Source organism: Folsomia candida, unplaced genomic scaffold, assembly GCF_002217175.1.
Source record: "Folsomia candida strain VU population unplaced genomic scaffold, ASM221717v1 Fcan01_Sc001, whole genome shotgun sequence".
Taxonomy (NCBI): domain Eukaryota; kingdom Metazoa; phylum Arthropoda; class Collembola; order Entomobryomorpha; family Isotomidae; genus Folsomia; species Folsomia candida.
In genome coordinates, this window is record NW_019091193.1 from 9879230 (window position 1) to 10434931 (window position 555702).

General features: G+C 36.7%; 76 protein-coding genes and 5 long non-coding RNA genes across 134 annotated transcripts in view; 37 read left to right on the forward strand and 44 right to left on the reverse strand.

Annotated features, from left to right (window-relative positions):
- Window positions 1–1497: 1497 nt before the first annotated feature.
- Window positions 1498–13049, forward strand: LOC110862138 (aquaporin AQPAn.G). Of its 10 annotated transcripts, none has more exons than XM_022111321.2 (9): window positions 5711–6056; window positions 6126–6199; window positions 7067–7124; window positions 8052–8193; window positions 9916–10059; window positions 11861–12070; window positions 12133–12152; window positions 12224–12290; window positions 12364–13049. In XM_022111321.2, exons 2-9 carry the CDS (start codon window positions 6190–6192, stop codon window positions 12517–12519), a joined length of 807 nt encoding a protein of 268 aa, XP_021967013.1. In that variant the 5' UTR covers window positions 5711–6056; window positions 6126–6189; the 3' UTR covers window positions 12520–13049. The 10 variants fall into 10 exon arrangements, with proteins under 10 accessions (XP_021967005.1, XP_035701920.1, XP_021967036.1 ...); XM_022111329.2 differs by having other exon boundaries at window positions 7070–7124; XM_022111313.2 differs by lacking the exons at window positions 5711–6056; window positions 6126–6199 and adding an exon at window positions 1498–1650.
- LOC110862193 (putative cystathionine gamma-lyase 2) lies at window positions 13035–15016 on the reverse strand. Its single transcript, XM_022111376.2, has 9 exons — window positions 14813–15016; window positions 14644–14725; window positions 14472–14550; window positions 14271–14397; window positions 14045–14179; window positions 13816–13951; window positions 13638–13711; window positions 13320–13570; window positions 13035–13240 (listed from the first exon to the last, which is right to left on the reverse strand). Exons 1-9 carry the CDS (start codon window positions 14981–14983, stop codon window positions 13099–13101), a joined length of 1197 nt encoding a protein of 398 aa, XP_021967068.1. The 5' UTR covers window positions 14984–15016; the 3' UTR covers window positions 13035–13098.
- A 9-nt stretch (window positions 15017–15025) lies between these two features.
- LOC110862233 (peptidoglycan-recognition protein LB) lies at window positions 15026–16175 on the reverse strand. Its single transcript, XM_022111418.2, has 4 exons — window positions 16028–16175; window positions 15746–15953; window positions 15499–15617; window positions 15026–15408 (listed from the first exon to the last, which is right to left on the reverse strand). Exons 1-4 carry the CDS (start codon window positions 16083–16085, stop codon window positions 15188–15190), a joined length of 606 nt encoding a protein of 201 aa, XP_021967110.1. The 5' UTR covers window positions 16086–16175; the 3' UTR covers window positions 15026–15187.
- A 134-nt stretch (window positions 16176–16309) lies between these two features.
- Window positions 16310–17639, forward strand: LOC110842113 (histidine-rich glycoprotein). The gene is made up of 4 exons (XM_022087826.2): window positions 16310–16958; window positions 17046–17091; window positions 17171–17395; window positions 17454–17639. Exons 1-4 carry the CDS (start codon window positions 16806–16808, stop codon window positions 17510–17512), a joined length of 483 nt encoding a protein of 160 aa, XP_021943518.1. The 5' UTR covers window positions 16310–16805; the 3' UTR covers window positions 17513–17639.
- A 965-nt stretch (window positions 17640–18604) lies between these two features.
- Window positions 18605–21232, reverse strand: LOC110849560 (myrosinase 1). Its single transcript, XM_022096983.2, has 12 exons — window positions 21062–21232; window positions 20945–21004; window positions 20800–20880; window positions 20650–20702; window positions 20443–20577; window positions 20335–20351; window positions 20116–20248; window positions 20016–20032; window positions 19880–19914; window positions 19062–19806; window positions 18894–18975; window positions 18605–18816 (listed from the first exon to the last, which is right to left on the reverse strand). The coding sequence occupies exons 1-12, from the start codon at window positions 21183–21185 to the stop codon at window positions 18781–18783; spliced, it is 1518 nt and encodes a 505-aa protein (XP_021952675.1). The 5' UTR covers window positions 21186–21232; the 3' UTR covers window positions 18605–18780.
- An 802-nt stretch (window positions 21233–22034) lies between these two features.
- LOC110848240 (aquaporin AQPAe.a) lies at window positions 22035–27723 on the forward strand. 3 transcript variants are annotated; one of them, XM_022095410.2, is made up of 10 exons: window positions 22035–22277; window positions 25907–26015; window positions 26099–26231; window positions 26346–26460; window positions 26546–26574; window positions 26686–26866; window positions 26924–26967; window positions 27030–27066; window positions 27163–27190; window positions 27271–27723. In XM_022095410.2, exons 2-10 carry the CDS (start codon window positions 25907–25909, stop codon window positions 27393–27395), a joined length of 801 nt encoding a protein of 266 aa, XP_021951102.1. In that variant the 5' UTR covers window positions 22035–22277; the 3' UTR covers window positions 27396–27723. The 3 variants fall into 3 exon arrangements, with proteins under 3 accessions (XP_021951102.1, XP_021951110.1, XP_035701926.1); XM_022095418.2 differs by lacking the exon at window positions 22035–22277 and adding an exon at window positions 25139–25329; XM_035846033.1 differs by lacking the exon at window positions 22035–22277 and adding an exon at window positions 25695–25806.
- Window positions 27724–27874: 151 nt separating this feature from the next.
- Window positions 27875–34409, forward strand: LOC110857019 (cleavage and polyadenylation specificity factor subunit 1). The gene is made up of 25 exons (XM_022105623.2): window positions 27875–28286; window positions 28389–28603; window positions 28674–28829; window positions 28909–29072; window positions 29173–29423; window positions 29495–29676; window positions 29779–30084; window positions 30175–30206; window positions 30281–30533; window positions 30620–30727; window positions 30799–30990; window positions 31074–31189; window positions 31294–31575; window positions 31659–31865; window positions 31945–32035; window positions 32106–32164; window positions 32246–32346; window positions 32424–32605; window positions 32661–32750; window positions 32820–32958; window positions 33029–33201; window positions 33275–33451; window positions 33528–33660; window positions 33738–34008; window positions 34078–34409. The coding sequence occupies exons 1-25, from the start codon at window positions 28130–28132 to the stop codon at window positions 34262–34264; spliced, it is 4224 nt and encodes a 1407-aa protein (XP_021961315.1). The 5' UTR covers window positions 27875–28129; the 3' UTR covers window positions 34265–34409.
- LOC110842073 (annulin) lies at window positions 34345–40035 on the reverse strand. 3 transcript variants are annotated; one of them, XM_035854805.1, is made up of 18 exons: window positions 39860–40035; window positions 37932–38153; window positions 37716–37849; window positions 37283–37415; window positions 36915–37144; window positions 36657–36831; window positions 36439–36577; window positions 36219–36343; window positions 36055–36145; window positions 35899–35958; window positions 35740–35819; window positions 35509–35656; window positions 35299–35413; window positions 35196–35226; window positions 34997–35129; window positions 34906–34933; window positions 34687–34832; window positions 34345–34601 (listed from the first exon to the last, which is right to left on the reverse strand). In XM_035854805.1, exons 1-18 carry the CDS (start codon window positions 39984–39986, stop codon window positions 34427–34429), a joined length of 2292 nt encoding a protein of 763 aa, XP_035710698.1. In that variant the 5' UTR covers window positions 39987–40035; the 3' UTR covers window positions 34345–34426. The 3 variants fall into 3 exon arrangements, with proteins under 3 accessions (XP_035710698.1, XP_035710693.1, XP_021943481.1); XM_035854800.1 differs by lacking the exon at window positions 39860–40035 and adding an exon at window positions 38526–39320; XM_022087789.2 differs by lacking the exon at window positions 39860–40035 and adding an exon at window positions 38251–38337.
- Window positions 40036–40540: 505 nt separating this feature from the next.
- LOC110859269 (carboxypeptidase B) lies at window positions 40541–43534 on the reverse strand. Its single transcript, XM_022108182.2, has 15 exons — window positions 43377–43534; window positions 43096–43305; window positions 42934–43018; window positions 42816–42860; window positions 42543–42664; window positions 42255–42462; window positions 41977–42174; window positions 41855–41896; window positions 41774–41788; window positions 41606–41702; window positions 41460–41531; window positions 41236–41397; window positions 40932–41095; window positions 40721–40852; window positions 40541–40651 (listed from the first exon to the last, which is right to left on the reverse strand). Exons 1-15 carry the CDS (start codon window positions 43481–43483, stop codon window positions 40583–40585), a joined length of 1728 nt encoding a protein of 575 aa, XP_021963874.2. The 5' UTR covers window positions 43484–43534; the 3' UTR covers window positions 40541–40582.
- Window positions 43535–43991: 457 nt separating this feature from the next.
- LOC110855941 (carboxypeptidase B) lies at window positions 43992–46856 on the reverse strand. 2 transcript variants are annotated; one of them, XM_022104376.2, is made up of 10 exons: window positions 46701–46855; window positions 46367–46579; window positions 46200–46284; window positions 45949–46112; window positions 45632–45846; window positions 45353–45576; window positions 45171–45230; window positions 44845–44869; window positions 44653–44721; window positions 43992–44585 (listed from the first exon to the last, which is right to left on the reverse strand). In XM_022104376.2, the coding sequence occupies exons 1-10, from the start codon at window positions 46823–46825 to the stop codon at window positions 44455–44457; spliced, it is 1311 nt and encodes a 436-aa protein (XP_021960068.2). In that variant the 5' UTR covers window positions 46826–46855; the 3' UTR covers window positions 43992–44454. The 2 variants fall into 2 exon arrangements, with proteins under 2 accessions (XP_021960068.2, XP_035704864.1); XM_035848971.1 differs by lacking the exon at window positions 44845–44869 and having other exon boundaries at window positions 44444–44585; window positions 46701–46856.
- A 578-nt stretch (window positions 46857–47434) lies between these two features.
- Window positions 47435–49714, forward strand: LOC110849450 (UDP-glucuronosyltransferase 1-2). Its single transcript, XM_022096862.2, has 5 exons — window positions 47435–47784; window positions 47884–48625; window positions 48715–48949; window positions 49027–49128; window positions 49238–49714. The coding sequence occupies exons 1-5, from the start codon at window positions 47693–47695 to the stop codon at window positions 49636–49638; spliced, it is 1572 nt and encodes a 523-aa protein (XP_021952554.1). The 5' UTR covers window positions 47435–47692; the 3' UTR covers window positions 49639–49714.
- LOC110849459 (uncharacterized AAA domain-containing protein C16E9.10c) lies at window positions 49709–54735 on the reverse strand. Its single transcript, XM_022096874.2, has 17 exons — window positions 54453–54735; window positions 54247–54370; window positions 54041–54156; window positions 53172–53966; window positions 52971–53073; window positions 52855–52886; window positions 52709–52769; window positions 52406–52564; window positions 51405–52310; window positions 51207–51337; window positions 51062–51140; window positions 50894–50982; window positions 50724–50802; window positions 50600–50643; window positions 50313–50519; window positions 50003–50242; window positions 49709–49934 (listed from the first exon to the last, which is right to left on the reverse strand). Exons 1-17 carry the CDS (start codon window positions 54531–54533, stop codon window positions 49875–49877), a joined length of 3306 nt encoding a protein of 1101 aa, XP_021952566.1. The 5' UTR covers window positions 54534–54735; the 3' UTR covers window positions 49709–49874.
- Window positions 54736–55044: 309 nt separating this feature from the next.
- LOC110848597 (GDP-mannose 4,6 dehydratase) lies at window positions 55045–58051 on the forward strand. Of its 2 annotated transcripts, none has more exons than XM_022095855.2 (11): window positions 55045–55280; window positions 55928–56013; window positions 56106–56348; window positions 56422–56551; window positions 56633–56695; window positions 56773–56976; window positions 57070–57098; window positions 57170–57224; window positions 57304–57464; window positions 57583–57651; window positions 57721–58051. In XM_022095855.2, the coding sequence occupies exons 2-11, from the start codon at window positions 55939–55941 to the stop codon at window positions 57781–57783; spliced, it is 1092 nt and encodes a 363-aa protein (XP_021951547.1). In that variant the 5' UTR covers window positions 55045–55280; window positions 55928–55938; the 3' UTR covers window positions 57784–58051. The 2 variants fall into 2 exon arrangements, with proteins under 2 accessions (XP_021951547.1, XP_021951539.1); XM_022095847.2 differs by lacking the exon at window positions 55045–55280 and adding an exon at window positions 55670–55827.
- Window positions 58052–59171: 1120 nt separating this feature from the next.
- LOC118433938 (fork-head transcriptional regulator 2-like) lies at window positions 59172–63131 on the forward strand. The gene is made up of 7 exons (XM_035846461.1): window positions 59172–59547; window positions 59620–59688; window positions 61912–61946; window positions 62013–62029; window positions 62090–62130; window positions 62257–62499; window positions 62672–63131. The coding sequence occupies exons 1-7, from the start codon at window positions 59250–59252 to the stop codon at window positions 63016–63018; spliced, it is 1050 nt and encodes a 349-aa protein (XP_035702354.1). The 5' UTR covers window positions 59172–59249; the 3' UTR covers window positions 63019–63131.
- Window positions 63132–69712: 6581 nt separating this feature from the next.
- LOC110863229 (forkhead box protein C1-A) lies at window positions 69713–75550 on the forward strand. Its single transcript, XM_022112483.2, has 7 exons — window positions 69713–71529; window positions 71673–71779; window positions 72286–72299; window positions 72360–72400; window positions 73425–73471; window positions 73573–73816; window positions 74324–75550. The coding sequence occupies exons 1-7, from the start codon at window positions 71313–71315 to the stop codon at window positions 75424–75426; spliced, it is 1773 nt and encodes a 590-aa protein (XP_021968175.1). The 5' UTR covers window positions 69713–71312; the 3' UTR covers window positions 75427–75550.
- A 13136-nt stretch (window positions 75551–88686) lies between these two features.
- Window positions 88687–91531, reverse strand: LOC110860057 (glucose dehydrogenase [FAD, quinone]). The gene is made up of 8 exons (XM_022109125.2): window positions 91386–91531; window positions 91085–91297; window positions 90812–91011; window positions 90533–90728; window positions 90324–90458; window positions 90133–90254; window positions 89822–89998; window positions 88687–89750 (listed from the first exon to the last, which is right to left on the reverse strand). Exons 1-8 carry the CDS (start codon window positions 91432–91434, stop codon window positions 88755–88757), a joined length of 2088 nt encoding a protein of 695 aa, XP_021964817.2. The 5' UTR covers window positions 91435–91531; the 3' UTR covers window positions 88687–88754.
- Window positions 91532–92567: 1036 nt separating this feature from the next.
- Window positions 92568–97383, forward strand: LOC110861059 (putative cystathionine gamma-lyase 2). The gene is made up of 11 exons (XM_022110174.2): window positions 92568–93071; window positions 93248–93345; window positions 93510–93591; window positions 93670–93775; window positions 93840–93939; window positions 95898–96054; window positions 96137–96291; window positions 96374–96422; window positions 96726–96788; window positions 96860–97034; window positions 97095–97383. Exons 1-11 carry the CDS (start codon window positions 92894–92896, stop codon window positions 97249–97251), a joined length of 1320 nt encoding a protein of 439 aa, XP_021965866.1. The 5' UTR covers window positions 92568–92893; the 3' UTR covers window positions 97252–97383.
- A 5147-nt stretch (window positions 97384–102530) lies between these two features.
- On the forward strand, window positions 102531–107910 carry LOC110854106 (forkhead box protein biniou). Of its 2 annotated transcripts, XM_035851040.1 has the most exons (5): window positions 102531–102812; window positions 102894–103516; window positions 103607–103628; window positions 104303–105566; window positions 107368–107910. In XM_035851040.1, coding segments are annotated over exons 2-5 (1767 nt in total). In that variant the 5' UTR covers window positions 102531–102812; window positions 102894–103036; the 3' UTR covers window positions 107369–107910. The 2 variants fall into 2 exon arrangements, with proteins under 2 accessions (XP_035706933.1, XP_021958200.2); XM_022102508.2 differs by having other exon boundaries at window positions 102531–103516.
- Window positions 107911–108020: 110 nt separating this feature from the next.
- Window positions 108021–110985, forward strand: LOC110863673 (probable 28S rRNA (cytosine-C(5))-methyltransferase). Its single transcript, XM_022113034.2, has 9 exons — window positions 108021–108324; window positions 108407–108977; window positions 109055–109219; window positions 109312–109433; window positions 109576–109800; window positions 109879–109956; window positions 110036–110388; window positions 110467–110579; window positions 110667–110985. Exons 1-9 carry the CDS (start codon window positions 108225–108227, stop codon window positions 110878–110880), a joined length of 1941 nt encoding a protein of 646 aa, XP_021968726.1. The 5' UTR covers window positions 108021–108224; the 3' UTR covers window positions 110881–110985.
- Window positions 110986–111160: 175 nt separating this feature from the next.
- Window positions 111161–118582, forward strand: LOC110842084 (adenylate cyclase type 2). 3 transcript variants are annotated; one of them, XM_022087799.2, is made up of 32 exons: window positions 111171–111887; window positions 111999–112211; window positions 112334–112510; window positions 112598–112942; window positions 113042–113208; window positions 113271–113415; window positions 113488–113534; window positions 113614–113715; window positions 113801–113860; window positions 114038–114048; window positions 114406–114458; window positions 114523–114548; window positions 114633–114789; window positions 114874–115032; window positions 115117–115253; window positions 115343–115537; window positions 115617–115689; window positions 115836–116021; window positions 116086–116121; window positions 116193–116333; window positions 116427–116534; window positions 116598–116661; window positions 116761–116820; window positions 116889–116957; window positions 117097–117206; window positions 117272–117318; window positions 117418–117501; window positions 117623–117731; window positions 117818–117872; window positions 117940–118064; window positions 118137–118194; window positions 118277–118582. In XM_022087799.2, the coding sequence occupies exons 1-32, from the start codon at window positions 111717–111719 to the stop codon at window positions 118423–118425; spliced, it is 3639 nt and encodes a 1212-aa protein (XP_021943491.1). In that variant the 5' UTR covers window positions 111171–111716; the 3' UTR covers window positions 118426–118582. The 3 variants fall into 3 exon arrangements, 2 of the variants coding, with proteins under 2 accessions (XP_021943491.1, XP_035706917.1); XM_035851024.1 differs by having other exon boundaries at window positions 116427–116438; XR_004834650.1 differs by lacking the exons at window positions 117940–118064; window positions 118137–118194; window positions 118277–118582 and having other exon boundaries at window positions 111161–111887; window positions 117418–117552; window positions 117818–117835.
- Window positions 118415–121776, reverse strand: LOC110859021 (translation initiation factor eIF-2B subunit epsilon). Its single transcript, XM_022107892.2, has 11 exons — window positions 121636–121776; window positions 121018–121295; window positions 120812–120945; window positions 120395–120749; window positions 120073–120308; window positions 119839–119967; window positions 119576–119729; window positions 119284–119500; window positions 118887–119188; window positions 118653–118802; window positions 118415–118559 (listed from the first exon to the last, which is right to left on the reverse strand). The coding sequence occupies exons 2-11, from the start codon at window positions 121264–121266 to the stop codon at window positions 118503–118505; spliced, it is 1983 nt and encodes a 660-aa protein (XP_021963584.1). The 5' UTR covers window positions 121267–121295; window positions 121636–121776; the 3' UTR covers window positions 118415–118502.
- Window positions 121777–122314: 538 nt separating this feature from the next.
- LOC110850199 (large neutral amino acids transporter small subunit 1) lies at window positions 122315–131445 on the forward strand. 3 transcript variants are annotated; one of them, XM_022097677.2, is made up of 19 exons: window positions 122315–122973; window positions 126114–126329; window positions 127318–127417; window positions 127493–127537; window positions 127672–127709; window positions 127791–127849; window positions 127908–127984; window positions 128071–128126; window positions 128200–128245; window positions 129507–129539; window positions 129597–129667; window positions 129751–129845; window positions 129924–130047; window positions 130116–130180; window positions 130248–130323; window positions 130403–130468; window positions 130546–130615; window positions 130681–130845; window positions 130940–131445. In XM_022097677.2, the coding sequence occupies exons 2-19, from the start codon at window positions 126120–126122 to the stop codon at window positions 131092–131094; spliced, it is 1551 nt and encodes a 516-aa protein (XP_021953369.1). In that variant the 5' UTR covers window positions 122315–122973; window positions 126114–126119; the 3' UTR covers window positions 131095–131445. The 3 variants fall into 3 exon arrangements, with proteins under 3 accessions (XP_021953369.1, XP_035706939.1, XP_035706937.1); XM_035851046.1 differs by lacking the exon at window positions 122315–122973 and adding an exon at window positions 123044–124029; XM_035851044.1 differs by lacking the exon at window positions 122315–122973 and adding an exon at window positions 125184–125999.
- Window positions 131444–136076, reverse strand: LOC110850177 (vacuolar protein sorting-associated protein 18 homolog). Its single transcript, XM_022097656.2, has 13 exons — window positions 135925–136076; window positions 135568–135773; window positions 135173–135486; window positions 134712–135062; window positions 134398–134607; window positions 133975–134319; window positions 133701–133877; window positions 133479–133623; window positions 133234–133403; window positions 132500–133107; window positions 132261–132429; window positions 131736–131875; window positions 131444–131654 (listed from the first exon to the last, which is right to left on the reverse strand). Exons 2-13 carry the CDS (start codon window positions 135749–135751, stop codon window positions 131591–131593), a joined length of 2877 nt encoding a protein of 958 aa, XP_021953348.1. The 5' UTR covers window positions 135752–135773; window positions 135925–136076; the 3' UTR covers window positions 131444–131590.
- A 74-nt stretch (window positions 136077–136150) lies between these two features.
- On the forward strand, window positions 136151–137607 carry LOC110850259. The gene is made up of 6 exons (XR_002547967.2): window positions 136151–136426; window positions 136505–136774; window positions 136843–136918; window positions 136993–137117; window positions 137295–137353; window positions 137420–137607. It is a non-coding gene; the product is annotated as an uncharacterized LOC110850259 (long non-coding RNA).
- LOC110850216 (retinol dehydrogenase 11) lies at window positions 137590–143118 on the reverse strand. Of its 2 annotated transcripts, XM_022097686.2 has the most exons (6): window positions 142890–143118; window positions 142328–142592; window positions 142150–142240; window positions 141819–142051; window positions 141425–141731; window positions 141035–141338 (listed from the first exon to the last, which is right to left on the reverse strand). In XM_022097686.2, exons 2-6 carry the CDS (start codon window positions 142528–142530, stop codon window positions 141126–141128), a joined length of 1047 nt encoding a protein of 348 aa, XP_021953378.1. In that variant the 5' UTR covers window positions 142531–142592; window positions 142890–143118; the 3' UTR covers window positions 141035–141125. The 2 variants fall into 2 exon arrangements, with proteins under 2 accessions (XP_021953384.1, XP_021953378.1); XM_022097692.2 differs by lacking the exons at window positions 141035–141338; window positions 141425–141731; window positions 141819–142051; window positions 142150–142240; window positions 142328–142592 and adding exons at window positions 137590–137837; window positions 137917–138211; window positions 138321–138628; window positions 138700–138915 and having other exon boundaries at window positions 142890–143028.
- On the reverse strand, window positions 139388–140904 carry LOC110850234 (retinol dehydrogenase 12). Its single transcript, XM_022097703.2, has 4 exons — window positions 140333–140904; window positions 140021–140256; window positions 139644–139941; window positions 139388–139581 (listed from the first exon to the last, which is right to left on the reverse strand). The coding sequence occupies exons 1-4, from the start codon at window positions 140606–140608 to the stop codon at window positions 139414–139416; spliced, it is 978 nt and encodes a 325-aa protein (XP_021953395.1). The 5' UTR covers window positions 140609–140904; the 3' UTR covers window positions 139388–139413.
- A 127-nt stretch (window positions 143119–143245) lies between the features above and the next one.
- LOC110850189 (pyruvate dehydrogenase phosphatase regulatory subunit, mitochondrial) lies at window positions 143246–150321 on the forward strand. Its single transcript, XM_022097661.2, has 22 exons — window positions 143246–143387; window positions 143461–143628; window positions 143710–144179; window positions 144264–144302; window positions 144377–144601; window positions 144673–144926; window positions 145073–145096; window positions 145178–145320; window positions 145385–145440; window positions 145544–145620; window positions 145689–145882; window positions 145971–146107; window positions 146185–146333; window positions 146425–146629; window positions 146704–146739; window positions 146891–147045; window positions 148701–148756; window positions 148835–148926; window positions 149052–149106; window positions 149189–149349; window positions 149500–149637; window positions 150029–150321. The coding sequence occupies exons 3-22, from the start codon at window positions 143745–143747 to the stop codon at window positions 150050–150052; spliced, it is 2655 nt and encodes an 884-aa protein (XP_021953353.1). The 5' UTR covers window positions 143246–143387; window positions 143461–143628; window positions 143710–143744; the 3' UTR covers window positions 150053–150321.
- Window positions 150322–151666, reverse strand: LOC110850247 (programmed cell death protein 6). Its single transcript, XM_022097710.1, has 5 exons — window positions 151596–151666; window positions 151275–151360; window positions 151104–151185; window positions 151007–151036; window positions 150322–150849 (listed from the first exon to the last, which is right to left on the reverse strand). Exons 1-5 carry the CDS (start codon window positions 151664–151666, stop codon window positions 150570–150572), a joined length of 549 nt encoding a protein of 182 aa, XP_021953402.1. The 3' UTR covers window positions 150322–150569.
- Window positions 151667–152793: 1127 nt separating this feature from the next.
- On the reverse strand, window positions 152794–154813 carry LOC110859515 (adenosine 3'-phospho 5'-phosphosulfate transporter 2). Its single transcript, XM_022108476.2, has 8 exons — window positions 154618–154813; window positions 154395–154548; window positions 154275–154315; window positions 154111–154191; window positions 153759–154021; window positions 153474–153664; window positions 153312–153399; window positions 152794–153196 (listed from the first exon to the last, which is right to left on the reverse strand). Exons 2-8 carry the CDS (start codon window positions 154536–154538, stop codon window positions 152949–152951), a joined length of 1056 nt encoding a protein of 351 aa, XP_021964168.1. The 5' UTR covers window positions 154539–154548; window positions 154618–154813; the 3' UTR covers window positions 152794–152948.
- A 100-nt stretch (window positions 154814–154913) lies between these two features.
- Window positions 154914–157081, forward strand: LOC110859505 (quinone oxidoreductase-like protein 2 homolog). The gene is made up of 6 exons (XM_022108464.2): window positions 154914–155545; window positions 155647–155775; window positions 155847–155886; window positions 155978–156120; window positions 156231–156421; window positions 156512–157081. The coding sequence occupies exons 1-6, from the start codon at window positions 155240–155242 to the stop codon at window positions 156807–156809; spliced, it is 1107 nt and encodes a 368-aa protein (XP_021964156.1). The 5' UTR covers window positions 154914–155239; the 3' UTR covers window positions 156810–157081.
- A 139-nt stretch (window positions 157082–157220) lies between these two features.
- On the forward strand, window positions 157221–158718 carry LOC110841609. Its single transcript, XM_022087295.2, has 4 exons — window positions 157221–157397; window positions 157468–157664; window positions 157745–158317; window positions 158385–158718. Exons 1-4 carry the CDS (start codon window positions 157268–157270, stop codon window positions 158547–158549), a joined length of 1065 nt encoding a protein of 354 aa, XP_021942987.1. The 5' UTR covers window positions 157221–157267; the 3' UTR covers window positions 158550–158718.
- On the reverse strand, window positions 158321–158673 carry LOC110841610. The gene is made up of 2 exons (XR_002547238.2): window positions 158566–158673; window positions 158321–158502 (listed from the first exon to the last, which is right to left on the reverse strand). It is a non-coding gene; the product is annotated as an uncharacterized LOC110841610 (long non-coding RNA).
- Window positions 158719–159097: 379 nt separating the features above from the next.
- On the forward strand, window positions 159098–161122 carry LOC110858850 (beta carbonic anhydrase 1). The gene is made up of 9 exons (XM_022107740.2): window positions 159098–159472; window positions 159554–159575; window positions 159679–159716; window positions 159792–159942; window positions 160021–160034; window positions 160118–160205; window positions 160294–160448; window positions 160528–160577; window positions 160665–161122. The coding sequence occupies exons 1-9, from the start codon at window positions 159374–159376 to the stop codon at window positions 160825–160827; spliced, it is 780 nt and encodes a 259-aa protein (XP_021963432.1). The 5' UTR covers window positions 159098–159373; the 3' UTR covers window positions 160828–161122.
- LOC110858839 (galactitol 2-dehydrogenase) lies at window positions 161123–162994 on the reverse strand. Its single transcript, XM_022107729.2, has 9 exons — window positions 162817–162994; window positions 162576–162743; window positions 162239–162491; window positions 161992–162104; window positions 161862–161897; window positions 161594–161720; window positions 161436–161518; window positions 161305–161358; window positions 161123–161226 (listed from the first exon to the last, which is right to left on the reverse strand). Exons 1-9 carry the CDS (start codon window positions 162836–162838, stop codon window positions 161168–161170), a joined length of 915 nt encoding a protein of 304 aa, XP_021963421.1. The 5' UTR covers window positions 162839–162994; the 3' UTR covers window positions 161123–161167.
- A 189-nt stretch (window positions 162995–163183) lies between these two features.
- LOC118437185 lies at window positions 163184–165104 on the reverse strand. Its single transcript, XM_035856058.1, has 7 exons — window positions 165036–165104; window positions 164904–164969; window positions 164636–164839; window positions 164349–164516; window positions 164025–164249; window positions 163912–163955; window positions 163184–163745 (listed from the first exon to the last, which is right to left on the reverse strand). Exons 1-7 carry the CDS (start codon window positions 165102–165104, stop codon window positions 163568–163570), a joined length of 954 nt encoding a protein of 317 aa, XP_035711951.1. The 3' UTR covers window positions 163184–163567.
- An 822-nt stretch (window positions 165105–165926) lies between these two features.
- LOC110850730 (THO complex subunit 1) lies at window positions 165927–169708 on the forward strand. The gene is made up of 11 exons (XM_022098264.2): window positions 165927–166377; window positions 166447–166541; window positions 166639–166931; window positions 167059–167450; window positions 167531–167844; window positions 167927–168056; window positions 168137–168363; window positions 168449–168628; window positions 168721–168889; window positions 168960–169238; window positions 169306–169708. Exons 1-11 carry the CDS (start codon window positions 166132–166134, stop codon window positions 169459–169461), a joined length of 2481 nt encoding a protein of 826 aa, XP_021953956.1. The 5' UTR covers window positions 165927–166131; the 3' UTR covers window positions 169462–169708.
- An 85-nt stretch (window positions 169709–169793) lies between these two features.
- LOC110853569 lies at window positions 169794–173747 on the forward strand. Its single transcript, XM_022101858.2, has 10 exons — window positions 169794–170082; window positions 170174–170310; window positions 170387–170567; window positions 170650–170753; window positions 170900–170952; window positions 171031–171221; window positions 171308–172834; window positions 172930–173155; window positions 173251–173358; window positions 173463–173747. Exons 1-10 carry the CDS (start codon window positions 169820–169822, stop codon window positions 173655–173657), a joined length of 2985 nt encoding a protein of 994 aa, XP_021957550.2. The 5' UTR covers window positions 169794–169819; the 3' UTR covers window positions 173658–173747.
- Window positions 173748–176686, reverse strand: LOC110853580 (elongation of very long chain fatty acids protein 6). The gene is made up of 6 exons (XM_022101869.2): window positions 176254–176686; window positions 174913–175430; window positions 174707–174775; window positions 174424–174599; window positions 174280–174321; window positions 173748–174186 (listed from the first exon to the last, which is right to left on the reverse strand). The coding sequence occupies exons 2-6, from the start codon at window positions 175221–175223 to the stop codon at window positions 173900–173902; spliced, it is 885 nt and encodes a 294-aa protein (XP_021957561.1). The 5' UTR covers window positions 175224–175430; window positions 176254–176686; the 3' UTR covers window positions 173748–173899.
- A 2141-nt stretch (window positions 176687–178827) lies between these two features.
- On the reverse strand, window positions 178828–181787 carry LOC110854438. Its single transcript, XM_022102876.2, has 8 exons — window positions 181469–181787; window positions 180639–180795; window positions 180414–180530; window positions 180175–180287; window positions 179905–180054; window positions 179703–179835; window positions 179484–179621; window positions 178828–179418 (listed from the first exon to the last, which is right to left on the reverse strand). The coding sequence occupies exons 2-8, from the start codon at window positions 180765–180767 to the stop codon at window positions 179062–179064; spliced, it is 1137 nt and encodes a 378-aa protein (XP_021958568.1). The 5' UTR covers window positions 180768–180795; window positions 181469–181787; the 3' UTR covers window positions 178828–179061.
- A 5043-nt stretch (window positions 181788–186830) lies between these two features.
- LOC110842093 (synaptotagmin-15) lies at window positions 186831–212502 on the reverse strand. Of its 3 annotated transcripts, none has more exons than XM_035846130.1 (8): window positions 210846–212502; window positions 196950–197146; window positions 192050–192375; window positions 190486–190620; window positions 189789–189917; window positions 189185–189274; window positions 188836–188968; window positions 186831–187025 (listed from the first exon to the last, which is right to left on the reverse strand). In XM_035846130.1, the coding sequence occupies exons 1-8, from the start codon at window positions 210938–210940 to the stop codon at window positions 186898–186900; spliced, it is 1233 nt and encodes a 410-aa protein (XP_035702023.1). In that variant the 5' UTR covers window positions 210941–212502; the 3' UTR covers window positions 186831–186897. The 3 variants fall into 3 exon arrangements, with proteins under 3 accessions (XP_035702023.1, XP_035702022.1, XP_035702021.1); XM_035846129.1 differs by lacking the exon at window positions 210846–212502 and adding an exon at window positions 199532–201109 and having other exon boundaries at window positions 188851–188968; XM_035846128.1 differs by lacking the exon at window positions 210846–212502 and adding an exon at window positions 199532–201109.
- A 3915-nt stretch (window positions 212503–216417) lies between these two features.
- Window positions 216418–220799, reverse strand: LOC110842334 (armadillo-like helical domain-containing protein 3). 2 transcript variants are annotated; one of them, XM_022088055.2, is made up of 19 exons: window positions 220548–220799; window positions 220323–220442; window positions 220155–220247; window positions 219808–219949; window positions 219568–219738; window positions 219310–219434; window positions 219093–219232; window positions 218984–219024; window positions 218754–218892; window positions 218663–218675; window positions 218487–218565; window positions 218394–218416; window positions 218063–218086; window positions 217902–217986; window positions 217757–217828; window positions 217501–217673; window positions 217262–217376; window positions 217029–217183; window positions 216418–216965 (listed from the first exon to the last, which is right to left on the reverse strand). In XM_022088055.2, the coding sequence occupies exons 1-19, from the start codon at window positions 220632–220634 to the stop codon at window positions 216768–216770; spliced, it is 1995 nt and encodes a 664-aa protein (XP_021943747.1). In that variant the 5' UTR covers window positions 220635–220799; the 3' UTR covers window positions 216418–216767. The 2 variants fall into 2 exon arrangements, with proteins under 2 accessions (XP_021943747.1, XP_035716047.1); XM_035860154.1 differs by having other exon boundaries at window positions 220323–220460; window positions 220548–220797.
- A 113-nt stretch (window positions 220800–220912) lies between these two features.
- Window positions 220913–221876, forward strand: LOC110842335 (malignant T-cell-amplified sequence 1 homolog). The gene is made up of 2 exons (XM_022088057.2): window positions 220913–221064; window positions 221198–221876. The coding sequence occupies exon 2, from the start codon at window positions 221236–221238 to the stop codon at window positions 221782–221784; it is 549 nt and encodes a 182-aa protein (XP_021943749.1). The 5' UTR covers window positions 220913–221064; window positions 221198–221235; the 3' UTR covers window positions 221785–221876.
- An 11-nt stretch (window positions 221877–221887) lies between these two features.
- Window positions 221888–230434, reverse strand: LOC110842333 (5'-3' exoribonuclease 1). The gene is made up of 20 exons (XM_022088054.2): window positions 230212–230434; window positions 229368–229503; window positions 229120–229294; window positions 228972–229009; window positions 228786–228903; window positions 228618–228704; window positions 228450–228540; window positions 228233–228325; window positions 227700–228164; window positions 227321–227630; window positions 226868–227244; window positions 226647–226782; window positions 226136–226543; window positions 225826–226060; window positions 225538–225722; window positions 224801–225443; window positions 224417–224709; window positions 224173–224290; window positions 222572–224089; window positions 221888–222433 (listed from the first exon to the last, which is right to left on the reverse strand). The coding sequence occupies exons 2-20, from the start codon at window positions 229440–229442 to the stop codon at window positions 222267–222269; spliced, it is 5532 nt and encodes a 1843-aa protein (XP_021943746.1). The 5' UTR covers window positions 229443–229503; window positions 230212–230434; the 3' UTR covers window positions 221888–222266.
- A 75-nt stretch (window positions 230435–230509) lies between these two features.
- Window positions 230510–235479, forward strand: LOC110849668 (homocysteine S-methyltransferase). Its single transcript, XM_022097104.2, has 7 exons — window positions 230510–230835; window positions 230980–231159; window positions 234075–234268; window positions 234339–234488; window positions 234563–234840; window positions 234928–235142; window positions 235211–235479. Exons 3-7 carry the CDS (start codon window positions 234103–234105, stop codon window positions 235359–235361), a joined length of 960 nt encoding a protein of 319 aa, XP_021952796.1. The 5' UTR covers window positions 230510–230835; window positions 230980–231159; window positions 234075–234102; the 3' UTR covers window positions 235362–235479.
- Window positions 231512–232357, forward strand: LOC110842104 (PRKR-interacting protein 1 homolog). Its single transcript, XM_022087820.1, has 2 exons — window positions 231512–231625; window positions 231710–232357. The coding sequence occupies exons 1-2, from the start codon at window positions 231512–231514 to the stop codon at window positions 232355–232357; spliced, it is 762 nt and encodes a 253-aa protein (XP_021943512.1).
- LOC110849678 lies at window positions 232558–233952 on the reverse strand. The gene is made up of 3 exons (XM_022097115.2): window positions 233601–233952; window positions 233201–233374; window positions 232558–233120 (listed from the first exon to the last, which is right to left on the reverse strand). Exons 1-3 carry the CDS (start codon window positions 233783–233785, stop codon window positions 232820–232822), a joined length of 660 nt encoding a protein of 219 aa, XP_021952807.1. The 5' UTR covers window positions 233786–233952; the 3' UTR covers window positions 232558–232819.
- Window positions 235377–238956, reverse strand: LOC110842114 (transmembrane protein 181). The gene is made up of 12 exons (XM_022087828.2): window positions 238586–238956; window positions 238392–238495; window positions 238132–238287; window positions 237787–238037; window positions 237644–237687; window positions 237509–237545; window positions 236911–237010; window positions 236401–236528; window positions 236180–236329; window positions 236013–236115; window positions 235714–235944; window positions 235377–235630 (listed from the first exon to the last, which is right to left on the reverse strand). Exons 1-12 carry the CDS (start codon window positions 238738–238740, stop codon window positions 235488–235490), a joined length of 1602 nt encoding a protein of 533 aa, XP_021943520.1. The 5' UTR covers window positions 238741–238956; the 3' UTR covers window positions 235377–235487.
- Window positions 238957–239053: 97 nt separating this feature from the next.
- On the reverse strand, window positions 239054–256644 carry LOC110851198 (protein HID1). 2 transcript variants are annotated; one of them, XM_035860142.1, is made up of 23 exons: window positions 255979–256644; window positions 255262–255475; window positions 255136–255186; window positions 254888–254991; window positions 254603–254656; window positions 253868–253899; window positions 253650–253786; window positions 252369–252529; window positions 252188–252262; window positions 251681–251733; window positions 251455–251573; window positions 251080–251108; window positions 250751–250841; window positions 250415–250440; window positions 250136–250287; window positions 249844–250061; window positions 249416–249766; window positions 246498–246925; window positions 246024–246148; window positions 244377–244436; window positions 244169–244267; window positions 244068–244088; window positions 239054–239305 (listed from the first exon to the last, which is right to left on the reverse strand). In XM_035860142.1, the coding sequence occupies exons 1-23, from the start codon at window positions 256042–256044 to the stop codon at window positions 239263–239265; spliced, it is 2709 nt and encodes a 902-aa protein (XP_035716035.1). In that variant the 5' UTR covers window positions 256045–256644; the 3' UTR covers window positions 239054–239262. The 2 variants fall into 2 exon arrangements, with proteins under 2 accessions (XP_035716035.1, XP_021954569.1); XM_022098877.2 differs by lacking the exon at window positions 239054–239305 and having other exon boundaries at window positions 243792–244088; window positions 255979–256643.
- Window positions 240483–243203, reverse strand: LOC118439119. Of its 2 annotated transcripts, XM_035860167.1 has the most exons (7): window positions 242944–243203; window positions 242742–242864; window positions 242499–242633; window positions 242299–242439; window positions 241763–242225; window positions 240928–241698; window positions 240483–240856 (listed from the first exon to the last, which is right to left on the reverse strand). In XM_035860167.1, the coding sequence occupies exons 3-7, from the start codon at window positions 242567–242569 to the stop codon at window positions 240599–240601; spliced, it is 1704 nt and encodes a 567-aa protein (XP_035716060.1). In that variant the 5' UTR covers window positions 242570–242633; window positions 242742–242864; window positions 242944–243203; the 3' UTR covers window positions 240483–240598. The 2 variants fall into 2 exon arrangements, with proteins under 2 accessions (XP_035716060.1, XP_035716055.1); XM_035860162.1 differs by lacking the exons at window positions 242742–242864; window positions 242944–243203 and having other exon boundaries at window positions 242499–242731.
- Window positions 243401–243810, forward strand: LOC110851213. Its single transcript, XR_002548024.2, has 2 exons — window positions 243401–243540; window positions 243625–243810. It is a non-coding gene; the product is annotated as an uncharacterized LOC110851213 (long non-coding RNA).
- On the forward strand, window positions 248104–249199 carry LOC110851204. The gene is made up of 2 exons (XM_022098892.2): window positions 248104–248733; window positions 248808–249199. The coding sequence occupies exons 1-2, from the start codon at window positions 248313–248315 to the stop codon at window positions 249149–249151; spliced, it is 765 nt and encodes a 254-aa protein (XP_021954584.2). The 5' UTR covers window positions 248104–248312; the 3' UTR covers window positions 249152–249199.
- A 1677-nt stretch (window positions 256645–258321) lies between the features above and the next one.
- On the forward strand, window positions 258322–274802 carry LOC110853753. 2 transcript variants are annotated; one of them, XM_022102076.2, is made up of 20 exons: window positions 258322–259019; window positions 267837–268350; window positions 268421–268557; window positions 268638–268679; window positions 268811–268849; window positions 270197–270361; window positions 270479–270554; window positions 270655–270735; window positions 270843–270916; window positions 271255–271405; window positions 271477–271617; window positions 271691–272282; window positions 272363–272403; window positions 272483–272608; window positions 272699–272771; window positions 272836–272929; window positions 273033–273100; window positions 273670–273708; window positions 273771–273839; window positions 273922–274802. In XM_022102076.2, the coding sequence occupies exons 2-20, from the start codon at window positions 267894–267896 to the stop codon at window positions 274364–274366; spliced, it is 2910 nt and encodes a 969-aa protein (XP_021957768.1). In that variant the 5' UTR covers window positions 258322–259019; window positions 267837–267893; the 3' UTR covers window positions 274367–274802. The 2 variants fall into 2 exon arrangements, with proteins under 2 accessions (XP_021957768.1, XP_035702495.1); XM_035846602.1 differs by lacking the exon at window positions 258322–259019 and adding an exon at window positions 263327–263565.
- LOC110853763 (proteasome subunit alpha type-7) lies at window positions 274799–276391 on the reverse strand. Its single transcript, XM_022102085.2, has 6 exons — window positions 276233–276391; window positions 275963–276097; window positions 275641–275881; window positions 275375–275538; window positions 275135–275287; window positions 274799–275048 (listed from the first exon to the last, which is right to left on the reverse strand). The coding sequence occupies exons 2-6, from the start codon at window positions 276062–276064 to the stop codon at window positions 274959–274961; spliced, it is 750 nt and encodes a 249-aa protein (XP_021957777.1). The 5' UTR covers window positions 276065–276097; window positions 276233–276391; the 3' UTR covers window positions 274799–274958.
- A 170-nt stretch (window positions 276392–276561) lies between these two features.
- LOC110857063 lies at window positions 276562–279062 on the reverse strand. The gene is made up of 6 exons (XM_035846603.1): window positions 278871–279062; window positions 278185–278272; window positions 277986–278079; window positions 277795–277913; window positions 277296–277727; window positions 276562–277179 (listed from the first exon to the last, which is right to left on the reverse strand). The coding sequence occupies exons 1-6, from the start codon at window positions 278918–278920 to the stop codon at window positions 276790–276792; spliced, it is 1173 nt and encodes a 390-aa protein (XP_035702496.1). The 5' UTR covers window positions 278921–279062; the 3' UTR covers window positions 276562–276789.
- An 87-nt stretch (window positions 279063–279149) lies between these two features.
- Window positions 279150–288581, forward strand: LOC110843485 (vacuolar protein sorting-associated protein 8 homolog). Its single transcript, XM_022089455.2, has 27 exons — window positions 279150–279302; window positions 279367–279573; window positions 279662–279820; window positions 279932–280120; window positions 280323–280573; window positions 280648–280696; window positions 283507–283619; window positions 283711–283816; window positions 283898–284077; window positions 284163–284414; window positions 284487–284570; window positions 284636–284800; window positions 284862–284995; window positions 285086–285254; window positions 285334–285514; window positions 285588–285789; window positions 285864–286014; window positions 286087–286179; window positions 286251–286390; window positions 286459–286633; window positions 286706–286845; window positions 286927–287065; window positions 287156–287269; window positions 287350–287716; window positions 287801–288005; window positions 288090–288236; window positions 288340–288581. The coding sequence occupies exons 2-27, from the start codon at window positions 279454–279456 to the stop codon at window positions 288440–288442; spliced, it is 4128 nt and encodes a 1375-aa protein (XP_021945147.1). The 5' UTR covers window positions 279150–279302; window positions 279367–279453; the 3' UTR covers window positions 288443–288581.
- Window positions 288431–298590, reverse strand: LOC110843460 (1-phosphatidylinositol 3-phosphate 5-kinase). 5 transcript variants are annotated; one of them, XM_022089428.2, is made up of 28 exons: window positions 298298–298590; window positions 298009–298196; window positions 297643–297935; window positions 297444–297563; window positions 297300–297357; window positions 296639–297042; window positions 296508–296553; window positions 294329–295368; window positions 294024–294164; window positions 293698–293952; window positions 292989–293589; window positions 292651–292903; window positions 292521–292569; window positions 292236–292430; window positions 291985–292163; window positions 291857–291913; window positions 291487–291523; window positions 291313–291415; window positions 291141–291251; window positions 290909–291045; window positions 290693–290843; window positions 290307–290602; window positions 290059–290237; window positions 289858–289974; window positions 289563–289774; window positions 289139–289468; window positions 288902–289063; window positions 288431–288812 (listed from the first exon to the last, which is right to left on the reverse strand). In XM_022089428.2, exons 2-28 carry the CDS (start codon window positions 298121–298123, stop codon window positions 288616–288618), a joined length of 5838 nt encoding a protein of 1945 aa, XP_021945120.2. In that variant the 5' UTR covers window positions 298124–298196; window positions 298298–298590; the 3' UTR covers window positions 288431–288615. The 5 variants fall into 5 exon arrangements, with proteins under 5 accessions (XP_021945120.2, XP_021945128.2, XP_035702494.1 ...); XM_022089436.2 differs by having other exon boundaries at window positions 297444–297560; window positions 298009–298201; XM_035846601.1 differs by having other exon boundaries at window positions 294329–295284; window positions 298009–298201.
- A 107-nt stretch (window positions 298591–298697) lies between these two features.
- LOC110841684 lies at window positions 298698–299823 on the reverse strand. The gene is made up of 2 exons (XM_022087374.2): window positions 299334–299823; window positions 298698–299247 (listed from the first exon to the last, which is right to left on the reverse strand). The coding sequence occupies exons 1-2, from the start codon at window positions 299540–299542 to the stop codon at window positions 298779–298781; spliced, it is 678 nt and encodes a 225-aa protein (XP_021943066.1). The 5' UTR covers window positions 299543–299823; the 3' UTR covers window positions 298698–298778.
- Window positions 299824–300257: 434 nt separating this feature from the next.
- On the reverse strand, window positions 300258–302504 carry LOC110863611. Its single transcript, XM_022112960.2, has 9 exons — window positions 302203–302504; window positions 301948–302116; window positions 301795–301870; window positions 301650–301732; window positions 301436–301574; window positions 301163–301373; window positions 300921–301077; window positions 300584–300832; window positions 300258–300516 (listed from the first exon to the last, which is right to left on the reverse strand). Exons 1-9 carry the CDS (start codon window positions 302250–302252, stop codon window positions 300352–300354), a joined length of 1299 nt encoding a protein of 432 aa, XP_021968652.1. The 5' UTR covers window positions 302253–302504; the 3' UTR covers window positions 300258–300351.
- Window positions 302505–302894: 390 nt separating this feature from the next.
- LOC110853870 (putative uncharacterized protein DDB_G0287457) lies at window positions 302895–331849 on the reverse strand. Its single transcript, XM_022102222.2, has 6 exons — window positions 331734–331849; window positions 321539–321575; window positions 306499–306698; window positions 305206–305290; window positions 305099–305121; window positions 302895–305004 (listed from the first exon to the last, which is right to left on the reverse strand). Exon 6 carries the CDS (start codon window positions 304804–304806, stop codon window positions 303616–303618), a length of 1191 nt encoding a protein of 396 aa, XP_021957914.1. The 5' UTR covers window positions 304807–305004; window positions 305099–305121; window positions 305206–305290; window positions 306499–306698; window positions 321539–321575; window positions 331734–331849; the 3' UTR covers window positions 302895–303615.
- Window positions 331850–333368: 1519 nt separating this feature from the next.
- LOC110842271 (glycine-rich RNA-binding protein 2-like) lies at window positions 333369–334733 on the forward strand. Of its 2 annotated transcripts, XM_035846751.1 has the most exons (5): window positions 333369–333700; window positions 333765–333824; window positions 333890–333919; window positions 334001–334015; window positions 334074–334733. In XM_035846751.1, the coding sequence occupies exons 1-5, from the start codon at window positions 333445–333447 to the stop codon at window positions 334124–334126; spliced, it is 414 nt and encodes a 137-aa protein (XP_035702644.1). In that variant the 5' UTR covers window positions 333369–333444; the 3' UTR covers window positions 334127–334733. The 2 variants fall into 2 exon arrangements, with proteins under 2 accessions (XP_035702644.1, XP_035702643.1); XM_035846750.1 differs by having other exon boundaries at window positions 334001–334733.
- A 112-nt stretch (window positions 334734–334845) lies between these two features.
- Window positions 334846–335080, forward strand: LOC118433801. Its single transcript, XR_004833584.1, has 2 exons — window positions 334846–334888; window positions 334953–335080. It is a non-coding gene; the product is annotated as an uncharacterized LOC118433801 (long non-coding RNA).
- A 4337-nt stretch (window positions 335081–339417) lies between these two features.
- LOC110854607 (exocyst complex component 2) lies at window positions 339418–345998 on the reverse strand. 2 transcript variants are annotated; one of them, XM_022103074.2, is made up of 18 exons: window positions 345843–345998; window positions 345497–345761; window positions 345263–345401; window positions 344993–345191; window positions 344798–344918; window positions 344490–344710; window positions 344126–344404; window positions 343905–344051; window positions 343603–343823; window positions 343413–343524; window positions 343165–343320; window positions 342838–343077; window positions 342698–342760; window positions 342505–342618; window positions 342248–342398; window positions 342128–342161; window positions 341974–342036; window positions 339418–341886 (listed from the first exon to the last, which is right to left on the reverse strand). In XM_022103074.2, the coding sequence occupies exons 2-18, from the start codon at window positions 345756–345758 to the stop codon at window positions 341808–341810; spliced, it is 2601 nt and encodes an 866-aa protein (XP_021958766.1). In that variant the 5' UTR covers window positions 345759–345761; window positions 345843–345998; the 3' UTR covers window positions 339418–341807. The 2 variants fall into 2 exon arrangements, with proteins under 2 accessions (XP_021958766.1, XP_035706744.1); XM_035850851.1 differs by having other exon boundaries at window positions 345835–345976.
- A 401-nt stretch (window positions 345999–346399) lies between these two features.
- LOC110858424 (peptidyl-prolyl cis-trans isomerase 6) lies at window positions 346400–348503 on the reverse strand. The gene is made up of 8 exons (XM_022107205.2): window positions 348199–348503; window positions 347939–348111; window positions 347747–347862; window positions 347637–347672; window positions 347516–347566; window positions 347411–347436; window positions 347162–347298; window positions 346400–346865 (listed from the first exon to the last, which is right to left on the reverse strand). The coding sequence occupies exons 1-8, from the start codon at window positions 348247–348249 to the stop codon at window positions 346832–346834; spliced, it is 624 nt and encodes a 207-aa protein (XP_021962897.2). The 5' UTR covers window positions 348250–348503; the 3' UTR covers window positions 346400–346831.
- Window positions 348504–348982: 479 nt separating this feature from the next.
- Window positions 348983–356291, reverse strand: LOC118437248 (hydrocephalus-inducing protein-like). Its single transcript, XM_035856175.1, has 22 exons — window positions 355980–356291; window positions 355706–355901; window positions 355483–355621; window positions 355277–355401; window positions 354957–355155; window positions 354673–354871; window positions 354416–354595; window positions 354071–354300; window positions 353914–353981; window positions 353588–353808; window positions 353261–353509; window positions 353009–353133; window positions 352738–352924; window positions 352371–352627; window positions 352097–352276; window positions 351938–352027; window positions 351636–351877; window positions 351312–351553; window positions 349851–351244; window positions 349485–349759; window positions 349245–349411; window positions 348983–349143 (listed from the first exon to the last, which is right to left on the reverse strand). Exons 1-22 carry the CDS (start codon window positions 356289–356291, stop codon window positions 349063–349065), a joined length of 5358 nt encoding a protein of 1785 aa, XP_035712068.1. The 3' UTR covers window positions 348983–349062.
- Window positions 356292–356679: 388 nt separating this feature from the next.
- On the reverse strand, window positions 356680–360109 carry LOC118435221. Its single transcript, XM_035850853.1, has 8 exons — window positions 359836–360109; window positions 359022–359177; window positions 358464–358923; window positions 358322–358391; window positions 357923–358193; window positions 357607–357836; window positions 357416–357543; window positions 356680–357306 (listed from the first exon to the last, which is right to left on the reverse strand). Exons 1-8 carry the CDS (start codon window positions 359987–359989, stop codon window positions 357147–357149), a joined length of 1629 nt encoding a protein of 542 aa, XP_035706746.1. The 5' UTR covers window positions 359990–360109; the 3' UTR covers window positions 356680–357146.
- Window positions 360110–360849: 740 nt separating this feature from the next.
- On the reverse strand, window positions 360850–363352 carry LOC110856188. Of its 2 annotated transcripts, none has more exons than XM_035847047.1 (4): window positions 363194–363352; window positions 362955–363115; window positions 361660–362850; window positions 360850–361579 (listed from the first exon to the last, which is right to left on the reverse strand). In XM_035847047.1, the coding sequence occupies exons 2-4, from the start codon at window positions 363103–363105 to the stop codon at window positions 361143–361145; spliced, it is 1779 nt and encodes a 592-aa protein (XP_035702940.1). In that variant the 5' UTR covers window positions 363106–363115; window positions 363194–363352; the 3' UTR covers window positions 360850–361142. The 2 variants fall into 2 exon arrangements, with proteins under 2 accessions (XP_035702940.1, XP_021960352.1); XM_022104660.2 differs by having other exon boundaries at window positions 361660–362853; window positions 363194–363351.
- A 179-nt stretch (window positions 363353–363531) lies between these two features.
- LOC110847953 (disco-interacting protein 2) lies at window positions 363532–422468 on the forward strand. 6 transcript variants are annotated; one of them, XM_022095011.2, is made up of 56 exons: window positions 363532–365071; window positions 397958–398032; window positions 398574–398634; window positions 398712–398746; window positions 398825–398932; window positions 401631–401823; window positions 401905–402158; window positions 402423–402551; window positions 402660–402818; window positions 402885–403068; window positions 403143–403246; window positions 403353–403386; window positions 413377–413429; window positions 413514–413546; window positions 413613–413706; window positions 413988–414090; window positions 414218–414242; window positions 414372–414455; window positions 414557–414642; window positions 414726–414749; window positions 414814–414856; window positions 414932–415057; window positions 415155–415263; window positions 415346–415382; window positions 415526–415603; window positions 415674–415826; window positions 415956–416045; window positions 416123–416335; window positions 416402–416530; window positions 416613–416672; window positions 416740–416895; window positions 416966–416997; window positions 417087–417229; window positions 417320–417349; window positions 417429–417470; window positions 417547–417627; window positions 417761–417819; window positions 417882–417953; window positions 418103–418197; window positions 418344–418401; window positions 418481–418548; window positions 418629–418678; window positions 418759–418962; window positions 419093–419178; window positions 419261–419333; window positions 419407–419461; window positions 419529–419595; window positions 419661–419688; window positions 419777–419845; window positions 419918–419953; window positions 420093–420178; window positions 420356–420435; window positions 420498–420525; window positions 420592–420661; window positions 420825–420926; window positions 421000–422468. In XM_022095011.2, the coding sequence occupies exons 1-56, from the start codon at window positions 364912–364914 to the stop codon at window positions 421050–421052; spliced, it is 4959 nt and encodes a 1652-aa protein (XP_021950703.1). In that variant the 5' UTR covers window positions 363532–364911; the 3' UTR covers window positions 421053–422468. The 6 variants fall into 6 exon arrangements, with proteins under 6 accessions (XP_021950703.1, XP_021950709.2, XP_035702933.1 ...); XM_022095017.2 differs by lacking the exon at window positions 363532–365071 and adding an exon at window positions 378085–383434; XM_035847040.1 differs by lacking the exon at window positions 363532–365071 and adding an exon at window positions 393175–396053.
- Window positions 404254–406444, forward strand: LOC118434180 (zinc finger protein 440-like). Of its 2 annotated transcripts, none has more exons than XM_035847048.1 (5): window positions 404254–404555; window positions 404657–404780; window positions 404837–404999; window positions 405061–405525; window positions 405592–406444. In XM_035847048.1, exons 2-5 carry the CDS (start codon window positions 404750–404752, stop codon window positions 406175–406177), a joined length of 1245 nt encoding a protein of 414 aa, XP_035702941.1. In that variant the 5' UTR covers window positions 404254–404555; window positions 404657–404749; the 3' UTR covers window positions 406178–406444. The 2 variants fall into 2 exon arrangements, with proteins under 2 accessions (XP_035702941.1, XP_035702942.1); XM_035847049.1 differs by having other exon boundaries at window positions 404254–404780; window positions 405592–405692; window positions 405760–406149.
- LOC118434182 (ATP-dependent RNA helicase DHX33-like) lies at window positions 406452–408007 on the forward strand. The gene is made up of 2 exons (XM_035847050.1): window positions 406452–407267; window positions 407338–408007. The coding sequence occupies exons 1-2, from the start codon at window positions 407030–407032 to the stop codon at window positions 407814–407816; spliced, it is 717 nt and encodes a 238-aa protein (XP_035702943.1). The 5' UTR covers window positions 406452–407029; the 3' UTR covers window positions 407817–408007.
- LOC118434179 lies at window positions 408016–412387 on the forward strand. Of its 2 annotated transcripts, XM_035847046.1 has the most exons (7): window positions 408016–408429; window positions 408507–408689; window positions 408777–409314; window positions 409412–409837; window positions 409910–410347; window positions 410426–410949; window positions 411017–412387. In XM_035847046.1, the coding sequence occupies exons 4-7, from the start codon at window positions 409416–409418 to the stop codon at window positions 411526–411528; spliced, it is 1896 nt and encodes a 631-aa protein (XP_035702939.1). In that variant the 5' UTR covers window positions 408016–408429; window positions 408507–408689; window positions 408777–409314; window positions 409412–409415; the 3' UTR covers window positions 411529–412387. The 2 variants fall into 2 exon arrangements, with proteins under 2 accessions (XP_035702939.1, XP_035702938.1); XM_035847045.1 differs by having other exon boundaries at window positions 408777–409837.
- LOC110847968 lies at window positions 422462–426146 on the reverse strand. Its single transcript, XM_022095041.2, has 7 exons — window positions 425861–426146; window positions 424244–424388; window positions 424100–424146; window positions 423933–424028; window positions 423755–423872; window positions 422961–423116; window positions 422462–422888 (listed from the first exon to the last, which is right to left on the reverse strand). Exons 1-7 carry the CDS (start codon window positions 425910–425912, stop codon window positions 422528–422530), a joined length of 975 nt encoding a protein of 324 aa, XP_021950733.1. The 5' UTR covers window positions 425913–426146; the 3' UTR covers window positions 422462–422527.
- Window positions 426147–427495: 1349 nt separating this feature from the next.
- LOC110847977 (CD109 antigen) lies at window positions 427496–447318 on the reverse strand. 2 transcript variants are annotated; one of them, XM_022095053.2, is made up of 50 exons: window positions 447137–447318; window positions 445818–446318; window positions 439238–440002; window positions 439037–439137; window positions 438820–438908; window positions 438711–438750; window positions 438622–438644; window positions 438409–438454; window positions 438289–438348; window positions 438090–438202; window positions 437839–438014; window positions 437699–437738; window positions 437585–437639; window positions 437352–437419; window positions 437045–437269; window positions 436842–436968; window positions 436708–436728; window positions 436369–436410; window positions 436094–436269; window positions 435817–435954; window positions 435631–435744; window positions 435381–435562; window positions 435199–435306; window positions 434967–435101; window positions 434812–434843; window positions 434593–434737; window positions 434404–434482; window positions 434267–434324; window positions 434137–434182; window positions 433997–434068; window positions 433666–433911; window positions 433408–433582; window positions 433308–433319; window positions 433050–433240; window positions 431320–431422; window positions 431046–431234; window positions 430831–430964; window positions 430701–430753; window positions 430507–430605; window positions 430304–430437; window positions 430103–430190; window positions 429923–429996; window positions 429723–429811; window positions 429493–429597; window positions 429387–429413; window positions 429136–429283; window positions 428962–429029; window positions 428697–428761; window positions 428527–428576; window positions 427496–428445 (listed from the first exon to the last, which is right to left on the reverse strand). In XM_022095053.2, exons 3-50 carry the CDS (start codon window positions 439990–439992, stop codon window positions 428329–428331), a joined length of 5433 nt encoding a protein of 1810 aa, XP_021950745.1. In that variant the 5' UTR covers window positions 439993–440002; window positions 445818–446318; window positions 447137–447318; the 3' UTR covers window positions 427496–428328. The 2 variants fall into 2 exon arrangements, with proteins under 2 accessions (XP_021950745.1, XP_035702945.1); XM_035847052.1 differs by lacking the exons at window positions 427496–428445; window positions 428527–428576; window positions 428697–428761; ... (12 more) ...; window positions 431320–431422; window positions 447137–447318 and adding an exon at window positions 431887–432767 and having other exon boundaries at window positions 445818–446415.
- Window positions 447319–448569: 1251 nt separating this feature from the next.
- On the forward strand, window positions 448570–449613 carry LOC110863251 (NEDD8). Its single transcript, XM_022112547.2, has 5 exons — window positions 448570–448749; window positions 448961–449039; window positions 449114–449131; window positions 449206–449318; window positions 449406–449613. The coding sequence occupies exons 2-5, from the start codon at window positions 449022–449024 to the stop codon at window positions 449500–449502; spliced, it is 246 nt and encodes an 81-aa protein (XP_021968239.1). The 5' UTR covers window positions 448570–448749; window positions 448961–449021; the 3' UTR covers window positions 449503–449613.
- LOC110863150 (obg-like ATPase 1) lies at window positions 449536–460450 on the reverse strand. The gene is made up of 16 exons (XM_022112435.2): window positions 460234–460450; window positions 460098–460152; window positions 459989–460017; window positions 459801–459861; window positions 455842–455903; window positions 455694–455759; window positions 454926–455025; window positions 454768–454843; window positions 454041–454118; window positions 453858–453955; window positions 453640–453780; window positions 450351–450384; window positions 450248–450278; window positions 450128–450159; window positions 449915–450037; window positions 449536–449813 (listed from the first exon to the last, which is right to left on the reverse strand). Exons 1-16 carry the CDS (start codon window positions 460328–460330, stop codon window positions 449703–449705), a joined length of 1194 nt encoding a protein of 397 aa, XP_021968127.1. The 5' UTR covers window positions 460331–460450; the 3' UTR covers window positions 449536–449702.
- Window positions 460451–481687: 21237 nt separating this feature from the next.
- LOC110847134 (transcription factor Sp9) lies at window positions 481688–524151 on the reverse strand. Of its 10 annotated transcripts, none has more exons than XM_035851989.1 (15): window positions 503392–504908; window positions 500724–500813; window positions 498751–498846; window positions 489807–489836; window positions 489235–489645; window positions 489069–489122; window positions 488742–488960; window positions 488045–488134; window positions 487375–487425; window positions 487203–487232; window positions 487049–487114; window positions 485286–485312; window positions 485061–485178; window positions 484963–484999; window positions 481688–484803 (listed from the first exon to the last, which is right to left on the reverse strand). In XM_035851989.1, exons 1-15 carry the CDS (start codon window positions 503467–503469, stop codon window positions 484566–484568), a joined length of 1635 nt encoding a protein of 544 aa, XP_035707882.1. In that variant the 5' UTR covers window positions 503470–504908; the 3' UTR covers window positions 481688–484565. The 10 variants fall into 10 exon arrangements, with proteins under 10 accessions (XP_035707882.1, XP_035707877.1, XP_035707894.1 ...); XM_035851984.1 differs by having other exon boundaries at window positions 487375–487428; window positions 503392–504907; XM_035852001.1 differs by having other exon boundaries at window positions 485067–485178; window positions 503392–504905.
- A 2105-nt stretch (window positions 524152–526256) lies between these two features.
- LOC110847124 (probable DNA-binding protein creA) lies at window positions 526257–530219 on the reverse strand. The gene is made up of 5 exons (XM_022093989.2): window positions 529905–530219; window positions 528957–529401; window positions 528767–528825; window positions 527753–527940; window positions 526257–527597 (listed from the first exon to the last, which is right to left on the reverse strand). Exons 1-5 carry the CDS (start codon window positions 529968–529970, stop codon window positions 526664–526666), a joined length of 1692 nt encoding a protein of 563 aa, XP_021949681.1. The 5' UTR covers window positions 529971–530219; the 3' UTR covers window positions 526257–526663.
- An 8501-nt stretch (window positions 530220–538720) lies between these two features.
- On the reverse strand, window positions 538721–540712 carry LOC110847152 (pleckstrin homology domain-containing family A member 3). The gene is made up of 6 exons (XM_022094025.2): window positions 540559–540712; window positions 540333–540486; window positions 540146–540262; window positions 539910–540071; window positions 539704–539837; window positions 538721–539613 (listed from the first exon to the last, which is right to left on the reverse strand). The coding sequence occupies exons 2-6, from the start codon at window positions 540370–540372 to the stop codon at window positions 539422–539424; spliced, it is 645 nt and encodes a 214-aa protein (XP_021949717.1). The 5' UTR covers window positions 540373–540486; window positions 540559–540712; the 3' UTR covers window positions 538721–539421.
- On the forward strand, window positions 539714–540134 carry LOC118434191. The gene is made up of 2 exons (XR_004833823.1): window positions 539714–539839; window positions 539944–540134. It is a non-coding gene; the product is annotated as an uncharacterized LOC118434191 (long non-coding RNA).
- Window positions 540713–543239: 2527 nt separating the features above from the next.
- Window positions 543240–552492, forward strand: LOC110847167. Its single transcript, XM_022094050.2, has 3 exons — window positions 543240–544312; window positions 551597–551740; window positions 551891–552492. Exons 1-3 carry the CDS (start codon window positions 544252–544254, stop codon window positions 552121–552123), a joined length of 438 nt encoding a protein of 145 aa, XP_021949742.1. The 5' UTR covers window positions 543240–544251; the 3' UTR covers window positions 552124–552492.
- Window positions 552493–552533: 41 nt separating this feature from the next.
- Window positions 552534–553921, reverse strand: LOC110847159 (protein SYS1 homolog). Its single transcript, XM_022094038.2, has 3 exons — window positions 553309–553921; window positions 553158–553225; window positions 552534–553061 (listed from the first exon to the last, which is right to left on the reverse strand). The coding sequence occupies exons 1-3, from the start codon at window positions 553468–553470 to the stop codon at window positions 552824–552826; spliced, it is 468 nt and encodes a 155-aa protein (XP_021949730.1). The 5' UTR covers window positions 553471–553921; the 3' UTR covers window positions 552534–552823.
- A 105-nt stretch (window positions 553922–554026) lies between these two features.
- Window positions 554027–555702, forward strand: part of LOC110847107 (phospholipid-transporting ATPase ABCA1) — a 13040-nt gene continuing 11364 nt past the window's right edge. The window contains exons 1-3 of one of the 3 annotated variants that reach the window (XM_022093965.2): window positions 554027–554231; window positions 555243–555467; window positions 555556–555649. In XM_022093965.2, coding sequence (XP_021949657.2) covers window positions 555399–555467; window positions 555556–555649 — 163 coding nt within the window. In that variant the 5' untranslated portion in view covers window positions 554027–554231; window positions 555243–555398. Of the gene's footprint in view, window positions 554232–554836; window positions 555139–555242; window positions 555468–555555; window positions 555650–555702 lie in introns of those variants that run through there. The other 2 variants (XM_035847071.1, XM_035847070.1) reach the window with 2 other exon arrangements.

Consider the following 555702-nt stretch of genomic DNA (forward strand, 5'->3'; position numbering starts at 1 on the left):
CCCTCGCCATCAGTTCAATAACCTATATTGAACGAGTGATTTGGCTCAGATTAAAGTATAATGAGTCAAATAAAACCCTTTAATTACACATTTGTTTTATGAATGCGACCGGCTGCACTATTGTGATCTGAATCAATTGATTGTTTTAGAGCAATTAAGCTATTTTTTGTTTTGACGACGACTTCTTCTTGCCTATACATATTCGTCTCTACATATGTCATAAACAACTGCATATAGTACGTGAAGTAATGGCGTATGTATAAAGTAATCTTGTCCCTAACCTTCCTTCAAGGAACGAAAAAAATATTGAGCGAGCATGCTAACGTCGTATTTATAAAATAAATAAAGCGTTAGTTCATTGTAATTGACATTGATTTGTGAAAATGTGGTGATGTTGAATGCAACCGACCAAGTATTTGTGCATGCTTAACCTGATTTCCTATTTTACAAAATGTCCTCTCCCTCTTTGCATTGGATGTGCTTGTCATTCCATTTACAACCTTTGTTATTAATGAGGGGATGATGTTTTCCTGATGCATTGTTGATGTGGTTTGAGTGCTTTGTGCAATTCTGCACTTGAAGCAACGTGCACTCATTGATGTTTTGAAAGCTTAAACTCGTCTGCTTAAATTTTGCAAGTTGCATTTCACTGCCAGCATGTTTTACAGCAATTTCGATATGTTGATTTTGAAGAGACTTTTGCAGAGGAGGAGTGCAAGCCAAGAATATTAGATTCATTCAAAAAAAAGTTTTTCCATTGTGATAGGGCTCATTTTTTTTATAAAAAACGTAAAACGTGGTATTTGGCAATACCTGAGCGTAGCGAGACGATGAGAATTGCTTGGACAGTAAACTGTGAGTAAGTAGATTTCCTGAGGTGTGCAAATGCGGTATTCTGCTACCTAATGAAACCTAATTCCAATTTCTCTAAAAACTCATCTCATTGTGTCAGTTTTGTTTTAACACGAAAACAAAATCAAATCTGTCATGCTACACAACTAGATTTTATAGTTTATACCTACAGACTTCGTCAACGGTCGTCTTCAGCTAATGCGAGAATTAAAAAATAACCAAGCCACACAATAACCACACTACACGAAAAAATGTTTCGTCAACAACTACAAGAACGTGGTATTGGTATCGTAGCTACATAAACAGCATTAGCTGCACAAACCATACAGCTAACGATTAGAAAAGGGGATAATTTCTACTAACGAGTGGAAGTGGATCTTCGATTCGATTTGCACTTTTGTTGAGGACGGTATTTCTTGTTGCAGTGTTGCGGTAGACGATTATTATTGTGTGATTTGTACACTGCTACTTAAATTTCTTTATTGAACTGAAACTGCAGACCTCAACTGAAACTAGAATTTACGTGATGAGAAAAGCAGGAAGGTGTAAAAGTAAAATGTGCATGTATGCTGAGGACGTTTTCCTCGACGTCTCTCAACAATCCGTCATATCTCCACCGGTTTACTCTTTAATTCGGCATTTGATATTCAGTTAGGCTCTCAGTTTTCTCTTTAGAGTCCCCCTTGCAGGAAGTCTCCTAGTTTTGATACGAAATTTCGGTCCCAAGCGTACATAATTTTGTGATTTTCTGATAAATATTTGCAATCAATATGCATCAAACCATATTGAAATATAAAGGTAAGAAATTTGTGCTATACATACGTAATATATCGATTACAACAAGGTTTTCTTGTAGGTAGTGCGGTAGTATTTCCAGTAGTTGATATATGCATGCTTCTGTATTAAGCGCTTCACCCCTATTTTTGCATGTTAATGAACCGTTAGGTAAGTACATGTGTACTTATTTCACGGTTTCTGGAACTCACTGGTATTTTCCAATTTACAAAGTACAAACGATAAATATTACATGAGACTGGTCCAACAAGTTTGATGCCATTCTAAATAATTAGTTAGTTTCTTATATTACGACATAGTCCTTTGAAAATTGTTCTATGTATAAATCCGCTACGATGAGCTGAGTATTTTGCTCTGTTTTATTTACAATATTTTTCCAGACAACTTTTGTACATAATAGCGATTCTATCATCGAATTGAAAGGGGTTCTTACAATATCAATTCCTAGTCTATAATTTAGAACTTCTAATACCCCATTATGTCTTCCGTTTGATTTTTAATGAGCACGCAAATGGACATAGCGTAAATTCTAACTATATTCTAACTATTTTTACATATATTGTGGATCAACAGTAAAATAAACTTCCTACTATTTTGTTAGTTTGAAAAGGTCGATAACTTATTCGTAGTTTTCCATGTCCATGATTGCAATATTTTATTCGCAGTACGTGCATAATTTATGTGTGTGTGTGTGGCCAGTACATATATACATACATCCATACTTATTGTATACATTTGTATAAATGTACAAAAATTTGGAAACGTTTATCTTAAGATTTGTGGATATGCTTAGTGTTGGTTATAAAAAGTTAACCTGTACTATCCATTAAAATACTGACCAGCAAAAAAATTCAAATACATACATATGATAATTAAGGTTGTTGCAAAGTAGTCATTACTTTTTTACATGTTATTCCCTCAAATAAGAAGTCCGTCCTCCTCGTAAGAATTTTTATGTGGTGTACTCGAGAAGAGTGTATCAGAGAGATACAAAATTTATGGAGCTTGCTCATATCAAAATCCGCTATTACACGGAGATAGCCGTTCCTCCGTCAATCAGCAATTTGGTTTATTGCATGGACTTGCGTTTCCAAATTTTTCGTTACGTGAAAATAGATTTGTTCCATTAGACAAGTGGACATTGATTGATCTGGCCACCAATAGACTTGGAAGGCTTGTATATAAATTAGATTGACGGCCATACCTATAGAGATAGAAGATGAAGAGGAGTGTTCATTGGAAATTTATATACGACTCTTCCAGGCGCTGCTATGTGCATAACGTACACCCTTTGCCTTGAACAAGATATATTGCCTAATTTAATGACCGAAAAAAGTAGAGCGGATGGTTGATTTCATGCTAATGTTTTTCAAACTTGTCTGATTCAGCAGCAGTTGACATTAGACCAATGAGCAGGAATAATCAGTCTGGAATTTTGTGAATAATAATATTAAGGTACAACTGTCATCCGATTTTTCTGAAATCTTGCTTTGCCTACATAAACACATTTGCATCAGCTAAACAACAGCATTAGAGAGGAACGTGCAAAATTTAGTATTTTATTTTCCAAAATTCGACCTTCACCTCTTGATGCCCTTTAACTTTGTGAGATTTTTTACTTGGAGTCGTACTTACAGCTTTACAACGTCAAACTGCTAATCTAATTAGCAAAATACTCTGATACATACAGGTACACGTTATGGGATTTTAGCATAAATGTTTGTACGTGGAGAATCTAGCGAATTTGCCCTATTTCAATTTTGTTTGCGCAAGTAGTAGAATTTCTAGTTTTTGCAACAATAAAACAATCTCATTGATGTTGAATGTAAAATATTGAATGTAGGTGAAGACGCATAGATTGTGTATATTCAACCTGACGCAAAAGACGTCTTTTGCATCAGGTTGAATACGCCGATAATGCAATTAAACTATATAGTGATCCACCCACCTTGTTAAAACAATGACTTGTGCCCCTTATTAAATTTCCTAAATGTCAGGGACACTTGTTGACTCAGCAATTATGTATGTGCGGTCAATAGATGCGTAAACAGGTTGCAAGTATTTGCATTGGCGTCGATACATGTTTATCATAACCTTCCAATGGCTGGAATCATTTAATTTGGATTGCATAGATACGTACCAATGATTTGCAACAACCTGCCAAAGTAAACGTGCAGCTCACCGACCGGTATCAATCAGAAAACGTGTTAAGCAGAATAAGAGTCAATCATTGCAAGTGGCATTCCAGAGAATCTGAGTACGACACATTGGACTTTTGTTATCTACGTAAATCTGTTGAACCGCATAAATAATACTCGTTCACGCCGAGTGCATCTTTTCGTATTATGTCACCAGTCCAATTACCAACCTGCAAACTTATTTGACAGTCCAATGCAACACCTTGGACTCGTAATTGTTTGAAATTTCTGATAAATTATTTCCAATTATTAACTTTACCTTCCACTATTTTAAAGGGGTTTTGTAATTTATATGAACTGGCTAAACTTTTCAAGTTTATTAGATTAGGAACAACTTGCAATTGTTGGCTTATCCTAATAAACTGATGTGCTAAATCAGTGATATAGTTCTTCAAAATTGTGCCAATTTCTGTTAGGATATTGAAAATATCTAGAAATTATTGGATAATTATTGGACAACGGTGAGTACAAAGTTTAGAATCACAGTCTTTTTAAATCGTTTTTACATAGCTATGCGTATCAATCGTACGTATTTGTATTCATTATGCAAACGTGACACCATGTCGGTCAAAGGTTAGACAATTACCCAACCACACAAGATACTCGTTATATTAAAGCATGGAAATTGAAGTCGTCATGATTATTAATACCAAAGACATTATTGTAAGTGTCTGGCACGTAGCAGGTTAAAAATTAGTTCAGATGCACCAATTTCTTCACCCCCATTGATACATGATCATCAGACTTCAATGAATGAAGTCAGTGGTCGTATAAACAAGTCCATATGTATCTATTCATAAGTGTGTCTAGAGTTAAAATTATTTATTTGCGAATAATTTGTATGTAAAATGTCTATGATTCTGTCTAGCAGTTAGTTGTGAATAAAAATATGTATGTATGTATCCATGTACATGCGTATACATATCGCCGGCTTATCGTTAGTAGGGTACTGTGTTTTTTTGTATATTTTGTCAATAGATTGGAAAACATACTCTACAAATCCATATAAATACGGAAAATTAATAGATGCTTCAAAGTGGATAGTGGATTAATGCTAAAAGCCTTGTTGATACATGTCCTTAACACACAAATGGCACTAACAAATTACGCCCCACAAAAGTAGTATAAAGCAATACCTTCAATAATACCCACCAAATAAAAACTTTTCCATGCGCTGGTAGAGCACAATGCATACATATTTTGCAATGCTATGCTACATATGCAGCTAAATATGTACTGCAGGGTTAGCTGGTCAGGTTTGACCATCACGGAAAGCTTTTTCCGCATGTACCACACAGAATTTCATGCACAATATCCACACTCTATCTATAATATGTGTCTAAGGTTATTTGATGGCATCAGAATGCGTCGTCGTCGTCCTCAACTAGTGTTTAGGAGTTGTTGGATAATGTTATGTTATCGTGTGAGTTCTATTCCATTTAACAAGTCGCATTCAGCAAGTTATCTCTCTGTGGTCTCACTTTCATTCAGTCTTAGGTAACCCGAGCGTGCAAATTCATTTGACTTTAGCTGCAAATTCTGATTGCCTGTACTACTAGATACCACCACTAATAATGCAATCTTAATATTGCCGTCATATTGGCGATTGGGGGATCTCTCTCACTCTGAAAGGCTCGTTCAGGGATATTTGCTATCTGTACAATATAAAGTTATTAAGTCTGCGCAGTTCCTTGCAAGAAACTCATCTTAGCTCAGCTCTCTGATTTGCATAATATACAAGACTCCCCATTCCCATAATCTCATAAATAAACCACTTCCACATGCAGTCAAAATCCGGATGAAAGAGTGTTTTGTCATAAAGTGTCTCCTCGCTCTGTTCAGTGCTGCTTGTGCTTAGGGTGAGATAAGAATAGAAAATAGTTTATAAATAAAAAGCGTACGGCAACCTCCACTATCACTGCTCAACACTCGTTACTTTGGAACACATCTCTCTCTCTCTACACAAAAAGTTCACGGCATTGATATCGTACTTACTTTGGTACGTGGATTCAACAACCTGAGAATTCAAAGAGATATACACACTTTTTTACACGCAATCTTTCCATTCCTTCCTCGCAGTGCATATTCGCTCGTCAACTTATTGAATCCTGACATTTGGTTAGAAACTGTGCCGTGAATATTTTGGTGACTTTTTCTGAATGCCACAAGTGGGTTTTTGAGGTTTTATGTAGTTTTCAGTGTGTGATACTTGTAAGTAAATCATGAAATTAGTTGGAAGATAATATTCTGAAATTTACTTCATTTTGTGGTGAACTTTAGGATAATTTGTGCGCGATAAAAAGAGTGACGCTTGACATCGTTCAGCAGATTTTTGACCATATTTATGCCTTCAGGTCAGAGGGTCAGAGTAACCATAATTTCGCACAATTAACCTATAAGCTGTCTCGTTATCATTTACTGACGCATTAAACCATATATTTCTTATTACACATGATCTAATATTTTAAATGCCAATACATTTTGGTTGTGGTTGTGGTTAATACGTACAAATACAAAATCTTTATCATGCTTTAGTGGCTTTCACCCTGTTCATAACTGAATTTATGCCAAACGCATCAAAAGCTCGGCGTTTCTCACTTCATAGTAAAAGTCCTGAGAAATCTTTACGACAAGCACGAATGAAAAATGATGCCAATTCAAACGGGGCTCATGTTTTAAAACAACCTCGACGCATTTCTTATAACGCTTTAGCACGGTCCAAAAATTCCATCGACATTTCTGCATCAAAAGGGGACGCGAGCAGTAAAGGAGTAAAAAATGGTGCAAATGTCACAGAAAAAAATGATGACAACTCTCAGAGTGTTAAAACTTTGGTCATTCCATATTCGTACAATGAACGGGAAGCAAACGTTACGAGAGGTTATCAAATCACATCGAGTTTTGCTCCAGTTCCTTCGAAAGTGCACCATCAGTTGACTGCATCTTCAGAGGCAAACAACGAGGAAGCTGCATTGAACTCATTTTATGCTTCTTCTCAACAACTAAAACATTCCATATTTTCCACTAACTTTCTTGTACATGGCTTGAACTTTGAAACGAATAAAAACAACAAAGAGTTGCTTGATTCTGAACCTGCTTCTAACAGCTTGAGAGAAAGGATGGATTCCGGATCTCGAGCTGCACATTGGTGGCAGCGTAACAGAAGTGTGTCTCAATTTATTAGTACAAATTCTTATAAAATTCACTCTCCTTATTAACAGCAGACGCATTGGCGATGGCCACCATACAGTTGAAGATGCCGAGGAAGGACATATGGAGGTAAGTGATGAAAAAAAAATTTTTTTTTGACTTGACTGGCTTGATGAATAATTTCATGCGAGGCTTGCATATGGTTGATTTAAGGTAAGTTGTTAACTAGTTCGATGCTCCAACTAATCAGCAGCAAGTTCCGTTGTGAATGGTTTGCAGGGAAGTTGAACTTTGTCATTACGCAAATGAAACTTGATTTGAGTAGTAACTGGATCTCTAAAGATGATCTGCTATTCTTGTTTCACGATTATTTACTTGCTTCTGGATACTGTAATGTGAACATAAGGGACACATGAAAAACTGGAGCATCACAGTGTGACGATCACAGGAGAAACTCGTGTGAATATATCTCATGACTAATTAATCTCAACTTCCTGAAAACAGTAACTTTGAGAGACATGCATGGATGCATAAATGCAAATTTTATCAAAGTCTTGTCATTTTCAACTTTTACAACGTCAATTTTGCTGGACACAAGCAATTTCCTTTCAATAAAATCTCACACGCTCCTGGTTCAAGCTCAAGTGCCAATGTCAGGGGAAAATTATCAAGGTGTTTTCTCATCATTGAAAAATGTGCATGTATCTATACAAATATGTGTATGTGTACAAGTACATAAATAGATAATCCTATTTCTTCATCTGCTACAGGAATAACCAAAATCACATTTTCATATTCTGATTTAAGGTTATTTTATTACCTCTACCTGCAACGCAACGTCTCATTAACTCTTCTTCGAGACCATCCACGGACTCTTTTTGACTTATCTAAAAGAATGAAATAATACGAACAAATGTCTGCTTTGCTTATATATATTTACTTCAAATTGTAATATAACTATAATGTTATGACGAGTTGTGTGTCAAGTGTGGAAATGGCTTGACACATAAACAGTCAGTATACATTCATATAATACTTTTTGTATGTCTGGCATAGGGCCCTAATTGCCGAACTTATCGGAACATGCTTGCTTATCATCATGGGCTGTGGAAGCATTCTTAGTCTCACCACCCCCAAGGCTTTGGACCTCACAGGAATCGGACTCTGCTGGGGGATGACGGTAGCAACATTAGCCCAGGTGAGGTACCAACCTGAACGGTTGTACAGTCAATCTATCGAGTATTCTGTAATTTTAAACTCATGGCAAGCAAAGTTGAAATTAATATGTATATTATTACTGGGTATTAATTTTAAGTACACACACACACATATACCGTGTTGGAAGCAATAATTTTGCAGTAATCAATCAATCAAGAATCAGTCATTGGTTGAATTTGACAAGTTTTTACGAAGCGAATATGGATGGCGTAGAGATTAGATCATGGCATTTTATGTCCATTTATGTATTAATAAAAAAAACACGGTTTCCTCGTTCTACACAATTTCTGCGAACGAACGGAACACTTGGTTTGATATGTTCCAATTTATTACCTTCCTTCCATTTCTTTCAGTTTAGACAAAAACTTATCCATGGTCATCTACATAGAGCCAGTTGTCGAGCGTTGGCGCGCATCAATTAACGAGCAGTTAACGTTTATTGCTCGATCTATGCACAAATCTTTGACATTTATGTCAGGTTAAAGTTTTATGGTGTTGTTTCCGATTCAATTTAGCATACTTTTCATTGATAAATGAGAAAGGTAAATGGATTTTATTATTTTAGTTTTTACCTTGACAAATGATTCCTTACTGGAATATTTTCAGCTTTTCCATTAATATGGACAATAATTTTTATTTTATGAATATTATCTCTCCTCCATTTAAAGTAATATGCACGCAAATAATGTGTACAAATAAATATCTTGAAGTCTGAAGTCTGAAGTCGAAGTCTGAAGGCAGACAGAAAACGCAATTAATTCCACTATTCATCAAAAAATATAAGATTGACTACTGTTATTATTCAAATCGCTTGTACTCCATTCCATGTAAATGGAGTACAAGCAAGTTCAATGCAACTTGGTAGTCATTGCTTCTCCTCATTACCAAGGCATGCAGTTGTGCATTTTAGAGAACAATTAATTTTATGGTCATTATCGATTCATTTAGAACCTGTGTGCATTAGATGAAGTGTTGATTGTGATTGTGGTGTTGTAGGTTATTCTAATAATGATTGCAAGCCGACATATTTGTTTAATTGCGTGAGCAGGTACGATGACAAACGAATTTTTAAGATACAATTCCCCAAGTAATAAATTGGACGTGAATTGTACAAAATGTTGAAAATTATGCTGGTGCCAATGTGTCTGGCGTTCATATTGAATTAATTTAAATTTACATCACTTTTCGATTTAATTAATTCAGTGCAATAGATTGAACTTGAATGAGTACTTATATGTACACAGTAAATAATTCCTTCAATTTTGATAGCCTTTATTATTGTTATTATCGCTGTGCAAATGTGTTGTATGTATTGCTATTTCGACTCTTAAACTTTTTAAAGAAGGGCAGGGTGCACATCTTAAAAACAATAAAAGGTAGCATCATCTACCACATCGGATCTTAAGACAATGGATATGAAACTGTTAAATTATTAGAGTTTAAGTGTGATACAATATCAAATCCCATAATGTAATGTACCTATGAAATGACAATTATAAATGTGCTTTCATAAGTGCACTTGTTCATATTTGGAATTATGATAATTTATAAAGGAGACATGTTATCGCGATAACCTTTCAAATTGAATTGACCGTATAAATGACTCGATTCGACATCGATATGCCATTGCACCTGAGTACATATACCCATATATACATATGTATGTCCATGCTAAAAAATTAACATACATTATATTTTTTAGACTCTTGGGCATGTCAGTGGATGTCACATGAACCCAGCCGTCAGTTTGGCGATGATGGTCACAGGCAAACTGCAGCTAATCAAAGCCGGACTTTACATTGGAGCACAGTGTATTGGAGCAATGATGGGGGCTGCGGTATTAAAGGTAATTTTTTTTTGCAAGGTTCAAACCTACCATTACATAATTATACTTAACTGTCTAAAAGTTAAGTAAAAATTGTACTGGTGTGAAAGATATACTTATGATCCAGAATTGACACGCAGAAGTACATTTATATAAATGGTTCTGCTTACATTAAGCTATCCACGAGGCAAAAATTTACCAAAATTTGTGTATTGAATAGATATATTGTCACATAGAGTGTCGGCATATTTTTAAAGGTGATCATGCAGCAGCCATTCATTCCTAAACTGTTATACATACACGTACAGACAAGAAGAGTCCGTCATCCATCAAAGGTTATTTACATTAGCTCCCTTTCTCAATATCGAAATATCACACACACCCTCCTCGCCTTCATTGTCAACTTCTGCGACGGTAATGAAGATAAAGTTTGGACTATTGTGTAACATAGAGTTTTTGCGAGTCTTTGATTTAAGACTTGGATTTGGACTTCAGGGCAGGTCAAGGTTTTGGGCTGGCAACTCATTCATTCAGTGATCAGCAGCAGCAGCAACCCACGTACATGCAGACTTTCAACATGGCATATGTACTTTTATTGTGAAGTGGTCAGAGTACCACCGAAGCCAATCTGCCTGATCCTTCTTATTGCCTTGCTTATACTTGATGCTGTCTTGATGGGCGTAAAATGCTTTATTAACAGAAATGCAAATTGAGATTGACAAGGTTTGCTGATTGTGTTAATGAAGCGCAAGTAAAATGCTTCCATATCAAAATATCAATCGACTAGAGTTATTATATTTTGTGTATGTATGTAGCTCTACGTGTGTGTGAACTTAGCTGGTTTATCTGCATGTTGAGTGACACAATGCAATTGTTTCCTTCCTTCCTAATTATAGACATTAACTAAACTCAGGATTAATTAAACGCAAGCTTATGTAAGGTATAAAATTCTGTGGCTACGCTACATGCATATTCAGTTTGAGATTTATGCTGGAAATATTACCAACTAACTTCCTATTTAGACTTTTGTTCAAAATTGCATAAAAAATACCTAGAAAAATTCAAGCTCAATTTCCTATTGCATGCAACAGGTTATGTATGTCCATTTTAATTGCTAGTTTAGCTCCAGTATTTTAATTTCTGTACAGCCTTCGCGTATTCATAAATGACAACCGTGCAAAATGCAAACTCAATCATCTGGATTAGTTTCAGACTTCAACTTGGAATCACAACGTCGATTTTGATAACCTAGAAATTCGACGACGCAATGAAAGTGAATGTACTGAGTCAACAATGGTAATGAAATGACTAATCTAAGTTTTCATGTGGTGCGTATATAGCAGCCCAACAGTGAAGTCTTTGTCAAACAAACCCTGATAATGTATGAGACGCATAACTCATTAAGCAAGTGCTTGAATTGTCAATCACCTCACCTTGTGCCTTCAGCAGCAGCTAATCCGCAGTTTACCTCCACTCCATTAAATAATTAACATTGGTCTATCTACACCCGTCAGTTGCTCGCCCTGTGTTATTAAGTTCGTTGAGCGGACACTTTGGTATTATCAATTAAGGCAGCCATAGGATTTTCATTTGTAGGATTCGTAATGGTAAATATGCGATGGAATCCGTCAAGTTTACCTACCTGTTCAATTTTCTAATTAATACTTGGAAAAATTGTCCAATGCCACTCGAGACATGGTCGTTCGAATGATGCGATGATGAATATGTACATAGAATAAAGAATAGTATATGTAAGACGTTGTAAAAATGTGGATACATAGAAGAATAGAAAAGTATTAAACGAATTTTCTTTATGATGCAGGCATTAACTCCCGACGAGATTGTGGGGGACTGGGGAATAACAAAGTTGGGTCCTGGAGTGACCCCCCTACAAGGATTTGGAATTGAGTTTGTCGCCACATTCGTTCTGCTTATGGTCATTTTTGGAGCAACTGATGAAAACAGGACGGATTTGAAGGGATCAGCTCCACTTGCCATTGGATTATGTATCACTGCACTTGTCCTGTTTTGCGTAAGTTGCAAAAATAAATATAATGTAAAATTATACTGGTGACACTGCAATTTTCTCTTCAGGGTCCCTTTACTGGTGCCAGGTGAGTAGAACAATTGGTTAGAATATTACTTATCAGGAAAGTAATTTCATTATAATTGCTGAATTATTTAGCATGAATCCCGCCCGCACATTAGGACCTTCAGTGGTTGCCTCGCATTTTGATAACCACTGGGTTTATGTAAGTGGTTAATGCAAGTCAATACATTTAAGTTAACGTACATACATAAGCTAATGAAAATGTGTTACGAAAGTGGATCGGTCCAATCTCGGGAGCTATCACTGCTGCTGTTCTTTACCACCAAATCTTCCGGGCTTTCAGTCCTGAAGAAGTTGCCACCATTCAGGCTGAAGAGGATATCAAGAAACGCGAAGGTGATGCCAAGGAAGGTGCCGTCCCAAATGTGTGAATACTACTTTGCGGACCTGTTCCTCCGCAGTGCATATGTGAATGACATTGCAATTTAGGAATGCATGTATGCATGTATATTCTAGACCATTTGTGTGCAAGTGACCTTGTTGTATCTCTAATTGTAAGGACACAAGTATTTATGTAATATTTTTTATATTTGTATGTTATATAATTCCTGCATTGTCTTATTGGTTCATAATAATTGTTTCCACATGTCGTGTATTTGCAGTTACCCACATTAATAAAATAATATATGCATGCATGTGCACATGCCCTTTCGTACAGCTATCTAAGTACACAGAACTCTGGCTTGATATTGATTTGAGCTGTTTAAATTTGAGCTTGTTTTATGCACCAACAAGAATTTTATTGGAGAAATAAATTATACGGCAGGCATATTAAATATTTATGTGTTATAAATGTATGGTAATTTTTCAAATACTAAATTTATGATTGGTTGACCAATATATTATTAAATAGGAATTTATCCAGTAATAAAATAGTACAGTGATGTAGTTGTCTTTAAAACCAATTATGATTTATTTTGTCCCAAACAAAATGTGTTCATAATGAGGGATTAACAGTTTTCTAAGGCTTGTGAAAGGTCATGAATTAAATCTTTGGCAGATTCCAGACCGACAGAAAGTCGGACAAAATTGTCAGTGATTCCTAGCCTTAATCTCTGGTCGATTGGCACCATCATATGCGTGTAAAAAGCACTGCGGGTAAAAATAAATGATATCTATTAGAATTTGTTTTATAGGAAATGCGCAGAATTTTCATATATGCAATTCTTACGGAAGTTCAGCCAATGACTCGCAACCACCAAAGCTAGCTGCATTGGCAACCATTTTCAGACTGTCCAAAAATTTGAGTGCAGATCCAGGTTCCTTGATGGTAAAAGACAGGAGACTGGAATGTCCCGATGACTGCGATAGTGCCAACTCATGCTGGGGGTGCGACTTTAGTGCTGGATGATTCACAGATTTTATTTTGGGATGGCTCTCCAAAAATTTTGCAATTTTCAAAGAGTTTTCCATCAACGCAGGCTGGAAGTTGGCAAAAAGGCAGGTGTAACTTTGGATTAATTTTGAAGTTTTTATGCCATGAGCATACCATGCGTAAGTGAAGGGTTTTTAGTCCTCTAGTGCACAAATAGGACTCAAACGGAGACGGAACAGCTCCAAACGCTATAATTTAATTATTAAAAAATGGTACAGGTTACATAAATAGGTAGACTTAATTAGAATGAAAATAACATTCATTAGACGACCACTCTGTTTCACAGTCTTACCATTTTGATAGAAATTGAGCTTCTCTTTCAGATCATCACTGTTCGTAATCAAAGCCCCCATGATGACATCGGTATGTCCATTGATATATTTTGTTAAAGAGTAATGAACAAGATCTGCTCCCAAATCGAGTGGTCTCTAAGCAGTGTAAGCAATGACAGGACAGTTAACTATAAAATATGTGACTCGTTGACTCGTTTATCTTTACTTGTTTTCATTCTGAATATAAACCTGGAAAAATGATGTAAGGACCGTGTTATCAACAGCAACTAAGATCTCCTTTGAGAAGTCATGGGCAATTTTAGCTATTAAAGCGATGTCAAACACCCTCAAAGTTGGGTTGGCTGGAGTCTCAAGAAAAACCATCTAAGACAATTTTTGTATAGCAATTATTTTTATAACCCAAATAGTATAGTTGCATATTCTCATTTGTTAAGCAATTTTGTAGCCAACGTACTTTTGTATTTGTTTTCAATGCCTTTTTGAAACCCTCAATATTTGTCAGATCCATAATGTCAACTTGCAGATTGTTTCGCTCAATGCTGTTCCTCCATAATCGATTGGCACCTCCATAAATGTCATCGCTATGATTTTAGAACTTGGCAGATTATTACCCATACCTGAAGAATTTTGGGGGAATGGTTATCATATGTATTACCTTGAGATAACGTGGTCCCCGCTTTTCAGAAGAGAAATCAGAGCCGAAATTGCCGACATTCCCGAAGAAAAGCAAACCCCTATACATACATTTCACAATTATTACACGGTTATGAACACAGAAGTAAAATGTGCTAATTGATCATGAAAAGATTAAATGGATTTTGAATTACCATGCTTTCCACCATCAAGAGCAGCCAATCTTTTCTCTAAGATATCCCGATTTGGATTTAAGGTTCTGGAGTATTCAAACCCCTTTAAACAATTGATTTATTAAGTAATCAAAAGTCATTAATTTACAAATAAGTAGTACACACTACATATTATTACTTTAAATTATACCCGGTTTTTGGCTGGAGTGTCCAGTGCATATGTCGCTGACAATGAAATTGGTGGAACAACTGATGAATTACTTTTTTCATCCGGAGTGTAACCAGCGTGAATTGCAAGAGTGGAGAATTCCTCGTTTAGAGGAAGCCACGACTCTGCATTATTTCCGTTCTTATTCGCCATTATTTTGCTCAGGGATGAATAAATTGTAACAGAACCAAATTAGTGAGACTCAGAAGATCAAATGACGAGATCTCAAAGGAGTCATTGCTTTTTAATCATTTCTTACTAATGACAGATGTATGACTTTCATAATTAAGTATTATCAATATTTTAATTAGCTATAAACTGATACATAAAGGGTCAAGGTCAATCAAATTATCTATCTTAATCTCCCATTTTCTTCGTGTACCCAAGTGGAGGTGAAGTGGTTTGTTTATGAGGCCATAAGGACAGCTCTTCGTCATAAAATAAATCTCCTGGACAGTCCGTTTGGGTCACATCTCGATGACCAAACAACGAATAGTCTGGTAGAATATGTCCGAGCTCAATGCCACATTCAATCAATGCTTTTGCAGAATCCATCTGAATCTGAGGGGGAAGTTTTGCTGCAGTAATTAGAATACGTTCAAATAAGTATTTATTATTGATAAAATTGTTTTTATTCGGTTAAGACTCATCCACCAGTTCAAACTTACTTGAATAATCCCCAATCAAACTTATACCGACACTTCGATCATTCATGCCTGGAGCATGAGCCCCAACTCTGTTCCATCCACGCCCTTGGAATATACTTCCTTCAGCCCCAATTAGAAAGCTTAATGCAGATTAAACATATATTTTAACTCTGATGCATAAAGTAATTACGTTAATAAAGTTTATGTAAGTAATTAAGTAAAAGTGTAAGAGTGATTTGACTGTACACGATGATATAATAAAAAATACCTATATCCAATATCCGACCAACCACGATCGTCCATGTGGAAGTCTTGAATTTCTTGCATTACCAAAATGCATTCTGGAACAGATGAACAATTCCCATCACCCATCACAGTGTGATGAACCACGACATTGGACAATGGCATGGTCATATTTACAATTTCTTTTGGGGGCCTGGCATTCCATTGAAATCTGTAATATATTCCTGGGCAAGCTGTACAGCCAAAGTAGGGAAATCATTAATATGAACTGTTTCAATTATTTTGTGTTAATTTGGTATGTTCCCACCTGAGGTCCACCCGCAAAGAACTACACCCAGAAACAACAAACTTAAATAATTTGTCATTTCAAATTGCAAATTGTAACACAGGACAGCGACCTATCTCTCCAAGCCAAGTATTATTATAAGGTGTGCATATATCGATTGCTATGATATCAGTTATGCAATGCAAATGTGATAGTGTAATCAATGATTAATCATGAGGTCAACATCATGCTAAACCTAATAGATATGTAAGTGATAAAAAGAATTTGTGATCAAGTTGACAGTGTGTGTCTGCCACATATCCATGCCATGATTATAAATCTATGCATTTAGGTAAGCAAGTACATAGGTACATTCAATATGTACATATTTATTGTAATGGTGTTGTCGAATGACTCTGGTATTATCTAAATTGAATTGGTGTAAATGAGAAAATGCGGTGACACTGACCACAAATCTTAAAAGATGTGCCAACGTACTCGACCATTTCCAAATTATGATTAAATTGGAGTTTTGACCATAGCACAAAATTGTCTGATAATTTGTTTATTATTAAATTATTGCATAATCATTTATATTAAAATATGTATACAGTCTCAGCTCAAAACGAGATCAAAATTGGGGTATCTGGACGATTTATTGATGTTGTGCATATGCTTCACTTCCGCTTTAATTATAATGATTTTGACACAAATCAGAAATTCCTCATAGGTATATAAATAAAGGCCCAGCAACTGAGTTATACATTTTTATTCGGCAAGGACTCAGTGCAAATCTTACGTTTCCCATTACGTTTTCGACATGTATTTGTATTCGATCTGGATTTTGTGCACACTCTTCATTGCAGCAGTTTCGTCGAAGGAAATTTCGAAAAATAAAGTAGCTGCAGTGGATACAGAAGCTCAAGCAACCGGAGAACATTTTGGTCATCACCACGGTCATCATTACCATAAGGTAATGATAAGCTAACTTCTAAAACTAGCTAAAGGAATAAATTTCATAAATGAATGCATTTAATTAGTACAAGTTTTCTGGTTTCAGTCCCCACTTGTCATAGAAGGACACCATGAATTTCATCATCATCACAGTGAGTTGGCAAACCGACTGGGCAAAAAAAATTGACCACTTAAATTAAAAATCGTATGTATGAACATGTTAACTTGCAGAAATTCCAGTACCAAAACCTGTGCCTGTTCCAATTATAAAGGAAGTTCCAGTCCCAGTGGTTAAGCATATTCCGTACCCCGTGATCAAACATGTCCCGATTTATAAGCATATTCATGTTCCAGTTGCCAAACACTTTTCCTTTTCCATCTCTAAACACTTTCCCTTCTTTAAATTTCATACTGGATTCGTCCATCATTACCAACCACCTCATTACCATGATTTTGGTAAGAATTACTGCCATGTTAAATTATTCGGAAATTTATAATGATTTTGTCATTAAAGGTCATCAAGGATATCACTTCGGACATGGTCAACGTGGTGCTTACCACGGATTACATTAAAATTAAACCCAAGTTCGTGGATTATTCACTCACTTCAGCCTCAAAGTTAACCCTTAGCTATATACATACACAATCTAATTGAAATTCAAATTTTCAAGTGTGATTAAAAGCTAGTGTAAAACTCGGAGTGAGCCATTCTTACCGTTCTAAGTTCTTCATATGAGACTTACCGTTTCTTCACCATCAACACAATTTAAATGATTCAAAGATGCACTTTTAATTCATCACAAAACGCACTGATGAAATTTTCAAGATGCAAGTTTTTCAGACCTTCCATACTCGACCAAGTTGTACGATTAACGTGGTGCATTTCACCTAATAAGTGGTACATTTCTCCGACACACTGTGGCAAAAAATATGCGATTCCTTGTGAAACGCATAACAAATGACACACTCCTCAGAGGCAGCTTGCTAAATGTGATAGTATAAATATCAATATGAACTGCATATTATAATTAGAAAAGGTAGCCGGAAGTTAGGACACAACTTTGTCTCAATATATCCATACGCACTCGGCATTAAAAATATTACCAACCTTATGTATGTATGTGCATACATCTTACATACTTATATCTCCCTTTCATGAATTTGTCATTACAACTTTGCGCTGCTCTTTTCTCCTAAAAATATCAAATGCAGCAGACTACTTCTCTTTTGCAGAAAGTCGTGAAATGTTTTAAATCATGGTTGTCAGTTATCATTTATTTTGTTAAATGTAATAAATAGCCATTCAATAATGTGGATCTGATCCAACATTTAAGTTCTTATTACTATATAATCGAACATCAAATCAATTAAGTCCTCCTGCATTCTCTACAAATAAAGACTCATCAACTTTTGTTACACTTGTCACTTGTCAATTTACTGAGTGATTGTGCAACTATTTACCAGAGTTAATCTAAAATAAATTGGTTGTGCATTAGTTTGAATTATTGTTTCGGAAGGAGTATGCAAGTGACTGTTGCAATCTCAAGAGTTTCGTTAAAATGCACCAGCAACCAGAGTAAATTTTAATTTACTACAATTAAACTCAATTGTGCTAAATGAACCAGTCTATCATAACAGATGAATGAACGAAATAAGAGTGGACCATTGTGATACGATGACAAATATTATTAAATAATTCTCTCATTGAAAATGACCGTAAATTCGTTAAATACAGAACAGAGAATTCAACTGACTAGACTTGCACATATTAAAGGAATTTATTTAATTCTAGATTTTTTTATATAGCCCATTCCGACCGTTATTATAATTTGGTTGTCTTGCTATTCCTCGACAAATCCATTATCTTCAAAAATTTTCTGCAGATAAAATTCGATTAGTACGTGAAGTGCATATATTTACTATTTAGATTAATGCCAAAATTATCATGGAGTACCTTGAGCACCACAGAGGAATCTTTGGGAATTACTTGCCTTTCCGGATCAGTAAAATCGACCCAATGTACTCCAAAACGGTCACTACACAAAAAATCATTATTTTGTAAATATAGTTTTTGGAAAGACGTGATAATTAACCAGAATTAGAACCATGCTAATTAACTCACGTGAAGCCATTCGCCCACTCAAAGTTGTCCATGAGACTCCATGCCGTATATCCCTTGATATTCACACCATCCAGCTTCACCGCTTTTAAAACATTGTTGATGTAGTCCCGATAAAACAAGCTTCTTGATGTGTCATTCGTTGGGTCCCGGCCATCATCACTCCATCCGTTCTCAGTAATGTACATTACTGGATTATCATACGTATTCTTGAGCCAGTTGAGATATTTGCGGAAGCCCCATGGCACTTTTTTTAGCCAGGCAGACGCCGAGCCTTCCCATGATGGATCTTTCCGTTTTGAAACTTGCTGGTCACCACTCCACCCTGGCAAGCCCTGGGCAGCTGCAGGTCGCACAAGCTCAGTCGTGTAATGGTTCACCCCCAAAAAATCGAAACTACCCCTCAACATGGTTTGCCACTCCTCGTCCAATGTGGGCAATCTTGAAGCGTTTCGACCTTCGGCTTCGCTCCTAGCATCCACTAATTCTCGCATGACGCTGGGATAATCTCCGAAGAATACTGGAAATGCAAACCATCCGTGTTTAAATCTGAGTGCACGTTCTGCGGCTTCCACGTGCGTAGGATCGTCTGGGTTATCCGGTTGCATAAATTCCGAGTCAATTACAATCCCAACTTCCCCGTTTTGCCATTCCTTAAATTCCCGTTCGTAGAGACGATAAGCTTTTGCATGGGACTTTAGTATGGTGTGAGCACACTTGTACGGTTCAGTAGCTTCCCCAAGAATGCCTGGTAGAAAGTTGATTAATTTTTAGTATATAACTAGCCCATTTTGTAAGTGAAATTAATTTTAAATTCTTGCCTGGAGCAGCGATAGACAATCCATATCCCAGTTCACTGGTCACGAAATAGATTTTTCATTAGAGTTACATAAATTAGGTTTCACAGGGAATATATGTAATTGTAGCAAATTAATTAGGTTATTGTAAGCGTAATACCATGTGTTGAAAGGTTCCTAAATTACCAATTATTCAAATTAACTTTTCATTAGACTCGTGTTTAAAAGTTTTGCAAAGTATATTAGGATTGTGTACGAACATTAAACGTCATCCAGTGCTTGACACGGTCACCAAATCTCTCGTAAAGTAAACGAGCATAGTTCTCAAAATGTTCAATTAAAGTTTCATTAGGCCATCCACCAAATTGAGATTGTAAATTTTGTGGCAAGTCCCTGGTAGAAATTATAAATTGGTCAATATTGACCAAGTCTGGTATATAAATAAATAGACTGATCTGATAAGAGTATGTTTATATTACCAGTGATACATTGTTACCTGAAATTAATGTAATATAGCACTTTCAGATAAGTTTGGTAATTTGTACACAATATTTGAGTACACATAAACGTATGTATTATCAATTTACCATTGGAATTATGTTATTTGATATTAATAAGTTGATCAGGTTGTTGTAATAACTTATGCCAACTTCATTTACGAGGTCATTTGTCCCCCGTGGTAGTACACGAGACCATGAGATAGAGAACCGATAAAATTGAACCTAATGGAAAATAAAAAAATTTAACTTGTGTCAAAGTAAGCAATTTAAAATGTTTGAAAATATTCATCTCACTCCCATGGACTTTAGAAGTTCAACATCTCGAGGATATTTGTGATAGGAGTCACCTAAAGATTACGTACATATTGAGTGTCATTAGCACTCTTAGGCGTAATTAATGAAATTGTATGTTTGTGACTTTGTGAGTAAATTGTGACTCATTACAGGCAATATCGCCATTGCTACCATCGATAATTGGGCTGACGAGTCTATGAGTAAATCTGTCCCAGATCGATTCTCCCTTTCCTTTACAAAAATAAGACGTTTGTCAATAATCATACATTGGTGAGTTGCAAGGTTTGTAGCTTACCATCAATATTCCATGCCCCTTCAATTTGATATGCTGCCGTCGCAAATCCCCATCGAAATCCTAAAGAATTTACGATTAGTACATCTACAATCATATATCGACTACAAGTATAACTACCTTCCGGAAAGGTATCGTATAGAAACTCATCTTCTTGCTGTAGATCTCCGTGACAAAATGTCAGAAGACTTACAATTAAAGAAAACGTTAAAACCCTCGTGGAAGTCATTGTCGAAGTCTTCATAGGCACTCGCACACACCCACTGACGAAACCCACGCTAATTGAGAACAAAGTTCCATTCCATATTCCGAACGAATCAACACTTTATCGGGATTAGATAATATGTGTCAAAATGTCATGATACTCACTCGTCATTAAGTGCTTAAGCGTGATAAATAATAAAAGATTATGTGTATTATTGTAATTGTAACGTATCCATTATTACAATAAAATTAATGTACAAATACATAGATATACGTACATACATAAGTACATAGTTCAACTCGTCATCAAATCGATATTTTTGAGACCGAGTTCGATTTCGATTTGGAAATGATTCAAGAACCTTGTATCATGTATTTGCATACATGTGTATATTCATAACAGAGTTGATAAGAACTGCATCCATCGGCCAGGGAATTCCGACCCAGGGTTTTATTCAGTTGGGTTTTATGGGGTTTGATTGGGTGCTAATTAATAAAACCCATTAGGTTTTACCATGTTGAGTGTTGTTATGTTAATGAATTTTAACTTGGTTTCGTGTAAAACTTATAAAACCCAAAAAGCATTAAAACCCATTAAAACCTATTATTTTTTATTAAAACCCTGGGTTTTTTTTCTAACCCTGCCATCCAACCACCAGTGCGACAAAATTGTTTGAATGTGATTTCAGTTCAGGAATTTCAATTTAATAAATCCGGTCCGGTTAGTGACAATGTTTTCACAGCACACAAATCGTTACGTAAAAAACCAATCAAATATTCAAGGATATGAAGTCATTTGTTGTTGCAGGGGAATGAGTGAGTAATGCAAAGATTATCATCACCACCTTTAATTTAATTTTGGCATGAAACAAGCAATCGTCCCTCTACATGTGCATATTATACGAGTGGCAAGGTGCACTCACTGTGTGTAATTTTTTGGGGGTACAAATATGGACAAATACCGCATCTATCCAACGATTCAAGTCAAATGAGAATTATTGGAGCTCAGCGTCTCAGAGAATAAAGGCACGCCAATTATTTCTCCTGTGGTTTGTGGTTTAGCTGAAAAACTGCATCAGACAACCATCACACGTTCAGATCAGACTATTCTTCTTGGTTTCATAGGATTTGAGTAAGTCGTTCGCTTCTACTTTTGGCTTCAAGTTTAGTCTAGCTTGTGTTGCACCAGATTTACATGTTGCTCAGTTTCATTTTATAAATTGACATGATTTGACAATTTTCAAAGTCTTTTGAGCACTCACATCTATATTCCTGCAGGATGAAAGGGTTGAAATACGAATGGAGTTAATGAAACTATCTGTGAAAATGTCATAAAATAATTATAGCCAATTGAATCAATTGAAATAGATTGGGTGGGTGAAGTGAGTTCATTCTATTTCTACGTGTACGTTTTAGGGTTGAATATTTTACATAATTTTACATAAAAGAAGGGGGAGGAGTAAACGCTATATTTTTCAATTAAAAGTTCAATATGATTCCTTGGAGCTTGCCCATTTATGAGGTTTTTATAGTTGGGATCCGTGGTAAATTGCTGCTAGCATTGGTACAAAATATGTAATTTTAGAATAAAGTAAAAGTTTGTAAAAGAAGCTTATGCGCAAATCAGTTAAGATTCCAAGATGTCCCATAATGTTTTGACACTTGGAGCAGTTAAGTAACACTTGGGGTTTATTGTGTCATTGAAAAAGATGGAATGTAGAGTCATTCCAGTCAAACTTTGTCATTTTTAGACATTTTACTGCTCTTTAATCTGTTTCATGTCGATTTATTCAATTTACAATCTAATTAAGATTACCAGTCGGTGTTTGAAGGATGTATTCATTTTATTTGTCTCGGCTTGTTCAAAGCCATTTAGTGACAAGCTGATAAGAGCTTGCCCATTAAATTGATAGCGGTCTGGTCGTATGAGACTTTTTAAATTGCACACATTAAAGAATAGTTTAGAACACGCTTTAAAATTAACCACATTATGAATTGTCCTCGAGACATGGAATTACGTAAAAAGTAACGTAAATCAGACCGTAAATCTGAATTGAAAAATTATATAACATGTCTAAATTTAAATATTGAAAAAATATGACCGCATGGAGAGATTTTTATATACCGATACACACGCTTGATTTAAAACTACTTCTTTTACTTCTTCTTCGTTGATCAACTCAACTCTTGCTAAAGCATAATCCATAATCCAGCATAATGCATAATGTGAAAAGTGCGTGTTTTTATTGCTCAAATGCTGTAAATATGTATCTCATAAGACATTTGCAGATATATCAGCCAGTTTCCATCATATCACGAATTTGCACTGGATTTAAGATGTTAAGCTACAAAATCTTATTTGAACAATTGACTTTTACAAACCATGTATGACTAAACAATGGACACATTACGAATATATTAGCTTCATAAATAATGTTTTTTGCCAATTTACTTCACGGGAGGTATCATCGTACCATCACTTGAACAAAGTTGGAGAATTTGATTTTGTAGTATAATTAAGTGCATGGACAGATTTTAAAACTGGTAAACTCATCGCAAATGAACTCAAATGCAAATATCTGTAGTCGTAATTTGTTGCTCCACTCCCACTCCAAGCAATGGATGCAGTCACTTCTTTTGTACTGAGGTGTTTTGCTTGGTTCACATTTGAGCATCATCATTACACCCACATTTCTCCTTAATTATATATGGTTCATATTGAAATATTCACATCTTTGTAAGAAACATAATCTGATGAGCACAAGGCACGTTGAGTCATCGTAGCACCGCGTCCTCTACGCGTCGCCTAAGCCGAAGGCGACAAGAAGAAGTGAATATAAATAATAACTATGTTTAACATGAACTAGACAAATCCGTCATTGCATTGCATAAAAATAGACAAGGAAACAATTTTACACAGCCCATATTTGGACGAGGTTTACTATTTGCATCAATCTCCTCTATGGTGTGCTGTAAATATTTCAAGTGCAGCGTACATATATCTGTACGTCTACACATACAACACTGTACATACATGAGCTTCAGTTGTATCACAAAAATTGGCCACTGGCTACGCAATATTTTGCATCCAAACAGCTTTACCCAGGGCTTTAAACGCACTGACAATGAGTTTTACTAACAACTTACTACATAAATCTGATTATTCATCGGTAATCAAACTGAGAAAGTGATTAATTGAGTTGGGTTTAAGTGGGACTGAGGGCTTTCTGCTGGACTAAAACAAACAATTGTTCTCCGGTTGGATGATGAATCGATTTATATTTTCGACAGCAATGTTGATTTTGGTTTGTCAGGTTACAATTGCTAAAGTGGAGTTTCGTCGTGACATAATGACACTTATCGTTTTTATATCAAAGATAAACACAATTTCGAGTGTTTAACCTCCAATAACACTTTGACAGAGTTTATCCCAAAATGATTACATCCTCTTAACAAACGCACCAAATATAATTGACATATTTTCCGGAGATGAAATTTTTTATATAGGAAAGGGTTAACTGGATAAATATAAACGTATACGCCCAATAGACCCATTGAAAATTTTGAACATTATACGTGTGAAATAATTCTTGCCTAAAATTTCTATGCGGTTTCGGCATATGCATATTATGTATGTAACCATCCGTTTCCGATGAGGTATGCACTAGGGATAAATCTCAATGAATAACTTGTTAAAAAATACATGACATGACTTCTCTGCCCAACACAAGCTTCCATTATTTATTTTTGCACGAATGTGCCTAAATTTTTGTCAGAAGTCACGACAGAATGTTACATACCAGTAAATAATGCTATCCTGTGTTTATAGAGTACGTAATGAAGGCCATTTTCATGCGTTTTCTCTTAAGCTTTCGAGTTTAATCCAGGCGAATCGGAATAACGAGAGGGGGAAGCAAACAGCTATTTGTGTCTACAGAGCTTCATCAATGCAAGCAACTCAATAATCGTTCCAACAGACAAAACCACAAACAAAATAATTATTTGGATCAGTTTAGAGTAGTTGCAAGTCCAAGTTAGTGTAGTGTCTCTCCATGTGTGTGTAGGTTCTGAGGGATTCAAATATTATCTGCTCGTATACATACCACGTCTCATTCTTTTTTCAAGAGCTGCATAAGCTGTCCAGTGAGTGTTAATACTGGCAAAGGACTTTGTACAGGAAAATTGTAAGTCTATTGTTGCACATTAGACAAATAGCCAACGCACAGATATTTTTTCATATCGTATAAATTTTCTTTGCACTCTATTTTCATGATGCAAATGAGAAATCGTAGGCTTGTAACGTATTCAACAAAATGCTATGAACGAATAACAATCAGTAAAATAATTTAAAGGAATACATATTTCGTGGTTTATGAGAATTTTGTGTCATTTAAAGAGGTCTTCGCATAAATAAATACTGATGAGATATTTGCTGTAGTTGCTCATCTGAAATTATTTCATTCAATTATGTAGAGACGAAAAAATCAATATTTTAAACCTGATGAGATTCTGAAAGCAGTTATTTTTTACTGTCAGCTTACACGCAATAATTTGCATCAAGTAATAATTATTTAAATTGATTTTTGGGAAAATTGAGACAGTTTTTATTATTGTGTGTTATTGACTGTCTCACCGAGGGTGGTCAACACCTCATAAAATAAGTACATGTAAAATATTGACGTATTAAATGTTCAACTTTCCGTGAAGTTTCTCTTTGCAAGTTTCCAAAAGTTTATCGTGAATTTTTTATGTGTATCCTAGATGGGATTTTTGCTTGCTGAAATGTCCGGTTTCACTGAAATAATGAAGGACCGCAAAATCTGGAAATGTTTGCTAGCTGAGTTCTTGGGGACTTTGGTACTTGTGTTTGGTAAATAAAATATAAACTACATAGCAAAGTGACTGAAATGTATAATTATGAATTGTATTTTATCAATTTAATCCCTCATGCAGTTGGCTGCGGAAGCTGTTTGAACTGGGATGGACCAAGTGGACCCGGACCTAGCATTACGCAGATCAGTCTTACTTTCGGTTTAACAGTTGCCACGATGGCTCAAGCCATTGGGCACGTTTCAGGATGTCACATGTAAAAAAAATCAAGAATCGTTAAAAATACACTGATTTTTAGCCCTAGCCAAAGCTTATGAAATCGTCATGTCCGTCCGTCTTTAACACCCTATTACTTGTACAATTATTCCAGAAATCCTGCGGTCACTACTGGGATGTTGGTTGCTAATAAGATGAAACCTATTAAAGCCGCCTTGTACGTAATCTTCCAGTGCTTAGGGGCCATCTCGGGCGCAGCGATTCTAAAGGTTTGGGTTAATATTCCTACATTCCTACTCGGCACCGGATACATATGACATAATTAATTTATGGTTTGCTTACATTTGTATGAAGGCTTTCACACCTGAGGAAATTCAAGGAAGGTATGCACACATATTTGCATAGATATGTACATAAATATGTGAATGTATTCTGCACAGATGTCTGCAAAATACTGTCTGAACTACATTTTGTTTATTTTATTTTATTTAAAGTTTGGGCATGACGGTGCCGAATAAGGAGATGGCTGTAGCCCAGGCGTTGGGTGTGGAATTTGTCATTACTTTGATATTGGTTCTTACCGTATTCGGAGTTTGTGATGGGAATCGAGACGATATCAAGGGATCGGCCCCACTTGCAATTGGATTGTCCATTACAGCCTGTCATTTAGCTGCTGTAAGTGACAAATAATACAGAGTTTCTAATATGATAAACTAAATTTAAAATATGCAGATCAAATTCACTGGGTCGTCCATGAACCCCGCTCGTACATTCGGGTAAAATAAAATAACTAAAATATTTAAAACTGTTAAAGTACTTAAGGTACCTTTTGTATTAGGCCGGCTGTCGTTACATCCATTTGGACAGAGCATTGGGTAAATTTTTTCAACGTTTTGCAACATTAAACATTAAACATTCGGCTGTGTATTGATAGTTCAATTATTAAATTTTTTGTGCATTTTAACTTGCAGCTGTATTGGATGGGGCCCTGTGGGGGTGGTAAACTCCTTACTTTAATGACCTCAAATTGTATATTTGGACCATTTAATCTCATCTTAATCATCTTAATAAATTGCCAGGTGCCGTGGCCGGATTGTTATATCGTAATGCCTTCCAAGCCGCCCCTGCTCGGCCTGACGAAGGAAATTGCGAATACGAACCCTGTGCCAAGGGGGACAAATTCCAGGAGGAGGCTGCCGTATAACTTTGTTGCTACTTTTTATGAAGTATCTAGATGATATGTATGTGTTGTCAAAAAACGTCACCTTTTAAATTAATTGTAATATTTTAGTCAAACTTTTTTGTAATTCTTATGTTTTATTTTCCTCTGCATTGTTACCATTTCAGTTCTCATGATATTATGAAAATCGTTATCATACAAAAACCAAATTTTCATGTTGTACGTGTATGTAACACTTTATCTGTCCTTGTCCATAAAGTTCTTATTACTTCAAATAGTTGAGAAGACATTGAAGCACTGCCACGTTTGTACTCTCCAGTTTTGCAGAATAAACAGTATTTTCCTTCTACCATTTTGCTACTTTTGTGCTTATTTATTTAAATGCATGCAAAACCAGATGGAAAATTCATACAAGCTGAAGACAACAAAGTTTCAGAACGTATCTGAACGAATCTCAGCGACTGCAGCCCAATGTGCGACAATATATCGCGGTAAATAGCAAGTCTAACCGGACGGAACTAAAAATACGATCAACAACATCTCATAAAATACAAAATGCTAAATCCAATATTTATAAAATAAAAAATAAAATTTATCTCTCAATTCATAATAAAAGTTTTTACTAATTAAAATCCTATTGAATCCTGACCCAAGTTTACCAATTTCCAAATAATTCTCTTTCGTTAGAGTCACACCACGACCACACACGGGTTGTTTCAGTGGTACTACTAGTTATCTTTAATTTATTGGTTTGCAAAATGTTCAGCATCAACAAGGAGCTCCACCCCCCGACGGGAGTGGAAATGTGTTCATACTGCTACTTTTTTGACCGTCGTGAGAAGAACTTGGTCGTGGCTGGAGCTGACCTTCTTCGCGTCTTTCGCTTCGTGCCTGATCTGTATGACACCAGTCAAGGTGAGTTTACTGGCTATTATTAGGATAAAGACGCTAGAATATAATAACTGTTTGTGGTAGTTTGTAGTTCGTGACATGAATGCCAAATTGTTTTATGTTTAGATGAATCCAAGCCCCCCAAGATGAAAATGGAGTGTTTGGGAGAGTATAGGTTCCAGGGGACCTTGATAGCAATGGAGACGATGCCCCTCAGTTTGGCTCGTGACGCCCTTCTGCTGGCTTTCAAAGATGCAAAGCTTGCAATTGTGGAGTATGATCCAGATACTCACGATTTGCGGACGATCTCTGTTCATTTTTTCGAAACGGAGGATTTAAAGGTTGTTTTTTTACTAATTTAATTTGAGAAATATCCAAGAGTAAAATAATATATATTTTTCTTTACTATAGTGTGGGCGAACATTGAGGACAAACAGTATGCTTAGAGTTGACCCTGATGGGAGATGTGCTGCACTGCTAGTTTATGGACGACATCTTGTAATTATTCCATTTCTTCGGAGGGATAGTGTGTTCGAAGAACATTTTAGTGATCCGACTGATATTAAGGTATTTATTTGCTAGGTATCCAAAATATTTACAGTCCCGGTCGTTTTCAAAATATTGTAATTAAATAATTTTGCTACAGCCTAATCTTGCCAGTTTGAATCGAATTCCTCAACTAAAATCTTACACAATCGACCTGTGGGAGTTGGAAGAGAAGGTGGACAATGTAAAGGATTTCAAATTTCTTCACGGCTACTATGAACCCACAATAGTTTTTATTTATGAACCAATTCAGACCTATGTTGGGTGAGTTTATGGTTCAATTATTAGAATTTTCGTTAACTTTAATCTTTCAAGTAAGTATTTCTCAAATCGTTGACTAATTGACAATTTTTAATTTTTGCAGGAGAGTGTCCGTTCGACAAGATACATGTGCTTTGGTTGCAGTGTCCTTGAATGTATCGCAGAAAGTTCATCCATGTATTTGGACCGTGAGTCATTTGCCATATGACTGTTGCAAAATCTTGGCTGTTCCCAAACCCATTGGAGGTGTACTTTTAATGGCACAAAACGCATTAATTTATCTTAACCAAAGTATCCCACCGTATGCCGCCGCCCTGAACAGTATTGCTCGCAAGGCTACGAATTTCCCAATGAGTAAGAAATATTGTGTATAATTATATGAAGATTTTTTCGTTTATCTTAACTTCATTTTCCCTATACTTTAGAGGACCAACCTGAAGTAGTCATTACATTAGATTGCGCCCAAGCGGACTTCCTATCACACGACAAAGTGATTCTATCACTCAAGGGTGGAGAATTGTACATTTTGACTTTGCTGTGTGATTCAATGACAACTGTTCGCGGATTTCACTTTTTCAAAGCAGCGTCATCTGTATTGACATCATGCGTAAGGCGACAGCTTAATTTACTCAAATTCATATGAACTAATAATCATCAAGAATTAAATATTAGTTTGCAATAATATTATTTAATCGATATTCTTTCCCAGATGCTTATTTGTGATAACGACTATGTGTTTCTTGGATCTCGTCTCGGAAATTCTTTGCTCCTTCGATTATGTGAAGAAGGAGCTATCCGGGAAGTAATAGACCAAATTGAAGATTTGAACGAAGATAAGGATAAAAATGGAGATCAGCAGGAAGTAGAACTTATACATGACTTGGATGAAGAAGATGATGATGATGATGCAGTCCTGAAAGTTAAAAAATCCAGGCTTGCTTTAGATCAAGAAGAAGTGGAAGTGTATGGAAGTGAAAAGCGTACTCATTTTGTGATTACAACCTACAAATTCGAGGTACTGCATTTTGTTATCCAGTACTATACAGTATGTACCAGTACCGAGTACACAAATATAATCATAAACGTTCAAAATGGTTGGTTTTAGTTCTGTGACAGTCTGTGGAATGTGGGCCCTTGGTACGGTATTAAAATGCAAACATTCATATATGCACGATGATTGTTGTTAATAATAAGTATTATACCTTTTTTAGCGGAAATATGACCCTTGGAGAACCTCCGTTTCTATCCGACGATTTTACTGCACTAGAAGATCCAGATTTGGAGTTGGTGACTACCAGTGGACATGGGAAAAATGGAGCTCTTTGCGTGCTACAAAGGTCTATTCGACCACAAATTGTCACCACCATTCCGATTCATGGTCTCAAAGACTTGTGGACACTATTCCTTCCAAATGGATCTACAAACCATGGCTTGATTGTGGTTTCTCAAGACTCAAAGACCATTGTAGGTTTATTGGACAGCATTTTTGGGGGTTGATGGTTATTATTTATGTTGCATTATGTACTAAATATATTTTATATACTGTGTAGGTTTTACAAGCTGGCGAGGATATTAATCAAATTCATAATAGTGGATTCAATACAGATTTACAATCAATTCATGTTTCCAACATTGGAAACTCAAAATACATGATTCAGGTGAAATTGCGTTAATAATGATTTCATGGTTTTTAAGCTGAATATTTTTTTAACCAAATTTGGCTAATTAGGTGTTCAAGGATGGAATTATTCTTTTGAATGGAACAAACGAACTTCAAAAAATTAATCTTGGTCTCAGTTGTGACATTGTGTTTGCTTTTACGGCTGACCCATATGTCGCGATACTTACTGCTGAGGGCCAAATCGTTTTAGTTGTTTTTGTTGGAGACCGATTAGTTCCAACACTGACTCAGCTTCATAAGGCAAGTGTATGGTTATTGTTGTTGACTATTCACTGATGAATACCAAGATTGTAATCAATAATCCAATTCAACTACTTTCTTAGAGTTCAAAAGTTGTTGCAGTTTCTGTGTATTGTGATGTGAGTGGGATATTCACCACTAAAGCGCCTTCCGATGATTCACCCGAAGAGCAAATTGTAAAACTTACAAAAGTAAAAAAGTAAGGGTCACATTACGACACTACATCTTGCTATGCTATTTGCTCCCGAAGCTTTAACGTTTTACATGTTTCACACATATTATATTATACTTTTTCATTATCAGGGAAATGAGAGACGAAGAAGAATTGCTGTATGGAAATCCTGATGCTGCAGATGCTGATTTTAAAAAACAGCAAGCTGCAATTTCATCAAGATGGTGGCGAAGAAATCGTCGACGCCAACAAACAGTAATGCCTTCTCACTGGCTGGTAGTTGCACGTGAAACTGGAGCATTAGAAATATTTACTTTGCCAGATCTGCAGTTACGAATGAGCGTGGTAGATTTTGCAACCACGCCGAGAATTTTAGGACATACAACTCAAAAACCAGATTTTAAACATGTCGGGTAAGTCATGTGTGCATAGATTCACAATTAAATGCGCATTAAGAATTTAAATGTTTATTTTTAATAACTAAATGAATATACAGAGTTGACGGTGAATCATTACCAGCGGTACATGAGATTCTTCTCGTTGGAATGGGCAACCTTAACAAACGCCCTATTTTATTTTCTCGTATTGGAGAAGATTTGTATGTCTACGAAGCATATCCTTATTATGAAGATTCATATGAAGATGTTTTAAAGATGCGGTTCGCAAAAGTCAGACACAATCTCATTGTTCGTGAGAAAAGATCGTAAGTTTTTCTATCTATACTGTTATTATATTTATTAAATTATAGGTAGCATATTTAATATCAACTCGAAAATTTTCAGTGCAAAGTCCAAAGGGTCGACAGAAGTGTCATTCTCAATGCAAATTAAGAATCATTTTCGACACTTTCCTTTTCTTGGCGGTTATGGAGGTGTAAGTAAATATCCGATTAAATGTGTAATTTGAAAAGTAAATAGTCATTGACCTATTAACTAATATATAGGTTTTTATATGTGGGCCATATCCTCATTGGGTGTTTATGCCCAGCACAGGCCAACTGAGGTTAGTTTAGTGATCTAACAAATATAATGCTTTAGTACATAATGCATGTCATTTGAGTTTAAAATTTTTACTTTGTTGAAGATTTCATCCCATGGGAATCGACTCCAAGATTGTTTCATTTGCGCCATTCAATAATCCAAATTGTCCACAAGGCGGATTTATTTATTGTAATGCAGATTATGGTAAGTTGGTCTTAGTGCCTTTTTAAAATATTTTTTATTGATGAAACTAATTATTCCAATATTATTTACTAATTAAGATTTCAGAATATGCATGTTACCCAAGCATTTATATTATGACGCTCCATGGCCAATCAAAAAAGTGCCACTAAAATGTACTGCGCATTTCATTATCTACCATATTGAATCGAAAACCTATGTCGTTGCATTAAGTAATTCCGAATTTTCGACAAAAATATGCAGAGTGTCTGGCGATGAGAAGGTATAGTTCTATTTTGTCTTTTTCATGATTTATTTTACGAAATGCTTGTTTTTAGGAGTTTATTGAAGAACAAAAGGATGAACGTTTTCCAATGCCAACGAGAGATAAATTCAGTATTCAACTATTTTCATCTGCTACATGGGAGGTAACACGGGATTGATCGATATGTAGTATCATGTACCTGCAACTTATTTCATCTGTTTGATGTTCATAGGTCATTCCAAACACGGCGCAAGAAATGGAGCCGTTTGAAAATATTCTTTGCTTAAAAGTTGTAGACTTGGCGTATGAAGGAGCCCGGACTGGGCTGAGAGGATATCTCGCGTGTGGGACTGGAGTCACCTTTGGAGAAGGTTTATTAAAATATAATACATAAATTTTGAAAATCAGTTACATGTTTCTACTGTTTCATGTCTGCTTCAGATACTACCAGTCGTGGAAGAATTTTAATAGTTGATGTGATTGAAGTGGAACCTGAGCCTGGGCAACCATTAACTAAGCACAAATGCAAAGTGCTGCATACAAAAGAACACAAAGGTCCTGTGACAGCATGCACAAGCGTAATGGGGTTCCTATGTGCTGCCGTAGGCCAGAAGGTATTTCTGTTACAGACGAATTTGTATCGATTTTCAGAAACAAACTTGAAATTACTTGTCTTTCGTGGTTTAGTTATATTTGTGGCAGCTGAAGGACAATGATTTGGTCGGTATTGCATTTATCGACACGCAGATCTTTATTCACCAAATGATTAGTGTCAAGAATCTAATTTATATTGCGGATGTCTACAAATCTGTGTCTCTCTTGCGCTTTCAAGAAACTCATCGCACAATAGCCGTCGTCTCAAGGGTACATTTTGCAATTTTATCATATTATCATTTCAATTGATTACAAGAATTATAATTGTTCATAATATTGTTTTTAGGATTTTAAACCCTTGGAGGTTTATGGGATTGGCTACTTGATTGACAATACACAACTGGGTTTGATTGCATCAGATAACGAAAAAAATTTCATCATCTACATGTTTCAACCCCAATCACGAGAAAGCTTTGGAGGTTTGAATTTCCTACACAAATAGATACTTGTATAATGCAAAGTCTTAATTTTGCGAATGAAATAAATTGCTTTTTAGGTCAACGGCTCATCAGAAAAGCAGACTTCCACTTGGGTCAGCATGTGACCACATTTACAAGAGTTAAATGCAAGGTTCTTGATCCAACCACTACGAAAAGAAATTCACTTGCTATTGAAAAACGACATGTATCATTTTATGGAACTCTTGATGGAGGACTTGGTTACCTGCTTCCTATAAATGAGCGGACATATCGACGTCTTTTGATGATGCAAAATGTTTTATATTCTTTCTTGCAACATAGAGCTGCTTTAAATCCAAAGTCATACAGGTATAAGTTTGATTGAATTCTTCATGTACAGTAATAACTGTTTGTTGACGATTTTTTTATAATTTTTAGGGGGATATTTTGTACGGATCGAACAGCAGGAAATCCTTCTAAAGGCATAATTGATGGAGATATGGTGTGGGAATTTTTAAACCTTCCTTGGCAAGAAAAGTTGGACGTTTGTCGTAAAATAGGTAGCAAGGTTGATGAAATTGTAGAAGATTTAATGGAAATTGATAGAATTTCGTCCCATTTCTAATTTTCGTTTTTACACTAAAGAGTATATTATGAATGTATGTTGTTGAAAAGACTGTATTATGATTTGTTTCACGTAGCACGTATTTTTGTTGTATTGTTTATTTTATACATTTAAAATGAGAACAATAAAATTTTAAAAATAAGTACATTTAAAGCAACGGACTCATACACTAGTAATTTCATTACTTATTTCATTGCTTAGACCAATAGTGATTTTGACAAACCCATCGACATCATCCAACTCACGAGAATTAAACTTTGCAGAAATAGTTTTCTCTCCGTCTAGTTGGGCCACTAGTTGGAAATCCGCAGTTGCGCTTTCTCCTGGTTCTACTTTTCTATTAAACAAATGGAAGCACAGTTAAAAATTAAAGTAAATAAATATTCACAACGGATTCATATAGATCGTTAGTGTGCACGTACTCTTTAACGTTAAGTTTTAACGGTTCTCCAAGTCCAGGGCTTTCAATTAAGAATTGACCCTTAGTTAATGGCACGGGTAAAGGATTCTTTAGTTTAACCGTCCCCTTGAATGGTTGACCCACAATGAGACCATCAACATTTCGTATCTACAGAATATTACAAAGTGTATGTAAAAACGTGATGTGCTCGGTTGAACTAGGTTTACATATGCATCCTTACGTCAAATTTGATGTCAGGTTTTCTCGCCCTAAAATAAGAGTAACAATTACGTAATGAATAATTACTTTACAATAACTTTATATCGCCTTGCCTAAAATCATCCTGCGCAAAATACTCATAGTCCGTTTCATCAACGCTAGCAAGACATGCGACATTAAATGCACACTGATTGCACAACTTGGGGGCATAGTCGTTGTAAGTAATTTCCATGCTTATTTCCTCCTCTGTTGAAATACGAAATATGCATTAAATATTTAGAGCTTTGATTTCAAATCAAAGCAAACACTAACTAGATTTTGGTGGGATGGTGAAGAGGAAAACCTAAATACAAAAATATAAAAGTAAATGCATATAATACATACTTTTATGCGTGTACCATTTAACAGTGTGTACCTCTTTTTTAACTTCTGCTTTCACTTTTCCCGTATAAAGCATTGTGTCCACCCTTAATGATGCCGTCACATCGTATTCTTTCTCTTCGTTTACATTCGTGACAATCAGCCTAACTCTGCAATGAGATTAGACATCGTTTTGGCTGTGTTTTCTAATTGCTACTGATAAATAATCATGTGGATGTACATATAAAATTAAAATGAAACGTACTTGAAGGATGACCCAATTACGATGTCATCTTGAATTTCCGGGAAATCGAATCTGACGTCATTAAAATCCTCGTTAAGGTAATATCTGCTGAACAAACTCTCACTCGTTCTCAAGGCATTTAGCATAGCTTCTCTTTCTTTTGATGATTCTGGTAATACACATTTTTAATGATTAGTGGTAAATATTATGGAATATATTTATATTGTTTGAGTTGAAGAAAGCGTCTCATACTTTCTGGATATTTGTACGTATGCGTAATGTCATCGCGATCAAATTTTCCTACCGCTTTTGTACTAATTAGCATCCCAATCCTGTGAATATAGCGTAGAAGTGTTTGAAATTAAAGTCGGTCAGTGAAATATGTATGCCCACATATAAAAATGAACTTACACATCTTGCTTCGTTCCCAGCAATTTTAATGGGCGGTTGGGCCCTCGGAAATGCCAGTATCTGAAAATATGGAGACAAGGATTTAGAGCAGTTATAAAATTTAGCCTTGTACTGAGACGTTTTTGAGTAATAAGTTACTAAGTCTTTTCGACTTACACTTTATCAGCATTGACCTCACTGAACACAAAGGTGCCATCAAATGGCCGCTTTATTTCTCCTCTTCTTACAGCTAAAACCGATGCTGGACCTAGTAGAATGACACTAAAATGAGTCAAATGTATCCAAAAATAGTGATGTCATTAAAATACTTATCTACGAACCACATTGATACATTTCATCACTTTTCTCTTGTGGCGTTGCATCGATAACTTGCCATCCGGCTGTTTCCGAGCTGTCGCCCAAATCTGTTCGCAACATCCACGCCTCATTCCACACATGAAAGTTCCTAATACCATTTCACATAATAAAATATTACATACTAAAATATGACTACGTCACACGATTGCGTGTACCGTATTATAAATATTGTATTTTCCGTACCACACAGAATCTGTATTCAATTTCTCAATTGGTTTCCCATCATCATCCAGAAAGTAGTCCACCGTTACGGAAGATTGAGTATCATGGGCAGACTGATAATTAGTAACAGGCCTGCATGGAATTCCAATCGCTCTGCAAACTACGTTGAATTTTGTTACTTAATTATTGGCATGAATTGTGTATGGTACTAGTAAATACTTCACATATAAATAGCATACTTGATGTAACAACGCCTGCAAAAACCCAGCATTGTCCAAACTTCACTGGCTTCTTGCTAGAGTAGTATTTTCGTAAAATTTTGAGGCTTCCAGTCCAATTGATTGGTGGGACGCCTCCATCAAATTTGTCAGACCAATTTCCCTCAACCACTCCGTCTTCATCTGGAGAGTTTACCTGCACATTGCGTTTTATGAATAATTTTTCATACGTAAATTGCACAAAGTGCACACTAAAAATAATCCTGAAATCGGTCATACAGCTGCTGAAATGGCTCTGACGCATTTAACAGGGTCGGCACGAGCGGTGGAGCTCAGACGACTTGGACCACTGAGAATGTACAGAGCACAATCCAAAACGTCCTTTTCAAATTGCGAGTATGCCCATGGCGTGGGGCGAAGTCGGGTGTGGCTTCCTCTCCAAATTAAACCACTGTCTTCCAAAACGCACTCGTGGCGAAGCTCATCTTCTTCCATGTAAACTTCATCATCTACGAGAGCACATTTATCAGTTCACTAATTAACTATGAATGCAATTAATTGCTCGTCTGTTTGAAGTTTTTTGTAGATATTAGCTACGCGTCTGTATGTAAATATGTGCGTTGCATTTCTAAAGTAAAATGTCTCACCTGCATTCCAGGGGTTAAAAAGAATATAAATGGGGTTATCCAAAGAGTAGCTGACTGCGGTTTGATCATCCCGTCGTTTCGTGTCTATTGCGAGTTTCCATTTTCCAACAGAACAAGTTGCAGACGTTTTGAACTGTAGTAGGTAATGTGCATACGATTATTTTGATGACCATCGCGTTTCAAGAAAGTTGAATAGATATGTTATAAATCTAGTTGGTAGACATATATGTATGCCATTTTTTACTGCTCGTTTCTCTCCAGTCAAAGACAAATGGAATGAAGAAACTTTTGGTTTGGTTACAAAATTTTTAGACAAGATGGCAATGTTCTTTGATTCGGAAATTGGGAGAGGGACTAACCAAGCTTAGGCAAATCGCGAGACATCCATATTTAGTACATTGATGTAAAAGTCGAGCTGTTTGGACATAATTACCTGAACCTTAATTGCATTCTCATCGATTTCGTCAATGTAAGCTGTCCACGTGGGAGTCTTTTCAAAGAGCAAACTCCCTTTTGACAGTAGTGGCACTAGTACTAACGTGCCATGAGATAATGAAGGCTTTCCATCTAGCATGCATACAGCAGTGTGAAAATATTGTATCCTTTGTGAAGGGTACTAGTAAAATAGTTTATTTTTAGTAAAACTCACCGACAATTGAGAAGACGAATGATATCCCGTCCGTATCTTTGCTATAGGGTCGATTAAAAAATATCTTAATCCAAAATTCTTGCCCTCGACGAATAACCAATTTGTTGGTTTGATCTGGCTTTGAGAGCATGAGATCATATTTTTCGGTTTGGTGGATTGGGCCATTCTCCTTGCAAATAAGGTCCACTTTGAACACTTTCAGAATATCAATATTACCATCATCTGTAAGGATAACATAAAATTCAAGTGAGAAAATACAAGGAGAAATCAAAACAAAATAAATATTTATTTATGCATAACCGATATTTATCTAGCTTACAGAGAGGACGATTCTTTTAGCAAACTAATCCTAAGTATGTAGGCAGAGGCAATGTGCGAGTAAAATTCTTATGTGTACTTACATATGTACGTACACGTGCAGAGTGCGTATTTATATGTACGTATACATTGCAAAGATCTACTCGAGTCAAGAAAAGAGCCAAGGTCAATAAACATTTTTGTTTCCATTGTTGTGGATAATTACGTATGTATGCATACACAAATAATATGATAAGACAATCTAAAACCTGTATTACGAAAATGTTTGAAAATTACCTAAATCTTTTGGCAGTTCAGGGAGGTGAATTATTTCTCCTTCCGGTAATTCTTTAACGCTACATCCAAAACAATCTTCCTCACAACATCCACAACAGCATTCCTTTACTGCCACTTGGAAATGTGACCAACAATTACCCATTGCGAAAACTTTAGGAACGGTAGTTAATATAAATATTAACGACAGAGAATGTAAATGCACACTTAAAACACACAAACTAACTTGACTAATCGCACACAAATGCCATACATAGTATGGTAACTCGATTGATTAGACACTTTTTAATAAATAAACTGGCCTTCGTGATGCTAAAACACAATTCTATTTAATAAACTCAATTTAAAGAATGTCTTTAGAAATGTACAAGATTCACGTTGCTCTCCAGAAATGATATTTGACACCTGTATGCAAAACCTGACTATTAAATTGCCTGTATTGAATGGACTGCATGTAGTATAATTCACAAAAAAACCTGTATAAGCAAATCTCCCCTCGTGCACCTATTGCACCTTCTACTTATTACTTTTTAACGAATCAAACTAAATCTCTTTAAACCCACACAAAGAATTCATGAACGGAGCTGATACATATATCTATGCATGCACTGAGCTTTGTAGGAATACGTGCAGCTATTTTATATGGATGTGCTATTTGCTAGTCGGATTAAATTATGTGCATTAGTGACGCATGAGTTAACGGGAAGAATGATTTGTATTATTTTAGAAGAACAGAACTGTTAAAAAACTTTCATAGTGATTAATAACCTGGTGATTGGTCATACACACTTGAAACAAACCGAAAACCTATTGTGTGAAGTATCTCCAGTGGACTCACAATTTTTTGTGGGTCCACTGGTGACGAATGTAGAGCAGTTTGCTCAAAGTCTTGAGATCACACAACATCAAATTGCGAATGACACAATGAATATGCATGAGCAATTTTAGCTAGAACCGCAGGCTGAATGAATATTATTTTTAGCTATTTTATTCTGTACATACATACATCACACATTGAGTTTATAGCCGTTTTATGAAGAATGACAACATTGTCAGTCCTGTTAATAGTTAAACAGTTCTGTCATAAGTGATGTAATCAATAGGATGTTGGCTTATTTAACCGATGGGCAAATCACATATCAATTAATATAGTTTATATTATATATACATTAGTAATAAACAACCATTTTGATTGTGAGTGACGAATTCAAGTCAATGAAAAATTAATTATAAAACTGATAATTGACACATATACGAAGTATCGGGAATCAAAATAATAATAATAATGTATAAGAATCCTATTCATTCAATCACGTTATTGAGAATCAGTTGCTTACCTCTGTAAGGGGGCCATCGATTATGTCTGTCCTGGCGTCGCCTCACGTATGTCGGTAAAGGCAACCACTTTGGGGGCTGATAGTTAAATATTGGATCTAAGACCCGGATTCTTCGATTGCGGAACATAACGATTTACCAAATTAACAAATTTTAAGCATAATTTTCCACTGATTTAATGTCAAGGGTTTTAGAAGAACTACGATAGAGTTGCCCAAATATCATTGACGATCAAGGAGATGAACCCACGCACATTAAGAAAGCGAAAGTTTGCTTCACCATCAACCTCGTTATACATGCATTATTGCACTTGTCATCAGCCATGTGAATTATATATGCAAACCAATAATTAATGGTGCAATCTCATAATTTCTACCTTGTTGTGGGAGGATCGATTATAAAACAATTAGAATATACACTGAAATTAACTTTTATTAGTAAAATTTCAAAGTAATGCATAGAAATGTTTACGAACAAAGGTGCGAACAATGTACATATGTGTGCATATGTACATTGCATATGCATGTGTAATGTGTGCATTGCATATTCATATGTACATTGCTCGTATATAACCCGCATGAAATTGCACAGCGGAACAAACAAATAAATTAGTTTGACTACATATGTCATTACGATTCATAGAAATTGTAAATAAGCAGTTAAATTTTAGAAAAATAGGCGTATAAAAATATCAACCAAGTAAATAAGTATTATTACTGAGTAATTTATAATGTGCATTGAGTTTCAGGTGGGGCGTTACAACACCTTATGTTGAAAGAGCCTGGACAGAAACCCTAGTAATTTCCAGAAGTATGCACAAATTTAGTGTCACTTTCGAAATTAGTTGCTTTATTTAATCTTACGTATGGTTTGTTTGGCCGTTTACAACTAATTAGTTGCATGCATTCACAAACTGGTTCTTTACAACAGCAACATTTATTGCATGATTCGCGTTCGCAACAATTTACTCCTCCGCTAAACTTGGTGCACTGACCCTGCACATATGTAAAATACGTCAAATTTCAAAAGTGGTATTATATTCGGATGTTAATATTGCATGCTAATTTTCCTAACCTTAGGATGATTAGGAAGAAAGCATAAATCTGAGGAAGCCCGACAGTCACATTTGCTTTCTCCAAATCGAACCCGACAATTTTCTTGGTCATCCTTGGAACAACTACTACTAATATTCGCATAAGCAGCTGGATTACTAATTATTTCAGTAGTTTTTTCAAAATCTGTAATGGCGTAACAAGAGGTTACATAAATACATGTGTATTCTGCTTCAATAAACGCATCTCAATCAGACAATCATTCAGATTTATTCGTTCACATAGTTTACAGGCAAACAAGAACAAGTACATGATGGAGATCTAACCAGTCGTATAAGTTTCAAAAATGCGATTTCCTTCAGATGGTGTTGTTGGAATTGAAATGTTGTAAAAATCAATCATGTCGTCTGCCATAGATTTCACTGCAGCAAACGTCTCCTCACCCGTGGGGACGATTTGGTTGGCAGGAAGAGTGAATCCATGTCGACCTATTTTATCGAAGTGATATTATACAATAATTTTCTACAGCATATGTACAAGCTATTAATACCTTTGTCCCTAAGTTCGTAGCAATATGCAAATTTGATATTTGCAACCGCTTTTGCCCAGTCATGGCTTCCACCTAGAATAGACGGATAGAATTTTGTGGAAATATAAATATTTATATAATATGGTTTGCAGATAAAATAAATTTACCTGCAGCAGGATATAATAGCTCTGGCGTGGCACCACCCTCATATTTCGTTCCGTGAACCTTTTCGAGAGCTTTAAGTGCTTTGTCCCCCACTCTCATCTTTTAGTAGAATAATATTCTGGAAATTTCATGACATTTCATAAAATATGTTGTTTAGATTCAAAACTTACAAGTTCATCATGATCCTGCATTGATAAAAGATTGAGTAAATTTAACTCTGCTAATTATACAAACAAGTTATTATAACTTACGTCCGTTCGAACATTGTCGTACCCCCAAGGTAATAAAAGAAGCTGAAAACGCAAGAAGTACATACATTAGTGCAAATAGTGATCAAGGAAGACTAATGAAAAGCTAGGTGGATAAGTGAGACCTGAGAATAACTGTGAAAAGTTAAAAATAGTTTAATTTGATCCTTTCTGTCCAAAATGAAATCTTGGATGGCTTTCACCTCCGGTTCGGACGCAGGGCTTGGCCCATGATAAATCTGTGAGCACTGATTTTTGGATGTACCCTTGCCACCCCATTTATGATCCCAATTCCTGTTTGGATCCGTTCCCTTGCAGCATCCCTAACATTGGTAATTAACTTAAATCTGAACATTATCAAGTTTGCAGATTGTTAGCATATCAAGTTATGAATGGTAATTACGAAAAGTCCTCCCAGAATAGGCTTTCCTCCGGATCGAGTCTTTCGCCAAAGTCTGTCAAATTGATGCGTGTATTCATATCCATCGGGATTCATCATTGGGTCGAAATACCAATCGAATGCTTCAATATATCTTGTTTGGCGTTTTCTAACAGTTTGCGTAATCAGTTCATTAGCAATGAAAGAAACTGTGGCTGGTGCAACCCATTCTCTAAACGAATTTAGAGACATATTTAAATAATTAAAACACTATTAGAACGATTTTCTTGATTCTGTTAGCGTTGTGTGCACCTAGCATGGATTCCACCGTCCAGCCAAATTGCTGGTTTCTGAGACCCAGCTCCTCCAGTCGAGATCTTCATTACTTTTAAGGGTCTATTTTCTGTACTGTTTCCCACAGTGAAAATTGTCACCTAGTGTGTTCAGTTTGTGAAATTAGTAAGACTTGAGGCAACATGAGATTTATTGTCAGCATTTCTAGTACTTATATAAACTTGGTCTCAATTGGGACAAAAACGGTGAGTCGTGCTTGTTAAATACTTTTAAAAAATAATGGAAACTCACCAAGGCAGGATACTGTTGGGCCATTGACTCCATCCAGGATTGAATCTAGGAATACGAAAAAGTCCCTTTTGTATTTAGCAAAAATGCTTCTAATATTTAAATGTTTGATTTGTCTTACGGTTTCAAAACGATGGTAAGCGTTCCATGACATGCTCGCACGCTCCTGTCTCACGATGTAATTTAATTGTTCAAAATCGACATCACTGAATTAATTGGAATTAATTATGATTAGAGAATCAAGTTATTCGTCAACGACCATTGTTATTTTAGAAAATCTTACAATTGAACGTTTTCATTGATAATCTCATACTTGGCTCCAACCAGTGAAAAAAATGCCCCAATTGAAGAAATTTGTTGAGGAGGAACTAGAATATCTGTGGGAGAAACCATGCTCGGTGGACTCCAAAAATCAAACTCTTCTTGATGGTACACATTTTTTAGGGCTTCGAATGTGGCCGTGTTGGTGGCATTTACTCTAAAGACTTTGTATCTAATTGTACGAAACATAATGTTTACCATTAAAATTTGTTCTGTAATTCAATAAATTTCTTCTTGTCTTACCCTTCATAGGATCGAATGCCGTTTCTGAAGGTAGCGAATAGACAAGCAAATGTAGGAAAAAATGCAGGACTGGTTAATCCAGCCCCCGAAATTGAGATCGGTTCCATTTTGATTACCAGACAAAAAATCGAGCGTGGAAATGTAAACTGACATCCCAATCTCTTTTGTAGCCTCGGTTAGCTAATTAATAAAGATAATTCGGCAACACTTGCAGATGGATGCAGATGTATTCATTTATGTATGGTTCTTATTTATTAGTGGTCATTGCCACTGGGCCTTGAAAAATAACAACGCATCACTATAACCTTTTAACACTGAGACAACTGAACGTATCGTATGTACCTTGAAATTGTATGCAATGCTGGATATTCATGAATCATATTAATTACGCAATTAGTTGAAAGATATTTTCCTAATAAAAGCCGTATTGCTTTATTATGCAATAATGCAGATGACAGTATGATAAGTATCTAATACTAACTTACGAGATCGTCTTATGAGATTCATTTCAGTACGGGCGTCGTGCATATGTACTAACCACAATTAACCATGCCTCTAATTTCCAGCAATATACGGATAATAAAGTATTAAGAAGATACATTTATATAAATTGTCTGGATGGCATGCAAATTAATATTTATTGAATTTTCTCGGACTCGGGTATAAAATTTTACAATTTTTCATTGCGTAATGAATCACTCTGTTCGTCATCAAAACTCGTACAGCTCCTCCTATACCAACAATTCACTATTCACATTTCACATATTTTAAAATCGATTTCACAGCTACACACATTTGTGCATAAGACGTTCAACTTCAAAGTATAATCAAGAAAAATATAGAAAACAAAATTTTACCATTTCATTATTTCACCCAGGACAAGTATAAATTTTATTACCCAAATTTACAGTAAATTTTATGTCAGCCCCACCCACATACGTTATTGTCATGAATCTCGCATTAATAAAGTAACCAATAAGCTAATAATAGAGCACATACAGATCATATATACCATCCAAAAAAACGATTTCCAAAAGAAAAAGTCCATCATATTCTCCATAAATTGACTTCGACTTGATCACTCTTCCTCACTTGCTTCTTGGACCACTTGTCTTGCAATTACGCGAACTGCTTCCCAAGTCTCTTCCGCTGTAGGAATAATTTGTTGAGGTGGCAAAATGAATTTATAATCGCCTTGATCCCTCAATTCTGCAATTAAGTATATCTAAATGTGTATATACATAATTCAGTAAATGCATGTAATCTCTTGTCTTACCTATAGTGAATGAGTATTTGATCTCAGGTACTCCTTTGGCAAAATCACGGGAGGAACCACTGTTCGAGTCTGAAAAAAGTATTAACAAATAAACGTCTTAGTTTCATTCGTCACTGGTCATGAAGCAATTTAGTAAACAACTGTTTAATGTCTGTATGTACTTATATGTCAGTTGTTCATTTTAAAACTTACAAAGTATATGAGACGGTGCTCCAACCTTACAAGAGAAATAAGTTACTTGGCCAATTTATAAGAATATTAATGACCGTAGGAAAATACAAATTTCTCACTACAAATTCCGGATTACAAATCCTGCTCATTACGAACCCAGGGTTTATAATGCCCAGGCATCATAAACAATATGAAAATATTCTGAACGCTTGATTATTTAGACAAGTCGTCAATTTCATTTCAGGTTTATATGCCCAGGGTTTGTAATGAACAGGGTTTGTAAAGATCGGTTACTGTTTTCCCCTGACCAGGTTAATGCTGTACTAGTAATTACGTTTGTATTATACCTCGTACTCTGTACCATGAACTTCTTCTAAAGCTTTAATGGCTCGTTTTCCGAGAGCTTCCTGGAAACACAGCCCAGCCAAATTAATTTGAGCCATTAATAAAACATTCTTCCATTCATATTCACGTCGGTTGATGTCGTTATGCTGCTTATGGAATAAATTCATAATTTTGTAAGTCATACCAGTTGGTCGTAATCGTCTGGCAAGTCTTCCGTGTAACCGTACGGGGTGAGCATCAACTGGGAATAAGAGTGAAATGTTATGTAAGCCCGAATTCTGTTTCGATTTGCCAACATGAACTTGGCAGTGGCGTTTGATTCAGGTTCAGAAAATGGGTAAGGCCCGTGATATGTGTTAGCACATGGATCGTCTTTTACTCCATTTTCGCCCCAGTGAAAGTCAAAATCTGTGCAATGAGAAAATAAGTAACTGAATGAGAAAGCATGTTGAGGGCAACTCACTCCTGTTCAAGTCAACTCCTATGCAATCATTCCCATTATGTATGGACCTCGACTTTCTCCAGAGCCTGTCTTCTGTGTGGGTGTATTCATAGCCATCAGCGTTCATCACGGGCAGAAAAACCCAATCGACGTTGGCCATGATTTCTCTATCCTCCGGCTCAAATGACATAAGTTTTCCGATAATGTACGTGACCACTGCCGGAGAAATCCATTCTCTGATAAACATTATTGTGCAACGTTATACGTGTGACGCATAAAAAAATATAAGAAAATCATTCCATACATAAATATATATTTCCCTTGAGTTTATTACTCACCGCGCGTGGATACCACCGTCAATGAAAATAATTGGATTATTTTTTCTGAGATTTGACGACAACTTAATGGTCTTCATGTCTCGACCTTCCGTTGTTCTACCAATTGATCCAATCTGAGCTATGTTTGGGTTGTGTGCAGCCAAAGCATCAAGCCAACTATGAATCTGAAAGATCGCGAAATTATTCTCTCTTTTAACAATTTGCAAGTATGTACATAGTCCGTATGCATGTGTATCGGTATGAGAACTAACCACGCTGAGACGTTGGTACTCTTTCCAGTTCATCTCTTGTGAATTTTGTCGCGTGGAACGTAAATCCTTTCCCTTGTCCACAGCACTAAATGTCATGCATATCGGATGAATTTATCGACCACAAAAAATAATGACAACAAATGCAACTGCTTTATGCAACTACGCACCCTTGAACATCTGAAATAGCGACTTTGTAGTCAATTCCATACTCGGCCAGATATTGCTCAACATTGTTCTGCTCGTCTGGGTAGACCATGACATCCGTGTATCGTTTTCTGCTAGGCTCACTCCAAAAGTCTACCCCTCTGACTTTTTGTAGATCTATGACCGCATTGTATTGGGTCTCATTAGCCAAACTCGTTATTGTGAAGACTTTACACCTGAGAAATTGTATTTTTTTTACTGAGCCAAGTATTTATATAAGTACAATTAATTATGTGCATGTCATATATATGTGTATATTTATTTATATGCATTTGAAGCTAAATATCTTTAACTCACCCTCTGTACTGTTTTTCGCTCAATGCAAATTGAGCTAATGAAAGTAAGGACAGGTGAAAAATAATTGAAAATTTCATTATTGTGAATCTAATCTCAATGCGACTGAGCGACTGCAGGCAACGCATATTGCGTCAAGAAAAATCCAGTTCGCCATGATGAGATCTGTTGGCATTTGCAAACAAAGAGAATTTGTTATGCTGTAATTGTCTTTATTATGATTTATCAACAATGGTGGTATCCATTCATCTAAAATTCCAGATTATTCCACATTTATTATGCCCAAAGACTGCAAACAGTTCATTGACATTAATTACTACCCGGATAGACGACTAATTATTCAAGTTTGCCTACAATTTATATGTATGCAATTCAAATAATACTCGTGGCATACTCTTTATGTTCATTTCTTAACAGCGTACAAATGTAAATTTACGTATTCCCTTATTTATTCGATTTGTAGATACAAACGAATATGATAAACGAGACTGTTTCAAGGTCTTTGGTAAGGTAGAAAAGACTCATGGTTTGGTTCTTAAACTTTCTAACATGATTTTAAAGCAGAATTTAAAGCTTGCAACATTTGTTGTCCATTTTTCCTGGTGTGTGTACATATCTATGTATTTATCTATTATTATGTTTTGGTACCGTACCGTGTGAAATAATCATATTTCAGAATCTAAAATTCAGACTAGTTCACATAGCATGTCAGATTGTCAGGTTCAACATTTCACTATTGCATGTCAAAGGAATTACTTATCTGTATGTGCATCGATATGTATGTAAGTCATACACACGCCTTATTTTTTTTAGCCTGGACACGTGAAGGGAAGAATCTTTGACTTCGACAAGTTTATAACTTTCCTGTAGAAAAAACGCATTTATGTAATTTTGTGCACGCATATTTCTTACAACGTCTGGAAAAGACTTGACGCATTCAACGTCTTCCGTCAGTTGTCTTGATACTTTCCTCCTTTCATATTCATTCGAATAATATGGCTCTAATTTTCGGGTTTATTAGTTTTTACGTATTTGTGATTTTTCAAAAAAATGTAAATGGAGCAAATATATTGTTCCTGCATTCATAGTAAGTAGCTACATGTACATATCTCTATCTTCATACTAAAATATGTACAAAACTAAATTAAATTATGTACTCGTTGATTAACCTCCAAAATTATTCTAGTGCTTCATACAGCCACCGAATTAGCATGATGCCGCTCGCCAACGCACTGATATCAAGAGGTCATAATGTAACTTACATTGCTCCCATGAGCGCAGAAACCCCAAACCCAAAGATGCTGGATATCATCCCTGAAACTTTCAAAACGTTTGTAGACAACAGTCTTAACGCACAGTTTGACGTGACCGTGAGAATAGCGAAGGAAACTCCGAACCTCTTTACCATGTTTGACCAATTATTTGCCCAAAGCTGTGAAGTTTTGCTGACCAGCCTAGAATTCCAAGCCTGGTTAAAGACATCCCCAAAAATTGACTTGGTTGTGGCAGATCTTGTACCAGATTGTGGCGTGGGAATTGCTTATAAACTTAACGCTAAAATTATTCTTTACAACACTGTTGCATTTTATGGGAAAATGGTTGAGCTGTTTAAAGTTCCGGACGAAGCATTGACGACGTACTGCGATCAACCCTACAAACCCGCAATGTCATTTTTTGAGAAAATTAAAAGCACTTTACTTCCATTGGGATGGGCATATTATGAGCATAAAAACGTTCCCTATTTGGAGTCAGTACTTCGAGAGGGCTTAAATATTACTAAACTCCCTTCAATTTATGAACTCTATCAAAATATAAGTCTTATATTTTTGACTGGAAATTATGTCACTGAGCAGCCTCGCTCACTACCACCAATGTTTGTTTCCGTTCCTGGACTGCATCTAAAGAGAAATCGTGACCCTTTGCCAGTAGTAAGTTTGCTGAGCTTTCGATTTTTGATGCACTGCGTATTGTTCTTTCGCAAGATTTTAACTTTTGCATATTTATTGTTTATAATTAGGCTATTGAGCAGTTTATCAATTCGGATGCTGATACCAATGAAGGCTTTATATACATTAGCCTGGGGACTCTAGTGGTTGCCCCTAATTTACCCATTCATACCCAAAATGTGTTCATGAACACAATCAGGAAATTTCCTAAAATTAAATTTTTATGGAGATGGGGTGGGGCATTTCCAACAAATCTACCAAAAAACTTGTACATGGCCCAGTGGTTCCCTCAGCAATCGATCTTGAGTAAGAACTTGTCTGTCATTATATAAATGTGAACATTATCAGTAAGATTAATTTGATATACTGTATTATTACTATAGGCCATGCAAAAATAAGAGCGTTTATAACGCAGGGTGGCCGACCAAGCTTGCAGGAAGCTATTTTCCATGGCGTTCCCCTTGTTGCATTACCAATACTTGGTGGTAAGTAAGGACATGCTTGCCTACATAGATTCATATTACACTGTGTAAATATTTTCTAGAGAAAATCGCACACAATTCTGTTGCAATGTTTTTCATGTAATTTTCATAGATCAAGACTTTAATGCGATGCGACTAGAAGAAATTGGCGTTGCAATTGCGCTGGAAATTTCAGAAATAACTGAGCACCAGCTTCAAAGTGCAGTGTCCCGAGTCTTGCATGGCAGTTTCAAGACTAATGTTAAAAAAATGTCCACAATTTTCAAAGATTTGCCTATGAAACCCATTGACACGGCAGTCTGGTGGACCGAGTACGTTTTACGTCACGATGACATGTCGCTCTTAAAACCAATGGGGAGAAACCTGACTTGGTATGAACGACGGAATTTGGACGTTTGGTTGACTTTATTTTTAGCTGGAGTTTTTACTGTATTCTGCATCATCGCTCTTTTAATCTCGACTTGTAAATTTGTTCAATCATGCATTACAACTTCCAAGTTAAAAACTCTATGAATTTACAATTTACACCCATTTGATTACTAATAATTTTATGAAAATAAATAATTATGAATACACATTGACATTTGTATATCTGTATGCGTGAATTTTATTTTTGGTATTTTTTATGATCATAAAAAACACAGTTGTTTACATTCATCGAAATATACAATTTTTGTATTAAAATATTATCAATGAATTCATCGATGAGTATGAAAATTAGGAACACATTAAAATATATAGCGTAATGTTTAACGTTGCCCGCTTATGCTGGAATATCGTTCTTTCATTTTTGCATACTTGTCACGTTCCTGCAATTAAATTTTAAATTTTAAAAGTACTTACACCATGTTATGCGTGTGTGATAAGATTCATTTACCTCTTTTGTTACTGACGGTTTAGTTTTCAACAGAGCGACCTCGAAATGGCGCATAGAAACTTTCAAGTCATTTAGACTGACAGCATCTTGGGACTTGTTCATAACCAAATCCTTGAATGCAGCTACAGACGCTTCCCTAACTAACGCTGCAAGATCAGCCCCAGTATAGTTATCACAACATTCTCTCCCCGATATGGCTTTCAAATCCACATCCAACGATAAAACTGGATTTGTTCCATTCTGAAATGAGATAGAATAAATAAAATGCTTTATTAAAGCGATGAGAAATAGTACAAGAAGTCACTCTTACCTTTGTGATGGCTTTCAAAATGTCGTAACGATCGTTTGTAGAAGGCAGGTCAACAAATAAAAGTTTATCGAGTCTTCCAGGACGAAGAATAGCAGGGTCCAAAATGTCTGGTCGATTGGTGGCAGCCATTATAAAAACCCCTTGACGGCCTTCAACGCCGTCCATTTCAGTAAGAAGTTGATTAACTATTCTGCTTCCCGATCCACTCTATATACAGACATCAGTATAATTTATCATCCAACCTATATACACTTAAGATTTGTAATAAAAATTGTAGTTATAATTACTTCAGGAGCGTCACTTCGTCGTGGACACAACGCATCAATTTCATCTGGAATCCATTGAACATGGTTTAAATGATCAGACAAGCACAAGAATAATGATTTAAGGATGACCCCAAAATCTACTTACCAAAGAAAATTACGCACGGGCTAGAGTTTTTTGCTCTAATAAAACATTGTCTTACAGCGCGCTCACTTTCTCCAACGTACTAAAATGTGATAAGATATTTTTATTAAATAAAAATAAACTATTACTAATGTTGTTATTAATCAAAAATGCGGATAATTTAAATTCCTTACCATATTCAGAAGTTCTGGACCTTTCACTGATATGAAATTTATTCCAGCTTCATGTGCTACAGCTTTAGCTAGCAAAGTCTTTCCACAGCCTGAACGTTAAAAATAATATTACTTCCAAGATACAGTATTTGAAAGATAAGTTGATAATAATTTAGCAAAGCCTTATACCAGGTGGACCACACAACAGGACCCCAGCCGGATTCATGAGACCAAGAGTCTCGTAAGCACGCGAATATTTAACAGGACCCTTTAAAAAAAATCGAACGATGAAAGCCATACCTATTATACTCAAAATTAAGTGAACAGTTCTTACCAAAATTGATACTTCTAATTCTTCTCGAATGTCTGCAAGGGCGCCAATGTCGTCCCATGTCGTATCAGGTACTGTCGCAAATCCTTCTCTCTTTGAGGATGGCTGGACATGTTTCAATGCTTCTTCAAAGTCTACAAAAGAACAACTCTGATGTTTACGAATTAGTCGGCTAATCATTATGGCAAATTCTTATCTGACCATCAATAAATATGTAAAGCTCATCAAGTTGTGAAGAGGAGAGAGGAGCAGTTTCTTTAATCCATCTGAGATAAGGGGCTGTTTCAGGTTCCGCTTCAGGCTCATCTTCAGGCTCCTCGTCGTCGACTTTATCTGAAACTTGTGAAGTTGCTAAAATGTCATCTTTTTGATTTTGTATCTCTCCCGAGTTTTCAACAACTTCAATTGTTGCATCAATTGATGCAGTGTCAGGTTGAGGTTTATCTACATCGACCTCCATTTTCTCTTCCGCTTCAACGTCCATAACTTTTGGGTTTTCAACAGCATTATCAGTATTTCCATTTGGTGCATCGACATTAGTGGAATCAGGAACTTCAGTGACACTACTCTCAGTAGGAGGAGGAGCATCTTGGTTCGGCGGCTCAGTTGGAGCTACAGGTTCAGTTGTTTTCTTATTTGTCACATCATTGTCGCAAATAGATTCCTCGACCACGCTGGTCTCTGTGCTTGATTCAGCAATAGGGACGGTTGTTGGATCTTCTGGTGAGATTAGCACAGACCCAAGTTGAACTTTTGCTTCAGCCTTCTGCTTATTCTTTTTTGAATCAGCTTTGGCTCTCTTTTGTGTTGTATCCATTAATGCTTTGTTAACAGCTTGAACCGCAGCTTCTCTCACGAGTAATTGCAAATCAGCGCCTACGTAGCCAGGTGTAAGTTTGGCCAATGTCCCCAAATCAAATCCAGGCGCTAAACGAAGATTTCGACAAATGACCTCCAATATCCGTTGTCTAGATTTCTCGTCTGGAATTCCTAAGCATATTTCTTTGTCAAAACGACCAGCTCTACGAAGAGCAGTGTCAATAGCTTCTATCCGATTTGTCGCACCAATAAGAAGAACTTGACCACCATTTTCCTGGTTCATTAGATCTGCCATACGGAAAATGTCATGTGATAAGCTTGTTTCCCGAGCTTGATTGAATCGGAATTTTCACAGTACAGTACAAGTAATTATGATAACTTACCATCAATGCATGATAAAAGTTGTGCCACAATTCTTCGTTCCATTTCCTTTTGTACTGTTTCTCTCTTTGGAGTAATGGAATCAATTTCGTCAATAAATATAATGCAAGGAGCAATGGAAATGGCCTGATTGAACAAGTCCCGAATATTACTTTCAGATTCTGAAAAACCATAAAAGAACCATGACATAAAAAATTACTTTAATTTTATTTGTATAGTGCCATCATAGTTTGTCACATTGAGCAGACAATGGCGCTTTTGTCTAACTGGAATATATAAATAACTTTTAAACTCATGTATATTACCACCAGAAATTCCAGACACAAATTCTGTTCCAGTGACTTTCAGCATCGGTAGCTGTAACTCCTACACGAATAATATATGTTGCTTTAATTTTAATTACTCCACAAACAGACTAAATGCGCAGTATTACTAAATTAATTTTTCTTACCCCAGAAATAGCATTTGCAAGGAGTGTTTTTCCTATTAAAAAAAGCTCAATCAAATTTTTGGCTTGAATTAAAGTTTAAATTTTACATAGTAATATTTAATATTAGATATACTAACCAACTCCAGGAGGTCCATGCAATAAAAATCCACGAGGTGCATTCACTCCTAGAGTTTTGTAAACTTCCGGATGTTTCAAATGCATGAGCAATCTACAAACTTCCTACAATAATCAACAAGAGCAATTGTGAATTATAATTATATGTTAATAAATAAGTAAAATTATATCAACTAGAATAGGTATAAAAATTGTTTAATTACCTCAACAACTTTTTCACTCCCTGCAAAATTCGCCAGTCGATATCCAGTGTCTCCAACAATTGTAACTTCCTTTTTCAACTTTTTGTTAGTCAAGTCATCTCTGATACCTTGATTCTCTGAAGATGAGTTCTTTCTTTTCATTCCACGCTGTTGTGGTATAACCGAATTGAATGAACTATTTGATTTTGTGTGATCAGCAACCTGCTTTCGCCTTTGCTCAATTGATGATGAAGATGGCAATCCATTATTACCAACCGCTCGGACAGGTCGTTGTGGTGTCGAGATTTTATCCATCTTTCCCAAAAGAATAGAGGACGATGGAGTTGATGTGCTTTTTATCGACATATTAGGCCTGTTAATGGGAGGAGCAACCGCAACATGTCGATTTCCAGCACCTCCTTCTGGTGGAACAATGGTAAGTGTTATTCCGGATGGAATAACTGAATTAGCTATTGATGATGATGATGCTGTCGATCCATCATTTTGTCCAGTTGGAGAATCTAGTTTTTTAATAACATTTCGCCCTTGAACTTCGTCTATTATTTCTAAGTCGTCGTCACTATCAGTTGCCAAATCTGAAGAAGAGTGTGTAGTAGTAACAGCTGCGACCGTTACTGTCGAATTAGTCCCACCACTCCCACCAGCCAGTTGTACAGTGCTTGTTGGGAAAGTAAGCATATTTTGAGGTTCTTGGACATTTCCCGATGTTTTTGGAAAATTTGCATTTGCAGTTGATGCTTTGTATAAATTTGATACATTTGCGTTAACAAAATCATTTTTTGGGGTGTACGCATCCTGTAATACAACAAACTCAATTAATAAACTTGCGCATCACGATGGGGAAAACGAAACATTTTAATTTCTCAAACCTCCTCAATTTCTTCAATGTCACTGTCCGAGCGATCTGTGTTTGGAACTTGTGGGGGATTACTTTCTGTCTGCGTTCCATTACCATTAGTATTGCGCCGACAGTAATCAAAGTATGCTGTTGCATGAGAAAAGAATTAATTGATGTAATCACATATACCCTTTCAGTAATAGGATAAGTGAATGAAATATAGTGACTTATTCTTACCACCCCGAACTTGGTTTGCAAAAACTTTCCTTTGCATCCTTGCAAACCGGTAATATTGGCCTTGGAAATAATCAATCATGTCGTCAATATTGATGTACGATAAATTGCTGTTATCTGCGAGGTACTGTAGGTAGACATACAAATAAATAAATAAATCTACTAATCGGTCTACTAATAAGAATGGTGATTAATTAAGTACACATTACTTTTTCGACTAGTTGTATCAAAGGAGGTTCTCTAGTCGCCAGACCACCACCTCCACTAAATCGTCCACCGCCCTTCATCATATTTTATTACTCCTCGTAGTATTGATAAGTTTAACGATGATATACGATTGATATGTTACACTTTACGAGTATGTAGCCGTTAAATGTCAAAAACAGCTTGCACGAGATCAAAAATTAGTGAAAATTGATTAAACTCGGAAATTCAGGAAATTGCGGTAGAATTCTTTCTTTCACACCGGAGAGTTTAAAACTCGAGGTTGGTGGCAGCTTGCTTGATTTGCTGTCCCGCTGGAATTTATGAAAAGTTATTATCGATTTGCCTCAATAATTACTTCTTCAGAGGTCTTTTCCTTATCTGAAAAGTGTAATTTCGGTCATCAGTGCATACATTTGCTCTCCTGCGTGTGATATGCATGCATAGTTCATGAAATTTTCATTCGTACATTCATGCTTGTACGTTTTTGGCCACATTCTGATGCATGAAGATTGAAGATTTGGAGATTTGAAGTAGAATGAGTGTTGAACGTGAGCAAAATGATACAAAGTGCATGCCGCCGGATATTTGGTTGGTGCATATTCATAATTCCACATTTCCACATGTCATAAAATACGTGTACAAATTTACAAATTACAGTCATTGAAAATTGAAGTAGTTGCTGCTAAACTGGACCAGTGGTGCTTTATTTCATAGTGAGCAAGTGGCATATGTCATGAATATTTGTATTATTTATAATTCTGTGCAGGAGTTTATCTGTCCGCCCAGCTGATCTGTTCTGTCAAGTCTCAAGTTGAGTAATAATATAATTGGTAAGTCTAATTTCTTTTACAAATTGTAAATTACAATTATAACATATTATGGAATTTATTAGACGCAAATATGGACCATGGGATCATGCAGTGGTTGCAATAAAAATTATTTGTTACCAGGATTAGTTGATTTGAAGATAAAATTAGTCCAAACTGCAAAGTTAGGACTGCATAAAACTTCAATAGTAGCAAATATGTGTTAACATGAAAGCATTTCCAGTTTTCAATAGCCCAATATGTGCCAAATCGTCGGATCTCATTCATTTCAATCTGTAACCAATTGTATGCAAATTAAATATTTGTTTTGCCGATAGCAGCACACTGTTAGCATACATAGTCGGTTAATGATGTATACTATGCTGTAATTCTCCGAGTTTTAATGGGCTATACAATTAACGTCAACAACACACGTCAGCCCATTTCTGGTTTGACATCATTCGTAAAAGTATTTAGTTACCGGCCGGAGATACGTGTTCATAGTTCAGTGACTTGAGCTTAAAATTTAATCTGTGTGAAATGTCTTCTTCAGGAATTATTTTTCCCTTTGGTAAAATATTTTAGTCGGGTTGATAAGACTAGGTTTTGATATTATTCTCCGACTTTAGATGATAAAATTCTAAGAGTAATTATTATGTTTGATATTGCAGGACCTAATAAAATGAGCGGGGATAACTCACCCAACGGCACCGATTCCAGACGGAAAGTGGCCCTCATCACTGGTATTACTGGGCAGGTAGATAGATCAATTTTCCATCATGCAGCACCTATTTCTCCATATTTCAAGAACAACATTAACTTACCCAACGTGTTTTCTTATTTGTCAAGGATGGATCATATCTTGCGGAATTATTGATCGACAAAGGATATGAGATTCACGGCATAATACGACGTTCTAGCAGTTTCAATACTGGTAGAATTGCACATTTGTACGCTGACCCAAAAGGACATCGTGAAGGGAAGATGAAGCTTCATTACGGAGATATGACTGATAGTAGTTGCTTGGTCAAGATAATTGTTCAAGTTCGACCTTCAGAGATTTATAATTTGGCTGCCCAAAGTCATGTCAAGGTGTGTTGGTTTGAAGCTAGTTATGAAGCGCTAAGTTGTGTATTGTATATACTAACTGTGTTCTAATTATTAGGTATCGTTTGACATTAGTGAATATACTGCAGAAGTAGACGCGGTTGGAACATTGCGTATCCTAGATGCCATTCGGACATGTGGAATGGAGAAAGAGATTCGATTTTATCAAGCCTCCACTTCAGAGCTGTGTATTTCAAGATAAAACTTTATAAAATCCCAAAATTTAACTGAATACATTTATTCAATTTAGCTATTTATATTTATACTAGATGGCAAAGTTCAAGAAGTGCCTCAAAGAGAAACTACACCATTTTATCCGCGTTCTCCATACGGTAAAATTTACTTTATTTTAATATACTAAACCAGGGATCACATGCAAAAATACGACATTCTTATTGTGGTTATTCAGCTTGTGCCAAGTTATATGCCTATTGGATTGTAACAAACTATCGTGAAGCATACGACATGTACGCGTGTAACGGAATCCTTTTCAATCATGAAAGTCCTAGACGAGGAGAAAATTTCGTGACGCGAAAAATAACCCGTTCTGTAGCTAAAATTGAACTTGGACAAATTCAATGCTTTGAGCTTGGAAATTTAAACGCAAAACGAGGTGAGTATAAGCATACTTACTTTGCGTGATGCATTGTATGTTAAATGTCAACCTATAATTTTGTATATTTTCCTTATATCATTCATAAACCAGATTGGGGACATGCAAAAGACTACGTGGAGGTTAGCATTAATTAAATATAATAAACCGATAAAATTCGAATGAATTATTAAGCAATTCATGAATGTTACAGGCAATGTGGTTGATGCTCCAACAGGATAAGCCCGAGGATTTTGTGATTGCTACAGGTTAGTACTAGTTTTATCAAATCACATTACATATAAAAATAGTCCATGCTAATACATAATTTTACCCTTTGATTTTCAGGAGAAGCACATAGTGTGAAAGAATTTGTCGAAGAGTCGTTTAAGGTAGTGGGGAGAGAAATATCATGGGAAGGTGAAGGAGTAAATGAAATCGGAAAAGAGAAAGGCACAGACATCATCCGAGTTAAAGTAAACCCAAAGTACTATCGTCCTACTGAAGTGGTAAGTCGACGTAATTAGCACAATTTATGGTTGAAATATAAACGGTACGCAAGTTGTACACGTGCTCTAAGTAACACATTTTGTCAACAATTGCTTTTATATTTACAATATTTTATAGGAATTCCTCTTGGGTGACCCAACTAAAGCAAAGGAAAAATTTGGATGGAAATGCAAAGTCGACTTTCTGGTATGTCTGCATATGCTTTCACGCCACCATATTTATGTTCATTTTATTTTTATACAAATTCTTTTTCAGGCCCTAGTCAAGGATATGGTTGAATCTGATTTGGAGTTGATGAAGAAGAACCCAAGTGCCTAATGTTTTTTACAATCTGATAATCGTTTTCTGCTTTAAATTTTATCAATTTGTTTTAGTTTTCCAAGACATTCCATATTTCCGCACACAGTATAATTTTATGGTTTTTAAAAATGCACCGTGAATTTCTACGTAGTGATACATGTTTTGCAAATCGTCAAATTTTTTCACTTTGTGGAATTGTCTCGAAGTATTATTATGAAAACTGTATTTAACATACGTACTGTTAAATAATAATAAAGTCAAGCCGCACATCTAATTTGTCAATGCATCACTTTCGTTAATGCAGAGATTCTCATTTTTACGGTTACAACCAAAATACACATGCCCCGCAGTACTTTGTGCGTAGTTGTCATTCTGGGGTTTGTCCTCAACTCTTTGCGTGGGGGTGGTCACAACCGTTGTGTCCTATCAGTTTGAAAAACAAACAATTCATAATAGATCGTTCCGGATGGGTGGTCTTCGTTCGAACAAATTTCAGCCCAGTGGCCTCACCAAAGTGTCAGACTCGTCGTACTTGGGATTGAATATCAACCGATGATGTAAGTAAGTATGTAAGCATATGGATGAGATTATGAGAGTCGGTGGGGAAAAATGAGACTAATCTAGAAATTAAACGCCAGAAATATTGATGCGACGGAAATATTTATGAAATTGATTTTGCCCGACCAAAATGACAGATGCTGTCAAATGTCATATTTAAACTCACTGATTTCAAAGCTTGTAAAGTAAAGCAGACTTGATTTTATTTATGGTGTTGATATCGGTCGGTTTACTAAAACTCACACAACCCCCATGGTTCAATGGTTAACTCTAATCAAAACATTTATACTTTGCGATCAGACATTTCAAAAGATTTGTTATCAAAATTTTCACAGTAAACGATGATATTTCATCACCATTATTTCTTCCTTCCGATTTTATGGATTTATGGTTTACTTTTACTCTGGCTTTCTGGTATGTTCCGGGTTAAAGCTAAACTGTGAAACTCATTGAAAGTCTCTCTCACTCTGTGTATGGTGAAAGCTAAAAGTATTATATAGACTTTCCATTTATTATGGTTAAACTGATATTTCTGTTATTATGAGATGTTTTTCTAGAGTTCCTGTTATCTTTTCACTTGTATGACTTGTCTATTTAACGAGTAAAAAACGACTCTTACTTTTTCAACTGAAGCGTCATCCACACCCTGCAAAGTTTTGGTTTATATAATCTAATGTGTGTTTTGTTTTGTGTTTCATGTATCACTAACCAAAGCAAAATTAACCATCTTTAAATAACAACAATGAAGTTAACATATCAATAATAAACCGTGCATGTATACATATGTATGTACTTATATAGAGTCAAAAACTTGAGATTTGTCGGCATGCCTTAGTCTTTCAATTCCAGTCTCTGCAGTAGAAACATCGAGTTTTGAATCGTATTTAATACGAAGGAGGACGCATTAGTTTTTCCAATTTAGAGTAATGCAACCTTACTTTGGCAATAATAGGCATTGGAATCTTATTGAGAAAACTCGTGCAGCTGAAGTTTTCTTAACCGGCGAAGGCGTGCTCCACCCACATGTTCACCCCACTCAATTTGCACTCCCCACTTTGGAGTTATCATCTCCGTCGTGCAAGAGTGAGAGTTTATTTCTGGGTAAACGTGACATGGTTGATACACCACCAACTCATCATGGATTGCTTCAGTATCTGCATTTTCGCCATTCTATTTACGGCGTGCCAAGTGTCCATCCAGAAAAGCCACCCTTCTCGTACATAGGTTGAATATTACAATACATCTTACCGACAAAGTGACAAGATCATTTCTCTATTTAAAAAATATTTCTTGTAGCTCTGATTGCAATGGCAATCCAAAGCTCGCCGTCTGGGAAATTAACGTTGAATGAAATTTATCACTTTGGTAAGAATGCATATTTTCTGCTTGGAGTAAATAGTTAGTTCTAGGGTTGCCGCGGGTAACGGGTCGGGTACCCGTTACCCGCATACCCGCACGATTCTTGCGGGTACCCGTCATCTGCGGGTAGCGAGAACTACCCGCACGGGTAACGGGTAGTTCTTTTTTTATTTAATTTTCGACATAAATTAGTTCATAAAGAAACTTAGCAGCAAGTTAGTCCATTTAGCCACAATGGGTCAATTTATTATTTATCCATTTCAAAATTTGTTATTTGCCAGCAACTAATATTTATGGCGAGCATGTCTTTTCGGAAGCCACAGAGGCCTACGGCAGCCTCAAATGCTTCTCACGTCCAGAAAATGCGGAGAAATTATTGTTAGTCAAGTATAATTTGCCTCCTCTAAAATATCAGTAATACTTTAACTTGTATTTGTGTGAATTTATTTGAGACTCACGAGATTTTAATTTGTGCTTTGAATATGAAAAACCTGAATTCGATTGAAAGCAAAAATTTTATTTGTAGACAATATTTAAATGAAAATTGCATTTAAATCAAACTAAAAATTAACCTTTTTTCAAACACACCAAGCTACACCACGATGGTCTAGGGAGTATATTAAAATGTCAAGCTAAAAATTAGGAACCGCGTGATAAAGAATATTTACTTGCCGCTGAATGTCCACTTTGAAAAAAAATATTGGCGGCAAAGTGCAATTTTTAGCCCGAGTCAGGGCTTATGTACCCGTCATGTCCGTCTGTCTGTCTGTCTGGTTTGCGATAACTGCCGTAAAACTAATCCGATCCACTTGAGATTTTGCACAAATGTAGTAAGGGTCAAAGGAGGAGTTAAGTTCGAAGATGGGCGAAATCGTTCAAGTGGTTGACCGGTGGGGGTCATCTGGGTGGGTGGGGTATTATGCATCAAAATTTCAAAATTGCTGTAGAAAGCTGAAATTTGGTGTAGAGGTTGATAATGGTTTCTAATGAAGGAATACAAAGTAAAATTGTAAAAATTTTCATCTGGAGGGACCCTAGGGGGTGACCCATACCGATTTTTAAAACTTAGCAAATAAAGCTGAAATTTGGTACATAGGTTGTTAATGACTACCAATGGAAGAATATGAATTGAAATTCGACACATTTTCACCGGGACAGACCCTATGGGGTGACCCAGGCTAATTTTTCAATTCTTCAAATCGAGCTGAAATTTGGTAGATAAGTTGGTAATAGCTCCTAATGGAATAATACGAAGAAAAATAAGAAAAATTTTCATCTAGAGGACCTTATTGGGCAACCCAATAAGATGACCAGACCAGGGAGAAAAATATGTGTGCACCAACAAATGTATATGAACCTAGTCACCCGCGTGGCTGGAATTTACATATGTTACATCGAATATTGATAATATAATATCCTGAAAGTTTTAAGAAAAAATATACACTCGTTTCAAAGTTATGGCCACAGTCGATACTGGTGACCAAGGGAAAAAAATGTGTGCACTAACAAAAATTTAGTGATAGCCGATTACATTTAGTGATGGTGGATAAATTTTGGTATATGGGTTACTAAAGGCTCTTAATTGAAGAATTCGAAGTTTTACTAATTTTAGTTTAAAAACAGATTTACGCCTGACTCGGGCTATATCAAGTCTGCACTGTAGGTTTTAAGTATTTAAATGTTCTGCATGTTTTTCCTCCACTGGACGAAAACCATGGTGGACTTTGAACTCTGCCCCCAATAGTTTTCGTTAAACCGGCTATTCAACGGAAAGATGAGTGATAATTCCTAATTTTTGGCTTGATGTTTTACACAATTCGCTAAGAAATTCTGATGTAGTTTGAAAAAGGTTCCAAAAGCCAAAAAGTCTGCTTTCAGAAACATCTAATGACATCTAGCAAATTATGGCATTGGTAACTTGCATAGCATTATCTCAAACTACTGAACAGCCCAAATAATTGATTAAATCAAATTTATTCTGAAGGTTGGCTAGCTTTAACTTAATTCTCATAACGGGTAGCGGGTAACGGGTACCCGCACGGGTACCCGTGCGGGTACGGGTAGTTGTGCGGCGGGTAGCCGGTCGGGTAACGGGTAGGATTTTCGCTACCCGCGGCAACCCTAGTTAGTTCCATGATTTATATATTAAAAATGGCATTATTTTTAATGAATTAATAATTTAAGCAACAGATGAACGAAATTACGCGGTATTATTCTGATTCGTTTCAGTGATGGAGAAATTTCCATACTACCAAGATAATAAGGTGATAATGTAATTTTATTTATTTCTTAGTTATACTTAAGTTTAATGCAAGAACTTTCTTCTACAGGTCGGATGGCAGAACAGGTAAATCATTTTGTAATTGTCTTTGGACCATAATTTATTATTCTTGGTCATTTTGAACAGCATTCGCCACAACCTTAGTTTAAACAATTGTTTTATAAAACGTAAGTATTTTCTATATTCTAAACCTCATGACACTTTCGTCAGCTTTCTCATCTTTGCCCTGAAAACAACTATTCATTTGGAGCAATTGATGTTAATTTATTTTTCTCGTCTTTGTTTTGTTAAAGTTCCCCGTGACGATAAGAAGCCTGGGAAAGGGAGCTACTGGTCACTTGACCGCGATTCTTACAATATGTTTGAGTATGGAAACTACCGTAGGAGAAAGCGAAGACCACGTCCAAGTTTGAAGAGATGTGTTGTTAATCACACTGACGATGCATGCAGGAATGGCGAAGCCGACACTTTTTCTTCCAGAAATGTCAAGAAGAGATTGGACAAACTTCCAGAAATGCTTAACTATGAGATGGCAGGTGAGGAGATCAGAGGAAAAAGTTGTTTTATTGGCAGTGAGCTACTTGAGGGTATGTCAAAACAGTGTATCCTGATTTCTCAATTATGCAAAAGTACTGAATAGTGTGCATGCATGCACGTATGTAGAATGAACAATCATATAAACACAATTTTTCATTTAATTTGGTACAGATTTCGATGATGAGGAAAAGCAGATGACGAAGAACGTCAGTTTACAAATTGAAGAAGATGACGGGAGCGGACATGATTTATCATCGAATATGACAACTCGGCCAAGCACAACTCCTACGACGGGTAAACTAGGAAAATTTGTTCTTGAAAACGGCAGAAGTGATAGCAGCACAATAGTGACACCCGATGAGTCAGAAACCACAGAAGAGCTGATTTGTTCACATTTTGTATGCATTAATGGGACAGCGAGAGGAAGAAGTGAAAGTTTAAAAATTGCATGCTCTGATAATGAAATGTCCCAAAATTGTAAAATGTTTAAAATCGAATATTTGATAGAAAACCGATAGCATGATCATTATAGTTGAAATGGTATATGCATACATATTTACAATTTATTACATTATGAAATTATAGCCAGTAATTTATAGAGAAAGGCATTAATAAATCTGTTGCCCTATTAGCTTGTCCAATTCACTCCCAATTTACCTTTGACAATGAGCACCAAACGACAACAGCCAATTGGTGTGAACAGCACACCATTTAAAAACACGTCGGGTGGAGTGAAATTGAAAGTGCTTTGGAACGACATCGGTTAAATGATACAAAATCAACAAATTAGAGTATCGCAGAGCACGCGCTATTGGTTTGGTGGCCAATGTAGAGAATAATCCTTTGAACTCGAAAAAGTCTTATTGCAGTTTTGTTAAGATGAGCGATTAGACGACTTCTCCAAGTCGACTCCCTGCATTTTCTTCATTCGTACAGAGAAAGAGACCAGACTTGAACAAAATGTTTTCAATTCAAACAAACTCTGAAAACTCACATCTATCCACTCATTGCCTATTTAACTCACCACATTAGCCCAATGTTGAACATTCCTGCCTCCGAGTATTTTATTTTATACGACTCGTACATACGCATACGTTGGTGTATGCACATAAGGACTTGGTGTCCTTATATGTTTTACGTCTACTATTATGCACACGCTGCTATGCCTGGTTTGCTTCCGTCGAATTGGAGGACTATCCAATTCGTTTCTTAGTGCCTCTGCCAGGCCTTGAAATAACAATTCCCTGGCACCAGAACCATATTAATCTTTAAAAGGTTAACTCAAAATACTTTAATGCCTCTCTATTTCCGTCAATGCCAACCCATTTTCCGGTCTTTTCGTCAAAAGAAATGTAGTCCAGATGAAAAGAGGGAGACTAAATTTTAGAAATTTTCCTCCAACATAACACTAGTAGAGAGCCATGCAAGATTAGTTGTAGAATTTGTAAATTAGAGACATACCAAATCCCACTCATCTAATAAAAATGACCAGACTTTAAATAAACCAAAATTAGATTATAGCTTCAAATCAAATGTACATAAATGTTATCATCAACAGTTTTACTTTGCGGTGTGGTCAACTTGCTATGGACTTTACAATATGGAATCCATATTATGGATCGATATTATAGGAATGTATCCAAGTCCTTTATTCCTAACGGGAGTATGATGTATGACGACGGAGGGATATGGGAATAAAGAACCGAAGAAAGAAAAGAATGCGCAGCGGTGGAAATCATGAAAAAAAGAAGGCGATAAAGTGTCAGTCTGTGAATGTGCACTAAAAAGGCACGAAAGACGATTCTCATGGGCTTTTCATAAAATAAAGATAGTGTCTAAAATAAACAACCCCCACATGGCGAAATTTGGTCGGACTTCCTACAATAAAATATGATTCCATTCCACCACCATCGTTCCCCTTTCCCTTGACGTCTTCTTCATCGCCCTTCATTTCTCTCTCTCTCAAAGTGGAATGGAGGAAAAGATAAAGCGGTCGTGTCGGTGTCGTCGTATTGTGAAGTAGTTGAAGCCTATAGAATAAGATGAGGAGAATTAGACAATCTTAACAGTTGGGTCTACCACACATGCACTTTGCTATTAAAATCTACTACTTCTGCATATACTTATTATTGACATATCCAACCGTATATTCTCATTTTTTCTACTTCTTGATGAAAACTACAGTTATTGGCATCTCATGCAAAGCGATGCGATAAAGTGTCTGTTTGTTATTTTACTCCAATGTGACATTTTAATTCAACTTATCCCAACTCAATATCCCTACAAATGGGTGGAGATTTTTTATCCAACCTTCCTCAGAGTTTTAAGTTGTATTCTTTCTTAAAGACCAGCTGAAAGAAAAACAAGATGGAAAATCTAAAACTTAAAACAATAGCTCAGAGGCTCCGGGTCAATTAAGAAGCTCTTAACTCTCGTTGGAAGAGAGAAGAGAAAGGCGTATAAGACAAAGTATATAATTTAAGAAGATAGGATTCAACAAGAAATTGCCTGATGATGAGAGAAACAGATGAGGATTACAAGAACAGAGAGATTGAGAAGAAGAAGAAGTTCTTCAACTGCCGAGTTTCTGCAAAAGTTGAAATACTACAACTTTGTTTTGTAGATCTCTTTTCAACTTTATCATTTCCAACCGAGTTGAGTGAGAGTTGAAATGCCCGAGGAAACAAATAGCGTGATTGGGATGTTAATTCATTGTTGAAACGAATAAAGTGTGGTAGCATTTATTTTGTACCACGTTGTTGATGTGGTGAGTTGTGGTGTGGCGAGGTTTTGAACTCCATGACACAACAGTCTTTTGTTGAAGAGACAACAATGGGGAGATTATCCGTGAAAGGATTAAACTCATCTTTGTCCTGTCCGTCTACGTCTACGTTGAGAGTTACAGAGTCAGGAGTAGGCTGGTTACAATGTGTTGATACACTCGTGTGTGGTTTTCCGAGATATTGCAAAGTAATTGTTCCTTGACACAAGTTGAGTTTCATTAGCATTGCATGAATATTAATGCTTTCGAGAATTTGCATGAAAATTACTTTTGAGTCGTCGTCATCGTTGTCGTCAATGTGATGATAAATCCCTTTCCCGAATATACATACGCGCAAATGCATGCATATTGAAGTTGGTGTAAGAGATTATTAAGTGGGGGGGGGTGATATTTAACGTTTTCCATTCTCTCTTGGATGGCGTGGTATGTAGGTACACAGATATATCTTCTCGTTCTTAAAATTTCTGAAAACCATATGCAAAAAAAACATTGAGACGATGGCTTGAAAAAAAGCAGAACTATGCCAGGTGAAAATTATTTTAAGATTAATAGATTGACAGTTTTCGTGACGAAAAACACACGAGTATGGATGACGTCATTTCGTCTTAAATGACAGTTGGGTGACACTCGTACAAAACTCTTCTAATGTGGCATTAAATTTTTAGTCGCAAAGAAAATGAGACGTTGGTTGGTTGTACATACATTTTGGTCATATGTGCTTATGTATAAGAATCTCATTTTTGGTATGTAACAGTAAACTTAATTTTGTACACGAGTCATTTTGGCTGTCATAAAACCGAGCACCACCAAAATGTCATCGTGACATTGATGTTATGTTCACTTTCCCAGACAGACTCAATGCCACAAGATTTTCGTTGCTGAACGGGAAGAAGAATGAAGGATCTCGAGTCCGTAGGAGGCCCACAAATATCGTCGTCGTCGTCAAGTGTTCCAACCTTAAAAGAAGGAAGTAAGGAAGGCATTAGCAACTTAATATGTTTCCTCATAACATTTAATACTTAAGTAGCTTATTGCCAGGGTTGGTGGGTACTTGTGAATTTCTATATACTTCTTTGGAATAAATATAAACATAATTTTGTCATCTGCTGTCTCTCGAGTTGGTTGGTTGCTTGTTGACACTCTTGTAGACCACTTTACTTGATTTGGTGGCACCCGTTGTGAACCATTTGACAACCGATTTCCGGATCATTTTTAAGAACTTCACTCTGGAAATATTATATCGCTGTGAATGTCTGAATTAATGACAGGGACAAGCCAGCGGCATTGGCTTAGCTGTAGAAAATTAGTTAAACAAGCAGAAAATGCATATATACATACATACGTAGTTTTTCTTATGCTTAAAAAATAGTAATAACAATTTAATGTCTACATAGTATAAATTTCAAGGAATGATTATTTTAAAATATAAACCTTGATGATTTGTTATGTATATCAAATCAAATCATTGTTTTCTGCCATAGTTGAAAGTGGGCCGTAAAGAAAATGGCATAATAATGCTATGTCGATGGATATAGGACTAAATACAAAACGTCAAAATGCAATGGTGGTGTGGTATGATTGTGGGATGTGTAGCAGCGGCAGAGCTAATAAATAGTTAACATAGAGCGCAAAAGAAAACATAATTATTCACTTTTACTCTCATCGTAAAAATATCAAATATTGATACAAGAATTATGACTATCATCAAGGGAAACCTTTCAAATTCCACTTTGTTTGCTTATTGTGAGACGAAGGAATTAACTCTGAGCGTGCACCATGGCTTTCAGGGCTTATCCGACTTACTCCTCTAATCTAATTCCCAATATTGAGAAACACAACAAACAAAGAGGTGCAATAAATGAAAACTCTTCGACTTGATGCAGAAATACAAATGTATTTGCTCACCCACGAGCTAGCTACACAGATATCTAGTTGCATATTCTTTCTTAAATGGATTTGTACATATAGCACATCATGAATGAAATATTTAAGAGCCACACGGGTATAATAACCTCTTACTCAAGTCGACCGTTTTTTCATCACAACCAAACAACCGAGGATTTCATTGCACTTTTACATACGTATGCTTTCATAATACGCCGCATGTCAAAGGGTAAAAGGTCTCCAACAAATTGTCGTTGGTGCTAATGTATTTAAGGATGGATTGAACCCATCGAGGAGAATGGGGTTCCAGGATCTTCCTGCTATTGCATTTCACAGTTGCTATAAATATGATATTGTATCCGCCTATCTATAAACTACCTCTCATAGCTGTGGAGGCAGAGTGCGAATTTGGGATTAATCCAGCTATAATCTTGTAAAGATAATTTTTCTGAATCTGCTCGCGTTATTCTCAAATTTTTAAAACATCGGATATTGATTGGGTTGGGAACTCTCAACCTCAATTCCCAAATTCTCCAACTATGCAATCCTCGCTGTGGCCAAGGTTCTTGTCCTTTGGGGATTAAAGGTGGTTACTGCAGATTGTGTGAGCTTAATTTTTCAATAATTAGGTTTAGTTTAATATTTTGTATGAAGTTTTTCATAATTTTAGACTAGTCACATAAAGCTTAAACAAAGTTTTATAAGGATGTGCATAAAAATTGAGTCCGGAATCACAGGAATCAAGGTCAATGTGGTCAGATTTCAACTTATTATTAGTTGTGGAGCAAAAACTGGGTATAATTCCACCCACATATTTATCCAACATTTAATTTTCAGTCTGGACATAACGTTAAAAATTAAGTGCTATTTCAGGCACTTTTTACCAAATCCCAATTACCCAAAGACCAGTTCCTCTTAAATTATTTTTAGTCTCATTTTTTGAATTTCAAGAAAATAAATTTCTGTTTTTAAGCAGATTAAATGGTTTCGTATATCTGACATAATCATAAATTTATAAAATAGTCAGATAATTACACTATCATGCATAATTCACACAAAATTACTTTATGAAGTTTTAAAACCTTTTGGTTTCACATTGCCTCATTCAGTCATTCTTGGTTAATAAACATTTCAATTGAAGCCAAGAGTGGACAGTGTAATATCCAAAAGTGCAGCACATGCGGGGATACGCATCATTCGAACTTATGTTCAAGTGGGTCCACGAGAGGAGAGGCAACGGCGACCCCAATGCAAGATTGAAAGCAAAGGGATTTGTGAAAGTGAAAACTTTGAAAAGGTTTCGGGAAAGCTATCGGGCACTACACGTTTGTTATTTTTTGGGGTGAGGTTTTGGCATGGGCTCCCTTTTTGTGTGCAGATATCACACCGTTCATTGAGCACTGAATAGAACAAAAGCCGAAAGAATACTTGAATTTGTTGTCTCAATTTTAAGTAGCTTTACTACTCAATTGGTCGTCTCAAAGTGGCCCATATGTAGCACATGACAAATGGCATATTCCGAGTTCATTCATTTCTAGTTCAGTTTCAGTTGTACTTTTCGAAGCGAATTGTTGTGGTTCCCGATTCCTTTCTTGATTTTATCAACTAGCAGTTTGAATTAATCCAAAGTGAAATAGGTAATTGTACAAATTTTAAAATTTTCCGATTTCGCTTTGAAATAAAAAATCAACTATTATATTTTTGTCCACCGACATGCTTACTGGGTGTGCATGTACACAAATTGTACCTTCCACGTATGGATTATTGATTGTCTGGGGGTTGGCGTGTCGGCAGGCGAGGAGAATAACATTACAAATAAGTGATTACCACTAAGCATGTAAAGATAAATTGAATGTTATCATAGTGGACGCAATATGCATATTCACTGACAGCTTGACAAGGTGACAATGACAACAGAAAAGGGAGATTTTATGGAGAGAGATATCCACCCCGACTGAATTTTGACGGGGCTAAGAAGGAATGAGTAAAGTGTGTACACTTGAAATGGGATGGGACTTTGGTGTGTAAGAGCAAGCCCGAAAAGTGAGAATGGGTTGAATGGGAATGAGAGCAATCGCAATCATAATAGAATAAATTATGGAGGTTGAATAGGATCAGCGGAATAGAATATTGTGCACCGGGGGGAAAGTGGATAAAAGAAAGCAAATAAAGCCCGATATTGGGAAGGATGACAAGCCATCCGCAGTCAACATCATCATCGAAATTCGTATCAGTCGTCGTGGTGGTGGAGCTTCAGGGCGGAATATCTTCTATCTCTCTTCTGAACAACAAAAATTGGTTTTTCGGATGGCACGGGAAAGAGAGGAAATCGATGCGAGCGATGAGGATGATGGTGTGAACGGATTGGCCGGGGGAGGTTTTCAAAGGAGGGAGTTTCCGCTTGACGGCCGGCCTATCCCCACCAACCAAACCGTTTATTTAAGGTTCATGGGTTGGCTTCATCTCTCTTTCTTCGTCATCATCGCATCTTCTCGTCTATTGAACACTTCCATTCAATGCCCAGCATAAATAAACTCCCATTCCAACCAACTCCAACAAGAGTTAAAAGCTTCAACACCATCAACTCTCTCCGTCCAAGATATTAGAACCCAACGTCTGGTACGTACGTGCAAAATAAACCAGAGCACAACTCTTTCACATACATGGATATATGAAGAGAGAAAGGTTAAGAAGTCTGCCCGACTGCGACTTTGTTGGTTGGTTGATATGTAGCAGTAAGTCATCACAGATAGGTGTGAACACATAACAGAAGAGGAATGTCTCCGTACCGAAAACCTGTCGCAAAGCAGTGCTTGTGCTGTGATGACTTGAGAAAGACGACGGAGAGCACGGAGCAGTACGCAGCAGAGACGCTCCGTTTCGAATACGCTCACTGAAATCTCAACGCCACACCGAAGATCAAATTCAGAAGGAAAAGGAAGGAAAGAGTTGTGTGTGAGACGACCGGAGGAGCATCCGACCGATAACATAACATATACACATACATACACCCACAACGAGCCTCATCCATTCATTCCCTTTTCTATATCGACACTGGACGGAGATCATCCTTCTTCGTATACCCAACAAAACGACCCCATCCATCCCACATTGTTGATTGTTGATCTTACGTTAACTTGTAATTCGGACCCGGTGTTTTCTCAGTGAGAAACTGTTTTCTTCTATATTGTAAATCGTGTGGTGAAAAGAAACAAGTCGTTGTTTTTCTATACTTTATCCACTCGCTCTAAAAACTAAAGAAAACTCATCACAATTGACTGGACGAGACGGATAAGTTACAACATTGTGGTAATAGCTCAGGTTTTCTCAACTAAGAGGATAAAGACAATCTTTCTTTTTTTAAAAAACAAAAGCCCCCGTTCGTTGGTTGGTGTGCCGTTCCCTCAAAAATAAATCGATTAAGGAAACATTGTCAATTCAACCTTATTAAGTGTTGTTTTGTAAGAGTCAAAAGTGCAAACTGACTGAGTACGTGTTGAGACAACTGAACTCTTTGAACTGATCCAGCAAAGTTTACTTTCGCAAATCTCAATAAACAGAACATATAATCATGGTCACTTGTGAATGGAACTGTGTGTCTATGTGTGTGTAATATGATGTTTGTTTATTCCCATTTCATCCACAAGGAATGTTTTCTCTGAAAACTTAACACTTTCTCCAAAAACAACACTTTCGTCTGATTGTTTGTATTTGTAATGCAACTTATCATAATAATAATATTCATCGTCATCATACCGTCATCATCACGCCCCTTTGAGTGCTAAAAGTTGTATCCTTTGGTATCAAGTGCAAGGTCGCGCACCCATAGCCATGCATACGGAAGATTATGTAATCCGCCAAACCTGGGATTGACCCTTTCGCAAAGGAAACAAAAACACAACAAGAGTTAACAAGACGACGGAGTGCAGTGAAAAAATAAACTTTGATTATGATGACAAACTGTGTTTCTCTTGGAGCCCTCTTTGCTTTTACAAGCAAGTGAGTCGCGTCCTCCTGCTGCTGTCTCAATTTGGAGTCCCATTCAGAGATTGTTGTGTGGTTTTTGGATAATTTTCAAAAAAAGAGTCAACAACCGAAAACAAGAAGACGTCATAAAAAACACCAACAACGAACATAGCCATTAAAATGCACACAATATTTGGTGATCAAAATGCTTATTACCGACACCCCAGTTCCTACTCCCCAGCATCACTTCAACCCATGCCAACAATGGGACCTACGGCTTATCCTTATGAACAGTATTCCGCAATGTCGAGATATAGTCCATATGCTGCAGCTCATTATCCTAGCCAACAATCTGGAGCGTCTAAAGACTTGGTGAAGCCCCCGTATTCATATATTGGCAAGTGTTAAATATTGTCAGCAAAGGCAGAATTACATTAAATCCTATATCTTTAATATTGGAGTATTAGAAGGGATATTGAGATATGCAATGTTCAATATTTCTGAAAATATGCCAATTTCTAAAAATATTGTAAATTACAGCTCTCATTGCAATGTCAATTCAAAATGCACCCGACAAGAAAATAACGCTTAATGGCATTTATCAATTTATCATGGAACGATTCCCGTTTTATCGAGAGAATAAACAGGTATGCATTTCGGAATTTTTTAGATTCAAAATTGTAAAATTTGCAATCGCTTTCTCTAATATATTTTTATTCGATCAAGTAAATTCATAGCTCTCATAAATTCATAACTCTTCTGTTAAATAATTTTTATTTCTTGTTCTGACCGGGGTAATATTTTTCTTATCCTAATTTCTGAGAAATTCTAGTTGTTATCGTAGAATTTCACTCTTTCATCAGTTTAATTTTCAATGAGAAATGAAGCCGAACAGACGCTCATTGTCAAGTACACAAGAATTCGACCAATTAACTATATTATAAAACCATTAAGTTTTCTATTTATTTATTATTGATCAGAATATAAGCTGTGTTCGCAGAGTTTGTACGAAAAAAATCACAAAAAGTATCGAAAAAAGCTGACTACGCAAGAGTCGCACAAGAAGGTCCCTAACTTCTGAGTTTAAGTTTTCTGAGATTTCCTCCGTGTTCCAGAGTAATAATAAATTTCATATTGTTTTTCTACTTTGCAGGGCTGGCAAAACAGGTAAATCGCTTTTTTTAATTTGTTGGACCATAATTAATTATTCTCTTTCATTTTGAACAGCATTCGCCACAACCTTAGTTTAAACGAGTGTTTTACAAAACGTAAGTATTTTCCATTATTATAAACCATAAACATGTTTCTTTGGACACTTTCCCCACTTCCCTGCAGCCTCTGGGGCTGGCATATTCCTGGCGCATGTGGGCAATATCGGGGGCATCCTTTTGTAACCCCTGTTCACATTTAACCCTCGAGATTGAGACTACTTCGGCAAAATAAGATGGGGCACCCTGGGACTATTTCGAATATAGTTTTAGAATGCGTTCGGAAATAGATAGGAGGCTCATATCTGGGGGGAAATAGCGTAATTTTAGCAAATGTGCATGTGTGTTGAGGAGACGTCAGCCACACCCAAAAAATTGTGGGAGCGTTGCTCAGCTAACATGGACTTTTCTGCCCTTTCTGCCAACAAATTTTCAGTGTCATCTCGCATATGGCTAGATTGGTCAGCATATCACAACTTTCACTTACAGCTTTCTTTTATTTGCAACTTGCTTTCACCCAGCCAAGCAGACCGATTGGGTGAATGGAGGTAGCAGCCACCTCTCCCACGCACATATCTCCCTGCCCCGTGAACAGCTACCCCCAGATAAATATTAAAAGTGTAATATGTATCACAACTTTCTCTTTCGTGTGTGTGTAAACGTATGTTAGCCACTCGCAATAATTCATTTCCTATTAGTTTTTAAATTAACCAGAGATAGGTTTTAATGTTGGCAGCATGTTTTTTGGAATTGGATCAATGCATCGGATTCATCAGAGCAAATTCAATCTTTAAATCGCATCGAGTATAATTATTTGATGATCATAATTCTAGTAATTTAAAAAAAATGGAACTTCCACTCCTCCCTATTTCCTCTTGTTCATCAATTTCTTCATCGGAATCATGGTCCAATTGTATATTATACGCATTTCTTTACCGCTACTAATAAATTTGAGCATACACATAAAGGATGGATGTACCTAAAGATTGACTTAAATATACTTAAATCCAAATTCCACTTGGATATCAGGTGTAACAAATGCCTAATTCTTATGCGTTCAATCTTTATTTTTTGTTTCTTAAAGTTCCTCGTGATGATAAGAAGCCTGGAAAAGGGTCCTACTGGTCACTTGTAAGTAACTCTCAAAGAATTGTAGTGAGACTTGTAGTAAAACCGAATCGTTTTATAAGACATCATTGCATAAGTAACAGTTTTATACCCAATTAAAACAGGACCCCGATTCCTACAACATGTTTGACAATGGGTCCTACTTGAGGAGACGGAGACGATTTAAAAAGAAGGACGCATTGAGGGACAAGGAGGAGACGATGAAGAGAATGGTTGGCGTGGTGGTGGGATCATCATCGTCTTCGGACAGAATGTGTCCTCAACAACAGTTGACCCATTCTTCGTCACAGTCGATTAGCAGCAACGATAATAGACAGACGTCGATGACCCCGAAAAATGCGAGTGCTGGTACGGTACCCCTAATTATATTGTAATTAGTTCTTCTTACATACAAGCACACATTTTGTTTCACTTTGCTGATGGTTCAATTAGCAATGGTTGAGACTCATCCCTTCTTCCAATATGTATCCAAGCATGTAAATCTTTGTGCTTCAATGCACTTTTCTCCCTCCAGGCTCATGACATGACTTAACAAGACTCATGTTGAAAGGAAAGATTGATTTAATGCAACTGCTAAAAACTTGGTCATTAGTGGGAAAGATTTGTGTCATCTCAGGTTACAGTTATGTGTTGCTGAAAATAGATAAGCAAAATTATACTTGTCACACAAACTAAAAGTTTAATTCCATTTATTTTTGTGAGGTTTCTGATCATTTCTACATTTTTGCGCATCATTGGCACTGATGCATATCAATGATTAGGGTCATAAACTGCAAAATAAATATGACACAAAGAGCCAACCGACGCAACTAACCAGCACGATTTTACAACATTATTACTTGATTTTCTTCCCAGATCACCAACAAGGAAGGTTAAACAGCAGGACGGTTGGAAGCGGCGGAAACTCGACTAATAATGGAATCATCATAAAAGGTCAACCTTCAATAAAATCAGAGCCGATAGACATGAAAATAGACGACTGTCACCAGCAGCATACTGGCCCATCTGGAAAATTTTCTTCGACAACCAAAGTGTTCATAGACCGTTTCGAGTCCCACAAGAATCAGTCGTCGGATCACGGGGTGGGTGGCGGAGGGGGCAGTGGTTGCTCATCCACCTCCAACATGTCCCCTGCGTCCATGGGAATTGCATCCCCACTGATGAGCGGTTCTCCCCACTCCACGTCCCCCTCTTCCCATTGCATCATCGGCCCCATAATGGACCATGGGCCTCACATCACCCCATTCAGTGTGGACAGTTTGGTCACTAATTCTCGCGATAGCCCACTTAATCATCACAGCAACCCACACCACCCCCTTGACGGCACTTCTTTGCATCATCACCACCATCATCATCACAACCACAATCCGCACCCACATTCCCACTCCCACCATCCCATGAGTTTCGCCAGATCTCACTCCATGTATACTGGAAATAGTGGTGGTGGAGGGGGGTCGACTTCTCCCTATTGTTCCAGCGGGGCAATTCACTACGGTCTGCAACAGGAGGAATTGATGAGTTCTTGTCTATCTGCTGGAAATTCGGCTGCTGCTGCGGCAGCAATCGCCATGACCATGACCCCAAACCCAGTTATTGCAGTTGCGGCTTCATCCGACCAGTATTCTCGATCCTGGTACAACGTGGCCAACAATAACAATAATAATGGAACTTCTTCCAACCAAAATAATAACAACAATGGTGGAGATCCCAACCAACAACACCCGCCGCCGCCGTTGCATCACGAGGGCGGCGGTGGTGGTGGTGGGGGCAGCAGCTCCATTAGTCCTGTTAACTCGTTGACAGTTTCCTCAGCAGCGTTCGAGAGACATGCAACTTCTGAGCTGTTTGTTGAAGCGGCGACCGGATCTCCATGTGCACCTCATCATATCGGTTTTCGGGGTGGTTCGTCTGCATACAGATCCTACTACGCTAACGACTGTGCAACTCAAAAATATTAATGATGAGTTCCAACTGTAATCTATCACTGTAAATATTCCTTTATTACTATGTGTATGGTTTGCATTGTGTATAAAATAGTTGTGCATCTGTATAATAAATGTACAGCTTATTATGAAAATCAAACATTCGTATGTGTGCATCATCTTTCTTTGCTTGGTTATTTAATTTCCTTTAGATGATGAAGAATCAATGATTCTCGAGTTAAAACCTTATCCGTCGTCGTACATGCATACATTTCCAACGAACTGAAGGAAGGGCGAGAATAGGAAAATGAGATTCATCTGTAGAAATGATTTTTATTAGTCATTTGCCTGTCTGTCTAGTTTTTTTCCTCAATTTTAACCAGCCTAACAGCATTAGAATGGAGTAGTCACTATACATACTTGCATATGTGTAGCTCCAGATTATTGGTGTTGGTGAATTCAGGAAGCCATTCTTCTATTGAGAAACAAAGAGAGCTTTCATCAAATGGACACGAAATGAAAAGTCTTAATGTCAACGCGTCACAATTGAAATGTCTCAACTTTGACAAGAGAAGAAGGAGAGAGTACAAAGAGAAAATGCAAATGAATTGAGCCATATAATACATTTGTATATGTATGTGCATATTATATGGATTTTGTAGGAAGTGAATATACATAAGTCGATATCCAATTATGACGATATTATGCATGTCTTCACTGAGCCAACTTTATCCAACTAGATATCCAACCACTATAAATATGTATATCCAACCAACGAAACACAATTCCAGTGTGAATTTTCGATAATTTCTCATTTCCTACTATATGCATTTATGTTCAACTGCGTACTATCTATATGTCGGAGCATCTATGTGCATATGTATTTCTAGGAGCATAATATTCTTCTTTCACTTCTTGGTTGGATTGGGGTTGGTTGGATAGTTTGGCTAACTCGGAGTGAGTTTATTTCTGTATAATGAATTTGCTCTGTTCTTTTGAAATGGTCCGTCCGTCTTTTCCACCATTTGTCTCTTTCCCACACGCCTCAACCAACCATACATACGCTGGATGAAGATTAAATAGAAGAACAACTCACTCATCTTCCACTCGCATACGTTTACACACACGAACACGATGTATAATGCATACATGTATGGTGGAGGCAGCAATTTATGGATTTTCAACATCTCAACTCTTCACTTTCCAGTTTGAAGAACAATTCTGTCGAACAAAGTCGAATTTTGTTCTGTTTAGTAAATTTGACGCGCACAAGTTGTGTGAGGTCTAGCTCCCTCCGTCCTTTTCAGAATCTTTAAACAAATCTCGAGCTTCAAATCCACCTAAAGATCCACCAGAAGGAATCCTCAAGAAGACAGGGAAATCCTTTGCGTATTCTTGCACTCGATGTATGTGCTCCATTTCTGTTTAATTTCACATTTTACAGTCATTGTCATTCTTACACCACAAAATTGATGATACACAACCAGTCACTTGCATACTCCGTTAACAAATTGTAAGCTTGTTACTACCATAATACGCTAACGATAATCTGAAATTGATACCAAGGTGGAGCAATCGATAGATATTTTTTTCCCATCTAGAGGCAAACTTTGGACAGCACATGAATATATTATGTAGGTTGGAGAGCTCCAACTTCCAAGTGTGATTTCTGTGGAAATGCGCAGAGTCTGCGACAGATTAATTGGCTTCTGGCTTTCAATATCATTTAATCTTGGGCGAATAGAAAATAGGAAAAGCGAGAAACAATTTTCTTCCATCTTAGTGCCTTTTACACACCAAACGCCTCGAGTTATTGGAAAATTTGTTTATATTGTGTGCACAAGAAGGTAAATTGTGAGCTAGAAGAGACACGCCGTGTTGTCTTTGAAAACAAACCAATTTCAATTATTCTACTCTGATGCCTTTAGCCACAGCCAACTTGGGTGGAAGAATCCTCCTCCACTAAATCAAATTGACTTGTTTTATTGCATTTTACGTTATTGCTTTACGGTGACAGACACGAGCAGTTTCACTTTCCTGCTAAATACTCTTCTCGGCCAGATCCATCAATTACTTGTTTCGCCCATTCATTAGAATTGTAATGAAAACTAAAACCTATAATTAGGTACACACACAAAGTTTGCGAATATTGTGAGGATTTTAAATGAGTTTATGAATGCTATTCATTTGCATCTCATAAAACTTGTCTGGCGTATTCGCAAGGCATATTAGTATTTTGGTTTTGATTGGTTTTTGTCAAAGCTAAGCTGAATACTCTAAATTTTGATCCAAAAAGGTCCAAATTTCCAATAGTTTTTCACGCCTTATACATTTTGGAAACATATTTTGGACGTTGAGATGACAGGTTGTTCACACAGGGAGCCTTGATTTGTTGAGATGTGTTTAATAAACCCAGAGAGAAATGAAGTGGCTAACGAGAAGGATGATGATGATGACGAGAGAATGAAAGTGCATGGATTTGTGATACTGTCCGATAACAAAGCTGCCGGTGAAAGGAGCGATTTTTCACTAAAGTGGTCTCCCTGCCAAGCCACGACGACAATCACATCACCAACAACAAATAATAAGCCTATTCGCCTGCTTTGTTGCTCCTGCTCCACATTGAGCATTACATAAGGGCTCAAAAGCCATGGATTTTGTCCTGCTCCTTTAGAATTAAATTTAGCGTGATGGCTGAACAAAGCCCACCCAGTGGGGGTTCTCTTAAACTCGAAGCAGTCCTTCATACGTCCATTGATCATTTCATTCACGGGCAGGCAGGGTCAGTAAATAGGCAATTGTACAAGTTGCATTTTCATATTGTGAAAAATGACAACGAGTGAGTGCACGACTTGTACATTTTAGAGTTTATAATCATATATGTACGGATATGGAATGCCACAGTTACACTTCAGCCAATTAGACCTATTAGCAATCTAGATTGTTTAATACATAAGTGTTAGCGGGCATTGTCTCATTCCTGGCTAAGATGCAAACCTTGAAATATGCACTCAAAATAAGTTTGGATGGTGAATTCGTGAAGGATCTCAACTCACTTGGGTATAAATACATACATATTTAACTCCCACAAAGGCAAAAGAGAGTAGATTGACTGAAGTGAGCTTAAGTTGGGAGACAGAACATGAAAAATGGAGGTGTTTTGAGGCAGTAAGCAGAGTTCGAATAAATTGTCTAAGCATTTTCGTTCGGGTAAACTGAAAAGGACAGCTGTTCACAAACAGTCAAGAGAAAAGCTTAAATATACGTATACACACGTACTTGTTTGTTGGACAAAGTAATCATCCATCTTTTTGGTGAATCTGTTACATGCATACACGTAACTACACGGTAAGGTTTGGTGGCATCCAAGATTTTTTGCATCCGTGTGCGAGGTGGTCTTCTCATGTCAAACATGATTTCGATAAAGAGTTGAGATCACAATAACTAGTTGGGAGGTTGTACATAATCCTCTGCTGCTGCTGGTTTCCGAATGCATCCATCATTTCATTCCATCGGTATTAAAAGCGATTAAAATGTAGCAATGTTGGACAATCACTTGCAAAGCAACCCTTACATCTATTCAGCTCGATTGGCTTTTTATACAGAAGCTGCAGCATGACAAGTAAAGAGTTGTGGACTAGACGGCAAAACGACGAATAAAATATAATGATTTTCAGACGAATTACATTGGATTGTGATGGTGTTGGACATTGCATCGTGCACAAGGAATCAAGGTGTACATAATCTGTTTTTCGATTTGTCTTTTAAACATACCATAAAAAAATAAGTGATGGAAAATTACAAGTACATACATGCACCTCCTACATAACACATACGTATTTTAAACAATAGGATTTTGAGTCATACACTAATGTATAGATTGTTTCACCAGGTTGTACATATGCATGCATGAATTTGGAGTGCATTTGCAAAATTTCAGGGTTTTGAATTGTTTGGTTACGTAATGTCGGCAGTTGACAAATTGAAGGATATGCTCAAGAGATTGCATTTCAGAAGATTTGGAGCTTGAATGGGGTGAAATGTTGCTCATTTTTCACACTCTTCTTTCGACTCTAATAACCAACCGGAGCACTCCCTCCCAAAAAATTCGTGACCTTAGACCCAACAGATATATTTTCGGACTTTGCAAGGTTTCCTAAGTATATAATTAGAGACCGACTGGAAATCCACTCTCCCTCTGAACCCATAATAACCGGATGTATGTATGTATCGTGCTCCTGCACCTATATTTCATACGCGTGTGTAGTTGTAAGTATGAATTTTTACCACCATCACAAAAATAATTGCATTACAGAAGAGTGCAGTTGACACCATAAATAATAACTGCGAATTTTGTATATATGCATATTTCGGAAAGCATCATTCATGTACAAAATCGAATCATCCATGTAATTTCCTTCTAATGCCAACACTTATTGCCTTCGTAATGCTCAATTTTCTTGAGCCGTGTTGATGGGAGAGCTGTACATATCTTACATGCGACGAGCGTCCTGTTCTTTTACTGTCGCATTAAGTGTGAGCAAATCGTTTCCAAGTGTCTCGCTTCCTTCCCTCTTTTTCGTAAAACTTGGCTGGCTGGCTAACTCATGGACTCGTTATTACACAGATTTGTAACTTTTCTTATGCATGCTTTATTTCAGTTTTTTGGAACATTCTTCTGCCCTGTTCAAGCTAAATCACACTCATCGTCCCTCGTACGAGCATAATTTTCAGGCAACAGGCAGGCAGACTGTAAAATTTTAGCAGTATTATGTTCCACGTAATACCACACTACATGCCACCATTATAATGCATAATATGTATTTGTATGTATGTATGTATGCAGACCAACTTGCAAATGAAAATGTTTGACACGAGGCAACTACTGTGTGCCATAAACGGCATTTTAATGGTTAGTCGTCGCTCATTACTTGTCGTAAGACACAATTTGATGAACAACTCTTCAATCTCACGAAGGGTAATGACAGCATGATTCCGTTATTTAGAAATTATGTATGTACGTATTCCTTCCTGATCAAGGTTTATATTTAAGGTTTATATTTTGTGAAATATTAATGGTTAGATGAATTAGAGGAATATTTCTCATGTCACAAATAAATAAGTATGTACATCTTCAGAAATTTTTGATAAATTCTGGTCAGAGACCTTTCTTTAATTGCATAATCCTTATTTTCTATATGCATGTCAGTGCGTCATTTTTGCATTAAACCAGCACCACACAGAGAGCGTCTCTGTGTAAGGCCCCGAACAAGTCTGAACAGAAGCCCATTAGCAAATCAGATTCAGAAACACGCTTCTTGTTGGTCCGGGTTTTGTTTAAAAAATAAATAAAGTCACGGAAAGTTGACTTGTCTAAACATCTTAAATTTCTACTTAAACACAAACGTGAAGTTATGCTTTATTTATAAAACATCATTACGGTAAGTAGTAGGAGTGATAAAGGTGATTATCGTGTCAACCAAATTCCTCTCTTAAATGGTAATCAGTAAGTATCAAGCGTGCTAATTAATTTTGAAGCGTTTTAACAGAGAATTTGCAATCTGTGTCCAGAAACCAAAGAGTGTGAGGCAACTGACAGTTGGGGTTCAGTAAAATGATGAATTTGTGGTGGCTGATCTTGTGTGATCTGAGGAGAAAAAGCTGACGGTAACGGATCCACCGAGAGAAGATGAGTGAGAGTTCTTACGGGCAAAGCCAAAAGAGGTTTCGTGTGTGATATTGCTTTCTGTCGATACTGCAAAGTTGGGCATTTCTACCCGAATATTTGGTGCGTAGCCTGGCATGGAGAGAGATGTGTCAACCCTTTCTTTCCGAGCTGCTATTTATCTTTGTCGTGTGTTTTTGTCCTTTGGTTTTTTTACCTACCTGTGTTGCGTACGATGACATGTGTTGCTTACCAGGCAGAAAGCAAATTTGTTCATGTTGCTGGATGTGAAGCTCCTTGTATCGGACGCATTTGGGTCTTTGAAAAATGTGGCCTAGCTGCCTGGAGAGTGTGTATAATATCGAATATGTTATCTAATCACCAACCAACAAAGATTAGAAGAGCATTGGGAACTCCAACCTAGTCCTTGGTGTCAGTTTTCACATTCGTCATCGGCTTCTCGTCATCATCAGAAGACAGATTTTTTTAGATCCTTAATTTGCTCTTTGCCTGTTCGTTGTTTCTTCTTGGTCTAATTAATTTTATTTGTAAACATTTATTTCATGCAATACAAAATAGCAAAAATTATTTCGTATATGATAGAAATCCTTGTATAACATGTTACAAACGTACACTAAATAAATATACATAATAAAAACTAGCGTTAGAAATTAGAAGCAATACTTTCAAATTAACACACAAGCACAAAAATACTTATGAGCAATGAGTTTTGGACACCGTGCACAGCGACGTACAATTTCATAAAAAGAAACCACTAGTAGTAATACATATGTGATTTCACAGTTGTGCCACTGTTTGACCTTTGCATGAAAAATGAAGTGCAAAGAAAATCACGACTTGTGTATTCGGTATTTGACAACACGAAAATTTCAAAACTGGACAAGGAAGAAATGTTAAGTTTTAAAGTTGACGACAAGTTCATTGCATTTTCTGTACGGTACGGACCAAGATTCCTAAACTTTTTAGCTCGTTTCCGTGGAGTGAATGTATTAGGATTTTGTAATGAGGTTGTCCAAGGATGGGCCATCTTTTAAAAATTATTAAAAATTTTCGAGTTGGGGACAGGCACGCATTTTTTGGCGTTGTCACCCGTTGTTGGGTGAGTGAGAAATTATTTTAAAAATTATTTTTGCTACATATTCTGGGGACTGCTTTTAATTTTTAACTCGATTGCATATTACATATGTGATATTGATGACCATTTTTGTCCCCGATACTTTTATATATTTGTACACGTATTTATATGCATATTTTTATAAAGAGCACAACCAGGTAGATAATTCGAGTTCCGGAGAAAAAATTTTCATTTGTCTAAAACTTGACAAAATTTTCATTATTAAATTATCACTCCCACGATAACGGTGGACCTGGAGGACGAAGAGGAGGAGGATAATTTAGTTCTGGAAGATTTTGTAATTGATGAGGTAGCAACTGCTGGTGCAGATTCAGAAACCACTCCTGCTGATACCGAAGATGAGTTGTTAACGGTATAAGTTTTTAAAATCATGAGGATGTCAATTTTTGTCAATTTTTTTTAAAGATAAATAAACATTTCTTTATCTGGAACTCCATTATCCTCCTGGTTGTGGTCGCTATCTTCATAAAAATATGTATACAAATAAGTGTAGAAATATACAAAATTATCGGGGGCAGAAGTGGTCATCAATATCACATAATATGCCACGATTGCTTGACTTTAAGTATCTAGGTAACGTTAGTCTCCCTTAACGGTTGCGACAAATGGTCGAGTTACAAATTAAAAATTCATTTTAAAATCGTTGGTTCAAAAAGGGCGTTTGAGTCTCCAACTACTTTGACCCTTAATAACTTTTGAATCGGCAGACATAGAGACTTAATTCTTGAGGATGAAACCATCGTAATTTTTTGATTGATTTGTTAAGCTAAAAATCTCGAGAGTACTATTTCGAAAATTAAACTTGAAATCTCCAGTGAGCCCGAGTCAGACTCTGTGGTTGTCGGTCAAACCAACCATTTTCCATGAAATTGTAATGTACCAAATGCATTTAAACTTGTGGAGTGACATATTTTTGAAAAATCTGTATGGATCAAGCCCTACGGTCTCACCCGTTCTGAAAATTTCAGCTAAATCGGTTCAGCCATTTTGGCTATCGTGTTCCGGAAGGACATGATGGTTCCATAAGAACTGACTTAGGCTAAAAAGGCAACAATTTTGCAGAGCCTTGTAAGATGGCATTATTCTGAGAGCAGGACTCGTAATGAACGATGTGCATATAATTTTGTGATTTATTTTTGGTATATAAACCATTACAAAACACGAACTTAATAAACTCGGAAAATTTTTCCTATTTTAATTTATATTGCTACGATTAGTTTTACGACAGTTATCGCAAGACGGACAGACGGACATAACGGGTACATAAGCCCTGATTCAGGCTAAAAACCTATATTTAGTTAAAATTTTCACCAATGCATAATACGCATTGTTTATTTGACAAAAAACAGGCGTAAAGTGCATTAGTAAAATGTATTTGGTACAATAAAATTCTATGCAAAATGGTCGGTTTGACCGATAACAGCGAGCTTGACTCGGGCTGCACACTGGAGATTTCAAGTTCAATCTTCGAAATAGTACCCTCGAAATTTTAGCTTAAAAAATCAAGCTAAAAATTACGATGATTTCATCTTTAAGAATTAAGTCTCTATGTCTGCCCGTTCAAAAGTTATTAAAGGTCAAAGTAGTTGGTGTATTTGTAAGGGACTTTTACACCAACTATTTTAAAAATAATTATTTTATTTGTAACTCGACCATTTGTCGCAACCGTTAAGGGTAACTAGGCACTAAAAGTCAAGCAATCGTGATAATATGCATTCGAGTTAGAAATGAAAAAGTCCACCGAAAAATAATTTCTCACTCACCCAACAACGGGTGACAACGCCAAAAAATGCGTGCCTGTCCCCAACTCGAAAATTTTTAATAATTTTTAAAAGATGGCCCATCCTTGGACAACCTCATTACATAATCCTAATACATTCACTCCACGGAAACGAGCTAAAAAGTTTAGGAATCTTGGGTACGGACATTACATGAAACTGAACATTCAACATTGGATGGATGTACATAAGCACCAGCAAGCAACCCAAAACCATCACATCAGTTCTTGCCTGAATCATTTCCAATTTTCAGGTCTCCCTTTCCATATCGCGACATTTGATATCTTGGTTTATTTTGAACTGTGATGAGTAGTGTTGATGCGTATCCAATATTTTAAGTTCACAGGGTTAAGGATTTTTTATGAAAAATGGGACTTTTGATGAATTGTTTCTGTTACTTTACAATGTTTTTTCATTATTTTCACTTGGTCAAGTGGTGCACTGATAGTGTGAATGCATGATCATCTTTTCATAGCTTGGTCCGACTTGACGTATGCACGTATGTAGATAAAGATTAGTGCACAAAAGTTGAAATACATAAATAGTATAACTGAATACGCAAAAAAATCTTTTCAATCACGACAATGTATTTTGTGCACCAAAAAGGCAAGAACTCGAGATGGTTGTTTGGTGCTGCTGCATGATGCGACGATATAATCCTTTGATGTAACCCATCTGTTGCAGTTACTTCTTCACAACTCATCTTTCTTCTCATCCACCCACCGACGACATTTGGAAAAAAATAAAATCATTTCTCAAGGAATACGAACTGACAATCTAATGTAAGGTTACTCGCATCTCATTCTCATCCCGTACGCACATTGCATCCAAGGCTTCTTTTTATGGACGTTGGAATCTATAGGGTTAAAATAGTTCACTAACTGTGTGTGTGTGTACATATGTGGGTAGAATTGATGAATCGCATAGAAAGTTTATGGGTGCCGAGATTTTATTTTAGGGTCGAAACCTTTAAACCTTTGCAGGAACAGGAGGTTAGAGCTGAAACCCTTGCTGTAAATTACCTTTATTGGAGTGGATTATTCTCCATTTGAGGCTTCATGTTTACCAACTTGCAATGATGTACGAGGGAAAACAAATCCTAAAAATTCTTCTCCGTAATACAAAAGAAGCCCTGACTGCCCATTAGTTTAAGAAGATGCGGTTAACATTTACCATGTTACTAATACCCGCTTTGCACAGTTGTTCGGATTTACAATCCTGGTTTAGCTTTCCCAACTAAAGATATTTCAAATCTTAGGGAGATGAGGATTAAATGCCTGACTGCACGTTTACGACAGCACTCACTCCGTCACATTTCCAAATAGGATCATCAATCCCAGAGTTTAGCTTAAGAATTTGCCCAAGAATCTTAATTCATCCGATTTTGGAAATTCCAAGCAAATTCGTTTCTCATGTTGTGGATGCTTATTCCAAAAATCCCAACCCAAATGAGTTACGCATATTCGTCAAAATGTGTATGTATATAATGGATACGGAATCAATCCGAAATGCCAATATGTCTGGCGCCCAGTTGTGTATATATAAGGCAATGAAATTATTATTACAATAATTAAGACTGTATGTGAACTTCATAAGCTGAAAATTGTGTTGAAAATGGAAAAGTAAACCTCCTACGACTAACAGACGTGACGTGTGTGCGTGTATGCACTGCATACCTCATGGGACATTTACGTTCTTGATTTGAATTGCAGAGTGTAATCCAATCGTAGCTCCTCCGCATCTTGACGAATTGTGAATGAACGTGAGCTAAAGTGTGAACGCATTCAATTACAAACTTTTTTATCCGTTGCAGGGTGCTGAGTTAAATATATGTGTAATCTCGTCATCATATTTGAGAAGAAGAGTGCAAAAAATTGTCCACGTCCAACGTAATAAAAGTAAAACTACAAAAAAAGATTCTTGCATGTACTCCCATTCATGAAAGTGAGGAAGAACAACGAAATGATTAATCAAACTTTGTGATGCATCACTACCACTCATTATTACGAGCACGCTGCCGCAGTCGTCACCATGAGGAGCGAAAAGAAAGAAAGAATGATAAAGAGCGGATCGTGGCTCAGGATCATAATGCTTCCGGTGCGGAACACAAATAGAAGAAGCCTTATAACTCGTGGATACCGTTGCGTACCAGGATAATGAATATCACAGAGACAGATAATTTCCACATTGTTTAGCTTCACACGACCATCCCTCGTTTAGTGCATTGTGCTGTGCTGAGATTTTTGAGCAGTTACAGACCGTTTATACCATCCTTAAGGAGACTTTACATTATTTTTCTCATATATGTAGCGCATATCATATGCAGCTAAATACAAATATAGTTTTTGCTGTCCTCCATTTCCTGTGTGACTGACGTACCCTTTGTCTTTGAGAACCCGACGCTTCCGAAGTAAATTGTGGAGCATATACGCAACTGGTCTGTTTGGTGCTTTAAGCGGTGGGGCTGGTCCCCAAAAATTAACCATTTCATATTATCAGATTATTAAACGTACTTGTGCTCACAAAGTTGGTAACATGTTTGAAAAATGCTAATTGTTTTAACTTGCAGTATTTTGTTTCAATGGAAGGACAAAGGTCAGCATTTACTATTTCACTTCCTCTTCCAATGTCGTCGTATTTCATTCTGGAGAGGATTTTTTGAAAAACGACCTGCCAAACAGTTCTCTGTTTCATGAATGAATACGAGTGTGGAAGGATACACATGAGACGAAGGAACATTTGGAGCCCTGTGTGTCCAACATCTCAATGACGATATGTTTGGAATGACCCATGAAAAAGGAAGTCGCCACCACGTCTGGTAATCTAAGTGAACCTAGAAGAAATCTTCCATCCACTAAATGACCAGTCATCCCCCGTTTGTGTTTCATAATGGTCATTTGTCAGTTCTTTGGATTCCTTAGGGTACTTGAACCAACGTGATGGAGTTAAGTAGAGCCCTTCCTCGCTTTAAAGGGCCACTTGACTTGACTTGCTTGGGTGGTATTTTGTTTACTTTCTTTTTCTTTCCTTCCTCTCAGCCAGTCCACACTGCGGACACCTGAGATGGACAAGAAGAGGGTGGATTTTCTTTCTCAACAACCTCATTGTTTGCAGTAGTGTGAGGTAAAAAGTGGGATCTACTTGTTCACACCAATCACATTTTTGTTAACAGCGTGACCTGGTGAATTCATTCTTATTTCACTCAATTGTGTACTAGCGTAGCATAAATCCACATATTTGAACGTGTAGATAGAGCTTTCACTCCAGACACTCTGGTGCCATAATACAATATCAGCGTATCATTATGGAAATGCATATTATGCAGGTATTAAGGCAAGAAAATCTACCATACACAACATTATCTATTGTGCATCCTGACTCACATTAATAAGACGACTCCTCTACACACGCTCCAATTATTATTGAATGTGTACATAAGTCTTAGACATCGATGAATGAGTACTTGTGATAATTTGGTTGGTGATGATGAGACTATCGATACTTTATGTGCATATATATGTAGGTGAAGACTATATGTACATAAATATGTACATATGTACAACCATTGTATGTGTTTCTTCGTTTATGTAGCTTGAAATAATGAACAACAAATCGAGACACATTTATGGTTAAAAAGAGTTGAAAAAGGGTCAATTCGAAGTGTCCATACCGGATTTCAACACGGATTTATAAGTGCGTTCTTTTAAACCGCGGACTCACGTTGAGAAATATGACAATGTCAAAGCTTGACAGAGAGACTGCATGGCTCCGTCGTCGTCGTCGTCATCACTGCTTTGCCCAACCAGGAAAGGATGAATAGGGTTCATTGAATAGGAACTACTTGAAAATATGAAATATCACTTGGGCATTATCAACCGGAACAACAACGGTCATTGAATACTCATCCATTCACCTCCTCGTCTTCCCACTCACACCAAAATGAGCTTGCACATCGCATCTTGTGGCGTGTCAAAATCTTCAGCTCGCTCAATTCAACAATGAATTTCAAGAATTGCTCAGGCTTCCAACCTAAACCAACGGACCATTTGAATCCTACACGTATCTCCACTTCACCAAAAAAGATGGATAGGAATGAATCTGCGCTTTCCATTTTCTGCTTATGTCTGCTATCCTATTGCGTGGAATGAACCAGCTTTTTATGATGATGGATTATCATTGATGGTACACAATCAGCTATAATAATGACTAACAATTTCGGCAACGATTTTATTTCCTCCCTCGGAGGACTAATAGTTTTAATGTTGCTAAAGTTTTGCAAATAAATGACTTTGCAGTTTGATTTGAAATAAACTCAACTTGACAGAAAACTTGGATTATCCTAAGCTTGGGTAGTGCCAACCATGCATAATTACGATTTCAAAATCACCTGGCTACAAATTGGCATTATCTAAGCATCCATCGACATGAAACATATATTTACATCCTACTAATTAAATAGATATTGCATAACAAAACATAGTAATGTAATGTATACCTTATTTCAGAAATGCTAGAACCTCGGAACATATAAAAGTATGTGGCGTGAAAATAAAGGAGTTTCTCTCCTCCTCCGAGATGGATTTGGTGCTCATGAGATGCCCTCTCTCTCACAGAAGAAAATACGGCGAAAAGACCATTATGTTGGCGTCGTGGGAGATGGAGCGTGTTTCATGAAAATACTTCTAGCTGATCAAGTATCGATTTTTTTTAATTTGTAACATTTATTTTGAAATGCTGTATACTTGTTAAATACAAATGGTTAATTTTAGTCAGTTTTAATAGTTGATTTTAACTGAGATGTTTGAATATCGTAGTCAATGATGATGTCTGGATATGCTTTTTTAATTAGTAGATTTTCCTCAGTCGTGGTTTCATTTTGATCCTGAGTGTGATTGGAAGCATTTGTGCTGTCCCATAATTGGAGAATCATTTCAGAGCCTTTCTCGGCAATCATGATGGTAGGCCAATTTGTGTTACCAACAGGAATTTGAGGCATGATCGACGCATCTATAACTCGTAACCTTTTAGTTCCAAAAACTCTCAGTTGATTATCAACAACGCCATCGTTTTCGTTCTGAGCCATGGCGCAAGTCCCACCAAGATGATGGAGTGAAACTGTATATTGGCGAACATAACACTCCCAATACGCATCACTTCGAAATTCTTCTTCCTGACAGCCCGGAAATCTTTCTTCAGTAAAATGTGTCCCAATTTTCTGGAATGCTGTAGAATTTTCCACCAAATTAATTGCAGTCTTTATCCCCTCCACCATAACGCGGATGTCGTGCTCGTTGTCCAAATAGCTTGGATCAATGGCTGGAGGAATTTTAGGGTTGGAACTGCGTAGCATGATTTTTCCTCTGGATTGAGGTCTTCCGTTTGACACCAGTTGCATAAACGACTCTTTACCTTTGGCATGCTCATAATATGTTTTGATAACATCGTCTCTAAAATTGAAGGCTCTTGCCAATTGAGTGTCGCAAAAAGAACATATGGAGGCTCCGAACAAGGTCAAGTGTGTGTCAGGCCAATTAGATTCTCCAGCAGATTTTGCTAAAGAGGATGCATAAAATCCCTGCGCGTTGGCCCCACTAGTTGTGAATGGACCTTTCCCGTGTACCAAAAAATTATAAAAGTCAAGCAATTTAAAGTCTCGGTCAATATCCAGTGAGTAAGTGCGATTGATGAAGAATGGGCCTAAATAAACACTGGTGTGGTCTTGCAGATTTTTTCCGACTGGAAGATCTTTGCGAGTGTCAATCTGTAGAATATTATATAAATTAGAATTTAGGAAACTAACAAATTCAGAATAACTTTTTGATTTATTTTTACTTTAACAGCGTTCAAGTTATCTTTTGGACCAATTCCTGATTGCATGAGAATTTTTGGCGAGTTTATTGCTCCAGCGGATAAAATAATTTCCTTATTGGCAAATGCCATGAGATTCTTTCCATATCTTGTGTAATGCACTCCATATGCCTCGTTTCCTTCCCCCTCCTTGAAAATTACCTAAAATTCATAGATATCTCATTATGCGACAGATATTTAAAATTCTTAATCAATTAGTCAATAGATTAAGCAGGTTGAAATATGTGAACTTCATAACGTCATGCTATAATATATTACAAATGCATAATGCATACTTTTGTGACATGAGAGTATTTCCTAATAGTCAGTCTTTTCCTGTATTTTATCGGCTTGAAGAATGCGTCGGATGAACTGACACGTTGGCCAAAATGTAACGGGTAGTACACATAGTCGAAACCTATTGTTTTTCAGTTAGCCAATTCTTTTAATAAATATATTTTAGTTTCCAAGAAAAAGTAATGACAACCTTCAGTATAACGCCCATTCAGATCTGTTCTGTTATAGCCTTGTGCTTCTGCAGCTTGGAGATAAAATTTGCCTAACCTTCCAGTATAGTCTGGAAGTTGGACATTTATTTCCCCATGTTTGCCATGAACGTCGTCTGTAATTTATTGATAAAATTCCAGCGTCAATTTCGGGAACATTTGCAACGCAATTCGTTTACATACTACTTACCTGTGCCTCCTGCGCTGTACTCTCCAATAAAGTTTTCGCTTCGTTTAAAATAGGGCAACAAGGATTCATAAGACCAATCTGAATCCCCAAGTATTTTTGCCCAATTATCGTAATCTGCTGGATTTCCCCTGTTATGCATCAAAAAATTTATACCGCTGGTCCCACCCAAACCCAATCCAGCGCTGAGTAAACATTCCTTCATTAGCAAACATATGCAAATTAAATAGCTTTGTTCGATAATTCATAAAAGATTAAATTAGAAACTGTAATGTCATGAACCTGGTGATTTTGTGCAAAAAATCCATTTTGTTGTGGCACAGTATAATACATCCAATCATTTTGGGGATAATTCACCAAAAATGTTGCAAATGCGGGTATGGACTGAAATGGGTGTGGTTCTCCTCCAGCTTCAAGTAATAAAACCGAGTAATTAGCACTCAGTCGATTTGCCACTAATGCCCCGGCAGTTCCGGCTCCCACTAGAACGTATCAAAATCATTCTTTAAGCGAGACAATAGCATGATTTTATGGGAATAAAGTTTTCTAACGTACCCACAATGAAGTCAAAGACGTCTCCTTTGTTGTCCTGAATCAATCTGTCTGTAGCTTGGTCCAAATTTTTCCACGCAACGAGATACAAGCTAAGTGATCCAACAATTCCAAACAAAACATTTTGAAATAATCCCATGTGATTCATCATTCCGTTTTCTGCCGCAAACTTTATCAACGCCATGATAATGATTACTTTGATTCGAGCAGTGTGTTCTAAGCGAAATTCAAATTAAAACTAAGAATTATTTGAATATTTGTTGGCTAGATGTGTATTCAAAGATAGTAAAACAATATCTGACACCTCGTCCATTCGTAATACCATCCCATCCTTTGAAGTTGCAGGCAAGCATTCACCCGTTTGTGCGAATATTAAAATTAACAACGACATTAGCTACGAGAGGTTGAGTGAGGTGCGTTAGGTCATGAACACCTACCTACAAGCGTTATTGCAAATAAAATGCTACGTGTTTACCGGTTTCTTCCTGTGTAATTTGCAAAACGGATCATTCATCATGCGGGTATGTGGGCTCGATTCTTTTACCCAACAAAAAAAGCACAAGTGTGAATAATAATGAGGATGGTAAACCCGGAGGGTATAAAGTTTAAAACACGATTGTTGTTTTCAAAAGTACGGCATTAATTCTTATATAACGGAGTATCTCGTCTTGTGTGGATTTTTCTCTTCACGATTTTATGCACATATGTATTTATTGCATATTTCATACATAATATTCAGACAATAACGTAGTTTGTAATGCCGAACAAGTGAGGAAATTATACAAAGACAGTTATTGATTTAAACGGTTTGTTGTCAGTTTTCATGAATGCATTCATAATAATTGTATTTATCGTCTAATTTAATAACGTTATATGTCTTGCTTAATAAACTAGTGGCAATGACAATTATAATAATGTGCCCATTCCAGGTTAGTTGTAAATGCTTGACAAAAAGTTAAACTAAATGTATTAACTGAATAGTTTTGCTTTGTTTACATGGTTTGTCAATCGGGATCTTATGTGTCTATATGTACAGCATTCTTGGTAAAAAAAGACATACATCAAACTGCATACTCCATATTTACCCCATATCATGCAAAGGTAATTTTGTGTCCGCGTTCCACCCGGATGAAACTATGCGTTAGAACTTAGATTTCCAAAGTGTTGCGGTGGCACTTTGCCAAAATTCGGGTTAAAATTATGCCAGCACAAATCTATTCCCGATTCGTAATTTGTATTACTCAGCTATGCTGGCTTATCAACAGGATGAAAACTCGTCATCACATTCCCATCAGTTTTGCCAACACTACTGGCTGCCACACTGCCACACACCATTTTGCTTATGCACTTACTTATAGGATTAGTATTATGAACTATATATACACACGTCTAGCTCTTGGTTGGTGTTAAAATTAGTAGATTTTGGATTACATGCATGTACATATGCACTTTAAAAAATATCAATTCAGCTGCGGTGAGACTTGGTGGCCTGTACTCATTTAGTCTAGAGTCGTCGAGTCGGATTGTAACATACAATCTGATGTGACCTTTATAATTCATTCATTCATAAGAGTACGAGACGTACAAGAAGTCTTATTTCTCCTCCGATGGAAAGTAGGTTGCCGATTAATAAAGTGTCAGACTTATTGGATTGAGGAAGGTTACATATCAAGTGCGTCAGGTTCCAAAACATTAATACCACTCAGAAAAGTATAATTCGTGGTGCAAAGGCGACACGTACGGTAGTTCCACTTTGTCTCTTTTTCTGTGGTGTACACATCTTTGGAGCGTTGAGCTTGGGTGCTTTCCAAAATGGAGAACGGTTACGGTGATGTTGTCGGCCCTGAAATTGACTACAATGAAATTTCTCCCCTAAAGAAAACAGGGAAAACAAACATATATAAAAAATTTCTTGAAGTCGACGAACTTCACCTTGACCAGTGGCGAAAACCTAATGTTGATTTTGAGACTATGGCCGTATCTGCAACTGGTGAGTAACATGGATTAAATGGCAATGATCAATATTTAGCCTAACAAAACAGGTAGACACCGCAGCCCAAATAAAATTTCTAAATTCAATCTTATTAATAAATGGGTGTTGCAATAGTTTATGCAGTGTCGATATTCTCAATAATATGTAAATGTATACGTCTATTTAATTTCCAGTTGACCCAGGGACATTTTCCAGAAATTCACTCGTGATGCCCATCGTCACTTCTTCAGTCTTTATTTGTCATGGGTCTCCAACAGAACCGATGAATACTGTGAGTACCATAATCCACAACAATGTCTATGATATCCTAATTTACAAAAAAAACGTATTTTCATACAGCTTTTTTACTCCTCAACTAATGCCTTTTTACGGGTGTGCTAACTAATTCTAAATTTATTGTGATACAGCCTCACATTTTCATGATGGATGGTTTAGGGATTTCACTATGGAAGATGCGGAAATCCTACACGAGACCACTTTGAATCCTGCATGGCTCAACTGGATGGGGCAGCTCATGGTAATTCGCATTGATTCCAGACAATATTTAGTACTCACAGCTATTTGGTAACACAAATATTTATTGATGCAATAATAGCACTAGCTTTCTCATCCGGTGTTGCGGGAATTGCTGCTGTCGTGCAGACGTTGAAGCAAGGAGATCATATAGTTTACATTCAATGTTCTAATGGAGACTCTGATTGGTTAGAGATCTTTTAATAAAGCTGCTGCTTAATAATAATTTTTAATATGTATTACGTATTTTAGGCTGTTTCGTAACAAGTGGAAGGATTTTGGAATTGAGGTGGACTTCATCTACAGCAATGACAGCAATGCAATTTTAGACGCCGTTCGACCCAACACAAAGGTTTGCAAATTCATGACGAATCACTTGAAAATCGAGATGGTTTATTTTATTTTGAGCATGCTTTTAAAATGTTGATGATGTGATTGTATTGCAATTCTGCTCTCTTTATTAACGAAACAGAAGCTATTTAGTACAAGTAGAAAAATATTAGAAAATATTTAGAATCTTGTCAACGAGAGATTAAATGGCGTGATACTACTTGGCAAGTTCTACGAGCAACAAGATTCGGTTACACAACTATGTGCATGTGAGTAAGAAGACACCCACACACGGTTTTTGTTTGTGCAAAAAAAAAGTATAATCTACCTAGTCTAACCATAAGAAGTGATAGTAGAGCGTAGTATTTGACCTGGTCAACATAAAATTAAAATGTATGTTGCAGTTTGTACATGCATTCAGTGGCTATCATTGTTGTTAACCTCATTTGCCTGACTTCACTAGGTCAAAAGCTAGAAGAGCTTTACCATACGCGCGCGACAATAAGTTTTCACTTTTTACGCCAGACAAAAAATTCACAATGTTAGATATAGGGTAGAAATTCAAGGACAACTACGATCTGGTTGCCCAACCCATTAAATTAACCCTAGGGACTGTGACTATTTATGACATAAAAGTTCCGGTGGTCCAAGGTCAAGGAGGACTACAGTGATGTCCGAAGCTTTGAACGCCAGAATAGCACAAAATCTCTGTCTGACGCCGAAGACTTTGGCCATACAAATGACCCTTCAACTTTAGAAATGAGATGAGCACTGAAAAATGATCTTAAGATGGAGGCCTTTTATGGTAGAAAGCGTCACACGCTACAGATTTCCTAGACCCAAGCTAAGGTCAATAAATCGACTTCCCTCTCCCAGCGGTACGGTACAAAAACAAACAAAATTTTTCATTTATCGGTGGGAATTTCTTTAAGATGGTACCATATTTCCACAAAAAAAGAAGCAGAATTTATGCTAAATATTCTTAGGGTTAGTTGTTTACGAAAAGGAGGTCGAATGTTATCTTATCGGGCTGCATTCATGGTTTTGGCGGGAATCGGCGGAATCGGACAAAAACCGCCCAATTTCCTCGATTAAGGAGAGGAGATAGTTCAAAAAAATATTTGATTAACGTCATAATGAAGATGGAACACCCCCTCGACCAGTCCATATTGGGTGGAAAGCCACCGACCTTTGTGCAGGGCCCCACAGCAAAAATGCAGCGAAATTCGTGAAAACCTGGCTGACGAAATCTATTTCTGACTTCATTTCCGACTTAAGTTTGTCCTTGGTATTTTCGAACCGAAATTGATTTCACCGCCAACTCATGATTAAAATTGAGGAAAAGGTCTGTTCTGAGCCCCATCGAAGTGTCAGGGTCACAAAAAAATTTCTGACCCGGGAATGATACACTTTTTCAATAAATTTCGTGCGTATTTTTGATGGAGGCTTCTCCTCTGGTAACCAATTTTTCATGGTCACAGGAGGAATATATTTTCAAGTCTGATACATGTTTTCTATGTGAAATTTAACTGGCTTTTCAATGGAATAAAAAGAAATTTGAAATTCCTTAAAACTAACCTAATATAGTCATCTACTCTACTATCACTTTTTAAGTTTAGACTAGGTATGTGTGTCTGTACGAGAAAAAGAGCACGGAAGCTGTAGATCCCGCATAATATTTATTATTATGCATCCCGTGCTTATCATCATAATTTTGTACCTGAATTAAAAGATTTTGTATGTTTGTATATATATTGCATGCACTGTTCTAAAATTAATTTGACCGTGAACCATTTCACAAGTGCACAAATATGCGTTCTTTTCCTCATTCTTTCTGTGATACAAACTTTCTTATACTTTCTTTGGACTTGGGAGCGTATGTATGATTACATAATTCTTGTTAACGCAAGTGAATTCATTTATAGCCCATGATTTTTATTTATCCAGATGGTATTTTATACTTAATGACATAATTTGCAGATGGTTTGGCTTGAGACTCCAATTAACCCGACGTTGAACGTGGTTGACATTGAAAAGATTTCGGGAGCTGTTCATAGCGTCGCAAATCATGTCCTAGTCGTGGTGGACAATACATTTCTTACCCCTGTTCTGCAAAGACCATTGGATCTTGGAGCTGGTATGACATGAGCTGACAACAATACTTCCATGACGTCCGTCATAAAGGGCACAAATATAATCTCAAATTATATGATTTTCAGACGTTGTAGTTTATTCATGCACCAAGTATCTTTGCGGTCATGCAGATGTGATAATGGGTGTGGTCACAACCAGCAAAAGTGACCTCTACAAAAAATTACAAGAGAATCAAATTTGTCTAGGAGCAATTCCATCTCCCTGGGATTGCTATCTAATGGTAAATTAATATTTTATACCGAATGGTGACGGCTGTAAAATTAAGCCACAATGTGCAAATATACATATGTACATATATGTAGATCAGAAGCTTGAAAACGTTACCCATTAGGATGAGGCAGCATTTTGTGAGTACGTAAGTTTTTATAATCGTTTAAAGTTGATTAATCTGATCGATCACAGGGCTGTCATATCTATTGATAATCTAACCTAAACTCTACGCATATCTATGTTCATGGAATGTTGTAGGTTTAGACTGATATAAATATGTACAAACATTAAATGTACCAGATCAATTACTCATTCAGTATATTATGTCTGTCATTACCATAATATTTATTGACATATAAATCCAAGGGTTTCAAATTAAATGTATGAAAGTAATATATACTAATTTTCAACCATTGCCATTAATTTTGTATATCCTCTTAACAGACGGACAGAAAATTGCAAATTTCCTGGAATTACATCCTTGTGTTGAGTTTGTGTCTCATCCAGGTATTCGATTAAGGATTATCGGTTATAAGGTTTTAAAGAGATTGTAAATGTAATTGTATATTGATCTCAAGGACTCAACTCCCACCCCCAACATGCACTAGCTATCAAGCAACAGTTTGGACATTCTGGGATGGTCACATTTCTGATTAGAGGGGACATACGTGAAGCTGCTACGTTTATAAATTCATTGAAAACTTTCAAAAAAGCACCCTCTCTTGGAACAGATGTCTCAATTGCTAGCATCCCGTGAGTTATTTTTCTCTCATAAAATTAAGTACGAGCTATATTGACGTCTTTATATTGCAGCTCTAAAGCAAGTCATTCATGGCTCCCGGAAGAAGAGAGGCAAAAATTGAAAATAACAGATAATATGATACGACTGTCTGTGGGGTTAGAAAATTCAGACCATTTAATACAAGATTTAGACCAAGCCTTACGCCAAGCTGTGCCCATTTGGATTTAATTGTTGGAGCTTAACAAGTGACGAGAAAATATTTTTGCTCATAGATGCTCATTAATAATTTACGAATTATGCTTGTTCTCGAATTATAAGTACCTGAGAATTAAAGGATGACAATTTATTTTCCTAGTTGAACGAGATCATTTTCCACTTTTATTATTTTTGGACAACTAAACATTTTTAGATGTATTGTAATTTCATATGCTGTTTAACCCCACATTTCGCAATTATTTTTTACAGATAAGCATAATGGGTATTCATCAGTATTTTCGATAAGTATGAATGTTAAGTTATTTTGAACACTCGTGTTGTAGTTTTCGTTTACATAAGAGTTGGAATTAAAACTAGTTCTACTACAACTGTCGTCAAAATCTAAATCAGAATAATCAGTACTATTACTATCTGTACAAAGTAAGGTTTGACCAGCATGATGAACTTGCATTATCGGAGTATTCATATTTTCTCCTTCGTTGGAAATATCTGATGAGCAATTTGCAGGTTCACATTTGAAGATTTGTTTTGGATGAAGACGTCCCCGAATGGTGGCAAAGCGATGATTGTTCACTGGCAAGACAGATACTAACGTTGGTTTTAACACTTTCTCTTGTAACAGAGTAAAAATGTAGCGAATTTGATGTTGAGTTGTTGCATATGCTTGGATTTTCTTATTGCAATGGGGACAAGGTCGGTTATATATGGAGTACAAATTAAATAGCAGCTCCTCTACCTGAATTTCGATATACACATTTTTGTAGGTTTTATAGTTTGATTTGGAAATGAAAGTATATTCTTTATATTACGATCTTTTGATTGCTCTCAATCTGGGGCGCTACTGGGTGACTTTTTCTGTTGCAGGAATATAACAAACTTGTAGAACTACTAGAAATTAGCTGCACTTTATTCTGCTTCGGCTAATAATATAGTGAATGTACGTATTAAGTAAAAGTCCACATAGGTAATGTGTATAACAAAACCAGGCTCACCTTGGAAAAACATGCACCCATGTTGAAAAGCACGGAACAAGGGTAGAATTTCACGTTTCAGATTTTTGCAGTTTCTGTTAGGTTCTCAAAGATCTCAAAGATGAGGCCTGATAAGTAACAAGATTATTTGACATCTTATCAGTCTCTAGATACTTAAGGTCAAGCAATCGTGAATAAGTAAAGTTTGGCTGGCATCAGATTTAATTGAATACCTGGACAACCACAATTGCATGACTTTTGGCAGCTAGGAACACTGGAATTGTAATATATGTAGCTACTACTAGTAGTAGTGAACTCGAGCAAGCAATTTTGCAAGTGAATTTAAGTGAATTACAAGTGAAGCAAAATTGCTAGGCATCCTGGATGGAGAATATGGGGAGGGGAGGGGGCAAGGCAAAGCTGCTTAAACAAATACCTTCGTACCCATGAACCCCTCTCCATAAGATACCTTGCTTTCTTTTCTTTCCCAAACCAAATTTTTATTTTAAAATCTCTTGAAACTTCTTTTACAAAATTTTCAAAGTATTCCAACTGGTCCTAATATTGCGTGTATTAACTCTCGAAGGCTCGATAATAAAGTGAAACGTTCGTTTTCCACTAAACCTCGTTGGTGTCGAATTATTCAATCTTGAAAGTTCGTCATTGGTGAGAAATGTATGAAAACCTATAATGCAACTTTATATAGCCCGAATTTAACGTACATACTTCTTCATGAAATCGAGTTCATTTCATCGAGTATGAAATTTTCATACTCGATTATCAACTTCTGTGTTTGTCTAAATAATCCAAATTTTATTACATTATAACAACGCCGAAGATACTTTAAACAATTTACCGAGCGCTCATTATGCAAGTATTAATTAAGTTTACGTGATTTTTAGTCATTAATTTAAAAATTTATTAAAGAGAATTTCAAGATTCAACATGCTTAGATAGGACGACGATGTTGTACGACTTAAAAATAAAGTAGCTTGAGTTGTAGTTTCCATTAAACATTACTGCCTGTGAAGAATACGAAACAAATGTTGAGGTTTGTGGGAGCAGTGACTTTTATTGATGCGCAACCAGGTACCCAAAAAATCTAGCATTCAGACAGGTCACCAATCATTATTACATTTCAAGTAAAGATGGAAAACAAGTTTGTATATTGATTTTGGAGGGAGCAGGAGAGAACAGGGCCGACGAACGGACAGAGTATTTTTGAAGCAAGGTTTTGGGAATATCTCAGAGTCTCGTGGCATATCACTTTGACAGTTATGGTGCAATTAGGAAGCTATTACTGCTAAGATTCCAATCCAACATGAACTTCAACACTTTTGTGTTTTTTCTCTTTTCGCATCTCGTTAGCTCTCAATTCATAAAATAAGAAGGCGAGAAAGGAATTTTCTCTCGAAAATAGTGAACCCATTCATACATAAATACATACATGCGCTGACTTTTAAGATAGCTTATCGTTTAATAGTAGTGTCCATACATATGCATACACCTACACACACAGGACACATACCTATGGACCAATGTTGGATACTATGTACCAAAGTCTCCGTTTAATACACTTCTCACAATCCTCCTCCCGTATTATTTTGTTTACATTAAGAGACTTGTATGAAGGGTTGTGGCTAATGTTAGTGAAGGCTTGCTTCTGCACCTCCGTTGATTCACCACCTCCAAAATTGTACAATTTTATTATTCCCTTCTCTTCGTGATCGCAAATTAACGATGCACACATCTCTTAAGTCAGTCAACACTCTTGAACCCGGTTGCATTGGACAGAACCACCCTCATATTTCATCCGATTTCAAATTTTACAGACTACTTGACAGCCACGTAACAAGATGAGTCTGTGTTCGCAGAGCTGGGTCCCTGGATCTGATCATCTTCAGCTTATCTGAATCTGAATAACTCATTCTCCTCATCATTTCAAACATTTCACTTCTCACCGATCCTCCTCCTCTGAGAAACTCTTGTGCTACCCTGTGGGTGGACTCCTCTGTCGACCCTTTCTCGACACCACCACCAAAACCTATAGCTCTACATGCATACACACGATATATGAAATAACCTATGCTGTCAGCTTTCCAAAAAATTTTATTATCAAAAAATAAAAATAACCAGCTGCGTCCAGCCACATGCATAGACTTTCCAGAATTAGCGAATGAATCCATAACTTTACATAAAATCAAGAGTCGGGGATAATGTGAGATGAGATATTTAATATGATGCGATGAAGCAGTATGTGTGTGCATACGGGGATGATTCATGACGCATCATAGAAAATCTGAGATGAGGCGACTCATCATCAAGTAGATAACTCAACATCTTCGTCAGATCGTTCATGTAATGAAATCCCTAAAAGTCTGAGCTGTTGTGAACCTCAAAAGCCTCATCCATCCATATAATTTCCACACTTTTGTTTCCGGCACAAATTGAGATCATCAGATCAGTCACACAGCCACCAACTCCAATGAGATAGACCTCTGGCACATAAATGAATATGGTGGATGAGAGCAAGAAAGGGCCCAGCTGTACCCAAATGTTGCCATATTATCAAAGTTGAGATTTTTGAGGTATGCATAAACCAGAATCAATCCCTGGCTGGACGATATAGATTTCATGCTGCTGTAAAAATTATGCATCGTATGGAAATAATAAACCCAGAAACAATATCATGCAGGGCTGCGTAAGAAGTATGAAGGATCATCCCAATTTTTCTTATACGAAATTTTCTCGTGCTATATAAATATATATGTCACGCTTATTTTTTAATATTTTAATTACTTCTTATCAATGCTCTACTGTTTTGGTGTTAAATTTTGCAAAATTTGCTTCAGGACTTCGTAGAAATACGTATAGGTACATATTATATTCAGTAAACTATTGACAAAATATCAACTTGCACTAAAGCTATGGATCGGAGATGTGTTAACTATATTGCTATGGGTTGATTGCCTCAGGGGATTGAATAGACGTTGTGGTAGTATTTTACAAAGTATTTTGTACAGTAGTTATTGGTAGTATTTTACTTTTACATGTGTTCTCTTTGAGAGGAGGGAGTTGGAGGCAGATTGAGGAGAGAAAAGTCAGGTTAAAGAGCCAGAAGCGGACCCTCCGCTATTTGATTATTTGTTTTATGAAACACATTCCGGATCTGATATCACCAACTATCGGCCGTAAAACCAATTTTTCTCAAGTTCTATGAGCTTGGCTTGGTTGAATTTAACTTCACTTGCCCCGTTGATCCATCACCTCTGGGAAACTTTATGAAAGCCGACCCGATTAGTGTGTAAAAGCAAAGGCAATTCTCGTACAAAAACATTCAACATGAAAGCTGCTCCTCAAAATACTTTTTGTTTCTTCCCGAAAGGATTTCAGAATTGTTCGACGACTTTATTATCTTGAAACATGTACGTATTTGTATTGAAAAATTGAGATCACCACGACGTTTGCATTTGCGTAGGAGACTGCGTGAGACGGACTCGTGCATTAATATTCGGAATCTTGCACATTTTTCACAACTTATTATTGCACATATATAGATATGCATGTACCTATGTAGCTATCATTCATTCCTGGTCAAAAATATTCAGAAATGCCAATGGGTTCTAATATGTGTAATTGGACACCTACATAGTGTGATGTCTGATGTGATGTCTTTGTCGGCATGATTGAATGTCCCAAAGTAATATGGGACCACCATGGAGGAGAAATGGTCAGAGAAGAAATACTATCAGATTTCTAACGCTCGATAAACAAGTACATTACGTTATCGGTGGACATAATTCTGCAAAGACAAACCGACTGTAGGTCAGCACCCAACAAAATTTACCAATAATTTCAGACACACAAGATGAATTTATATTCTTTCCATTGAATGTTGATGTTTAATTTTTGTTTTAATGTCTGGATGAATGCATAAATTAAAATTATCGTAGATACAGTGCCTTAATTAATATCAGTATTTCAATACACACAACGCAATTAATTATTGTTTACCTACTTGAATCTTGTACGCAAACGCAGCAAATATTAAATATTATACCGATACATAAGCTGAAATCCAAAATTTAAATCAAGCAAATACAAAGATATACACAGCACCCTTCGCGATCCAACTCTAATTTGATCACAATTCTACAATACTTATGAGACGTAAAAAATCATGTACATATAGATTGGGTATCCTGACACGATTTAGCTAAACGGTTGAGAAAGGATACTCTCATCTCATCATTTTCAAGTTGGACACCAGCTATAAATGCTGCATTTACTTACTCATATTATAGGCATTTACATCTCACCCTCGGCAAAAGGCAGAACAGAGAGCGTTTAACTGCAGTTTTTCACTGTTTTCAAAGAGATAATCCAGCAAAGCAAACGCATGTCGTCTCAGACTTGGTCTTTTACAACAACCGAACCACTGTCTGTCGGAGCCATCCTACATACTTTCCTAATCTATCTCACTTGCTTTGCGCCATAAGGTTCAACCAGTAATCAAGATAGAAAACTGGCTGCTGCTCCTAACTAAAACTAAATACACGTCTCAACTATTACGATCCAGTCGTCTGATCCCATTAAGTTTTGGTAGGCGTTTATAAGCAGTGAAATATTTTATAGAGTGTGCAATTTACCTGATTCATTATACAAGAAAAATTTATTTTACAGACGCACATGTATCCAAACGTTTGAATCTCGTTTATCATTAATTATGAAGCAACCTTTCATATAAAGTTCTCGATTAAGATAGACTCGTGTTGCAACTAAAAAAATAATCCGGTGAAAGTACTACACAAGTTTTTTTTATTCCAATGATCCAAACATACGAACCCATAATAATATCCACCAACGACTTTGGAATGATGCCCACGGGATTCGCAGCACATTCTGCGATGACCTCGCGACATTCTGGACAAGGGTTCTGTGATAACGATGCAGAAGAGGATGGAAACTCATCTACTGGTGAAAGTTCTTCAAATATCACAATGGGAAAGATAAATAACAACAACAAGTCTTCCAACCACAATAAGAAGGTGAAAGCAGCAAGCAGCTTGCCTCAAACCCCAGCAGCATCACAATCAAGTGCCTCCAGTCCATCAGGCATCCTCATCCCTCCAGGTGTTGGCGTTGGTGGGAGACGGCAGGAAAAACCACCCTATTCGTACATTGCGTTGATAGTTATGGCCATCAAAAGTTCACCAACAAAGCGACTAACTCTTAGTGAAATTTATCAATTTCTTCAACACCGATTCTCATTCTTCCGGGGTCAATATCAGGGATGGAAAAATAGCGTGCGTTGAATCACAAATAAACACATTTCATAAACAAACATAAACGCATAAAGGAAACTTAATAATAATTTCATAATTTCGAAATTTTAGGTTCGTCATAATTTATCACTCAGTAAGTAAATATATACATCCATAAAATACATAATTATTATTAATGTCATACTTGTTTGGTGAGGCGTTAGCAGCATCTTCACAAGAGTTTCTATTGAGCGTCCATTGTTTTCTAATGTTTGCTACACTCAAGTTTATGACAGTTTATGCAATTATGCATGAGCATTTGTCATTGCGTTTTAACGAGATATCAGTCCTAAGGTCGGGGGATGTGAAGCCCTCTTGTCATACATTTCGTTTTCAATTGGTTTGCCAAAGTAAACCTGACTTGGTGAATGAGCCCTTTGATGAAAATATTTTAAAATATATATTACAATATTTTCCGTTACCTTTCCGGGCGAGGGGAATAGTAACATTCATAATATTTAATTTAATTTATATTTTATTCGTGATCAAGAATGAAGATCTCTGCTTGTGTGCGCGTGTGTACACACACATGATGGTGTCTGATGGTGGGTCAATAATTGAATAGAATCAAGGGGTTAAATGCGAGTTTAACATTTGCATTTTTTATCACGTTATCAATTATGATAAGACCTCAGCCGCACCCACAATGTTGTGAGCGTCTTTCTCAAGGCAGGGGAACTTGTGCTCTCTACTTATGCCACCCCTGATCCCTTCAACAATTTATTGTTTTTATTAATAAAGATATGTAACTCATTGTTTGATTTTTAGATGAATGCTTTATAAAGCTGCCCAAAGGTCTCGGACGCCCAGGTAAAGGTCACTACTGGACTTTGGACCCCTCTTCGGAACACATGTTTGAAGAAGGGAGTTTTCGGAGGAGGCCAAGAGGGTTTCGTCGAAAATGTCAAACGCTGAAACCCTTCAATTACTTTTCAAATCCGCACATGCCGAACTACATGACATCGGACGGATCACCTGGAGGAGCAGTCACCCTATTCAATCACCAATCTCACCACAACCAATACGACTCCATGGGGAGTGTTCCTTTTTCTTGTGGAAACTCGACCACAGTCTCCGTTGGTGGCGTGGCTCCATGTGAACTCCCTCCTGCCACCATCTCACCTTCGTCGTCGTCGGCCATTGGAGTTGGGGTTGGCGTTATTCAGAACAACCCCTTTGCCTTCAATAATAGCAACAGTAACAATCAACAGCATCATCAGCATCACCATCAGGGCCTTATGGGACAGCAACACAACAACAATAGTGGAGGTGGAGGCAATGATAACAATAATCCTAGCTCAATTTCTCACATTTCCCAGTTCGTGTCTCCATTTGAGACTAGTCCTGTATATACAAGCCAATACAGCCCACCCCAATATCACCACCACCATGAGCATCATTACACGGGAAGTCATGTTAGTGGTTCCATAAACAATCCACACTACTCCCCCCTGGATTTTGATGAGGTGGGAGGTCCACAAGGAAATGGGGGTAACAGCACTCCAGCAAGTGGTGATGGTGAAAGTCCTCAGCATCAGCTCTCACTGAACAATACCAGCTACGGCGGATTGGGAAGCAATAATATCAGTGGGGAAGGAAGCAATTATGACTGTTCCTCAATAACAAGTAACAATAATACTGCTTCTTCTTCCCCTTCATCTTCTTCTGCTGCTGCTGTTGCGGGGAATAACAATGGGAGCCCTTCCAGTCAACCAATTCCAGTCTCATCCTCCACCATAATCTGTCCCAATATTAGTACAGGCACTGGAGGTCATGTTTGGGGTTTGGCATATGGTGTTGGGGGTGGTTCAACCGTACCACATTATTACAACAGGATTTCAGATCGCGTAATCGGGAGTGAAAGTCCCATTCAGGGCCCGAATGAGAATAACTGCGGTGAAATGGTGGGCTCCTCCGTCCACCTTCGTGGACTGCATGCATCGAATTTTGTTGGACACCTTTCCGAGTCCCAAATGACGATTGCTGCTGGAGTACATCTCAGAGCCCATTTATCCTCACCAAATTCATATTGGTAAGTCTGCATACATTATTTACTGCTGCATAGTGTTGCATCCCTCAAGGAATCAGTTCACATATAAATTCAGGGATCGTTTCAGTTATCTGTGAAATGGGATAGATACCAAAAAGTTGTTTTGTCTTCAGTTTACAATTTTAAGGAAGGGAAGGGCCTTACTTCCGACTTTGGTGGAAGCATCCAATAAATGGTTTGGCTTAACTGAACAACATTAACAAAAAGACGTTGCACATATGTATGCAATGGTTAGTTAGCTAAAAACGCAAAGTCGACAATCTTAACCTTTTAAATAATATTCTAACTTTTACGTTACACGAAAATCGTATGAGTAATGCAAGTAATATTCATACGTATGTATGCATAGCAAGTAAGTATTTAGTAGTTCTCTCTCTACCGCAACTTGAGAGTTTTATAACGCATCGTATTCTAATAAGTGTGTACATATAGATTCCAGGAGTGGTATGAATGCATGTTCAAGTCAAGAAAGGTCTCTCAAAACATCATAACTTTTAATTTCGTGTTGGTTGTCTGGTATTTTGAATGCTCTAAGAGTTGAGACTCCAGGGCATGACTTTAATGGCCTGCTGTCTATCTTGAAGATCTCGTGGAAATTTTAAAAGGCAAAGAATAAAGGACTTTAAGCCGACGGTTTTTGAGAGCACCAAGTTTACATATTTAGGAAAATAATATTAGACTCGTACAGCAGATTCACTATCAATATGTATTTAGTAAGCTAAGTGTCTGCTAGTCTTTGAAAAAATGTTAAAAAATTACACTACAAAAAATTTCACGAATTTATTATTTCGGAAATATGAAATTATATAATAATTTCAGTAAGTATTTATGTACATGAGGCATAAAAATGTGGTTTGAAAGCAGGTAACGGAAACTGTATTTTGATAGATAGGAGTCCTAAATTACTTTTCGATCTGATTGACTCAGAGCCTCACATAATTTCAATCGCCATCACGGACATAAAAATCCAGACAAATTTTAACTTTATTGTTTGAGGCAATAAAAAACTGTGCTAGAATAAAACTTCCATGTATTAACTATCATCATATAGATCATATAGTTCGTGTGATCTAAATGTCCAGCAGTAATGTTTTCTACGACCACACGCAATTAGTCATGCATCGTGTAGTCTCACATAATTAATGTATTCGTAAGTAATTATTGATAAAAACAAGGCATTGGGCAGACAGCAATTAAGTTTCACTATCAACGAACTCATTAACAACACAGACTGTCAGTTCGTATGTAACTGTGTATTTATAATCCACCAAAATACAACAGTCAGCAATATCTTACCAACGCGTACGTATGCAGTAAGTGATATGAATATTTGTTGGATTGTGATCATGGGAATGTGAGAAAGCTAAGAAAGCTAAGGAAATACGAAGGGTTGATGGTTGATCTGTCTGTGGGATGATGATTTAAAGGGGTGAAATTCGTGTTAAAATCCTTCAGATTTATGAGCCAACTGCATCAACTGCCAACTGCATCGCGAGCAAAAGGAACAAAATCTTTGTTTTCATTGTAAGATTCTGAGAACTGTCGTTTCATTTTGATCGCATCATACCAAACTCTTTCCTTAAAATAATAATATCATCATGCTCCACATTGTGAAGTGCACAATTTTAAGAGTTGCATCATACACATGGACATTTGGAAATATTTGAATATGTGCAAGTACAAACTACTAAACCAACCAAGCAATAATCGTGCCTGGGCTATCCTAGATGAGAATGTCAAATATTATTTACTGAAATCTCGATACAATATTACTTTGTTTCAGAAAACAAGCCAAGTCTCACAGTGCCTCCATCTCATCTCGCCTCCATCCCTGAGACATTTGTAGAGAAATACTACGCCAAAAACCTGATGCTGACTTTTAGATCCAACCATCAGGACACAACCGATGAAATGGAAAATGGAACCTGCTTCTCTATTATAATCATAACTAGGAAATACCAATTAGTAATTTAGCAAGAATTAAAATACCTCTAAAATAATTAGAATTAATAATATTTTATCCAGTTGTACGTACCCTTTACTAGTCAGTACAAGACATACAATAGCTTTTTAATTAATTTTATTTAGATTATGTTTTACGGTGGTATTTTTCTCACAACCCTATAATCAATAATTTATCAATGCAATTAATTTTTATTATGAATATAAGTTTCTACAGCCTTCTTGATATTTGTTTCGTCATACGTATAGTATTGTTAAGTATTACATATTGTTAAGATTCTTAATTTAAGAACCTCCTCTCACATACGTAATTTTGTGTTGATCAGCACAGTCAACAGTTAATAAAAAAAAATGTAAACTTGCATCGATTGACTTTGTTTTTCTCGGTCGTCTCTCGTCTCAAAATCCCTCTTTTTCTGTAGCAGCAGCGCAGCGCACTCCGCCCCGATCGTGCCGTGGGTTTTGAACTCGACATGCTGCCATGTGCATCCAGTGATATGTTTCATTCAGCACACACAAATATTTTGGAACCTGAGAATTGCTAGTATTTTTCTAGGCTGGTTCGATAGTTTTTGATAATTATTTGATGCAATAATAGTAATAATAATTTGACCAAGTTAGTGATAAATCTTTCAACACCGTTATATCAAAAGGGAATAAGAATAAAAATATCGTGCGATGGGAAGAAAAACAAATTGGGCCGAGAAACCAAAAACAGGACCTGGGCGTAAAGCACGAAAGCAGCCACCCCCTGCTTTTGAGAGGGATGGGAAGAAAGGTAGTGCTAACTAAGGTGTAACGTTTCAATAATTTGCTTTCGGTATTAAGGTTTTCATACTTTACTTTTTGTCTTTCCCCAGGTGGTGAACTTAGAGAGAAGAGAGAGCGTAAACGTTTAAGCAATACAGTTAGACCTGCAGAAAATGAGAGGGGAGGTGTGCGAAGGCCCCCACAGAAGCGTTTCCAGTCCAGTACCCAAAATGAGGACAGAGGAGGTGCGACAACAAGGCCACTTAGGAAACGGTTTCCGGACAAGAATGTAGGAGAGGAAGATGTGGCGAAAAAACCCAGAAAAGTGGGGGCAGCTCCTAAGGAGGAGGAGGAGGACGAGGATGAGTCGTTTGGCAACAACGATGAACCGATGACATTGGAGAGCAGACTACGGAAATTGTCCGACATGAAGCCCACTGGAAAAGGTGATGGTACAAGTGGTTCTCCTACTAGGAATAATCGGAAGGAAAAGCCAGCCCGTTTTAAGAAACAAACCGTTTACAAGTCTGATTCAGAAGAAGACGAGGAGAAAGAGGAAGAGTCAACTGCCAAGTTAGACTCGACCTTTGCCATGAGTGACGATGATGATGACGAAGAAGAAGATTTGCTGCCCTTTGAAAAAGAATCAGTTGAAACCGAAAAAGAGACTGCAATGGATATGTATGTAGTATATTGCGATTTTAAACAAAAAATTAACATGAATTACCTTCGATTATTGCAATTTTGATGATTTTCAGGGAAATGTCAGAGGCTGAGCTTAAATCTCAAATGGAAGATTCTGAAAAGTTCCAGTTTCCAGATGCTGACGAGATTGAAGGTGCTGATATGCAGCAAGTCAATGATCGCATTCGTGACGTCATCAGTACACTTTTAAATTTTAAGGATAAAAGAGAAGAAGGAAGGTAAACATGCATACAAACTGACACTTTAAGGCCGATGAAATAAGAAATTGACATTTTTGAATTTAAATGTGCATTATTTCTTTGTATTGTAGAACACGATCAGAATATACGGACCTGCTGCTTCATGACTTGTGCAAATATTACGGATATAATGAATATCTTATGGAAAGATTTATGGCAGTTTTCACTCTAGGGGAGCTGGTAGATTTGTTGGGTTAGTGAAAATATTTTGTTTTATATTAGCATTACGTTAAACTGGTATAGACTAAGCTATTTCTGCTATTTAAACTTCTACTAGAACATAGAAGGGAATATAATACTCTACTTATTAACTCTCTTTCCGTTCAATTTATTAGATGCAAATGAAAATCCAAGACCGTTGACTATTCGAACAAATACTCTAAAAACACGAAGGCGTGAAGTTGCACAAGCATTAATTTCTAGAGGTGTTAACTTGGATCCTGTTGGAAAGTGGTCAAAGGTCGGTCTCGTAATTTACTCCTCTCAAGTACCCATTGGAGCTACTCCAGAATATTTAGCTGGCCACTACATGATTCAAGGAGCTGCTTCATTCCTTCCGGGTAATTATATGTTCAAAAAAATATATATACACTTCTTAGTGTGATTACCTATTATCAATTTTTTCCTACTTTTCATAGTCATGGCGTTGGCACCTCAAGAAAATGAAAGGGTGCTCGACATGTGTGCTGCACCAGGAGGAAAATCGACTCATTTGGGTATGTACATATTCAAAATTTTGACGCAGATTTATTGCATGTTAAAACTTATTCAAAAATTGTCATATTGGTATTTCAGCTGCTCTGATGAAAAACACAGGAGTTTTGTTTGCCAATGAGTTTAACAAGGATAGAGCAAAGTCGCTAATTGGAAATTTTCATCGGATGGGAGTAAAAAATTCAGTCATATGCTCCTATGATGGCAGAAAATTTCACGAAGTTATGAAAGGATTCGATAGAGTTTTATTGGATGCCCCTTGTTCAGGAACTGGAGTTGTATCCAAAGACCCGGCTGTCAAAGCACAAAAAGACGCAAAAGACATTCAACGAAATTCTACAAAACAAAAGGATTTAATTTTAACTGCTATTGACTGTCTTGATGCAGGATCAAAGACTGGTGGTTACCTTGTTTATTCTACTTGTTCCGTTTTGGTAAATACTCGAATCATGATAAAAATCAATGCGTAAAATAACGATGTGTAAAATATGATTATTTTCTATTTACTTTAGCCTGATGAAAATGAAGCTGTTGTAAACTACGCGTTGAGTAAAAGAAATGTCAAGTTGGTTCCAACAGGCCTTGACTTTGGCACTCCTGGCTTTGCGAACTTCCAAGGAAAGAGGTAATTTATGTATTGCTGGTTTAATAATTGCAATACAAAATTAAACTTGGGATGTTATACTAAAAAATTTATTTTACTTATTCATAGGTTTCACCCCACATTGAACCTCACAAGAAGATTTTATCCTCATTCTCACAACATGGATGGGTTTTTCGTTGCAAAGTTAAAGAAGTTTAGCAATTCCATTCCTGTTAATGTCCAAGAAGTAGATGAAGAAGAAGAATCAGAGAAAGCTGGTCAAGCTGAAGAAATTGCAGAAAAATTGACCAAGAAGAGAAATAGAAAACAAAATAAAGCTTAGTTATTATTGTTTCCTAATATACAAGCTCCGTTTATCCGCGACATACTATTATTGTTTCTATCAATAAACTATAAATCCGGCTCGTTTTAAAAATCTCTTTAAAAATCATTCCATTTAATAATTATTCCTGAGACAGTTGCATGGATGATTGATGCATATGCATATTTATGTACGTCATCAGTGATATCGATAAAAGTCAATATAGAGATATGAGATTAAAGTGAAGTAATTGCAATGATACATAACTATACGTAACACAGGTGTAACGAGCAACAAGTAGTCGAGTTGCTACATAGACAGTACTGTTGTTCTCGATGATTCCGTTGATTTAAAATTGCAACGACGTCACAAAATTCATCCGTGGAGGAAGTGTGAACAGTAGTGAACAAGAAGTAGTGCATATATACATTTAGCAGTGCACAACTCAAAGTCAGATCTCCACCGTTTGTTGGAACAAGTCGTATTTTCTTTGCCATCCCATCTGAAATCCGATCGCACAGAATTCGACGAAACCGTTGTGATACATGGTTTTATGTGTTTAGATTACAACGAGTAATAAAACTCTTTCTTCTCGTACATCTGCCACGGGAGTGAGATGACTATTGCATGACTAAGGAGAACATTTCAGTTTTGTGTGTTAGATATCATGTTTGAATTTACCTAACTGTGCGAACATGTTGAGAAAATTATCCGAAAGAGTTATCCCTATCCCTATAAATCTTTTGCACTTTCAATCCTTCAATTTGATAAGGTCTTCAAATTCAGTGGAAACTATTTTCTTAAAATTCCAGACCATTTTTCTCTCATATACCCCTAAAATAATTTGTTGATTTAAAATGGAACGGCTAAGTGTGGACAATTTGTCCTTGGGGATGGGCATCTTGGCCCGGAAATCTCTGACCACGAGTGGTTCAAGAAAAGCGAGTCAAATTTCTCTACTAAATGACTCCTTTGCGGAACATTACCATCAAATTGACGATAGAAACTGGTCATGGACGCATCTCAGAGTAATTGATCATTTACACTTATTAATATTTTATTTACATGCGAGTTTTACGGTGATTCATCAATTCATCAGCATACATATTTACGATACTAACCAATAAATTCCATTTCAGGAAAGCTTTCGGCGTGACAAACTTGGTGCTTTATATGACCACTACCAGCGTCGCCTTCAAAATTCATATTTTAATGTATTCCTCTTAGTTCAAGCTGTCCTTAGCTTAGCTTATTTTGGATTTTTAATATACGTTAGCCTAGTGTATGCAACTCGCGACATTGAGTTTGAAGGATGTAATTCCACAATCACCAGCATCAGTTGCACAGCAAAAGTAATACTTGTATATATATGAATATGAGTTATATAATTTGACCTTACATGGCATGGCTTCTGCAGTACCACCCTATGAACAATCAAGAGTGTAACGAATCCATGTTCTATATTCTCTTACAGGACAATTTAGAACTTGCTGTTCCTGAAATGGTCGTTCATGTCATAATCTCAGTTCTTTGCATTGCCATATTCATGGCAGTATTCAATGAAACATTATTTCGGTCAAATCCACATTTACAAATTGTGATTTCAATAATCATCTGTCTGGTGATGTTAGTTGGTGATCTGGGGCTATCAGTAAGTGGACCAGTTAATTATGCAACAGCAGATTAAGTATTATCACCATTCTCTAATAAATAGGTTCCTCACTTTAATTTTTCTCAGGTGTATTACTTCCAAAATTACAGACTGATTAGAACAACCTTTGCGTTCCAAACAATTATTATCATATATTTTTTTCTACCCGTGCCACAAAAACGACAGGCAATTCTACTGGGAGCTGTAAGTTCCACAGCACATTTGATAATTTCTGCAGTGTTTTACACCAGCGATGATCGAGATCACGAAGTATTCCCACTGGTTTTCGCCGAAGCCATTTATTATTTTTGTGGAAATGCGGTTGGAGTATACTCACGACTCTTATCAGAGATTGCGATTCGACGAGCATTTATGGATCGGAGAGGCTACATTAAGAGTACAATTAAGAAGACGTATGAAAAAGATCAGGAGGTACATTTAGATTTACCGTTTATGTATGCAGATTTTAGAATAACACAATTTCAGTAGGGGCAAAAAGTCTCATTTTGCCTCCTTCTCCTCTTCCTTCAGGATCAACTCTTGCTCAGCATCCTACCAGAGCACATTTCTTCCAAAGTGCAACAAGAATTGCGTAATGCTATTCAACAAATTGCAGAGTCTCAATCTCAATCTTCCCATCATCGCAATAGCACCGGAAGTTCTCACAATCAGCACATACACCACAAAAAACCATTCAGGTATTCAGCTCCATTTTGTTTAAAGGACTACTGATCTGAACTGGTGATTCATGAACTTGTAGTGATTTATTTGTCGAGAGACATGATAACGTCACCATTATTTTCTCCGATATCGTCAACTTTACGCCATTGACTGTGAAAATGCCAGCCGACGAATTGGTCGAGACATTAAACGAACTTTTCGGACGGTTCGATGAGGCAGCCACCGTATGCTAAATAAATATATTTACAATTTTTAGTGAAATAATTCAATCAACATAGAATTATTGCTATGCATAGAGGAATGGGTGTGTCAGAATTAAATTGTTGGGCGACTGCTATTACTGGTTTGAACCTTACACTATATAATTTCTGAAACAAGTTATATTTAAATTTTATTTCGTATATTTTGCTAAATATGTAAAGTGTGTCTGGACTTAATGAACCGACGCCAGATCATGCAAAAAATTGTGTCAACTTGGGCTTTGAAATGATTGAAATTATTCATCAAGTAGGCATGCAATACAGGTAAAGTTATCCAAAAATTATTACTAAATAAAAATTTTTAAGTCAAAATTCTTGTGATTAATGTTTAACTGTTACGAACGTTTAGAAACAAATTAAAGGTGGATTTGGCGATGCGAATAGGCGTGCATTCAGGAAATATTATGAGGTGAGCTCTACAAATAAAGCAAGCGATAAGATGAAAAATTGTTTGAATTATTTGTAAGGTTGGGATTGGACTTTGGTAGAATAAATATTTTTAAAATATAAATATGAATATAACTTTTAGTAGAATTTTAAAGAAAACTGGAAAAGTATTTACGTATGCTCTTTTTTATTCTTGCAGCGGACTCTTGGGTAAGTTACAATTTAATAATCTGTGACCAAATATTTATGTAAATGGACATACAATTCATAAAACTGGTTTTATGTTTCCATTAAAAATAAAATTTAATCTGGACCATGTCAATTATTTTTTCCCTAATTGATACTCTGTAAATACAACCTTTTGATCAATATCAATTATTTCTGCCATTGGCAGAGATATTTTGTTTATTAAATTCTTTCAGCAGATATAATGTGTGTTAGAGGTGTAAATACTAAATTAATGAATAATAATTGCATGCAATGAAAATATTATCGACGAGTCCCCACCCCGCGCCCCATAATCAATAGTGAGCTGTTATCAGATAACTTTATATATTTTTCTTGCAGGGATTTACAAATGGCAGTTTGATATTTGGTCAAGAGACGTTACAATTGCGCAGGTATTTCAAAAATTTAGATTTATAGTGACGTAAATGTATTTTGACCATCCCTTCAATTGCATAGCATATGGAACAATCTGGAAAACCAGGGTGACTTATATATTTAACAATATGTACGCACTTATAACTGTATCATCACTAACAATAGTATCAATTTTGCTACTAAAATTATAGACGAGTCCACATAACAAAACAGACAAAAGCATTCCTCGGAGATGATCTCCCATATATATGCAAACCAGCTTATGGGAAGATGAGGGACAAATACTTGAGTGACAATGACATTGAGACGTACTTGATATCACCTCCCCGTAAACTCGAAAACAATTCTGTATGAGAAACCAGTAATTGATGTAGATTTGAATCAGATCAGCATGCATTTGAGATAAAAATAACAAAATTGATACGTGTACAGGATGCAGACCCTGATGATTTTGAGGAGGACGAAGTGGAAAATGTGGTTGAAGAACTGACAAGTCCAAATAGCACCAAGACAAAATTTAAAGTTAAAGGCTTGGGTCCTTCTGCCCGCAGAGGAAGTCAAGCTTTGGGAAAATCCGTTGATCTAATTCGAGTATGGCGAATGAATGAAAGTTGTAGTATTGTTCTCTCATTCTTTTATTCATGGTATTCATGTGCTGATGAAATTGGTTTTTAGCGAAAATCAATCAGAGCTAACCAAGATAGAAGAAATAACTTGTCTGGCAACGACGTGATGCGATATTTGACCATGTTGGACAAAGTGAACCAACAAATGGAGAAAGCCATTGATGAAATGCCCCTTCGAAAATCAGAGTGAGTATAAAAATACATAGGCACCTATACCTATTTAGAATTGGCCAAGCTTTAGTGAAGTCGTATTGAATTGCAGTTTTTGTACATAGACAATGGTGTCCCGGAGAAAGTCGCCATAAGAATAGCATCACGAACCAAGTCAATCCTTACACAATGAGTTTTAATGAAATGGACTCTGAAATTCACTTCCAATCTCAACCGGATCCGCTCTTCAAGTTCTACATTGCCTGCTCCTTGTTTGTCCTCTTGTGTATTGGAATTGTACAGTCAGTCACGGTTCCTCCGTAATCCGACTTTATTTATATAAAAAACTCACAACGCCATGTTCGGAAACGGAATCAAACTTTTTTCGTCCTTCTTTAGAGAACATCTTAGCCTGTGGCTTTCATTTGGTGGAGGTTTGAGCTGCCTCATGATTCTCATCCCTTTTGTTTGGGTGAGTTTTCATCTAGCAAAAAAAAATGCTTTCTTTTGGGGGATGCAAAATACATAAATGACTGTAGAATTGCTAGTAATTAACGCAATCAGTTGATGCATAATGCACGCGATGCTTATCGTGGATTTTAATTTCTCTGTTTTTAGGTGGGATATATTTGGAGTAGAATTAAAGATCCACATCGGGAACTGGATTACGTGCCTGAACCCGAAAACAAGCTCATTCGATTTTTCTTTAACACTTCCACACGAGTCTCTAGTAGTTGGATATGGAGAACTATTTTGTACCTTTCAATTTCTCTTTTGATTTCCGCTTTTGCCATTATCGATGTGGTAAGTGAACACAAGTCCCTAAGGATTGTATATTGTAACTTGTGTTCGTATTATGATGTTTCAGTTGGAATGTACGGCTGAGAAATGCGAATCGCCGTGGGTATGTATATTTATCATCAGTGATGATATTTACCAGTTTCTAAATGCATTGTAATTTTATTGATTCTTTAGTATTTCACATTCAGTTGCTCTTTGGCAGTATTGATAATATTCGCCTTCTTCAGGATCCATTATTTCTTGAAACTCCTCGTCAGTGTACTAAGTATGACGGGATACTTCACCATATTTAGTATTCGCCATGAAGTCTTTGCTGTATGTACACTTTATAAAAGTTTATTTCAATATTTGTTTTATACCAAAGTTATTCAAATTCATCATAGTTTTGTATACCCGTGGTCTCTTTAGCAAAACAATGGTGTAAGCCCTGCCTTGTTCGCAGTAGATCTTGAAATGTATTCTCATATCATTTACTTAATTTGGATTCTTTTACTTCTACATGTTATGGATCGCCAGGTATGTAATAGTACAAATAGGCATCGTTTTCACATGCTTTGTACATAGTGTTATATGGCGCAGATGGAGTACATTAATCGTTTGGATTTTGTGTGGAAGAGAAAATTAACAGAGGAACACAAAGAAGGTAGTTGGGCACATTTAATATTTAAATAAGTTAAGAAGTCATTCATATTTAATGCCAGTGGTGAAAGTTGAATCATTTGTTGCTTTCAACTTTTTCCAGCATCCATGACACACGCAGTTAATACAATACTCATTCACAATATTCTCCCCACTCAAATTGGTATGCCAAATGAATTGGTTGATTGGTTGACCTTTGTCCAATTTAATGTTGAGATTAAAATTCGGTAGCAAAAATATATTTGGACCCCAACCGAGCTGGAGAAGGTTATAGTAGAACCTACAACAACGTGTCCATCAGTAAGTAACGCTTAAAGACTTGAAGCTGAATTTAGCCGTATGTAATTATGCCGTATGATTATGAGTATAATATTATAACTGATAAGTCAGGCTATTGCCAACATTCTCCAGATTATTCCAGCATTTACTTTAATTTTAGTGTTTGCTAGCATCCCAGACTTTATGGATTTTTACTCCGAAAATGATCTCAACAAGCATGGGCTTGTGTGTCTCAACGTGCTGAATCAAATTATTACTGAATTTGATCAGGTTTGTATTTATGTACATGTCAATTTAAACTCCACTAACTGTAATTAATCAATTATAATTTTTAGGCACTTTTTAATCATGTGGATGTAGAGAAAATCAAAGTAATCGGATCGTAAGTTTATGTGTCAATAGGATATCGATGTAGTATGTAGTATGCGTCATGAGACGAATAAAGGTTGGGAACCTAGGATTAATAATTCCTTGGTTGCAGATGTTATATGTGTGCGTGTGGTCTCGAAGTTCATGATACTGGACGACTTTCGACCACTTCATTTGTGGGGGGTGATGACGAAGAGTAAGAATTTAATTTAAAAAGCATCGTTCAGGTCAAGCTCATTGAAACTAGGTCGTCACACATTTATCAACTAAGACATCCTGAGTAGTAACTCATATTGTGTAATTGTACAAACGTGTAGATGTGTTCCAACCTGGCGAGATTATGGACGGCACACAAACGGGATTGAAAATATTGAAAAAAGAAAAAAGACACTGTATACATTGGTCAACTTCGCGTCAGACATGATGGTGAGACTTCTCATTCTATCGTTCATTTGGTGTTGCATTCATTCTTGATTTTGTATTTTAATTATCACTACTTATTTCGTCCTTAGGTAAAACTTCAAATGATCAACAGGGAAGCATTTCAAGACTTTCAACTTCGAGTTGGTTAGTTAGTCGTCACACTTTTAAGATAGACTTTTTGCAAATTATTTAAAATGATTTGATCCTTCAGGGGTGGCAACAGGATTAGTGGTGGCCGGTGTAGTCGGTGTGCAAAAACCATTGTTTGACATCTGGTCGGATACGTGTAATTTAGCGTCTCGCCTCGACTCTCATGGTCAAACGGGGAAAGTTCATGTATAGCTTTTAAATTATAAAGCACTTCTTTAGATTCCTACATATATGGAAATCAATGATTTACTTTTGAAGGTTACCGAGTATGGTGCAGATCTTCTTGCACAGAGTGGAATAAAATGCGAATTTCGTGGTGAGTTAATAAGTTTGGGAATATAAATATGTCTCCATGCAGTCGGTGAATGATGCCCAATATTTTTTCTTGGACTTAATAGGTGTTACGAATATCAAAGGAAAAGGAAATATGAGAACGTATTTTGTCTGCATGGACGAACACTATAAAATTCAATATATCGATAATCCTGACGTTACGACTTCTGCTGCACTGGATTACAGAAATAAAGTTGATTGTACTCATTTATGAAAGTTTAATGTATATTCGTCTGTTTACTTTGTTATAAACATTAAAATTCATTGAAACACATTGTCCGAAATAGTATATTACTCATCTTCTGATTCTTCGGATGCGGTTTCGAGCCACTCAATAAATTTTTGCACCTAGATTTGTACGCAAAATTTTATATCACAAATGTTATACAAATTTTTTCAAATTGTTACTTATACATTTATGTATATATTAAATATGTATACCTTGTTGCGTATTTCTGCGCCTGCTTCATACAGGGATTCTTTTTTGTACCATTTGAATATTACGTCTTGGCTGAGTATATCTTCGTCATAATAGTAATGGAGTAATTGCATAGTCATGGGACGGAAGTAAGGACAGTCATTGGCATATTCCTATTCCAATTGATACACAATTTATTATATTGCTGCAAGTTACTTGTTATCTTGATTATAGTACAATTATGTGTTTATTGTTACCTCAATTGTTTTTAGCAAGCTCTCTTGACCGGCTAAATTTTTTACGTAAAGTTTGAGAAGTTCTGTATATTTTACAACGATAACTTTGGTTTTGTTCCATTGAATAACCAAAGAACTTTCAAGAAAGTCTGAATACAATCTAGGAGCAAGGCCTAATATCCCTTTAATGACTGCCACGGTAGCATGATCAAAATACATAAAGTTGGCAGTTCGGGATCCTTGAATTTCTACAAATAGATTATCCAGAGCGACATTGTCAGTGAATCCACGATGCAAGCTCTCCATTACTTCTTCCGAAAATCCTGTATACAATAAAGTACAAAATGCATAAGGATACCTAAGGTTTCGGATAAGTATTTATATATTGTCAATGTAGATTCTATTGTTTGTTAAATACTTGTAAAATCTGCTTCTTGGTGTCCACCATACATCATGTTGTCCTTTCCATTTGCAGCATAATCATCATCATCCTCATCAGATTCGTCGTCCTCGGTTGGGTTGTTTTGAATTTGAAATGTGCGATCACCGACAATTAAACTATTTGGAGGCATATTCCGATCAAGTGTGATACAAGCCCCGTCTAATATGACGCATCTGTCTATTTTGCACCCATCCTAATTAGAAGATATACATGTAATCAAATAATAATTTAAAACAAAAGTTGATGAGACGTAGTAAATACAACATACTTCAATAGTAACTCCATCCCCAATTTGTGCGTTTGTAATTACTGAATTTTGGCCTACAAAACATCGTCTTCCTATGGAGCTATTCTGGATGGTAACACATTTACCCACGGTAGTTTCACATCCAACAACGGCTACAGGTCCAATAATGGCATCTCTGGTGTTGTAAAGGGTAAAAAATCATAATAAATATCAGTGACTTGAGAATCTCAAGTTGAGATTATTTAAGAATCTATCATTTAAGTGACATGTTACATGTTACGTACCTGGATGCTATAACATTAGCCACTTTATAAACAAAATTAGCTCCCATATGATAAACGGGATCCCCTGGGTTGGAACCAAATGGCATATCGGGAACAAGTGGATAACTCCATCGTTCGAGCACGTCAAGACTACAAATGCGAATAAAACGACATTAGGTGCCAGATAAGTAAATACATTAGCGACTTGAAATGAGCTATCGCCTTGAGTTATGTATTTAAAACAACGGTTCTTACCTTACACCCATAAAAGAATCAAAATCCACAATACGATTTGCATAACCAGTCTTCATTTGTCGAAGATATATTGTATTTCCCATCACTTCTTCGTTCATGAGAATATTCTTTATAAAATCTTGAATACTGACAAAATCAAAATTGTCTGTGAATAATGGCAGTACGCTGGAAGAACAAACAGCGATCCCAGTATCGACAGTATTTAGAATAACCTCCATTTCTCGTTTCAGATTTTCCTTTTAGAATATAAACATTATTCTTCATTACATTTTATATTAGGAGATTAAGAAATTTTTTCACATAATGACCATACTATACTTACAGTTGGTATTTTCATTCCTTTGTCTTGAATTTTATTCGAATAAGCCAGCACCTTCCCTGTATTGTGATCAAGGAGAATGGACTGATTATCCCTCACTGATCGAGATCTGTGACCTACAGGCATTTTCCTATGGATCAGCGTCATTACAGCTCCTTTATCCAACTTCATAATTTTTCTATGATCTTCAAGCAGCGGTTTAAGTGCAATGTTTGTCAAAACTCCAGCAGCCATCAGAATAAAATCATTTCTTATCATTCCCTTTGCATCTAAATCTCTCAGGGCGTCCCCCAACGAGTCACAATCTTCGGAGGAAATTACACTAATTTTCACGTTCAGATCACTCCATTTCGAATTCCTTCAAAGTAACAAATTCTTGTATTTTGGAACATTATTTTAGCAAATTCAGACTTGGTGTACCTTATGTGATCCTTGATAGCTGTGCCTCCTTTCACACCGCTTGAGCAATAAATAAAAATGTCTTGGACCCCCGACACCGTCAGCGCTTCCAACGAATAGTCCAACAGCTTCCTATTTCCCAGTGGAATCAGGCACTGCAAAATTAGAATTGTTTCTCAATATATAAGAATTACAACAGAACTGCTTGACAAAGATTAAAAACAAACCTCTTGTGACAAATTGGGGTCAATTTCTGGTTCTTCTTGAGTAATATCCTTTTCGCCTTTTTGTTTATCGTCACCATATTCACTGTCGTCGTCATCATCATCGTCGTCATCACCAAAAATATTTCTGTTCGGATATCGCTTCTCTGCCCATTGCGGTCCAAAAATTGAGTAACCGAAATTATCCGCAAGAAGCACGGCTTGAAATATGTCCTCCTTTTCCTCTCGAAGTATATGAACTTTTGGAGCCATCTTCCTTCCTCACGGGATTAATTAAATAACTGAAATTTTGAATTATTTAAAAAAATCCGAATTTGGAAAAGTGAAAGGTTCAAAGCGAAACTAGTCTCAAAATTGTGTTCAGTTCAGCTGAATTTCGTCATTTCGTTGTGTGACCATATTGACAACCTCTACATTGAATTATTTTTAGGCCGGTTTGAAGTCCCACTCGGCTTAAAGTGAGATTTTCCTCTACATGCATTATCGAGAGGAAAGTGAGATTTTGTCTCATCCTAAATACGTTATATTTCTGGAAAAATGCAATCCTATATTCTTCTTCGAAACACTAATCATAAATTTTCAGTCAAATAAGATATAAAAATTAATAGATAAACATATTACCGGAAATAATCTGTCCTTAATTATTAAGTTGTAAATTACAAGATGTATGCATCATGTGCAGCAATTTCCTCTTGCAAAATGACAAAGAAAAGGGTCATGTATATCTGTATATCTTACACAAGACGGGACATTTTGAGCAGATGGGAAGCAGGAGTGAACCTTTGTTCTTGATGAAAAGGCTTTAGCATAATCATTTGAATCAATAATGGTGATTTCAGTATTTCCAGTGCACGAGCCAGCTAGCTCCAAGCCCTATATAAGTACTTACACGGGTACATAGTTACATATGTGCGCTTATAGTCCACAGCCATCCCACGAATTCAACCCAAAGTGTATTCTTCTTATCATCATTCAGGAGAAGCTGAAAGAAATCGTGGGTAGCAGCCTGTTGCGTGTGTTCTTTCGGTTCACGGTTTTGCCCTAACATGATGCTGGAGAAATGGATGCTGGATGCACTACTGGAATAGCAATGTACATATATCGTCATATCGTCCAACCAGTATTACAAAGGGAATCATTTTTACACGTCTATCCAGCCCATCATTTCCAAGCGTGGGATAAGTCCTGAAGACTGAAATTCAGAACTACTGTGTGTGATATGTATGTGCTTTCTGTGGAATGAATTGACTGGAGGAAAGATCGTCTTTTGCTGGAGAGAGACGAGAGAGCGAGGCAGGAAATTGGTGCAGAAGTACTTTGGCGATCGGGCAGTTCACAGTCTGTCAGTTGTACTTCTAGTTTTGTACGTAGATAGATCTGGAAGAAAGACAGGCAACAAATCTCACCATATCGCCACCACTCTTGGGTTTGGAGTGGTGAAAGCCAGCCAGCTTTTACGGGTTTTTAATGCTGGAGAAAGCGTAGGTGTTTGATTTGAGAAAGTAGAAGGAGAGGCAGGCAACGTAGACGTAGAGTAGCAAATAAATAGCAGTGGTGGGTTTTATGTCCCACTTTACCGTGGATTTGAATAAGCTTTCGTTCTGTCTTTGTACATATCAAGTGCAAGTCCAGTTTTCTTAAGAATTGCAGAAACGTGAGTTTGTGCCTGTATTCTGGATAAAAAGTATCCATTGGTGGTGACTCGGGTGTGGGGATTTCCTATATAAAATTCAGTGCGAGGTCTGAAACTATAAACAACAGATTCGGGTGTAGTGTTTACTTCCATTTATCGATGAAATGCAGCATGAACAAATATTATTTCAAAATCCAGACAACAAATTCAACGACGCCGTTTACAATTAAACATTGAGCTTACGTTTCACAATTAAACATTGAGCTTACGTTTCACAATTGTCCACATAAAGTTTCTATTGACGTTGAGATACTTGACTGTATTTGGTAAGTCGACAGTCTTATATTCATGCAACAATTTTGATTGAGATTGCACATTGTAAATAGCATAAATTTTATCACCACATTTCTTATTCGATACACGAGAAGCTTGGTGGATTGCATCTGCATACTTATTATGTACTATGTGCACTGAGAATTCTGGACTTGAGGTGATATGATAATGCACAATATTTAACTACACACCCATGCATGGATTTTATTGACATTCTGAAAATTGAGATTACCGTTCCTATCTATAAAAATAAGTACACACCGTCTAATTTGTCCATCCACGTATTTATTTGATCCTACTTTACTTATCTTAAACGTTATTAAAATTTTATTATCAGACCGACAATAAACCCAAATATTAACCAAGCATACAAGGTATGCTGAAGCCGCATTATTTAAGCCAACAATAAAATGTTGTAACCGCAGCATGTTGCTTATTTGCTTCCGGCAACCTGATGAAATTTGAAACGTGATTGCATGAAATTGGCTACTGCGGGTATGCACTTACATACATGTAAGTAGTAGGAAAATATTTAGCAGAAACCGAATTCGGGTCATGCAGCCTGGTCTAGTGTCTCCTTCGAGTTACGAGTTGCACCTGCACGTTGCATCATTTCATTCAACAACTGCACAACGAAGCATGCCGATACGAACCATGCCGGTTTGAACGCAGTATTCCCAAGATACAACATCCGCTCTTCATCAGAACTAAAAGTTATATTCTGTGAAAGCATTTACTTCGAGACCACTTAAAATTGTCACATTTAGAGTGAAAATTGAGCTTTGTTCTAGTGTTTGCAAAATCTTAAAACAGAAATGTGACACCCAAATTAATTGTAGCTCAGTACTCAGCGTATTTACCTATTGGTTCATACTTGGTCATAACAACGTGGAAAAAAATAACACCTACTCAAATTGCAAATGTGCTGCAAATAATCGAGTACCTGCAAAGTTTTCAACCAACAACACAATACCCAAGATAGAATCAGTACATTTTATTTGCTACAACATACGTGAATTGCAAAACTAAACGCGAAGATGGTTTTAAAGGTAGGTTAAATCCACCATTAACTCTCACTTTATATACATGCATACATATATTTCTTAAAACGCCTTGAGGTCGTGTCGAATAAATTTCACAGATCTCACGATCTAACAAAGTAGTATTGTGGTAATTTGGCTGAGAGGGTATGTCACGTTTTTTATTCTGGAGTATGTAATCTTACATTTTTATGTGGACAAAAACCGGTCACTCACACTATATTCAACCATTGCATAATCTCCCTTGTCTAATCGTATCTGTAGGCATAAATATCGATATTATATTTATAGAAAAGTTGCTCGTGGTACGTATGTATCAGCCAGATAGCATTTTGTGCATGTACCAGTGAGTATCACTTTCGATATGCGATATGCTAATGCTATTTAGTATTAGACTGGTTTATGTCATCTTGCTTGTCTTGTCATTTTTCTTGACATTTTATCTATTGAGCGCAACAAATCATCACTTATTTATTAAGGGGTGAAAGCCCTTTATAAGATCGTTATGTCCGTCTGTCCGTCCGTCCGTCTGTCTGTCCGTAGCTCCGATAACTTTTGAACGAAAAGACATAGACACTTGAAATTTTGAACGTAAACTCCTAACGTCAATGGACAGGACGAGTTCGAAGATGGTCACTGTGACATCGTCACCTGTGACGATGACGTCGTCACGGTGACGAAAAGTGACGAAAAAGTGTCACGTGTCAGTTTTGACATGTGACACATCATTTTTAACTATTTTTCAATGAGGAATTCGAAAATTCATGTCATTTTGTGTTTGGACGTCACCTGTGACGATGACATCGTCACGGTGACGAAAAGTGACGAAAAAGTGTCACTTGTCAGTTTTGACGTGTGACACGTCATTTTTAACTATTTTTCAATGTCAAATTCAATGGTGACCTCCATTTTGACCTCAGAGGTCATGTAAAGGTCATAGGACATATCTATTTCAATTTCAACTGAAATTTAACCCCGAATTCAATGGTGACCTCCATTTTGACCTCAGAGGTCATATAAAGGTCACATAAGGGTTATCAACTGTTAAATTTGACACAAATAAGACACAAAAGTCGAAAACACGTCAGAAGTGTCAATCTTAACAAATTTTCGAACAATTTGATATTCACATTGACGTATGACACTCCTTTCACCCCTTGGTTACATGCGTTGTAACGGTTTATTTATATTTGTTTTGTTTTCCTACACTTTCCAATTTTACAAGACTTCAGTTTTCTTAAAAATGCAATCAACTTACATACTTAATTATTATTATAAAATGCTAGAATCAAATTATAATCTTTATTACTAAACATTTATTTGGCTGCATGGACAAAATTTCTTTTGACCTTGCGGGCTTCCTGTTGCATTGCATATTATGTAAGTTGTAAGTGGGAACGGAGTTCTCTCCAGCAGATGTTCATTCCAGTTGAATCATCATGAAAATGTGTAATTAAAGAAGCTTTTTTGTACCCTCGTATTTGCGGTTGGCTAATTATTGCTATTCTTCCAATATAAATATGCTTATGTAATACCAACCTGAGATATACCGACTAAATGATCCCGAGCTTATATATATGTAACTACTCCACCGAATATATGTACATAGTCACTGGTGTAGTAGCAATATTGCATATTGTCTCAATTTTCCCTTGGCCAACTTTATTGCCCTTTTGTTTAGTATTTAGTTGAATAAAATGCGCTTTTGTGGTTGTTATAAGGCAAGATAAGAAAAGTATGAAACTTGAACCGTTTGTGGTAATTCGATTATCACTCTTCTTTAACTCGAGCAAATTAAAAGATGAAATACAGTATTTATTGTGTCTGTATCTCTCTCTGCTGTCTCTATGCTGAATGAAACCAGCTCAATTTTTTCGTCCAGACTCAATTGAATTTTGTCCTTCATATGTATGCACTATCCTCACAGCAGACAGTGTGATAACTGTTGGGGTGGCTCAAATGGATGCTTGAAGCTAGTGGTAAATTGAGTTAGTTAGTGAGTTATCTTGTCCTGACAAAAATTTGATGTGTGTGCGCATTTCGTTCTTGTTGATGTGAAAACAGGACATAATTCTATTTCGTTTGATGGGCAGGAAAAGATGAAGCAACGGAAGGGGTACGATGTGACGAGTGTCGACAAGAATGGGGGGGACACCAAAAGCTTGGAGATGGACGATCTTGGTCCTGGGAGGAAAATTCAGATGCGAGACGACGACAAAGTGGAACTAAAACGAAACGTAACCTTGGTCAACGGCGTGGCCATCATTGTTGGATCAATTATTGGGAGTGGCATCTTCTTGACGCCCACGGTATGTCCCTTCCGCAAAATGCACCCTTTCACGATGTGTGAAGAGAATACATACTTGGCATTCTTTTGCACCACTCGCACAACGCACAAAAAGGAATGAAAATCGTCGAGATGAAATGGAATTGAAAATGTCATGGGCAGATAAATGTGGATTAGATTAGGTGGAATGGGGTGGAAGTTGGAATTTCCTAGTCTTCCTCACGTTCAATGTGCTCATCTCTCACATAGGAAATGCACAGATAGTAAAAGTCATGATCTTGATGAAAGGATGAGAATGCGTACTTTATTTATTCAGGATTTGAAATTGAATTGGTCCTATCATGGCTCAAAGTATACTTTAAAAAAATCAGGCATTTTCATGAACTACATTGATATGTCGTAAATATATAAAATTTCAGTTTTAATACATTTGCATATGCATGCACTTCAAAAATTGTTCGGTATAGGCTATTCCGTACAACATTTTACACTTTTACTTTAATAATCTTTACATCCACACATATTTATTTATATATTTTCTTATGGAGTCGTCTTAATTATTGTACCCCGACTTATAACTCATCCTCAGTGAGGAGAAGGGAGTTGATGTTTAGAACTCTTGGAGGAAGAAAAGTTTGAAGGAGAAAAGAGGAAATCAAACGATGAGATAAAAGCACAAGACAGAAAGGCGAGCCTGGAGAAAATTCTGGAACGGAAGCGAGAGGAGACGAGTAAATCTAGAGAAAGTATTCTGGGCCATTTATTCGTGGTCATCGTGTACACACGTAGGAAGAAAAGTTGAGAATTTGAGATCCTAGAGGAATGAAAGATGCTCTGGATGGATGCATCTAGATAAACTGAAAACGACTCTACTTATGCTGCATTAGGGCGAGGGCATTCTAGTCTTTAAAAGTTCTAATTTTCTTCCAAATACATAGTTCCCAATTGATAAAGGGTATTGCTCGGGCCGGAAAATATTTATTTTTGTAAATCCAATCATTAAATTTCAGGGAGTGTATGTTTATGCGCAAGATGCATATGGCGCAATTGCCGTTTGGACTCTGTGTGGAGTATTTTCACTTATCGGAGCCTTGTGCTTTGCGGAACTAGGTTTGATAATTTTATAAAACAATTAGACTGCAAGTTAATTAAATCCATGTAATGTGTTTGTGTACCATGTTACAGGGACATGTATTACAAGATCCGGTGGCGACTATGCATATATTCTTGGTGAGTTCCAACATATGTATCTACATATGTACCTACATACCTGTTGAATGAATATGAAATATAAGTATGTTTTCTTGCCTAATAATGTTATCCTTAATCCTTACCAATATATTGATCAATGCTTATAATTTCAGAGGCATTTGGAAGCATTCCTGCTTTTTTATGTTTATGGGTACGTAATATCAATTTCGAACTAACCGAGTAACCCATTACCACATCATTAACTGGTTTATTAATGCTCAATTTCCTTCAGGTCACAGTTCTGGTTATTCGCCCTACAACAGCCACGGTGGTTGCACTAACATTTGCCGAGTAAGGTGTTTGTTGTCCACCATAATTCCTGAAATTGACAAAACTTTTGAATTTACAGATACGCCATCAAACCATTTTTCCCAAATTGCGATCCTCCACCTTACTCCAGAGAACTCTTGGCAGCAGGATGTCTTTGTAAGAGTTCTTTATTATTAAGAATATAATAGTTGATAGTGAAATTCGAAATCAATCAATAAGAAATTGCTTTCAATTGTGACCAGGCTTGTTGACAGCGGTAAATTGCTTAAGTGTGAAGGTGACAATGAAGATACAGGACGTGAGTGACATTACATCAAACATGTATGATCTACATTCTTCAAATAATAATAATATACTATATAATCCCATAGATATTCACCCTAGCAAAGTTACTGGCTCTTGGTTTAATCATTCTGGGTAAGTTTATACACATTAGTTGCAGGGTTGGCCAAGATATTTTGTTGCAAAGATACAAGATACAAGATACAAAATATTTTGAACGAAACCCAAGATACAAGATACTAAATACAAATAATTAGAGTTACACAAGATACAAGATACAAGATAAATTTTATCTGCTGTGATCCCAGATACAAGATACAAGATATTTATTTGAAATAATTTTTTCAAGATACAAGATAAATTATTCGGAGCTTGCAAAAAAAACATGAAATAACGAAGCACCACTTGATTTTTTGTATTGTAGCCGAGTAACTTAATAATGATAGTATACGACAATACGACTCATAACTGGCATTGTAATTTATAATGCAAGTCCTGTTTACAATTTATAAACAAAGATGAGGATTTCATCTGTGGTGACCCATACTGATTTTTTAAAATTATTCTATGGAACTGAAATTATTATTACTAGTATATTCAGTTGAAATTTGGAATAATTGCTCTAATGGTGGTACAAATTAGGAATATAATGCAAATTACAAAATTTGCCAACGTGCAAGGGTTTATTTACTGTGGATAAATAAATATTCCGACGTTATACAACAGAACTTTGCGTCCGGCTCGGCAAAGCTGTACACTGAGTTTTTTAAATCTTCATAATTCCAAGTTTTAATACTACCAAATATGCAAGTTTCCCGGTTTTTCACTAAAAAAAGTATCTTGTATCTTGACTAGTATTTCAAATAAGATATGATTGAAATAAATTCTCCAGATACAAGATACAAGATACCAAATACTTTTGCGAAACGTTCAGATACAAGATAAAAGATAAGATAAACTCCGTTACACAAGATACAAGATACAAGATATATCTTGTATCTTTTATCTGATATCTTGTATCTTGTTAAATTATCTTGGCCAACCCTGATTAGTTGTTGTAACAGTGCTACAGTAGCACCCGAACCGTAGCATACATATGTCATACGTACATACCATCTCTAAAACCGAAATGTAAGACAGAACTCATAATCTCCTTTAAAAGTTGTCGCCAGTATCTCAAAGTACTTACTGTATTATCAGCGACAATGGGGCGTTGATTTTGAGATCGTTGTTTCATGTGTAGTTATGTACTCGTATCTTATATGTCATTTTCAACTGTAGGTTATATCAAACTTTCTCAGGCTCGGCCCACAAAGTTAGATTTCCATCCATTGACTTGATCGTTGAAATGTACACTGATATTTTTTAACGTTTTCAAACTCCAACTTTATTGCAGCTGGGGTAATTCATCTCATCAGAGGATTTACTAGTAAGAACATCATTTCATAACTGCATAGGAATTGTTAATAAATATTTCTGCATGCAGTGGACAGCATAAATCTCAGCAACAATGTCTTCTCAACACCCTTCGACTTTAAAGGAAAGGAATACAACTACGTAAGCTAAATAAATTTTGAGAGAATCAGATCCTGTCAATTATCATTTTAGTCCAATCACATTGGGGTATTTTTTTGTTTTAGATGGACCTCTCTTTGTCAGTGTATAATGGTTTATTTGCATATGCGGGATGGAATTATCTTAACATGGTCACGCAAGAGCTTCAGGACCCCTACAAGTACGTTTTTTAAATACAATTTTGTGACAATTTAATGCATGCGAGCGATGCCCTGTTGAATATTAAGGCATCCTTTAGAAATCTCCCTCGAGCCATCTGGATTGGATTACCTCTAGTGACAGGAATATACGTTTTGGCCAACATTGCATATTTCATTGTCCTGACCCCACAAGAGATGATCCAGTCCCCAGCGGTCGCTGTGGTATGTGTCACTTATCACATCAGTGATTTTATTTCTAATTTAACATTATTTTTTGTTAATCCACCAAGTCATTTGGAGAGCACACCTTCCGAAAGATACATGTCGAGTGGATCATTCCAATTTTTGTGGCAATGTGCGTATTCCTTTTTAAGCTTTCTTGATATACAAATTACCACATTCAATGTATAAAATGAAATTAGGTCCACTTTTGGAGGAGTCAATGGAACCCTTTTCACATCTGCGAGATTGTTCTTTGCAGGAGCAGACGATGGACAGGTATGTAGATTTGCAATTTTCATTTTTATGTGTAATAATAAGAAGTTCCCCACGGTGTTTTTTGTTTTCCCATATTTAGATCCCCCAAATTTTCAGTTGCATACATCCAAAATACTTTACTCCGATTCCTGCTCTTCTCTTTCAGGTAATAATGCTGACATATTACTCTAAATATATATTTCGCTTGAAAATTATTATTTGTGTTTCTATTTTTCTATGTAGTGTGTCATCGCCGTGTTACTTTTGGCAGTGGGATCAATTTACGCGTTGATAAACTACGTTAGCTTTGTCCGTAAGTAAGATCTACAAATTTATGCACTTTGACAATTGTATCATGCTTTATACTACTTGATAAAGTCTGGGTGTCAACTGGCGTCGCTGTCGCAGCATTGCTTGTCCTCCGAAGAAGCAAACCCAACATCCCGAGACCAATCAAGGTGTCTCTCATACTTCCGTACGTGTACATCATCTGCACCATGTTTATCATTGCCTGCTCCGTCGTGGCTGATCCCACGAGCACAAGTACGTGATTCTCTCAGAAATAAAGTTTCTATAACCTGTTGTTACGCTTGAATTCTTAACCGTGCCAAGAACTAATTGAGCCAATTTTTTGCAGTGTACGGAACGTTGATTACGTTGACTGGAATCCCGGCGTACTTCCTTTTGCAATGGGGAAGTAAAGTGACCCCAACCGGTGCAAAACAATTCACGGTTTTTCTTCAAAAATTTATGAATGTAGTTCCACAGGAAAAAGAAGAAACACTTCTGTAAGGCGTGGTGAGTAAATATTAAAAATTGGAATCTCACCATAAAAAACTGACCAAAGTAGTTTAATTCAATTAGTAAAACATATAAAATATAGTCTGCAATGATGCTAATATTTGTTAAATTGGCTACATAAATTAAAATGTAAAATTGTTCAATGATGTTCTACACAACCATACATATAATCTGACTTAGATTATCCAAGCCTGCATAAACATGTTTATGACGTAGCTTTAACATAACGATTATAGACTTGTTAGTTTTTTATTATTTATTTTTGTTAATAACTATTATTCTGGAAATGACTGGTGAACGCGGGGCCAAAAATGTAACAATAAAATAAACTCTGACATAGTACGAGTAGATTTTGATGAATTTATTCGACTAGATATGTATTATAAACCGTTCAAGTGAAAATATAAATAAATATGTAGAATGCAATGCAGAGAATTTTATACTGAATATGTTCCAACTAAATCAGGGGGCCATTTCTCAATTTTGATCACTCCCATTCTCTCTGAACCTTTAGGTAGTCATCTTCTGATATAAATGGAACGTCAATCAATCTGAATTTAAAATTCAAAAAATTATATTTTAAATTACATTTCACAAAGAATATTTTGTATAATCACAGAGCTGCTGCTTACTTTAACATTGTATCCCCACAGTATACGCACTCCGACGCAACTATTTCATCAATGTCCGATTTTATTTGGTCCCTTTTGCTAATTACTGCTGATCCCGTTGACAATATGTCATGATTTGTATTAACTTCACTCAATTTTTTCTACAAAACAATCAATTATAAAAAATATCAGAAAACAAGAGATTCAAATGGTACATTTTTAGCCCAAGCAAGCCAAGACTTTGGAAGCTTATGTCGGTTTGCATGTGTCACGATAGCAGTCGAACGGCTTGCCCGATAAACTTGCAACTTGGGATACACTTCATAAATTCGAAATTGGGAATCAAGTTAAAAAATCCGTGTGATAAACGATGAGTAAACATTTAGGCGAACATTTAGGTGATGGGGGTTAACAGCACCAATTTGTATAAATTTCAGAGGGCCTCAAAAATGGCAACCCTCACTGATTTTATAATTAAATTAGAGGCGAGAAAAATTGCTTGCTCGGGCTAAATAAAGTCTACACTGTAGTTTTTAAATCGCTTACTTGGTGTTCTTGAAGCAATTTTTTACGAGGTTCTGTTAGTGTTGGGTAAATTTCAGACAATAGACAATCTGCATGAAACTTGTGTCCGCACGGAAACACATAAAAATTCCGAACCAGGAGTGGATTTTCGCAAACTGTACATTGATCAGTAGCTCGGATGACGGCACACCTACAAATTACATATTCATTAAGGATGATTGTCCCAGGATATGAACGGTGCAATGATATTTACTGATTACCTATTACGAACAGCATGAATTTCCTCGGTTATAATTTCCGCAGATTTTGTTGCTTCATCCATTTCGTACTTTAAATTCAAAATATGTTGATTGTATTCTTGCAGGGATGAGCAAATTGCATCCTTGAAATGGTCGATTGTAACAAATTCAGGAAAGAATGGCAAAATATCTTCGATTTTGAGAAGATCGCACTGTTGTAGAAACTCCATTGCTTGCTGGATGTCATTTCTCTCTTTCACAACGTGTTTGGCTACCATAAGCCATAGTTTTTTTCTCATGTTAAGATCGTCTTCTGGAACATTTGCAACTTTCTTTGCCAACTCTAAATCAACCTGGATTGCCATTGTAACAGCTTCTTCATACAGACCCATTAAAGTGTACAAGTGAATCGACGGGAGCTTCATATCTTTCTCTAGACACATCATCAATGCATATTTCGGATCATAACGAATTGTATGAATATTCATTCCTTGTTGTTCTAAATATTCCATTAGCTTCTCGGCTGGGTAATAATGAATGTACAAAGACACCATATAGTCATGCACGGTTGGTTCTTGGATTCGAAGGTTATTCACGCAATGTTCAAGATATCGGGTGACTTGCGTTGCCTATATATTATAATAATGCATCAATAAATGATGTCAAATTGTCTAGTAGGTCTCATATATGTACAAATGTGCATATAAATATTATATACTATTAAATAGTACTAATATAAAAGCATGTATTCTTACAATTCCTGGCTCAAGTTTTGAAGAAAATTTTGGCAACAACTTCAGAGGACTCAACATTCTACCAGCAGTAATTATAGCATCAATGGTAGATTTTGGGTCTTTGTCCAAAAGAACAGGAATAAATCGGCTATACAAGGACGAGTCCTTTTGCTTTAGTAGCGTACTGAGAGCTGAAATACCATCAATTTTTATGTTTTAGTTTGAAAATATTTTTAACGTGCATTAAATATTACAAGTTTGCAAACCTGTTTGATATTGACCGTTGTTAATATTGCTTTCTATGACTTCATCATAGTCTTTCATCACAAATGTAAAATGCACTAAATTTTCTCTGTCCCCGTGACTTGCCATGAGATCATACACAGCTTTTTTGTTTTTAGAAACACAGTCCTACATGGTAATAGATAATCGCATGATCAATTGTACTTTGAGTTGTTGTTATGTATAAGTTCTAGCAGGTACATTACTTTGACAAGAGGTTGTTTCATAAATTGTAGGAATTCCTCATCCAAATTTTTATATTCTGCTGTCGCATGTTTTCCAAAGTCTCGAAGGGAACCTAGGTCGCTCAGAAAGATCTCGATTAACCATAAAACCAGGGCAGTTGTTTTTGCTAGATCATTTGACTTCATAGTCCCCATTTTCTATAAATGCATGTAAAAATAAATGTAGCAAGTTGATGGAATAAAATGTATCAAAGACACTCGTACTTTTAAACACTAGCAAAAATATGAATCTTACCTTCATTAGAAACGTCTTTAATGGATGAGACGATTTCTCCACTTGAACAAATTTTAATGCAATTTCCTCAAACGATGCCTTTGTCATTGCATAGTATACGGCGCTTAGTTCGTAGTCTCCATTTGCAAAACAATGGTCTGCTTGTTTCATGCAGATAATTTCCATTTTTTCAGCATCGTTTTTGCCAAGCGCTTCCGCCCTCCTAAAATCTCCCTTCTCCAGGAATATTCTCCAAATATTTCGACTTTCGTCAAATACGCTGTACCTAAAAACACGGTTCTCGGTAAAGCACCAAATTGAACCTTTTATAGGATCCCGAACAATGTTGAGCAGGCGACCGTTCGTCTGTAAAATTGAGGAATGAAATTTAAACTGACAAAATCAACATATATACTATTAATAAGTCTTTAAATAAATACTCACATCCGAATACATATCCTCGAATATGACTTCGTCGTTAAGAATGCAAACTGCATTGACATGAGTTTTATACAGCAGCAGAATATGATAATCAGTGGCCACCACCGACTTGGGTAGAGTTGGACTAGCAGATTCCGCTTCTGATAGTTTTGGATACGAAACAGGTTTCAAATTAGATAAAAAGTCATCTTCTCCATTTGAAGGGCACAGTGTCTGATTAACAAAAAAATTGTCTAAGCATCACACGATACATATATAAATAAATATATACTACATTTAAAATATATGATTGGTATAATTTATATATAGTTAATTACAGCATTGTAGACCATGGCTCCAGTATCTGTGAGGTAAGAAATTGTAGTTGGAAAGCCAATTCCAACTAAATAGTGAACATGTAGGCGAGATACAGCATGGTCAGAGTACACTTTAATCCCCGTTGGAGAAGGTGGGCCAAACTCTTTGTAGTATTCCTCACTAATTTGACTTATGTATGAGGTAAATATACCACTAAACCAAGGACGTTCTTCTTTATATGAGATGCTACCCTTAAACTGATATAATCGTTTGGAAGTGGCAACCAGGATGAATATCGTCGTAGATTTTGGCTGGAAGAAGTAGCAGCAACCGGAAATCACAGCAGGATTTCCCTTCCCAATGTCATATACCTGATGAATTTTATAAGTATATTATTTTTACTTACTTTTTATATCCATATAAGCTTGGTACACTTATTAGTTACTATTAAGTACTATAGCGCTGATTATATGTAGCTTACCAGTTTCGTACTCTTGACATCGCTATTGACCACTTCTGCTTCAAAGAGCAACCCTTTTGAAGTCCCCAACAGGAATGGAGTAGAACTTGCAGGAGTAAAAGTATCAACATCTTGATTCCACGCAACTGATGTAACGATGTGTGTTTTTAATCCTGCAATTTCTTTTGGTTTATCAAACTTTGCTCCCAAATACATGACCTCAGCCGGGTTAACACTATCTTTTGGGCTGAAAGTGAGAATTAAATGTTGACCAGAAGGATCTAAAAACATATTGGACAATTTTGCATCCACATTGTGTTGTTTAAGGTCCATCTCTGTTCAAAATAGAAAAGTCACATTAGACACAAGTCAGTAATTCAACAAATGGTCTCTACAAGTTATATTTATTTCCACACCGATCGGAACATCCGGGTTCTTGAGGTCAATCTTTATTAGGATTCTATTTTGCATTGCGATCACCACCTTGTTGTTACTAGCACAAAGATGTGTGATTGGGGACGACGGAGTAAAATTGACTTTGTTTTTGCTGAAAATTGGTTGCTCCTTTGTCGGAAATGTTCCTCCCTTTGAATGAGCCATAGTTGTCCTTTTTCTCCTCAATCTGAAATCGTGGCAGCAGAGAGACTTTGATTAGTTCTATTAAATTAAAGGTTACACATCTCATGTTTTTGTCAATGATACATGATACATTACACATCTCAAGTGCGATTCGCACTTACTTTAATAAATATTAATTTAAAAAATTTACAAACCTCGAGTTCTCAACTCTAGTGACTTGAAGCTCAGATCCCACTTTCTTACGGTAAGGTTATCAATCACAGCTGTTCTTATCGTCTAGTTTAAGATTAATGTATATATGTAATGTAGGAATCTTGACGTAAAAGAGATTTGTGGATGGGAAATTGGGAAGGAGTATTATTTGTGTTGATTAATTCGAGCATCGCGCCACTTTCTTTCACCAAGTCTACTTCTGACTTCGTTCCAGTGAGTGTGGAAAGAAAATTTGCAGTGATTTTGCAGATTGCACCAATTTCTTGCCTCGACGCCAGAAATTAAAAATCCTGCAATTTCAGTACCGAAACCTACCCCTCCCCACCTCTCTCCGCCGTTAACCCCCTCGTCTTCGCCTCCCTTCATCATTCATCGCCCGATCCTGCTGCTACAGTCCTAGATTAGAAGAATGGTCCCAAACTTCCCATCATCACATTATTCTTATTAGTAACATCAAGAACGATAAGACTGATTATTAAGAAGGTAAGAAAATTATAAGTCACCATTTGTAATTTTATGCACTACACGCGATGCTAAAAAATTTGTGTTATGGACTTACAGATTTCTGCATATTTTACACATAAGTACTACTGCTTTATAGATAAAGTATAAGGTCAACCATCGAACAAACTAGCAAGAGTATTTACTATTTACAACAAGGCTGCAAAGTATACAAGTGAATTATTATAACTATTCAATTTGAGAAAAATAACGTGTGACACTGACGTGTAAAAACCTGTGAAAGCACTTTTGTAAGGACGTGTAGTGAAGCAAAGAAGATCATGTATCTATCCAGTAAACCAAATCGTCTAACCACAACGGCCAAGACAAGTAAAAAAAATTGTAAAAACATGTTGCTGTTTGACTATTTATAAACTGTCCAATTTTGTTTTTCGCAGGGCTTCATTCCCACAAGCTGGATAATATTGAACCAAGAAAACGTTCTCCTGATGGGAATTCCCAAGGGCCTCCATCGTAATTACATATTTTACGCATTTTACATTAGTTTATTAGAATAAACTTTAATTCTTCATATTTGAAACCCATAGACCGTCGGAAGTAATTGTATTTAATAATACAAATCACACTGCAAGTGGAGGACGAAATAACCAACCTGTGAGAAATGCACCTGAAGTACCACAAGTCGAAGAGATTTACCGATATTTTCGTGAATGTAAGTTAACTTGACAATTACCTGTATGTAGCCATAAGCATATTTATCACACACAGCTATAGTTTTCACATACCTAATAGTATATAAAGTATTTGGGGTTAACCTCTAGTAGTTAGTTTTCCATTACTTTGCATGTACATAAGTTATACACACTATTAAAACACTAATTTTTTTCAGCTTGGGATAGACGCATGCACGAAGTTAATACACAAAAGTTGACTTTGTTGAAAGTCTAGGTAAGTACCTTCAATCTGAATCTAAATATTTGGAGTACCATTATTATATTTCATACAAATGCGCAGATGTCACAGAAGAAGAGGCTGGTGTCACCAATTTTCACCACTGTGTCATAGTTTGTAATAAAACCCTTGAATGTCATTGACAGTTGAATAGAATTGAAATTAAAATGGTAAACATTAGATTTTGTATGATGAATTGGATTGGAAAAGACACTGAAATAAAGAATACGAAGTTTAGTCTTCACAATCATTTTATTCAACGCCCAACATGTTTATTAAAATGTGGATCAACGTTTAATTACTCCATCCTTTTTTTTGTTGATGACTTGAGAATAAGATGTTCACTAGCTTCCCATAATTTTTCTGCCATTTCTCCTGTAATTTGCGATTTTGTATTCCAGTCGGCACAGTTTTTGTATAGATTTCCAGTGCAATCTTCAGTCTTTTTTGACAATGCACAATGGAGTATAGTTTGCACCCCCTAGTTAAGATCAATTTAGTCAAATTAGTATTCTTGAACTGTAGAAACACTGCTTCATTAGTCATTGAATTTCATTTGCCTGGCCAGGACTTCGCATAAATAAAAATGCTGCAGGCACGATTAGAAAGTAATTCCACCAACGAAGTTGCATGTATCGCGCAAGATCCGTTTTGACCCATCCGGGACAAAGGGCATAAACATTCACCCCACTTCCGACAAGCCTTTCCGAAAGCTCTTTTGCAAACACGATGTTCGCGAGTTTGGAGTTGCCATATGCATGTATTTTGCTTTTATCGGGATCTTCCTTTTCCAGCAACAAGTCGTCGAAATTAATCCTTCCTTTCTCTGATAGCGTGGACGCGACAACAACAATCCTGCCAAATGCATATAATTTTATGAAAATTTCAAAATTATTCCGGATAGAGTGAGGAGTGAAAGGTCAATTAGGTCAATATGTGGCATGCATTTCAATAATGTGTGAACCTGCTAGGTGATCCCCGTTTCACCGTTTCAAGAAGCAAATTAGTTAACAGAAAGTGACCCAAGTGATTTACTCCAAAATTAAATTCAAAGCCATCCTTTGTTTTCATGCGTCGTTTCAGAGGACAATACACACCGGCATTGTTTATCAGTATGTTAATATGATCAAACTTTTTCTGAAATTCTTCAGAAAAATTGCGAATGGAGTCCAAAGAGCTGAGGTCCAAATACATAAAAGTTATATTTGCACTTGGAATTTTTGTTTGAATTTCTTGAATAACTTGAAGGCTTAATTTTGCGTCTCGAGATGCCTACATGCATGGATTGTAATTAAACTATATTTCTATTCAAAATCTCAAATAAAATGAAATACGGATATTACGATAATCACAACTGCTCCTCGCTTCGCCATTTCCGTTGCACATTCTTTTCCAAGACCACTATTGCCTCCAGTAATGAGAACAACTTTGCCATGCACATCAATCTCATCTGTGACATCGTGAACTCCGAATGATTTTTCCAAGCGTTTTCGATACCAGATGGCAAGTACCACCAGTCCAACCCCTACGGTGCCCACAGTCTCGATCCACATCTAGAACTTAAAAGGTTTTCAAATATTATTATGCCGATTTAGACAACACAATTATTAACTAAGTAAAAAATAATATATGTAAATGTGCTTGATTTGTATAATTAAGTAACACAAATGTGATGAATCTGTCTGGTTCGAACTTCGAACTGTCGAAAAAAGTCAAATAAAAAAAAACTCCTATGAGAATTTACTGGAATTAACTTTGAGCTGACTTTTGTTCAATCCAAAATATTTGCGGACATAACAAGCTTGAATTAAACCAGAAAGCAATTTATAGCAATTGAAAAACCAATAACTTGGTACAAGAATTGCATTGCATATTTGCATAGCTAGAGTTTTGTGAATTTTATGCACTGATTTTAGTTATTGGTGCAACCGTTGTAACTATTTTTTATTTACTGGGACTTACAACGATTAGACTTTTGCAAATATGCACTTTTGGCAGGTACCAAATAAATAAATAAATGAACGGCTTGTACTGCTAGAATAATTTGAAGTTATTATTTATTTCATTCCAACTAATTTTGCGCTTGCAGTCCAAAGTTCAGATGCAGCTTTATCCGTTAATTCAATTCTTGTGCTTGGGTCCCAAAACTTGCAATTATAGTACATTTGTCCGGTTTGGTGGGCAACATTTTTGCTCAAAGCACAATATAGCACTGTAGCAGCCCCCTACAAATTAATCCATAAGTATAAATCATTACCGTTTTAGCAAATGCTTTTGTTTTGCTAACCTCTGTAGGAGATCTCAATAGGTACCAAAACAATGGACGAAACAAGTGTAGGATGAATGGGACATTCAAGTTTTTTCCTATGTTTGTAAAGACCATTCCTGGACAAAGGGAATATGAATGGACGCCTGTTCCGGTCAGTCGTTTGCCTAATTCTTTGTTGAACAAAGCGTTTCCCAACTTAGAATTAGAATACAAGCCACTGACCATGAAATGATCTTTAGGAGCCGTTTTTTCAGACATGAGATCGTTTATGTTGACCGCGCCCCAAGAATGAGCCATGGAACTCAGAGTTACCACTCTATAGGAACAAAAAAACACTACGATAAGAGGAGGCGGAGAAAATAATGGTCACTTTTCAATGCATGAATAATTAAAACCTGCTCGGAGCAGCGTTCTTTAGGGGGTCTAACAATAAATTTGTTAGTAAAAAGTGGCCCAAATGATTTACTCCAAAATGCATCTCGAATCCATCCTTGGTTTTTAACCGCTTATCTGGAGAGATCATCAAGCCTGCATTGTTAACTAAGATGTCCAGTTTTTCGTATTTATTCTTGAATTCCCTTGCAAACTTTCTCACAGATTCGAGTGACGCCAAGTCGAGCTCCATTACAATCTAAAGTACAGCAATATTATATAATGATAGGGAAATTTAGTGATACACAAATATACAAATGTCAGATAAAATGTACCAACTGCCCCCGTGATGTCCTGTTCCTAATGTGTGTCACCGTGGCCTTAGCTTTAGTTATATCTCTGCAGGCCAAAATGACATTGGCGTCACGGTCAGCCATCTCCATTACGACTGCTTGGCCGATTCCGCTCGTGGCTCCAGTAATAATAACATTTTTACCTTTTGCATTGATCTCATTATGCCTGTCGATCGTTCCCCTCCATTTGGTCAACAGAACACGGATTAACTTCAAAAGACCAAAAACCGATACTCCATACCAAATCCAACGATACATATTTTCAAAACTTAAATGCAACCACTAGTATTTGAAATAGGTATGTGCTAACACTACGACTTGACTGCAGAATGGACTTTAGTACTACCTTTACTCACAATATTATGATATTAAATGTAAATGCAATACAGAACATTTGACATTTGGGTCTGAATTGCACAATTATCTGGCATCAAGCAGATAAGATTACGTGTGTACTTTCAATGAGGTTCACATATTGCTTAGAATTAGTTGGACACAGGATTAAATAAGTGCATTTAATGTTTAATTGCATTCCGTGATTGATGGATCTTATTGCTGCAACAAGTTTTTACCTACATGTACATGTTTTCTACCTGAACCTGATGCATCAACATGCACTATAAAACAAGTTCAAGGATACTGCGTATGCATTTAATAAAACAAAAATGCGCACTAGAAAAGAGATTATTTTTAAGCATAAAACAAATTTATTGGTACAACTCTAAAAAATATCAGTACATACAAATGCACGCTGTTAAGTGGTATAAGTTTCATCTCAATCAAATGTATGTCCAACAAATCTTTCACTGTCAGTCCATAACTTCTGAGCATCCTCTTTTGAGTAATTGTAAGTGGATACATTTGAAATCAAATAGTCATCTGGAAAAGAACGATCTCCTGGACACCAAGGCTTACAATGCCTGTACAAAATGCAATTAGCATCCAGCATATCATTGGAAAGACAGCAAAGTAGTGGAGTTTGAGCACCCTGTTTTTTAAATCAAAATAAATGGGTCATCTTGGTTAATTTATTGATTCCGTATAAATGATAGTATAGGAGATGTGTATGAATACCTGAGCAGGTGTTTTAAATAGAAAGTCGACAAATGGTCGAACAAAATCTGCAAACCATGGGAGATCCAAGTTCCGTGAAATTTTAGTTTTCACTACTCCTGGACAACAAGCTAGTGCCTTCACATTCGAACACCCTGAACTTGCAAGTCGCCGTCTCAATTCTTGAACAAAGAGTATATTTGCCAACTTTGACTGTTTATATAATACGTTCCCAGCCATTGAAAAATCAGTAATCTTTGTTTTTTCATAATTCAAGTCTTCAAAGTTAATAGATCCTCGGTGATTGAGCGAAGTTATCACAATTATCCTACACAAACATACAATTTCATGCAGTCATTTTAAGCAGTTTACATCGGTAAACTTTATGTGGACTTAAATATACACATATTCGCACCTGCTCTCCGTTTTCTTTAGCAGTGGCATTAACAAGTTTGTTAAAAGAAAATGTCCCAAATGATTGACAGCGAAATGAATTTCGAAGCCTTCAACCGATTTCATTCTTTTATTCACAGGCATAAGAACACCTGCATTGTTAACTAAAATGTCTAAGCGTTCAAAACGGATTTTCATGGCGTCGCAAAATTGGGTAACAGACTCCAGCGATGAAAGTTCCAATTTCATAGGTACCTAGACATTCATATGTACATTGGTCATGCTAAACCGTAAGCAAGATATGGACGGTCAATGGCCGTCGTCAGTCATTCGTTCATTTCATATGTTCTTACCAAATCTCCAAGAAACGTACGATGTCGAAGTCGAATTATAGCTTTCTTTGCAGCCTTCAATGTCCTGCCAGTCACAACCACCGTCGCCCCCCTGAATAAATTCGGAATTAAACAAATACTTATCATTTCAGTATTCAAATCTGTGAGCTATGATGATAATTCGTTCTGTTAGACAAACCTGTTTGCTAACCCGATAACTGTTTCTGAGCCTATTCCAGACCCAGCTCCAGTGACTACAGCGATTCTTCCCCTCATGTCGACATCGTCGTTCACTTTCGCCACTCCCCAATGCTCCCGCAATGCTGCCCGAATTATTCGGATAACAAGAGCCCAAACCACACAAGGGACAACACTAAACCAAAGAAGCGTCCCCCACTCCATCACTCTTAATATGTCGCGTCAAATTATTGGTTCACCGGATCTTCTGTCGTATCTCTCAAACCCTGGAATTAATTTTTCAGGGTTGAATTCAGTTGGTATTATCATACAACTTGAGTATGATGAGGCTTAAAAAGTTCAAAATTTGACAAAATTGTGAATCACACTTGTTTTGGAGTTATGCAAATATGACATTCTCGATGAAACCGAAGTCAACTTAATTGCAATGGTTGATAAATGATATACGTATTTACAATGTACATAGTATGCTACTTAAAGTCCATATTATTCAATCATTGCCATTATACGAGTCATTGCTCGTTGTTTTATTTACCTTAAAAAACAAAATTGTGTTTCTTTACCTTTTGAAATCGGCCTTTGACGGATGACGGACGAAATATTGAATTTGAAACTGCACTGGAAACTTTAATCTGGTTATTCTTTCGAAATTTGTAGTTCACGATTTTCAGCTCCAATCCGCTATTAAATTAGTCAATAATTAGAACATTCAGGAACCTGGATTTGGATTTATGCACGATAAAAATAAAAACATTTTGCGCTTTGTGATGAAATCAGAAGCCGCATCCTATTGTGAATTGTAGGCCGGGCAAAAATCAATCACAAATCAGCTGATGTCATTCTTACAATCCACTACACGCACTGGACTAATTAATTGCAGTTTGACGAGGTTATCTTACACCCGAGTGTTGTACTTCCTAGAGATTACCCATGGTTCGTCATATTGCGAGTAGCAGATTGTCAATCAAAATAAGCATACATACATGACAGAACAACACATTTCGGTATTCCTGTGGGTCTGCTCCTGGAAAGGTGTTAATTGTTAACAAGAAATTCACAAGGTATATTAATTGCGACTTATTTCTTACTCATGTTATCACATTATTAACCTTGTTAATTGTTTTGTACGTCCAGGGCTCCTGCTGAAGCAAAAAATGACGATAGAATCATCTTTATTGGGATATCATTATTAATTAATACTCTTTTGATATATGATATACGGTATATGTGCATATGTATGGTGCTTGGGCAATATTCGAGTTCATGAATCATGATTGTGATCAATTCTAGTACCCCTCCTATGTAAGTTGATTGTTATCATTTTTTTCGGCTATCAACAAATTGATTGATGAGGTGTAATATTTACAAAATTAAATTTTTCAGCTTCCTTCTGTAAACAACCGTACAAAAAGGGAAACATGAATTCCTTCCGATTATTACTAAGTCCTTTGGCAAGCCATGCTCGACTATGTCGTCGTTTTTCTCAAACTCAAATGACTGACATTCTTCCGAAAGAAGCACGAGTTGTAATATGTGGATCAGGGATTGTTGGAAATTCTGTTGCTTATCATTTAGTCCAAAAAGGATGGACTGATGTTGTAGTCATAGATCAGGAAGATGGAATAGGGAAGGGAACATCGATATATGGTTCTGGAGTTCTAGCTCTGCTTAAACCGGTTGAAGAACAACAAATTATTAATAAGAGTATCGCACTGTACAAAAAATTGCAAGCAGATGGTCACGAAATAGGTCTGCAAGAATGCGGGAGTATGTACCTGGCGCAAAACAGGGAAAGAATGGTACTGTTTCGGAGACGAGCTGCTTTAAATCAACCTCAGGGGATAGATTGCAAAGTTAGTTTCCTTCCACAATTCCTCATGACGGCAAACGATAATGACTATAATATGAATAAAGTGGTTGCTTTTGTTTCAATTTAGATAATCGGGCCAAGAGAAATTGCAGATATTCATCCGCTGGTATTTTCCTCTAAATTTTTATTGATATAGCGAACATCGTTGGTTTATTGGCATTTCATCATGCTTCTCCTTAGGTAAATACATCCGATCTTCAGGGCGGAATTTATGTTGCGGCTGATGTCGTAGCACACCCAGTTTTACTATGTCATGTCCTAGCTGAATTAGCCCATAGTGGTGGTGTTAGATTCGTCGGGAACTGTCAGTTTCTTAACTTATCCACACGCCAAGGTCGTGTGTCTGCGGTTGAGACATCTTTAGGAACTATTAAGTGCGAGTATTTTGTTAACTGTGCAGGAATGGTAAGTAAATTGTAATATTATTTATTTTTTTAAATAACATTTTACCAAGCGTATGAATTCTTTCTGCTTAGTGGTCTTGGGAGTTAGGACAAAAATGTAATCCCAAAGTTAGGATTCCAGTCCACCCAGCCGAACACTATTATTTACTGACAGAATCTCTTAACAAACCATTACCCGGAGTACTTCCAACAATCCGTGACTACGACTCTGGAATTTATATTAGAAAATTGGAGAATAATTCCTTTCTGATGGGTGGATTTGAGAAGGTAGCTAAACCGGTGTTCACTAAGGGTATTCCAAAAAACTGGAAAGATTGTCTTTCAAGGTGAGTTATGCGACACAAACAATTGTAATTTCTAACATTATAGTTAATTCAATGATTTTTAGATAGCAATTTTATTTATTTGAACAAAATTAAAATTTTAAGTAAGGAAAACTAAACAGATTAATGACCTCTATTTTCTTTTCCAGTGATTGGGATCATTTCGCACCCTTGTAAGTTGTACAGAAGCCATACCATAAAGTGCTATTGTATAAATGAATTTGATGTGATGTTTGTTTGTTGCACTAATTCAGGTTAGACCGTTGCCTTCATAGAGCTCCTGTTTTAAGAGAATGTGAACTCAAGTTTCTTCGAAATGCGCCTGATAATTTTACTCCAGACGGAAAGTGGATTTTAGGGGAAGCGCCCGAAATTGACAACTACTTCGTTGCAGCAGGTTAGCAGGAATTTGACTGGTTGCATCATAAAAACATTAATAAATCAATTAAAATCAATTGCAGGAATGAATGGAAATAGTCTGCAAGGTGCTGGTGGAATCGGACATTCATTGGCTCATGTTAGTGCGATTTACATATAAAATAAATATATACCTGCGTATATATAAAATGGAAAATTTATAATGGTATAAATCTACTTCTATTAATTTGGTCAAATTACAGTGGATAACAGAAGGCGCTGCAGATATCTGTTTATTAGATTTTGATGTCCGGAGATTTATTGATGTTCATAATAATAGGTAAATTTAAATTATTACTAAATTAGTTTTATCGCAAAATTTCGTAAATATTGTTAATAATGTTTCAGGCGATTTTTATATGAAAGAGTAAAAGAAGTTGTAGGGAGACAATATGCTATTTTGTTCCCATTTCAAACCGATTACAAAAGTGCAAGAAAAATTAGATGTTCTCCTCTATACTCAACTTTAAGAAATAAAGGAGCAGTGTTTGGCAACATTATGAGCTTTGAAAGGTCGCTGTACTTTGATCTAGAACACGAAGGCATGGAGTTCTTATAAATTCGTAATTTGAAGTTTGAAAATTAGTAAACTAACTTAAATTATTTCGAAATATGTTGGCATACATTTAGTTGGGAAAGATTCCGAAATGCCTCCAGGCACCTACTGGAAACCTCACTTTTTCGAAAACCTGAAGGAGGAATATAAAAATTGCAGAGAAGGAGTTGGTGTGATTGATATGTCTTCGTTCAGCAAATTCCAGATAACGGTACATTACATTACCAATTAATAAATTATTTTAGATTTAATCCTCACAAACGAACTAACCATTTCAATCCAATTTAGTCTCCAAAAGAAGAAGTGGTGGCTTTTCTTCAAAAGTTATGTGCTAATGACATCGACATTCCGGTTGGACATGTGAGTCCATCAGGAATGCATAATGAACAAGGAGGTTATGAAAATGACTGTATGCTTATTAGAGAACAACCTAATTGGTATAATAATTACAATTTTACTGTAAATGTCGTATTAACTTTTTCTATCTGTTGATGCTAAGCACTCTTTATTTTTGCACTGAAAATACAGCTATTTCATGGTTGCGCCTACAAAACAGCAAACGAGAATTGCAGAATGGATGGACAGACATTTGCCTCAAAATGGATATGTTCAAATTAATGATGTAACTTCAATGTACACGGTTTTGCTTATCATAGGGCCTAAATCTCGAGAAGTGCTTTCGCAGCTAGTTGACGATGATGTCGATTTGAAAATGCTGCCTTTCACTTATCAGGTACTTTGGTTTTTGACGTATTTTTTATAAAACTTGTATTATGTAGCCTAAATCAATCTATCAATCTGTTTTAGATGGTCAGTCTTGGACACTCACCTAAAACAATAAAGGTATTTGACTACTTTCCCTATCGAAACTGTTGGATATTATTGAGGTGACAGCCCCAAGGTGCACCTAAGCCGGCCCTAAGCACACGCCAATACTTGATCAACAATATTGCTATCACTTCTCATTATATTTGCTCTTGTTTTTTATCCTAAGCTGGTATCGGTTACCAATTCTGGAGAGCCTGGGTACTCACTGTATATCCCTTCGGAATATGCAGTTCATGTCTATGATCAACTGATGAAGGTCGGAAAAGATTATGGGATTAAAAATGCGGGTTATCTTACACTTCGTTTCTTAAGATTAGAAAGGTTTGTACACTGCGACTCATAAAACAAGGACACCTATCATTTTCCCCAATTTATCAAAGGGGCTTCAAAATATTTGTATGTTTCTTTCACCATTAAGTACTACGGGGCGTAGTAGTCTTGTCACAAATTTTCGTTGAAATTCGTGCAGGGACAGAGAAGTTATCTAATAATATGTCAAAATCAGGTGGCTCGTAAAACAAGGACAGGTTTGGAATTATTTTCTTTTGAACCTGTTATCTTGTACTCTATCAATTCTTTTTCACGTCAATACTTAGTATAACTACCCGTTTTATTGATAACAGAAGAAAATCGACTTTTCATTTGTTCCATGTGCTTATTGGCAACAATGATTGACATTGAATCTCATGCATCAATTATTCCTTGTTTTTGTTCGGAAACTGCTGAATACGGTCGCCTATTGGCATAAACTAGACTCGACAAATACCCTCAAATAGTTCCAATCGGATTTACCTCAATGGTCAAGGCAGCATCACGATATTGTTGGCTTGGAACCGCTTCGACGATCACCGGAGGGTGTAGTATGGGATATTAACTTGTTGAGACACCTATTTTTTTGGTTCGAATTATTGATTCAGAGGAAGTAAATGTTTAACTGAATTCCTTTTGATAGCCCTGTGAGTTCAAAGTAGCCGGAATAATACGATTTCGGAACTCATTCCATGACCAAAGAACGTCCAGATCATTATACCACCTCCCTCATCCTATATGCGGTAAAAGTGAAGTTTTCTTGCCTGTGGTCATGAAAATTGTGCTTCCTCCTATCAGGACCATCCAGTGTAAATCGTTTTCGTCGCTAAGTACGGTCTTGCTCGACTTAGAGGTTCACGGCATTCCATCTTTTGCCTACTCCAGTTGGGCATGTTTCTGCTTCAGGGGAAGTACATGCTTAATCTTTATTTTCCGCCCGCTGAGGGTGTAGGAAGCACATCCGACTATATTTATCGTTGGTCATGAAAAAATAAGCTTGTTAACCGCTTTAATTTGCTCTCCCGTCACGAAGGAGCGACCTGAGCGACTTGGAATGATGAATTTTTCGCCTTACATCATTTGAGGTTTGCTTTCTTTCATCTTTGTTCCATCGGAAGTGGTTCCTTTGGCTTGGATGTTGCTACAGAATGACCCCCGACAATTTGATGCTGAAAAATTCTTGAAATACTCCACCGATCTGAAAGTACAGTTTCTACCCTACCCCTCTGCCAGATGGCCAGGAATTAATCCCTCACCATGGCATATGGGCCGAAGAAAAAAATCAACTTACATCGACTATTTACCAAAATATCATAAATTTGCTGATGATGTAATTTCTTACCCAGATTCAAGTTATTCTGGCCCAGTTTAATAAAAAACAATCGATTTTTTGAAACCTGTCCTTGTTTTATGAGCCACCTGAATTTTATGTTTTTGTGGATTCCCAAGCTGTCTGATAATGAAGAGAGGCGAAAATGTGCGACAAGACTACTAGGCCCCGTAGTACTTAATGACGAAAGAAACATACAAATATTTTGAAGGCCCTTTGAGAAATTGGGGAAAATGATAGGTGTCCTTGTTTTATGAGTCGGAGTGTACTTATGTACTCGCTTATACATAATCTGTACTATCAAAGATAAATAAGTATGGAAGAAAATGTTTGATAGGTTTGTACCGTTTTGGGGAGAGGAATTGGACAGCAGGACGACACCAATAGAGATAGGTACATATATCATGTCAAAGTGTAGAATTCGGCAAATTCCTCCTTATTAATAATTATTATGTTACTATTTCTCCATAGGTCGATCAAACCGAATAAAATTCGACAAAGGAGACTTTATTGGAAAAGCTGCTCTCCATAAACAAAACGAGCAAGGCCACTTTCGTCGCTTGGTTAGTTCGAAAGATCTCTCCCAGCCTGACGCGAGCCGAAGGAGATCTTTATTTTATAGTCTTCATTGTTAACAAATTACTCGAAGGGTTAAATAATTGTACAACATATATTGCATATTTCATAGGTACATTTTACAATGGATGATGATCATGATGTCGAAAACGATGTTTGGATGTGGGGTGTGTGGACATATATGATGATTTTGCCTTTTTGGTCGCTCCTAGTGGCTGATTTTAATATTACAATTATTATGTATTGCAGGTGGAGAGCCCATATTTCGGAACGGAGTTTACGTTGGAGCCACCACTTCAGGGGGATACGGTTTTACATTGGAACGAATGATAGCGCTAGGTTTTATTGTGAATAAAGATTATAAAACTGGGGAGCTCTTACCAGTGACAAACGAATATGTGATGTCCAAGGTAAGGAAATAAATTAAAAATTGATAAATATGTTGACGTTCGTTTAGTTGAGAAAGATTCCGAAATGCCTCCACATACTGGAAACCTCATAACTTAGATTATCAATGAATATCGTTTTATGATTCTAAAATTTCTCTCAATTTGTTCAAGGATGCATTGTATCAAATTGATATTGCTGGACGTCGATTCACCGTTAGACAAAGCCTCCATCCACCAAGGCTCCCAGGAACGCAAGTAGTCCAATCCAAAGACTATTCACCGACTTTAAGAGACAAATCGATTCTCCAGGCAAAACAGCAATAATTAATATTTTAAATGTGGTTCATACTCATCCATTGTGCTGTGCTTTAGTAAAACGTAGTCCGTTCATAATCATCATAACCACCCCATAATCCTGTTTTGCTTATAACTAAAGTTGAGCAGGATATGTACTGTGCGGATGGAGCCTAATGGTGAAAAACCGTAGGCCTCAGGACAAGAGAGTTGGTTGGAGAGAGGAGAAATGAATGGTTTTTCACTATTAGGCTCCACCCGCACAGGACATATTCTGCTCAACTTTAGTATAATACTTAACCTTACATAATATTTCTTAAATTTTTTGATGGTATCTAAAACACTATATTAGAGTATGTCCCTGTAGAAATTAACCCAAATTAACCCATAATGCTTCTTTTTGCAGCCCCATTCGCCAGAAACTGACTGAGAAAAAATGTGATTCACCACGATGCAATAATACACCTTTCCCAACCGACTGACCTCTCACTTCTACCTACTGCTAACAAGGATTTACATTAGTCATTACTAATAAAATGATCGCAACAGACAGACTCTGTAGCCAGTAACCATACTTATCGATAGATTAACAATTCAAATTATCACGAGATTATTTTGCAAATTATCATGTAAAAATTTCTACATAGAATAGACATCTAGTCCGTCGAAAATAGTGCTCAATAAAATATATAAACAAAATTCTCTTTGTACAATGTTCATTTTAATGCATATAATTACTAAGTTGGAACATGTTTAGTTAACCACCATAGATGTAAATTTCACATCCCCTATTTATTATAACCTGACAATGTACAAACTTTGTGAATGAATATGAAATACGAAAAGTTCATAGTTGAGTAGGAAAGTTTTTTTAGCGTTATGAATGGCATAAAATGAATAGTCGCAAGGAATGACATTAACCCGTCTTGTTGGAGTTATTACACATTCTACATTTTCAATCCCAAGACCATTTGCAAAAATTGTTCGTAATGAATCTGAATTACTCCATCTTGATCTGTGTCGATTTGACGGAAGGAGGAAGTCAGCGTATGAAGAACAACACAACACTGAATAAAGTCATCAAATGCAATAGTTCCTCTCCCAATCCGATCGAATTTTTTTAGCATGATGTCGACGGTGGGGGGTTGAAGGCGGTACCCAAAGGTTGTCAGTGCGTTTTGTAGCTCCCCACGATCAATTGTACCAGAATTATCTCGATCAAAGGACCTGAAGCACCATTAATTGAAAATCTTGTTAAAATACTGCTCCATGTAATTGAGAAAAATGAACGAGTTACAAATAATATTTTCATTTTAAAAATCCTATTATCCTATTTTTTGTAACTCTTCATTTTTCGAAAGTTTTTTTTTGTATAATGGTGTACCTGAAGCACTGTTGCCAGTCTGTTACGTACCTACAAATTACATTTCAATGTGAAATCGAATCATCACGCAAGAATATGTATAAATCAACAAACTTACTTCCACAGGGCACCGAATTCATCGAAATTTATAGTTCCTGAGTTATCACGATCGAACATTCCGATCATGAGTCTGACCGTTTCTTCAATAAAAACAAAATTCGGAATTACTAGTTAGTTAGATGCAATTCATCATACTTGCAATCAGGGTTCAAGATTTTTTATTGCATACCAGGATTGAACGGGGTCCACGTTCCATTCGACAATGCTGCTTGCAATTCGACTGAATTTATGGCACCACTTTGATCTCTATCCACCCTACAAAACACATCATTACAACTTATCAGAACTGCAATTACTGTAACACATATATAGCAAATATGTTTGTCATCAGATTTCTAAAGTCGAACTTGGACCAACAGATCAGTTTGGCGTTGAATGTTGAATCACCAAACCAACCCCCAAACTTGTCTTACACCGGATTGCACATTTCTTAATATTTTGTTTTTGTATGTAAATAAACAATCGAAAATAAAAGAATTAATAGGATTACCTTTGAAATACAGAGTACAAAAAGTTTCGATCTGGGACTGGAGGAGGGGCTCCTTGGTTGTAGTACGCCATCTTGACCTTTATTGGCAATCGGCAACTTCTTTAAATTACTTAATTAAGATTAATTTTGGCCAACCAAAGAATGAAGAACTGCGAAGAACTGCGATGGACTAGGAGTTTCTGCTGTACAGCAGATCAGACCAAATCTGTGCAACTGTGAGTGAACGTAATGCAACTATGCAACGTGTTGAATGAATGACTAAATCTCACATCATGCAAAACCTGTAGACATATTACATTTCAGCATCATGATGATAATATTCTGGGCAAGTGAATTTTACCATGATTTTACCATACAAATGGTTAAAAAATAACCATAAATCAGTAGTATTATATGACATTTGTTGTTCTTCTTTGTCATAGGGTCGATGATGCATTGAACAGTTAGTACGTCATTTAGGTGCTATTTTTGGTTGACTATGAGATTTACCAACGATCAGATCGCTCATTTCGTAATATTGCATATGTATATAGTTTATTCCTTTATTCACACTAATATTAGCAAAAAAGACCGTTCATGACTCATGAGTTTAAGATTTTGAGGTTTTAACTTAAGTGTTAAATGTAGATAAGCAAACATTTCATTTGCATGCAAATTAGAAATCGTCGTAAGAAGCTGAAATTCGGCAGGGTGATAGTTAATGGGTTCTCATGAAATAATATGAAGTCAAATATGAACAAAAAGTAACCCGAGGTATTAAGGGGTGACCAACACCGATTTCTAAAAGTTTATACATTCAGCTCAAAAGTATGGAGTCGAAAAATAACGTACGATTAGAATTTAGAGGGTTGAATTTCGAAATTTTGAAATAGAAAATTCTGAGAAACATGAGTTTACTAATAAATCCTGGTTCGAGCTAAGCAAAGCTGTACTGATAGGTTTATCGGTTTTGATGTTTATAAGTTTTGGTCGGGAAATCAGTCAAACGTTATCAATAACAATTTATCTGTTTCAAATCGGTCTTTCTTTCACGATCATTGTGCTTATTTCTTTTTATTTAATTTATTTAAATATAGATATAGACTAGAAGCTCGTCGAAATTATCCCTTTTAGTCTTTTAAGGGACGAGAAATGTGGGGTGTTAAAATTGGGTAATTTAAAGGGTATACCCTTTATAAAGCATAATTTACATGACGGATCGGAATTCTAAGAAGACAAATTTATTCGTCTTACTCGAACGTATCACAGATTACAGTACCGCTTCGTTAATACATACATATAAAACAAAAGTTATAAAATTGCAAATCGTACTATTTTTTTAAAATTATTGTAGCTATCCAAATAAAAATATTTTCACACATCTTGAACAAATTTTTTGTAAGACTGTCGATGTATGAATTTTAATTTTGCTTCGTCGAGCCATTTTGTAATTGAAAAATCTGGATGACTCTTAGAATACAAATTAAGATAAATACCTCCTACTACTATCGCTCCAGAGTATACGTACTGGAAACTAAAGGGTTTTTGGAAAACTAAAAACGAAATTATTATAGTAACTGCTTTTCTACAGGTTGTAACTGTTACGGCGGCAAACGCACCACCTGAAATGTTTAATATATTACGTAATATCACAGAATTTGTAAAAAGTCAGATAGCATAAAATATTGTAATTTAGTCACAGCGACGATAATACGAATATTGTCAAGCACGCCTAACCTGTTCTGACCAATTGTAGTACGATTTGAATCCCAATATATCCCGTGAGTGAAAAAATAAAGCCATACCCATAGGTTTCCAATTTGTGCTACAATATAGATACATGATTAGTTGCTAATTTGGCATTTTACTTTCTGGTCGATGTATATTTACTGTATATACCTCAAGGCACACATTGAAAGCCGGCAGGAAATCTCCTGAACCAAGCAGATAGAGAAGAATGTAAAACACTCCAATGAAATACGAATATAAGACAATTTCTGCATTAGATGCATGGTGAGCTTTCATTGCTTTCTCTTGAACGTTTCCTATCGCTGCATCACAAAATAAGGCACTGCTTATTTGAAACAAACCTAAAAAAAATATTGTATTGTAAAATATTAGACCTATAATAGTAAAAATACTTTTAACATTTTGAATTGCAAATTAAAGTGATTGTAAATAAACCTATCATGTCGAATATTGGCGAAAGCTTAGAGTCTGCCAATATAAACCATATTAGGCCAACACACATCATCATCGCAGCAAAGTAATCTAGTGGTGCATATTTCTTTCCTTGAATTAGCACGGATCCTACTAGAACAGGAATAAGTTTGCAACATTTAAAGATGACTTGGGTAGGATAGTTTAAATGTCCAAGGGACGCGTTGCTGAAGCCCATTGTTCCAACTGTCAGAAGGGCAAGTAGTGCATACGTCTTCAACGGTATTCTAAATAATTGTATAGACAATCCTTAAAATGGGCCAACAATTGGCAGTTGAATCAATCACTAAAAAATAAAAGCTTAAAATATTTGTACTTTCTATGACGGTCATTTCGAATCTGCGTCTCAATCAGTCCAAAAATTGAGTAAAAGATGAACTGTACAAAGGTGAGATACCTGGAAGTCATACAAAATGGAAAACATGATTTTGTGATGTATTCTTAAAGAGTCTTGGAATGCAAATTAATAAGGTAACGTACCATCCATAAGGTTTGAAGTCTTGCAGGGTGAAAATAAGTTCCTATAATTGCGATGAAAAAAAAAATGTAATGTTTTACTTGTACCCAACTCCAAAGATTAGATTTGATCATCTTTATTACCTGAAAGTAGCCATATAAAATGAAGAATATGAAGACACCGATTGAGCAAATAATGAATTGTGTCGTCGTATTGAAGTAGCCAATTTCGAAACATAGTAATTTTACGTCGCCATTGCTGGACTTCGATCCAGAAGAAGACCCCATTTCATGAATGCTGTCGACAACAAATAAAATTTAGACTTGTTTTTAACTCTTACCGAACCTTATGTTAGCTTTGCCTTACTCAGTTTCTCTCTGTCACTAATCCCAAGTGTATATGTGCAGTTGTCACTCGTCAGATTGACGAAATTAAAATTTTTAAGAGAATAACCCTTAAATAATTATAGGGGAGATTTTACTACCCAATGCCCAGCATGTTGGTTAATTATTTATTAAATCTGAATGATGTGGAGATAATAATTATTAGTGGAGAGGAATTATTGAATGTGTCAAAAAGACAGAGCTGCCCCGGATGAGAGTTTATGTACATGCCGGGTGCTTCTTCTGCCGTTCCCAATTTCATAATCGCAAATCACAACACCGCACATTACATGCAAAGAAATATAATACAAAATATTTTATCGTCAGCAATGCTAATTCATTTCAATCAATCCAATAAAATTCCAACATTTACAACGCTTAAAAAATATAACAGCGCAAAATTACTTTAAATTAAGCAACATACGACTTTGTCTATCATTCTTCGCTGTTCAACATTGAACATTTAAAAGTGCACAGTAAAATAATGTTGAATTATTTTTGACATTACAATAATATGCAATACTATATGGTTAGAAACATACAATACAATTTTAACTGATTTTCTGACTGATTGAGTGCACTTTGGTTGGAGAAAAGTCGGAAATATGAATATAGCCAGAAAGTATGCCTCCGCTTTCTCCCACCTCTTATCAACCCAGGCCGCCTTAAAACAACTCCTCCCTTCTGGCGCCACTAGTCATCAGTTTGTCAGACAAGCCTCCAAGTTCAGAGCAGCCTTGCTTAAAGAATTTGGGAAACCGTTGGTTATTGAAGAGCAGAAACGTCCAAAGCTAAAAAAGGACCAAGTCCGTCTCAGAGTTTATTGCTGTGGAATAAATTCGGTAGATTTTCACAATGCGGCCGGAAGCATCGAACCTAAACCAGAGTTACCGTTTGTCCCGGGTTTTGAGGTATATTTCGGACAATGTCCTTTATTGCATGAAAATAGAATTATTGGGAGTTGTATTTACGTATTTCATTGCATTGTGTTTATTACAACTTGAATTGCAAGGTATGCGGCGAAATTTTAGAAGTTGCACCGGACGAGAAAAATAAACTTTTGCGACCTGGGGAGAGGGCCATAGCACTACACAGTCAATTTAAAGGGGGATTTGCAGAGGAGATGATTGTCTCTAATAAAGTATGTCGTTTGTGGCGTAATAATATTACTACATGACAAAATCCAATATCTATGTGTTTTTGTGTGAGCAGGACGTTTGGATAGTGGACAACTTCATGAGCTTTGAAACTGGTAATTTAAATTCAGATTTCTGAAAATATATTCATATTGATTTAAAATTAATTTTACAGTTGTAAATGGTTCAAAATAAACTTAACTCTAGGCGCTTCGCTAACTAACTCATACGCAACAGCATTACTAGCGCTGACCAGGAGAGCAGAAGTTAAGGACGGGGACACCGTTTTGATTAACGGAGCAGCAGGTCGTGTTGGTTTGGCAGCGGTCGATTTGGCTGCGAATGTTTATGTAAGTTCGCGTGGATTTGTATGAAAGTTCGTAAATGTTTTAATCATATAAATACATTTTAGATAAATTTGCAGTTAGCCTGACGTTAATTGTAAAATACTTGTTTGCAGCGCTGTAAAGTCATTGCTGTGTGTGCCAATGATGAGCGGGCTTCCATTGTTCGAGATCGTGGAGCTTTCGCAACAGTTGTAATGTCGCAACAAGATCTCATCACGGAAGTTAACAAGATCACTGATGGGAAGGGTGTCAAAATTATTATTGACACGATTGGAGGAGAGAGTTTTAAAAAAGTTGTAAAGTGGTTTGTAGCAAACGATCTTTATATTACTCTTAAAATAACACAATATTTGTATATATGAAGGCTCAATTATTATGTTATTTTGTGTTGTAGTGCCGCAGATGAAGCGAAGATCGTTGTAGCAGGATTTGCATCAAAGAAAATTCCACAAATCACTGGGGATGAATTGATGGAAAATTCATTTAGCATTATTGGAGTGTCTTTAGATCAATATAGGAAGAAGCAGTATGATGTATATAAACAGTGTGTGACTGATGTTATCGAAATGTCAAAAGAAAATTTGATCAAACCACTTAAAGCTAAACATTTTCCATTAGAGGATGTTAATGAAGCCCTCAAAACGTTAAAAGACAAAAATTCTATTGGCAAGTTCGTACTGGACATCCCTTAATTATAGAATTGATTTGGTGTAATGTACACCCTGACTTGAGCCTTGAACATTTTATTGAACTTTATTATACGCAATTGTAAAACTATTTAATCAGAGAGAGGAATATTGTTGTGTCCTATTGATCCCTTTGTTTTGGGATTTAGTCATGTGTCGATTTATAAATATTTGATTATTATAGAGTACACGTTACGTATCATTATGTGTTGTATAACTGCATTTTGAATGCAATCTCAATGACTTAATAAACGACGATTTTTAAATTCCGAAAAAAAGACTAGATTTATATTGTCAGAGTAACTATTTAAATACAGACTCAAAATTGAGAGTCCCGATTTGAAATTTTCTTTCATTACAAAAACAGTAGATAAGTTTTATTCACATTGAATGACCAAGTCCGTTTTCAGGGTCAGTTTTCGACTCGATATTTTCTTACATTTACGAGTGTAAAACATTTTTATATGGAAATGGCAAACATTGATGAGAATGATGTCTTGGATGCAGAGGCTCTGAACGACTTGTACCATTGGATTGACGCAGTTCCATTGTCTCGACCAAAAAAGAACATTGCTCGAGACTTTTCTGACGGAGGTATGACTGAAAAGCATGGTCGTTGTTGTTGGCCAGATCAGACAAACTAATATTCAATTTTCTATTTCAGTTTCTGTTGCTGAAATAATTCACCACTACCTACCTCGTTCCGTTGATTTGCATAACTATGTGGTTGTCAGCTCCACAGGACAAAAGAGAATCAATTGGAACACTCTCAATCGTAAAGTTTTCACAAAAATGGGTATAAAGTTAAGTGATTTAACCCTAACTCAACTTGTTGAAGCCAAGCCTGGAGCGATTGAACAGGTTAATTTATAATATTGGTTCATTTGACGGAATTCAGTACGCACTATTTTATAAGTTTGTTTCAAACATGTATTTAAAAGGTTTTGTGGGACCTTCGTCGCAAAATTCGAGAAAATTCTACCGCAAGCAAAACTACGATCGATACTAAACATGAATTACCTAACACAAAAAGTACTACGGGGGGACATGCAAAAATGACAAGTGCCCCATCATCGCACATGGTGAAGACCATTGTTGCCCCAAAGGGATCGTCTTTAACTATGCGGAGCTCCCATGTTCAGATAACGAGTCGGAAGTCTGCCCTGTGCACCAATTCTTTGTCTAGTTCGACTCCGCAACCACGACCTGCTGCTAACATGAACATGGGCAAGGCCTGTGGTCACACCAACAACAACAAGGCAGCCAAATCACCTTCAAGTACCAAACCTTTGCCAGCCTCTACTGAAAGGGAGACGGCCCTTGAAAAACCAACAACAGCGGAAGACAATGTATTGTCGTCTACAGTTTCACAAAAAATGAGTTTCGGTGATTTGGGCGAGGTTCCATCCCAAATTGTGTTCAGAGGTCACAAAATGGTCGCTGTTGAAATGTTGGAGAACAAAGACAAAGAGATCAAAGATTTGGAAAATTCTAAAAAACAATTGAGCATCAAGGTATAATCAGTTAGTTATTTTTATTAACTGGATAAGATAATAATATTGTATGTGAACTACATCAAAGATTGACCGGCTCCAGAAATTGGTCCACATCAAGGACACTCGAATTGAAGACCTGAGCCATCAGCTTTCGAATTTGAGGACCATGTATGAAAGTGTCACAGGCAACGCTACCTCATCGTCTGTGGAACGAGAAAAAACTGAGGACGTCAACAACAATGAAGCTTAAACTAAACTAAAATTACTTTCTCTTCTCCAAATGTAAAGACTACTGTAGTACAGTAACTGTACTAACCCCATCCAAATGACCATAGTAAGGTTTTGTTCGTAATTAGTCAAATTGTGGTCAAAACGCTGAATGATTTTTGTATCAATAAATATATGTATAATAAGCATCTCAAATCGATAATGCCTGTCTTTAGTCTAATTTTAGCAGTTATTAATTTATTGGGTTTATTACTCTAAATACATTAGTTTTCATGTTGCCCCTTTTATTTGATTCTCTGTCTGATCCTGTGGATTTAGTACATGTACAAGTACCTTGATTCACTTTTGCAGAATGTGAACAATTTTCATATTTGACTTTCAAATAATCTTTTGGCTTAATAAATTATATTATAGTGCATCAAATAACAGAGATTCTAAAGTTTAGAGTATTAATGCATACGATGTACATAGTAGCACATCAAGCAAAAAGGTTGCTCATTTCCTGCAATGTGCGAATCTCACCCAGATTCTGCACGAGTTTGCAATTTTGTGCCTCTCTCGTCTCGAGTCATATTTTTACCACCTCAAGTAATAAGAGTTTTGTGACGTTCAACATTATATATCCTTTTGGCTCCTTCTCTACCTTCTTTATTAATGCATATATAAATATAATGGGTGATATGTGTTCATCCAATAACTGGTTAACCACGATGAACCGCAGGATTGATGTTCTTTTTGGTTCTACATATATTCATATCTGCAGTAGGAAAAAATGATTAAAGTGTTATAAGAAATCAGCGGAAAATATTTCTATATTAAGTGGACAAATCCTAGTATTACTTCAAAATGGGGATGGACCGCATTTTGAAGGGGATCATGCAGTATCGGCAAACTGTTCGGTCAAATTTAGTCCAAGAATTTCAACGCGTGCGAGATCACCCTGAGGTAAAAATTTAATTTAATTTATGTTCATATATAATTAATACTTTAAAATTAAATAAAATTCATAACTTATGTGTATTACAGCCAAAGGCCGTCTTTTTCACATGTATGAAACGGGATTAATTATTTATTTTGTCAATTTTTAATTACAACTTATAATTTTATTTTAATTCTGAATTGGTCAAGTCTGATATTAACGAATCTTACAGGTATGGATTCCAGAATGCTACCTACACGATTTACGCAAGTAAAAAAGCTTATTGCAAACTATTTATGCTGATATGGTCTTCTTGTAACCTTAATTTTATTTTAAACCAACCAGACCCATGTTGGGGATATGTTCATTGTTCGAAACGCTGGTAATCTTATTCCTCATTCAAAGTTCTTTGCAACTGAGAATACCTCTACCGAACCTGCAGCCCTGGAACTAGGTTGTATTATAAATGAAATTAAGCATGTCATCGTCTGTGGACGTAAGAAATACCATAAGATTACCGTTATTGTATTTTTTCTGATTTTTGCGGTTCGCTGATTCATTTGAGTGCAATTAGATTCAGACTGCAAAGTGGGTAAAAAAACCTTAGTACTTTAGAGTGTTTTTTAAAAGAGCCGACAAAGATGCATTTTAACTATTCCATAATTCGTTAGGCAATGAACCTCTTGTACGACCTGGGAACGGATAAGGAAATGTCCACGATAGAGAATCAAGTCAAGTCACCCTTGCGAGGATGGCTATGTAATCAACAAATTTTATTCAGATTGCTAATTACAACTAGGCAAAAAATTGGACATTGAGGTTCTAATTTTAACTTTTAATTTTAAAGGTAATCATGGGTCAGATTCCTACGACAAATTCAAGCAATTAGAGACTAGAGGATTTAAAATGCCATTGCTATTCACTGCTGAAACCCCCATGAAGCAATTTGTCGCCTATATCGATCCTAAAAATAAATTCAGTGTTCAAGATAAACTTAGTCAGGTTGGTGCACTAGACTAGAGTAATAATGGTCCACTTTAATCATGCGATGCTATAATGCATTTCTGTAATTAATTTGCAGGTAAATTGCCTTCAACAACTCCAAAACATTGCCAGTTATGGATTTCTAAGGTTCGTCAATTATTTTCAGCTCACTCATTAAGATATTGAATCTATTTGACCGGTGAACATGTAATTATTAAAATTATATTTATATAGAGAAGGGCTCGCATCTGGAAAGATTTTTATTCACGCCCTGTGGTTCGACATTTACACGGGAGACATTTATTATTTTAGTAGACAAAAGAAAGAATTCGTCGATATTAATGAAACAACTTTTCCAAAATTGCTGGAAGAGGTGTCTGAATTTTATTATCACTAGTTAGCGAACGCCATAGATAAAAGTATTATTGTGTATATATGTAATTTAAACAAAATCTTAGCATTCCTATATATTTTGTCTATTATGCATATGCAAGGAAGGGTCTTCCAGTACTTAACATTGTATGTGTGCTTTCGAAAAAGATGATAACGTAGATTTTAACAAAAATGCCCATGACCTAGATAAATTCTATATAGGCCATTCGTCAAAGTATTTTGTGATAATAAGAAGAGAAGAACTATGTAGCATGCAATGAATTTATACACGTAATAAAAATCGGACATTTAACAAATTATTTATGAGTGCATGAGGAATAATTTTATTGGTATCCATAAAATTTTCACCAACATGTGAAACCACCATCGATAATCATGTCCAACCCAGTGGTATAGCTTGACACTGGAAGTAGTTAAGGGTGAGTAGAGTATAGTACAACGAATTTAATTAACTGATTTTAACAACTGTTTAAATGAATACCTGGTGAGGCCAGGTACACACATGCTCCAGTAAGGTCTTCCACATCGGCGAGCCCTAAAAATATTAGCAATATCGACAAATTAATTTAAAAGAGGTAGGTGAAACATGAAAAGTAAGTAAATATGGTTTACGCTGCATAGGAGTATCCCTTATCCACAAGGCTCGAACAGCCAGCAAACTCTCGGATCTATTTAGCTCAGTATCAACGTATCCTCTGTGTGCAGAAAAATACAAAATGTAACGATTTATTGCAACTAATTACGATTACATAATGTTTATGTCGTTGTACGGTGAAATGCAGTTTACGGTGACACCACGCTCTGCCCATTCGGCCCCCAAAGTTTTGGTCATATGAACAACGGCTGCTTTCGAGGTGTTGTATGCGACCTGTTTCTGAGGGTGGTTAACGATAGTCCCTAAATAATAATTTTTTGTTTGTAAAATTAAAGATGAAGAGCACAAACAGGCATGAAAAAATATTCTTCTAAGAAAATAAATTCTTCCACTCATTAGTTGTACCAATTTCTGACCTGTTAAAGTTAAAACAAAAAACATACCTGACATTGATGCAGTGTTAATTATTCTTCCATACCCTAGAGAAAATAAGTAGAATCGTCAGTATATAAAATTAGTATCATTATGCATTTTACATTAAAATAACGACTCTTACGTCATTTACATATGTACCTTTCTTTAGCATGTGCTGTGCTTCGGCCTGACAGCAAAAAAATACTCCATTAAGATTAACGCCAAGTGTTTTATTCCATTCGGTTTCACTTGTTTCTTCGGAGTTGGAATGGCTGAAAGAAAAGCAATATTCATTCAAGCATATATATTCATGGACATGAGATTTTGATAACGTGAATAAAGTTCGTTCGTTCGGGTGTGTCAACTTCTATCGCTCTTGTAAATTGCCATTTTCGACTTTACTTACAACACAATTCCAGCATTGTTGACTCCAATGTGCAGATCTCCAAACTTATCCAACACCTTTTTAACCATCTCCTCCACATCTTTCTTGTTTGAGACGTCCACTTTCAATGCTAGACTTGGGATACCTTTGGCTTCCAATTCAGATGCTACTTTTTCTGCACGAGACAATTCCAAGTCGGCGATAGCAACTTTGCATCCGCTTTCTCCGAGAGCATGAGCAAAAGCGCGACCAATTCCTTGGCCTCCGCCCGTAACTATAAATCATTTTAACAATAAATGTAACAGCACTTGACGGGTAAATTTACACCATGACCTTGGGTAATTCAAGTGGAATATACCTAGTGCCACTTGACCATCCAACCCAAATCTTTTCAAAATGCCACTTGAACAAACTTTCACATTCTTGACGAGTTCTTGAGCCTTGGTAAGCTTTTCAGTGACCTTGCTGTCCTTCGAAACACTTAGGGTTTCGCGTAATAAGGCTTCCAATGCCTCAATTGTAGGATCTACATATTCAGAAAGACAGCTAGTAATAGTGTAGTAATAACTTTACCAAATTTTGCATTGGCAATGTCTCACCGGTAGTACCAACGTTTGCCATCTTGGAGAAATATTGGGATTCGGAGGCAACTTGAGACGATTAACCTGATTTGTAGCAAGGACGAATAAAGTGTGACACTAATCGAATTGATCCAATCCAATAAATACTCTATGTAATTTTCAATTCATACTTGAAGATTATGGAAAGATAAGCAATTCATTAATCATTGAACTTGAAATTTTACATGATGTGTACTTTAGACAGGATCATGAATTGGTCAAATGAGCAGTAACACAGAATCAATTATAAATCGGAAAATGAAGAGGATTCTCAGATCTGCCCAATAACTGCTTATTAAATATCAACTCTGGTGTAGATCCTGATGGATAGTTAGTCAGTAATGGTAGATAAATATGTTGATAGACACGATATTTATTATTTTGGACATTTTTTTAGTAGAAGGCAATCAATCAATTCAAATTGGTGACAAGTGTTCATGTTACACAAAGAATGGAGCAGATATGGATTGATGATATCACGCCTGAAAGGTCTGGATAATATCATTAATGTGCTTGAAGCATGAGATTAAACTTTATGCTTTAAACCAGATTTTCTTAGCTTATCTTAAATAGAAAAATTTAGAGTAAATACATTCATGGACAATGTCAAAATAAGTAAGTAACACATTCAAATGTTGGTTTGGTTCCAAATAATAAATTATTAATAATAACACGACACAGCTTAAGTTATTCACACTTATGTTATTTTTAATAAATGTATATTTTTCGACTATATGGTTGAAGACCTCTTTATTTGGTAATCTTTATCTGACAGCTTGTCTGTTGCGAGTACGTCAATAGTTTGATTATAACTGAAGGGGACTTCTTCATTTCGTCCTTCTTCTTGTATAACTGAGTCTGCCATGGTCTCGGAAAGAAGTATTTCAATCGTTTGTTTCTTAAGATATCTGTCAGATTCAAATTAAACAAATTAGATAAAAAGCTGTTGAAATCGATGACAAATCTAGTTCGTATACGCATAAGCATGTACATATGTATGTATATGGAGTATGTTTACACATACTGAAATAATGATGGTACATGATTATGATTATGAAATAATTATGTGTGTACCTTAGACGGCTGTATACTTTAACCAGTGTCATCATTGTAAATGCCTATAAACATTCATTCATCACAAACATCCTTCGTAAATCAGATTAGCATATATGAAAATTACTACCCACAATGAAAAGAAACTGAAATGTGGAAATGAAGAGCGTGCCATAAGCAATTGTCATCACTGAAAATGTTTCCGACTCCAAGCAACCCCCAGACCACACTTCTTGGCGTCCGCATGGCGTCGTTTTGCTGGAATGTACACAGCAACTCGATGGGTATAAGACTTCGACCTGTCTTTGACCATGTTCTAGCCTCCAGTTTTTAAAGGAGCTGATACCACAGCACTTGAACTAAATCATTCATTAGGGCAAACAATAAGTTGTGGTTTATTCCTCTTTTATACGATATTTGTGGAAATAATTGTTGTAATAGTATATTTACGTACGTACGAATTTCTGAGAAGTCTTCCAAATTGTTGATATATTGCGGAAACTGGATTTTTGCATTTCTACAATCATAATATCTTCTAATTTGTCTTCATAGATAATATTGGATCCAAAATTGTAAACAAGTGTAAAGAACGCCCAAACTGCACACGCAATGCACGTTGTCATTACCTGCATAGAAATATAGGAAAACCAGAGAGACTGATGTAAAAATGTTTGAATATGTAAAATCAGCTAAACCTGTAATAATAATTTGTGCCACATAATTAATTTAATTGGTGAAAACATACCAACCCGAATGAATGGTGAAGAAGACGCACCACTACAATTATGCATGCAAGAGAACAGCCAAGACCAACGATTCCATTGACAATAACTGCATAATGCATGGGAAATGATTCATATGTCCCAATCCTTAACAAATACCCACTGAAACTCATCTCCTTAAGAAATTCAATCCATAAACCGTCAAAAAGTGCTGTTAACGATGATATCTACCAAATGATGCGTTTGAAAATAAAATTATTGCATTTATCCACGTTCATTGCCACAACTTACCGTGAGCACAAAAGTGAGGATAGATAATACTTTCTGATGTTCTTGAATAACTGCATCGCTTAAGACCTACATACATATAATTTTCATTAAACTTTTACTTATAGGAAGTTGAAATATTTGTTTTTCTTTTACCATGTATTTTAGCAGAGGCAGTGCGTTTTCCTCCGTGAGATAGGTTTCGGGAGGATTCGCAGAATGCATATCTTGGTAATTATTGGATAATGGTTGTGTACACATTTTATTTAGTTCTATTTATTGATAACACAGTAGAAGTTAAATTTTAAGATTAGTCTGAAAAGTGATGAGACACTAATCATGAGAGCAATAAGGAAATTAAGAGTTAAGGGAAGCGACAGCGCTATGACTACAATTGTCTTATCCTAACATAAGATAAGACACCGCCGGTATGAGATGTCATGTCTTGTCAGATATTTTTTGCGACGCAAATACTTTGATAGACCAACTCTTCTCATGAGCAATAAGTATTTGGTTCGGCACGCGTAAAATTCAGCGTATATATTTGTGTCGCATGTTAGCGAAAACGCTCGGCAAAATAAGCACGCATGTATTTTGCACATTTTTCCAAATTCTCGAATTCTCGAACTTTCATTTTATGGCGGATTTATTTATTAGCAAAAATATGTCAAAACCTTATAGCCTTATTTTTGGCAACTTTTCGAATTTTAGCGTATAGTTGAAAATTTTTATAAAAACTGGTTTTACAACGACGTCGGTAAAAGTTTGTTGAAAAATAGTTGACCAGTGTGGATCATCCTGTGGGGTCACACTGAAAAGCAAATTCCTTAATTTTTACTGTTCACTCTTTAATCGATTCTATTATATCATAAGACTTGCAAGTATTTTAACGTAAATTAAAGTGGACTCAAGTGCTAATTACAGCTCACTACTAAATTGGTGTACTAAGTTGACAGAATAAAAATTGTTTTCATTCAAAGGACGCTATAGACAGACGTCAAGCTTATTAGTGCATACAAATGGCATAAAGAGACAAGGAGCGGGTTGCAGCAAAGATGAGACTTCACATCCCGGCACACAACAAGCTTTGTCGTCTTCATTTTTACAAAAAAATATCAAAATTACTTCAAATTAAAATACACAATAGGAAATTATTTGAAAGTGCGTATAAAAATACTTATGAACGACAAAGTTTGGTAGGAAACTAATTGTAATTGCACAAGGAACTATCGGTCCCACCCAACAAAACAAGATGCCCAAACGTGGTTCATCTCTGTCTGAAGAATCGCCACGAAAGGTGACGAGGAGAACTTCGAAATCTCCGGCCAAGAGCGATCCGCCGCAACTCTCATCCACCGACGACGCCGACCTGATGAACATTAGCGACGAGGAAGATGTCGAAGTTCCTTGTCAAGAGGTCCAACCGGAGAAAAAGCCTCCACTTGCTCCTCGATTAATATCATTGGACGAATTAAGATCATTGAGGGAACGGTTCTTCGTAAGTTATTTCAAAAAATTAATCTGACAAAGAGCTATATAATGGATAAACATGTTATCTGTGATGCAGGAAAAATTTATGCAAGATGTCATCAACATTAGTGATGATTCTGAAAGTATTGATCCTGAAATGTATCGTTCTCTTGTGAGTGAAATTGTGGAAGAGTAAGTTGAAATTCAAGATTACAATTGACAGGCCTCATGAATGAAAATCCATGTGGTGGATCTAATTATCCTTTTTATAAAATAATATTTCAAACAGGGATCCTGCAGAACAACGATACTTGGTTGATCAGCATATGAGAGATTTCGTTGTAGAAAAAATGGCGACAAGACTAGAAAAGTGGGACAGATTTCTGGAGCTTAGTATTCAACTAGCCAGGAATCAAATATGTTCCGGGTCACAACCCATAGCTTTGATTTCCGATTTTATGGAGCTCAGCAATTTGAAACAATGTGAAGAAATATTTGAGTTTGTCGAGCAGAGATTGAGCGTATGGAAGGATCCATTTTTTCTCAACTCTGGAAAAAATGCTGTCTTGCGAATGTGCAACGGTATATTTTAATGCATATTTAGAATTTAAGATTTTTTTTACATATGTATGTTCTATCCAGTATGGTCATACCATACATGTTCTTTTACATATGGTTTGTTCAACGTCCAATATATTTTTGTTTGCAGATCTTTTACGAAGATTATCCAGAGCTCAAAATACCATTTTTTGCGGTCGTATTCTGCTGTTTCTGGCGAACTATTTTCCCTTTTCAGATAGATCTGGGCTAAATATAGTGTCGGAATTTAATTCTGACAATATCACATCATATAAAAGTGGAGACGGATCGGATGACCCTGAAGACAAAATGGAAATGGTAGAAGACCATGATGATAAATTGTTTGAAGGAATAGAAATTGTGATTCCAGGCTTAGACAAAATTGTGTCCATTACACAAGAAGAAAAGAAGAAAAAGGTCAAGGTTGATTACAATCTGTATGTCAAATTTTGGTCGTTACAAGACTTTTTTAGAAATCCTACCCAATGCTACAACAAGGTTTCGTGGAAGTCATTTATGCTGGTATGATTACACACAGAATAGATTACTTTACCTTTACTTTGGAAATATTACTATCAATGTTACTAATTCGTTGATTGCAGTACATACAGGATGTCTTGGCTGCATTTACATCCTTCAAAATAGATGGGAGTCAGACACAGCAATATCACAAGTTTAAGACACCAAATCCACACCCAAATGCAAATAAGGATAATAATGCAGCATCTCAACACCGAAGCCGTTCATCCATCAACGTAGTTCCTAAAGTAGGCGATGATGATTTGTACTTTCCAAAATATTTGACCAACCGAAGGTTATTAGAACTACAAATGGGGGATCCAAACTTTAGACGATACTTCATGGTCCAGCTTCTTATAATTTTGCAATATTTGACAACCCCAGTTAAATTTAAAAGGTAATTGTTTGTAATAGAAAATAGAAACTATACTTTTCTATTATTTGATAGTAACAAGTTTGAATTTAACTCGCCTTTACAGTGAGAATCAGACGCTTAGTGAAGATCAGTTGGATTTCGTCAAAAAAACGACTGCAAGAATATTTACTTTATTGAGAGATGTGAGGCCATGTGGCAAAGAATTTGTGACAGCTGTTCAGCATATATTGAAGGTAATTTTATGGTATTTTCTAAAAGTGCATTTTTGTGGGATTAATTTTTATTGACCTTAAATTTGCATTTACTTGTCCAGCGAGAAGACTTGTGGAGCAAGTGGAAAAACGATGGTTGTCAGTCTTTTAAAAAACCAATTACAAGTATCCCGATGGAATCAGATTCAATTAAAGGAGACGACAATTCGCTATCAGATCTTGGAGAGAAATCAGAAGAAACCTTGATAACATCCTCTCCCCCTAAAAAACGGCAATTGGGGGATATTTTGGAAGAAGCAGAGAAAAATAATCGATTTCTCCTTGGAAAGTATGTGTTTCTTTTAATATTTTCAATATAAATTGCAGGTATTTATATTCATGACTTTAAATTTCTTCATTTTCAAATTTTTCAGCCCCGAATTAACCAGATTATGGAATATATGTGGGGATAATTTGGAAGCATGTCGTTTAGAATCTCGTGATTTCTTGCCTACAATTGATACTTTCTTTGTGGAAGCATTTAAAGAGCTCGACCCTGAACCTCCATCCAACGTCGTGGCAGATCCTTCAAAGAGAGAAGTCAAAACTAAAACGTTCGTTTTCATATCTATGTTTAACCTTTATTTATGTCACGTTGTGAACTATCAATTGATTATACACGAATCTGATAATTTGCAAATTTCAGAATTCTTGGAAATCCTAACTTTGGTTGGCGAGCTCTTCGACTTTTGGCAAGGAATAGTCCATATTTCTTTCAGCTAGCACCATCACCTCCAATCCAACCTCTTCAAAATTACTTGGAATTCATCTTAAAAAAGATCGCAGCAGAAATGGAACTTCCCAGAGAAGAATTCGTAAGGGCAAAAATATTAGACTTGATTATTAGCAAACGCTTACATTAAGTACTACCGTTTAAATTAACAGGAGGACAATAAACTTGAAGATGGGTCAAAAGTGGGAACAGTTTCTGCAGATAATGCAAACGATGGTCCAGATGTAGACCAGGTTGTGGAAGGTGACGCTGATGACAATGACGAGCTCTTAAAATCAGACACAAATCCGGAGCGTATTGAAGAGGAAGAAGAAGGGGAGGTTGATGAGAAAGTTCGTAATTTGACCGAACACGAACAGACATTTGTTGGCAGACTGATCGGAGACGCATGGAAAAAATTGGCATTGAAATTTCAGTTTACAAATGACGAGGTGACGTACAAACAGAATGAAATCTATCGAAATCAAACGTAATATAATTTGAATATTTTGTTTTCAGATCGAGTTTTTCGAATCTGAAAAGGGGAAGGATGCTGGTTCATGGATGCTAAAAATGTGGACTGAGCAAGAAAAAGAAGACGCAACTGCGGCGGATCTTTTATATCAATTAGAGGGACTTAAACTTCGGGAATTAGTAAGGGAAGTCTTTCCCTGAGTAGAATTAGTTTATTTGACCTTGACTTAACCTAATTATTTTTGTTATTTTTTAAACAAACAAGAAAAAATTTGCCGTAGGTTTGATAAAAGATATACATATGCATACACATTAAATGTAACACGGACATTTGTATTTTAGTTTCATTTAGTTAATTTCATAACTTATATATTAACAACATGATATAATATAATAGAATTAAAAACAATATTGAATTAAAAATAAATTAAAAATAGACAACTTAAAATAATGCGACTTTGCAATTTCAACTTCACCCAATAACCTGCGCGGTAATCAGCTAAGACTAGGACTGGATACTTAATTTAATGTTAGACTGATTTTCCTCATTGGTTTCACAATGATAAATAAAGAAATGGAAGAAAGTAAGAAAAGTGACAACATTCTTGGCGATAATGTTGATAATCCTGTGCCGGAGGTTGAAGAAAGTGCAGAATTTCTCCTTTTGCGACCTCTGTGCGCGGCCATCGTGGGAGATCCGACCTTGTCAAATCTTGCCAGATTTCAAGAGGCCTTCGTCCTCGTTGACGCTCCTTCGCCTCATCTCGCCCAATTCGTCCTCCTCCCTTTCGCCATCCACTTCAAACGACTTCACACATTCAAGTAAGACTTTATTGTTCACTACACTTCCTTGCCATGTGCCATGTCACATGTTGAAAATGCTGGAAATAAACAAATGTTATATTTTCTCCAGAGACAAGACAAAAACTCAATTCATGTCGACGGCGGCCGTGGTGTTCCAAAAGTTTGAGGTTTCACTGTGGGAAATGTTCGTAGAAATTTTCCAAAGACTACATGTTGTCATATGCTTAAATGAAGATCCAACCAAAGGTAGACAAAGCTTAAATTACTTCTTGCGTGAAATAGGAATAGGACCATAATTGATGATTTATAATTTATTTTCTAGTAAATTTTGAAAGTCCTGAAGACCAAATGGAGGCCGCTGTTGCGTGTATAAATGGCTTGTGCCAAAAAAGCCTTACTTGTCACTTTAAAACTCTGTTTGACGATAGCAAAATGCAAATTGTAGCACATTCGCTAGTTGTATTGCTTCAAATTTGTTCTTGTGATGTGAAAAAAAGTATCAGGTAAGTATTAACCAAAGAGAAAAGCATACATTAATATGATTTTGGACGCATGAATTGCTGATCATAAACCATTATAATTCAGACTTGGAGCGTTGGACACAGTTCATATCTACGTTGAAAAATGCAGTAAAAGTGAAGCCGAGTCCCGAAGACTATTTCGATTCTTGCCAGGAATTATTTCAACAGGTGTCATTTATTCAACATAAAACTATTAAATCTAAAAACAAGTTACATTAATAAATTAAGACCATAACAATCTACTTATAAATGTCCTAGATAAACCTCAACCCAGTAATATTTTTTCATAATTAAGAATATTTTTTTTATTTCAGTTAGGAAAATTGTTGATGTTCGAGTTGTGAGAACGCAGCAGGATATTTTCGTGGTACTTATTTAAAACGTTATTGATGCGTACTATCTATTAAGTCGGAACTTATTAACTATGATATTTTACTTTCAATAGAAAGGGATGGAACTACTTCAAGATGTGATACTTGCAACGACTGCTTACGAAGATCAAACCGCATTAGCTGAGCCTGATAAACATTTATCCGTTGTGTTATCGCAAATTAGTACCAGCATATTACAGAATGAAATACACGACTCTCAACACTGTCTCTTGGGAGTAACGGATAAACTACTTGCGGGGATTGGGTAAATTATACTATACGCTTTCTGATTTAACTTTCCTTGAAGTACCAAAGCTTTTAATATCCATCCATTTTTTCACTAAAACATAGACAAAAAATGCCAAGTTGTCGGAAAGTCCTGCTGAATAATGTCATGGTTCTGAAAACCGTCATAAACACAAAGGAGGAGACCGTCAAGATATCTACGATGCTAAAAGAAAACATTAACTCCACTGACATTGGATTTGATGAATTGCTAGAAATGATGAAATCAGCATTGATGGACCAGCAGGCTAACAACAATACTGATTGCTTAATTTCGTTGGCAAAAATATCGTCTTATTTAACGTTGGTTCCGTTGAATTATTTGGAACTCGAGGAATTTTTAGAGTTATTATTTTCAGTGATGTGTGACGTTATTGTGACACAACGTCGTGCAGTTCAAGAGTGTTCTGTTGTTGATAACTCTGTGTTAAATATGTGTTACAAGATATGTGAAAGCTTATTCGCGTCTTCCAAGAACGTGCAAGACATTCTCGAATTATGCGAGTGCAGGTTTACAAATTTTGATGGAAATTTACAAAGTAACTTTTTAGGGTGTGTAAGGTTCACGAACGATGTTTTTAAATTACAACTCAATAATTTACAGTCATCGTCACCATTAACCAAATTACAAGTGCTGCAGTTTTCGGACCATTATATTTCAATTTTAGACGTTCAGTCAACAGAAGTTGTTTTAAATATTTTGGAAACAGAAGCCCCGAGAACTCAGTCATTGTTGGACGTGCAGAAAGCTATGCTTCTTGAAGGATTAGGACTGATGGGGAAAGTGTACCCCGAAGAACTCATTCCAGTCATTCTGTATCACATTGTTGAATGTGCTGGATTAAATTATCCCTCAATGATCAGTGAATCTGCTCAAAAAACTTTAATTTCCTTATCCGACCCTAAATCTGTTGAAACATTCCTCTCAAAACATTTGACGAGTGTAATGAGTGACTTAAATGTACGAATTCTTAATTTAGCCTTGCATCCAAATTGTCCAAATGCTTTGATATTTCTTGCACGATATTTTGACTTTTCTCAATCTGTTATGGTCAACTTGGTAGAATTGGTCTTATCTCGGTCGTGTGATCCGTTTAGCGGAGGTCATCTACAGTACTTGTACTCTAAGGTTTTTTATGCATTCGTCGTTTCTTTATGGACACACAATGGGCAACAAAATCAACAGTTCTCACCAGCTTCTGAAAATAAACCCAGTTCATTTTTGTCCCATAGAATAAAGGAGCAAAAATCTTTGTTTGAATTTATAAATGATTATCAATGTTCCCTTGGACTAAGCGTTGCAACTGAGGAAGCAATTGGTCAGAAGGCAGATCTAGATGACCCCATTGACGAAACTGCTGGCCACGATGGAAGTGAGGAAGAGATTACAGAAACTCCTCTGAAGCCACCAAGTCCTGAAGTAAACTTGGTCATAAAAATTTGCCATCGCGTACTTAACTTTTTACCCAACTCTGAGAGAAGCGTAAGATTACTGGCAATGGATTGTCTCATTAAAGGAATTCTGGTCTTGAGAAACGAAGAAGATGCATTACTCCCATTAGCACATATTATATGGCAAAATCTAGTTCCAAGGTATTCACATAAAAGTAAAACAAATCCATTCTTCTGAGTGATTGACATTTTTAAAGCTAATACGAGTATTACTTGACAATTCTTTATTTTTTAAGGATGGCGGAAAAAGACTTTGTTGTGGTTCGGAAATCCTTTGAATTACTCGTATGCCTTTGCTCATCCTGTGGGACCTTTTTAAAGAAGAGAACAATGGATGACATATTTCCCAAATTGTCCTCACTGTTAACCAACTTGGCAATGGAAAGTGAGCAGGTGGCAATGAAAAATCGTAAGGTCTACATTTACAGTCAATCGTACAAATTACAGCTCAGCGTTTTGCAGGTATGCATTACACGTTATATCTATTACATCACAATAGTTAGCGGTAATTAGCAACATTAATACGAACTGCACGTGTTTGGCTTCCAAATTTGCAGGGTTTAGCAGAAATCTGTCAGTCTATTGATATCCAAGAAGAAGAATTGCATCAAGTAGTTGAAGGATGCATTCTCTATCTCGAACCGCATCAGCATAAAAATTTACAGGTATTGGATTACCCATACATACGTATTTACAGTAACTGTAAATGTGTCAGCTCTGAATCAGCATTTTCTCTGGTCTAACTACTTGTTTGTAATATTTATCATAGGCTGAAGCTCGTAAAGTAATAGATTATCTTGGATCTGAGAATTCTACGACAAAGTATCGAAGCATTTGGATGACACTAATAGCTCTTGGACTCCGTCACCCTCCAAATTCCACACCACCATCTTCATTATTTGCCCCAATCCCTAATTCCTTATCGGAGTTTTCAGCTCAAACCAATACGTTAATACATAATTAGTTAGTAGTCAGTAGTATTTATGAATTTCTGTGCTGTGATAAGTCTGACATGACTCAATGATGAGTAAAGCAAAATATTTATTCCAACCGATTTTAAAGTCAATACTTGGCCATTTATTACTGATATACATGTATCAATCACATGATAATGTCATAAAAATTGTCGGATAATCTTATTGTCGTCAAGAGTCAAGACTAAATAATGTTAAATTAAATTAATGAATAGTTCTGGTAATGAAGTTCCTATTGAGCTTTGCTCTTAGATTTGCTGGAGGCTGCTTTTCTCAGGTACGCTTTATAGAAGAATCGAGCAAATAGGACAAAGTACGAAGAGTACATTATTAAACTCAATTGAATGTTCTGGTCGCTAACATCACACGTCTCGCCCCTCGCCTTGGCGAAATATGCGTGAACATTGACGATCACACCCACAATCATCTGAACCAGTTGTAGGCTGGTGATGGCAACAGCTATGGGTTTGGGTATGTAGACTCGAAGGGCACGCAAGAAGTAGTACGAGTACATGAACGCTGAAATTATACAAGTTTCATCTTACACATTTATCTACAGTAACATAATTTACTAAAAAAAGTGACAAAGTGAGGCATGGCGTCAGTACTTACAATGAATCACAAAGTTAGTTGTGACATACCACCTAGCTGGAGCTAAAAAAATTATGTAATACACAACAATGTAAAATTTGTTTACTGTTGACTATTCCAATTAGCAAATCATTATCTAGGAAGTTAGCAAATGATATGACATACCTATAAATTCGCTGTACGAGTACCAACTGTAGAGTAAGACTGTGACATGGTGATACCAGTGAAGGAATATTAGAGGTTGTTTTCTCAATACGATGAAAACTGTGTCACCCAATTCTAACGCTTTGCTGGTGACGAAGAGGAATGTCCACAACTGCCACGCTTGGTTCTGTCCCCAACTAAAAATTATGAGCACAATCAATTAATTAGCACTAACTTGTGCGTCAAACAGAATTAAAAATAATTATGCATATCATATTCTTGGTAACTTTCTCACTATTCTCACCTTGGATAGCACACAGTGTGGTGAAAGCCATTGGGTCTATTGAAAATGAAGAGTAATTCGGGGACGCTTCTGTGAAGAATAAATACGAACACTTCTGAAATGTGAATATTTTTTAGGTACTCATGATCTGGTCGGTTAAAGCAGCGGAGCTAATAATACGTGCAAACACGTTTCTTGTATGACGACTTAAAATTTCAAAACCATACCTGAAGGCTCCAAAAATTGAAAACGCAGCCAACGCTAGGTTCCACACGATTAGAGGTTTTTTGAGCTCAAATCTAGGTCTGTTCTGCATGTACTGCTGGCCTAGGAAGATGAAGAGGAGGTAGGCGCCCACGTAGTAGAAACTGATGGTCCAGTTTTCCTCCATCCATACTTTCGACTCGAATTTGTTGAAATCTCGCTCAAACTTGAGCATATTGGTATAATTTGGCATTGCAATCATTTCTTTGTGTTCGAGTTGAAATGGTGGGACCCTTTCACCCCCAAGACTCTGATGAGCGGTTGCAGCGTCCATTCTTGGTGAGCAGTTGTTGAACAAATGTGGCGAGCGGTGAGCAATAACTGATTGATATATATTCCAGTATTATGCAATTATTTTCAACTCAATGCCAAAGTTGAGAGTGTTCTCGATTTGTTGTGAAGAAAGGGGAATCTCAATTGAATGGAAATTCCCTAGTCGAAAATTGTGTGTATTTAACTCCGAGCGAATTCAATCACGGACCTGGACAAGTGAAAAAACCCTAATAAAATCATCATTGAACAAGTGTGTGTCATTCAATTTTAGTCATTCCGAATGTTAATAATATTATAGCACACGCCTACATACATACCAAGACCACGGTACACTCATAAGAATTATCTGTGAATGTAGAGAGTGTGATAAACTAAATATGTATGAAGCAGATTATGAAGTACTCCAGTCTCAAGTGCACCAATTTGCTACAATGTCACCCAATTTAACATGCATTATATACTACAGTGAATTCCAAAACTTCACTTTATCATTATCCATTCCATGCACAAATCTAGCATCAAAAAAACGGCTCAGCGAACTTCCAGGAGGCAACTTGAGACCCTGTTCTCACCCTCGCTCGCAGAGCTGTAAATACTCGTGTGCAATAATTGCATAGCTTGACCTTGATACATGCATGGTGCTAAATTTTCAGTCAAAGGAAGCTGACTGCATAGACTAAAGTGGATCATTCATTTGAATTTGTATTGGATGTTCTTTTAACGGAAAAAATATGAAGCAAGCATCGAAAGATGAAATTATATAAATATTGCAAACGCGGTCGAATGATTAATTAAGTTTAAGTATGAGATCATCTTTTTGAGTCAGGTCAGGGTTATGTAATCTATTTCGCTACTAATTATGAGCACAAGTAAGGAAAATTTGAACCAATCTGCACGTGGTGCATAACAATAAAAAATGAAATCCTATAAAAATAAATTATCTTCTTTTGTTTCACCAGACCGTGTCGTGCATGTCATTCTGCCAAATACACCCAGACAGATAAATGATTCAAATAAGTAATAAGACTTACCTTGGTATTTTCCTGCACGAGTCAGTCCAGCGATTACTCCGATGGGAAACTACCGTTTGCCTTCACAATCAATAACTAACTGAACTGACTGCTTAATAGTAATGCGAGTATTCTACATGCAACTACACCATGCTCGTGAAAGTAGTTGACTCGGATTTAACCATACCACAACTTACTATCAGTTAATAAATACTTAATGGTGGTGCAGTCAGATGAGGTGATGATAAGTTTGGCATTAGTCGCCAAATTGTGCTCTGGTATGGTACATTTGATAAATACAAGTCGAGTAGCCGGCCATAGACCACTTCTGTCTGCTCCTTATTACTTAAGATGTGCGGAATGAAACTTTGTTATAAAGAACCAGTGAGAAATGAAATACTGAACTTTGGAGCTGGACCGAACGACCGACCAACCAAACTAGACCTCCTCTCTGACAATGAAAGTGAGGAGATGTTTGTGTAAACTGCCAAGTAACACGACATTCATATTGTAGAAATATGCCATCCATTAATATCGTGTAGTGGTATGAGAGGGGTTGCTTGTAGTTCATGTGAAATTGCAAAGAAAATCTCTAGAACCGGTCATACAATTGATTGTTCGTTTAAAGAATCTGCACCACAATAAATGCTTAACTCAGCAGCAAGAGGTATCCTCTAAATGACAGCTTTTTTTAATGCTCAATGTGTACTCTGCCCTCTCCCTCTCTCTCCTTTTCGTGGATGATAATGAAGTTGATGATCATTGCATCCGATCCATTGTGTTTGCATATAAAGGAGAGTTGTAGTTGCAGGATCGAAAGCTTTCAATGTTAAAACATTCAGCGCAGTAGTAAGACAGCTTTCGGTGCTACTAGAATATTGTTAGAGGGTGCATGAGATGACCACGTTTCTACTATTCGATTCGTCTTTTTTATATAAGCGCCCAATGCATTTTGTATGACTTCATTGTATACATATGTGGTCATTGAAGTGGGTTAGGCATAAAATAGTCTGGTTAGTTATTACTATCAATTTCTCCTATTTACTGTGGTGTTAAATGGCTTTTCCAGGCAACTTACACTATTTTTTGCTGAATGTCCAAAGGTCAAATCCAAAATGTGCAACAACCTCATGAGACGCCATTTACAGATAGTTCTGCATTGTTGATCATACACATTTAGGGAATGAGGACTCTGATGTAAATATTCAGATAACTTTAAGCATAGGGCTTGATTACAATTGAAAGAAAGTTAGACTCGTAATGTTTGCATCAAGATTGTACAAACTTGAGTCAACTTAATGTTATCAGTTAACCTAGTAGTTCTTCATGCATCCATAATAAATGAAAAGGTTTACTATGCAGCTCTTAAATGTACAGTCCTTAGCAAAATCAGTACTTAATTCTTACGAAGTGAGATAATATATCAATTAATTATATAAGGTCATAATTGAAACCTCATTTAACCCATATTATATACTCATCAATGTATGTAGGACTTAAGTAAATTACTTGACTAATGCTTAAAAAATGGTCCATTGATTTTTTAGTATATTGTGCACATATGTATGTAGGTATGCATCTGTATATGTACATAAACAATGCAGATATATAGGTTCGTATCATTTTAATTCCGTACTACGTATTTCTTTAGTTGTGGTTTTGAATGTTTGTATTTGTGTGTCGTGTCATGCATACAATACACATACCAATTGGTTGATTTATTCGAATTGTAGGTCCTTTTAATTTAAACAGACCCTCTAATTGTTGGTTATTCATAAAAATTGCGAAATTCACTTCCATATTTCTTATTTCTCAAAGAACCTCAACTGTTGTTGTGCTATCCTTCACGTATATGAATTTACTTAGGATTAGTTAAGAGTGAACATAAGTCTACGAACATCAGTACATGCATAACATGAAATTTTGAGCTCTTCAATCCACTGGTCAAAGTATCCATGAGATGAATGAAGTAACGAACTTTGTACTCGAGTGGGTTCAGAATTCGATCAAGTAAATAAATTTGATCCTTGTCCCTCCCTACTACTTATCTAATTACTCAACCAATGTCAAGCGTGGGTTGTGGATTACATACACTTCTTTATATCCGATTACATTATATGAAATCAGAATCAAAGAAATGAAAATTCTTACACAGACAACCATTCACGACTTGAGAAAGTCAGCTCATGAGTTACCGAGTCGTCTGCTGCCCTTCCTCCAATTAACTACTTCACTTTGAGTCGTAATCAGTCCACTTTATTCAGTGACCAGTACTCTTGGAATTCAGACTCAACAAATTGCATCGGATGTTGGATTGGCGAGAGTATGGCACGCATAATCAATATTCCACACAAATAAGTAAGATTAACTGCCAAACTGTTCAGAGACTCAATATGCCATGGACTTTGGTTCACTGCTCTATTACCTTCTTGGATTAGTTATTGTTGTAGTTTTACAATGCTCGAAGGTTTTAAAAATCTAATAACAATAACGATAAAATAAAAAGCGCATGTTTTTGTGATGAGCTGTTCTATGCACTCTACAAATCCAGAAATACATATATATTCAAGGTTGGGTCGAACGAGTACCAAGTAATAAGTATTAGAATGGATATATTTTTATTACAACACATAAAAATTCCAATTTAGCATCTGGGAATCATATTCTCAAATTGTAATGCTTACATTATATAACGTCGTTAAAATCGGCTAAAAATTTTGCTTTATATCGTGGAGGATGTTGATTTAAATTATTTTTTACAAAAAAAACAAGCAATTACATTTCGCTAATTGATCGGAAAACTATAGATTTATAGCTTAGCTAGATTTTTTAACAGTGTTTCTTTAGCCAGAATGGAGCTGGTAGAGAGTACTCTGGAGGAAAATTTTCACTTGGTGGAAAAGTAAGCTCGGAAACATTTAGCTTAGCTCTTTTTGGAGGAACCCAAGATAGTGGCTCTGTACGAAGACAAGGAAAATCAACGAATCGATTTTTTAGAGGGTTGTGGATATAGGCTTTTTTATGACAACGCTTCTCAGTTGTTGGAATCATGTTCTCTTTTTCACAAGTTTTTTTCGGCTTTAACCATTTTGAGAGGTTTTCCTCATTTTGCCAACAAACAATAGTCGGCGTATCGAGTTCTTGCTGGTTATTATCTCCCTTCCCCGGCAATGGTGTGGCTGGGTCCTTCAATGATATCCAGAAATTACTTCACTGTTATCAATTTATCACTTTAAAGCTTATGTACTTACATTCCGCTTAGTTGAGTTTGAATCTTCAATTGATACAATTTCAAAATCATCAGTTTCAGAGGTTTGCAGCTTCACTCCAGACAACCACTCTTCGATGTCACGCATTTCAAATCCGCAGCCTGCGGGCACTGGGACCGTCTGTAACATTTTATAATGTGTCGAATGAGTTTCAGTTGCACATATGTACTTAATTGCATATTTACATATAGATCAACTCACCTCCGTAGTGTTCTTGGGAGTGCAGGGCAATTTGGGTTGTCTTGCAACGGTAATGACCGAATTGGACCCGGATGTTACAGGTTTGTGGCTCATAAACTCTTGGCCGCTCTTACTATCCTGGTATTCGACAAATCTATGAAACAAGAAATTATTCGCCACGTAATTAATCATGAAGATACCTCCAAAGGATAATATATTATACCTTGGGGGCAGAGAAACGGATGTTCCTACGTCAAACAATCCCTTCAGTCCCTTGGAGGATACGCTCCCCCAATCTCGAATGTTTTCATCCAACACGGCATTGTTCACCTTCAGTTCCACTGGGGACGGTTCTGACCACGTTTTACATTCTCTGAGTTACAAATTTAACCAGTCTTATTAACATTACGATTACGACAACATATTAGAACTACATGTCACTGCATTCCTCATTTAGGCGAATACTTAAATAATATTAATTATTACTACTTACGGCGTCAGATTTGGGATGTGTAGACTTCTCAGTTGGGTATGGTCAAAAGAATCCAAATTCGAAAGTGTGCTTTGAAGGCTTCCCAATGCCAAATACGTTGATTGAATCTCATCCTATAGAACAAACAGTAGTTATTACAGGAAAATCAATTCCTCATTCATTCATTATTATTATGCCCCATTTTAAATAAGTTATTATTATCCAATTACGTATGTAGTTAGTATTTTATCATCACTTACATGCAAACTACTAATCTGCTTATGACAAATAATGTCAATTTGCCTGGTTAACTCACGCTTTCGATTACTAATGAGTTGTTGGATAGATTGGACAGCTTGGTTTACTTCACCTTTGGCCTATTAGATAATCAATAACTATTATTAATTATGCTACTCACAATAAACTATATTGTACTTGCCAGCATATTTCCAATCAAATAAATACTTTTTTTGTCAGCAACATACCTTTGTCGAATTTTCTTCAACTAAAAGGACTGCACCTCGAAGGTCGCCTAGAACTTTTTGAGCATTCTGAATTTTCTTTCGAATATCAGCCTCAACATTATTCTTCAGGACTTGACGATTATCCACCATTGTGATCTGACAGAGTGTCCAATTGTCACTGAAAAAATATTTGGGCAGAAATATGTCACATCAAAAATGGCACAAATGACACTGAGGAAAAGGTGTATGTGGAACTATGTAATAAAGAAATTGGAAAGTTTATGGGACGTTTGCATTGTGTTGCTTTCAGGTATCTTGGCACACAACCTATTCTATCCGTAGTCCATAAATACCCAGACAGCGCTACATAATGAAGGGACGCCGTAACGGTCAATTGATAATACTTATACATAGATATGTACCTGCTTACATTTAGAAATAGCAGCATAAGAATGGTCAGCAATATACCTATTCATATATTTATATGTACAAATAATAACATGCACCTTATTTTGCCTGACAGACCTTTGTTTGAGCTAATGAGTTGTGTGTGTGAATATCTATTGGATACAAGTTCAGTGTAAAACTGAATATTTTAAATAATACAGAGTATGTATGTACATCCATTTCTTTTATTTGGTCATTTATCAAATAGGTATAAGGGAAAAATAAAACTTGTAGTCGTGTTTCTATTTTCGTCAACATTTTAGTGAACCTCAAATGAACTTTAACGAATACACATTAAATCTTAAGAAGGTAGACTATGTACATTGCACACACTGAATACCCAGTCCAGTCTTCTCATCTCACACCTTTCAAAGTAATTGTCAAGCAAAAGAACTTTTTGGTACCTTTTTCGATTTATTTATATCTCTGGTTAAGAGCTACTAATAATTCGAAGACTCCTTTCCTTGTTCCACCACCAAAGTGTATGACCTTTATTCGCTCTGGATGACACACTACTACTAAATACGAGATATGTCGACCATAAAGGTCTTTGGTCTTGTGTCCCCGTGTGACTCCCTCACAAACAACACGCCAGCACAGCAAATTATGTTATAACTGTATCAGATAAGGCCAGAATGTTTTGATAAGCATAACATTTAAAAAATACAATTGCTGTTGCTGTGGTCTTGAATGGGGTGAGGGCTGACTGGCTGCTTATATTGGGTTGGGCGAATGTATGTTAGTAAAAAGAATGGGATCATAATATGAGATGGGCACCCGTCGAGTATATATTGCAGAGAATCTCACCTCTCAAAGGCTGTACAAATTTACGTGATATGCATATGCACTTTTAAAAGCGTGACGCCTACTCGTGGTAAATGCTTATTCGAGGAAATGCCAAACAAAAGAGCTGTCTAACATGTTTTACCATTGGAAATTTTCACATAATACGCATTCTTCGAATTGGACGAACTTTCAATATATGGAAAGATATACATTTGTTGACACGAGGCTGGTGACGCAATGTTCGAATATCTCTTTGTTGTCGAAAGTGCAGCCGAGCACATGGATGGACGATTGAGATTTCTGTGTCTTTTAAAGTCCTAAAACCCTTCCGACCCATGCAGAATGTGTGTACGTGACTGAAAGAGTGACGCTTATGGCGATTTGTTTTCCTTTTTATTGCCAGCATGCATATACAATATACAAATCCATGTGTAATACCAATTACGAGTGGAAATTAGTGTGGTCGCTACGCTGAACTTAAACGCAATCCATGAATCCAGTAAAGTACAGATCGAGACGACCAGCACCATGGGGAGTTTATGTTCGAGATACGTGCATTTACTCGTCTCTGAGGATGAGTCGCCTCAGCACTTGACACTTGGTGGCATTATTAGCCCTTGTAATAAAGTGATGAGATAATATTATTTCTGCACAATGGTATGTGTTTGTGTAATATAGAATATGCATGCATTTGTATATATGTATGGGATGCATTTCCATGTAATGCTGTACATAGTTGAAAGTTTTTAAGCATTTTTAAGCATCCAAATTTCAATTTTTTTATAGATATTTGTGTGATTTTCTGGCCAGCCAAAGTTAATTTGTAAGTCGCATATTCACTTTTCATGATTTTAAACAGAGTGAAATTAACAGCACATAGTTTGAGACTGAAATAGATTAATTTGTAGATTAATTATTAATCGGGTTTCAAACACTTGCATTTTATGTACATGCTGCACATATACAGATAAGTAAGATATGTATCGATGGGCCAGGAAATGGTGTAAATGTAAATTGATAGTCAGTTGACTAGATGTAACCCCTGTACGCGTCGTTGCATCCTTGAGAGAAATGAGAAAGAAGTACATACATAGAGAGCCCATGGGAAATAGTGGGGATGGGGGCATCTTGGCCTACAATTGGTCAAAAATGGTTCTAGAAGTTTGAAGTTTTGGTGAAATATGCTAAATATATCTAACGTCGAACCCTGAAAATTTCATGGTTCTTCAACGGAAGATAAATTTCCTACGCAAATTCAAAGAGGGGAAAGCGGGAAATGAGTTTTTCGGAAGTACCAAAATTTGTTCGACAAAGACTCGAAGAAGGTTTAACTAAATTACAACGGAGAAGTGTCTGGCAGCGCAAAAATTAAGACTTACATAAAAAAGTGTGGAGAATCAGAAAATGTTAACCTTAAATGCGCACTACAAGAAAAAACCATCATACTGACCCCTCGAAAATAAAAAACGATTAAATTTATTTTTGTAAAGTAGCGCGCCACGTTCGTGCTTCATGCGGCCATGAAGTCGAAGATTAATCCTAACTATGCGCATCATTTTAAAGCCCGTAAGTTGTGGATCAAAGTGTATTCAAAGAAATCTGCAGCAACACATACGAAAGGTCAAGAAAAAATGATGAACGCAAGCCCTCCCAAGCTTCGCAACAAAATTACACCAAAACAGTTGGTTAGTGGCGATGAACCTTACGCCGTTCAAAACGTGCCAGAAACTCTGGGAAAGAAATTTTTTCATGGGAAATATATCTCTCAACTGAAACTCGAATAGAAACTAAAATGTTGTTAAAAATTTCTGACAAAAGTCCTGTTTTGGCCGGCGCTGGGTCAATTTGGGCATGTTTCGGACCCTTAAGTTCTAGAAGGCTGCATGGGCAAACAAGTTTATTTTCGGAAATGTGTGATAGACCGTCGGATTCAGTTCATCAAGAAGTATCAAAAAATATAGACTGTATTTTTTTGGCCCGACCTTGCGACCATCCACCATGCAATAACGGTCAATGAAAAAATTGACAAAAATGACAGTTTGGAGGTGAAAGATGAAAGTCACCCAAACATACCTCATCTTCACCCATAAAAATGATTTTGGGCTTTGTGTAAGAAGTAATACTCGTAGCTTTCTTAAACAGTCGATACTTTAAGAAAATTTCTGTTCCGGGCGGAAAAAATTATCAATGAAGTTGCAAAGTCTTCCGAAAAAGCATTAACGGCGGACGCGAAGAAAAAGGTTAAATACGGGATGGACAATGGATTTGAGTCTCTTTTGTTTGTGGATATCTGTGGTCAGATATATTTAGCATATTTGACGAAAATTTGAGGTTTCTAGAACCATATTTTGACCATAAGTAGGCCAAAATGTCCCATCCCCACTATTTCCCATGGGCTCTCTACTATGTGAAGATATATCTTCATGAGTGAAAACATGACCGTTTTTAACAAGGCCACATAGTGGTACACAACAAGTTCAGTTATGTTGTTCAGCCGTTCAGGCAATATTTGTGCCGGAGTATGTAAATCATGTCAAATCAAAAGTGCTTAAACTCCTTATCCCTTGTGACGTATGTAGATGGCTGTGAAATATGTCATGTTCAAATCTCAATTCATTTAATTAAGATCCCAAAAGTTTGGAGCGACGGAATATCCTTCACCCGATAAATGGGTCCGCTAAATTAATTGAGATTAAAAATTCTGCTGCTCTCTTCACTGCTTTCAAAGAATAGAATTTTTTCAAAATTATATGAACTGAATATTGGTCGCTGATTTGTCAAGTCTCGCTCATCCTTGTGGTTAAGGCAAAATTTTCTGTGTGGGACGACGAATTGAAAAGTGAAATAATTGATATGTTCCAACATAGGACAGTCTGATTGAAGTTTGCATCAGTGCAATTTAGAACTCTGAAAGTCTGTCACCACTTATGCGGTTTAATAATGGAATTCATGGAATGTAATCCAACAGAAGTGAAACAAATCATGATTAGTTTTTCTGTAGCAATGCACATTTGAAGTTTTAATGTATATTTAGCAAAGAAAATCAGCCATGTCAGATTTCTAATTAGTACTTGTTCCAAACCTGTGAATCTACAATTTCAGACCTAAATTTAGAAAACTTTTCTAAATGTGCTGCTTCTGATAAGACTGAAAATGGGATATATGTAATCAAGATTATTCAACAATTTTTTAAATAGACTAACAGCTTTATTTCTCATGGATATAATTTACAATTCACAATAATATCTTTTGACATTTAACACGACTTAATTAAAAATACTTGAGAATTTAGGATAAATAATACACGAGATACACCATTAGGTGAAAAAGTGGTGTTGCGGCTATTTACTTGTGTATGCAATTTATGCCCAGTAGAAGACAAATCTTTGATTTTTTTTCATTTAAAACCTGATCTTGCCACGGACACAGCACGTATATAAATTAGGGAAATTTTTAAATATCATGGTTTATATTTAACAACGTAAGACCAGTTCAGCAGGTGATACTACATAATATATAATCTTTTGAGATTTAAAGGTTTTGCATTTTAAGGAACAGCTACATATACATATTGTATGTTAGATAATTCACTAGTTTGTATAATAATTTATCCTAACACATTATAAAACGTACATTAAGACGTGGCGTATACAGTGTCAGTATACTCACGATGTTGCTCAGACGTTAACTAATAATTAAGAAATCCATGTTGCAGTTAGGTACATTTATCAGGTCGTTCATATAATTTCGTAGCCTCAATCGTAGTCTCAACGCGTACAATCTCCAGCACTATGGGCCAAAGTTAGTCTTTCAAACAGGTACATACATGCTTCAATTATCTGAGTTACAACCACATTCCTCTAACAAACCGCATACAATTTTTTAAATTACAAAGCTGTCCGCACAAAAACTAATAATATGTGTGCAAATTACCTTTAGACAATATTCAAATAGAATATATAACATTGTAAATAAACTATAACTGACTACTGGAGGAGCTAATAATCTCATTTATTTTAGCTACAATCTTTAATAAATCAATGACGAGTAGAGATATTTTATATATTTTATGCGACACTTTTAGTAACATTTGTTTTCTTTAAGCATATGCACATATGCATATATTCGTAAGTACATAACCACAATATTGTACATCAATAGCGGTCTAATCCATATTTATGTATATTTCGGGCTGTTTTGAATGACTAGATATTTTTGGTCTGGACATGACAAGTTACATGCATAGTTATATTTAGACTGAAAACTCGAATATATAAGATATTTCGAACCACATCCATCAATTAACTAACTAATTAGGATCTCACGTTATGCAAAACATGCGATTTACACAAAATTTTTCTGCTCTTGATTATGATCCTTCCGCCCACTCTGCTTAAATCTAATTAATGAGGTTCTCCAAAAATCAAATGAACGTGAAACTAACTTCATCACTGATGTAGTGCACATGTAAGCATTCTATAAATAAGACGTTCAAACTAAGTACGTTTTCCAAATGCACCCACGGAATTCTGGAAAAGTTCATATTTGCACAGTACATCTAGCACTAAGATTTGGCAAAATTAATATCCTTTAAACTTCGCTTGACGTCAACAAACCACTGAATCCAAGAAAGGGTTTGTTCTTCAAGTGAATATTAATAGCAACATATTTTATCTTAAATACATTCCATACACACATTCATATCTAAATATACACAATAAAGTGATATCAAATAAGATTCCTAAATTTCTTCGTAAGTGAGATTCAATAATTCTGTTTACTAATTGTATATGTTAGGTATTCTTAGTCATATAGTGCCATTAACCTATAATTATCATACAGGTGCATGCATAAATATCTCAACACACGTTCGAGCTAGTTTTTTTAGTTGCGCAGAAGTATGTAATCAACGAAAAAAACTGACAACAAATTGTTGTGGTTTTGGCAAAATAATAGTGAACTTCCAACAATGCAGGGGCATTGTCATTGTGCAATAACTTTGGCATTTAATGTCGGTCCATAATATAATTTCAGCGATATGGATTAACTATTCATTGATGGGATGCCAATACTGGATTTGTTCTTTCTGCTTGGACAAAACTTCGGTCCAATGATCCAAACCTCGCCCTCTTGCAAACATGAATGATCCAAGGACAATGCGCCCAGCGGATTGATCTGAAAATTAAATTGATTTTTTCCTCAATCCAATGTTTCGTAATTTAGAAATGAGAATAAGAAAGGAGTTTTGTTTGTTTAACCACTTCAACCCTAGGAGACGAGTTTTTTCATACCTTTCACCCCTAGTAACCGCGAATTTTTACCTCCCTTGAGCCCGAAATTTTTATCTACTGCATGACGTTAATTCCTGGGCCATGAATTAAAAAATGGTGTTCCCACCGGAATTATTCTGGACACTTTTTTATGAAAATTGATGTGAATAACCTTTCAAGAAGGGATTTTGAGTTATAATTTGCATTTTTGAGTTGTGGCGAACCACCAATGTTTATAGCCGAAAATAGCCGAATTTTAAAAATGATTGTAATTGCATGAAAAGTTAGACAAGCATGGAGTAATACTTGCATAATAGTACGTAAACTCGCAAATATTGATTATAGCGCCTAAAGCGCCTTAGGAGCCGATTTTGGGCGGGAAAACCAAAATCCTTACAATGACTTTAAATAGACAGCAATGGCAATGAATAATTATCCCGTGAGAGGAAATTGCTCGAAAATAGACTATGGCGCATCTGGTGAATAGAAATCAATTTAAAGCGGGAAAATTAAATTCTACTAATTCCTGCAATCTCTTAATTTTTAATTTTCCCGCCCAAAAGATATTTCAGCGGCACCCGATACGTAATCATTAATTTTGACGTAGTTTACCCTACTGGCAAGATTATTTGTGGCCTATAATTAAATCCATGCAATGATGGAATTCAACCAACTTTTAGTTTTCTCGCCCAAAACGCCCGTTTGTGCTACATGCGAGCAAAACAATTTCTCTAATCTTATCGTAAAGCGTTGTTGAAATAAATCGGTGTCGAAATTTCCGTGCAAAAAACAGTTTTCAACTCGGCGTGTTGGCTAGATATAGCCACTTGGCTATTAATTTATTTTGCATCCCTTTCTAATGTTATTTCCTAACAGAAAATTTATCTTCCCGCCTAAAGGGCGGGTTGTTGACTCATAACTCTTGCTTTGCTTTGCTTGGAGAGGCAATGACCTAATTTTTTCCGGATACGACACATAGTCGTAGACCGGTGTGAACGGAAAATACGCCACATAGTCGTATCCGTTGTCAAGGGTCAATACGACACATCGTCGTATTCCGGTGCCAAGGGAACTTACGCCACATGGTCGTACTCGGCGTAAAGGTTAAATACGCCACATAGTCGTTATAGGGGCGAAGTGGTTAAAGATCTAAGGGCAAAGCAAATAAATGAAAGTAAATATGTGCACATACTCCTGCTCTCCCCAAAACGACAAATAATCTGGGCTGAAATTGCATTTTGACATACATAAAATATAAATACAACAAGGTTTCTTTGAAACTGGTAAATTGCTGCATCAATCGTACATAGTACTTAATATCTTTACAAGTATTTAGATGGGGTTAAGACAGATTTTAATATGTGTGCGTCATAGCTGTGTATCTACTTTTCGATGTTATTCGACTAGCTGAAATGTACATATGAGAAGAGGGGAAGGAATCACATTTTTGCGAGAAGCACTCACTTGCTATTATTGGAAAGTTGTGTCTATTGTTATCGAAAAGGACAACAACGAAAAGATTTATTGTTACAAAAAAAAGAAAGGGGAAAAATTAGGAGAAAACTCGGGAAAAATTATGTTTTGATGCTAGATTTATTATTGTTAAAAGTTGTGGTTGAATTAGCTTTATTTGAAGAATAAAAGAGGGGAAAAGCATTGTGTCGTGTAGGACAGAGATTAGAGTAACGATGTAAAAAACAGAAAAGTGAGCATACCCTGACCAATTATACCTTTGTTATAACCGGGTTGAGAGTACATGAACTGTATCGTGACACTCGTCGTGTCTAGCATTTCTGGTCCCAATTTGAAATTGAAGCTCTCGTTAAAACTTGCACGACATCCCAACAACTGAAATTAATAAGATATCTCACATGTTGAACAACATGAAACAACAGGGAAAGCTCGTCCCAAGGTCGCAGATTTGGTTGAAGACACGTGGAGAAAGCACGAGACCAATTTTTTTGTTTCACTAACGACCCAACCAACTAGCCGAATATCATTATCTTCGCTACACTACATAGGCTTGGGCCATTCGTTATTTGTATAGCAATATTTCTTACACACCATCACAGTATCCGTCTTCTTGGTTTTCAGGACCTTTGTATTCTGGGATAGGCTAATCTTTGCGTACAACCCGGATGCAGATTCCTTCGACTGGAATGGAAAAGGAAACATTCACTTTATTTAATGTACATACATCCATCTACAAAACAACGAAAATGATTGAAACGAGTAAAACATTTTGATTTTGCCTTAGGGATAATGTGAAGTAGAGCATACATGTGTGCATACATATAGGTACATACACACTCGAGTTTTGAATCATCTGTGTTCCAAAATATTTTTATTCTCTATTACATGGAAACCTATCATTTTTGCTTTTAGAGATGTATGTTGTATTACCAAAGTTGAATACACCCTGAATATGTTAACTGTTCGTTAAGGCCATCAGAAGAAGCTGCCAACAACGTCTCATCCAAACAACACGGGTCAAACTTCATCTCGAAAGTTGTAATGTAATAAATGTTAATATCCCACAAAATTTCTGGTATTTCATCAAGGGTTTCCAGTATACTTGTGCAATGTTACGTTTAGTGTGTTCACCCGGAGTATATGACAACTCTAAATAGGCACATGAACTAATTTGATTAAAACTAACTAAACTTACTTTGATCCCTTTGGCTTCGAATACAATGACTGTAAGCCTGGATATGTTCCCGTTGTAGCAGAGAGACACCGAAACTTCACTGCTCGGTGAAAGTTCTCCAATCTCTCGCACCAGATCTTCTTTGAATACCTGTGAAACGGTGCAGAAATGAAATAAACCACAACATTTACAAGAACGCATATGTACAAGGCTCAATTTTCCAGCACAATTTTGTGAACTTCCTTCCAGGTAGTTTATTCTACGGGATTTGGCTGACGGATAGGAAATCATTTCACAACACACAGCAAAACTGACAAGGAAATTTCTTGCGTGAGCAACCATGCAAATCTGCAAACTGAATTCTGTCCTTCATTATTAATTATTTAGTAAGCCAAGCTCAACTCGTGCCATTGGTCCAAAAATAATGATGAACCTGAATGGATACGATACAAATGGTGCATGGCTGCGTAACGTCTCGATTTCAGGTTTACTCGGAAATATCTATTTTACTTTGAGAATGAGGGAAATGATTAAATGAGAGAAAGTTGCGACATGTCGAAGGTAGCAATAAATAATACTTCCAAAAGAAATCGTGTAATAGCTCATCTCTCAAATTATGAGATTATGAGAGCTTTTCTACTATTGCGTTCTATATTTTTGAAAAATTGTTTTGCACAGTGATTGGAAATCCCAGCTGGAATTAAATTACATCAGGTACCTGCTTGCCAAATGACCAATCTATATCCTTCAAAGGTTGAGTTATATATCCAATCATGGGATGCCGTTTGCTCCCATCGTCCGAGTCGTAGAAACATAGCTTGAGAGATCGTTCCTTCAGCGATGACAGGGATACCTGCAAAAAAGTGCGAAGAGAAATTTGAGATACATATAGGTCATTCTTTTTTAGTAAAATTTTATTATCGTTTTGTGATAATAAGAGTGATGTCCTTCGTTCAGTTTCTTTAGTTTTAGCCTATACGAAGTAAATTGAATTTCTCCTATTGGGCTATATTGAGCTTATTAAACATAAATGTTAAACACGTACGTATGTACAAGTATAAATGTCCGTATTATAATTTATAATTAATTAATGACATTCAAACGAGAAGACTCATCTAAAACTTGTGATGGCTTACACTTCCGGAAGATGACAAGTTTGATAACCTTTCACTGCTCCACGAGGAGTCATATCGATCTTTGAAACGCTATCACCACCCAAAACACAAGCAATTGAGATTCCGAAATTGTTTTGTTCGTCAGCACAATATTGTAATGTGACAGGTTTATGATGTTCAGAAAGCTCTCCCCTATCTCCAAACTTTCATCAACTTCCTGAACCGAAAACAGTGGCATGGCCATTCAGTTTCAAAGGGACTTCATCCTACGCAGTTGAAGAAACACATTCATAACGATTTCAAATCTCAATGTAGATCAATTTTCATTGTAGACATTCCTCCTCATTCACATTCTCCCTTTGACAGCCTCGTGGTGTTGTTGAACGAACTGGACTCGTGCAAAGTCCAGGCAAAGAATAAGACCTGCATATCTGCCAAGGTCTGCACAACGAATGAGAAAAACAAGGCGAAACTACCTGCTGACTTTCACTTCTATGTTTGCAAGTGAAAACAAAGACTCGACGTACCCCGTAAACCTGATCCTTTGAGGTCTTTGATATATTTGTTGGGAAAGGAAATGGGAAATTTACTTTGAGATTAGCTCTTAACTTCATCAGAGGAACGAATGCACACAAATTGTGTGAAACAACAAAAGCACAATATCTGATGTCATGTCACCAACAAGGTGACACGTGCTACGTTGAGACTTTTTTTTACCACGTTTCACGTGCCTGAATTCTTTCCTATAAAATCCTGTCAGGAGATTTGAGGTACAGTATCATTTGTATTTTTTGGCAATTTAATGAAGCAACGATTCCTGGCCTCCAAATTATTTGTAATGCTTTCACCTCATTAGATTGAATTCATTTTTTTTGCAATTCGGAGCTCTTTCAATCAATATAATCGAGTAAAACTTTAACCTTTCATCTTAAACGAGTTAAAATGCATTCATATTTAGTACCTCATTACAAAAGTATTACAATTTATCGGGGAAAATGAACCGATATTTACAAGTTCAGAAACTAGATTTGCATAATATATGTGCATAGACCTACATGTACATGTTCAACTATGTACATACGAATATCTTCCGCCTGCAAGTCAGGAGGGAAACAAACATTGCTATGCAAGTAACAGGCGAGACAGCGAGGAATAAATTGGCCTTACCTGGAAACCAAACGTTTCATTGAACTGGGGATTTCTTGTCGCCTTTTTCGGTTTCGTCTGCAGCGTTCGTCGTTCGTCTGGGAAGAGGGTGATGCGCACGAAGGGGCTGAGGGACGAGGAAGCAGCGCTGCTCCCCCCGTGACTCCGAGCCTCCGACAAATTTCTCGCCTTGATCAGCGTGACCAGCAACCTCTCGGACATCATCTCGTACTCCAGAGCATACCACACACGCCCAAAATGGTTCGCTGGGTAGTCAACCTCATCGTCCTCCGTCTCGGGCGTCGACTTGTACAGCTCTGGGTTGAGTCCGCCCAAACAACCCGCTCCTGAAATGCATCCAGATACATGGATAATTAGTTCATTTCTAAAACAGTCGACCATGTGAAGGACGAGGTCATATATCGTGCTTATGTTGCGCATGTTAATAGGGAGAGGTCTGAATGTCACTACTTTTCATTACATATTTTACGGATGTTCCATTATAAAAATTCCATGGCCATGGTTAATATGAAAAGACACGTGAAGCATCAACTGTCAGATTACGTTCATAATGGATATTAAAAGTGGATGAATAATTTTTAGTCATTTCTGAGCATATCTATGCATATTCTCATTTTCCTTTTGTATGAGGCACGTAAAATAGTAAAATCGAGAGTGGCAAACTATTTAATTAACTTTCCAATAGTACAGCATCTCATGTCATTCATATTCTCATTTTTTAAGCATATTTACTCATTCAGCTATGTATTCACAACATAGTATACATAGGCAATGACGAGGCTAAAGTCAAAAGGGAGCAGTCGTAATGAAAAATGGCATAAAGCAAAAAGGCTTCAAACACTTTCCAGCAAAGTGTTTTTTTACAACTGATGGTCAAGTCAAAAGATCACTTAATTGGAAGTTGATCTTGATCAGGCCAATATTTTGTTTATCTGAGGCAAACACGTGCCGATTGTAGTTAGTTTCAAGATTTTGTTTGATGTAGTAAATAATTAGCCTTGACCGTGACTGCTACAATCACGTAAGTTCTGAGTGATCAATATTTCATCTGCACTATGTGTGTGCTCGTAAGTGCTCACAGACAATGGCTAGATAACTGGAATAAGCTAAGCTCCGTATTTTTAACATTGGGGAATCACAACAATAAAATGCCCAGCCATGTCGAACGGTAAGTGAAGCATCAAGGTTTTATATCATTTGGCATTTTATATTAACTTCCTGGATGTGTATCTACTATACTCAATCGTTGTGTGTTCTGTAAAGGTATTGTGTCGAGGTTGTTATAACCATGTGCAAAAGTAAAGGAGGTAATATGCCAGTTATTCGCAAACTGGGCTGATTCACATTTCCGCAGTAGATTTGCTGAAACGTCCATCTGTGTCAAAGGCAATGTAACTCAATTTCTCAAAATGTTATTAAAAGTTGTTGAAGGGTGAAAAAATTACAGGAGTGGCAGCATTCAGTTATTTTTTTCCCAAACTGTCATAACCCCATTTTACGTCTTTCAAGACATAAGGGAATTCAATCAGTGAAAGTAGGAGTGAAAGTATGAGCAAATTCCATTAATACCGAGTCTAAATGCGCCTGGCTCAATTGGAACACGTGTCAAGGTTAAAAATTAATTTCAAGATTAGTTCAGTTTCTTAGGTTTGACTCTAATGATTTTTAGACTAATGAAATCCTGCATAAGAAGAAGAACTACATATGCAGTGAGTTAAAGATAATTTCAACTATGTATTTAGTTTGGTCGTACTTTGCCTCACCCAAACTTGAAGGTGAGACAACATACAGGTTTATATGCATATGCTTGTGTACTTGTTGTAAATATATGTGGATGTAATTCACAGAATTTATAAACATTCAGCCATCTGCAGCTAGATATGTATGTCAACACTTCAACATCACAATTTCCTTCGTTACTTTCAATCAACAAAATGGAACTTTCACCAAAGCGTCATTTTAAATTACACCGATTTGCACTATGCTGACGAAGGTGCTTTCCTGCTGTAAAAGTGGATGTGAGTTCTTTCAATTACTTGACACACACATACATCCATTAACGGCTTTTCCGCATCTGTCCATAATTAAATTACGGGTGAGGGAAATATAACCAAAAATTTGCATTAAAATGCCTTGCTGTGACAGATGACAAGTGCATGCGGAGTGGTTGGATTACGACGAATGTTGGCGGATGAACAAAGGACATCCTTCTCCCTTTTGTATGCAGTGTCATGTACGTAAAACCTTTCCTCGAGTTCTGCCCACATATTTCTGTCTAAATTAGGATTCATTTCTTCAAAATTCTCGCCCACGGTATTGGTCAACGATATTAGAGTTACCTATTTTTCCGCATAGAACTTCCAGAAATAGAACTTCCAGCTAGCAACAGTTCAATCCCAATGTGTGGGTGGAATATACATGTTTACAAATATATCACATAAATATCGACTAGGTGCTTATTGATGGCATTGATCAACTGCCAGACTCATCTTTATTCATAGGTGATCATCACTAACAAACAACCTCCCACGATAAATGTGAAAGCGCAATATATTTCAAACTAGCAACATTAATGTGCACACCTCATAATAAATGATGCGACTAATAAAAAAAGGAAAAGTTGCAGTAATTATGCGCATATGACGAGTTGGACATAACTCCGTTAAACCAACCTATTTAATTGTGGCATGAATAGTGTGCGAATGTTGAATCTAATAATTCTAAGTGAGCGAACTCACTACATTTGCCATACGTAAACTGTCGTTCTGGTTGAGAGAGTTTGAAAGAGGTTGGTGTAAGCTCGAGAATAATGGGCCACGTATATTTTCAAAGGGTTGCATGGCCAAGTTTGCGACGAGATTCTTTTGTGTCACTTTTGGAAGAGATCCACGCCTTGCTTACACAACCCAAAAGAACCAGCACCAGAGAGTCGCAGTCTCTGGACACACAAAACTGACACACTTATTCTTCATCCTCGTGCATTTTGCTCGCTTTCACTCTGCCATTCCAGGCAGGCAAGTCGGGAGATGAACGATTTTCTCGCCGTCATCATCCCTCTCTCTCATTCGGCCCATGCAGCAGTTTACCTTTGATTTGGTTGGGCGACCGTGGGTGCACTAACCGTGAAAACCGTGAAAAGTATGAGCACGGTGGATGTAGCAGTTCAATTCAGGCCTTGAATAAAAAACGAGTAATGGCTATAACACGTTGTGAAACGTAATGTCGATTATGATTGAACAGCAATTTGCACTCTTTGAGTTAGTGCTGATCATAAATAAAAGATATAAAAGTCTCCTGCCTGACACTTTGGGGGGCATGATTGAAAAAAGCACAAGTCTACATTTATTGACAGGAACATGAATGATGCATTATAGTGAAAATCAAATTTATCACTGTAATATATTTGCGATCAACTTTACGAGTTGAACCTTTAAAGTATTGCACAATTTTTTTAACAAAAAAGTTGCAGGAATATGAATTCATTTTAGTGCGCACGTGAAAAGCCTCATCTCATGATATCCTAGGTGCATGTGTGCGTAAGTGTATTCATTAAAATGCAAATTGATCTTGACTCAATTCATAAAGTAAAAGTATACTATTTATCCATATGTATAGGCAATGTGCTCGCTAATGATGCAAGGAGGACCCAAGAATTATAAGTTTGGTTACATAACGACATAAAAGGGCATTAATTTGTTTTACTCGCAAAGGAAGCATACACTTTGAAAGCATGCTCTTTGGTAACATAATATTAGGATATTTCTTGAATGTTAACGAGCACCTGTATTATTGACAACTTGCATGGATTATGCACCACCAATCAATACATACTTCGTTCCTTTCACAAACCATAAGAATTTTCATGCTCCTATACAGGTGGCTAAAATCATGTATGTCACATGATGTACTGAAAGCGTAATGAAATCAAAATTATCAAGGAGAAAGTAATATTTCTTACGCAGCAAAATTCACTTCAAATGAATCAGCATAAATGTGAGATTAACAGTAATAATTTGAACAATGGCTGAAATTTGCAATGACATCCTGCGTGGTTTAGTGTCAAGTTAATTAAGGCGTGGAGTTCATAGAGATGAAAGGAACATCAATTAATCACGAGGCGTTGTTCTCCATTCTTGTTCACTATGTGAAACACTAATGCCTGGCTTTGCTCAATTTTCCCGATGGCAAACGTACAACGTGTACGTAATACAGATAATGCATCGTAGTTTTTTTTTGCATCAGGAGCGAGTTCACCAACCTAACCGCATACTGATTGAAACTGTAATTTTCTTCAGGTGAAAGCGAGCTGGCTCTTGGAATGGGAATTTGGAAGAGTATTTACTTAATGATCATTCCTTATGCTCCACTTTTACTCTTTTTAAAGAGGTTTTATTTTACATGTTCGACATTTGCATTATACCGTATTCCTAATTATATGGAGGTATATATGCATATATTTATATATGTAAGTTGAGAAATTAGTGCTTGAGAGTAGGAGAATTATATGCCCTCTCTGGTTTTGCGTAACTCCAAGTAATTCAATAGAATTGTTGCGAAAATACACATCTTGTATATTCAATTTCTTCATCCTTCTTCTTCAGTTTTGTGTGTAAAAATATGTAGGCATGAGTCATTAGTGAAATAAAAATAAGCTACCAAGATATCTAAGTAAACTAACGATAAGTAATGATGACGAACAAGAAATGAATAAATAAATGAATATATTGTACGTTTAAGGAAACTAGAATCCAATTGGGTGAGCTATTACGCATTAGTATTTATCTGGATTACTGTAGGAATTGGCGTAAAATTTTTGAGGAAGTAGAAATTTGGAGGTTGAAAGCTCTAGACGGACGGAAGGTCGTTTGTGGGGGATATTAGTGAAAAAGTTGACTGTTACCCGAGCTGTCGGCGGCGGAGCTCCTGCTGAAGAAAATGGGGGATGGCGTGTTTGTTCTGGAGTTTGATGGTTCCGTCTCGGACCTTGAGCCGGAGAGGCTCCCAGGACTGGATTCTCCCGAGTTAATCCCCTTTCTGCCAAACGTTGGTGTGAGAGGGCTTAACGTTTGAGGCACATGGAACTCTATCTCCTTCGTTCTGTTCAAACAAACCAAGAGCACTTTAAATCATCTCCATCTTCAAGTACACCTCATCACAATTATCTTTGCTTCTATATGTACTTAGCAATTTGATGGCAGAGTTTACAGCACGTGACGAACTGGTAAAACTCAAAACTCGTTCATATGCATCTTTTATCTGCTATTTATAGTTCTTTCATTATCATTTTATTAGCGTAGGCCGTATTTTTTTATGGTGAAAGTCATGTTATTCTTGGTTATTTACCAACCGCACAGGCTTCAGCTAATGTATTATGATACAAAATATTTAATGACTGCATGCATATGTATTCGTGCTTGTGGTGGGTGAAGATACGAAACAAAGTAAGTCTGTTGATAAAGTTAGACTGCTAGGTAACGTTGCCGTCAGTCATATGCCATTAATTCTTGAGAGGTGTGTGCTTAGTAGAGATAAGCCCACCACTCATCGTCATTACATGATCCCGTTATTTCTAACGACCAAATATCAAATATTATTTGACTTTAGTGCCGTTCTTCTTATGGGAATAAGAAACTTGCAATTCGGAGAAGTTAATACATGGTTTTGCAATCCATTTATAATTAACTTTCTCCCAGAGACGTCATATTTTTGCTTTCAGATTGCAATTTCAATGCACTAAGACTTAATTATTTTTGAGGTTTTAGTATAATCCTTTGCATGAGATTGATTACAGTCTTGAGGTTGGCGAGTCAGCTCAGGTATCAGTCGCAATGAGCAACGCTTCTTTTACGAGCTGAGATAAAAATCGATAAAACCTGGGGAGATTGCAAAATATCAAAGCATCCACGTGGAGTAAAAACTGTTTGAATTTAATGTTTCGATTCGTATTATGTTCATAGATTCATCTTCTTGCTGTCAGCGGCAATTTGGCTGAACACTCAGCCACTTTGGCCACTTTTTTGTATATTTATAATGTACTTCAAGGGTAGCTATAGGGCTCAACAAGCACTTGTTTCAACTCTTTATCAACGTCCTCGTACCCCATTCAAAATCCTCTCAAATTGTCCGTCTTTTCAATATCTACGTACGTATGTAAGTACTTTCTGGATGCTCGGAAAAAGCTCGCATTATGTTTGCAGAGATTACGTATACAAACTTACCTTTGATCATGGTTTACATTCATGGGGCAAAAATCACGATTCTTTTGTTGATTTAAGCTACAGCCAATATCAATAGCCGTTTTTCTATGAAGTTTATATACAGGTTGAGATTCATCGTCGCTTTCTACTTAACAGTATAGTACGGATGAATAATATTATTTTATAGGATTGGAATCGACAAATTTGATACGATACATGTGTACACAACGTTTCGCCTTGAACTAAGAAATCGCAATTCAAGGTCTGCATTTGGAGAGTAGTAATAATGTAAAGAAATCATTTAGTATTTTCCATAGATGGGACTTATTAGTACCGATCCTCATTAGTTCTTCTTAACAAAGTGGCTGAATTCATAGAATTTCTTATGAACTCAAATGATTTCAGTCAAATAACGTCATCATCAGCAAAAACTTATTTGCTCAGAATAAAAGGCCCTTGCAACTGAAAATTGAAAGTCTGAACTTTGAAATTGTACGGGCATGGGGTTAAAATACATATGTACGTACATAAGTATGAATACATGTGTAATTAGTGTAATCCTGTTTGTAAACTCTACTAGAACAACAACTTTGAGTCTTGTTTGACTCATGTGTACACGTGCAGATTGATTCTGATTTGGATAGGAATTATTATGTTTATGTAAACTTTGCAATTATGGCCAACGGGAATTGAATCCACTTTATTCGCAATCCTTTATGCACTACGTACGCACAAGTCCAACTCATTCGCTAAAAGTTTAAAGTTTGCTTAATTCTACTTCATAATATCAATTTAGTAAAAAAACAATTCCGTCATGGAGGGAGTTACAGTCGCTTGTGGTGAGTATTCACTCTGGACTTTCACTCACAATATTATCTCATGATTTTTGTGGAAATTGAATAGAGAGGAGTGGATGTTACAGCGCTTGAGAATCAATATATGACTCCCTTCCCAGAAAAAAAATGAAGACGACATACAGAGGAAGTCTGTATGGATCAAAATCTCGTATGCGGAAAACAAGAAGATTGTTTTCTACATCATTTCCTACTTTTCATTTTCACATTGGAAAAATAAAGTAAATTGACCGTGACAATAACAGGTCTCAAATAAGGCCGTTCACTCGCCTTGTTTACGTTACTTACTTATGTATGACTTGTGTGGGTCCTCTGTGACGGCAACATGGAGATTGTACATGCTTCGTTACGGTGGGAGAGCATACATTAGTTCGTGTGTCAGGCTACTTAAGTAAGTGGCACTATAACGAGAGAACCAATGGGGGACTAACCTTGGTGAAAGCAGAGACGACAACAAGGACTCCCGAAGACGGTTCTGAGAGCTTTGTCGTTTTAACATAAACGAGTCGTGACTATTTGAGTGGAAGGATGATGAGACAAATTTCCTATCCCGAGGACTGTTTTCTTGGCTGCTACTGCTCTGCGAAATGGAGGTGGACGAAGCTGAAGCCGTTTCTTCAATGCTGATACTTTGACTTCCATAAAGCGTGATTTTTCGCAAGTCCAAGGGTCGGAAATTGCTTTGAAATTTTCGAACAAAGTTTGGTGTTGTTGGTAAAGAGGACGGCGCATTGTTGGTGGGAGGGACAGATGTCTGTCGAACAGCTCCTGAGTGATGATTGTTTTCATACATCATCATCATGAGTAGTATGTCGTAGATAGTTCCTTTTAAAAAATTTGTCAGAGTGGATAGTGGAGTTGCTCTTCTGAATATTAAAGGAATCCAATAAATAGGAATCCAATAAATTGCACTTTCGCTAACTTAATTGTTTTTTGTTGCAAGTAGTCTGGTGGTCGGAGTTTTATGTATGGATGAGTCGTTTACAACCTAGCATTGGATCTATATTGATCGATAAATTGTGCTATCTCGATAAATCATGTAAATGTTCTAGTGCTCGTTTATAGATATATATAGCTAATTAGTTGAAGGTCCAATTATACGCAAACGGAAGTTGTTCCTGAGTTCAATGGGTTTGTCGATTCGTCACGTTCCAAGTTGTCGGTCCAATTTCAAGCCACTCAATCTTCAAACGCCAACTTGGATTGATTCGTAATGCACTGACATGGGTAATTGGTTGACGGCATGGATGAACGTATATGTATGTGCGAAGCAGCGTGTTTATCGTACACATGTATGTACGAGTTGAGATACACGCCGAACTGGAAGAAATTTCAAGTCTTTGAGAAATGGATCAGGTAACACGATAAGGTAAAAGATTGCGTCTCTCAGTCAGAGGTGATGGTGATTGGCTTCATGTCTAGTTCAGCTTTCATAACAAGCTGTTGCTCCCACCATAAAGTTTGCTTAGTTGGTGACGTTGTTGGATATTGGGTGTCCTCGGCGACGACACACACAATGTTATCCTGACCATAAACCTTCGCTTAACCCAACCCGACGTGGCGAGACTTTCTCTCCTGATCCTTGTGATTTACGATTGACCAAGGAGGTCAGCTATGTACATTCCTTGGATTAATTAAGCCACGAATCCCTTAGTTATCAAAGTTGGTTTGACCCTCGCTGAATCCAAGTCTCAAGGTGGTGCAATCAATGCTATATGTACGTGGATAATATAGTTATATAATATGTTTCCTATTCCCCGACAAGTTTCTTGAAGCTGCCAAGAACAGTTTAAGGAGACGGTTGTCTTGATTTAATCCACACATATTTCTCCAACCAAGCACAAAAACCCTCAAAATTAAATTTGAACGTATTCAGAAATGCGATAGAGAGAGAGAGAGAGCACGTCACTTTTTATGAAGAAGTTCGTTGGTCTACCTCAAAGGAACCACAGACTGATAGTTGATCGGAGGTTGGTGGCAGACAGCATTGAGATCAGAGTGGTAGAAAGGCTTCGAGTAAAATGCGAATGTGGAGAAAGTTTGGATTGCAGGTGGATTATATACTCCTCGATTGCCCAGGACGAGAGTCGCACGGGGCAACTCGAGCCCTCGCAACTTTCTCCACTTACAACTTTCTCAACATTCTACGGATTGCTCACACACTTACGCCGCCGTCGTTTCGTACACAAGTTGAATAATTTTGCGAGCATAAACTATGTATATGCACGTCTTTGTCGGTTAACATGCAGCCTTCTTATCCAACCTCATGTTATACAAACTCTCAATAAATCTACAAAATTTGCTATATTCTTGTGGAAGATTCGAAATGCACACACGTGTGATAGTGATGGATGAGTTTCAGGTACTCAAAACTAATAAAAAGTTCAAAGACTTGTAGCAAATCCTTACAATGGAATATCAAACGAAAGAAGGCTGAGGAAAATAGTCATGCACAAGTTATGTGTACAAACGAGGTTGTAATTTTTGCTCCAGTGCGCACAGGAAAATCCACAACACAAATTCTGGTCTCAAAGAGGCTCTTGATTTTATTTGTTGAAAAAAATGAACTTCATAGTCAATTAAGTTGGAAATTTATGAGACAACATTTGTTTGCCCATGGCAAATTGGTTTATTGCTTATTGTGTTAGAAAGTACTTAATTTTGAAACAGCGTCTTGTACGTAAAATAATAAAAATGTGCATATGAGTGTGTCCTTATTATAACCAAAACTTACGGGTAGGATTTGAAGTTTGATGCAAATCAGTATCAACACGAGGACACCGTACACAGGTTTTTTGTGAACTGTATTATTTAATTAGTGTTAATGTAAGTATTCTACTCTTCTAATTTGTTTGAGATTGTCGACCATCTCTATATATCGCTACAATATAGACCTGAAATCCAATGCCAGTGTAAATTTGATATTATATCGTACATATAGTTTAATAGGTATTTAGTTATGCCGTCATCGTTTGATTTTATTAGGAACACTGTAGAATTCCGAAACAGTTATGATGGGAAGGAGGGAAATCAAGAAGTTTCATCGATTAATTCCCGTCTGTCAGTTTAGAAAGTTTCCTTATAACAATGGAACATAACAAGGATGTCTGTCATTACTGGAGACAGAAATTGACGGGAAATACGAGATCCAACCTTTTCTGAAGCAAGTGATAACAAAACAATGGGAACACAACTCAACCAGTCGAATCCGAAAGACCCTGCACAGACTATTGAGAAATAATTGTTTATTTATATAACAACATAGCACACATATATATAAACACATCAGAAACTACTTAATGACAAACCACTTGAGAATTTGTTACTTGCTTCCTACATCGTATTTCAGATTAGCAACTAACAAGTCACAAGCAGACAAATAAAACTCGAAATAACAGCGTCAATTGTGCACCTCCTTTAATAATGCGATGAGATATTTTGCAATAAGACTCGTAATTTATCTCTCAATTTTGCATTTTTTAACCTCGTTGCAGAGCAATTTATTATATGCACTAGAGACATTATAAAAATACATTGCGCAAACTAAGAATTTGTGTTGAATTTAAGTTGGTTAGAATTACTCAATTCAGCCCGGAAAATTAAAATATTAAAGAAAATATTATTATTAGCATTGGGAGCTGAGGGCAATTTTGCAATTTAACAACGTAAAGGAGGCTGAAACTCTGAGATACCATCACTTTAGGTTATATTATATTTCCTCCTTGATAAGGTTGGGATTTATTTTTGATGTAGATTGGAATCGTGATACGATTTAAAAACAGGGAAACAGAATAAGGTCGTCAGTTCTCAATATTTTTGCATTCAAAAGGTCATCCCTAAATTAACACTAAATTTATTGCTGTCAACGAGACTTTGAAGATTATGCCGACCGTGACCTATTTTATGGGCGACCGACATTCCAACAGGAGTCATTCCAACGCCAAACATGCAGCTTAATAATGTGTAGTATGTGGCAATAACAATTCTTGCAGATGTTGACGAGTTATAATATGAATGGCTGTCCATGTTAAGCAAAATTTGAAATTTGGGCAAAATATGTGTGCAATAGTTTGGGAAAATAAGGTAAGATGAATTTATAGATATGTATAAATCGATGCGGTACGAAGATATTTCTTCGCTTGTATCCACTGACCAAAATGATCAGACATCATGAGACCGTTTCCTTCCTTCCCCTTTCCTCGAAATTTGAGAAGGGTTTATTCTGAACGACAATGGAATTGGAAAGCAAATACTTTGGAATAATTCGTTCCTCTTTCCGCTGGGTGCCAACGTATTGAAAGAATTCTATATAGGACTGAGGAGTTGATATGAAGCGGTAAAAGTTATTCCGTTTGCATGAAACCTGGCATCCTTCGTTAGTCTTCTGGTGGCGTCGTAACTGGAAGTACACAACATGAGCTTAGTTGAGCAAGTCGATGTTGTAGCCGAGGTCTGGGGCGTCGGGTGTAAAGATGTATATACGTGAAAAGTTGATCTACTGAGACATCCAGGTGGTTGGAGCAGTTTCGTATATGTATCTTCCTAAGTGCCAATTTCAGGCGAACTCAGGCTCTTCTTGCTTAACACACGCAAATGAAGGAGGTTCTTGTACCGCTACATATACTTTTCTCCCTTTACCTCCACTCAAGGAGTTCTCCTTGGCTTTCTTTAATCTACGGGATCATGCAATTCCACCTCGTCCCTTCCCAAGTAAATGCAATGTCACTCACTAGTTCGTTTGGTAGAGGGAAAGTCCATATCAACCAGCAAAAACGTGAGAATGGTTATATACATAGTTGTGTTTGCCGTATTTGCTCTTCTCTTTCTCAATCAAATGAAGTACTACCTGCTGGCTCAGCTCTGTAGATAATTTCTTCCTTCTTTCTCGCTTGTTTGCAGGCGAAGAAGACGCGATGGGATGGTCGCGGATGGCTGCACTAGGCACCACACACTACTGCCGGAGTGAAAGATGAATCAATTGCTGCCACGTGCCAATTTAATGAACACTCTTCACGCTGAGATGATTAAATGTGGTTTCGAAACGCTGATAATAACAACTGCATAAATAAACGCTGCTCTTCTACTTGCACACATTGTGTGATGCGAATGTGCGACCAAAAGTTGTCAAAAATATTAGTATACGCTCATATTGAATTAAGAGGCGGATGTGAGCAGAGTGGCAAATGAATGTTGGCATATTTAATGCAATTGATCGCCGGAATTCCCATTACTCCCATCACACATTCCACCACGTTTTTTGCGCTCATATCGTCGTTAAAGGTCGGGAATGGTGTACCATAGGACATAACCTTGACGCTTTTCAAGTGACGGTGAAAGTACAATTTTGTCGACGAAAATAAAAAGGTGACATAACTAAAATTTCTGAATAACATGTACGTGGCAAGCACTTATCACTTGCATTATATATTATATCAAGGCAGTACGTAAATACATGCATATGTATGTACATACTTAGTACATCTGCTACCTATCTGGAGTTCGTAGCATACACATACGTATGTATGTAAATACATGGGTGCATGCATACGTGGAATGGCATGCATACCTATTGATTAAGAATTGATTTAGAAAGCCTGCTGCAATATTTACCTCGCAGAGAGCACAGTTCTTCCTGTAATACCAACCAAGTTCTTTTATCTCATCTATCCAATCGAATTTTTGAAAGGAAGTCGAGCAAGCAGGAAGAACAACGAAAAAAATAGCTACCACGTGCCATTATACATTATGCACTGACGTAAACCTGGCATTCACGAAAAAATTTCAATCCTTCTCAGAATCAAAAAAACATTTTCATTTATGTACTCATCCCTTGCGAAAAGAGAAGTTGTGTATGTACTTCAAACGAGTCAAATATTTATTAATGAGTAACTCGGAAATTTGTAACTTGTCTTCGTAGTTCTTACCAAATGTTTTCAAATGTTTCCAAATGTTTTCTCATTATCACATAATCTTGAATCGGATAGGGTTGAGTGAGGAATTACGTATGAGAAGGAACTTTTTTAGATGATTAGTGCATAACCAAAAAGTTGTGGATATTTGCATATCTCGTGTTGAAACCGTATTTTTCATAACCAATTATGACTTACGATTGTAGTTCAGGTCTCGTCGCGGGTTGGAAAGTTGGGTTCTGGAATACTTTTAATTAGCTCAAGATAAACGGGCATGTTCATAATTGCATTAAACTTGTCGACCTACGAGACTACGTAACACTGGGCTTAATGCATATATAATCAGCCGTGATAAAGGTAAATTTTAATCACAATGGGACAGATTTCCACGTGCAAAGTCGGTACGAAAAGTAAAAATTTTAAACGTGATGAGGAAATTGGTTATCATACAGCAGGCAATCCTGTCAAGACCAGAGCAGGAAACATCTTCCGTCGTCGTTTGTCCACACCAGATTTGCGAAACTAAAAGTTTGTTCCAACTTGTTTGTAACCCTGCAAATACGTCAAGTCTGGGAAGCGTGGAAACTTTTTCACCCTTGAATCTGGGATCCAGGAGAATTCCTCTTAAATAATGGATGTTATTGTGTAGAGAAGCAAAGTAGAAAACACAGTTGGCACTCTGGGGGGCTCAATCCTTGTCGAAAAATATACTGCTAAAAAATTGCCACTTTTGTGTTCGCCGAACTTCAAACACTGCTTCATGCTGAGGCCTAACCACCAAAATTTGTATTCACACTGAATCCTCTACCTCCAATCGGTATTTATGCACGTCTTTTTTGTTATAAACTATTCCACATATCTTCCTTTAACCTGATTTTGTTATCCTAATTTGTAACGTGCATGGATATATGCATTAGGCATAACATGAACGTGTTGTCATCATCATTGGATGTTTCCAATATATCATATTTTACCCATTGTTGTATAAAAGAATGAAAATGGATTTGGTCCCACGACAGTATTGGAATTGTACATATTTCATTTCTTTTGAGCATCTCAGTCAAATATGCATGTACATGAGCAGCAGAACAATGTCTACTTGGATAATAAGGCGAGGTCTTTGAAACCCAATCGAATTTCCCTTAGAACTAAATAGATCAATTTTTTGGGGAATGTGGATGAAGGGCGAAAACAAAGAGCAATAGATCGATAGAAATCAGCAACAAGTGATGCTCCGTAGAAGGGCCAACTTTCTCTGGTCATGTTGAAATGAAAGCCTTCCTTACATTTTCTATTCTTTCCTGGGAACGGGGAAAATTGGGAATCGTGTAACAAACATGCATTCATACACGAAGGAAAATTTGAGCCGAGTCGATTTTCATGGTCGGAGACAGGAAGCGGATCTGGGGTTGAGCCTGGGAGAATGCGGGTTTGTAGAGAACGTAACTTTCTCCACAGATTTGCGACAGATGGAGCGCTGCATATCACAATCGTTTTCAATCTTCTGTTACAATTCGGATATGACATTGACGAGGAGAAGAGCATATCAACAGGTGAAGAATGCATGTAGGCATATGTAATCCGATTGAACTAAAAAAATGTAATCCCATTCAAAATAGGATAGGTGATGGGAATATCGGTGGTTATAATATAAAGCCAGAATTTATACATTTTATGCTACATATAAATATACTCAAATTGACATACATTGACGAGCCTATTCGACAATATTTGACATATTCCAAAATGATATGTACTTTCTCCAATGTCACAAACGTTGTTATTTAGTTTATTAAATATTATGTCCTCAGAATCCATGCATTCTTCTTCAAAGTTGAGTTGAGCTATCATTTCAAGGAATGTAAAGACATGTATGATGAAGATATTTGAGTAGATTATTTCGAAAGCAATCATCTCGCATTTCCAATTACACAAATAATTTACAAACTCTCTCTCCATGTGTTTGTAAATCCTTTAAAATGTAGCATGTAGCGTATATGTACATATCTTTGATGTCTTAATTAACTTGCTTCTACAGTTTCATGATTTTGTTACGTATATTATTGATACTTCAAATAAAGATGATTAGTGCGTGATTGTTGCTTTCATCTGTGGGATGAAAACCCCACCACTGCACCAATAAGTTACGTGGTATCCTAAGCTAACGAATATATTATGAGACAATCAATAAGGCTTGTGACATCTTAGGCTTACGTATAAAAAATAAATCCTTATCATACAAATCACGTTCATGCAAGGAGGGGAAGCTCTACAACAACAGTGTGGATAAGGATATTGATTGATAATCTGTAGGACGTACCCCAGGGGCAGAATGAGTCGGTCTTGATAAGTCCGGTTTGGACTCATGGGTGACAAATTTGTGGGCGTGGCATCGTCACTTTTGATTCGACACCTCTCACTGAAGCACTCCCAATCCAGGCTGAGTGACGAGCCGGATGGCGATGGGCCTTCCATGGAGGGATTTATGACTGTCACTGTGAGCTTTGGAGGAAGCTTTCTCTGCTTCGTCGGCTCCACCCTTAGCATGAATTTTATTTGCAGTTGTATGTAAATGCACGTCGGTAAGAACAAAAGTCTATTTTCCGAAATATTTATTCATGCACCGAGAGGGGTTTAGTTAGTCTATATTTAGTTTAAATTCTTGGAACCTCACTTTGCAAGGCGACTGAAACACTCTCCGTCTGCGTGGAATCAATCAGAAATTACGACTTGTACCAGGTCCTTCGTATTTGTAATCATCTCACAATTCGGATCACATACATACATAGCTCACGCTGCTATGTTGCGCTTGAGGTTTCTAGAGAATGACTAGACTAGAAAACTAATCATCGTCAGTGGAAAACTAGAGTTGAAGCCCAAAATCAAATCTGAAGAGAGGATGCAGAGAAAGTACGTACATGGACGATGATGGCAAATCCGGATGTTTTTTCTTTTACGGTTCGTAACATAAAACAATCAACGACGAACTCTTCAATCTTGTTATTTCTTCCGCTCACTTCCAATAATGATTTGACAGTAGCTGCAGGTCCTCCGTCGAATGGATTAGTACACGATTTGCAGTTTAATTGAACTATTTTCGAGAAAGTCACGAACTTTTTAATCCCAAATCTAAACTTATTTTCTTGGGTCAAAGTTAGCGATAACGCATTCTATGCACGATGATAAACTGTGTTTTATTTTTCAGCAATTACTTTTTTAGAAGTAATTAACTTTCAACTAACCTGACATAGATTATTACTCTATAGGTGCCGAACTAAATGTCATTACCAGATTGCAGATAAAAAAAAGTAGTCTACATAGGTACGAAAAGCGTGATAAAACACAGAGGGAATCGTTTTGTAGTTCAGCCAATTCAATAAAGAAGGACACTCTTTAATTAATTGGGCAATTTCTGTGAGCATGCCACAGACTGAGGAGTCGGTACATGCGACAGCTTCCAACTCCCTGCTTTCTCTTCGTGATTATGTATAAGAGATGGAGGACGCCTGTAGCACAAGCCAACTATGCCAATTACTGTCCCCGTTTATATGAAAATGTCTCGTCCTTCACTCGATCCACTTTAAAACTGCCAAAATCTACGAGTTTATCTATGCAGAGATATTAGTTTCAAGTTCACAAACAGTAAACTCGAAAGTAATTAGAATTTAAAAGCAATCCGTTTGATTTGGAATAATGTCTGTTTTATGATATCATCAATAACGATGCTCGTCCATCTTGCACAAAATCTCAACTGAAACGAGTCTATTTCTCCCAATTTGTTCCTCTGTCAGTCAGATATTTCCAAGTTGTGCAGTGTACACTGGAGAAGCCGAGTTTTGTTTGACATGGAGAAAATATTGTCGACTGACTGGAGCAGGCTGGAGACTATTCTCATATGTTGGTACTTGTCACACCCATCATCAAACTGTATGGTTTTGAAAATGTTTTTCACTCGTCCGAGATAAAAGTTTTTGAGGGTTTGTGGTTTGGTTGGTGGTTTACTGGGATCAACTCCAGCCACACGAGAACCTGGTCCTTATTTCCTTTCAACTAAAACAAACCCAGGAGAAGATGCTACCGACAACTTTCTCGATACAATAGTAACCACTACCACTTTACTCGACAGAAGAAAGGAAGCATTTGCGGTCGGGCGGACTCCCTGCCCTCGAAATAATATGTATGTACACATCTACGTCAGAATGACACTTTTAGCAACGGAACCTCTTCCGCTAGGTAGATGCAAAGTAGTTTATTTTGGTAGAGAGAAAGAGAGAGAACCACACGGGACAAAAGCAAACAGGGCCACGGACAACATCCACCGCAACAACAACAACTTGAATTTTAATCAGGTTCGTTAAAAGAAAATTAAGCTTTAGACCAAAACTGTGCACAAATACACTCAGGCAGAGTGATTTAGTAACGACCAATTTCGGCCATAAATTCTTTGACACAAATGCGATTGGATTTGATGGCTCGAATTTACGTATGTAGGCGACCTTTGCATCCTAGAAAGATGGTGGAGAAAGGCACACCGAATAAATATTAGTACTACAAGTACTATTTGTATGACGGACACTTGTACCCAAAGCAATAATACGCGCACAGAAGATCGCAAAACGTCAAGTAGTCTGCTGTCCGGAGGGTGACTGACTCTGCAGGGACAGCTTTCTCGCCCTATTCCCACACACAAAATCCTTTCAGAGAGGACATTCAAGAAGACTAAAAATATATTTTGCCCAGATTTACACTGTGAGATGAGATGAGAGAAGACCCAGAGAGTTCCCAAATTCTAATCAGAATCAGGTGCATCTGATGTGAAGCGTATAAGGGGAGACACGACTCGCATCGGGTATTCATATTCACAATACCCCTTTTCTCCGACATGGTCTTTCTTTAGAGAAAGCCCACCGTGTGTTTCTGTCTCATTGGGCATTGACTTGTGTCGACATCACTTCCATTGAAATGGAAAGTAAACTGTGACATGGGAGGATGAACTTTCGCTAAAATATGGATCCTGTGTTCATACTAAAAAGTAGGAATATTCAGGAGCTTACTCATGAATGAATTTCAATGAATCTTAATTACATGGTGATGGTATAGTCTCAGTTGCGCAAAACTATGTACATGCATAGATATTGCATTTACATTTGTTTGAGCAGAAACCGTAATAATTTTAACCTCGGGCAATTTATTGCCACTATATTACATTTGTGCATGACAAATGTTTAAATTCCCAGACACGAACCGCTCATATACACAAGTTTTAACCGTCAGTTAGAACTTTAATAATTTGATCGAGATTAATTAACATAAAGCTTACGCCACTTACCGCTTGGTTTAATGAATTGTTTGTGTGATTACTTTTAATTAAAGCCCAAAACCAGGTCAAAGTTTAAATGCAAACTAAATAATTAAATATGAGTTGAAATTTTGAATCTGCACGGGCATGATCGATATTGCCAAAGTCAAAATAATTTTCCCACAAAGCAAGCCATTATTTTGGAGAAACCTCACGACATGGCTCCAGCGATTTTAGAGATACTGGTAAAATACACAAAAATATGGACGAATTCGCACTGCGGTTCGATATACATTGTTGTACATATGTAGTATCTCGGTACGTGTACGTGTATTCCAAGTTGGAGGGAGTTGGTAGAGTTTCGGTGGATTAGTTCAATTAAGGGAAAGGAGAAAATTGTATGTGTAACTACAAACACGATGGAAAATAGTGAGAATGGTGGAAATACAGCTAAAACATAGATACTTACATGGGCAGGTAATCTCCAACACGGGGTTACATATGGGATGCATGATTTCATGAACAGAATTGGATTACCTGGAAACATTGGATGGCTGCACCCCTCCGACAACAGGTGTTTCCGGGCTGAGACAATTATTTCTCAGCTTTGAATGCCAACGAATGCCGTCCATGTTGATAGATTGTCCACTATAAGCTGTTCCGTCACTTATTACTGTTTGTTCGTTTTTTTCGACTGCTCAATTTATTTGCATTCGAATGTCTGCTTCGCTGGACGACGTCTTATGTATCAAAATGTCAAACTTTGAAGAAAGTTTATCCAACATTGGAGAAAATATAGACTTATGTATACACAAAAGTTGGTATTATTTGTAATAGAGGATACGAAACGGTGGGCTTTACCAAGTATATACACACATAAGGTTTTCTGCTAATCTGTTGGTATTTTCGTACTGAATTATTTCGTTATGTTCGTTCGTATAGATATTCTTCAATATGACCAAATCCCAAACTCATTAGCTTTTTTAGTTTTAAAGTTTATGTCTGCTTTCTGTTTGGGCTTAGATTTTTAGTTTTATATAAATATTTGCAGGTTCTACAAAGATATTTGTAGATATCAGTTTTTATCGTTTTTTTACGAAATGAAAAATCATAAATAGAATTAACTCTCGTTAAACGAATATGGCTTTTACACAAAGGTGAACCAACTCATGGACAATGATCTTCAAAAGGAAGAAATAATCTCCGGTTGGTCTGGCTTGTCCTTGCAAACAAATTAATTTGATGTCTTTCTTTGTGGTTCGACACGAACGTGTAGCAGAAGCAGTTTCTGAAGTTGGATGGATGGATGAACGCTGGGTTAAATCTCACTTTTCGATGTACCTTTTCAAACTCACTCTAATGGACACACAAAGTCCACGTTAAACACGACCTGACTTTCCTCGACTGTTTCCTCTGAGGATGTGCACGAGTCTGTGTGCCTACCAAGTATAAAAGCTTTGTTCTTTGTGGATGGGATGACAAAATTCTGAGATTTTCCAAAGAGCCATCGCCACCCAATTAAAATCAAAGTAAACAATTAATTAGTGCCTGCTTTCTTTTGGAGATTGTTCAAGAGGAAAATGGTGAGAATTGAATCAGAGTTTACTTACTTGCATGAAAATTGCTATTTCACCACACCATTTACCCAGGCAAAGTGTCAGCAAATTTTGAAAACAGGAGGAAAACAATATCGTTAAGTGAGCACTTCACTTCTCGCTGTTGTGTACAGAACTTTTAACGGCAGCCTATTATGTATCACATCATCATGCCCTTTCCACTTCATTACAGTCTAAAAGCTAAAAATAAAAGTTTGTGAATTTGGTTAGCCAAAGGACTATAAATTGTGCACGTGCGGATACCTTTCGCTCACTATATGTAAGTATGTAGCACCTGAACAGGTCTGAGATGCCGTGCATGTGCAGGTGTTTGTGTACGTGTATCTCTTTTCTCTCTGCGAACTTTCTTACTAGAAATGTCTGCCCGTATTAGTTTAAGGTTTATGGATGAGAAATTTTGATAACGAGCCGTGACGCCACGTATGTATTTACTTCTTGCCCCCAAGACTAGCAATATCTCCACTTTCACAAAGTGTATTAGTGCACATATAATAATAATATTCAACTCGTTGGAACGAGGACTGTGTCAAATGGCGAATCTCTGGCTCATGAGTGAGGTAGTTAATTCTGCATGGAAAGTTGTGAACTGAGTTGGTTAGGATTTTATGCAGTCGTAGGAAAGGCAGTTGTGTTGCTGGTGAAAGTCTCAAATTCAGTTCTTCGTTGTGCCTGTGTTGAAATCCGTCCGTCGGTCATAAGGGCTGTGTGACTTTTAAAAGCACAAACGAGCGAACGAACGAACGAACGCACGAAATGATATTTGAAGTTTCACAATCCTTCTCCTCTCACAAGCTCGTCCTCTTGTGATGTTGGATTTGTGCCGAATTTATGTTTGCTTAGTAGTCGGATGCAAACCAACCGAGGGTAACGAAAACATGCTGTTGTAACGACAACTGCCTCATTTCTATTTGATGAAGATAGTGAGTAATGGAAGGAAGCCCTCCACGTCGGTGGCTACATAATGGAGAAAGCCAAGTGCTCCATTTGATACTGGTCATTTAAGCGAGGTGCGATTCAGAGAATGGAATATGGATGTTGTTTCAGACCTCGTGGATACGTCAGCAAGAGGGCTCGCATTCTATTGGGTGATAGGTCATTCGTTCTATGAGTTACCAACACTTTCTTTATGAGAATGGGAGAGACTATGGTTAATTGATTACAGGATAAGTATCCTGGTTCTCGAGATGAAATGGAGAGGCAACTAATAGGGAAACCATCTCAAATTAATCCAAGCAAACTCATTAGTTGTCATCAGGGGTGACAGTGTTTAGCCAATTAAGAACCCCACTCGAGTCAACGGCTCTTTCCGTCTTTATATTTACACGGTTGTACGGTATACACATATTTCAATATTCATTCCCATACATATAAATGTATTTATATATGTAGTTTGCTACATTTATACAATTGTATATACATACCTAGATATCGAATATGAGTATATTCATTATCTGTATTTGGTTTTCATTTAGTTTAGTTTGTACCAATGTTAAGCACCAGAACCACATCGTCTTTAAATATAATGTGCATTGGGATGACGATAATGAAATAATTGGACCATAGGGTGGTAGGAGATCTTTAATCAATAGGAGCATATGTACATATGTGCATACATATACTTGTACATATGATCGGCTTGTGGTTACAATGTGTGTTGCCATCTCAAATAAGCTCATTTTGTTTCGAGTGATCCACTCCTGCCTACTCAATATCTGAGACCGTCGTCAATTACGTCGCAAGTCGAAATATTTACTTTGATTATCCCACTAAAGGTCAATTTACGGCCAGGGCGGAAACATTAGAGCTTTCTCCAAGCTACAGAAAAGTGTCACGTACACAATTTTCTGTGCTGAAATTTAGAAATACTTATTCCTATAAATCATACGAAATATTTAAATTAACCAATGAGAATGCATCATTCATTCATTCTACTGTTAAAGCTCTGATATTAATCGGATCATGTGCCTGCCAGGTGTGTATTGTACATTGATGTATGACTTCAGATTTCTTGGAATTATTAAGAAGTGTAACTTTTCCAATCCCAGCAAGTTTCCAATCTCATTTATTTCTTCATCATTCATGCATAAACGTCGAGTTGAAGAAAGTCGATAATGCGTCCCTCGAACCAAGACAAGTTTCCTTATAATGAACCAAAAGTTTGAAAAGGAAAAGGTAAGCGAGCATTTAGTGAGAGGTGAGCACACGAGCAGACCAAATGTGTATCTGCATACGCTGGTATATGTACGTACATACACATTATTGTGACACTTCGTTCGTCAGAAGGGGTGCATTGACGCAAATTGGTAGCACGCGGATTTTTTTCTCACGTTACAACAACGTACGATGATACGCAGTGTGTGAGATTGGACACAATGAACGTAAGAATAAGTCGTCTTTCTTTGTTTGGCCATACAATGCTGCACAATTACTTTTTAGGTTGGGGAGAAAATAAAACTTATTGCTGACTTTCTCCGCCTCTATCTCTCTCTTTTTGGCTCTGAGAGTGTGACTTATTCGAAAAATGATGCTCCTCATACAAATCCCTTCAAGAGGAAGAATTACTAGTGCAAAGTCAGTCAGACAGGCCATCTTGAGCCGAAAATCTCATATTTTCACGGAGGTTGAGGAGGAGAAAGCAGCCAGGAAGGAGATGTGATACCGTTCTTGAGAATGCGAATACATGTCCGCAAACTTTTCCCTGCGTCTTTTTTCCCTGAGTTTCTTTCAATGCTAGATATGACTCCTTCCCCGTTGCAGAAGGGAATTCAGCCAGTCTGAGCCAGTCAATTTCCAAGATTCAATAACATAACAGTACGCACAGCATTATAGCAATCTTCCAATCTTCGTTGTACTCAAATAACCAATTTCCCTACGATTTCATCAACCTAATATAATGAAAAGTCAAAAAGTCAAATTCAGTGGTTCACTGGGTTGCCTTCATTTATACGCACACACAACAGCATGACTTGAGTGGGATGAGATGAGATTTTCATTTTTACCAGTTGAAACTGCATATTTATGTACTATATACTATATGTAGATACATACATACGTACATATGTACTATAAAGATATGCACTTATGTACCTATTTAGTAAACATGCAGTTCTTCCTGGACTGAATACTCACAATTGTGGATTAGACTGGCAGCATTTGTTAACACTTAAGCCGACAATTAATCAGAGGTGTATGCATCTATTTATATATGAAACTCGAATAATAAGTAATATGGTTAGGTTTAATTTTAGCCCTCGGCTGCATTAATATTAATTCACTCGAGTAGTATCTATTTCTATGCATATTATATACATATATAAAATTACACTTGGGGTTTTGAAACAGCAACATCAATGTAAATTGACAGGAGGATTCGTCCGTTTACACTACGGCAAGATAATTTGGCGACAAAGCGTTTGCTAAATGCAACGATGGGTTTCATCTAAAGTTAACAAACTTAGGATTCGTAATCGAATTATGTGCCTAGCATAAAGGGAAAATGGTGTCCGAAATGTATGACGGAAAGAGAGAGACGCCATTGTTGTGGTGAAAGCAGAGAACATGGACAAAAATGGACTCGTAGATTGAATAAGTAGTGAGACTTGCAACTAATTATGTAACGCGTCACAACTCACTACTTACCACATAACAATAAGGAGAAAGTAGGCATCTGCAGGTGTGCGAGTCAATGGAGCTGAATGGAAACCATGTATCGTCCATTCTTCGTATTTCTTAACTTAAAATAGACTGATCTTGTCACAATTCACCAGAACGTGTGAATATTTTTGTAACTTGCTATAATGTACAACTTGCTATTCCAGGGCGTCGTCTATTTCCTGTCTTACTAAATAGATACCCTAGTAGTACGAATTTAGCAAAGTTAAGGAACTAACTTGGGATGTCGTTCTAAGACGGCGAGAAATATAAACAAATCCTGCTTTTGACGTGAAGGAAGACAGTAAAATAATGAGAAGAGTGCACATGATAAAGCAGTTTGTGTGGAAATTGGTCCTGCTTTTAAGGCAGCAGTGTCACTTGTTGAATTGAGCAATTTTCTTTGTCACATTTGCATGCAGAAAGTCAGAAAGTCGGGTGCGGTAAAAGAGTTAGTTGGCGGAGAGTCTTTTGAAGAGGCTGCTGGTTGTTTGGTCGGAGAAAGCAAGAACTTTCCCCGTCATCCCTTTTCACATACGCATCAACTGCCAAGGCCGTCCTTCTACATATGCATACTGTATGATGGCAAATTGATCCTTGTAACTTTTCCCTCGTTCACCACTCCAAGTTCTTCTTGTTGACTTTTCCCAAACTCAGATTTCTTTCTCTCTCATCATTTTCCAATAAAAGGAAACATTTTGATATGAACAGGATGGATGTCAGGATTTGTGAGCTACGTATTGTTAATTTTAAACAAAATATGTAGTATACACAGATTAGGTGGCAACAGCGTTGAGACAAAGTAATATATTTGTAATAAGCTCATCAGCACACTTGGAATATACTTTCTTTGGTGATGGTACAATTATTATTTTCTTTATTAACGTAGTCACATAAATATGAAATGAACATATTAATAGGAATAATACAGTTTTTATTTCCTCCACTAAATACATACTGTTTATTACTAATAAAACTGGCGTGTATATATAAAAACCTAGGTTGATTCTGTAAGAAATAGTTTACATACAATACAAGTCGTTGACAAAAAGGAAAACTGAAAACAAATATTTGAAGAGGAATCCATCATTCAATTTTCTTTGGTAGTCTGGAAAGTTTGAGTTCCATTTTATATTATCTTCTATATTTACTATACACATGCTCGCAACTAGTGAATATATAAGGATATCGTTTATTCTCCAACCAAAATCGGAGTATAATCGATATTTTTGCACACAAATTTATGACGGGTGTCCTTAATTACTACTCTTATCACAGAGGTGAAGAATGAAGCATGCTTGGGGATTTCTGAGTATCTCTCGAATTGGTCAAAGCTGTCCGGAATCTTTAGTGTTAAGCTTTCATAATTGTTGCGGACGACTTCAATTATCTGTATTATTCATATTAGATATAATAAATTTCGTGGAAAATTAAATATAAATTATATATTGACCTGTTCTTCTGTTGGAGTACTTATGTTCTGACTAGTTAAAAATTCATCAATCTTGGGAGAAAAATGCGTTAATATTGCACGAACGTTGCATAACGCATACAGTAGCTTTGTTGCACTTATTTGATGTTCGCTACCATTGGTTGTAAATCGAGCAGCTTAAAATTTGATAAGTATTTTGTCAAAAACCAAGTGAAAACAGACATTGATCTATATTTAACATGAATGTCATGTACTTAGAGAATATAGTCCATCAAACGTTTGCTGGCAACGGATAATCTCGTAGTAGAGCTCGTCATAAGAGTTTGCTGTCAAGAGGAAAGTGTCTCCATACGTGATAAACAAATTGATCTGTAAGAACAATAAAAATGACGCACGTCTACAAATCTGTCCATATCCGTTTTTAGGCAAATGCCCATACAGCTGAGAAGGTCAGACTATAGTTGATTGGCTAAAATAAGAGCAAAAAACTTACCATGTTAACAATTTGCAAGGCCAAATAAAAAATGTCGAATTTCTTTATCAGAGAAACTTCGTTAGATACGACAAATTTGATCACAGTGAACCAAGCACTCCATAATTGCCTCCAATCGTAAGAAATTTTGGTTCTAGACTTTTTCTGGTAGCATAAAACCCGATGAATAATACCTGGAATACATAGTATTGCCTTATCAGAAATAGAATGACAACATAGCGATGCCATTTGTGTCATAAGGTGAAGAACATCATACCAGCACTCTGTATGTACATTTCATATGGTAATCGCTTAGTCAAATGTGTCATCAAGAATTCTACCATGAGATCTAGATCAGCACATATAATATCCTTCATTAAATTCATAGCTTCAAAAACTCAAAATTTAAAAAGATCACAAACCCATCAAAGCGCAAACTAGTGAAACTGGAGGCTTTGTATCTGCAGCGACTTTACGATGTCTCATAGGAACACGGTGCAAGTGTACCTATATGGAAAACAGTGCATATAAGATTAAAGATCCTTATTTTATTCATAAATGTTAAATAAACAATCTATCTAACCCGAAATACTAAATGTGGATCACTCTGTAAGACAAAAGTAAATTAGTACATATATATATAATATATAACTAAATAAATCTAACACGTGGGCCTAGAAAGTAGCAGAGGACCATGACAGAGCATACTCCAATATCTATATACTGTTTTATCGAAGATTACAATTGACTTCGGAGACAGAGTTAAGGAGATACACACTGTTAGAATTACAATGTGGCAAAGCAAAGATGCAGATTTGCAGCTCAGAATGATCGTTGTTCTTTTCCCATATACCAAAAAGGTCAACACCCTTCAACTCTTACGAAACATGAACTCAAAAAAGACCTAAACTCACCATTAAAGCATTCGCATACTGGTCTGGAATTGAAACAAGAAAGAATACTGAGTAAAAACTGAATAAAAATACTGAATAAAAACTATAAATTACCTTCTGCTATGCAAGTCAGAATTATGAAACAAAGTTTCACCAGATTTGAGCTGGATTCTGACTTTACATCTTGAGTCGCCTGAAAACAGTAAGTATTATTAAATAATACATGCATTACCCGAATTGCTATATAAATAAATAAATTGAGAATGGTGAATTTAAAACCAGAAACTCACCATAATTAAGGACCTAATACAAATATTTCAATATAAACAGCAATTAATTAAATAATGAATAATTTTTACATCTCGCTGGATGGTCACATACGTGTATTCCATAAATGTAACAAGAAGATTTGACGGAGGCAACTGGAGTGGTGATGTCACATTTTGCGATAGAGTGTTATTTGGGCTTGTGTCTGTTTTGGTGTTTGCAAGCGTTGTCATAAAATTGCGATTAAGGTGGGCTGAAAAATAAGAAAATGCAAATAGGCGCTGAAGAATTAAAAGGGCCAATCTTATGTATTATTTAACACTACGGTTTAATAAATACCTTACCCGCTTCGTAAAATGCGACCAACAAGCCAATCTTTGCACCACTGAAAAAGAAACTCAATTAAATGAACAAACAACATACAGCTAAACTCCGATACAATATAATACATACCAAAGGCTCTCATTTTTTGAATTTTCATCAGTTACAAACATCGAACCAACCATCGACGTAATGGAATGAAACCATCCAGAATTATTGTCGGAAGAAACAAAATTTTGCACGCAAAATTCAGAGAGACCAGCAGTGATTGACTAGATCATAAACGAGCCAATTTCAATATTTACATACAACCACTTATACATATGGCTTAATTGTTGAGCAATATTACTTGGCTGTAACCATTCAAAGTCAAATGATCATCCAACAGCGATAATCTCACAGCACAGTCATTCGGTCGGTCCTTCTCATAATTCACCAATAAGACGAGCATGACAAGGCAGTCATGTCCAAAATCTAAAATAAAGTTAAGCCACACGGTGCAAATTGAGTTTGAACGATGATAATATGTGATAACGTAATGAGAAAAGCTGCTAATATGTGACACTGATGTTAAATGATGTACATAAAAAATGTGTAATTTACTTACCAATTCGAGTGTCTGTTTGACTCAACAGTAGAAACAGACACTCTAGCAAACTGCTGTTGGTGACAACGTACTCCATCAGTTTATTCTTGGACAAAATTTCTGTCGAGGTCATCATCATTAGCAGGAAGTGCATGCATGATTCCTTTACACATTTTGGGAAATCTTGTGATCCTGGGCCAATTGAACGAAATACAAAGTTTTTTAATCTACAAAAGATACGTAGGAAACGAAATAGCATACCAGATAGAATAGCAGACGAATGGTTTAACAGTGAGTTAATAATCCTCGGTGCATTTTCAAATCCCATTAAGGCATCTAGCAGATCATATCCAAATTCTGTTTTGATGAGTTTAACGACTCCATCAATGATTCCCGTCATTGTCTTAAAATATCATAGTTAAAATCGGCACGTTTTATACATAAAGTGAACGAGTTATGTACTGTGCGGGTGGAGCTTAAACCTACGGCCTCCTGAAGTACCTTGTGCTGAGACTAGGGTTTCTCGTGAGTTTAGCTCCATTCGCACAGCACATAACTAACTCACTTCAAGTTTAGTAAAATCAGCATAATAATTCTCAATTAAATACCTGGAACGAGTTGCATATTTTGATGTGATAAGAGCTTGAAGTGGAATCACCAAGAACATTAACGCAGTTTATGAACAAAGACCGAATGACGGGCTGTAAATTTAAAGAAATTTATTACACAATTATTTACTAAATTAATTTAGATTGTTCAAATTCATGTCGCCTAACCTTGACGAATGACAACTGGTCTCGAGCTTTAGCGATCTCCTGCTCGAGAATACTAGGCTTGGGTTTCAAGAGGAAGAACTCGTCCCAAAAATTTGTATTTGAAAGTGATGGGTCCTCTCCCTAAAAAAAGCAATAATACTGCAACAAAAATAAATGATATGGTACCACATACTGCGTCTTAATAATACGCGTAAACAAACTTGACAAAAACAAATGATTGTTCACCTGCAGAAGCTGTTCATAGATTTGAACGATTTTTTCCTTGAGTTGTTTCTTGCCCAGAGTATGCGTGGACGTCTTTCGAAGGGACATTTTATCTTACGCCTAATTCGCCAATCAATTAGTATATGTGTCGAAAAAGCCGTTGCCTTCACGTACCAAGTTATGTTATAAATTAGCAATAACTTATTACAAAGAACAATTGAATAATTGGTGGTCACATTCAAGATTCTGTTCTCCTTTTCTTGTATACTACAGATGACAGACAGAATTATCAAACATCAACAAGCCGAGAAATTAATATGTTGTCATTTGAGTTTATTTGAAGAAACCGCAGTTTGCGTTTCTCGTATCGTGCAACTTGTCTTGGTCCCCGCTTGCTCATTTTTGTATTCCATTCAATTATTCCGGTGGTTTAATTAGTTTACTATATTTTGAACTACTATTATATTATAAATATTCACATAATATACAATTGGTGAAATCATTCATTGCATTCTATTCAAAATAATTGAAAATAAGGGTAAGTTTCATTAATTGAAATGATTGGAACTTCCAATTTGGAATACTTCGGTATTCCATAATATTCCATATTATCAATGCAAGTTTTATGCAAGCTGTTTGTCAAAGAATAACTGGATTATTCACAATTGCAGGTTTGGAAAGTACTGAATAGAGTCCCACACATTTTGAAATGTTTAAAAAGTTTGACGACAAGGAGAACGTGTCTGGGGTGCAGCAGCTCAAGTCTTCCGTACAGAAAGGAATCCGAAACAAAGTGGTCGAGTTGTACCCAGAAGTTGAACCCTACATTGATCAGATTTTGCCGAAAAAGGAAAATTTTCGAATCGTCAAATGTCACGACCACATTGAAGTCTTGGTTCCTTCGTCTGGAGAACCCCTATTTTTTAAACAGAGAGAAGGATGCTGGTTCCCCACTTTGCGACTTTTGCACAAATACCCCTCCATGTTGGCCCAGGAGCAAGTAGACAAGGGGGCTATTAAATTTGTCCTGAGTGGGGCCAATATTATGTGTCCAGGACTCACATCCCCGGGTGCAAGAATGTCAGATGTACCCAAGAACACGATAGTTGCGGTCATGGCGGAAGGGAAGAAACATGCTTTGGCGGTGGGAATTACAGTCATGTCGACAGATGATATTTCTAAGGTTAACAAGGGCATAGGAATTGAAACTGTTCATTATTTAAACGATGGTTTGTGGACGATGAAACCAGTTAAATAACCGCCCATAATAATATAAATGGTTAAATTAAGCATCTTGTATAAAAACTTCAAGTTTGTATGTTGAATAATATTTGCCATTTCAGAACTGCATGCGTTCAAAACATGTTTTGAGATTATTTTATTTTAACATAAAATCAGTATCTATTACGAAATCACGTTCCATTGCCCATTTTACAAAATGGTACCATTCAAAATAATTTAGAGTACCAACTAAAAAAGACTACGAGTGAGTTTTATATTTATAGTTTTATAGAAATCTATTGTGTAATTGTGTAATATAATAATTATTATTGAATTGGGTCGTCCGATTTTGTGTCATCATGCATACAAATGCATGAATCATACCTGCATTAATTATTATGGACTATTATAAAATTCGGAATATGTGTACGTAAAGTCGCAAAGTTGAGTAGATAATCTTTCCATTTCTAACAACATGTTATACCAAACTTCTTGCAATTATTCCTAATCCAAAATATTTTAACAATTATTTCCAAAGTTGGCTGCCAAACGAGATTTTCGACCTTGTGGTTTCGATGTTTCGGCAGATGATGTGGTCGGAGCAGACTCCTGGGGTTCAACTGGTGCCAGCTTTAGTACGGGTTCCTTTTTACTCACCGTTTCTGTCGATGTTTTACTACTTGATCCTATAATTTAAGTCATTCAGTAAGTTATTTAATAGTTAATTATTATTTCTTCTTTTGGTACATATTTATGTATGTAGAAGAACAATCTAAATACATATATACATACGAAATCAGATTAATGGTTAAGTAAGTTATTACCAGGTTGCGAAATAGAATCTCCTGCTAATTGTTTCTCCGGCAATTGTTCAGCTCTATTATTGGACGGGGTTTGTGGGATACGAGGGTTAGGTTGGCGTTTACTAGAAGCAGTAGAAGCATTCCGAGACACTTGCAGTGGCACAAAGAACCTTTGAGAAACAAATTGTCTAGAATGAAAGTTGTGTTGTCTTTGTTCCCTCTGAGGATGATTCGTGGAATTTGTAGGTACGATTGGAGCAGCATATCTATGTTGAGTCCAATTTGAGGGGGGACTTGGGACGGGTGGTCGACATGCTGAAAATGGCAAGTTGACGGGCGGAGCTGAAGGACCTGGTCCTTTTCCTTTCCTACTTTGCTGTTGCTGCTGAGATCGAGGCTTTTTAGAATTATAGTGACGGGTTGTAGCCTTGTTCAACATTTCCAAAATTTGATTAGGTTCCTGACTTCCGTGTGCTGCTGTAGGCTGTACCACGGGAATTGATTCAGGATGTACAGAAGGTGGGTGATAAGCTGTTGCTGCAGAAAAAATCTCTGAACATCCCTTTGGCGGATTCGATTGATTGACTTGTTTCGGACGGACATTAATGGCTGGCATCAGTGGTTTAGGAACGGCATGCATGTATTCTGGCAGAGGTGGTTCTTTTATTGCTGTTTCAACTGGAGGATGGGCAGGAGGGGGCTGTTGTTTATTATGAACTTCTTTTTGCTTATTTATTGGCGCAGCATTAAATTGTTGCTGAAGAAAAGCGGCTACAGAGAACGATTCGTTAATCGGCACTTCAACTTTTACCAGAGGTTGTGGTGGCCAGGGCAAAGCCTTAGCTGTTTTGTCTAAGGTTCCATTGTTACTCACTCTACCCATTATCTGTATTTGAGCCTTGTTGAGTTGCTCTGGTTTAGATGGTTTATTAGTGTAATCCTGGGGTACAGGTGCCAGTTGTTGCTTTTGTTTAGAAGCTTGGACTCGTTTGCTTTCGAATGGGACAAAGTCCTTATTGTTTTTTGCAGAGGAAGACTGGCCTGGAGCCGAAGACCGTGACTGAATAGTTCCCACTGATTGAGACATTAGAGGAACAATTCTGTTTTGTGTCAATTCTTGCAACTTTTGGGGCTGCTTTACATGTCCATTCATATGAAAGCCAGTGATAGTCTGCAATTGTTTTGAATCCTTGTGGCTTTGACGCAGAGTAACTGGGCCTTCTGTGAGGTTAAGGAGTTGGTATGGATAAAGTTTTATTAAACGGGGTTTCAAATCTGAAGATACACTTCTTTTACTAGCTTTGGGCATCTCAAAACCAACTGTTTCTTGACCAGGATCAGTTATCCGTAATAGTGATGCTAGGGTTCCACTTAATTCTTTCCGTTCGCTGTTGCTGAGCTCAACATTTTCTGGGTTATCAAAAACATCCGCGGCTGGATCGCAAAGAATGATTAATGTCATTAGTGTGGCTGCTCCAGTAGACTTGAAAGATTCTTCAATTTGTTCCGGTTCAGAAGCTTGTGGAGTTTGAATTCCAACTATAAAGTTAATCGGTATCTTATTAAGTCACAGAAACTCTTGAAATATTAAATGTTAATAATAAGAATGCTAAGTTAATCACCAATGGTCCCACGCCGGCCCACAGGAATAGGCGCTCCTCGGTCAACACAAATCACTCGGTCCAATATGGTATAAGAACAATGAGGAATTGGTGGAACACAACCTCGATCGAGTCCAGGCTGCATCATAGAAAGTAAAGGCCTCATTAATTATTAATCAATGGCCTATATATTTACTTGAAAATGTCAACACTATTACATATATACGAAATTATGCTATATTACAATGCGTCAAAAAATGCAAACCTTTAATAGAAAATTCGGCTGGACGGTCCATTTTTTTATAGTTGTCTTTTTAGATGGGCTCTTATGTTTCAAGATATACTTCCAAACAGAGTCAATGTCTTCATCATCAAGTAATTTGGTGTTGGTTGGAATTCTTGGTAAATCTCGAACTCCTTTTTCTTCCAGCCATTCTACCATCTCATTTATTCTTTCTAATGGTTTATCAGGGAAAAATTCTCCAGCATCAAATACATCTCGTCCCTTTTCAACTCGACTTAAAAAACTTATAAAGTCAGAAAATTCCATCACAAATTCTGCAATTCGAATTCAAAATATAGAACTTATTGATTAAACTTTTGTTTTTCACATAAAATTAAGATAGCAATTAGTGAGCAATAATCATACCATTAACGAGTTGAACGGCTTTCCCTGAATAAAACCAAGCACCGTCTCGCTTGGACGTGTAGCCACGAACTTCGAGGTTTTTCTTGTTGAACTTCAAGTCGAGACCTACATTAATCTTCCTCATTTCTAAAGCTGGAAAGTCATCATCTGACGATGAGTTGCTTGCATCGGTGGGGGAAACATCGGTTCCAGATCCCCGTTTAGCCAGTGCTGCTGCTTTCTTTGCCAACATTTTATTATTGGCTTTGGTTTCTTTTTCAACAGAAACAAAAACGGTGCCAGTAATTCTGGAGAGAACGTAGGAACTGATTTGACACTTTCCGGCTGCTGCATATGAACTGAAGTAATCGTGACTTTTTAAGATGTTGTGACCGACACAACTTTTTAAATTGACTTCACTATTATTGTTGTTGCTACCTGGGACAACCTTAAAGTCTACTAACACAGATTTCTTTGGCACATCATAACCTACTACTGTTCCAAGAGCCCCAAACAATTTATCCCCCAAATAAAACACATCGTCTCCAATTTTAAATAGTTCAGTATATGACTTGGCCAGTTGCCTGTCCAGATAGAATATTTCTGTGATATTTTCTTCGTACATGCAAGTTTTCAGTGCAAAAGGTTGTTGAAGTTTTGACCACTAAAAAATATTAATTATAAAAAATAATTCAACTACGTACGAATAAGCAAAAATGTTAAACACATGAAAAAACTGTAAGCAGCGTGAGACTTACAAGGGTTTCAAATTCTACATCACCAGAATTGTTGCAGCGTACTTTCCGACCTTCCATCATTTTTGCATACACAATCACTTTGATTTCTCCGAGTTTGATTCCTTTGCATTTTAAATGTCGCTGAGAAAGTCCCTTTGCAATTGCGTTAAACTCTTTTTCCACCCTGCTTCCAATTAACTCGTTATCTAAAAATAAACAACAACTTTCACGAATCATGATTTAAAATCTATTAATCCATTAAACATTAATCAAACCACGCTTTTGATAAAAAATACTATAATTGCTAACCAAGCATTATTTTCCCAGCATAATCTTGGAAATATTTTCCTTTGTAAGTTAAAATCCCAGTTACATATGCGAATGTCAAATGGGGCCAATTAACCCAAACAGTACGCCCAATAAGTTTCCTCGACAAGGCTGCAATATCTGCAGGGTCATCCTTCACGTCTTCAAGGCTCAGAATCATAGACTCCTCCCGAGTTACAAAATCAAAGACTTTGATGTCAGCTTTATCAATGATAGCCTAAAAGGTATAATAATTAAAATATTATTTTTAATCTCAATGATGACAGAATTGTCAGTTAAACTTATAACTTACATTGATCGGTTTAGACTTCAAAGTGGGAAAACCTTGATAGATTGTGTCCTTTTTCGTTTTGGGGTGAATTCCTTTTGGTAGAGTTAGAGGGTCGTATGTAACATCATTCATAGTTTCGATTTTTACATGTGATGACTCCAAAACTGGAAACAAATTGCTAGCAGATTTTATAGGACCAGTTTCCTCTGGTGTATAGCTGCACAACATCATTGTTCCTTTAGAATTGCGGTGCAACTCTTCTCGGTTTAAATTGATTTCTTCAATTTTCATAACATCCAATAACTTTTGCTCGTCTATGAAAGGAATGAGGACGACTGCTTCCCAATCTTGTTTCTTCCCATTCAGATCTTGCTCAAATTTTTCAGGGTAAAAGTCAACAATTGGAGATTTTGTATCAGTCATTAGCCACTAAAGATGCAAATACAAGGGATTAATTAATCATCAAACAAAGTTTAGTTTGTCACATAATACGGTTTATAAATGTATACATTATATTTATATTAATCCGAACCTGATAACAATTTGGAAGCAACTTCTTGCTTTGAGCGGGCAGGACAGCGAGCAACTGTTCAAATGGGCGAAACGGATTTCCAATGTCAAATTCAATTGAAAAGTTTGCAAAATTTTTCAAGTCGGAACAAAATGGACTGTAAAAAAAATTATAAATCGTAATGAGTAACTAAATTTAAACCCAATTATTCTAAATAACTAACAATTTAATTCTTCACTTACGCATAGTGGTATGGATAAAACCAACCCCAGGAGCTAACACCTTTGTAATAATACAAAAGCACCCACTGGATAGCTCGAATGTACTCTTTACAAAAAATTTGTAAAAACTCTGGAGTAATTTCATCAAAGTGAAGTTTTGAAATGTAGTAATTTCTTTTATGTTGAAGAAATTCGAGCCTCAATTCCGGTGAATCGCCAGAGTTGAAATATTTATCATCAATACCAAACACATCCGTGCATAATTTCCCTGGACCGTCCTTTGTCTCACCAAACACTTCCTCTTCGGTCCTTTCCGCCAATGCTTTAAGCTCTGGAGACATTGTGGGTTCCAGAGGCTCTTCCGTAAAGTTATCTCCGTCAAAGTCGAAGCCTTCAAACTGTTGATTAAGACAAATTAAATAGTAATATTATTAATACATAAGTAGCATTGTGAACAAATAGAATTTTTTGTACCATTTTCTCTCCAAGAACGATATTCTTGCCCGTCTTCGATTCCATGTACTTCATATCGTCATATGTGTCACGGAACGTTTCAATGTCAAATTGACTTAATTTATTAATAAAAATTTCAAATCGGCGTAAATTTAATAAACCATTTTCATTAATGTAACCGTCGAGAGTAGGCAGAACTTGAGAATATAGTTGATACAGCATGGGAAGAGCTCCCTTCACAATATGTACGTGAGGAAGATGAGGGACAAAATCGTTGCCGACCAAAATATTCATTAAAATCCAATCATCAATAACGCTCTCAAGGTCGTACCTGGTAAGGAAGTACAAAATTAATAATCATTGTGCTACACAAAAATAGTAATATTAATAATTCGCTCACTGTATGTTTGGATGATTGGCCAAGTTTTTCTTTAAATCTTGAAATTCAAAGTCAATATAGTCTCGCATTAATGATAGATGTAGTAAAAGAAATGTTGTTTTCTCGGGTAGGGGAGCTTTAAAAAATCCTTTTGCTCCTGATTCTTCAGGGGGTGGGGGTGGCGCGCTATCATCCTTGTTGCTTGTATGTGCAGAAGCAGGAGGAGCCTCAGAACGCAATGACAATTGTTCTAATGGTTTATCAATTGCATCAGAAAATGACTGTCCTTCTTTCAGCAATGCACTTTCAACAATCTCTGCAGATTCAGATGATGTTGGCAAACTACCAGGGACACCATTTTGGTCATATTTGAATATCGACACATTCGTCAAGTCATAATTGGCAGTGTCGTTATTTGGCTTTGGAGGAATTGCTTGTTTTACACCTTTTTTTGGTTTTCTAGGTCTTGAAAATTTAACTTCCTCTCTGGAATAAAAAACGGCAATACTTAGATAAATACTTAATGAAAGTCATACGATTTATATATAAAAAACCTTAAAAGTGAAAACTGTAGTTCGTGAGTTGATAATCCAAGCATGACAAGATCAGCATCTAACCCGTAAAGACAATGACGAACGGGTTCATAACTAAAGTGTAAGACAGAGAAAATAATTAGTTCAGTTTGTAAGATTTTCTTTCCTTTCAGGTCCAGATCTGCTTAAAATTATGTATACGATTAAGAAGATTAAATTTTTAAAAAATCATACTTACTCTGCTCTAGAACGCTCATGTCGGATAAAATCCATAATTTTATGTTCCCCTTCCCCGGGTACATCATGACCACTCAAATAGATCACAAGTCCTGACAAAAATTAGTAATTACTAAAAACATCAAACTAATAATTAATAAAAATGCCTAACAAAAATCATGAAGCACACCTGATCTTTGCCATAGAGGGTCCGTAGAAACTTTGACTTGAACAAAATACTTTAACTGCTCGTGTAATCTTGCCATAAACTCGGTTCCTGTAAATCATAGTTAGTTGCAAAAAGACATTTGGACTTCTATAATTACTTGCAATCAATATAAGAGTAGAGTAATATTACCTGGCGTAATACAATTAGAATCAAATCGTTCCTGCGATGGCAAGGTTTCTCCTTGCCGGATCGCCTCTGCTTCTTGATCTTCCGCAAGTCGAGCCGACCTAAACCGTCGACCCCGTTGCTGTAATTGGATTATGTATATGGCATATGGGTGAAATTAATATCATTATTTGTGATATTACTTCATACCTGATTCATCTTGGCACGAGGAGCAACTCCATCGACAGCTGAAGGATAAAAATACTATTCTGAGACAACGCCATTTTATACAATTATAACATCACCGTTTTCATGCCTTATGGACTAACTCATGTTTTATTGCAATATTTTTACTCACCCATGAAAAACACTTTGCAGGGCTTGATCATCTTAAATAAAAAATCAATATAGTGGAAAATATCCTTAAATATTTGCTGCTCAGGGATTCGCAAATGGATATCTTCATCGTTTGGATGCGAGCAATTGTGAATAATTCCATTCATATCCAAGTACAAATTGTCAAATTCTGGAATCTGTAAAAGTTTGAAGTTAATAAATATTGAACTGTGATTAGTTGTGCCATTAGAGAATTTTAGATAACATTACTTGATATTCCTTGATTCTTTCCGAAAGACAAGGGTATCTTTCCGACGTCCAGCGATAGAACTTTGGTATACCCATTTTGCAAGGTGTACTAGATTTAGGTTGAGGTTTTACACACGTCTAAGCCTGTCCGATGCCCCTGTTAACAAATAATTTACAAAGTTGTAATAAATGCAAATTAAATCATCATAAATTCAAATCATGTGGATTTTTAGGCGGAGTCAGGGCTTATGGGACCCTCATGTTCGTCAATCTGTCTGCATGCGACACACTAACCGACGAACCAGTGAACCTGATTTTTATCAACTGTCTTAAAATGAGCATTTTAAACACAAGACTTGGATAGTTCCAGTTTGATAAATTTGGCATGAGGGTGCAAGTACATATACACCAAAGGGTATGAAGGAAATTTTATTATGAGGTGTATGGTAACTTGTGACTAGGAAAGAAGTATAAGAGATATAATCGACGTCGTTGAATTTTGTGTTACAAATTGGTAATACGTCTATCTTATAGTCGTTGGATCATCGGACAAAAATTTAAAATAGGACTCTGACCCTGATTCGGATTAAATTAAGCCTACACAGTTTTTAACTTACTAACTTACTTTCTTTAATTTAATAATAAATTGTAAATTGAGCTTGATTTCACTTTGAGAATCTGAAGCTTGTTCATATACTATACATAAATACATACATGTTACATAATCTCTTATCTATCTTATCTCAACTTACGAGATATGAAAACGTTAAATTAATCTGCGAACTGAAACAATGGATTACCTGATTATCTACAACTGTAACTAAGTAGCTATTTATTTTAAGCGATTGTCAAAATCAGAACTTACTTTCTTTTTTCAAAAATCACAACAGTGACACTTAACAGATTGTCAGCTTGTTGCTGCTGTAATGTTGGGGAATTTGGCAAAAAAACGAGCAAATTCCACTCTGTACTCACTCCGTCAGCTTATCGGAGACCGGGTAGGACGAAAACCTGATTTTGATAGTATTTATCACACCGTCTCTACGTCTGAGGTGTTTTGGCGTGCTTGAAATACATATATGCGCGACGCCTGCTAACATAAATTTGCAACAATCGGGAGAAAGTGAAAGCCGCAGTGAAATTGTTTGTCGTGTTCTAACTTACCGCGCGGTGACGACGTGAGACTTTTGGCAACAGCAATTTATACGATGAGACGAAGTCTTGTCTTTCACTATGATTTGGTTTTTCTCCGTGCGCATAATAAAAACAAAACAAGCAAACAGGATTTTTTTTAGCTAAAAGTAGGGACAAATCAATTTAATTAATACGAGTTTTATTGGAGGACGAGATTTCTGCATCCATTTATTTTTGTCCTCAGAGAAAGCTTTTTTGAAGGAGCAAATCGATGTGGTGAAGTGCAGAACCACTTGACTTTCACTCACTCGCTCGCTCGCTCGCTTTCTTTCTGCTACTGTTGTCCCACAAATTTGTGAGTTATAATTTGGTTGCCCGTCTTTCTTCTTCTCTTCTAAATCCCTTTCACTTCACCACCAACCAACCACATTGCACACCTCTGCCACTTTCTCTCCTCATCACCTCCGCCTTGTAGAAAGTACAGTTCTTCTTGGTTTAGTTTGCTCAGTTCACCTCCTGTTCCGTTTATGGCAACTGTTTTGTTAATTGATACGAGAGACCGACCGATATTGGACCTTGTTCCTGTGAAAGGGAAATAATAATTGAACACTGACAACGAAGACTGGACCAGGCCCACCAATTCCACATCTACTAACTCTATACAAACTTCAATAATAAGGTAATAATAGTTGTAACTAATTCGTGTTATATGATAAAATGATAAGTATCGCTGAAAATTCGTAAACCCCATTCGGGTATCGCTATTACGTCGTATGAATACGTCGCAATACCAAGTATGACGAGTTACGAAACAAGGAATTTAATTACTCTCAGATATTAGAATTGTTAGAGCAATTCTTTACATCAGTTTATTTTGTAAATTTCTTTCTTCCATCGTATCAGACTATAAGAACTGCAAACAAATAGAATAAGGTATCTTGCATTTAATAAAATTTAACAAAGCCAACACGGTCAAGTTAATTAATAATTTTTTAATTGTTTGCTGTTTATAGATTTTACATCCCAACAACATGGCAAATGTGCAAGTCAACATTCCATCTGCAGATCAAAAGTCGGAAAAGAAGAAAAAGAAACGGCCAGATCTTCCTGTTGTTTCAATAAAAAATACAGCCGATTATCAGAGGGTAATTGACACATGTACTTGTATTAAAATTCATGATAATATCTGAATCGAAAACTAAATCACTTGTTGTACTTTTTAATTTTAGATGAAGTTGGAAAGACTTTTTGCGAACCCAGAGAAACCAGTGGTAATTCCGATAACAAAACCAAGAGATAAGAACCTTCCTCCACCTCCAGAATTTGTCCGGAACGTGATGGGTTCTAGTGCTGGGGCTGGAAGTGGAGAATTTCACGTGTACCGGCATTTAAGAAGGAAAGAATATGCTCGACAAAAGGGAATTGTGGAAAAATCGAGGGTTGAACAACTTGATGAAGATTTTTTAAAGAAGATTGAAGAAAACAAGAAAATTGCTGAATTGAAAACTGCGAAAAAGAGAGCAAAGCGCCTTAAGCTTAAACAAAAGCTGAAAAATAAAAACAAAAAAGCACGAACCCAGCAAACCCCTGGTGAAAACAAAGGAAATGATGAAGATAGCAATTCTTCGAGCGATAATGATGATGATAGCAATAATTCAGACTCTACTGAAGATGACACAACAAGTGGTGATAGCAAACCTCCTTCAAATAATAATGGAAATAGCTCTCATTCTGCTGGACAGAAAACAAATGGTCACCACAACACAACTATTTCGTCTAGCAATAATAAACCTAAGCTTGTAGTTCCAACTTATTCTTCTCTCATGTCACAAGTACAAGCTTATCCTGACGTTGCCACCAGTTCCGATTCAGATTAGGCTATAGTTACATGTTTGGCGTTTAGCAAAGTTATGATAATGTTAATAATTAGCAATGTGTAATTGAGTCCATTAAGCATTAAGTTATAGGTTGAATTATAACCAAATAAGTGCTAGACAACTTTCCACTTTTAATGTACAAATGATAGATAAATTCAACCTACTTAGTTAGCTGTATAGAAATGCTAGGAATAGTAATATGTGTTATTTTCTGAAAAGACGCACTTTTATGATGTACTTTAATTTCATTGCAAGTTTTATAAAACTAGACATTTTACTGATAAGTACTTGTATTAATGTGAAAATATGCAACGAGCGATCATCTATGCAAAAGTATACATAATAAGTACTTTCAACAGCAATAATTTGTTGGATCCAAATAAAGTAAATACTTCCTTAAATTATTATGACAATTCTTCATTCTCAATTTTCATATACACATTCCTTTTAACGTACTTGAATCTAATTATTTTTTTTAAGACGCTTTACATTTTTTGCACTACTTCGGTGTTCCCGTTGTTGCTGTAACTTGTCTTTAATTACTTGATTTTTAGGTTTCTGAATTTTGTTAAACTTTGCTGTGATTTTGAATCCACAAAGCGGTCCATTTTTCACTTTTTTGAGAGCTTCATATGCATCTGGGATGTCGTTAAACGAAACATAACATCTCCCAGCATTAAATCGCACAATATCTTTGCAGGCTGGAAATTCCTTCTTGATCGTCTCCGTCTCTAAAGTTTTGGGAATGGCTTCCAAAACAAGACTAGAAATATAAAATATGTGTAACGCTTTGTTCTGTGAACTTTCCTTGCTTGCAAATAGGTATACATATCTAAATCTTACGTTAAGGGGTCAACATTTTTCATCTCTCCAAAGTTTACTGGCTCGTTCAACTTGAATTCTTTATTTTGGACCTTCTTCGGAAAGAGTGGTCCCAATTCGGCAATATTCACGGTACGGATAGCCTTGTCCACGGCATCCTTGGTGTTCCCTTCTTTGCAAAGGACGAAGAAGAATCTACGATAAACAATCCAATGTATTAATACAACGTGAGTTTTTTTTTATCACGAGAGAAATAAAAGCTAGAAAGGTTTGTGACAGAAAGAAAGCGTATACTTCTATAATAATGATTCGCTCTCTTTTCACTTTTTATAAAATTATTGGTGTAAACTATTAATCTCTAAAATTAGATAGTGCGTTATCTAATATTTGAGCATGTATCGGTATATGCGTAATCTCTGACCTGGGCACCCTTTGTCTAGGGAAGAAGACGCGTTCAATCCCAGAATGAACGCCCTTCACTAATTCCTCCATCACGGCCTTATCCATATCGACACGCTTTTTCATCATCACGCACAAGGACCTGTCTTTTCGTTCTGCAAATCGACGCATTTTAGCGAATGCCACAGAAGGGCCCTTAGCCACCATTTTGTGTAATTAAATGAGTCGAAAATTTAACAAAATAATAAACAACAAAATGTGTTGTAAGAGTTTTGTAATAAACAATAACAAAAACAAAACGGTAGAAAGTTCACTTGTCACTTGTAGAGAAAGCACCAATTTGAGTACAACGTGGTGATCCAACATGCGCCTTTTTGCTACAACAAAGTTCCAAGAGTGTGAGACAGAAAATTGAGACTTTTCTGTCATGTAAATACTCGTCTCAAATCTCAAATTGATTGATTTTGTAACAAAATTTTTGTTTGGCTTATTTCAGAATTCGCATTAATTTCACTACAAAAAAGATGTCTCTTTTGAATGATACGAAAGTCTTTCTTCTGGATGGAGGTTTGTCTAACGATTTAAATAATCGGGTTCCCTTTGATTTGCATAAGGAGCCCCTTTGGACCGCGAAAGCTCTCATCACAGACCCTGACGCGGTGGTTGCAACACATTTGGAATATCTTCAAGGTTCTTTATTAATTGTATGATAAAAAATCAATAGCTAGATATTTATATGCATGCGGTGAACAAATTATAGCTGGAGCAGATATTATTGAAACATCATCTTACCAAGCGACACTGGAGGGCTTTAAGGACTTCATGAAAGTCGATTCTGATAGTGGCAAAAAGTATATTAGAGATTCAGTGACTTTGGCTAAAGTAGCAGTGGATAAATTCAAAGCCTTGGGTAGTTAATTTTGATAAGATTAATATATGTATGGTATGACAGCTTACTATAAACTTGAACTGTCTTTTCAACAGATGAAAGTTGCAGTAGATTCCCTTTGGTTGCTGGTTCTATAGGGCCTTACGGTGTTTTACGATGCGATGGCTCCGAATACTCTGGTTCTTATATGACCACTGTGACAAAATCTGAAATTGAAGACATGCATTTGCCACGTATAATGTCACTCGTTGATGGAGGCGCTGATATCTTGGCAATTGAAACAATGCCTTCCCTGGAGGAAGTAAAGATTATTCTGGATTTGGTGAAACTCCACTCACCCAACACAAATGTCTGGGTTTCTTTTTCAATTAAGGTATTGAAGACAATTTTCAATAGTTCTGAAAAATTGTTTAGTATTATATCATTGTTCATTGTCAAGAGATTTGCATTTCTTGCACAGGAAGGCAAACCGTGTCAAACAGCATTTGGAGACCCTATGGAAGATGCGTTCAAAACAGTTGCAACTTATGCACAGGTTGTAGCATGTGGAATAAATTGTTGCATGCCTAAGGACGTGGAAACTTTCTTAAAAAATGTAAAAGTCTACAAAGCAATTAGACCTTTGGAGATTATAGTATATCCAAATTCTGGACAGGATTGGGTACCTGGTCAAGGGTATGCATCTGCTGACGATTAAACCCACATGTGTGTGTGTACTTCATGTAACTGAATTCTTAATTTAGGTGGATCAAAAGCCCAGTACCAACCCTGGACACTTATTTGTCATCTTGGATATCTTTGGGGGCTAATATTGTTGGTGGATGCTGCCAAGTTGGACCTGATCAAATTAAAACAATGCGGTCCATCGTTGACAAGCACAACAACGAAAATTAATGTTATAGCGAATAATGATGATATATTTGATGCTCTCAAGCATTGAATTGTTATTAGAATATAATTTCAGGATTAAATGGAATCGTATAATTTAATAAATATTAATTCATGATAACGACTTGCTTTTTAATCACTGTCGTCGTTATGATTTGTTGACGCGTGCTTGTTTAAAGGTGCTTTTGTGTCTTCCTCGTCTGAACCATATAGAACATCATCGTCGCTATCATTGACCATTGAAAATGAGGGATTGTCCTTTGTTATTTGCGATGCTACAAAGAAAATCAATTACAACATGTATATTAATAGAATCAGTATATCCAATAAATTGAAATAATTAATTATGCAACCATACATGAGTTTAAGACAGCAGAGCTAGAAGGCGAGTATACATAGGCCATCGTAAATATGTAAAAATTCAGTGTTCCATAAAATGCCATAAATTCTGCGGACGAATTGTATTTGGTAGAAAGGTCCGCAACAAAATGATCCTCCAATATATCCATACCAAAACGCAAATACGTGATGGTTAAGATCATTTTTACTACAATCAGTAGTAATCCCGTGAGAAATTTTAGCCGCAGATCTATGCATAGATTTTATGTATACATTTTGGAGAGGAAAACTAATAAACATGTCGAATATGTACTTTACCAAAATATGGCATTGATCTCAACTCGCTGTAAGCCTTCAATATTAAGAATAGGAGGTAAACCAGGTAAATCACTCCACTCACGATAAAAACATTCTTCAAATTCTGTAAATATCAAGCATCGACATAATGTCACCATGTTTTAGCATAATGTATTTTTATAACAAACGTTAAAATTATCAGTGTCCAAAATGTAACTGAACGTCGGGTCTTTCGCTGTATTAAGCTTTTGCCATGAAGCCAGAATGATGGCCGATAACCAAAGACTCCCAACCAAGATCACTTTTGGTAAATAAAACGTGAGCATTCTCCTCTCAACCTAAAAACCATGATTATATAATAAGTCAAATTAATAATTAAAGCATTTTGGAGAACAGCTTATCCCACCACCTGCCGCAATCCATGATAAGTTGAGAGCCAAAAAAAGCATAGTCCTGACAGAAACGTTACTTGGAACAAGGCGTCCATCATGGATGTAAACGTCGAGTTGACAAGAAACATGAGAGGAAATACAGGATCTATAAAAAAAACAGTGAAATAGTTAATTCCTCTTTCCAAGTAGTGAGTGATTGCATTTATTCGATATCGCTCCTCCATACAAAAATATGTACAAATTGTACTCATCGTGCATACAAAGGGGTTAATTAAAATGTAAACTTATTGTATTTCTTTTTTATTGATCGTGGGCGTCACATTCTTATGACACTGCGATTTCGGGCGGATTGTGATTTATTTGCATTTATTATCAAAGTGTGAAAGCACATTATTAGTAAATTATTACACCTCCTCCTCCTCGCCACGCACCATGCAATAATTCAACCCATTACCACTTTGCATCATGTGCCAAATGATGCCTCATACTTATGTATGTGTAATATCATAGCTCAAGAAATGACTTACTGTTATAGAGAAAGAGTAGAGGAAGCAGCACAGAAATCCATCTTTGCTCAATGGACCAATCGGTCATGATAAAGCGTCGTAGTGAGTACATGAACCAGCACTGCAGAAGAACCAAGACAAATTTTTTCAAAGATTAATTTGTGTAACCTCAAAAACTCATTTATTTCCCCCACACAATAGATAGACCACCACCGTCATCCCTTTCAACCAATCTCACTTTTTTACTCCTTAATATAAGATTGTCAGTAGAGAATTAAAGTAAAGAATGTGCTGTTGTAATATCAAATTCTGTATACGAAAACGTGAAGATGATATTTTCTACTTCTTCATTCACATTAAAAATTAGTGTCTGGATGGCCACGACACGAAAACGAAATAAAATGATATATTAGGTTGAGACATGGAAAATAAAAACTGCAAGTGAACAATATTGGATAATTAGAAACCATTGTACGTAGGGCTATGTGACATTATAGGAATATCTGCAGGATGAGCTTTTTGTATTGCAAAGCAAAGTGACTGTTGCAATTCGGTATTATCTCAAATGGATCTATAAAGTAATGTTACTTTGATTACAAATTGAAATGTGTGTACTTACAGTGATTGAAAAACAGGCAACGGCATAGATGAATCGGCTGTAAAAAAAACAGTTCAGTTTGCTCTGAATATTGAGTAATACATACATAACTAACTAATGCATATGAAAGATGCTACTTTTTAAATTAGTACTCACAACGACATTTCTAATTGGGTGAAGGACGGGCTATAGGTCTTAAACTGTAATCCGATATCACCGATATAAAAAAACGTTATTTATTAGTCATTCTTAATTATCCCTGGTCATTCGTTTGATTTCATTCGTAAAATTGGACTTACATGGAAGCGAACGTTCTTTATGTGGTAGCGCTGGTTAATATTTTCTAAATCTGAGAACCTCACAACAATAAAATATTTCGCAAAGTCAATGAAAGTCAGATGGAGAACAGTGAAAGGTTCACACGCTCCCCCGCCACGACATTCCAACCTTCGAAACCTCCTCGTCGAATGGTTCAATATCTTTACAACCTTGCCGTTCTCAATGCCAAATAAGTCTATGAAAATCTCAAAAGTCTTCTCGAACGCTTCATCTAAAGGATTCAAATATGAAGAATATGGCTTCAGTTTTATCATGTATTAAATATTTCGTATAAATATACGAAACACCCAAAAATATTCACGCACCGTCTTGGTTCTGAGTCTCAATTCCTGCAATAATCCACAATTGTTGATGGTAAGTTGTAAGGAGTGGAGATTTCAAACCGAATGGACCTTTAGCCAATTCACTTTCGTTGACTAAGGTCATTCCTTGAATTTCTGTTTCCCATGTGATGGGTGGACCTAGACATTATTTTTTAGGTAATTAATCGATTGGCTCTACCAAACCATCGTGTATTAAGCATATAGCTTGCTACATACATAAATAAGAATATGATATTACTAACCCACAAGGCCAATAAAAGTGACAAGAGCTATTGCCACAAAAAATCCTAGAATTATGATCACGAATTCTCTTTTGTGTAAAGTGTAAAGCTTCATTTTTACAGATCTGTAACTCAACGAAATGAGATTTTACAATGGAGATACAAATCTAGGCTAGCAATATTCTTTTGTGTACTCAAAAGAAGTCGCTTATTACCTCTCACACCGATCATGATGATACGCAGGGGCCAAATATCGGTTAAACACTCCAAAAAGCTCACAACAATTAAAATCAAACATTTTTTTCAGCCTGTTTGGAATACCACCTTGAGGCATGTAATACGAGTAGCCAAGCGTGTTACCAGACTCCATAATAATTTACTTATTTTCTGTTTCTTTCCGAAATTTTTTTTAAACACTGCTGCAAAAGACTGATTTATATTTTTGTAAAATTTTCTCAAGCTGTTTTTACCCACTTTCACCACCTGTGAAATACCCAACTTTCACAACGCGTGGACTGACTTTTACTCTGCCCTCCTTAATGCTATACGTAGCTTGGAGTTGTGCTCGAATCGATCGTGCGAACTTTCTCTCCAACATGGCCAGATCGCATATGGAGAGAAATTGAATTACTCGGAGAGCAAGTAGATTTTGCGTATTTATTTAAAGAAAAAGTATCAACATGTAGATGATGCTCAACAATTTCGTAAATTTATTTTTATCATGAACTATCGATAACTGCATGCGTTTTCGATATAAAATACAATACACATAGTTGCATATACATATTTATAATAATGGCAAAGAGGTGTTATAATAATATATTTCAGTCAAAAGTATGGAATGAATGGGTGAAGAATATTTTGAGGATATTTATCATTTAGAAATGAGTAATTAGACTTTTTGAATTTCAAATAGCTTGACTTCGGTGTCGTACCAAATTGGAGGATCCGTGTTTACCCTCCACTAATAATAATCCACTCTATAATCCACTCCACTAATCCTCCATAATTACGGGATGTATGCTTGTGAATCATGGAACCTTCCAGTATACGATCCTTATGAGAAGAGTGGATAGCACTCTAATTTTGTTGTCATATTGGAATTGATCTTGACCCAAAACGTGTGATTTATGTACAAGTTGAAGTTCATTACATGTCATGTCCAGTCATGTCCCATTTCCATACACGTGTGTGTTACATCTTTTTTATTAATAAAATTTGCAAAATTCATTTCCATTACTCTACTTCTTTTCCAGACCATCACGAATTTCCAACATTCGCAAATTCAATTTCATGCATAATATATTTAAATAAGCGTGCATACATTTAAGACGCAGTAATCAACTAAACTGTCAATACGAAATTACCTTCATTAATAATAACTGCGCTCCATGAATGCATGACATGGCCCATACGGATATCTTTTTTTAATATTTAAATTTTATAAATGCCCAATACATACATACAACATTCAGGGGGAGGAGATTAATGTTGGCAACTTCAAAAATAAGATGACTAAATTTATTTCTATAATAAATTCAACTTTAAGTGGTTAATAATTTTCATTTTTTTAGAAAATCTGGACAAACTATTACCAGCAGCACAATTCATTTCTAGCTCACTTCTCCTCATGCTTCGGATTTATTAACAAGTCTCAAATTGAATTACTTGGTTACAAAAATATAAAGACCATAACTAATTAAGTAATGCCTTATTCACTCCCATCAGGAATACTGGTTTACCGTTTCGGTGAAAGGGGAAGTGGTTTCAAATCAAAAACTGGGAAAGTATTGGATTATTATGAAATCAAAAAGGGTACTTACTTTTGACAATCCGCATAAATTTCCTGCATAAATTCCATTGAATAAATTGTTATTAGAAAGTGTAATGAAATTTCACAGAAGCTCGTGGCCCATCAGGCAACAAATTATTTACCGACATGAATTTTCCATGCGAGGATTCCTCCATTTTCCCAAAGTCGCCCGTCCATCCTCCCGTTGAGTGGAAACGACCGTCGGAAATCGTCTCAAATCCAGCCTTCTTCTCACAAATGTCCGGCCGCATTCTCAACTTTTACAACAATTTTACACTTTTACAACACCCGCAAATGTACATAGTTTTACAACTAAATAAAGTATTTATTCCAACAAAAATCGGTGCGCGAGAACAAAAAACCAATAACAAAGGTTAATAAATAATTCATTTTGTACTTATAGAAGAATAACAAGTTAGTTGACATCAATTTTCTCTACTTTTCCGACCAGCACCTGGCGACACAAATTTACAGGATACTCTCCGTGTTCAAATTTGCAGTCTTCCGAAAGTTCCTCAAATACCACTGGTGGAATGCCCAGCCACGCCAACCGGATGCACCGTTTGATCTCCTCTTCGGAGCACAAGGCAAGCCACTGCCACTCCATACGCTGATTGATTATGTCAAAGTTGATCCCGTTTGCTCTAAACCTCATGTGAAGGAAGCTGTGGAGCTATAAAATACCAAACACAAATTTGTATTAATGTAATTAATATTTCTGGTAAATATAAAATTAAATATTACCAAACGAAGTGCTTCCGCCTTTCTCGCCAGGACCCTGGTTGCAAAGTTCTGTGTCGCGATGCGGATGCCCGTTCGGTTGTTGTTGATGGATGTGTTCAAACTGCTACGTGGATTATTCGAATGATATTCGGCCTCCTTTTCTGTGCTGTTTACCCCCGTATAGTCTCCAATGTGCAGATCTTCCTTCTGTCTGGTGATGACCTGTTTGCATATTTCGGGTGCACTCTTCGATGGATCAAAATCGTTGTTGTCCGTTGTGATTACAGTATAGACCGTGTGGGAGGGGTCAAAGCTGGCCACTTTCTCTTTAAATTCTTTGAATCGACGATCCACCTCCACCTCGATGTCCTGTGGGTTCATGGGGCGAGGGAGTTTGACAGTAACGGCGCCAGGTTCTGGTTGACTATCAATCCAGTCATCGTTATCAGAGTCGCTCGTCTCCATTTCGTCACCGGTTCCAGGTTCTGGCTCATCAACCTCCATTTGTTCCTCCGTGGAGTCATCTTCCTCCTCGGCGGATCGTCGACGTTTTGACATATCGACTTTCAAGTCAGCCTTCCAGTCAGGGTGTATATAGGCGAAACACTTTGGATCATCACATTCTTCTTTAAGACACAGAAAAGTCACTCCTCTAACACTGTGCTTGATCTCCTTCCGGATCTTCCCATCGGGTAAATCCATCATCTCATGGCGCTCTCTTCTTTGATTCAAAATCTTGTATTGGGGGATGCCAGGGGCTGGTTCAAACTCTGCATCGTTTAAAGCCAATTCCTGAAAAAGAAAAGCATGCATTTTACTTACATAAATATTGTACCTAAATTAAATTAAGACGTACAATGTATCTCGCTTCTATTTGACGAAATAGATTTGTTCGTTCTTCAAAAGTTCCTTCTACAAATTTGCGTCCAAATAAAACAACTTCCAGGAACCGGCCAGGGCAGGTGGGGTCGGGTTGGAAAAGGGGGGAGTCAAGAATTCGATGGTAAGGATTGATATCCGGAGAAGAGGCGCCCGAACTCCTGCCAAAATAGAGACTTAGCTGGTCCGGGTTTTCCTTAATGAATGTCAAAACATCCAGACCCTGGTGATATTTAGGACCCAGCACCCCGACAATGTACACGTAGGACCCTCGCGCAGCATGGTTTTTGACTACTTGCCCCATTCGAGCAGTTAACCACTCGAATATCCATTTTTGTTCTGCTTCGAATTTCGAATGCGCCAGGTTTCTGGGAAGAAGTTCTCTCAACGTAAAACTATGCCCAGAGATTAGTGGAGAGCGTCGTGTCTTGAAACTCTTTCTGTGTCAAACAAATTGTTGAAACAATTATAGTTAGATTAAACAAATTTGGAAATATGCTTTGAACAACTTACCCCAGAGGAGTAAGCAGTGGTACCAAGGCATGACTTATGTTGTGATGTTTGTTTAGTTTGCTGGAGCTGGAGAAACTTTTGTCGCAATTCTCATAGTCACAAAAGTACTTTATTGTGCCATCCTCCTGCAGCTCCCCAGTCCTGTAAAATTAAGAAACATGGTTATCCAGGTCCTGGTTTATTAGATGCTCGCCGTATACCTATGTATTTTCTTCTGGAAGGCTTCAAAATTTGAATTAGCGCCATGGAGTGACATATGATATCTAAGCATTTGTGCATCACAAAAGAATACGTCACAGCTGTCACATTTCCACGTGTTGGGTTGCTCACCGTTTCTACATAAAGGCATAAAAGGTCATAAACATTTAATGTCTCCCAGGTCCTGGATGAAAACTACACTCGCATTATAAACTGCATGCTACATCTACTTTAATATTAAGCACCTTATTGACGTCGTGTGATCACGTTTATAATGAAGGGTTCGCTCGTCAGACGTGGTGAACACTTGTGGACAATCCTTTACTATACATGGATAACTTGACACACCATCGACCGTTACAGCTGGACTGTTGATTTAAAATTATATTCTCAATTGCGCATCAAAATACAATTAAAATGTATGATTGATGAAATTATTGTGCTTACTCGAAGCGAGGACACTTTCCGTTTTTCCGTCGTCGTAAATGGCGTGTCAAACTGCTTTGCTGACTAAAGGTTCTCTTACATTGAGGACAAATGAACCCCCTGAAACAATTAAGTTAAAGCATTAATTAAAAGTACAAGTCAGGACCTGGAACCAATTGAGTAATTTGCTTACCCTGCCATGATGATAATCGTTAAAACTAAATATGTACACTAAATATCGTATGAACTATAAAAAACTTGATAAAACTATTCGCTGGAGTTCAAATGTCCTCAACAGCAGAAAAATATAAATTTAAAACGGTTTGGAACAAAGTTTTATAATATTTTGAGAGGAGCAATGATCGAGGAGAACAGAGCAAAAAGTGGTGGTACTTGCAGTGATTGCTTGGTTGATGTGTTTGTCAGCCATCTCTGTCCACCACCACCGCCCCGCGAAAATCTCGTCCAGTTGAGCAGAGCAGAAAATATCACAAAAGTCAACAAAATTCTCTCCCGAATATAATAACATAATAATATAATATAACACACAATTTGAAAATGAGTATTCATGGTGGTAAAAATATCGGATTGAGTACCCATTTCCCTTCCGAAAGTTGGGTAAGTGTGATTGTCATTAATAGCCAGGACCTGGAGTTATGTTTTTTAATTAATTAATTATTTAATTAGGTACTTTTCTTTCAGGTTACGTTCTTTGGAACTTGAAGCTTTTTTTAAGGAAAATACTCTCTCCCTTTCGTCGATTCTCTCTCCAACGACGAATTCGACCCCAGAAATTTCCTCCCTCAATATATTTCCATAAAAAAATATTTCCACCACGAAATAATTACTCTAGAAAAAAGAATAAAATCTCAATTTTCCACCACTTAACAATTTATTGAATGGATTAAACTGTGCCACGCCAGACATGATCATCCTCTTACACAACTATCGACAACTGCATGCGTTTTCGATATAAAATACAATGTACAATAATTGCATATATAGTAATGGCAAAAGAGGTATCATAATATGTTTCAGTCAAAAGTATGGAATGAATGGGTGAAGAATATTTTGAGGATATTTATCATTTAGAAATCAGTAGTTAGACTTTTTGAATTTCAAATAGCTTGACTTCGGTGTCGTACCAAATAGGAGGATCGATATTCCTGAAAGTTCATAAAAAGTCTTTGTTTACAGTAAAAAATCGTGTAAACTACAATTTACTTTAGTGATTAAAAAATAATACCTTAAAAATATTACACCCCACAAATAGGTCCGGAACCACATCGTAGTTCCACTGTTAGCTTGGTATTTTCTGATGAGGATTGGATGCGGCACAGGTAGCCTATGTAAACATAAGATAAGAAAATATTTGAATGCTTGAGAAGTTCTTTTACAGAGATCTATTTACAATCCACTACTAAATAGATTTATATGGCTTAAAATAAACTTACAATCCCACAAGAGTCCCGTGTTGCAGAAACTTGAGAATCTCACTTTCATCCGTGATACCTCTGCATAATACATATTAGAAAATCATGAAGAGTTATTAACAAGTTATTAATCCTAAATTCCACAATTAAGCTTATTCAGTATCGGATATCTGTGGCATAAAGTGATATTGCATAAAATTCTATTTCACAAGCACGACAAAAGTAAAGATGGATGAAGCGTCACTTTCTAAATACGTTCCAAGACTGATGGACTTGCCATTTCCCACTTTTCCAGTCGCTTATCTGTCTTATTAGCTCACCCTGCGTAGCATGAGAGCTATTGAATTCCTCCTGTCCGTCCGTCTGTCTGTCCGTCTGTCTGTCCGTCTGTCTGTTAACGACCTTTTTGCATCAATTTATGCTAATTAAAATGTCCCTGGTCCATTTTTTCATAAATTAATAGCACCGTTGGTATCTGACAATCAGAAACACCAAATGATGCGAAAGAATTGGGGGCCTTGATGCATAACGCACCAATAATGCATACTACTCGGCGGATTTTATTACACAATTTTGACATAAATTTTTCAAAATTATCGTTGATGGTTGGTAGGTAATTCTGCACCAGTGATGCACAATTTTTGGACTTTCCTCGATGCATAGTAATTATTGATCGATTTTGTTTAATTTTTCTGCACCATTGGTGCATAATTGCAAAAAAATTATGTATCTATTTTGTTGCTTTTTTCTGCACCTTTGGAGCAAGTTATAACCAAATCATTATTACAGGGTGAGCTACTTCTAACGTTACTACGGTTTATTGCTATTCAACTTATCCAGTGTCTTTCCACAAACAATTTTATTATTTTGGTACACAGATAAGAAAATTAAATGTTTTGAAAATTAAATCATTTGATTTCTTAAATTTTTCTCTATAAGGAGAAAAGAAAAGTGCCAACGTAAATCATTTACATAAACATGTACGTGTACATTTACCCTGCACGACAAAAGTTCCCTCATTAATTTGCATAACATATATTTATGTAGTACGCGTGAAGGAGAAGTAAGTGGTCAGAAGGATGTGAATATAAAGTATTTACTATTGTGAGATGTCCGACTTGTCTCTTTTTTCTCATCCTTCGTGAAATCATCTCATCCTTTTCAATTGTAAAGTAACCACCATCCTCTCAAACCAACATCAACATGGCCATTGAATAATCAATCAATCATTCAGAGTGATGAACCTTTCAACTAAATTAACTCAACGACGACGGCGGCGGCGGTGGCCTACCTAATACATGCCTACACAGCTAAGCTAATAAGTGGTTGGCATTTCAACTCATACATTCTTACTGTTGCAGTGTTGTAATGTAATGCAATTAGTAATCACAGTATGTAATTGCTATATGGGAAAACATAAGCAAACACAATAAAGAGAGTGAAACAATTACATGTCTGAATAACAAATTAACTATGTGCAAGTTTTATTTTAGAATGCAACACTGACTAATTTAATATTTACAGCACGATGGGAGTCAATCGAATTATGTATTGGCTGTTGTGTTGTGGAACTAATGAGCAGAATAATGATGGATGCAGCAATATCAGAAATAAATGATAATAAATAACGAAGGAGAGGAATAGCATTTATTAAAAAATTGGACTCACTTGTCGATGCAGATCTTCTCAACTTGCGGAACCAACACTTGCAACAATCGCATTACAGTTTGTAAAGGAAGTTTAGTTTTCCAACCCTGCACCCAATCCTGACTCGGAATCCACTTACTTTCACTCTGTATAAAAACCACACAAAAACGCATTGTTGTCAATCCCCACGTTACTTAGATCCATCAAAGCATTTGTTGGCTGTCAGCCTACACGACCACAAGGCAAACAATAATATCTATGTAAATGCTCTCAACAATGCAATACAGTCAGAGATTATGTTTTCGATATGGAAATCTGCATGGGTCTGACCAACATTACGGCTGTGGACTTGGATGTTATTGTACAATTATGCAATCATAAGAAATTATGTTGGGATTCTTAATGGAACGAATTAATAAACAGGTAATAATTGTTGCGGTAAATATTTTAGGAAAGAAAAGGTGTTATCGAAAACTACAAAACGTATCAACTCACCCCAGCCGATAAAACTGAGAAGGATCGCTGCATTTGACTATGGTTGCTTCCCCGAGACGAAGATGCAACGGAAGACCTGTGTTTCGCATTGGGAGACGACGTTTGAGAAAGTGGCATACTTTTAGATCGAGACATTGTCGAAGAGGAACTTTCGGTTTCGTCAGGCTGACTTTTGTTAGATAAGCTAATTCCACTATTAGATATATCCTCGTCTTTGCTGACGTTTGTCACCGTCGTGCCGGATGTCTCATTGTTATGAAAGGTCATCGCCTCATGCCCATCGTCATCATCCGTAATGATAAGATTGTCCTCCAGCGTTGACGTCGGGGTGCTCATCCCGTTACCATTTCCTCGGGAAGAAATATACAATTGACTCAATTGTTGTGGGGATGGATGTGCAGATTCTCGCTCAGTCATTTTTTCTATGCCTGGGATCAAAGTAATGCAGTAGTATTAGTATTTCTAAATATCCTGTCATTGTAATAAATCAAATGAAATCAAAATCTAAGTTTTTGGCATAAATTTGAAAAGTCATTGTATGAGTGAATGTATTGTAATAAAAATTAATGATAAAGAAATAAAGGGTTGCAATTCCCTAAATTCATTAGAACAAGAAATTAACTAATTAATTAAAAAATTAATTAATAATTTTTTGCGGGCCAGTCTCGAAAATATATGTATCATAATCAAAACTTGTCAAAATCATTCTCATATTAGAAAATGTGTCCCGTACACAAAAAGTTAAGAAATTGTTGATTTCCATCAAACAAATGTAAGCCAAGCCAAGCTGCGTTGGCGTGGAGGTTTGGAAAAATAGGAAATGATAAGAAATCGTGTTGCTTGTGTGCTCCGTTTGTACTGCCCTGTCGTAGCCAGCACTCACTCAGTCAACACGGTTTGATTTACGCTCATGAGGTTAACAAGCTTCCGAATTATTTGTTTCGCCATATCACAAAATTTTGACCTAGTGTTACGGTTATCATGTCGTCGAGCAGTGACAAACAGCCTACATCGTCTGCGACTACTACTCCCCCAATGAAGAGGAAGAAGTTGAACATTAACCAGACTGTTTTAGCTCCGGACGAAAGTTCAAAAATTGAACAATTGTACGTTAAGAGAGATGACGGAACGTTCGAGCCACTTGAGCGTAAGTTTATTCTGAGGAACTAATTATTGCACCTAATAATAGAATGAAATGTTATAACTAATTAATTATTTATCTTCAGGGTGTTCCCCTATTCAGGAAGAAAATGTGTCAACCAGATTTGACTGGGACACTTCCGTAGACATTGACGATGAAAAGTGGACGCCACCAACACCAAGGTCTCAAGTGGCATTTGTTTTTGACGCCTTGAAAACTCATCTTAAATGGACCGGAGTGGACAAAGACATGAAAAGCTCATCAGAAATGAAGAAGTAAGTTTAAATTAATAAGTTTTTGTAACATTTCTCCATCTCATAAATAGATTTATCTGAGCAAGACAAAATTTCAAACGTTTGAATAGGTTGTTGCGATCTGGGAAAACATTGATGATCAATCCACCTAGCAAAAATAAAATTCAAGTAACTGTAAAAAATGGATTTATAACTTATGGTACAACAGGGATTTGCAAGGACGACTATTGTTGGAAAGTTAGAAGTCTTGGGTTTTTCTGTGATGAACATGGGGATTGGAGCAAGACACATTTTTTCTTAAGGGACACAAGCAATGTCACACCCACTTTTGCACTTTTGACGACTCGCTCAACCCACTCCCCAAATAAGAAAATCACGTTGCAGCACATTTTGAATTCCACGAAGGATGCTACTAAGTTTATGGCGTTCAAAAATTATGAAGCCCAACAAGTCAGACCCAATGATGATGGACAGAATCATCCCTCACCTTGGGTCTTAGTCACTCCCCGTCCATGGGTCACTACTGGTCAGAAACAGTCGACCGAATTCCAAGATAGTGTCCGAATAGCTATTTCGATCCTGTTCTCTCTTGTCAACTCACGACAACCGGACCCTGAGAAGCATTACGTGTTGATCGCTGACCAAGTCTTTGTTCGGAATGCAAACTGGCCTTTGGTCAAAAAAGTACTCGAGCATTTCGGTGTTGCACCAGAGTTCACTGGGCACTCAGATCTTGGGGTGGGCACTGAATCACCGCTCATGAAAGGGACTGTTTTGGATCGAGGTGTGGGAAAGTCTTGGATTTACATGAAGATGGGAACAATTGGTCGTATTTATGTGGGTAAGTAACTATCAGAAGTATGATCAAAGTGCACCATAATTTAAACTTAATCTAGAAATGAAATATTTATGTAGGCATCAGAACTCAGAAAAAAAATTCAAGTATCAAAACCATTGCAGAATATCACAAGACCGATAAGGATGGACCAGATCTGTTTCAATGTCAAGACGATACGTTGGACCAGAAGAACGAGAACGAAATGATGGAAGCCGTGGGTCAAGTTGCAATCTGTCTCTGCGAGATGCTTGGTGGGGAAATCGACGGGGCTCCCATTAGATGTGATTTTCAGAAGATTGAGAACAAGTCAGGATGGAAGACGCGATATATTGAAATGTTAATTAAATTAGTTGGATTTTTCAGTAGCCGTTTGATTAAGATTGATATTCCAGACAGCATTGATTTCAGTGTTGTTGATTAGCAGCCTGTGAGAGATTATCTCCAACCCCCGTTTTTCAAGTAGTTTGATATTTTTGGAGTTGTTTGTTTGTAATAATTGGATTGAATATGAATTGACAAATAAATAATTATTAAATTGACATATATATTCGTAGACACAATTTCTTTTGATAATCATTGTTGAATTCCTCCACATGTTTTATCGACGAAACTTCAGTCTGATTTTGACAAATAGTTAGAACTGATACTTAAATTTAGCATTTAAAACGTTACATTATCGTCTCACCCGGGATCGTCGCCAAACTAACTTTGAGCGTCCCAGGTTCTGCGGGTAAAGCAGGTTGAGAGCCTTCCATGGAGGGCGATTCCAACTGACTGGATTGTGAAGTCGTGCTCTCTGCTAATGACGGCTTTCTCTCCTTTTTTATCGCCGGCAATGAAGATGATGCCGATGGGTTGATGGTCGGAGAACTACTTTTGTCTTTAATTAGGTCAAACTTGCCTTTCGAAGGTCGCTTTATCAAGGGCGACTTCTTCATTAACGATCTATTTATACTGCTCGAGTCTGTGGCAAGACTCGCAAGTGCATGAAACACGTGACGTTTGCGAATAATTGTGTAAATCAGGTTGGAATTTCCTGAAATGAACACGGCATTCATTTTAGGCATATAAAAATAAAACGCATTGTTTACACTATTAAATATGTACACTAACCATCGAATTGGTACTGAATAATGTTGTTGAATATTTCCAATAAGAAGAAAACGAGATGATGGTTGTTGGGAGATGAAAACAAAAACCACGGTGTACTAAACGCTTCAAGAAAGTGGAGCAGCTTGGTGGCAGAAACCATTGACAGCGTTTTCAGGTAAGGTGATACATTGACCAAAATGGTCAAAAGGCAATCAAATAATGGTTGCAAGCGTTGATGACTGTAATTTATATTACAAAATATTTGTTAGTTTATAAAATATATATTATTTTTATTTCCCTATCAAAAAATTACCCGGTGGTGATAATTTTGTGGAACACAATGACGAGAAGGTCGGCATGAGTTCCGGAGAAAACGGGTATATCAATTGGTACGGTGGTCGTGTAGGGTTTATTGAGACGAACTCCAAAATTCCTTTCCCCACTCAACAGTAGTAGAATAAATACCTAAAAGGTGTTAATTAAGTACAGTTTTTAGTTTTTTTCCCATGAGGAAGTACAATTTGTGTTGTGTTATCATTGTTGCAGTCACGCAGCATAAAAGGATCCATTTTTTTAAATTAAGAAAACTTACACCAATGTGCATCAGACCAACTCGGGCTACAAAAATCATAAACAATTATCATTATTTTCATTCTCATTCTCATTCTCATTCTCATTCTTATTATATATATTATTTATAAGCTACACTAAAGTTGCAATAAAGTAGGATAAATCAGTCTAAAAAAATCATCCGCAATTTAGGTATATAAATAGCCAGCAAGAACACGGTTACAAATGTGCATCTTATTTATATACGTTTTCAACCTGCCTTAATTTTTTAATCACGATTCAATACGGAATTATACATCTACACCCAAACCATCGTATACAAATCTGTCAAAATGTTGGTAAAAAAACATGATCTTACATTGGTCAGCTCTCGCCTCGTTCAAGAAAAAAAGAATCGGCACCAAAATCTGCAATGTCTCACTGCTCTTCAAAACAAAGTACAGGAATTTCTGAAAGACAGAGAACAAGAAGCAACCTTAACTTTAATTTTTCATCGAGGAGTAAAATCAGGCACAAGTAAATTAAGTTGCATTCATTTCATTATGATCCATTAAGATGGGCATTTCATATTTATCCCTTGATGAGCTTTCAATGCATGAAGATGTATACACATGCATGCATATTATGTACACCTACATATCTCACCTACTAGAACTAACTACTCTACAAACAACATATTTAACTCACCTTGTTGAAGTCGCAGAACTTCCAAAACGCTGTGATAAATTAAAGTTAGTTTAGTTAAAGCATGACTTGTATTCACACCAAACTTTTAAAACATTTTCATTAATTGAGAATTATCGTGATTAGGCTTATCATTTACTATCATCTTTCGTGGTAACTTTGTACATGGATCTGTATGATGTTGCATTGTTAATAATGTTTTACGTTGTATGAGTCAGTTTTGAGCGTCCTAGTTCTTTGTTTCATACATATTTATATCATATTGACGTACGCATGAAGTATATATTTTTATGAATGAAATACTTGGTTTTCTTTTTGGTAATTCTGCCATGATCAACAATATCACCAAATTAATTCCAAAAAAGTAAATGTTCTCACCAACGAGCAGCTCTTGGTGAAACTGAATCTTTTTTGTAGAGTTTGGAAGATATGTCTGTGTCAAAGGATTGTTTAGAAGGCGTGTGAAGCCTTTAAGAATGAAATAAAAATCCTCCTCTCTGAAAATATAATTAATCAATTATACGAATTTATGCATATACCACAAATTTCATTTTTGACTGCCTAGATCAATATTTTATTCTTTACTTTAGGTACGAAGACTCACCGGTGAATTCTTGAGATATAGTTGATGAATAGATTGTCCATATTGGGTGCAGTCTACAGCAAACAAAAGGAAAATGCATTAAACGTTTATTCCTGAGCTCTAAGCGTTGACATGAGAGGACGGAAGCGCTTCTTTGGTTTGGGTTTGCATGACGAGATAATGCGCTTATCTCACGTTTTATTAACCATCGCTCATCGTGATGTGATCAAGGAGTGCATTTAATTGTATAAGAGAAAATCTCGACTGACAATAATTATTATTGTGAGCAAAGACGCAGCAGCTATCAGATTAATCGTGTCATCGTAATTGTTGTCATCAACAAAAAAGTGTTGAAATCGTTGAAACAGTTATTTTAACCATCCACTGCCAACATGCAATTTGAGCTCGGTTTAGAATTAGACAAGGAGTAGCGAATGCGAAGCCTTCTTGTCATAAATAAAATTTCAACAAAAGTGGGTTGAAATTGCTTTCCAAATAATACGAAAAGTAAATCTCAGAAATTCTTACATCTTCCTCACACGAATTGTTACTGTCATGATCCAAAACTACGATGAGGACTTGCAATGCTGCTTCCACCAAGGGCTAAAAAATAGAAAATAGTAGTAGAGCACCGAGTATTATTATTACATATTTGCAACTTATCTCGAAATCTGAGAACGACACATGACATTAAATATACTTTGCATACCTCTCGACTATCTGCAAAAATGAGATGATTATAAGGCATTCCAATTCCGATGGGGTCATATGAAGCCACAACATTAAGCAAAGAGGTGAATAAGGGAAGAGCATGTCGATTGTCTCCAGACGAGAAAAACTCTATCCATCTGTTCGGGACGAGGGCATCTCCTGACGGATTAGGTAATTCAATTAAGGATTCAATTAGAATATGTCAGATGTAATTATCACATAATCCTGGTCTTTATAAGATAACGTCACCAGCACCAAAGGCAGCATGTTGGGTCTCTAGCCATACATACATACGTATACATACACATGATGCAACTCTACTTCTTATTAAATGATGTTCACTAATTAACATTCACCGCACCAAAAGGAAGGAGGAAGATTTTGCAGATCAGGTCACCCATCATGGTGGTTGCACAACGATAATTACAATAATAAAATAGTCATCGATCAAGCTTGATGTGACAGTTTCATGGCATGTGAATTGACTGGCCTCGTATCCACACACATCCACTTGGTTTGGTGGCAGTAGTGCACAACACCACCGAATTTTCTCATGTTGCATCAAACAAAATGTGAGATGTAATCACAATCTTATGAATGTGCATGCATATGTATTATCATTATGCATGTATCTGTGTGTGACACTATTATGTTACATGCATAGATCTTAAGGAGAAGTAGTGTGCTATGCGCTCCCTTGGTGTCCTGCCGCAGGTATCTCTAAACCCATGATAAATTAAGACTTTTACTTTTCTTGCGGCAAGAAAAAGACAATAAGAACATGGGGACATCGAAGAGTGAATAAAGTCTTGCAAATCGCTGCTTTTAACGTTCACTATATTTGCAGAGATGAGATCAAGAGGAATTGAGATATTTCACTAGATAGGTTTAGAATGGAGCGACATACATTTATACTTGAATATAGATTACAGATTGCATATTTATCGGCTCAGCTCTGTGAGTAAAAAAGGAGAGGACCAACATTTTAATTTTCAATGATGAATGTGCTAGACAATCTCTGAACCGTGCAAAAAGAAGATACCTCAAAGGTAAACGGATTCCATGTGTCTGTCGTATCTCATCCCTTCAGGAAATACTTTTAATTATGTACGATGGACACTAGGATTACAGGAATGATGGATGAGACGAGATGAAATTAATATTAAAGTTGGGGAGATTGAGACAGAGAGAGAAAGTTAGGGGGCAAGTTGAGAGAAATTATAAAATCCAGTTTGCCTATACGCACAACTATTTATGTACAAAGTAGATAAAAACTTACCCACAGGTTGGATGTAAATCGTCTCACTGAAGCAAGTCAGGAGTAATTTCAAAATTTCTGTTCTCGAGCTGTCGTGTTGAGGGACATGATTTGGATGATTGGCGAACCCGACACCTGCTTCCCATATGTACTCGCAGCTAATATCCATTAAAAACAATTAAATTTGTTGCATTTAAAGAAAGTTTACGATTAATATAAAGAAATGTAGATCATATTACCTATCAACTGATTGCAAATCTTCAGCTCGATCCTATGCAGAAACATATAGTCAAAATTCTTCAACTTCAAATACATTTGGAAACTCGTAAGTAAAAATGTCCCACAAATACATACATGCAACTAAATAATAAATATGCATAATTGATGAATTTATAAAGTGGAGTCCAAATCTTCACTACACTCAATCAGACCATCAGCTTAAAAGCGTTTTCAGTAATCAAGAGCTAAATAAGTCGAAGATCGTCCAATTTAGAATCAAATTAAGGAATCGTTGACGTTTTGGAAAATGAGATAAGTGGATTGGCTTGACATTTCAATCACTAGTAGTTGATTGGTGCAAGTAGATGCATACACAATTTGAAAAATTAATACTAGATTTGGAAATGCAAACATTTATGCAAACGTTTCGAAATTTTACACTTATTCACCTTCTGTGTTGTGCAACATAATAAATTGAATTTGAGTTTCTCATAATTTGATCAAACAAGCCGATTATCTAATTGTAATAAGTGATTCAATTATCACTTTCTTCAGTAAAAGGTTATGTCCACTAGAGATCTGAATAATATAATTGATTCGAATTGCTGTTTTTTCTCACAATCAACAATCAGATACGAATAATGGAGTGTACTTTAAAATCTTAGAGTAATCATGCATATTAAATTTGGTCAGTGGGGCAAGAGTCAATAATTACGTTGCATGTAAATATGTAAGTCGTAAAGTTTCTTCCTTACCGGACCAGTCTTCTTGTTTGCCGATACTGTAAAATCAGGACAAAACAGCAAGTCCTGAAATAAAAAAGTTGGTGCTAATATTTTTCAAGGTATCGTCATGTCTCAACTATTTGGAATGCTGTCATTAATATTGCGTCACATTCACACACTCTTCAAGGGACATAATAACCTGACGCTGTGCATACTCGGACAAACAATGTTGTAATCATCGCCATGAATAGAAGTTCCCTTAAAATAATTGTGTCCATGTCATGATAAAAACTTTTTATAGATTGATTCACGTACGCAAAGAGCGCTGATAAGTGCCTTGGCAAGTGGCATTGTATCGTCATCATCGCGGGGCTGATCACTGGGTAGGCTTGACCAAAAGAAGGATCGCCAGTCTGGATCTTTAAAAATACATAAATTAAATGGGCATCATTTTCTCCTGTGCAGCTCTAATTTCAAACCCAACCAATTTTTTACTAATCCCGTCAACCATCTCGTGTCATATATTTCATGTGCATGAATAATATGTATTTGCAGTTGCAAACCTTCAAACATGTACGGAATTATGTGGGTCAGGAGACGAATACAGTTGAGAGCTATTGGCAAAAATATGTATAAATATTTGAACTTCAATATTTGTTGTATCATCAATACTTCTGTTTGACAGGGACCTGTTTGCTGATCTTGCTGCGTCCTACAACTTGTATCCACGGCTTTGACTAATTTTTCTACGGCTTTGTAGCACAGCGTGGCCAAGTTATTCGGAGACTCATCTCGTAATTGTCGAATTTCATTGCCAGGGATAAGTGTAAATACGTCGTGGGGACCTGCTACCGAGTCCGACCAGAATTTGTCCCAAAAATCATCATCATTTGGATCCACTGGCTACAATATAAATCACAGCACAATTTAATTACATATATCATTGATTCATGATGCTAATATTACTGCACAGTTATATTAAACCAGTTATTTGGCAGATGCATTGACACCCCACACCTTCTGTGGAATGCTTAATACATAGTTTATTCTACTATCAACTGTACAGATCTGCCCACCAGTTCTGGCATTGGAGTGGAGGCAGAGACCACTATTAGAGATCAAATTCAAACTTATTGATTAATGCTCAGTACTTGACCTGATTTAAAAATGCATCTATCATAGGACCAACATCTAAACTGGGTTTCATTAGTCATTGATAAATAATTAATCTTCTACAATACTGAAGAAATGCATCAGTCCCCACCCATTAAATTCAACTATTGTTCAATAATATAATATTCTCATTTGACCACTTTGACTGTTTAAAACCGAAACCCCACTTTGCGACATTTTATTGAATACCCAAAAATAATAAAGTAATTGAAAATGCATAATTTGTCACATACCCTGGTTTTCGTAGCCAACTCCACAAATGCTTTTCTGAAATAAAGCTTGGTGTCCGCATTCCCCATGATGGGTTGTCTTTTCTTGGAGACTTGTGCTTGCAGGTAGTTATTTCACAGATCGCATGTGTATAAATATGTTTGATTTTTATGTATACTTTGCATGAAAAATTGAAAACTATTCATGAAACGTTTAAACAATTTTATATTATTTTTTATAATGTATTCTCAACTAAATTGATTTCTAGCTTATTAATAATAATTATTATTACTAATAATAATCAGAGAATGTTTGTTATCAGTTATCAATGTTACTATAGTCCGGGAGTCCCAGGGGCTAACTGCAGAGAAAAAAAATCGTCAGGAAGAGAATGGAAGAGTGAAATTTTACAAGAAAAAACGAGCAATATGTTTGAGACGTGTCAAAATGTAGCTGGACGGAGTTCAATTATAGTTAGTGGCGAATGCGAGCAACAATAATGACAACGTTACCATACGACAACTAAATAAGTAAGCTACTCAAATCCTGCGGTTTGTGTTAATCCGTGGTGTGGCTTATTTTATTTAACTCTTCTCTTAATGCGTATTAATATGTAAATGTGGTCGCAAGGAAGGGGACAATATGTGTAATGCATCAATAGTGGTGGAAGAACAAATACCAACATATTGAACGTGTGGGCTGAAAGTTGAGGAAAACCTGGTCGTATTCTATGGCACTTCACGCAAGCGTTGTTCAAGATATCGATCCGATAAATAATTCTGGAGTACAAGTAGCTAGCTAAACTATGAGCTTTTTCACTTTCATGCATAGCTGCATGCTGATATTCCAAGTTCTAATTGACTCATCACAAATAATTAAAGATGATGAAAAAATTGATTGGACAATTATGTAAACATCCACTTCTACCGATAATTGTAATTCAACTAGCAAAGAACATGCAGAAACATACATGGAATATTACTTCATCTTCCCAGATTCATAAATATATAGTGCAGGTATGAACAGAGTATGCTTCTAGTAATTTTGAATAGGTACAGTTCACCAGTGTGACAAATTTCTTGACATCAAACTAGCAAAATTGCACTGATGCAATGCTTTATTAACACCAGTGCCACTTGGAAATGAGACATTCGTGCAATCGGGCCTAAATTTTTAAAACGAAAACACTTTTTTCTATTCAACCGTTACATAATTTTGCAAACTAAAAAAAAGAATTGGGCTTCAAATTGACAAATGAAGAATGAAGGTGCTCAAAAAGTTAAAGAAAGATAGCTGCTAGGGCTGTACATATGTAATTCAGCAATATTTTTTGCGAATGTGAATGTTGATTGGGTTGCAGAGAGGAAAAAGCGAAGCAATGAACTACCAAAATTAAATTGAGTGAGTCTGCCACATTATCATCAAAATCGTAACGCATTGTTTCGCACCTGTCGATAATATTCCTCTTCTGCAATTACCTCCAATCTTCCACCTGTCTCTATCAATGCTATTGAGCATAAATTAACTGCTCTAAAGCATTGTACATTGTGCACGCCAAATGAACATCTTCTCTGCGAGATAAGATGTTGCAGTCAGACTGTCACTCGTAAGCATTTATTTGATCTCAATCTCATCGCAAATAAATCATGTTTCCGTTATCTCAATTTTGCCAATTTCTCTTCTGCATAAAGTGTGTGCAATACTTTTTAAGCACAGTAATTTAATTACAAACAATTAAAAAAAGTTCTTTCAATCTTGGGCTTTATCGTGGTTGTTTACCGATGTATGCATGCATGTATTATGTAAGGTTTAAACATGTATTAATGTGTAACATGCATACATATCTGGTCATAAATGACCTGAACGGTTGAGAGTAGGACTATTGCCTAATTTGCTGTTTTGTCGCTCTAAAAGCAAGCGCATAACTGGAAAGCAAATCATCAAAGAAAACAATGAAATGGACTACAAGCTCTCAAAAACTCATAACAAAGTTAGGTAACAGCTTACTTACATATTTCACAGTTTTTATTATTTTGTATTTTAATTTGCTGCGGCGTACATAGCATAATATGTACACCTGTTGCATACCTGCAAGTGTGTATGGGAACTTTGGCCCCATACTATAACTATGTAATAACTAGCATCTAGTACACTCTTGATTGACAATAATCTCAAAATGCAAGTACGATAAACAAATTCTGCAAATGTAAGGATACAGCATCACAATTTCTACTCTCAGACCAACGTAAGTATGTAAGGTGTATCCCCGTAGGCAAAATTTTCTACAACTGCAATTACTTCCCCTCCACCTCAAAGGCTTTTAAGAAGTACACACAACATCTCGCCATTACTAAACATCATCTACACCTCTATGCAGCCACATTTTAAGCCAGTTTCAATTCCACACGGTGCAGTCATTCATCGAGTCTCACAAGAAGAACACCTTACAAAGTGGATCTACGAAAGAACTACCTTGAAGAAGTCAAAGTTTTTACCATAAAGCATTCATAAAAAGCTTTTGAAATTTCAGGAAAAAATGTGTAGTGTTTTAAAATAAGAAAAGTGATTCTGCGCTTATTTATACACGTATTCATCCGAAGAAATTCATCTCATTTGTGGTACAAGCCGACACTTTAAAACTGACAGCGAAAATTGTTCTGACGTTTATGTTGAGTATTTTGAGGTACTGAAAATATTGCGATAAGAAGTGAATAAGCAGAAGCGCAAGGGTGAGGTGCAAAGGAAAATTGGCCGACGTTGTGCTGTTTGGCACCATTTCTTATTTTCTTGAATCAATTGAATTGAATGAAATGTGTGTTTGATAAGTGATCCGTAGCAGATCCTTTGAACCATTTCACTTTTGAAAGTTGCAGAAACTTATTACAATAACATTATACGACACACTAGCGAAGCAAAAGTTTTACGACGTGAATTTGTCACCTCCTACATACGTACTTACATACGTGCATAATTATTTGTTTTTTGTGTTCTGTATCAGTGACCATCTCATGAATATGGGTTCACTGGACTACTGACCATATCGTAATATTGGATCGTTGCACATGTAAGTTTCCATTTATTTTATTCGTGGCAATATGTTACACAAAGTTATCAAATCGTATTTTATACATAAGGATATGCAATAACGAAATGGTATTGGTTCTTATGTACAAGTCCATGGTACCTATACACATATAAAAAAAATTGTCTTTATGATTTGTCATTAATGATCTCACATCCTGCTGGTGATTTAGTTTCATAACGGTTCGGTACTTAAGAGACAAGTTCATTTAAGGGGTACTTGTACAACTCTGTATCTTGGCATTTCCTACATGGTTTCTTCTGGGGATCCCAACCGTTAATCAGCAAACCCAAACCCAAGTAAGCTCTTTTGTCCCTCAAGTGAACCCTCGACCATGGTGAACACCTCTTAGCTACAGTGTCAAATGAGTCAAATGTATGTAGCTGTAAACGTATGGCTTGGGAATTCCAGAGAAGATGAGCTTCACTTTCACATTCTATGTACTTCTGGGTTATTCCATACGGGACATGACTCTCTGTTCAAAGAAGTTTCGTATGTTTATTATGTGCACTGTTAATCGATGATTGCATGTGTGCAATAGACAAACAGAAAAGGTTGACCGTGTCAACGGACACGATCCATGTCTTGGAAAAGGATATTTGAGATAAACTCTCTGAATTATTTATACTCTATTTATACAGATGATTGGATATGTTTTGTGGCAGTTTGTGTTATCCTTTTCAAGTAAATTATTTTCACAAAGTTCAACAACTCAGACACAGCATTAAAATTTAAGTAAAAAATTGTAACTGAGAATATAAACATAAAAATAATTCATAGCTCCGTGTACCTGAGACTAACCAGAATTTTTAATAATCCTTACAACACCGACACTTCCTTATGGGTTTGACATTGACGTTAAACTAAAGATCATGAACAATCTTGGTAAATGCATTCGGCTGGATTGAATGGGCACCGAAAAGCCATAAATTCTAGAATTTTATTGCAAAACCAGTAAATTAGAGTGGTAATAGACATGGATTTTTTGGTATTGCAATATATTGCAATAGCATTTCCTTAATTTCATACAGAGCTCGGCGGATATAGAAGGCAAACTTCTAAATATCCGTATTGCCGAAATATCACCATTCAATATCCAGATATCCAAACTCCATGGGTGACACGAGCTATGGTTTCATACAATCATACTGTTGAAACACGTTTCATGTATTTTTTTCAAGGAACATTTGCACATTAGCTTAATCGAGACAGAAACACGTATGTGAGACAATCTCCCACTGGTTTAATTCAACTTGCAACGAAAATTACGGCAAATTTACGGATTAGTTCAATACTGCGTGGGAGATTGATTGTCGTCACTTTTGCTATTTGTGGTTCTACTCTGTAAGCACTAAATACTTAATTCTTGTTTAGTTGTGGACATTGATTCTTTTTGTTTGCCATTTGCCATGCCCATTTAGCTGCACTTCAGATATTTTTAACCTTCACCAAATACATATACACGTTCTGGTGGGTTCGTGTGAGTAGAGCTAACAACAATGTTGTGGTGGTTCGGTTGAAAAGATAACGAGATCGAAAACCAAATTAATATAATACAGTTTGCTCGTTGAGTGTGTATCGTTACTCTCGATTGTTCAACTTTCTTCCTTTAAAACCATTGTAGCGGAATTGTGGTTTAGTTTAATGAAATTTCGATCAGGGTTAAAACAACTAATCGTAAATCTTCGTTCTTGATTTAACTAGATCATGTAAAATTTTGACGTATCCTTTATTTTACTCGCCGGTCTTTCAATCTAATCGTGCTTAACTAAAATCATAAATAATAACTATTATTGGTTTGTTCTATTAAGTTGATTGGCTGTGTATGACATGGTACCAAGGCATTAAGCAATTCTGTAATTGTGTTTCACAAAGCAAAATTCTACCATAATTCATAAGTACAATCGACTACAAAGAAATGTTTAAAAGTCGGCTAAATTGATAGAAAACACTCCAACACATACACCTCTTTCAAACCAATCCAGTAGCTGTCATAAAACGACGTAACGACGTCTAAATTGCACGTCATTCTTAGAAAAAGCAAGTTGCACATTCCCAGTTTCCGACTGATGATTAAAAGTCACTAAAGCTAACGTTGAAAAGATAATAAGGAATCTCGTGAATATATTGTTGTAGTATCTGTGTCGGTCATGTTGTAAAAATATTGCGATATTACTATTATAATCCTTGTAATTTTTGCAGCTTTTCTGATAATCTTGTGCACGTGATTTTTAAATGGAATTATGCAGGCATGACCTGTGATGCAAACACGTTATAGACATAAAGTTCTCCGTATGTTGTCTTTTGGTAATTCGCTAAATTATTCCCTCTGATAAACATAGTAAAACACACATGTAATATGAAATCCAAAATTTTGAGATATCACGCCCCATTTCTGTTTTCTGTCGTTGTTGGCTCAATTATAAGTAACAAGAAGTTGTACTTCTTTGCTCTTCTGGGGTATAAAATAAACGAACAAGAACGCAAGCATTTGCATACATAAATACAAAATCTGTAAAAAATAGCTAATTTATAACACTCTGAAGGATTGAGAAGGTGATACGGATTTTTCCTTGTATCCGGTAACATTGTTTTCAGAAATAGTTTATCGAGTAATGGAAATCTAATTCAAACAGTATACTTTTTATACGTGAATGAAAACTGAGTGTATTATTAATAAAGATTTTTATCTCTTCAACATGACACGAATATATGTACATGTACATACATTGCAACCCGTATTTAATTATGGGTACTCAAATTGACTTTTCTTTATAGATTGTCCAATGATGCGCTTAATCTGTGTGTATCTTTTCAACATAATCCACCTTGTTTTACATATATATATATTTTTTGACAGCTTAGCAATTTCTGTGTTGATCCCACCTCCAAACAAAATATGGTTTTGGGTGGTTCTTGCAAGTAAACAAGGTCTACTATGCTGAACGAAATAACCAACTTTTTTTTTGGAATAGAAAACCTACAGCATGCATCGAATCAAATCTACCCTAAATAAGAACAAACCGTGACATTGCAAATTAAAGAAACTAACATTGATCACATGAACTTTTGCAATGTTTTAAGGGATGATTTTTATGGTCGACTGTTTATTATTCTATCATCCCAGTTTTAATAATTTGTCAAATAGAACGTGGAGTTCGCTTATAGATTTTTCTCAATTTTCAATAAAAGTTTACTGGAAAATGCTTATTGTTCCATTTATAGACATCTCCGCCAAGCTGATCTTTAGCAATTCTCCAATTTTGTCATCATCTCAGCAAATTATAAATAAATATCTAATAATTTATTTACTTTAGCAGAAAGTAATCATTAAATATTATTTCTGTTTACTACCGGATGTTAATGTTCTAAATTGGTTCGTGGTAGATAACCTATTAACCACATATAGTTACAAGCTCAATATTTTTTGCAATGTCAAAACCAGTACTGAAAGTAGCAAAATCCAATGATTTACATTGCTCGACTGACTACCAGTTCCACCTTTCCATTGTTTTTCATTTCCGCACGCGTTGCTCTTGTTGTTATGTGCATATGATGCCACATTAGACTACATTGAAATTGTGACAGACCACACAATTAAGGTATACTAACCGACATTCCACAACTTATTGCTTTTACCCATGAGGAATAACCTGCTTTATACTTGGATGCATATGCACAGAAAGAAACAGTAGAATCCTCCTGAAAAAGTGAACAATATCTTTATTACCATTATTACATGGCATTACGTTTTCCTTTGCAATATCACCTATATAAAATTCCTCACAAAATTTAAAATTCAGAAACCGGTTTTAGTTAGAACTGTCTTACGTGGACACACATGCACGTAACTATTTATACTAGGACAAGACACAAACGTACACTTATTCGACGAAAATGTATAACATTTGGAATTGCAAAGTGGTCGAACGTTTTGTAACTGACGACTTTTAATAATTCAATATTCAGCGATCTTAGTTCGCAAGTGTGAAACAATGGAAGGAAGTGCATATGTGTATGCATGGATGGTGCATGGGGAATAAGATGTGGAAATGAGTCACTCCTGCTAATCAGAATTGCAAATACTAGGACTTGTGCAGTTCACATCATCTTCCTTCTTCACAATTGATGAGGAATGCAAAAATAAGAATATGAACTATTGGGAGTTATTGCAGGTACTATAGGCAGATGTGCATCTGCACTCTCCAACTGCTTGATGGTATGTTTATATAGTAAAGTAATTCAGTAAATGGTCATGCTCAACTTCATTGTCCTGTTGTCAATAAAGACGTGAGGAAGAGAAAGTGAGTGAGTGAAGTGATTCAAATCAGGCAGTGTGTACAGATATAAATTTGAATTCGATTTTGTGAATAAAAGTGTGATTGCTTTGCTAAATAATAAATATGTGTCGTATCAACTCATCTTCCGAAAATAACTAGCAAAACAGAAAGGGACCACTGCTGAGAATTTCAGCTTCTCGCTACATAGCATTTTTTGCCTCTTCAGCAAACACGTGAAATTATAGCAGGTCTGTTCATCATTTAAAGCTGCTTAGAATTAGTCAAAAGCATCAACAATAAATTAAGGATAATGAACGCTTCATCATATATGTAAAAGTAACCAACATTTGTAAACTACGCTTAAATTGCGTGGGCCCAGTGTGAAATTTCGGTGAATGTTAAATTACTGTAATAATCATTCCAAAACTCTCACTCTTTAAACTAACGGTGAACAGTAAGTAAAATCACAGGCGAGTGGTTACTCGTACGACTGGGGTGTTTGTAAAAAATATCGTATCATTTAATTTAGGATTCGTAGATTTAACAGTAAAACAATAAATACGTGAAAAAGAACTCACAGAATCGTGAGCAATTTGTTGACATATTTATTCACTGAGATTTAGCTAAATGCTGGATTATATTATTATAAGATTATGCACAGATAGTGTTAAACTACTATACGCAAAAAAAATTTGACTCTCACAAATCTCATTGTCAGTTTGATATTTATTTTTCTAATTCCCTTCATTAAAACATGGGCATTTAAACGCTTCACCTGCCACTCTGTCTGCACTCGTGTCATTATACTGTCGCTAAAAAATATATGTTTTAATATTCTTGTGAAATTCTCCACAATTATGGGCACCAACCAGTGAGGGATTTTAGCTCGAAGCTAGAGGTAGCAAATTTTTTGAAGCATTTTGTGACTTTACAAAAGGGCCAACAGGGACGAGTGAAATTGGAAACATTTCTTGAAAGGATTTCAACAGTGAAACAAGACAATTTGTAATTCAACTGCGAATGAAATGAGACTCACTGGGCTTAAGGTTGTGTAATTTGTGTTGTCAACAATTATATCAGCAGCAGCAGCAGCGGTCTCTGAATATAACCAGGCGAGAGATTGCTGATTTTGAGGACCAATTCAATAGAGATGGTCACAATGTAATGAAATTGATGTGCTTGCATTTTTGAATAATTCGGAATGGTTGCAATACCATTATTCTGTTTTCTTTTTTCTGCTGACTCCCCCCGAGTGTTCAAGGTGCCAAAATTTAATAAGTTAAAATGTTACTAAAATAGAATAAAACTACTTTTATTAGCTATTCCAAGTACGTAAGAAATTCACAATCAATTCGTTGCATGGCTTGAAACAAATTTTAGATTTTTTTTGTTGCTGCTAAATTTTCAGTGAATGAACAAACAATAAATTGCACGTGCAAGAAGGCTGTCTTTCTAAAAATAAATTATTTTGGATATGTATTGACTGGACTTTGTTCGATATGGTATCGCACACGTACATATCTATTAAAAACGTGGCATCCTATAATATAGTTACTTAACTGCATGAGGAGCATTAATTAAAAAATATATACAATGAATTTTTGTATGGATTGCGTTTCCTCCTTTTTGGTCTTTTCATGTATGCTTAACTTGGAAGCATGACAGATTCAAACACATTCAGTCAGTCACACATGATTAAATTCATGTGCAATGAATGAAATCGCAATATCTTTGGAACTTCTTTATGAGACGTAAATGGAAGAATAAAAGGAATGAAAAATCATTCCTCTGCGGTCCGTGCATTTGCTTGTGAGCTGTAAACTGAGCCTCCACACCCTTTGAAAATCAGCATAATTAGTTTCTGTCCATTGTTTTAAACGGTCTAATGTCTGACTAATCCCACCGTTCGAATCTATTGTACAGACGTCTGGTGTAAAAGACCATTGTTTGTGTAATGCATTTCAATATCGTATTTAAAATAGGTGGTGGCATTTACAATGTGTTTTCTCATTTTTGTAATGTGAAAGATTTCAACATTTGTGGAATTGCAACAATAATGAATTATTTAAGGCCAAAGGTCAATATGGTTCAATTTGATATTTATATGATCGTGAATTGATAAGGATGAGTAAAATTGCAAGTTCAAATTGTTTTCATAACTAAATTGACATTGGTTGTGTGCATTTACTACTTTGACTGACGTATGTACGTTGGTCGGTCGTGTCGAGCATTTCTTCAGAGCACTCAAGCGACAAGAAAACCTGAGAACGAGCGATGCTTATCTTTTGTATACGCACTACACGGTCACCACCACAAAGTTCATTTGTTATATGGCTTTCTTTTTCCTCACATACCCTTCACGACCAATTATTAGTAAAACCGTATATTATATGCATGTTTCTGTCTATAATAAGGCCTTGGCACATTATTTATGCCTGTTTACTGTTTACTCTGAAATTAAAATTTACTGTGTAGCTATAAAATAGGCGAAAATAAATACACATTGCAGCTACAGGTTCCAAAGTCTAAAAAATCTATCTGTCCCTCTAACAATCGGACATTAGCTTCTTGTGTAAATGAAGATTCCAGATAATTAGTGACATTTTTATAACAAGATACCCATAATCGATTTAATATTTCGGTTATATAGCATCAACGATACTTATGCACATACGTATGTTTAAACAAGAGAAAATCTTGTTATCTCACATGATTTCAACTGAAATGAGCCAATGTTCTTGATGATATCAGAAAATTTAACCATATCCATATATTTACATGTATGTTATGGGAATCACATAATAAGTAACTTATGGTCTACGTGCTATAAGTTACGCATATGTAAACAAATTAAAATTTCTTATATAATTCACACAAACCATCTTCGTCCAACAATGATCTGAAACAACAGAAACATGGCTTGATACATATAATGAGGTACGAATGTTTATCAGCATAAATAATCAACCATTTATTTAGTCTCCACCCTCTTCTGATTTTATAAGTTAATCAATATTTTGAGGCATTTACATATTCGTTCTGAAGAGCTAAATAACTTTTCAATATCAAAACTGATTAACGAAGAGTTTCACAATATTACAGGACATGTGTAACTGTGTTGCAGGCTTTTTGCTCATCATTATTATGCATTATCTAGGTTTCATGAGAAATATAATTCATAATTTCTTTGGTCGACGGAAACAATAGGAAAGGCGTGAATAAGCAGCCTTGACCCGCACTGCTGTCTGTGTGTCAAAGTACTCTGTCTGTAATGTTAAGATGGAGTTTAACCATTAATGGGAAATCTTTTTCTCGACGTAAATTATTATTATCCTCATAACCATCTTCTTAAGCAGTAATACTGCATGAGGAGTGCATTACGAATGCAACGCAACAATGTGGGAATTCTTTATCGTTGGTTCGTCAGGTTGTCTATTCCTTAATTGTTTATCTTGTTGGTAGATATTAGCATCTCATAAATCACTTCAGCTACTGCATCACTTTTTTTATTTCGTAATTAATATTGAATCGATATACCTGCGTACACATGTAAACGTTGAGGCACAACGTTTCATTTCACTCGCAGCTTCATTTCTGTAGCAAATGCTTATTTATGCAAGAATAAGTAGTTGACATCGGCGCTTTTCTGTTTTCTTTGTCTACATATAATCGAAAGCAATTTTGCGTACATCCGTTTTGTAACTGCCTGTGCGATAACTACATGGCAGCATCAATCATTATGAATAAATAAATAAGCATCCACTGAATAAACATGCTTCTTGCGAGTTCACGATACATGCATGGCTTGTTAAGCAAAGACGTGTGAGGTGGTCGGCATCCGGAATATCCCAAGTGAAAATCTAGGTCAACAAATACCCTCAAGCTAGCCTGACATTTGTCTCTTCTCAATAAACCTTGTGGCATGATGAGATCTTCTGCGAGTGACGTTAATAGGAGTGAGTGAGATGGACCAGGCCTGATATGCACACATGCATTAGGGGACATTGCATTGATTTATTAAGAATGACACGCATTTTTCACTTTCCTTACAGGTGAAGAATTTTAATGGCCCAATAACAGAGTTTGTGGCAATGTTATCTACGAATAAAATGGCGAATTGATTAAAGGAAAAGTATTTTTCAGATGTAATAAACTCCGTTCATCATCTCAGTTTTTATGGCTTTTTTGTTTTTTATACTGTTTGTTTATTAATAGATCAGTTTCTAAATTTTGTTTAATACAATGAAGCTGAACAGATTAGACATGACATAGTAATTGGTGCAGACTATTTCTTCAGATTTTTAGCAGAATATAAATTAAAAAACGTAATGACCCAAATGGACCCAAAACGCAAATTTCTATTGAATTCCTTTGAACATGTATACGTTTAAGCCTGTACAATTGAGTAATATTGGGTTTGGGGTATGTAGTTTAGGTTAGTTAAAGGTAGTTATTTTGATAAGATGTTTATTATTGTGGTTAACTCTAATCAACTCATTATTATTATTATTTGTTACAGATTTCATAGAGAGCCCAGAAGTTTTCAAGTTTCGACTCCTGACCAGCCACAAACACAATGGGGCGATACAGCCCCATAAGAAATGCGTCACGCCGATTGGAATCCAACGCCACTTTTATAGAAACCACTCACGACACAATCCCAAACAACAATAGAACAGTGATCATGGATTCCCCACCACCAGTGTACAAACCCTTTCGCGACAATGATGGCGAGTCCTCCCCGTCTACCCTCCCAATTTACGCCAAATCTCAAATCTGTGCTCGGAGAAAACAATGTGTTTCGTCGCTGCATAGGAAATCTTATTTTAGAAAATGCAATGCCATTATTTGGAAATTAGCCGCAGTATTTTTAGTCGTAGTACTTTCTTCTGAAACTCTTTTTTCCTATTGCTCTGCGGAGCCCGTTGTGCCAAGAAATGTGCGTACGCTGCCCACGCGAGTGACTTACGGAGACATAGAAAAGGCAAACAAGACCTGTTCTCCGAAAGATACCTGTGCACCGAGTCGACACGGTATACATATATCATTTGTATTCTGTATGCATTATTGATTTTTTATTAATCTAACCTTTGACCTTATCAGATCGGAATGGTGCCATGTTCAACGATATAAAGAGAAGAAATTGTTTTTGTGATAAGCAATGCATAGTGTATGACGATTGCTGCATAGATGCGACGTTTCGACGAGATCCGAATGTGACATACAAGAAGAGTCTAGATGTAATAAGATCTATGTACATATATAAAATCGGATAGGTTTTGGTAGTGCGAAGTTGCTAAATTCTAGGTTTTAATTGCAGGTCTTCCAGTGCGTTCAACTGAGACATTACGGATCTTACTATGTAAGTTCCTCATGTCCCCAAGTTCCTTGAACCTTACTGTTTCTGCTTTTTTAGATATTACAAACTGCTACTTTTCTCTTGTCCACACTGAAAGTGGCTTAAAATTAATGAGTAATAACTATGCTTTACAGATGAATTCCAAATGCCCAGCTTCATGGAAGGATGATATGGTAAGTTCCTTGACATGTCGTTATGCTATTGCATGTATATTTATATAATAACTGACCACTACATATATATTCTTACATATATGCTGAGGAATATTTAAACCATGTTTTTTCGTAAAGTGCATGGAAAATGTATGAGAAATCTAGATCCATTCGCTTTCAAAATAATTTAGCACTTTTATGTACATGGACAAGACCACAAGTGAATTTTACACGCTATGAAAATAGGAAATGTGCCGTTTTTTAAGTAGTTACTGATTAGATAATAATTGATGTACTGCTTAATCAGCTATAGCATCACAATTTCAATTTCAGTGATGATTGCTCGTGTCTGATTGATAATGATGATAATGTATCCATTTCTTTACTTTCCAATTAATAGACTTACTTACATTGTTCCTGAATGGTCTTTTCGACGACGTAGACCTCAGCAAGTAATCAATTTTGTTGAAACTGTTGGATGCTGAAATTCTGAAATGCGAATTACTCGATCAGTACTCGAAACTTTCCCTAATTAATTTCCTTATAAAGGAACGCTCAAAGTAGATTACGCAGTTGAGTGCATCTTGTAATTCATGATGATCATATAAATATATCCACATTTTAATTTATATATAAATATATAAATATATATGATTTTCCTTATGAAAGAGTTATGAGCAATCGTTGCATGTCTATTTTGGTAATGAATTTTTGATGGATGCTCATTTCAATGAATATCTTATAATTAATTGTGTGTACAAGGAAAACTTTGCAACATTTGGCAAAAAATAGCAATTTTTTTTTGCATTTGCATGTTTAATACTCTTTCTGGTTGATATTTCGTAATCACAAAAGGAAACATGCATAAAAACTTAAAATCTCGTAACTCAAATAATTCGACGAGAAAATCTCCGCCCACCAATTCATCAAACTAACAAACTGCAACGACTTTAAGTGTTGGGTTTCTACAAAACAATTTTGGAATTATTTGATGAATTATAAATATATGTAATAACCATCACCAGCGTCATCAATACTACAATGATGGACGGATGGCTCTCCCTAAAAGTCGATAATAAAACTCAAACGCATCTATGTACATACAGCTTTGAATATATATGCTAATTAAAGTGGACGCTCGTACGTTTCTTTACAATGATTTACAACATTTAACCGCAAATCATGTGCACAAACTAGACTGCTATTGATATTCGCAGGGAGGAAATGTCTTGATTATTTGGTTGCATCATATTTGAGTATAATGTCATCACCACAGATTTTTTATGTAAATAGTACATGTGAATATGTTACAGTAAGAGTAACATGTTACTTGTTAAATTAATCATTTTTGTTATTATGTTTTTTTAGATTAAAATGGGTTGCGAGGATCCCAAAGCCACTGCATTCGATCCAATCTCTTCGCTTCCCATAACAAATTTGCGGACTGGATTTACGTACAAAAACTATTTCTGTGCCCTGTGCAACAATCAAACTTTCACCGATGGGATGGCGATGTGGCAACCGCAATTGGAGGTACATATTTAATACAGAAACCACTTGAAATCTCGTACCTCTAATACATAGAGCTGATATGCAGCAGTGATAGTAGATATATACATGAGAATCTCAAAATATAACATATTTTTTCAGTGTCCTTCTGTGACCAACAAAGAGAAATTGGATTTTTCCAATCAAACTATAAACAATAAATTAACATATCGAGCAGGTAAGGAAGCACGTGCTTATTTACGAAGCTGCCTTCTTAATTTTGCGTAAAATTTGCATTTTATCACCTAAATATATGCATTATTTTAATCCAAATTCAGACCAAGGAAAATGGGGTCTGCAGTTATCATACGGAGATTATGAAATTTTCCATGCCTGTAATGTGAATGCCTTCATCCCTGGTAAGATATATATCTGCACATTTTACTTATCCGTTTACCCGTGTAATTTTTAAATAATACTGACTGTGCTTAGTTAACTAAATCAATATGATGATAATCAATTTCAGACAGTGTAACACATCTCGTAAGACCATGCACTCCCGTGATTAAGGATTGTCCTGCGAATTACAATAACACAGACGTAAGAATCTTATTTATGTACTTGTAATTTTATACTATGCTATTTTTTATATGCTTATGAAGGTATTACTGGGACAATACAAAATGCGACAAATAATTTTCTAGACTCAGATCAATAGTAGAACATTAAAAATACATAAGAAAGTCTACTTTACCAACTTTTCTTAGCAGACAATAGGCAAACATGCATACATTTACATGTTCTAATTAGGAGACGAAACATGCAACACATGGATTAAAACTATGCTTCCATACCATAACATAATAGAACAATGTAGTGCAATTTCCTACGACATCACAATTCTAAATTATACGTCAAATTACTTCCTCTCACAACAGATTCATCGGAAATGTCTTAGCTACACCGCCCAAGTATATCATCTTGCGGAAGGATATCGAAATGTCCACTGTGCTATTTGCAATGGCATTTCTGTCGAAATTCTTAGATGTGACTATCACTCGAGTCAAGGGCCAAGGAAATTTCTGCCTGGTAAGTAGGGGATCATGGGTCAATGGGGGCGAAGGGTTAAACTAATCTAAAATCGATCTTATTCTTCGCAGATTTTAATCCAGTGGCATTTTCATATCTCTTTGATTTGAATCCCTCGACCGGAAATGAAGTCGGCAGGACACAAAAATGCACAATTGCTCAAGTTTATGATCCCTTTTTTCAAAGATGTAGAGCAGTTCTTTGTGCCCCAGGTAAATTGAATTTATTTATGTGCATGTTTATCGATTGGTGTATTTATTTACAATTAGAATTACATCATTTTAGGCCAAATTTATAAAAACGAGCAATGCATCTCCGTGACTGTGTCAACTTGGAAACCAATGAATCCGAATCTTCCATCTGATATGCATGAGGAACTTGACGGAAATGATCTAAACCCTTTGGACTCCAATGTTTTAGAATCTACTACACCCAAGGACGGCAACACATCTGCAGCATCGAAGCGAGATAACTTTGAAATCTGCCCTAAAGTTATTCTTCAACGTTCAGAGTATCAAATTCTGGAGAATGGTAGCGTGTATGTGGAGCAATATGGAAAAGTGCTGTCGAAAAAGGACTATTCAGTGCAAGGCCACGATCGTTTGGTTGTGTGTGCTATCGAGACCAAATATTACACTGATAAGTTCGGACCAACCTGGGGATACCTTAGTTTTGTAGGGGTCCTCATTTCTGTAATTTTTCTCATTTTGCATTTGGTGGCATGTTTCTTGGTCCCGGATTTAAGAAATTTATCAGGAAAGAACTTGGCATCCTTGTGCATTGCGCTACTATTGTCTTACTCAATATTTTTGGGATTACCGTTTGTTTCAATTCCAAGTTCTTCATGTACCGTGATGGGAGTTGTGTTGTACTACGGGTAAGTGGAACAATTAGAACAATCAAACCAATTTACATTCTCTGTTTGCTGTACACATGTTACTATTTATCTCTCTTTAGTTTAATGGCGTCATTTTGCTGGATGCTAGTCTTGGCATGGGGTACGAATTATCTCAAATCCATTCCTACATATCGTCTCATTTCATTATACTCTACGATTTAAACTATAATTTTCTTCAGATGTGTCCATGACCCTTCGACGAGCAACCCAAGAATTACGAATTTCAACCGGGTCCCAGTGGACTAGATTCTTCTTTTACTCTACATTCGGGTGGCTATTTCCTGGAATGATGGTGACAATTGCAGGTGAGTGTGATGCTGAATAGTACATAATCACTGAGTCAGTTAATTAGTACATTTGATAACATTTAACGTATTTGATTCCAACGATTGCAGTTGTTGCCGAATTTCTACCTCCCGATGTCATGACATGGCCATACACTCCAAATTTCGGCGTCAACAATTGCTGGTTGGTCAATAATGATCATTGTCCCCAATTTTACATGATAAATATCTATTGAAATCGTTTTTAGGTTTGGTCAAAAGCCGGCACTGCTCATCTATTTTGCTGGACCGGTTGCCTTCATCTTGCTACTTAATCTGTTGTTATTCATTGATTCTGCAAAGGTACGTAAGAAACTGACAGTAACACGGACATAAACGCATATTTAATGATATATGCATGTATGCCCGTTATATAACAAGTTTTAACTTTTCTTTGAAAATGTAGGTTATCGCGTCCACCAGTATCGGGACTGCAAAAGCTAAAGCTTGTGGTCCATCACACAAAAATTTCCAGTAAGACAATGTTAAATGGCATTCTAGTTTATTTTCATATTTATGTATATGATTACGTAATCTGACTATATTGAGACCATGGAAGATTTCCCTTTGCATTGTTTTATAGAATTTTATCATGAACGCTCGTATGAAATTAAGTAAATCAAATTCAACAGTTGACAGCGGGCATGAAAGGAATATGATACAAAGCGTAGGAATTGCGGAACTAAATTACACCCTCAACGCGTTGATTATGCTCAAGCAATCTGACAATTTAGTTGCACCCACGAGTTAATTGAAATTGCACACTACATATATGCATTTGTGACATGTATTATTTATTGTATCATTTGTATCAGTATTATTTGTTTGTCATTTGTTAATGATACAAGAATAACGCTTATAAAGGTCAAAAATATGCTCATCGTTTTATGTTCGCTTGTCATTGGTTATGCATTGAAAGTTGTCTCCCACGGTCTCAATGATCTATATCACGAAGCACTTTCTTAACCTTTGTCAACTGCAAATCAGATATATGTAAATAGTAGTATTAAGTGCAGAAGCATTAATTTGTTTTTATTTTGCAGGTTATATGTCCGACTCGCTTTGCTCATGGGGATAAGTTGGTTAGTTTTCATATAATTTCTACATGCAATTGAAAAATATTAAAATGCAATAAAATTTCAAGGATCCTCGGTATCGTTGCTGGTTACGTCGATGTCCCTGAATTGTGGATAGTCTTTGTTTTCTTCAATACGTGAGTGATTGGTTACATTTTAAATTTCTATTAGATTTAACAGACACAAAATTGATGGTAAAACTTCATTTATTTATTTCAGGCTTCAAGGACTCTTTATTTTTGTGGCTTTCACATGCAGTGCAAAAACGAGGAAAGTTCTTCGAACTAAACTTTGCTGCAAAACTTCAGCCCCAACGGCGTCATGGACATGGACAGGCGGTGGCAATCACATGATGAGAACTACTTCTTCGTCCTCTGGAAACACAAAGAGGTCAGATTTGGAAGGACGCGACTCTTACGACTCTTCCCAGATATCTACGAATGTCCATCCCAATAGTCGCAATAACTCCCCTCCCCACCACCACAACGTGCATTACCATAATAATCATCACATCCACCCAAAGAATGCTACGTCCTCTCACCAGGCGCACCCACATGGCCATGTTCCCTCCCTCCATCACCCCTCCTTCCACACTTCTGTTGGGAATGGGAAAATGTATCGAAGTCCTTCCACTGAACTTTATCGTTCCTTGCAACAAAATTAGTACATTTGTATGTGGCTCATATGCTGATGATGCGAAGGATTGCCATGAATCTCTTTTTGTAGGTATTCACTTTTATGTACGCTACACAAAACATTTCACTTTTGCAATTGTTTAGTTTGGACGAAGCCATGCATAATATCCACCTTGTCCCAATTATTTACAAAGCCAGTTTTTTCTTGCATAAAAATATATACTTCTAAACCCTTTTTGTAATTCCTTGAATGTTATTCTGTTTAATTATGTAATGTAATAATGCAAGCACAGTTGTGCATTGTGTTAAGTTGTGACTTAGATAGTTTGATCCCTGTGGTTAATTAATTATGTATACACGCATTGGGTAATAAATATCATATATATAAATGTGCAAGATACACATAGATGTATGTATATTTAAAAATCGGAATAAAGTGTTCCATGATGAACAAATGACAATTAATTACTTAATTATTTTTTATTGAAAGAGATGAAAATACTTTAGTGAATTAGACACACAGCTGTGTAAACAATTCTAAAAATTCGTACAGGTGTGCACTTGTAATTTGTTTAGAGTATATAGAATTTGGAGATACAAATTATTAGATAGTGATGACTACTACTTTTTCTGTTTTTTCTTCTCTGCTTCCTCTTCCTTTTCTTTCTCCACTTCCTTAACATATTTGTCAATAATGTCGACATCCAACATCTAAAACCAAATATGTACATTAATTTTACATATATTGAACGATCTATAAGGAATATAATAGCACAACACTTTGAATCTTTTAGTACCTGCATCTTCTGATCTTTTCGCATAACTGCAATTTCCAAATTCTTGCCACCAGATTGGACAACCTCGAGCAAGGCACGAATTGCAAGCTTAACCGTTTTTTCTTCTGAGCTAGCCTCGTCCGCATTATAGTATTTCTCTAAAAATTCTCTCACCTAAATAAACCAAAATTGTATTAAGTACTAGTTGCTAACTACGATTGTTTCTATCAATTGCAATTATTGTATATATTGGAGTCGTACAGTTTTTGCATTTCTCCCAGTAGCATTAGCCTTCCACTCGTGATAAGTTCCAGATGGCTCGGTTTGATACAATCGAGGGGTTCCATCCTCATCAAAGCCTCCAATTAAACAAGAAATTCCAAAGGGACGTCTACCATTACTCTGGGTGTAACGTTGTTTTAATTCTGAAATTATTGTTATTTTCACAATAATTAAAATTAATTTTTATAAGATGCTGAAGAAAACGCGTTATTAAAAATGGATTTATGCTAGAATCACGACATTACCAGCAATATGGCGAGTAATGTATTCCAAAGAAACGGGATCTTCAACAGTTAAACGATGGGATTGGCATTCAACCCTGGCCCTATTGATGAGTATCCTGGCATCGGCAGTAAGCCCCGCAAAAGCCATCACGACATGATTATCCAAAAGACAAATCTTTCGCACAGTCCTCTCTTCTTGCAGTTTCGCCACAGACTTCTTCTCCACGCCCAGGACAACACAATTAGAGCCTCTCACACCAACCTATTCATGTCGAAACGAAAATTATATTAAATTCCTTGTGTAGATCTATTAAATAATAGTAGAACTAAACTCCGAACTTACAGCCGTCGAACCCTTTTTGACAGCCTCTTGTGCATATTCCACTTGAAAAAGGTGACCATCCGGAGAGAACACGGTGATTGCACGATCGTATTTTGAAGCCATTTTTCACTTTGTTTTGATAATTTTTCTTTGTGCCTGCAAAAACAATTTGTTTTAAACAAAACAACTTTAAAAAATTCTACATAAACAAATCTATATTATTCTTCCAACTATATCCCACTGAAATAATTACAACATTCAGTCAACATTATTATTTCGCTTACTTCTTACCTGTTTTGGATCAACTGTATTTTACTGTTAAGGTCAATAATTAATTATATGAATTTTAGCAATTAATTTGAGACACCGGCGATACAGAAATATCTTATTGCTGAGGCTTCTTCACACCATGAGAAAAGCTGAATCACGAAGAATGAAATTTGAGTTTGTGACATTTCTTTCTCCCACCGCACGATTTCCGCGCCGTATTTAGCTCCTCTGCTTATTTTACCCACAACAAAAACTCGTCATCAGATTCATTTTCATGCAATTGGGGGATGGTCGAATATTTATAAATAAATCCCCCCACAGGAATTTATAAAAGCAAAAGTTGGCTCCCATTTGTTGAACTATATGTAACTATTTTATTTTCAAGTTATAAACAAAATTTTAGTTCGTAAACCTTTGAACTTTAGAGAAATACTATACTAGTTATCAGAAAACAATTTTTCATATTTCTGCACATTTTGTAATATGCAGGATTTAACTTTGACTTAGTTGATCTACTAATCAATAATATACGACGAGACTAATTAACCCACCGAGCTTCAGGTCTGGGCGCAATAAAACTAGTTGGAGTGGTGTTGTGGAGGAGATATTGTCTCAATATTTCTGAGGAGGGGGTCTACTTGGGGAGATAATATGTATAACGGCAAGCCAATCTTGTCGGAAAGGTTGTACAACTCTGGCTCAGGTTCATACGACGACGAGATGGGGACGGAATTCTGGTGGTACGATTGTTTGATCTCGGAGTGGTGATTCTGAGAGGAGGACTCAGGTTTTTGGGGTACTTGACCTTTTCCTCTCCCTTGAACGACGGAAGAATCCTCTCCTCCTCCATAGGATCCCCTTGGTTGGTAGTAAACCGAGGATGTGGGGGAGGAATCAGGAGCGACATTGTTGTAAGAGGAGGGTGGACCAATGCTGGCTTGACCGTTCCAATTGTTTGCGTTCCCACCCTCAGAAAAAATAATTTGGTAATATTATTGATGCTCGATTATACGTAAATGTTATTCAAGGCTATATTACGTAACGTTATAATATTGCATGTATTATATTAAATAATTATATTTACCTGAGGGTAAGCTGGTGCCGGATTTGGCGTCGTGAGTATCGGGTACACTGATGATGATGATGCTTGAGTTTGATGATAAGGATTGACGTTGTGCGAATTTACTAATTCCAAATTCTGCACTTGCTGCGAAGATGTTAATGAGGAATACTGGGGGTTAGTTGTGTGATATGGGCTTCTCAGGAAGTGGTAGCTGTGGGGTGGCCCACCATCATTATTGTGGATTGAGGGGCGAGACTGTTCCTTATTTTTCTGCACAATTAGTGGGAGGAGATTATAACTAAAGTCGCAACCAGATTCCACCACTACAAATTCCCGAAAAAAATGCCCATTTTTAAATCTCTCCATAATGGATTGCAACGTTGGTTTTGGGTCAAATATGTCGCTTATTCCTCCAGAGTTCTCCATAACGTACACTTCGACTGCAGAATATCTCTGAAGGTACATAAATGTATTAAAGGTCTGTGTAATTATTATAATTCTTTCTACTACATTTAACTACCTGCTTGCAAATAAAATGGTTCCCTGGACTCGAGAGTACCTCAGGGGTTGCATTTGAGCAACGACTCACCATCACTTTTTGAATAAAAACTGGGGGTATTTGTACAATCTGGACCAGATCTAACAAGTATAATAACATTCATAATACTGCAATTTTGTAAGTTCACACTAAGTTTATATGGTTCTAGTTACGTTTCTTTGTAAGACTAGTGGCATGGTGAGGTTGCGTCATAATGGTTTCGACTTGACACGGTGAAATCATTACTTGCATGGAAGGTACCAACATCTGGGAAAGAATAAAACTTGAGGTTGTATTGCATTTTCAAGTAATAATTTATGACTATGTTTGTATTGATTAATTATTTTTTAATTATAATTATACGCCACTCACGCAAAATAGAAATATCCAACTAATCCAATATTTCTCCATTTCTAAGTGTATGATTTTCTTTAGCGAACACAGTATTCTACGAATAACACTGAAATAATAGTTTCGTTCAATTTAGAATTACTTGTATCTATTAATTTCAATCTGAAAACGTGAATTGATCATGCACCCATTGTAACAAATGTACTCCGCTCACATTATATCTAAAAGAATGTCGACAACATTTTAATTCATATGAAAATAGGCGTCAACGGTTGACGGTGTACTGTCCAGTGCAGTGTTACTACATATTTAGATACATATTTATCTACAACGGATGTAAATCTTAGGATTAGATATGGAGAATCTGAACTCGGTTTGTCATTCAATTTGATTCATTAGAATTGACATTATAATTTCTTTTATCTCTTTCGGTTCAATTTACATAGTTATTGGTCATTATGGAATAAATGATCGCAGGATATTTTCGCGCGAAAATCACGTGCCCACTTGATTACATTGGGAGCGGGGTGAAATTCAATTTAAACCTGCGATCAGTTATTCCTTACTGCCCAATAACAGAAAACGGCTCTACTTTCCTTATCAGGCAAGCTCAAGCAAGAGATTTTATCTGAATGAGTCTCATCTCGCCTCCTTAAAACTTTTCTCAATCACTCAAGTAGGAAATATTTATTATTATTATTACTTACTACACGTATCCACTTCCAATAATCCTGTGTTTAGTGTTGACCTTTGACATTGAAATTTGATTTAAAGTATTGACTCAATACATTGAGAATCACAGACTGACAATTGGGCCATTGGGAATGTGAGACTTTTAGCTATGAGGCTTTCGAAGAGCTCATGGGTGTGGTTTTCTCAACCCCCACCATGAATCCCACATGCTACAAGCTTAATAAATTGCTGAGTGACGTATTATTTCACAATAATTGAGTAATTAAGTGAAACAGAAAGAGTTTACAAAAATAGCATGTTCCAGTCGTCGTCAGTTCTTCAACAACCCCAATATTTTGTATGGTTCGCCGCTGGGCGCTGATAGCAAAATCTAATCAAAAAGTAGGCGAAATTTTGACAGGCAGTCACAAGTTGTTAGTTTAACTTTATCTTTTATCTTAAGAAGGGTAAGTGTTTTAAGGTGACTTAAGTACATATTATGTTTACATAAACGTAAATATTTATGTCTAGAAATACCTTTAAGCAATCATCTCTCTGCCTGGGTTTATTAAATGGTGCTGGACGACTGGTGAAAACTAGTTCATAATTTATCTGGGGATGGAGGACGAGTTGGATGCAACCACCAAGGGGGACGTGGATGACGAGCAGGCAAGCACTGCCTCCCTCAAAAGCAACTCCGTTCACGATATCCTTGCAGATGAAGATGAGGAAGATAAGGTCAGGCCTTTCCCACAATTTTAGTTTTTAATACACACACAATATGTAAAAGACTTTCCTCGTCATATTTATTGTGGGCACTTTTCAGCCGATTGACGATGACGAGTTTAATATACCTCCAGTGGACTTTGAACCGACATTGGAAAGTATTTTAAATGATGTGGACAACCAGAGTTTGAGCGAGGACGAAGTTGGTCACCATGAAAGTGGGACGACGCAGCAACCTCAGTTGGTGTTGGAACAAATTGTGAGTGTTAATAAATGCGAAAATTATTATTAAATTACTTAAGCTACATAGGCATGTTCACAGACCTATAATCTAGCAATTTAGAAATATTTCCTATGATTTAATTTCCAGGGACTGACTCCCGATGGAAGTGACACTGTGTCAATCGTTTCTCGAGGATCAGGAGGAGATAACCGGAGTAGAACATCTAGTCGAAGCATGCGAAATAACAAAACCCATCCTCAGAATAAACGGAAACCAAGCTCAATTCTAAGACATGTGTTACTCAAAGGAATGACATCTAGTTTAGCATCTGCTTCGGTAAGGTGATATATTTATAACGCAATGTGTTGCTGTTAGTGTTCTCAAAATAGGACCGGACCGGACCGATAAGCTTTGTCGGCACGGACACCGACAAATCTTATCGGTCCCGTCCTATTTTGAGAACTTTTGAGAACACTAGTTGCTGTGCATGGTTTCGTAAAAATTGATGCGCAGTTGACAATGTTTTTTAATGATGAAGGAGAAAATCGACTCTGGAACTGCTACGGCGGTGGCAATGGGGAACCTCATCACAGTAGGAACTTCACACGGATATGTGCTAGTTTTTGACTCTATTCAAAATTTTAAATGGTGTCTCGGTGAATCTCATTTTCGTGAAGAGGGAGGATCTGTTAGCAGCCTTGCTGTTAGCGGAAATGGGGCACGTCTCTTGGTTGGGTTCGCCAAAGGATTAATTCTCATGTACGATTTGGAGAATGGAAAATTGTTGAGGTAAATACGCAAAGTTTGTATACGATTTAAATTTAAACATGTGTATGTACATATACATATTATATATTGTTTAGAACAATGCATGATGCTCATGCCCCTGGTACAGCGGTGTTAATCTTGCGCGTAAGAAACTCAGAATTATAACATAAATTCAAGGCTGTTGAATGTTGTATTCAAGTCATATATGACTATTTTTTTCCGCCTGGGACCCCCTTTTGGACTTTATTTTTTAATTTGAATGAAACCTCGAAAATCGTGTTCAGCATACTTGAATTAGTGGGTTTAGACCAATTTTGGGTCTCAAAAATTTTGTATTTGGCGCAAATGGGGGATAGTTAGTTCGTGAAGGGGGTTGACATCTCCCTGTTTTCTGAGATAACCACTGGACCGATTTTGTCCAACTGGGGCTTAAAATCATCACAAATACTTCCTCTTGAGTGGTCCTGGAGATGGTACTGATCCATGACCTCGATGACCTAATTTTGACCTATTTTGAATTTGTCGCAAATCACGTTAAAATCGTATATAATTTTGAATACCAGCCTCAAACAATTTGTTTGGTGCAAATTACATCTAACTATGACGTTTGTAATGCAAACAGCAGCATGTCGAAGGTCAAGAAAAACTGTAAGTTTTTATGCATAAATATCACAATCCTTGTGCACAGCATCATAACTTGAGCTTAGTGTGACGAAATTTTGCCTCGTGTGCATTTTACCCCATTTGGTAAGAAAATTAAACACTTCAAACGCGCATTCGATGAATTTAAAGATTTTTCAATATTTTAAAAATTGGCCGGGAAAAGGATCAGTGTAACGGTTCTTTTTGTATTCACACTAAGACAATGAAAATATCTAAAGTAGTTATAAGCGAATATCATCAAAAGGATTATGTTGTAAAGCACATGTTTATGTGCTGCTTAATTTTATCACCGTCGAAAGGACGCACACTTTTGAACCTTTCTTCGAAAATGATGTAATGCGAATTTGCAAGATCAATATCAACTGTTCCAACTTCGGGTGGTTGAATTTCGTAGCACACGAATTGTTATTTATTTGTGTTTAAAACGGCGTCAGACGACATATTCATTGAGAAATATTTATTATATTGCGCCTGATGACCAACATGAGTCTACTCCCCAAACCAACTAAGTGTATTTCATATATATCAATTTTTATGTTAACAAAGTCTCAGTGTTATTATCAAATTGCAAACTTTCAACTATACATGCAGTTATTCATTATCATCAGGCCAAGTATAGTCGACAAACTAAACATCATGCCAAGTTCTAAATTCATTGTTGAAAATGCGGAAAATTGTATATTGTTACATGGTTATAATAATGGTTAATATAATTTTAATTTGTCGTTGAGGACTACTGATGTGGATATTGTTGTAAAAATCAAAATCAAAATTGTTGTAAAAGTAGATAACCAAATGGGACTGACTCCAACTCATTTTTAAGAGCATATTTTTCTCTCAATGCGTCCATTAAAGTTTTTCTTGACCTTCGACATGCTGCTGTTTGCATTACAAACGTCATAGTTAGATGTAATTTGCACCAAACAAATTGTTTGAGGCTGGTATTCAAAATTATATACGATTTTAACGTGATTTGCGACAAATTCAAAATAGGTCAAAATTAGGTCATCGAGGTCATGGATCAGTACCATCTCCAGGACCACTCAAGAGGAAGTATTTGTGATGATTTTAAGCCCCAGTTGGACAAAATCGGTCCAGTGGTTATCTCAGAAAACAGGGAGATGTCAACCCCCTTCACGAACTAACTATCCCCCATTTGCGCCAAATACAAAATTTTTGAGACCCAAAATTGGTCTAAACCCACTGATTCAAGTATGCTGAACACGATTTTCGAGGTTTCATTCAAATTAAAAAATAAAGTCCAAAAGGGGGTCCCAGGCGGAAAAAAATAGTCATATCCACTCTAATAAAGTGGTAGTATGATCCCTGCCTGTCGTGTGACGCGATTCAAGCTGCCCCGTAGAGGAGACAAAGAAGGAAGCGCAGCAACCACTGCATGAATGAATGCATGCATGAACACGTACATTGTACATATCCCCACATACATACATCACTCATCAATAGTGGTTATCATGATAAACACTATTAATTATTTTAGTTTGAGAAACTCCACCCACAGCGAGTGGCATATCAATTCGAATGTATTTTTGATGCTGAATCCAACGCCGCCAATGGTTTTGACCTCCAAGGCCCCCGTGACCTTCCCGTGACCGGGGGGTTCAAATATGGCTTATTCGTGATGTCGCATATCAATTCGAATGTATTTTTGAAGCTAAATCCAACGCCGCCCATGGTTTTGACCTCATAGGCCCCCGTGACCTTCCGGTGACCGTGGGGTTCAAATATGGCTTATTGGTGATGTCGCATATCAATTCGAATGTATTTTTGACGCTAAATCCAACGCCGCCAATGGTTTTGACCTCCAAGGCACCCGTGACCTTCCCGTGACCGTGGGGTTCAAATACTGCTTATTCGTGATGTCGCATATCAATTCGAATGTATTTTTGACGCTGAATCCGAATCCGTCAATAGCTTGGCGTTAATTGTAGAAGGTAACGGGGTTTATGGAACTTAACGGGAGCGTGAAGCGTGGGAATTTAAATAGTTAGCTATGCAGTTACTCCCACGCGACGCGAATTTAAGTAATTGGCTATTCAACTACTCCCACAGGGGGAAATCAAATTGTAGTTTGACCAGATTAATTAAAATGCAGTATGACTTGGGCAAACCCTCATTCTGATGTATGTATGTGGTATGACAAAGTCTCCACTGGGAATTATTTAAAGTATAGTATGACGGATTTTTCGCTTTGGGCACACCCCCCACTGGAACCCTAGAACCCGGCCTTGGCCGGGCTATACGCTAGTATGGTTATAATTTATTTCTTATAGTTTACGGATGACCCAGCTTTGGCACTTTGTAGCGACAGTGGTGGGAGTGTCTTTGAACTATGTTTCAAACGAACCATGGGAGTCAGAGGCTGTGACTCGAGGTGCATCTTCTCGTGAGTTTATATTTTTTATCCATTTAAATTTTGTACATCTGGAGAAACGCTTAGAAAGTCGTCAATCTTGTGACTAATCTAATATCCACAGAGGAAGTCGAGGTGAAGTTTGCACGTTTGAACCCGTTCTCCTTGCGGGTTATGCCGACAATCCCTTGAAGAAATTTGTGATAGTTGCACTTGCCACTTTATCGAAAGTATTATAAAGTTATATTCATTGGTCCGTCACTACACTGTAACGTGGCATCAATTAATATGCATTACTTTCTAAATTCCAGGTTCTCGTGGTAGTACTGCGACCAAAACTGAAAGTGATTTTTACTCATCCATTAGCGAGCGACCCAACCACTCTTCCAATTGTGCAATGGCAAATGGTTATCATTCAGACCTCACAAAACGAAAAAATTGTTGATCCAGTTTTAACGTTTGCCCGTGATAACATGATATACTTTTATCAGGTAATTGTTCATGTTTACTAATACTAGATTATTTAGATTAAATGGTTATGATGTTTTCAATCAAGAACACCCTTTGCTCACTTAGATGACACTTGGAGCTAAGAACAATATAGAACTTCTTCCCTTACAAAAAGTTAATATTGGCTATCAACTTATTGGGCTGCATTGGCTCAATTCAAGAACTATTGCTTTATTGGACACAAGAGAAACCTTGCATGTTCTTGATGTTAGGTCACAAGAAGAATTAGAAATTATCGACTTGTCACAAGTCCACCTCGTGTATGCCAACAGTCACTTCAAAGGTTTAGCTACTGGTGGAAATGTTAGCAGGGCCTTCGTAAGTCTCAATAATATTATTATTATTGAAAATGTCCAAGTGGTACAACAATTTAATATTATGGAATTGTAGGCCTTAGCAGGCGAACGTGCTTGCTATAATTCGGTTCTATGTTTTAACAATCAAATCGTTCTTCTGGGAACAAGATCGGTCCATGTAAGTGAATATTTGCTCGTATTTTCGAATGTACATTGGATGTATGTAGTTATATCATGTTTTAGGCACTAACAATGAGATCCTGGCACGAGAGATTAGATTACTTGGTTAAGCAAAACTTTTACACTGAAGCACTGCAGCTCGGCTATGAGTTGTACTTGGAGAAAGCAAAAGCTATCATTGGGCTAAAGGGGAACAAAGATTCTAAAAAGCTGATAGTTAGAGAGAAGGTGGGATATTTAATTATGATGAGATAATTCGAAGCAATTAACTTGGATATCGTTTTCGTAGCTTTTGTACATTTTAGAACGGTTTGTTGATCTCATTTCATCACTAAACTATTTGGAGGATTTAAACACAGCCATGCAGAATTATAAAGAAACAATTTATTGCGCTGTAAACTACTACGTTCGTCTTGACTGCAGGTACAAATTCCAAAAATGTTAAATGCAAAGTGGTTATGTATGTTTTTTAAGTCGTCTAAAGTCTAATATACAAACACAAATTATATTTAGGGACCCAATATTTGCTAAGCTGTACGACATTTGTCAATGCAATCCATTAAGTAGCACGGCGTACCTCGAGTCTCTGGAACCCTTCATATTAAATGATCAACTCCGAGCTGTTCCACCTGGAATTGTCAAGGACTTGTTTGTTCATCTGGAAGAACTTGGAAAATATCAGGCATGCCACATGATATGTCCGTTATATAATTTGCAGCGACAATATGTAGTATGCTCATCATATTATGTATACCTTTTAGGCTTTGGAAGCATGTATAGTCCACCTGAACGTGGAGTCTTTGGACATTCATCAAACAATGAAAATTTGTTGGACTCAAGGGTTATACGACGCCATCATTTATATATTCAATGATGGGATGAAAGATTATATCGAACCATTCGAAAGCCTCATGACTGAACTTCAGAGTGCATTAGAAGCAGGTTACACAAAAATAAATCACAAGTTGTCAAATAGTTTGGTATAAAAGGTACATTTCATTATCGTCTATTCCAGAGACTGAATTAACAAATGGACAAATTTCTCTGGGAAATAAGATTCTGGTTTATGCGTCCTGCTGTTTGACTGGAAGGGCGTATCCTTATGGAGACATTCCAATCGACCTTGTGGAGAAAGTACATTCCGATATCTTTAGGTGCATCACAACTCTTCACACTCGTAACTCCTCTGAAAGTGAAGTTGCATATCCGTATCTAAGGTCAGTACGTAATGAAATGCATGCTTACCGCTGGATAATCCTATTTAACCTCTACATTGTGTGCAATATTTCAGATGTCTTTTAAAATTTGACACCCGAGAGTTTCTAAATGTACTATCCTTAAGTTTTGAGGAAGCAATATTTCAGACGGAACTCGGGAAGAGACAAAAGCAGAGAATGGTTGACATTCTACTTCAAGTTATGGTCGAACAAGGCAATTTTACAGTAAGTAAATATATGAATATATACATGGCTAATCTCTAAATCAGATTTAAAATGAATTATTATATATTCCAGCCGACTCAAGTTGGGATATTATTCACATTCTTAGCGCGACAAATGGCAAAACCGGATAGTAGTTTGTATGTTAGTAAGCTTCTGTTTGAACAGGTGCGTCAAATTAATATTTAAAATACCCTTACCACCACACCGATTAGTATGAAGGATTTTTTTGTCTTCAGGTCTTGGAACATTTGACAAGCGCAAAAGAAGGAAACAGAGTTGATGAAAGGCAGCAGGCTCTGATTGAATTGTTGCAAGCTGGTGGAATTCAGCATTTTGATTACAATAAACTCTTGGATAAATGCTTGCATGCCAAATTGTAATACACTTACCAATATAATAACTTTCGTACAATATGGCTTTCATTATTGTTTGTTATTTTTATAGCTATCGTGTTTGTGAAATGCTCTATGAAAGAAGACAGGAATATTCCAAAATTATTGAATGTTACCTGCTCGATGCAGGTCGATCTGGACAAGTTTTTTCATACATACACAAAATGTTCTGCTTATTTCCCAACAAGAAGGGAGAATTTCAGCAGAGCATAAAACATCACTTGGAGGTAGTACCGCAGAATTTTATATGACATTGTACGATATATGTAGGACCTGATTTATGTTTGATTTTTTTGTAGGAAATGATTGATATTGACAACAAAAAAACTGCACAGCTTGTGTACCTACATTCCACGTCTACAATGCCAGAACTAGTAAAATCCTTGGAGAATAGACCTGAGAAACAGTATTTATTTTTACAAGGGGCATTTGCCATGAGGTTGGTTACATGACTTCATGGTGTATTTATGCAGTTGATTGTAGTTACCACTTTAATTTAAATCGGGTTTATCTTCTCTAGAGATCAAAATCAAGGAGGTATTCACGTGGACACAGTAACGACTGAAAGATACATTGAGTTAATGTGCAGATTTAGTCCACAACTAGTTTATCCATTCTTAAAATCCGCAGAATCGTATAGAAATGAACAAGTGATGGATGTAAGTTGTGATACTGGTGGAGGGGTGGTACATATAATTTTATGTTGTAATAACTGTGCATTACGTCACAACTTTTTAATATTTCTACAGATTTGCAAAAAGTACAAACTCATTGAAGCAATTGGATACCTATTGGAAAAAGATGGGCAACTTTTTCAAGCATTCGAACTTATGAAAGATCAATTCAAAGAAAAACTAAACACGGTATTTATAATATTTAATTATTTCTCACATATGTACCAATGCAAAGTCGTAAATAGTGCTAACAATAAAATAATTTATAGATTTTGGATATAATTGATAACAATCCGAACGCAACGGCAGATGAAGATGCAGCTATTACAAGTATAATTCAGTGGACTCAGCTTCAAGCTCTGTTTGTAGTCATCATTCAGTTCTCACAAAGAAATTCTCAGAAACTTGTGGCAGAAAAGAGAGAAGAGCTATGGCTCCCTTTGTTAGAATTAGTCATTGGAGCCTACAACAAGTTCCAAAAGCGGAGTAAAATATGCTCGGCGTTTAATGACATGGCTAAACACCTTCTAAGTAGCATGATGGGTCACGTCTCGCTCCCTACCATTGTTGAGATAGTGATGAATGATCCATCTTATCAAAAAGCAACATTTGCGGAAGTTCGAGATCTTGTGATGGGTAAGATTAGTTTGGAGGAATAACTCGTAATTCTATTCCATTCATTATGATAATTTAACATGAGTACATATATTTTACGAAAAGGTATGCTAGAAACTTGCACATATGAAGACACGATGGTTAATCTGGTGAAACAAGTGACACAGAGTGATTTGCATGGGAAACTAGCTTCGCAATTAAGATACTCAAAGAAAGGATTTTCACCAAAAGGAAAAAGCTGTTTTTCCTGTCATATGCCTCTCAACTCAACTTCATCAGACAAGGAAGATATTGATGTGGTGGTTTTCCAGTAAGTTAAGAAGATACTGTCGTTTGTATATTAAAAGTCATTATAAGAAAATGAGGGATTTTTAACAATGATTTTTTTTGTCAGTTGTGGTCATTCGATTCATCATCAATGCGCCATAGAACACGAACTCACAAACTGTAGTTTGTGTCAATCGAACCAAGATCGTCCGTCGTCTAGCGGTCCAGCGAAAGACATTACTTTTAATATTCCCAACAAATCAGCACATTTTGAGTAAGTGACATATTAATACTGAAATTATTTCAATTCAGACAATGTCGTTGGTCGTCGAAAAATAAATTATTATTAATCGGCCGATGTTTTGATGTTTTAACAGATTTGAAAGTTCTGCGAGTGAAAATGGGCACCAATTTCTTAGTCATTCCGAGTTCGAACTACAATTGGAAGCGAAGTTTAAACTTAGTTTAGAAGAATTTTGAATGTCTCAATTTAATCTGCACTTTTATCGTCATACAAAAGCTATAGTGTTACATAATTGCTACATATTTACTTGTTACCAAAAACAATGTTTAAATGACATTTTTTAAATTAAAGAATATAGATAATACCACCAATCAATGATTTTGTTATGTAAAAATAATTTACTTATTTTCTACGTGTCGATACCTAACCCTAGCCCTAGCCATCGATCTGGAACAAGGAGAAAGTATCTATCCATAGCTTCGCAAAATCGAGTTTGATATTCCGTTGGGCTGACCACGGTGGGAGTTTTACCCTGTCCACCCAATATTCCAGACGATTTCACGAAGGTCTCGATCTTCTTGTCCCACGTGAAAGTTCTAATGTAGTCTGAAAAGTTAATTTACCCAAACAAAATATCATTTTTTCGTTCAAAATATTATTTGTATGTATGATGATCAAACAGTGATAAGCAGTACCAATTATCCCGACAACAAGTGTTCCATTTTTATCGTCCAATCCAACCAATAACGAGTAATCCATAACAAGTTGGGAAGCAAGAAATCTAGAATCATTGCTTAATGCCAATGACAGCACAGTTTTGGTATGAGGTCGAATGTACATAGGATTTTCACATGCCACTAGAAACATCGACAATGTTTTTAAAACGCAGCACGTTTGTATGATTTTAACAATTTTAAGTTTAAATCGCTTACTATTAACCAGATTCTCGTCTAACAAAACCAAATCTTCTTGTTCTTTTCCAGTGACATTGGCCAATCTGTTGCGTATGGATCCCTTTAGGTCAAATTTTTGAGTTATGGTTCGTTCATAAAATAAATTCTCCATAACTAAAATGTCCATTTTGGAGGCAGTGTTGGATTGGAAATTCTTGAATCCTATTCTGTAAACTCCCATAATTTTTACTAAAACTGTTGGTTTCCGTTCTTCCAAAGATGACTTCATGTAGTCAAAATAATTTGGGGCAAAATCTAGGAAGGACTGGATTTCAAATCTCGACATTTGCTTGATTACAAAGCGGTCATCTATGTATTAAAATGATAAAACAGATTAAAAAACCTTGAAACCCACATCCAGTACATACCCCCAACTTATTGACAAGTAAATATGCAGGCATACCACTTGTCTTGCAAAACGTGGAGCCTGATTTTCCGCCTGATGCAGCCCACGACACACATCGAGCAAGAGATCGAACATACAACTCTTCACCTTCAACAAGGCAAGTTTTTCTTAATTGTCGAAAGTTTTCTGAAAAATACACGCGACAGTAGAACTTGGCGGATGAGTGTGAGAACTGTATTTCAATATTCCCATCCCCCTTCTTCGCAGATCTGAAATTTATTAAAATAAATTAAGCCAAGATTTAAGGACTAATTTGTATTGATTTACATATCCGAAAAATTTATAATCTAACCTATCTTCGTCGGTATCACCGGCACCTTTCTCATCTGGAATGGATTTATTTGATGTTGCGTTAAATTCGCCCGATGAAGTTGTACTAGTTTGGAGAACCTTCCCTCTTCTTGATAACCTGTATACAATAACAGTATAAAATTACATTTCGTTGTTTCTTATTTTTAATTTCCTTATACATTCAGTAATATTTATGCCGTACATATCATCGTCTCCGGTTGCACAGCTTAAATTACTACAACCACTCTGCTTTAATTTACTCTTGTACTCGGTGGACCCAAGAGTAAATGCTACAATTGAACTTGGTTCATTTTCATAAACTGGTATGGGAATGTTACTGTATGCTGCAGGAAAATGGTGTTCCAACGCTGGCCATGGAGTCTACAGTGAAAAATAATAAAATGTACACTCAAATCAATAATAAGGCACATTTAAAGGGATAATATTAACCTGAATGATTTGAGCCCCTGGACCAGACATGAAATGTGAAATAAGCGTTTTTACAGTGCTGCTACTTGACCTCTTTTCAATTTTTGGAAATTCCGAAGACTCGTCATATTCTTTAATTGCTTCAGACTTAGTTTTATCATTTTCTATTTTCGATGTCGTGCTTGGAGAAGGAGATGCACTTCGCTTCTGATTTGGCGTTGGAATATCCAGTTGTGTTGTACCGATTTCAGAATTTGGGGCGTCACGGTCATCACTGTTCGAATGTATGGAATGTTCAAGATGAGCTGATGTAACTGCTGATGTATTCATTCAATAATAAAAGCATATGCATTACTTAACGGCTCAAGTATGTACATACACATGTAATATTCATATTATTACAATACCTTCTGACAAATCTACGCTCAAATTGTCCAAGCAACTCAATCTTCCCATAGAATCTTCAAAGTCCTTTACAATCGGAAGTATTGGTTCGCTTTCCATCCTTGGTAGAGTTTTAGCAGTGGTCGTATTAGCAGCAGTAGTATTTGTAGTGTCCTAATTATTCAAAACTTTATAATTTAACAATTTTAAATCAGAACCTACTAACTGCGATTATATACTTTGGCTTGTTTTTCTTCTTTCTTCTTTTGACAAATGAAATTATTTAGGGACAGATTCCACTGTTGAATCGTCTCTGCAATATTACATTTGAGAAATCCAATGCTGTCCTTTACTCGCCACAAATGAGAGTCCACCTCTATTTTTTTAAAGCAAATAATTTAATGAATATTTAAATCAAACTTTTATTTATTGTACCCTGCTCGATACGATAACTGTTAAATAGTATGGTACCTGAAGCATCACTACAGGCTGGAGTGGCCAAGTTGACTTGAATATCTTCAATTTTTGACCGGAAAACGGCACGTTCCGCTTTTTGTTGTTCGATCAGAGCAGTTAGTACCTCTGAAAAATAAATGATTGCTAAAGTACTTAAAAATACTAATTTGTATGTAATATAACCTACCTTCAACTTTTAATCCGGAAGGATTTTCTTTCAACGAAGTTAACACATCGAAGATATTTGAATACACTCCGTGACCCAAAATTGCGACGGATTTGACTTCATCCTACGCACCAAATGTATATCAAATATGTTTCTCATTATCTCTCCCTTAATTATTCAATATTTAAATCTCACAATAAGCTGAGGAACGTTTTTGGGTGTTTTCCTCACACTAAACAAATATTAAACCAATTTAAATATATAATTATACTAGTTATGTATGTGTATACTCCGTATATTTGAAATCTTTTATGTATTTATTTGGACACAAAATTTTCTTCCTGGAGATGGTACATACTAATCTCCTATTTATCTATACCCACGTCACCAAACCGACGCTTCCTTACTGATAAGTAAAAGTATCGGTTGGAGTAATAATAACTGTGAATTTATGTTGTTCTGTCATTCTGAGCCGAAGCCCATCAAAATATGCCAAAGGATATCGAAGAAATTGTTTCAAGTAGGGGTTAACGAACATGACATTTCCAAATTAATAATTACTAACCTTATTGGATATTGATACAAAGGTAATGAAATTTCCCATAATTTAATTGGCGCAAACCTATTAAATCCGAAATTCTTCATTATCACACGTTCAGCCTGTATAATGCATATCAAATTCGAAATACTTACTTGAAAGCGGCGACTACACTATGCTGTGCAAAGTAGTGTTGGTGATCCTGATGTAGCGAGTGGGGACACAAATTATCGAACCCTCTTCTAGTATAAGCTTGACCGTAAAATCGTAACTCAAGATATTTGGCGAATGAAAGAGACCAACCGTCGACTGACATGGGAACTATTGGAGAAACCTAAATTGAAATCCATATACACAATTCAGAACTATTCTTACTTTGAATCAACTTTTTAATTAACCCATTTACCGTTCTACAATTTGCGCACCAGTTCCACATAAGAATTTGTTGACCTGATCCCAAAATTGGACTTTGGAGCTCGCGTAAAATCACTTCAATGCAACCATTGTTGTGCACAAACTTCCTAATGTGGTCGATCATTGGAGTTTCACACTGACGAGCAGGACAAAGGTAAGTTTTCCGAAAACAGTAACGTTCAAGAAACTGTAAAGCACATATAACCAATAAATAAAACTATGTCAACTTGCTTTGCAATTAAGTTTGACAATTTCATATATAATATTCATTACACACCATTCCTAAAGAGATGTCGTTACGCCCATACATGTCCATATTGACAACCCTAAAATATTGAATCGAATCGGATTGGAGATTAGCAAACAAACCAATATCAAACAATGCATTATTTATTAATGAAACGTACCAGGGATTCACACAGAAGTATGGCGAATTAGCGGAAACAGGAGAATAGCTGCAAAACAGAACTGACAACCTTTGATGTTTCAAGGGGTCGAGGGAGTCGATTTGTGTTTCACCCAATCCAGGCTTCATCTTGTCCTGTTCCACAGTGTTCCAACTTGACGTGTCACTAGGATTGTATTCTGCAGAGCTTAGAAAGTTGCCCCCTGGTTCTAATTCTAATCGAGAACCTTTCCTTCGGAAATCGGCTATTAATCCTATATTGAAACGAAAACAGTGGTCGAAATTATTTGCCAGACAAGGACTGATCTGGATAAAAAGTCCCTAATGTTAAATGCATACCTTGAACTTCATCTGAACCAATGGCTGAAGTCAGTTTAGACGTTGTAAATAAATGTGCTTCTTCCCAGTGAATTCGTGGCTTATGAGTAGAAATTTTGCTATTTAACATCACAGAGTCAAAACAGTCATCCATATTATTATTATCAATGTCTTCGAGAATTTGTGTAGGGTCAGTAGTGGTAATAGCTGGTTGTGGAGTAGAGTATATTACTTCTGGAAAATATTTCCGTAATTCGCAAGCCTTCCCAATTTCAGATTCCAAGTATGGAAGTGGATACTTGACAAATGGCGAGGCTGACAGGATGACTTGTGTTAACGAATTTTCAAAGTTTGACTTGATAGACTCAGTGGTCCTTGCAACAAGTTTAGACACTTCAGTGGTCTCTGGACTACCCGTAATATCCTCCTTAGCATCAACAAATTCACTATAGGATGGGGAACGCAAGCAATCTTCTTTATTTTCTTCAGGAGGCATAGAGAATGAATCAATGTGAAATGATCTCTCTAGTCTCCAGTTGTTGGCCACAAAAATTAAAAACGAGGCAATTTTTTTCACTTTAACAAGTTCTGAATGACTTCCACCACGAAGTAAGACCGTACACTGACAACAACAAAAAAAGTCAAATTGAAAAATTTATGGGAGAAAGTTAACACATCAACCATCTTTGATAAGTAGTTTGATAAGTATATATGCACAAAAAAATCTTACGCCTAAATGTGTTGCACAGCCATCAAAGAACATTAAAGTCTTCTGCTTCCCCCCTGTGAGCTGGAAAGTTTCCAAGTAAAAATTATGACATAGTCCGAGTTGAGGTCGACCTAAAGGAGTGTCTGCTGATTCCCAAATTACGCCCTGAGTTAATCGTCCAACACGTTCCATAATTGATGGTTTGACATTAATAACAAGAGTGATTCCTAATTCTAACATGAACTTCTGAGCGAGACGAGACACAGTTTTTTCGACCTATTTAAATTTATATAAAAATTTTAAAATACATGTTTATTTTTAACAAAAACAATTGAAAGATAACTTACAATTACAATATCCGGTTTCATAGCAGAAATTCTTGCAACTGTATTTTTGAGGTAATCGTGTTCCTGCATGACTAGGGGCTCCAATGATAAAAATCTGTTCTCAAATCGTTGATAGTCGATTGATGATCCAATGAGAAGGATCTGAAATATTATATTAGAGTATTAACAGTTTAGGCTCCTTCAATATGTCGATGACTGACGTAATAACTTTCATTAAAATTTGAAGCAAATATGTACAGCAAGTGTGCAGGGCCGAAGGAAAGAGAACTTTTCATTTAATGAATTAAAAAATTGTAATTACTTACATTTGGATCCTTGAGACGCTTTCGCATTTGATTATGGACCACATTTTTTGTACATACAACTCCATTGACAATTCTGCAATCTTCCTTCTTTCCTCCTGGTAATTTTTTGAACTGAATATACTGTCTCAAATCCATTTCGTCTTCTGCATTTCGTACATCTGGTCGCACAATTTCTGTGACTTTGTGCACAATTGGCAATATTACATCGGCCCATGATGGAGAAACACCCATTCTGTCTAATAGCTGATTTAGTAAATTGTTTTCGTGGTTAACATAAGAGTTGCATAGCGTTTGGAAAGCTTTGAGCTCTCCATCCGTTGTTAATTGTTGTGGATTGTGCCACCCCGTGGTTGGAACCATGTCTCTACCTTTATCCTTTTGAGATTGCAAGGTCTTTTGGAGAAATTCATCCGTCATCGTTTCAGTTGTAGCACTAGAGTTTCTGATTTTACTGACATTTTTTTGTAGTGTCTGATTTTTGGATTGTAGACTAGAAGAGGATTGAGTTGTTGTATTTACATTACTCACAACATCAACTTCGTCAAAAGTAGGTGCGTCTTTTGGTTTGGAAATGGAAACTGTGCTGCTAGAAAAATTTAAGTCTAAAGAATATGAACTTGATGACGGAAGACGTGATTTTGAGTCACTCGTCGACGTCGTTGTCGACCCTGATGTAACATCGTTTTTTGTTGAACTATTATCATCTTCTGAACCTTCTTCAATTTTTCGCGCAGGATTTGATATTTGTTTCAGCCATACCGGGTCTTGACCACCCCAATCTCGAGAATCTCGACTCAATCCTTCCCCTTCAAGGTCAACACTATGTCGACTGCTAATATTTTCGGAGTCGGTTGTTTCTTCAGGTAGGCATGAAGACAAAGGCGTTTGGACGGGTTGGACGGGACGATATAAAGCATAGGCATCAACGAATACTTGTTCCGCTTGAGACACACATTCTAGTAAATTTGCATCAATTAATAGTTGTCCAATTTGAACCCCTTGACCTCTCCATGTTATTTTCCGTTGAGCCAACAACCAGTCTAAAACAAAATATTAGGGAATTATTGCGTTTGTTGTCTGTGCAGTTTGGATTTGTGACTTTGAAGACTGCTATTGGTGCTAAAAGGTCGATGACACGTAGGGCAGTCGTGTCCTAGAGAATGCTTGTCATAATGTTTCCTTAATATTTCGTCAGTGTGAGTTTCGAAATAGCAAATTCTGCATTTCTTCTTGTCATTTCTCTTTTCATGGTGCTTTCTTGCAATATGAATGGACAATATTTTGGATTCTGTGAAAATTTCAGAACAAAAGGGCACGGAAAAGTGGTGGTTCGGAGTAGTGTGTGACGGTTGATTTTCTCAACCTTCGTATAAGTGGCATGAAAATAACCAAATCTTGTAAGGGATGCACTCAAGTTCGTAAAATGCGTGGTATTTTACGTCCAAGTTTTTAAAAACCTTGTGTAACTTTTCGGTAATTATTATATGAAAACAATCACAGAAAAACAAACTGTCCATCACTTTCTTGAAATTAAATTCATCCTCCCAATGACGTGCATGATGCGTGATTTGGTCATTGGTAATGTCTGTATAAAATGGAATATAATATTTACTATCACAGTCATATTGATACTCCCAAAGTTTTGAAATTAGGAAGGAGTAGGCTTCAGCTGCATGCTGAGCTGAATGATTTTCACTTTCAACACGTTCACTAAATTGAATTTCGTAAATCAAGATAAACTCGAGTCCGGGATTTGCTTTGTATGTATGTATGTCTTTCTTTCCTTTGACCTTTGCATATGTGTCACAAATTTCGTGGGTACCTGACACCAATGTACTAACTCTCAGTGAAAACCCACGTTTGTCGTTTAAAATTAACCAAAACTGTACTTTATACAAAACTCCAGGTTCGCACAATAACGACACTTTTCGCCAAATTTTATCTAACTTTTCACGCCTATTATTCATTGTTGAAACCGAGGGAGGAAAGTGGAACTTTGTTCGGTGAACTATTCTTGGGGGAGAGATTGAAGAAACAATTCATGATACTCCATATCCATTCTAACAACCAGCTCAACCAACCACCCCTAACAACTACACATGTAAATGCCGGGTTTTGCAGAAGAACGCATCGCTGAGGCCAAGTAGCACAGTATGGTTTTTTAATACGCAGTACTTACCAACAAGCTCACTTCCAACAACACATGAATGACAATATTTCATCATCTGGAATTGAAAAAAATAATTAAACATACATCAAACAGGTCTAAAGGATCTGAAGAAAGGTTCAAAAGTATAAATTTATGAATACATTGTGACGATGTGTTGCCCAGTCAATTCCAGTGACTGGATTCAGCATCTCTTCCCACATAGATTTCAAGGAAACCCAATCCCATACGATTTTTGGCTTATCATCATTAGTGTGAAATGAATCAAAGGAATGCTCCTTTGTACCCGCAAAACGTTCCTCTTGATAACATGCAGAAGCTTTTCGGCGAGTAAGGGATCGATACGAGCTAGAATGTTCGGAAGCCGGAGTCTGTAGTCCACCACCACCCCCAATCTGGAGAAAGTCAGAGTTATTGGGTCCAAAAAATCTGTTCTGAAGGTCTTCTTGTACAGATCGCAAATCCGTAGTTCCATCAGGGTTAGTATCCGATGAGCGAAGGTAAGATAAAACTATTTTGCAGCAATATACACATACTCGCAAATCCCCTATAATACCAAAAACATAATTTATTAATTTAATAATAATAGATTTATTTCAGCACACAAATTTTGTCAAATAATTTACAAAAATGATCAAACCCTATCTAGTAGGAAATATCTTGATCATCTACGTCGCTTAAACAATATCAAGCTCATCTTGATTTAACATAAATATATTGTTTTACAAATAATAGTTCAAGTAATATTTAAGTCGTATAATTAATATAGCTACTTATTGCTTAAACTAACGCAAAAAAACTCACCTGTGTAACCAATCACTTTGCCTGGTATTTCTTGATTACAGCATCTCGAACAAAATATCTGTTGTATTTAAAAAGCCGATTATTTTGCACATGACTAATATTTTTGGCATTGGCAAACGTTGATGAACAAATGAATTGTTTTACCTGTCCACATACTCTGCAATGATGCTTACGACGAAATGTGGTAAATTTTTCTCCGCATTCATAACACTCTTTACTGACCGAGTCGGGCATCCAATACTTCTTCAGATCAGATTGATTCTGCTTGAAAATAGATGGTACGAAAGTATTGTTAGCAGCAATTACTACATGATCCCCATACATTAAAATTAAGTCTACCAACATTCGATCCCATCGCTATAAGGTTCGTAAGCCGTCTTAACACATTTGAGACATTCCTGGCCTCAAATGAACCTGGAGATGCTGGTCCATCCATGGAATCAGGTGAAGGGTTAGACACATTGGAGTCTAGCCTGTATGGCGGAATGGTAACTGAGATTTTTCTCCCAACAGAGGTAACATTTGTAGATGACGAAGGCGAAGCACTCGTCATAACTGGAGGAGCTGGAATAGGTCCGACCCCGGAGGCAGGTGGCAGTTGTACCACTCCATTCTCAGATAGGGGAGGAGGTTCATCTGAAAAATTGGTTGACTTGATTGTCCAAAACGTAAATGAAGGCCAAAATATTATTAATTACTAGACACATACCTCCTTTCCTCCAGAATAAGAACTTGGATAAGGATGAGAATCTTCCATCCGGTCTTTCATCCCTCTCCAAAGAAGGGAACTCTGTTAATTTATCGGTAGAATTTAAATTGCTCATCTTGCACCCTCTGGAGTTTTATCACAATCAGGAATGATTCATCCTCATCAGCTGACTAGAACATAGTATTATGCTGGACTAATAAAAAATAAAACACAAAGCAGACGTCATTAGTGCAATATATAGATAGTAATCATCATAAAACTAAGAATAATTATACGAAATTATACTTACCCGAACGGATATAAATAATATGAAAAATAATGGCAAAAAATTCAACTAACTATTAAACTATTGACAGTAATTGGATGGTCATCGTATCATCATTACACTTTAAGTAACCATTTTCATAAGTTCAATTTTGGAACTGTTCCCTTTATAATCTGATTAAATATTAGCACTAAATATCTGTGCCGCAGAAAAATAGACAAACTGTCCAATATAACTGCTACAATGATGACATGACACAACTGTTGAACTTTAATTGAATATATTGTGATCCAAATCCCCAACACAAAACATCTGTCAATAAGACTGTTCCGCTTTCAGAAGGAGTGAGTGAGACGAGTGAGCATTCATATGTAATTGTACCATGTGAGAAGAGAACTTGTTGAAAAAGATGAGATTTTTTCCATGAGTTGTTCATAAAATGTTTTTTATTACAAAATTACGACATAAATTATAACGACGCTTAAGTCAATTAGTGGTTAAAGTGTTAAAAATATGTTCCAAGTCCTGGATGAATTTGACCCCCGTAGTTGTCATTGTATGCATATGGAAATTGGTTGGTTTGTTGTTGAAGGCCTCCAAGTCTGGGGTCTTGTTCGCCATAAAAATACTGCTGATCGCCTCTTCCTCCTCTGTACCTGTCGAGGGTCAAGGCTGGGTCTTGAACGGATGAAACTAATGGCACTTGTTCTTCCAGACTTCTATACTGGTGGTAACCCCTGTTGTTATTTGGTATATAGCCAGATGCGCCATGGAGTTGTTTGTGTTGTTGCTGTGGGTGGTGGTAGCCCACTTGTTCTTGTGGAATTATTGGGACAATTGGTGCTGCGAGAGGGACAATCTGTCGTCCGCCAGTACTCGCAGTTTGATGAACGTGTTTGTGATGGTTAGGTCCACTTTCATGGATAGAATATTCATATCCAAGAGAATTCTGCTCAGCTTTCACTTTGGCGATTCTGCGGTTTTAGGATTGGATGTATGTAGTAGAATAAAATATACCCAGAAATAAATTTTCAAGCATAATGAGAATTTGAGATTTTACCCGAACTGGGGGCGTGGACTTTGGAGGGGGTGGTACTGATTCCCGTAGCCGGCACTGACATAACTGTATCCAAAGCTGTAAGGGAATGCTTGGGCGTAGATTGGTCCATACCCGGGAGAACCTGGATAATTATTGTAGCCAGGTTGACCTTTGACACTTGTAAAAATTACAGCCACCGTGATTGTAAATACAATTATAAATTTCTTCATTTTCGATAAGGTTCTCCAATTGTTTTTGAAATTAAGACACTGTAAATAACGTTCTGCACTCTTGCTGGTGATTCACAAGCACAATGCATAAAAAACTATTCACTTATGATTTAGGTAGATAATTATGTTTCCTGCTCCATTGCATTGTTAATTCTTACCAGACCCTGTCCATGCCATTACCTCGAAAGAAATTGATAAAACTGCAGGAAATGTATGTAGATAAACCATCTTAATTGTAAAGGTCGGACTTTACTGATCACGTTGTGATATTTTTTAGGTTAATTCCACTCTAAGAATAATACATGAGAATTTGGACTAAGCAATTAGCCAGCAACACATGCATGTTGAACATTTAATTCAATCAACGTTTATTAAAATGCTCATCCATTCATTCTTGTCTTGGAAGGAGTTAACTTACAGCAAATTAACAGTAGCACCTTCAGAAAAATCTCAGCGGCGAAGGTAAGCGTTCATGTGCAGTAGCAGTAACTGTACCCATATTAAACAACCTACGACCTTATGATGGGAGTAAAATTGTGGGAATTTTGAGAATACTGTATTTTCCACATGTATCTACATGCATGCGTGGTGTGGCCTTGATAGTACCGTTACTTGATGGAAGTCCAAGTACTTATTCACCGGAAATTATTCCAAGAAAATGTATGCTTTTTCGAATTGGAAAACATGTACGAACTATGCAGGCGAAATTGTCTAATCAATTTAAAATCATAGAAAACTATGAGTTGTTTTTATTTGCCCCATAAACCAATGCCAAAATTATTTATTTTCATTGTTATTAAATATTTAAGTCAACTATAATTATGTTGAAGGTACGAATATATATCCATCATTTCAGCATTTTCGTCTAAAAAAGATTGCCATAAGATGGGAAACTGTGAACGGATATAAACACCTTGGTTGTTTGCACTTAATTTTTTTTGCGTTAGCCACTTTACAAATTCGGTCCCCAGATTCTAAAGTAAAAGTCTCGTTTAGTGCTTGCGTTATTAAATAAAAAATAACTTGAATGCAGTTTATTACCGTCCAGGATAGCATATATTCATCTGAAAATCCTATCCATCGTTGGATTTCTTGTATGCGTTTTGTTACTTTCTTACACTTTTCTTGCAGGGACGAACTATCTTTTGCCGAAGAGAAATGACACATCTTTTCACGTAAGCACCGAAGTATTATGTACCATGCAGTTTTCTTCTTTAATACTCCAATTATGTTATCATCCTTATCTGCAAAATAAAGGACTCGTCCTTCATACCCAAATTCGGTACGAATCTACATAGGTACATATGCATTAGAAAAAAATATTAAACTTGTGTACAATTTCATATGTGTACAGTAAACTAGTAGATAAGATATTTACTTTTGCCATGTAATCCTCAGAGGCGTCAGCATCAATAATTTCATAATCAACCGTCAGTAAGCCAAAGCTACGTGCTTCATCGATTGCAACATTTGGGGGCTTTGGACACAAAGTCTCATCTTCATCGATTAACTTGAACGAAGTCCAACAAATGAAACTGTCACAAAATCATGTTATGTTGTTCAACCAAAAATTGTACCGTAATGCACTATATTGCGTATTATTAAACGCAGAGGACATACTGAATTTGTGGGCTCTCCAAATGTGATAGATTTTCGATGTGTTGATATTTTGGCTGCAAAATTTCTCCAACGATTGTACACTTTTCGTCATTTAAATATTTGACCAGTTCTTCCAATTTTGTATCACAGTTGTCCACAATTTGTTGAAAAAAGGTTTCCGCAACCGTTCTCGCTACCAAGTATCTGCTGTCATTGTACTTTTCAATGTCAGCTGAATTATAGAAAAAAATTCTTCAAAATATTTGGTTAACATTTAACATTTGATTTTTTCACCTTTAGTTTTGACGAGCAAATGAACGTTTTTGGATCCTAAGCAAAAATAATTTTCACCAAAGATGTTTCTACATGCGAAATGAGCTGCTTCTCCATTTGCTTTCTTTGTGCAAATTACTTTTACAGCATGTTCTGTTGTCTGCAAATTAATGAAAATTGCACTGAATTTCTGAAAGAGTTTTACAATGTATGTGCTGATGGAATTATATCGCACCTGTAGAAAGTAATTTTGCCATAAATTTTGATATCCCGGAGACTCATCTTCGTCTCCCATACCTCCAGAAAATTTTTTCAGTGCTTCAAAATTTCAAAATTTTAATTTCATTACTGCTCAAACACGACGCTATTACAAAACTTACCGAAAACCAGAAACATGTACCAAATTTCATTGGATCCCTGTTTCTGAAGTTCCAAGACACAATTTCCTCTTGCCACCTGAAAAATATCATGGTATTATTTTTAGAAAAGTTGATCCTAGATAAATACATGCCTAGATCTGAAGATTAAGATACCTTGTTCCGTAAATCCGCGGAAGTTGCATATAATTTGTCGTCCGGCCCTTTATTACCATGAACTTTGACGTCAATAAGAATGCCTTTGTAACCTTTGGGCAATATTCCATCAGAAACTGGGGTTTCTGTGCACTTTACATTTTTATTTGACCGGCACCATCCTAACCACCTATCGATAAGTATTAAAAGCACACCAATTATTTTATAATACGTACGCGCATTTTAATATGCAATTTTTGTAACTGAGATAATTACCGTTTCGAAAATTCAGACTCCTCTCTATTAAACTGTTCGGTAATACTCATCTTGTACTTCGGAATTATTACGAGGTATGTATATGTATGGAATATCACAAAATTTTATGAAATAACACAAAAGCCTAGCTTGCGTATGCAATATATACCACTAACATTATACACATGACGCAACCCCGGTCCCTATTTCTATAAACTACGGTTGTATTTATGCTCTACGAAGACTAACGTTTGCAAACGTGTGTTTATGAAAAAGGTTACAGTTTTGAACATACTCGTTTTATCAATAAAGTAAAGTAAACTGAAGAGCCCGCATTCGTATGGGATTGGTTTATGTTTTTTAACGTGCGTGGACATACTATTATGTAAGAGTAAAGGGAAATAAAAAACGGTATGATCATCACTGTGTAGTATGCGGGTGAGATACATATGCATACTGTACAATGATTATGCGTTGATGATGCAAGCTATACGCCAAGCGTTACTCATGTCAAAATAAAATTGTTATTGTATTGATATTAAATGTTATGCTAAAAAACTTAGGTCAAAGATTTCCTACTTGATTTGATTGGGTTTGATCTTATTTTAAATGCAATGAATAAGTAAATCCCCAATTATGATATTTCTGACTGAGTTGTGCTATTCATGTCATTCATATTTAATGTTTTTTAAAAGAAATTTGCACTCAAGTAATTTAATATTTCGTAATTTTCGTCACTGTTTATTAAAGCAACTCGCTCATCTAATTTCAAACCTTCATACATTTCGATTGAATGCAACATTTTACAGGTAAATTCACAATTGTTGAAATAGGTACAAAACAGCTAAAGACTTGAATATATAATAATAACAATTATATAGAATACTATCAACTCCTCACTGGTTGAAACTATTATTACATTGATAAATTGTGTACATTTTGGGTATAACACCGACAATAAATATTAATACGAGATTGAGTGAGTGTGGCGAATGCAAATTGTGAACTTAAACAGCTAAGGATAAATCAGTCCAACGGGAACGTTTGCGTCGGTAAATTAATAAATTAGTCAACAAAGTATAAATGCATACTATAAACCACGGCTATAAAACTGCATATTAATAAAGTTTCAGCAAAAAGTTATATTGCTAACAAAAGTACAAGTTATAAGTATGCATATAAGTACGTTTATTATAATAGGTACGACACAAGTTGTGAACACTTATGAATATCAAATACGGTTTGGGAATAAATTAGTTGGAGTACTTTCTAGACATTTCATGTTGAGGGTTTATATTTGACGCAATACAATGCAGGGTAGAATTTCAAACGTCCAAAGCAGGTTCACTTACGTAACGTATGTATGCAGGTGTATTAAGTATACTACAATAAGGAAATACTGGAACCAGTAACTACATGCATAAGATGGATGCACTAGACAATGATTGGAGTCTCTTTCGCGTAATGATGATAATAATGATGGTGAATGTGTTCGTGAACGTGATGATGTTCATGTTTTTTCACAACAGGTGGGCTATGGACACAGGGATTGTTCGGATTATGAATCTTCTTTTTAGGAGAGAAACACTTGGTCTTGTCCCCAATGTTTTCTCGTTCCAGCCAACTAATGACTTGGGCCATGGCCCGTTCGTGCTCCACTTCTCGATTCCTATGTTTCAGTTGATGGGGAGATGCTGAATTTGTGATGTTCGTATTTTTATTGTTTCTAGGAGGAGAAAGATGCTGTTTTGAGGTCAGAATGCATCCTTGTTGGTGTTGTAGCTCAAGATTATCAACACATTGCTCGTCCTGATTAATAACATTGTTGAGTTGGGAGTTATTATTAATATTAGTATTGTTATTGTTGCAACATTCTCGGTTGGTGACATGCCCCAGAGGAGATGACTGAAGTTGGTCACGGTCCGTAGGTTGTAGACCAGACATTTTGGAAACATTTTGACTAAGGTCGTGAGAAATGTCATGGGACCTCGACCTATGATGTCCGTGTTTCTTGCACCACCAATGATTACCGTGACTGGTTATTTTGTGGTTATGACAGTCGTGCATTTTCATTCCTCCGAGACTAACCGGATGATGATGATGGTTGCATCCTCCTCCATTGTTTTGAGTCAAGTCTGCCAACTTTTGCTTCCAAAAATTTTCATTTCGAAAAAGGGAACTTGGGTCGTTTAGCTGATTGTTGTGGGTACAATGACTTTGGGAATGTTGATGATGAGTATGCAATTCATGTCGGCAGCAAGGGGACACATTGTTCTTCTCCATGTTGGCCTGAATAATGTCTATCAGCTCGGGTCGGTAGAAGGAACATGTTCTCTGCTCTCTCCACTTTTTTCGGTGCCGGAGTGGGGACGCACTACAATCGCGAAACACCTCGGGAGAAAAGTTTCTACATCCTCGACAACCAGAAGAGTTGGGGAGGCGCACCGAGCTGAACTTTGGTCTCTCAAAGTGGCAGAAACGATCCTTGAAATCCTTTTCTTTCCGCCCAGATCGTTCTCTGTGGAGATTCTCTTGTATCGTCACATTCACATTGTTCCGAAAATTGGTCGTGGGGGTGGTGGTGGGATGCCCTTCGGCTGTTGAAGCTGAGCAACCGTTGCCCATTTGACTGGTTGGGAGGTTATTTTTATTATTGTTGTTGTTGATGATATTTTCTTCTTGTGGGTTGTTTTGTGGATCATTGGAGGAATACTTTTCAGGAGTGACCGTAAGTTTCACTTTGATAGTCTTCTTGCCACCTTGAGGTACTTTGATTGAGTCGTTTACTGCTCCATAAATACTGCGTACAAGTCCAGCAACATCCTAAATATGATTGAAATCACATTTACATTGGTCATTTGTGTTAGCCGAGTAATAATAATAAGACTAAATAATTCGTAGTGTATGAAAGACTTACATCTTTGGTTATTTTCCCATATCCTGAAATAGCACAAATCATTATTATTATTATTAGTTAATTACAGTATACATAATTGTAAGTACTTTTAGTAAGTAATTTATTACCGTCCAAATCATAAAATGTAAATGAGAACTCTTTTTTCTCTTCACCGGAATCGTCCCCTTCCACTTGTAGATCGCATTCAAAATCCTGTAAAACAATCAAAAATTTGTGATTAGCTTAACCATTTTAATTCAACCATGTAAATTTCGTGAGGTCAACAGCATTGTGAAGTATTTATGTATATATATTTATATGTGCACGCACGTACTTGAATTTGATGCTAGTCTAGAAATTGTGTACTGGGGGTGACACATTTTATTACAGTGTGTATCTGTTCACCTATCTCGGCATTGTTTCATCTCGTTTCAACAATTGACAATTAACCTTGAAACAAGTCGTCCGCAGTAGTCGGTGCTATCTTACAAATAAATCCCGGTCAATTTCTTTGTATAGATGCTAAATCTTTTTACCTATTTATTATTTTGTATATGTATTATGTAATCTAAGCCGTCATTCAGAATGTAGAAATGTCAACGTGTACATATACTCATCGTGTGCTTGTAGCAGTAATAAAAATCTGCTGTGATTACTTATTAAGCAGCACTTAATATATTAAACACTTTTGATCGAATCTATTTTTCATGCGTTGCAGTCAAAATTAAATAAAGATCTCTTCCTAACACTCACGCATCACACAAGTTACTGCTTAAAGTTCAATGCACTTTCTTAATCAAAAGTGGCTACATATTCACATATGCATTTTGTTGCAGAATATCTAGAAAACTTTTGCAAGCATGCAAAACTTCAATCACATTAATGTCCACGTTCTCACCTCAACACTACCTCAACACTTTTGGGTGCATGTTTCCTATGTATGTATACACATAGATATTTATATGCCTACAAACCATTCTGATAGTTGCAGATTGCAAATAACCCTTTTGACCGTGAGTGAATTATTGACGTTGTGCATTGCCAGTTTCCTGCTGATTGATGCCATCAATATAATTTTCATAATATCTACGTATGCCATATGCAGCTTTTGCAACCCATTTTTAAGCCACGTTTTGTTTTATTAGCAATACATTATGATTTATGTACAAATATTTTCCTCTCGATTTCCGATTCCATGTTCAGAGGACAATTAAAGATTACGCGAGCGATGAGAAGCATCGCGAAGCGTAATCGCAATTGTATGAGCCATCCGGAATCGGATGGCGTCAGAAGGGGTCTCTAGAGACCCCTTCCGACCTGTATACTCGTACTACTACACGTAATACTTCTGACGCCAGAAGATGGAGGATTGCGAAATGCAACTAAATAATAAATAATTTAGTATAATTATAATTGCTAACCTGGAATTTTATTTCATTTTTTTCTTCGCAATCGTCATGATTTTCTTCAACCTCTTCGTTTTCAGAACAACTTGGCGAAATCAAGAGACAAGGGTTGATATGCGCTTCATGGTCGTTGTAGGATGATGACGAAGCATCGTCGTCTCTCACCAGGTCTTCGGTATCAGATCGTCGTTCGTCGCTCAAATTGGAACCCAACACTAAATGAACATAATCAAACAAAGAAAAATTAATAAGGAAGATATTTAATGACTACTTTGGTACATTCTTTTGAATTATGCGTTACAAAAATAAATATTTTTTTTTCAAAATCCATCCATTAAGAAAAAAATCGATTGCATTATTTCGGAACTTGTATTATTATTGCGCCCCTCCCCTCCTCCTTCTTCAAGAATGAACCAAGTTTCAGACTTGTTTGTGCTATTCAAAAATGCACTGAATTGAAGCCCACACAATGCGAAAGTGCCATTACAAGTTTTACAACAATTATCACGACCATCCAATCTCAGGCCGTGTGCATGGGTACAAAGGAGACAATGAGAAATTTGAAGCCCAAGTTTTTCTGCTGTGCCTTGCAATTGCTATACCCATTATTATTAAACCCCATTTTTCCTATTTCTTCCACCTCCTCTTCTACTCATCCTCAGTCAGCTAACTAACTAATAACGAGAGAGATTCTATTAAACTGAACCTCTCGACAGCTGACAAGAAGACGGCTGCGATGGTGGTTCTCATATCTTTAAAATCTCCAAAGCGTTTCCACCATGGCAGAACAGAAAGGAGTTTGCAATATCTAAGTGTTGATGATGATGATGACTGTGATGAGGAACGCTGAAAGAGTTTCGATCTGCACTGCATTGCAATGTGTATATTTGTTGCAGAGGTGAAAATAAGATGTACAAAAAATCTCAAACCCTTTCAAATACGATCTCAGGAGGAGAGAACAAACATTGCATTATTTCATTTCGTGGGTTTAGCGAACCAAACTCAAACATCATCATTTCTTCAAGGTAACCAACAATATGTATGACGCTCTAAACGTGTGGTGTCACTGATGATGGCAGTGGTGCTTGTATGTACTTCAGATTAGTGCTTGAGTTAAAACTTGCAGTTAAAACTCGTATTTGTATTGCCTCTCATCTTATTCTCCATGAATGAATGAATGAGAGGGCTTGGACGATGAAATTGAGGAATGCAGCAGTAGTTTGCTCCTTCTTTGTTACCCTCTCTCTGCCATCGAAGAATGGGCCACTGCCTTCTGTTAGCCAGTACACCTACCTGTGTCCCTTGTAATACAACCCTCGTAATAATGGGCGATAAAAAATCTGTTCAACCTTAAAAACTGCCCGAAGAATGCTTTGAGATCTTCCCTGATATCCTTCAGATTGCTTTGTGAATCTTGCTTCAACTTGCTCCGTAAATACCTCTCGGAATGTATTGGCTAGAGAGAGTTTCTCTTGAATATGGTTCTTAAACGACCGAGTGGATTAGTCCTAGTGGATATTTTGAGATTCATATATTCTGGATGAATCTATGAGGCTATTATTATTATTATTATGAGACTATTATATATTATTGTACGATCTCATTGCACTCAAGAAGCATATGTGTAGGAGAAGACTATGCTAATAAATGATATATCTCGGTTATTAAGAACCTCCTCAGGGTTTCATTCAAGGAATAACATTACTAACGAACTATCAAATGACTTTTTCTATCTGAGAAATGCTCCCTGCTTTCTGGTGATTTAGCTGGCATTGATGTATGTAGTTGTACATCTAGTAAAGTAGGTATTTGGCTTGGACTAAATTCTGCCAGTTCATGGTCTACTGAGGAATGTAGAAAAGAGAAATGCTACCCTTAATAATATGAATGAGAAAGGGATTGGGTGTGTCCGTGAGGAATTTGAACGACCGTTAGAAAAAAATGTGACGATATTTGCCAATAAAGAGTATAATTTTCTTGAATGTAGTCATATAACATCATTTTGGACTATTACACTACTTAATGAATAAGATTGAATTAATTTCCTTTTATTATTTTATATGTACGGATGACATATGTCCTCAATACAACTTATGGTACATAAATCTGCATTCCAGTCTTCTTCACGCGGAGCTTTAATTACAATGAAGGCGTGATTAAAAACACCAGTTGATTGACGTTCTTTAGTCTCAACTTTAGCGTTTCAGGTTTCACTCAAAACATAAATCTTGCCGACAAACGCAATTGGCATGCATTGCATTATCCAGTTGCTCGACTTTGCCATAAAAACGAAAGTACACTTACTAGACTGCCACCACCGCTACGTGGTCACATATAATATTATTCATTTGGCTACTTTTGCATACTAACTGCTGCTGCACTACTACTCCTACGAATGCATTGTTGTCTTTGAACGCCGAGTGTGAACCGCTCACGTATTAGCACTTAACCATTTGGAATAGCCCTGGATGAGGTTTGATTTGCAAGTGTAATGAGTTTAGTAAATAATAATCCACTGCTCAACTCCTTCCTCATTCATACATATTACGTATTAGTGCGACTATATATTATATCATCTAGTGTCATTGCATCACGCTTATTTTTGCCAAAAACAAATCAATACTTTACCTGCCGTATGTATAATGCATGTGTGTCTAATGTATGCACAAATAATTTTGCTCAGGATTTTTCAAGATGAAATCATACATGTGTACAAAATTGAGCTCATCTTAAAGAGTTCACTAATCTTAGCAAACAAGAACAAATTCTAATAGCTGATAACTAAGTAATTGTAAAATGTAATTAAAAAAATCTTTTCAGTCTACTAAATGGAAAGATTATTATTTTTTGTTAATATTCCTATCAGAGTACCAAGTTAAAAATTGAGCCATGGTGGTGACGAAGCCGTCGTTTTAATTTTAATTTTCCTCGAACAATCAATTTATATACATACAACACAGAAAGGGTTGTTTATATTTTGGGATGTAAGCAAGTAGAGTGCGAGAGTAAATAGTTAATACATCCGAATACGATACCGAAGACGAGAACGTAAAAAAATAAGTTAACTGCACACACAACCACTTTCCTTGCCGACACATTATTAGTCATTGAATGCAAATGTAAATAGACATTTCCAACAGACTACACTGCAGAGAGAGGAAAAAGAGATGTGCATTTTTTGTAAACTCAGTTGGAGCATAAGAAACCCTTTGAAGTCAAAGTCTAAAGTGTCAAAGTTACTGCATATATATTATGACGACGACTAACCAAGTACTGTAACACACACACATACGTATAAATACATAGTAGGTAGTAGACGGTAAAAGTCAGAGAATAACGACGCGGCTAGAAGGTGAAGCCTATAAAAAGCCATAGTCAACAACATTGAATCGTTCAGTGTCGGTCGGCGATTAAAAAGGAAAATAATATTTAAGAAAAAGGGTTGACTTGATTCTCGAATTCTCAATCCTGTTTGCGGTGAACCAAGAAGTGAATAAAAATGGAGAATCGTAATATTCCTCTTCTTCTTCTTCTTTAAAGTAATAATGTTAAGCGGAGAGTGGGTCCGTGTAGGCAAGCAATAAGCAAACCAAGAGGCAGTGCATGAGCTCAGTAGTCGTATTTAGTATGAGCTAGTTAGTGCATTAGTAGTGGAAGACGTATGATATAAATGATGGGTATGTCGGCGAGGTAGAAAGAAGCCTCAAGGACTCCTTTGATCTTCTGCCGACATCAATTGACTACGTTGTTGGGGACGTCGCAAGCTAGAAAAACCAAGAAGAAGAACCACACCAACCAACCAAGCTTCCACTACAATATATAAAACGAACAACAACGGATACAAGATGATGATCCGTCCGACTAGAAGACCAACCAAAGCAAAGCTGAGATGAGAGTGAGACTCTTATTATAATAATATACTCGTCTGACTTTTTAAGTCTTTTATGTATTCCTAGTCCAACAGATCTTACCAACCGATCTTTTTGGCGAACATGATCCGATTCCTCACACATGCAACTTGGACATTAACCACTTTTTGGGGCTAAAGACTCATTTGTATTGAACATTTGAATTAACAGTACTATTAACAGTCCTTGTACATAACATAAATGCTCTATCGCTTTCAAAACTTATGCAGGCGTCGATTCATGTGAATTATTTAATAGAATTTTAAAGATTTGGTCATTGTATGCACAGAGCTTGTTATGATTGAGAAGCAATTCCACATACTCGTATGCATGTAGATCACCAATAACATTAACTGAAAATTGTTGCATAACATTATACAATACTTTAATGGTGACGGTCGACAGAGGAAATGCAAACGGAAGTAGACATGTGACAGATTATGTCAGACGGTGTCAATAAGTCAAACGTATTTATGCATGCACAACTTACCGGTCATTGTTTTCTTTGTTTTCCACCACTTTGCAAAATGCGTAGCCATCGTCAACAACAACACCAGCACCAGTCATTTATATATTTATATTGCAGTGCTTTGTGGACATCCATGTGCTTTATGTATTTGCAGTGATTTTTTATGACTCGCGCAAAACACAATAATTCAGTACAATAAAGCAATCAACACAGAGTATAGTTGCAATCTTGCAGTGATAAAAGGTTGGCTGGGGCCTTTGATTACGCCGACTAGGTCGGGTCGGTTGATAACGATACACACACCGAGTGATGTTGAATGATAAGCACGGAGTGGTTTTAATACATAAAGGATGAGATCCGCGAACGGTTCTATTTTCATTCACATCATCAAGTGTCAAGAACACAGGAACTGCTCTTGTAGTTTTTAAAACTTCATATAACCATCATCAGCATTAGTATCCCAGTCAAACGGTATATATGGTGTTAACTTTTTCACAATTTTTAGAATCACCGTAGAGCTACTCAAATATGCAATAATTACCCGCAGTGCATAGTAATGGCGACTATAAATTTTGACTTCAAGTTTCAAGAACCTTATTATTCATACGCTTTTAAGTATTTCTACTCCTTGGTCATTAAAGTTAATGAGATTGAATAATTAGTTTTATCACAGACTTAATCTGCTTATTAAACTGCACTAAGATAAATGCTCAATCAACTGTTTTATTCGCGAATGGTAGTCTGAGCTGAGTTTCATGAGTTAACTGGACGGACTGGTTCCATCTTTTTGAGGCCTATACGCGTACAGACAGTATCTTCAAAGGAGGAGATGAATTGCAGGCAGAGCGTGATGTTGGGTTTTGATTGGAAGAGTTGCTGAATTATTATTGGGTTGATAAGCGGCGGAGAGAGAGTATTGAGTATTATTACATGAATGAGAGAACACAGGGGCCGACGAGAGAGAGGTTACGTCACATTAGCATTCAGAACAAGCTCTGCGGCGGCTCTCTTTCTCTCTGATATCTTTTTGCATGTCTGAATAAACAGGTATCTCTCATTCCATCTCCACCGATATTTGTACAATAAACACGTACCATTCACCTCTCCTCATCATACACACATTTCACTGCCAGCGCAAATTCCGTTTCCCAAATTCTACAAGAAAAACAACACCTTCTTGCCAAATCTTTGTCTTCTCTCTCGCGTTATGAGAAACAGCACAACTTTTCGGCACCCAAAAAATCCTTTCATTCCCTTGAATACTGAATCGCCTTCAAAGTCGGTTATGGCTTTTTACTCGGCTTCCATCCAGTCGACAAGAAAACCAGATCAAAGTTTCAGATCAGGGAGGATACGGAGCAACAGATTACTCTACTACAAAATTTTGAACATAAACACGTCGAGTATAAAGAGGCTCTTTCATTCCAAAATCCACGATCCAATATAGTGATCCGATATGTTGATGATGAAAATTCAAACGGAACTCGTAATTTGTTTCATTAAACTTTAACTTGTAGTAATTAGTTGAGTAGCTAACGTTTATTTTCTGCAGAGCTTTCTTAACTTTCTTAAACGAGACACGGATTTTCCCAAATTCCCCAAAACCGTTGTGTCACTTAAGCATTCAGATGACTTGCTAATAGCGATCCTGATTTATTTAATCACAACAATGCCAACGGTGATGACCAACAGATTGAGGGTACAAAACTTAAGATCTCGCACAAGTAAATTTCACCGGATGACGATGTGACCACTGTTAAGATAATGTGACAACAGAAGCGATACTAATAATGGAAGGCAACTGCTGAGATTCCTTAATCCAAATCAAATATAGTTCCCTTGTTGGAGTAGACGATAAGAAAAATAGTGTGCATACACGTTTTGAGCTTGATGATAACTTGTGTTCAACGCTGACGTATTGGTCATTTATTATCTACGTAAACTGATCACTCTTGCCTTGAAATTTCAAGTTTTTCTTTAAAATTAGCAATGTTTAAGAACGCTAAAATGGTTTCTCTTTTCTTGTGTAAAATATTAAGTGCCAGAGGTTATGCAGTTTAAAATGAAGGCAATGCACAGCCATTCAAGACTCGGCGACCAGAACTGACTGACTGAGAATAAGCTTCGAGTTTGTGAGTTGCAGAGGCAGCTTTTTTCTCCCGTCATCATCATCATCTACCAAAACCCAATGAATTAAAGGGTTTGTGTTAACGCGAGCATCGTGCAATATACAAACCATGTACAAACCATGAACTAAAGTCGACGGTGTATGCAATATGTAAGCTTTTTGGTCTGAACATTTTCCCCGTACCAATATTACAATTTAGCGTATATGTACAATCGTATAAGCCATCCCATAGGTTTGTTATTATAGAAAGAAGACGAAGCTTTAAGCCGGCACGACAGAGGAATTGGTTGTGATTTTACTTCTTCTTCGTTACAGACAGACAGCCAGAATATGTATAATCCTACTGGCAGTACATTCATTTTCCTTGCACTTCATATAAGAAATTGTAAGATGGAAATACGGTGCAGTCCTAAAACCACTCGGTACAACTTTGATTAGCCCCAACCAGGCTTTAACCAGATTATTTGCAATTTGTTAATTTATTATTATCTACCAAAATACTTATTAGGATAAATACTTATAGACTAACTGTGGAACACTAAACTGTTTGATTATTTTTCTTGGGATAATACTAAAAAATTTCTACCTTGACTATAGGTATAGTTTAAAAGTCATGCTACTAACGTGTAAAGACATGTCAACTTCAAAGCTTCTACGATCATTGAAGGCTTAATCTTTGGCCATCTTCGAGCTTACTCGGGGCACGCCACATGCATTTTCGAGAAAATTTTGTCGAAATCGGGCCGGACGGACAGACGAACGGACAGAACTGGTACATAAATCCTCGTAGAGACGAAGCAAGTCTAGTCCAGAGGTTTTTAAGGTAAAGAAGTTTGTTGAATTCGAAATACAAGTCGCCCATTATGTATCATACACACGCATTAAACATTACATTAGAGTCTTCCATGTATGCTTCTTCGTTAGCTTTCTTTTGTACGAGCGTTGGTTCTGCAGTTCTGTATAAAACGAAGGAGAGGTGAAGAAGTAAGCAAGTAACTTGGCTGCATGACATCCCACCCTAAAGGCTTTCGTGCTCATAAAAAGTTGGACAGGAGGTCGTTTTTGTGCATCCAAGAAGAAGAACAAGAAGCAACCCATACCAGTCCGTGTAACGCAACTACCACCCCAAGAAAAAGAACCGTCGTTACCATACCCTGATTCTGGTCTGCATGCATGTACGTGGGGATATCATTGTGGGATGTGTTTAGTTTTGTGATCCCGAGGAGATGTTCAGTCAGCCTTCTTGAGATTTGATAACAATGGAGGCAAGTTTGGCCAAGGGAACCGAAGTCAGAGGGGGGTGCCTTGATGGTGGAGAACCCTTGGAGCTCCTCTTTTCTACTTCTTCTTCTTTACCTCCGGTACAAGAAGGGACGGAATGGCTGACACACAATGCACAGGGATTAGTGGTGCGAGGCTTATTGTGATCCCGTCCGTCTGTCCATCCATATTCATCCACCCCGGATGAAAGGAGCAGGGAAATTGCAGTTAAAAGGATCCTTTGAAATGCCGGCTTCAAATGTGATGTTCGAGCTGTTGCTCTTCTGCCAACCCCACCAAGCAAGCATTTCAGCCCTAAATAGCTCTAATAATAAGAAAAGAAGTTACAAAGTTCCTGCTTCGCCCTCGTCGTTCGTCGTTCCGTCTTAAATTTCGAGAGATACAAAATAACCTTCTTCCAACATAATGGATTTGCTATGCTCCTTTCCTTGTCCCATCATCTCTACCTTCGAGGAATTCCCTATTAAAGTTGCCGACAGCGAATTAAAGCATTTCTATTTTTCCCGTACAGACCTCTTATCATCAATATGATAAGAACAATAAATTCTCTTTGTATCCTCCGCTCCTGCTGCTGCACTGTGTTGATCATCACCAACAGCATAAAACAGAATCGAGCCAACCCCTCTTGATGCAGCCAGCAAAGCGACAACGCGTATATCAAAGCACATCCAAGAGTTTTTTTCACATGTACATACGCAATAGAGTATCATCAAATTTCATCTCATGCTCAAGGGTCATAAACTCTGGCACAGCCAACCACACTTTTCGCAGCAATTAAATCAACCACCAGTTTTACTGGGTATATTTCACATCCACGTCCACATATAAATACAAGTTATTCCAATTCACCAATAAAACCAATTGATTTGTACATATGTATGTACACTTGACCCATCTTGATGTAGTTTTCTATTTTTTACTTCTACATAAGTAGATTTTCTATGTTGCCTTTTAGTTTTCTCAACTTGTGTCCAGTCTCCGCTACTACTTGTAAGTACATACTACTACATATTTATAAGTATGATTGTGATATGATCTAATGATTAGTTCATTTTTGGGCTAAATACTCGGCTCCAATTTCTATTCCCATTCCAGCTCAAGACGCGCAGTGTACCGCAACGCAACGCCAGAATTTGATCCTTGTCCCTGAGTACTGCTGGCGGTGTGGTGCGGTTGGTTGAGGGCGAGTGAAATGAATAGTCGGAGAGGAGTAAGCAAGCAAAAAGGGATCCGGAAAATCTGGACCCCATATATCATTCCTAGAGTGAAAAAAGAATAATAAACCAGAAGTTCACCAAACTGACAAGGTTTTCCAATGCAATATGTATATGTATGTCCATACGTATTTATGTGTATTTGTTGCGTTGAGCAATTTCTTCCATGCCACTCACCGATCGTGAATGTTAGTCAACCAGGATTCAACCAATGTGAAATATAAGATAACAAATGATGCAGTATCTCCTTCCACCACCCCCCACAAATTGAAGGGAATTCGTAACGGATGACTAAAGGGCCCTATGGCCCAAAAATTTGACCGTCCAACAACTCACATTCCAGCAGAAGAAAACCATCCCACGTTCATTATAATCAGCCATTCTTTAATATCGGGACATAACACCCTCATGACATGAATTACATGAACATGAAAATACCCACAAGAACACAAAATGTTTGCGAGAAGTTCCTTTTTTACATTTTTTTCTATGATTAAAGCGACGTATACATAAACTCCTATATATGTCCATGTATGTAAACGCTAAGCTCTTAGGAAAACAAGATTTGCGTAGAAGAAATAACAACTAAAGCCGGTAAGAAAGGTTGGATGGAAATCAGTAAGTGGAATCATGCAATGGAACCTCAAAATAAAAGAAAACTAATTCCAATCCATCAATTTCGTTGTTCTAAATGTCAGGTGTCAAAAAGTCAGCGAGCCAGGTAAAAGTTTACGAGTCCGGAAACCTTTCAAATAAAAGTTGTATTAGGTATAGTACGCAGTTAAGAATTGTACGTACTCAAAGCAAGTATAAAAGGTGGAAAAACTTAATACAATTATTTCTGTCCACCAAACTTGTGACATGTAGCTGAAGAAAATACAATGTCAAGAGACGGGTAGGGCAGCAAATCCACGACGAGAATTAAAATTAAATAGTGATAACAGCGATTGCTAGCCTTTGGTTCATTATAACTAAGACCACCGTGGCATTTATGATGATGATAATGCTTGAAAGCTTCATAACCTCCATCCTACTGTTAAGCACTTTCAAACAGCTCTCTCACAATCGCATCTTATCTGCTACCCCAAACAAACCAAGTTGTATTATACGTCCCTATATTCTCCACTTGGCCAATGTTGTCTCCGTCTGCCTCTCAAAGAAAGTAGTCACTCTGTCCAGCCCAGATAGCAAAAGTCATTTGTCTGACGACTGGTCGGTCACGTTCTTTGCATTGCATTTGTATTACGGGTTGAGTTCAGAGGCAACAATAAGACCGCACCACCATCGGAGTGTCTCTTGGAGGAAATGGCTGAGAAACCTTTCAGGCAGACTCGGGAATAATTACTACGGAAGCATGGTTTCAAGGAGCCGTCATATTCCTTGAAATCGTTCTCCCAACGATGTCTCCCTCAGAATTCTCAGTCAGTACATACATGGACATGGACAAATATGCAGACATTTTTGATGTGGCACGGTGTAATTATTAGGACATACACACATATGTACAAAGATATGTATAAATGTCCTCTTAATGAACAGGTTCATGGAAAAATAGTAAAAACACATTTCAAACTAAAGCACACCCAATGCCGACAAACCCAAGTTTAGTTGCTTAAATACTTACATATAAAGGAAAAAGAAGAAGTCGATGGCATTTATTAGTTGTTTATTTGTTAATGTAAAAATCTATAAGCCTTGCATTCGTTAGCCTTTGCTAATCCTTTCCAAATTATGAAAATGTGTCAACTGATATCGTGTCTGTCTTATCTGTAAGTCGGCAACTTTACAGTCATATTAAATTGGCGACTGCATTCATCACAAGCTATATAAACAGAGGAGATAGCACTTGTTGTGCAAGTAATAACTATGGAGTCACACATCATGGCCTGATCCACCTTACTTTCCGTCGGGCGAACTATGTAACTACTTGCTTGTATCATTTTGGTCGGGCATCGACATCATGTTTATACGAGTATGTATTATAAACTGCATGAATTCGAAGCCAGCACCCTAGATGATTCTCGAGGATTAAGATACGCGATGGCTATTGATTTACTTGTTGTAACAAAAATAGATAGATTCAACACTTTTGAATATCAATTGAATGAAGCACACCTGACTTTGCGTAAATGCAACAAGTGCAATGTGACAAAACAATAATCTAGATGTTGCACATAACAGACACCAACAGATAAATTTGCATTGAATACGAAGCGTGGATCAGATCATGAATTTGTTTTTCATCATTATTACATAGTTTACATTAGTCGACTTACTAAAATCGTACTACCGTTAAATTGCAGGCAAATGAGATTGTTACCAAACAAATCAGAATTTTATTGTTAGGTGATGCACGGGGTCCATTTATGTACTTTCTCATCCTTGGGGATTTTATATTAAATTCCTTCACCAATTTTTTTCCGCATCACCTACATACAAATACACACATAAGAAGCCTGGCTTTTTCGGGATTTTTTAACAAATCAGTTTACATACACGAAATATATTGGCAATGCGATCATGTAAAGGAATAAAACAGTTTCCTGGCTCAAAGACCACCAACAAATACATTAAGCAAATCCTTATTAAAACTAAATTATGTCGTCACAATTAAATTTATTCCGGTATTGAACCTAAAGCTTCAAGTCTGCTGCTAATTATCATTACAGATTCGTTCATGCTATTGGTTATCATATTATTAGATTAAAGTTGTTATCCATTGACATAAAAAAGCTTATGCTTTAGTGGAATGAATCGTGGATCAGACTAAATAAAGTGTACAAGGTGTAGGCACAGGTGTAAGCTTAGCAGGTGGTCTCATATTTAACTATGTAAGAATCTACCTCTGACATTTCTAACTAACCAAATCCTGAATATACTTATACTTTCAGAGTCGGTGTTTAATATCTTTGAGGATAAATCTCCGCTCGCATGAATTTGGATGGTAAAATTTAGTTTCTTTGTCACATTCATATCAATCAGCGAGTATTAAGTAAAAGGCATCAGCATTACGAGCGTAGCTGAGCACAATAATGAACCAATTGAAGGCAATCAAAAGGCCTGATTTGATTGATATTCAAAGATGAGAGGAAAGGAAATACTACATAATTCAGTCAGTTAGAGAGTCACAAAGGCTCCTCAGTTATGGTCCATCTTCCACGTGGAATATAAACAATAGGCATACACACAATAATAATATAATAATAATAATAATAGCAGTAGTGAAGATTTTGTTGTTTGAAACACTCAAAGTCAGGCAAGAATTACGTTATACATTGATAGAAATTAGTAAAGGTTTCGCTTTCACGTAACAACCCCAACCAAGTCTGTCCCAATGTGTGTATGCACGGCCACTTATTCCCTTAAGTATGGCTGATACCCACCATTACATCTCTCTTATTACCATCAACTGCTTTTAGTGCTGACTTGTGTCCCTTTTCAAAGTTGCAATGTTTTGGTCGTGGTAATAAGTTTAAAGGCAGAAATAACCCGAGAAATAGAAGTACCACTTCTCCTCTGCATGTACCAAGTAACCACTAATTTGACCACCTGTCGGTCCCCCAGTTCCTTCAGAAATACAACATTACAGCAGCGGCACTTCAAAGATACCCAACAAAGAATTTTTTTGCCCAAGACTCATCAGATCTCCTCCGAAGAAGAACAGCAGAGAAAAAGAGTTCTAGGAGAAGAGTTGAAAAGAATGCTACAAAGAAGTCTCACTCTTGTTTCTTCCTTCCATACACCCGGAATTCGTCGAGGAGATGGAGAAGTTAACCAACACCAAAGTAACTGAAAATTACTCGAGTCCCATTGTCTGTGCTTACAAGCTCTGTGTTGTGGAGTCGGTGGATTCGACATGGCAAAGTCATCATCAAACCAAAAACTTATTTTTCTCCGAGGCTCAATAAAGCTCTTCAAGACTCTTCTCATGTACCTTTTCAACGAGTCTAAAGGGAGGAGGTGAACGGAAACCAAACTTATCTCTTCGCCTCTATATATCTCGTATGTATGTATGTATGACACCGCCAGTACCAACCAATAGGTTCAAAATCTAGGTACATGTACATACGCATGCGAGTGTTCAAGAATAGTATTCCTATCTTTTTAACCCTCAACAATCTACACCACGATACAAAATGCACGCATTTTTATCAGGCAGGTGCAGTAGTTGTTGGAAAGTGTTTTCACTGACAGTACATACGTACACCGCTTCTACGCCTTGAGGCCTTTGCTTTATCTTTTGTCGACATCATTTTTTATCTGAGACTTTGGTACGTCTATGCATCTTGTAATGTGTAATTCAAATCTTAATACGCCGCCCGCACATCTCCACGACTTTTACTCAACCGCTTTAGTCCACGGCAGCCAAGCAACTACTTACCTCGTACGGCAATGGTGACCACTATTAACACATACATATACACAATTAATGATGACATCCGCAGACATAAATTACGATCTTACTGGAACAAATTTTAGTAGGCTAAATAGACATAAAAATGCATGCATATTATCTTGATAATTTTTAAAGTTATCGACTTTATTGTCATCGTCAAGATACTCGTGCATGCTGTGAAATTATCCCACGTATTTACATCTATGCTCAGCTATGTATTTTTGGCTTCGACTGTAATGATTATTATACTGTGATTCAAAGGAATCAAACCACTTTTTGGTGGGTAATATGTAAGTGCGAGAGAATGGAGCTATTTCAAAATTTCAAAACTCTTTCATTAGCACGGCGAGGGGCCCTCTACTTCACACCTTCGATTATCCATAATAACGCTCAAGGTGCACTTGATTGTAATTACATGTACTACACAACTTTAAATCTATGATCTTGCCGACTCGGACACAGAGAGCTGTGGAGGTAACTCAGTAATGACGGACGACGTACACATGTACGAGAAGAGAAAATGGTCCTACAGTTTTTATTCGAGGGCGCAACACATACATACACCAAATAATATTACGGCTCGTACATATGTACGTGAAGATGCAGCGTAGAATTTGAAATTTGAAGGCAGTTCTGTTGCAAGATCAAAGATCCCGATGTAGAAATGATGTAGTGTGCACCCTGTTATTAAGCTCAACACCACCCAGGACACTGCTTCATCTCGTACCAGCCCTCCCTATCATTAAGAGTATTAACACCAACGTGAAATAAAATTTACAAATGGCACCAACCAACGTATGTACATTTAATAGCGGTGCAATTGCAAAATTGACAACAAACGCTACCGCAACCAAAAATCCTTTTTTAGAAGAAAGAGTGAATGCCGACAGGGCTGAAACAATGATGATGAGTATCGTAATTACTACCCGCAATCATTTACTGACGTTACTTTATTCATGATTATTTTTCATAACATCCAGAGTTCAGAAAAGGTTTTAAGTCAGAGAATACTAGCAAAAACGCTGGCAAGTTACTATACAATACAATTTCAAAAGTGCCATAATCATGGCTATAATGTGTGCATAACATGTAAATAAATGATGTCCCACCCCATTCTCTCCCTGGCAAATAGATTTCCTTTGGTAATATAAATTGTTTTTTTTTGCTTATTTAGGAAATGACGAAATGACGATTGAATAAAATTATTCGTCTGGAAAATTGGTTGTTATCTTAATTTCAAGTGAAGAGTGAAAAATATAATGTAACAATTTTAATTTACTAATTGGGCAATTTGTTCCTTTCCCTTTTTTAGACCTTTGCTTTCTCTTACCCAACAGTCTTAAGTATGCTGAGCAACCGTGTGCAAGTGATAATACAATGTATCTACGCATATGTAATGTTCTGTCAGGGCAATTACATTAATGAGAGCTTTTGCACTACTGCACAGTGACAAACAAGAGAAAATCGACAAGAAGTCATCCCCCCGGAGGACTTGATTAACTTACGAATACATTTTTCAAAGAACTGTAAGAAACACATCTTTCATCTTGCATAAAAGCTTTCTTGAACTCGAAATGATCTCATGCATGGCTTAAAAGTATGAAGAAAAGTATTGGAAATCTGAATTCCCATGCTAGAAAAATATTACTAATGACTTACGGCATGTATCCTCCGCTTCCAGACAAATCTTGACTTCCTGGAAAGAGAAAATTAAAGTCGGATAAAAATTTTGTAAGTCCAAAACACATGAAGCAATTAATGTCTAACTTCAATTTTAAATTAGAAAAAGTTGAGACAGCTTTTCTGAGTTTGTTGGCAAAAGTTGCTCATTAGGTTTTTGATTTCTAATTAGACTGACAAGACTTGACATCTTTGGTTTTGGTTCAAATGAAGTTGAATAAATAGCGTGCATACGTATGTCAAACCTTGTTAGCAGTTTAGCGTGGGTGTTATTAAGAAACTTGTGGTAAATAAATAAACAACCCAGAACCAATCTAATTAGTTATGCATATGCAGATTAACTTTGGAATATCATTAATTAGTGTAGTCAATAATAACAAATTACACAGGTTTTGAGAGTTCGAACTTAAAATAACTAAGCTCCACGTGGTTCAATTTTAATTGGTTTTCATAAAGTTCTGAACAATTTGTAGGTTTGGGGTTTCGAATGTTTTTGAAGATAATTACGAAGCATTAAAACCCAGTGTTCGATAATAATAATTTTGATGTGAATTACACAACAAATTTTACGTTTTATCCATCACGATTATTCATCTATTATTGCTCATCAATTTCTTTAAAAAAACTCCCAAAGCTGATTCATGCAAGTTTTAGCGTATTTTTAGCCAAAATCATGAAACAAACACAATGAGTATGTACGGCCATGTACGACCAAGTACTTTCTTGACTTTTCTCTTGAGAGGCCTTTGTCAATTCGTTCGCTACACATTACACGCACTGAATTTTATGAGTTTGTCTACGTACAACAGCCTATTCATCCGTGATGCCTTTCTTTGACCCAACTCTGATACATGTGCTCATCCATTCGGTTTGTATTTTTTATGAGAAAGTGACCGTCTGTTGACTCTTGACTTGGAATCAAACCAACCTTTCTTTTATTTTTCCCTTCCCAACACTTTCCTTAAAAACAGGTTGGGTTAGCTACGTAGGTTGAATCGAGCTCAACCCGGGTAGTTGAGAACGGTAATAATAGTTGCGACTTTGCGAGTGTGAGTTAAGCCGATATGGTGGACATGACTTTCTCTCTGCAGCAGCACTTCTGGTGTGCTTCACAGTTGACGAGGGGGAAGGGGAGCAAAATCAATAATATCTGTGGAAGAACTACAAGTCACTGATTTCTGAAATCTCAATGTTGCAGCCCGGTCTATTTCCTCTCTGAAAATCACCACTCTGGAAGAGAAGTGCTATGACGAAATCTCATATTTTCTGCCATAAATGGATTACATATACCTTCCACCAGCCAGTCATACGTTTGTCCAATATGGGAAGGAAATAAAATTCAATCGAGTCATATGAACGCAATCTTCCGTCTTCTTGAACTGATTTTTTCTTCTTTTCGACACACACTAGAGCTATGCACGAGTGATTGTAGAACACAATGCCACCAAATATGCCAACAAGAATTAATTGAAAATAAAATAGTACTGATCAAGACAAAGACGTGAAGTGCTAATGTACTTATCATGAAAAATACATTAGATACAAAAGCCCAAATGTGATCTTGCATGGCATATGCATGCTGAAGAAATAAAACCAATCATTCAGATAAGCACACTCGTACATTATTCACGACAGGAACTTGAGATGGCTGATTTTACTGTATTATGGTTATTCCAGATGGACGGAAATCCTGCATATTAAAACGAACGCAAAGAATAGGAAACTTTATCTGGTAAAAACTTTTATAACATGCTTTCTTTACAACAGCCCAAAAAAACCCATATGCTTTTATTGCTCTGTTCATCCTTCTCAGAATGCTTAGTTATTTAGACCGTTGTAATGGTAATTGGTTTGTCCGAGTGTTCGTGTTCCTGGCAGATTCACTTAGCGTAGATTGTTTTGTTAATCGAGTTTTCATCTGTTGTTTAAGTATTATTGCATTGATGAATAGATCCAATTTTATGGACGAGTGGTGATCAAGCTTGCATTAAAAGGAAGAATGAGATTCACTGGATTGGAAGAAATCCATAATTCAACGCCACACTGAAATCGAATACTGAATGAAATATTTAATTGGCTTAAATTTTTCACGAGTTGAGTACAAAGTTCAATATTAGTTAAAGATGAATCTGTATGTATTCAGATGGAATATTCATCCTTTTTCTAATCTTCGTGAACTATACAAACTAACAGAAATATAAATTCCAAGAAGAGCATACGTTCCACATTCCATTTCACCATAAAATCTTATCAAACCAAAGTGCTGTCAATATGGATTTCACAAACATAAATTGATGTTTACGTATGTCTATCGTGTGTGTCATCGTTAAAAGCCCACACATCGTTCAATCTCATAAACCGTAAATCAATTCAACTCCCACAGGATCGATGATGAGATATAAATTTAACGCAACACCTCGCATAAAATCGAGCTTAAGCATATTTATTTATAGCACCGACTTCTCCACAAACATCTTTAACACTTTTCGACTTTTTCTGAAAAATCCAGAATTAAAGAAAAGTAAAATGCACTGAGAACGGTGAACCTTTGAATTTCTAATGAATATTTTGAATTTCTGATGTAAAATTACTAAATATGTAAATGCATTCAGTGTGAGTTCTAAACTTTAACTAAATACGATAAATTACTTAATCAAGATTTATTTTTCATCAAAATTCTCTTGATTTCCTTACTTAATCACATAAACTGCAGGAGTAAGAAATTATTGATGACACAAACAGCTAATTGGATGAGTAGGACAACCTGTCATGGACTTAGGATACATAACTCGTGGCAGAATCATCTTGGAATGGAAGGGGAAGAGGAAATACGTAAAATAGAGTTGGTTAAATTAAATTTCCGTCCATCTTCTCCGACCAGATTTGCACTCCGTTAATTGACAGCTGCCTAGTTTATTTCCCTCAACGACTTCCAACTTTCAGGAAATTCAGAGTTAGTTCATTCGTCGTAGAAAATACGTTAAATAAACATATCACACTCCTTACATGTGTCACCAACCTGACACGGAATGTGCTTTAAAATTTACTAAGACGCGTCTTCGTCGAGAATCTACCAAGTTTCCTCAACTTACTTTACAGAAGTTGAACTGGAAGGCATTTATAAAATCAAGTTGTTTGTGAATTCAATGTTTAAACAACATCAGATGACGAGAGCGATTCCACATCCAATATTTCCAAACGAGGAAACTTTAAAAGTCCACAATCAGTCTTCATTTTCAGCAATAAAACGAGCTCTCAACAAGCAGTAGCTAAGCATGCTCACCAGAAAGGACATTCTGAATATACACATTTGCGCTTACACCCTCTACTTCTCACAGGATTACCGTCTTCCAACCTTGGTTGACGTCTGATTACTCAACAATAATTATTCAAATTACAATAACAAAGTTGTGCTAACCTTGCGCTGAAGTTGGGGGAATGAAAATTGTACTTATATAGATACTCAGTATACTTGTAGAAAGTGCTTGCACTCATGTGCGTGAGTCGCATAAGGATATGCATGTATTTACATATATTCATAGGAACGAAAACCAGTGCAGTACTCCTACCAAACCATAACTTTCGTCTCGTTCTCGTAATAAATACCTTCGAAGCATATACATATGCAACGTTTCTCATGTTGTGAAAGTTTACATTTGGAAAGAAATGAAAATGTGATTTTATAAAGCATGCTATGAGAAAACTGTCTCAAGTTGTTTCTTTCATTTCAAAGCACAATTGGTAAATTTTAATATATTTTTATATGCATATAATGCATGTCTGAAAGTCCGGAATTCGGATCGTGATTTAACACCACAAAAACTAACATCTTGACTCGCCAACTCATGATGATTTAGAGATAAGGAATAAGTTTCGGCTGCTCTTTTTAGTTGAAAACTTTCCTAAATCTCAGCGAGCCGGTTAACCTGCTCAGAAAATGCCAATCTGCTTATCCCAAGTCTTGAAACATGAATTTGCTTTCATTTCCAAGCTCGTATATCGTCCTAAGCGGCATCGGGGCTGATGGGTGGGCAACGCAAAGAGCTTAAAACCAGAGAACAGAGCTGCACCACGAACCAAGTCAGAATACGTGGAATAGTTGGAGAGAAAGTTTTCACGCATGATAGTGCATACAAAGTGCTTCCTCTCCTTCTCCGCATCGTTCAACGCAACTGGCTGGCTGGGTCGTCCGCACGAGCCAGATACCAAAATTGGTGAAAATCCTGTCGTTTTGATTCTTCCCCAGAAACTCTCTACAATTCCTACCGAGATTCCTTCCACTATCCGGTTCCCCCCAGAACTAGTTGGAGAAAGAATACATAAACTTGCACTCTTCAAGGACCTTGTCAGTAAAACTCGTTTGTTTTACAAAAAAATATAATGTTATTACTGGATTATATATTGGTTGCGTGTAGGTTTTAAACTAGAAATTATATTTTAATTCATGATTAATTATTGCTATCTTTATTTGTGGTTAACACTTTTATGATAACCTGCTAGCCAGTTGAGGTCATGTATTCATTTTTTATCACTGAATTTTCTTAAATATTACTTGGTACAAGAGGAGATACATATGCTGATGGGATAGACATAAGAAGGAACACCACTTTCATGTAAAAGTTAAAAAAAGAGCAGTATGGTTTGCGACGATATGGAGAAGATCGAGGTATTTCATTTTCAAGATTTCATTTCTCTCGAGTCTCGAGACAATAAAATCATTACCTAGAACCATTACTTTCTTCATGCATGTATGTTTCACAGCATAACAAAAGTTTCACATCAACATATATTTTTACCAGTAGACAGTAGACACCAAAACCATTTTTTGTTATACTTTTTGGCTCCAGTTGCTTGACAGACAAATAATAAAATTTTGCTTACCCGTTCCCCGAATTCCATTTCTTTGTATATGTACATACATCCGATTCTATAAACCAATGAAATCTTCTTTCTTTCGTCTCAAAGCTTTAAAACTTTGCTCTTTGAAACCAAAAGCAGACATATTTCACACTTGTAAACCACATCCAGAATGCGATGAAATATTCTACGCCACAAATCTCAAAATTCGATTTGAGAGAAACACCAATTGTCAGATTATGCATGCTTGTGAATTTTAATCCACAACATATTTTCCTGTCATCCAATCTCCGAATATCTTTCCGGTTTACTTCCCTGATGTTCAATATTCATAAAATTTTGGAATCCCAAGTAGAAATTTGACACCAAATTCCATGCATGGTTTATCGTTTCCGACCATATTTTATCAGAAAAATAATTCAAACACATTCCTAAACTAAAAGCACAAAGTTTCAGAAATACACATCCAGCTGAATTGTTCTAATACAAATACATAAATTTACTTATTTCGTAATTGGTGATGAAAACGTGTGGGACGTTACTGAGAAAAAATGAGACTAAAATTTAAAGTTAGAGTCTTTCAAGTTGAAGGGAGACAAGAAAACCTCGTTGGTTTGATAAGAAGATGGGACATACTCTACGCAAGTCAGAATTAAATGGACGCAGTACTGGAAGCACAAGGAGTGGTGGCAGAGAGTCAGTTGGAGAGAATTGCTTGAGTGAAAGCACTTCAGCCCACTCAACGTCTGGTGCTTATCTCCACATCCATCCAAAACGACGTCTCTGCAGAGTCTACATGCTTTGTTGAAGGGAAAAAGATTTGCCATTTTCCATTTTGGGGTAAAATCCGTTTTCCGACATTTCATGATCCCATTTAATATTTTTGAGTGCATTTCAAGAACTTAAGTCCTTCGTAACGTCTCTTATGTATACGACGAGTGTTTGACTTCCTCATCCCCATCGTTCCAATCCCCAGTTCGGGAGCAATATTTACTTCATGCCGGAGAAAGGTTCTCAACATGTACATCAACAGCTTTTATTGTTAATTAAAGAAATCGTAATTGATACTTTTGATAAATGATCCGATAAAAGAAAGGCTGGCTCGATTCATGAAATTCATCATAACGACCACAACCACGATTATGTTTCCTACCATATTGTCTCCCTAATTGAATTGGACACCAACAGGGCAGAAACAATTGAGACCCAATTAGGCCGGACTTTTTCAGCTGTTCATTAAAACTATCCCATATAATTCCTCTTAATGCCATTTCTACTTCTATCCTTCAGTTTACCCAGGGACACACGCATTGAGGAATATTTTCCCAAGAGGAAAATCCCATGATTTTCTATTCTACAATTCTACACAAAAGACGGGAAATGAACTGGCTTTCATTTCAACCATTTTTATTTCGTCGGAGGGATTTGTACCTTCATCCTCAATGAAAACATCCGTGATTATTGACCAAAAAGAGGGAGCACATTTAATGCATTTATCACTTCTTTCTTTGAGTTCATTAGAAAAAGGATGGGTATTGAATTCAGCAAACCACCTTTTCCTCACATTTGTACACATCCATATATATTATCAGTCATCATAAAAGGCTGGGAGAAGTAGTAGAGACAGTTCAGGTGGTGGTAAATGGTTGGCTAATAGCCTTGCTTATACTGTCACACAGGGTAGAAAAATAACATAAAACTCAGACTAATGGATGGGAAACATACATTTTTCGTATACGAGCGAATGTATCTGGTACAAGATCGATGGAAATGGAAGCGTAAAAGCAAACATCCTGTCCTGTCTTCGGACGAACTCAATTTTTGGCTACAAACAAACTGTTTTTATTTCTAGTCTGATGCACACTTACACGTTCGCCATACACACCCCCTGCTGAATCATGCCTTATTATTATCAATTTCCATCACCAGCAATCATCCAAATGTCCTCCTGTCTCCTCTCGAAAAAATGTCTGTCTGCTTCTCTGACGCAATGTTATAGCACAACTATATACTCCTCTACCCAACGTCCATTCAGCATTTCGGCCATCAGGAAGCAAATGAAAGAATACAAAAAGTTGGAAATCGGAGAGGGACCTTCCCATGAATGTGTGCTTGGTGAAATTCTAACCTATGTGAAAAATTGACATGACGCCAGTTCATGTATCTACTTATGTAGCTAGATGGACATTGGTTCATTTCCTATTATTCTGTGGGTTTTTTTACTTTTGTGGAGAATGTTCTCCACAAACTTAGTATTCTTAGTATTCTCCAATCAATAAATCAAAATTTACACCAAGTTTTTCCCTTTTCATGGTACAACAAAGAACTAAATATGCAACTTCAAACACCAATAATCAAATTATAAAAACATTGCAATCATGTATTTTATCGTGATTCTTGTGTAATATTATTAGTGATTTTCATGGTCGGTGGCGTGGTATGTCCTTTAGCGGACAGCATTGTATAGTCAATAGTCCACACCACACATATAGTTTATACACAATGAGAAAGTGGACAAAGTAAGGAAATATCTTTCCGCGTAAAAATACTCAATAATAAATACAAAGCAAGAGGGGTAGCAGGAACGGACAAACCAAGCTTTCATTGCTGACGAACAAGATCGTACGTACAAATGTACATATATAGTTGTATGAATGGCAAAAAAGTGTGGAGAATAAACTCGGATAAAGTGAAAAAGTTTCTCAATTATTTTTGCTTGAGTATACAGAAAATTTGGAGAAAGTTGAGTTGGAGGAAATAAGCAGCTTTGTTAGAAAGAGATTTATTAAGTTTGACTGGATCTGTCAACTCAGCGCTATTACTTTTTTTCTTTTTAATAATGGCCAGAATTTGATACCAGTAATCTCGACCACTGTGCTCGTTTTTTGTATGGTTTCCCTAAGCTGTGTCTATTTACGAAAATGAAATGATAATACCAATTAAAATTTGAAATAGAGGCACAATTCTGTTTGAAATATGGACATGAACAAACTAACCATAGTATATAGAAACATGATACATATGTATGCGTACATACATACATCGCTTCCCTCAGCTCAGGTAAATTCGATGAAATGAACTCGAGCTGCGAACAGAAATATTGTTATTTTGGAGCCTCTAATACCCAGGAACCTCCCCTTCGCCAATCTTTGCAACTCAACTGAAATGAAAGAGCGGATGTGTCTGATTACGAGAGTGATGGATTGACAGTTAGCGTGACGCCATAAAATTAGACGAGAGTGAAAATACTCTCGGAATCCATTCAGGATTTCTCCAAACACGTAAAAAATCGAATTATCCAAAAGTTTTATGCGCTGAATATCTGTACGCGAAAAACCCTCCATGACATAGAATGAGTATGTTAGATATGTTTACTTTGATGGTTTCGACTATGCAATCCTTTTCCCACATTAGATCTTATTAACATCATGTACAAAACACCCGTTGCAATTAAGTATACAAATCTGCGTAATACATATCAAAATTGCGCCATTGTTTTTGCTTATGCAGTGAAAATTTACTTGCAAACTTTGGTATTATTAAGTGAAAATTAAGTGTTTAGCCTGACCATCTCTTTTATTATTAAAATTGTTAAAAGAGATGGACACGTTATCGAATGAAAGTGACGGGATTCCAGAGAGACCAAACGACCCACACAAAGCAGTAACTTGTGAAACAAGTATATAATTCCTTCGTTTGTCGGCACCGAAACTGAAATTCACACTCAATTGATTCAAACGTAATAGTGCCACCGCCGCACCTTTAACAAAAAATCCACAGCCGTTCCATTACGATACGTCGACCAAATGGGAGACCGAAGAATCCATACCATATAATTCCTGTCAAAGAAGCCAACCGGTGGAAGTGGCAAATAAGTGGGTAAAATCGGCAAGAAGCAACCGTATCAAAGCAAAAACTGAGTGTTTCTCTGTTGAAGAGAACACATAATGGGAAACCCCCGTTTAATATACGTTGCCGAGAGAGAGAGGATCAAACAAGACGCGGCATGCGGTTCTTTGATCTTTCATGCATAACAGCACGAATGTAAAATTGTACATCGCGTGCCAAAATATCTATACTAATCATAACAATAAATCCTCAACCGTTTTCAATGCCTTTGATTGAAGTGCCATGCATTCGAGAGAGCGAACAAAAAGATTAGTTTGCCATCCACCCTACGATAGGTTTCCCAATGATTCGAAACCTAATTCTCAGTTCTAATTCTCCCACGAAGCAAAATGACATGTCGTCTTATAATCAGACGCTGTTATGTACACAGAATGTCCATAATATGTTCATGACGACTTTCTCCATAGAACTTGCATTCGTTACTAATGCATGGGGACGAATCACAATCAAAGTTTAGGATCCCATAAATATACAAATACATGCATTTAGACTATGTACAGCTAAACCAGTGGCGGTAGCTCATTGAAGGCTAATTTCCGACTCATTTCTAGCATCTGGTAGAATAAATCAACAATGATAAATTACACGCACTAAAACTTTTGGGTTGATACCATAAGCAAATGAAGAAACTGTTTCTTACAGTTATTTAGTAGATTGAGACTAAAGTTTAGTCTGCGAGGGTCGTGGGGTGATGGAAGCTGGCAGTGCAAAAAGGGTTTGGGTGTCACAGAAGCTCTTTCATGTCTTTTTCAGCCTTTGCCTGTCGTGTGACCCTACCACCGATGGATGTACGAAAGCAAGAGAGCATCTCCTCGGATGAGCAAAAGGAATGACTTTTTTACAAAGAGACCGAAACAATCCAAATATGTCTCCCAACCATCCACGGCTATGCACTACTAGTCTTTCCCTGTGCAATATATGTACTTCTGCTGTAACGAAACGCATAGACGAGATGAAGAGTATGCTTTAAACTCTGCTGGCTTTGATCTTTTCCGCTAGAATTCAATTGGTCATACTCCACCTTCGTCTCTATATTCTTTCATCTGTCGGCCTCTCTTTGCCCTTTGATCGTCAGTTGTGATTTGCTTTACTAATTTACACTCAACAGCCCGGCTTGGTCAAACCAAGCGAAAGTGCTGATGACGAGCGAGTCTGTCCGTACATAGTAGTGCTAAAGAGTGAGCAATAAAGTTCCGAGAACACCCAAACCACAAATCCAGACGATGGTCAAGTCAGTGCGTTTCTCATATTATGCACACGTAATGATATGCATGCATACGCTGCATTACGCATCTGCATATAAGTACGTTCATGCTTTTATCAATCTGTGTAATTAGGAACGAGGTACGTAGCTAGCTAAAATAGTCATGCAATGATTTAAGCAAGTATTTGGATAAAAATGACTTACGTTGCCATCCAGCTTCGAATATCTTCGAAGCCTGAGACGGCGCCCGAAAAAAGATATGGGACGAATTTTGGAAAAGTATGGTAACCGTTGGAGAAGGGGTAGGTGAAAGTTGTAGCCTCAAGTCTCACGTTGGTGGGGCGAAATGAGCCGATTTCCTCTTCGAACGGTGGTGTGGGGTTGAACTGGCTGTTTTCTCTCCTCTGCTTTTCCGTGCTTTCGAGCTGGGAAAGTTCTCCGGGACGTTCGGGGCAGGACTGTGCGGGCCACAGAGCTCACTCCAGCATTTTAAGAAAATCGGTACAACAGGGAAGAATCGTCCCTGTCGACGCAAACTCACGCATTTCATTTGCATAGGAATAATAATGGCTAATGTCCACTCTGATGAATGAAGATATGCGTGTATGCATATGTGTGAATGTGTATGTATATCGAACATTTTGTATTTAAGCTGGCCTTAAATCATAGTTTTATAATTTGTAATTTTAATGGAATCAATTACTAATCGTGATATAATAAATAAATAACTTTCCGAACATCATTTATTAGACAATTAAACTGAATTATTTATTTGATTTTTTTTTCAAAATTAAAATATTTTAATTATGTAGATGGGTCTTCAAATAATTTACATAAGCTCAGACTTTTGAGAATACTTATGTACCGCTGTACAAGTATTTAACTAATTTAACTGAGACAGGTGTATATAAAAGACGTTGGCTTTAATAAATTTTGAGCTAAAGTATGTCCCAAGATATTTGTATTTGCTTGTCGAAAAGTACTTGAGGATACTTGACTGAGCACCGTTGGGATTAATTTCAGAAAAACAAAAAAGTTTTAACTCCAGTTTGCAAGTAAAATGTGTTAATGAAAATGATGAGTCGTTTCATCATCATCTTGATTAAATACATATATCAAACTGTTATATGAGCATTCACAACAGAGTTCTTGTACTACGAATTCTGATTTTTTGTGTCCACAATCCCAAGGCACCTTTTTTAATGAGAAACGAGACAATAAGAATGCAAATCAAGAGAATCTAATAAAAGTGTGACATTTTTACAAGTCAAAGTAGAGCTCGAATTACTTTGTTGTTGCTCTTGCAGGCTTTGCATCTTGTTGTACGTAGTTTGAGATGGGGTGATTTTTTTAATTTCAAACAACGACCAAAGAAAGTGCTAAGTTTTTCGGATGAAAACTATTCATTATTAAGTAGTTCTATTCAAGAGTTGACTTGAGAGGAACTCTCTCCTCCATAGTTTTGCTTACTGCATGTTAAATTCCTGACGAGTTGGGATAATATGACATCGATATCAACATCTTTGGCACTATCTATTTATAAATAGATGCCACTTCTTAGTAATCTCAACGACAGTGGGAAACCCAACTCAACGTCTACCATGAACTCATTACGTATTATGTATTATTTCCATCTTTATGGACATTTATTTCGCTCATAGAATTTGTAGTTATCCAGAGAGATTGACGTACTTGTATATTCACAAGCGTTTTTTACTCTAATTAAAGTTCTGAGAACTTGCATAACTAACATTATTATACCATATTTCCATCGAGCATATACTGCACGTACTGAAAACTGGTGCAAAAAAGTATTATTCAGGAGACCATAAATACTGACTCCGAATTAACAACTTGGCCATTGTGTTGGAAAGCTTCATTTGTATCTCAATCTTTAATAATAATTTGGTTCAACATGATCTATAATACAAGCTTAAGCATTATAACTTTGTGCATTTTAACAATTATCCAAGCATCCTTGTCGCTTCATGATGAGGTTGTGTCCAAAGAAAATGAGACAACAATAGTTACAAATGGGACAAGCCAGATAACCCAGGGAAAGGCACTGGAAAAACATATTGTGTTTCCTTCTGAAGAAAATTCGATCACACCTAAAACAGCTAATAGTAGTTCCGTAAATGCCACAAATCAGACTGAAAAACTACCGGATGGTATGTGGAACCCATTCTCATCGACGTACATACATATGTATGTAATTTATAATTTCATGTACAGGGCACAATAGGGATAAACGACATGGTGGTGGTGCAGACGCAATTGTAATTGTGATAAAAAGTAAGAGAACGCACAATTCCATTTTTATGAATATTGATAATACCCTTGTTATTATTTCTGTTTAGAAAAAGGAGGTGGTGGTGGTAAAGGATTTGGTAAGCTAATTTGCAAATCTTTGAACAATTTATCTACTTGTAAATACTAACACTATGTAAAATGAACACAATTTTTAACAGGTGGTGGATATGGAGGTATGTTTTTACGTCACATACTTTATTTACTGAGAGTCTTAATTAATTTTCCCTATAGGATACGGTGGTGGGGGTAAGGGGGGTGGATTCGGGAGTTACGGAGGTGCGTAAATTATAACGCCAATGTTATGTTATATAGATCTACTCATCCTCAGTGTTTTAGTATCCTCATACCTCTGAATATATCGTCAGTTGTCGTTTTTTTGAACATACAGCCTATTTAAAAAGCTGCAAGATCAACTTAGAGTCAGATCCAGGGACAATTTATAGAATTGCCAAAATTGGTTTACAGTTCCTTTGATACGGAATATTTCTAGATTTTGGCGATCATTACCTCAGTTTATAATTTTTTTTATTAATTTTCCCTATAGGATACGGTGGTGGGGGTACGGGGGGTGGATTGGGGAGTTATGGAGGTGCGCAAATTATAACGCCAAATCATTTGGCCCAAATGTTATATTACACAGATCTACTCATCCTCAGTGTCTTAGTATCCTCTTACCTCTGAATATATCGTCAGTTGTCGTTTTTCGAACATGCAGCCTACCTATTTGAAAAGCTGCAAGATCAAATTAGAATCAGATCCAGGGACAATTTATAGAATTGCAAAACTTGATTTACAGTTCTTTTGATACGGAATATTTCTGGATTTTGGCGATCATTACCTCAGTTTATAATTTTTTAAATTAATTTTCCTTATAGGATACGGTGGGGGGAAGGGGTACAGTGCCTATGGGGGGTACGGTGGGGGTGGGGCCTATGGGGGGTACGGTGGGGGTGGGGCCTATGGGGGGTACGGCGGGGGTGGGGCTTATGGGGGGTACGATGGGGGTGGGGCTTATGGGGGGTACGGTGGGGGAGGTGCTTATGGAGGTTACTGATTATTTTAATTTAATAAAACTATAAATTTTGTAATTAAGTGCTAATTATCTAACAGGATACGGCAGATAAAAATACATGCGAAGATCTATATACATGGGATGCAATTACGACAATTAATATTGTCCGGTAGCAATTGGTTTTCAATAGGATTTTCCATTAAATAAATTATATGTGGACAATGAATTGTTAATTTTTTCATAACATTTTTCCATACAAAATTCATGCACGATTTATTGCAACAACATTTTAGCAAGTCATGAAGTGATTACGCAGAAACTGCAGTAGCCTTGACTGAACCTTTCTGGTTACGTAATTTTTAAAGTTTCTTTGCATAAACATCTAAAAATTGTATTTGCTATACGTTTGAGTATGAACTTGCGTAGCTTCATTAATTATCATTCTTAGAAATTTATACCGTTTCAAAAAACCTTTGATTGCCTCAGATAAAAAAACATGTCCAATGCATCCGGCATCCGTTGGCATCCGGCATTTCTGACTTCCAGAACCAAAAGTTATGTATGCAACTATTTATATGGTATTTATATGTGCATGTGTCATTTATTTATGTAACTTGCTGAATATTTATCGGCAGAGCAGAAATCTACAAGTCTCAGACGTCTTTAAAAGAAGATCCAATTTTTGTCATTTGCAAAACTTCAAAACATCTTTTGATTTATAAAACAACTTTCTTGATTCGAATATCTCTTTCACTTTGAGAAATCAAAGCACTTTCTCTGGAAACGGTGGGACCTCAAGTTCTGCTTTCATCTTTGAGTATAAATCAGACAAATCAGAGCGTCTAAATAAGAGGAGAGAACCCTTAAAGAGATACATACGAATGTGCCTGATATTAAATGGAAGCACGCACAGCCCAGCCTTCCAAGAAGGGAGGAACATATTTTCAGGTTACAAGAGTGATGAAGAAAGAGATTACTTTGAAAATCAGAGCAAATAAAGGTAACACGGGAGATATGTGTGCATGATGAGCGAACAAGGTGTAAGGCAGATGAACATGCTTATTGTGAGATAGAGAAAGATGAAAAGTGGGTATTTATAAGACATGCAAGTCGCACAAGTGCATGCAGTCAGCCTATTATGGGTGGATACTTATCAGAATATTTGTACATATGTGATGATATAAAGGCATATGCACATATGTATCAAACCCAAGCAGAGGAGTTGCTTACCAGAGACTCATTTATTGGGAAAGCAATTTCGAACACAAGCGTTCCTCCCTTTAATTTCAAAAGATGAAACGGAGGCCGTCTTTTTAAGTTTGTGGTTGGAGTGGAGCAAAGGATATGACGACGATGTACATGTGTAAGGGTGCTATTAAAGCTGTGGATGATGAAGGGGGTGCCTAGCCGCGTCTGATGATAGTACCACTACTGCAAGATCAAAGGGCTCCAAGGCGCAAATAGGACCAAGGATGAAAACCTGTGGTCCTAATTACATTCAAGTTGATTTAGCCTACCATTTCCGTCTCTTTTTGAACTCTGTCAAAGGGATTCGCTCTTTCATGCATGACTACCAATTTACCTAATATTTAATAGCAAATGATCGTCATAAGCTCTTGCACAGGAGAAGCGTGGCATATGTGAGCTCACACACACAACAACAAAGACAAACACATATAAACAGGGAGAAAGAGAGAGAAAGCACACAGATAATATGAGACAAAGATATGTTTGCCAAGTAAAATCTCGTGCCCAGTCAAAATCTCAACATCCTTCACTTTCTTGTCCCCTTTGAACAAACCTTCAAACGATTTTCAAAGAGAGAAATCTGTGGCTTCAAAGACAAAATTTTTTCTGTCTTTTTCCAAATTTAATAATTTTCGAACCTCTTTGATCTTGACTTCTTCAAAGCTTGTTTTTCATGGAGATGATGAGCGGGTTCCTTTTATCTTGTCCTTTAGAAGTGCTTTGCCAAATCTGGATGCATTTAAACTTTCTCTCATAAAAGGATTCTCGGAAAGTCGTTCTGTCGTCATATTCTATATCAACCAACATGCACGTGGTTAGTAATGATAGGAGTCCTCATAGGGACATAGGTCCACATACATATGTAGGTCCACCCCACCACCCCCGTTTTTATCGCCTACTGCCAAAAAACTGAACATATACATTTTTCCTGTCCTTTAAATCAAATAAAAATTTATTGTAAAAGTACTTTTGCATTGGAAGCGCGATCAAAGTAATCTGGTTCTGAATGGAACTAATTTATGAACATTTTATTCAATTTGCACCAACTATAGCTAGCCATGTTATGTAACAGGGAGCAATTAGTCAATTTATGAATATCAATCTATATCTTATGCCTGCTTGCCTAGATATAAGTATGAGCATGGAAAAGGAAATTTATGAAAGTGGAGAGGATGAAAATGATGCAGCAGGAGCAAGGGAAGCAGATATATTATAGTTCAGAATTAGCCTTTACTTTGCCAATGACGAGGACAGACTTCAAAAGGATGAATGTAGGTTAAAGTGTATTTTTCTCTTCGCAGTTAAAGAAAGGCGGACCTCAAAGAGTTCAGAGAGAAAGTTCAGAGGCTATAATAGATGAAAGCAGCCCGTCCAGGCATGGAGAATAATGGGAGAGAGAGAGAGGATGAACATGAAGAGCGCGCCTTTGTGCTACCTTAGTTTAACTATCAATATCAATGTAAACCTTCTGAGGACCGTTTTCTTTCATCAAGTCATCAAAGGCTTTTCCTGAAAGAAAGAGAAACATCAGAGAAAGAGAGAAAAAAGGCGATACGAAAGGAGTCAGAAAGGGACAGGAAGAGGGATGTAAAGCGTGGAGATCAAAGTCTTTCGCAGACATGAAAGGCTTTGATCAATGCCTTCCTCATTAATAATGTCCTGTGAACAGAATCACACTGATAAGTGCCACGACGATACATGCATCCATCCGCTTGGGGTGGGGGTTGCAGCTCTTCTCTGGCTCACAACAACTTCATCTTGTCACTCGTGTCCACATACTGGCCGCAGTGATATTTACATATGTCCCCAACAACGCCGCCAACAATGACATCACTTCTTTTACCACCAAATATTCTTAGAAGGATATAATTTATACGAGTGAAAGCTTAAAAAATTTGATATCGTCACTTCAGGTTATCAACAACAAATATTTATTTATACACGGCATACCTATGCACCATATAAATAGTTGGATGGGTAAGTATGATAATTGTCCTTGTACATAAGTGAATGCGGCATTCTCGTTGTCGTCGCCAGTTGTTGGGACATTTCGCGAATATTACGAGGATTGGACCGGCTACCACCACCATTTGCCACACCGATGACCTGTTCTCTAATCTCTCTACCACTTTATAACGTGATCAAAGCGATATTCAATTCAATGATCAAAGTGAACAAAGGAATACCCGCGACGACTTTGCAGCATGAGTGCTATTCGACCGCATTAAGCAGGTCCTATCCACCCCTCCCCCTCGTCGCCTATCTCATACTTACACACATATTGTGAACACATGAAAAGAGTGAAAGTTGGATGGGTGGGATACATCATAGCCCGCAGAAAACAAACCATGCTTACATATGTACTGTACAAGGCGCTATAATTTCCTTGCTTTCCTCTGGTTCGTTTCGTACTTATGCCGAAAACAGTTCTGCTGATAGTCCTTGAGGATAAAAAGATGAAAGAGGGAACTATCACTGATGAATGACTAAATCACAAGGCGTGTGCATGTGGGTAGACCCACATGCATGGAAATATGTATGCTCGTTCTAGCCCAAAGTTTAATTTCAAACCTTACTAATTGTGCGTTGAATGGTGGCGAGGGGTGAAAGCGGATCGGGTTATGTATGTAATTTCTGTCATTCTTGCGAGAGAAATTGCTAAAATCCTCTTGATTTCCATGCATGTTTTAACGAATCAATCATCAAGATTTATTTTATTTCGCCTTGGTAAGTACTTGGAAGAAAGGAGCGCTGGTGAGGTGCCTGAAAAGCCATGAAGAGCCGCACCCACTCCGAATCGTTCATTTCACCTTTACATCCTTCAGAGTCATCCATCTCCGTCACAATCCCTTCAGAGCAGACAGATCAAAAGGAAAAAGATCAGAGGGAACATGGGCAAAAAGGAGTTTCAATTAGACTCAAATATTTGATCCTCCATAATCTTCAGACAAAAATTTCCACCGAATAGATTTACCAAGCAAGAGATAGATGCTATCTCGCACTCGCTCAGCCATATAGCTCTCAGAGTCAAAGCTCAATGTGACTCTTTGTGCAGATCTCTCTCTCTCTCTCTCTCTCTCTCTCTTGTGCACTTGTGATGTTTGTGTCGGCCAGACTTCAAAGCACTTTTGGGATTTTCAAAGAAGCATTGTTTCACTTGGGTTGGATGTATTTTCAAATAAATATAAATAGAACATACGCCTACAGGGGCACAGATCATAACATTTCACTTGCGGGGAACAAGTGCCAACATTTTCAATAACAATAATGCACATGTGTGAAACATATAACCCCACAAGATCAAAACGATTGAGCTGAGGCAATGCAAATTATCCATTTATTAAAGTTTCTCATTTGGGTAATGTTCAATAAATCTTTTCAACATTTCTTTATAAATACATAAATGCCATGTGGACATAAGTACATCCAACTTTTATAGCGTCTCGTTCAACAGTCGTTATTCGAAGGTTCAAAATGCTTCATTTCTTTGGGGATGAGCTACATATAAGAGGAAAGCGTTGCTGGTGGTGCATGGTGAACTTTCTCCAGTCTGATATTCGCCACCCTGTTTTTGCCCAACACATTCCAATTGTGGGTCTGTGGGCCGGTGGTGGTAATAGAGGAGGCAGTTTTATGGGGAGGAGGGCCAGCGGCTTTCTATCAAACCTCATGTAGTCACTCGATGGTAAATGCTGAGCTGCGGTCTTCCTTTGATCTCGTGCGGCACTCCTTTTCATCGTCGGCTTTCCCTTTTGCCACGCGACACTGCCCGTTTTCTCCTCGCTCTCCTCTCCATCCACCCATCCACACTTCATTTCCGTCCTCGCCAAATAACTATCATCCACTTCCACTGATTGATCCTCAACATTATTATGACGTCCTTCCAGCCAGCCTAAACAAGTACGGGCCATATTCAATAAAACATTTTATAAATTCAGTGACAAGTTCACCTTAGTTTCCCCTCTCTGCAACATGTGCTGATGTATTTTGGAATGTACATCGTACAGTCGTGAAATGTTAAATTGTACGATTTAACCTTATTTATAATACAGATGACACTACTTTGCGATATTTTATTTATGATGCGACTATGTATGCATATCTTGGAAATTCTAGTGTGAAAATCACATCAACTTGACTCAAGGAGCATTTTATGAGGCGAATGCATAGATTCGATTTATGTGATGAACATTTCTTGAGTGAAATCCCAGAATCCAATCGGTCACAACTTTGGCTGGCTATACGCACCTTTCTTTCTTTCTATCCATCAAGTTCATTTTTCTTTCTTGCTTTGCTTTGCTCTCAGTCAGAAGAGAAAACATTTCCTTTCATGTTGGTCTTCTCCTGTGTCAGTCACTTTTTTGAAACGAAAATTGCAGTACAAAAGCTGCGAACGAAATTGAGGAACTTCAAAAAGTTTTTTCCCTTTCATCGCAAAAGAAACGTAAATCCAATGACTGCACTCGAAAAGGTTTTACATTGGTTGATAATCATAAAATTATAGGAGGTGAATCGAACGATGAATGAAATTACGAATGGAGAAAGTATCTTCTGCATGTATTCTTGTTCTACAAAAAGAACACTGTTACCGAAAAGCAACTCATGGAAAGCAGTGGTTTGTTTGCGTTCGTGAGAGAGGATTGTACAATTATAACTTTTTGTTCATTGATTGAAAAAATATTAAAAACACATCAATATTACACACGTAGTTTGTAGAATAAAAGCTTCTAAGCATAATTCAACTCGAATGCTCCCGTTTGCTCGTAAAGTTTTTTCTTTTAAAATTTAGTAAGGCAAAAAGGAAGACAAAGCAAGATTGCATACAAGCATTTTTGAATCGTGGATAACGTTGCCAAAGTTGAAAGGCTTTTTGTGAATCAACCATTTAATGTTTACCAAAATCTGCTTGGAAATCTTATTGTGAATATTCTGCCTATTTATTTCAATCATTATTGCACAAAAGTAAAGAAAATAACTTGAGTATTACAAGATACGGTGCATTAATTTTACATGTATTTTCGAAGCGAACTTTACTAGATATGTACATATAAATACATATAGTATGGAGGAATTGGAATTGAGAAACTGTGATCTGTTGCTGCCTGCCTGCCAGTCGCTGCCATTATGAAAACAACATTACCCAAGTTAAGTTTAAGAGAAAGCACTATAAGACCAGGATCTTATTGTATTGCACTCTTTGTACTTTTTGCAATATTATGCATATTATTAAAGCGAAATTCCACTTTCTTGTAAAACTTGTTCACTTTGATGTTACCTTTGTGCAAAGCCGCCTGAGTTGAGATGGGGTAAAGAATTTATTTTCTTCTACAAAGAGATGAAACGATGAAAGTGGGTACACAATGAAAAAGTTAGCAAAGCAAAACTATCTCTTCTATGTCTACGTATAGAAGAGACGGACAAAAACTGAGCGTTTTCAATAAATGTGACGCTAAAAAACGTCTAGCCGGGATGGCTTAAACCATATACATGGCAGATTAAATTATACATACCTATAAGTATGTATAGTGTCCGGCATGAAAATAATTACTAGTCACAGTAATGGGCAAGAGCTTGTGAATCTGACTGAGGCTGGCCCATTAAAAATACGAGACAATCATTTTTGGCAACGCAGTGTAGGATATATTAGCAACAATTAATAATACAACAATATTTTTACAACTAGTTCATAAGCAGTACACTACTAATCATTGATTTGGAATGTCGAAGCATAAAAATTGTAAACGAGTTATCTTGCGATGATCATCCAGTAACGCTTGGACACGTCTAAATTGGGGTGGGAAATATACATACTTATTAGATATCAGAAGAGAGGCTGAGCGTTACGTATGTTTCATAAACGGATAATCTCACCTACTACCCTTTAGTAAATCTTTTGAACGGGGTATTAATCCTAGCGTATCGTTAACATGAGCTCTAAAATTTGGTAGGAAATATTTCAATTATTAGATAATTCATCCATGATCGTATATATGTGCAAAGTACGTGACCCTATCAACTAATGTACCTTGAATTTTTATTGAGAAAAGGAGATATCGCTTCTTTAAAGAGAAAAGCATCAAATTATTCGTCATTTCTTCTACAGTGCAATTTTGTCATAAAATCAAAATAATTTTATTCAATTTACCTTGAAAAGCAGCAATATCCAACGTGGCCTGTAATGACCCGTTCTCACTGAATTTTGCAACACATGAAAAAAGTCTAGTGAATTCTTCACAAACGTTTTCGACAACTTGAGCCATCAGGGATATCACAAGTTTTTCTGATACAGCAGTAACCTAAAAATTGCAATGCATATATGTATCAGTACATGTGTACTTAATATTATGCACATCATTATCCACGGTTCATCTCGGACGAATAGTCACTAAAATGTAAAATTACTTCTGCAATGACTTCAATCATCCCCAAAAGAGAACGTGTAACATAAGGCCGAACAGCACAGGGTTCATTGCATTTCTCCCAATCAAATCGACCAGCATACATTGTTTGCTCAATCTGAAACAAAGAAAAATTAGGAGGTCATTCATCCATGTTTTTTGCAACGACAGTAGTAAATACTATTAGTAAATAATACCTGCCCAACGACTGGTTCATATTTCATTTCTGTGTACTTAACAAACGTCAAATTTTCAATTCCCTACAAAAAGGATATACATAAATGTTACATGGAAATAAATCCTACACGACAATGAACATTAATTAATAAATAATTACATGGATGCCACGTCGAGCGATTTCAACTGCTTCACTCATGTCCGGAAATCCTAGCTTAGTAAGTGATTGCTGAATTTGAGGTAAAATTACTTCTTTGGTGAAGGAACAGTTGTTAAGAATTAGCAATAAGCAAGTGGAATGGGAGGGTGGGGCCACCATCTTTGTTTCGGGATTTGATGATGCATTACTGCTCCCAAATTTTAATGGACTTTTACTTCTTGAAATGAGCATCTCCAAGGTCTAAGAATGTATGGAATAGTTTTTGCATTACAGTTACATATAAGTATATTAACGAATAATTGGGTTTATGAAGGTATTAAACCGTACATCCGAAAATGATGAAAGTGCTTTCCCCATATTTTGTTGTAAATTCCTTTTAACATCTTCGCTTTTTAAGAGCATATTTTCGTCAGAGAATTTTTGTAAAAGTACTTCCTTAATAACTTTTGCAGAGTTTATCACAAGGGTTTCATATTTTGATGGCTGTAAATTGATAATTATTATACATATTTATATATTGATTATATTGATAATAGCTTAAAATAATACTTGAGACAAAATTATGAAGTATGTACCAATGCTGTTGTAAATCCATAGTCTGTGGGTTCACTGGTCCAAGTTTCCTGCTTAAACAGCTCTTCAATTTGAACAGAAAGTTGGTGAACCATTAGATCCAACAAATATGATCTGGAGAACATTTTAAACCTTGTAACGTAAATTTTGTATGGAATTTAAACACTTGTTTTATGTATTTAGTAGGATTACCTGAGTTCAAATAACAATTGCTTCAGAAGTTCTGACATTTCCTTTGGTGTATCCAATTCCAAGAAGACAGTATACGTGTCTTTTATAATAGGAATACAATTTTTAAGGCAATCATTTAAAGAATCTGAACTTCGATTCCATGTAAACTCTGATTTCTTGTGTGGAATTAAGCAACTTGTAACAAGGGTGGCAAACAGTTGGGTAATAGAAACCAACATTTTCTAAACAAGAAAAAACGCAAACGTAATGGTATGTATGCATTATAATAAACTGTGTTGCATATGCATTGCTCGTAAACATACCTTCATATCTGTTTGTCGGCTCATATTAGGTTTTACGGCTAATTTTCCTTTAAAATAATCTTGCCCAAAGTGCCAAAAGTCAGGAAAGCACGTTAAAAATATATCACACAAGTTTTCGATAAACACTACTTCCGCTGGCTGTGATGCCTAAACATAAACACATAAATCAATTGAGCATACCCATAGCATACTACTAATTATAGTGGACAAGATATCAATACCAATTGTGGATCATGTTTTGAAGGTGTCCTAAGAATATCCTTTGGATATTCTGAGGATGATAATTGTTGAAAACAGTTTTTCATGGACGTGGATATAAATTCGTAATGACAAGTGAGACAGTCCCACCCTAGGTCTTCGCTACATTCCAGGGTTCTAAGGTAGCCTAGCATGATTCTTTGGTCTTCAGCATTTGGAGGTTTTTCCAACAATTTTCTTTTCAGAGTGTCTCTCAATTTTTGAACCCGTGATTCTACCTCCTTTTGAAACTTTCGGAAAATCTGAAAGAAGATAACGTAATTTTTGGTAAATGTAATAGTCAAAAGTATAAAGTTACTCAAGCAAGCAATAAAGAAAAATGCGCACAGGCTTATCCAATTCTGGTTGTTGAAACAAGGTTTTAGCACGGCCATAGTCATTAATTGCCTGATCAAACTCTTCCTTTTGTATTGAAGAATCCATCGTTCCAGGCAAACTAAACAGAAACTTGAATCTTTGGTAGCCACTTAATGCATTTCTAGTCATATCTGCTCGGTCTTTTTTCGCCAGTACCCCTTGAAAAAGTTTCCATGCTTCTCTTTCACAAACTGGAATAAATCACGCTTGCATTGCACGTACGTATTTACTAATACATCATTAGTTATAACAATTCCGTTGTATCACAAGGTACTCACCTCCAATCGAGTCGTCAATCTGAGACACGTAAGAGTTTGGATTTGTTTTCCGATAGCTATCACATTTCTCCTTCAGCTCAATCAGAGCATCCAATTGTCCCATTACTGAATTAATATTTTCCTGAAGGCATCAAACAGCATCAATTAATTTTTATCAAACTAGCCTATACCATAAAATCGCATTAGTATGCATACCTTCAAAAAAGATAACTTGCCCTCTGTGGACTGAAAGTTTACTTTCCTACCAAGGAAATGTAAACCTGATTTTAAGTCTTCGAAACTTGTGGCATGATGATTTTCCAGGAGAAACCAAGCACCAGAGAAATTGTCAGCTCTGAGATTTCCACTACCATCAGGAAATAGTTCTACTAATTCTTCCACGGGGTATTTTTTCCTGTCAAACCGCACACATACATGTATTACATGACGAAAAAGCTTGTAATTATTCTTGTTAAATTTCATTACTCGTTGCCTTCCACCGAAATTTGGAGAGGGTCTTCCTGTTGATACGTGGAGATGGACAATGGACGAGGACCAACGCTGACCGTTTCCTCCACCCACACAGCACTCTCTTTGGTGGGACCCACATTAGGCTCTAAATAGCCTAACAATTACGAAAAGCTTGTTAAACATAATGTGAGTTTTCCTATTATTGCCGGGTGTGTTCCGCAGAACTGTAAACTTAGTTATGTAAATTACCCCTAAACTGGACAGTTGACGAGCCGATTCCTCCAGACTTTGTGAGAACAACAATGTCCCCCTTGGTACGGCAGAGGAGCGTTCTGGCCAGAATTTTATTAGGGGAAACCCACTCAGAGGTTAACAAGACGTCGACACCACAAATCTCGAGACCAATAATGTCCGCTTGGGAACGACCCAGACGCTCTCCGCGAATGGTGACCTTTGTACCTGGGGGTCCCTCCTTGGGGGATATCCCAGTTACTTGGGGAGCATTTGCCATTTTCTTGGATGTCAAAATATTAAATTATTCTGCAGATGTTTAACACATATATAATATAAAGTGTATTATTGTGTACCTGTATACCTGTGTTTAATACGCCTTCCCGTATGATTAGTTTGAAATTGGGGCGTCAATAATCCCCCTTAACATTGAATCATCATCAAGCAAGTTGTTTTTGTATAATGTTATGGTTTTCCGTTTACGCAGACACTTCAGATTGCCTCAGCCTCGATGCCACGATTCAGCCATTGTCTCATGATGAGTATTTGTAATGTGACAAATTTTCTCATCTTCTTCTACATACATCTTGATAATGAATGGCAGATAGCATTCGAAATATTTACAAAATAAAACAAACTTTTTCTTCGATTTTTCCACTAAACTCCGTGTAATCCAATTATTAAATTTGTGATGTATTTAAATAGCAATTAAATTAGTAATCAACTAAAATGAAATACCGCATTTAAGTAGAATATTGAAATACACTCAACCAAACTTTAAATATTATTTATTTATTTATTAATTCTTATTACATATTCTTGATTTGGTTTACATATGTGTATAATGCAATATTGAGAATGTGTGGAATCGCAAATTGAAAATGTTGTCTCATTTTCATGTAGCAAACATCTGCATGATGATTTTCGCATCTCCTTAAATGTGGGGTTTAATAGTTACTTACATTATATAATTAGCAAAACTGTTAAAATAATCGTACATACACATTGTGAAATTAAAACATTTGACCTGCACACTTTTAAACTTGTTAAATTATCACATCATTGTTAGCGAACTTAATCTCATCATCCAATAAATAAGTCACTAGCCATGACGTGTTTAAAAATGATCTTCTATTTATGATCTGATCCAACTAGTTTGGCTTTTTATTGGTTTTGCTCTTGGCACTTTTTGTTACGTCATTCTAGCATCGATAATGAATGAGTTCATTACCTTTTTGCGTATAGTTTTGCATATATATTTTTGTGCATCTGTGCTTCAAAATTGTCCAATTGTATCCTTATTTGCGAAGGTGTCTCTCGTGCTCATTCTTTCAGTGCAATGAGCGATGGTGTTTAACCGTTCTTTGCAAAACTTGTATCCGCTCCGCTAGAATTGATGAATATATATTACAAATATGTTTTTAATCCAGATACAAACATACTCCAAGAAAATCTTCTCAAGCGACTTGTGCACAATTAAGAGCAAGATTTGACTTGTTGCATGCAAGACTGAATGAAATTAGTGTCAGTAAAACAATGGGAATAAAGCTGCAGGCTAGCAGGTGAAGAAAAGAGCGCAAATGATAATGATAAAGGTTATTCAGTCGGGTTTATTTTTTTTAATCAATAGAAAACAATCACTTGAAATTTCAGGACGTAACAACAAAATAACAAATTATTTACACGTCGAGTTCATAAGGTCCGTTGGGCAATGGGAGGATGCCGCACTGCTTTACGGTCACAGTTTCGTAGGGTTTATCCTCCGAGTTGACTGGTGTGGCCTCGATAACTTTCACAGTCTCGTCAAATCCTTCAATCACCTATGTACACAAGTGCATACGTATTATGAAACAATTTCGAATTATAAATCTCCTAAACTGCACCACATATAAGCATATCTAATTTCTTATTATAGTTTTGCAAAGTATGTACCTTTCCAAACACTACGTGTTTGTTATCTGAAGAGAACAAATCGTCGTTACACATACATGTTTGTAAAACCTTAATATGTTAATCAACATTTTTCTAAATTCTCACCCAGCCAACTTGTTTTAACGGTCGTGATAAAAAATTGACAACCATTTGTGTCTAGAAGAAAATAATTCTTGCTATCAACTTGAATGCATGATATTTCTACTGTAAATGCGTAGATACTTACTGGGTCCAGAGTTTGCCATACTGAGAATTCCAGGTCCTGCGAATTTTTTTAAAGATACAATTATTCTGAATGTTATTATCTTTAATATTAGTTTTTAATTCTATTCGAACCAGTGTGCTTAAGAATAAAGTTTTCATCATCGAATTGTTGTCCGAAAATGCTAGTTGACCCTCTGCCATTTCCTTGAATAACATCACCCCCCTGAATCATGAAGTCCTTGATAATTCTACAGAAAAAATAGATAACTAACGGTTTTTAACACATTCTGGCATCATGTGAGAATTAATTAAGAAAATAAGTACCGATGGAAAATTGAGCCAGTGTACGATTTGCCATTCACTCCTGGGGAGCACAGGGTAACAAAGTTCCGAACAGTATTGGGAACCACCTCTCCAAATAAACCAATTTTAATTCTCCCGACGGGTTGTTGGCCAATCGAAACATCGAAATACACTTGGTCAGTCACTTTGACGGCCTGGTTTAACATGAAGATGTTAAAATTATATCACGCATATTACTCTAAAAATTCTGGAGAATAGTTATTACATGATTTGCAACTAACCTGCGAACTGGCGATGACAGCCGCTACCAGAGTAAGCAGTATAGCTCTCATTATGAAATTGTGGACGCTCGTTCACCAACCCAGGAGAATTACCAGACTTGGAAATTTAACAATGCTCTCAAACTGGCTATTTCTAAGAGAATGACAAGAGTTGAAGGTTCTCGGGCTTATTTATAACCGGATTAGGTGAGGATGTGGAAGTTTCTTTTGAGACCTAACAACAAGATGAATCTTTACAAAGTTGCAATGTAAAAATCCCTTCAAGAGCAATGCACCACCACCAAAAACAAGATTTTCACAGCATTATTTTACATCATAGGAGGGTGAACTTTATTGGAGGAGCTGCTTTATAGTGAGAGTGACTAGTTCTCCAAGTTACATAGCTTGAAGCTCTTCTTTTAGAGTTGAATCTTTCTCATATCCTCGGACATTGCAATGACATAACGTGCTCAAGCTGGGCTTTGCAAAGGGGATGAACTGGTTGAAGAAGGCGAATTTGCATGCAACATGCAACCAGGCAATATTCATGTTTATTTGTACATATTTACTTACACACGTTACGTTTCTTTATTGAAGGCATTATTGATACGTATCTAATAAAAGTTTGCTCTTTGGATACATGCAAAAGTTCAATAAGGAGGAAAATCACGGAAGTAAAAATCAAGTGTTTGACAAGATTAAACATATTGACAAGTATAAATGAATGTGAACATGGGATATTTATGTATGGGTGGAGTTCGCTTTCGTGGATTAATATACGATAATATGCTAATTTCATTTTATTCTGAGCTGTGCTATTTTAATTTCTCATCTATTTGCTACCATACTAAAAATTATTGCTTTCAAAATGTGTCATTGGGAATATTACTCCAAATTCTTTGACTCGTTCTTGGGCAAATATACCACTACTTCCTCACCATCGGCTCTATCTGTCATTTTCACAGCCTGCAGTAGAGAATATTCATTTCATTCAGATAAGCATCCTTTCAGCATATGTGTATTATATGCCAAACAACAAAACTTGTCAATATGAAAGATTAACTCACTCTGCTTGCACAAAATGATCTTGGAATAACCAAACGATTCCGAATGCACGATCCCTTAATCGTTACACTTTTTGACGTGCCTCCTTCAATGTAGCAAATTGCAGTAGTTTTAAACCTAATGTTTGGATGTCCATAAAAGACGAATGTAAAACTGAGAGTATTTCCGGCTGTAATCAAAGAACACAAATTAATAAATGAAAATTAAATGGGGCAATGCAGACCACAAAAATATTTCCTTACCAGACATTATGCCCGACAAAGGGATGATGTCCAGCACTTCATTGACTGAAATTGGTCCAGTGTATTTGGTAATGTTCCGATTAAAGCTCAAATAGTTGAATTCATCTTCAGCTTCTTCCTGGGCATCCTCCAATCCCACCATGCTCAACATTTTGGAGCGAAACGATTGTTGCAGAGAAATCTGACCTGCTTCGTCCAACTCTGCAAGGCTTATTTCGGACTCCTTTTCATCCGCCACTTTCTCCTCCCCACCGTCAATCTGGGCAATTTCCCCCCTATTCCGCATGCATAAATCATTAATATATTGATTCAATTGACCTATAAATGTGTAACCAAAAATCGAATTAATAGCAAACTATCACTCACAATGAGTGTTCGGAGGAGTCTGGTGAACGCAAGTCACTACAGTGAGCGAAGCTCGACGGGGTTTTCTGAACGCCATCATCCAGTGGTAACGGAACGTTTGCAGTTTCGTCGCCATTCTCGAGTTCCAAGTCTTCATTGTTTTCTTCCTCCTCATCCTCAAGTTGTTTACTCGCCTCGTCCACTTTGGAGTCCTCTTTCGCCTCTTTCTTTCCATCCTTTTTGTCTCTCTTACCCTCGTCCTTTTTATTGCCCTTATTGGTTTCATCAATTTTCTCATTGCTTGGGCTGTAATTGTCCTTGTCCTTGGTTGCATCATGCTTTTTGTCTTTAGCGTCTGCTTTTTTATGACTCGATTCTTGTCTCTTTTCAATTTCTAACTTTTTGTCATTTGAATCACGTCGTTTATTCTCTTTCTTCTCGCCAGTCTCTGCTTTCTTTTCTTTCTCTTTTGAGTCTGGCTTTTTCTCATTTGAATTTGGTTTAGACGGACCTGGATGCAATTTTGATTGGTCAAAATCTGACTTTGCATGCTCAGAGTCGTCTGAATCTTGTCTTGTCTGATCCGTATCATTTCTTTTGTTGGGACTCTGCTGTGATGACTCTATTTCCTGTTTACTTGAGCTACGTTTTTTCTCGGAGGCTGGCTCAGAGTTTTGTTCTTCAATTTTCTTATCACTGGTTTCTTGTTTCTTATTGTCATTTGAACTGTGAGTTTTGTCACTAGAGTCGGAATCTTTTCCATCGGAAACGGAACTCCTCTGATTATTACTTATTGTGTTTACCAACTTATCCGATTCCTGCTTCTCAGATTTGTCAACACTTTTCTTACCAACTTTATCTTGTTCTATTGTCTCGACTTTCTTTTCTGGAAGAGTTCCTTGCACTTCCTGATTCTCTCCATCCTTTCCATTAGTTAACGCTTCTGTTGGTTCTTTCTTGTCAATTTTCGAATCCTCGCTTTTTGACCGTTTTTTACTTTCTCCTTCATCCACTGTCTTTTTTCGTGGTTGTGGCTCACTCCCCACATTTTCACCGGTCTCTTGTTCAACATCATTCACAAGATTTCTTGGCACTTCACTTTCTTCCTCCTCTTCCTCTTCTTCCTCGTCTTCCTCCCCCAACGAGTACTCATCGTAAATCACTTCTGCAAAACCTTCTTCTTCACCGTAATCTTCTTCTTCGTCGTCGTCCTCCTCTTCATCATCCTCTTCAAATTCGATGATTGTGCTCCCAGGTTTAATGTACCATTTGTATGCTAAACAGAATACGCCAGGGTTGAATACCGCAAACTCTTCGACAGCTTCAGTCCCATTAACAATTGCCTTGAACTCGATTTTGTTTTTGGGAAAATTCATTGTTGGGAAGTGTACCTCTCCACGCAACTTAATTCTTTCCTGGGATTGAAAACATATCCATAAACATTTTTTCACTTAATGTACAACCATTTAATTGATTAAGTACAATTCCAGGAAGGTCAACGTTGGTGGCAACAAGGACAGAATCGAAAAACACACTCCCTCGATCTTTCCGCAAATGACGCCCATCGAAATTAATTGTGAGCCTAATGATTTCTTCAGCAGCAAATTCATACACCCATTCTTCTACTGGACTCTGGTTTTGGTGCACTACAATCGAAAATGGAAAGGAAGTCGTGAACTTTACACCCACCGGAAGCTGTCCAGTATTCTCAATCTTGATTGTATCTATTGTATTGATACCAAATGCCCAGAACATGGTAAAAGTGTTATTTTTATAGGATGATGAACAAATTTAAATAATTTCAACCTCGTTGTTCAAAGCTTTCTTGAACTGGGGACGCATCAATTCGGAACAACATTGAAGTAGTTGAGAAATTCAAATTTACCGACTCAATTGTTGCTTTGAATTTCAAATGCCTGGAAATTATTGGGTGATAAATGCTTTCATTTTTATCTTTCTTTTTCTTCACAATTTTAGGAGCATTAGATTTTTCTGGAGGTTTCGGTGTGTATGTCCACAAAACAAAATTCTCGTCAACAATCTTGTTTCTGCAAGGAACTTGAGTTAAAGAGACTTGAAAGCTTAAAAAACCGGAAACATGTAATTACGTTGGTGAAATTGCCGAGAATGTGACCGACAATGTAGAATTAGGTTGAAGCAGTTTCTTGAACGGAGTAATTGAGAAAACCGTTCGCTTTCTGTGAGTTTTGAATGCAAAGTAATACAAGGTGTACAATACAGTATGATAAAACTGTCGAATATCTCACGTATAAAAATCTTCTGGCAAATTGGCATCAGATGGAGAGGCAGGTGCCTTGGATCGTATAAATCTAGGCTGAGGCTTTGGAGGATATTCTGGAGGAGGGTCTTTAACATGACGCCACTCTAACACTTTGGGGAGATGACCAACGTTCTTGATATCGTACTGAAATGACTTTTCCATATTTCTGTAATGAAATCCATAGGAAAAAGTTTACTAGACTACGGTGGAATAAGCTATTTGTAATCGAGTCTACGCGTGTATATAGATATGTATCTTACGTGAAAATTGTTCCAAAGTCAATTAGATCTTGCCACTGTAACTCTGGCTTAAACTCTAAACTGGTACCAATACCTCGAACCGTCATTTTTACATCGACAAAGTTGAGCGATTCTTGCATTTCCACTCGAAGAACTGCGTTATGGATCCCACTTTCTCGAAGCGTTGTGGTTACTACAAGAGTCCCAGAACCGTTCGGTTCAATCATTCCAATTTCTTTGTCAATCTCCCAATGATCCCCATTGCGCTTGACAGTTTGCTGTTGCGATGAAATAGTATTTAGTTAATAGAACAATAATAATTTATAAATCTGTGAATTTGGAACATTTTCCAATAGAAAGAGTGAGGAAGAGATAATAAAACAATTACAATTAAGGCCACATAGTGTGCAGTTAATGGGGATTTGTTAATGATGTCGACGGAAGTTGACACAGGAGTCATTACGTCAGTGTCGCCAAAGTCGACTAAGGTCGGATTTGCCTCTAGTCGTGAAGGAATGGAATCAATTTTAAGGACAAACGTAAAGAGTTTCTCTTCTCTGGCTACAGTATAGAAGCTGAAAATGACAATCAACGTACATATATATATTTACACGAAATATTTACAGAATAGGTGCAAATAACCGTAATAAAATTATTACTCCAAGTGGGCTGTGATCCCTTTGCCTACTGCGTTGCAAATTATAGTCACAGGAATTGAGGTTACGTCGCGAGCTGTAGCCACACCCACCAAGTTATCTGATTGGATTTTGATTTTAGCAGATTTCTGAAATTATAACGTGACATCTTTTGAGTCATCAATATTCATGATAATAAAAATCCATAATTAAAATATCTAGCATGGTTTATGAACATAAGCAGGAAAATGGTTATGTAATTGGAAGGTCCGTTACTTGTGGCACGACACAATAGCAGGTGGACAATTCCGTGTTATTTCGAACTTGAAATTCGACCGTGTATGCAAAGTGTGTGTAGCAATCGTTGACGTAAACTTCTGGGGTTTCGGGCGTGAGAACGGGAACTGTGCAGCAAGCTGTGATTGGAAACCACGCTACGTCCTCCACCAAAGATCCATCAGTGTCCACAAGATAGCAAACCACGTTGTTTTTAATTTCACGCACTTGATTGGCACAGAGGGTAAGCTAACCATATCCAAGTGTAAATATGTAGTACATATGTACATATATCGTGCATAAGTAATTTCTATTAATGGCTTTTACTGTAATATTTTGCATCCCTTTGGGTCTTAAAGTGAATCTTGTGGGCTCCAGAACAAATTCTGCAGGGTCTGGATCAAACTTAAAATTTTCTGTTTTAAAGGATTCCAAAATCTGGTTATAATCAATGAGTGGATCCGTGCCGTTCTCTTCCATTTTCAGGAAAATTTCCACGTAATTTAAAGAATCATTGATAAGAGAAAGTTGATATGTTTTAGGGAAACCTACAGATTTCAAATATACAAATATGCATACATCATGTAATTATAATATAATTACATCGCTGTAGTAAAATTAATTTATACAAAGTATCGAGTGAGTAAAAATACCATAGGAAACTAATCCAAGTTGAGCATCACGTCCAAGAAAGTGAACTTTCGGAAATGAAACAGCGCCCCTGAAATATGCAAATAAATTTCCTCTTAAACTGTTTAGCGTGCTTTGTACTTTTGTGCACAACAATTTTAAGATACGCGGACTAATTACTTTACTGTTATGTAAATAATCTCCTCGCTACTTGTTATTACAAATTTTAGCTCTTCGTGAAATTCTACAGGTTTCCCTGAGCAAGCAAAGGTCACATAGAATGCACTGTGTTCATTCGGAGCCAGCTTGATTCGCTTAGGTTCAACTTTCATGGACAATGCTGAGGAATTCGAAACTGGGCCAAAGGACTCTACTCTGCCAGGAATTTCTCCAGAGTTCACTACAGGGATCTGCAAAGTTAAGGATGTGAGATGCTTCCAAGTATTATAGTGCAAATAACCGTATGGATATGTGTAAGAATTTAACCTCATAACAATGGGTTCCTCCCAAGAAAACCGACCCTACATCCAAAACTTCGAATCCAAATTTAAACTTTGGACCAAGTCCTTTCCCCGAAATGTACAATGGAATTCTCTCTTCTCGCCCAGTGATATCCAAAAATGCTGTTGTGTTGATGATTGAAGATTCTGTTGGTCCAAATATAACATGTACATCCATCGAACTGCGGGGTTGAACTTGCCCTACCTGTTCGACGCATAATAACAAGCACTGATCATAAAATTGCAAAATATTTAAGTATAAAATACACTAAATATCAATACCAGAGGTTGGATGATGATATTTTCATGGGAGAATTCCTCTTGGATGGAAAACTTATTCCAGCCACTTATTTGATCATCCAACCCCAAGGCAAATCCAAGGCAATCGTCATTTCCTTCAGAACATTGTTCCAATAGGTCAATGGCTCTGCTCAAATTGTCCTGATCGGTATCACCAATGGCACTAATAGAGTCTTCATTCCTTTAATTTATTCATTTAATGTCCGTTTTTATCACTCGTGTCTCATGAAATAGTATTTAGCAAATCAAATTATATTTATACTTACCATGCACCATCCACAATTGCACGAGACACAGGGTTCTTGGACCATTTGAAATTTAGTATGATATCACTATTATTCTCTATACAACAGCGAACTTTGGTCTTCATGCCCAAGTAGGTGTCCTCACACTGGACAACTTGAGGGGCCAAAGTTATATCCTCATCGACAGTTTCCGCTTTCAGATAAACATAAATTTCTTCGCCTGAAATTTGAATTATTCACAAAATATGTGTCTTGCATATTTAACATTTTTTATGATAACTAAAATCTAAGTTCTTTATCATTTATTGAAATTAATAAAAACGAGTATTTAATTTCAATACCGTTATCATATTTAATTAAGAGATGTCCATCGGTGATTCCTTTTGAATTAGAGTAATGTGACACTTCCAAATTGAACGTTTCTCGAGGTGAGACTATACCTTTCTCTGGTTTGACACCGAATTGCCTACAAAAGATAAAGTCCGAGTTATTCAACTCCAAATATTTATTACTGAAATAAAACCATGATAAGGAATGTATGTGTTACCCAGTTGTAGACAATGTAAATCTGGCCGGTCTTGTTCCCAAATTATAAACTGGGATAATTGTGGTTTTGTAGTATTTCACAGGGACTTTCTCCAATATGATTGAGTCTGAAACATTTAGTAATCCACGACCTCCGATGCCTAAATACATGTACAAATGTGAAAGTAATGTGACAATTTTGGAATTGGAGTTATCATGCTGTAATACGATAATTATAAAATCACCAATTATGGGAATGGCAAATCTAGTCCTTGTTGTTTTCACAATCAATTTATGGTAATAATCTCGATCATCCTCTGGCTGAAATTTTATGGTTGCAATCATTGTCATGCCGGTTGGAAATTTTCCAACTCGTTGAGAGGCCTCATCAAATTGAAAAACATTATTTTCGTCCATCAAGGTGGTGACTTTTTGTGACAGCTAAATATATTTTTAAATACTAGTTATATCATTTTCACTTATTAATTCATGCATGGCAGAAAGTTGGCAGAGTTATACTTTGCTGATGTTCCGAATTGAGATGGGGAAGCTTAGCGTGTCGCCAAATTTGTAATTTTGGAAGACAATTACGGCTGGTTCTATGAAGAGATCCACGTCCACCTTCCTGCAGGGAACCTTCCTTTGTTGTTTGCATATCAGAGCTCGGCGTTGGTCCGTTGTCAACAAGTTTTCTTGCATATAGTGAGATGGGGATATCTTGGGCAGTGTTCCGATGCCTTGCACATCGATTTGACAGTCCCAAGCTAATTTCAAGGCTGGGAAACTTATGTCTTTTGTAATTAACTGCGACAACACAGAATTCAGGTTCATTTTTTAAATATTATTGACTGACACTAGAGGTATACTTGAGTTTAGCAGGTAGAGTACAGCTAAAAATATCAAAGACGACAATGCTTTCGAACTAAAATATTTATTTTCAAAGATTGATTGCATTTTGGTTGACTTGGGATTGTTTAATTAAGGGCCTGGGGGAAGTTGCTTAGAAATCACGTCAACTTTGACGATAAAATTCAGCAATGCACAAGAGGGCAGATTTTTTAAATTATGTTTAATGCGTTAATCATATCTTTAGATTTTACTTGAGTTTTTTTTGACGATCTGCCCTCTTGTGCAGTGGAGATATTTGGTCGTAAAGTGAGGACAAATTGGCTTAGAATTGCCAAATTAATGGCAGGAATTGCATTTTGAGTATCTATGGAACAAAAGAAACAACTTTTTTCAAAAACTTGAGGGACTTGAGGGAAACTTTTTCAAAAGCAGTGACAAAACCAAAGCTTTTGAACGTGAGTGTCCCATAGAAACGGTGTCAATTAATTGTGGTCGTAACCTAACAGAGCGATAATAATCTTGGGGCCCTGGCAATTATTGTTGCTAACATAAAATCAAGTAAATCTTCCCCCGGGCCCTTAATCAAGATTGAAATTGACACTGTTTCTATGGTGCGTGCGGCACCGCCGGTGCCCTGTTCCGAGTCTGAACTTCCGCCTGCGAGGGGTCGTGATTTGGGGGACATCCTTTTCGCATCATGACAAACTTTTACTTATTTACTTATGGATAAATGTCATATACATAAATGCAAATGTTACTGATTATGATTTATGTATTATTACTATTATTGTATTTATCTTAGATTACAAAGGATGTAAAGTTTACAATTAATTGCAATCAATGAAATCTGCGCTTGGCAATTGTAAATCTTTGAGCTTGCTCCATGTACATTCCAGGAAGGCGTTCAGGATTAAATGTAGGAATATATTCTTCTTCCGGCGTTAGTTGCTTTCTACAGTTTTGTACAATCCAATTGTGTTCCTTCTCATTTGCCCTTCTAAAAAGTTAAGTGCACATATTACTACTTTAATTTTAGCCTTAAAATTTTTAAAATGCAATTTTTCTAAATCTGTTTGTTTCTAATAAATTCAATAAAAGTCATGTACCTAATCAGAATGCCGTCATATCCACGAATTTCGCCGTTTTTAGGGTTATAAATCCCATCACCAACATCGTAACATCCAGGAGGAAGTTTATGAGTGGGATACTGGTCATTGTAGATTGTGTCGCCAGCCTATTAATAGTGCATGGCAGGGATAACAACCATTAAATACAGACAGATTGATTTTAGGCTTACAGGTCGCATTCCATAATATCTCTCAGCACGTAATCTACGGTCGGGAAGTTCACAGTAACTCCAATTTGTACTACTGTACTTCAACCCGTCTCCGAAGGTGATTTCTCCACTAACGTATCGCCCTTGATACCATTGACCCTCAAATGTATCTCCTCTGGGATATTCCATAATTCCGTAATGCTTAGCAGTATGAAAGTGTCCGTCTTTCCATTCACTTTCATACTGAACACCTTTCATAATAATGAAAATAACGAAATTATTTTACACATTTATTTCTGAAGAATTTGAATCGTGTTGAACTTTTGTAGGGTTCAACCTGTTGGGTGATCATAATGACCCTTGTGGAATTGTCGATTTCTGTACTCTCCTTTAAACCTGCTCCCGGTCCAGAAGGTTTCATCCTTGTAGTAATCGTCCCTCAAAGGAGGAAGAATTTTCTTCCGGTTTGAAAAACTAATTATTTGAGGTCCTTGGCGAACTCGATCGGCTAAAGGATCACCCTTTTCAGCTTCAGCCAGGGCAATGTCCATCGACTTTTTTCTATTGGGGACATCAGGTGGTACATAATCGTCGGGTTGTGGGTAGATCTGCAATTAAGGGCAACTACATGTTTGTCACAGATTTATGCACATGTAAGATACACAAGTGATCTCATTTATATTTATTATTCATCTTATTCTTATGCATTTCCAGATATTATTGATTAATGTCATACAGTCATAAATAGCATTCCAGCTTTATCTTCGGGTATAAATGTCATGGCTTTGGTCTGCGAGAACCCTTCTCTGTTGAAAGCAATAAAATTTATGCAGGTTAATTGTATTGTATTGGATAATTGTATTAAAATTATGATCTACAGTTGGGCAGGCTTTCCTCGTCGTTTCCATTTTCTGGATCGATGCAACGTGACCTCCACCATTTCATCAATTCCAACGCCTTGTAAATCAGGGATTGGATCCTCCCTGGTAATATTTTCACCCTTTTCGTAGAAAAGTCGTAGTTTTGAAGGTTCTCCAGGGAGCGTTACAGAAGCGTTCGACGAAATGGAGACTGAGGACCCTGAAATTTTCTCTCGAAGTGTAACACTTTGTTCAGTTAGTTCTTCTTCCTCCGTTTGGCCTTCAAACGCTATCCCTGCATTTTCAAGATAATTTGCAACGTCTTGTTCCAACACCAGAATAACCTCCTCCGCAATTATTTTTGCATCCTCGTAGGATGTGATCTGCATTTGCGATATGCGAATGCTAGCTCCAGAACTCGTTGTTTTTAGCTCAAGCCCATCATCAGATCCAAAAGAATTATCTTCCACTAGTTCATCTGAAACACGGAACGGATTATGCGTTTACATATGCAGACCAAGAAAGTGAAAATAATATTTACAATAAATTAACGAATTTACAAATTTTCATACGCACCCGTGTTCCATTCATCTTCTTTCTTTGGGTGTTTTATAAATTCTACTTCACCGTAACCATCATTTATTTCAATTGAGGACGATCGAACATTTTCCACTCCTTCATAATAATTATTATCTTCCGAATGGACATCAGCTTCACTTAAATTATACTCATCTAGAAACACGTAATCAACAGTCTTAAATAAATATGTTCTTAAAACCCCCGAAATATGTATGTAAAATGCTTAACCAAATCGCCGAAATATGTATAGAAAACATTTTTTTAATTCCTTTTAAATTGCTTCAAATTTAATTTATTTGGCAGCAAGGATGCCAAAAAAAGCTCTTGCGCTTCAAAGAGACAGGCTAACAACATTTTCACAAGCTCTAGTGTCATGTTTCTACGATAATCGGACAAATAATTTACGTTGGCTAAAACTACGATCTGTATGTACAGTTGTACTTTACTCATTTGGAGAAAGTTCAATATTTATTAATTATTTATGTACTGTGAATTTCTAAAGTTTTTCTAAAAGAATCTATATTTTCTGGAAAAATGGCTGAAATATTTAAAAACATATTTATGTGTCAAACAAATATATTTTTGACAAAATCGCCGAAATATGCAAAAACATATTTATAGGTACCAAAACCTCGAAATATGTAAAATATGTGAAAACATTTTTTTGACTGTGACCTATGCCTGACCATAATTAAGATCCATAAGTTCCAATTCAATCTGGCTGTTAAAAAAGTTTAAAATACATACATATTCGGACTCTGATAATCAATCAGGCACACTAAAAACACTTCTAAATTATCAAGGGGGGTACCATTTTCTAGTGGTAAATCCTCGAGAATTTCACGAACTTCCCCGTCGTCCTCATCAGTAAAAAATTGTTCGGTGTCTGTAACCCCTTCGTCAGTTTCAATAGCTTCATCCTCCTCCTCGAGGTTTAGATCTGACTCAGGCTGACCGGTATCCATGTTTGACGACAGAGGAGGTTAGGAGGAAATGGTTGTATTTATGTTGTTCTTGGTCATTTTACTGAGCAGATAAAGATTTGTAAAAGATACGACAAAAAAGGCACATGGTTACGGCGAAGCCTAAAAGTTGGCTTTTTAGCCCGAACCAGGGCTTATGTAATTGTCATGTCCGTCCGTCCGTCTGTCCGTCCGTCTGTCTTTCGATAACTCTCGAACGAGTTGACCGATTTGGACCAAATTTGGTACGGGCAATGCAACGACCGAGTTCGAAGATGGGTTCGATCAGAAAAGTTTTGGACCGGTGGGGGTCATCGGAGTGGGTGGGGTCTTATGCACCAAAATTTCAAAATTGTCGTAGAAAGCTGAAATTTGGCACAGAGGTTGCTAATGGCTCCTAATAGATGAAAATGAGTTCAAGGTGGAAAAATTTTCATCTTGGGGGACCCGAGGGGGTGACCCATACTGATTTTTCAAAATCGTCATATCGAGCTGAAATTTGGTGGAGAGGTTGCTTATGGGTCCTAATGGAAGAATATGACATGAAATTGGTGAAATTTTTATCTAGAGCGACCCTATGGGGTGACCCATATCGATTTTTAGAAATTAACGTAGAAAGCTGAAATTTGGACCAGAGATCCTTACTGCTTTCTCGTGAAATAATATGAAGTTAAATATACTGAGAAACATGGGTTTACTAATCCTGGTTCGGGCTAAGCAAAGCTGTACTGATAGGTTTTAAGTTTTCTCAATGCTCTTGTTTTAAAGTTTTTAGTCGCACCCTCACCAAAGAATGCTGTTTTTTAAATGTAGCGTTATTTACTGGTAAGGTCGAGTCAATGAAAATGTCATATGTACTGTAATTCAATTATTGGAAACCTGATGTGTTTATTAGAATAATGACATTTTCTGGCATCTTATTCACATCGTTAATAATAAACATGAAAATTCCTAAGTATTATTTACAGGATTTTTGATACTTTTATCAGTAATTTGGAGATCAAAATTGCATTAAAAAAATTAGCTCACTTGATACTTTGTACACAAGCATTTATTAAAATTACAGTAATTCGTAAATAAGAATTAAATATATCAAAACGGTGCAAAAGAACTTATTACATATATTAAACCACGTGGATAATAAATACGCAAATTTCTATTTTGGCAATGAGTGTTGTGAATACATGGATGACACCCCATCCGATGAAGTAGCATACAATGGTGCGGAATGAGTTCCATGATGTGGAGGATATATTCCTGGAGGAAAGGACGGAAGATGGATGTGAATTGAGAAAGGAAATGCATATCCTGGTTGTTGTGGGTGGCCAAATTCTGTCGGCATGTGCGAACAATGTCCAAGACCTGGTCCGAAAGAAGACTGAGTAGCTACTGACTGTTGGTATGAATTATGACCAAGGGGACCTGCAGCAGAAGCAATGGTCGAAGTAACCTGGGGATGACTTTGTAAAGGTTGTTGTTGGGCGATTTGCACTTTTTTTCTGCTTGTAGTTTTATCCTTAGATTCTTTGATAGATATTCTTGATGCTTTCACCCTTACAGCTGCAGACGTTGGTTGTCTAATTTCTCCAAGATCTAAAATGTATAGAAAAAGTCAAAATCATAATTTGTTTGAAGTAGATATAGAATAATAGAGTAATTTTTATCCGGCTTACTGGTGGTCACATCTTTTGAGACAATAAGATTTGTGGGCGGAGAAGGAGGATTCTTCCAGATATTATCAGTCTTATCTATTGAAGCAATAGGAGTTGTGGGCGGGGATGGGTTTTTACTTTCACTGATACGGATATTTCCAATCTTATATGTGCAGGCAGTAAGAGCTGTGGATTGAGAAGGAGTCTTCTTTAAGATACTTCCAGTCTTATCCCTGCAGGCAATAAGAGTTGTGGACTGAGGAGGAGTCTTCTTTAAGATACTTGCTGTCTTGTGCATTGAATCAATAGGAATTATGGGTGGGGTTGGATTTTTACTTTTACTGATAGGAGGATCCAGGATATTTGCAGTCTTATCTATGCAGGTAATAAGAGTTTTGGATCGGGATGGTTTTTTAGGTTGGACAGAAGCTTTGCAAGCCTCTAAAATATAATTAGCAATTTCGCTATGGTCAGCTCCATCAGACATTGAGTTTATCAAGAATTTTTGGACTGCTATAGCCGACGGAACATCAGGTGTAGCTCCATCGCTTTGTTTCTTTTCGATTGACTGAAGATATTCTTCAAGAAAATCCGTCATATTGTTATTGTTAGACGCAATGGATGTGTCCCGATTTCCTACGAGGGTCTTTTCATTTTGTGATTCATATAGACCAAGCATTGTTGATTCATTGGCAACATTGTCGACAGGAAATGAGGACCGTGATTGAAAGTAGTTAGTCATGGACAGTGGATTATGAGAAAATGACATGTTTTGCTCGGAAACGAATGTAGCATCTTCAGATTGGAGGAATTGAGCTCGAAATTCTTCTTCCTTATCCATTTCACGCTTTGCTTCGTCAGCACTCATGAATTGCTCTTCAACTTGAACAGTTGACCGCTGAGCAAGGTCCTCAAACTCCACCAACTCCCAATCTTTTGCCGGAAGAGACTTTTCCATCACTTTGTCAAACTCGTCCCACGAGTCCTCAATATTCATACCACCGTCACCTTCTTCCATTCTTGTTGAGGTGAGGAAGGATTGACCTAAGGATTCTCGACACTGATAATCCAATCCTGACATTTTTCTGAGAACTTCAAGCTTTGCTTCTACATCCATATCTGTTGTGTGACAATCCGGCACAGCCATTAATGTTTCTGATGTGTCGTTCTCTTTGTCATCCACATGCATCAAGAACGAGGAAGAACTGTTGGCTACTACAATAAACAAATGCACAATGAATCAAATATTCCTTATTGGTAACCTTAGACTCGAATTAAACCACGAGTAACATAAAAAGTTCATTCAGCCTGCATACCGTCCAATCTTTTACTAAAATAATTGATGACGGATGACAATGAAAAATCCTGTGAATCCCTGAACGAGAAACGCTTATCAGTCTGGAAGTTTGGAAAGATGGGAGACACTTGTGATGTCCCTCCACTGCTAGGACCAGTCAACTTTTCCATCTCGATTTACCTAGAATATACAATTTACATTTTTGTTATTTTTGCTCAAATAATATTTAAACACATTCGATGCAACCTTATTACTCACTTTAATAACACTTTTCTCAATACACCACAAAAATAAAGTTTACTTTAAAATACTAGACTTCACACATTTTTCCGTAACATACACAAAAGGAACTCGCGACTTTAAAAATAGTAGAATGACGACAAGTGAAGTGAAGTGAAGGATAAATCTATTTAGGAAAAGGCACAGGCGGTTAGGAGAGCGCTTTTTATTTTGAGGTTGTCCAATGAGAAGCCGCAGCAATTTCTCGCCTCGCATCGAGTTTGCTCCTCGGCCACCTAAAACACAACTCCCGAATACGAATAGCCAAACTGAAGCCACACTCAAAACAAGTACACACTGAGACGACGGCACAACAATAATCGGGGCAGGTGATTCCTTCCAACAACAATCACCACCAACTAATCCCAAGTTACCAACCAGCCACTTTTTACCACATGAAAGAAAGGGTTGAGATCTGCAAGCAATCATAAAGACACTCCGGTTAGAGCCTGGTTGTGCCACTGCACTGGACACACTTCCACAAACTGACATATAATTTAAATAAGTTCCTTTTAAAAATTTTGTAAAAATATAAATAAGCGTGGCATAGTTCTCTGCTTTCTGCAATCCGAAAGTGGTCATATTTTTAGCTGGATCTCACAAGACTTGGTGAAATATTAACCTGGCCTATAAGATAATTTTTAATTTCGTAAGTTTGTACTTTTTTGACTAATCTTACATATAAGAAAACAATTCGGCGTTAATCATTTTTTAAAGAACCGAGCGGAATTCATTGCATTAAGCATAATTATTAAGAGTCTACTGGTTGGCATCAATTGTATGCTTACTATTAATGAATTTGCGTCGTCTCTAGTTGAACTATGAGTGTCTTTTAATAAAATTAACGAGTGAAGCAGCCAAGCCCATGAAGACATGTGATAAAAGAACGAGTAAACAATAGTATCAAGTCAAATCGACTTCTTTGTCGAGTTGCAATAAAAAAAAGTGTTGCATTGTGCCACTACTGACTCCTCCGCTGCTTCATCACTTTCTGGTATTACTAAATAACATGTCTGTTGTCTGCGGCTGACTCACACGACAACGGTCTGACTTCAGACTTTATCTGCAAAAACAAACTTGTTTCACGACTCTACTATATGTGCTACTTTGCATCGATCAGCTAATAATATGTAGTTATGTACGTCGACAAGTGATTTAACTTTTAAAGCATAATTCTCTCATTGATCCGGTGAACACGATTACTAGCGGTGGTGGGAGGTGTGAAGAAAATCGAAAAATCAGCAGCGATCAGTGAGTGTTTTGTGAAAAGTTCAGATCATAGATTCATAAAACAAGTGATTGACAAACAACAATGGTTAATAATTTTTCCAAGTCACATATTATCTACTTCTGACAATCTCATTATTAAATGAATCCTTGGATTTGATCTATTATTATATTATTCTTAATCACCAATCACGCTTATGCCGATTGCATGGTTGATTTATGATTTATTTTAATCAATGCAAATCCTATGACAAATAGTCATTAAACCGTTAACTGTTCAATAATAACCGTCAAACAAATCAAACTGCCGTTATATATCATAAATAATTGATTTCTTAACCACTGACAAACTGCCGTCTCGAAACAAAGGACAAATTTCGCGAATGTTCATTTTAGCCAATACATGATGCCGTTTAGTGTTTAGGATACCTCTCTGATTTGATTGTTGCCAGTTGATAATTGAAACTACAATGGAACATATTAGAGAAAAATCATCCCGGAACAAGTCCGATCGAGACAAGGACAAGCGTTCCAAAAATTCCTCATCGGCCGAATTGAGCATGGACGTGTCCCAGTTGCCTCAAGACATTCGGGACAAATTGGCAGAATTGGAGTTGGAGTTATCAGAAGGTAGGAAAATATTTTATGATAATTTTTTACTTGTTTATATAAAATAAATAACACATCAGAGCCAATTCACAATTTGTATTTATTTATTACTGTAGTGGTTGGCACCTATTGTTCTATTGAGTGAGTAATGAGGTTTCAAAAATTAATTTGATTAGATTTAATTATGTGACAAGAATTGATGGATAGATGCTAGAAATGATGTCTAGCAATAACTCATTCATAGAGCAGTGCGTGCATATTAATCTGATTGATGGACAATTTTATTCGATAAGAAGAATGGTTTTATTATTCATGTTCGTCTTGTCTCGTCGTAATTCAGTAGGTGGATACGATACCAATAAAATAAGAGGGAGTTGGTTACGCTATACATACAGATAAGTAATGCATGAGAATTCATGAAAAATAAAATTGTGAGACGGAATTTTGTTGTTGTCTTTCTTACAAATCGTCGGGAAGGAATTATGCAACGTTAAACATACATGTGGCAGCTCCTAATTTGGGAATGCACAAACAAGGAAGTTTTATTTGTATCAATAACCAAACTAGTTGGTGCCGACCATAAACTAAAGGAATGTGGAATTCCATAATTTTATCACCTAAATTTATAGTTATCTTAGCTCATCCCCATTCATCCGACTAATTCAGAGTGAATATTAAAGCTGTGATGTCAGTCGAGTCGGGCCAACGTATTATTGAGTTGATTACCCTTAATGAAGAAACAATTATTATAATATGGCTTGTATTTTTCTCAAAGTTTCAATTTACACCTGATGAAGGAAAAAGTGTTTTCCGAAAACTTTTGATAAACGTAAACATCTTTGAATTCCTTGAGTGAAAATATGTTTCTTAATTATTACTTTGATTTATCTACGCTGAAATTTGTAAGAAGCAAATCGTATACACAAATACATACATGTGTGATTTGAATTGGTCATCGGCTTGGCGTCGCAACAACCTCTTCTTCCAGCATTTATCTAAGAGTGCAAGCTAAACAGGATGTCAGACAGGTTTTAGGAATGTTGCCTTGTGTGGAATCTTATAATAATCAGACCTGATCGGAATGCCCTTCCGCCCTTTAGTTATAAAAATGCATACAAAAATAAATTATCATGATATTAGTACTATTATAATTATCAGAACAAATAGCTCAAGCCTATCTACGCAAAATCAGAATATTTTTTGAATAGAAGTGATTACAAATTGATTTGACATATTGTACATCCAAATATCCGTCTTTAACAGACCAAACTAAATGAGGAAACCTGCCTAAACAGTCAAATTAACCAAGACCAGCAAGTGAATCTAATATCCAAACTAAACAAGGAGGAAATCCATATCGGTTAAATTTACGATTGCTTTTGACATTTACTTTGCTTTTCTTCGTCATGACCAGCAATCATACAGAGAGTGCACATTAAACGCACGGTATACCTACCTAACCCACACCTGCGGCGATTTACTTTATTTAAAATGTAATGACTCATGGAGTGCTGCAGCCATTTCTCAAATATTAAGCTATGCATGTAACGATAAATGGAGAATAAATGACCACGGTCAGATACATCACCATTTCTTCTTTACATATGTGCCATTATCGATGTATTGTCATCATATAATTATATTCATATTAATAATGCTTAAGAAGACACTATCCTCTCCACCTTTATTTAACCATATGACATTGTATTTGTCAAGAGTCAAGACACTCCATTGCATCGATTGAGCAAAGTTATAAAACCCGGTAATGGCGACAGGAATACTTTAAGATCGTTTATAGTGCTAAGATATTAAGTGCATTTCGTCTACAGTCATAAACAGCATATTTGACCACCATTAGACGATTGACTAGGCGTACTTATGCCAAATCATGACACGATATACATGCTAATCCTAGGCTCACACTATGACAAATTCTAGCGTCTGTCTACAACCACTGCACTGTAATTAGGCAGGAAAGGGTCCTCTATTTTATGAGAGGAACCATTATTTTAGTCCTTATGAAATATAGGGGAAAAGTACAAATCATTGCACTGTCGTCTTGTATTATCGAGCATACAAAAACTAATGGAATATTTTCATAGCTAGAACATATTTTAGAAGCAACCGGAGCAACGCACTTGTATGTTTTGTAAGTATGAAATACGAAATTTCTAGTTGGGGCTCATTAATGCTGTTGTTCTTAAATGGCACACAAGATTTGACATAGTCGAAAAATTGGCAAATGAACAAAATTATAGCAAAATACGTTACTTTATGAAAGAAAGCAAGGAACGCAAAAAAGAATTTATGAAAGGACTTCTTGAGGAGAAGTGCGATTTGTGGCAGTAGATGGAACTGAGATGATGACTGCTGCACGCCTTTGTTCAGATTTTGACTTTATCAAGTGAATTTGTACACACATTACTACAACGTTATTTAAAACACTACTGCATGCATGCTCATAAATTAATTTTTGTATGCTTTAGTCATCTTAACATTTGAATTGATCAAAAGTTCCTGAGACGCGAAATAGCATTACAAATGTGTTGTATTTAACTGATTTCACATCTACTTAATGGAAATAAATTTTCAAAAGTCGTTATCATGCAATTCGTCCAAGGTGAACTTAATTCATTAATTTACGAACACTTCCACCTCAAAGCCCATTTAATTAAATCACACATACAGCACTATATTTTTGCATTCTATATTTGTACGGTCATTATTCGGTATTTGGTTACAGCAAGTAAGTAATAATGACAAAGTGATATTGTGTCTACTTGTATTGCTGAATTTTCAAAAACAACAGTTAGTAGTATACTGAATGTTAGATAAATCTTAATTGTAATGAATATTGTTATATATAGAGTGAGATATTGAATCTGAGACGTAGAATGAGCTCAACTTTTTAATCTCTCCTTTTTCTTTGCGTTTCACTTTTCAAAGCTTATCTCATTGTAATCCCAGTGACACCCACCCAACAATATTCTGCTGTCTGTCCTCCATCGTCTCAATATAGTATCACATCTTATCATCACAACAGTCATTTTCGCATAAGCCAGGCTCTATATATAGAGGAATGATAATATTATTGCGCAAATCAAAATCATGCATGCACTAGATTCCTAAACGGCGTTTTCATCTCATCTCGACTTAAAGATTCAATGATCCTAATAATACAATAAGTTCTTTGTCAATTGTCGTCATCAGGTTCCTCCTCTTAATTTTGTATTCTCTTTTTCAGACTTCTACTCATAATGCAATATTCGGATGGCAAAATTCGCAACAATGCACGCGTTTCTGTTGTGGCTATCAGCTGAACACGGTTTCATTATCTGTCTTGTCATCCTGCAAAAACTACTCAGATCTAAAATAAAATGGGTAAATGTGTAGCGAATAGAGATTAGCAAACATTTGCATTAGCCCAAAAAGATTTGAATAAGCTTATGGCTTAAAAAATATATGTACATCGGCTTATGATTTTTATTTCGTCTCGAATCTCTAGCACACAATTTCTTTGATGTTGAAGCTTCTCGGCAAACCAAGGACATTAACAATCCTCTAAATATTGCATACGTCAGGTATTTCATCCGTTGTGTTTTTGTTTTACATTAAAAATTGACAGCAATTTTGATCTTGTTTCAATCTGTGCATGACGGGTACATAAATTGAATGCATCACAACATGTCCATACGTACATACGTACGAATGTTTTGTTGGGTTGTAGCATCCCGGCTGCAAACAACACTTCAAATAATATTTATATTGCGTGTGTATTGTGAACTGTGAACAATATCATAAGTTATTCAATTTTGAAGATTCTCCCCATTTCAGTTTGTTCAAACATTTCCAGACACAGGCGGATAAAACCAAGGCAAACAAAACTACGCGTTTTCCAGTATGTATGTATGTATGTGTATACGCAGCATCACTTTTTCGGTTAGAGTACGATTTCTGGGATGGGACACTCGAAATTGCAATGTTTTCATCGTTTCCTGAAAGTATTTGATGCCGTATTTGTAGAAAATAGTATAATTTCTTAATACATAAATATCATATGGGTGCGTTTGTATTTAGGTACATGCATATTTAGTGTGATTTCTTCCTGCTGATAAACGATGAAAAATGAATGCAAATTTCTGACAACCCATAATTCCGTGGCCTATGACATTTTATGTGAACTCTGAGCCACGGTGCTGAATTATTTATTGGTGCTATAAAATTGTTGAAATGCGTTTGCTTGCCTCTGGCAAATCATATTGTTCTATATTATTACACGTCGCATTTCATACACACATATTTACATGCATACCGGTACAGATTAGGCAGGTTTGACCAAGTAATTATTATCTAGCTTGTGACATTAACGGAACCCTCACGATACGACAGATCAAAATTTTGTATGCATCACATAAAGACTTGAATCACAATTACTAATAACATAACAGCTGCAATGAAAACTTATGTACTGAATTGCATATGTCATGGGAAGAATTAATTGAGATTCCATCATAAACGTCGTCAAAAGTTAAGGGAACAAATTAGCTTGATAGCTCAGATGTTTTACAGCAGTTTCATAAACACCCATAACTGACATTCACAGTAATTTGATGGGTTTGTTTAATATCAAGAAAGGAGGTAGAAAGCAAAGACTAGAACTTTATTGTGTACGAACAAGCAAATGTTATCTATAGGCACACGATTAATATGAAAATCGGCATTTCATTTATCATACTCGTCTTCTCTACTTCGTCTCTTGGTTGATCAAACAACTTGTAATTCTTCTTATTATGGAATCTTCTTGGGAGAGGGCGGACAGAACTCTGTTAATTTTTCAGACCTGATTATTCTCGTTGTTGATCCAATTATGCGTATGATTAGAGACAGACGAGAAACTGTTCATGTTGATTGCGATGAAAAATTGGAAACTTAATTAATAAATATTTTGAGGTTCGAGTCCGTGTTGTTGTTTCTCCTTCGTCTGCATGTATGATCTCCCAAAACCCTCAATTTTAATCCCGTTCTTGGTTCTTGTACAATTAACAGTAAAATAAACGCTGCAGAATTTCTGATTTGATTATTGCTCCTGGCTAGTGATAATTTAATGCTCCATAATCCTATGGTGTACCAATTGTTAGTGGCTGTGCTCAACTACTTAAATCTTGAATGAACTTCTTGTACATAAGTTCTCGGGTACTGCATGCATACTTGGTTGTTTATTAAGCAGTTGAACTGAGGAAGCCGTAAGTTTAATCCTTGCTTCCTGCTTTAAATGCAATCCGCTTCTCCAAGTTTATAGAGTTTTGGGGGACAAAATCATCCTCCTCCTACATACATAAGTACATCCATGCGTGTAAAGTCTATTCATTGCCCTTTCAATTTTTAAAACTGCACTTTCACACCACTCGTGTTCCGACTTCATCTTTAGTTATTGCCGTTAGTTTGATCGTTTTATCAGTAGTCCAAGTGTTGACTCTTTTTCAAATGCAGTTTTTGATTATTTCATTTAAACGACAAATTACTAATGTGATTTGATATTATATCAATAACAATATGAACTCGGTATAATCATCCAATCGCATAATATATCAGTGTCAATAGATGCATATACTTTGCAGTAATTTTTTGTTTCTTCTGAATCGATGACGCCTGTCAAAGAGTCGGCAAAGGTTTTATCTTTTGTTTTTATTTTAAAAGATGATACAGCTACAGATGCGAATGTGAGAAGAGTTTTCTGCTGCAAGGAAGGTGAAGGCACGACACAATCATTACTTAAACTTCAATGATTGCAATATACCTACATGCATAGATACATATGATATACGTACATATGCTTTTAAATACCGATACTTGACCAAATGTATCCCGAGGATAATACACACAAGTTCTTGTTTTTGAAAGTAAAAATGATCTCGCTGGAAGATATTTTTAGACTGATGGTGATTTTTATTAAACAACTTGGTTTTAAGGTTTTGACAGTACATAGGAGACATTCATACATATGTAATAATATGTGGTCAGAAGTGACCATGCAAACTACGCAGAGTTATGCTCAAACGAAGTGTCCCTTCTAACGAGGCATAAAAACAAAAGGACCCTTTTAATCCCTTGTCCTGGGAAAAAGGTTGGAAAATGCTCAGCCCGCATAAAAGTCGACAAACTTAAAAATTGATAAATATGGAAAACTTTGTTAACATGCATATTTTAACATCCTCCCTCAATTTTTAAAGCTCAATATCGGCAGTTTCCACTGGATTTGCCCTAACCGAAATTACATTTGGCCGGCTTTTCAGAAAAAGGAAAACACAAAGAGTGGCTTGAGCAACTATTATTAGTATGCAAAGGGTTAAGATCCATTCCATTGTTGACCAGGCTGGTTCATTGCTTGTGTGGTAGTGGATTGACCCTCCTTCGTCAGTGGAACCATTGATCATCAGACTGGTCCAGTTGAAACTAGGCTGCAAGTGCCAGTTGGCTTTCATCGTGAATAGTGGGTCGACTACCTCTTGGTGAACAAGGCTGGATTCAGTTCCTGAAAATTCAATATCATTTATTTTAAAATTAGCATTCATTGGAAGGATGAACACGCTAGCAGGGCATTGTTGCAGCTTCCTCTCAATGGTAATATTGGACCCAGGGCAGTAGATATGATATTGTCCATGGTGTAGTTTGATTTGTACAAAATCCCATGGTTCAGCAAGGTTCTTGTCATAACAGTGGTCTATGTCAAAGTGATTGGAGTTCTTTGTTTTCGCTGTTGGCGTGCATCCTCGAGTGGGCGAAACAATTAGGCCGGGGGTTGTAGGCTCCTTAACATTGATGGAGTATACGCAGTCATCTTTCGTAGAAAGGATGGCATTATGGGGTCCCTTGTGCTTTAGAACGCAGGTTTCATTCTTCCTTTCAACTTTGAGATCGAAGGAGTCTGCCTCGATGAGTTGCAAATCTTTGTTAATTTCAGTTGCTGTGAAGTCCACATACAGCTTGGTTCTGTCATCTGATATTTCGCACTTTTGAGATTGTGCGAAGCTGACTGGGCAAGCATCACCACAGGGTAACGTGAAATTAAAGAAATCCATTAGTGGTGCGTAAACTTTTCCTCGCCGCCACTGTCTTGTTGCTTCTTTAATTATTTCTCTACCTATCATGAGGCGACTGGTAAGGTAGGCAATTGCGAAATTGGTGTCAATGGATTTTCCCTTGAGTTCGTCGTGATCAAGCTGATGTAGCTGAAGCTGTTCTAGTGTAGCATTTAGGCTAACCTTAAGCTTCTCAATCTCTCTTTCCGATATTTCCACGCGACGTTCCAATTCATCCAGCATCTCTCTTTGTTCCGCTACTGTTCCTTGCAAAGCAGAGATTCTTCCAGTTTGAACAAACGAATTGATTGCTCCACCAACTGATAAGCCGGCTACAAGGACAGTCACACCAATTATTATTCCAACTTCAAGTAATGGGAGGACTCTCTTCACTCTTCGTCCAATCTCTCTGGTATGTCGCGAATTAATATGATCGGAGAATTTTCTTTTAGGGCACATTTTTTCTAGCTCATCCAGGAACATTTCGTCGTATATTTTGTTACATTTCGCGGTTGCATAGGCACTTAAATCCTTATGGAGTAGATCCTGTGTTAAAATTTCGCACGGGTTCATGAATTTGACGAGCAAGTGGACTTGGTTATATCCCGTTGTAACTGGGATTGGACTCTTTTTCCATAGTAAAGGGATCGCATTCTGATGTGTCACCCCACAAGCTTGCGTAATAAACATAAGAAGGATGGTGAGAAGGCTCATCAGTGAGAAGTTGGCTTGGAGGGGACCTCTCTTTACTTTAGTTGGGTTGTCCTTGCTCTCCTTTGTCTCATTTCTTTCCATACTGAGATCGTGTCTCATCTTGAAATGCTGGGTCTTCAGTAGTGGCTTAGTTAATCCATCTGCAATTTGTTCACTGGTATGTACATATTCAATTGCCAACTGTCCTGTACTAACTAGCTCTCTTGTGTAGTGGTACCGGACATCGATGTGCTTGGATCTTGAGTGCATCTCTGGATTTTTGACCAATTTTATTGCACTCTGGTTGTCAACATGAATTATTGTTGGGGACTCTTGTGGGAATCCTAATTCTTCTAGAAATCGTCGTAACCAAACGGCTTCACGCGCTCCAGAAGCGAGAGATATATATTCACTTTCCATTGATGACATTGAGACAATGGGTTGCTTTTGGCTTGACCATGAAATAACGCTGTCATTTAGCATGAAGACAAAACCTGTTGTAGATTTTCTATCCATCTTGTCGGAAGCATAATCTGCATCTGTATATCCCCTGAGAATCATATCCTCACACGGTTTGTATTTGATTCCGAGTTCCTCGGTGCCTTTTAAATAGCGGAGGACTTGCTTTGCAGCTTTCCAGTGAGTTTCGTCGTATGCGTGCATAAACTGAGACAGGCGGGACACTGCATATGAGATGTCAGGGCGTGTGCACTTGGCTAGGTAAATTAATGATCCAACGAGCTGTCGATACGGAAGGGTCTCGTTTATTGTTGCGGCTGGGACGAGTTCTCCTGCATGAGGTTGCATCGGCACATTCGTCGGGTTGCACTCCAGCATATTGTACTTTTCAAGCAGGTTACGGATGTAAAAAGGTTGTGACAAAAGTAAACCATCATTTCCATCTCTGATTATTTGCATCCCAACATAGGCTGTGGACTCCATTATCGTTATTTCAAAGTAGGATTTGATTGCATTGATGATCTTCTGCACGGCATTTTTATCTTTTCCAATGACCAGTGAATCATCCACCCATAAGCTGAGATAAGTGATTATTGCATCAACATCTCCAACAAATATACAGGGATCGCAGTAACATGGGTGCAAGTCGAATTTCTCGAGAAATTCGGTGAATGTTTCATTCCAGGTTCTTCCAGCCTGTTTCAATCCATATAAAGCCTTGATCAGGAGGCACACGATGGAGTCATCTCCATTGTGGAAACCCTCAGGTTGTGACATGTATATGGTCTCCTTTAGAATCCCGTAGAGATAGGCTGTCTGGACATCCAGCTGTGCGATATGCATTTTCTTTGCTGCAGCTATACTTAGTAGAAGTCTTATGGACTCGTACCGAGATACGGCGGAGAATGTCTCAAAATAGTCGACGCCTTCTTTCTGTCTATGCCCTCGTATGACAAGCCGGGCTTTAAATCGATCAATTGTTCCATCCATTTTACGTTTAAGCTTGTATACCCATTTACTGTCAAGCAATCTTGCATTGGCTGGCCTCTTCACGTATTTCCAAGTCCCATTTTTCTTATGACTTTCAATCTCATCTTGCATTGCCTTTATCCATTCTTCCTTCTCTTTAGACTCAACGGCTTCTTTATAAGTTGAAGGTTCTTTGTCTGCATAAATGGCATGAGCTTGATATCTATCTGGTTTCTTAATTTTAGCTCTGTCTCTTAAATTGCGAGTGGTTCCTGACCACATAGTTCATATTAATGTGTGTCAAGCGTTGATGCCATAGTTTAGCATTAGTCACGGGATGCATGTATGCAGCAATAATTTGTGAAGTGGAACGAAACTTCATGACATACATATCATTCTTGAACTCGGCAATTGGCCCCTTAAACCGTCCATCCTGATAAAATGTTGCTCCATTCTTGTCACGGACGATGGAGTACCCTTTCTTAGCCATTGATCCCTCAGAAAAAAGGTTGACAGCCCCTTGTATGTACAACACGTTATCTATGGTACATTCCTCCCATATGCCGTTGATGTAAGCGTCAAGTGTCACTGTCCCTTTTCCTAGTGCTTGTGTAGCCCTTTTGTCCGTTAGGAAGACTGACTTGGGAGTGTCAAACTCTTCATATCTTGTAAACCATGCCTTATCTCCACAGACATGCTGGTTAGCTCCAGAATCGCTTAGCCACACTTGTTCAGTCACGGGTGCTTGCATGGGGGTTTGTATTGCATTTAGCATGAACGCTTTCCCAGGGCTTCTATTGGCTTGTGCGGGATTATCTGAAGGTTTATTGCTCTGATTTTGTGGATTACTCCTGCATTCCCTTTTCCAGTGGCCCTTTTTCCCACACCCATGGCAGGTTGTTGCCTTTTTCAACTCTTCAATGCTCTGTTTCTTCTTGCCTTTCTTCTGGTCATGGGTCAAGAATGCCTTTGCTGCATCTTGATTGGTTGCTGCTGGTTTGGATTCCTTCCTCTCCAACTCCTCCTTCTTCAGACGGGCAAGTAGCATTATCATGCTCTGGTCCTTATCCGGAACGCTGTCCCATGCCTTTTTGAAGGCATTATACTCCTCGTCGGGGAGACTTGAGACAATCTTTGTGACAATGGATGCTTCAGGCATGACGACTCCCATTTCATTTAGTCTTCTGCCCAGCTCTTCCACCTCTGCAAATGCTTCAATCAATGACTGACTCTTGCCAATTTTGTAATTGAAGAATCTAGCCATGGTATGTTGCTTGTTAAGCGAGCTTGAATCTGAATTGATGCTTTTCAGCTTGTCAAACATTGCTTTTGATGTAGCGCAGTCATAAATATGATTTGTTTGAGTGGCACTGAGAGTGGGGACAATGATGGATTGTGCTTGTATATCCTTCTTATCCCATGCTGGCTGTTGTGCTTCATCTGCAGGTCGTTGGGTAGTGCCGTTGACCACTTCCCACAGGTCATGTGACTTGAGAAGTAAAGTTATCTGAAGTCTCCACCTCGCGTAATTGGTGTCGTCTAGCTTGACAATGTGCGTAACATCTATTCTTTTGATTGTTGATGTCATCTTGTCGTTGTGGAGTAGGGAAAGCAGAAGCGAAAAACAGAAATAGACTTGTTACCTTCTCTTTGCCTAATAAAGAGCAGTAGAATCGAAAAAGGTCGAGATTTGGTAGACGGGAACTCAGGATTTGGGTAGAGTGGTCGTCCTCAATAAAACTCGTCCTCGGGCGGAAGGTTCAGCTTCGGGTAGAGTCAAAGGGTTGATGTCTCTTGTCCAAACAATGGTCCAATTCACGGCACACTTTTACAGGCTTACTCCGTCCAGACTGGCACTGGGCAGTGGAGACTTACTGCTATTATTAACTGATGAATTGACCTTTTCACTTCACAATAATAACACTGATCTACTTCAGTTTATCAAGTGTTGAACAGGAAACAGTTCTTCTCGTTGTGAGACTTTAACAGACTCTGAGACTGGGGCACTTTTGAGACACTCAATGAGGCAGGTTGAGACCAACAATATGAATCATACAAACTAACGGCTTTGCTACCATGAAAGTAAAAATGATCTCGCTGGAAGATATTTTTAGACTGATGGTGATTTTTATTAAACAACTTGGTTTTAAGGTTTTGACAGTACATAGGAGACATTCATACATATGTAATAATATGTGGTCAGAAGTGACCATGCAAACTACGCAGAGTTATGCTCAAACGAAGTGTCCCTTCTAACGAGGCATAAAAACAAAAGGACCCTTTTAATCCCTTGTCCTGGGAAAAAGGTTGGAAAATGCTCAGCCCGCATAAAAGTCGACAAACTTAAAAATTGATAAATATGGAAAACTTTGTTAACATGCATATTTTAACAGTTTTTGCTCATCCAAATGATGATCCTAGTCCAGATGAGATACATGCTGCTTGCTGTGGATCGCAATTGCAATTCAGAGATTTTTACGTTCATTGTTAGTAAGCTACAAGCAAGGTTTTAAGGTTTGCATCATTACATCATTACCTACGGCCTGTTAAAATCCATAGGTTTACATTGTGGTAGTGGATAAAGAACTTGATCAATAGACAAATTTTCTGCAGTGGATACAACATTGGGGGTGTTAGGAGCTTGCTTGGGTTCGTGAAGATTTTTGGCCAACCGACTAGACCACGGTCATAACATAATATCCTCCATTCAACGTCTTCGTCTTCTTCTTCCACTCTTATCTTTTGCATAATAATAATACAACACAAAGCAGTGTGATTCAAGATTCGATTCATCTCTTTCTTACAATCCTTCCTTATACAAGTTTTGATCTCCTGTGGCTTGCGATGTTGTATATACAATGTAATGACCATGCAGTGACGATTCTCTTTCACGATCTCGTGCTTTCAGCTGTATGCTGATCAGTCGTAAGAAGTCTCCGACCAACCGAACATCAAATCGAATCGGAGTTAAGTTGGCGTAAAAGTAATAGGTATTTTTTTAAAGGGAGTGAAGAAGAGGAGGTAGAAAGTAACTACAGATGCCTCCAGATTTAATTTTTGCTATTTGCTCCCAGTTTGTTGAATTTCACGATTGGATTCGGTCGTTGTCTTTTTGTTGCGTGATTATTTTATTTCCTGACACATCGTGCATTTATTGTTGTGTGTGCTTTACATATGCTGAAAAGCTGCGGTCCGTGGATAACGACGGTGAAGCACATATCGCACCAGTCTTTGTACTGACTTTTCATCGCAAACCTGCAAATTCTCCTCTCACGCGGTGTGGTACGCTGCTTCACAAGTATTTGTGCGTCTGTTCAGTTTGCTGGTTGACAACAGCTATTTAAATTAGTGGATTCAGTTTCAGTACCAAAACCAAACTGCTTACCAGAGGAATTCAAATTTGACTGACATTCTGATTGTAATAAATTGTAAAGGTGTAGCTCGCCTAGCAATATTGCTAATGGTTGTTCAACATATTACAGTGGATCATTTTTTACCGAACTAAATTTTATACAATTTTCGACTGAAGAAAAGAAGAGAGGAAACTAATCGTGCGTTTGCATATATAACGAAATTTGATCATCCTTTACTGAATTTATAACGAGACGTCGTGTCACTAATAATAATCTTGACTTTCGTATATTTGGTTGGGAATAAGAAGCCTTTATATTTAGACCGCTGAGTGTAGTGCATATATTGCATTAACGGGAAGATTGTGATCCAATCTACACGAAAATTTCAAAGTTTTTTGTTGTGAAATTGAAGGAATTTAAATTCAAGTATTCCCATTTGCCGTGTTTTGTCGTGTGCACGTACGTACATATTTACAGAATAAAGTTAATTCGGATGTTGTGCTGTGAACGTTAAACATAATTCCGGTTACATCACACAACTCAACAGGCAACCGGAAGTTAAATTGCAGTTATATACTGCATTTTAATTCCTCAATTATCGCATAAAAGTTTTAAACTGTATCATCTCGTGAGCTTTGCACTTCAATCCCAGCCATCACCCCCTTGCACACAGAAGAAATAATTATATTTGATATTTGGCTGATGTGACGGAGCTTTTATTCAAGACACTTTAAGTGTGCGGTGTTGCTGGCAATGTACAAGTGAATGTGGTGGGAGATTTTCCCATGTAAAAACTGGGGCCGGCTAATTTTGCAGTTATCTGTCTTAGCCAAAGGCGAATAATAAAGTACACTAGAGTACAGTTGACTCTGCTTTGGCGTGTAAACATTTACTATTTGGTTTATCTTTTGCGTATACGATAAGAATTGTTGTTGGTCTTATGAAATGGATAAGTGCTTCACATGAGTGGCAGTATCATTCTATTATTATTATTATTATTATTATTAGTGAGTTAGCAGGTAGAATGACAGTCATTATCATAGGGTTCATGTTGGACGGACCACCGCAACAAAAGTGTCAAGCGTTGCAGATTCTCGAGTCGTGCGATAGAGTGACTAAGCAATGAACAAAGTTATAATTGCAAAAAAAGTGATTGGAGGACCAAGTTTTGTTGTCTGTTATGAGCATCAAACTCATCTATGGTTTGATCTGCTGTGCATTGGGTCTCAGGGTTTAGTTTGATTAAAGAATGAATTGAGACAAAGGTGCATGTAGAAATATTAGTATTTGACCTTCGGTGAGGTAATTTCTAATGCCATCAATCTCATTCAAAACAACGTTCAATAATTATTAAGGGAGGATCAAGAGTGCAAAGAATGCCAGGGACCAGCTTTGTTGCTCTTTCGTGCCAGTTGAATAGCATAAAATATTTAATTGAAAGTGCTAATTGTCGCAAGTGAAGTTCTTCGCTGGTTGGTTGTAAATCTGGAATCTTGTTGGACGATTTTTAGTTTTGCAACATGTCGTCACACATTAGGATGACTGATGCAAAAACGCATTTAGAACAATGACACATTATGTGAACTACAAGTAGAAAACAATGCAGCGTGTGGAAATCGTGCGAAATTTAGTCAAGAGGACGAGACGACAAATCCAATTCAACTGATGTTGTGGCAATAATAATAATACCAATAACTGGATGGATGTCGTGTACGTATGTATAATAGGCGCACACAACCCTTTCTGATAAGAACAGAAGATGGGACTCATTCTCATCAAATTGCGAAGGCATAAACTACGAGACAATCTGATTCTTCATCGCACGAACGCACCAGTGTGTGTGTATACGTTGTTCTCATTCTTTAATACATAGTGCGCTCCTAGTAATTTCTCTGTTAAGTTAACTAACTAGAGTTGCATTTGTTACCTATTTCTTTATTGGGTTTGTTCGACTCACTCCTCACTGCGACACAGACAACGACAAGACCAAGAGATTGGCTGCACTATCTTCAGTTAAGTGGAAGAAGAAGAAGATTGCTCTCATCAGCGAAATAAGTTAATGAGGCAGCAGTCAGTGAAGTGAAATCATCGGTTGTACACTTTGATTCGGCATTTTGAATTGTATTGTTGTTGCTGCATTGTCAATTGTGTTTTGACTATAATTGAGCTGTGTAATTTGCCAGTTGGGTGGGGGAGTGCCAATCAGTCTTCAGTGCTATGAAACAAGATTTGCAGGTCGAAGCATTTATGCCAAAACTAATTGAGACTATCTCAAGAGTCAGAGTTTAGAGTTTTGCAGCAAGTGTTTCTTGATCCGTGTACAAGAATTGCTGATAATTGTACTTTTCTTGCTCCTCGGTGCTATCATATCACAAAGTATAAAAAGTATTTGACAGTCGTCCGTTCTGTGCATTGCATGGTTCGTTATCCTCGTTGAGTTTAAATGAGACATTTAGATGTGGTTAGAGGAAATAGCGAAAAAAATCGTATATGCTGTGTGAATTTGCCGTGCTTGATGTTGTGTTCTGAAAAGCGAGTAACAGGTTAACCGACAAACAATCAACAATAGAAAAAGCAAAATTCTTCTTCTTGGAGAATACCTGTTCCTCAACTCTTTTATTCCTAAGAGCAACAGTCAGTACTACTAGACAGGCCTTACATAGTTTTAACTGTGAAGTGGTTTGGCTTAGCGCAATAAATCTCAATATGACGACCAGGAAGCTATTGCAGGACGATGCTGACTGCTGCTATGTCTCCCAGCCAGCAGCCTCAGATTTTCAAGCTACCCCATGTGGATCATAAGAAATAAATTTTGGTGATAATGAGGATTGGATTATTACAACCCCGCAGTTCCAATATATGTGCAAACTCCATGGGAGGAGGATTGCTGCGGAACTGACTGGCTGAAGTAGCTTCTGTATGCGGCGTCTCATAGAGAGTGACATATTTGAGATTTAATGACTGCAATGTAATTAATTTTTCACTAGATTGTGCACAGTACTGTTATGCATGGAACAATCCTGTGGGTTTCAGTTGTAATAATGAATTGGTACATGAAAACAAGGACAAATAGTTCAGTTCAAATTGTGCTGGGCTCAAGAATAGCAAGTGATATAATACATACATACATTAGATTTGAGCATAGTTGCATTCTTGTACCTTAGAATAATAATACAAATTGTGAGACTTGACCAATTTTTCATCGCAAGTTTAGAAAAATCTTAAATTAGAGGAGATCCTTTTACCTGCATAAAAATACCGTAAAGTCAAGATGGGGATTTCATGGGATAAATTTCGTCGGCTAATGGGCGGTCGTAAAAAGCATGAACACGAGATTGACTCGGCGAAATTTCAGAAAAGCTATTCCTTTAAGCGTGGCTCCGTCCGGAAAAGTGTTCGCCGAGGAGTAGTCGCCGGGCCTTCTTCCAACACGAGCAAAGTCCAAGGGGTCTCTTTGAAAGAATTTTCAGAAGAGTCGTCCCCACAACCAACTAAACGCCACGGAGGTTATTATGACGCGGAAGTGGATGCGAATGTGGTTGGAAACGGTGCAAACAGTGCTTTATTGGATCCAAGTTGTTTGAAGGGCAAGTACGAGGTCGAGTACGATCGTGAAAACAATTTGCAAGTTGTAAAAACATTCTCAACCACCCCGCAAAAACCACCACCTCCATCGCCACTAGGATTATTATCACCTTTAGATCAGTCTCTCCCACCAAGTAACGATTATTCTAATGGCAACAACATGATGGGCACAACATTTGTCTTAAACCACAGCAGTAATAATAATGGGAGCAACAACAAAGGAGATCATCCGTCTGATTCGGGATTGAGTAGATGGACTCCAATGATAAGCCCAATGGGCCGTAAGCAACGGACAGAGAATATAAAGCGTCTAATGAGCGCTGCCGAGTGTGAGGACGACTCGGAGTGGATTGACTGCGAGAATTGCACTAATGATGATGGAAATGATGATGAGGATGATAAAATTTACAACAATGAAGACGGAGAAGAAAGCAGAAGAGTCAGAGCTGCTAGAAATAAATTACGCATGAATGATTTACCTCCTGGACGTGTTGGGAGAGGAGAGGAGGATGACAGTGAGATTTGCGAAGACGAATTTTACCTCTCCATGTTAGCAGGATCCCCAAAACCATTAAGACGAAGCAAGGATTCGGCCTTATCTCGTTTGACCTCGTCAGAGTCAAGCAACACTAGTCACAGTAGAAGAAGTCGTATTGGAAGCGATTACAGCGGTGGTAAATGTGGCAGTCGGAGTAGGTTAAGTGCCTCTGCCTTGGATTTGGTGGAAGAAGCCGAAAATTCCTTGGGTGATATAGAAAACAAATCCGATGGAGGTAACCTAAACAATGACAGTGATAAATACAACGACGATGCAACTCTCGATAAAAACTTGTCTTTATTAGACAGTGGCTGCTACAACTATAACAGTGCTAAATTGAGTATAAATGCTCCTACTCCATGCGAATCTCTGTTGTATAATCCTAATGAAATGTGCAATAAACATTCGTCAGAAGGGGAAAAGGAACAGCTTCATCCTCCTCCACCACCACCTCAGTCTTCTCTTGAAAGAGCCATGATGATATCTTCTTCCTCCTCCTCCTCCTCCCCCTCAGCCTTGGTCATCAATCAGGATAACACAACACCCAAAAGTTTCTGGTGGACACAGAAACCTGGATCCACCATGACCACTTCTTCCGGAGCCTCAAAGGATTCAGGCTTCTCTCTGGGTCGCTCATGGGCATGGGGAATTGCGTCACGAATGTTTGGTAAAAAAACCAGAGGTGTCAAAGGTCCTGTCCTCAGCGTTAGCAAGGAAGGTTACTTTCAAAGAAGCAATTTCAATTTGAAGAGAAACAGCATTCGAAAGCCCACTTATCCGATCCGATCCTCTGGAGCAAGGCGGTCTAGTGCGAGGCTACGGAAAAGCGGAAAGAAGAGACGATTGCTAAATAATAACCCTTCTGGTCATCTTGTTGGAGTTGGTCAACTCATTCCAGCAGCCTCAATGACTAGTCTGATATTCCACGAACATGACATTATGTTGGCGAGACAATGTGCAATTGATGTTCACCAGATGGAAGATCCGTACTCTCTTAATACTAACCGCATTTTGCCCTCGTATTCTTGCGATCCATTTGTTTTTGTCGCTCCGGAGCGGAGGAAAAGTAAACATCCCGATATCAGTGCTCAGTTCAAAGGCTGCTCAGAGATCCGATTTCCGTTTCCCTTTGAAGATGAACAAGGACAGAACAATTCTCTTAATGATCCAAGTTTTGCATGCTTTGAGGAAATTAAATTGCCTCGCTTGAGATGTGAAAGTCGACAGGAAAACATTGTCATTACCAAAGTCACGGAATTAGAGAATGTCAGTTTAAATGAGTGTAAATTGAAGTGGAGTTTGGGTAGGAGTTCAAACAATTTATGCGACCCGGATAAAACTCAACTTGTTGAAGGGGATGGAAAAAGTGAAAATAACGCAAAGTTAGGCGACGTGGTGGCAGACATTGATGAAGTTTGCGACAGGTTGTCCAAGAATTCATTCCATAGTCAAACGGAACACGAACCCCTTGAATCGGAAGCAACCAGAAGCGTTGTTACATCTCCAAACTCGTCGTCGTCACTCGCATCGAATGAGAAAGAAAATTTTGGACCCATGAGACGAAGGGCATCTTCGAAACGCAAGCGAATAGTCAAAGTTATTGCAGTAAAGCCGTCTGTTGCTCCTGTCCATAGGCGACACTCGACACTTTATCGAAAGGCGAAACTTGGGCACAATTTTGCCCTCCCAAGGCCTACAGTCAAAATGGGTAAGAAGATTTAATATCCAGCTCAGCACATTTTATGATGAGAAATTTGAGAGCGGCCGGCGTATATTTCTGTTTAATCGAGACGCACCACCACTGCTTGCCACTCACTCTTCCAATCGATTTCATGATAAGTCTTCCATTTATAAAATCGAGTCAGCAAAACTTTGAAAATGGGAAAAGTAGGAATTATTGGATTGCAATCTAGTTTTGTCATTCGAAGTAGATTACCCTCTCACTCACACACCATACATACATGCCCCATTATTGCTACTCTAAAGAGTAATATTCACAACATTATTTATGCGCTACTATTGGAGCATACATTTGGGAATTCAATTTGATATTTTTCCTTGAATTAAATCAACAGTCCTCCCAATTGCAAAGCTACCTTGAACATGTTCTATATACATACTGCAAATTCGATAATTATATAAAGTACAGGAGAAGATGAACTATAATTTAATTTACTTTGGCTGTGAAATGTATTTGCTATTCCCAAGCAAAGTAATATTTCTAATCAAACTTAATTAATTTTAATGGAGCATAAATTACATCTCAATTGCCTTTTTGTTTCGCAATTCTTGATTGTGCTGGGACTGGCCCTATAATATATTTTCTCATTCTAAACAAACTCACACCCTTTCCTCGAAATTGATTACTTTTTTTTTGTTTTACCTTCGAGCAGTGAACAACAGCAAGAAGCGTGCACGTTGGTGAAAAAAAATTTTGTGAGGATTTCACTATAAGATTTTAGTACATAATAATAGCTACACATACAAACCACTACGCATTGACAATATTGTGGTAGAGCATGGGAAAATCAGTATTAAGTGGCTCGTTTTTATATTGTATTGCTCCATTTCCCAGACTGTTGTCTTTAATTGAAATTGTAACGTCTGATCGTAAGTCGAGTTAAATAGAATGGACGAGTATGTGGCCTAGTATCGGGAGAAAAATATGCGTTGTGTCATGTCATTTAGCTCATTTCTTGTCTCTAAAGGGTTAAATAGAACACAACTTGAAATGCTTGTTGCATTAGAATTTAGACTGTTTACATTGGAATCGATCTCAAAATTTTACCACATGTTGAGAAATTATACAACCTGGTTCAGTCAGTCAAAAAATGTTCAATACAAAATTAGTATGAAGCGAATAGCATTCCATATTTCCATATTACTATATGTAAATATGTATTGGTACGAACGTAAAATTACATATTTACAATGGTGACAATTCTCTTGAGATGTAGTTTCAGTTTACTTCTTTCATTATTTAGGACTTTAATAAAAAGTACAGGAGCATTCGGATTGATTTCATGTTAAGTGAATTCTGATCACTTGTGATGAAGCGACGATGATATGAAACAGACAACCCTTTTGGGTGCACCGAGTATTTAATGGTTGTCACTGCACTTGTCTGGCCCATTGAGCATAATGGTTACGTAATAACTGCCTACGACGACGAGAATGAAGAGCACTGGTTACTCTCCATAATGGTCCTTCACTGTTTTACAATACGTATTACAGCCAAATTTGAGTTTAAAATAGGGGTGAAAATCTCATGTTTCTACTTAGCATCACTTTGTTGGTCTATTGGGGTTTCCATCAAATATTGAACCATTCCAAGTGGATGCAAAACAGTGTTCTGCTACAGATATGTACTGTGTACATATGCACAGTTGCTGGTGTTCGAGTTTCGAGCATGTTGACTGTGCAGCCCATATATTTAACATGAGCATAGGGGAGAAGTTTGATAATAATAACAAAATCCTGTTCTTTGGTCCATCGTGGAAAAGTGAGCAAGCAATATGTTTTTAGAGTTGTGAGCAACGCAGCGTCGTCGTCGTGGTCCTCGTCGTTCTGTTCCAGTGTGGGTTTCTAGGTCTTCGCTTACCGTTTTCAGCTATCTTCCTTCGCGATTCGCAGTTTTAGCCCAGTTCAGCTCCAAGCTCCGACCCGGTTAGAGACATACTTGAACAACCACACATTTCACATGGGACACAGAATGAGTCGAGGAGTCTCAAAAATCGGGCAACATTCCTTTCTCCATTGTGCTCGCTTTCCACCACGAAGTCAAGTGTGACTCGGCTTTCTAGTCGAATTTAAGACATCATTTCTTATTATTCATGACAACTCCTCAGTCAGCCAGTCTGTCTGCGAATTGTCACAGTATTGCTATTGGAATTGGCTTTTGTGAACTCAGTGGTAGGGATGTGGCTCTTCGCTATCTCTGATGGATTTTTTCCTGATTCTTGACTGTTTTATCCATTGCTGTGCACAATGATGAAAATTGAAGATGATCGCTGTTGGTGATTGTGCATGCATCTGTAATCGTTTCCTTCTTCTTGGGGAAATTTCCTTTCAGCCGTGGAATCCAGCGAGTGAAAAGGAAACCATGTTTCAATCCCCAACAATAAATCCGGTGAAATAAAAAAAAGTGGTATCATCTCCTTTTGTTGAGCTCCCTCCATTGTGAGGATAATCCAACTCCGAGCTCGTGGAAAATAAAGTTGTGCGAAATGAAATTGTGTATTCTGCTTTGGTTTTGACTCTTACTGTGCTACGGGTTTTAGAACTTTAAGTTATTTCGAGTGTAAATTGAAATTAATTAAATCGAGCCTGGAAATATTCATGAGCCGTGTGTGGTTGTGGATTTTCGGATTATTCAAATTGAGGATTAGTCCATTTTGACGATAATAAGAGTTAAATGAGAGCTGCATACATACATCAGCCAATGTTTTATTACAACATACTTTGAAATCTATACAGTTGCTTATTTTTGGTTAATTTAGTTCTTCTAAATGTTTTAACAAGTGCAAAGCCAAAGTGACATACATGCTCATGTGGTCTTAAGGACGTGAGATTTTGTGATGTAGCAAGAGCGTAAAACGGTGATAGTTAATGACTTGAATGCAGTATACCACAAAAAAGTACTATGCAGTGTCATCTGTAATGAAAGACCGTGTGTCAGTCTTAAAAATAATGGTTTAGCATGTTTTGTGACGATGTCGTGATGCATTTTTCACACCTTGTCGCCTGGTTGCCTCATTGGTGGCATTGTCACTTTCACTCACTCAGGCAGGACACGACCCTGCGCTTATAAATATTTTAAGTGGAGTGTGACAGTGACAAAATATTTTTTTTCAATTGTGACGTGCTAAAAGGTCTCGTGTAGCGCAGTGTGTATGTGCGTATGCGTGCAACTTAACGTTTCTAAAATTAGCATTGCTGATATCCGTGAACATCATTTTTGTTAAGAGCAGGCACAACGAACCAGTTTGTTTCCCTGCATATTAAAATCTAATGAATCTCTGAATTTGTTATCAAATGTCTGCACATCATAATGAATGAAATATGGCGGCAGGGTACATACATGAGATTCGGTTCATTTGCTATATCGTTCTCGTGGTGTGTTTGTATGTTGCATATTTGATACTTTGCATTAGTTTGTAGTGTTTGTATCATTACTTTTATTACGTGCACTCCATAAATGGGATTCAGTTAGCTATGTTCTCATGATAGGTTTGTATATGTATTTTAGGTTCTCATATATGTCTTGCATGGTATTACAGAAGCCTGCTGTAGTAATTATGAGGTTTTCTCGTAGTTTTTAATTATTTGTACATGTCGCTGGATAACGGAGATTCATGGTATACGTATGTATCGATGCGTCAAAAGCCAGTAATAAACAGATCTCCTATAGTTTTTGGTTCATTTAATTAGAGTATTTGTTACAGAATGAAGCCAAAACTCGAGTGGGATGCACAATGGGGAGAAATGTTTGCTGAATTCTTGTATGAATGCAGTACATGTACATTCATACAGCTCACAAGGTTCAGTTTATTTAGTTTTGTGGGATCATCGCAACTCATTCAATGCATTCATGCATCACTTTTGGTTCCTTCTGACATAATTTAGTTGAGAACTTCCGCTCCCTTTCCTCGCCCACAATTGAGTTATTGTATTGATCACTAAAGTATGTATGACTGCACTTTTAAAGAAGAACAATAACAAGACTTCACAGTTCACACTCACTTTCATACAGCATCCATGAAACGTGCACTAATGCATAGACTTTAACGAGAAAAAACATTGGGGATAAATTAATGCTGCCACTGTTTTAGAGTTTTCTGTTTCATATCGACAATCAGGTCTGAATTGTTTATTTGACATTGACCAGCCATCCTGTGTATGCCAAGTTATAAACCAATTTAATTCAGTATCACATATGTATGTAAAATACAATAAAAGCATTGGTATCAAATTTCACTCCGTATTCAATTAGACTGATTGAGATGGAAATGTAGTATTTGTTCAACGTACACAGAGTGAGAGTCTAAATTATTATGCAAATATTAGAATGGCGAAATGAAAGTAACAGTAAATGTCAAAATCAGAGTTCAATATTCCAGTTCTAACAAAGAACTCGGGAGGAATATGAAATTGTCCAGCATAGCATCCGATCGAACAAAAGATGGTTTGAGCACGCACTTGTGTAGACTGTAAAGAAATAGATGAGCAATAAAATGGATCAAGTGGACCCACTCAACCATCACACTGATCTATAACCAGTAACTAAGTACTTGGCATAACTTGAGCTTTTCTTCCCACAAGTCAATTGTCGATAAATGTATATTTGAGTATTGATCTCGTTAGTTGATAAGAATGGATGATTTTCATTCTTCACTTATTCCTGTTCCGTTTTCTGATTCATGCAAAAGTCAAAATTGACAAATATTTGATATTATGAGACCTTGCTTTCCAGTGCCAACAGAAGGAAAAAATTAAATTTCGGTCTTGACATTGCATTCATCTTTCTCATTCTGACTAACCCTCAATTGGCTGCGACATGCAGTGAAACATTTTACTCGTCTCTTAAAATTTAATTTCACTGTAGACAACATGCATTAGTGTAATATGGTTGAGCTTAATATTAAGCGTGTTTGAGTTTGTCATTCATTTTTTTATCCCTCGTGCATTAATCTACTTGTATTAAACATTTCGTTATTAAACTTGTATTAAACTTGTATTAAACATTCGGCTTGAGTGAGTGAGTTCCATGTTGCGTATAAAATAGTGATAAAAGGGGATTAATCAGCCAAATCAAAGAAATTTAAATTACCCGACACGACAACAGGGTCAACATGCTGCGAGTTTAAGTAGTTTTAATTTAACGATGTTAGGAAGAGTTAAATTGCTCGTCATCATTTTTGGCATTTGTTTAGCTGTGGACCTATGCAGAGTTTTAGGAAGTAGTCTGACATGATGATGAAATGCACCGAATTGAAGAAACACAAAATGAAAACATTTGGTCTCAACATATCACTTCTTCTAAAAATGTAAAATGCCTTGTGTATTCCAGGAGTTGAATGATTATACATAAGTTGCGTGTACTAGTGACATAAAAACATGCGATAGTGTCATTTCACACTGATGCGCCCAGTTCAGATTTATCTGCGTAACTACATATTATGAGGTTCAGGCAATTATATGTAGCTTCACTTGTGTATAACGAACGAGTCATTACGCATTGCGTTATGTTTATATTTACATATTCGCTACCTCTTCGTGATTTTTTTTTCGCTTGACGTATGTACAAGTAATCTCGTGTGTTAGCTATTTGCAATGTTGTACATAATCTAGGAATACATATTATGTAAAATTCATATGAATTGCTGTCAACGTACTTGATACAGCTTATGCATGCATTTAAAATTGATATTCCGTGTGTTTAAAATTAGGATTAACCTCCTGTTTACTACGCTTGTCGTGTAGCAAAAGTACTTAATCATATAACTGCACGACGTTGTACGGAAGTTGTTCAGACCAGATTTGAATTGTAAATTTATATGTATTCGCATCACACATTATGAATTCTAGTCTCCCATTATTTATATGAAGTAGAGCTTGGAATAGATTATCTGTAATAAAAGACATATTTCGTGCACATATTTTCAGGCTTCAAAGTATTTACACAAGCAACTTGAATGCTAGATAATTTTGAATTTATCCTCCTAATTATACACCATTAACACATATTGCACTGACTGAAGTTGTTTATTTCTTGACGATAAATGCAAGATTGACGGGACTTACTTTGGCTGTGTTTGGAACGAATTTGACATTGCTAATTAAAATTACGGTATTCAGATCGAGTTATACGTTTATCACTTACTGGAAGTAGAGTAATACAAACATATTTAATGTAATGCATGGCAAGTCTTCTGCGAAAATAACAATTACAAATAAAATCTCAAGTTACAATTGACGCAAGTGTAATAATAAAGTGCATTTCCGATAATAATAATAAGCAAATAATGTTTTCAAAATAAATTACTCACGCCATTGTAGTCTCGTCATCTTGCTGTCTATTGTTGTTAATTTTTTTCTTCATTCCAATTCGCATAAGAATTGGAAATTAATACAGATCATGTCATCATGCGCTAGAATGAAAATGCGCAAAAAGATACACGTGATTCTTAGATTGTCAGCAAAGAATGCAAATGTAGCTAAACTTTTGATAATATTGAGTCTTGTTGACGATGAAATCGAAATGATGATGGCAATTTATTAAATTGTTCAGAAATTACGATGCATATGTGATTAGCAATATTATTGCCTCATATGCACTTGAATGGGAGAGTAGATTGCCAGCGACACGAAAATCTCGAGACTCTTGACTAATAAATAAGTCTTAAGCGGCGGAGAAATCTAATTGCAGTTTTACAAAGTAGGTAGTGTAAATAATGAATGTGAACGAATTTTATTGGCACAAGGGAACAGAAGGTTCATATTTGCTCATCATAGCATTTGGATTATGAGAAATTGTAAATGTTCACATGTGTGTCACATGTGCATAAGAATAATGCATTTTTTAAACAAAAAATATGTACGATTTCTCACAATTTATGGTATAGTATGATTGTTCATTAGGCTGATTTTGAAGTTTAACGAATGATGTTCCAAATTGCAGTTACGTAAATGTATGCATAGGTAAGTAATTATCAGCAATGTCACTTTCTGCACAATGCGTTTTACACACACTTGACAATCACGTAAAGTTGTTGGCATCCATCCAACGTACAACGATCTGAAGAAATGCCGTTTAGTTCGAAACACTTAAATGTGAAGTCACTCTTTAGCTCGAGTCAGGGCTTATGGAACCGTCGTGTCCGTCTGTCTGTCCGTTGGCACGACACGATAGAGCCGAAACGGCATAACCGATTGATTTGAAATTTTATACATGTAGGAGGTCATATAGGTCGGGTGAGGTCGTTGGTGTAGAATATTCGCAGAAACTAATATTCTGGGAATTGAGAATATTTGAGTACTAAACTGAAAATATGATGTCATGGATGACCAAATTATGGTTTGAAGGGACTTTAAAATTGTCCTAGAATGCTTAAATTTGTCATGATGCTACAGGGGTACATCAGACTTGCAAATGAGAAGCCAATTTCGAAGATTTTTTCTGTGCTAGGGGATAGATAACGACTGACCCACACTGCTTTTTGAAATTGGTCGAAAAAGCTGAAATTTTACGGATAGTACTTATAGTTGGGTCAATTGGACAAAAGTTTATAAGCGGACTCTCACCCTGACTCGGGCTAAATCAACACTGCACACTAGGTTTTTTCTCCAGTAGCTGTTTTACATAAAGCTTTCTTCGGTTAGCTGTTCAAAGCGTTTGTAAAAACACTACACTTTTATTCGAGTCTGTACACCTCCAACTACTTTATGCTAAAATACGACCTGGATAATTTACGGATAATTTACTAGAAGCAGAAGAATTATTTTTTTAAGTTATAAAATTAAACGTTATAAATATACTGTTTGATGCATTAGAAGATTCATATTTGTAGACAGGATACATGCGCTGTGATTCTTATTACATACAATATTTCATTCACCGCTACCAGTCAGATGTGCTGATTATTCTACTAATGATGGATTGTGGAAAAGTACTTTGAAGAGTGACGCTGACATCACGTAATCAATCCATGTTTGTGCGAGTGTCGGATGCACCCTTGGGTCCAATAAAAATCGCTGCAATTACTAAAATGCAAACAATTTGGAAGTTAATTAAACTTGATAATTTAGAGTAGCCGGATTTGATATTGTGCATACAGCACATGTGCGCCTTTGCTACTGCCGTCTTTTGTTTTACTGTTCTCACTTGGCAGATTTTCTTTAATTTTTTTCTTAACTTGATGCTTTTGGCACACGAGTTTTAAAGGAGATGTAGTGGGTGACGTCACTGTGTGATGAATGGAAGATGAACGATTTTGAACTCATAAATAAGAATCAAAAGTTGCAGATTTTATTTTTAAGGTTTGATAGATAAACTAGAAGTGAGGTATAAGAGATGAGATGTCTTAGTGTTTGATCATAGTCATATTATTACTAGATGCTATTATATTTAAGGTGTGGTAGAATATGTACATGCAAATTAAGGTTGGAGAATGTAGGAGGAGGTTTATTATAGGTGTCTTACTCGGCCTACGGATAAAATCAAATGCCAGTCAAATAATGAAAACCTGTCTCATCAAAAGTTCTGTAGTGTGTAACGTAGTTTTTAAGAAATAGGGTTTCGGTTCTGATTTGGTTTTGACTATCCCTCGTAAGTTTTTTTATCTGTTCATGCACCATTTCTTCGACTTCCATTTTCACTATAATATGATTACAAATACTGAATATCTGCATACCTATACACATACGATTGCGATACAAATGTAAGTAATTCTTGACATTGCTTTCGTCGAACTTTTAAACCTAATGAAAAGAAAAATTATCATGGTTTATGGTCACGTTGTTTGATGCATAGGTAAAAGATTGCATCCTAATGTAAAAGCACAATGTGCGTGTGTCATTGCATGGTTGAGTATGAAACTAAATATGTAGCATCAGCACACTTTGATCTAATCTTTAACAGCTTACTGCCGCAAGAACTCCCTGTTGCATTAATTGACTTATTGTTATGAATCGGAACTTGAACCATAACACTGTCAGTATTAGAAGTGGTATTAGTAGTTCCATTTAGCCCGTCGATCTTGCATGTAAACCTCGTATCGTCCTCCTCAGCCAATCATTCCTTCTACTTCTTACTTAGTTTTGGATTATTGCCTTGTGGATATAACTCAAATAAGGCATGTGTCAGTTCATACATAATAAATGTTGTTATAGTCGGATCACCATCTACTAAAGACAAACTTGCTCAACGTTCCTAATTTTTTCATTCATGGTCAATGGTCTGCTGCTGGTCTCGTCTTAAATGCCTTGTTTTATGTCGACAACAGATGCGGTGTGTGTCCTCTTTATAAGCTTGAGTTTGATGATCTACTACTAGTTTGGTAGAACCCAATCAGTCGTTACATTCACACCTTGCGATAAAGTCATTTTACAGTTATCTCTCACAAGTTTCATAAATATTTACGCATATTGGTGGTAGTGAAAGTTTTCTAAAACACCGTCGGCCTTTAAGTTTCCTATTTATAAAAAAACAACGAAACAAAGATTCTGGTAAAATTGAGCGATAACAAGAGGCAGACATTATTACACGCATATGTACTAACATTGCTGGTATCTCTCTTTCTGCTACACACCAAACATGGAAGAATAACAATAACTCACGTTTTCAGCGTTGGTAAAACGAGAGAGGGGTTTTTATCCCATGAAAAAGTTAAGATGGACACGGTTATCAGCAATATTAATTTAATTGCAACAAGTAATAATCGAGAGAGATCGATTTATCACCGTCAAGTCACCACCCTACAAATCTACTCGTACTCACTCACTCACTCACTCACTCACTCATCGCTCACCTAAATGATAATCATATTATACTTGCAACCTGACAATGAAGACGTTCGTTCTTCCTTTAATAGCCATCCAGTTAGTTAATCACGTCTTGCGTAATCACATGCCGCCACGCTACCCAGCAATGGAATATTATTGTCTAAATTGCACAGCAATTCTAAACTGAACATCAGTAACTCTTACTTGGCTGGTTATTGGATTCGTGGACGAGTGAGTTTTATTATTATCGCCAAATTCAGCAGTTGATGTCATCGTCTGAAACGTGCAGCTGCAAATTTCGCATTTCTACTATTCTCAAAAGGTTCCCTGCAATAATCAGTTGTACTTCAGTCTGTGCTGGTGCAAATATAATAGAAAACCAAAAATTTGGCAATGTATTTCTCCCCCTTTTCGGTACACTTTGTGCTGGCGAACGATTGGTTCTGAAAAAACGAGACAAAATTTCTTTGTCAGTTTAGGTGTATTGAGCAACAACCTACCCGAATTATGTAATCATCAGTGCAACTAGCACCAGAAGTGTATATATATATAAATATCGCTGACCGTATAATCGAAGGTTATGGACAATGGAAGGAGTGAATAATACGTAACACGTTCTATTCAGTACGCCTATGCAGTATTTGTACGAGGAGTATAAATATAAATTCTGACTTGTGCGTATGGTACATTGTCAGGAGGAAAAGCGACAACAAGGGACATTTATTGAGTTATCGTGCCTGCTCCTATTGATTTAAATATCTAGATTTTACAATGGGTTTTCAGTGGTGCTTGCGTTGTTGGATCGTGGCAGACAGCACAAGTACGCAATTGGATCAGGCTACCATCACCATCAAATTGACTGAACGTTAATAAAATTAATTGCCTCGGAGGAATTCAAGGATAAATAATTCTGTCGCATTGGTTCTCTAAGAGATTCACATAAAACTTCCTGCAGTCATCTTTAAAGGCTTCTTCATTACATAATTAAATACGCTGAATGAATTGAGGCAGCCTTCACCACCATCAGTAGTTGCTGACCCCGGCCACGCCACGCCACGCCATGATACACACAGTCTGTTGATCGCTGTAATTATCAAAAAGCTTAATCAAAAAAATTATCAAAGTAAAACGTCAACCTTGTGCATCTGTGTTCAACATATCCGTGTGTGTAACACACCTTATCATCTCAACAAGAACAAAAGAAAGCTAAATTAACAAACTTTGAAACTGAATGTGATACGCTTTTGAAATACAAAGCACCAAAACCCATTTTTATAGGCACGTGCTAAACTTTGAAGCAAATTAGTCCACATTCCTGTGAGAAGTAAAAGTTTGGAACCTCGTTTTGTGCATACGAGTAAAATGTGTGTTGTGTTTTCGGCTGGTACTTGGCAGTAGTTTTCCATTTGCAAGTTCACATATGTATGAGTACCTCGAAGACGTAATCAGCGCTGAATAAAGCCATAAGAGAATATAAGAAACAAAGGAGCTCTGTCTCAGACTTTATTAAATATCAAGAACCAAAGACCCTCATCATATCCAACATCTGTGATCTGTGATACATACATATTCGGGAGTTTGTACGTGCGTGTTGCAAGGAGCAGTTGGCTGGTTGATTATCTTTAACAGTAATTCTGCCGCACACTCTTGAGCAATGGCATGGGCACGGGTGGTGGAGAAGATAAGCCGGAGGAGCATCTCATTCTGTCGTTCCAATAAAAAACGGAAGGAAGGTGTGCTACGCGACTAGGAACGGCTTAAATGCATTTCCTTGAGCCAACAACCCAGCAAATAACCAACTCCTCCTGTCCTGACTGACTTCTGACTTTCCAACATTTTGGAAGTCTGACTTTATTCAGAAGCGTCCTCCAAACAAACAAGGTGCACGCCGTGCGAGGAAAGAGTTCTGGCTGGGGAATCCTTCTGTCATCCTCTTCTGCTTTTATCGCATCTCATTACTTGGCATTCTTCCTTTGATGCCAAGTCGTCGTATCAAAGAATGCAATAAGTTACCGATTGCAGGAGCTTACATATAATCAAAGTTGGCCGTATTGTAAAGAAAACACAATAATCCACGACTATTTCATTTCATAGTCAACACAGATACATAGATCAGACCACTTGGACGGATACTACGTTTAATGACCGGTGCGACTGTTGATTGTTTTGCTGGGGGTGTCAACACCATATAATTTTCTAGAGAAGAGAATATACATATATATTAGTACTATTTATAATGGTACTCTTTGTTCAACTATCAGTGTACATTCTCCGTCGTCTTGTTTAATGTGCTCGTCCTTCTGGGGCAATGGAGAAAGTTGTATACGAGCGAGAGAAAGGCGTCTTCATACTTAGTTTTGCTCGCTGTTCATTAAAAAGTGAGCACTAGTACGAAAACAGGAACTTGGCTGCGGAGCGCATCCTTATTAGTAGTTTACCAGTGCGATAACTTTAGTATTATTTGTGAAGAACAATGTTCGTGGAGAATAAGCAAAAGGGTAGCCGAGTTAACGGCGGTGGCGGAGCGGGCCCTCTGCCCCATCCAATTCCACCAACACACAAATCATATCCTAGTCAACGACTCGTGGAGCCGTCCTATCTGTCTCGGTGGACCCCGAACCCTGCTTCTCTGCCCCCAAGAATGGTTTCGAATTTACAGCCTCTGAGTGGTGTCAGAGGCTCGGCTCAAGCGCCTACGGTTCCTCCAAGGAGTCATAACGCTGACAGTGATAACTGGGTTGACCTCGAAGAGCTCTACAAATGGCTGCAAGAACTGGAAGAAACAAGAGAAGAGCCCTCGACGAGTGATGATGACGTGAAATGTGGTAAGGACGTTGTGGACGGGAGCATGATTAATCTTTTATCGGAAATTGCACACTGTCCAAAGTAGAATCTCGGAGTGGGGTAATCAACTAATCAACTTGTAAGAGCGTTGGAAAGCGTGTAATTGAATCAAGCAGGAGAAGCTAATTTTCTTGATATCTAATTTGAAGTTTACCCTCAATATTAGCACTTCACTATATTTGTATAAGCATGAAAGAATCTTTCATACTAATATTTCCGAGAGAAATAAATCCATGTATTTCTCCAAATATAGTCGAGATATGTACATATGTATGTAGGTGTATAATCCCTTAATAATGAATTCTTTGTTGATTTTGCACAGTTTCTTGGAATAATACAGAAAGGAGAAATTACAGATTGAAAGATGGTTTGAAATTCGTAATATACTTGATTGCGACTCACTCAGTAGTGGGTACTACTAACAAAAGTCGTGCACAAGTGTTTACTCTGGAGGGGAAAGAGCACTTTCTTTCTTTCTTTCTTGTTAGCATGAAAATCCATTAAACCATAAGTGTGGAAGGGGGTTCTTTTATTTCTGTTTAATGGATGCAGAAAAGCACTCAGGTGATCTCTTGTTATCCATTTCACCAATTCACTTGAACTGAATTTAGTTGTCGAAGTAAACCAATCATGTTGTTATATGTGTACAACTTTCGCTAAAACTCGAACCGGAGAAAGCTTGTGTACACATGTATCACAATCTCAAATCAAGAACACAGCAGACTTAAAGTTTATGTACTTTGTAGCTTATATGTGTAAATACTTTTTTAATATAAAACTAAAGTTCTGTTGGACTGGTTTCATCAACTTTAACACTTCAACTTGAGCTCAGTTAAAGTATTTACCTTTTTTAAGAAATTTGGCTTATGCAATTTTCCACTTTGTATGGTGTACGTACAGTGCAGTTGAATAATTCAATTTGGTTGCGGCATTGACCATGGTGGAAAGAGGGAAAGGGCTGTCTCACAAAGTTAAAGTTACAACTTTCTTCATGAAATGTTTACCCGAGAATATTCTAGCGATATGCATATCCACTTCAAATTACGGGGTGCCTCATTTAGGTCAACCAATGTTTCATAGGAAAACTGCATCACTGATCACATTCCAGGAGGCAGGCTGTTAGAAAACCGCTTACCTAATCATGCTAGATGTAAATGGTGCATATAGGATATATACGAGAGCATTTTAATTACAACGTGGTCGTATCGAGCCTATCAGTATAATTGTTATGACTTAAATCTGTAGATGTTGTGATGTAGGCTGCTAAATCTGTAGCATTGTTAAAAGGATGCAACAGCGAAGGGAAGAAACCCAGACTCATTTTGTTCGATTACATCAGCGTTTCAATGTTCTACATATATTACTACCTTTCATTCCCTTGTGTCTCGTTACCCAGCAGCAGCAGAGCGACTATAGCTGTATTTTATGTAGATTTGTGTACTTATGTTGCATGTAAAATGCAATGCTTTCTCATCATATCGAATTACTACATGTAATCCGATCATGGCCACATCCGACGTATAATAATGTAACTTATTCATTCAATATACAACCCAAAAATTAAATTATTCCAGGATCGTGATAAGATGTACTTGTTGGCTGGGTACTGACTTATCAGCCATTATAAGATTTGGTTTGGTTTGCTTGATGCAACCAAACATTACATTATTAAAAGCATACTCCCAACCCAGAGGAGTTGTATTGCTGATGACTTTGGTTAATTTTTATGTCCTATCACGTACAGGATCTAGTTCCAATATTTCTTCTGCGAATATAAATGAAACAAAAATGTGTATTGGCTCTGATTTCTCGAAGTATATCCTATAACTCAAATATATTGTTAACACTTGTCAAGCTCGTAACAATGTTCTAATTTATTTTTCAGGTGATATAACACAAAAGGGTTATGAGAAGAAGAAAACCCGTATTCTGGCACCCTACGCCCCGAAACAAGTCCTGGGTAAGAGTTTTGCTCATTTCCGCCCTGTTATTATTATTGTTTGCTCATCAGAGCATATGAATACATAGTTCAGGCTTACCTATGTGAAGGCACGAGTGAATTATCCATGCATATAAAGCAAAGTTTTAGGAGGAAACTAGAAGTGACTTAATTGGATAAAGGAAAGTTGTGAAATTGCATCATGGAGAAAGATTTGTTTGTAAATTTTTAATTTTGCAAAGAGAAATTGCCCAACATTGCTCATGAATAGATTTTGCTTACTTAGAGGAATAGCTCAAAGATATCGTTAAAAAAAATTGTTAAATTGTACGCTGTAACCAAAAATCGATTAAGACATTGCTTTGAGAAACTAGATGGGAAAAGTTTAGTGAAAAATGTGGAGTGGATTAACACGATTAATGTGGAGATTAGAATAGAACGAAGTATGGTGATACATAAGCTAAACAAGCAATGTAGTATTTCAGTAAATTCGCTAAGCTAAAACCAATTTGTTTGGAATTTTAATCATGCGTGTGACTAACGTGTTTTTTTTCTATTTCAGCCCCCAAGATAAGTGAAGGAGCTGCAAGTCCAAGCACACGGGCCAAAAGAAGGGCACACAGGTAAAATAACCATAAAACTCATTATGTAACTGTTAAAAATTAAAAATTCTAACATGCGTTTCACTAAATTTTAATAGAAATGTCACCAGAAACGAAAGCAGATACCATTCAGGTCTGTAATTGATTTGATAACTGACGACTTTGTGTAAATCTATTAGCCTCAATAATGAACTAATTTTATGCTTTGCAGAGGTCCGCCAGGAAGCGGTTCAACAAGCGCTCGCTGCAATGTCAAGTCGTCCGAAACCATCACTTCCAATGCCGTCCAGGCGAAACTGTCCAGGGGGCTACCAGCCAGGTGGGTTTCATTTTATATATGTCCCGAATTTGTCTGGAATTAAAAATCCAACAGTTTTTCTGCAAACTGTAAATTTATTTTTGGACACCACCTCATAAGATCCTTTATGATTGTCTAGTGATATCATCCTGTTTGGGATAAGTTCATTTAATTAACATAAAGTTGGTCATTCTTGGTGTTCATGCATCGATAGGTGACTCAAGAGCGTTGCATTGCATTTTGCACTGTATAAATACGTGCATCGTTGTGGTTAACGAGTAAGATACGAGACATCCTTGAGGAGTCATACATAAATACATACATTCTTTACTGCTGGTACTGATGATTCATCACGATTATGATTACAGTTACTTCTCAGGTTCTTGTCTGTTCAGTATTGATAGACTGTCTTAAAGTGTATCGTTGTAGTCGCGAAACTGCTTAGTGTGCTGACTTTTGTCCCAAGCAATTAGTTTGTTTTTGCTGGAATGATATTCAACAAAGGGGCGCGAGTATTGATAAAGGAATCGTGCTTTTCTTGTAACCTAACACTATCAACAAGCCTATCACTAGAAATATAATACCTGTGAGTACTGAGTGGAAAACGAGAAGAGAAAGTGTTGTCACATTAATTATGTGTATTGTCTAACCACCAGTTCGTCGGGTTAAATTTTGGTGATAAATATATGAGGAAGGGACGCTATTATTAATTTAAGGACGCCACATGCATCTAAACGTATGTACATATTTGCAAATTTTCAAGTTGTGAACAAAATTCCTGGAAAGGTCGGCAGTAAGTCAACTTCATAATTTAATTGCATAGTTTAATGATGAGAAATCCTTGGTTAAACAGTAAGAATGCCCATATTTCCTCGTAAGATACAACTTTAATGACTTAAGGATCATTGTTTTTGGGAAGGATTTTCTTGGAATGACAATCATCCATAAGTGCACATCAAAGTATTTCTTTGCTCTCGAGTTGATTGCATTTCTTTGGAAAGGAAAGCTGAGGGGGGCAGCATATAGAAAATGGGGTTTAGTAGATTACTTCTGGAGTCGGAGAAGTGAGGGATGATTTTGTGCCACTTCCTTCTTTAATAGACCAAACAAGCTTGCGTTTGGAAACTGATCTGCTTGACAGTTGAGTGGCGTACCTGGTAACAAGGAAGGAAAGATGGGAAATCTATAATGTATATAAATAGCACTTATGTACAATGTCCTCCCTTAGCTGCGATGCGAGACAACGAATTCCCGACTTTTAGACATTTGTCTGAAAGTTTGGAAATTATTTGCGAGATAACTTACTTATCCCTAATGATTCTGGGAGGTGTTTCGTGGAAACTTATTTTTACAAGGTTTGCTGTAAGTGGGCCACTGAATCAATCAATTTATTATGTTCAAATAATTTCTTTTCACAATATGTTTCATTCGTCTTATTACAAATGACAGAGGCACTGGTTATTGACCACTAATGGATTTCATGCCCAATTAAATTACTCGTTTCACTACCTAGTTTGTTTAAACGAGAATGGCAGATCTTGGCAACGACAGTCGTTTTTATTGCGGTTTTGAACTTACTATGTACATATGTATATGCACGATTGGCTGTTTACTTATTGCGGTTACAAGCCTTTACAAATACGGTACACGTTTACATGCGTATGCATGGACTAAAATTTGAAGACTATCTCTTCCTTGTCCATAAAATTCCAATAGTTTAGGAAATGGCGTTATACATACATAACAGATACATGCACATACTTATGCGGGGTTTATTTTGCTTATTTGAATTGATACGATTCATGAAGACTTCATAGCAGAGCGTGATTATGGGATGAGTGTAAATACTTTTTCTTTCCACAAAGTAGCAATGCACCTCATGTAATAAAGTATGAATAGTTTTTGCACTACACATGCATTGGTACTATCGTCACTACAAGGAAAGCATAATACAATGTGTTGATTGAACCCAGTTCAAATAAATTAAGCCAAATATGGAAACTGTGTAGTAGTTAATGTTTTGTGAAGTACAAGACTTGTACATATGTAAGTGCACGTTGAATTTCGGGTATATTGCGTGTTTAAGTTTCTGTAAGGCTTCTTTCTTCAGGTTTGCGCAGTTTACACAACATTCGACAGCTCATCGCTTACTCATTTAAAGTTTCTAAAGGACTTATTTTAACCTTGGTCAGATTTAAATACACGTGTGGTGCAACTTTCTGGATTTTAAGATAGAGCGATTCTTTAGGTAATCTTTTCTCATTATTACGTTGGGAGAGTCAATCCGATCGTTGTCTCATGTGGACAAGAATTTATGTCTGGCTTCGGGAGCATTGCTTTCAAAGTTTGATCAACATTAAAAAATGCATCCACTGGTGGTGTGAGTGACTATGCAAACAAAACTATTTATCAATGCAACGTTTAAGATTTCTCCGAGTTATTCATCAGTTAGTGTTGCATGCATGTATGAAATCCAAGTCTAGACATTTACGTATTTTAAGAATGCCGAGTGGTTGTTGAGAGCTGTAGTTTGTAGTGTAGCAATTTATTTTCGAATACATTCTGCTATAAGAAAATTTGGCCCTTTTACATATGCGATTTCAACAGTTGTTTACTTTTACATAAAACGATTAAGCTAGAAAAACATTTCATTGTCCACAACGCTCTGATTCTGTGCGGTCTAAGTAAAGTACTAATTGTATCTCAACTTTGTTCACAGGCGACTCTAGTACGGATGACGATAGCGTTGGGAACGAAGAAGGTGACCACGAAGATCAAGATTCTGGAACCCCACCTGAACGTTCAGCAGGTCGCGTAACTAATGAAACTCCACAACCATTAGTGATTTCTGACAGTAGTAGCGGCTCACAAACACAAATGTCGGGTCCTCCAAAACTTCCAGAGAGAAATCGGTAATACATATTTACGTGTACTAGTTTTGGCATTTGTTGCATATCTGTATTCCACGGTTTGATATCTTGTGTTACTTTTAGAGTATCAAATGGATCCGGACCAACCTTGACCTATTCAAATTTAGGAAATTTGGCAGGAGGTAACCTTGGGTGGGAGGAGAAGCCTGTTTCAGCTCCAATTGTAGCTCCTGAACATCGCAGCAATAGAGATGAACAACAACGGAAGGCGCCGTCCGAGACACACCAAGCGTATAACCAGCAACAGCAAATCATTCAGAGAAATAGTCGACCTGAACTTACAGATTTGGTGGAAGCCATGAATAACCTAAGAGCACGTAAGTCTGCCACACAACCCGAGCGACTCGCAATTTACATTTTCTTCAGTCCAGTCGAACGTTTGTTCGGGACATTTCTGTCTGTTTTCAAACATATTAGGGATTTCTATAGGAAGAACACCATCATGCGTCTAATCAATAAATCAAATCAATCGAATGTATTGCTAGAAATCTCACTTATTAAATGACAATTTAAAGACGGATTTCCACAGTTTTAATGTTTTTGCATAACTCGAATCTTATTCCCGTCCTTGTTTTTTATAGATCAATCACAAACCCAAGTTTCACAAATGCCTCCAGATGTGACCTCCACTGGTAACTCAAGGCGTCTGGCACCTGCAGACAGAGTTAACCGACAGAATAGAAGTCAGTCATCATCTGATCAAAGCTCAGGTACATAATCTGATTATTTAATTATAAAAAACTGTGTAATCCAATGAGTACTTCAAGTTCTTCCTTTGGTTTATATTGAAAAGCTAATTATTATTATTGCATTTGTAGGAACTTTGACTGGAACTGGGAGGTGGAAGGTTTCCGCAAAAATTCAGCAGCTTCTAAATACATTAAAACGGCCAAAACGTCGTCCTCTTCCCGAGTTTTATGAAGATGACGATATCGAATTAGAAATTGCAGCTAAGCACAAGGATCCTAATGCACCAGGTAAGAAGTCAGATTGAGTGAGAATTTAGTCTAAAGGAATTCTTCATGTGGGTCATATTTTTTCAGCTCCCGAAGGAAGTCAAATGTCTCCTGCGGTAGGAGAACAGCTAACCATTCCATCTGGCCTACCACGCAATCTTGAGGCAGCGGTCCAACGTTATGGATCGGCCACGTTCAAAGCTCCAGTTGCAACTGTATTAGATCCAAATGGCAAGTTGATGATCACGTTGACATATGGAAAACTCCTATCGTAAGATAAACTTTTGTGGCATATTTTAAAGTAAATGTATCTTAAATATTTATGTGTACATTCTTTGCTTTAAGTCGTTCACATAAGATTGCTTTTGCATTGGTCAACAAAACCGGTCATAGAGGGGAAAGTATTGTCAAAACCGGAGAAAGAGTTGCTCTAGTCTACCCCAACAATGGTAAGTTACAACATAGAAATTAATTATAACCGGAGAGAAACAAATTACTTAAAATAATTCCATGTTATTTTAAAAGTCTTACATTTTTCTGTGTTCTAAATTCCAGATCCAATCAACTTTATGTGTGCCTTTTACGGATGGTAATTTCTGAACATTCTCCCATTTTTTCTCTTAACACATGCAATAAACTCATTTGTGAATGCATCAAGTACAAAAAACCAATTTAGTGACCGGTTTTTAACGGATGAGATTTAATGGCAATAAGTAAACTAGAAGTCAACCTGAGTAAATAATGCGAATCCATAAACAAAATAGTATTATTACTTATGAGAGCACATTATAAACGCCGTGACTGTGTGGTGGATGCATGTAAATAATCATAATTTGATAAGCGCAAATAAAACTTCAATCGTAATAAAAGGTCCCATAAAATAACGATTCCTGAACGTAATTTTGATGCGTGAAAATTACATGCACTTATTAGTTTATAAACAATACAAATAATAATTGTACAATGTGGAACCAGTTTTGAACTTACCATGGATTGTTGGACAACACGCAGGGTTGTTGTAGAGGGGTTATGCAGTAACTATTTTTTTTAAAAAAAGTAAATTAAAATTAAATGAAAGACTCACTATGTTACCTCAAGCATATTTAAAATAAATTACACCAAAAACTACTGCTTAGGTGAGGTTGGAAATCGTCACAGTGTTTGTATGCGTTTATTTTCCCACGTGTCAAGTTGTAATACAAAAAAAATTGTACCCCGTATGCAACGCTCAAGTGTTCAAAATATGAGTCTGATTTCATATCCAACCGGTGAAAACTACATTTGTTAATGTCAGCGTAAAAATAAATTTATTGTTGTATTCAATTAAGCTACGGTTACATGAAAGGACTGCGTTCAGGGCAGTTTGTATTTCAGGACGTCGGAAATGGTGCAATGAAATGGAATGCATGATAAAAAGTAAATTTATTATTCATAGTACCACTTTCGTGTTTAGAAGGAGATCATCAGACAAAGAATAGCCACTTGGAAGTTGTTTGCTTTTTGTGGACGAGATTTTCACCCCGTCTGACTAGGGCAACAAAAGATTAGCCTACGGGCTTAAAAACTTGCTGCTCGCAATTTGCGGGCCAAACGCTCGTATGTCACAAACTTGCGTACTGAGCGGGAGTACGAAAGAGATCAACACAGGAATCGACATGGCTTTTGCTTCCCTAAATAAAACGTTATCTTTGGAAATCCTTTCGATTAGTGTTCAATTTTTGTTTGGTTTTTGGTGTAATCTGTTGATGGAACTATAAGGTGAGTAATTGTTACATACTTTCCAGCATACAACTGGTTATCATCGACCGTAATTGGATGGTGGTTCATAGTTTACATAAACATGGTGTCTTTTGATTTAGAATGGATATGGATGTGAAGACCACTGGTGGGAATCAACAGATTCCGGTCGTTGGCGTCGACCCTCTTTTTTTAACAAAGGGGAAGATATTGATATGAGACCGTTGGCTCAGGATGATCTGACAAGTAAATTTATTTTTCGAACAGTTGATACAATACCAAAGTATTTTTTTTCCTTGTAGATCGTTCGTTCAGTCACATTACGTTTACCTTGTTTCTGGATGAAGGGGGATCATCCCGTGAAATAAGCCTAAATCACACATTGAACCACAATATTGCAGATGGTTCCGCTTTTGTAGCCGACATGTGGGATCCGTCTACGAGGGCGCATATGTGCAAAGTGGTGTGAGTCCCAACAACTTGTTACTATTACTTGGAATTGAAAAATAAATTTATTTATTTTCAGCGAATTAGAACAACTTTACGGATGGAAATGCTCCCCACCACATACATACTCGTTTCATATGTACACGATAGATCAATATCTCGCACACAAGCTGAGGAACGCGTGTCGTCGACTTACGGGTGGCTGTTTTGCGATGACACCTCTGAACGATTTTCTTCTATTCAAGGAATTCATTTGTGTAATCAAAGAACAGATACGGAAATGCCTGCATTTGATGCCTGAAATCCGGCAGGAATATTTTCTGAACCCGCCTCTATTACCCGATGTCGTTCTCCTTCCCCACGAACTTCCACCTGCTCCTCAATCAGACCTCACGATTCAGACCAAAAACATTGCACTTTTCCAGTGTCCCAGCTGTCCTTCGAGATTTGAATGTGAAAATTTGCTAAACTCACATGCCACATTCCACGAACAACATGCGAAGGAGAAATTCATATGCTTCGTTTGCGAAACTATATTCACATGGTACAAGTTTATGCTCGGTACACAATTTGTAGGCTGAAAAATAAATTTACTCTTTTATTATTTTAGTTCCGCAGCGTTGAAGAAACATGCAACATCAAAAAAACATCAGACTAATATGAAATACGTTAAGTCTAACAATTCCTACACATGTGGCACATGTGGAAAATGTATAACATTACTTCAAAATTTGCGAACCCATGAACTGCATCATTTAGGTGTCAATTTCAAACGCAGATTTTGTTCAGAGACATTTCGGACACGAAATAAGGTACGCAAACACGAAACAGAAAATCACGGGTCTTTGCCTAGATACGTGTGTTCTTCATGCGCCGAACAGTTCATAAAGTATAAGGACTTCTCTGCACACGTAAAAACCCATACTGCGACAAACTCAAAGGAAGTTATCAAGGCGACCCGCAATAAACCTATTATCACGTCTGGAGAATCTATTAATGATTTGGTTCCAGCATCAGGACAAGACAAATCATGTGCACAGCCTGGAGGAAAAAAACCCAACTCGAAATCGAAATCTATAGTTCTGTGGACAACCCCTCTCCACATAACACCAAACATTAAAGCGTCTGGACTGTCGAGGAAGTGTGCTGTCAAACCCCTTCATCAAAATAATGTTCGAAAACCCGACAAAAAATAAATTTATTTTTAGGTCCGGTAAAAACTCACCCCCAACTTTGATACACTCCCTCATATCTTACCATTATTGAATTAGTCTTTATTTCCGGTTGAACTTTGTTAAACTAATTTTATGAACTAATAAAACATTGTTTTAATTCAATTCATACGACTCAATTGTTAGTTTTCACATTTTCCCATCTGCGTTGTTACTTTGTATTTAGTTTCATCGTTCTTGCTGACTCATTCAGAGTCCTCGCCTCACTACTTTATCACCTTACTTCCATTTTCTCAGCTGACGCGGGGAATAAACTGTCTGCTGCCAAGCCAACGGATTCGCTACTCGCGAGTGTCTGGAAATGAGCTGACCTCAAAAAATAAATTTATTGGTTTTCACTCAGACTTTCAACTTTGATTCGTGTGCACTTAGAATTTTTTGCTCCTGCTGACTGATTTGATTGACTCTGATTATTCAAAACTCTACAACTTTTAACTTTCACAAGTGTCTTTCATCAAAATCGTCGTCTAATTTGAAAAAAATGGCTCAGCCCCGTGGTGGTGGTTTCGTAAGATGTAAACAATCTGTCTGATTATGATCAACATTATTGTACAATATATTTATTTGTTTTCCCCCATGTAGTAGCTCGGGGAGGAGGAGGAGGTGGGCGTGGAGCCGGCGCTGGTGCAGGAGCCGCTCGTGGAGGAGGTGGTCGTGGAGGAGGTGGTCGTGGAGCCGGTGGTGGTGCAGGGCGCGGTCGCGGAGAAGGTGGTCGTGGTGGAAATGGTACGGTTTAAAACGTAACTAGATAACAATGCGATGTAAAAATAAATTTATTCTTGTGCTTGCACAGCTGCACGAAATAAAGAACAACTCATGGCAGAATACAGACCTCGTATTCAAGATGTGCTGGGTCGGACAGGAGGGGTCCTCATGGTGACTGGGATGACGGGATCTGGCAAGTCGACCCTCATCCCCCAAATCTTTTTGGATCTTGTTGGACAAGATAAAGACATCTTTGTGGTGGTGCCACGAAGAATACCAGCAATCATGCTCTACAACCGATTGAGACGCGAGCTCGGTGACCGGGCCGACCTTGTCGGTTACCAGCTAGGTTAGTTGTTATTGTTTGCGAGTCTGGTTATTATGTATGTGTCGAAGCTAAAAATAAATTTATTTTTTAGGAGGTCACGTCAAAGTGGGCACTGAGGTCACAAGATTGTGGTTCATCACTGCTGGATTACTTGCGAAACAAATTGCTAGCAACACGGAATATTTCTTTCGGTGTGGGGCCGTGATTGTGGACGAGGTTCACGAGCGAGGGAGAGAAACGGAGGTGGTCATGTCACAAGTCAAGACCCTGCGGCAAAATGTTCCCGCTGGTCGTCGCATTCCAAATATTGTCATCATGTCTGCGACCTTCAATCCGCATCTCTTCGTCAATTATTTTAGAGGTGCAGTGGCTCTGCCGGTGGAAGATTTTGTGCTGGACATGGGCAACGGCCTTAATGCAAATCTCGATGTTTTGGAACTATACACCAATGATCTTCAAGTGGAAGGGGACAATGCAGCAAATTACATTGAAGAATTAATGAGCGTATTTGCCAACCCTTGGTTTGAAAAGGCCATGATTCCGATCATTTTCAACACTTTGATAAGGTAGTTGCAAGACTTTGAAAAATAAATTTATTGTTTTAGTTGATGTGGTCCAACACATTGTTTTATTATTTCAGAATCGATCAGGCAAACGAATTTGCTCCTTATCGAGACGGGAACGTCCTCGTTTTTGTACCTGGAGTCCGTGAAATCGATGAGTCATTTCCGAATATGAAACTAATTTTTCTCATTTAAATTATCGACTGCTGCCTCTGCATGGAAAACAAGAGGACACGGAACAGCAAGATGCGGTCAAAGCCGACCAACAATTAGGCAGAAAAATCGTGATTGCAACAAATATTGCTGAATCCTCGTTGACGATCGAAGGGCTAAAAATCGTGTTTAACTTTGGACTTCACAAAATCTCTGACTACGATTGGGAAAAATCATTGCCCAAACTTCGTTTGTCATTCGCGACACGTGATCAAAACGTGCAGAGGAGAGGCCGAGTGGGACGAATAACTCCTGGTCTCTGCGTTCATATGTTCCCCCAAGAATTTATCCACTCTCCAAGGAACAATGACCCAGAAAGGGTTGAACCCACCGAATTAGAAAGACTGCCCGTGGAGAGTGTAATATTATCCGCAATTACAATGATGAATACGATGCACCGCAACCAGGTAATGCATTTGAGGATTTAGTATGAATCGTTTTGTTGGAATAGTAAATTTACTTTTTTGAACATGTAATTACACAGGAACCTCCGGCTGGTTTCTTGCGTGCGTACTTCAACGGGTTGCTATCCGTCCCAGATGAATTACACGTGGACGAAGGATTTCAAAGTCTACTCAACAAAGGTGGATTGATCCGTAATAAATTTATTTTTCAAGACACGTGGGACGCATTTGATCTCACCCTCGCAGGACAAATGATGAGCTCAGTAAGTTATTTCTTACTCCCCTCCGATTAAATTACAGTCAAAATACTCGAATATGAAAAATAAATTTATTGTTTGCATTTTTTGCAGCTTCCGATGGATTTAAAACACGTGGAATTAATTTTGAGGGGGATGATGACCGGTACCCTTCAATCCGCCGTTATCATCGTTGCACAACACATGAACATGAGCAAAGATTTGTTCAAGTCAAGTACCCCTTCGTTAGTGCACTGGAAGTCTAAAGTGGACTTTTCGTTCCGGACCTGCTCCGATGACTTTGCCAATCTGAAAGCCTTTCGCATGTGGTCGAAGACGGACGTCGTTGGTAGGAGCGAACACTGCCAGCAGCCGCGGTGAGAAGGACGTCGTTCAAAGAACTCCTCATGGACGGCATGATGGGAAACAAAAGAAAACGGTCACGAGAATTCACGGTCTAGTCGTTCCGGGGGCTCGACCTACGCGACAGTGGACCAGATCAGACTTTTTATCCATTAATCAGAGGGTTATTGACCGAATGGATGACAACGTGCAGGACGTGTATGGGAGAATTGCACGTTACGCAAACGATGTCACGGAATTCCCAGTTATGTATTTACTGGCGCCGGCTGACGAAGATTCACAGTCAATCGTAAGCCCACTACAAAAATAAATTTACTGTTTTACATTTTGCCATAAAATGAGAGCGTAATACACTGGTCTCGTCTAATTTATTCTGATTGAATCAGCTGAATGAAGACGAGATGCTTCTTCTCATTGATTTCTGCGGGAGACGACCCATCAATGTGGTTTATTTCTAAACCAGACGAAGAATTCCACGAAGCTTGGAAGTTGCAAAACTTTCCCCTGAACCATCTCTTCATGGATTACAACTCTTCATCCGCTGAAACTATGAACTTTCCTGCGTACGGGCCGTATTTACAGAATTTACTGTCTCAGGGGTGTCATGCAGTTCCGAGTTTAGGATTGTACTACCATGAAATCCAGAAAGAAAAGTCTCAGCAAAAGCTACAAGAACGCTTTGCGACTGTGGCATTTGAGCCTACTTCGGAAAAACTGCATTTGGGGAAGATCGACACTAGCCTCGTCAGTTGCCTTCAACGAGTTAAATTGTTGGGCATGTCATCGATAAGTGTTTTCTCCCGTCCGCAAAAGTGAGTAGATTTAAACAGTAAATTTATTTTTGTCATCTAGTTTTGCATGATTTCATGAACCTTTGTGTACAGTCGCGTCGTTCAGGAACCTAATTTCACACCGATGGAGCTTCCCGTTCTCAATAAACGTGAAATATTCCACCTCGTCACCTTTTTGAATCCCCACTGCTTCGGAATTCGCCCTTACGCGTTAGGCAACAAGTGGGACCAGATGAAGCAAGTAATGGACACGCTGTGGAGAAATCATCCCGAGCAAGAAGTCCGTCCCAATATGATCAAACCAACCCGGAAATGCATCGTTCGTAAGAACCGAGGCGGAAAATTCGCTATGATGGCCTACCGGGGCATCATTAAATCCATGATCCCGGATCACTTGCATCAGCAAGACCCAATAAATTTACTTGTTATGGTCCATACCATCGACGAGGGTATCTGTAAATGGTACAAATTACGAGACATTATGCTCTACCACGAGGAGAAAAAGAATTATGGATATCCAAAACTGTTTGAGTAAGCCAGTCTTTTAAAAAAAATAAATTTATTGTTTCCCCACTAAATGATGAATTTAAAATTTTGAATTCTTTTCAGTCAACCACCGCTCGCCATCCGAGTATCCCTGGTGTCCCTCAACCCACCAGCTCACAAAGGTCACGAGTGGAATTATCTCGATACTGATAATATGAGGGCCCATCTGCAAAATCGAGATAATGGTGGATTTGGAGCTACACTGCGGCTGGACGATGTCCCTAGAGAGTGTACCACAAAGGGATACTTTGAGTGTGAAGATGTCTTCTCTCGCGATGGTTCATCATTCGTGAATTGGGCTACCGAAGTAAAGGGTTATGCTGTGTCGAGAAGACGAGCCCGATTGGAACTCCTTGCTACCATTCGTCCCTCTGATGATCGTTGTCTCCTGAGTTTGGAAGGCGGATCTGCAGGACACGACCCATTCTCAGAGGTGGAGGGACAAGAAACAGCGCACCACTTGTTTGGAAAGCTTCATTCCCCGGCGCAAGTGAAGTGGGAACCTGCAGATGATAAACTACGAGCATGTTCAGTTTACGTAGATTCCAACAGCGTAAACAGCGTTGTTGTGGACCCCGAACTTGCAAGTAAGAAAAGTAAATTTATTTTTAATGGTGATTTTTTCCCAATTTAATCTTGACTTGTTGTACGTAGACCCCCCAAACTCGGGATATTGCCACTTGGTTCTTGCGGCTGGATCAAGGTGGTACCAGAGAAGAGATGGAATGGATATCATCAAATTGGAGAGAACCACCTTGCTTCCCCGAGTTCCAGGTTTACTGACCTTATTATCTGCAGCATTCTGCCCAGCCATCTCCATTGTGACCACCGGATTCATGTACAACATTATCGCAATTCGAATTTTCAAAAAATTCCAAGACGGCTCGTACAGACTGCAACGGGTCCAACACGTCGATATTGCTTTGGAACAAGAGGACCTGAACTTGATAAATTCACTCCGAAGAGCAAAAAACATGATGTACGTGCAAGGATATAATGCATTTCAAGGTCATCAGCAAGACTACATCAATGATTTGACCTACTTCTTCCGTCGAAAACGCCAACCCCAACTTCCAAACTACGCCGTAAACCTCAACAATCTGCCAAACCAAAAACAGGACAATCAAAATGAAAATTTCATGGTGCTATTCGAAGAACACATTTAAACCTCGAGTATAAAATCCGAGTCTAATTAATTTTACCAATTCGACAGTAAATTTACCACAAGTAAATTTATTTTTTAAACCAAACAAACTCAAACATTTTACATCTTTAGTAAATTCGCAGGAAACAGTAAATTTATTCTTAGTCAGACAAACAAAAAAGCTTGTGAAATCTTATAAATAAATTGGAAATAAACTAAAATTACACTGTAATTGTACATACATAGTCTAAAGAAGGTATCGATTAGTTTAACTATATCATCATTTCTAATTATCATCGTTTCTAATAATATCATTACACATATCAATAACATCGTTAATTACATCCTATTGATAAAATGTACTTGAGTCTAACGAATGCATAAAAAAAGTAAATTTACTTGTCAAACACATCTACGGTTCAGTGAAATTCAATATGTTGATCCATCAATGACTGAGAGGCCAATTTAACCTGACATTTATCGCACTTTATCACAAGGGTTGTATCATCTTCAATGTTGTACTCCGATTGAGGGGGTGGTGGAAGTTTGCGAGGCGAAAGAACCACAACGGGAGGCGGAGGGGGATTGTTAAAGTAATTCCTCCGAACAGTTGGCATGAGGTACAACCACTCGGATATGTTGGATTTAATGACATCCCTGAACTCCTCGAGTGCAATAAAAGCACTCAACGGGACGTGCCCAAAGGTACCACCCAAAAGTCGACAAGTGTTGCGCAAATCTTCTGCAATTTGATCCTCTGTTGTATACAGATGCAACGAGTAGGTATGTTGAGGGGAACATACCCATCCATACAATGTTTCCAATTCTCTAAAAAAATAAATTTATTTTTTTTGGCATTCCAAATATGTATTAAAATTAGACAGAACTCACTGAACTTTGCAGGCCATTGGTATGTGCGCCAAATGAGTCTTCCAGGCTGAAATTGTGTCCTTTGAACCCTGCACAATGTCCTTAGAAATTGTGTGATTTAGAGTAATCTCACGCGATGACCCCTCCTTGTCTAAAATGAGCGTGAATGTGGTATGTTGCAATGTTACAGCTGCGTTAAATTCGTAATTAAAATCAGACAATGACGTATTGGATAAAATTATGTACAAAAATACCTGCAACGTCGTTTGCAGTAAGAAGCCTCATTTTGATTGTGCTTTTTTCGTAGTAAAAAAATGGATCTCGACCAGGTATTGGATTTGCTTGAGTACCATACTTAAATTGAACGGTCATGTTTTTGTCTTAACAGTGTAGTGAAAAATCTAAAGCTTTGTTTCTTCCACAACTACGGACCTAAAAAACCGAAAATTTGAGTGTTTTATGTTACACGTTAATACACGTTCAAAATATTTGTTCGCTGGGCTTTACAAAAACTCTTGCCCCGTTAATAAATTTATTTTTTAAACTCTGATTTTGTAACTCCCAAACTGAGTTTTTCTATGAATCGCCATCAATATCATCAATCATCAGATAAAGAATAGCCAGTTGGGCTGTGTGTATGTGCTTTTTTGACTCCCGCACCACTGGGGGCAGATTGAGATTGGCTGACGGGCTTAAAAGTGGCTCGCAAATGCGAGCTAAACTACTCGTCAATACAAAGAGTAGCCAGTTCAACTCTGTGTGTGTGTGTGTGTGTCTGCTTTTTTGACTCCCTCACTGAGATTTGTATGACTGGGGCAGGTTAAGGTTATTTATATTTCAATAATATTATTATTATTATTATTATAATAATAATTATAATAATATTATTATTATTTCAATATTCTACGGATGGTATGAAATACACTCTAACAAATTATTCAAATAAATTAAACAAGTAAATATAAATGATTAACTCAATAATAAAATACATTTTTTACAGTCTTTTTGCGGGCATTGTTCCTGTCCCTATTGAAGTCCCTTTAACACGAAGGGGTAAGTTTAGGTTTAAGTAATTTAACAAGTACGACTATTTGTACTATGCATAGACGACTGCATTCAATTTATGTATTTTTAAAGACGCTGGATCTCAGCAAATTGGATTCCTTCTTGGTAAGCATTTTTTAACCGTAACTCCCAAATTCAGACCCGGTTAAATGTGATTTTTTTCATTTACAGGGAGTTGCAATGTCTCGGTGGCTCTGACTTCTGAACTTTGTCTGAAAGGGCTTCCTAAAATGGCTGCAAATGGAGAAGTGGTTGCATTCAAAGGGTGGGTATTTTATTCACATAATTTTAGATAATTAGAACTGGTCAGGAGGATTGTGTATCCTCTCTTATCTCCATCCTCCTCTCATCGGGGCGATGGCGATACAATGGGTGGCAAAATGACTGCCCTTTTGCTGTAGCCGTTTTTGCACACGAGGAATTGTAGTTTTGTTGAAAAGTATTTTTCTCATGAATATTAATTTTTGCTCATAATACGTATGTCCCAAATATACTGCTCATTTTAACACAAAACAAGTGATTAAAAAAATATTTCTATTCACAAAGGTGGCCAAAATTGAACTGGGTGGTAACGGAGCACCTGGGAAAGACTCCAAAAGATTGGTCTCCATCGCCTCGCGTGACAGATGAAACCCCTGCTTACACTGAGGTCAGTTTTTTAATTGATAAAGTAGAATAATAATTATTCTACTTTATCAATATTTTATATCTACTTTATTAAAATAAACAATTTGTTTATTTTCTTGTGACTTATATATATATAAATTAATTTACAGTACACGAATGACCGGGATGGAAGTGGTATGTACTCATTTATATTCACATTAAAAATGTATCGATATACTTAAGACTTGTTACAATTAACATAAGTACTGTAGTATTGTTATGTTATACTAATTTACCCAAACCAATTAAACACTATTTTACCAGTTATGGGAGTCACAGTCAACAGAGCTGCTACATTAGCACATTGTCGCAGCCTAACGACAGCATGCAATTATACGGAAGGCGAAGGTAAGTAGAACACCTAAAAATTTATATCTTTGATTGAATAAAGTTGTAAAGATTAATTTAATTAATATTTATTTTATATTCTTACGTACACGAAATTGCAGTTATGGTGTGCGTCTTAGATTTCAAGCGAGAAGTTGGGTTGTGGCACAGTATCTTGACATCGGTATTCAATGGAATGCATGTCATTGTAAGTTGATTAATTAATTATTTTTCTAATTATGGCAATATCTTTCAGTGACATAAATTAAAATAATTGTACATTTTTTCTAGTTTATACCATACGCATTGATGAAAGTAAGTAATACACAATCCTCAATCATACCATATTATTGTTAATGTTATTCCTTCATTCATATAGGTCAACCCGGCATCATGGATGCAAATGATTACGAAATATCGTGGTATGTTATAAAAAAGTTGACCAAATGATGTTTATATTTTCATGGCTAATCACAATTTAATTTAATTGTGAACAGCGAGCATTGCAGTAGTGAAATCTCGGGATCTTCATTGGGGGTTGCTGGCTACAAGGGATCATCGCGACATAAGCTTAGCATCCTTGAGATTGCTCCTTGTTTCCGATGGCGCAAACCCGTGGTCGTGTAAGTAAAAAATAGTATGATTGTAGGACAATTAAATTATAATAACTTGCAATTGATAATGTTAAACATTAAATTACTATTTTAATGTTATTTCCAGTGTCTTCTTGTGATCAGTTTCTATCGGTTTTCCAAAATAAAGGATTACGACCTGATGCTATTTGTCCTTGCGCTTCCAGTTCAGAGGCTCTCACTGTATCACTTCGAAGGTATTTAATTATTTTGGAATCCTAAGTTGTGCGGCAGGTGATTTATATTTGTATAAAATATATCACTTTGCAATTTATTTAGACCTGGACGAGCCGGTGTGAACGCTACTGGTCGAGGAGTAAGTGCTGATTATTAAAAATTATTAATTCATACAAATACATATCTGCATTCCAATTATTCCAGTCTGCTGATTGGAATAATTGGAACCATCTTGCTAATGTTGAAATTCTGTAATTACTGTTCTATTGTTGTGATTTATAGGTATTGTCTATGCAAGGATTAAGCTATGGGGTTGTTCGAGTTGACCAAGAAAATTCGCTGACTTCGTTAACTCTTCAGGTATGCTTGTTTTTCAGAGAGTTTATCATATATGTACGTTTATTTTATGTGTGCGTTTTGTTGTTTGAAGGATTGTGGCCAGGTAATGCCTGGAGCTGTGATAGTAGTAGTCAGGATGGATGGCGTACCAAGTTTATGCAAAACAGACGAGGTTGGAGAAATCTGTGTCAACAGCTCTGCGAGTGGGTCGGGATACTGGGGGCTACAGGGACTTACAAATCAGGTACACAAAATTGAGAGACTCTTGGCTGTCAAAATAACTGTTTACAGAATTTACGGAACAAAATATAAATATTATACATGATACATAATAAGTTAACTTAATTTAATGGTAATTTCAAATTGTTTTTAGACCTTCAAGGTCCAGCCGTTACAGGCTGATGGGACGACAATAAGCGATGCAGAGTACGTTCGCAGTGGATTATTAGGATTCTTGGGACCGGTACTGCCCCGATTTTACCCTATATATGTCATTGCACGTGTAACAGCTATTTTACGATTTTAATATGTTTCTTATAGGGCGGATTAGTTTTCGTTTGTGGTTCTCGAACTGGACTCATGAGCATCAGCGGTAGAAAGCACAACGCTGATGACATTATTGCAACAGTTCTGGCCGTGGAGCCAATGAAATTTATTTATCGGGGCAGAATTGCGGTTTTTAGTGTGAAAGTGCTGCGAGATGAACGAATTTGCGTAATTGCGGAACAGCGGCCTGATTGTAGCGAAGAGGAGGTACATAATATCAAAAGTTACATAAAGTCACTCTTAAAAAATATTTTTATTATCGTACATTCACAGAGTTTTCAATGGTTATCGAGAGTTCTGCAAGCTGTTGATTCTATTCATCAAGTTGGGATTTATTGTTTGGTGTTGGTTAACCCAAATTGTTTACCGAAAACACCATTGGGAGGAATTCATTTGTCCGAGGTTTGAATTGACTTACATAATCAGTCGTAATGTTTAAATGGAACTAATAATATTTTTGTTACTAATAAACCTTTTCTTTTAGACAAAAAGACGGTTTCTCGATGGTAGCCTCCATCCTGCCAATGTACTCCTTTGTCCTCATGTAAGTTCCTACCGTACAAAATATTTACACTTAAATTCTAATATTCTAAATCTCAATTTGTTTGTAGACTTGCGTAACAAATTTACCAAAACCACGTGAGATCCATTCGGATGTTGGCCCAGCCAGTGTAATGGTAGGGAATATTGTGCAAGGAAATCGTTTAGCTTCCGCTTCTGGAAGAGATTTAGGAGTTGTCGACGAAGACTCGGATACCGCTAAAAAGGTTTCTATTAACATAATACATGTACTATAAGATTTGCATTTGTCTCAACGAATCTCATTGTTATTTGTAGTACCAGTTTATTTCTGAGATTTTGAAGTGGAGGTAAGGATCCCTTATATTTGTAAACTGTTATATTTTAGAACCATGCCGATGGCGTAGTTAATATTGTTTGAATGTGATGCTCTAAACAGATCTACGTCTACGGCGGACCATGTAATATTCACACTGCTTAACTCGAAAGGGGCCGTTTCTACTACAATGACTTGTTCGCAATTACACAAACGGGCTGAACGAGTTGCATGTCTTCTGCTAGACAGGGCAAAGGTTAACACTGGTAATTTAAAAAACCCAACGTTGTTTATTTGTTTTGGATGAAAGTATTAATTTTATTCGATAGCATTAAAAATTAACTTTTTTTGAACAGGGGATCACGTCGCTTTGGTCTACCCCCCAGGTGAGGGCATCAACTTATCTATCTACATTAGATTAAATTTGTTGCACATAAGAACGTAATGTATTAATTTTATTTACAGGACTGGATCTTATTGTAGCCTTCTATGGTTGTCTTTATGCAGGTTAGCTATTTTTCGACAGCAATTTGTTGCCTTGCATTTTTGTGTGGTCACAAATAAATTGTTTTGCGTTTTTTAGGTGTCGTACCTGTCACAGTCAGACCACCACATCCACAAAATTTACAAACAACGTTACCAACTGTTGCAATGATTGCAAATAGTACGTAGACGAAACTTTTTTCAAAGCGTCCGAGACCGACAGTGAGAGTCTGACAAGTAGTCAGACTCTCCATTGTCAGTAGAGGTTGAATTTTCTATTATTGATATGATTTTATTCTTATGAAATTTTATAGTCAGCAAGTCTGTTTTGATCTTGTCGACACAAAACGTCATCAAATTACTAAAGTCAAAGGTGGGTTTCTAGAATAACTGAAAATTTCAAAAATAAGTATTGAATATTATTAACATTTACAGGAGGCTAGTAATGTGGTGGATATAAAATCTTGGCCACTAACGTTGGATACTGATGATCTACCCAAGCGGAAGGTCAGTACATAAGAACAGAAAGTGAAAATTGTTACGAGTCGTCATAAGATTTGTAAATCAATTGAACAAAGTTCATTAAAAAACCGGTGATGTTTGTCATGAAACAATGAACTACACATTTAATAAGTTTTGTTTTTGCCTTATTCTAGCTGCCAAATATCTATCGTGCCCCGACTGCAGAAATGATTGCCTATCTGGACTTTAGTGTTTCAACTACTGGCATGCTGGCTGGAATTAAAATGAGGTGAGCTAATTTACAAGTAAAACACATTGAATGATCCGTGTGCAGTAAGGAATGATTTATCTTTTCTTCATTGTACGAAAAAGTGGCTAATTGTAGTAGTTGACATATATATCAGAATAATTGGCAACGAATTCATTTTGTTGCAGCCATTCAGCTGTCACGTCTTTGTGCAGATCTATGAAGCTCGCTTGTGAACTTTATCCCGTGAGTATAAATATTTTTAATTTCGTTAAAATGTGTAAAACTTGGTTCGCTATTTATTCATTTATTGAAACGCTTTTAGTCTCGCCATGTCGCATTGGTGTTGGACCCATACTGCGGACTCGGATTTGCACTGTGGTGTTTAAGCAGGTAAAGTTTAGTTTAGTAACGCATAAAATAATTAATTATTATGATCCAAAAAACTAAAATTGTTGATGGTTGAATAATAGCGTGTACTCTGGACATCACTCAATATTGATACCGCCCTCAGAAGTTGAAGGTTAGTTTAGTACACTTATAGTAATATACTCGAGTCTCGTATGCATCAACTGATTCTAATCATAAATAATTTGCTCACAGTTAACCCTAGTCTGTGGCTCTCAGCCGTCAGTCAATACAAAGTTCGCGACACATTTGCCTCTTACGGTGTCATGGAACTATGCACAAAGGGCCTCGGTTCATCAGTGGGACTCTTGAAGCAAAAGAACGTGAATTTAGCTTGTGTTCGGACGTGTGTTGTTGTCGCAGAAGAACGGCCTCGAATCAATCTTACCTCAAGTTTTTGTAAGTTACAAAGACATTTTTCACCCTGCATATCAGTATGGAAATGTACTGATTTACATAGGATTATATAATCCTAACTATTCATTGTAAAGTTTGATGGCGATAAAATTACGTATAATTGACTTTTTAGCTAAACTGTTCGGACCGTTAGGATTGAGCCCACGAGCTGTTTCCACTTCATTTGGGTGTCGCGTAAACATTGGAATTTGTTTGCAGGTACAGATAGGAATACGTTTTAGTATCAATCTAGCAAGTCACCTTGGCTAGCATCTCACATGAATGAATATTTGCTATTTAGGGTGCATCTAGTCCTGAGCCATCGACCGTTTACGTAGACCTTAGAGCTCTTCGAAATGACAGAGTTACTTTAGGTAAGGCTTGGGTGGGCTGATAATCGATAACATACAAAGATGTTTGGTTAATATTTTGTTGAATTATATTTAGTTGAACGAGGAGCACCGCATAGTTTGTGTCTTATGGAATCAGGAAAACTTCTACCGTAAGTTAAAATTAATTTCCCATACGTAACGAAATGCTTTTAAATCAAACTTTCATTGCAATTTCAGGGGAACCAAAGTTATTATTGCAAATCCTGATACAAAGGGACAGTGCGGCGATTCTCACCTCGGAGAAGTATACATTTTTGTACTTCATTATTTTAGTGAAATGAGGTTAACCATGAATGTTTATTATTTCAGATTTGGGTGCAGTCTCCCCATACGTCTGGTACGTCATTTGACAACAAATAAGACTTGCGGTGGCTTACACCCAAGGAATTTTATTATAAACCACTTATTTATTTTCTTGCTCACAGGTGGTTATTTCACTATCTTCGGAGATGAAAGCAGCTATGCAGATCATTTCAATGCACGCCTTGTAACTGGTGAGTTTATTATTTTCAAACGTCGATAGTTATACCTTGATCAACTAATCTTACGGTACTTTATTGGTTCAGGAACCACCGGAGAGGTGTACGCCAGAACTGGATATCGTACGTTAGACACATAAGTTCTCTGTTATATTATTCGAGATATGCATGGGAAATGATAAAGTCTCCACCATTCCCTGTTGCGCCAGAACCTCCTCCTCATGTCTTTGGATTGTACTAACTTGTTTCTTGTTCCCAACAGTCGGATTTCTACGGCGCACTGAAAATGTTCAAGCTGATGGAGAGCTTCACGATGCCGTATTTGTTGTTGGAGCCTTGGATGAAACAGTAAGTTGATTAGGCTGGGTTTACAATCAGCGTCTTCGACGCTCTCTTTTCTGTTTTTGTTGTACAAATTATTCTTATGATAAGTAATTAGGATAGAATTTTTATCTCAAAATGGTACTTGTTAAAGTTAGACTTTATTTTCATGAATTTTTATTAATTAATATAATAATTACATAGATTATGTTACGCGGAATGCGGTATCATCCCATTGATATTGAGATATGCATTTTGCGATGCCACAAGAAGGTTTCAGAATGGTACGGTCTACTAAATCTAATGCAAAGAAATACTGAATTTAAATCTTGATGTCGTTTTATAGTGCCGTTTTTACATGGACGAATTTGTTGGTAAGAAAACGTAGTATAAATTGATATTGGAGAATGGTAAAATCTCACAAGGAATTTCTTCTACAGGTTGTGGTTGTGGAGTTGGAAGGGAGTGAGAGTGAAGCCCTTGACCTTGTTCCGTTGGTGACGAATTGTGGTAAGGGTAACAAAATTGTTCTTATCTTATTCTCTCAAACGCTACGATATAACGCCCACGCTTCATGATAATGAATCCGTAAATAGCAAAGTGGTGGTATAAATATATTTTTTTCCCGATAAAAGAGGTGGGGCTTATCAGATATACTTTATGTACTTTACAGTGCTTGAAGAACATTTTTTGATTGTGGGAGTGGTCGTGGTTGTCGACCCTGGGGTTGTTCCCATTAATTCTCGAGGCGAAAAGCAGCGGATGCACCTTCGAGGTTTTTAAAACTTTCAAAATTATTCATAAATAAGTTAGAAAAAGTAGTCATTTACTTATTTTGTGTATTTTAGACGGATTTTTGGCGGACCAGTTGGATCCCATTTTCGTCGCTTATAACATGTAACAGAAGATCGCAAGACGCAAGTTTAAGACTTTTTATACGAGTGTAGTCAGTGTATTAGCATATAATGTGTGCAGCTATATACATGGTTGAATCAATAGTTTATTTAATTGGAGCTTAATATTCAGCAGCCAGCCCACTCTCAGCCAAGTTCTAATTATTATAACCCGTATTGTTATTTATTTCCTACACATGTACACAGTTTATGTAGCTGACAATTTCATTTCCTCAAATTCTTGATCTTTCGTTTCTGTGATGCAATTCCATAATTTTGTGTGCTTTGTATTAACTTTCCATGAAGTCTTTAAACTACTGGAGAATCTGTTTACTGAAATAAGTTTTATATTTTATGAGACTGATTATTTGACAAACGCATCACATCTCTGGGCGTTTTACAAACTTTAAACTTTTTATTAACATTATAGTGAACCACTGTATAATCAATCGCTCACAAATATGCCCAAGATATTATCAGTCAACACTACACATTACTACACGTACATACACATTATTATTAGTCAAGATACTACTGTAACAATCTTGAATCCAAAAAAGTAGAGGTTCGATAGTGAGGCAATGCATAAAAATATGTTAAACTTACAAGCCTTGTATACCGCTTGTTGAATGTCGGCTTACAAATTTCCAAATTTGATATCAAGTTGATGAATAACACAAAATTGTTCGCTCTTCATGTAAGTACAAAAGACAACACTTTCGATATTTCGATAAGTAAATGTACTAACATTTGTAATTGACCATAGCTTTGGTCAGTGCCATAGACAAAGATGTTAGTCATGTATCTTATGTATAAGGTTTATTTGTGCTCAAGTTTTGTAACGCGCTAGTTGTGATGTTTATTAACAAAAAATTGCTTAGTACGACTACCTAAGTTGCTCCTACATAGACAAGAAATATTGCAATTTGAAAACCATTTTGCAACAGTTACCTTTATATTGTTTGTAGTTATTTATAAATTTTCCATACAATAATTATATTTCGAGAATACTTCTAAAGTCAACCTTGAGTTTTTTCTGTAAAGGCGTTTCATTTTTTTCAAGATTTTTATTTACGTACATTTACGTTCATTTTATGTAATTTAAGTAGGTGATAATTACTTATTACACTTAATGAAGTATAGCCATTTAAAGAGATGAGGAAGAAAGCATTGCCTATTAAACATGTATTGTTCTCAGCCATTTGCAATGACTTGTTACATATTCCATTTCTCACCATTTACCTTTATATGTAAATTACCAAAATGGGAGTAAATAAGCAAGTTAGTCAAGAGGCATGGTTGTACGGTTGTACGATACGTTGTCAAAAATCGATTTGAATAAGTGACATCTATTATTATTATGTTATTATTATCAGTTGACTATTAATGATGAATAAACGCACATGTGTTGCGCATGAATCGTATCAATAAGTTTTTATTCAACTCTTGTGAAGTCGCCTACTAATCGACTGGCTAATCATAACTATGCCATAAAGACTCTGAATATTGCAATGCTTACAAATCCAATGACTAAGTGACCACTATTTCCTCTAATTTCACCGGAACCTCCTCTTCCCCCAGGGTTTGCTTGGGGACGTTGCTTGTTACCAGCAGTGCTTGCGAACTGATCAGCCACTGGTCGTTCTTTAATCTCCTTGGTCGTCGTTGTGGGCCTTTTTGCCGAACTTCCTGACCCATTCGGCTCAATCCACCCACCTTGCTGTTGGGGTTGTTGGTGACCTTGATCCAACTGGAATTGGGTAGTGTCTTGTCCAGCATTGGTCAAAGGACCTTTGCTATTCTCTCGAGGCACATCAATTCCAGGGCAATCTGATTCTTGAAACCTGACAACAAACAAATACAGTATGCAGAATTTTAGTAATCGAGTTAATCAAATGTTAATAATAACTCAGTACCTAGAAGATTCGCATCTTTGACTCATAAAAGCCAGCGAGCTGTCCAGCAGAGCTACAGCTAACATGGTTGGAGATTTCTTTGCAGAGTCATTTTTCGTTTTTTCGCAACTTTCAGGCGTTCTTTCCATGAGACAGTTCATGAATTTTGCTCTTGCACTAAAATTAAAATTGACAAACGTTACGGTACATCTATGTGCCATGCATATGTCAGCGTTCAAACTAATATATGTATTTCAATTAATCAGTTCTTATTTGTCCATTTACATTAAAAAATTAGCCACTTTACACGCGAGATACTTGTGAGGTGTTTTTCGTGTTGATTGTATCGTCACAATCATCATCACCACAACACGATGCGGGTACGGTACGGAACTTTCACTTCCTCATCAACTCGCGAGCTGCATTTCATTTTACAAATGTTCTTTCATCAAATATTCATTCCCAACCTGAGAGGTTGTTGCCATGAATGAATGGATTCAGCATATGCCACATATTGGATAAAAGTGCTCAAAGGAATGGACAAAATTTATTTGAGACGACACGAATGACAAGGAGAAAGTACAACCTGTTCACTTTAGCTGTGAAATGATACTTTTTCATTTACTACTCAAGTACAACTACATACATATACATTTGGAGGTAACAAACTTGTCACCCTTAAAATAAGGAAGTGCTTTGGCTGGTACGCAGAATGACGTGTCACAGCCATGCGTTATTGCTTCCTATGTATGCAGTTGATTAGATGATTAGTACACACCTAGTGGGTCGCAAATATTGATACACCAACGACTTACCAACAGACTTGTTTTATTGTACCGTCCCCAACAAGATCAATCAGGAATTTATATTGTTTGCCACAATACTTGTCTTGTGTAGTAATTCTCTTGACGCAAGGAGCATGATTGAGGTAATCTATAATGGTGCAAATTGTACACATTTTTGTAATTGTAATATAAAACAATAACTGAATACCATTCTGTTGTTCGGGATTTCCGCAAAAACTCGTCATTGCGGAGATTGGATCCTTTGTTGCTGTTTCGAATTCCACTCTTTTATTCGGAGTCAGGCCTAAAAATGCATAATGTAGATTTATGTATTTGTCATTGTTATATGCCTGGAATGCAACGAGATATTTTTACATCTTTTGGTATAGTTTCCTATGCAGTTGGTCAGTTCTACCCAAACACTGCAAGAGATTAAACACAGTAATTTAGCACAGACAGAACGAAAACGAAAATGCAGATTAGGAAACAGAAACCTTTCGTTCTTCATGCTTATCTTACCTGCAAACCTGGTTCACGGCCCGACTGGTAGCAGGCACCACGAAGTCCGAGCCACGGAGAACAGGCTCTGCGTTGTCAGCACACTGTCGTAATTGGTCGTCATTGCAGGAGGAACTGGGAGGATTGTAACTATATGCTGGAGTCCCTGTTCAGAAAACACGGGGAGTAAATTAGTCAGGACAATCTTGCTGCCCAATTACATGCAGACAGACAAAGGTTATGGCATGCATTAGCCAATCCTTCTTATTATCGTACTTGATTTGCCCAGCTAAATATTTATTGCTGACTTCTAATATATATGTCGGGGTGGTTAATGAAATGGGTTGATCACCTCTGAATTGCCTTTTCACCCCATGAGTGAAAAGTCAGGTTTGCACCCATTTTCTCTTTTTTGCGATAAATAGTAATATTAGAAGTAGTCACAAAGACTAAATATAATTTTAGTGTTTACTATTTCATATGTAAATGTGAAGTAAATACTACTAATTTCACTTCCTTATTCTCAAGACAGGAAAGCAATTTTGATTTATTCGAAATTTGATTCAATCTCAACGTTAACCCTTATTACAGGACAATGAACCCTAAGATTGCAACATATATGTACATACATATATGTCACTCGCATTCAGATGTTTAAAATTTTATGTATGAAATAATCTTACATTCAAGCAAATGGAACTGTTCTCCTTTTGCTAAGTGCAAATGCCTTTAGTCACCACACAGCCTTCTGTAGCATACATATTTCACCCTTTCTAAATCAGTGTGGAGAATGCATGGTTGGTAAGTGCTGATTGAGAAATCGCGTGCTTTCTCCTAAAACAAATGGTTACTTGGGCAGTCACCAATAAAGCAATAAGTGAGTCAACCTGGTATCATTTCCATCAAACTTTCCCTCACGCATAGCGCTTATGTATTTGTTTCATGTGCACGGTATAGGGTTCTGGATTTTGTCACTGTTCGTGTTTCCTACCCATACTTCACCCTATATGTTACTCTAAATGGATAATTGTCAACTAGGGTCAAGACATGAGAATTGACGAGCTTATTGATCAGTGTTGTTTTATGACAAAACTAGACATTTATGTAACGAGTTGTACCTCACGCATTTTTCGACAAATCGAGGCGATGACAATTTTAGGTAACAAATATATCTACGCTTTGTGAAAGTGCTCCTGTGTGATGTTTTTTCTGCTAATGGTATTCAAGGGAAACGCGATGAAGAGCGATGTAGTCAATAAAAATAATACAGTCAGTTAAATTAACTCATCTTCTTTTTTTCGTATTTCTCTAATGTTGAAGTCCGTATGGAAAAGAAACAGTCAAAAATGGACTTCAGTTTATAATCGACGCATAATATTTATTAAATAACCCAATTTTGTGAATTTTCCACTTTAACCCACCGTTTTTAGTACGTGTGTGCATATTAACTGTGTCACTGCACTTGCTAAATATGCACCATTCACAAAAATCTTTTAGTCATGCCGCATGACTTCTGGCATCCCTTAACTAACAATTGTAATTTAATACTCAAACTGCAACTTTACATGATGAAGCAACTATTTATATTTTGCACAAATAGTCACCATACCCAAGAAACAAGACAATCAAGACACTTACCGGACGACGTGTGAAGGAGAAAGAAAAAGAAAATCCCAACAAGAATGTCCATAATTTCAAGATTTAGCAGTACAAGTTACATTTTAATGTCGAATTATTCGACATCAGCTTATTCAGGTTGAATACGAACAATTATCAAACGTTTTCTCACAGTTAACAGGCAAAAAGTTAATGTATTTTAAATAATTTCATTAAATCTCACAAATTGCAGACTGCCAGCAACGGCAGGAGGAACAAACGGTAAGGACTTTTCGACAACGCAACGCCGAGTCGACTGTGTCAATTTACCTCTACTCAGGAAACTACATTCTCTCTGCATCACCGTCGTCGACCCACCTTCACGTTGTTTGGGTCTCACTCATCACGCGATTTTGTCATCCCACGAACGCTTTGAACTGTAACCCCACGCAGGATATGTTCATATGTATGTACTTATGGCTCTGCTTCTTTCTTCCCTTCTTTAAGGGGCGACTCATTTGCAGAAATTGCAATTTCAGGAACTATTAAATGTGCAACACAGTTGAATAACATTTCGTTGCACTCACACATGAGTCGCACTCGGATAGGATGAATAAGCATGAATACGACAAATTGAAACTGAATGTTTAACCGTGAAGACGTTCACATGTATGCAATTTTTCTTGTGACTCAGATCCTCAGAAATTCGCGAGCTTAAGCAGTCCACATTACCTGCGCAATTTTGATATACATACATATTAAAATGAATCGGCTTTTGTCCACTTTGGAAAAAATAATTCCTTTTTCAAGGTTGCCCTCACAAAGGTGACAAAAGCACAATGTCGGCGATTCTATATTAGTCGCTTTGTCAGAGTGTGTAGTTAACCTTCGTGGAAAGAGAAAAATGGGTGATTGATGCTTTATTCTTGCGAAAAATAAGAGAAAAATAGTTTGGTCGCTTAGGTGGGTCCGGAGAGAAAGGACACGACGTTGATAGTTCGCGTCTATCTAAAAAGGCAAATAGATTGAATGAAACTCGGGGGTGTGCGAAGTGAAGCAACAATGACGGCAAATTCTGCTGCGCTTAATGTGTAACATCGCAAAGTATGTGTATTGTTGCCAGAAAGGAGAGGTTTGAGAAATGAGATTGATTGACTATTTCATAAAGAATGCTCTTTTTTCTAATTTTCGCCCCCCGTGAGCCATTTATTCTTGTCGGGAGAGTAGAAATGAAGAAAAGAGCACACGGGTGAGAAAGTCCTTTGAGAAAGTGAGATTAGAAATGATATCGTGCCGTGCTGAGGTGAATTCTCATTACAAGTGTTCCAATGGTATTTACTCTCCAGTCTTCATTTCCTCCTCCTTTCTTTCTTTCAATACGGCATCGATCATTCCCAGCAGCAGCACCCAGCAAGAACGCTTACTTTCTGTACCTCAGAAAGTACTGGAACTGCGAGGAAAGTTGGCTAGCTATATAGGTAACTCTGAAAATTCTACGTATTTTCACATCTACACATGTACATATCCACCACTCCCACTTGGTCAATCAAATAAAACTGGGAATCTTACACATGGAATGAAAGGATGTTCCTGCAGGAAAAGATTAATTATAATGCGAAGGACGAACGATAGTTTATGAAAATGTGGGTCAATCAAACAGATAAAAATAAGAACGTATGGATTATATGTGAATACTTTGTTTATTTCAATCTACAAAAACTCTGAACACTTCGTTTGTACGGTTTTACATCAATACAAAAGCTTTTTCCTCCCATTCGCATCAGGAAGAACATATACTCTAAATATTTATGTATGCACTTCAAATTCAACCTTAAGACTATACAGAAATCGTATTTTTATCATCGGGTGTTGTTGACTGAAATGACATTAAAGTACCAAAGAGCTTATAAAGGACTACAATAAGTTTAAGGCTTAAATAACAAAACACAACCCATTAAGTGATATTAAAATTAAGATAGAAATATTATGGTATGGCACCATCGTCATACATAATTTTTGTCAGCTCCACGTATTTATAAGTACTACCGCCCAAAATCTAATTGTCAAATAAATTATCTAATAAAGCTCAAACTATGGACGAAAATAATTTAAAAACAACCAACGTTTAAAGTCATATACACCGTGATGAAAAATTCATTTGTCAGGTCACTTTCTCTGTTAAAATCTACATAACAATCATAGTAGCATAGCTTTTACATACAATATAAAAAAGTATCAGAAATACTGTATAGTCATTTGTTACGCTAGTGCAACGTAAAAAACATTATTAATACTAAATAGGTGGTGTATTTATTGATTAATTTTTTGCATATGTATGTATGTTTAAATATAATTTTGTGGCGTACACGCTCCTTAACAATAATCGTGATAGTCTTTCAAGTCTTCAAGTATTTATGTAGGACATGTTTAATTATTCAGCCTTGCAAAACATGTAGAAAGATTCAGTTACGTTATAAGATCATTGTTGATTCCAACACATTGATCATTCGCTAATTTGGTGAGAATAAGAAACATGAGAATAAGTAGATGAACGTTGTAGATGTTAAAATCACAGATATAGAAGGATTGAAGATACAACTTGACGCAAAGATTGGACAATATGGGCACTAGAAAAAATTGATTCAGAATTAGATTATCTGTAAAAGGCAGTTGCATGATCATATACATAATAATAATATCATTATTACCATGTACGATCCACATACTTGACAGATGTCGAGAATAAATACGTCAAAGGCTGAAAAAAAATTAAATTAAGAAGTAACGTTTGGATGATGGGTAACTAGATATTGTGTTTAGTAAAAGTCTCATAGTGTCAGATGCATTTTAAAACCACTTGCAGAATGCTTATGCTTACCTTCAAATATTGTTTCATTAAACCTCTCTGGTGCATAATAGTCATAAACACGAACTGGCAGATATCTAGAAGAAAGATGATGAAAAGAGTCAAATAACAGCTATTGTCAATACGGATAAGCCTAGGACAACGACATCAATATGGAATGTTTCAAATTGTATATTAAAATTACTACTAGCAGTTAGCAGTCTCACTTTCAGTTATTATGAGGATTATTTTTTCGATTGCTGTCATAATGAATTTTTAGTATAACAATGAAATTTACCTCGTCATATTTGCAACAGGAAACCACCGCTCCAAAGTAAAATTTACGCAAGTAGGGTTGATCTCCAACTGAAAGTGAAAGTAGACCATTGGAGCAAATAAGACACGATACCCTTCACTTGGTCTGGTCATTGCATGTGTCATGCAATAAGAAATTCGAAACAAGGTTACTCACATAATCGAAATATATTACGACTTTGTCATGAAAATATTTAGCTCTTCGAAGGGTTGGAACAAGACCTGAGAGAACATATTCATCCAATCTTGTCTGCAGTATAAAATACCCAGTGGGTATTTTTACTTCCAAAACAGCCATTCCAGATCTTGATATGTTGCGATACATTGAAACGCGAGAGCACGAAAAGAAAAAAAGAAGCATTCATTATAATTAATTCTGTAGATGTTACTTTTGAAATAAATACCAACCTTTCAGATTCTTCTAGATACGTCCAGCTATAATAATAAAATACACATGTCTTAAATTCGTTTCACCATTATTAAAATATCATACACAAATTCAAGAAAATATTACCTCTGACAAGATGTATATTCAATGTATGAAGCGTTTCTTCCGTGGAACTTGCCATAAGTTTGCAAGCTGAAAGCTTTGACTGGTGGGTCAGTTACAAATCGCGCCCTGTGGGTAAAAATACATTTCAATTTTCAAATAAGGAAATTAAGGAATAATAAGTTCGTGTTCATTTTTGACATTTTTTGTAACATCAGTACAGTCTTTGTTTTTGTCAAACGGTTGAAATTTACCTGTCAACCCCATATTGAACTTGCATTTGCAGAATTGCATATCCAGCACCTTTCGCTTGAACTTTCACCGTACCGTATGCTGGATTGATCTAAAATGATAACAGCATGATAGTACAAACTCTGGAAAAACTCTGCTATGTTTCGAATCTTTTATCAACATTTGTTTAAATGATACTACACATGGAAGGCATATAACTTACATGGAGCTTCTGAGGTGTTGCCAAATGATCAGAATTGATTCTAAAAGTTGTAACTCTGTCAGGTACTGAAACGGCTACAATTCAAACAATAAATACATGTGTAAATAAATTAGAGAGACACATTGTGAATATTTTATTATGACAAGAATTATAACAATATGAGCTATGTCGTATACTTACCTTCGATTGTTACACTTAAATCGGTGACATTCCTTATGTTTGACCGTATTGTGTAGTCAATTAACGCACGCATGGCGGTTGCCGTGTCCTAAAAGAAAGTGTTACGTAATAGTCATATTCAGAAATCGAATGAAAGCAATAATAAGACACGAATGGTGTCAAAAGAGCTTATACATACAATGCAAATACTATATAATTTACCTGAGTCGAAGCCCACCCCCCATCGTACAATCTTTGAGTGTTGAGCCATTTAACAATTGGTTCCACAAAAACTAGTTCTTGTCTTGCCACGTAGACAAGCAATGCGTAGGCTGTGGCCTCAATATTCTCCGAATCTAGTAATTTAGAAGAAGCCAAGTTTGTTACACTTTTTTTGTTATGCAAAATGATAACTGAAATCATACCATATTTGTGGGGAAGTCGGGGTAACAGAAATGGTTTATTATTTTCTAATTTGAAGTCAGGAACTGGAACTTTCTCCCGTCCCCAATAAGCCAGCCCACCTGTTAAGCGTTTAATTAACATAATTTTAAGCCAATCATTATAATTTAGCTGATCTACACAATGTGCATTCACATCCGTTCCAAATCGAACTTACCTTCAAATTGTGCGTGTTCAGAAAGTATTATGAAAGCAGAATCTGCCTTTGGACTATAAAAAATTGAATAAACTTTATTGTTGTAATACATATTGCGATGTTTATAGATAGAAATAACTGTCCATTTAACCTTTTATTTAACATCAAGGCATAAGTGACCACAGCAATTTCATATGGACGGGAGCCATACCGCATAGAATCAATTTTTATTTCGAGATAATTCACTGCTTTTTGTCGCGCTACAGCTAACCGGGGGCCAATCACCTACAGATTATAAATTAATTTTATGTAACAATTGTATACACTTTACCCAAATGAAAATACTAATCAACCGCTTCAACATACCCCTGGCAAATCTTTGACATTGTGTAATGCAATCAAAACGTGTGCCGTAAGTGTTATGTTTGGGGAGTATGCATATCCATTCGATATTATGGTATCATTGAGCTTTCGATTAGCATACGGAGAAACTTCATAAAATGATCCCTCTTCAGTTTGATATTGTAAAAGCCAGGAAATTCCTTTTGCGATGACCTACAAATTAGGAGAATAATAGGATTAACGAACAAAAAATAAATTGAAAATGCTAACAAAAATATAGCACACTGATCTTACGTACATTCGGGTCTATAAATAAAAAGTTCTCCCACTCATTAAAACTGGCTTCTGAAAATACTCGACAGCAGTATGCGGTGACCCAGACGCTTGGACTTGAGTTGTTCCTTTGGTCAAACATGAACAAATTGTATGGAATGCATAATAAAGTTTTTCTAAGGAATTTTAAATTTAAATCAATACCAATCACTTCTAAAATAACTAAAAGAGAGGCTTAAAAACTAAGGCTGTTTATTGATGATAAGTATTGTTATGACTTTGTAAATTCCCTTTCGACTTGAACAACATTTGACATATAGAGCAAGCAAAGGCTGGGGGTGAGTGTTGTTCTTTTATATGTTTATTTAGGTTTTTCTGTTCACCAAACCGAGAATAGCACACTGTACAGTAAAGAGAAGTGGTTTCATGAGATGATTCATGAAGGGATACAGTATTTTTGTTGTGGTGCTTGAACTGACAGTCGTCATATTTGCATTGATGCTTTGGTGGCGTATGGATAACTTGATGCCTCTGTAGATTGGCTTTTTCTGTAAATCGACGTCCACAGTTGTCACAAACAAAACGTCCTAGATTATTAGTGTTTCTAGATTTTTTTATCATTTGTCTATCTGGGTTAGACAAGAAATTCAAAACTCCTTTCCTTGTCCAATCGAAATTCTCGACTTTTCTACAATTATCAACAATCAGATGACCGGTTTTTTTTTAATTGAAGGACATGACGTCATTGACAGGTCAAGCAGCTGTGTCCCGATGTCATCTTCTAAAGTTTTGCGTATGTCTTCATCATCCCACATGTTTACAAAATTCCCATCCTTATACATAGCAGATTCAGTATTTATGCCAATGTATTTAGTTGGGTCTGCTTCGAAATGTGATTGGATAAACCGAGACATCCGGTAGTAGTCTGCACCAGCAGCTTGAAGCGCAAGCATTGGATATTTTGCACTTGAAGTCGTAAACGAACGTTTTGCGATGAGAATGAGACGTGTTTGCTTAGTTGCTTCCGAGATACCGTTGAAGTTTCGATATTTGTAAATTCCAGGCTGATCTGTTCTTTCATATGTTTCACATACCAGACTTGCTGAACTACCGGACTTGGTTGACAGATGATATATTGGTGGTGTAATGTTATTGTAACTAATAAATATACATAAGTTATAGTTTCTTCCAGTTTGACGTATTGGTTTGTCTGCATCACAGGTTTTGACAACTGCCGACTTATACACAGATGATTTTAATCCTTGTTTCCCATCCGCTACAAAAGTCGTCACTTTTTGATCACAATCCGCAGATTTTGTTCGTTTTGGAAGAGGTATCTCATCCTCATCACTATTACTAGAAGTAGAACTAAGTATGGGTTTGAAAATGCGAGGCCGCAAAACTGGACCTTCCGTTGAATTGACTATTCTGGACGTCCGGCGAGATCGTGCTCTAAGGCCAATGTCCTTATCACTGAGATCGAAATCCATTGAATTAATTTAGAAAGGTAGAAAGTTAGACTTAAAGTATGCGAGAAATAGATAAAGAATTTGGAGTGATTTAAGTAAAATAAGACTTATTAGAAAATTACGCGAATTGACTATTATTCTATTGTATACGCGAGAAATGAATAAATTGGGTCTGAGTGAGCGGGCGAGCAGAAGTAAATAAAAAACGTTTCGTTGTTGGTTTGCGTGCAGGCTTCAACATTCGAGTCCCACACTCCTAGTCGCCTACTCACGGCTTACGACTCACCTCCGCGATGGAGGCTGTGTGTCTTGTCTCCACATCCCGAAGGACCCATCTTCGTTTTGAAAGCTTAGTTGTCTCTGATAACCAACATTTAAATTGTGGAATGCTTCACGATAAACCGTTTTGTTCCGTTGATTTGTCAATCTCAAATACATCAATGTGTATAGATTAGCAGCGAAGCTAAACATGTTTTGCTGAAAAGAACAAAACAAACTCGCATTAAAACACCATTAAAACCTTATCATTATGCAAAATGCATACCTCGGCGGATTCCTACAATGAATTACAAATAGAATTAGCATTAAAAATGGTAATTAATAAATTATTTATAAAAACCATCGTATGTAATCTAATTTAATACCATTGGTTTGGTCAATAACGTGGAGGTATTGACAGGCATAGTGGGATAAGCAGGACCAACAACATCTCCAACCACAGTAATCTCGGCTAAATTAGAGCTGTATACATAGTATCGGTCAAAGTCGTACGGAATAATTGGGGACTCTGTTACATTGATGTGCATGTACTGCAAAACACTGTTGGAATAAAATACAATGACATACTAATAAACAACGCATACTACAATAATAAATAAGGTTTTTATGACAAATTTCTTTACAAGGCACGACTACTGAGATCAAGTAGCACTGAGGTATGTCTGTATTGTGGCACCCCATCAGGTTCAACTCGAATAATCTTTGTAATTTGGTCTTGGGCAATTTGGGCGACGACACGAATGGAAACGCTCACGTCCCCCAAAATGGTTGGCACAATTGGCATGTGCACTTGAACTGCGTCTTGAGCTCTAATCCACACTAAATGTTGGTGTTCTCCAGTAGATGTTCGAGGGTTGTACGACTGAACACTATAAATAATAGATTATTGCATAATCATAATGCTAAAGAGTTGGATAATGCAAAAAATCATCAACCATGCTAATATTGACGAACCTGCCATAAGCTTCAACATGAATGAACTTGTAGTATGGAGAATTGGCCAGCACCACCATTACTTCAATATCCCTGGAATTAATTAAAGTTATTTAACGATTGCAACAGTAACTCTAAATTACGCCCGTGTAGGGTCAAACCTGTGCATGTAATTGAACACAGTTATGCGTATTCCAATCTGCTCTCCTGTTGAAAAAATTAAGGAGGAATTGAGCAAAGAGTAAAACAATCAAAAATATTCTCCACATAAAAAAAATTGTGGACACAAACCTTGTCTGCAGGTGTGTGGCATCTCCACATTCATGAAAAGTGGACGGACTCCAGAATACTAAAATTTTTATGAAGTCAGTAACAGTTTTTAATTGAATGTAAAGCTCACATTTTATCATTCAACAAGAGTGTCTTACAATTATTGGGGTTCTTAAGAGTCCAAAGCCTGATTTAGTGCTAACACCAAACGAAGAAACCATCCACAAGGCTGGTCGTCTGTAAAATGCATATATATATATTTTTAAAACATTCGTCTATTAAAGTTTTATTGTACACAGATCGTAAGCTTTGGTGCAATGCATGTAAATAACTCAAAGTCGACATACTCGGGAACAGGAACGGTAACAATGAAATGACCGTGTGGTCCAATGTTTATGTCTTTCCACAGCCAAGTATTGTCATACAATCTCTGAAGCCGGTTAAACCGATGAAGCTTAAAGTGAACCAAATCAGTTGCGTTGAACCATGCACCTAAAAATATGGAAAATAATGGATCATTTAAGCTTAGAGTATAATTCATATTTTGAACTTTATAAAATTCTCACAGTTGCTTTCATCAGTTCCATCGACACAATCCCTGTAATACAAATTTCATACTTGAGTTATAAATTACTTTTTCATAATAATTGCCCGATATCTCGTACATATATAATAGAGTGAAATAAAAATAAGATTCTAAAAGAATGTAGAATTTTCTCACCGTAGCCCATCGCACTTCCGTTCTATATGATAACACTGATTTCCGGTTAGACATGCATATTGCCCAGCGGTCTCATTACAAAATTCCAGACGTCGCGGAAGTACAATGTCGCTAAAAACAACTAAACCGGAATACCTAAAAAAATATCCAAATTTTAGCGTGAGTATATAATACATACTATCGACTTTTCTAATCCTAAGTTAAGCATTTTGGTTATTTAAATCAAGCTTACTCAAAGGTTCTATTGACGTCTATTCCAAATGAATGAGAGGGGAAGTAGGCAATCTCATCCGGGAATCCATCTCTTGAAATCCATTTGTGAGTTAAAGTTCCATTCGAACTACGTTATAATAATTATTCATAATTAATATAACATTAATATATTATAGTATTATTATAACATTAGTGTATTACTCTTCATCAAATTTTATCATTTTTTCCAAAATTTCGCTGTAAGAGATTTCATTTCCTGCTTGCATAGTATAAAACGCAGAATCAATTCCGGACAAACCAACAAAAGCGCCAGGTTGACCCCGAATAATTATCTCTACGAGGTTGTTGGTTTTCTCTTTTTTATTGTTTATTTTGACGGTAAACTAGATACAAAATATGAAGATTATTATAATTAACTTGTGTAGTTCGAGTGTTATAATATTCATCTTACATTATTTCTGGAAATTCCGTTCACAGGGAAAGTTAGAGAGTCAGCAACGACTTCCATATATTTTGAAACATGATAAACCATTATTGTAGCAGCTGGAGCCATTTCTGGAGACACCTGTTGAAGTAATATATTTAAGACTGTTGTTTCAAAACCTATTAAAAGTAACAAAATAGAATCGAAACTAACAGAAATTGCAAAGGTCCTCAAAGATGCATCCATGACTTCACTACCGCTAAGAAGAATAACCCCTTTGGACATGATGAGAAATGTAAATCGATCCATGTAAAAATTCCCACGGACATGAAACACAATGTATTCTCCAACCTGCAAATAGTAATATGTGCAATTTAGTATACTACTGCATATGAATTACAGTCCATTTGATCATCCATAAATAAATCCAATCGGAAAACCGTTACCTTATACATGAGCATGAATACATACAAAGAAGTGAACTTGTTACCTTGGGGGAACTGGTTGACGAAGTAACACTAATATGCCGATTTCTAGGAGAATGGTGAGCAACGGCAAGTACTTCTGCTGTAGCAGTCTCTTGTAGCTGGTTAGTGAAGACGGCGACGACTCTTATTGATTGAACATCATTAATCAATTGTGTGGATTGACGCGTTTTAATTGTACCTGAAGTTCAAACATTAAGTTGCGTTTGAATTTATTGCATAAGTTAATGTTAAAATAACTCTGAGTTAATCACAAAATTAATGGAGACGAACTACGTACCACCAAGCTCCTTTTTCAAATCAAAAGTAACCTTCCAAATGCCTGAAATTTAAAAAAAAAACATATAAATATGTATACATATTCAGAGGCTCACATTTCCATACAATACTTTTAGTATTCGTTCGACATAAGTCAAGAGAAATTTGTGTGCGAGAAGAAATAGAATTTGTAAAAAATGGAACATTCTACCAGTCCAGAAAAACATGAAGGACAATAGTTCACATTATATCAAAAACACAGTAAGTACAGTATAAACTCATTTCCCGGATCAATACCCTGATTTTAAGGAGTACAAGTCAAAGAAGAATATGCATATTAAAATATGTCAAATGAACTTACCTGGATGCTCAGGAACCATTACTAGAAACACAATATTACACAGCTTTACTAATTATCCTTTTTAATATATATATGTACACTTTATCTAGGGTTCCAAATTAAATTAAGTAGGCAAATATGAAATGCATACTTACCGACACTCCGTGGTTCTAAACGTCTTCGCCCACCCCCTCTTGTCATTGCTTCAGGCTGTACTTCCAAATTACTGGAAAGCAATCGAGAGAGTGTTAAAGGTGAGCCATCGTGATACGAGACTGTAATCTACAAATTCAAATAAATTAATGTGTATTACTCAAATCAGTAAATTGCTGTGAAATTATGATTTAAAATTGTATACATAGCAAGTGTAGGGCATCGCTGGTTTGAAGACTTGAGGGCTACCACCGAGAAATTGTAGTTTCAAACTTGAATTGTAAATTCTAGCTTTTGAGTAACCCTCAATTATTTCGTTCCAATAGTAATCTCCAACTTGGGCAGTGATAGTGACTTCAATATTATCAAGTTGAGGGACACTTCGTTCGATTTCCCACATACCGAAGCGGAACTCATAATAGCCTTCAAACTAATTTTCATTAAAATCGTCATTAAAACATTCCATTTAGTAATGATAAAATACACTGAATAAATACATATATTTATGTTACATTGGGAATATATTGATGCAGTATTGGATCATACAAAGAGGTTCTAAACGTCGGAGCAAGTCTTTCATCTATTAAATCAGAGAAGAAAATTCCATTGGCTAAAACTTTAGGATTCTATGCAAATTATTTATTATGTATATAGATTACAGTAAATGAGGTTAGAGAACTATGCAGATATTTATATGTACACATCATATTTAATGAAATGTATATTTCGAATAATTTTAACATACCAATTGGACGCATCGTTGCTTTAATTGTCAAATTCCCACGAACAGGAGCTCCACTCTAATAGGAAATAAACATATTTTGAACAATCCATTCAAACCAATGTAAATAAAACTTACCGTGAAATTGGCCACAATAATGCCACCCACGTAGTTATCGCTGGGGAGTTAGAAAAGTTGTATATTTTAGACATGGTATGATAAAGAGATGACCATAGATTTTATGAAGAGTTTTATCATAGTCATATAGGTGTACTCACCTGACGAATAAAAATGCTGGCATAGTCACATTGACCTCAAATCTTGGTTGGTAATATTCTTCAACGAAAAATTGTTTTTCTTCCACTTGTTGCAACGCATGCACTCGAATGCTATAATTTCCATACATTGGCTGATCCGACATTGTGTAATTTAAACTAACTGCACCAAAGTTGGACTGTTGTAACAGAGAAAGCGTATATATAATTACAATTAGGATTAGTAAATAAATTAGTTCACCCAATTTGATTACCTGACGTGATAACCACCTTCTCACAATATTTCCTCTTGGGTCTATCATGTAAACGTCCACAGCATCGTCAAACGGCCTCAGAGCAGTATTGATCGGCACCACACGAAATCTCACTGTAACATGTCACATGTCAAGAGGGTTAGAAAATTAGACGGCATCAAAAATAAAATCTCATTTAGTCTCGGGAAATGTAACACACCTGTCTGTCCTTGCATATACACGGGTTTGTCAGTTTGGATAAAGATTGTCATCGACCTCTCTGAAAACCGTAGTTAGTATTAATAAGTATTAAGAATAACTATTGTCACTGATGGGTTACCTGAAAATCGTAGTTCTGTTTCATTTACGAAAGCAGTTCCGCCAACCTGGATTGAATTATAATATTACTTTTTTTATATATAAATATTTGTTGCTCCAGAGTTTTCTTATGCCAACAGCCTTATTTATGAAAACAATATTCCATCAAGAGAATGTAGAATACATGACACAAAGATGCAACGTTTACTGGTTAGGTTATTATACTTGAACATACCAATCCGTTATCATTTCCTTCCACTGTAACAAAAAAAAAACATTTAGATTTATTTTGAACCTGGAGAAGAAATTTGACACACAACTTACCTCGGAGTCTGTAATCCCCGGAAATACTTGTTCTTGGTACCTATGCATTTACGCAGTATTTCTTTAGCAAGCAAATAAATGATTAAATGACAATATTCATCAGACTAACTCTTATCATGAGTGTTTCGGGGATGTTTGGTTGACAGACTTTAGTATCGGAACCAAGATCTACTCCATCTCGGAGGAGCGAAGCACGAACTGGAAAAAATCAAATAGAAAATCGAACCGTGAATACCTCAATATCCCTCAATTGTTTTCTTCTCAATCTTAATATTATTTGATATATTTTTTTTCAAATACATGTTACATTATTTGTTTTGGATCACCTTCAATTTCTTGGGTCTGAGTTTGGGTTTGGAAAACGGTCACCGAAACTCTATAAATTTGACCGGGTCGAACCATTTTGCTGGCGACTACGAAATACCGCCTGAGGAGTTAAGAACAAAAAAATACATTTAGTTGTGTATCAACATCTCTGTATAAGATAGAACAAGGTGTAGAACACAAAAGAAGTTTAGGATGCTTACGGTTCTCGAATAACGGTTCCTCTAAATCCTGAATTAAAACCGAAAGGACTGTTAAATGCAGGGTTTAGAGATGTTGATGGTCTTTGATTGAAGACGGAGTTATCAGGAAACCGTTGAGAAGTATCAGGAAACCGCTGGGACGTATCTGGAAACCGCTGAGAAGTATCTGGAAACCGTTGAGAAGTGTCAGGAAACCGTTGCGGAGTATCTGGAAATCGTTGACGGTCCCCATTTCTATTTGTTGTAGTGGGACCAGAAAAAGGATCTCTGGGATCTTGGGGTCTTGGTAGAGTAGGTCGGCCAAAGGGTAGTCCTGAATCTTGACCAGTGTTTGAATTTTGATTGGATCCGAAGGGAAACTGATTCTGATTCCGCTCTCGGTTTCTGTCCCTTTCCAGATTCCGGTCTCGTTCTCGCTCCCTTTCCCTCTCACGTTCCCTTTCTCTCTCTCGTTCTCGAATTCTATCATCTTCCAAGGAGTTTGTATTAGAGAAGGGTGGCCGATCTCGAAATTGCGTTTGGGCTTGAGGTGTTGGAATCACCGATTCATTTTCGCCCAACACGGCTGGTTGAACGGCTGGGTTAATATTTGATGCTGGTAAAAAGACGTTTGGAATTGGTTCCTTATTGGGTTGTTCCGAAACGACAGGTGCTGAAGTTGACGTGGATTGAGCATAGCACATGGATAATAAGATGATGAAGATGTATGACGACTTCGAATGCATCTCGAATTTTTGGAGCCTCTCTGGAGGCATTTGCAAGCAACTAAAATCAGAAGAACCAGTTGTAATTACTTTATTGCATATGCATATGTACATGTAATTAATCAGCCAGGGATAACAAGAGTGTTTCTCATAAAGTACCTGAAAATTAGGCTTACATATTAGGGCATATTCAGCTAACTTAAAGTCTTGTAAAATAAATAAGCTCGTTTCACAAAAACATCGCTTATCCATCGTCAATCATACACTATTTATGGAATATGAGTGTTGAACGTACTCTGCCGATCATGCCAACAAATTTCATAAAAAAACACGTTTTTCATACTTTAGCTGCAGGAGAAAAAAAGTTACTCTTTTTATATTCCTTCGGTATTAGTGTATTTATTTATGCATCTGACTGAGGATCACATTCGCCTGCCTAAAATTCCACCCTTCCTCCCTATCTGAAGCAATAAAGTGTGTTTACAATGTTGCAAAAGGTAAAGGGTTGTACTTGTTCATAAGTTCATACAAGTTGTTCTACATTTCCGAGTATTATTTCTGTTCAAAATCTATTTGGGTTGGTGAAGAGAGAACCCATCTTCATACAGAAGAACTGGGATAAGCTGTATGAATGCTACTACAATCTCACTTGCTTTGCATCTGCCTCTTATGGACCCGAAAACATAACCATGCGGATGAGAGTACGGAGGGGGCAAAGATATCGAACCTGGCTGGCTCTGGCAGCCGAACAGCACTAATCTCACTGTTTTAATATGATTCTCGTGTACAACTGTCACAGATGGATTCGAATTTTGCTGTAGCAATAAATCGATCTGCCGATGCAACACGCACTCTACTCATCTTCAGACCAAGTCTACCCAGGAGTACCACCAAGAATGAATGACAAGAGTGTTTCTCATAAAGTACCTGAAAATTAGGCTTACATATTAGGGCATATTCAGCTAACTTAAAGTCTTGTAAAATAAATAAGCTCGTTTCACAAAAACATCGCTTATCCATCGTCAATCATACACTATTTATGGAATATGAGTGTTGAACGTACTCTGCCGATCATGCCAACAAATTTCATAAAAAAACACGTTTTTCATACTTTAGCTGCAGGAGAAAAAAAGTTACTCTTTTTATATTCCTTCGGTATTAGTGTATTTATTTATGCATCTGACTGAGGATCACATTCGCCTGCCTAAAATTCCACCCTTCCTCCCTATCTGAAGCAATAAAGTGTGTTTACAATGTTGCAAAAGGTAAAGGGTTGTACTTGTTCATAAGTTCATACAAGTTGTTCTACATTTCCGAGTATTATTTCTGTTCAAAATCTATTTGGGTTGGTGAAGAGAGAACCCATCTTCATACAGAAGAACTGGGATAAGCTGTATGAATGCTACTACAATCTCACTTGCTTTGCATCTGCCTCTTATGGACCCGAAAACATAACCATGCGGATGAGAGTACGGAGGGGGCAAAGATATCGAACCTGGCTGGCTCTGGCAGCCGAACAGCACTAATCTCACTGTTTTAATATGATTCTCGTGTACAACTGTCACAGATGGATTCGAATTTTGCTGTAGCAATATTTCCATACAACACACGTTTCCATGCAGGATCGGAATCTTAATTATATGGAAGAAACTATTACTACAGGACGATGAACATATTATGCGTGCAGAGAATGACACTGACAAAATTAGGAAAGAGCGTAGAATGACAGTGACAGACTTTGCGTTTCATTTGCAGTCTGACTAATATGCAGTCAATCACACTTATGAAATTCTGTCCAGAAAAACGAGGAAAACTATTTTTAAACATTTATACATCATATTTAGTTATGAAACAGAACTTTGAATAAAAGTTGTTGAGGAAGCCAAATAATACGAGTACGCAACATTACATTTGTAGATAATATTTTTTAGTAAATACCGAGATGCAAAAATTCTACTTTACACATGTCAAAACTTTAAATACTACAAAGCAGACATTCCATAATGATCCTACCGCAATTTCATTTATTTCATTATTCCATTCCGAACAGAAAAATGATTGCAAAAGGGACCGACACGGGATTTCCTTAAAAACTATGCATTACGTCCCCTCCAGATTTTAAGAGTGAAACCGGAACTATCATAACATTACAATTGAAGCTTACCGAAGCCCCTCGCAAAGTGAGTGTTGAGCAGATCTTACGGCCCCCACTAACCAAACCCAACCCAACCTTAGGCAGATCTATATAATAACCTTCTTAATGGCCATATAAATCTGAAGGAACATTATCTTTACAGGAGAGAAGGAATGGATTTGTTAAATTCACAAGCGGTTTCTTTCCACTTTTATCGTGCAGTTTTCTCACAGTTATCAGTAAGTTACAAGCAAATGTAAATATATATATTGAGACTGTTGGAGACATGTGCAAATGAGGATTCTCCTTTTCCACAATGCTGTCACTATAATCATTACATTTTCATAGTATGCCTTCACTTAATGAGTTCAAAATTTTCAGCTAATTTTCACTCTTCCTTGCCTTTTGACTTTAGACTTTGAGACAATACTAATAATGCTGCATCCGGGTAGAAATAAATTTTCATTTAGAAAGACAGGGAGCCAAGTTTCTGGCATTCTTTGAGCATTAGTCCACCCACCCTATTCCAGCGATTCTACGCACATGAAATAAAAGGAAAGAGGAAGCAGTGTGTTGGGGTGGATGAAATAGCAGACTTTATTTTATCAACTTTCTTTTCCTAGCTCCTTCAAGGCAAGACAAAAGAATATCCTCCTGAACATTGACGTTTCAGGAAATATTGTGCAAATGCGTAACGTAACGTTCCGCTACCACCAGACCAGACCGGCATTGTTATTCAATTCAATTCTGTTTGCATTTTCATCTCAAGGAGAGCAAAGGAAAATGTAGCCAAGGCTGCCAAGGATCCACCCACCCAAGCAGAAGAAGTTATAGCTGGATATGGGAGAGAAATATAAGATCTTTGTCGTCCTTGCAACCGGAAACGCGTTGATCGATCTGCCGATGCAACACGCACTCTACTCATCTTCAGACCAAGTCTACCCAGGAGTACCACCAAGAATGAATGAAATGCACCAAGAAAGAGCTAACTGTAGAAAACTTGGATTACATTCCTCCCACCGGATCATCAAAACCCTAAACTTTTCAGACGAACAAAGCCTTGTTCTTACGCAATTCTGCAATCAGATCCATCCTCTACTTCTGAAAACAAGGATACGAGCGAGTTTGGGAAAGATGATCTGTGGCACGCACATTAATGTTTATCCTCCTCCGACACAGCAAAATTTGAAAACTGTATATTAGGGTATACGTACAGACGAAATCGAATCGAAGACTCTCATGTTCCTTCCTTCTCGTTTTTTTATCATAAAAAGTGTAGAATTAATTTTTTAAGAGAATGTGCCTACTCTGTTCTCTCTCAAACTTCAATCAGTTTACTTTTTATGAAATCGGCAAACTTTTGTCAAGCCCGTTTGAAATATATCTTGTTTATTGTCTTAAAAAGTGAATGAAAATCAGATACAACCAAGTACGTGGTTAAGGAATGATTAAAACCAGACAGACTAAAGATAGAAGCATAAACGTACCAAATCGTAATCTGAATTCGGGAAAGCATTTCCACGCGAATATGCGATGCATGTAAACTGCATTTTTCGAAAATGCAATAATCCCGTTTATAAATGCATGTCAAATGTGTTAGTAAGTTGTCTGCACCACGAGACGCATTTTATATAAACTCCATTCTCAGAGCACTTATCAGATCTCCAAAGAAATAAAAACATTTACGCGTCGGGCTTTAGTGGCTACAATGGAATCCATTCATGACTTTGACTTAGGACTTGGCACGACGAAATGGTTTTCCCATCTCATACTATCAAATCTTTTCCAGCAGATCCCCAAAAAACTAGGTTTTGTTTCTTTTTCTTTCACCAAGATCTTGTCTCTCTCCTCCGAGTGAGAGTTTAATTTGCTTTATTTTGTTAAACCCACACTTACAAAGCTATTCAGTTGTTGGTTTTCTTTGCCACCCCAAGAGTTTAAACAGTGTAAGCTAATTTTGAGTACCGAAAAATTTGGATCCATTACACCCTCATTTTAAAAATACATACTACAGGAAGTTAATGGCTTTGGAGTAATTCTCTTTCTCCCTCAGCGCACTTACTTCGTGTTACTTGCTCCTCCTGGATCTCTAGAATCTGGATGGATCTAAATAACCTTGAGTACTGAACAGAACCAAGAGGACAGGAGATAACTATCTCTCTTCACTAACCTCATCTTCCACCAATCCATTAAAGAATTTACAAGTAGAACCGGAAGAGAGAATAAAATCTGTCCTTATCTAAGCCCACTTTGATAAATAGTAGTGAATAAACAAGTCTACTACGATTTCCTGACAACTGAGAACGAAATTCACTCTATCTGCAATTACATTAATTCGAGATTGGTAGCTCTAACAAAATGTTCGAAATAAGTTAAATGCTCAAATTAACTAAAGAATTCAATCGACCAGTGTGTGAAAATAAATTTAAAAAAATACGCTACTAAGTAATTGAGAGGGTCAAGAGTTAACACCCTCGATTCATGTCAAGGTCTAAATCCAATTTAGTAGAATGTGATTATCAGATTATGAATGATTATTCTGATCATCACTGTTGACTCGGACTTAATTGATTTGATGATCTTAAACGGTTATCAACCCTCATTCATACCTCCACAGAATGTAATGTGTGATTGGTCCAATTACAAAATAATTTGATTTAATAAAGACCCAAGAACCATACAACCACGTTGGGTTAGACATGACATTAGCATCTAACGTAACGTGCGTAGCCCTTAAGCATCCGAGAAGCCACTTATTGCTTTTACTGCCGTTTATAAGCACCTGCAGTAATAAAGTAATAATAAATTGTAACTAACCACACCTATTCTTCCCTCTCCCCATTTCGCATAACATGACAACCGACCCCACACGTTGAGGTAAAGCTAAAATGCAGTATGCAGTCCACATTATGTAATAAAACAAAAATCTCATTACATTTACCCTCGTTCAAACAGATTGAAAGTAATTTGGTGCAGATAGATGGGCAGACCAGAAGAATCGGTTGGTTGGGGAAAGTGAAAGTAGAATTATGATACGAGGCGTTTGTGCTGTGCTGCATTGGTCATAAAATAAGCTGCCTCCTTCGTTTCTGTCATCATTTCCAGTAAAATAAATTTGATGTGTGATAAATGTTCTGAAAACATGTTACGCTGTGTAATTTATGGCAATGGTGTGTGTGGTTGCAATAATATACCAATGGAATAGGAATGCATTGGTTCATATTATGTATGTATGTACCAGGCAAATAACTAGGCCCTTAACTTAGGATTAGTTTAATTCAAATATAGCAAATCACAAATCATGACTATTATAATTAAGTAGAACGAACCACAGAATGTATTTTGTAATTCCAACTGATTAGTATATAGTGATTTGTATATACTCAAATTTCATTCCAGTTAAAGCGATAAAATGCTTAACATAAACAAAGCTAATTGTAAGAGCTCGAATATCTTGCATGCCTTGTTAGCTGTCGTAACTAATGCACCACTGATCTCTGATTGCCGGTGTCTAGTACTTCATTTTTGTTTGTTTAAATCAGTTTATACTGTTACATTTAAGACTAAACCCTTAATCCTGCATAGATTAAATAGATTCTCAGGGTTATCTTCCCAAAATTGTGAAAAATAAGCTTTCATGTTTGAAATTGAACCCTATAATTTAATGAAGTATTATTTGGGATAATTATTGAAACGTGAATTTTCGTTCAGCAAAGACGGGAAAAAGTGCAAATGACCTTACCTTTGATTTGCGCGTATGATGTCGAATGGATTAAATTCCCATATTTAATTGAGTATGTATACCGACACCGTCCTCTTCTCCGATGGAACAATTATGCTGGTGGGTGACTGGACGGCTTGGATTATATCGAGTTTAAAAACTTTAAATTTTGCCACCGATAAAAAACATTCGAAATTTTCTACAGTTCAAGTTCACACGAAATTATTTCTCGTCCAGCCAGTGGAACTGTCACCAATGCGATGAAATGATGAAGCAAGGCGAGAAAGAGAACAACACAACGCTCAAATGCATCTCTGTCTGGCAGTTGGCACTCAACTAACTCCTCCGGCCTCCCAGCTGCACACACACTCCAAACCGGACCGATTTTTTTGAACCATCCGAAAACCCGGACCCGCTTGATCTCACACAAAAAGCCAAAACAAACCAAATGCACTCAGCCGCTGTGTCTTCTGCTCTATTTATTATTTTTATTCGGCTCAACTCATTATTAAGATACACTTACTGTAATTTGGGGTAATGTTTTTTAGCCCGAGTCAGGGCTTATGGAACCGTCATGTCCGTCCGTCCGTCCGTCTGTCCGGCACGATAGAGCCAAAACGGCTGAACCGATTGACTTGAAATTTTTACCATATGCATATTGGACAAAGTTAGGAAACGAGTTCGAAGATGGGCGAAATCGGTCCAGTGGTTGACCGGTGGGGGTCATCGGAGTGGGTGGGGTCTTGTGCACCAAAATTTCAAAATTGTCGTAGAAGGCTAAAATTGGGTACAGTGGTTGCTAATGGCTCCTAATAGATAAAAATGACTCCAAGTTGGAAAAATTTTCATCTTAAGGGACCCTATGGGGTGACCCACACTGATTTTTCAAAATCGTCATAACAAGCTGAAATTTGGTAGAGAGGTTGCTAATGGGTCTTAATAGAAGAATATGACATGAAATTGGTAAAATTCTTATCTGGAGCGACCCTATGGGGTGACCCATACCGATTTTTAGAAATTACTTAAAAAACATTAAATCCGGCACGGTCATACCTAATGGCTTCTCACGAAAGGATATGAAGCTAAAAGTGAGCAAATTTTAACCAGAGTGACCCTCGAGGATGACCCATACCATTTTTTAATTTTAATTTTTTCCATCTGAAATTTGGTACGAAGGCTGCCACTTCTTGATAGCAAATATAGTTTTGGAAGTTAAAAATGGTAATATTATGTCGGTCAATTCTTAGAAAAATTTAGAAACAGCTAGGACTCACGGAGTCAGGGACTCTGTCCCTGACTCGGGCTATATTGAGTCTGCACTGTAGGTTTTTAATGTATACATTCGGTGGTAAGGTATAGTTTAATCAAATCGAATAAATAATAATAAATAGCTATTTGCCGTTATTGTAATTCGGCAGCACAAGCGATATTTAGAGAATGACGGTTTCTGAACAATGGATAGTTTGAGTAGTGTGGAGAGAGCTGTATATATTTTTAACTGAAGGTGGGTTGTTGACGATGCTTGTTGGTGATATTTCGACCGGGATTATGCATTGTAGATATAGCGCCCTATAAAAACAGCCACTCCCGGCCAGTCCAGTAACAATGCTCTTGCATGCAACATCGCGTAATATTTTGTATCCACTTACATACAACGCCTCACTCACCTCATCGCATCGTATAGGATCAAATAAGCAAAGCACTAAGCAATGCCTCAGGCATTTGGAAGGTGAATCACTACTCATTCGGCTCCTTCTTCATTATTTACTTGCATAGTATGCTGGAGACCTGCTACTCACTTCTGATATAAAATGCGAACGCCATACAATTGTTTACATAAACAACAACGCCAACGTCGCAGTTCTTCTACGGGGTTTGAGAATATCGACATAAGTGAAAGTCCAGTCTGGCCTGGCTAAAGCATAAACTGAATCAAACCTCGCCTGCACATTTATGGATTTCTTGAGAACTTTCACTTAATCCGTGAAAGTCCGTCACAATCACGAGCATCTTACTTGCACAGGCACTTATTTATTTAGGAGGAAAAATGCAATTCTTTTTCCTTCTATCGACCTAAGGTTCAGAGATTGCGAGCACAAGAATGACGTTTATTGAATCAATCACGGTATCATGAGAAAGGACAAGTGTCTAGTATTTGGGGCTACACTTTCCCTACAATCTGAGCCCACAGTCCATTTTCCTTCTTTGACAAAATGAGATTCCTCCTTTCTCTCTCAACTCTCAGGTATGTTTCCACCCTCCTTCGCCCAACTGCTTTCTCTCAGGATGATATAATTGCTTTTGTTTTCGGAAGTTTGATCAATATAAGGATTTTATATACCGTGTGTGATAATCCGATCGCTACTTTCTTTTGATGATCGTTTCCTCAAACCTCATTATCGTTAACCTTCCCCATTTCTCATGAGAAATGTGAGAACAGGGTGATAGGCTGATATTTTTTTAAAGAAAATGTATTATAGAAAAATCTGGCATCTTTCTATACTGGCTCAATTACATAAGGACATATTGAGACAGCCTGTCAGAGTGGTCATTTCCAAAATATGACTCATCTCCCGAATTATTGGTGCTTTTGTCTCATTTTATCGTAAACAATAATGATCTCGTCTCACCAATAAAAGCAAGTCCCAAATTTTCATGTATGAAACGCTTGGCACCCTCTGCAGGAGGAGAGAATTTCCTTGCGGGGGAAAGCGCTCTCTGGCCCAACAATGGAGAATCACGTCAAGTTTATTTCTTGAACGCCGCTATTTTGTATTTTTAAACTCAACGCTCGCGATAGAAACAAAACACAAAATTAAATGTCATCAACTGACTAATTGAACACTGAATTTTTTGTGAGCACAACAAATGAATAATTAACTTAAATTATTTAAAATTTTCTAGTTTCCAGTTTGAGGTTACGAAATCCATCGTCACTTTTACTCATAATCAAGTAAGTCAATTAAATGAGATAAACTTTTCTAACTTATCCTTAGCGAGTGTAAGACCACCGTGGTCTGCTTTTAGTTGTAATAAATATGAACACTGAATATAATAATAATTCTTATATTCAGAATTATGAATTATTCATAATTCTACAAACTCGCGACTCAATATAATGGAATGTTTTTTAAGCTAATTTTTTGTTTTTCATTCTGATTCAGAGTACACACGAGAGGACTTTGTGACTTTCTCATTATCAAGTAAGAAATCAAATTCGTCAAAATGCTGATTAAAGTGAAGGTAATTACAATTCACAATTGAAGACACCCTGTTCCTAATTGTTGTTAAATTTTGAAGTTTGTTTTTTGTTTCAGACTTTGACTGGGAAAGAAGTAAGTATAGTTCACAAACAATATTGTCACAAATAGCGTGTAAAATTAATTAAATTACTTAATTTGTCAACTAGATTGAAATTGACATCGAACCAACAGACAAGGTGGAGAGAATCAAGGAAAGAGTTGAAGAAAAGGAAGGAATTCCTCCACAGCAGCAACGATTGATCTTTTCCGGAAAGCAGATGTAAGTTTATGATTTTGCTTAATTTCACTATATCTGTTATGGTCCAATTTTTCTAAAGTTTGAATTTCTGTTTTCATGTCAATTCAGGAATGACGAAAAGACCGCAGCCGACTACAAGGTGCAAGGGGGGTCTGTTCTTCATTTAGTATTAGCACTGAGAGGAGGTGAACATGCCGAGTTTTAGATATGAAATAAATATCAAACGCAAAGTCTGTAATGGGTTTGAGAGTTGCAAATTTTGTCAGCATTGTATTTAAACAATCATGATGTTGAATACAAAACTTAAAATAACAGATTAATGTAAACAGTTTCACGTGGTTCACTCAATAATCAACCAATCAATCAATTATAACAACCAACAATAACAGCATTCTGGTCGACGCTTCACTTTTTCTTTGGTGCCGCAAGACCAGCACCTGCATTAAATTTAAAGAATATAATATCTCCATCTTCCACAATATAATTTCTCCCTTGTTGACGATATTTCCCAGCAGCCTAAGAACAATGATAAAATATATTAATTATTTATAGTTGGTTTAAATATTTCAATAAATTAGTTATCTCAAGAAGTACGTCAATTTAATATAGTTACTCACTTTACAAGCAGCCTCTGACCCTTCTTCTTTGAAATCTTTGAAGGGCATGACTTCAGCCATTATGAATCCTTTCTCAAAGTCGGTGTGAATTTTTCCAGCGGCCTGGGGAGCTTTGGTGTTTTTCTGAAAGTGGTATTTATAGGTTTATGTAAATAGTTACATATTCTTCAGAAAATAACGTCCCTTTCCAAGGGTTTGTGTGTGTAGCATTACCTGAATCGTCCATGCTTTTACTTCATCCGCACCTATAATAACAATACAATCGTTTGAATTAGTAATGTAGGATTAAAAATTATATGATTATATTTGTGTTATTAAAAGATTTTCACGTACCAGCAGTGAAGAAGTACATCAGCTGCAAAGCCTTATAAAAAAATATTTCATAGTTTTAGAAATTACATCATTACACTTAAATATGAGGTGCTAACTCTTGTACCTTGTACCCCTGAAGAATTATCTTGTCCAAGGAACTAAGCAAAAATTAAACGATCTTAAGTTTGTTAAAAGAATCATAATTTCATTTAAACCGTATGTTGCACAAAGCTAATTTTATGTACAGGTCATTGATTACAAGTTATACAGAGGGGTGGGACAGAAGAAGGAGCCACTTTGCCTAAATTTATTCCGGCCTTATTATTCGTTTGTGAAGTTTGGTAATTGGTTCAGTGTGAAGCCCTTTAGTTTATCTAACGAGCCTCAGTCGCTTTTTCCAACCAGTCATGACCTTTGACACAATTTTCAGAGTGATTCTGCACCACTCGTCCTGAACACTTTTCCAAAGTGAATCAAAACGCACGCGTTTTCCTTTCAAGAAGGCTCTGTTTTAAGTACTCGAATCCAAAAAAAACATCGGATTGATATCAGAGGAATTAACGAGAGTTTCTATAGTAGGAATAATTGTTATACCCAAACTTTTTTTAAAATCCTTCGTGTAGGCTGATATTTTGTGAGAAATAAGTTGGGATGAGAGCATGATCTCGGGATTTCCTACGAGTCACTTGCTGTAGGTCATTGTGAATGACTCTAGAAATGTTCTCCTACTAACGTTTAACATTTTCGCCATGCAACTTTTAGTTGGTGGATTTACCGTTTTGGCGAAAAATTGATTTTCCGGATAAACTTTTTGGTTCAAGCGGATCTTGGGTATCCTTTCCGTGGGGGTGGAGCTCTAACCGCTTTTTCCCTCCGCTTGATTCCAACGTTTTTAAGTACATTAGAAACGTACTTTCGATCGACGATAAATCCATTTGCAGCAAATTTTCTAACAATCGCTCTCTGGCTCAGTATGTCTTTGGAAAACACTTTTATGCTTTTATGCGTGCCTCGCACTCTGGGGGGTGCTGCAGGGGCATTTTTAACCGTAGGGAAAATCTGAATAGTGCTAAATTTTCGTTAACTATCTGGGTATGACATATGCAAATTTTGAAAATGCCGCGACTGTGCATCACACGCCACCCCTAAAATTCAAGTGGCTCCTTCTTCTGTCCCACCCCTGTATTGCACATGACATTCCTTTCTACTACTATTATCATAGTTCTACTACCCGTTTTGGTCGTTTTGCATACATTATATGGAAATTAAATATTTGGTTTCCGGTTGCCCATTACTCAACTCAGCCGGACATATACAAGTCTTCGAACATAATAATTAAGTTGTAATTAACTTTTAGCTTAGCTGAATATCTTCAGAGTAATCGACGAGGCTGATCAAGCGATATGCTTATGTACATATACGTGCATACATAAATTGCTGAATACAATACATATATGTATGAAGACGTTTAGTGTATTAACTTCAAACTTCGCCCATGTACATACTAATAGTTTCACTTGTTAGTATGGATTGTAAAATACTATATTTCTTTGTTGGCTGGCGATTATTGCACAAGTCAAATTTTATGCGTGATTTATAAGTAAAAAATGTATACACACGGCGATAAAATAATGATTCATATGCAGAAACAATGAATAATTCTAATCACGCACAACCCTAACGACTACCGTCAGAATTGTTCAATTACTCCGATTGCACTTCACGACATTCACATTAAAAACAACATCATCGACAGAGGGATCATCCTGTAATGAGTCCAATTCCAAGATTCATTTTTACCTATTTACAAGGACACCAACTGACTTTTTTTTAGAGTGGACGGAGATATGTGATAGTAAAAATAAAGTGGCCATAGACTAGGCCAATTTTTCCGACAGTTGCAGACTCATCGTCACATGAAACGAAAAAATGCATTCACATTTTAAAAATGATTTGCATGGAATTTCCCATGAAATACCAATAAACGATGATAATGATTCAACGACCAATTCCATTAATCTCACAAGTTTATGCTCAACTACAATTAAAAGACCACTGGAAATTGTTTCAGCAGCCCAGTCCATCCCATATTTCAGCCCAATAACATGCATCCTCCCTCCTATTAATCCTCCCAAAAGAATTATGCATTCTGAGGAACAGATTGAAGTGATTCTGTCAAAATTACTAGTCATTCAATGAATCTAATTTCCAGTTGGGTTTTCTGGTTAGATTTAATGTCTATAATTTGCAGAGACGAGAATCCTGAAACTGAAAAGGAGATTATATTGATATCCCCTCCCAAACTTTCAATACCACTTCAAAGTGTCCTCAACATTAACCGCATAACATAACGATTCTTGCCCGCCTGCCTGCCTGAAGCAAAATAAATGCTGCTGCTCAGGAGTATCTAGTCTTCGCCCAGAGTAATTTTTTCATCAACAGACAAAATTGCTGACTGAGAATCAAAAACTCAGGTAGGTCGAACAATTTTAATAGAATTTTGTTAACATTTATTGCTCCTCGTTGCATATGTACGTAGCTAGTTTGAATTTTTAACAACTAGTCGAGGAATATTATGCTACTGCACCACCGCCAGCAGTCCTGTGCTACTACGACTTTATATGAAATTACCTTTCCACATGGAATATTACTGCAGTAGTGGTCGTAGATAATAGTATATATAATAAAAACGAGCTATTTGTACGTATGCGAGTCGAGAAAATGGAGAAAATGAGGGCAGAAACAGAAGGTGTATAATAATAAGAGGTATGACTGGAGAGACTCATAAACCTTATCTTGTAAAGAATTCCAGACATGCATATCATTTAATGGCATGAAAAACTCCAAGTTGAGCGGAGCGAACGGCAACAACTACTTCCCCCAAAATATAATCACACACGAGAGAAAATAATGTGACTCCAAATTATATGTTATGATACTTGCCAATGTTTTTCTCTTCAGTCAGCCAGGACTTGTATTCCATAATGACTCTTTGTTACCAGTAAACGAATCTTGAGACAGACGTACTTTTCGTTCCACATAATATTATCCCCCCTTCACTCACTCCTCAGCCCTCAAGTTTGTTTTCTCAAACCCAAGTCATGTTGGTTGGTGAATGGGCTAATTTTTCATGAACTTTCCAAATTCATGTTAACAATATTTCTCCACAACCAAACCACCCTTGTGCATATCTCGGCTAATTGTACAAAAAACTATCCAGTCTCAGAAAGGTGCTAATAGTACCGTGCTATATTAAAGAAATTAAAATCATGTTGGATTTGTCTGGATGAGAAAGATTGGAAATTTATAATGAAACAATGATTAAGAAGAGTTTTATCTATATTTCTTCCAGAGTGAAATACAAACCTGTCTCTGTTATTCTAAATTGTGTATGAAAAAGAGCACATTCTCACCTTGTCGTTCCGGCTTCTTTGAGATATGCAGCTTTCTCGTCGTCCGGCATGTCTACTAATTTAAATTCTAAGCTCCCTGAAAATGGGATCAGAATGGCGGATGGATCGTTTTTGTCAATCCATTCTTTAATTTTTATAAGCCTGTAAGAAACGAAATAAGGATTATGCATATAGAGTTGATATTCTTGCTGCGAGGTAATTGAGACGAATTATTTTACCATTTATTTTTCTTCCTAATATAATCCTTTTCGGACAAGTTCACCAAATAAATTATTGGTTTGGCTGTGATGAACAAGTGTTTATTGAGCACTTCAACCTATGGAATATAAATTTTCCTTCAATGCTAAAAATATGAAACCCATACTCATCATATGTATGGGCAATTAAAACGATATCATTACCTCAGCCATGTTCCAATCATGCATGCGGATTGCTCGTTTTTCATCTACCAGATGAGTTTTTATCTTGCATAATGCATCCTAAAAATTAAAATCATTAATAAAAATGAAATAGGAGAAGAATTTTTGACGTTTCTCATAAAAAATAAAATCCATAAAATCTTCAAGTTTGTGGTGTAAAATTTTATGGGAATCGTGAAAAGGGAGCATTGTACTTTAGAATTGGACACACACCGGAATGAAAGTAGGGACCTGGCTAACTAATAGGAAGCTCTCAGCCACTGGAATAAGCCAATGAACGGCATGTAGGCTGGTTAATTCAGAAACAAATCGCCCTTTAGAGAACATGAGCATGGGTGAGCATTAGCAGCATTTGCATCTTACACACCTTCCTTCACAGCTTGTTACCACTTTTTACCTGACGCTGGTCTTACTAGCCACTGGCCCACCAAGTGGCTATAACTTTAATTGATCAACAGTCAGCCATGCCCACCTTTCCACAGGGAGCATGTTCTTTCTAATTTCATGGCAGAGAAAAAAAACGTGCATATACAGTATAATATGTATAATAATGCATGCACTCAATGAACTGACTAACTGGCTCACCAATTGTACTATGTTATTGAGAATATGAGAAAGTTGAAATTATTTCGTAATTAACACTAAAAAAGATGGAATTTAAATCTTATGCTACAGTACAACTTAAAAAATAAGAACAAGAACGGCTTACATATTCCGGCTTCAGCTTCTTGTCATTTCCACGACCAGCCGTCTTCTCCAACTTTTCCAAATTTGTCAACAAGTATCTGGTTAACAAAAATTGCGGATTGTTAAGTAATCAGCTAATTATCACCAGTAATTACATAAAGTATTAATAAATATTTTTACTCTTCATCTTTTAGTCGAAGTTCTTCACTAATTGTGTCCAAGTCTCGAACTGGATCAATTTCTCCATCGACGTGGATCACTTCTGTATCGTCAAACGCGCCTATTCGTGTTCCCGAGCGGTTAAAAATTCAAGCTTTATATTAATTCAAAGTTCTTTTATATAAAACAAACAGCGAATATTAAATCAGGTACAAACCAGGACATTCTAATTTTTAAAGGAGGTTGAACTTGTTTTACGAAAAAGGCGTATCACTTTAAGGGGAATAAAATAATAATGCCTAATTATTATTGAGTTAGATGAGATGCTCAACTACGGATGTTCACATTGAGATCGATATGCAATCATCATAAAATCTAGCTATAATGACTCTTAAATACTTCTTGCATCCCTGTGTTGGCTGGAGCAGAAAGAGAGACTTTGAGACAAAAAATGGTCGTAAAAACCAGCCAAAGTAATGAGTTCTACTTAAATTTCGATCTGACCTTTGGCCCCACATACGTCAGCTCCTCTGCCTGACTCCAGCCGGGTTAGAGTCTGACCTTTCCTAATCACCCCATTCTTCCCTAATAGCTTGTAATATTAGTACGATTTATAAACACGTAAAATCAAGTTCGTAATGTCTGTCTAACCAAGACTATGGTCCATATTGATTTTAACAGGTCGCGCATAATATATATGCACATCTTTGTACCGAATTACATGTCACGCTTAAAAGCATCCTACTCAATTCGTTCTAAATGGAAATTTAAAAACAAGCACAAACTTACGACAAACATGAAAAATTGCATCGCAAGCACGAATGTTGGACAAGAATGCATTCCCCAGTCCTTGGCCTTGAGAGACAATATTTAAGATTAATATCACTGCTTATCTTGATATAAAAAATATGAGCAAACAAGTTTTGAATCAAATTACCTTGCGAGGCTCCTTTGACTAATCCAGCTATATCAACTACGTTCAGGAAGGCAGGCACTTTACTGAAACACAAAAAATGAAAATGCGTTGCTTTAGTTTTCAAAATTGGTGTTTGGAACCCAAGATACATATGCAGGCCCTTTACTGCAAATAAATCATGAATTGTATGCAAAATTGTTATTGTTAGAAAGGACAAATTATCTTGCATTTGAATATGCATATGTGTGTAATGATCTAAATAATCAGTATCGTGATCTGAAATTAAAAATGTGCAAAAATGAAACAGCAGCAGGAGAATTTTTAAGACTCGAAAATAATAGCGTGTCCAGATAATGTAACAATTGCAATATTATATATGTAAAAATGGGCTCATTCGTTTTACGTAGCTCAAAACCAGTCCTTGCCCTCATCAATGTAGTTACGAGAAGGTGGGGAGACAAGATTTTTTAAATATTAACGGATGTTAGAAAAATAAAAGTTATCTCGTTTTACACACAATAGAACTATTCCAGTATTTCCAAGTTTTACCTATTAAATAGTTCACTTATGCTTGAGGACAAAATTGAAGCTGATCGCACGCGATATTACGTGCAACTTTCCCCATTCTCTTCGTCAGATAAATACTTGTATCATCCACGTCTAATCCAATTCTTGAATGTGTAACTTTTAATGAACCACGCTACCAAGAGATCCAATAAAAATCCGTGCAAATTCAATATTTGAAATTTGGGTGCTGCGAACGCTCGCTTATTTTGCAAACCCAGTCGTTGTAAAATGCATGCTGACAGATGCGTCGATACTTGTTATTACTATACGTCCTGCCCAAGTGCCTGATTAATTATTTATTTAATACTGCGAACACAGGCGCGATATAACTTTAGATAACTAACAACTCACTGAAGGGAAATGTACCGGCTTGTCAGTCACAAGAATTACAATAATTCCTTCGTGTGCTGCGGCTTTTTCACATGTGCCTATCAAACCGACCTCCTATATACGTGATAATTACATACTGGGTGATCATCCCATATCCAGAGTTAGGAAATTGTCAGTAGAATGCTTTAGTTGTGCGGACCTAGTGTAAAAAAATATTACGAACTTTTTTGTACAACCTACTCGTGTCTTTTGACACGGTCCGTTCTCTTTACCCACACTCAGCAAACAATGGATTAAAATGTTCCGATTAGCGATTACAAGGGGTTAATTACACACGAGGGAAGCATCCAATGATAGTGCTGCTCTCTAATTAATACCAACTGAGCAAGTAGTGGGATGGAGAAATAACTAACAGCAGCAACAAAAAGGGGTGCCTCATAATTGATAAGTTCGTGTTAGCACATCAAGTGCCAGGAGGAACTACATACATGTAATCAACAAGGACGTTTAGAAAGTAATTAATTCGTCACGTTATTCATCTCCATCATAGCTTTTCCGTTTTTCTGCACAACTTCTGGTCCAGCTATACAATTTGTATTTATGCAAAAAAAAAATGTTATTTTGATGTACATGTAATATCGCAATGCATTCCTTCCATCCATGAGCAATACTCATGGATGGATGGAAAAAAAATTAATCGCTTGTATCTAACCAAATTACTTGTTCTTACTACATTAGCTGCGCAACCATTCGTCAATAATAAATATTAGTCGAATAATTCTTAATGGCCACTCAAATTTTTTGTTTATCATGCCAGAGAGGGAGAAAGAGACCCTTCAAACTTGAAGGTAGTGATAACAGAAAATGATAATAGCTTTCCATTGCTGGAAGAGAAATGAAAACTATCATCATCGAATCAAAATACTTGCACCACTCTGCCATTAAGTGGATTGGTGGTGAATTGCGTATATATTTTGAATTACAAGGATGAAAAACCTCAATGTTGTGGCAATATGTGGTTGACTGCAGCAAGAACAATTCATGTAAGATCTTACACATCTACCTGACTACCAGGTGGACTTATGCATTGGAAATAAAAATGCGAGGAAAAAATTTAAATCTGTGGCTCTTCTAATTCGAAAAGAAAATAACATATCATTATTCGAATCATTTGTGGCTGCAGGACGACTGCCCATCTTCCCACAAGTAATTGAAGCTGGTTTCCGAATTAACATTCATTCATCCGCAACTTAACTGATCACCTGTAGTTTGACTTTAAAGATTATGTTGTATGTGACTAATTGCTTTCGTGGAAAGTTAATAATTATTGCAGTTAAAAGAAAGTTCGCATTTTGTAGCAATACAGAACCCTCCCCCCCCAAAAAAAACAAGAAATCATTCATAATTCAAAAAGTTTTCATACGAAATGGATGGAAATCTAATTCATTTCATGAATACATTTCGCAGGTTAATTGCTATATTAGCCGTCGACCAATTGATTTAAGCTGAAATACAAGCTGGATCACCTAGTATGTAGAAATGTAATAAATGTAAAAGTAGAAACAATCACAAAACATTTTTACTGAAAACAGTCTGGCCAGCGAAAATTGGGCAGAGAAGAGAGCAGAGTGGCAACGGGCAACAGCCACACCCTTTCATGCTTATTATACTATTTCATGAAATGATTTAGTCGCGGCTCGAAAGGCTAGATCTCCCAATTGCATGTAACAAGCAAGCAAAGTTTTGTTTCAAACAATGAGTTGTGGTTACAGAAAAACGGAAATAAATTAAGATTGAAAATCAAGTTTAGCACTGAAATTTTAACAAACTTGCGAATTTAAATATGGGGAACATATCAATCACTTGAACTGCACACCGTTTTTGAGCACGACATTGGAAGAAATCGGGTTTTCGTTTTTACAACACATGTAAGTGTATGTACAGAGAGACCCATATGGAAGAGTTTCAATCCTATAATTTGGAATATTATATGAAACGGTTGGTTGGCGTCTTACAGGATGCATTTATTTTGCTATTTCACAAAATTACGCCACCGCAAAACACTCCTTTTTGGTGCAACCTCTAAAGTACATAAATGCTGGGTAAGCCAATAATTGAGGTGAATATTGATCTCGGTGGGACGGGCGGACTTTCTTTCACACACACGATAACCAATCTCAAAAAAAGATAAGCAACAAAATCAAATGAGTGAGGTGGGCTTGTACCTTAGATTAAGTTTTACACTTTCCACACACTACATCTCACTGCAACAACCACGCAGGGTCCATGTTATTCTATTAATGCAACAAAGAAGTTGCTAATATTTGCTAACATTTCCAGTGTGGCTAAATGAATCAGAACTTTTGCTGCAGGTGATACGTATAATCAGCCCAAATATGAGATAAAAAAGAATGATGCCAACCGGTCTACTTTAATGCCACCCAAGTAGTTAAGTTATTACGTGATACATATTTTAAATTTTAGTGCACTTATCAATTTTCATATGCAATTAAGGAATAAACAACGACCAGTGAAAGATACACCTAATTTTGCATGCTACGAATGTATAGCTGTTTGATTCCTCGATGCATATTTGTCATCATAATTGCCAAACCCAATGGATATTCAGGCAGAAAACAATCGTATATGAAATGATATTCGCACCAAATGTCAAATCAACATTCTATACTCTATACAAAAAAAAACAAATTAGAAACCTAACCAAATCTGCTCTCTGAATTAATGCAAGCTTCAATTACACTACCCCCTTAATTTTTAATCATTAAAAATAATTGGTTTTGCAGTAATTACACAGTTTGTACTAACCGAGACTACTTTTAGCAGTTTAATCTCACTAACATTAGGCGATTGGTCATCAACAAAATGACGAACGCAAAAAAATCTAATACATTGTACACATGCAGTAAACTATTCATGTAACTACAGATGACAGATATCGTTAGACCCCTGCCATTAACAATGTGATTAGGAAATGATATTAATTCAATTAAATTTATGTGAGAGAATCAGGATGGTAGGATTATATGCAAGTCTATCAAAATATGAGTACGAAATGAACTTACCTCGCAGGCTTGTGAAACTCGCATAGAAACTCGAAACGGTCATCCGGAACAGCTACCCTACGTACAGGAAAATAAAAAAAACATTGTCAGCCAACGAGTAATGCAAATCCCAAGTTACATATTATGCATAAAGCAAACTAAGAAGTAAACCGCATATATATAATAACGAAATGTTTAAAGTGACTTATTTTCATTTGGATCGATGGTGCAAAATGGGCTGGCAGTATAAAATACACAAGAAATATATTATTTATAGTTCATAGGTTATGTACATTCCAACTTTGCACGTGTACATACAAATTTTCAGCAGGGATGGCAGACTTGGTGAGCACATTGAAGAAAGTAGATTTACCTACATATTATAATTTCATATCATATCACAAAATCTCATATTGTGTATTGACAATATTGACATAAAATCTTGAAAACTTACCAACGTTCGGCAGTCCAACAATTCCAACCTTCAAGTTTGTCCCGACGCGACCCAAGAGCACAGGTCGCTCTTCTTTCACCTCCTTTTTAGGCCCCATAATTTGACAGCAAAACCCGGCTTTGAAACTTTTTCAAAAAACGTGCACCACTTTGAGTTACCAAATTTGGAAAAAGCCGACATGTGGTTGTTGTTGAAGTCGGGAGTCGCGGGGCGAAATCATGGGGCTTGCATCCTGGAAACAAGTGTTCAAACAAACCGTGCAGATGGCACACGAGGGATCGGTGTCAAATACGGTTGCACACAACATAAAGATTTTCAGGTACAATTTTTTGGTCCGATTTTGTCTCATTTTCTCCCGTTTACTTATTAAGACAAATGTGTTTCATTTTTCCCACATGTTTGACTCTAGCTAAATAAATTCGTAAATAAAAATACAACTTTTATTATTTAAACAGTTTTATCAAAAATATGCCAAATATTGCCTGTTCATCTGATGATTTGAATTAAGTTTAACCATTCCACGAAAAACTAGTACACAAATACACAAGTACATACTGCGTCCTTGTTTTACTAAATTTATTCATACTTCCGAATGGAATTAAAATGGCAGGCATGAAAAAATGTAATCCAGCAGCAGTAGTCCAGTTCCTGTCTCGTTTGCAGAGGGAATAATTTGGTTTCAACTGTCTTCGTGTGTTACGATTATGTACATAAATGTATTGATGCAGCTCGTATCAGCATTTATTTGCATGCAATGTTTCCGAGTTGCAGACCCTGTGAGATGAATGAATAATGAGGAAATGGACGAGAAAACGAGGAATAAGGGCAAAATGAGATGCAATTATTTCAACCATTTCATGTCTGATCAAATAATGATCAAATCATTTTACGAGCTCGCGTGAATTGAAAACGATGGTTTCTTCTGCTTGAGCAAATATTGAATTTTAAAATATTGTCATTAGATAATGGTTGGTATCTATTTACCAACAATACACGATGCATTTGTTTACATTTGAAATTAATCGTTTAAATTGTAGAACAGACTATAAAGTCTTTCCAGTTGTTTAGTACCCTTGACACTTGAGGAAGTTCGATTATAATACTACATACTCACCCAGTATAAATTTAATTTAAAGTAAGCAAATATATTTCAAAAATAATTTCTGATTGCATCCCATATGTAAACAGGTATACAGCTTATAAGCATGAAATCATGTTACCCCCTTCACAGAAAAGCTAATCAGGATACAGGATAGCAGACTAACTGGATTGGAAAAATAAATAAGACAAATTGAACTATCCTTAATTTTATTGCATAATCCCAATTTGAAGCTAACCATCATGTGGATTTTGACGATGTATTTACCCCGATTTATGTATGAAGAGAAGAATCACTGCATGAGACACACAATGATTTAGACAAGTTTAATTGGCTGGAATATTTCTAGGAATTCCACTGATTTGGAAATAATTTGATGAATTGGTGATTAGCATTCATGTGTTTGTCTTCACACAAAAGCAATATTTGCTTCGTTTGACTTATTAGCATTCAATTTTCCACAAATGGGAAATAATAAAGGAGACAATGTTACTAATCGCTACTGCCACGCACAAGGATTGACCGCATTTATATGTATTTATTATGCTTTCACCAACCCGCAGCAGCCACGCAGAAAATTTACGACGTCCTTTATCGCGCAATAATGTGGAGGGACCCAAATTCACTCACCCAAATCCAAATTGGGAGTAATTTCACTACGATTATGTAGCCAAACCAAAGGACCAAGTCTTTTGACGTTTAAAGATTTGTACATCAATTTCATCTTTTGTCTGCATCGTATTTTTCCGTCTCAATTGTATAAATTTGTACTAAATATGCTTCTACTATGTGATGTAGACTAAATTCAAAATTTGTTTTTGCAATATAATAAGTACTAGCAGCCTTTACTAAATCCAACCTATTTACTATGCATGCCTTACTGTACAAACATACATTTATGCATATGTATAATGTAATGTACGCATGCATACATATATGTACCCTGTACACATATATGTATGTCGTTCATTGAGAATTTTTTATCCATGCGCCTGGCTAAACTGTCTTTCTTTTCAAAAGTGCTTTATTTCTGAACGCGACATATCTTTTTCAAAAGTTTGATTTATTCATAGGCCGTTATCATATCCGCATCTGCCTCCTCCTGCTGCCCGATCTGCACAAACGAGACCATGAATATCACCCAGGTCCATATTTATGAAATCATATAACCAAACAGATTCGGGCAATTGGAATGAAATGGGACGTGCAATAGTTTAATGAGTTGCAGGGTGCGAACATGATTTCATTCAAAGGAGGTTGATCTAAAAGACCAAATAGTCGCACCTCCATCCATCCAATCCATTAAAATCTCTTTCCCCAGTTGTTGTTAGCTCATGAAGGTACATGTGTTCAAATAATAATTCACTTGGGTTTGGTTGGATGGAGAATGTAAAAATTCAGAATGAAAAAGTTGAATAGTTAAAGGCGTTAACCAGAATTCAAATGGAACCAAGAAGCATTTATATTATTTTTGGTCGTGTAAAGATCCATCCGAATTTTCTATGGGCTCTGTAGTTCAAGTTTTTTTTAGCAGTGTATGTATGAGTTTTGATGCAAGTATGCATGTAATACGTATTCTTCTCTCTCTGGTGCGGGTTATCAGGGCGTGCAACATATCGCAGGGAGGAGGAACCATGACCGGGTCGCAATGAAAGAGAAATCATAAAATCAAAAATATTTTACATGCATCCTCAGCCTTTCTTAACTTTCATTCATGTTATCATCGCAAAGAAGTGTGCACAACGAAAACCATCACAAAATAAACTTGAGCCAAGAACGTACACACGTTCTTGCGTTGCGTTGTGGCGAAAGGAGGCGAGCGAGCGAGTTTCACGAATTCGATCTGCCAACACCCAATCCAACCTTCCACATTTACTTGAAGAATGAAAGTCATCATTTCTAGCCCAACTTGAGATACTGCACGATAATGTGGGGCAGAGAAAACCACTCCCACTCCACTCCCATATTCATTAATAAAAACATTTAAAACTCTAACAAGCAGTGCATGTCCTTGCCACAGGGAAGTCATGTTAACGCCATGCATACGTATTTATATACTTAAATGTAAGCACAAGGTCAGGAAAAGCCTTTTCGAAAATGCATGCAACATGCATTTTTTACTCGATATCACAAAACCATACTTTCTGTCGGAAATCTTAGAAAGGAAGTTGAGTATATTTTCCTATTTACTAAATACATATATGTACATGCTGAATTCCAACTTCCGCAGAGTTTCAGAGAATGAAACACGTGCAATATCCCAAAAATCTCAACAATTGGGACTCATTACCGTATTATGTAAGTGTGCCACATAACATGGAACTAAGTACTCAATGCCACACCACATCATACCTCACTCAACATAACCCTCAGTCAGTTGTTAGATTTGAACGATGAAAGAATTTCGGAAGTCTTTGAGTCTCACTACGTAACAAGAGAGTCGTTGACAAAAAAAAGAATTGTCTGCAAAATTGTAAAATCAATACAAAATTCCAAAAGTTCCGCAGAAGAATACGCGTCGGCCTGATATGACAAGCTTTTGTCGAAACGTTTGTTGTGAATGGATCGGTTCATTTGATGACCGAAGCTGTTTAATAATGGGAGTAAGGAATGTATCATTTCCAAATCTGCCCATTCACAATTATTGAGAAAGAAATAATCCAGCTGATGGCGAATAGTGTGTTTTTCATAAAACTTTCATGAGACTGTGACTTTCATAATATTGTGGATAATATTATTATTTCCAACGTATCAAATTTAAGATGCTATCAGCATTACAACACGTAGAGCTAATTATTTAAAATACCAATGGTGGTATTGCAATTGCTTGCCAGTCAACGAGAGTGATGAAATTCATTTGATAATTCATTAGTATTTGCTTCAAAGTACTTACTTGGTTTAGAAACATTATATTCAGACAGTGAATTTCTTTTCAAATTAAATTGCTCACAGGCATTTAACCATTGACACAATGAAAAAAGTCTGATCGGTACACTTAACTAATCGTGAAAGCAATTGTGCAATTAGAACAATCATTATGATAGGATATTGTTAAACAGGCTTTAATCAGGCATCTTGACTCTATTCAACCATTAAATCACTTGCATTTCATTTTTTAAATGGCTATGCATGTATGTACGTATTTATCTATACAAATGCACATAAAGTGTTCTGATTTCAGTTGACGTGTGCTATTGTGAATTTGTCGTCTTAAAGATTTCTAATCCTTTTACGTAGCTCTTGATTCTACTCAATTGCGTATGCCTTTGCTGTTCATCACATAATGTTGACTAGCCGATAGTTGGAGATAAAAAATTTTAAAATGGAAATGCTTCACTTTGTTTTGAATTAGTTTTTAGCGTCTGTCTCAAGTCCATTCTTTAAAAGGATACAAGAGACGCTGAGTGAAAGAAAGACTCAAATTTAGGACAAGAAAGAAAAATCCGATAAAGTGAGTCTGATCTGAAAGAATTGGTGAGATGGATGAATTATTGAATATTAAAATGCAGCCAGTCAGCCAGTCATCATCAAGCTTGAATTGTTGCCGGCTACACATTATTAATGTTCCGCATTGTTAAGAAAAGCGAGTGGAAAGAGGCAGCCAGAATTTGAGGCAACAGTCACTGACTGAGATAACGATCGATATTTTGAAACAGGAGACTTATTGAGAGTGACTCGAGTGGTCACCATTATTGTCCATCAAGCATGGAATAAGCCAAGCATCACATTTAATCCTTTATTCAGTCGGTGAGTTCTCAGATATGGAGATGGTTAAGTGGATAATAAAGCATTAGAGTCCAATGGTACATATTATTAAGACTGGTACGAATCTATCTAAAGTAGGTACATTCGTACTGCAAGAAAGCAGTCTCGCTGGTCACATTTTCTCCAATAAGAAAAACGAGAGAGCGGTGCGACTCCCAAAGACGAACAAGGCTCAAAAGTGTGAAAGGATCTTTTGGACAAGCGGAGAATGGATGATAAAATCAACATTATTGTAAAGGTACAAATGACGTTGTAGAAACTACATGTTCAAACTACAGTCAACACCTTTTTAAACACGACGTGACGGCCGACAGTTTTCACGTTATTGGCATTCTTATAAATGTGACTGAGGGTGAATCTACTAATCTAAAATAGTATTGCTAGAAAATGTACCTGGCCACCAAGACAAGTAGTGAGTCTATGTACATAAGGATATAGATACGTTATTTGGGTCGTAATCAAGAATTTATTTTATTGTTTAATTTATGTAGCAAGTTTAAAACATCAATTCATAAATGTGAAAATACTGCATTTTTAGCATGGTCTCAGCTTTATGAGTAAAATATATAAAAACTAGTATTCAACTCTTTGGCTAATTTTCGGCGTCTCTACCACATCTCACAAACCTTTACCATTTAGCTATTTACTTACCTTTTGCTTTCTTTATCGTTTGCAGACAGTGGGTCGTGTCGTATTGAGAAAGACGCCGACGCCACCATGCATTTCGATCGAGATGCATTTGTTTCTTAGAAATTTTGACTTTTCTTGCTTGTCTTGGCCATTGAAGTTCCAACCACGCCTACTTTCCCTCAGATCCCTTCTAACAATTTCTTTCCAGCCCTCGCCGCTAACCTGCTTCTCAGTTTTTATGTGTTTCCTCGTTTGATCTCAAACCGCAAGCTTTCCTTCAACTCCATTATGCAATGTACAATAACCAATAATATAACTGACCTTTGCATAACGTTTCACTGCTGTAAGAATATAAATATTTATTTAAACTCTTAATCATGATGGATTTCCGATGTCTCTTTGTAGACGACAGAGATGGGAAATCTATCATTGCCAAATTTAGCAAAGTCAGAAGTTGAAAAAAACAATAAAGTTTTCTTATGAGTTTATATAACATTCACGTTTCACGTATGTACCTCTTCGTTCATGAAAGTATAAATATTCTTATAAATACATAGCTTATGTATGAGTAGCTACATCTCATCATGATTACTTGTAGTCGCCTAATAAATTATTGCAAATACAAAAGAAAATAATTAAGAGAAACTGGTGATTACATGTAATTCTCGCAGACAGTCAGATGCGGATGGTTTTGTTGTTGGAATAGGTCAGATTGTCGGCGTCTGCTTTTCACGTCGTTAAAACAATAGCCGCAATATTCCCGGATGCCAATATCGTACAGGTTCAAATTACTGCTGCTGCTGCTGCTCTTGGGCTGAAGGTCTAGGCCCCTCCTGACGTAACTCACCTGAGCTTGTCAATATCGGCCGACGACGACGGTTCACCAAACAGCGATAATCCTGTTTAACTTGAGGTAATAAGTATCACAATAACTGACTCACCTTTTTTAACCTTTACTGTTTACCCATGTAAGCCGACAGGCAATCGGCTCCGTTTACGCTCCTTCTTTTTTCTAAAAATGGCTCATCTCCTTCGTCGTTTGGCTATTATTCCTCAATGTAACGTAATTTTGCCAGACTTCATTCAGTCAGTTATTACATATAACAATGGTTCTAAGTAATACAGATAACTGTGCCAAAGTATACGCAGCCACTGCTTCATGTACATACATCACACATACCATTACGCACGAATGTATCATGAAATGCATCGTTGTCTGGAAGAAAACCACGTTCTTGGGATTGACTGCTTTGTTTCACCTGAGCGTAGACTGTGGTCCTAGTAAATCACCTTTGTCGCATTAAATCATATTTATTTTCCCAGACTATGAAGTCATTCCTCTAAAATTATCGTATCCTCCCACTTTCTGCCTTTCCCTGTGTCTTCCCACCACTAATCCTAAGATTGAGTTTTGTACTAGTTTTTCTATTTTTTGAAATGGTGAAAGCAAGTGAAGGGTGCATGATATTCAGATTTTATTTATGCAATATAGCAATTTTTAAATTTATCATCTAAGAAATAAGCGCATGTAAAACTTTTTATTAGTGCATCATGTTTTCAATCAAGCACATTAAGTATAGAACATCCTTAATCCTCTTATATGCAAATAAATTGCAACCACATAATTACACGTTGTTAATGAAGGATGTGCCTGCAATTAAAATTAATTATCACGATTCTCCGAAATCACGCATTTTTGCTTTCAAAATGTGAACTAGACTTTTTGGTTGGATGAACACCAATGCTAATATGTAGTAAGTAACATAACAGCTCTGAAAACCAAATGCATCAACACCTTCTTTTCATCACTCATGGAATAGTTCGCATGATTTTTTATATTTGTTATCTTAATAACATAGTGCTAGTTTTCCAGTGGTTTAACTTGATGTAGGCAATAAAAATATAAAACAATGATTTAATTGGAGGAAGAATTGTTGCCCATCCATTATTCATTTGAATAAGTGCTGAGAGGAGACAAAACATCAAACTATACACAAAACAGTATGAATACGGAACTAACCTTATTTAAATGCATTGTTTAAACATTCAGTGTTTTATGTAAGTAGTTGATTAGTGAGTTACACTGTGTGTCACTTTTCCCCTTGTTAATAAAATTGACAATTAACGTAAAATTGACTCTTGACATGTCACTTGCCATTGTACAACTTGGTACAAAACGCATGCATGTGTGATATTATTAATAGTGTTTTAATTCAACGAAAATTTCAATTTGCAGTAATTTTTATTCTGCATATTTTGCATCTCAAACGTATGCATGTGTACATAAATATACGAAAACAAGGCAGATGTACTAATACATAATTTTGTGATTTTAATTATGAATTTTAATTTGAGATGCCACAATTTGTTCCAACACATTTTGGATACTTTCTGTTGCTCTTCTGATTCATCGTTCAATATAAAATAAAGATGGGTTAGAATGATAATGATAAAAATTGAACTTGCTCAGGAAATACAAAAAGGTGTGTTTAAAAGTAATTTTGACTACTTCTGAGAGTGCAATGGCATTAATTCATTCAGTTTGGCTGTTACTTTGGATAGTGGGCTGAACTTTAATTTTTTTACCAGTACAACTAATGGACAGTGTCAGAATGACCGAGTTGTTGTAACTTGTTGGAACTTATTCGGCTATTTATCCAAGTGTAGATAATGCACGATTAAATTTCTATTTTAAGTGTTGCTCTCTAATAACCCGGAGGAGACTGAGGATGAGGATAGCTGTATATGTATACATACATAATACATGTAGGAAAGAAACGAGGCTGAAGGAGAACAAGGAAAGTTATAATGAGTCTGAGGAGCCAATACGCCAGACACGTACACATGTGTAATACGTACAATAATGGCGATGCCCAATCTTGGAGTGAGCAAGAAGAAATAGTAACGATTTCCAATCGGACTCTGATAAAAAGGAAGAAATTTATTTAAAATTGGGAACCTCCCACAACAAATGAAAATGAAGAACAAAAGGGGTGTTTCCCAACCAGAGTTTGTAAAAGATGATAAATAGGTAAATATTATGTGGAAGCCAAATTCTCGCAGCAGGTTACTAAGAACCCCCTCCCGAGCAGATCAATTTTTCAAAATGCCCTGTCAAACCCGTCCACATAATATTCTTGACCTCTTGGGTCGGCAGTTATCCATATTGGACCGCCACAGTGTCCACCCCTTTCCATGACTTCCTTAAACTATTGCTTTCCTCGCACCTTTGTCTTTGTCTTCTTCCGGCCGTCCTTTCCCAATACCAATAATATATTGCAAGTGGGAGTTCTGCTCACAGATCAACCAAATTCTTCATTAGCTTCAGCTGCCACCTCAATACTTTTCTAATGAACCAGCTTACACAATCAACCCTAAAATTATACATACCAATACGCATGTACATCGTGCGTAGCTATATGTACGTTCATATTATGTACATTTTCTCAATCTCATACACGACTTTTGAGAATCACGTTGTGGTTACGCTCAATATGTTACTGTTACGTTGCTGTATCAATGCTTTCACAAATTCTGCTGATCCACTCGATGAAGCAAAAATTAAATTATGCGAGAAATTCGAAGCAGTTCAAAGGGCTCAAGGGGGTGATAAACAGGCACAGTCAAAGAGTCAGAACCACTCTCTCTCGTTTCCCCGTGGACAAAATCGGATTGAAAAGGGCCTCGGATGATGATTTAGGGCAAAACAGGGAGCAGAATGACAAGGATGACTGGTATTTACTATTTACAAACCAAAAATCAAGCTTATACTTATTTACTACCACTCTTGCTACTTTGCTCCTCAAATTCTCAACTCTCTTCAGTATTCTATTGAGGTTGACATTATACGAAATAGCTGTGACCAACGACACTGCCGCTGATACTTGTGAAACTACATAGCACCGCTCGGTTTGCCGAGGCTTTGAAAAATGTATCGCATTTAGCATAGGAAAAGATAGGAGCGACATAACAAAGACATGTGCACACACTCGTACATATACACAGTTATACGCGTATTTAGGTAGGTATAAATATATATCTGGAGAGGGGGAAAGAGGATCAAAGGTGGCGGACCAGAAGTAACTTTACCACCAATTCCTTCTTTTTATTACGGGGAAGCATTCAAAGGAAAGTTTTTGGCTTCTGCCCGAGCTAAACGAGAGCGTCGGGTGACTAATTAGTCTTTCCTCAATCCCCGTTGAAAGATCCATGTGTGATATTCAAGACCTTTGCCATTCATCTAATTGCACCCAAACTCGTGGGGAACATAAAATAATATACGATGCTGATTATGTTCTTGGCTTCAAATTTCTCCTTTTCCTATTTCAGGGGAAAGTTTGTGCCAAATTAAACTCGGCTCGGCTTTATTGTAAAAGAGACAGATGAATTTTACATATGCACATATCCTCAGCATCCCCATCGTGATGTGAAGTTAATTTCGCCCGAAAAGTGAAACTTGCATGATTTTCAATATTGGATGAAAATCAGTTTGTAATTAAATTGCAACCGCCTGACAATAAAAGTTATTATGTATTATTACAGGAACAACTTCTTCCATGCAGTATTTTGCATTTCTCATATTTTTAATGCATGCATAAGTATGTAGAATAATTTGTCGTTAAAATTTTTGCGCAGCTATTTATTTAATTAGCGGTGAGTTAATTATACGTTCCATTTTGCAGAAACTGCACCTGAATGTGCATAGAATTTGCCGGACACATAAAAAGCAAATACACAACTGAGCGAGAAAGCAATAAATCTTCCCGAGATTAGTTTAGACTTCATTAGCAGCGTGACTTTTGTTATTCGTCCAGCCCCACAACCATCCCCGTGAAACAAGGGGCGTCAAAGTCCCTCAAAAATCATTTGTACGAATGTGTAATTCCTAAGCACTCTTTCTGGCGCCAGGCATACGATAACTTCGTATATATGCATATGCACTAACATCAGTACATTTATATGCACAGATTTAATATTGTACATGCTTATAACGCTTCTTTCTTGATAGCTTATCAAGATTGACACATGCTTAACTCATGTCGGAGTTTACGTGTAATGTGCCATTAGATTTTTTTAGTATTAGTGTTTGAAGCGAGGAACATTTTCATTATGAAGATTTAAGATTTGTCGTGATAAATGATGATTTAATTTTGAAGTAAATACTTGACCATACAGAATGAGTGCTACTTTCAAAAGAGATTATCATCTTATTGGAGCTGCAGAGGTTGGCAGCAGACAAATAAACAAACATTAATCAGTAAAAGATGAGGAGCCTGGTCGTCTTCTCCTTCTTCAAGAAAACAAGGGCTCATCAGTACCTTCTTCTACACTTGGCTGATGATCTGTGGCTGCGGTTTGGTGCCCAGCTTCTCAACGACGACATGTGTCATCAGTCTCGACTCTGAGAAGATTGAAACTTTAAATGAGTCGAAAAACAAGAAACAAATACTATTTCAGCTAATTTCTACTTCGCCTGACCACTCGCAGTGGTGTGTGGCATGTAATAATGTTTAGTTGGTAAGACTTCTTGGAAATTCTCATTATTAATGGCACTACAAAGAAATTTCTTGACAAATCAGTGGACTTTTTCGTTCATTGAAACCCCTTTCGCTAATGAAACAGGGAATAATAATGCATCGTTAACTATACAATTTCATGTAGCAAGAAGCGATACACGATGGTTATGGGAGGATATAAAAATGTGCCTCCAGGTGAAAGTAATCTGAGCTTTTTGTAAAATTAGCTACTGAAGTTGAATTGAAACTCCTAATTATCCGCCATTGTTCACATAAATAATTAATTAATATCACTGCTTACACGAATTATGCATATATATACAAGTGCTGATTAAGTAGATAGATTCCTCTTTTCCGGCAGGACGAATTCCGATTTTTCAGAAGGGCTTATCCTTAGTGTGTGTATTGATACTGTACATATGCATGTCGATTATCTTGAAGAAGAAATTACAGAAAATGCTTCCATCATGAATTTTAGGATATAGCTCTGTGTGCATAATGTGCATTTTTTAGTGGCTACTGGATCTAATGAGAATTTATAGCCCACACATTTAATTATAAAGTTCACATGTACTTATTTCTATTTAGTGTTGCACCAAAAAATCATTGTACAGTGTTGTTAGCCGTATCGATAATGTACAGAATACACATATATTAAATCATAAATGGGTTAAATTGAAATACAAATGAACTTATGCACACTGATTAAGGTTCATCCTTGCACTAGCGCAATAAAATAGTAGACTTGGATTCAAATAGACTGAGGAGAGTGAGCAATAGCGAGGATATAAATACACACGGAATCTGAATAAAGCTTTTATAAAATGCATTATACTGTGTCGTTGGACCCCAAACTTAGGATTAGTGGTGGGGATGTGGTATCATCGCGGGGTAATAAATTGACAAGAGTAAATTACGCAAAGCAGGGGATAAGTTGCAGAGATTACAATTTGACTTTGTTGGCAAAGATGAGTCGAATCCCTGCAGCTACCCTTCGACGCTTTTTTCATCAACAACTACTTATGTACAACATGCTTTGGAAGTCTAATGATCCATGAAATGCAGTTTTCTATTCTACAAGCTCTCTCTATTTATGCTTCATTCGTATGGGAAGAAAGGTTTATCCTGCAAATGTCTATTTTGTTGTAAATCTGGAACATTTGAGCACAAATAACGTTTGTTGTGTTCGCTTTATATGTTTTGGAAGATACATTTTTATCATTGTTCAATTTTATCTTTTCATGCAAGCATGTATGTATGTACAAATAAGTATGAATCCTTCTCATTCAGCTAATCCTAGGCCGTAAAAAAGCCTTCTCTCGAGGAGCTTCTTTAAGTATAGCAGTAAAACGGTTAGTTTGCTAATGAAAATTAAAACTGAGGATATACTGATGATCAGAACATATAGTGATGTGTACATATACGCTGGTAACTGGCTCGTGTGCCATACTTATTTGTATTAAAAATTGATATAAAGAGGGACCACAATTATCCCCAGTGCAAATGCAGTATAATGAATTAACTGGAGCATGTGTGCCCATGTCCAACTTCAAGCGCTCAATTTTACGGACCATGAACCACACACCGGTCTCATGAAAAGATCTCGCGTTGGATCCCACACTGGTTAGAACCCAATCGGATATGTAGCTTTTGACAAATACGTAAGCAACGCTCCATTGAAATCAACCTCTCGTAGCAAACAAGCTCCAAATTGAATCCACCAGAACCCATTTGATAAATGCGAATTAGGACGACGACCACCGTTTATTAAAAGAAAAGGATCCTTTTTCTACATACATATTGTTTGTGTGATATGTGAGAATTATCTGTATTCTGGGTTTTTATACTCGCACTCAAAATGAATGCTACTATTTTTTACCCGAGGTATCAATGTTATAAATCTTCATGCAGATTCATAGTTGGACAACGGTCTAGATTGTTGTACGGGTATTAAATAGTAGTAATAACAACGCCAAGAGTGGTTGTATCTTGGAGTGTGCAGAATATTGTCTGCAGCCAACATTTCGTACTCCACTATTAGATTCAGTAAGTTTAATGGATATGGATGAAACTCGGCACAATTTGCAAGTTAAACAATCGGCTTCACAGGAGGAAAGAAATAAACGAATTTGACTTTAAGTTTATTGTGACGCCAGACATAAGACCATAGGACGCCAATTTGCCATCAAAACATGCTCTTAATTTTGATTTACGTCCTGCAGACTCGTTAATGATTTCAAGTCACCAATTCAGTCATTGCCATTACAGAGAATTATGAATAGTTATAAGTTTCACGGGATGAAGTAACCCTTTTCTCCTCTAATTTTACAGCTCCAAAGTGAATTCTTAAATCTCATCCATTTTTTCACATAATATAATAATAACCTTGCGTATTTTGTGTCATGTGTAAATAGACATTCGCAATTGCATTAAGTATTTACTGAAGATGAGTTAAAATTTCAGTATTCATACGAACAAAAATTTGACTCTTTTTTTAGTAAAATTTAGTATCAAATTAAATCTGTTGGGGGTCCATCGTAGCCATTTGACATAATTATATTAACCTACGGGGAAGTTGCCCATGGAAGTTGCCCACAATTTGGTACTTGACGTAGAAGAGCATAGTAGCAGTAGTAGTTCAAATGCATGTGTAACGGATAAATTGCAGATCTAATATTATCTTTCACACGTGTTCCCCTGTAAATAAACTCGATAGGAAGTGCGATCTTTATTATTGCTGTGTTCACAATAGAGCGAAAGGGTTTATCAACAGCACCTCTGTCTGCATGTCTTTGATTTTTTCTTCTGTCAATACGAGGTGGGATTTCACAGCAGTATGCACAGTGAGTCAATTCATTTCCGAACCTTGCTTTCCTCATGGCTGGCTGGATGGATCAACGGATGAACTGTGTTGTTTTTTAAGCGAGTAAATATATGAAAAACAGAGAGCAGACAACAAAAGGCTTCATTTTCTGCAAATAAATGGTGCGACATGGGGCTCTCCGGTTGATGAAAAATCAACCCTTTGTTGAGAGATTGCGTGTGCATCAGAGTAAATATAGGTTACACCAATTTGCCCATACGGGGCCTCTGCTGATCACATCAAAATTCCATTCAGACCATGCAACTCTTCCAATGTGAAGTAAATAAGTGTCGCACTATTTCTATGCAAGTAAGTACTACTACGTACCTTATGAATCCATTACTTCTTATCGCTAATGAAATAAAATGCATAGAAAATCATTTGTCTAGTTCCATTTCATTTCTATTATTATATTTCCCGTATCCGGAGTTTCGAATGAGAAGTTACAAAAAAAGTTGAATGGACAAAACGAAATATAAAATGAAGCCAATAATCATCCTCGCACAATCCTTTAAATATGAATTCATTGTTCATTGTCAATAATGTCAATTCCGTTGGCCAGCATAAACGAGGGAGCAGAAGACGCAGTTCAAAAATTGTTAACGTGCCGAGACATTAAAATTATATGGTGAGCGACAGTCGAAATATCAATCCGCACTTATTTTTATATTCTTCCATTATTAACCTTAACCAGTGGGATAGTCAAAGTCTCAAGTTGTACAGTTAGGCAATCATGCAGAGGGGTTGTAATCTTGTCATAGCAGCGTAAGTGAGTACATGCCAGCAGTTGTATAAGTAGGTAGGTGGGCATGCCGACTGTCGATGAGAAAAAATTATTGCAGAAGATTCTTTTGCTTGCACATGTTTCCTTGATTGGAATAAAGATGATGACGATGTGATTTGATCGTGGCCTGAGCGCGAGCTATTATCCTTTGTTAAGATAATAACATGAGAGAGAGAGAAAATCATAAGGCATCTGCCATAACCCTTTTGTACCATTGGGCAAACTTTTGAATGCAGCATAATAGCCAAAAGTAAGTGCAGGTCATCTGTTCTTATCTTTTGCAATGGAGTTTGACGATTTGATATTCGACTTCCGCAGCACTTTCTACACACCGGACTTTTATTCAGCTGCTGAATTAAATCTCGGATTGAATGTCCTTTGATCAAATTCTTTCCTGTCTCCTCACTTTGTGCTCTTCTTCTTATTTTTTTCAACCCTTTCATGCACCACTTCCGGTGAATTATGGTGCTGGATAGGTATTGATGGAAAACTTGAACTGTAAATCTAACACGTTAACATTTGGCTAAGTTAAGTTATTTTACACTCTGCGGTTTGGATAATCTGGATTTATCACGTAGTAAAACTTTGAACATTCTGAGCCAAAGGGTTATTGAAATTAAGCATTTTCAGTTTCTGCATGTGCATATGCATTCGGATCTGTAAATGAGGCTGGAGGGAGAAAGCATATTGAGATGGGAATTCATTAAAATGAAATATGTACTATTAGGTGTCGGAGCTCTGTGCTTTACTGCACTTTAAAATAACTGACGCTTATGGTTCCGATGATTTTTTGGCTAATTTTGGTCTCCTCAAAGACAAATCACCCTTTAATTAGCTGGCAGCACCAGAAAATTCAGATGTCATCTTTGGGTTTCGGTTTACAGATGCATGGTGTTGTGCTCCCTCTTGTCGTCATTATCCATTCCCCCTTCTTCCTCGGCACACAGATTGTTGGAAAAATCTGAACAAAGTGATGACAATTTTTGTAGCATAATCTGATATGAGCGTATTTTTTAACATCATTTCATCATTTTTATTATAGAATTTATCAAAATGTGTATCTTGAATGTAAAATATCTATGTACATATACGAAGAATACTTGTCTTCAATACTCTGTATTTACACTCATTTGTCCATAAAAATACAAAATATCTCAAAAAATACAAAAACATTCAACCATTATTGAACTCTAAAAATCGATATAAATTTCTGACTGGTCAAACATGAAGAAGCCAAAGCTAATAAAGAAAAATGAATGAGAAATACAAACATATTACTTCATGTTTTACCTTATAGTTAAGGACGAACAAAGCACGATTTGGTATTTGTACGATGAAAAGTTGCATCCTCGAAGCATTCCCCAACCAATACACAACCTGAAGAATAAGTTTGTAAATAGAAAGAAGACCTAAAGACGTTCTAAATCAAGTGAACACATTTATGTCAATGAACACAAGTCCAACATTTGTTGTGGTCTGAGACTTGGTAGCCCACACAAACGAGAGCTGGGCTGTTAGTTGAAGCTGATGACCCATGATGATCCCATATCTTATAATTTATAGCCACTTGGACAAACGTGACATCGAATACTTGTGTACAAAAATTATTGCTGATGTCGTCCGCATCCTTATGGATGTCTTAACAATATGTGATGAACTATTATCAAACTCCAAATATTTTCATTGTGTTCAATAATTCTTCAATGTGATGTGATGTCATTTATGTTAATGGTCTTGAGGAATGGTCCAATGTCCATATTATGTATGTATGTATGTACATCCTCTTTTACTACAAGTTGTGACCAAAGCGATGAATGAGGCGAAATTTTGCTAGCTTCATGAACTTTTGTGATTTATAGAAAAAGTGAGTTGGGCAAGTCGGTTGGTGTGGGTAATGTAGCGAAAATTCGAGACGATGAAATCTTTTCCAACTTTGGTACTGACAAAAGATACTACTTTTTTATTGAAAAAATATGATTCCTTAAATTACAGTAAACTATGAATGTATGGCACATTCAACAGCTCACACAGTACATATTTCTTTCTGTAGATCTATAAAGTTACAAATTATAAGTAAAGAATTATATAAAAAGTATTGGATTGAAATATAAATTCAATATTCTTCTTAAGCCGATCTGCAAAATTCTACGTAGAATCGCATTCGCTGAACAATAAGCAGACAATATGGTAGACAGTGGTAAATAGTGGTAGATTTTATGATAATTACATCAAGCGGCATAATGATTTATGAACTGCAGAGAACATGATTTATGGGAGAACGACATTTGAATCGTATACGCGAGTCTCAATTTTTCAACTTCATTTGCCATCTTTTTTAGATAACTTAAAATGCAGTACGTTATATACGAACCGCATATTATTTAAATAGCACCCTCATTGTCGAGTTGTCTGCTAGTTAGTTAACCCTTCAGACAAAAGTTGCATTGTTATTACTTAGATAACTATTTTCCACTTTTTCGTATTATATAATTTGAAATAATTTGAATTACAAAAATCAGTTATGTAACTATACATAATGCCTCATAAAACTTTTACCCGATACAGAAATTTCGAGCTCTGTTTAGAAAATTATGAATATTTTTCGTTTTTTTTCTGCCTATGTAGGCATCTTGATCTGACGACATTTCGTGGAAGTTTACGGTCTGCTTCCTCTCATGCTTCCTTGATTTTTAAACTTGGCTTTTTGAACCTATTCCATTAGTCAACCTATCTGTATGAGGACCTCGTTCCACTATTGTGACTACTGGTGATGGAAATCCGAGAATAGAGAATCATATTAAATGAAAGGGTGCGCATGTAATTTCCGAACCAGTGACTGCCGGTCTGCTTCGGTCTCTTTTTTGGAAACTCTCCCGGATACAAATTTGTCATCAAAAGATGCTCCTCTGAATTTATATAAGTTAACCCTATTCTTCTCTTGACTTTGTCTCCTGCATGCATCTCTACGTATGTACATCCCGAAGCTCATCTAAGGCAGCCCCAGTAATAGTACCGAATTTAGAAATTTTCTTCGTTTCCACTTCAATTTTGGTCTTCAAAGAGAAAAAAGTTATCCCTAGAATTAAGTTCAAGTTCTATACCGACATACGTACCATTTCAATTTCAATGCTTACATGCATACGTAATGTAGTTGCAGAAATATGCTGCGTCCTTATACACATGAGGGTGACTTGCTATTCTTGCATGCAATATAGTTTGACTAATAATTTCGTGAATGCAATTCTGTCCCTGTCGAATTGAATAGAGCCAATAAATTTGAAAATGTAAACAATTCAGACAAATCGTCGTCGAGTAGTGATCTTGGTTGATTTTGTGGGGTTGCAATTCGGTGACCCCAACAACGAGTCATGGATTGACTTGATGCCATTAATCTTCATCGGTGCCACATGGATCATTACTCGTTGTATGGCTTTTATTAGGGGACCGTGGTGGTGGTTAGATCGTGGTGCAATTCATCCACTTCAAGCCAACTCCAAGTCGACTGTCACAAGGGTAGAAAATTGTCAACGAAAGCTTAACCAATCTTCTCTCCATCTCCGTCAAAACAATCTATCCCTCTGATTTGTCTCTTTTAAGTAACTTATGGCCCTAGCCCACCATCACCCTCAATCCATTTAATCCAACGAATTATCAAGTCAATAGCATTTATGTCTTTATGCTGACGAGTTTGTGATTTCATCCTAATTCAATAAAAACACTCAAAATACTCTGATTGTAAATAAGTTAACTTAATCCTAAGCCACAGATGATAAGGAATTTTTTGAATTTACGGTGGTATTAATGCGGTGGAATTAATGGTGATATTTAGATAATTGCTGAAGATCACCCTCTATCAGTACTTAAATTGCAAAATGGTGCAAGCCTTAACATAATGTGCTTTCCTCAAGCAGAGACACAGTTGTAGATGATAAATGCTGTTTAATAAACGCGTATATGTATAAAACCTTACTGTCCAAATGACAATAGCAGATTGTACTGCAAAAAAGAGCTCGATCAGACATTTATTTTTTTGGCTTATATAGTTTATAAATTATCCCCCAAGAATAGATTTCTGTAACTGCCAGCATTTTCTTCCAGTGCTAAGAGCACCTCTAAAAAACCCAACATCAGTTTTTCCATACAATTTCAACCACTTTGTGAACTGTGACTCATTACCCTTTTGTTTTAAAATGTGCTATTTGCTGGAAAGGGCGAGAGCGAGAGGGGAAGCAAAAGTCAAAGATAAAGGAAAAGAAGATGCGTCTCTCGTTGGTCGGAAGAAGTGGTGGTGACCTCGACGACGATGGTTGCAGTGGTTGATGGTGGTGATGGTGGTGGTAAAAACAAAAGACATTTGAGATCTTTGAGGCTTTTTAATAGTGGCGTCTGCGGGGTAAGCTATAAGTATAAAAGTATAAGTGTGGGCGTGTCGCATAGAAATTTGTCAGCTCTCTTTCCTTCCTCTTCTATCCCCTCACCCCGCAAAAGACCATGTCGGACTTTGCTCGTTGGTTCTCCACGTTACTTTATTTAACTCAACCCCAGCGAGTGGAGAATCTGTAGCTGCTTCTGATGATGTGATCTTCTTTTCCAAGTTTTGGCCCTGATCCCACAAATTCACTGTGCGAGTATCCACCAAGGCTTTTGCCCGAATGTCTTTTTCTCTTCAATCTCCTCTATCTCTGGCTGGATTCGCTCATTTCATTTATATATTTTTGTGGAAACGAGAAACCTATGTGAGCTTGTCCTACGAAGAGACAAGAAGAAAGGATATATCGTTCTCATTTCACTCCTCGTTTTCCTTGGATTTTTTTTCCTCACTAGAAAATCAACGTGTGTGTGATATGTTGGCTCAGAACAGAAAATTACTTGGATGACTTCTTTATCTCTGCTGCTATTTTGGTGCTTGGTCCTATTGGCCATATGGCATAATATTGCTTATTTTCCTGTGCCAACCTATCTTGTAGCCATACATTCAGGGACCGGCAAAGTGAGACGACAACCAACCAAACCAATAAACTATTAGTTTTAGTTGCTCACTTTAGTGGCTGAGGAGAAAAGACCCGTGCTTAATGTTCGTTTGGAACTGATTCCCAGAAAGGGAGAAGAACTGAATTGGATCATCAACGAAAACCAATTTCCCACTGGAGTGGCATCAAGTTATAATGTGGGTGATGATTACCTTCCTTCAGCTTCTATGTGATATACATAATGGAACGTCTGCTGTATAGTGATTGGCAGTACGCAGTCCATTTTTTACAATGCCATTGATTCCTGCAAGGAGAGTTAATTTATGGCATCATCTCATATCAAAATTGTTCCAGTTACGTACAGTTATCAGGGATGGTCAAAATACTTTCTGAAAATACAGTATTTTGATCTCCGTTCTTCCAAGGGTTTGGATTTCCGAGGATGTTACACCCACAAAAATACGGCAATTTACATGGGGAATACAGCAGTCAGTTGAAAATACGGGTTTTATGAAGAGACTAACTTTTTATCGCAGTCAAAATACTTTATTTCTGGGAAATCGTGAAAACCAAGTATTTTGACAGCAATAAAATGTTAATTTTTTCATAAACCTTGTATTTTCGACCGACTGCTGTATTCCCCATGTAAATTGTCGTCTTTTTGTGGGTGTAACATCCTCGGAAATCCAAACCCTTGGAAGAAAGGAGATCAAAATACTGTATTTTCACAAAGTATTTTGTTGCATAACTGTCAGTTATGCAACAAAAATTGAATAAATCCCAACAATGAACAATACAAGGACCAAGTAGCGAGTCGCGTTAATGGAGATGGAAGGAAGGGAAAGATATATTACTAGTTTGCCATAATGGAGAGCTTCGTTAGTTGAAAGGGACCCAATAGACAGCAAAAAGTAGGGATATCACCATGAAGTGAATTTCAACCGCGGCTGCAGTTAATAGTAAAAGTTGGAAAGATTTTCTCATAAAATGAGATTTAAGTTCACTAAGCAAGGTAATGATGAGCACTAATAAACTCGACTCTGCCAAACTTAATGAATCAGAGATACAGAGCCGCACAGTTTTTCTACTGCTTTCTACTAGCAGTAAGTTAAGGCAAACTCTACGCGTACATAGTGCTAACAAGTTACGACGTGAAGCTTCTCATTTAGAATTCCTTTTTCGTGAAGCAATACACGAGAATCAGACTTCATTAAAGCGGCCAAAGTTGTGCCCTCACCAAACCCGCATTGTGAATATTTTACTTTCAAGGGACGTGTAAAGAGGGAAATGAGGAAGTCTAGCCAATTTGAACTCTGCCTGCGTGGAAACTTACTTACTTTGACTTGAAATTTATTTTAGATGGTCAGTTAATGATGATATGTGTTGGACTTCAAAGAATGAAACTTCAAAGAGAAAGAAGACAAGTTGAAATGAAGAAAAGTTGCTGGTTGTTCAATTATTTACGTCCCGTCAAGCAAAAACAAGCAGAATGCCAATGCAATGATGGACAATAAAATCCTTCAAACTGCCCATGTTTTACTTTTGACAAACAATCGGCAACTTTGACTGCTTCCGATATTGCCACTGGAATTTAATTTTCTGCTCAAGATTGAGCTGAAATGTTTATTCAGTGGGTAAATAATGCCCCCAGTCGATACTCATTATCTCGAGTATTGTTTAAAATTAAATTTTTTATGTGTTTGTGCAAGTCACTCTTACTTCTTACCTCCTTCAAGTTTGAGCAAAGCGTTTTGGCGTGAGTGTGATGAAATTGATAAGAACATGGATGCAAACATACGCGACAATATATATTTAGACGAAAACGGATTTATGTATGTTTAGTATTTCTTTATTTCAATTTCAATATTTGTTGCCGAATAAAATCGCACATCTTTAGTAATAATTATGTATGTTGTATATATAGTATTTGCTATTATTTGTAATAATTCGTACAACAATAAGATTAGTTAAATTATGTAATTGGTATACAACAAGTATTAAATTATAGGATACATCATGGTTCAGCTCTGGAGCATCTTTCTTGTCATGGATGCTCATTCATTCATTTGAAAGTAAAAGGTACGAGATTAGTATTGATGATATACTTTAAGGGCAAGATGATCTATATAGCAGCCTTTCCTACTTAATTAGTAATGATGCAATCATAAACTTACACTATTTCAACGGATTGTACACAAGTTTTAGCGGATTTGCCAGGTTATATTAAATTGTTACTACATATTTATATTTACGTATGTATGTATGTCTTATCCTACTAAATAACTTATCGAGCTAACGACTTTGATTTCTTAACCAATTTTTATCGCTATATATGCACGAAGAATTTACACATTTTCTTTGATTATGTTTCTGGGTATTTACAAGGTGAACTGTACAAAGATGAATGCAACATTATGCACACGGATACATATGTCCATGATAAACCATTTATTTAAATATGCAAGTCTGCCACAACTATTATCTATCTACATACATTTCGGCAATCATCATCTTTTCCCTACTTGAGTATGCATTCAATGCTATCATTAAGTGGGAACATATTACATATACGAACGAACGAACAAGTCTGCAAGCCAAAACAATAATAATAATGTAATCATGATCAGACCACCTACCGATATAATAAGCATAGTCTGCTTTAACCTAACACTACCAGTAAGTAACAGCAACGGACAGCCAAGTTACCTTACCACCGAACAACAACACACCGGTATCTGTGAATTGAAGAGAAAATTTTTGACCACCTCCTGTTACTTATTTCCCCTTCCTTCCCACCTCTCTCATTTCTTCTCTGTCTTCTTCAGAACACAAACAAAGACGACGAGGAGTATGTACCCATGCAAAAAGTGTTCGTTTGTAATTCAATTCCCAACAACCGAAATTCATTAAATGGTGATAAAAGTCTCTCTAATTGTCTCATGTTCCCCAACTTGATAAATTTAACGTTTATGATGAATTTTAATTATTAAACACACTCATTACTCCGTAATTATTTAAGCTGCCCATCCTGCTTGCTGTAGTTTGCACAAGAGTAAACGAGGCCTCTTTGCTCATTGCTATTCACAATGCAACCAGTGTATCCGGTAGTTTATTAAAGCAAAAATCAAAAAGCCATGGATTGATTGTTTCAAAATATATGAAAAATATTGTATGCATAGAATTAAACGTAGGAAGAAGTACTTGGATGGGTCTGAGGTCTACGGTCAGCAAGTAAAGAGAGATATAAATACATAGATAAAAACCTGCCCTCATTATCTAATTTATGTTCAGCAAGGTAAAAAAATCATAAATAAGAAAATATAAACTGTGGCAGACTTGAAAAACAACACATATTTTTAACACCAACGGTGTTTAGATACTTGGTGCAATGCAATGCTCTCACACGGTACTAAATGCCACACTTTGGCTGTCAACTGTCAAATGATCACACATCCTGCACTCCTTCTTGCGTGATTGCTGAGGACTCTCGTTCAACGCTAATGTGCACAATTAATGATATAGTTTTAATGAAATAATTACACATTATGTTGCACTACTTATTAGTGCTGAATTTAAAACCTATCGTATGACATAATGAGTAAACGATGTGTAATTGACACCAAGCTGCCTCGTTTCGTACACATGTTGCTCTCGTTTTCTAAATCCAGAGGATAGCAAATTTTTCTGTCCGTCATCTCACTCATGATGATGATGAGTTTCGTGCTTTGTCAAAATTACGTTTCTTTTTAATGCCACAGCTACGTATTTACCTAAGTCGTCTCTTATTGTCTCATATCGTCCCTATAAATCCATACATAAGTATGGACTTGTATGTAATAGATGACTCAACTGACGACTACAGATTTGGGTTTCATGTATTGAGCTTATTTTTGTGACCCCTGTGCTTATCATCCAGAATCAAGATGGCCTGAACTTGACTGAAGCTAATTTTTTGTTATTTCTCTTCACACGATTCTGGAGACTGCCAACAACAACACAACATCCATCCATTGTCTAGCTAAACATCACCTTGTTTGTGGATGTGACATCCTACTAAATGGATAGTCTATAGGAAACTCTGAACATATATACAAGTGTTGGATAATGGTTCATATTTCGGGGGAAGTAAATAGTGACACTGGATTGAAAGTGATTGACATGCACGCAGACACTTGAATTTTTGACGCAAGCAACAGCAGAAAACGTACCTGTAGGCAGCTGTCCGTACTCCGTACAGAATAAACCACTTGAATCGCTAATGAAGTAAACTGCACTTCTTGCTTGGCTTTAATGTTTCTCGTAGTCGGTGTCATGACTGAGTTAGTAAATTATTGGTTGACATAAAATCTCGACAAAAAAGAAGACTGCTCTTGTACTATCATAATAACGCTGCATGTGTACTATGAACGGCTAGACGGCAGCCACGTTGACTACGTATGTATTTATTTATACCTAGATCGCACAAGTAGAAAAGTGACCATGAAACGTGATGAAGGATCCCATTTAATTGTTAGTGAGCTATTATTGGGTTGGTTGATTGGATGCGAAATGTTTGATAGTGTATTAAAATAGAAGTGTGGTTAAAATGTGTTTGAGAATTACGATTAGAGTACAACGTCTACTTCAGCATGTGTCGCGGTGGTGGTGGAGAGATCAGATGCAAGGAGGACGACTTTCACTCGGGGTGGTAAGTACGGAGACAGGTTCATATTTGGGGTTTGATGTCTTGTTGTGTCAACCCATGCACTGAGGGTGACATGGCGTGAGGAGGAAGAGGTGGAGTGGTCACAGAGGAGCCAGGACTGTGGTTCGAATTCGCCTCGGATTGACTATTATCCTCCTCATCGTCATCTTCACTCCCACTCCGCTTGTTGCCCGTACTGCTCCCCGACGAGTTGTTGTGAGTTTTGACATGTTTTGATAGGTGATCCGACCTCATAAAGCTGTACGGGAGAAAGTAAAAAGACACAATTAGTACATAGTGTGGTGAAGCCCCAAGTCCCCTCAACAATAGATTGTTGGTTCTGAAATTGATTGGGACGGAAGGAGCAGATAATGAGTTATCAAGTAAAAAAAAGGGCAGAAAAGGGACTGGGCCTCACCGCTTATTACAGATTGGGCACGCGAATCTCTTCTCTCCTGAAAAATTTGTATTTTAATAGTGTGCAAAAATAATTGGCAAAACTATAAAGTTCAGTACCAGTACCAGTATGCGTCCGCAAGTGTCGTTGCAGTTCATCGGAGCGTGTGAAGCGTTTTCCACAAAACAGCCAATTGCATACAAAAGGTCTCTCACCGGTGTGCCATCTGAGGTGGGCCTGTTCGAATTCAACATTTACAATAAATATGGCGCTAATAAATAAGGCACTAATTTCCCTTATTTTTGTATAACTTGCACTTTCTAGGACAAAATTGGTATATGTACCTTAAGATGTGATGTTTTCCCGTATACCTGCAATTTAAACAATTTATTCATGAAATTTCAAGCCCACTTGACACCAAATGTCCACTAATCAATACTTATTGTGGTGCATGGTTCCCGTTCTTTGTTATTACGTTGATACACACAACATGCATACATAATTTCACTATGTTACACTTTCCCCTCTTCTAAATAGAAACGTACACTCGTGCACCTCCTAGTTGGACCCTAACGTGGTGGCACGAATGTTGTTGACAAACTTTCAAAAATAATGAATAAAAGACAACTTTGTTTGAGAAAAGTTCATCATGGAAAATCTCAATCGGTTTCAAATAATATGCCAACTACTGTGCACAGTAATTGGCATAACCGCGCACAATGTGTACGGCTACATGTGCTGACTAAATAATGATAATAAGTCGCCAACTTTTTTTTTGAGTTTGCACACAATTTTGTGATTGACCTTAGAGCTGGGCATGGAAATGTAAAGAGTACACGCATCATTCTCATTATTGGTTCTGGAGAAAACAATTCAGCCGTGCACAGTTGTACAATATCGTGATCCAATTTTATACTCTAATCATTATTCATGCCAAGAAATATTGTATAGTGTTATGCAACCCTGTATGTACAAGTGTTACACTCATTTGATATTATTTTTAGTTGTGCAAGTGACCAAATACTGCACATGAAATAAAACACGTAATGAAATTCTAGAAATATAATTGTTCTGTCACTGATTCATCCGACTCGCAGGGAACAAGTCGACTCGACTCACAGAATCAACTTTTGTGAGAATAGAAAAACTTGGAATTAATTAAACCAAAAAAGAAACCAGTTATTCTATCTTTCTACAATTTAATTGGTTTCCTCTTATTCCTCAGTTTTCATTCCTTTAATGAATATGTCCATCTCACCTATATTATTCAAATACGAGTTATGTATGTCTGTACCACATATTATGTATTACACCTCGTAACTGACTAAATGTGCTCGTATGATGGGTCGTCGTGCTGTGAACTTGTCTATAGAGAAGAATAATGGCCCTTTTCACATTACTAGAATTCATCTGATTTGCACGAACTATGTAGTCTCGTCAAAAGTTGGAATCAGTGCCAAAAATTGACAAAAGATAAAAATTCTTTGACATGGAATTATTTAGTTTGAGTCAAGGAGAGAGAAAGATTGACAGAAGATAAAAAATAAAACTGCATCAACTTATTGTATAACTCTAACTACGCAAATACTTGATGTGTGGTAGCTTAATTGGAATTTATAGTGATTTAAATTAGGTGCAACGTAATTTAGATACGCGATATTATGCCAATCTACATGTTATAAACGTACGTGTTGTGGAGTCGGGTTTTATGATTTTAAAAACAGTTATCATGATTGCTAATAAGGAATCATCCAATTGCTTCTGAGATGAACTTTCAGATTGAAAATGCAAATGCCTCATCAACAACTTTTGCTGACTTTTTCTTGTGGGAGTATCAACCAAATGATTATTTCCATTAAAGTGTTGCAATTTACTATGAGGTGGTCTGACTACTCTGCCATATTCTCCACTTGACGCAAATTTCCCGTCAGCTACCGCTTTAGTGCTATTTAGCAACAATTTAGAGACTAATAGTTCAATTTCCTAATCAGATGCGGACAAAATCTTCATGAATGAGACAATATCCAAAGTATCCAAACACGCACTGACTTGTGAGATACAATATGTATGTAATTGAAGTAGAATATAATTCTGAGATTTTGCATACCTTTCCACAGCCAGGGATGTGACAGGAGTGAATATTCTTTTTCCTAAGGTGAGCTCCTGCTGGGCCCTGAAAATTAGTAAATAATATTTACCATTGAGCACTAATTGAGTTTAGTAGAATACTTGGTTCAAAAATATATATAAAATTTGCTTACCAGCCGCTCAGCCTCTTGACAATTTGGACACTAAAAAACAGACATAAATATTAATGCAGTTCATAGCAGAGGCAGAGCATCGTCATTGGTTTAAAGCAAGAAATAAGTAGTAATTCGCCAATTTTCCATTTAATTAAGAATCAGTTTCAAATGTGGTTTTGTTAAAACTTACATCACAAGTTGCTCTACCGGTGTACCTCCTTTGCGAACGGGGGGAAGGCACCTGCTGAACAATACCGTCAAATTTCAAGATTGTTACAAGAAACCTTAGAGTTGCATGTTCTTAAATGGATTGAATTTCCAATTTTGCACAGACAAGAAGGATGCGTTTATCCATGATCGCAATCATGAGCAATCCATCTTCTTGTAGGGTCTTTTCAAATCAAGCATTCTACTCATAATTTGCATTCTCTTATCATTCCAATCCCATTTACCAGAAAAACTCAATAAATTAAGAATGGATAGGTTAGTCACGACACGATATGTGACTTTGTTGGCTGCAGACAAATAACTCTTCAATTTTACTGGCTCGTACAAAACAATAGTGAATCTAGCCTCTATTTCATTCATAATAAATGGAGCTGCATTACTGAAAACTTCAATAGCCAAATAAATTAAATTATGAGTTTTTGTGTGTAAAAATTCCATCATGCATGCATATGAATCATGCAAATGGACATGAAACCATCATGAAAACATGACGAATGTGAATAACATCTTCTTCGTGTATAATGCGGCCGTGAACAAGTATTTTCAAAAATTGTTGAAAAGATGAACAAATAAATTTGAATGCTGAATGTGAAACAAAGGAAATGCATAACAACGTGAGTTCATTTTCTCACCTGGGGAAGAGATGCTTGACCCAAACCAAAGGGAGATGTAACACCCGAACCTACGCCTTGACTTGGCAGCATTGACTTGACATATGTATCCTGTAAAAGAAAGCCATGCAAATTATTGGATCCAATTTCAATTCGTATGACTACTTGATTTAAGCTCTTTTGTCATGCAATTTATTTGCATGAGTTGCTTTAAAGTTCACAGAGCACGGTCTGCCGAATGAAATTGATGAGCCGTCAATGGTAATAGAGCGTAATGCGGATTTAAATTAACCTCTTTCGTACTACTGATTTTTAAATAAAATTTCCCTTCGGTACGATTTTGATTTCATAATTATACCTGATAGCAACCAATTAAAATTTTCCACCAGTTTGCAATATTCGAGTTTTTGACGAAAAATACGAAAAAAACATTTTTTTAACATTGGTCGGTATAGGGAAAATTCCAAAATTTTGGGTGAAAAATATCGAAAAAAATCCACTTTTCACCATCGAGTTTTCCACAAAATACCGAAGAAATATTCTTTTTTTAAAGAAATTTTGGTGTCAAGGAAATTTCTGCAGTACACACATTTGTGTATTTCGTCGTCAACGGAAAAATAAAATACTACACAAATGTGTGTACTTCGCCGTGAACGGAAAATAAAATAACTACACAAATGTGTGTACTTCGTCGTTAAGAGGTTAATAGGATTTTTACCTGCAGAAGGTGCTGACCAGAGGTCAAGATGTGAGGGTTGGAGAGGGTGTGAGTGAGGGAGGAGTAGTCATTGTATTGGGACATTTGGTGGTGAGGATGATGTGGGTGGTGCATCCCTGCCGTTTGTGAGATTGCACTCCCCGGTCCAACGTCCAACCAGCTGCCACCCGTAGCCCCGTGAACGGCATCCCACCACGATGAACCATTCATCCCTGACACCTAATTTTTAAAGATGCATGTGATTTAATGCCAAATTTGGTGACTACTTGTACTACTACTGGTTATTTGGGCAACAGTATTACAATGAATCTAATGAGTTGTACTTACATCAGGCTTGATTCCTGCATGTGCCCCAGACATTGCATTGAAGGGCCAGGAATCCTAAACATCGAGGATAATAATTATTGATCGTACGTTGATACATAATAAAATGCCGATATATGTCAATTATGTAATTGACTAAGGAATTACAGTTGACTTTTTCCATGCTTACATAAGGAACTCTTGAATAGACGCCCACGGAGCCCACCGGACTTTGGTCCCCGCATGGGTTGCCACCACTTGAGCCGTGAAAGTAGAGATCAGCCCCGTACGTGGGTGTGGCCCCGCAGGAAGAGGAGACAGGTGTTCTGCTGTAGGCGTTGTGATTGGAGGACGTGACACAGACGGAGGACGAGAGAGACTTTTGAGCAGCGCTGAGAAGGGAGCTGTGGGTCATGGGGTTGGTCATCACACCGTTTCCCCCCACACTCGTCGGACAGGTGGGCAGGACACCCGCCACGGAGTTCGGGGGACACAGGCCGGGTGACTTCTTCCACGGGTGAAATCCTTTCCCCACCGCCGCATCCGCCAACGGAGGAGGTGATTTCGAACTGAGTTTATTACATTGGGCTGCTAACATGGCCTATAAGCAACAAAGTTGAGTTCTATAAAGCTGGGCCATCTTCTATTTAATCTAGAGTAAATAATCTAATCTAGTGGCACACGTTTGTCATCCTATTTACAAGCGACCCCATTATTCACAGTTATAAATAATTGCAAACAAATCTATAATTGCGTGCTCACCAAAGGTGTTCCTCGTAATCCTGGATGATCCTGGAATATAAAGAAACAATTCAAATTAGGTAATGGAACCCATTACGTGTGCATTAATGGTGTCGTTCAATATTTGCATGCGTTGCAAACTCATGTATCTTTCTGATAGTTTAAATGTAGTAGCATCAAGTTGAAAGAACGTACCATTGTACGCAAGCCATTCAGGTAATGAAATTATTATCACTGAAAGGCGCATTACAAAGGGGAAAATGACGAAGAAGAAGGAGGAATGGCAAAGCGAGCATGAAAATTTTTTTAACAAAGTTGCCAGCATGGCAGATGGCCATTTTTGTATTCACAAAGTTGCAGGGGCAGCCCTGTGATATGGTAGTCGTCGTGTATAACAACTTGGTTTTATTTGGTTGGTTGCATACACAGAGAAAATACACAGGAATTGAAGGCGAATGAGAAAAATGATGCACGAAATGATTGAGCGATGAAGGCTTCATTCCCGATTCCCCTGCCATAGTGGTATTTTATCAGGCTATTTGTGGATGAGAATGCTTTCTTCTTTCAGCTCTTATTTCTTCCTGCCTTGCCTTGTGGTTAGTGGCGGTGGTAAATAGGAAGAAAGAATCGATAATGTTGTATGTGGTGTGTGTGTGTCGTTAAAGGCGAGAAATACCGTGCATAATAATAATACATCCAAAACCCCCTTCTTCTCCTGCTTTTCTAATAATTTTTCATCCCTTTGTCAATATTTCGATTTTGTGGTCAAACAAAGTCATCTACGACATAAGATGGACGACATTCAGTCAGTCATTTCAAGTAAAACTTAAAAAATGAGTCTCATTTTCCTCCAGTAGACATTGGTGATCGGGAATTCAGTAGTCAATAGCAGTGAGTTATGTATTTAAGGAGAAAAAGGAACGTGGAATGTCAGGAAGGAATGACGATAACCGTGAAGTGGAATGCATCTGCATTTTTGTCGGTGATGTTCATATCAGATAGCAAAGAAAAAAATAAGACAGAGTTTGAAAAGATATGTTTATTCAAATATATGCAAATCTAGCCATGTAGACGAAATGAGTTTTAAAATTTTTGAGAAAAAGATACGAATGTACTCGGAAACTTTTTAACAACAATGACTCATTAATTATCATTATCTATTTCATTTTGTGTGCAGTTTGAAGATGAGTACATGATGTTCTGAAGAAATCATTAGAAATCAGATAAATGTGAAGTTGTCTAAAGTTAACAATTAATTGACATTCCATGTTGAAGTAAACGCCTCTTTTCTCAAGTCTAATACATAATCTCACAAAAAACTCCCTGCTAACCACATCATCACATCACGGGTGTGCATGTGGTGGTGATCTAGTTTGGTTGGTAACATTATGGAACTGCATTTTCCTAGAGGTGCAAGTCTCTAGGCATTCACGCTGAATTGTATAAAAGACCAAGATTAGGGTACAACCCGGTAAATTGAGGAAACTCTCTCCAACCGAGAGAATATTAGATAAACGACATCTCATAAACCATTGCAGGGAACAAATTTCCTCCAATTAGACATATGGACCCTTTTACTTGCTTGCCGTTTCTTCCGTCCTCATTTCCATCTCGTCCCCACGCTAACGTTGGTCCTTCACCCTTTGATGTTAAAAGTAAATGAACAAATATATCGTCTGCATTTGATTTCATTTTATTGTACACGGTTCAACACTTGCGTTCAACAAATCATTACTTTCCTGATGAAGATGGCCTCTAATATTACAACCAGCCTCACTGCATCGTTCTCGGCGGTGGCACGAGCAGGAGTCGTTTATTATCATAGCGTTAAACCTGCATCACAAAAAGATCATGATTTTATGTGCACTTTACTCTTTGAAACTCTGAAATGGACTAAACTGAACAAACCAAATGCATGGTATATTGCAGATAACGACGACAATGAGGCAATACATACGACCACAGCAGCACTGCTTTCATCGGTATCAAGTGAGTGTGTGGGGTAAAATTTAACGCAACATCGTCAACCGAGAGATTCGAAGAAGAGTAATCAACATTTCCCCAACCACGCTTTTACATCTAAACTAAACTCGCCACCACGCTGGTGCTGATGCTCAAGTCTAATGTGCATACACCAAAGAGCACTATTCATGTCGATCTCCTGCTGGGTTACAAACCTTCCGACCACCAAAAAGACACAAATCATGGTTCAAAGTGCCCAGACTGTCAGCTCCATTCCGTGAAATGATCAGAGGACCTTTTTGTGCAAAATTACCACGATGCGTATCCTCTCAACAGGAGCATCATCGTGTCGATATAATCTCTGCTGCAAATTTACTTAACACATTCATTCACCATGCAACACCAACCACCAGAGATCAATTGCTTTTCTCCGGTCGAGAGAGAGAGAGAGAAATCACATCTTCATGTGGAGCGTACTATTATCCCTCCTGATCATCCGCCACCCTTTCACCAGCAAATAACAACCCATTCATTCCACTCAATCTCAGCTAAACTCAGATTATTATGGATTCCATTTCATTGCCCTCTGCGGCCAAAACAAACTTTTAGTAATACAAATAGCGTGATTTACATTTTAATCAAAGTTAAGATGGCTTTATTATGAAAATTCAATCAACATCCAGCCAAAAAAGAGCAAATAACCGTCTCTTGGACAGAAAAACTAATAGAATAATTCGTATAAATTACTATCTACGTACATATACGTAGGTGCTGCTCAATGATAAAAAACAGATTACTTTTTTTATTTTCGATAATAATAATCCTTAGCCAATTTGATGTACTCAAATATGATGCGCATTCTTCTGATTACTTTTCGGTATGGATGACAAAGACTTTTAAAACATGAAGCGTCTGCGATCATATTTCAACCTATAGAATTATCAATTTTAACCGAAAGGTGTTTCACCTAATATATGAAGTGTATCGTTTCATCACAGAGAAAATATTACAAATCGTTGTCGCTATTATGCAAACTTATATTTGTATAGGCTGAAAATATTATTTGTATAGGATTAGGGTTTCACTATCTTCGCATTTAATGCTTTGGATCACTGACGACTAATTGTTTGAATTCTGTCAACTGAAACAGACATTTCAGCCTTAAAGTAATTAAGCATAAATGCTAGATCACAGAAATCTATTTGTTGAATAGTTCGAAATGTTATTTTTCAAGCATAATTGACAAACAGCGATATTTTCTGTGCTGCACAAATTTAGGATAGTGCCACCTTTAAATCTACTCAATACTTTTTTAAAAACATCAGTATTCCGTCTTTGTTAAACTAGTGCCAGAGGCAATGTAATCACGTCATATTTGAAAATTCCCCTAATGCTCGTTTGGAGTGAAGGCGGAAAAAATTCTTAAGATTATCTGAACCTAGTTCAATTTCCATTCCAAAGCAACAAACCACCCAATTGAAGGGAATTTGACCACGATATTTCTCCAGCCGAGTGTTGTGTATGCACGGCAAGCAAAACTGGTCTACCTACTTACTTTTAATGCATCTTCGTGATGAAACTTGATGGAAAGGTAAGAACGGCGACCTGAATAAATCAAGGTTTACCACTCCTTTTTCGTTAACCTTGTTCAATTCGCCCAACTCTCCAGGAATACATATGTGCAGTATGCAGAGAGAAACAATTCTACAATCCCATGAGCATAATATTGAACAAATACATACTTCGTTTATACGTGTTTCGATATAAACACATCTGCAAGTCAAAAAAATTATTGACAAGAAATATGTATCAGCAGTGGTGATGGTATCTGTGTAATCATTTGCTGCTCAAATTAAATGTCTTTAATCACATCCCTCATGAGATCTTGATTACAATAATTACTCAAAATTATAAGAATTTAAGTTGGAAATTATTCATTTGAGCTCCTGTTAAAATATTACATCACTTTGTTCATATAGTGCATCAACCATATCCACACAATAAATTGGCCCGCTTATTTAACATCCGAATTCATGTATGTACGTTTTCTTGCAGCAACAGTTAATATCTCACATTTCATCCGATTACAGAACAGTAACCATATACATAGCCAAAGTAAATGGCATTGTCAATCATCATCCCGAACTGCTCATTTAACATCACTAGCTTATCGTGAATCATGAATAGAAGGATTTGTCAGATTACGAGGGATTACATGGGCTCTCTCTCTCTCTCTCTCGAGTTAAAGAACTTGTATATTGTTCAAAATGTACATACATAAACACGTCGCGAGTGGCATTAATTCCAGCTACTACTCCCATTCAGGACAACAACTCACCTTCTTCCGGAAGATAATACCATCAAAAAATGTAAAGACAAGAATGATCGAGCAAGATGTCCTTTCGTGGGAGGATTCATCTTTCGCTAATTCAGTCTAAATCCTTATTTAGGTGGACGGACGGATCATCCAATATTACGAAGGATGAGAGTCTCTCGGCATTTCGACACTTCATTCATTGCTTTTCCTTCTCACTTGCCTGCGCTATAACTGACCCCAAAAAGTCTCAAAGAAAGTGAAACATGATCATCTATTTAAGAAGAGGTTGCTGCTGTTGTCACCCTGCGCATAACCTTGGTTCAAGGTACACATAAATTTGTCCCCTTTGAGAATTTGCTTTCAGCAGACCGTGAAAACGGACTTTACACGAACAACCAACACGTTAAAGCAAACTATTTTAAGGAAACGTATCCATCGTATCCACGACTTCTCAAATTACATGGAGTTTCTTGTTACAAAGTCTTTGTGAACTTCTTCCAAACTAAATAAATAGGATGAACATTTCTCAGGTACTTTCTTGGAATACTTCTTGAGCATCGTTCTCATATAGATTTTCATTATGCACAACAACTACTTTATAGAAGAGGATAAATTAATTAAGCTCTAATTACCAGTTTCCTGCTGCAATTAAAATTAAACCACCTCACCGCCGCTGACCGACCAGATAGACTATGTATGTACGATGTTGTGCAGGTCATCTTAACAATAATCTCGAGATATTCCATTGAGCTCGTCTTGTTAGAGTTTCATTTAAAATCATCATTCACACAACTCTGTTTTTAATTTTGCCACTGTTGCGTAAGTTTTCAGCCATAGTGTTCTAAGAACAAGAGTGATTAGCTGGGTGGTAAATGAAACGTCTAGACCATGGACAGGTAAAGTAGCCACACATTAGCAGTTGTTGGTTGGAAGTTGACCAGACCTATTTTATCACTCACGCGAACCTACATCATTGCCAAGATACAGAGACGGCATGCACTGTGTGCGATCACTCCGATCCCGAATCTTGATACCACCACCGGATTTCGCTGAAATGATCATTGATGTGAAATTGTGAAGGCCAAAATTCTCGAGAATCAACAATTAATCATTCGGATTTCTATTTGCAGGCATGCGGTAGTGTTTTCTCGGATCTTGTGCCAACTGCTGCTGCTGGTGGTGTGACATGCAATTTTCACATTTTAATACATGTGCATGGTGCCAGAATGCAATTTAGCCATTTGTTAAACCTACACTACGTCGATTTGATTTCATCGATTAAACTTATTTAATAGCTAAATATAGCTTCTGCTGGTATCATGAATGTGCACACACGTATGTAAGATCTCAACCACTAATGTTTCCTTTTCTAAAAAGCAAACGTTGCAGAATTGAAGGGCTGGCTGATCAAGTGCCAAGAATCGATTTGGAAAAGTAAATAACATGTCCACTCCATAAACTAATTGTTGGTTCGCTCCCACTTCCCAATGATGAAATCTATGTACACGGCAGTTTCCTCAATAAGAACGAAGTAAGGAAGGTGAGGGTCTGTCTCCTCCGTCTCCTGCCTGAAATGAACTTTTGTCTGATGGTCTCTCCCAGTCCCAATTTATGAAGGAGGGTGATTATTTGCTGCCTGGCTGGCAGGCAGGGTACTTCAATGAAGGCAACTACTTTCAGCCCAGCCAGCCAGCAAAGTCAAAAAGTTACCGGCAGACGTAAATGTGCGTAATTTCCGCTTGTTTTCTGGCTCCCCCAAATGTGCTTGGGTACTGTAATGTAGTTGCCTAAGTGGCCAGAAGCAGCAATAGTTACAAGCACTATTACAACTTCTACGAGCCAACTAAGGACGTACATAGAAGAATCATGTCTAATCCTAAGTTTACGATTATGATGATGCTTCCATCAAGCTTTATATTTGTTCTCTGTAAAATGTCTTTCTCCTTCCGCGTAAGAATGGTCCTGTTCATACAATGATGTCACAAACCATGTGTGGAGCATTATTATTAGAGATGCATCGGTTTTGGAATTTTAAACTTTTTCTATTTAATAGAACAAAAAAGTAAAGTACAGTTTCAATCGAATTAATTCATGAATATGTATTTATACAAATTATAATTTGTAGAAATGGAACAGGAAGAACGAGTAATCTCAAAGAGAAACGATTCTTTGAAGGAGATTCGTAACCTACATCTAGGAATATGTGAGGAATCATTGCCAAAGTAAAAGCAGTGCGGCAGGTAGGCGAGATAACTTTAAAACAGTCTCCGTCCACCTCAACAACATTTCAAACTGTTCCGTCAAGACTTTGACAGGAATAATCACAAGAAAATGTTTTCAGACCATTTCATCTTTCATGTCTATCAACAGCTTCAGTTGCAACAACTACGAAACACCATACAATGCATTTGGTGGTAGGCATCTGAAAAAAATACCCATACCCTAGAAACCAAATTGAAATGAGGATAGTTTAAGGTCTGAGGTCAACAATTTCAAAACTGTGTAAAGTTGCTTCAAAAATATCACAATGGTTCATATCGCCTTATTCGTTTCAAGTGCAATAGGGAAATAAAATTCTCCGAACTTAATGTCGAACAAGTCAACATGAGAATCAACAGTTTTATCTACCACAAATTTCTCTTTTCTTACTTTTCGAAATATTTTGAAACTGAACTTTGTTACGTTAATGTGGACTCTGCACACATGACAAGGAACAAGTCATCCATATGTATATTAATAAACATAATTGTCAAATTCGATCACTGGAAAAAGTCCATAGAGAGATAAAACCTATTCATTACGTCCAGTGACACAAAGGATCGACCGACTCCGAATGTAAAAGACTTATGTATGCTTACCTACATATGCACAATTGAATAGTGGATGATTATGTATAGGACACCACCGTGCTGCTTGCTTTATCGGAGCACCACCTCTTCTACCATATCGCATTTCATACGAGTTTCGAATTGCTGGAAAGGCTTCATTAGAAAGACAGCGGCGAAACATCAAAAGAGTTTAGTGGCTACATTTCCTTGGTTATCATCCGAATTAATTCGGCTACCTGTCTAAATATCTATTTGTGCGTGTCATTCTCGTCCGTTTCTAACACCAGCGTATCATCCCTAACTAACATTATATTCTACTGGGTGTTACTTTGAATGTGTGCATCATACATGCTCCTACACACTCCTTAGAAATTGAAATTTCTTTGTCAGTATGTACATAAATTGGAATGTTCAGACCTAACGCTTTAAACGTAAACCAAAAACCTGCTTTATTTTGAAAAATATTAGTTGCTGGTACTAAATGTAGTATAAACAAAGTTAATCTAAATTAAGCCTATTAAACCCCAGCTATATTTTCGTATTAATAAATAAACATAGCTTTAATGTTAATGCGTCTAAAAATTCCAAACTTGTGTGTTTTTCGATTTGTTGTCTTTTTCAAAATGTATCCCTCTTCATTATGCTATCATCAATAACATTACATACTTTGCAAAAAAATGATATCTTTGAACTATTGTGACGTACTTATTGACTACGTACTCATGGCTCAAGGCACCAACATGTTACTTTTTTATTTATTGTACACCATGCTACATAGATAGATTCAAGTTCAACCTTAGCAGCAAAGTAAAAATATTAAATAAAAATTTAATAAAGAGCTAAAAATTAACAATATAGTTGCTTATCCTTGTATCTTGCACTGTCTGGCTTTTCATTGACTCATTTCTATTTCAGCCTTAATATTCTTTCTGTACGTAATATGCATGATATGATGAGATGTAAAAGATACGTAACATCCTGCAGCAATGCGAGAACGAATTAAAGCTGTATAAAAAAAACTATGCTGAAGGTCATGGCATATGTGGAGACCACTATGTAGATACCTAAGTGGGAAGGCATGTTCTTATAACTTTAATAATAATAACCTTATTCCGATATATGTAAATCTGCCTTAGGGAATACATCATGTTGCAGCTGCAAATCTGCAATATTGCTATTTAATAGTCATTCAGAGTACTTTTTTCTATAATATGTAACAGAAATATTGGAGAGCGTATGAAATATGAATGAATGTATGTACATAGTAAATAACGTCGGCAAAAATTATATTTTACCGGCAAGTTAACAGAGGACTACTACATGGCAGTAATAATAATACTTATTGACAAAAATAGGTATGGGATGGATATCATAATTGACAAAGGCCTGAATATCGAACACTTATTAATTTAAGCAAAATGTTTCCCTGAAATACAAATATGCATGGGGTCCTCGTTGGGTGGACAAGTCCGCCCACCCTCCATTTGTGATTCAGCATATGACGACTTGAATTAAAACTGCTTCATTTCACGAAAGAAATTTCACTGTCAGTCATGTTCAATAAAATATTACTTGAAGCAGACGTAATAGATGGGGACAAGGATATGTTTGTTCTCTATGTATGTATGCCTGCACCTTATTGTCAATAAAACGATAAATGCAGTGAAAAGAGCTTTAAATATGCATGAGTTTACAATTTGGTAGTTTATACATGGAATCATTTTCAACATTTTCGTCAAGAAATTGACTTGGCTGCTCATGCGAAGCTCGCTGGAACAACTTCACGTTGAAAAACAAAAAGCAATAAGATAGACAGAGGAGAGAAATGAGAAGAAACCGAAATTTTGGGGGTGCTTACCAAAATTTCTTTTTCCGCAGGACCCGACCAAACTTTTGTTCCTTTGGACAAGAAACCGAGACCATTTTGTGACACATCATCACTCGAATCACCCACCTGGCAAATACAAAGTTTTTTTTATTCTGTCCAAGAAATAAAAAATATCGTCTGTGCTTAAAATTTTCAAATATTATTATTGAACATGACGTTGTTACGTATTGTTATTTATGTCTCACACACGTGTGTTTTTATCAACCTTTGTCATTTCCTATTGAGAAATCAGCTAGTTATGTTTGAGCTAAAATACGACAACTTCCACACAATAAAAAAGTTCACCCTGGATTACGCAGTAATTTCAAACGATCCATTGAACACCAACATTTGGTAAATTCAAATTACATAAAGGTGATTAAAAACCGTACTAAAATTGTGACTGCGATTGCATAGACGGAACTCATCATGCAATGATACATACACGAAGAACAATGACAGGAGAGGACATGGACAAATTTAATTTAATTTTCCTCATTGAGAAAGATGTCATGATTGTGATGGCACATGACCAGTCTACCACCGACTCGAACCATGAAGGAAAGAACCAATTTCTCGAAACAAAAACTCGTCTAATAACCGAACCATCACTGCAAGAACTAAATTAACTTTTGTTTTCTGTCTCTCTTTTCAACCGTTCAAGTCAAAGTCTAATGTCAGACCTCAGACTGGCTACTTTTCTTTAAAAAACATTTCCAACATTCTCAAGCTCAGTCTTGCATGCTTTGTTGAAAAATAATGAGGGTATTCATTATTTCTTCGTATCCTTAGTATTCTTCGTATCGTAAAATAACTTACGACGCTTACGAGATTTTGTAAGCGTCGTAAGATTTTCTCATCGAAAATCACGTTACTACGCTTACGATTTTTACTAAACCTGACCCCTTGTTTTTTCTTCGTAAACTATTTTACGATACGATGGATACGAAGAAATAATGAATACCCTCAATGAAAATAAGAGAATTAATTTTTTCAAAGTCAATGTAAAAATGCTCATTCCTCACCCGAGTCTCTTTTTATGGAGCATTGTTATCCTGCCTGACTTAATAAATGTCCATCAACAGCTAAAAACCAACACGAGCAGCCAGATGAAGGAACAATAAAAAGTCTAAATATTCCTAATGTGAGCAGTCAGTGATTGTGAAGAAAGGAATTTGTTGAAAGGGTTGAAATCTCAACAAAGAATTAGAGTGTCAGCACTGGAAAGAAGCAGCATAGTAGCAGAAAAGGGACAAAAAATGCATTTTATTTTGGACTCTGTGGAGATGAAATGAAAAGAAGATGATCACGGTGGTGCAAGAGTTTGTACGTAAATTCTATGTATATAGTTGTGCCATATCCTGGTTGATGTTGATGGGTGAAAGGATCTTTGATCTCGTGGATGCCGAAATATTGAATGATTGCATATAAATAGCTATTTTATCCGCGTGCACTTGGAATAATTCAAGTCCTACCACCTCTACGAGCGTATGTAGAACCAAACCAGCCAAGTCTTTTATATTTCACTTGCCTCCCCGTTGGGTCTGTTTTCTGTTGAACTCTAACCTCCGACTGTCATCAACCAGGAATGACAATGACAAGGTTAAAATTCGGCCTCGTCAACTAATTGACTTAAATGCAGACGAGAATGACAGCAGAGAAATTCAACATGATTTTAATTTTCTCTTCGTATGTCGCACCCCATTAAAGGATAGCACTTTACAATCTTTACTGTTTTAATAAAAAATATTTTTGATCAATTTCGCGTGCCTTAATTTTTTGGTAATGCATATCAATTTGTGTTTAGTATTGTTTTATGGAAAAAGTAGAAAATGCGAGGCAAAATGTGTATGCACGTATAAATTGGATTCTGGGGAAGCTAATTATTATTTTGGTTGAAGGTGGCTGCATGTAAGCCATCTGTATCCAAGCTCATCTTCTTTCTTTTCCATCCGCCAGCTTACCACAGCAGTGTCCAGACTCCATGCAGATGTGTGTTCTACGCGTTCACTCACATAGTATTCATTAGCAGGGAATTTCTGTAGCCAGTTTTTCTAAAACAATAATTTACATGATTAGTCCCAGACACTTGGTCTTCCAAGCAGAGTTCAACTTTGTGGAGCGAAACGAATCAGGATCGAATCAGCAGCGATAGATGTGAGCGAGGAGGGAGCAAATTGGTAGCAAGGAAGAAAATGAAATGACTTTTGCGAGTTTGGTGAATTAAGAAGTTTTTGTAAATTTCGGCAAATAAATACGTTCACAATTTATATGAATGTTCACGTGTGTGACTGAATTCCAACTATGTATGCATTTATTACAAGCAGCAACAATAATCACGCACAGCAGAGCTTGTAGAAAAACGTACTGTTGTTCCTGATGGACGAATGAGATGGCAAACAAATTCAATCAGAGGATGACATGTTTATGTTATTAAATTGCTGTAAAGCCATTAAGTTTGGTAAATTTCGTTAAATTATTTGCCCAATAAAAAACGCTGAAACCATAACTAAGTTGATGATTTTTAACAAACTCAATTCGACATTGCTCAGAAATGAAAAGTACCATCATAATAATGGCATGTGCACTAGATATGCATGTACATATGTGGATAAGCTTCTGCTGCTGGTCTGCTCGGTGTGTGTGCACATTTTTTGTCCTCATAAGTCAGTCTCAGTTAGTTCATTAAGGTTGAAGCTAAAGTATTCAATGGAATGAGGATTGCATGTAGTCGAATCATTATTTTATGTCGTGTTTTTCTAAATCGCCTCTTTTTTCTCTCCATTTTGTCAGTTGAGTTTAAAGTTTTGAAGCTTTCGAGTGTTAACCCTAAAATCTTTCATGTTCCATTGAGTTACACCCAGTCCCACGTCATGATAGGTCAATTCTATACTTTTCTCATTGCCACCAACTGCACTGCACTATGTATCATCCCCTAACAACGACGAATGTCTCCATTGCCATGAGTCTTGCTGCTGGACGCACATCCTGTTTGCGTGAATGAGGTTTTGTATTCATGCTCAAATTCAGTCACAAATATGCATGCACTTCGGATTCACACCAAAGCCTATCAAACATACAACTGGAGAAGAATGGAATTATGAAATCCCACCATCGCCGGTGTTGTGCAGCGGTGGAGAAATAAGAATGCAGAAGTGGAAACTGTAGAAAGTAAAAATAAGCTGGGCGAACAATGGGTGATCTACTTTTTAACCGTTCCACACCAGCATTAGCGGAGGAGGAGGGTGACACGAACAAACAATACACGAATTCGAGAGATTTTTGATGTGTGGAAAAGTTGTCATGAAAAGATGAATTCTATTTTTACTGAGGCTCGTCGTCCCTTTGAAATTGCTCTTGGAGAGTATTTTCAATGAGGTTTTGAGTTAAATGAAAACGTGCGTGGGTAGGAAAATGCTATTTAAAAAATTGAGTCTATGCAATATCTGGTAAATACAAAGGACAAATATGCAAAACGTTAAAAATTTCGCTCAAAATTGTGTATTTCAAAAGATATAGAAGGAGTTTTATTCTGCTCAATAAAAAGATGGCTACTTATGAGCTGTGTGTATATTTATTACAATGTAAATGCTAATAGAGGTGTTTTTAGGGTGTTCGAAAGGACATTGGGATTAAGGTTCAATTGGGAATAGGAAGTAAAGTGAGACTGAAGTAGCTCTCTAAGCTAGTTTAAGTGGTTTGTTGAATAGCATTGGTCATTTTGATGGGCCGAAGGTGCTGATGCGAGAACACGGGGAGTCAAACAAGCTCTCAGTGGGGTGCCTTTTATTTCGTGAAAGAGACGCAGAAACTATGTTATTCTTCTCCTTTCTTACATTATTCTTTTTCAAACTCAACAAATGCTTCGCCGTCGGTGCGATTGAATTTCTTTAACAAATACAAACTTTCCCGTCCTCACCCGAACAAACGAAAGAGCTATTCAATTTATCCAGAGCAGTAACCGCATAGTGTGAATTTTGCATAAGGAGCTACGTGTGCCATGCATTTTTTGCAATGAATGTCACCTTTATGGAAAATGCTCAATCCGTTCCGGATTTCCTATATCTAGGAAACTTTAACAATAAAAACTTCCTTTGGTTCAATTCGTTTCCTGCCGGTGTAACAGTGTGAGTACTAGCAACCACCAAATTTGCTTCTGCACAATTATACTGATGATTTAATTGTAAGGAGTTTATCGAATAGTCCAAAAAACATAATTTTGCACATGTCTACATTGTTCTACAGATGAATTGTATTTAGAAATCGTTCATAAAACTACAATTTTCTCCTAAAACTAAAGGTGTTAAAATTGACGATGAGATAATGATGAGTGTTTGCCACTCATCAATACTTGTTTGCGGAAAATAAGCCGTATTTTGTAGTAGCTAAATATAGTGAGAAATTATAAAGTCATGCAGTGATTAAAAATACAAGTTGCGACAAATACTGTCTGCGCATGGTAATTTATTATTATTTTCTTCTGAGAGTTGTAAGCGAGTTTTAGAACTCATGGCGGTTTAAAACATATAGAACGCATGGCATAATACAGAATGTTTACTGAAATATGTGCACTAATTACGTGCGAAATTGGGAATGAATTATACGTATACACAAATTCTAAAATATGCTCACCGTTCTGTCCAAAAGGGCTGCTTGGGAATGGGGATACATGTCGGGACGAACTGCTGGGCTTATGTCGGTAGTCAACATATTGACTAATTTATGGCAATTATTATTTAATTAATGGTACTATCCGTCAAATTATTCAGTTTCAGTGTTCATTTATACCATGCCGACAGATTTGCAGCGGTAACGTTCACTGTGGCAAAAGGAAAAGTTTGCTTTCATTCATTCACTTAGAGCATGAAAACTCTCAAAGAGGGGTTCGTCGATGTTTTCATGAAAAACAGCATGGTTTTTAAATGTCCTTAATATAGAGCGGATATCCCATGGCTTTATTTGGATAAATCAATTTGTCTGCTTCGCAGGGTGTCTGTCGGTGATGATGACGAATTACTGCGCAATCTTAGAGTGCGAATGTACATGTGTGTGTATTTCACTTTCTTCTTATAACTTAATTTGTATGTGGTACTTGCTTAAACATGGATTTTTTGGGTCTCGTGCATTTTTACTCGAGTCGTGAATTTGTTGACTTTGATCAAGTCGTAATGATAGGTGAGCGGTTGGTTGGGCTGTCTAAGTGACGGTTTGATTGCACATTTGAGACATTTGAAGCAGAGCAATAATTCGGCTACCCGTGGCGATTGGGTGGAGGAACGGTGAATTGATTCAGTTAGTTCAGACAGATTTCGAGATAACACCACCACAAGTCGGCTCGCGAAGCAGATTCACTTTCTCCAACAAATTAATTCACTCACTTTTCCTTTATGTTTTTTGTCCTAATTTTGCATGAGTTTTTTGGTAAAAGTCAACATGAGACTGTGGTTTACCAATTCAGTGGTGGGCAAAATATTTTGTCAATTGCTAGTCTTTTGTTTTTTAGAGGTAATCTGAGAAAGGGCTATTTCAAAATTAAGACTCACAGGAATCACAATCTCATCTTTTCTTAAATCTCAAAACATGTATAAAAAAAACTAAAATTTTTGTAACGGAATGACTTTTATGTTTTATTAGCAAGTGATCATTACACACTTTCACGGTCAGCCTATGAATGAGTAGCTGTACGGTGGACTGGAATTAATATCAGTAATAATCTCAGCTTATTTTTTGGATAATAGTTGGTTGTGTCTCCAAAATTTGTAGGTATTGAATTAACTGGAGGAGAGAGAGCTGCAGAGAGAGAGAGATAATGATACTACAGCTACTTCTTTAGTTAAAATGAGTCTCGTTTTCATGGATTGCCTCTTCTAATTCCAACACCAGCAAAAGTAATCCATCCAGCACATATACATATCGTATATTTGCGTATATAGTGTTGTGGTAATAATGCAGCGTTGTAATCCAGGTGTGTTGCACGGGTGAGATTGGATTCAGGTGAGTAAAACAAGTGAAGAAGGCGAGAGGATCGAGATCGACGGGGCAACCCCAGAACAACCAGTCTTCAAACAGTGGAGGATATCCTTCCAAGCGATGGGCAGCTTATGAACGGGTTTGCTTAATATTATTGTTACCACCAGCAAAAGTTGGTTGGTAGGGTCGAGGAGTAGGAGATGATGAGCGTTATAAAAGCTGAACCAAGTAAGCAAACCTTTGCTGTGGTTGGACTGCGAGGAGGGCGACGTTTTTTGCCGAAGGAGTGGCTAGTCGGTTAAAATTGCTCCGAAATCTCACGCCCAAACAAAAGTAGATGGATAGAGAGTGGTCTGAATCCGCCCCACTATCTGAGGGGAGGTGTAGGAGGAGGAGTAGAACACCCACTTCCCCAGTTTTTTGCTTTGCTCTCCAATATCAAATTCATCATCCCAGAGAGCAGACTTCCGAATCAAAATCTCATGAACGATGCAATCCATTGCCACACTCAAGATCTACATGCGTTCATATGTTTAAAAGCACGAATGAAGTAAGGAAAAGGACGCTATAAGGTATTGTTTGACCCCCTAGAGCGAGCAGTGCAGCTCTTATCCCAGTTAATCCAATACTCGCCGTGTATTACTCTGCTCCATGGATTAAGCAAATCCATTCGATTCGCAGTCTTTCTTTGTTGAATCACTCACATCTTGCATTACCGTGGGGCAGGGAAGCGGTCTGCTCCATGCTCTACTCACAGTGACACCTACTTTCACGGACACGAATCAACTTTCTCTTCTGGAATTTTTGCTTTCTCTTTCCCAACAAGAACAATTTGATATGAATTTTGGAATAATTTTGATAATCTTTCAGATGACAAGGAAATATCTGTTCTCCTTTCTATGAAAGTTATATGTATAAAAAGCTGAATTACATATACTTGTAGTTGTAATAAGCAAAATATGAAGACGTCGATATTGCATTATAAGTATGATTATTTTATTAGTTGGCTGAATAAAACCAGAGGCAATACATACACATGTACATATGCGAGATTGCCAAAAAGTACAGATCCCTGTATGCAAACAACTTCACACTTGCATTAAGTTTCCAAAACCAGAATGCAATCAAGTCCAACAACTGATGAAGTGAATCTCCAATAATAACAAAGAGTGAACCAAGCGACAAGACAATTGCCTATCCAAATTGCATGCACCATCTCATTATCCCATTCAATTAATCTCTTTGTCTCACTCTGCCCGCATCAACTTCTCGCGAAATGAGACACTGATAATCACGAATTGATTGATAAGCGTGAGTAAATTCCTCGTGATGAAGTGATCTTTCTCTTCACACCACGTTATTAGCACAAGGCTGGGCAGTGCGGCTGGCCTGCTAACAACAGACTTGATGCAACTCGAACCGACCGATGATGGAGCAACCTGATTGACAATCACGGCTAATTTCACTTTACTCGTTCTTCTCCTCGTCACGTTTAGCGTACTTTGTATACAGCTCTTTTTCACTTCAAATTAAAATCAAGAATTGAATCATTGCTACATTTTTAAATGATACTCTTGCGACTACTTTTATTTTTTATCGCCGGTAAACAAGTTGATGACCTGTTCGTAATGACCAGCTTCGAGTTTGTTTGTTCCTCCGTTGTTTAATTTTTCATCGAAGTTTTACCAATAATATACTTGAGGTGTTATTCATAAAACATTCTTGTTTGCTGTAATTTTGGCCTTGTAACTTTATAACTTTAATCGTTGCAATATAGTTAAGAGCTAGTTGAATGTATTTTGATAATTTAGGGATAAATGTCATAAATTTAATTATGGATTTATTTACATAAACTATATGAAACTTAAGTACAGTTTATACCAAATATTCAATTTTTAAGTGGTCCGACATTCTCTGAATCATTCAACAGAATGAGTACATGTAAGTATGTACAACGGAGAAATTTGGAGCTATTTATTTTACAAAGTAATACGTCCATCATTATATCCCGATTTCAGGGCAAAGGAAAATATGTACGAGGAAATGTCTGTAAATTATAAATAAGATAAACTAGTCTGGTCTCTCGTAAAATATGAACTTCAAATTAAAAAATCCGACTTTCATGAATGGCAATAATTATATCGAACTGATCATATGATAACTCTGAACAACATGACTTGAAATTTGTGTAATAAAAAAAATAACAACTGTGGTTGTGGTTTTCACCATTATTTGGAAACTATGTATGTGAAAATGTATGTTTAATATGCCTCCCATGAAATGGAGCTCGAACTTCGTAACATATCCTGTGCAGAAGAACCCCTTGTGTCCGGTTGGCTGTTGTCTTTGCTATGATTACGTCAAATGGAGGCAAAGGCAGAACAGATATACACACAGCCGATTTATCAAGATGTAGCTCATAATAAGGCTTACTGTTTGTACTGTTTTGGGGATTTTGGGGACCAGTATTTACAAATTTATAAAGAAACGTTTATTTTTTGTTTCAGCTTGTTTGTTCATGGTTTTTATTTTTATCAGACCGAGTGTTAATGGTTTTGGTACATATTAACTATAAAATCTTTTAACCAAGTCGATATGTTTATTAGACTTTTGTTACTTAACATGTGGAACTAGCCTTAACTCCCAGCACAAACTTGCTGAAAGCTGTATGTGCATATGCGTACAAATTATTGATGTTATGATTATTACACTTCTCATTATTTTATGGTTTATTACAATCCGTGGAAGAAACATAAACTGGGTAGGCTGATGGGCGAGATGTTTTCTCTGATTAAATTTATATCTTCTAGTCCCATGCATGCACACTTATTGTTTTGTGATTAGGAAGGCTATTTTCTATATTTCAACGCAATTATTCTTGTCCCGTTCAAGTCGTAAAGTTACTTAACTCTGCCAAGTTGTCGTGGATTGTTTTCCATGTGGAATGTGGGATATCATAATAGCAAATCAAGTTTGCATGAAGACGTCGTTTCCTTTTACCACACATTGTAGATACGTAAATCACACACATATTTTCTATTCCAGGAGCCACCTTTTCTAGTTCTTCGTGATTTGTGCATGAGCTTATTGTGCACGACAACGTTTTAGGCTCACAATAAGTAATTAAGATCAAACGACAACAAAGCTTGGACCATATATTACTTATACGCTGTCATGTGTCCATGTACAGATTTATAGAGTTTTAAATTAAATGCCCCAATTATGTGCATACTTATTTTCACTGGCAGCTTATAATTCGCACCAGCCCTTTCCTTTAAAACACAATAAAATTGGGTACTAATTGAATTGAATTGCAACTAAATTACTCAGAGATCTTTGATAGCAATTAATTAACCACCACCAATTTCTGTTGAATGACATTTTCAATGCAATCAGAAAATGTATGCTCATGGTTTTCTACGAATGCGAACAATCAGAGCTTAATGAACCCCTTTTGAATTCATGGCGGATCGTTTTCATGCACCTACACAAATTGAGAAACTCAGAATCTGTATGCGTGAAAACTATGTATCAGTTTCAATTTATAATGCTAATACATTATCGCTCATTCATACGAGATGTCCGCCGAGCTTACAGAAGAACAAATATCCAACAAGTTTTGTCAACCAAATAATTTGGCAAACATCTTGCCCCGACGTCCCAAAATCTTTGCATGGTACTAATTTTGTTGCAATCCGTTAATTATTGGGATTAGTGTCCAATCTGGTAATTTAGGATGGATTTAACACCAATCACTGTTATTAAACTCAGATAGAAGGGTATTGAATGGACAATTAGTAGTTTGAACTGAACCAGGGCTGCTTGGCTGGCTGGATGGATGGATGGGTTGTACCTGGGATAGGGCGCGTGTTTGTAAGACATGCTCCGATTATAGGGTGACTCCATGATTAGATTATTCAAAAGTAGATTCACACCCACTCTTTTTAACGCAAATGCAAATTGAGGTGTGCATTCACTGAAGTATGTGTGTGCTTCGACTCATAGTTTCTTTGGGTATCAAAATGAAGTATAATAGCAAAAAAGCATTGTATATCTAATGAAAATAGTTCATCTGCTGGTAATATTAAGCTGCTTTTTTGAACCATTTTCGGACCACGCCTGCACCATGTTTCCGTTTCCACACGACATGAAATATATGTGTGCGCCTTGTCCATTATCCAGCCGCCTATTTTTCTTCAAAATCTGTACTTTCCTTTTTCTCGATTTACAATAAAGAATGCTGATGAATGGGTTCAATTGATGCGGATTAAATTTGTTCATTTTACTGCGAAAACCGAATTCAACCCTTTGGCTGACCTTCGTATTTTTAGTATAGCGGAGATCAAGCACATCACATTATCGGATAGGCCTTTGTGTAATTGTAATGAATCTCGTATTCGCCCATCTCCAGGAACTGTGTCCTAATGGAAAGTGTGAATCACTTTCTGATATAATGAATTTTAGTCACGCACTCAACCCTTGCATTGGTCGTTCGTTCATCTTGATTTGAGTTTGGACGACGACGACGGCTTCCTCCATGCTGGATAAATCATGGATGAATTGTAACCACACTTGTAACACGGCGAGGCATGGGCAGCGAGATTGTTTCATTCGGTGCAACGACTGCTGCTTAATGTACTGGACTAAATAAAACATGATTTGTTATGCCGTGTTGTGAGACTTGATATAAAAAGCGTTCTCCATTAACTCATTTCTTTTACAAGCCAATCGCTGATGCCTTTGTTACAATTTTAGTTAAGGTACTACCAAATAGTACTAGTTCGGGGCGACCGGAACAAATTGTGTAAATCATATGGAAAGAAATGAAATATAGACTCGGACATGCTTAGAAATTCTGGGCATCAAAACATTACACAAGCATTTTTTTGCTGCAGACACACATTAGATTATTGTAAAACTGGCTGAAATAACATTACCAAACATTAAAACGACTTCATGCTCTGAATTTCAATTCTCATCCACCAAGAAATATGAAATGACACAAGAAGCAACAGCATTTCTGTCTTATGGATAATTACCCCCATTAAACTCAACCATTCTTCAGGAGAATTGCAATAATGCTGTTGTAAATTTTCAGGACGGATAGATGCATTAAATCCGGATTTTTCCATCTAGCCGTGCATATATCTAGCAGTTCTAGAGAGTTATATGTACATAAGGATACACACTAGGAAAAAGGGTCGACAATTCATTTAAAGGTGTCTGAAAACAAGCCATCCAAGATTTTAAGCCGAATTAGTTAGTTAGTAGAGTTCCTCAGCATCCAAAATTTATTATTTAAATCAAGAGAAAAAATGAAAGCCCATAATTATATAAGTTTGTAAATCAAAAAATTTCATATTTCTTGTTCTCCGCCCCCAATGCTGCGGCAACTTTTACCTTTTCCGACGAATCCTGTCGGATTCGTTATTGTCTTTCTTTACCTTTCCCATCTTTCGAGATTTTAGTGCCTTACTCAACCAATAACAGTGGGATTGGTGGCAATGATGATAATTATTCCGGGGAGAAAAAGAAATACATGAAAAACAAAAGTCCATGTTTACGAAAGAATGCTTACAATATTTACAAAAGAACAGTGCATATGCCAGAAAAGCACATATACCTGATTTCTCTTGTATGCGCATTACGTACATTATATGTACAAATAAATGCCTATACACGCATGTGAATACGTAGTGTCGACAATTTTTGATGATCAGGCGAGGAGATATACGATCAAGGGATCAGAATGTTATGGCATATCTTTTATAATCTATCTAATGGACCTTTGAAGAAGGGTCCAGGATCTTGCGTACGTATCGATGGCGGTACATTTATTGGCTACACGTCTTGAAAACCAGAAATTTGTTTCGTGCAGGAAAAACACTGCAAGTTTGATCAGGTAGAATAATGTGGCCAGCATTCTTTTTCCCCGAATTAGAGTTAGACACAAAATTGACTTTATAAATCCAAGTCCCACGTATCGATACATGCAGAAGAATAAGGTTTAAACAATAAGTACGTAAAGGGATCTTTGTGAATCCTGTCAATAAATCTCCCCTTGCTCACGCCTTTCTTTCCTTCTAATGAACTGTAATATGCTAAATATGATGATAATCCTTGATTACGTTTACTCCACAAAGTCTTGTCCTCTGCTCATGTTCTGTTCACAGATTCACATATAATCTCCAGCACTACTCCTCCCCAAAACCCTTAAAACAGAACATTTCTCCTCTGGATTGCATTGAATTTAATATTAATCTTGAGTATTATTTTTACATGGGGTACACATGGTACACATTACTTTTCAAATGTGGTGGGCGGATTGTACTGCTGAATAACGACGAGTTATTATACCCTTCATTTGGATTGGTTTATTTAGTGGGGATTTTTAATATTTTAACAAAGACAATAATAATTAGTTGGCTCTTTGCTGTGGTCTACTAAGGATGAGACCAACTGTTTATAAGAAGATTCTTAAAGCTACATTCTGAAAACTGTGGTGACCGATTCGAATAGAAAATTTTAACATTGTTTAGAGTGTGTAATTCATACTTCTCTAACCGCGTTTTTAGATATTTCTCCTCTTCCTTGGTTCCTTGAAAATTACACTTTGGACGATACTGGTAAAGAGAGAGGAACAAAACGGAGTATAAAAATTAAAAGATTCGATCGTGTATGCCTAATCGGACCACGCCTGAGAGTCAACCCCCTGCTGAGAGGTCGCACTCTAGCATCGGCCAAAAACTATCAAAACGTCCATTTCAATTATGCACCCTTCAAACTGATATTTTCATGACTGTGCATTCTCTACTGCTACTGCACCTCAGCCAATCTATCAAACGCATATATGTACGAGATGATTTTCTCGAAAATGCAAAGCATGATACATATTTACCATGTACATATTCTCATCGTCATCATTCCTTTGAGTTTCTAAAAAGAATTGCTGAAACCTTCCTTGGAGAAAATAAATGCAGGTAATTTCATAGAAGGATTATCAACCAAGTTTTTTAGACTTTCAATTAGCAAATCTATCGTATTCAAACAATGCATTTTTGCAGTGCCACAAACCAATCACAATGAACAATGATAACGGTATTCATACTATTAATACACATACGGAGTACCAAGACAAACAAAAAGTTGTAAGTAGAATTTTGATGTGGGCTATAAAAAGAATTTGCGGATTATAATTTATTGAAACAAGTTCATTGCATACCTACAGTTGTCGCATGGTAGGCAAGTATAATGGGCTTTTTGTGTTAAGTGCAGCCAGAGTTTTTGCACTCATTAAATCGAGGCTTGTTCATCTCCTTTTGGTTTGAGAAGAATGAGATTGTAAAAATGTAAGAGGTGGTTCCCAATAATCGTCATGAACCGCAAGGCTTGGTTTGTTGGTCTGAATTGTGGTGAGTGATAAATTAACAAACAAGTGCTCATCTTATGCAAATTTAAGAGCAATAAATGCCATATGCAGATGCTCCTCGTATATTCTGAACCAAAGAACAACTACAATAACGAAACCAACATGTACTTACTTACTTACAAAATCTAGTCTTGGATGATAATACAAGTAACTTTTCCGATCTTTATGTTCTAAAAGTTTGTCATGTTCACGATTAGAACTTAAAAATACGCCATGTTTAGAGATTGCAGCATATAAGTTCATATCAATATGCTAATACTTATTTTGGATAAAAAAGCTTCTATCATAACGATATTAACACGATTTCTCCACTCACTCTCTACGACCAACATGGCAAGTGAAGGAGTTAAGAGATCGGCAACATACCAAATATGAGCTCCGTAATTAATTACTCTCACTGAATATATGAGTAATTCTGCAAGAATAATTATGATCACAGCTTGAATTTAAATTCAAAGACTTTCTTCAAAGTTGATATCAAGTTGAATAAAATTGCTGGATCAATGTGATTCAGGTGATCGTGAGTTTGTTTAAGAAAATACCATTAATCACCAAATGTTGGATCGTGAAATGGTTTTTCTGATTATTTATGAGACAATTCAGTTAATTTCAAGCGAGAAACAATAAATATTATGAATATTATCAACTTCACAAGTACAAGATGTGGGCGGTCACATTTCATCTCAACCAATCCCATGAAAATCCTACGTGATCTTTGACCAGGCTATAAAGGAATGCTTCTTATTGCACCCTTAATATTTTCTCCTTCTCCTTACATTACACTAACGTAAATATCTCGTGTTACATACATTCTGACATAGGCTGTTCACTTCACAAACTATAATTTCTTCCCCTATGTTGTTGTTGTCGAATTTGTAATAATAATATCACACACATATGTATGTACATATAGCATGCATATTACAATTAGAGTGGCAATAACTACAGCGCAACATTATCGGCGTATCCAATAATGATAATAATAATAATGTCCCTTATTTATTTGGTATCCTAATTTTGCAATTGATGGTCTCATCGAGTAAACAAAATTGTTTCACTACGAATTACTTCTGCATTTTGGTTTTCCATGAAATAAATTCCACCAATTTTCTTGAATCGATGAGTAAACACAAAGCAGCTAATGGAGTTGATGGTGGATAATAAATGGGCACAATGTTGGAGTAATTTGAGGTTGATTTTGATTTCCATTGAAAGTTTTGGTCTGTGCTCAGTCCACACACCCCATTTCTGTCATTCACGTTATCAAACTTGGAGAAAGATGACAGACAAAAGCTTACAAAGGCACGTCTATCTGCCCGTAATTAACCCCTGACTGGGATAAAAGGCGAATCTTTATTCCGCCTAAGCCAGCCTGATTTTGACATTTACTCTTGAATACAAAATTTTAATGCTTTTTCCAAGTTTCACAAATTTGCATATTGACTGTCAGACTGTGTCTGACATGACAAGTATGTGTAACTTGGATATATGTACTAACTTGTGTCATAAACGAATTTACAATCTCGGTGAAACATGTTTTTTTTCATTTCTATACAACTTCTGCATACAAAGAGTTTCGAAAGCAAAACTAATTCGACTGCTGCTGGTCAGTATCTTGTACTAAATAGGATTAGTAATAAAAATAACGCACCAATAGGTCAAGCCATACATACGCACATAGTCGGACAAATTGGGCTTGTATAGTTCTAATTGCAGACATAACAACAATGTAAAGTCCAATATATAGTGATTCATCTGAAGTAGGCTAATATGGAATTCTGTAAACTTTTCTTCCATTGTGAGCTAGACTTGTTAAGTGTGAAAAGAGGGAAGATAAGATGGGAATGAAATAAGCCAAGATGGTTGTTTTGTAGGTTTTGAGTTTTAGACAATGGAATTTGAATGTGGATCTAAATCAGTATGTGGAGAGAATCATCTTCTCATCTCCTCAAGGATTCAAGGCTAACTTCCCCATGCACTATCTCCTCTCTCGTCTCAACCCTTTCCTCTCTCTTCACTAACGAATTCTCAATGTTCTATTGTATAGTTTTATATAAAAGTGTCCGTATCTTTGTTCCCTTGTTCAACTCCAAGTAGACGATGCCTTCAAGGAACGGCCAGAGCAGTTCGTACGCATGTAGATACTAACTGACGCAATAAGAACACAGTTTTTTCTCTAATTTTCCTTTCTTACTTGGTGCGTCTCTGGCATGACATTCACATACATACTTTCCTCCGTGGTTATTAGTCCTCATTTTTCTATTGTGAGAGCCCGTGATGGACAATTACCTATTTTGTAAAATGACTTGGAAATTCTTCTTTGTCCAAGACGGAGACTTCTTCTCAGGCAGACAGTCCCAGTTCTCGTGTGAGATTTTGTGCCATGATGAGCTCATGGAACCGACCAGCCTCGGAAGTCGCAAGCAACAACCTAATGGCTAATATGACCACTTGAGACGCATGGTTGTGTGGTGAAAATGTAGCTAGTCAACCACTAAAGTACCCTCCTTAATGCTGCTCATTTTATACACCTCATATGGTCGGACAATAAACAGTGAATGTGTATGAATGCATTTATTATTTGTCATCAGTCAGGTGCTACACGGCTGGAACTTCATCAAGGATGAGTGCCCTACCCAACTTGTCAGCGCTATTCTTCTTCTTCCCCCTCGTTTTTTGTGGACAGTCAATCTTCCATTTGGAATGGTGGCTTCCCTATCAGCCATCTTTTATTAGTCAACACTACTCAAGTACAACTCAATTTCTCCATTAGCACCACTCTACCAAAGACTGGACTTGAATTAAATCCGTCATCAAAAGGAGTAGATGAGCTATTGTGCGAGGAGAATCGCTTAAAAGTTGTATACACACAAATTCTTATTATTTCTTCTTATTAGACTCATCCACCAAGCCAGCGCACGAACATGAACAGACATTTAATACGTCAATTGCTTTATGCGAGTTTTGTAATTTTAACAATCCATTCAGATCCATTGTATTGATGCAGCATCGCTATGTTATTGGACATTGTTGGTCATGTTATTATCATTACAACTTCATTACACGCCCTTGTGAGCGGACCGAACATTTTATGCGATTGGTTAGGGGAAATGCAACTTGATGAAGTTACGTGAGAAGTGCTTATCATTATTATTGCCTATTTCGGTTCGATTGACAGACAACTAGTGGATGCATACATATTTACGTACATGGATGTGTGGAAGTTTGACTCAATCAAAGTCAAGAAGCATTAAGATAAAGCCGAGAAGCACTTGACAACCGGAATTAGTAAAATTGTGTACCAATCGGTGATAAATTGTACTCGGTATTGTTCTCATCAAACTTTGCAGAAGCACGAAACAATTACTGTCTCTGCCACTACTAGTGTTGCAGCACAGGGATTTGATGAAGCATGACTTTCAACTTTTATATGGAAAGATGTACAATAATAAGGACAAACATCAACGGCCGACTTTACACATACTTGTAACATGTGTGAATAGATGTATAGTTTTAACAGTTGATGGACAATGACCATCCCACATTGGTTGGTGTACCTACACAATCCCAAGAAAGAGACAATCATTTAAATCTCTCATTCCAGTCCATTTCCCATATCACAATTTTTGTATCGCCCAAGAATTCAAAATGATGGCCACATGTTCTTATTTTAATTTTAGTTTAACACCACAACCTAAACTAAGCGTGACTCCAGTATTCTTAGGTTTTCGTAATCAAAATTGTTCTGTTGTGCAATAAACCATTACTTATTTGATATTAGAAACAATAATCTTCAAATCAAAATGGAATAAATAAACTCGCCTTAACACTCTAAATAAGTATATATCATCCCAGATAGATACCCAATATGCATATGTACATTTATACCTCATGAATTATATATTAAGAGCATGTTTCAATTCCAATGAAGGAATTCCGGTAAAGGAATCGTAATGGGAGGTATGTTTAAATGAGGGTCTCGTTCCTGGCATAACCACTATCATCATCATACTCGGTTAGCAACAACAACCTACCGTCATGTTTCACAAACTAGGTTTCGTCACCAACAATTAAGTACATGACGACGTTTATGTATTTCGCAATTTCTTAGACTATCGTATTTTGAGAAAGGTTCATACTTTTCCACCACCACGCTATCCTTACCAAACATCTTAATTTAACTTTAATTTAGACATTGAATATCTGCATTTCGCAACACACGTTGAATTGCGCAAACTTGACAAGTCTTGCTTACTTATCGCTCAATAATAAATATTAAGTTTGTGAACTACATGGAATTATGGGGCTGAAGACGGATACATGTAATAGCCAGGCGCCGGGGCAAAGGCAAACTCGTAACAGGAGAAAGGAGGGTGTTAAAAGCTACACCCCGTGGTGTCGAAATGGGGATATAAAATAAAGTGAATCGATATTATTTTCCAACTTTTATTCCCACACCCTGGCCCTTGGTGTACCACGACGACGGACTTGTGGGCAAACTTCTCTCTCCTGCTCTTTTACTTTTCCAGTCACGCAACCAGTAGCCGCAGCAGCAGCCGTCTCGAGCGGAGAAAGCGAGGAAAAATGAAGGAAAGCAGGAAAAGTCTCATTGGGCAGTCGTGTGAGCGAGGCACCCCTACACAAACAGTCCGTTTGATTCTTTCATGATCAAGAAGAGTGGAAACTAACTATGTATGAATGCCATGTGCTTTAGAAAACCAACATGCACACAACTTCCAGCCAATTGATTTGCCCCATTACTTCCTTACTTTCACTCCACAGCACAGCCAGCGAGCGAGCGAGCAGGAAGCTTTTAGGGTGAGCAGGCGGCTTATCTTAAATATTCATCTCAGACCCACAGACGTCGCTTTGATATAATTTGGCATTTTTGAATTATGGCCAAAGTTCATATGCACCGAAGGAAAATTGTTAATACATCATCATTTCGAGGCAATCATCAACCATTGGACATAGGTAGGCGAAGGAAGAACGCGATGCCATGTTGCCTCTTTTCCATAGTTGATTGTAAAATAAAATTATAATAAAATCTAATGCTTTAAGAGTTTGCATTTGTAAAATTAAGTGAAAGCTATTCAACAACTCGTAATTTTATGCCAGCTGCTGTAAGTTGTGCATATCCCAACTTGTGGTAGGAGGATTGAGGAAGGATGATACAAAATGTTGGATAAGGTAATGCACTAATATGCAACAAAAATGAGATGAAAATTATACGTTAGCACTCTTCATCGGTATACATTTTAGCTGGTGCATCGCATGTTGGTCATGTTGGCTTGTTACATACACCATGCTATTATGTGGTTTATGGCAAACCCAAACAAAATACTTTGCTCTCCAAAACGCTTGCTTATGGCTTCGTGTAATTGTATCTTTGCGTTGTTGCACTATTTGTTGTAAGCCATGCTGGAGTGTCAGATTAGTGAAATAAAGCAACTTGACGGAGGGAGAGGAGTGAGTTTTTATGCAGAGTGGGTGGAACGCTGTACGATTGAGAATGATGATTAGGTGGGCAGCAGGAACGTCCCAGATTCATCCTCAAAGCCTTATTATCCTCATTTTGAGTTGTGGAAGGTCAAGACAGTTTCGGCCCAGTCTCATGACCAGCCAGCCAGCCAACGTCTGCAGGCGACGGGGCCGTGTGCATTTGGAAGTGATGGTGGCATAACTTGGTAAAATTAAACATTTTCATGCGTTCACCTTGATCATCGTCAGAGGTCAACCTACACACACATGAACGTCTGATAACATACACCCATGTGGACCTCATTGATTTGATAAGGTCAAGGGATCTTCCCAGTTTACTTGGAGTCACGAGAAATGATGCTCAGAATTAGGAACCGTTCCCTTTACTGATAATGTATATAAATGCCTTGTACATATATATAGTACATATTTACAAATACGTCTGTCTGGGATTTCTATCGTCCTATTCTCTTGAATTTATAAGACATTAAGGTTAATGCGACCCGACATATCCAGTATTGTAGCCAGAAAAGACGACTTGGTGGAAAACATATAATTTTCGCTTTCCTCAAAAACTTTGTTTCAAGTACTTTGGCTGACTGTTGTAGTAATTTAGCCCTTTTGTAACAGTTCTTACACTGGCACCGATTGAGCTTGAAGTTTTAAGTTGCGGCACAAAAAGCGTTATTGTTTCATCATGGACAAGTCAAAGATCATGAAATACGGCTTCGGTACCAAAACCCGGCACTTATTACATAGAAAGGGCTACACATATCCAAGATCCTTCGCTTGTTCCAGATTGTGATGCTTATTAGGTTTCGTATGGTTCGAAAACTTGTGAATATATCGTTCACGCGTTGACTCGTCGAAGAAAAAGCAACCTTTTCTCTGAGCCAAAGTGTACAGAGAGAGTCTTCTTCTCTCTCCTTCGTTCCAAATTGTACAAACTTTGCATTGTATTGTTTGAACATCCCAGGACCGAGAGAGAAACAAACCCATGAAACGTCGTTGTCTTAGTCCTACCCTATAATTTTCCTAAAAAACTCAATAATTTAATGGTCCATCAGAAATATATTTGGAGCCAGCCTTGCAGGCCACATTTTTTATTGGTAATAATGGAAGCAACTGTTGTTATGATCGTATACACATACATGCATATGCACGTATGTGAAAGTGCAACGTTATATATATGTCTACTACATAAGTATTTCCATCGTTCTCACCATTACAAAATATTTTATATTGACTAGGACAGGTATTAATGCAAACTGTTTTAGCAGCAAAGTGAATCGTTCTCATTCTGCGATCAAGTTTTGTATTTTAGATTATTGGTTTTTGATATACAAAATAAAGTTAATAGACTAGAAAGAAAATGATAAAAACTTGAATACGCTTGCGGTTAGGTTGGCTTGCTTCTTTTTTAAACCGCAACAATTCAATCCCTTGTCTATTTCTATTGCCGTGTGAGGTTTGGCCTTTCTCAAGTGACGATCATGATGAGTGCCTTCCGAGTCGTCTGTCTCAATGTCGGACGCTGAATCTCAGCGTGCATAAACTATATTCTTAGCAATATCATAATTTAGATGTAGCTAATTTCTCGACTGTTATTAATTGATGTTGCGGTCACCCAATCAGTCTTAACAGTAGCTTAAAACATGTACATAGTCCGACCATAAGTTCCCGTGAATGCATTTCCGGTGATAAAGCCCAAAGTATTAGAGCTATTTGATAGAAATTTTTGTGGATGACCAAGGTATTAATCTTGTTTAGAAATCATAACTTCGTTTTCACAATTTCCTCCATGGGCTTGTACACAAGACATAAGTCGTGGCGAAAACTGCTCGATCGCGGCACGCACGGATTTCCAGGGAAAAGCGCCAGATCTTCAGTAAGTGCGACCTCAGCCCTTCCACACTTGGGTGAAATTTAGAGCATACTTGTACCTATAATTTTCACCACCAGTCATAATTTAGGGGATTAAGGTCTGCAGATACTGAGCACCGTTCTACGGATGAAAAAAAGTCATGAAAATTCGTCTGAAGCCAGTTTTGGACAATTTTGCACCTTGCGCAGGAACAGGGTCTTGTTGAAAGGTCCAATGTCGATTTTCGGAGGGTCCAGGGTTCAGGTTATTAACGTTTGGCTTTAGGACACTCTGAAAATAATTCTTGGCTTCAACTTGTACCCTTTGCGGTAAAAAACAGAGATTTCATTTCTCCAGCCAACTTGCTCCCATGCACACCACGGTGATGACTTCGTATTGACTTCCGCATACTTAAACGGATGTCAGACTTCTGTACAACAAATATCTGGCCTTTTTTTCTATTAAATTTTTTGCCAACGGTGAAAAGTCTGAAATACTTTTTGCACGAAAATTGGCGCGTACCACGATCAACCTGTGGCCGTCACGAGTTATGTCTTGTCTAATTGCCCGTGGACGAAATCTTGACAAAGAAGTTATGATTTCTAAACAATATTAATACCTTGTTAATCCATAAAAATTTCGAACAGATAGCTCTAATACTTTGGGATTTATTACCGGAAATGCATTCACGAGAACTTATGACCCCACTATGTAAACTTAACAACTAGCTCAACAAATTATTCTTCTTGAAGATAAAATTAAATTCCAAACTAGACTGATGTTAGTGTAGGTTATTTTTCAAATGTATAATTGAAAAACATGAGTTATTAAAATTAACTTAATTTAGTGGGAAGTTCCAAGCAGTTAGCAAATACATATTTATATGAATTATTTGCCTTATATGCAGCCTGCACCCGTCTTTCTTGGTGCATTTAATTTGTATATGCATGCATGCACGTACCCATCTATTATCAGACTTTAGATGCCAGAAAACAATTGTATCCTTCAAAAGTTGTTGAAGTTTGTGGCACTTTTATTTTATTCATATCAAGGATCGGAAGCAGCAGAGCAGAAAAATAAATGTGAAACCAATCAAACGCCATTACGCTTGATGCAGATGACTTATGCGTCCAATGCAATCCATTTCTTACATATTTGCTTGCCTAGCATGTCTCTCTCTATCCCACAGCAATTAAATTGAAATGGATCGAGGAACAAGTACAAGACCATGCCTACAATGCGTATATACACTTTTCTTGATGGGATGAATAACAATTGGAGGAATGGTTATTAAGTGAATTTTTACTGATTTTCAGTTAAAAATCCAGATAAAGGCCAAGTTTAGTATTTGCAGAACTACACACATGTCTGACTTCCTTTTCGAGTAATCCCATTTGCCAACACTTTATCCTGCTTCTGCCTCATGTAAAGGTTTCTGTTTTTGTGAATAACAAGCAGACGAAGCAGACCTTGTTCATGGAATTTCTTCGTTGGACTGGTTATCTTAGACATCTCTTGATTCTTGCTCTTCTCATGAGGAACATTTCTTCCCTTTCGCCAATCGCAATTTTCTGCACGCAATTTTAAGTTTCGTTCCACTTGATGCATTCTACTGGTTGAGCAAACCATTCTCTGTTAGCACTGCCCGATGGTACGTAAACTCTTATTAATTGCAAACGATTAACTAAGCAGACTTTTATATTTATTGCAAAACAATAATAATATCTTCCTTATATTCCCCTCGTTATATGCACAAGTAATTGAAATCAGACGACGGCCCACTTGTTCATATGTACGTGTACCCGCTGCTACTGCACTTCGCCAAGCAATTTCTATCATGATGTTCAGCATTAATGTTCTGAAGCAAATATTTTTTGGAAATAAGAGTTCGGAAATCTTTTAAAATATCCATATGCAAATAAAGTCATCCAAAATTAAAGGTAGGGTAAAATTTAGTGGAACAAAAAATGTGCATGTCAAGCACCTGTGCGATGAGGATAAAAACTGTAATAATTATTATATAAAATTTGATTAAAGCGAAGCATGAAACACAAAACCTTTTGCAAACCAACAATTAATCCAATTCATTCATTCATTAAGTTATTTGTTACAATTTGGGCAGAGTTAAAGCGCTGACACTCATCGAGTCAACACCTGAGAGCATTTCTTTTATGCACCAATAAAACCTAAAGTTTTTCCTCTTTGACCTTCCTTATTAATCTAGAATCTCATCACTCCATTGCCAACAATATTATTTTTCTTTGCATGACAAAAACAATTTAAATCAAATTGAATTAGTTAATCCAATTTATCACGATTTGTCGAATCATGAATAAAAATATTAACTGCGTTGCTTAATTGTTTTCTAAAGACTAAAAATTATGACTATTTATATAAAAACTAAAAGTCGTGGCAAATAAGCCTACGTAATTTTTTAATTGGAACGAATATAAATAAAAATGTAGACGATAGACAAGAAGTCCATTACGTAGAATAAATAACAGCGATATAGTCAAGCATGAACCCTATTTTTATTTATTTTATGGATGCTTGCATTATTTTACGATGGCCATTTCTGGCCATTTTTGACAGTTTCTCTTAAATTCTAGGCAAATGTCAGTCATGTCAAGATGTCTCGTTTGTCCATGCATAGTGGTTTAAGTGTCAACCAAAGATTTTAATTGGAAAAAAGCTCGAGGCAATATTTCTCCAAAGTTGCAAAAATTCATAAACACCAAAAACGTAGCCAAAAAATTAATCCATAAACTTGTTGTTCGTAACGAGAGAAGAAATGTATGCCCAGGATGATTTATTCTTAAATTAATTTTTATGTCCCAGATAAGCCATTATGTGTCAGCTCACATTAGCATACTCGATATACTACATAGGTGGCATAATTTACCCTGTTGGCTTTCCTTCAAGTGTTTTATTAGTAAGAGGAACATGAATGTGTTAATAATTTAAAACAGAATTTTTCTACAAATATCAAATATAGCATAAAAACGAAAAACATTATATCGACTCAAGTAATCATGAAAAACGTGCAGACATCGGAAGCAAGACACTTACATACGTACATATGTACATGTATGCACCAAGCTAGGCCATAACGAACTGATTGTGATATTTTACATAAAGCTGTAACTCAGGTATTGAATTACAAATGAAAAACGCCATCATATTTCAAATTTATGTTGATTGCGTGCTCATGCAAGATTTATTCGCGTGAATAACATTAGTAGCAAGAATAGAAAAGAAAATGGATGGACTTGAAGTCTTGAGTGCACCTTTCTTTATTGCAAATGGACACAGTTTGATCCATTATTTCATGATTTCTTTACCGTTGACCGTTGAACAGGGAACAAAGAAAAAAATTCCCTTTATTTATTTTCCGTAGAAGGGCCAATGGACTGTCTATTCGCATCCACGTTTATTTTTACCTCCAAACGGTAGAGTCAAATTAATTTCAAGTTGAAGGCTTTATACCTTATCGATTTTTAAAATTCAAGTAGATATTTATGTACATGAGTACGTCTACAAATGCGTTTAAAATGGTTTTATGAATGTAAATTGAACTGAGAAGTTTAATTGCGCATAACGTTTTGAGCGGTATGAATATATGGATAAATATGTAATGTAATAAATTACTAAATGGTTGAATTTTGTGTCATGTTCAATAATACTATAATTTATTAAAAATAAAAGAATAAAGGTTTACTCACATTCATTTTGACCGACGTTGAAGAATGCACGAAACAAAGGGGTCCGGGAAGCACAACTTCCGTAACGTAAAGTATGTTTTATTTAGAGGCAGCCTTAAAACAATCAACAATGCAAAAAATTCACTTAATTTGCAATAATTTGCAAACCACAATTCACTGATTTGTCCTCATGTCTTGATATGTGAACCCGAATTCAGTGCCATACCACCTGTAAACATTTGAGTTAAAAATTCGGTCGCATTGCAAATTGAAATGACAGTTGATTTGCAGCAAAATTCGTGTCGGTCGTTGAGCTGGGAAAGCAGAGGTTTCTCGTCGTTGAACAAGGAGACACAAGTTGTTGGGCAAATGAAAACTCGGTATTTGTTTGCTTTAGCCACCTCGAAGTGTGATTGAGTCAAATTTTCATGAAGAGCGAGCAATGTTGATTGCATCAAAATCGAGAACTCTCAGGAGCAGTGTTACCAACACAGGAATCGTGTCGTGGTGTGCGAATACTTTAGACGAGTGCTTTCACCGCAACACTAACAATATGGAACGGTTCGTGAATCGTCTGCTTTGTTCTCTGATAAAGTTTTCACTTAATAAAACATAACGAGTATTGCAATGTTGATAACTTGTGACTCTCGACTAGCGTAAGTTTATGATTGCTAATGTACATGAAAAATAAATCCGCATGTATTTATTTAGTTACACCACTTAATCTTATTCCGCCGACTCTACCATGACCGTTTATTTGATTCATACGTGAAAAGGATGACATGTGATATGTACTCAAAATAAAATTTATGGACAAAAATTGCACAATTTTTTTGCGAATCTCTTGCAAAAAGAGTGGAAATAGAGGAGCCAACTGAGAAATATGTATGTAAGAGGAGCCAGGAAGGTGGTGGTACACTTGCGAAGAACAATGCAAGACTAATCGAAAAGGACAGCAGCTGATATTAAATTTATTTTTTGGGTATGGACTATGGAGACGAAATTATAGGCTTCGGTCAACCAGGGGAACGACGAGGTTCGCCTTCTCGTAACTTTGCTCACAGTTTTAACCACCAAGCTCATTCTTCCAGTTCATAAAAACGTCCATCTAGATTCTCTCGGCATGCATTTAATGCCTCTCCAAAAAAATGGGAAGTACCCTCCATTGAACCCTACCTCCTAATGTTATTTTTGAATTAGGATTTTGGTGGCAAAATACCTCTTAAAATAATATACGTATCTGCAACATATAATTTTGGAATTTTATGTAAAAAGCGTATCATTTATTTACAATTAGAGTTAACGCTGCCATAAAAACATACATTTTTAAAAACTACATGGCAATCAAGGCTTTTGTGGACTTAAAAGGTCCTCCAATCAAGCTTCCTATCGATACAAAGTGATACAGTTTTGGCTTCAGGACAACATAAAAAATTGTTTTTAATTTTCCGAAGTACATCTTTACAAATATACAGTACCAGTCTTAAAAAACTGGCACGTTCATGTCGACCATTCCAATCAGTGCAGCAAAGTAGAACTAAGGGGTTAAAATTTTCAGAAATTGTCTTCAAAACGTGAAATTCGGCACGTGGTAATGCCGAATTTTTAATCTTAAATTCTTTATCGCTTCTCAGGAATGAGTATGAAGTAAAAAGTGAGCAAAGTGTAACCATGGTTGCACTTTGGGTACCCTAGCCCCTACATCCTTTATATAAGTTGCTATTTTCATCTTAAAAAATTGAGTATGGTGGGTAAACACTACTTATGCGTAGCACATACAGCCTTGGAAGTTTAAGATTTTAAAGAACTCCCACTTGTCAAGGGGAAGGACTTCTTAATACTTCAAAAATATGTTGCCAAATAATAGAAAATATCTAACAAACATTTAATCCCCACAACGGAGATTGGTAACAATCCGCCGGTCAATTCGGACAACAATTTAGACGCGGACTCTGTACAGGCTAAATGAAGTCTGTCTGCAGGTTTTCTATTTTGTGTTACTGGGCCTAAGTCGTCATCAGACCCAGAGTATGAATCGTTATCAAAATTATTGAGTCAAAAATATAATAAGACCCATCACAGTTAAGAAATTTACATAGAATTACGATATGCAAAATGAGAGGCTCCTTCCATTTAACAGGAGGGAAAATTTTGAGCATTAAGAGGTTGCTTTCCACTTAGGTAACTTCTTAAATATTTGGAGGGTGATTCCCATTGTTTTGGAGAGGCATTAAATTACTTCCGATTCTCTCAACTATCGACAAGAAAGGGAAAAATAATAATGTGTATTATTATGTACCAAACTGGTAACAACAGCAGTCAAGCCAGTTAGCTACCAACTCGCACATCACATCATCATCGTCGTCATCGTACATATTCCATGTTGCTTGCCCCCATCCATATGCATATGCATGTATATCAAATATTACCAAGAGCTTCTTCTACATTTTAGAGAGCAGCAGACGAGGAAGACAAACCGTCTTTGAAAGCTTGATTTCGATAAATGAAAAAGTTGGATTATTAGCACAATTTGTGAGGTGCTAAAACTCTTAGTTTGAAAGTAATTTGGTAATAAATTAAATCAAACTGAGGGGGTTTGTAGGGTTCGCATTCTGTGTTATGCACATGTATGTATGCATGACTGCATATCAAATTTTCGGACAAACTCTTTTCCCAAACGGGGCTGGTCAGTTGAGTAATTAAAAGTTGATTGGCCCTCTTTCACCCTCAATCCGTCCTGGTGGCAAAGTGGATTTTGGATGGGGTTGAGTGGCGTGAGAATTGGTTGGCAGCAGGGCAACATTTTTGACTCAACTTTAAAAGACAATTGGTTGTGAAGGCGAAGGGAAAGCTTTTAAAGTTGAAATGAGGCAATTAGCAAACTGTTTAGCTATTAATTATCCAAGGGGTGAAATGAGTGCAGTTTACTAGGTTTTGTTGTTGTGTATGCTCTTAATTCAAGTAACAGGTTAATAATCATTTTTTGCTGAAAATTATGTCATTCACCACTTACATGCATTCTATAACGGCGTATTTTGGGGCAAGAAGAGACTTTTTTATTTTTGGATGATTGTTTTTATTTTTGATTACTTGTGTTTATGGATTGTCATTAATTATTTTTTTATACTCACTAAAAATATATTGATAAAACTGCTAGCAGTATATAGTTATTTACGAAGGCTATTACTGAGAATAATGCTCAGAATATGTATAATTCTAGTAATGTAATATACATAAAATCTTAAATAATTTGTTTTTACTTGCAGCCACTATGATTGAGCATGTTTCAAAAACCACAAATATTATTAACATTAATTTCAATATATGCATAGCTGAAAATCAATCTTTTTGAATAATAATAATAAAAATATGGCAAGTGTGTGATTCAATCTGATCTTTCGCTACCATGCGCATCAAAAGAATGTATGTATCTGTCTCAATTCTCATCTTTTATGCATTCTACATCCCAAATAAGCTATTCATTCCCGGATGCAAATGTTGCTGATGAAGTTGATAATGGGAGGAGAAATTGTTCTGAAAGTTGACATTTGTTCCTTGGAAGCCACTATTAACTGGGGAACAAGCTTTCACTGCGACGGATGAAGAATAGGACCCGTGATGAAGTGGTGGGTAGGATGTAAAGTGTGCATTATTGCTTCCATTACTCATATTATTACCGGGATTACAAACGCTTTGGTTAACGACACCATTGTTATCGTAATACGAGGCAGGGAAATGAGGTTGAAAGGGATGAAGAGGAAATTGATTTGAGTGGAAGGACGACGTCTGCTGTGCTTGTGCCTGAGGAGAAGACGGAGATTTGACAGGAGTCAACTCCAATGATGACGGAGAAGATGACGGGGTAACAATAGTCCGCTTTGATGATGGACTTGAGGACGACCGTGTGGAAGAACAGGTTGATGAGGAAGACGATGCAGGTGACAAGGTGGAAGAAGACGGTGACAGGAGTGAATAGTGAATATTTTCACCAGTGTCAACCACTCGGCTTCTGCTGCCACTGTTGCCATTATTATTCTCTGCTAAGATGCCCATTGAATTTTTAATATCTGACTGAATGCTGTTGCCCATCGCAAATCTTCCAGCAAAAGTTCCCTTTCCAGGCTGTCTGTCGTAGTAGAGCAGTCCGGACAGGTCTTTGTGCTCACCTGCAGATGAGGCTGTAGATAATGGGGATGATGACGAAGAGGATGACAATAATGGTGGTGTTCTTGTTGTTGACGTTACTTCGGGCAAAATTGAGTCAAATGTTGCGGTTGTGGTATTATTGACTGACTTTGATTTCTGGCTGTCACTCATCTTGCTACTTTGCTGCCCTTTGTTCCGAGATGAGGAGGGGTTGTTGTGGGTTTTGACATGTTTTGCGAGATGATCACTAAAAATTTCACAAAAAGTTATCACTCATAAAATTATGTATCTATATACTCTGCATCATTCCATCAAACTCAAATTATGTATTCATAAGTATTCGAAGGAGACTTTCTTATCTCTGAAATCAAATTATTCACAAGTTTAATTGTAAGTATATACCTGCGCATGAACCGTTTTTGGCATACATTGCATATGAATCTCTTTTCGCCCGTGTGCGTCCTCAAGTGTCGCTGCAGTTCATCGGAACGTGTGAAGCGTTTTCCACAAAACAGCCAATTGCAAACGAACGGACGCTCTCCCGTGTGTCCGCGTAAGTGGGCTTTAAGATGAGATGTTTTCCCATAGATCTGCACGATAAAAAAAATACGAAATAAGTAATTGTAGATTTAAAAGCTATATTTTTCGTTAACAGCCACTTATTTCCAATTCAGACTGATGCTGAGCTGTGACCAGTCTCACTCCATGCAGATTATTTTCGCACTTGCTCGTGCTCAAAACCAAGTGGACCGTAGCAAAGTGTCACGTTTTTTCACAACTTTCAATCTAGTCACAAGCCAAATGTTATGCCACGACTAACGTAGCGGAATGATGACAAAAATTGCAGTAATCAAGTTCACAATTTCGAGTTTTACCATTTACTTATTTCCACTTTGAGGAAGGGTTCATAGATTTAATGAAAACGGACACACACTTTTATGGCATACACGAGTCGCTTCCATATGAATGTACTTGGTGGGTACAATAAAATAAAATATTTAAAAAGGACACACAATTGTAATATCTGTAGAAAGCCTATAATCTTATAATATTCTGTTGCAGGGTGGATCCTGCTAACTAACCACAGAACGCCTATTTAAAATAAAAATAATGAAGGAAGTCAACTTTAAGAGCCATAAACAAACCGTCAGAATTATAGGAATTATAGAGTCATCATTGCACACACACACACACACCGCTTTCATGCGGCTATTATTACCATTTTGCACAAGCCTGCTATTATTTCACTGCAGAGGAAAACCCGGAGTGGAGGACATGACATTTCAAACCGTGAATGTGTATTCCGAAAGAATGCTCATTAGTACATCAATCCATAATTCGGGACCAGTTTTATTTATCACTTGAGTATGTTCATATTGCAAATTACAATTGTGCAGTAAATGCTCTGCCTCTTACCTTTCCACATCCAATCATGTGACAAATGTGCTGTCGCTTCTTTTTCTTTTCACCCGGAACTGCAATTAATACATACATGGTTCATAAAATTGGATATTGCAAAGGATCAGCACTTAAGTCAAAATGATTTCTCATAATGCCCCATAGCATGTCACCTTGTCCTCAACGACACTTTCTCTTATTTGCATACCTTGAGTAGGTTGAATTCCTGCGAGACAATTTGGACATCGACATCTCCTTGACTTTCTCTGACTGGAGGTGGGGAGCATGGAGGCCACGGCAGCCGCCACGGACGAGGGAGACGGGGAGAAGAACATGGAGGGGGTGAAGGACGAATGGTTCCCGGAAGTTGACATTGGTGGTGACTGCTGCAATTGGGATTGTGACGACTGTGAGGGGGAGGCAGTCGTCGACCACCAAGGGTAATGGTCCTTGGGTGTGACGCCACCATTGCCACCAATTCCCCCAACGTTGGTGGAGTGAAAGTTGGACTCTAGGCTTCTGCCACCAATGCCGCCTTGATGTTGCTGAAGGGTGCTCATGGACATTGGAATATTCATATTGCAAAATGATGGATGGTGGGAATGATGTTGTGGGTGGTATGCACTCCCAGGGTACGAGGGCAGATGGTTAAACTGTTAATAAATGAACATGTACATACTTAATAATGATAATATAATATGGACTTTGGTTACAAATATTGTCTGTTGATTGAAAAGATGCACGTCACTTTATACGAAATGTGGGTTGTTTATGCCATTAGGAAGGAAGGAAGAGTAGAAAATGGAAGTATTAACAACGAAGGAAGACTAGTTATGCGAAAGGATATGATTGATTGAATCGCCAACATATTGTACATATGTACACGTCTGTGTTTACTGAACTCTTCTTCTTGGGGAAATTACACCGACGATTTTTTCTGTATTTTGGGAGGTTCAGGGGTCAACGGGTAACAGAGTATTCTCCACGACTCGTGGACTCAATCACAAAACAATTTTCTGATCCCATTTCCAGACAAGCACAAAGCATAATTAACTACATACATGTGTACCCTGCTAGGAGAATATGTCTACGTAGTAAATATGTGGCTCAAAGTTAGAGAGGAGAACTAGGCAGGAAAAATGGAGCAATTACCAACCTGATGAGATTGCAATGATCCGTACTGGTGATGATGAAACCCATTCACGAAGATCCCTTCCATCATGGACGGAATGTATCGACAATTATTCCAATCAATCAACGTACACGCACTTTACTTCGGCTTGAGAATGAACTTTATAACTGGTTCATGTGCTCAACGTAAGTATTAAATACTTGGCAAGAAACTTTTATTATTTTGTAAAACTGCTCTTTAGAGGTGAGATTTTGCTGTAATTAATGAGAAGTTGTCAACCAAGCCAAGTAGTAAGTACTAGAAGTTGGTCTAACGAGCTGAGAAAAACGATTGACTCTGATTCTGGAAATCAAAGGACTTTTAGGTGTCAACTGTAACAGATACCATGCATTTATGCAGGGGGTACTTGGCACTTGATACTGTGTATGCACATACCTAGGTGCTAAGGGTAACCAGTTAGTAGGAAGGGCATATTTTCCACCATGGGTCGCTTCCTTAAGAGGGACACGGGTACTTGAAGAATTAGTACATGGAGGAACGACACTGCTAAACCCACTATTAGAGGATACCTTGTTAAAAGTTGGGTTTCGGCGTGTGACAGAATTGTGAACTTGACCAAGAGGGGATTGTTTAGGTTACACCCTTTGTGACATTAGGGCAGTCGAAGGCGGTTCACAAGGAGGTACTCAAAAAGAGGACAGAAGCTTATCTGCCCATCAGGAACAGTCGTTATTGGTATATTGCCCCATGGTAAATAGATTATGAACATATGTATATGCTCCCTCAGACAGTTCCAAGTAAAATATCCCTCTCTACATACATACGTATAGAAATATGTGCATATGCACGTATTTACTTATTCACCTTTTCTGTTGAGAATCGGATTACACGTCAAGCCGAAACTGAAGAAAAACTTCTTTTGTTCATAATCCTCCTTCCTATCAGTCAAAACTAAAAGGTTAGTTTACATTTAAGGATTAAGCTTTTTACAACAGAATAAGGCCCCACACACCACCCACGCATGACTGAATGTCGAATGTCATCAACAATACTTGATGAATGCGTAAAGTTCTGGAATTTTACAAATAATTTTACTGCTTGATTAATGTTATGCAGTACTAATTGTTCAGATTTGTACAATTCATGAACTTTGAATAAGCATGAACATGTTCATGGATGAAGAAATACGGGCTCGCAAAATAAGTTATTACTTTAGAGTTGAATATTATTGATATGTGCATGTAAAAAGTCAAGGAAATCGCAACGTATTATTTTTCAATTATAAAGTCGTGCATTGTCAATCACTCATTATTAAACCATCAAATAAACCCCCACTTATCTGGTCTGTGGTAGTGTTGGTTGGTAGCAAGCTCTTGTTCGAATTTATTACAAAAGTGTTGTCTGCTTCTCTTTTCAAGCAAGAAAAGTTAATGACAGAAAACACACGTTAGAAGATATCGCCAACGTCTTGGGTCTTCTTGTCAGAACAAATTAATGATAAGAGAATGGAAGCTATTGAGTTGTATGTCAGCTAACTGGTCCAACCAATACATCACGCTGGGAGCAAATCGACAGCAGTTTGTTTTTACCAACAAACTTCTCGTTTCCATTTCATCATGCGTTTCTGTTTTCCTTTGAAATCTAGACAGGTGTAATTAATTATGACTAACTAACTGCAAGTTATACCTATAAACACTATGTGCACATAGTAGCCATACACATGCATAGATTTGTGTGTATGTATTTATAATGTCTATATGTACATACTTTTCTTTGTTTGCTCGGTGATGAGCTGGGTGTCTGTTGTGCATAAATATGATCTGAATGTAACTTGTGGGGAGGGATGTTTGACATTTTAAATGAAATTGAGAAATATGCATGTATATCACCGTAAAATACCTTTCGCCATTCATATTGTTCAGCAAACCCTCCAAGAAAAATTGTTTAGTGCATGTGTACATTAAAAATTTAAGGGGCAAATAAATTCTCCTCCTTATCATTTATTCTTGTTCAATTGAGAAATTTGTTGTGCAAATGTTCTCACATTTTTTATTCTTTGAAGTCTTGGCCCATTCCAAAAACTGAATTTAGTTGGGTACATGAATATCAGTAAACTTTTTATTCTCCAAGAATTTATTGACTATGTTGCTGGCCAGTCCTCCTAACCAAATAAATTCATTATTTGAAGGTGTCTATAATAATAGTTTGGGATGAATTTATCCAAGTGGAAACATCACTTGAAGAAGTCAAGTCAAGTTGTGATCAATGAAAGTTGGAAATGATATTTGAATTGAAATCCAGAGTTCAGTTTTGAAGCAGCAGAAGAAGTGGCATTTATATATTTCTGAAAAGAACAAAATCAGTGCCCCGCTGGACAATAAAATGTAAACATGAGAAATTACAAGTGTTCATATCCTTACAGACTCAGATTTGGGTGACAGATTCATTTTTCCGTTTGTATAGGAGCGTTCGCACGGAAGAAGTCAGGCGGAGGTGCTTTTCATCTCGCAAACAAATGAGCAACCTTACAGAATTACGATCATTGTTACGTCTTGTAAAAGTAATAATGACCCAACCAGCCAAGAAAGAAGGATCAGTGATGTACATGGTAATAGAAATGGATGGGAAACTGGACTGGTCCATCGATCCCAGATCATAAAGAAGAACACCATCTTAAGAAATTACGTATACAAATAATATAATATTTCCCTTTCTATGCTCTAAAATGCAAAAGGTAGACGAGAGAGCAATTGGGCTAAATGATACAGCCTACGTGTATACTTATGCACGTATGTATCTACCTGCTGTAAAGCAAAGGTATCTCATACAACGGTGAGAATAGTAAAATGCTGCAAGAAAGTCTCTGCTGAGATGTTTTGCTGATGTCAAAAATCAGCAACCAAAAAGTCAAGTTACTGAGGTCTTCCTGAGAAGAAATCAGCAGGAGGTCTGTTCATTTTCCCTTTTGACTTCGCACCCACATATTTACTAGATATACACCTTGGTTGTTCTGGACCTCAATTCTCTTCTCACGTGTATAGAATCATATAACGACCAGGCACTTGCAGCAATCTCAGAGTGTATAAAAATTGGTTAGAGGAAAGGCACCAAGATGTGTGTTTAGCAAATTCTGTTAGAGATCTTTTCCAGCTAATTGTGTGTAAGCAATAAGCGTCCTATTTATCTATATGGAGGTGAGAGTCGTTTTAGTGTGGAAGCAGCATGGAGCTCTGTAACAGGACAAAGACCAAGGGTCGCGCAAGAAGCTACCCTGTTGCGAGGGTGAACTATTTTTCATGGGACTTGATATTTCTTTAGCGCCATCGGCACTGCTTTCCTTGACTCTTGTTCTCCTTTTTTTCAGAAAAACGAAAAGTCGGTCTCTTTTCTAAATTTTTCTACTACTTCAACAACCATTTACCAGCATATAATGATCTATCTTTTAAGACCAGGCAGGAACCTTTGTCTACGAACCAAACATCAAAGGATCTAAATTTTGTGTTCTTCGGGTTAGCAGCCCCGATTTCCTGTGCATCGTCAGCTTAATACATATTTCAACTTGTATACAAAAATGTTCTAGCAGAGTGCAATAATAAGTGATCATCTATCACCCATGTAATTGAATTACTTGTACATATGTATGCAGTAAGATGTATAGAAATTGATACTGTGTGTGCATTCCATTATCAATTTCGATGGTGGTACTAATAATTCTTCAAATTTCCATTGATATTTCCATCTGAACGAAAAGAATGCCAATTTTCTCAATAAACTTAAATCCTAAGTAATTATTTATGCGTCAGCAATGCTTATTGCAAATATGAAATTAAATCTATTAAAAAATCAATCTGACAATGTAGAGTTTCATAATTTGTAAAACTAACTAGCACGAAGCTATGTAAATATTTAAAGCGTTTATTGTTTGCATTTAACTATGTAGAAAGAGGTAAATCTGCCATTACAGAATTATAGTTTTTGAGTATTCAAGCGCGTAGATGATAAATTGTTTGGTCACTTGATTTACGTTCATTTATCACCCCGAGCAAACTGCATGGTGTGCTATTTTATATGTAGATAATAATATACCTTCAATATCAATGATACTGGTTGACTTTGATTAGTTTATGGTCATTTAACAAAAAATCTGCATATTGTGCCCGTCAAACTTTCAAGACTATTCTTATACTGTGTACTTATCACATCATGATGGAGAATAAGAGATATATGGCCTGACTGCATGCATGGTTAGTGCTCAGCCGTGAATTTGAAGCATCATTTATGAACAATGAGGATGTGTCCAAGTCATCTATTCTTGAAGAATAGGACCATAAAACTTAACAGGGGCAATAAAATCGAGGACCATTTCTGAGTTGAAGAAAACCAAAGAAATAACGACAGTAATTATTGCTCTTTGGCCCTTTTCCAGTGCAGACGGCTGATGATTGGCGTGTTGTATTTTATCTCAACAATAGCAAACTACATGAGTACGCGAGTTACGTTAGAGCTCTTGCAAAGCAACAACCGTGAGAACTCGAGCAATCTTGGCTTCCTATGTTCGATGTGCGCATTTGTCTGTATGTACGTATAAAAATCCGACTTTTCTCCGACTCAGGAATCCTTAAAATACATTGCCGTCTCGTTTTTGACCAGTTTAGCCACGTCATCTACAGTGACGAGCAAATCACCGATCCGTTCATACGAGATGAACAAGGAGACAAGAAATCTCTCATTTAAATCCTACCATAATCAGCTAAAATGAAGCGTAAATACTATTTATTTATTTTTATCACGTTTGAAATCATTACTGGCTATAAGACCGTGACGTATTATGTGAGATGTAAGGAGTTGCTGAGTTTCAAAGACAATGATTCAAAAACCTTATTCTTCGCCGAAGCACTTTACAGTGTAATAATGGCACTTGAATTCAAGTACCAACTGATCGCTGTGATGACATAATTCCTTTACTAGAATCCGGCTAGACGGGCGTTGTATCTAATTGTTGTTCATTGGAAGTATTCCTTTGAACATTATTTTCATTGGGTTTGTAAATAGCTTAAATCTGTAGTAAATGGCCATATCTTTGAGAAAATCTGATCTGCTTCTTGCCGACGACTACATATTTTCCTCATACACTAAATAATACATACGCCGATAGATATTTTGTTGCAGGAGTGTATGAACAGAAACTCTTATTAATCTTGCGCAAATTGATATCATTGGATTTCAATTTACTCTAATTATTTCAAATTTGAAGCAATAAACTAAGAGTTTCAACTGCTATGAAATAGAAACTAACCTGTATTAAATAGGAGGATATTTTAGATAATTGTATGCATTGAGTAGTCTCTAAGCTTGAAACAAATTGATGATAATCTCTTACAATTTGTGTCTAGCAAAATTATATGGCATGGAATCTCCAGTTAATAATGAATCCGCCACAACGTATAAACCTGACTTTACTTTAGTTCATATACATATAGTGATGTATCAGTTGGTAATAGCAAAGTATTTTTCAGCAATTTGCCGTAAGCGTGTCATTACCCTAACTCTTTGAATAAGCAAAGGTTTGATTCAGACGTAAATATTATTTATAAAAATTGGTTCAATTACAGTTGTCAGTCGATTCCTGGATTGTCTGTAGTGATCATTTAATAAATATGTATGTACAAAATACGTCGGAACAGTTCAATAGTTTCCTGTTTGTTTTTCAAACGTACTTTCATACAGTGTACGACAAGATGGGTTTCTCGTTAATTATTCAATGCTTAAGAGAATCGCAGAAGGTCTATGAAGGGTTTCCAGCATAAATAATATTTAGTACGTTCTTTGCAAGTATAGTCTTTTAAGTACATTTATTATTTCCAGACATGTGGCATCTGTATGTACAATTGAGCATATTCCGCATTCCGGCGGACACCAAACAGTAAAATCACTTTCAAGATGGGTGAAATGTGTAAAATTGTGGAGGTTACATGTTTGGTAGATGAATAAGCTGGTTGTGGTATGAAATACATGCCAGGCAAAATTTTCTGAGCTTGGTCAACAAAGAAATTTGTTGACTGTTGCCTGCACGAGTCGGAGTAACTGGAAACCAAACTTGCAGCCATCGAAAAGTGAGGAAATTGGTGCTGAACCAAGCCAACCAGCGTCAATTCTGAGCTCGAATTGCACTTAACAACAAAACTCATTTGGAGCAAGATAAGCTGCAAATGAAATACGTGAACGCAATAGGACCAGAATAAATACAGCAGCAGTTTTACATGCATTAAAACCCCTTAAAGGTTGGATTATTAAGTTTACAATATCTCGAGTCATTCAGTCTACTGAAATATGTGAACCGTTGTCCTTCTTATCCAGCAACATATAATACATTTGTTAGCATGGACAGTTACAACTTTACTGAGAACATAACCAGTGGAAATAGTCACAAGTCTTGTAAATTAAACGGTTGGTCCACGGTACTTGTTCTGCATCAATTCATATGCACACATGCGGAGCAACTTTTTTCTGAAATGTCTGCTTGTCACAAACTCCAAATCTGCTGGTTCCTTGTATATTATGGAGAAAATCACCTATTTAACCCTTTAACGCGTATGATTGACGACAAGCAAATGCATTAAATCGGGGACACTATAAGTATGTTGTGGTCATGGCGCGGGAGGAGAAATTCAGGAGTTTTCAATAAAACTCGAAAAACTGAAAAATCAAAAATTTAACATTGAGTTGTATAGGGAAATATCCAAATTTTTGGGAAGAAAATCTTCAAATTTAGCATTGTGTTGGCATAGGAGAAATCCCTCAAAATTGCAACAAATTTTAGGTCGCGGAGAGAAAATGGTGAAAATCAATGACCTCCTAGAAACGACAATTGTCTTCCTTCCGCGCCATGACCACGATTTTTCAGGACGACTTTTGTCGTACTCCCCAAGGTCCTGAATTTTACTTAGTTACGTGTCTACATGTAGACACGTAACTAAGTAAAATTCAGGACCTTGGTACTCCCGAAGTAAACCATTTCTTATAAAACGACTATTGTCGTAGTTACAGTTTAAAGGGTTAATGGATAAATATATTGACAATTTTATTTTGTCTCACTTTTCCCATAACATGCAATCTTCCGTTCATAATATATACAAATAAACTAGGACATCGTATCGACACACGGAACTGGCATACAAGTATTAATGCAGAAAATCAAAACTGTACACTACATATTAGTGATATCGAGTATGGAAAATTGGAAAGCATAAAGCAGCTTTCTACAGATGCATTGTTGAAATATACTTTTCATAAGATTGTCGTTTTAAGTTGGAATGTGTGGCATCGCAGGGTCATGTGCTTTGGAAAGTCTACAGTGTAGACTCTACACTGGAGGCTTAATATCTGATTTCATATTATATTTAATTGATTGTACTTGGTTTATCATTGGCACTATCTATCATTAATAAAATGATTTGTACAATTCAGTATAAAATGTGTTACAAACCCCAATAACGATAGAAAAAAAATCAAAGTTTGCAGTGGTGTATGTGTGTTGTGTCACTGTCACTTTCTTTGTCAACATCACTTTGACATCGGGCTCTGACATTATTAGTAACAGTAACAGTATTTTTCTCAGTAAGTGTTTGTAGTAAAGTGTAGTAGTACGTATGCAGCATTTTGTTGCGGGTAGCGTTAGCTTTAATTTTTATGTTATTTTCGCCTTGTGTGGCCCCGTCGATTATGACAGTGGTCAACTGGTAAATGTCTTGCTGTGTGGCTGAAAGGTGTAGGTGGAAAGTGACCACTACTACACGACGACTGACTACTGGGTTCAGGCCAATAATAATACACAGCCATACAACAACCATTCTTTTTACTAGCACTGCCACCATCGTTGAACCAAGTTAAATTAGTTTAAAACCATATAATAATGACTTTTATTGTTGCATTCCTTCTTTTCTTGCATTCAACACCACTTCTTCCCCGGAGCGGACATATCTTCTACTTCTTCTGTCCATCCAACTCCAAAAGGATGTTAAATGTCCACTAGCCACCAAGGGCCATCCATCCGTCCATCCATCCATTCCATCCGTAATATGCTTTCTTCCCTTTTATGCTCACTTTTGACTTTAAAATTCGGCTGTCCGTGTAGCGTGGCCAATTTACAGTGTTGGAGGTGGTTAAATGAAATTGGGAAGATTTCGGGCTTATGCACATACATATATATGAAAGGTAGTTGACTTTTACTGACTGAGGAAGACTTGCATACATACATTTGTATATATACATGCAGAAAATGGACGGGAGACAAAAAAAATCAAAGGCGTGTCTCTCCCATTCACTTCACATCATTGAGGACGGATACAATTGTGTGGAGGAGCTTCTTCAGTTGAGAATGCAAACTTCTATTCATCCATTTTCGCAAGTTCAAAGTTGATGTCAGTCATGATTCAAAGATTTTGATAGGTTTGAACAGAGACCCCCCAAATGCAGACCTGCCTCCCGTCACATGATGGCATGTGCTCATCCTCTGATTTCTTGTTAATGCTGTACGAAACCACAATCTCAGCAGCTATATGTTTACATATTTACTCCTGTGGGAGAGATACATATAAAATGACACTAAAACCATCATCACAGTGTCAAATCCAATTTTATAGACCACATATCCTTTTGTCTGTCAAAATGTCTGTCATCGTTATGCGGTTGTGGTTTACAGTTGTGTGTGAAATATACACGGAATACCTTATGTACGGATTTGGTTTGCATACTTTCGAAAATTCCAGAGAGTATGAACATTTTTGTGGTAATTATAACGGTATGCCTGGTAGAATAAATTTAGATCTTGTTTCGCAATATATTTAGAAGTACATATAATCAACTTGATTTAATATTGTTTCAGCTACAAATTACCGTGCATACTTTAGTATGTAGAGTACATTTAGTATCTATATTGCACATACATCTGGTTTATTTAACTGTGCGAATTTTAGTTATTACAAATCAAAGTCTAAAAGATATATTCTACAAAAATAAAACTGGAATGTATGTATACATAGATGCATTGTCAATCAAATTTCGTTACCTACAAATAAGCACCATAAAGTATTTAAGTACATTTGTGTGATTTACATTTGTAAAAGTTTGCATATATGTCCGGACATTGTGCATAGGAGTCTACAACCTACAATGATAATGAACTAGGTATTTGGTAACACTCACTAATAAGTAAGCACTCTTAAAAATACTGACATTGAGTATGTGTTGCATTTTTTGTTATTGCTTTCGACCAAATGTAAATCTTTGGAGGAAAGTTATTGGCATAATATTAATAAGTTAAAAATGTTTTCTGTATGCTCTCTAACATGAGAATGAGACTCGTTCCAGGAAATCTGATATTAAAAAAAATACTAAAATAAACAAAACAACGTTACACCATATACTTAAATAAATCTGCATTCTGTCATCGACTTTCATTGGCAAAAACGCTTTGGTATTGGATAATGTAATGGTGTGAAGTTTAATTTAATTGTATAAAGTCACTTGGCAAAGCGCCATTTTAATTGGAATTGGAATGCACAATAGATTTAGATTTGCCCTTTGACAAATTCCCATTAGCAGAAGTTAAATGAGAAACGGGATTCCCAGCAACGTATGTAGGGTTTGCATCGGCCAGCGTCAAACACTCATCCAATGTCTTAATGAAGGTATCACATGTGGCAGAGAGGAGGTTTGTAGATTCGTCCAGTTTCTATTTAGAAAGTTACAAGTAAAAAAATCTGCATTAAATTCAGTAGTTGCACACTATTAAATATATAGTGTTCAAACATAGTCTATATACATTCACGTCAGGACCATTCTCGCCATTCGCCGCTTCTTTTATCGAATGAATTTGCTGCATCAGTAAATCGCAGTATAATCTAAGTTCTGACTTTTTTCCTTTCGCTAAATCCGAACAAGCCGAGGAGCATGATTCTGTAAGATGTGAAATCTTCATTTATTCGGCGTAGTTTCAGAATTATGTACAAGTAAAGTGCATTTATTTACCTGAAGTCTTCCTTGTTCTTATGTTTGAAACAAGACCCTGAGCCTTTGCAGATCCCAGCGCCACCAGCCACCCTGCCCTTTCACCAGGAGACCCCACTCGAACATAAATATGCTGCTCTCCAGGAATAACTATGTCTAATCTGTGAATATCTGTTTGATGCACTGAGGAAAGCAATGTAAACGATTATAATGAATAAATAAATACCAATAAAAGTTTGGAATCGCAGAGCTCTTACCATTGATGTCACAAGCGCTGACACACACACTTCCTTTGCAACCTTGATTAACTTCCTCTTCCGAGGAATAATATGACAAGATACCATCCTCTAAAATAAACCACCTGGGTTGCCAACCTAAAACAAATAATGATCAAGTAGATCTATAATTACAGAAATGACTATTTAGATTTTTATAACTGCTCACCATTCCAATAATTGGTCCACTTCAGCAAAATCCCCTTCATAGTGACATGGTCAATAGACGCAGGACGGAATTCAAGATATAATAATTTCGCTTTTTGGACATTTGATTGCTCGAAGTATGTTTGGGTAGGACGTGGATTCAGAAGACAAATATTCTACAAAAATTAACAAAGTAATTAGTCACGGAGATGGATTTCGCATTTAGTTGTAAAATAATACGAACTTACGTATGTCAAGGCAGCCACAGATTTCTTTATATATCAAACTATTTGTCCGTGGAAATTGAAAATACTAAAAGTTCAAAGTTGCACGAATGTTATTTGTAAACAGAAGAATTTGACAGATGAAGTTCCATTTCCGCTGCCACGACATCTGAGAACCGTGGCACTCACCTCGTTTTCCTCCATTTCGCTGGGGGCCTCCATCAGTCCGACAATTTCGACCATGAAAAAAGTTCTAGAGTTGACGCATTCTTGATCTTAAACCGTGATCGCGGCTGTGGAATTCATTTTCTTTAATACTTTGAAATAATAAAATATTTTGCATGTAGAAAGGAATTTTACACCATTGCACACCTTTCACCAGATATGACAAATAATGCACTTTAATATGCACTTTCACCAGCATCCGCAGGAATGAGGGGTAGAATTGTTTATTGCTAAATCAGCACCTTATTGCCTTCAAGATAATTGCAATAAAGCTCGCTTCTGCTGAGTGGGTGTAAATACATATGTGCATAGATGAAATATGCATTTAGGATTTCTTAAACTTATTTAAACTTTTTTCATGGACTTTTAAGAAATTCAAGCTAACCTCATGACTATATTATAATTCCTTAGGTTTCACAGACACAAAAGGATGCATCATCAATATTAAAAGTGCAAATACTGTATGTTTCAGCAGTTTTGAGATTGTAATTTACTGTGCCATAACAATATGCTCATCAATTTCGTTAATGATCCCGTCGTCCAGGCCTTCATATCTCAATTTGGATCCTTCAACTCTTCAGAATAATTTCCTTCGAGCTTGACATATGTATGATTTGTGTATAAAGTCAAAAATGGTTATGCAAACTTTCATGTGAATAAGTAGCAAATCATATAAGGTTTGTCAATCAATCACTTCTTTGTCATAGCGTCAGAAAAAACATCCTTTATCGTGTGGGGTATGAATTCACCTCGATCTGGATGCCAAAATTGCAAACTCGTTTAGTTCTATCTGGCCGGGTATGATATGATTAAGGTTGAAATGTCCATGAAACCTTACGTAGCATATCCTCTCAACTGGAAACGACCCTCTTCGTCCGATTGTGTCAACACAATCGCAAATCTGCAGTGTTCTCATTAAAAGGTTTCCACTAGGACCCTTCTCAACGCAGAAATTCTTCCGTTGAACTACATATGTGATGTATGAAGCCAAGCATTCAATTTTTTACCCAAATTCCATATGCTGTCAAATAATCAGTTTGGACATTTGACCTTTGCTATTTCATTACTATATTTCCCATCTATTCCATCAAATGAGATTTGATTGAAAACTTACTTGACGTAACACATACTAATTTTCTATGAGAATACATAATTACAAACATTTTGACACATTCAACGTTTCATAATTATAGTTCAAATTGTTGTACTTATAAATGGTTGAAAACGGATAAGATCAAATACTATACAGTGCATAAACATATTCATATACTGAAGAGCACTGAAAACACAAGAAAGACTCGAGGGATTTTCATTTAGGGCTTGTTTGAAAGAGAAAGCAAATGTTGAGCAGTGCAAAAGATGTTCAAATGTGTAGTTCCAGAAGCGCGTTTGATCTGCAGTTTGACATTAGCATAAAACTGAGCTTACTTTCACGACCAATTTATTTCTTCTATCTCTTTGCCCTGAGACCAAAACATCCTCTCTATTTTCTTAGTTTGAATCGTAAATGATGGTTTGCAGTATACTTGAAAGGAAGATGAAATGTACAAAAATTCATTTATCTATGAATACTTGCTTCCTTTAGTATGCACGCATTCGTAAAACCAAAGCAAAACCCCCAACTTTCATTAATTCATCAGCATATTTATCTTGCATGATTGAGAAGAATTTTGTGTTATTTAGCAGTAACTTGGATGCAGATCTCTATAAATTACTTGCCTTTATGCTGACAGGCTAATGGGGCTCATAAGCCAAATGTCCGATACATGTCCATGTGTCGCTCTTACATTTAAGCCCAATGCATTACGTATGACAATGTCGTAAACTAAACCCTTGGCCTACTGCGTAACTACATATTCATGAATACAAAAGGCAACCGTTTTAGCCCATTGCATAACTAGTAGCTATTGAACTATGTGTACACATACATATGCAGAAATTTATATTTCTAGTAACATTATATCACAGTCAACTACATACATAAGTGTATGATTAACAGCATTTTACGTAAACGCTAATTGGCCAATACAATGTTATCCCGATCGAATCTGGGTGATTTTTTTTACATCGAAGAGCAGAATAAGCTTCAACTGTGAAGAAATTCTAGGTCGAATAGTAATGGTCGTAATTGCAGGCAGGGGAAAGTAAGCTCTTCACCTTGGTCAGATTCTCCTCCATACATTTTGCTCTCCATTCCCCACTTACCTTTTGGTCTGGTTGTGAAGTACCATTCTCATCGCGGACTTTCTCCAATTCCTTCCACATGCCCAGCTCGCTAGCAGAAGCTCCACCACGACTGCATAATCAACTATGGGATTCAGTCAGGGCACTCTTCTCTTTCAGTGCTTTTGCATTCTGTCTTTCTCGTCTTCCTGTCTTTCTCTCTCTCTGCATCCCGTATGGATCTGTGGGCTCTGAGGAGGACACAAAAGTTGGTAAAGGGCTCTGTTCCCACGAAACCAGTAGCTCTGCAGTAGAGCATGACTCCTTTCTCCAATCAATCCTGCTGCTGCTGCTGCTTCTGGGGAACTACAATGGCCTGTGCTGTTGCTCTCTCTCCTCAGTCTCAGTTTCGCCTCCTCATTCCAAGCACTTTCTCTCTCCTTTCTCCTCACCTTGCCTCACTTTACGTACGCACTCAAATTCCAGCTTAATTTTAAATTGAGGCGCATAAACTTTGCAATTAGTTTCGGATCTCTTGGGATTATATGGTAGCTCGTAATAATAATAATATTATTATTCGCAGGGGAATTTACATTAATTGGTGGCCATAATTTCATACCTCCGAAAGCATAATATATGCAGCCAGGTGAAAACTGTGAAAGTAATCTGATGTGCTCAAACAACCCATTCACACAATCATTACGGATTCAGGCAACGAAATCAATAAACTCTTTAGTAAACAAAATCATCCCATTTCATTCACTCACCAAAACTAAACCAAAAGCAAGGAGTTAGTGGAGTATCTACTAAAATCCTTCTCTGTTACTATTGTTGCCACTATTCCGCTTTCTCTACAAGTCAGGGACTTATTCAGACAAGCATCATTACCATAAGTTCATGTTCTCAATACTATTTAGCTATAACGGTTTGCGTAATTCGATCCTTTGTTGAATTGCAGATACAAACCATGCACGTAAGTAGGTTTACACTCTTCCTAATCGTTTAATTACCCTGTTCCTCCGCAGAAAATCCTTATTCTGACCAATAACCAGTCCACATTTCATTTTGGTATAGAAAGGATATGCGAAACATATTAAATAAGACTTTGTCTCATCATACGTATTAGGTTTCTGCGTCTCAAAAGCCAACAACCAAATAGTAATCGACGAACAAATAATTTCTTCCTTCATTTTTCCTACTTTTCCCCAACGGTAGAAAAATTCTACAAGGAAGTCAACCAAGCTGAGAACATCCCCAGGAGGAAAATAGCAGAATTGAAAGAAAAGACAGCGATCTTTGGGAAGCTCAATCGAGTCTCTATCAATCAAAATGAAGGATATTTTGATCTACAGCTGCTTCTTCTCACAAATATTTCTTCTGGTCAAGGCAGGTACGTATGATTTTTCGGGTGAGATAATGGATTTTCTTGGCTTTCTTTTCTGGCACAATTGGAATGATACCCACAGACACATTTTTGTAATGCTTACGCTAATGGTTGAACGTGCAGACATTGGCAGCTGCGTCATCTCGGATCGTCAGGTACATGTATGTAATACATAAGCATTTGATCATCACCTACTCAAACTCTGACAAGGACCCAGACTTTTTTTTATTTATCTTGAACTTTTTTTAAACAATTCCCTAAAGCTTGTCAAAAACTTACAGAGTTGAATTTTCATCGAACATGTGAAGCGGCTAATGTTATTTTCTTGGTATGCAAAAAAAACAAGCAAATTGAACGTGTATATGTTGGGAAAGAATGTATAAAAAGACCAAGTTAACAAAACGGCCAATTTAAACAGATCCATTTACTGCATAACATGTCTGCAATTCTCTCTTCCCGAGTCCATTTGGACAATTTGTTAAACTGCCAGCTGAACATACAATATCATTTTGTTGAAGAAGAAAATGAACTGCGTCCATTACATTAAACACAACTTTCTCTTCTCTCTGCTTGCGTAAACTGGGGCAGAATAAGTGCCGTGAAGTGCTGAATCTGTTACTATCCCTCGAGTGTTTCGTTCTGTTTTCTGACTTTCTGCATGGATGCCGTTTATTTTGCCTATACATTTATTCAAGTACATAAATTTATTCACATATTTGTACAAGATGTAGTTCAATAAAGTCTTTGAAAGTCCAATCTTTAATCTATGTATGTATGCAAAGCAGGATAAAATAATTAGTTCATAAGTAATAATACTATGTGAAAATAATATCTAAATCCGGATCGACATGAACATGACATGATATTTAAATGCTGTAACATTACGAAATTTACTTTAATTAATTCACGTGATTAAACATGCTGGTGGGTCTAGAATTCATTGTTTGCGAGTCATTCCGCACGAGTTACCCCATTATCTCGCACTCATGAGTTCTCTCAAACTACATAGTTTTGCAAAATGTTCAATCTGTTGGTTCTTTCTAGGATTTCATTTCTTGAGGCCAAGGAGAATTGTATGATATATTCTTTATGCTATTTGGACGGTGTTTTGGCACGTTTTCTGTATGAATTTTGTTGGCGACACTTATTTGTTAACTCGTTGTTTTGATACTATAATTGTTTCTTTTGATTTCATCACGTCACTGTCGTAATTAATAAACAATTACTCGACATAATTCAACCTAATAGTGTAATAATAAATGGAATTATGATATTTTTAGCATGACATATCGCCTGGCTTAAGTACGACATGATTATTTAGCGTTAAAGATAAAACGAGATAAAACGACCTCTTTATTCAAACAACTTTCTCCATCTCCACATTTTCGTCGTTTCTTCCCTGCTGATCTCCAAGCTTAGCAAATGAGTAGCACATAATTCTTGCAAATTAAGTGTTATCTAAGCGGAATAATTCGCATGTTCTTAAAGTCGTAGCATCGTTATCATTTGGGCAGGCAATACAATCTCTCATAAAAGTTGAGGCGCATTTCGTATGCATATTCGTGTTCTCACAGAGAATTTCACCAGTGAATGTACTTATGTACATACTTCTTGTCGAGACAATATATTGAATTTACTACACTACAGAATCCTTCCTTTTTCGTGTATGTATCATAAAAGCCAAGTGAAATTGGCTACACAAAACCTATTTCCAACTCATAAATTTTTGTACTTTGAATTTAGCATTATCTTTATGATACTTTACTGCATCAGCTCAGCTCGCTGTTCTTCAAAGGCTGTTTATTAAGAAGGAGAAAATAAATAAAATATTCATGCTTTCTCCGCCGTTGAAAACACATCGGTATCCGTAAGCCCTTGTCATGGAGAACTTGAAGAATATGTAAGTACATGCATACCTCTACCTCTGCGCATACATGTACATATATACATATAGTGTATGTATACATATATATGCATACAATGTAAGGAGAGACTAAATATATAGCAGCCAACAAAACAATATGGGCTCAAAGCTTCCATCTTATTTGATATTTGTTATTCAATTGGGACAGAAATCACTTCATCAGTCCAGTCTTGCAGAAAGTCGTCTCGTCGCAGAATGGAATCTTCTTTGTGACACAACTTTGAACCACGCTGATCACTTTATTCACCTTGGACGTCAGAGTTTGGGGAAAGCATTGTGTGAACTCTCAGCATTAATTAACTAACGAGCCCGAAAATAGAAAACCAGCTTTTGGTAGCGGAAGATATGTGGCGAGGCTTACAATTAGAACTGCTTTTACGTGCCTTTCGAAACGTGTCTGTTGATGTGTGACATGAGCCAAAGTCAGAGTTAATTGACAACTTGATAAGAAGGGGTGAAATATATATGTAAGGTATTCTGGTGACGTATTCTTGTGGGAGAATTTTCTGACATGGTCCACATTTTTGGGTAAATCAAAGATCCTTTGTGAAATTACAACTGCGGACATATCGGTCATGTGGTCATATTTATATATGTACGTACGTATGTGTGCTTGTTTTGCTCAATATTTGAAAAGAAGAATGACATTCATCTTCAAACAGATCTATTACGAGATATAGCTATTCCATTGCTCATGACATGACGGTCAGAGAAACAGATAATGAAAATGAAACGGCTCTAAACACGAACATGCTTCGAGCACGAACTTGATAATTTTCTCTTTTCTTTTTAAGAAAGCCAACACGTAGATCAAGATATGAGAACGGACCAGCTAGAGATCATTATCTTATATAGCAGCATTTATAGCATTCTTTGTCCACAATATTTGACGAGTCTTAATATCTTCAGATTACGCGTATCTGCTGCCAAACCACGGAAATCCTTTCCCTCAGTGCCAAAGCGTAGCAATCCTCTCAATGCCTCATCCGACTGGCTTATAATGCATCTCTCTGAAAGAAAGTTTATTACAGATTCCGTCCGCCTCCTCCCATTCCGATATTCTTAATACGAGAATTTCCCTTTAGCCTTGTTTCATACATGTACATGTACATATACACCATTGATAGTGTATATACATACATACGTATATGTAAGATCCTGCTTTATGCCATCCACTCAGAAAAATCTCTGAGCGGATTTATGTATTACTAAAGTAATATGTATAAATCTGTCGAATGAAATATGAAAAAGTAAAGTATAGATAAATGTAAATAGACTCATACACATACGTATAGTCAGGTTCTCCTACCTGTTTCACATTATGGAACATGGCATGCAGATTTTCACACAAAGGTCTACATCGAAATTTTTCTGCAAACCAATGAAGTGATAAATTTGTTTTCCACGACGTGACTTTTTGTTCACTGACATGGGTCAAATGGCCACAACGAGATTTTGAAAACAAGTTTTCAACTTTTTTTTACTCTTCGTTCCACCTCTTTCTTTCGCTAACTTTTACATCCATATATTTTATGACTGCAAAGTTTATTTCTTGTCAAGTTATATACATACAGAATATGTACATAAATGTGCTGCAAGGTTCACTATTTCTCAAGAAAGTTTGACAACAAATATGTAATCATTTAAAATTTATTTTTGTGTCGATGATTTAGGCTTACACAATATTATGTGTTTGACATACTTGTTTTTTCCCTTGACTTTCGACACCACTGATTTTATGAAAAAAATAAATACTTTATTTGTAACTTGATGATTTGTCACAAATATAAACGGACCAAAAACAATAACGTTACTAAAATATTTATACTAAAAGTCAAGCAGTCGTGAAACATTCACAGGTACATAAATATCCAGGTACGTTATGTAACCAGAAGTTCATGTAACCCACAAAGTAACCTTATATTAACAGAAATCAAAGACTCGTTTGTATAATGATGTGATGGAAATGGAAATACGATGTAATGTTCTTTCTGGCAGATGAAAAACTTTTTGTGTAAGCCGAAATTCATTTTCCTGTGCGGAAATGAGTTTTCATAAGAATGTGACTGGAATCTAAAGTTTGCTTACTTTGTTTACTCTTGTGCCTTGACTTGAGTAATCATGAAATGTCAAATCAAGTTGGGACTTCCTGAAATTTTATCCTGGGCATCCTCTTTTGCTCGATATGCTCACATGTATTCAAGGGGAAATATATTATATGGTATAAAAGCCTCCTAATTTTTCACACAACTTGAAACTTTTTTGGTACAGTTTAGAAACACTTAATACAACTATTTTATAGTGTAATTGAAGTCACTTTCAATGTCGTCAGATCTTAAAATAAATGTAATTTTTTATATCTTTTTTAAGGAAATGTACACAAAAGAAAGATACATACAATAAAATAGGAACTAGAAGCTGAATGCCGATACGCCAAATATAAACGCATTTAGTTTATATGACTTGTATTTCCATTTGCCCAAGTAAGTAGACGCTGGGGTTTGACAAAATTCGAGCAGTAAAAGTGTTTATTCGCAAACAGTCGCCTCGCGGACAATATACGCTTATCGTCAATCGTAGTGACTGGATCTCTTTTTATTTCCACACTCGGTTGAACCAAGTCTAGCAGAAAGAGTATCCAAGTTCCAGGCAACTTGGGACTTGCATTGCTGGATGAGCTTGGTTGCCACTACTAAACCGTGATAAATAAGAAGAGAAAGTCAAAAGTACTCTGACTTGTCTCCTTCGAGAACCAAGTTTTACTTCCATTGTGTAAAGAGAGCTAAAGTCTAATCGAATCACTGAATGCCACCAAACAGCAACAATTTTACTTCTTGGCTCTAATAGTAAATAACCAGTGAAGTGTGCAATAGTGGGAGAAGCAGTCCCCACTCCACTGCGAATTACAGCATAAATGAGTTATTTTTGAACACCATCAAGATATTATATGTACATGCCACATGGTTCGATTTCCAGATGTGACACCAAGTTAAACATTGAATAATTGAGATTGAAGAACTGCAAGTCAAATAGCGAGCCTGTAGAGCATGATGGGAAATGGAATACTTATTATGGTATCTCCGTCATCCGTCGTGAATGAAGAGTATGGGCAGTGAAAGGATAGACGATAGCGAGATTTTCATCTTTTCCTTCTGTCAAGTGAAGCATTCATGTAGCTTTCTCTTGAGAAATGTCGTCGATACTTGCAGCCATCCATATCAAAATATATACATCACACATAAAAGAATCTGAAATTTCACTGAACTTTAAGTTCAGTCATGAATTCTAAATTCATCCTCCTTCCGGGAATTTCGATATGCATAGCGGGAGAAAGCAGAAAATGTTACTTTCAGACCGAGATACATATACATTTCTCTGAAATATGTACGATTGTACATGATCTCTTTATTTATTTGTGTATCTTGAGAACCAATTCTGTATAAATTATAGTCTATATTCGCTTTCAAGGTTAGTTTTTACAGGTAGGAAATGAAAGTTTTGTTAGGTTAGTTTTGAAGTGACGTGTTGAAGTGAATATGTATGCACATTAGGTCAAATTCATTTAAAGTTTTTCTCATATCAAATTCTGAGCTTTCTCCAGGGTTATGCTCTGTCATGTTTTGTATGGTGGATGCCTTATAAAAGCATATTGTTAAATACAGTGTTGTGTTTACAAACACGAGAAACTATATGTATATATGTTATACATATGTAATGTGTACCGTGATTTTAGTCTTTAAAAGGTTAATTTCCTTTGAAATGTTTGAGTTTGTAGCCAAACTGGATCCCACGGGATGCTTGCATTCATTCCCTGTAGCTCCACATTGATACATATGTACACAAGTAATCATTAGACCAAATTTAATGCTTTTTGTTTTAAGAAACCCTTTACAAAGTGTGAAACTATGGTGCATATGGAGCTCGCATACGCACCACTAAACATTCCAAGAGTAATAACTTGCCTGGTAAATACGATGCTGCATTAGTTGTATAAGGCCTCATTATTGTATAATAATCAAAGTCTCTACATTTATCTTTAGCTAATACACAATTACTTAACTGCACACAACTGATCTTTTATTGTATATCACACGTACTTATGTACGTAATGAACTAACTGCGTAGTGTTACTTGTGTTATCCATTATGAAATTTCATCCAGCCAGAGGGATGATTTTGGTAAAATAAGGTGATGTCACCTTATTTTGTTACGTAGGAAAAAGTCCCCATCGTCAGGTCCATTTTGGCTTCTGCAGAATTCTACTAACTCCGAATTCATGCATGATGTGGATCTCGAAGTGCAAAGAACTTTTCCATTATTCTCCTTAATCCTTCCAACTTTTCATGATGCCAGCAAGATGGAGAGGGTTGAATTAGAGCACCCGAACACGGTAGATAAAGGAGGGGATAAGAAGGCTGCTGCAGGGAATGTCCTAATGATTACGGCGATTTCTTTCATACGCCAAGCCACCACTACGAAGTCAGTCACGAAGCATTATTGTTCATCCAATGCGACTTTCTCCTCTCCTCGTGCCTGGGCAGCAGTATGTACAAATGTATTTACGTATATGTGCATGTAGCAAAAGTGAGCAGACAGCTTTGCTTTCCTCTTCCTGTTGATCGCAATTCTCACTTTCCTTCCCGGGGGCCGTTGTCCGTGAACGTATGGCTACTTCCCAATGAGTCTTCTAAATGAAATTCCCAACTGAAGCTATCTGGTTATGAGAAGGATTTGGCAAAGTGGCTGGCATAATGCCCGTAATCCTGGCTCAATATGGGATTAAAAGCAGCCCATCACATTTATTCCCACCTGTCCAAATTCTTTTAATTTCGAGACGCACACACACACCGTTTCGGGAGAGCCTGGAGGAGCCAACTGCCAATAAATTCTGTCCATTATGGTACCCATCCTGTCACATCATTTACATTTTAACAACCATATCATGGATGATTTCAACGGCCACGCCACATCCAAATTCAAATGCATGCCTACGTGGCAGAGGGTACTTTCCTTCCTTTCCACAACTACCCCAAAGGAAGGTAATGAGCGAAAGTGAAACATGGCACTTTCCATAATTTGATTTAGAGATTCCAGCAGATTCTGTGGTTTGGTCTCATGACGGACCTGTATGTTCTCGTGAAACCTTGTGGGTGGAATCTCACTCGTTCATTAATCTCATCGCACCGATTTACACAACTTTGTTCATTGTTCAGCCTCCTTAGGGAACATTCTTGCTGTTGTAACCGGCCAGAACAAAAAGTTGTACACATGCATTGTACAATATCCTTTCTTAATAACTCTATGTATGTATTGCATGAAAATCGTGCTACACTTGGAGTAATGGAAACATTTTCTAATTTTTGCAGGGAGGACAGTCAACAACACGCTTAAGTGTTATCAGTGCGACACATTTGGCAAGAATCCTGGCGCCATTTGCCCGGAAGAAGACCTCAAAACATGTCCAAATAATATCGCGGCGGACCGTTGCTTAACTCGAGTTACCAAAAATGGTATACACAATAATACACAAGAACAACTATTACTAGTCTGAAAACTTATCCTTATCCTAAAGTTGTCAGACAGCATTAATAGTTGTATTTTTGTCAAGTGAAAGTATCCCATTATACTCGCTTAAACCGTTTCTTTGTTTCATTTCACAGCAACTGGATACTACGTCGTCAGGAAATGTGCATTGGCTCCATGTGAGCTTCCTGACGGTTTAAGTTCTTCCCTCTTTAAACTGTCCTCGAACTGTGACCGGGATCGAGATGAGTTTACGTGTTACACTTGTTGCGTTTTTGATGGGTGTAACTTGAATTCTGCAATTAGAATGGGTTATTTGCACTGGTCTGTCCTCCTAATCACTATGTCTGCACTGATGATCCTCAAATAGACCTGCTCTATATATTATTATAGGAAATTCACATTTTGAAATATTTCGTCTCAACAGCTCTGTAAATTTGTTCAACACGAAAATAGTAAATTTCTATCTAAGATTGCAAAATATACAGTATTAAGTATTAGATGTAACAACCTGCATCTGCGTCTGCACAAAACCTTGATCTTGACTAGTTATAGCTTATCGAGTAACATTTACAAGAGACAAACTCAATACTTGTTAAAGTTTTTAAAATCGTTTACCCTCTTGTTAAATGAATTATTATTTGTAGGTCGCTACCAGCAAGTTACTAAAACTTCGCTAGGATGTTAAATGACAAGAAACGGTACACAATTGAATTGGAAAACCAAGCACTATGTATAATATTTGAATATGTTCTCATGTTTGCATCAAAGTACATGGGAGTGCGTCTCTTAAGTTTTTATCTCTATTATCCTCTATCTCATATTTATATACATATGGAAATACAACAAGAGTTTATGATTGGGTTGGTATTATATATATTGAACTAAAAAAATACGGCATAGGACATATTAGTAGTGTATTAAAGTAATTAAGTCTTATTTCATATTTTCTGAGTATTGATCACTGTATATAAATACTTCACTGATCTTATCAATAATAAATACAGCTTAGTAATTGACCATCTCATTTGACTACTACATATTTACGCTACATACATGCGTGGATACTATTACAACTCCACTTTTGATCCTAGTAATGGAATATCTTTGAGTTCCGTTCGAAGACACAAAAATTCGCCACAAACGCACATAACAGTTACTCCAGCTATGGTCAGAAGCCACCAGGACAGCGACGATGGGAAAGATCCGTTGTACAAGGATGACAACAGCAAGTGAATCAGGTAACACGTTACAGAAAAATCAAGACACTGCTTTGTCCTTTTTACAACCCTCCATAACCCCACGGATCTGAAACAATACACTAATTATTAGTATTCCATGCCAAAATATTCTACCTCAAACTATGGACTGTGGAACCGGATTGATGTATATTCATTCACGTACCCTGCCAGAGCATTCAGCACGTAGCAAACGACAGTCAAGATTCCAGCGCGGTCACCAAAATTGACGGCCTAAAAATCAATCATATGCTTTACTACTATGTTATAGAACGCTATATTTAATAAAGACGATCGATTATCCACCCTCTACTAACCTTGTGACTAAAAACGTTGAAAAGATTGACGTCTATTCCTGTTCCTAACGCTGTCAGGATAAGTAAGGCTCCAAATGTGAAGTAGAAGCAAGACTGAATGCACACAATTTGGGAAAGGATTAGCGCAGGGTCCCAAACTGTGACTCTGAAGTGACCACTCATTCGAAACAGATTTTCTCCTCCTCCAACATAACGTTCTTCTTTAAAATGTAGTCAGTCCTTTCCTCCGCCATCAAACACTTTATCGATATCGATAAGCACAATGTCTCTTAATTTTCATCGTAAACTATATACTTTTCCTTAAGTATTATCTATTATTCACTATTAAAATGTATAATGTTCATGTTTATGACCTTTGTAGATTTATTTTGTTTGTTTAAAGTTTGAAGTCTCCTCCTACCCGACGTTTCACTAAACCCCAAAAATCGTCTCATTTACCAAGACTCGTATGAAGTGAGTATCAAAAAGTGTCGATGTTCTTATGACATTTTGATATTGTGACAGTTTGACGAATGCATGATAAGCTAGAAAAGGATGTTGATAGACAACAACTTTGCACTATTTCTCATAAAACTGGATGTCCAGTTAGTGGAGAGTCACGAGTAATTTCCAAATTCTCCAGCCAGCCGACAAACCGAATGATGCTGTGCATCCGGTTTTGTCGGAAAGTATAAAGACAGCTGACTCTCACCATGGCTCTGGACTTTCCAAACGCCACTTGCCGACCACGGAAATTGCCAGCAAGCATGACAGTTCATGCCTCGGGTATTTTCCGGTAGGGACATTTCCAGGTCATGGTCGTTGTCAATTCTTTATCATTATGGCCAAAATTATTCACCCGATTTTGAAGTCGTCAAACTTGGCTATTCGATACTGTATTCAAAATAAAATCAGGGCGAATATTGAAGTACCAAAGATTATTTGTAAGTATTGTTTGTATATACATATATAACGCATTTGATTACATAGCCACACAAATCGCGGGGCAAAATGTAATAAAATGACCAATTTTGAATGTGTTATAGCCCGAGCTAGGGTTTCTTGATAGAGCAGTCAGGACTAAAAATTTTAAATACATGTTATCATCGCATATGGTCTGATCGGCCTACTAGTTGACCAATGGTGCTCTTGACAATTGGGGTCAGATAAGTCGGTTCGGGTTGATCCAATAAATAACTTCTGCATGAAAAGTTTCTCATGTATGCAAAAAGTGATGCAATTTTTGCAAAATGTTCGCCAGTAGATGAAAAGTGCTTTTGCACTGAAGCAGACTATTAGATTCTCTCACTCTTTTTTGTCAAAATCCAGCAAGTATTCTGTCGTGCATGATTTGCAGATTTTGTGTGTTTTGTAGCAAGTAACGTAAATTCTGCAATGAATGTAAATCGCATAGCATTAGGGATGTATACAAATTATACAAACAGGATCCTATAGAGTTTGTAATAATGCATACGTCATTTTACTTTCATGGTCAAATCAGTTCATATTATGAAGTTCATAATAATTTGTTGTACTTAATTTGCACAAGCCGGCAGAAAGAATCAACTTGCTACAAACAATATCCCTATATTATTTTACGCTTTATCATTCTATGGGGCACCGCTTCGTGGAAACGGTGTCAATTACGCTAAGCGTAATGATTTAACGTAATGTCCATTGTTGCCAACATTGCTAAGGAAATTGTACCTTCATAACCGCATGAATATATTTCGTATATACCACACTTTTATAGATTAGTTTGTTATTCATTTTTATACAAAAACAAAATAAAATTTTACCGAATATATGTTATTATTTACTCTTCTTGGTACTGGATGACTAGGTATTAAGGTATTGATTAGTCATTTTTATTAGCATTTGAAGGTGCATGTTCAATGCACTGTACATAAAATAATAATTAGTAATATCTCCATTGTATGTGAAATTTGTTTCAGGAAGACAAGTCAGGTGACAACATGAAAATATAGTGCAGCACCACATCTAGTCTCTGCAAACGGCTTAATAACTGGAAATATCATTCCGGTTATTGGGATCCATTGTCATCCTCGTCGTTCTTCGTACCTTTAGATAAGCAAATTGGATTCTTCGATATGGTGGCATTTTCAGAGCAGCTGAAGTTGCTTCTTTGGAAAAATTGGATCCTGAGAAAACGCCACAAGGTGCAAGAATTACTTTTATAGCATGGCCAGCTGACCATTGCACCTTAATTAACTAATTCTGATTGTGCTGTGGTATGATTTTTTTTAGACGCGAGTATTTATGGAATTTGTATGGCCACTCATCCTCTTTCTCATTTTGATGTGGGTGCGAACACGAGGATTGAAACAAAATCGTCCGAATTGTATGCAAAATTGATCATACATCCATAATGCCATAATATTGCTTGCTAATTTT

Coding starts and splice junctions, on each gene's coding strand:
- LOC110847134 (XM_035851984.1), bottom strand. CDS start 503,469: ATGTTGACTACCGACATAAGCCCAGCAGTTCGTCCCGACATGTATCCC. Junction 489,123..489,234: donor TCTATTCAAGAGTTCCTTAT/GTAAGCATGGAA, acceptor CTCGATGTTTAG/GATTCCTGGCCCTTCAATGC. Junction 487,233..487,374: donor CCGGTAGAGCAACTTGTGAT/GTAAGTTTTAAC, acceptor TCTGTTTTTTAG/TGTCCAAATTGTCAAGAGGC.
- LOC110853870 (XM_022102222.2), bottom strand. CDS start 304,806: ATGGGCAACGGTTGCTCAGCTTCAACAGCCGAAGGGCATCCCACCACC.
- LOC118434182 (XM_035847050.1), top strand. CDS start 407,030: ATGGCAGAATACAGACCTCGTATTCAAGATGTGCTGGGTCGGACAGGA. Junction 407,268..407,337: donor CCTTGTCGGTTACCAGCTAG/GTTAGTTGTTAT, acceptor TTTATTTTTTAG/GAGGTCACGTCAAAGTGGGC.
- LOC110863251 (XM_022112547.2), top strand. Junction 449,319..449,405: donor ATCTTTTCCGGAAAGCAGAT/GTAAGTTTATGA, acceptor ATGTCAATTCAG/GAATGACGAAAAGACCGCAG.
- LOC110853569 (XM_022101858.2), top strand. CDS start 169,820: ATGATAAATAAAGAAATGGAAGAAAGTAAGAAAAGTGACAACATTCTT. Junction 172,835..172,929: donor TGGCAAAATCTAGTTCCAAG/GTATTCACATAA, acceptor TTATTTTTTAAG/GATGGCGGAAAAAGACTTTG. Junction 173,156..173,250: donor TACAGCTCAGCGTTTTGCAG/GTATGCATTACA, acceptor CCAAATTTGCAG/GGTTTAGCAGAAATCTGTCA.
- LOC110858839 (XM_022107729.2), bottom strand. CDS start 162,838: ATGGCAAACGTTGGTACTACCG. Junction 162,492..162,575: donor GGATGGTCAAGTGGCACTAG/GTATATTCCACT, acceptor AATGATTTATAG/TTACGGGCGGAGGCCAAGGA. Junction 161,519..161,593: donor ACCGTAAACTGCATTTCACC/GTACAACGACAT, acceptor TTCTGCACACAG/AGGATACGTTGATACTGAGC.
- LOC110843460 (XM_022089428.2), bottom strand. CDS start 298,123: ATGAGCAATTTAAATTCTACCGATAAATTAACAGAGTTCCCTTCTTTG. Junction 292,904..292,988: donor TGGTTCAGATGAAGTTCAAG/GTATGCATTTAA, acceptor GTTTCAATATAG/GATTAATAGCCGATTTCCGA. Junction 289,975..290,058: donor GCAACCGGAGACGATGATAT/GTACGGCATAAA, acceptor TATTGTATACAG/GTTATCAAGAAGAGGGAAGG.
- LOC110863150 (XM_022112435.2), bottom strand. CDS start 460,330: ATGGGGCCTAAAAAGGAGGTGAAAGAAGAGCGACCTGTGCTCTTGGGT. Junction 459,862..459,988: donor CACCATCGATCCAAATGAAA/ATAAGTCACTTT, acceptor ATTTTCCTGTAC/GTAGGGTAGCTGTTCCGGAT. Junction 455,026..455,693: donor TGCAATTTTTCATGTTTGTC/GTAAGTTTGTGC, acceptor GAACACGAATAG/GCGCGTTTGACGATACAGAA.
- LOC118435221 (XM_035850853.1), bottom strand. CDS start 359,989: ATGGATACCGGTCAGCCTGAGTCAGATCTAAACCTCGAGGAGGAGGAT. Junction 358,392..358,463: donor CGAGGAAAGCCTGCCCAACT/GTAGATCATAAT, acceptor TGCTTTCAACAG/AGAAGGGTTCTCGCAGACCA. Junction 357,544..357,606: donor GATATTATGGAATGCGACCT/GTAAGCCTAAAA, acceptor CACTATTAATAG/GCTGGCGACACAATCTACAA.
- LOC110851198 (XM_035860142.1), bottom strand. CDS start 256,044: ATGGGGAATGCGGACACCAAGCTTTATTTCAGAAAAGCATTTGTGGAG. Junction 250,288..250,414: donor TTGGTCTGATGCACATTGGT/GTAAGTTTTCTT, acceptor AACACCTTTTAG/GTATTTATTCTACTACTGTT. Junction 244,437..246,023: donor GAGAAGATCTGCATCGACAA/GTGAGTCCAATT, acceptor TGTATTATGCAG/AGGTATCACGGATGAAAGTG.
- LOC110847968 (XM_022095041.2), bottom strand. CDS start 425,912: ATGGACATTCTTGTTGGGATTTTCTTTTTCTTTCTCCTTCACACGTCG. Junction 423,873..423,932: donor AAATCCCGAACAACAGAATG/GTATTCAGTTAT, acceptor GCACCATTATAG/ATTACCTCAATCATGCTCCT. Junction 423,117..423,754: donor ACAATAAAACAAGTCTGTTG/GTAAGTCGTTGG, acceptor TTTTAATTTTAG/TGCAAGAGCAAAATTCATGA.
- LOC118437185 (XM_035856058.1), bottom strand. CDS start 165,104: ATGCATTCTGCGAATCCTCCCGAAACCTATCTCACGGAGGAAAACGCA. Junction 164,840..164,903: donor TCCTCACTTTTGTGCTCACG/GTAAGTTGTGGC, acceptor ATCATTTGGTAG/ATATCATCGTTAACAGCACT. Junction 164,250..164,348: donor GGAAGACTTCTCAGAAATTC/GTACGTACGTAA, acceptor TGAATGATTTAG/TTCAAGTGCTGTGGTATCAG.
- LOC110842333 (XM_022088054.2), bottom strand. CDS start 229,442: ATGGGTATACCAAAGTTCTATCGCTGGACGTCGGAAAGATACCCTTGT. Junction 224,090..224,172: donor GGGCCGGCGTGGGACCATTG/GTGATTAACTTA, acceptor TTAACTTTATAG/TTGGAATTCAAACTCCACAA. Junction 222,434..222,571: donor AGATTCTATTTCGCAACCTG/GTAATAACTTAC, acceptor CTTAAATTATAG/GATCAAGTAGTAAAACATCG.
- LOC110850216 (XM_022097686.2), bottom strand. CDS start 142,530: ATGGAGTGGGGGACGCTTCTTTGGTTTAGTGTTGTCCCTTGTGTGGTT. Junction 142,241..142,327: donor GTTATCGGGTTAGCAAACAG/GTTTGTCTAACA, acceptor GAATTTATTCAG/GGGGGCGACGGTGGTTGTGA. Junction 141,732..141,818: donor CTAAAGAAAACGGAGAGCAG/GTGCGAATATGT, acceptor ATGTTTGTGTAG/GATAATTGTGATAACTTCGC.
- LOC110854438 (XM_022102876.2), bottom strand. CDS start 180,767: ATGGTGGATAATCGTCAAGTCCTGAAGAATAATGTTGAGGCTGATATT. Junction 180,531..180,638: donor TTGAAGAAAATTCGACAAAG/GTATGTTGCTGA, acceptor ATTATCTAATAG/GCCAAAGGTGAAGTAAACCA. Junction 180,288..180,413: donor AGCAGATTAGTAGTTTGCAT/GTAAGTGATGAT, acceptor TTTGTTCTATAG/GATGAGATTCAATCAACGTA.
- LOC110849459 (XM_022096874.2), bottom strand. CDS start 54,533: ATGATGAAGGGCGGTGGACGATTTAGTGGAGGTGGTGGTCTGGCGACT. Junction 52,311..52,405: donor ACTTTTATCATGCATTGATG/GTAAGTTATCAT, acceptor TCCGTATGGCAG/ATCTAATGAACCAGGAAAAT. Junction 50,520..50,599: donor GACGAAGTGACGCTCCTGAA/GTAATTATAACT, acceptor GTCTGTATATAG/AGTGGATCGGGAAGCAGAAT.
- LOC110853753 (XM_022102076.2), top strand. CDS start 267,894: ATGGGGCGATACAGCCCCATAAGAAATGCGTCACGCCGATTGGAATCC. Junction 268,850..270,196: donor CTTCATGGAAGGATGATATG/GTAAGTTCCTTG, acceptor ATGTTTTTTTAG/ATTAAAATGGGTTGCGAGGA. Junction 270,362..270,478: donor TGTGGCAACCGCAATTGGAG/GTACATATTTAA, acceptor ATATTTTTTCAG/TGTCCTTCTGTGACCAACAA.
- LOC118434180 (XM_035847048.1), top strand. CDS start 404,750: ATGAGACCGTTGGCTCAGGATGATCTGACAA. Junction 405,000..405,060: donor GCGCATATGTGCAAAGTGGT/GTGAGTCCCAAC, acceptor ATTTATTTTCAG/CGAATTAGAACAACTTTACG. Junction 405,526..405,591: donor TGCGAAACTATATTCACATG/GTACAAGTTTAT, acceptor TTATTATTTTAG/TTCCGCAGCGTTGAAGAAAC.
- LOC110847152 (XM_022094025.2), bottom strand. CDS start 540,372: ATGAAGGGGATTTTGCTGAAGTGGACCAATTATTGGAATG. Junction 540,263..540,332: donor GTGGACCAATTATTGGAATG/GTGAGCAGTTAT, acceptor TATTTGTTTTAG/GTTGGCAACCCAGGTGGTTT. Junction 539,614..539,703: donor AGAATGGTCCTGACGTGAAT/GTATATAGACTA, acceptor CTTTCTAAATAG/AAACTGGACGAATCTACAAA.
- LOC110849678 (XM_022097115.2), bottom strand. CDS start 233,785: ATGGTGGCTAAGGGCCCTTCTGTGGCATTCGCTAAAATGCGTCGATTT. Junction 233,375..233,600: donor CCTAGACAAAGGGTGCCCAG/GTCAGAGATTAC, acceptor TGTTTATCGTAG/ATTCTTCTTCGTCCTTTGCA. Junction 233,121..233,200: donor AAAAATGTTGACCCCTTAAC/GTAAGATTTAGA, acceptor TTATATTTCTAG/TCTTGTTTTGGAAGCCATTC.
- LOC110841684 (XM_022087374.2), bottom strand. CDS start 299,542: ATGAAGAAATTTATAATTGTATTTACAATCACGGTGGCTGTAATTTTT. Junction 299,248..299,333: donor AGTCCACGCCCCCAGTTCGG/GTAAAATCTCAA, acceptor CTAAAACCGCAG/AATCGCCAAAGTGAAAGCTG.
- LOC110842335 (XM_022088057.2), top strand. CDS start 221,236: ATGTTTAAAAAGTTTGACGACAAGGAGAACGTGTCTGGGGTGCAGCAG.
- LOC118433938 (XM_035846461.1), top strand. CDS start 59,250: ATGCAACCTTACTTTGGCAATAATAGGCATTGGAATCTTATTGAGAAA. Junction 59,689..61,911: donor GAATGAAATTTATCACTTTG/GTAAGAATGCAT, acceptor GATTCGTTTCAG/TGATGGAGAAATTTCCATAC. Junction 62,131..62,256: donor AAACAATTGTTTTATAAAAC/GTAAGTATTTTC, acceptor GTTTTGTTAAAG/TTCCCCGTGACGATAAGAAG.
- LOC110859515 (XM_022108476.2), bottom strand. CDS start 154,538: ATGGGGTCTTCTTCTGGATCGAAGTCCAGCAATGGCGACGTAAAATTA. Junction 154,316..154,394: donor TTTTATATGGCTACTTTCAG/GTAATAAAGATG, acceptor TCGCAATTATAG/GAACTTATTTTCACCCTGCA. Junction 153,665..153,758: donor GCCAATATTCGACATGATAG/GTTTATTTACAA, acceptor TATTTTTTTTAG/GTTTGTTTCAAATAAGCAGT.
- LOC110863673 (XM_022113034.2), top strand. CDS start 108,225: ATGGGAAGAAAAACAAATTGGGCCGAGAAACCAAAAACAGGACCTGGG. Junction 108,978..109,054: donor AAAGAGACTGCAATGGATAT/GTATGTAGTATA, acceptor GATGATTTTCAG/GGAAATGTCAGAGGCTGAGC. Junction 110,389..110,466: donor ATTCTACTTGTTCCGTTTTG/GTAAATACTCGA, acceptor TATTTACTTTAG/CCTGATGAAAATGAAGCTGT.
- LOC110848597 (XM_022095847.2), top strand. CDS start 55,797: ATGTCTTCTTCAGGAATTATTTTTCCCTTTG. Junction 56,696..56,772: donor TTATCCGCGTTCTCCATACG/GTAAAATTTACT, acceptor GTGGTTATTCAG/CTTGTGCCAAGTTATATGCC. Junction 57,652..57,720: donor AATGCAAAGTCGACTTTCTG/GTATGTCTGCAT, acceptor ATTCTTTTTCAG/GCCCTAGTCAAGGATATGGT.
- LOC110849560 (XM_022096983.2), bottom strand. CDS start 21,185: ATGAAGACTTCGACAATGACTTCCACGAGGGTTTTAACGTTTTCTTTA. Junction 20,881..20,944: donor AGGGGCATGGAATATTGATG/GTAAGCTACAAA, acceptor ATTTTTGTAAAG/GAAAGGGAGAATCGATCTGG. Junction 18,976..19,061: donor GAGTGGGCGAATGGCTTCAC/GTGAGTTAATTA, acceptor TTTTTTGTGTAG/TGACCGTTTTGGAGTACATT.
- LOC110847159 (XM_022094038.2), bottom strand. CDS start 553,470: ATGAGTGGTCACTTCAGAGTCACAGTTTGGGACCCTGCGCTAATCCTT. Junction 553,226..553,308: donor TCAACGTTTTTAGTCACAAG/GTTAGTAGAGGG, acceptor ATTGATTTTTAG/GCCGTCAATTTTGGTGACCG. Junction 553,062..553,157: donor GTGCTGAATGCTCTGGCAGG/GTACGTGAATGA, acceptor GTATTGTTTCAG/ATCCGTGGGGTTATGGAGGG.
- LOC110843485 (XM_022089455.2), top strand. CDS start 279,454: ATGGAGGACGAGTTGGATGCAACCACCAAGGGGGACGTGGATGACGAG. Junction 280,697..283,506: donor CAGCGGTGTTAATCTTGCGC/GTAAGAAACTCA, acceptor TATTTCTTATAG/TTTACGGATGACCCAGCTTT. Junction 284,078..284,162: donor ACATGATATACTTTTATCAG/GTAATTGTTCAT, acceptor TTGCTCACTTAG/ATGACACTTGGAGCTAAGAA.
- LOC110841609 (XM_022087295.2), top strand. CDS start 157,268: ATGGAAATGGCAAACATTGATGAGAATGATGTCTTGGATGCAGAGGCT. Junction 157,398..157,467: donor TCGAGACTTTTCTGACGGAG/GTATGACTGAAA, acceptor TTTCTATTTCAG/TTTCTGTTGCTGAAATAATT. Junction 158,318..158,384: donor AAAAACAATTGAGCATCAAG/GTATAATCAGTT, acceptor ACTACATCAAAG/ATTGACCGGCTCCAGAAATT.
- LOC110854607 (XM_022103074.2), bottom strand. CDS start 345,758: ATGGCAAATGCTCCCCAAGTAACTGGGATATCCCCCAAGGAGGGACCC. Junction 343,321..343,412: donor ATGGATTTACAACAGCATTG/GTACATACTTCA, acceptor ATCAATTTACAG/CCATCAAAATATGAAACCCT. Junction 342,399..342,504: donor TGATTGAAGTCATTGCAGAA/GTAATTTTACAT, acceptor TGCAATTTTTAG/GTTACTGCTGTATCAGAAAA.
- LOC110850199 (XM_035851044.1), top strand. CDS start 125,931: ATGCACTATCCTCACAGCAGACAGTGTGATAACTGTTGGGGTGGCTCA. Junction 130,616..130,680: donor AAACTACGTTAGCTTTGTCC/GTAAGTAAGATC, acceptor TACTTGATAAAG/TCTGGGTGTCAACTGGCGTC. Junction 130,846..130,939: donor GGCTGATCCCACGAGCACAA/GTACGTGATTCT, acceptor AATTTTTTGCAG/TGTACGGAACGTTGATTACG.
- LOC110842334 (XM_022088055.2), bottom strand. CDS start 220,634: ATGTCCCTTCGAAAGACGTCCACGCATACTCTGGGCAAGAAACAACTC. Junction 219,025..219,092: donor TCAAAAAATGAGAGCCTTTG/GTATGTATTATA, acceptor TTTCTTTTTCAG/TGGTGCAAAGATTGGCTTGT. Junction 217,184..217,261: donor TGATGGACTATATTCTCTAA/GTACATGACATT, acceptor TCAAATTTTAAG/CTGCTCGATTTACAACCAAT.
- LOC110850730 (XM_022098264.2), top strand. CDS start 166,132: ATGCCCAAACGTGGTTCATCTCTGTCTGAAGAATCGCCACGAAAGGTG. Junction 166,378..166,446: donor CATTGAGGGAACGGTTCTTC/GTAAGTTATTTC, acceptor TCTGTGATGCAG/GAAAAATTTATGCAAGATGT. Junction 169,239..169,305: donor TTCAGTTTACAAATGACGAG/GTGACGTACAAA, acceptor TTTTGTTTTCAG/ATCGAGTTTTTCGAATCTGA.
- LOC110842073 (XM_035854800.1), bottom strand. CDS start 38,667: ATGGGTAATTGTTGGTCACATTTCCAAGTGGCAGTAAAGGAATGCTGT. Junction 36,344..36,438: donor TTGAATACAGATTCTGTGTG/GTACGGAAAATA, acceptor AAATGGTATTAG/GAACTTTCATGTGTGGAATG. Junction 34,833..34,905: donor AACCTGACATCAAATTTGAC/GTAAGGATGCAT, acceptor AATATTCTGTAG/ATACGAAATGTTGATGGTCT.
- LOC110842093 (XM_035846128.1), bottom strand. CDS start 199,902: ATGATGATGATGTATGAAAACAATCATCACTCAGGAGCTGTTCGACAG. Junction 197,147..199,531: donor TCGTCTCTGCTTTCACCAAG/GTTAGTCCCCCA, acceptor TTGTTTGAACAG/AACGAAGGAGATAGAGTTCC. Junction 192,376..196,949: donor CTCCGCCGCCGACAGCTCGG/GTAACAGTCAAC, acceptor GATGCATTTCAG/GAGCGGGTTGTTTGGGCGGA.
- LOC110857063 (XM_035846603.1), bottom strand. CDS start 278,920: ATGTCAAAGGTCAACACTAAACACAGGATTATTGGAAGTGGATACGTG. Junction 277,914..277,985: donor CACTAGTCTTACAAAGAAAC/GTAACTAGAACC, acceptor TATACTTGTTAG/ATCTGGTCCAGATTGTACAA. Junction 277,728..277,794: donor ACCATTTTATTTGCAAGCAG/GTAGTTAAATGT, acceptor ATGTACCTTCAG/AGATATTCTGCAGTCGAAGT.
- LOC110842271 (XM_035846750.1), top strand. CDS start 333,445: ATGATCTATAATACAAGCTTAAGCATTATAACTTTGTGCATTTTAACA. Junction 333,701..333,764: donor GACTGAAAAACTACCGGATG/GTATGTGGAACC, acceptor TTTCATGTACAG/GGCACAATAGGGATAAACGA. Junction 333,825..333,889: donor AATTGTAATTGTGATAAAAA/GTAAGAGAACGC, acceptor ATTTCTGTTTAG/AAAAAGGAGGTGGTGGTGGT.
- LOC110847977 (XM_022095053.2), bottom strand. CDS start 439,992: ATGCCTCCAGAGAGGCTCCAAAAATTCGAGATGCATTCGAAGTCGTCA. Junction 434,738..434,811: donor TGGAACTGATGAAAGCAACT/GTGAGAATTTTA, acceptor CCATATTTTTAG/GTGCATGGTTCAACGCAACT. Junction 430,754..430,830: donor GCCTTGATGTTAAATAAAAG/GTTAAATGGACA, acceptor AATTTTTTATAG/TCCAAAGGCAGATTCTGCTT.
- LOC110850177 (XM_022097656.2), bottom strand. CDS start 135,751: ATGGCTCATTCAAAGGGAGGAACATTTCCGACAAAGGAGCAACCAATT. Junction 133,404..133,478: donor CAACGGTCAATATCAAACAG/GTTTGCAAACTT, acceptor ATGGTATTTCAG/CTCTCAGTACGCTACTAAAG. Junction 131,876..132,260: donor AATTGCTTCAAGAACACCAA/GTAAGCGATTTA, acceptor ATTGTTTTGTAG/AAAAAATTGAGTGAAGTTAA.
- LOC110850234 (XM_022097703.2), bottom strand. CDS start 140,608: ATGTATCGTTGGATTTGGTATGGAGTATCGGTTTTTGGTCTTTTGAAG. Junction 140,257..140,332: donor GGACATCACGGGGGCAGTTG/GTACATTTTATC, acceptor GCTGTACTTTAG/ATTGTAATGGAGCTCGACTT. Junction 139,582..139,643: donor TATTGAGATCTCCTACAGAG/GTTAGCAAAACA, acceptor ATTAATTTGTAG/GGGGCTGCTACAGTGCTATA.
- LOC110850189 (XM_022097661.2), top strand. CDS start 143,745: ATGAATTCCTTCCGATTATTACTAAGTCCTTTGGCAAGCCATGCTCGA. Junction 144,303..144,376: donor TTGCAGATATTCATCCGCTG/GTATTTTCCTCT, acceptor GCTTCTCCTTAG/GTAAATACATCCGATCTTCA. Junction 145,097..145,177: donor TGGGATCATTTCGCACCCTT/GTAAGTTGTACA, acceptor GCACTAATTCAG/GTTAGACCGTTGCCTTCATA.
- LOC110859269 (XM_022108182.2), bottom strand. CDS start 43,483: ATGGAACCGATCTCAATTTCGGGGGCTGGATTAACCAGTCCTGCATTT. Junction 43,306..43,376: donor GGCATTCGATCCTATGAAGG/GTAAGACAAGAA, acceptor TCGTACAATTAG/ATACAAAGTCTTTAGAGTAA. Junction 41,096..41,235: donor TTTTGAAACTTATACGACTG/GTTAGATCTCCA, acceptor ACGCCATTACAG/ATTTTGAAAAAACTACTGAA.
- LOC118437248 (XM_035856175.1), bottom strand. CDS start 356,291: ATGAACCTGAATTCTGTGTTGTCGCAGTTAATTACAAAAGACATAAGT. Junction 354,596..354,672: donor ATATCATCATCCAACCTCTG/GTATTGATATTT, acceptor TGCGTCGAACAG/GTAGGGCAAGTTCAACCCCG. Junction 351,554..351,635: donor AGAAAGCTTTGAACAACGAG/GTTGAAATTATT, acceptor TCAATACAATAG/ATACAATCAAGATTGAGAAT.
- LOC110859505 (XM_022108464.2), top strand. CDS start 155,240: ATGAATATAGCCAGAAAGTATGCCTCCGCTTTCTCCCACCTCTTATCA. Junction 155,546..155,646: donor CGTTTGTCCCGGGTTTTGAG/GTATATTTCGGA, acceptor TTGAATTGCAAG/GTATGCGGCGAAATTTTAGA. Junction 155,887..155,977: donor CTTCATGAGCTTTGAAACTG/GTAATTTAAATT, acceptor ACTTAACTCTAG/GCGCTTCGCTAACTAACTCA.
- LOC110842104 (XM_022087820.1), top strand. CDS start 231,512: ATGGCAAATGTGCAAGTCAACATTCCATCTGCAGATCAAAAGTCGGAA. Junction 231,626..231,709: donor ATACAGCCGATTATCAGAGG/GTAATTGACACA, acceptor TTTTAATTTTAG/ATGAAGTTGGAAAGACTTTT.
- LOC110856188 (XM_022104660.2), bottom strand. CDS start 363,105: ATGGAAAAGTTGACTGGTCCTAGCAGTGGAGGGACATCACAAGTGTCT. Junction 362,854..362,954: donor TTTTAGTAAAAGATTGGACG/GTATGCAGGCTG, acceptor TGTTTATTGTAG/TAGCCAACAGTTCTTCCTCG. Junction 361,580..361,659: donor CTCAAAAGATGTGACCACCA/GTAAGCCGGATA, acceptor TATACATTTTAG/ATCTTGGAGAAATTAGACAA.
- LOC110853580 (XM_022101869.2), bottom strand. CDS start 175,223: ATGGACGCTGCAACCGCTCATCAGAGTCTTGGGGGTGAAAGGGTCCCA. Junction 174,600..174,706: donor CACACTGTGTGCTATCCAAG/GTGAGAATAGTG, acceptor CATAATTTTTAG/TTGGGGACAGAACCAAGCGT. Junction 174,187..174,279: donor AACTAACTTTGTGATTCATT/GTAAGTACTGAC, acceptor GTATAATTTCAG/CGTTCATGTACTCGTACTAC.
- LOC110858424 (XM_022107205.2), bottom strand. CDS start 348,249: ATGAGAGCTATACTGCTTACTCTGGTAGCGGCTGTCATCGCCAGTTCG. Junction 347,567..347,636: donor TATGGCAAACTCTGGACCCA/GTAAGTATCTAC, acceptor ATTTTCTTCTAG/ACACAAATGGTTGTCAATTT. Junction 346,866..347,161: donor GGACCTTATGAACTCGACGT/GTAAATAATTTG, acceptor CATCAATTCTAG/CGGAGCGGATACAAGTTTTG.
- LOC110863611 (XM_022112960.2), bottom strand. CDS start 302,252: ATGAGTATTACCGAACAGTTTAATAGAGAGGAGTCTGAATTTTCGAAA. Junction 301,733..301,794: donor GTACATGTTTCTGGTTTTCG/GTAAGTTTTGTA, acceptor GAAATTTTGAAG/CACTGAAAAAATTTTCTGGA. Junction 300,833..300,920: donor CTGAGGATTACATGGCAAAA/GTAAATATCTTA, acceptor GTACCTATGTAG/ATTCGTACCGAATTTGGGTA.
- LOC118434179 (XM_035847045.1), top strand. CDS start 409,416: ATGAAGACGAGATGCTTCTTCTCATTGATTTCTGCGGGAGACGACCCA. Junction 409,838..409,909: donor GTTTTCTCCCGTCCGCAAAA/GTGAGTAGATTT, acceptor CTTTGTGTACAG/TCGCGTCGTTCAGGAACCTA. Junction 410,348..410,425: donor GGATATCCAAAACTGTTTGA/GTAAGCCAGTCT, acceptor AATTCTTTTCAG/TCAACCACCGCTCGCCATCC.
- LOC110849450 (XM_022096862.2), top strand. CDS start 47,693: ATGGCTCTAATTTTCGGGTTTATTAGTTTTTACGTATTTGTGATTTTT. Junction 47,785..47,883: donor ATATTGTTCCTGCATTCATA/GTAAGTAGCTAC, acceptor AAATTATTCTAG/TGCTTCATACAGCCACCGAA. Junction 48,950..49,026: donor CCCTCAGCAATCGATCTTGA/GTAAGAACTTGT, acceptor TTATTACTATAG/GCCATGCAAAAATAAGAGCG.
- LOC110863229 (XM_022112483.2), top strand. CDS start 71,313: ATGCACACAATATTTGGTGATCAAAATGCTTATTACCGACACCCCAGT. Junction 72,401..73,424: donor AAACGAGTGTTTTACAAAAC/GTAAGTATTTTC, acceptor TGTTTCTTAAAG/TTCCTCGTGATGATAAGAAG. Junction 73,472..73,572: donor AAGGGTCCTACTGGTCACTT/GTAAGTAACTCT, acceptor CAATTAAAACAG/GACCCCGATTCCTACAACAT.
- LOC110847953 (XM_022095017.2), top strand. CDS start 380,875: ATGGGGATTTCATGGGATAAATTTCGTCGGCTAATGGGCGGTCGTAAA. Junction 419,462..419,528: donor GAATCAGGAAAACTTCTACC/GTAAGTTAAAAT, acceptor TTGCAATTTCAG/GGGAACCAAAGTTATTATTG. Junction 420,436..420,497: donor CACAAGAAGGTTTCAGAATG/GTACGGTCTACT, acceptor GTCGTTTTATAG/TGCCGTTTTTACATGGACGA.
- LOC110847124 (XM_022093989.2), bottom strand. CDS start 529,970: ATGATGGAAGGGATCTTCGTGAATGGGTTTCATCATCACCAGTACGGA. Junction 529,402..529,904: donor GATCATTGCAATCTCATCAG/GTTGGTAATTGC, acceptor ATTTATTAACAG/TTTAACCATCTGCCCTCGTA. Junction 527,598..527,752: donor CAAAAACGGTTCATGCGCAG/GTATATACTTAC, acceptor TGAAATTTTTAG/TGATCATCTCGCAAAACATG.
- LOC110848240 (XM_022095410.2), top strand. CDS start 25,907: ATGGGATTTTTGCTTGCTGAAATGTCCGGTTTCACTGAAATAATGAAG. Junction 26,016..26,098: donor GACTTTGGTACTTGTGTTTG/GTAAATAAAATA, acceptor TCCCTCATGCAG/TTGGCTGCGGAAGCTGTTTG. Junction 27,191..27,270: donor GATGGGGCCCTGTGGGGGTG/GTAAACTCCTTA, acceptor ATAAATTGCCAG/GTGCCGTGGCCGGATTGTTA.
- LOC118439119 (XM_035860162.1), bottom strand. CDS start 242,647: ATGCCTTTATGTAGAAACGGTGAGCAACCCAACACGTGGAAATGTGAC. Junction 242,440..242,498: donor TTCCAGAAGAAAATACATAG/GTATACGGCGAG, acceptor TTAATTTTACAG/GACTGGGGAGCTGCAGGAGG. Junction 242,226..242,298: donor CCACTGCTTACTCCTCTGGG/GTAAGTTGTTCA, acceptor TGTTTGACACAG/AAAGAGTTTCAAGACACGAC.
- LOC110842114 (XM_022087828.2), bottom strand. CDS start 238,740: ATGGAGTCTGGTAACACGCTTGGCTACTCGTATTACATGCCTCAAGGT. Junction 237,546..237,643: donor ACCCAATTAGAAATGTCGTT/GTGAGTACTAAT, acceptor TTTTTTTTACAG/CCGATTCATCTATGCCGTTG. Junction 235,631..235,713: donor CTCTGCTGTCTTAAACTCAT/GTATGGTTGCAT, acceptor TTTTCTTTGTAG/CATCGCAAATAACAAAGGAC.
- LOC110842084 (XM_022087799.2), top strand. CDS start 111,717: ATGGAACGGCTAAGTGTGGACAATTTGTCCTTGGGGATGGGCATCTTG. Junction 113,416..113,487: donor GGTTCGATGAGGCAGCCACC/GTATGCTAAATA, acceptor TGCTATGCATAG/AGGAATGGGTGTGTCAGAAT. Junction 113,716..113,800: donor CAAGTAGGCATGCAATACAG/GTAAAGTTATCC, acceptor ACGAACGTTTAG/AAACAAATTAAAGGTGGATT.
- LOC110850247 (XM_022097710.1), bottom strand. CDS start 151,666: ATGGCGTACTACAACCAAGGAGCCCCTCCTCCAGTCCCAGATCGAAAC. Junction 151,361..151,595: donor TTGTACTCTGTATTTCAAAG/GTAATCCTATTA, acceptor TGTGTTTTGTAG/GGTGGATAGAGATCAAAGTG. Junction 150,850..151,006: donor GACTGGCAACAGTGCTTCAG/GTACACCATTAT, acceptor ATGGTGCTTCAG/GTCCTTTGATCGAGATAATT.
- LOC110842113 (XM_022087826.2), top strand. CDS start 16,806: ATGTATTTGTATTCGATCTGGATTTTGTGCACACTCTTCATTGCAGCA. Junction 16,959..17,045: donor ACGGTCATCATTACCATAAG/GTAATGATAAGC, acceptor TTCTGGTTTCAG/TCCCCACTTGTCATAGAAGG. Junction 17,092..17,170: donor TGAATTTCATCATCATCACA/GTGAGTTGGCAA, acceptor GTTAACTTGCAG/AAATTCCAGTACCAAAACCT.
- LOC110851204 (XM_022098892.2), top strand. CDS start 248,313: ATGGCGTTCAAAAATTATGAAGCCCAACAAGTCAGACCCAATGATGAT. Junction 248,734..248,807: donor AATTGGTCGTATTTATGTGG/GTAAGTAACTAT, acceptor ATATTTATGTAG/GCATCAGAACTCAGAAAAAA.
- LOC110860057 (XM_022109125.2), bottom strand. CDS start 91,434: ATGCTTGCCTGCAACTTCAAAGGATGGGATGGTATTACGAATGGACGA. Junction 91,298..91,385: donor TGGTATTACGAATGGACGAG/GTGTCAGATATT, acceptor AATTTCGCTTAG/AACACACTGCTCGAATCAAA. Junction 89,751..89,821: donor ATAACTTGAACGCTGTTAAA/GTAAAAATAAAT, acceptor AATATTCTACAG/ATTGACACTCGCAAAGATCT.
- LOC110849668 (XM_022097104.2), top strand. CDS start 234,103: ATGTCTCTTTTGAATGATACGAAAGTCTTTCTTCTGGATGGAGGTTTG. Junction 234,489..234,562: donor GGATAAATTCAAAGCCTTGG/GTAGTTAATTTT, acceptor TCTTTTCAACAG/ATGAAAGTTGCAGTAGATTC. Junction 234,841..234,927: donor GGGTTTCTTTTTCAATTAAG/GTATTGAAGACA, acceptor TTTCTTGCACAG/GAAGGCAAACCGTGTCAAAC.
- LOC110859021 (XM_022107892.2), bottom strand. CDS start 121,266: ATGGCTCCAAAAGTTCATATACTTCGAGAGGAAAAGGAGGACATATTT. Junction 120,309..120,394: donor AAGGAATGAAAATACCAACT/GTAAGTATAGTA, acceptor ATATTCTAAAAG/GAAAATCTGAAACGAGAAAT. Junction 118,560..118,652: donor GCGCAGAAATACGCAACAAG/GTATACATATTT, acceptor GTACAAATCTAG/GTGCAAAAATTTATTGAGTG.
- LOC110847167 (XM_022094050.2), top strand. CDS start 544,252: ATGAAGGATATTTTGATCTACAGCTGCTTCTTCTCACAAATATTTCTT. Junction 544,313..551,596: donor ATTTCTTCTGGTCAAGGCAG/GTACGTATGATT, acceptor TAATTTTTGCAG/GGAGGACAGTCAACAACACG. Junction 551,741..551,890: donor AACTCGAGTTACCAAAAATG/GTATACACAATA, acceptor TTCATTTCACAG/CAACTGGATACTACGTCGTC.
- LOC110858850 (XM_022107740.2), top strand. CDS start 159,374: ATGGGGATGGACCGCATTTTGAAGGGGATCATGCAGTATCGGCAAACT. Junction 159,473..159,553: donor GCGTGCGAGATCACCCTGAG/GTAAAAATTTAA, acceptor TGTGTATTACAG/CCAAAGGCCGTCTTTTTCAC. Junction 159,576..159,678: donor AAAGGCCGTCTTTTTCACAT/GTATGAAACGGG, acceptor CGAATCTTACAG/GTATGGATTCCAGAATGCTA.
- LOC110853763 (XM_022102085.2), bottom strand. CDS start 276,064: ATGGCTTCAAAATACGATCGTGCAATCACCGTGTTCTCTCCGGATGGT. Junction 275,539..275,640: donor CATTACTCGCCATATTGCTG/GTAATGTCGTGA, acceptor CAATAATTTCAG/AATTAAAACAACGTTACACC. Junction 275,288..275,374: donor CTGGGAGAAATGCAAAAACT/GTACGACTCCAA, acceptor TGGTTTATTTAG/GTGAGAGAATTTTTAGAGAA.
- LOC110862138 (XM_035846026.1), top strand. CDS start 6,410: ATGCCAAACGCATCAAAAGCTCGGCGTTTCTCACTTCATAGTAAAAGT. Junction 12,153..12,223: donor GGTCCCTTTACTGGTGCCAG/GTGAGTAGAACA, acceptor TGAATTATTTAG/CATGAATCCCGCCCGCACAT. Junction 12,291..12,363: donor TTGATAACCACTGGGTTTAT/GTAAGTGGTTAA, acceptor GTGTTACGAAAG/TGGATCGGTCCAATCTCGGG.
- LOC110861059 (XM_022110174.2), top strand. CDS start 92,894: ATGGAGAACGGTTACGGTGATGTTGTCGGCCCTGAAATTGACTACAAT. Junction 93,346..93,509: donor CAACAGAACCGATGAATACT/GTGAGTACCATA, acceptor TGGATGGTTTAG/GGATTTCACTATGGAAGATG. Junction 96,292..96,373: donor CCTGGGATTGCTATCTAATG/GTAAATTAATAT, acceptor ACATATATGTAG/ATCAGAAGCTTGAAAACGTT.
- LOC110854106 (XM_022102508.2), top strand. CDS start 103,037: ATGATCCAAACATACGAACCCATAATAATATCCACCAACGACTTTGGA. Junction 103,517..103,606: donor ATCAGGGATGGAAAAATAGC/GTGCGTTGAATC, acceptor TCGAAATTTTAG/GTTCGTCATAATTTATCACT. Junction 103,629..104,302: donor TCGTCATAATTTATCACTCA/GTAAGTAAATAT, acceptor TTTGATTTTTAG/ATGAATGCTTTATAAAGCTG.
- LOC110857019 (XM_022105623.2), top strand. CDS start 28,130: ATGTTCAGCATCAACAAGGAGCTCCACCCCCCGACGGGAGTGGAAATG. Junction 32,036..32,105: donor TTCTTGGCGGTTATGGAGGT/GTAAGTAAATAT, acceptor ACTAATATATAG/GTTTTTATATGTGGGCCATA. Junction 32,751..32,819: donor TTTCATCTGCTACATGGGAG/GTAACACGGGAT, acceptor TGATGTTCATAG/GTCATTCCAAACACGGCGCA.
- LOC110862233 (XM_022111418.2), bottom strand. CDS start 16,085: ATGACAAATTATTTAAGTTTGTTGTTTCTGGGTGTAGTTCTTTGCGGG. Junction 15,618..15,745: donor TGGTCGGATATTGGATATAG/GTATTTTTTATT, acceptor ATCTGCATTAAG/CTTTCTAATTGGGGCTGAAG. Junction 15,409..15,498: donor TTTGATTGGGGATTATTCAA/GTAAGTTTGAAC, acceptor TAATTACTGCAG/CAAAACTTCCCCCTCAGATT.
- LOC110855941 (XM_022104376.2), bottom strand. CDS start 46,825: ATGCGTTGCCTGCAGTCGCTCAGTCGCATTGAGATTAGATTCACAATA. Junction 46,285..46,366: donor GCTATTTCAGATGTTCAAGG/GTGCGTAGTTGC, acceptor CATGACATTTAG/TGCTGTGGACAAGGGAAAGG. Junction 45,231..45,352: donor CAGACGATTACGACCAACTG/GTATGACTTACA, acceptor CTGTGTTTCCAG/GAAGCTCTCGGAAAACGAGC.
- LOC110862193 (XM_022111376.2), bottom strand. CDS start 14,983: ATGGCGAATAAGAACGGAAATAATGCAGAGTCGTGGCTTCCTCTAAAC. Junction 14,551..14,643: donor TCTTGATGGTGGAAAGCATG/GTAATTCAAAAT, acceptor ATGTATGTATAG/GGGTTTGCTTTTCTTCGGGA. Junction 13,241..13,319: donor GAGTCATTGGCTGAACTTCC/GTAAGAATTGCA, acceptor TTTTACCCGCAG/TGCTTTTTACACGCATATGA.